General features: G+C 39.2%; 6 protein-coding genes and 1 pseudogene across 19 annotated transcripts; 2 read left to right on the forward strand and 5 right to left on the reverse strand.

The window, feature by feature from the left end:
* Positions 1–8375: 8375 nt before the first annotated feature.
* On the reverse strand, positions 8376–81417 carry L2HGDH (L-2-hydroxyglutarate dehydrogenase). 3 transcript variants are annotated; one of them, XM_007986641.3, is made up of 11 exons: positions 81099–81417; positions 72239–72354; positions 71345–71496; positions 63427–63558; positions 45783–45945; positions 40409–40443; positions 33457–33624; positions 32052–32209; positions 29664–29795; positions 11066–11278; positions 8376–10165 (listed from the first exon to the last, which is right to left on the reverse strand). In XM_007986641.3, the coding sequence occupies exons 1-10, from the start codon at positions 81236–81238 to the stop codon at positions 11083–11085; spliced, it is 1392 nt and encodes a 463-aa protein (XP_007984832.3). In that variant the 5' UTR covers positions 81239–81417; the 3' UTR covers positions 8376–10165; positions 11066–11082. The 3 variants fall into 3 exon arrangements, with proteins under 3 accessions (XP_007984832.3, XP_072867075.1, XP_072867076.1); XM_073010974.1 differs by lacking the exon at positions 8376–10165 and having other exon boundaries at positions 10292–11278; positions 81099–81416; XM_073010975.1 differs by lacking the exons at positions 8376–10165; positions 71345–71496; positions 72239–72354 and having other exon boundaries at positions 10292–11278; positions 81099–81197.
* DMAC2L (distal membrane arm assembly component 2 like) lies at positions 81390–104279 on the forward strand. Of its 4 annotated transcripts, none has more exons than XM_007986638.3 (5): positions 81390–81472; positions 90551–90662; positions 91918–92126; positions 93364–93535; positions 94714–94830. In XM_007986638.3, the coding sequence occupies exons 2-5, from the start codon at positions 90556–90558 to the stop codon at positions 94826–94828; spliced, it is 603 nt and encodes a 200-aa protein (XP_007984829.3). In that variant the 5' UTR covers positions 81390–81472; positions 90551–90555; the 3' UTR covers positions 94829–94830. The 4 variants fall into 4 exon arrangements, with proteins under 4 accessions (XP_007984829.3, XP_037839871.2, XP_007984830.3 ...); XM_037983943.2 differs by lacking the exon at positions 94714–94830 and adding an exon at positions 103352–104279 and having other exon boundaries at positions 81411–82140; XM_007986639.3 differs by having other exon boundaries at positions 81411–82140.
* On the reverse strand, positions 97312–166139 carry CDKL1 (cyclin dependent kinase like 1). 3 transcript variants are annotated; one of them, XM_037983940.2, is made up of 10 exons: positions 165838–166139; positions 164341–164944; positions 128455–128576; positions 114453–114525; positions 111590–111680; positions 110218–110418; positions 108084–108166; positions 103746–103802; positions 101435–101605; positions 97312–99322 (listed from the first exon to the last, which is right to left on the reverse strand). In XM_037983940.2, exons 2-10 carry the CDS (start codon positions 164509–164511, stop codon positions 99215–99217), a joined length of 1077 nt encoding a protein of 358 aa, XP_037839868.2. In that variant the 5' UTR covers positions 164512–164944; positions 165838–166139; the 3' UTR covers positions 97312–99214. The 3 variants fall into 3 exon arrangements, with proteins under 3 accessions (XP_037839868.2, XP_072867078.1, XP_007984827.1); XM_073010977.1 differs by lacking the exon at positions 165838–166139 and adding an exon at positions 165712–165810; XM_007986636.3 differs by lacking the exon at positions 165838–166139 and adding an exon at positions 165430–165703.
* Positions 166140–191727: 25588 nt separating this feature from the next.
* Positions 191728–298503, reverse strand: MAP4K5 (mitogen-activated protein kinase kinase kinase kinase 5). Of its 5 annotated transcripts, none has more exons than XM_073010969.1 (32): positions 298365–298503; positions 297828–298044; positions 271050–271107; positions 256966–257056; positions 256437–256501; positions 253231–253286; positions 247254–247301; positions 247122–247164; positions 246120–246192; positions 239897–240028; positions 237827–237889; positions 235320–235401; positions 233950–234066; positions 227851–227929; positions 220113–220171; positions 218761–218828; positions 217406–217448; positions 216369–216522; positions 215271–215368; positions 215061–215102; positions 214063–214147; positions 211170–211249; positions 210820–210880; positions 208675–208789; positions 208257–208315; positions 205900–206003; positions 205331–205508; positions 202081–202149; positions 201544–201636; positions 198817–198887; positions 196035–196090; positions 191728–193009 (listed from the first exon to the last, which is right to left on the reverse strand). In XM_073010969.1, exons 2-32 carry the CDS (start codon positions 297933–297935, stop codon positions 192922–192924), a joined length of 2538 nt encoding a protein of 845 aa, XP_072867070.1. In that variant the 5' UTR covers positions 297936–298044; positions 298365–298503; the 3' UTR covers positions 191728–192921. The 5 variants fall into 5 exon arrangements, with proteins under 5 accessions (XP_072867070.1, XP_072867071.1, XP_072867069.1 ...); XM_073010970.1 differs by having other exon boundaries at positions 298320–298503; XM_073010968.1 differs by having other exon boundaries at positions 298271–298503.
* Positions 298504–298615: 112 nt separating this feature from the next.
* Positions 298616–397532, forward strand: ATL1 (atlastin GTPase 1). 3 transcript variants are annotated; one of them, XM_037983948.2, is made up of 15 exons: positions 298616–298736; positions 324678–324850; positions 352754–353001; positions 355844–355978; positions 356438–356542; positions 358696–358746; positions 360408–360464; positions 378090–378182; positions 379195–379333; positions 385237–385364; positions 386463–386519; positions 388100–388171; positions 392966–393397; positions 394915–394929; positions 397088–397532. In XM_037983948.2, the coding sequence occupies exons 2-15, from the start codon at positions 324817–324819 to the stop codon at positions 397196–397198; spliced, it is 1677 nt and encodes a 558-aa protein (XP_037839876.1). In that variant the 5' UTR covers positions 298616–298736; positions 324678–324816; the 3' UTR covers positions 397199–397532. The 3 variants fall into 3 exon arrangements, with proteins under 3 accessions (XP_037839876.1, XP_007984834.1, XP_007984835.1); XM_007986643.3 differs by lacking the exon at positions 298616–298736 and adding an exon at positions 312652–313633; XM_007986644.3 differs by lacking the exons at positions 298616–298736; positions 394915–394929 and having other exon boundaries at positions 324598–324850.
* Positions 336417–336857, reverse strand: LOC140710035 (small nuclear ribonucleoprotein G pseudogene; annotated as a pseudogene).
* A 963-nt stretch (positions 397533–398495) lies between the features above and the next one.
* Positions 398496–433924, reverse strand: SAV1 (salvador family WW domain containing protein 1). The gene is made up of 5 exons (XM_037983949.2): positions 433214–433924; positions 430508–430951; positions 410137–410407; positions 406107–406250; positions 398496–400229 (listed from the first exon to the last, which is right to left on the reverse strand). The coding sequence occupies exons 1-5, from the start codon at positions 433305–433307 to the stop codon at positions 400028–400030; spliced, it is 1155 nt and encodes a 384-aa protein (XP_037839877.1). The 5' UTR covers positions 433308–433924; the 3' UTR covers positions 398496–400027.
* Between the last annotated feature and the right edge of the window lie 38776 nt (positions 433925–472700).

The following is a 472700-nucleotide window of genomic DNA, read 5'->3' on the forward strand; positions in this document are numbered from 1 at the left end:
ATCAAAACTACAGTAAAATATCATCTCCCCCAGTTAAAATGGCCTATATCCAAAAGACAGGTAATAACAAATGCTGTTGAGGATGTGGAGAAAAAGATAATCCTCTTTTGGGGTTATACTGTTATCATTTTTCACCTATTAGAATAGCACAGATGAAAAAGTTTGATTACACACTATGATGGTGAAGATATGAGGAAACAAGCATTCTAATATGTTGTAAGTATATTAGGACTGTCAATTGTAAGTATATTAGGACTTCTGTCTAGGGGAACGAGATAACATCAAAGTTTCCCTTTGACCTAGCAAATTCTAGGAATATGTCCTGTAGATATACTTGCTTTTATATGAAGTCACTTAGAGACAAGGTTATTCATTGCAGTGTTGTTTATTATACCAGAAGTAAAACAAAACAAAAAATGTCCTAGAAATAAACAGTTTAAATAATCAGTAGGAATAGGGGACTAGTTCAATAAATAATAGTAAATCCATACAGTGGAACCCATAAAGTTATTTTAAAATAACCAGGCCTCTGTGGAACATTATCCAAGATATGCTGCAAAGTGAAAAGTGCAGGATGTATAGTACTGAAAGTATGGCTCCTCATACACTTTAAGCAAATGTTTATAGTTAGACTGGAAATTTTTCATTAAAAATACCTCTTAATTAGTGTTTTGAATAAGTACCATTTTCATGTGGTTGCAAATGCAAGTCACAATAAGGGGTCTGGACAAAGTTGGCTCACACCTATAATCTTATACTTTGGCAGGCCAAGGAGGGAGGCTCCTTGGCAGTATTTTATTATATAAAATACTATATTTTACATAATTTTACTATATAAGCATTTGACTCAATTTCTCTGCATTTATTGTATTGGTCTGTTCTCACGCTGCTAATAAAGACATACCCAAGACTGGGTAATTTATAAAGGAAAGAGGTTTCAACAACTCACAATTCCACAGGGCTGGGGATGCCTCAGGAAACTTACAATCATGGCAGAAGGGGAAGCAAACATGTCCTTCTTCACATAGTGGCAGCAAGGAGAAGTGCTGAGCAAAAGCGGGAAAAGCCCCTTATAAAACCTTCATATTTTATGAGAACTCACTATCATGAGAACTGCAGCATGGGCATAATCGCCCCCATGATTCAGTCTCATCCTACCAGGTCCCTCCCACAAACGTGGGGATTATAGGAACTACAATTCAAGATGAGATTTGGGTGGGGACACAGCCAAACCATATCAGCAAGGCTACAAAGATTTTTGTTGCCACAGGGATGAAAACTGGGTGGCTGGAGATGAAAGGGAAATTTTTCACTGTCTACCTTTTTGTGACTTTTGTTGTTGTTGAGATGGGGGTCTTGCTTTGTTGCCCAGGCTGGGCTAAAAACACCTGGGCTCCAGAGAGCCTCCCTTCTTGGCCTACCAAAGTAGTAAGATTATAGGTGTGAGCCAACTTTGTCCAGACCCCTTATTATGACTTTTGAATTTGCAACCACATGAAAATGGTACTTATTCAAAACACTAATTAAGAGGTATTTTTAATGAAAAATTTCCAGTCTAACTATTAAACATTTGCTTCAAGTGTTAAAAAATAAAAAATTAGGCTGGGCGTGGTGGCTCACACCTGTAATCCCAGCACTTGGGAGGCTGAGGCGGGCAGATCACCTGAGGTCAGGAGTTTGAGACCAGCCTGGCCAAAATGGTGAAACCCCATCTCTACTAAAAATACAAAAATTAGCCAGGAATATTGGTGGGTGCCTGTAATTCCAGCTACTAGGGAGGCTGAGGCAGGAGAATCGTTTGAACCTGGGAGGTGGAGGAGGTTGCAGTGAGCCAAGATCACGCCACTGCACTCCAGCCTGGGCAACAAAGGGAGACTCCATCTCAAAAAAAAAAAAAAAAAGCAAGTATTAAACACACTGATACTATAAGAGGAAGGGCATATGTATACATAACAAAAAGCTTAATGACAAATATGTACTGAAATATGCTAATTATCATGTTAGTAATTTTTTTTTTTTTTTGAGATGGAGTCCTGCTCTGACACTCAGGCTAGAGTGCAGTGGCGCGATCTCGGCTCACTGCAACCTCTGCCTCCTGGATTCAAGTGATTCTCCTGCCTCAGCCTCCCAAGTAGCTGGGATTACAGGCACACACTATCAAACCTGGCTAATTTTTTTGTATTTTTAGTAGAGACGGGGTTTAGCCATGTTGGCCAGGCTGGTCTCGAACTCCTGACCTCAGGTGATCTGCCTGCCTCAGCCTCCCAAAGTGCTGGGATTACAGGCGAGAGCGACTGTGCCCAGCCAATAATTTGACGGATTATAATTTTGCTTCCCTTTTTAAATTATTTTTTTTTTAAGAGATAGGGTCTCACTCTGTCACCCAGGCTGGAGTGTGGTGGCATGATCATACTAGCTCCCTGCAGCCTTGAACTCCTAGGCTCAAGGGGTCCTCTTGCCTCTGCCTCCCAGGTAGCTAGGATTGCATCACCATGCCCAGCTAATTTATTTTGTAATTTGTAATTTTTTTTTTTTTTTAAGAGATGTGGTCTTGCTCTGTTGCCCCGGCTCGTCTTGAACTCCTGGTCTTAAGCGATCCTCCTGCCTCAGTCTTCCAATGTGCTGGGACTACAGGCATGAACCACTGCACCTGGCTTTACCCTTTTTTAAATTTAGATAGGATTTGAGGGAAAATGTGAATGATCCAAGCACAATTAAAATGTTAAAAGACAGTAATTTACCACTAATATTCTCCCACTTAAAAACATTTTCAAGAAGGACTTACTCAACATTTCTCCCATTTACTCTCTCATACTTCCTCAATTTATTTAAAGCTACAAGTGCTACCAGTCAATTACGCAAAGCAAAGCAACGCCACAGGAAACAATCAATGTCGTTATCACTCACTTTCATGGGTTGCTGCCATAGCTAGCTCGGTCCTCTCACAGCCACCTGCCTGAAAGAAGTTGAAGCAGGCCTCAGACAGGCCCTTGTCCTCTGACCCTCATGGGAGGCTCATGCCCAGCCCCGTAAGAGACAGCATACCTAAAAGGTCTTCTTCCCAAGAGGAACTGTAATTTTGTATGAAATTCCAAAACATTGATTTAATATGCCTCCCCACGCCCCACAAAAAAAGGCATTGTATGTTTATATGTTACATACAACTTGCTATTGAACAAATAAGAGTGTTTTCTGGTTCTCCAGGGTATGAGGATGCCACTGAAGTCATCCAAATATTGCCACCACCACCAAGTGAAAAGTCATCGTAAGTGGGGGAAGTAGCTGTTCCAAACACCTCCTCCTATAATAAAGGTGAAAGGGCAAATTATTGCTGGGCGCGGTGGCTCATGCCTGTAATCCCAGCACTTTGGGAGGCCGAGGCAGGCGGATCACGAAGTCAGGAGATCGAGACCATCCTGGCTACGGTGAAACTGTCTCTACTAAAAACACAAAAAGTTAGCCTGGCATGGTGGTGGGCGCATGTAGTCCCAGTTACTTGGGAGGCCGAGGCAGGAGAATGGTGTGAACCCAGGAGGCGGAGCTTGCAGTGAGCTGAGATTGCACCACTGTACTCCAGCCTGGGAGACAGAGCGAGACTCTGTCTCAAAAAAAAAAAAAAAAAAAAAAAGAGAATGGGCAAAGCATCATTCAAATTTTTGTTATTTATGTTATCGCAATACAATCCTTCGAATTCCTGACAGTTATAAAGTTGAGCTGTCAACAACAAATGTATTCATAATCTCTTCAGTACAGCTCCCAGCCTATCAGATACACTGGAGTGAGATGTAGAAGGCAGAAGTAAGCCCGGGCGCGGTGGCTCACGCCCATAATCCCTGTGCCTTGGGAGGCCAAGGTGGATGGATCACCTGAGGTCAGGAGTTCGAGACCAGCCTGGCCAACATGGCGAAACCCCACCCACTAAAAGTACAAAATTAGCCAGGCGTGGTGGTGGTCGCCTGTAATCCCAGAGACTCAGGAGGCTGAGGCAGAAGAATAGCTTGAACCCGGGAAGCAGAGGTTGCAGTGAGCCAAGATCGCACCACTGCACCACTCCAGCCTGGGTGACTAAAGCAAGACTCCGTCTCAAAAAAATAAAAAATAAAAAATAAGGCAGAAGTGATTTAGCAAGCACCATTCAGTCACTAGTTTTATGTGGCAGCAGCAATGGCTAGACTCATGCATGGTGTGGCAGTTCTCTGTGGATCATAATTGTTTTGAAATTACTCTCTTAGTGTCCTGGTTCTGTGATGTGGCTTTGGGACTTGTTCCTGAAAGCTCAACCAGAATCTACTTCATTAGCCTTCCAATGATTCTGTATTCTCTGAATGAACGTATTATTATTATTGTTATTATTACTTTTAGACAGAGTCTCACTCTGTTACCCAGGCTGGAGTGCAGTGGTACAATCATAGATCCCTGCAGCCTTGAACTCTTGGGCTCAAGGGATCCCCATCTCAACCTTTCAGATAGCTAGGACTGGTTGGGCGAGGTGGCTCACCATGTCTGTAATCCCAGCACTTTGGGAGGCCAAGGTGGGAGGATCACTTGAGGTCAGGAATTCGAGACCAGCCTGGCCAACATGGCAAAACCCTATCTCTACTAAAAATACAAAATAAATTAACTGGGCGTGGTGACATATGCCAGTAATCCCAGCTACTCAGGAGGCTGAGGTAGGAGAATAGTTTGAGCCTGGGAAGCGGAGGTTGCAGTGAGCCAAGATTGCGCCACCACACTCCAGCCTGGGCAACAGAGCAAGACTATGTCTCAAAAAAAAAAAAAAAAAAAAAGATAGCTAGGACTCTTGCCATGCTGTCCAGGCTGGTCTTGAACTCCTGGCCTTAAGCAGTCCTCCTGCATCAGCCTCTCAAAGTGCTGGGATTACAGGCATGAGTCACCACACCTGGCCCAAAATAAATTTATTTTTGTTTAGGTAGAATGGATTCTATTCTCTACCAACTGAACCCAAAATAATAAACCAAACAGGGCAAACCCCCTCCCTCTTGGGTAGGTTTATACTACTGTGTTAGTTTATATTACTAACTCACAACAAAGTATTGTTTTGTTCTGTGATTACTATATTCACTGATAACCAAACTTCAGTTTTTTGACCCAAATATATAATCATTTACTCTCTACTTGGAAAAACAGTGTGATTCTTTGGTGTTATCCATTGATGTGATTTCCGGAAGCTAAGTAGCCTGGAATGACCCTCCAGATTCCCTTCAACTCTTCAGTTCTCACCTACCATATCCACTCTTAGAATAAATGCCATCACTATATGACTTTTCATAGGAAGTTTCCTTCCAGAGGAAACTACCATTCTCTCAATTAGGAATTCTGGTAGAACCTTGAAATCCTCAACGTTGCATCAACCCTTTTAAAATAACATTTAACATTAGGCTTTTTCTTTAATTGCAGAAAACTTACCAAGTAATTCTGGAGACAATTCAAAAATAAAAGTATATTCAAAAATTCACTACCAACCACAAAATTCTAACATGCAAAGCAGAAGCAAAAACATCTTTATATCCCTAAATTCCAAAGCACAAAGTTGGATGTCAGAAGACAACATTTTCCTATTGGCCTGTAACATAACCAACATGCTTGTTTCTGAGTATTTAGAAGGATCCAGGAGGTCCCAGCTGGAATGATTGATCAAGAATCTAAGAAAGGCTGGGCGCAGTGGCTCATGCCTATAATCCCAGCATGCTGGGAGGCCAAAGCAAGTGGATCCCCTGAGGTCAGGAGTTTGAGACCAGCCTGGCCAACATGGTGAAGCCCCGTCTCTACTAAAAATACTAAAATTAGCCGGGCATGGTGGTGTGTCACTGTAGTTCCAACTACTCGGGAGGCTGAGGCAGGAGAATCGCTTGAACCCGGGAGGCAGAGGCTATAGTGAACTGAGATCATGCCACTGCACTCCAGCCTGGGCAACAGAGTGAGATTCTGTCTCAAAAAGAAAAAAAAAGGAAAAAAAAAAGCGTCTAAGAAAAACATAGGCAAAGGTTAAGGATCTAGGCATTCTGGGAAAGAGCAATTAGTACGTGGCGCACGTGACTTGGGAAGCTACTCAGAGACCAAAACAACAACAAAAACCCATACAAACAAAAGAATCTGCTATTATTATAAACTGGTATCACAGCCAGGTGTGGTAACCCATGCCTGTAATCTCAGCACGTTGGAAGGTCAAGGCAAGAAGACTGCTTGAGGCCAGGAGTCCCAGACCATCCTGGGCAAAATAGTGAAACCTGTCTCTCAAAAAAAAAAAAATTACCTGGGCCTGGAGATGCACACCTATAGTCTCAGCTATTCAGGAGACTAAAGCAGGAAGATTACCTGAGCCCACGATGTTAAGGCTACAGTGAGCTATGATCATGCCACTACACTCCAGCCTGGGTCCTGGGTGACAGAGTGAGACTCTGTCTTAAAAAATAAAAAATAAAAAGGCCCGGCGTGGTGGCTCACGTTTGTAATCCCAACTTTGGGAGGCCAAGGCGGGTGGATCACTTGAGGTCAGGAGTTCAAGACCAGCCTGGCCAACATGGTGAAACCCCATCTCTACCAAAAATATAAAAAATTAGCTGGGTGTGGTGGCATGTACCTGTAATCCTAGCTACTCAGGAGGCTGAGGCAGGAGAATCACTTGAACCCAGGAGGCGGAGGTTGTAGTGAGCCAAGATATTGCCATTGCACTCCAGCCTGGGCAACAAAGCAAGACCCTGTCGAGGGAAAGGAGGGGGAAAGGAGGGGGAAAGGAGGGGGAAAGCGGGGGAAGGGGGGGAAGGGGAGGAAAAGGTACGGGAAAGGAGGGGGAAAGGAGGGAGAAAGGAGGGGGAAAGGAGAGGGAAGGGGAGACAAAAATTTAAAAATAAACTGATACCCCTAAAAGACATCTCTTATATTCCCAGTGGACAAATTTAAGGAAAATTAAATCTGAAAGGTGTTTTAAAAAAAAAAAAAAAACCACTGCTGTAGCCATTTCATTCTGCTTCACAGCAACCAAGTTAAAAGAGGTTTTTCTAAAGATACAGTTTTAAGCAGAACTTGGCTAAAATTCAAGGTTCTCTAGTGAGAGAGGTCCCTCTGTTACCACTGTCCCTCAGGTCTTTCCTAATATTCAAAGTTGGGCTTCCTGAGCAACCCAAGACCTGCCATCTCTTGCCATATCTAAAAGGTAAATTTTCTCATTTTATCCCAGGGGCAAAAGAAACTTAAGATAACTTTAATGTGAGACCCTTCCCATAAGCAGAAAATAAAAGCAATTAACAACAACAACAACAAAGACCTACAATATTTTCTAGGATTTGAGGCCAGAAAAGTAGGTTGGTTGGTATCAACACAGTTCTTCCCTTCAGGGCTTCAGGGTTTATTTCCATTCTTAAACTCTTTAATGAGTACAAACTATTCAAAAACATCTCGAGGCAGATTTTGCTTTCCCAACCATTTCATCCTGTCCTTCTACCTTAAGCCCTGATGAAGAGATTTCAAAAACTCCCTTTGAGTGTATTAGAAAAGCTTAGTAACTGACTTTACGACTACAACTCAAAAATGTTTACAAGATCTTTAGATAACAGTGTATGTGCAGAAAGATGAGGAAACCTCTGGCCAAGAAGTCTAGACACAGATCAAGTGCCCAGGAGGGCAGAGCCAGTCCTTAAATATAGACACCATGCCTCCTGTGTTTACAGGGATAGCTCATAGTTACAGCCATCAGGGTTGGATTGCCTCCGAAAGCAGGTCCTACAAACTCCCAAAGGACAGGGCCTGGCAGTATACCCCACTCTCACCACCATCCTATGAAGAAAGTTCTAAGAGTTAAGGTTATCCCACAGGTTACCAGGTAGATTTCCAAATGGCCTCAGGGAAAGTGGAATTCTGCCAACAGTAAAGGCAACTCCCCAAACAGTGCCAACGCTGAGAGGATCAAGGACTTCGATATGCACATATATGCATGGATAAAAGAGTTAAGCTATGTAACATGAAACACCAAAAATATACTTGCTGGTACATCAAGAGTGTCTCACAAACACTCTGAAGTTAAAATCTAAAATGCTCCATTTTTTTACCCAAAATATAAACTACTCAACCTCATTTTGTGTTATATACTAACACAGAAATGAGTTTTTTAAAAAGGTTGGCTGCTATCCTAAAGCAAACAGTTTATGTTTTACACATAAAAAATTTATTTGCGTAAAAGTCTTTAAGGAACTAAAAAATATGTTCTCTACACCAAGGATCATTAAAATATTTTAAATATTAATATACATTTCTGTCAGAAATAATAAAACTTTATTATATCAGTATTAAACAACAAAACCCTGTTGACATACATATAAAATGTTTTACAAACAGAATAACCTACATATTCAAAACACTTTCAACAAATTTTTCACTTTTATTTTTTGGGGTATTGTACAGACTCGAATGGATTGAGGATTGCTTCAATTAGGACAATCATTTTTTGTAATTCCAGTCTTTACAACTTAGTATGTATGCAATCGTACTGTTGATTAAATAGAAAATGATAATATTTTCCATCTCTTAGTAATCTTGTAATGGAACAGAAAACTATGGTGTGTTTGCATTTTTTGCAGGAATCAGCTGTTATAAAGAAACATTAGGGCTTGCTTCTTCTGTCATTGATATCTGAATGCTTTTAATATGCTCATCCCAAGTGTTGAATAATGGCCTACTCTGTTTACCTGGGATGTGCTACTTCTTGAACACGAGCTGATGATGTGTAGCCTTTCAAATTAATGGATGAGGTAGCTCAACCAATGTAATCATCAATGCTTGAAGTGAGGGGAAAAGGAAGAAAACAGAAGCATTTTTCCTATCAACCAAAATGCACATCCTTCTCACCCATCCATCATACAGCTTTGGAGAGCTAAGAGGAAAGAAGACATACAGACTAGAAGATGATTCCTGAGAGAGCAAATGAGAGAGAATGGATGAAAACGCCTCACTTAAATGTGGTTCAGTACTCAAAATTCTGCAGTCAGGTCGTCACATTTTCATTTACATTTCTATTTTCTAACTTTCTAAATTACAAGAATCATTTCAACAGATACCACACAACACATATATACAGGATATAGTACAGCACTGGGCATCAACTTAAAATACTCATGAGGTACACATGAATGTAAGGCACTTTCGCGGTTTACAAAAGTGAATGCCTCAAAGTTAGATATTTATCAAAAATGGAAAAATATCCCTACACAACTTTATAGGAGCCCTGAAAAATCAAGTAGGTATGAATCATTGGCAATCTTGGCCAACATTTTGAGAGTCTTAGTGTGACTAAAGATCAGAGATATAATATATAAATAAACTTAAAATTAGAGTTCTATACATCAGTGACAGGATTCCAAAACTGCTCTCATAAAAATCTATCTCTTCTAAGTTATTTCAGTTGTCAGCCACAGAGACTGAAGAGTAAGACAACTACTCAGTGTACCACTGTTTACATTTCATGATGATACCATACCACATCAGTTATAAAGAGACTGAAAATAATAAAGGTTTTGAGTTTGTTATTTCTGACAAATATTATAACTAAGATAGAAACTTATTCAAACTACTCAAAAATGTAAATTTTATGTATTTTCTTGAAATCATGAATTTTTAATTTCTAAATACAAATATTGTTGCTCTAAATAATGTGAGTTTTGTGACTCTTCAAAATTAAAAGAATGCAACCTACAATATGATGTATTTCCTTGTCTGTGAGAGACCAAACGAGCTTAGGTAGTATAATGCTAAAAAACTGATTTAAGGGAATAACCCATTTTTATGCCATCGTTCTCCAAAATTCTTGAAAAGCTAAATCTTCTCTAGGTCATAGTTGGTAAGGACAGGTCATTAACAAAGTCAGGGATTCAGGGCTGGGTGCGGTGGCTCACACCTGTAATCCCAGCACTTTGAGGCTGAGGCGGGTGGATCACCTGAGGTCAGGAATTCAAGTCCACCCTGGCCAACATGGCAAAACCCCCTCTCTACTAAAAATACAAAAAAATTAGCCAGGCATGGTGGTGGGCACCTGTAATCCCAGCTACTCGGGAGGTTGAGGTAGAAGAATCGCTTGAACCTGGGAGGCAGTGGTTGCAGTGAGCCAAGATTTCACCATTGCACTCAAGCCTGGGCAACAAGAGTGAAACTCCATCTAAAAAAAAAAAAAAAAAAAATCAGGCATTCAGGACAGATAAAACTGTATCTTGCCTCTTTATTCACAAAGTAAATAAGCATGGAATTTATATTTTGTTGTTGTTTTTATTTTTTGAGTCAGGGACTGACTTTGTTGCCCAGGCTGAGGTACAGTGGCACGAACACACCTCACGGTAGCCTTGACCTCCCGGGCTCAGGTGATCCTGCTGCCTCAGCCCCTCAAGTAGCTGGGACTACAGGCACACACCATCATGCCCAGCTAATTTTTGTATTTTTTGTAGAGATGGGGTTTCATTCACCATGTTGCTTAGGTTGGATTTTTTTTTTTTTTTTTTTTTTTTTGAGACAAGATCTTGCTCTATCATCCAGCCTGGAATGCAGTGTCATGAACATAGCTCACTGGAGCCTGGACCTCCTGGGTTCAAGTGATCCTCTCACCTCAGCCTACTATGTAGCTGGAACTACAGAGGCACCACACCCAGCTATTTTGTAGAAACAGCGTTTTGTCATGTTGCCCAGGCTGGTCTCAAACTCTTAGGCTACAATCTACCTGCCTTGGCCTCTCAAAGTGCTGGCCACGATCCCCAGCCTAACATTTTGAAAATTATTATTATGTTTTCTCTTGCTCTGTCACCCAGGCTGGAGAGCCAGCTCACTGCAACCTCTGCCTCCTCGGTTCAAGTGATTCTCCTGCCTCAGCCTCTCGAGTAGCTGGGATTACAGGCATGTGCCACCATGCCCAGCTAATTTTTGTAGAAAATTATTATTTCTATGTTATATCATTTTAACAATTCAGTGGTTATCTTTGACCTAAAAATGAAATTTTAAAAACCATTTTTTAAATTAAAGAATGCAATTAGTACATTCTTGTTGCTGACATGGAGATGACAGTGCATACCTAGCTCCTTTCATTATTTACAATTCAAATCTTTGTTGCACTTCATCTGCAATCATTCCAGAAATTGCAAGGGAAGAAGTAGCAGCAGGGGAAGGTGCATTTCTCACATGAAGAACACGATTTCCAATATTCCCAACTCCTGCATCAAATACAAAATCTTCTACCAGATTTCCATCTCTATCCAGGGCTTGGGCTCTTACTCCAGCTGGGCCCCTGCAAAAGTGAAAGATGGGAGTCAGCTGACTCAAAGACATAGGATACTTTACACGTCAGTGCTTCCAGAGTCTTAAAGCAATATTCTTCTAAATGCACAATTACATGGAAACCTAATGAGCTTATGTTTAACCAAAGGCTGTCAGTTGTAGCCTGTCAAACCTATATTGTTAACTTAGAGCCTAAAATGTATTATATAACAATAGTATAATAAATGCTTATCAAAGAAATACATAAAAACAATAAGTTACTTATCAATGTCTCCTCTTTCCAAAGGTAGTAGGTAAATCCACACTTAACTAGAACAGGTATATTTTTATTTAAATTTATAGAATGAATTTATTATAAAAATCAATCAATGGCTACAACGAGCCTCATCTGAGTAATACAAATCAATGAAAACAGAGGTTATGTGTCAGTTGTATTTCTGTATCCTATTCTACTTATTTTTGTATTTTTAAAATTCACACGATTAAAATTTATGGACAGAAATATTTGCAAATGGCAACAAGTTCTTGTTTTGCAGTTTAACAGTTTACTCTTCAATATCAGGATCATCTTCAATTTAAAAAGATAGGAAAAGCATAAAAATGAAGTAATTTAGCAGCATATTAATAAAAATGATAATTTTTTTTTTTTTAAATTGAGATAGAGTGTTGATCTGTTGCTCAGGTTGTGTACACAACCTCGCCTGGCTAATTAATTTTTTTTTTTTTTTTTGTAGAGACGAGGTCTCACTATGTCACCCAGGCTGGTCTCAAACTCCTGGCCTTAAGTGATCCTCCCACCTTAGCCTCCCAAAATGCCAGGATTATAGGTGTGAACAACTGTAAAGACACTGATAGTCTTTATTACTTAAAATTCTATTTTATAACATTTGAGCTCACAGATTTTTGTTGTTTTTTAAAACAGTTAAAATTTACAGATGAAATTTGAATCCAATGTTTTTGAACTACAAAAAAGCACCTCTTATGAAACTTGTCCAAGGAAGCCCAGTGTGAAAAATTCTGTCTTATACATAGCAGCAAGTACTTGCAGAAGATGCAAAGAACACTATGAGGGCACTGCCCTCTAAGACTTCAGCTGGCTGAAGAAAGATAATAGTAATAGCTATTATTTAGTAAGTGCTTACTCTGTGCTAGGAATTACCTCATTTAATCCTCAAAACAACTGACACAGTTTATATTTAACAGCAAAGAAACAAAGAGAGATTAAGTAACTTGCCTGAAATCACAGAGCTATACTACTCATTCTTAGAGAGGTAAATAAGAATTATAACAATAAGAGTGAAAGGTTGTATGATAAAGATAAGTGATCTTCCCTATAGAATCCTGCAGGGAATCTGGACAGGAGATTTTTCAGCTGTAAGAATTTCCGAGTAAGAATCAGATATGGGAGCAGGCAGAGCAAGATGGTGGAACAGAAGCCTACAAACATTGGTTCCCCTGTTAGAACACCAAATTTTTAACTATCTGCACACAGAAAAGCACCATCACAAGAACCAAAAACCAGGTAAGCAATCACAGTGGCTAGTTTTGACTTCATATCATTGAAAGAGGCATTGAGAAGGGCAGAAAAGATGGTCTTGCATCACCAATGCCACCCCTTCCTCACCCCCTAGCAGCGGCCATGCGGTGTGGAGAGAGAACCTATGCACTTGGGAAAGGGAGGGCACAGTGGCTGGGAGCCTTTACATTGAATTTAGTGCTGCCCTGTCACAGTGGAGAATAAAGCTGTGCTGGGCTCAGCCAGTGCCAGCACATGGAGGGAGCATTTGGACCCGCCCTAGCTAGACAGAAAGCATCCATCCCAGTGGCCAGAACTTGAGTTTCCCTGCAAGCCTCACCACCGTGGGCTGAAATACTCTGGGGTCCTAATCTTGAAAGACGGTCTAGGGCACAAGGACTCCAATTCCTAGGCTACTAGCACTAGGCTGGGCTTATAGTAATTGGACTAGGGTAGCATGTGATCTAGGGAGATACCAGCTGGCATAGCTAAAGGAGTGCTTGCATCACCCATGCCCCAAACCAAGGCAGCTGCAATAGAAGTGACTCCTTTCTTCTGCCTAAGGAGCAAAGAGCAAAGAGTAAAAAGGACTGTCTTATATCTTGGATTCCAGCTCAGCCACAGTAGGATACAGCACTGGGCAGAGTTGTGAGGCCCGCATTATAGGCCCTAGGTCCTGAACAACATTTCTTTTTTTTTTCGAGACAGCATCTCGCTCTGTCGCCCAGGCTGGAGTGCAGTGGGTTCACCTCCTGGGTTCACGCCATTCTCCTGCCTCAGCCTCCTGAGTAGCTGGGACTACAGGCGGCTGCCATCACGCCCGGCTAATTTTTTTTTTGTATTTTTAGTAGAGACAGGGTTTCACCGTGTTAGCCAGGATGGTCTCGATCTCCTGACCTCGTGATCCACCCGCCTTGGCCTCCCAAAGTGCTGGGATGACAGGCGTGAGCCACTGCGCCCAGTTGCTCCTGAACAGCATTTCTATACCCACCCTGGGCCAAAAGGGAACCTACTGCCTTGGAGGGAAAAACCCAGTCCTCGCAGGATACATCACCTGCTGACTAAAGAGCCCTTGGGCCCTGAATAACCAGCAGTGATAACCAAGGAGTGTGTCATGGGCCTTGGATGAGACTCTGAGATGTGCTGGTTTCAGGTGTGACCCAGCACATTCCCAGCTGTGGTGGCTACAGTGAAAGACTCCTTCTATTTGAGAAAAGCAGAGAGAAAAGTAAAGGGGACTTTGTCTTACACCTTAGGTACCAGTTCAGCCACAGTGAGGTAGAACAACAAGCAGGTTCTTGGGGTCCCCAAGTCAAGGCTTACACTCTTTTTTTTTTGTTTTTTGTTGTTGTTGTAGTTTTTTGAGATGGAGTCTCACTCGGTCGCCCAGGCTGGAGGGAAGTGGTGTGACCTCAGTTCACCGCAACCTCTACCTCCTGGGTTCAAGCGATTCTCCTGCTTCAGCCTTCCAAGTAGCTGGGATTACAAGCACACTCCACCACACCCAGCTAATTTTTTTATTTTTAGTAGAGATAGGGTTTCGCCATGTTGGCCAGGCTGGTCTCGAACTCCTGACCTCAGGTGATCCGCCCATCTTGGCCTTCCAAAGTGTTGGGATTACAGGCGTGAGCCACCGTATCTGGCCCAGGCCTACACTCTTGAACAGCATTTCTAGAACTACCCTGGGCCAGAGGGAGCCCACTGCCCTGAAGGGTAAGTCCCAGGCCAGGCAGCTTTCACCACAAGCTGATGGAAGAGCCCTTGGGCTTTAAGTGAATATTGGTGGTGGCCTGGCAGAAACCCTGTGGACCAAAGGTGGTGGCAGCCACAGGGAGTGGCCCCTCTGCCTGTGGAAAGGGGAGGGAAGAGTGAGAAGAACTTTGTATTGTGGTGTGAGTGGTAGTTATCCATAGTAGAACAGAACATCAGGTAAACTACTAAGATATTTGACCCTAATCTCTGGCTTCCCGACAGCATCTCTGGACATGCCTGGGGCCTGAGGAAGCTTACTGTCCTGAAGGGAAGGGCCCTGGGCAAGAGCCAGTGCTGGGCTGGCTTCAGGTCTGACCCAGTGCACTCCCAGTGGTAGTGGCCACAGGAGTGCTTGCATCACCATAACCCCAGTTCCAGGGGGTTTAGCACAGAGAGAAAGAGACTCCATTTATTTGGGAGGAAGTAAGGGAAAAGAACAAGAGTCTCTGCATGGTGATCCAGAGAATTCTTTTGGATCTTATCCAAGACCACTAAGGTGGTACCTCTACATGTCTACAAAAAACACAGTGTTATTGGGCTTGTGACCCAAGTTCCTTTGATTACCTGTAAAGCATTCCCAAGAAGGACAGGCATAAACAAGCTCAGACTGTGAAGACTACAACGAGTACCCAACTCTTCAATGCCCAGACACCAAAGAACATCTACTAGCATCAACACCATCCAGGAATGTATAACCTCCTCAGATAAACTAAATAAAGCACCAGAGACCAATCCTGGAGAAACAGAGATATATGACCTTTCTGACAGAGAATTCAAAATAGCTGTTTTGAAGAAACTCAAAGAAATTCAAGACAATACAAAAGGAATTCATAATTCTTTCAGATGAATTTAACAAAGGGATTGAAATAATTAAAAAGAAACAAATTCTAGAAATGAAAAATGCAACTGACATGCTGACGAATGTATCAGAGTCTCAATAGCAGAACTGATCAGGCAGACGAATTTGTGAGCTGAAAGACAGGCTATCTGAAAATACATAGTCAGATGAGACAAAAGAAAAAAGAATAAAAAACAATGAAGCATGCCCAAAAGATCTAGAAACCATTCTCAAAAGGGTAAATCTAAGAGTTATCGGCCTAAAAGAGGAAGTACAGAAACATATAGCGGTAAAAAGTTTATTCAAAGGGATTATAACAGAGAACTTCCCAAACCTAGAAAAAGATATCAACATTTGAGTACAAGAAGATTATAGAACCCCAAGTGCATTTAATCTAGAGAAGACTACCTCAAGCCATTTAATAATCAAACTCCCAAAGGTCAAGGATAAAGAAAGAATTCTAAAAGCAGCAAGAAAAAAGAAACAAATAATATACAATGGCACTCCAATATGTCTGGCAGCAGACTTTTCAGTGGAAACCTTACAGATCAAGAGAGAGTGGCATGACATGTTTACAGTGCTGAAGGAAAAAATACTTTTACTCTAAAATAGTAAGTATATCCAGTAAAAATATCTTTGAAGCGTGAAGGAGAAATACTTTCCCAAACAATAGCTGAGGGATTTCATCAACACTAGATATGTCCTACAAGAAATACTAAAAAGAGTTCTTCAATCTGAAAGAAAAGGATGTTAATGAGCAAGAAGAAATCATATAAAGGTACAAAACTTCCTGGTAACAGCAAGCACACAAAAAAACACAGGATAGTATAACACTGTAATTGTGGTGTGTAAACTTCTCATCTTACATAGAAAGACTAAATGATGAATCAATCAAATAAAATAACTACAACAACTTTTCAAGACACAGACAGTACAATAAGACATAAAGAGAAACAACAAAAAATTTAAAAGCTAAGGAACAAAGTTAAAGTGTAGAGTTTTTATTAGTTTTCTTTCTGTGTGTTTGCATATGCAATCAGTATTAAGTTGTCATCAGTTTAAAATAGTGGGTTATAAGATAGTATTTGCAAGCCTCATGGTAACCTCAAATAGAAAAACATACAACGGATACCAAAAAATTAAATAAATAAAAAGAAAGAAATTAAAGCATACAATCAGAGAAAAATCACCTTCATTAAAAGGAAGATAGGAAGAAAGCAAAGAAGGAATTGAAGACTGTAAAGCCACCAGAAAACAAATAACAAAATGGCAGGAGTAAGTCCTTACTTATCAATAATAACACTGAAAGTAAATAGACTAAATTCTGCACTCAAAAGACATAGAGTAGCTGAATGAATGAAAAAACAAGACCCAATGATCTGTTGCCTAAAAGAAACACACTTCACCTATAAAGATACACACAGATTAAAAATAAAGGGATGGAAAAAGATATTCCATGACAATGGAAATGAAAAAAGAGCAGGAATAGCTAGAATAGCTATACTGATATCAGACAAAATAGATTGCAAGACAAAAACTGTAAGAAGAGACAAAGATTATAATGTAATGATAAATGAGTCAATTCAGCAAGAGGACATAACAATTGGAAATATCTATGCACCCAACACTGGAGTACCCAGCTATATAAAGCAAATATTATTAGAGCTAAAGAGATAGACCCCAATATAGTAATTGCTGGAGATTTCAACACCCCACTTTCAGTGTTAGACAGATCTCCCAGACAGAACCTCGACAAAGAAATGTCAGACTTTATCTGCACTACAGAACAAATAGATCTAATAGATATTTACAGAACATTTCATCCAATGGCTGCAGAATACACATTTTTCTCCTCAGCACATGGATCACTCTCAGGGATAGACCATATGTTAGGTCATAAAACAAGTCTTAAAACATTCAAAAAATTTGGAACAATATCAAGCATCTTCTCTGACCACAATGGAATAAAACTACAAATCAATCACAAGAGGAATTTTGGAAACTATATAAACACATAGAAATTAAACGATATGGTCCTGAATGGGATCACATCAAGTTAAAAAGCTTTTGCACAGCAAAGGAAACAATCAACAAAGTGAACGACCCACAGAATGGGAGAAAATATTTGCAAACTACTCATCTGACAAGGGATTAATAACTAGAATATATATAAGAAGCTCAATCTATAGGAAAAAAATTTAATAATCCAATTTTAAAATGGGCAAAATATCTGAATAGACATTTCTCAAAAGAAGACATACCAATGGCAAACAGGCATATGAAAAGGTGCTCAACATCACTGATCATCAGAGAAATGCAAATCAAAACTACAATGAGATATCATCTCACCTCAGTTAAAATGGCTTTTATTAAAAAGACAGGCAATAACTAATGCTGGTGAAGATACAGAGAAATAGGAACCCTCATACACTGTTGATGGGAATGTAAATTAGTACAACCACTATGGCGAATAGTTTGGAGGCTCCTCAAAAAGCTGAAAATAGAGTTATATGATCCAGCAATCCTACTGCTGGATATATACCCAAAAGAAAGGAAACGAGTATATCAAAGAGATACCTGAATTTCCATGTTTACTACAGCAGTATTCACAATAGCCAAGGTTTGGAGGCAACCTAGGTGTCCATCAACAGATGAATGAATACATAAAATGTGGTACCTATACACAATGGAGTACTATTCAGCCACAAAAGAGAATGAGATCCTGCCATTTGCATTAACATGGAGGTCATTATGTTAAGTGAAATAAGCCAGGCACAGAAAGACAAATATCATCTGTTCATGCTTATTAGTGGAATCTAAAAATCAAAACAATTGAACACATAGAGTATAAGACAGCAGGATTGTTACCAGAGGCTGCAAAAGGTAGTGTGGAGTGGGGTTTTACAGGGGAGGTGGGGATGCTTAATGGATACCTTCCCCCAAAAATAGAAACAATGAAATGAATAAGACCTAGTATTTGATAGCACAACAGGGAGACTATAGTCAATAATAATTTAATTGTACATTTAAAAATAACTAAGAGTGTAACTCAATTGTTTGTAAGACAAAGGATAAATGCTTGAAGGAATGAACAACCAATTTTCCATGATGTGATTTACATGCCTGTATCAAAATATCTCATGTACCTCGTAAATATATATACCTACTAGGCACCCATTAAAAAAAAAAAACAAAAACTTAAAAGAATCAGATATACCACATAGAACACAAAAAGAAGGGACAGCACTGAAAGCTGAAACTTTTTGGGGTAGAGATGCATATGTTTATCAGCTGGTATGTGGCCTATTTATATACTATTACTATTTATATACTATTTATATACTATTTATAGTTTATCTGAAGTCATCAAAGTAGCATTTCTCCCCTCAACATCAGGACCAGCCACTGATGTTGAGTGTCCAATGTAAAACTCTGCTGTATAGTTAGTCAGTGCATTCCCTTTGCTCCTTCTAAGCACATAGAGGTTACAAGTGATTAACCACAGTTAAAAATGTCTACACTTATTTATTTTTCTTACAAACAAAAATTATGTTCTCAATGTCCCCTATACACTTGTCCACATATTCAAAATCTGACAATCCAAATTTTAAAATAATAATAATAATAATGTTCTTCTGGCTAGGCACAGTGGCTCATGTTTGTAATCCTAGAACTTTGGGAGGCCAAAGCAGGCGGATACTTGAACTTAGGAGTTTGAGACCAGCCTGGGCAACATGGTGAAACCCCGTATTTACGAGTTAAAAAAAAAAAAAAATCAGTCAGGCGTGGTGGTGAGTGTCTGAGTGTCTGTAGTCCCAGCTACTTGGCAGGCAGAGGTGGGAGGATCCCTTGAGCTCACAGTGGTAGAGGCTACAGTTGAGCGGTGATCACACCACTGCACTCCAGTCTGGGGGACAGAGTGAGACCCTCTCAAATAAATAAATACATGATAATGATGTTTTTCTTAGGATCTCATTTTAGTTCAAACAAGTTTTTAACATGAAATGTTTAAACTACCAAATTTTTCATGTTCCCTTTTCAGCACTTAAGGCAACTTCAGGGTTTTTCTTTGTAGAATTACATATGCTTTCCCCGCAGAATACTTCAAATTGAAATAAGTATTATTATTTGAAATCTCGGCCGGGCGCGGTGGCTCCCTTCTGTAATCCCAGAACTTTGGAAGGCTAAAGCAGGTGGATCACCTGAGGTCAGGAGTTCGAGACCAGCCTGGCCAATATGGCAAAACCCTGTCTCTATCAAAAATACAAAAATTAGCTGGGCGTGGCGGCAGGCACCTGTAATCCCAGTTACTCAGGAGGCTGAGGCAGGAAAATCGCTTGAACCCAGCAGGTGGAGGTTGCAGTGAGTCAAGATTGCGCCATTGCACTCCAGCCTAGGTGACAAGAGCAAAACTCCATCTCCAAAAAAAAAAAAAAAAAAAAAAAAGAAAAAGAGAAAGAAAAGAAAAAAAATCTCGACCGGGCGCGGTGGCTCAAGCCTGTAATCCCAGCACTTTGGGAGGCCGAGACGGGCGGATCACGAGGTCAGGAGATCAAGACCATCCTGGCTAACACGGTGAAACCCCGTCTCTACTAAAAAATACAAAAAACTAGCCGGGCGAGGTGGCGGGCGCCTGTAGTCCCAGTTACTCGGGAGGCTGAGGCAGGAGAATGGCGTGAACCCGGGAGGCGGAGCTTGCAGTGAGCCGAGATCCGGCCACTGCACTCCAGCCCGGGCGACAGAGCGAGACTCCATCTCAAAAAAAAAAAAGAAAAAAAATCTCAGGTAACATAAACCATAAATGTCTTGAGGGCAAGTATGGCGTCAACATCCCTACATCGCCCACATGTGTAGATTTGTGTCTTGCGCATAGTAGGTATTTAATAAGGCTAGAAACTTTCGGCTTTAAGTTAAAATTTAAAATTTCTATTTCTTTTCTATTTTAATTTTTAAAGAGATAGGGTCTCACTCTGTCACCCAGACTGGCTGGAGTGCAGTGGCATGATCACAGCTCATCTCAGACTTGAAATGCTGGGCTCCAGTGATCCTCCCACATCAGCCTACGTAGGAGCTGGGACTATGGGCACACACCATTGTGACAAGCTAACTTCTAATTCTTTTAACTTTTAATTGTTTTAACAACTGAAAGAGCCAGTGACTCAATAAGTTAATATCAGCAAATTCTCTTTCTAAAAATTTGTATAAATTTAGGGGATACAAGTGCTTTTTTTTTTTTTTTTTTTTTGAAACGGAGTCTCGCTCAGTCACCCAGGCTGGAGTGTAGTGCAGTGGTGTGATCTCAGCTCAATGCAACATCTGCCTCCTGGGTTCACGTGCTTCTCCTGCCTCAGCTTCCCGGTTTCATGCGATTCTCCTGCCTCAGCCTCCCGAGTAGCTGGGATTACAGGCACGCAGCAACACCCCTGGCTAATTTTTGTATTTTCAGTAGAGACGTGGTTTTGCCATGTTGGCCAGGCTGGTCTTGAACTCCTGACCTCAGGTGATCCACCTGTCTCAGCCTCCCAAAGTGCTGTGATTACAGGCTGAGCTACCGTGCCCAGTCTGAGTACAGTTTTGATACAGGAATATATTACTTAGAGGTGAAGTCTGGGCTTTTAGTGTAACCATCATCCAAATAGTGTACATTGTACCTAATAAGTAATTTCCCATCCCTCACCCTACTCCCACTCAATTCAGCTATATTTAACATATCATTAATTTAGCTACAAATATAGCTAATGTGTTACATATTAGCCACGTATTTTGCTATGTTTGTAGCTAAACTTAATGGGAATGTACATCCTAGACGCTTAAATATATCCTGGGCTCAAGCCCAATCCCACACTTTGGGAGGCCTGAGGGGTGGATCACTTGAGGTCAGGACTTCGAGACCAGCCTGGCCAACATGGTGAAGCCTCCTCTCTAACTAAAAATATAAAATTAGCCAGCCATCGTGGTGCATGCTTGTAATACCAGCTACTTGGGAGGCTGAGGCAGGAGAATCACTTGAACCTGGGAGGCAGAAGTTACAGTGAGCTGAGATTGCACCACTGCACTCCAGCCTGGGTGATAGAGTGATACTCTGTCTCAAAAAAAGAAAAAAAAAATATGTCCAGAAACAAGAACAGGTGAATGTGTAATTAAATACACACATTCATGAGAAGTCTTGTATTACATGATTGTCATATGTCAAGCATTACACTACAGGTTGGGAAAACAGCTATGAAAGCTGTAACAGGCATCTTCAGCCAGTTCCAAATATGATGGAACAACCTAGTATTTTATAAAACTCTACTGCTAATCTAAAAATATAAGTCCAGACCAGGCAGAGTGGCTCATGCCTATAATCCCAATGCTTTTGGAGGATGAGGCTGGAGAATCACTTGAGCCCAGGAGTTCCAGACCAGCCTGGACAATATAGGGAGACTCTGTCTCTAGGAAAATAGTAATAACTAGGCAGGTGTGGTGGTGCACACCTGTTGTCCTAGCTATTTGGGAGGCTGAGGCAGGAGGATGGCTTGAACCCAGGAGTTCAAGGTTGCAGTGAGCTATGATCACATCACTGCACTCCACTCCAGCCTGGGTGACAGGGTGAGATCCTGTCTTAAAAAAATAATAATAATAAAAGTATTTTTCTAGCACATAGACTTTTTAAAACCCAACCTGATAATCTGTCTTAACTATTAAATACATTTACATTTACTGTAATTACTGATATGCTTGATTTCTACCATATTATTTTATGCTATCTAACCTGATTTTCTAAGGTTTCTATCTCCTCTTTCTTCACTTATTGAGTTTTCTATGTTCTTTTTTCTCTTCTCTACTGAATTGGAAGTCTATTTCCATCTTGTATTTAGTTTTATTTACTCAGATGGGATGCACTGTACATCTTGAATTTGATGTCTTTTTGTCAATTCTCGAAAATTTTTAAGTACTCTCTCCTCAAAGGATTGCCTCTTCTCAATTTCTTTGTAACAGCTATGAGAGATAGGCTGGAATCTTCTCAGTTTTCTTTTCCATGTCTTATTTTATCTTATTTTTGAGATGGAGTCTCACTCTGTCACCCAGGCTGGGGTACAATTGTGTGATCTCAGCTCACTGCAACCTCTGCCTCCCAGGTTCAAGCGATTCTTCTGCCAGGCTGATCTCACTATGTTGCCCAGGCTGCCCAAGCAACATAGTGACCAACATGTTGCTCACTATGTTGCCCAGGACCCAGCAATCCACCCACCTTGGCCTCGCAAAGTGCTGAGATTACAGGCATGAGCCACCCTGCCCAGCCTCAATGTGTATTTATTTTTAAAAGATTCTTAAAAATTATCCAGGCGCGGTGGCTCACACCTGTAATCCCAGCACTTTGGGAGGGCAAGGCAGGTAGATCACTTGAGGTCAGCAGTCCAAGACCAGCGTCACCAACATGGTAAAATCCCATCTCTACTAAAAATAAGAAAAAAGAAAATCAGCCAGCCATGGTGGCACATGCCTGTAATCCCAGCTACTTGGGAGGCTGAGGCAGGAGAGTCACCTAAACCCAGGAGGCGGAAGTTGTAGTGAGCTGAGATTGCACCACTGCACTCCAGCCTGGGAGACAGAGCAAGACTCTTAAAAAAAAAATTTTTTTTTTAATAATTATAAACCAATAATTGCTTAGTGTCAGTAGTCACTTTGTGGTCAAATTACCTGATTTTTAGTCTCGCTAATTTATTTGAATTAGAGGGGGTGGGGAGGGAAGGAAGGGAGAGAGAAGGAGAGAGAAGCAGACAGACAGACAGACAGAGCGAGAGAGAGGGAGAGAGATTGAAGCAGGATCCAGAAATGTCTGACTCCACTTTTTCAGTTAATTTGTTAGCTTACAGCTCCTAAACCAAGCTGGTGGTATACATTCAAAATCTAAGCACTTCGAGGGATTCCAGATTTTGGGGAAGATTCCTCCTACTCCCCACCACCAAAATAGACAAAGTTCCTTAATACTTCCCAGTGCCAAGGGGAACTTTTTTTTTCCAGACTTCCTTTCTTCTGAGGGTATAGCCTTTCAAGAGTCTCCAGGGGGCCTTACTTAAGAGTCTCAGTTCCAACTTTCTACCTTGTATACACCCAAGATTTCTTTTTCAGCACTTGAGTGGCAATTAAAATACAAGTCCTTAATGTCCTATATCTTGTTTTGTGTGGTGGATATGGTTTGTACAATTACCAAAATTTACTAAGCAATTAAGATCTATATATTTTATATGTGAGTCACACATAAATTAAAAATATAACTCAAGCCTCTCAGTTATTAAAATTAACAAACCATCCCCACCTCTCCAAGTCAGCTTCAGCACCAACTCCTTTTAGTATGAATTTTAATTCTGTTTTTGTTTTTTGCTCTGGGATGCCCCTTACTTTCCCTTACTCTTAGCTATATGTACTTCAAGGATGTTTATCATATTTCCTCCAGACTCTTATTAGTATTTTGTAGTGTGAAGGTTACCAAATTCTCTACACTAGTGGTTCTCAACCAAGGGAGATTTCGCCCCCTGAGGACATCTGGCAATGTCGACACATTTTTGGTTGTCACAATTAGAAGAATGAGTCAAGGCTAGGGATACTGTTAAACATTCTACAACAGCCAGGCATGGTGGCTCATGCCTGTAATCCTAGCACTTTGGGAGGCCAAGGCAGGTGGATTACCTGAGGTCAGGGGTTTGAGACCAGCCAGGCCAACATGGTGAAACCCCATCTCTACTAAAAATACAAAAAATTAGCCAGGCATGGTGGCAGGTGCCTGTAATCCCAGCTACTCAGGTGGCTAAGTCAGGAGAATCATTTGAACCCGGGAGGCAGAGGTTGCAGTGAGTCGAAATGGCGCCACCGCACTACAGCCCAGGTAACAATGTGAGACTCCGTCTAAAAAAAAAAAATACAAAAAATTATACAATGAATCGGACAGTCCTCCACAATAAATATTATTTGGCTCAATATGTCAATAGCATCAAGACTGAAAAACCCTAATCTAGACCATCATAAGTCATTACAACTTTATTGTAGAAATGTTTGAGTTTTGCACCTTTGTGTTTCACACAGTCTAGTTATCACTTGCTATGAAAACATCTTGCCTGAAAGTTTACTCTAGAATTCCCCATAGGAGACATTTTCCAAATTGAAAAAGGGGAAATTGTAACATATATGTCTTCGTCTTTTACATCGATACGGTGCTAACAGATACAAACTGCTATTAGATTAGCATGTCAAAATTAATTACAGAACAAATTTTTAAAGTTTAGAGCTATATATATACACACACACACACACTTGTTTTTCGAGACAAGGTCTCGTTCTCTCCCCCAGGCTGGAGGACAGTGGTACAATATGGCTAACTGTAACTTCAGCCTCCTGGGCTCAAGGAATCTTCCCACTTAAGCCTCTCTAGCAGCTACAACTAAAGGTGTGCACCACCCGCCCAGCTAATTAAAAAAAAAAATGGTAGAGATGGCATCTCACTATATTGCCCAGGCTGGTCTCAAATTCCTGGGCTCAAGTGATCCTCCCACCTCAGCCTCCCAAAGCACTAGGATTACAGGCACGAGCCACTGTGCCTGGCCTAGAGCTAACATTAAGAGTCTCAGAGACTCTTTTAAAAATGAGAAGTTTATCTAATGCAAATATTTAACAGATTATAACTTTATATTCCAATCTAATGTTCACCAGTAAATTATTGCCCAAAATGCTCTGGCTAAGCAATGAGAAGTCAACCTGGGTGCCCTTTAGTAGTTACTGAAATTTAAGGACACCATCCTGGGAAACACACCCCACTGAAAGTGTTGCTTCAACTATCTTTTACTATCTACTACTGCCTGATGTGCTTTCACTGCAATACTAAGGGCATTTATGGTTTAGTATACTGGTTGCAAGACAAATGAGACAAGGCAAGACTTAGGCTTCAAGCTGTGGAAAAGTCTATTGATCTTGGCCAGGTGCATTGGCTCACTGCTGTAATCCCAGCACTTTGGGAGGCCGAGGCAGGAGGATCACGAGGTCAGGAGATTGAGACCATCCTGGCTCTTGATGAAACCATCTCTATTAAAAATACAAAAATTATCCCAGCACCTGGGGAGGCCAAGGCAGGAGGATGATGAGGTCAGGAGATCGAGACCATCCTGTCTCTCGATGAAACCGTCTCTATTAAAAATACAAAAATTATCCCAGCACTTGGGGAGGCCGAGGCAGGAGGATCACGAGGTCAGGAGATCGAGACCATCCTGGCTCTCGATGAAACCATCTCTATTAAAAAGACAAAAATTATCCCAGCACTTTGGGAGGCCGAGGCGGGCATATCACGAGGTCAGGAGATCGAGACCATCCTGGCTAACACGATGAAACTCTGTCTCTACTAAAAATACAAAAAATTATCCGGGTGTAGTGGTGGGTGCCTGTAGTCCCAGCTACTCGGGAGGCTGAGGCAGGAGAATGGCGTGAACCCGGGAGGCCGAGCTTGCAGTGAGCCGAGATTGCGCCACTGTACTCCAGCCTGGGTGACAGAGCAAGACTCCATCTGAAAAAACAAAAAACAAACAAACAAAAAAACCCCACAAAAATTAGTTGGGCATCATGCCGCGTGCCTGTAATCCCAGCTACTTGGGAGGCTGAGGCAGGAGAATAGCTTGAACCAGGGAGTCAGAGGTTGCACTAAGCCGAGATCACACCTCTGCACTCTAGCCTAGCAACACAGCGAGACTCTGTGTCAAAAAAAAAAAAAAAAAAAAAAAGTCTATTGATCTTATTTTGATTATTTAATATTTCAGGTTATAATAAGGAACAGAGAATAATACAATGAATATCCAGTTTCTTCTCAAACAGCTTAAGAAATAAAGCATTACCAATATGATAGAAGCCTCTGTAGAACTCTCAAGATCCCATTCTCTTCCCTCCCCAGAGGTAACCACTCTCCTGAATTAGGTGTTTATCACTCCCCTGCTCGTTTTTATTTTCATACTACATGTGTAATCTGTAAGCAATATATGGTTTTGCTATACTTGTTTTAAAACTTATACAAATGGTATCAAACATATCTTCCCCCGAGAAAACCAAAAAAGTATCTTCTACAACTTCCTATTTGTTATTAATAATTTCCTGCACTTAATAACTACAGGAATCAAGAGACGAAGTGAAAGTAATTGCTGAATTAGTCAGTTTTTCTCTCTTTAAAGAGGAATTCATCTGTGATTGGGTTGAATTTGTTCCCAAGTGCACCTGCCTACAATGCTGTGCCCGTTTCTACTACACGCCAAAGAAACTGGTAACTGAAATTCACACCCATACAGCCAAAGACAGGAGAGTTCACTAATACCCACAAGCCCAAAGTCCAGTTCTACCATATGAAATCCAGTGGTCTAAAAAGTTTTCCTCAGGCTTCTATGAAAGGGTGGTAACTGAATACAGGCAGTGAATTCACTGCAACTATTTTTACACAGAATTCACTATACTCACCTCATTTGCTTTCCAAGGAATATTAATAGCAGTAATAGAAACCAGGTTTGACCAGTCTATTCTCAGATATAAAACATCACAAGTTTGCTAAAGCAGATCACCAAAAACATAAAAGCCCTTATTTATAAGTGAGTGAAAGAAAATAATGGCTACATATTTTTATCCCTTCTATTTCAGAAGGTAAGTAGAGGAGTGAACAAGATAAGAGTAAAAACATTAGCTGAGTTTTAATAGTTCTTCTAAGGATTCAAACATGCTGGTCTCAGAATGGTACATTAGAGTCAGATTTAAACCAGGACGCTCCCCTAAGGGAGACAGCTGACATGATTATTGCTCTCTTCACAGATACACAGTCAAGCCTGCTGACATTTTTTACCAGGCTAGTTCAGCAGCTGTTACAGAGAAAGCAGATACCTAGTGCTCAGAAGATTCATGGAGAGATGGATTGTAAATGCAGGGTGAGAGTACCTCAAAGTACACTGCTGATTAGGCCTAACGAATGGCTTGCTCAGGAAAAAAGGTGAACACTAAATGCATTACCAAAGAAGGAAAAAAAACAGGTTTGTGTAGTATTAAGAATAATCTACAGATCAAGTCTAGAAAATTTTTTATCTTTGTGTGTGTATGTGCGCGCGTGTGTGTGTGTGACAGAGTTTTGCTCTTGTTGTCCAGGTTGGAGTGCAATGGCGTGATCTCGGCTCACTGCAACCTCCACCTCCCAGGTTCAAGTGATTCTCCTGCCTCAGCCTCCCAAAGAGCTGTGATTACAGGCATGTGCCACCATGCCTGGCTAATTTTGTATTTTTAGTAGAGACGAGGTTTCTCCATTTTGGTCAGGCTGGTCTCGAACTCCTGACCTAAGGTGATCCACCCACCTCACAGGCGTGAGCTGCCATGCGAAAAGTCTTTTATCTTTAAGAATAAAAGATGTGGCCAGGTGTGGTGGCCCACGCTTGTAATCCCAGCATTTTGGGAGACTGAGGTGTGTGGATCACCTGAGGTCGGGAGTTCAAGACCAGCCTGGCTAACAGGAGAAACCCCGTCTCTACTAAAAATACAAAATTAACCGGGCATGGTGGCGCATGCCTGTAATCCCAGCTACTCAGGGGGCTAAGGCAGGGGAATTGCTTTAACCCAGGAAGCAGAGGTTGCAGTCAGCTGAGATGGTGCCATTGCACTCCAGCCTGGACAACAAGAGCGAAACTCCATTTCAAAAAAAAAAAAAAAAAAAGATGTAAGTTGTTCTTACTTTGCCCCATACCCTTGTAGCAAAGACTGATTGTTACCATGCTGCTTTCCACTTCTATCCTCAAAGTAGAGTCCCTGAGTACAATAAGGCCCAAGAAAGAACAAAAGAAGTAGAGAAGAAGCAAGGTGAGATGCCAGGTCTAGGAGTGTGTTTCTAACAGGTTTTAATGGTGCTGGAGGCTATTATCCTTAGCAAATTAACACAGGAACAGAAAACCAAATACCACGTGTTCTCACTCATAAGTGGGAGCTAAATGATGAGAACACATGAACACAAAGAAGGAAACAACAGACACTGTAGTCTACTTAAGTGGGGAGGGAGGGAGGAGGGAGAGAAGCAGAAAAGATAACTATTGGGTACAGGGCTTAATATTTGGGTGATAAAATAATATGTACAATAAGCCCCATGACATGTGTTTAGCTATGTAGAAACCTTCACATGTACTCCCAAACCAGAAGTTTTTTTTTTTTTTAAGTTTTTTTTTTTTTTTTTTTTTGAGATGGAGTCTCGCTCTGTGGCCCAGGCTGGAGTGCAGTGGCCGGATCTCAGCTCACTGCAAGCTCCGCCTCCCGGGTTTACGCCATTCTCCTGCCTCAGCCTCCCGAGTAGCTGGGACTACAGGCGCCCGCCATCTCGCCCAGCTAGTTTTTTTTTGTTTTAGTAGAGATGGGGTTTCACCGGGTTAGCCAGGATGGTGTCCATCTCCTGACCTCGTGATCCGCCCGTCTCGGCCTCCCAAAGTGCTGGGATTACAGGCTTGAGCCACCGCGCCCGGCCTTTTTTTTTAAGTTTTAAGAATCAATCAAAATACAATGTTTTAGGCCGGGCGCGGTGGCTCACGCCTGTAATCCCAGCACTTTGGGAGGTCGAGATGGGCGGATCACGAGGTCAGGAGATCGAGACCATCCTGACTAACACGGTGAAACCCCGTCTCTACTAAAAATACAAAAATTAGCCGGGCGCGGTGGCGGGCGTCTGTAGTCCCAGCTACTCGGGAGGCTGAGGCAGGAGAATGGCGTGAACCCGGGAGGCGGAGCTTGCAGTGAGTGGAGATTGCGCCACCGCACTCCAGCCTGGGCGACAGAGCGAGACTCCGTCTCAAAAAAAAAAAAAAAAAAAAAAAATACAATGTTTTAATGTGCTTATTACCTAATTAGTTAACACACTGATCAATAATCCTATATAAAATTAAAGCCAAAAGGCTTTGGAATCACAAGAGTAACTGGCCAGAGAGATTTTAAAAAATTCAGGCAAGTTGTTTTTGTCATGAGTGATAGCTAGACAAAAAGGCTAAGGTAGCATCACAATAAAGCTGTCATGGATATTTCAGATTAGAGTTGTAAAGGAGTCTAGAAAATTATAAATGGACTGGCACTAAGGGCCATGATGTAGCAATGACCAATAAATGCACTGCAAAGGGAATTCAACAACATGTTGGGAAAGAAAGCAAATGAAAATTCAGTGCAATGCAGACTGGCTCTGAAATGGTGCTTACTAATCACTAAGTCAGACCCACCCCCAAGTTCACACAGGTCAGGACTGTATTTACACTCCTTATCACTTTTCCTTACCTAAGTATATCACTGACAGTAATTTCAGGGATGAATTTTTGAAGATATTTCACTGTTGCACCAAGAAAACACGCTTTATACATTTCAGTAACTCCATAGGAAAAATTCTGGGATGCCAGTTTAATCAAGCCACTGAAAACAGAGCAAAACAAATCTTTATGAGACAAAGGAATTCTTTATTACTGTAAAATACCCTTACAATTATTAGATTCTTTTTTTTATGTCATCACAAAAATCTAGGCAAAGTCAGAAAAACTACAGATTAAAAGAAAATCAAGGCCAGGAGTGGTGGCTCCGCCTGTAATCCCGACACTTTGGGAGGTCAAGGCAGGCAGATCACTTGAGGTCATGAGTTCGAAACCAGCCTGGCCAACATGGCAAAACCCTGTCTCTACCAAAAATACAAAAATTAGCCAGGCATGGTGGTGCATGCCTGTAATCCCAGCTAATCAAGAGGCTGAGGCAGGAGAATTGCTTGAACCTGGGAGGAAGAGGTCGCAGTGAGCTGAGATCGTGCCACTGCACTCCAGCCTGGGCAACACAGAGAGACCCTCTCTCAATCAATCGATCGATCAATGAAAATCAACTTTTGGCCAATATAAGAAGCAAACCTCATCAGCTCAGGAGGTAAACAGAGCTGGGCATGGTGGTGTGTGCCTGTAGTTCCAGCTACTAGGGAGGCTGACATGGGAGGCTCGTTTAAGCCCAGGAGTTTGAGGCTGCAGTAGCCAATGATTGTGCCACTGCACTTCAGCCTGGGTAACAGTGAGACTTTGACTCAAAAAAAAAAAAAAAAAAATACAGAGGTAAACACCTTCTAAACTCAAATTCCCAAGGAGTGCTGGTTTCAAACTAGAACTCTATAAAGCCTGCCAATATCAAGGCTCTCTAATGCAAATATTACATGCCTTCAACACACCTAAAAGGCAGTGTATAAAAGAAATGGGACATCTACCCTAGTTTTCCTTAGTCAGCCAGAGGTAAAATACTTCAGTTGTTGAGGCAGGGTGTGGTGGCTCATGTCTATAATCCCAGCACTTTGGGAGGCCAACGCAGGTGGATTGCTTGAACCCAGGAGTTCAAGATCAGCCTGTGTAACATGGCGAACCCTGTCTCTACAGAAAACACAAAAATTATCTGGGCATGGTAGCATCTGCCTGTAGTTCCAGCTACTTGGATGGTGAAGTGGGAGAACTGATCGATCCCAGGAGGTTGAGGCTGCAGCGAGTGACAAAGTAAGACCCTGTCTCAAAATTACAAAACAAAAAAACCTTTAGTTGTGATTTTCAAGTGAGACTCTGCAAAGCCTAGATGCATATATGTATATATTTTTACAAGTACAGGTGCCAGGAAGCTGCATCCTAAACTTTCTGTTTCAGAATCCATGGAGGGTGAAACTCAAGTATAGCTTTAAATCTAGTGATTTAAACATGAAAATCTAGTAATTTTCATGTGAAACCCTTTAGAGAGAAACATTGCTAAAAGGACCAAACAAAATACCTAATTCAAACAAAACACCTAATTCAGTTATTTCTTACAATAGAAAAGAATCTGTATCTTAGGTCAACACAATTGTATTGTTAGTTTCCTACACAAGGAAATTACTTTGGTCATCAGTAATTTCTCCAGTGGCTTACAAAATGATGGAGACTGGCTCAAAATGATTTTATTAAAATAGCCGTCTACTGATTTTCAGAGAATCTATTTTCCACCCTCAAATAAAACTGGAAAGTTAGCAATACAAGATTTAGATTGCCAGATATATGAATGACTCTTGGCCTTACCTTCTTTTCATTTTTTTATTTTTTATTGATTGACTGATTGATTGATTGAGACAGAGTCTTGCTCTGTCGCCCAAGCTGGAGTGCGGAGGCAGCGATTTCAGCTCACTGCAAGCTCCGCCCCCTGGGTTCATGCCAGTCTCCTGTCTCAGCCTCCCAAGAAGCTGGGACTACAGGCGCCTGCCACCATGCCTGGCTAATGTTTTGTATTTTTAGTAGAGACGGGGTTTCACCGTGTTAGCCAGGATGGTCTTGGTCTCCTGACCTCGTGATCCACCTGCCTTGGCCTCCCAAAGTGCTGGGATTACAGGTGTGAGCCACCATGCCTGGCCAGTCTTATCTTCTTTTTAACCAAGACATTACCCTGGCTCATCAGAATTTTCTTGAAGTAGTTAAAATGTTATGCTTATTCCACAAAGCTCTTTTTTTTTTTTTTTTTTTGGTGACTCCATCCACTCTAAAGCTTTTAATTTGAATTAATACAAAATTCAATATACCAATCACAAAAATGGGGATTTACCCAATAAGTAGAATATCAAGAGAGACAAAACTTCCCACATTGAAAATATAAGCACATAAAGTCATTTTTAAGAATAAATAACGTTACCTATTAGTAATTATATCCATAACATCTGTGGCACTGAAGTCAAAGGGTCTGTAACCCTCTCGTTTAAAGGCAAGAACTGCATTAGGACCTAGCCAAATACTGCCATCCATCCTTGGTGTGAAGTGAACTCCTAGGAAAGGAAACCGGCTATCTGGGACCTATAAATTTAACACAGTAAATAACAGGCTCATTTCACATTCCATGTTATCAGAGATGCAAACATTCAATTGGTAACATAAAACACTTTCTTCCCATGCATTTAATTTGTATTGTGAGCTGTACTCAGATATACTTTTCCATTAACATGTTTCTGCTTAGAAATGCACACAAGTAACCCTGATGCTGGCCAGGCGCAGTGGCTCACGCCTGTAATCCCAACACTTTGGGAGGCCGAGGCAGGAGGATCACTTGAGATCTGGAGTTCAAAACCAACCTGGCCAACATTGTAAAACCCCGTCTCTACCAAAAATACAAAAACTAGCCCGGAATGGTGGTGTGCACCTGTGATCCCAGCTACTTGGGAGGCTGAGGCATGAGAATTGCTTAAATCCAGGAGGTGGAGGTTGCAATGAACCAAGATCACGCCACTGCACTCTAGCCTGGGCGACAGAGTGAGACTCTGTCTCAAAAAAAAAAAAAAAAAGAAACTCTGATGTTATTAACACTAATACATTGTTCCATCTATGCATCTTTCTGGGTAAAGGGGAAAAAAAAGATGAACTGTCCTACTTCAGGTTATTCTCTGTCTTTCACAAGGGATGTCTATGACTGGAAAGTAAAATCAGAGCTGCCAGAAAAAAAATACACGTTCATAGCACAGGCTTCTGCAAAGTACAAATACATGAGGTTGAAACAGATGAAATTCATGTTTTGGCAAGGTCAAAAATATCAAATAGCCAAATACTGACTATTTCATCTGGTTCAACCTAATATATTTTAAGAGAGTCATCCATTTCCAGGGTAGTTCCAGACAGAAAAATGAACTCTTTATTTAAATACCTCTGTCTTCTACTCCCTGAAACTACAGAGTGGCCACATCCCTTTTCTGTACCTATAGATAGTGAACGGAGGAAAAGGGTTGGGTATCAGGGACTTCCATAAGGGAAAGTTTTCCCTTTCCCTCCACCAGAGAGAAGGAAGAATTCAGTTCCTTCCTGAGAGCAGTTCCCATAGTGCACTCATGCTTTCTGGAGACATGTACCTGCAGGCAATTAATTACAATTTAATAACCATGATACCAGGATAAAGCTTTAGGGATTTAACCGCAAGAGAAACTGATGAAACGCTTACACAAACGGTCCTTCAAAATCGCTCTTATTTCTGACCCAAGTGAAAGTTGTTTTCATCTCCTTTATGACCACCACCTGCTTGAAAAAAATTAGAAGTAGGAAGCATCATTACCTACCGGATAAATATTTCCTTTTACAAGATAACATTTTTCCCGCTTCAAGAGCAGGTAATCTCCCCGGAATGGTACAATTCGAGGATCAGGAGTGCAGCCACTCAATTCTGAAATACGGTCTGAGTAAAGTCCTGCACATGTCACAACATACTGACATCGAATTTCCTCTCCCTAGTGCAAAATAAAATAATAGTTATTTGTATACAGTGGAGTAGACTAGGTCAAGAGGGGAAAAACAGGTGATAGAAAAGAAAACAAGGTACAGAAATAGAATTTTTTTCTAAAAGAGGATATTCAATACAGGTATCAGCAAAATATGTTCTTTAGCATTTAGGTGGCAGCTAGAAACTGAGGACAGTGGCATGTAAGAGGATGTCACCTTAAATTTTGTACTTTAAAGATAGTAATGGTCAACCCAGTAAGGATACGTAGTAAGGTATACATGCATGCACACAAATACATACAAATCTGTTTATTAGGACCTAGCGGGGAGCTTCTTAACTATTTGTTGCATGAAGAAGCAAATGTCATTTAGATAGCCTCCACCAATTTTTTTTTTTGCGCCCCCACCCACCCCACAGCTTTTAATTTGGATTAATTAAAAATTGAATATACCAATCACAAATACGAGGATTTACCCAATTAGTAGAATATCAAGACAGACAAAACTTCCTACATTAAAAATGTAAGCATATAAAATAATTTTTAAAAATAAAGTTGTTACCTATTGATAATTATATCCATAACATCTCTGGCACTGAAGTCACAGGGCCTGTAACCCTCTCATTTAAAGGCAACCTCTGTATAGCAACCAGCTTCTCCTGTATCTGAGCAATTACTGTGTTACTCTTCGGTTGCCTCACACTCAATAATCCTGCCCAGTTGCAACTGTAATCTACCCACCAAGCAATTTCTCCTTCCTAATCAATACCTACTTTGCAAACTGAGGACACTTTAGAAATCTCATTCATTCAATGCACATTTACTGAGAGCACACACTACATTCAAGGTTTGCTTTATTGCCTAGGAGACTGCTAATGTTAGGCTGTTATGATTTCCTATAAATTTTATTTTGTGATTATCATCTGCTCATTTTTAACTTTACTCACCAAGTTTAGCCAATTTGCCACCCTATTTCCTAAATGACTTCATTTATCCCGCATTCACCACCACACTCGAATTCCCATCTCTTTACTTCTGACAGAGTAAACACCTAGCAATTCTGTTCTTATTCTTAGATCTTCTTCCCAGATGACCTATTTTTGAAGCCTCAGAATTCTCACCTGTCTCAACATTTTCTTTCTTTCCAGGCCTTACTGTTTAGCCTTACTATCTATTGAGCTAAATTTCCACCTCTGTATGTATCCTATTTTTGCCCTTGCTAGAAAGTTAAGCCTCTTTTCAGGAGTTATACATGTCATCGTTTTTAGAAAAATTAGATGAAACTTCTCCACAAAGAATTCAAATTAGCTAGACTAAGCCATGTTTGTTTTAAGACCTTTGAAGTCAAAAGGGCTGTCAAGGTCTTGCTCTGTCACCCAGGCTGGAGTGCGATGGCGCAGTCCTGGCTCACTACAGCCTCAACCTCCTGTGTTCAAGTGATTCTCTTGCCTAAGCAAACAGCTGGGACTACAGGCGTGAGCCACCGCACCCAGCCAAAAATACCTTTTTCTAAATAGGTTAATATCTTTCCTGTTCATCTAGAGTTATATTCTAGAAATACGAGAGGTATTTTTGTGACATAAATCATCAGCTCCTACATAAAAGATTGGCAGTTCTTTTGTTCTTGGAACAAAAAAATGCAGATAAGTCTTATGATAGATGTAAAGATAGTAACAGAATTTATAAAATGGTACCAGCATGCAATAACCTAATAATTCCCTTTAAAAACTCAAGCAACAGTTCCCAAGAAAATTATCAAAAACTATCACAGATTTCTGAAATCATTTTATGCTATATGTTAAACAATAATTAAATTCGGTAACATATTAATTTTACTTCCAAATTAAAATTTAGGTAACCATCAAATGATACATCTGTTCAACATAAATTTCTTTTAGGCTGGGCACAGTGGCTCACGCCTGTAGTCCCAACATTTTGGGAGGCCAAAGTGGGGGTATCACTTGAGCCCAGGAGTTCAAGACCAGCCTGGACAACACAGGGAGACTTTGTCTCCCTATGTTTTATTAGAGATAAAGTCTCTAATAAAAAAAAAAAAAGAAATTAAAAAGAAGAAGAAATAAACCATGCATGTCTATTGCTCTTTCATAAGTGAAGCAGATTTCTCCCCACTCCCCCAAAATCCAATGTATAAATCTTTAATTAGCAAATCCTACCTGCAAATATTTATTTTAAAAATCCCTGGCCAGGCGCAGTGGCTCACACCTGTAATCCCAGCACTCTGGGAGGCTGAGGTGGGTGAATCACTTGGGGCCAGGAGTTCAAGACCAGCCTGGTCAACATGGTGAAACGCTGTCTCTACTAAAAATACAAAAATTAACCAGGCATGGTGAGACACACCTGTAATCCCAGCTACTCATGTGGCTGAGGCACAACAATCACTTGAATCTGGGAGGCGGAGGTTACAGTGAGCCAAGATCATGCCTCTGCACTCCAGCCTGGGCAACAGAGTGAGATTGTCTCAAAAAGACAAAATTTCTTTTAACTTTTCATAAAACTATTTCAACCTGGTAAGTGGACCGCTCAATTTGAATTTGAACCCCAAAATTATACTTACTGAAAATGCCAAAATAAAGAGCGGCAACTCTGGGTAAAGTATATATCCACTTGTATGCCATAGGCCCCTGCATATATTCTATCATATGATGCTATACTCTAGTGAAAATGTCCCTTAGATGAGGGCAAGCACAGAAACAGATTTTCAATTCTTCTTTGAATGGAAAGCCTGCCACTTGGGTCACATGACCCAGCAACTCTGATGGTAATCGAACTGTCTGCAGCAGATAGTCATACTTTATAGAGCCTTTGGAAGGCATATGTGGGCAAATCACAGCACAGAACTTCACGGTTTTTGGAGGAAAGTTATACCATCCTCTGCACATAACTAACCTCCTTTTGAGAAAGTGCTTCTGGCTTTGACTGAACACTTGACCACAGGTCACTAAGTTACCATATGAACTACCCATTATTAACTGGGTGGTGTTGTCTGACTCATCAAGCCACAACATTGGGTGTATATAGCAGCATTCCATCATCAAGAAAAATTGTAAGATAGGGTTGTACAGGTCCTGCTGGCACACATAAGTTGCAGAGGCAAGTGGTTCAAATTCCCAGGGCCCCTATGCCTGCTAAATTGCCTCCTTCCTATCAACCTGCCTCTATAGCCCCACAGGGAGTTCTCTATGACCGGTTGACCAAAGAAGAAAAAATATAGGCCAGGTTTAGAAATGGTTCTGCACAATATGCTGGTACCACACACAACCGAACAGCCACAGCACCAAAGCCCCACTCATGAGTGGCCCTGAAGGACTGTGGTGAAGAAAATATTCTCAGTGGGCAGATCTCTGAACACCACACCTAGTTGTTCATCTTATTTTAGAAGGACAGATGGCCAAAGGTATGGATCTACACTGTTTCATGTGCAACAACTAATGGTTTGGCTAGATGGACAGGGAAACGACCTGTGGAGAAAGGTGTATGAATAGACCACTTCAAAACAGTTTCAGAGAGTAAAGATATTCAAGTTCCATATGAATGCTCACTGAAGAGAAATCTTGGCCAAGGACAATTTTAATAATCAGTAGAAAAAAATGACCTGCTCTGTGGATGTTAGTTAGCCTCTTTCTCCAGGCATCCATCTCATGAACTACATGATTAGGTGTAAAGATAGTCTCTATAAATGGTGCTGGGAAAACTGGATAGCCCCATGCAAAAGAATGAAATTGGACTCCTATTTTACACCAATCACAAAAATTAACTTGAACTGGATTAAATATTTAGATTAAAAGATTAAAGATTTTAGATTAAAAACTAAGACTCCCAGAAGAAAACATAGGGAAGACATTGGTCTTAGGAATGATTTTTTTTTTTTTAATAAGGCACCAAAAGCCCAGGCACAAAAGCAAAACTAAACAAATGTGACTATATCAAACTAAAAAGCTTCTGCACAGTAAAAGAAATGAAGAGACAACCTACAGAATTGGAGAAAATATATCTGATAATAGGTTAATATCCAAAAAAAGTAAGAAATTCATATAATTCAATAGCAAAATAACAAATGAGCTGATTAAAAAATTAGCAAAGAAAGGCCAGGCACAGGGGCTCATGCCTGTAATCCAGCACTTTGGGAGGCCAAGGCAGGTGGATCACCTGAGGTCAGGAGTTCGAGACCAGCCTGACCAACATGGAGAAACCCCATTTCTACTAAAAATACAAAATTAGCCTGGCGTGGTGGCGCATGCCTGTAATCCCAGCTACTCAGGAGGCTGAGACAAGAGAATCACTTGAACACGGGAGGCAGAGGTTGAGGTGAGCCAAGATCGTGCCACTGCACTCCAGTCTGGGCAACAAGAGCGAAACTCCATCTCAAAAAAAAAAAAAATAATAAATACAATAAAATAAATAAAAATGGGCAAAGAAGCCGGGCATGGCAGCATGTACCTATAATACCAGCTACTTTGGAGGCTGAGGCAGGACACCTTGAGCCCAGGAGTTTGAGGTTGCAGTGAGCCATGGTCATGCCACTGGACTTCAGCCTGGGTGACAGAGACCCTGTCTCAAAAAAAAAAAAAAAAAAAAAAATGGCCAGAGGTGGGGAGGGCAAAGGACCTGATGTATTTTTATGTATTTTTTTAAAAGATATACAGATAGCCAACAGATATATGTAAAGGCATTCAAATCACTAATCATCAGGAAAATCAAAACCACAATAAGATATAATCTCACATCTGTTAGGATGGCTATTATCAAAAAGACAAAAGAAAACAAACATTGGTGAGGATGTAGGGTGCCCTATCGATGGGAATGTAAATCGGACAGCCATCACAGGAAACGGTATGCACATTTCTCAAAAAATTAAAAAAAAGAACTATGATATGATCCAAATTAAAAATAGAACTACCATATGATTTCCTCTGGGTATATACCCAAATAAAACAAAATCAGTACCTCAAGGAGATATCTGCATTCTCATGTTCATTGCAGCATTATTCACAACAGCCAAGACATGAGAACCTTAAGTGTCCATTGACAGATGAATAAAGAAAATGTGATATATATATGTGTGTGTGTGTATATATATATGTGTGTGTATATACATACAATGCAATACTATTCAGCCATAAAAAAGGAGGAAATTCTGCTATTTGTGACAACATGGGTTGGCCTGGAAGATACTGTGCTAAGTGAAATAAGCCAGACAGTGAAAGACAAATACTGTACGATCTCACTTACATATGGGATCTAAAATAGTTGTATTCATAGAAGAAGAGAGTACAATGATGGTTGCTACAGACTGGGAGGAGGTGGGCAGGAATGGGATGATAGTAGTCAAAGGGTACAAACTTTCAATTATAGGATGAATAAATTCTAGAAATCTAATATACAGCATGGTGACTATAGGTAATAATACTGTATGGTATACTTGAAATTTGCTAAGATAGCAAATCTAAGTGTTCTCATCACATACGCATAAATGGTAACTGTGAGGTGGCAGATGTGACATCAAATAACTTGATTGTGACAATCATTGATAACTTGATATAAATAACTTGATTGTGATCATCATTTCACAATGTAAACATAAAGCTGGAAAACATACTATGGTAGCAAGGATGGAGGTGATCGGCAACATGGACTTATTCACCAAGGCTGATCTGTCTACAGCTAATGCTGAGTGCTCAATCGGCCATAGTAGAGACCAAAAGACCCACTGATATGGTCCCTGGACCACTTCCATCATAAAAAATGCAGCACTTATTTCTCACTTGCATAGACACTTGCTCAGAATATAAATTTGTCTTCCCTGCCTATAATGCTTCTGCCAAAGCCACCGTGTGTGAACTTATGAGATGTCTTATTCACCATCATGGTATTTTACAGAGAATCATTACTTCTGATCAGTGAACTTACTCTGCAGCAAATGAAATGCAGCTATAGGCTCAGGATCATGGAATTCACTGATTTTACCATTTTCCCCATCACCCTGAAACCACTGGGTGACAGAAACTGGAATGGGCTTTAGAAGTAATAGCACTAGTTGGCTGGCAACTCCTTGAAGGGCTGGGGCAATTTCCTCCAGGATGCTCTATGTGCTCTACATCAGTGACTAATATATGGTATTGTTTGTCCCACAGCCAGAATTCACAGGTCTGGAAATTGAGGTGAATTCCAGCTCCATATTCAGCTCTGTTTCCCAATTACTGATCCATCAACTCTCTTCTGAATCTACACTTTCCCAGAAACTTCCACAATTGTGTAAGGAATTATTATTTATTATTTATTCTATAATAAATCCTATAGCACTCATTAATGACTCTGCTCCCTTGAGTACAACCTGATGCAGTGAACCTACAGGGAATCCACTGCTTCTATGCCATTCAGTGGTTCTTGTTTTAGGTCTACGTGAAGATGAAAAAAAGCAGTCCATCTCCCTCTGGAAAATCTGCGTACTCCCTCTACCGAAGTCTTCTAATTTATAGAGAGTTAATAAGTTAGTGGAGATCAGTAGGCAGAGTGATAAAATATCTATCAGTTTTGCCTTAAACACTCTATATGCTTATAATCCTGTTCTTTGCCAGCAGAGCCACTTAATTAGGACATTCCCAAGTGGAAACTCTCCTTGGAATAAAAGCTGTTAAACTTCCCTAAAAGAAATTCTCTCAGAATTACTTTTACATTAGATAAATTCAATAACTTAAAATACAGCCCTGTGGGTTAATTTTTAATAAAGGGGAGGGAAATAAAGTAGCCAGCAGTTTTGCTTAAGAATCTTTACCTTTGTATTCTTTATAACAATTGGATATTGCATTCCTGAAAAACAAAAAGTAAAAAATTTATTTTTAGCAAAAGGCCAATATTATTTGAAATATTACACCAGCAACAAACTTAAATAACTTTTTTCTGTCATTACTATGATTGTACCCTACAGTTCATTCTGAAACTTTTTACCAAATAACAATGAAACTAGTTCATACTTAACAACATATAAAACTCCAGCATGTTTTTAGCTTGGTTTTAACTCATCTAATCTATGCTTATAAACCATACCCCACCTGACCTCCAACATAGACATAGCTATTATAATCCTAGAAACCACACTGTAAAACGGATCATCATAAACCAGTATGTATTTTCCCACAGAACTGAAGCTATGATATGAGAAACCTCGTCATCCAAGTGTTGGTTACTGGATTCTTTGCAGGTTCTACATTGTTTAGAGAAGCAAGAGTTCTCGCAACACAAAAACTTCCAATAAAAAACTGACCCTTTTAAAAATTAGTTCCCACTCAGATACATGGGATCTCAAAGTTTTATAAAGCATACATAGAGCAGATAAATATAATCTACTTGTACCATAAATTTGGTTTATTATGCTACCTACCTAAAAAAACTTTAATTATTTAACAATTTTGCTCATCATTTTAGAATTCAGAAAGACAATGATTCAGATGGCTTAGATCTCCTTAAAAACCTGTCAAGGAAGAAAGAACAGAACACTACTTTTTTTTCTCCTTCAAATTTCTCAACAGCAAATAGAAGCCTCAAAAATCTATCATTTGGACAAAAACAATATTAATGCCCTCAAAGCAAAACAAGACAAACTCTTAAGTGCACTCTTAAACTGTGGGGGTGCTGGGCATGAGGTGGGGGGAGTTCCAAATGGCCAGGTCATTTTATGACCTTAGGCTGTCATTCTGACATTCTGAAAGTTGGGTGTGTCTAAGAATCACTAAAAACTTATTATTAGGTGCTATTTCCAGACAGTCTGATTCAGTAAGTCTGGGTGATGCTAACATTTGCATTTTGGGCCAGGCACAGTGGCTCATGCCTGGAATCCCAGTATTTTGGGAGGCCAAGGTGAGCAGGTCGTTTGAGCTTAGGGGTTCAAGACAAACATGGACAACATAGTGAGACCTCGTCTTTTTTTATAATTAAAAAAAAAAGAAGAAGAAGGAAGGAAGAAAAGAAGAAGAAGAAGGAAGGAAGAAAAGAAGAAGAAGAAGGAAGGAAGAAAAGAAGAAAAAAGGATATTTAAAAAGATAGCTTGGATCCCTTTCATGGTTCTTGAAATACACAAGCAGGCTGAGCACAGTGGCTCACTCCTGTAACCCTGGAACTTTGGGAGGCTGAGGTGGGTGGATCACCTGAGGTCAGGAGTTTGAGACCAGCCTGACCAACATGATGAAACCCCATCTCTACTAAAAACACAAAATTAGCTGGGCATGGTGATGCATGCCTGTATTCCCAGCTACTCAGGAGGCTGAGGCAGGAGAATCGCTTTAACCTGAGAGGCGGAGGTTGGAGTGAGCCAAGATCGCGTCATTGCACTCCAGACTGGGCAAAAGCATGAGACTCCGTCTTGAAAGAAGAAAAAAAAAGAAAAGAAATATAGAAGCAAAAGAGTTCTTTTGAAATTACTCCTTGGTGGTACTGACACCTCTCTAAGACTGAGCCACATCGGTCATTGTTTTTTTTTTTTTTTTTTTTTGAAACAGAGTCTCACTCTGTTGCACAGGCTGGAGTGCAGTGCACTGGTGCAATCTCAGCTCACTGCAGCCTCTGCCTACCAGATTCCAGCGATTCTCCCGCCTCAGCCTCCGGAGTAGCTGGGTTACAGGCATGCATCACTACACCCAGCTAATTTTTGTATTTTTAGTAGAGACGGGCTTTTACCATGTTGACCAAACTGGTCTGGAACTCCTGACCTCAGGTGATCCACCCACCTCGGCCTCCCAAACTGTGGGATTACAGGCATGAGCCACCGTGCCTCCCAGGTCACTGCTTTATACAGACATATTTACAGCTGTCAATAAAAAGGATCAATTCAGTCCTGTACTCTTCACATAGACACAAGGGTTGCCAATTTTCCTACTGACTACATTTGCCATTTAGAGATACAGAACCTGAATAGTTATACCGGTAAGCTGGACATCTGAGTCCCATAGGATTTTGCAAATTAAAAAAAAATTATTTTATTTAATTAAAACAAATTTTTTTATGTTTAGTAAAGATGGGGTCTCACCATGTTGCCCAGGTTGGTCTTGAACTCCTGAGCTCAAGCGATCCACCCACCTTGGCCTCCCAAAGTGCTCGGATTACAGGCGTGAGCCACTGCCCTCAGTCCTAAAAAAAAAAAATTTTTTTTGAGACAAGGTCTCACTGTGTTGCCCTGGCTGCAGTGTAGTGATGCGATTATAGCTCACTGCAGCCTCAAACTCCTGTGTTCAAGCAATTCTCCTGCCTCAGCCTCCTAAGTAGCTGGAAGTACAAGTGTGTGCTAGCATGCCCAGGGAATTTTAAAAAATTTCTTGTAGAGACAGGTCTCGCTATGTTGCCCAGGCTGGTCTTAAACTCCTGGCCTCAAGTGATCCTCCTTCCTTGGCCTCTCAAAGTACTTCTGAAAATTTTAACTTCACAATTAGATTTGCTGTCCAGACTTCTAAGGGAGAAAAAAAGGAAAAAAAAATTCTCCAGAATGGTATATGTTCCTTAGCAGTGGTAAAGTCTAGCACACTGGAAGACTAATTTACATGTTGATATGTATAGACAAGCCAAAAAGGAAATGTCATGTCATATGAAAATTTTTTCTCTCCTTTCCAGGAGTATAATAAATTATCATTCAAGCTGGCTGTGGTGGCTCACGCCTGTAATCCCAGCATTTTGGGAGACTGAGGCAGGAAGATCACCTGAGGTCAAGAGTTTAAGACCAGCCTGGCCAACATGGTGAAACCATGTCTCTACTAAAAATACAAAATTAGCCGGATGGGGTGGCACATGTTTGTAATCCCAGTTACTTAGGAGGCGGAATCGCCTGAACCTAGGAGGCAGAGTTTGCAGTGAGCCAAGATGATCCCATTGCACTCCAACCTGGGTGACAAGAGTGAAATTCTGCCTCAAAAAAAAATCAATAAAATAAATAAAATAAAAATAAATTATCATTCATAGTTATAAAATTCTGGTTTTACAGGAACTTTCAAAATTCTTCAGTTCATGGTTCTTTGTCCTTTTTTTAGTCTACTGGTTTATTTCTATTCCTGGTTGTTCAAACTAGTCTAACTGTAAGTCTAGAGCAATGGTTCTCAACCAGGAGTGATTCCTTCACCCCCAGCTCTAAGGGAACATTTGCCAACGTTTAGAGACACCTTTTTTTTTCTGTGACAGTCTCCCTCTGTCGCCCAGGCTGGAGTGCAGTGGCGTGATCTCGGCTCACTGTAACCTCCGCCTCCCAGGTTTAAGTGATTCTCCTGCCTCAGCCTCCTGAGTAGCTGGGACTACAGGCATAAGCCACCACACCCAGCTAATTTTTTGTATTTTTAGTAGAGATGGGGTTTCACCATGTTGGCTAAGATGGCCTCAATCTCTTGACCTCATGATCCGCCCACCTCGGCCTCCCAAAGTACTGGGATTACAGGCGTGAGCCACTGTGCCCAGACTAGAGACATTTTTAATTGTAATCACTTGGGGGTGTGATGGTACCGGCATCTAGTGGACAGAAGCCAGGGATACTGCAAAACATCCTACAGTGCACCGATAGCCCCCTACAACAAAGAATGATCTGGCCCCAATATCAATAGCGTCAGAATTAAGAAATCCTTTCCTAGACCTCCCCTCTGCAATTACCTTGGTATTCTACTTTCCTAGTCCAGCCTCTCAGCTTCCACCTTCCTGTTGTGATTCACAGCCAGTCTTTTTCCTTCATTCTAACCACCAATTTCTCAAACTCTTCTGTCTTCATTAAACCAATGAAGCTTTCCACCTGACATCTTTGTTAATCTGAAATTCTTGCTCATTATTCAGCTTGTGGGGAACATGGTGTGGGTCCAGTATAGTTCAGTAATTAACTATGTGGGCTTTAGGTACAGACTGTCTGAGTTTAAATCCAGACTCCACCACTTACTACTTGTACAACCATGGCCAAGTTTCTTACTCTCTCTGTGCCTCAGTTTTCTCACCCTAAAAAAGTGTGAGTAATAATGGTACCCTGCCACAGAGAATTTTAAGAGTCAAATGAGTTAATACTTGGAAAGCACTAAGTGCTTCATAAATGTTAGCTATTGGCCAGGCACAATGGCTCATGCCTGTAATCCTAGCACTTTGGGAGGTCAAGTGGATGGATCACTTGAGTCCAGGAGTTCAAGAGCAGCATAGGGAACATGGCGGAACCCTGTCTCTACAAAAAATACAAAAATTGGGACAGGCACGATGGCTCACACTTGTAATCCTAGCACTTTGGGAGGCCGAGGAGGGAAAATCACCTGAGCTCGGGCAACACAGTGAGACCTCATCTCTATAAAAATTAAAATAAAAAAAAAAAAGGAAAAATACAAAAATTAGCCAGGTGTGGTGGTGGCAAGCACCTGTAGTTTCAGCTATTCGGGCGGCTCAGGTGGGAGGATCACTTGAGCCTGGGAGGCGAAGGTTACAGTGAGCCGGGATCGTGCCACTGCACTCCAGCCTAGGCGACAGAGCAAGACTCTGCCCCAAGGGGAAAAAAATGCATTTTTAACAAGTATTGTCAAGAGATACTGACTCTAACCTACAGGGTAGGGAAGTGTTTGGAGACGAATTTTCCATAAACAGCCCTGGCAGTTCAGATTTTAGCACCAGTCAGAAGTGTCAGACCAGGGTCTGGTTCTACCAGCACAAGACCCTCCAGGAGTCCCAGTTCTCTCACATTCAGTCTCATCCTTGTCCCTTCTGCCCCTACCTCTGGTTCTGCACCGTACTCTAGCCTAGCTCCTTGTGGCCCTCCCACCAGTACTACCCCCAAAAATATCCCAATTAAAAAAAAAATCACTGTAAGTATAGCTGTTCCTTAGTATCCAAGGAGGATTGGTTGCAGGCACCCCACAAATACCAAAATTCAAGGATACTTAAGTCCCTTATATAAAATGCATATAACATTTGCATATAACCTGTGCACAGACTCGGGATATTTTAGATAATTTCTAGATTACTTACAGTACCTAATGCAATGTAAATGCCATTTTTTGTTATACTATATTTTTTATTTGTATTACGTATTGTTCTACTGTTATTTTATTTTTTTTCCCAAATATTTTTCATCCTCGGTTGGTTAAAACCACAGATGCAGAACCCATGGATATGGAGGGCTGATTTTTTCAATAGAAAAGACAAGGATAGCTTACCATCTATACTTCTTGAAGGACTTTCTTTAGCCATTTCAATATCTTTTACTTCAAAATTGGTCAAGACAGAGCCACCTGCTTCTTGGAAATCCTGGGCAAATGACAAAGCCACCTGCCGATAGTCTACAATGCCAGTATGGGGACAATCAATGGCCATTAGACCCTGAAACAGAATTAAGATAACAGATAAGAGAAATAATACTTGCTAAATAACAAAATCTCCATAATCAAGAAACAATTTTGTCCTTTAGAGGAGTTGATTTTGCCAAGCTTTTCTTGCTGCTACAATGAGTTTTTCCATTTATTTATCCCTCACCATACCTGATTCTGATTTGATTCATATCAGATTCTGAGTTGAATTCCGTATTATCAAACAATTATGTTTTAAAAAAGCTCTAGTGAAATTTTTTCCCAGTAGTACATACTATGTTGTGCATACTTAGTAAGAACTCAAGAGTTGTTCTAGCTACTCACAATGTTTCCAGAGCATTGCTTTGACTTGCTGCCCAGATCCTATCTTTGAGACTACAAATATGGAATGGAGATTTTATGTGGTTAACTCAAACTTTTTCTTCAGGTAATACAAGAAATTAATACACTGGTTTTTGTTTGTTTCTGTTTTTGTCCCTAAAGACGTGTCCAAATCAACGTTCATCAATCTGTAGGTGAATGACCTGTATAACACATGCTTATTTTATTTTTTTAGAATAAATGTTGAACATGTCATTGACCTTTTCTAATTCTAAAGAAAAGGATAAGAGGAGAATTTCACACACTAAGTACTGACTACATTTTGGTGATCATTGTTAATAGCACCATTTTCTGTTGCCCTTTTTTGCATATCAGTATATCATTTCTCCCAATCAATTTCCCCAAGAGGGTAGCCTAGTATCCAGGATAACATCCAGAAGGTGAGTGCTATTGATAAATTCTGCCATCCTCTCATTTGGCCAGCACAGCACTAATGTGGTTTTAAAATAATATCAGATATAATACTATTGTAAAGATCTCACTCTTGTATTCACCACCTGACCATTACCCCAACACATTCACCTGCTTGGCCCTTAGAAGATTTTCACTTTGCGGCTGGGTGCGGTGGCTCACGCCTATAATCCTAGCACTTTGGGAGGCCAAGGCAGGTGGATCACAAGGTCAGGAGTTCGAGACCAGACTGGCCAATTATGGTGAAACCTCATCTCTACTAAAAATACAAAAATTAGCCAGACGTGGTGGCAGGCGCCTGTAGACCGAGCTACTTAGGAGGCTGAGGCAGGAGAATCGCTTGAACCCCAGAGGCGGAGGTTGCAGTGAGCCGAGATCATGCCACTGCACTCCAGCCTGGAGAACAGAGAGAGACTCCGTCTTTAAAAAAAGATTTTCTCTTTGCTATCCAACTGTGACTAATGTTTCCTAATGACCAGGTCACACTGAGAGTAAAGACTCCCAAAACATCAACAGTCTCTTTTTTTAACAAACTAAAAGCAATGTTTGACAAATTTCATCATTTTCCTGACAGTCTCAATTCTAGAATACGAGAGTATTTGCCAAGCATAGGAAATCATTCCTTCTGTTTTGATACAGTCAGTAAAACATGACATAGTCATTGACTAAATTCACAAAATGACTAAGTCAATGACTTAGTCATTGACTAAATTCACATGTCAGTAACTATAACTCAACTTCAACCTATAAACAATATTTTGGGTACAATAACCTTAGAAGCTCACTTAGGATAATACCAAGAGATTAGTCCATGAAAACTTCCTTACCTAGCATAAAATTATGTGACAAGTATAACAGAGGGATAAAAACATTCTGTAAAAGTGCTTCATTCTCGATCAATAGTTTTTTACAATTTCAAATAGCTTCCTTACTCATCTTATGCTCCCATTACCCAGCACAATGTCTGACACACTGAAGATACTCAAACATTTACTGAAGGATTGAATTTGAGGGCTGTGTTTAAACACATAAGATCCCCCTTATTCCATTCCAGACCTTCCCTAGAAGGTGTCTCTTCTTTTCTTTCTCTTTCTAGTCTTGGCTTTCCCCCTTCTCATAAGATGTTGGTGTTCCCCACCTATACATGTGTGTTGTAGAAAGGTGAAAAAAGTCATCATCACCAAGCGATCCAATGCTCTGGCCTGGGACTAGCTGCAAGGTAGAGGCTGCCAAGTTGGGGTGGTATTGGTGGACACGCTGGCTGTGTCTGTCACCCAGGAGGTTGGGCATGAACTGTCCAGGTCAGCAGGTCAGAGATTGAAATCTGAGGCCTTGGCAGATCAGAACCAGGCAAGAACCAGGCAAGCAGAACAGGGAAAGTTGAGAGCAGATCTCAGTCAGGATACAGAGGAACAGATGAACATGTGATTGACCAATAGTGTTAATAAAATGGCAAAAGCAGACCAGAGGTCAGAGTAGCAGTGAGGATTTGCCCAGAGAGGGAGCAGTCAAGAGTTATCTTCAGCTACTCTGGACATACTGCTCACGGGGTAGCCATGCTCTGCAAGAAGTACTTAAAAAAAAATAAAAAGAATTATCCTCCCAAGTCAAAGTTTACAGTGGCAGTTTAAAATTTTCCAAGGGCCTCTCCCTGATGATACTTGGTTTTCTTTTCTTTTTTTTTGTTTTTTTGAGACAGAGTCTCGCTCTGTCGCCCAAGCTGGAGTGCAGTGGCCGGATCTCAGCTCACTGCAAGCTCCGCCTCCTGGGTTCACGCCATTCTCCTGCCTCAGCCTCCCGAGTAGCTGGGACTACAGGCGCCCACCACCACGCCCGGCTAGTTTTTTGTATTTTTTAGTAGACACGGGGTTTCACCGGGTTAGCCAGGATGGTCTCGATCTCCTGACCTCGTGATCCGCCTGACTCGGCCTCCCAAAGTGCTGGGATTACAGGCTTGAGCCACCGCGCCCGACCAATACTTGGTTTTCTTAAAGGGACCTGGTCTAAGAAACCCTTTAGAGCTGCCCTGGTAAACTTCTTTCTGGGGGCCTGGAAAAAAAAGAAGTGACCCTGTACCATGGACATTTTATCCACTATTTTATCATATAGCAGTGGTGACATTTTATCATATAGCAGTGGTGAGGTTGGTGAGGAAGGAAGGACTTTATTCAAAACATCTTTAGAAAATAATCAAACTACATGTTCTACTACATATTGCCATCCCTAAACACCTGTGAACACTAATGATTACAACTTAGAATCATATAAAGTATATCGTGGAGGCCTCAGAGAGAAGCAGAATATGCCTCTTTTATAAGTTATTTTACTCATTCATCTTTCAAGTGGGGGTTTGTCCCTGAGCCTTTCTTAAACAATTGTACTAAGCTAAAAGCATTCCCTTAACATTGGTACAAGATAGTACCAGCTCTATCAGAATACTTATCACTATATAAAGTTATATCTTCTTTTACACTATAACCTCCTTCAGGTTGACAGCCATGCCTTATTCATCTTCTTATCTATCTACAGTGCCTAACACAGTATTTGGCACATAGTAATCAAAGAACCTTTGGTTGAACCAAACAGAAAAAAATACCAGTTCTGAGTCAGATCTTGGGGTGGGAACTCTTTGGGAGCTGTTTGACCCTGGGAAAATAACAAACAGTTTCTTCATTTATAAGACACAAAAGTATGTGTAATACATATAATTTCATTACCTATGCACACATATCTCACTGACCTCATTCCAAGGACCTGTGATGGTCACATCATCAGGTACAGAAAACAATATCCAGACTCATCCATAATCTTTACAACATCTGAAAAGTTTTTTTTTTTTTTTCGGTAACGCATAATATAAAAAAATCATGGGCTCCTGTTCCAATTTTTTCTATCTCTAAAGCCTTAACAAGTATACACAACAGACAACAATCAGACCAATTCTCCACATTTCAGTACCACTAGGACACCAGTAATCCTGTTTTTCAAACTCGACAATTAAATTATTCGGAGTGCAGTGGTTCTCTGTTTCTGCTTTCTTCAGCTCTTTTCTGCCTATAAAGCCAACCTCCTCTGGTCAGCTCATCAGAGTGCCTTTTCTAAATCTTTGAATGAGATGCTCCTTGATTCCTGAATCACTAAAAAAGCTAATTTGGTCTTTAAATCTGTTGTAATTTTGTCTTTTAACACACTCAACAGTTTTGTAATGCACTGCATAGCTAAGAAACAGGCAGTGGGTTTAATCTAAATTTTTTAAGTAGACTCTTTTTTAAGAGCAGTTTTAAGTTCATAGAAAAATTGAGCAAAAGTACAGAGATTTCCCATATACTCTCTGCTCCCACATACGTAACAGCCTCCTAATTTCTTAATTTTAATACTAGCATTTTTTTTTCCTTGAAGCATAACATCAGTCTAAACAACCAGCCCTTATATCAATTATTCACAACCCTAGTTTTATAATATGCCAGGATCTCTCTCCATTGTTTTAAAATAGGCTATCTCACTCTAAAAAAGACTGATATGCCTTAAAGAGAATAAAAAGAATAAAATAATAAATGTAACACATCAGGAAAAGGGGAAATATAAACTGGGGGAAGATACACATAATTAAATATTCTTAATTATCTTAACAGGATAATCTATTATCCTGTTTCTTATCTACACAGTGCATTACAAAACCGTTGAGTGTGTTTTTTTTTTTTTTTTTAATAGTGAAAATGTTTATTTTACAAGAAAGCATAAAAATAACATCAATATGAGACAATTAGTTTAACTTTTAAAGACAAACAGGTCTCACATTTCTGTACCAACTTAAGTCATTTTTTTTTTTTTAATTTATTTATTATTATTAAACTTCAAGTTGTAGGGTACATGTGCACAATGTGCAGGTTTGCTACATATGTATACTTGTGCCATGTTGGTGTGCTGCACCCATCAACTCGTCATTTACATCAGGTATAACTCCCAATGCAATCCCTCCCCCCTCCCCCCTCCCCATGATAGGCCCCGGTGTGTGATGTTCCCCTTCCCGAGTCCAAGTGATCTCATTGTTCAGTTCCCACCTACGAGTGAGAACATGCGGTGTTTGGTTTTCTGTTCTTGTGATAGTTTGCTAAGAATGATGGTTTCCAGCTGCATCCATGTCCCTACAAAGGACACAAACTCATCCTTTTTTATGGCTGCATAGTATTCCATGGTGTATATGTGCCACATTTTCTTAATCCAATCTGTCACTGATGGACATTTGGGTTGATTCCAAGTCTTTGCTATTGTGAATAGTGCTGCAATAAACATACGTGTGCATGTGTCCTTATAGCAGCATAATTTATAATCCTTTGGGTATATACCCAGTAATGGGATGGCTGGGTCATATGGTACATCTAGTTCTAGATCCTTGAGGAATCGCCATACTGTTTTCCATAATGGTTGAACTAGTTTACAATCCCACCAACAGTGTAAAAGTGTTCCTATTTCTCCACATCCTCTCCAGCACCTGTTGTTTCCTGACTTTTGAATGATCGCCATTCTAACTGGTGTGAGATGGTATCTCATTGTGGTTTTGATTTGCATTTCTCTGATGGCCAGTGATGATGAGCATTTTTTCATGTGTCTGTTGGCTGTATGAATGTCTTCTTTTGAGAAATGTCTGTTCATATCCTTTGCCCACTTTTGGATGGGGTTGTTTGTTTTTTTCTTGTAAATTTGTTTGAGTTCTTTGTAGGTTCTGGATATTAGCCCTTTGTCAGATGAGTAGATTGCAAAAATTTTCTCCCATTCTGTAGGTTGCCTGCTCACTCTGATGGTAGTTTCTTTTGCTGTGCAGAAGCTCTTTAGTTTGATGAGATCCCATTTGTCAATTTTGGCTTTTGCTGCCGTTGCTTTTGGTGTTTTAGACATGAAGTCTTTGCCCATGCCCATGTCCTGAATGGTACTACCTAGGTTTTCCTCTAGGATTTTTATGGTATTAGGTCTAACATTTAAGTCTCTAATCCATCTTGAATTAATTTTCGTATAAGGAGTAAGGAAAGGATCCAGTTTCAGCTTTCTACTTATGGCTAGCCAGTTTTCCCAGCACCATTTATTAAATAGGGAATCCTTTCCCCATTTCTTGTTTCTCTCAGATTTGTCAAAGATCAGATGGCTGTAGATGTGTGGTATTATTTCTGAGGACTCTGTTCTGTTCCATTGGTCTATATCTCTGTTTTGGTACCAGTACCATGCTGTTTTGGTTACTGTAGCCTTGTAGTATAGTTTGAAGTCAGGTAGCGTGATGCCTCCAGCTTTGTTCTTTTGACTTAGGATTGTCTTGGAGATGCGGGCTCTTTTTTGGTTCCATATGAACTTTAAAGCAGTTTTTTCCAATTCTGTGAAGAAGCTCATTGGTAGCTTGATGGGGATGGCATTGAATCTATAAATTACCTTGGGCAGTATGGCCATTTTCACGATATTGATTCTTCCTATCCATGAGCATGGTATGTTCTTCCATTTGTTTGTGTCCTCTTTGATTTCACTGAGCAGTGGTTTGTAGTTCTCCTTGAAGAGGTCCTTTACATCCCTTGTAAGTTGGATTCCTAGGTATTTTATTCTCTTTGAAGCAATTGTGAATGGAAGTTCATTCCTGATTTGGCTCTCTGTTTGACTGTCACTGGTGTATAAGAATGCTTGTGATTTTTGCACATTAATTTTGTATCCTGAGACTTTGCTGAAGTTGCTGATCAGCTTAAGGAGATTTTGGGCTGAGACAATGGGGTTTTCTAAATATACAATCATGTCGTCTGCAAACAGGGACAATTTGACTTCTTCTTTTCCTAACTGAATCCCCTTGATTTCTTTCTCTTGCCTGATTGCCCTAGCCAGAACTTCCAACACTATGTTGAATAGGAGTGGTGAGAGAGGGCATCCCTGTCTTGTGCCAGTTTTCAAAGGGAATTTTTCCAGTTTTTGCCCATTCAGTATGATATTGGCTGTGGGTTTGTCATAAATAGCTCTTATGATTTTGAGGTACGTTCCATCAATACCGAATTTCTTGAGCGTTTTTAGCATGAAGGGCTGTTGAATTTTGTCAAAAGCCTTTTCTGCATCTATTGAGATAATGATGTGGTTCTTGTCTTTGGTTCTGTTTATATGCTGGATTATGTTTATTGATTTGCGAATATTGAACCAGCCTTGCATCCCAGGGATGAAGCCCACTTGATCATGGTGGATAAGCTTTTTGATGTGCTGCTGAATCCGGTTTGCCAGTATTTTATTGAGGATTTTTGCATCGATGTTCATCAGGGATATTGGTCTAAAATTCTCTTTTTTTGTTGTGTCTCTGCCAGGCTTTGGTATCAGGATGATGTTGGCCTCATAAAATGAGTTAGGGAGGATTCCCTCTTTTTCTATTGATTGGAATAGTTTCAGAAGGAATGGTACCAGCTCCTCCTTGTACCTCTGGTAGAATTCAGCTGTGAATCCATCTGGTCCTGGACTTTTTTTGGTTGGTAGGCTATTAATTATTGCCTCAATTTCAGAGCCTACTATTGGTCTATTCAGGGATTCAACTTCTTCCTGGTTTAGTCTTGGAAGAGTGTAAGTGTCCAGGAAATTATCCATTTCTTCTAGATTTTCCAGTTTATTTGCGTAGAGGTGTTTATAGTATTCTCTGATGGTAGTTTGTATTTCTGTGGGGTCGGTGGTGATATCCCCTTTATCATTTTTAATTGCGTCGATTTGATTCTTCTCTCTTTTCTTCTTTATTAGTCTTGCTAGTGGTCTGTCAATTTTGTTGATCTTTTCAAAAAACCAACTCCTGGATTCATTGATTTTTTGGAGGGTTTTTTGTGTCTCTATCTCCTTCAGTTCTGCTCTGATCTTAGTTATTTCTTGCCTTCTGCTAGCTTTCGAATGTGTTTGCTCTTGCTTCTCTAGTTCTTTTAATTGCGATGTTAGAGTGTCAATTTTAGATCTTTCCTGCTTTCTCTTGTGGGCATTTAGTGCTATAAATTTCCCTCTACACACTGCTTTAAATGTGTCCCAGAGATTCTGGTATGTTGTATCTTTGTTCTCATTGGTTTCAAAGAACATCTTTATTTCTGCCTTCATTTCGTTATGTACCCAGTAGTCATTCAGGAGCAGGTTGTTCAGTTTCCATGTAGTTGAGCGGTTTTGATTGAGTTTCTTAGTCCTGAGTTCTAATTTGATTGCACTGTGGTCTGAGAGACAGTTTGTTATAATTTCTGTTCTTGTACATTTGCTGAGGAGTGCTTTACTTCCGATTACGTGGTCAATTTTGGAGTAAGTACGATGTGGTGCTGAGAAGAATGTATATTCTGTTGATTTGGGGTGGAGAGTTCTATAGATGTCTATTAGGTCTGCTTGCTGCAGAGATGAGTTCAATTCCTGGATATCCTTGTTAACTTTCTGTCTCGTTGATCTGTCTAATGTTGACAGTGGAGTGTTGAAGTCTCCCATTATTATTGTATGGGAGTCTAAGTCTCTTTGTAAGTCTCTAAGGACTTGCTTTATGAATCTGGGTGCTCCTGTATTGGGTGCATATATATTTAGGATAGTTAGCTCTTCCTGTTGAATTGATCCCTTTACCATTATGTAATGGCCTTCTTTGTCTCTTTTGATCTTTGATGGTTTAAAGTCTGTTTTATCAGAGACTAGTATTGCAACCCCCGCTTTTTTGTGTTCTCCATTTGCTTGGTAAATCTTCCTCCATCCCTTTATTTTGAGCCTATGTATGTCTCTGTGTGTGAGATGGGTCTCCTGAATACAGCAGACTGATGGGTCTTGACTCCTTATCCAGTTTGCCAGTCTGTGTCTTTTAATTGGAGCATTTAGTCCATTTACATTTAAGGTTAAGATTGTTATGTGTGAACTTGATCCTGCCATGATGATATTAACTGGTTATTTTGCTCGTTAGTTGATGCAGTTTCTTCCTAGCCTTGATGGTCTTTACATTTTGGCATGTTTTTGCAATGGCTGGTACCGGTTGTTCCTTTCCATGTTTAGTGCTTCCTTCAGGGTCTCTTGTAAGGCAGGCCTAGTGGTGACAAAATCTCTAAGCATTTGCTTATCTGTAAAGGATTTTATTTCTCCTTCACTTATGAAACTTAGTTTGGCTGGATATAAAATTCTGGGTTTAAAATTCTTTTCTTTAAGAATGTTGAATATTGGCCCCCACTCTCTTCTGGCTTGAAGAGTTTCTGCCGAGAGATCTGCTGTTAGTCTGATGGGCTTCCCTTTGTGGGTAACCCGACCTTTCTCTCTGGCTGCCCTTAAGATTTTTTCCTTCATTTCAACTTTGGTGAATCTGGCAATTATGTGTCTTGGAGTTGCTCTTCTCGAGGAGTATCTTTGTGGCGTTCTCTGTATTTCCTGGATTTGAATGTTGGCCTGCCCTACTAGGTTGGGGAAGTTCTCCTGGATGATATCCTGAAGAGTGTTTTCCAACTTGGTTCCATTTTCCCCGTCACTTTCAGGCACCCCAATCAGACGTAGATTTGGTCTTTTTACATAATCCCATACTTCTTGCAGGCTTTGTTCATTTCTTTTTCTTCTTTTTTCTTTTGGTTTCTCTTCTCGCTTCATTTCATTCATTTGATCCTCCATCGCTGACATTCTTTCTTCCAGTTGATCGAGACGGTTACTGAAGCTTGTGCATTTGTCACGTATTTCTCGTGCCATGGTTTTCGTCTCTTTCATTTCGTTTGTGAGCTTCTCTGCATTAATTACTCTAGCCATCAATTCTTCCACTTTTTTTTCAAGATTTTTAGTTTCTTTGCGCTGGGTACGTAATTCCTCCTTTAGCTCTGAGAAATTTGATGGACTGAAGCCTTCTTCTCTCATCTCGTCGAAGTCATTCTCCGTCCAGCTTTGATCCGTTGCTGGCGATGAGCTGCGCTCCTTTGCCGGGGGAGATGCGCTCTTATTTTTTGAATTTCCAGCTTTTCTGCCCTGCTTTTTCCCCATCTTTGTGGTTTTATCTGCCTCTGGTCTTTGATGATGGTGATGTACTGATGGGGTTTTGGTGTAGGTGTCCTTCCTGTTTGATAGCTTTCCTTCTAACAGTCAGGATCCTCAGCTGTAGGTTGTAGCTGTAGGAGATTGCTTGAGGTCCACTCCAGACCCTGTTTGCCTGGGTATCAGCAGCAGAGGCTGCAGAAGATAGAATATTTCTGAATAGCGAGTGTACCTGTCTGATTCTTGCTTTGGAATCTTCCTCTCAGGGGTGTACTCCACCCTGTGAGGTGTGGGGTGTCAGACTGCCCCTAGTGGGGGATGTCTCCCAGTTAGGCTACTCAGGGGTCAGGGACCCACTTGAGCAGGGAGTCTGTCCCTTCTCAGATCTCAACCTCCGTGTTGGGAGATCCACTGCTCTCTTCAAAGCTGTCAGACAGAGTCGTTTGCGTCTGCAGAGCTGCTGCGTTTGTTATTATTTACTGTGCCCTGTCCCCAGAGGTGGAGTCTACAGAGACAGGCAGGTTTCCTTGAGCTGCTGTGAGCTCCACCCAGTTCGAGCTTCCCAGCAGCTTTGTTTACCTACTTAAGCCTCAGCAATGGCGGGCGCCCCTCCCCCAGCCTCGCTGCTGCCTTGCCGGTAGATCACAGACTGCTGTGCTAGCAATGAGGGAGGCTCCGTGGGTGTGGGACACTCCCGGCCAGGTGTGGGATATGATCTCCTGGTGTGCCTGTCTGCTTAAAGCGCAGTATTGGGGTGGGAGTTACCCGATTTTCCAGGTGTTGTGTGTCTCAGTTCCCCTGGCTAGGGAAAGGGATTCCCTTCCCCCTTGCGCTTTCCAGGTGAGGCAATGCCTCGCCCTGCTTCAGCTCTCGCTGGTCGGGCTGCAGCAGCTGACCAGCACCGATCGTCTGGCACTCCCCAGTGAGATGAACCCAGTACCTCAGTTGAAAATGCAGAAATCGCCGGTCTTCTGTGTCGCTCGCGCTGGGAGTTGGAGACTGGAGCTGTTCCTATTCGGCCATCTTGCTCCGCCCCCCGTTGAGTGTGTTAAAAGACAAAATTACAACACATTTAAAGATCTAATTAGCCTTACTAACAATTCATGATTCAGGGAGCATCTCATTCAAAGATTTAGAAAGAGCACTCTAATAAGCTGACCAGAAGAGGTTGGCTTTATGGCTTTAGAGGAGGCTGGCAGAAAAAAGCTGAAGAAAGCAGAAATGAAAACATCCCCAAATATTTCAAACAAAACCAATTTGAATTTACTAGGATTGTTTAAATAAGCATATAATAATATCTACCATTTCTTAAGGGATTAACATAAGCCGAATGCCTTACACATAGTATTTCATTTAATTCTCAAAACAATCTCCATTTTACAAAGGAGGAGTCTGAGGATTAGAAAGATTATAACCCACTCAATGTTAACAGCCATTAAAGAGGCAGATATGAGAGTGGAGCTTATGTCTGTTTGCCTTATCAACAGCTACATTATAGTGCTCACTTTATGCTAGATCCAAGTTAATTTTAAAAAATGGAAGGATGCAACAAGATAAACTAAAGGATAACATGTCAAAACTCCCTTAAGTCTGAGAATTACTGGAATCAGATAATTCAAAAATAACAATAAGTGGCTTTGGTTCTCCCTTCCCCATGTCCAGTTCCATCTTACATATTCAAATTTGATAAACTTTGCTAAATTAGTACATTTTGACTGTCAGTGTTCTGTTCAAGTCCTTCAGTAGCTACCTGCTATTTAGATCAAGGGTAGGCAACCTTTTTTATAAGAGACAGATAGTAAATATTTTTGACTATCTAGGCTTATGATCTCTGTTGCAACTACTCAATGAGGCTGTTCAGCACAAAAATAGCTACAGACAATACATAAATGAATATTTGCGGTTGTATTTCAATAAAACTTTATGGACACTGCAATTTGAATTTCACAAATTTTTTTTTTTTTTTTTTTTTTTTAGATGGAATCTCGCTTTGTTGCCCAGGCTTGAATGCAGTGGCCCAATCTTCACTCACTGCAACCTCCGCCTCCTGGGTTCAAGCGATTCTCCTGCCTCAGCCTCCCAAGTGGCTGGGATTACAGGCACACGCCGCCACGCCTGGATGAATTTCATATAATTTTAATTCATCACAAAATAATGTTCTTCTTTTAATTTTTTTTAACACACTTAAAATGTAAAAAACATTTTTAGCATGGCCGGGCACAGTGGCTCACGCCTATAATCCCAGCACTTTGGGAGGCCGAGGCAGGCGATCACAAGGTCAGGAGTTCGAGAATAGCCTAGCCAATATGGTGAAACCCTGTTTCTACTAAAAATACAAAAATTAGCTGGGCGTAGTGACATGTGTCTGTAATCCCAGCCACATGGGAGGCTGAGGCAGGAGAACTGCTGAACCCAGGGAGGCAGAGGTTGCAGTGAGCAGAAATCGTGCCACTGCACTCCAGCCTGGGTGACAGAGTGAGACTCCGTCTCAAAAAAAAAAAAAAAAAAAATTTTTAGCTCTCAGGCCATACAAAAACAGGTGGCAGGATGAAAAAAACAGGTGGCCCACAGGACAGAATTTGCCAACCTTGACTTTGACCATTTAGAATTTGCTCAGAGTGTGAAATAAGCAGGTGGCCAAAATAAGATATCAATGAAAATATTCTACTTAAAAAAATCAGTCATTAATTCACTATCTCAGAGAAATAAGGAATATTTGAGGAGAGAAAAGGGAAGTAACAAGATCTAGTGTATCCCACAAGCAAAATAGTTTGATTATCCTGACTGGGTGCCAGGAAAGGAATAGGTGGCTTGCTGGAGACCAAGATGCTATAACCTTCTCTGCAGGAAGAACTCATTCAACATTATTTAGACTCCTGGGTACTATCAGCGTCTTAGGAGTTTTACATGAATTCAGAAAATCTTGCACATTTTCACCCAACTTTAACTTTACAACCAGAGATAAAGGGAAAAAATACATTTTTTTTCCTTTAAGCTTTTATTTGTCCTGAACTTGAAAAAATACGTTTCCATCTTGTCTTTTTGCAGAAAGGATGAAGCAGTTTGTAAAAATAAAAAAACACATATAAAACTATACAAACTAGGATTAACCATTGGATCAACCAAGTATATGAATTAGAAAAGAAGAAATAAAATAGTTATTATTTGCAGATAAAATGTTTGGGTATAAAAAATCCAAAAGAATTTCTAGACAAATTATTTAGAACCAATAAGTAAATTTAACTAGAAAGTTGAATACAAGTCAGAAATCAATTATATTTCCACATATACCTGCAACAAATAAATAAAAAATGAACTTTAAATAACAATACTATTAATGAGTATCAGAAAACATCAAATACAAATTATTTGTAGACATAAATGTTAAGAGACATGCCATGCAAGACTTATATCCTGAAAACCATAATACATTATATAATAAATTAAAACAGATCCAGACAAAGGGAGGGATATATGAAGTTCAAGGATTGGAAGACTCCATACTACAAAGATGTAAATTGTCTCCACATAGACATACAGATTCAGTGCAAACTTAATCAAAATCATAACAGGTTATCTTGTGAAGTTTAGCAAATTAACTCCAAAATTCATGTAGAAATGTAAAGATCCAAGAAAAGCCAAGACAACGTTGAAGAAAAAAACTGAAGGCCTTACTCTACCAGATATTCAGGCCCATTAAAAAGCTACTATAGGGCCAGGTGCTCATGCCTGTAATCCCAGAACTTTGGGAGGCCGAGGCTGGAGGATCATCTGAGGTCGGGAGTTCGAGACCAACCTGACCAACACGGAGAAATTCCATTATACTAAAAATAAAAAATTAGCTGGGCCTGGTGGTGCATGTCTGTAATCCCAGCTACTCGGGAGGCTGAAGAAGGAGAATCACTTGAACCCAGGAGGCAGAGGTTGCGGCGAGCTGAGATTGTGCCACTACACTCCACCCTGGGCAACAAGAGTGAAACTCCATCTCAAAATAAATAAATAAATAAAAATACAAAAGTTAGCCAGGCATGTTGGCGGGTGCCTGTAATCCCAGCTACTGGAGAGGCTGAGACAGGAGAATTGCTTGAACCCAGGAGATGGAGGTTGCAGTAAGCCGAGATGGTGGCACTGCACTCCAGCCTGGGTGACAAAGAGAGACTCCGTCTCGGAAAAAAAAAAAAAAAGAAAAAGCTACTATAGGCCAAGCTACTATAGCTCATGCTTGTATTCCTAGCAATTTGGGAGGCCAAGGTGGATCACTTGAGCCCAGGAGTTTGAGACCAGCCTAGGCAATATGGTGAGACTCTGTCTCTACAAAACATTTTAAAATTAGCTGGCCATGGTGAGCTGTGATCACATCACTGCACTCCAGCCTGGGTGACAGAGTGAAATCCCATTAAAAAAAAATGGCTATTATAATTAAATATTATGGTAGTAGCACAGAAGAGGCAATGGAACAGAATGGAGTCCAGATATAGACCCGCCACATATCTGATATCATAAAGGCAATACTGCAGCACAGTGGGAAAATAATGGTTTTTTGATAAGTGATGCTGACTCAACTGGGTATCCGTTTGGGGAAAAAATATACCTTGACCCCTAACTTATACCATATATAAAAATCAATTCCAAATGGACTGCAGGTCTAAATGTGAAACATAAAACAATAAAACTTTTAGAGAAACACATAGAATATCTTCTAGACCTTGGGCTAGGCAAAGATTTTTTTTTTTTCCTATTTTATTTTATTTCTCTTACAAAGTCTTTGAATGCATCCAGAAAATTTAACTAAAATGCAAAAAACACTAACCATAAAAAACAAACATAGGCATAAATTGGTAACATTAAGATTAAGAATTTCTATTAATCTGAAGACAATATTAGGAAAGTGAAATGCTGCAATCCCAGCACTGTGGGAGGTCAAGGCAGGAGGATCACCTGAGCCCTAGAGTTTGAGACCAGCCTAGGCAACATAGCAAGACCCCATCTCTGCAAAAATACAAAAATACAAAATTAGCTGGGTGTGGTGGCACACATCTGTAGTCCTAACTGCTCAGGAGGCTGAGGCAGGAAGATTGCTTGAGCCCAGGAGTTCAAGATTGCAGTGAGCTGTGATCACACCACTGCACTCCAGCCTGGGTGACAGAGTGACCCCCTGTTTCTCCAAAAAAAAAAAATAAAATAAAATGACATGCTACAGAGTAGTAGGAGATATTTGTGATATGCAGTTTGTGTGTGTGTGTGTGTGTGTATGCATATATATATATCCAACAAAAGACTCATATCCAGACTACATGTCCTAAAATGAATAATAATTATAAGAAAGACGGTCAACCCAATAGAAAAGTGGGTAAAGGACTCAAACAGGTACTTCACAAAATAAGATATCCAAATGGTCAATAAATACATATAAAGGTGCATAAATGTGTGAGTCCACAGGGAAATATAAACTAAAATCATAATATGATACCACTACATACCCACCAGAATGGCTAAAATAAAATCAATAAGCAATACCAAGTGTCGGTTGAGGATATGGAGCACTGGAACACTCATGAGAGTATAAATTGGGACAAACACTTTGGAAAACTCTGGCAATACCTGCCAAAGCTAAACATATCCATAAATTGCAAACTAGCAAGTTCCTTCATAGGTATATACCCAATAAAAGCGTGTACATGTGCTCACTAAAACATATGTACTAGAATTTTCATAGCAGCAATTTTTGGAAGAGTCCCAAATTGGAAACTATCCAAATGCCCATCAACAGTAGAATGAATCATGCTACATTCATAGAATGAATGATACGGTATACAGCAAGGACAACAAACAAACTGCAAATATATGTAACAATATGGATGAATTTAATAAACAATACTGAACTTAAGAAGCCCAGACACAGCTGGGCATGATGGCTGACAACTGTAATCCTAGCACTTTGGGAGGCCAAGATGGGTAGATCACTTGAGCCCAGGAATTCAAGACCAGCCTGGGTTAACAAAAAATTTAATTAAAAAGTTTTTTTAAAAAACAATTCGCTGGATGCGGTAGCACACACCTGTTGTCCCAGTTACTCGGGAGGCTGAAGTGGGAGGATTATTTGAGCTCAGGAGTTCAAAGTTACAGTGAGCTATAATAATGCTGTACCACTGCATTCCAGCCTGGGCAACACAGCAAAACCCTGTCTTAAAAAAAAAAAAAGCTCAGATACAAAAGAACACATATTATATCATTCTACTTACCTAACATTCAACCACCTATGATGTAAGAAGTCAGGACAGTGTTTACTCTTAGGGGAAACGTCCTAGTGGAAGGACATGAGGGGAGTACTGGGAGGTTGGTAACATTTGTTTGTTGTCCTGGGTGCTGGTCACACTTTGTGAAAATTCACTAAGCTATCCATTTATAATTTCCATTGTACGTTATGGTTCCAAGAAATTAGGGTAGACAGAAAAGGAGGGTGGAAAGATAAGATGAAATGAAGAGGGAAGTTAGTATACAAAAATAAAAATGTATGTTTAAGGCCCTAGATATCTGGCAGGAGTAGGGCACAAATGTGTCTCTGAGCTTCCTTGCAGCCAAAGTACACAGGGCAATGCAATAAGTTAAATCACTCAGTGTCCATAAGATAAAAACAAGCCAACTGTGGTCAGGAAGAATAAAATTATTCTCAGAACTAAGATCTGAGAGAAATGTCTCCTGCAGGTTCTCAGAGCAAGATGTTGTGTAACAGAGTGAATAACTTATGTCCTCAATCACATCCTCACAATGGAGGTCACAGTGATTGATACAATGACCTTCTCCATAGGCTGATGCCATAAAACCAAAGCACAATTCAAAGACAGTAATTGGGGTCAAGGAGTAGAATGGGGAAGACAAAACACTGCAGTTTTGGTGTGCCACTCTGAGAGATGTAGATGAACAAATAAATGGTCTAATAGTCTACATATTTTCCAGCCTATTTCCCATAGTGTTTCTCTAAACCAAGTTAAAAAGCATTGCCTGATAGCAAGTTCAAGGTCACATTCTCTGAGACACATTCCGGGAGTCCAGCTATTGGAACAGTTAAATTTCTACCCACAGGAGAAAATTAGCCATTCATTGGAACAGTCAGTGAAACTGCGAAGTTGGACTAATAGTCTCTGAAAGGTTATCAGTGAAAGTTAACATGCAGAATAACTGTTATATTACTATTCCTGTCCCTTTCATGAATAAAGAACTATTTTTTTCCCTATGGGAAGTTTACGGAAGATAGTCTACAAGCTACTCTTCAAACTCACGCCAGCCTTATCCACTTGTGATATAGATCAGACACTACAGCTGCCCTCCTCCAAAAATGTTCAATGGCTCCCCATGCCTACTGGATAAACTTCAATCTTATTAGCATGAATGCCAAGCCCTTTATGTGGGCCTAACCCTGCCTTTTCAGTCTCATCTCTTATCTTTCCCTATATACCCAATGCTCCCAATCACACCTCACTGCTCAGTGTTTTCCAAACATGCCATGTGGTCTCAGGCCTCCTCTTGTCTTTGTTCATGTCGGTCAGACCTGGTATTTTCTCACAGAGAAAGAAATCAGGTGTCCAGAGTTTGTGGCAATGCCCTCTTGTGTCTGTCACTTCACTACTTCTGTGACAGGATTATCTGACTGATTTTACATTATTCCTGCCTCCTATAAACTCACCCTCAGCCTCCATGTCACAGGACTAAGCCCTAAATAAAAACATCCCTTTGAAGCTGGTTAATCACTTACCCTACAATATGGCTCCTTCTTTTTTATATCCTCCTGCTGGATCAGCCTCAGGCCCTGGACACCATTCTGGAGGCCTCTCTCATACAAGGATTGAAGTCTGGGAATTTCTTCTTGTTCAACAGCTACTATAAGCTTCAAAAAAAAAAAAAAAAGGTAAGGAGCCTTGATAGAGGTCAATGTATCATCAGTGATGAAAGATAAAGTCAATGGAAAATCATCAACTATTGTATGACCCAAACGAGGTTAATTTTTTAAAATTATTTTTTCTTCACATATCTAATTCTTCCTTTCTTCATGACTATTTTCTTCCTCCACCAAGAAAAGTTGTCTTAAGAAATGGCATAAAAACAAATTTTCCCTAAAAGTGAAATGTAGCCTCAATTTCCACTTCTGTTACCAGAGTCTCTATGTGCATCTTGGCCATAAGCAACTCATCACTACCACATTCTCAATCCCAGAAGGGAGAGAAGCATAAGTTGCTTGGACTTTACTTCCCCACTGCCCCCCCCAAAACAGAATGGCCTCCTTATTTCTTCAAGAAAATGTAAAATATCAGTACATCAGAAAGACAACTGGTATTGAGTGTAATGGAATATAACTGACAAGACAATCCCTTTTATTTTTGGAATACATTATAAAGTATTTACTAATACATTCTGTTGCAAGGGGAAAAACAGTAAATTCATCAACTTATTTTCTATTTATTTATGGGAAAAATATCTGTTAGAGGTACAGTTTCTTCTTTACTTAAGGAAAGGGGCAAAAGAAAACACAGGTGCATATTTGAAGGTATATTAGAATTCACAAGTCATTATTTCATATCAAAGAGGGAACAGAATTTCATGAGGTGACACTTTTAATCAAGGTATAAAGGCTTAAATCAATAAATAATTGACCTTAAAAACAGAAGTGGAATCAAAGGACTCTATCAAGTAATTGAAAAGATAACCCACACAATAAGAAAAAATATTTGCAAATCACGTAGCTGATAAAGATCTCGTATTTAGAATATGTAAAGAATTCTTACAACTCAATAAGAAAAACTGAAACTAGACTTTTATATCTTGTCTTTTTCATTTATGTCAGGCCCATTTTACTGAATTATTTTTTAAAATGTGGCCATGCACAGGGGCTCATATCTATAATCCAAGCTACTTCAAAGGCTGAGGCAAGAAGACTACTTGAGCCCAGGAGTTCAAGGCTGTACTGAGCTGTGATCGTGCCACTGCACTCCAGCCTGGGCAACAGAGCAAGACTCTGTCTCTTAAAAAATTTTGTTTCTAGTTTTTAAATTTCTATTTATTTATTTATTTATTTATTTGAGACAGGGTCTCACTCCCATTGCCCAGGCTGTAGTGAAGTGGCCCATTCATGACTCCCTGTAGCCTCGACTTCCCAAGCTCAAGTGATTCTCCCACCTCAGCCTCCCTAGAAGCTGGGACTACAGGCATGTGCCACCACACTCAGCTAATTTTTTGTATTTTTAGTAGAGACAGCGTTTTACCACATTGCCCAGACTGGTCTCGAAATCCTGGGCTCAAGTAATCTGCCAATCTCAGCCTCTCAAAGTGCTAGGATTACAGGCATAAGCCACTGAGTCCAGCCCTACAATTTTTTTTTTTTCTCAAAGCATCTTTTTTTTAGTTTCACTCTTGTCACCCAGGCTGGAGTGCAATGGCAGGATCTCAACTCACCACAACCTCTGTGTCCCAGGTTCAAATGATTCTCCTGCCTCAGCCTCCCAAGTAGCTGGGATTACAGGTACCCGACACCATGCCCAGCTAATTTTTGTATTTTCAGTAGAAACGGGGTTTCACCATGTTGGCCAGGCTGGTCTCAAACTCCTGACCTCAAGTGGTCCACTCACTTCAGCCTCCCAAAGTGCTGGGGTTACAGGCGTGAGCCACCACACCCAGCATCTTTAATGGTGACAATAAGTTTTTATTCTTAAAAATTATAAGGGCCAGGCATGGTGGCTCACGCCTGTAATCCTAGTACTCTGGGAAGCTGAGGCTGGTGGATCGCTTGAGCTCAGGAGTTCGAGAACAGCCTGAGCAACATAGCAAAACCTGTCACAAAAAAAAAAAAAATACAAAAAAATTAGCTGAGTGTGGTGGTGTGCACCTGTAGTCCCAGCTACTAGCAGGCTGAGGTGGGAGGATCACTTGAGCTCAGGAGGTCAAGGCTACAAAGAGCCAAGATTGTGCCACTGCACTCCATCCTGGGTGACAAAGTGGGATCCTGTCTCCAAAAAAAAAAAAACTTACATGAAGAAGGGACATGACTACCAACATTGCAGAAATAAAAGGACTTATAAAAGAACACTATGAACAATTGTATGGCAACAAATTAGAAAATCTAGATGGAATGAACAAATTATTAGAAAAACACAAAGTTCTGAAACTGATTCGACAAGAAAAACTTAATAAACCTATAACACAAGTGACTAAAAACTTCCCACATTAAAAAAAAAAAAAGCCCAGGCTGAGAGGCTTTATTCACGAATGCTACCAGATGTTAAAAAAAAATACTAATTATTCATAAACTCTTCCAAAAAACAGAAGAGTAAGAATCACTTTCCAACTAATTCTGTGAGGCCAATATTAGTTTGATACTACAACCAGTGCTCTGGTTTCTCTTCAGAAAGAAAAAATATTTTGCCTTTTACCAAAACCAAATATTGTAAGAAACTGCAAACCAATATCCCTTAAAAATATTAATGCAAAACCCTGAACAAAATACTAATAAACTGAATGCAGCAACATATAGAGAGGATTTTACACCATGACCAAGAGGGATTTATCACAGGAATGTAAAATCAATTTAACATCCAAAAATGTACTAATACACTACATTAATAGAATAAAGGATAAAAACCACATGATCACCTCAATAGAAGCAGAAAAGGCATTTGAGAAAATTCAACACCTTTTCCTGATAGAAAACACTCAACAAACTAGGAACAGAAAGGAACTTCCTTAATCTGATAAAGGGAATCCACAGCTAACATCAAACTTAAGGGTAAAAGATTGAATGCGTCTCCACTAGATCAAGAACAATTCAAGAAGGTCCACTTTTACTACTTCTGTTCAACACGGTATTGGAGCTTCCACCTGTGGAAATCAGGTAAGCAGAATAAGTAGGTAAAAGACATCTAAATTGTAAAAGAAACTTATTTGCAGATGACATGATCCTGCATATAGTAAAGCCTAAGGAATTCATAGACAGACAGACAGACAGACAGACACACACACAATTAGAACAAAATAAGTTCAGAAAGGTCACTGGATTAAAAAAAAAATCAACATACAGAAATCAATCATATTCCATGCATTAGCAATGAATTATAAAAAATGAAATTAGGAGAACAATTCTCACAAAAGCATCACAAAGAATAAACTACTGAGCACTACAGACCAAATGGACCTAATACATATTTACAGACAGTCTCATCCAAAAGCCACAGAATATATATTCTTCTCGCCAGCACGTGGATCATTCTCAAGGATAGACCAATATGTTGGGCCACAAAACAGATCTTTAAAAATTTTTTTTAATGAAATTATATCAAGTATATTCTCTGACCACAATGGAATAAAACTAGAAATCAATAACAAGAGGAATTTTGGAAACTATACAAACACATGTAAATTAAACAATATGCTGCTGGCCAGGCATGGTGGTTCACACCTGTAATCTCAACACTTTAGGTGGCCAAGGTGAGAAATCACTTGAGCACCTGAGCCCAGGAGTTTGAGACCAACTTGAGCAATGAAGGGAGATCCTAACTTAAAACAACAACAACAACAAAATGATTGGGCATGTTGGCTCATGCCTGTAATCCCAGCACTTTGGGAGGCTGAGGCGGGTAGATCACTTGAGATCAGGAGTTTGAGACCAGCCTAGTTAACAAGGTGAAACCACATCTCTACTAAAAATACAAAAATCAGCCAGGCATGGTGGTGTGCACCTGTAGTCGCAGCTACTTGGGAGGCTGAGGCTGGAGAATTGCTTGAACCCAGGAAGTGGAGGTTGCAGTGAGCTGAGATGGCATCATTGCACTCCAGGCTGGGTGGCAGCAAGACTCCATCTCAAAAAAAAAAAAAAAAAAAAATTAGCCAGGCATGGTGGTGCACCTGTGATCCCCATTACTGCAGAGGTTGTGGTGGGGGGACTTTTTTTTTTTTTTTTTTTTGAGACAGAGTTTCACTCTTGTTGCCCAGGCTGGAGTGCAATGGCACGATCTCAGCTCACTGTAACCTCTGCCTCCCAGGTTCCAGCAATTAATTATCCTGCCTCAGCCTCCCAAGTAGCTGGGATTTCAGGCACGCGCCACCACACCCAGCTAATTTTGTATTTTTAGAGACGGGGTTTCTCCATGTTGGTCAGGCTCGTCTCGAACTCCCAACCTCAGGTGATCCCCCCTGCCTCGGCCTCCCAAAGTGCTGGGATTATGGGCATGAGCCACCACGCCCTGCTGGTGGGATGACTGTTTGAGCCTGGGAGGTCAAGGCTCCAGTGATCTGTGATAGTGCCACTATATTCCAGCCTGGGTGACAGAGCGAGACTCTATCTAAAAAAAATTAACAAACAAGCAAACAAAACCAATATGCTCCTAAATGAAACAAATGAAAATAGAAACACAACATACCAAAACCTATGGGAAACAGCAAAAGCCATACTAACAGGAAAGTTTATAGCTATAAGCACCTACATCAAAAAAGTAGAACTTCATATAATCTAACAATGCATCTTAAAAAACTAGAAAAGCAAGAGAATACCAAATTCAAAATTAGTAGAAGAAAACAAATAATGAAGATCACAGCAGAAATAAATGAAATCGAAACAAAACAATACAAAAGATTAATGAAAAGTTGGTTTTTTTGAAAAGATAAATAGAATTGACAAACCTTTAGTCAGACTAAGAAAAAGAGAAGACCCAGATAAATAAAATCAGAGATGAAAAAGGAGACATTACAATCAATACCACAGTAAATCAAAAAATTGTTAAAGGCTACTATGACCAACTATATATGCCAATAAATTAGAAAACTTAGAAGAAATGAATTCCTGGACACATACAACCTACCAAGATTGAACCATGAAGAAATCCAAAACCTGAACAAACCAATAACAAGCAATAAGATCGAAGCCATAATAAAAAGTCTCCCAGTAAAGAAAAGCCCAGAACCTGATGGCTTCACTGCTAAATTTTACCAAACATTTAAAGAAGAACTAATACCAAATCCCACTCAAACTATTCCATAAAATAGAGGAGGAAATATTTCCAAACACATTCCATGAGGCTGGTATTACCAATACCAAAACCAGACAAAGACACATCAAAAAAATGAAAACTATAGGCCAATATCCCTGATGAACACTATACAAAAATCCTTAACAAAATATTAGCAAGCCAAATTCAACAACGCATTAAAAAGATCATTCATCATGACCAAGTGGGATTTAACCCAGGGATGCAAAGGATGGTTCAACATATGTAAATGAATCAATGTGACACATCGTATCAACAAGATGAAGGACAAAAACCATATGATCAGGCCAGGCGTGGTGGCTCACGCCTGTAATCCCAACACTGTGGGAGGCCGGGTTGGGCGGATACACAACAAAATACCAGTCATCCTTAAAAAGGGAGAAAATCTTTAAGATAATGAGAAATACTTAAGATAATATCCTCCATGTTCATCTCTATTGTCACAAATGGTCCATGCCACAAATGACAATAGAGATGAACCTGGAGGACATTATCTTAGGTGAAATAAATCAAGCACAGAAAGATAAATGCTGTATGATCTCATTTATATGTAGAATCTCAAAAAGTTGAACTCACAGAGGTAGAGAGTGGAATGGTGGTTACCAGGGGCTGGGGGCAGCAGGGAGGCAGGGGTGGTATGGAAAGATACTTGTTAAAGGACACAAAATTTCAGTTAAGTAAGAGGAATAAGTTCAGGATATCTGTTATGCAAAATATTGACCGTAGTTAATAACGTATTACATTCTTGAAGACTGCTCAGAGAGTAGATTTAAGTCTTTGCATCATAAAAAAAAATAAGTATGAAAGGTAATGCATATGTTGGTGAGCTTGATTTAGCCATTCCACAATGTACACATACTTATTGAGACAGAGTCTCACTCTGTTGCCCAGGCTGGAATTCAGTGGTGCGGTCTCGGCTCACTGCAACCTCTGCCTCCCAGGGTCAAGCAATTCTCGTGCTTCAGCCTCCCGAGTAGCTGGCATCACAGGTGTGTGCTACCACAGCTGGCTAATTTTTATATTTTTAGTAGAGATGGGGTTTCACCATGTTGGCCAGGCTGGTCGCAAACTCCTGACCTCACGTGATCCACCTGCCTCAGACTCCCAAAGTGCTGGGACTGCAGGCAGGTGTGAGCCACCGTGCCCGGCCCACAACATATACATACTTCAAAACAACATGTTGTACATGATAAATACATAGTTTTTGTCAATTAAAAAATAATTTTAGGCCAGGCACAGTGGCTCACTCCTGTAATCCCTGCACTTTAGGAGGCCAAGGCAGGAGGAATGCTTGAAGCCAGGAGTTTGAGACTAGCCTGGGGAACAAAGAAAGATCCTGTCTCAACTTTTAAATAAGAAATAAAAAGTAATAATTTTAATTTTATTTTTTTTTGAGACAAGGCCTCGCTCTGTCACCCAGGCTGAAATACAGTGGCATGATCATGGATCATTGCAGCCTCGATCTCCCAGGCTCAAGCAGTCCTCCCACCTCAGCCTACCAAGTAGCTGGGACTATAGGTGTGCACCATCGCACCTGGCTAACTTTTTAAATTTTTTGTAGAGATGGGGTCTCACTACGTTGCCTGAGCTGGTCTCGAACCCTTGGGCTCAAGTGATCCTCCAGCCTTGGCCTTCCAACGTGCCGGGATTATAGGCATTAGCCACAGTATCTGGCTAATATTAAGAAAATAGAACTATTTTCTAAAAAGGAAGAAATAAAAGACACTCAACATCATTATCACTAGGGAACTGCAAATCAAAACTTCCACTAGGATGGCTAAAATAAAAAAGACAAAACAAAATAGATGTTGGCAAGGACATGGAAAATTGGAATCCTAATTAATTACTGGTGGGAATGTAAAATAGTACAGAGCTTTGGAAAACCATTTGGCAGTTCCTCAAAATGTTAAACATGGAGTTACCCTGACAACCAGCAATTCCACTCCCAGGTATATACCCAACATAAATGAAAACATATGTTCACACAAAAACTTGTACATGAATGTTCATAGCAGCAGTATCCATAGTAGCCAAAAGGTGGAAACAATCCACATGTCTATCAACTGATGAACAAATAAACAAAATGTGGTATATCCATACAATGGAATATTGTTCAGCCACAAAAGGAATGAAGTACTGATTCATGCTATAACAAGGATGAACTTTGACAACATTATGCTAAATGAAAGAAGTCAGAACAAAAGACCACATAGTATATGAAGGTATTTATATGAAAAGTGCAGAATAGGCAAATCCACAAAGACAGAAAGTGGTTGCTAGGGCATCAGGGGAGGTGGAAATGGGGAGTGACAGTTAATGGGTATGGAGTTTCTTTTTGGGGTGATGAAAAGCCTAAAATTAGATAGTGGTGATGATTGCTCAGCTCTGTGAGTATACTAAAAACTAATCTGTGCACTTTAAAAGGGCGAAATGTATGGTGCATAAATTATATGTCAATAAAACTTTTATTTAGAAAATTACATAAAGTCACACCATCTTTTTTTAGTTCTTCCCTAAGATTAGATTTCAAAAATTACATAGATACAAAGAAACAAAATACCACATTTTTTAAAAATGTAATATTAAACATCACTAAGAAAATGCTAGTTGGAAATTAGTCAAGACTCTGGTAAAATGCCATACCTTGCCACACTGCTTGTAGGAAATTCCCTTTTGCTGACAGTATTCATAGAGAAGGGCTGCACCTTGTACACATAATTTGGCTTTCAGAGACTCAGGTTTATAATAAATTCCACTATGTATGACACCACTGTTATGTCCAGTCTGGTGAACAGCTACAGAACAAGACAAACAGGGTATAAGAGTAAGTACATGATTCATACAAAACATAAGAGGTAAGAGAACAAACTAATAGTTGAAGCTATTAGAGAGCACATCATGTAAAATTCTGCCTGAATTTGTTAGATAACTGGTAGCTTCTTCTCACAGCCATCCCTGGTATCCATGTCGCATCCCTCCAGTCCGTCTCTTGATTTCAACTACAACTTTGGTGCACAAACTTACCTCTCATTACCAGCACACCACTTCAGGGGCCCACTATGTCTCTTTGCACTCTGCCTTGGGGCCTCTGCTAACTTTTTTAGAGAAGGGCACAGGGTGCTCAACATCACCAGCGGCAATCCTCAACCAATAGGGACAGGAGCTGATGGATACGTGAGCACAATCCTGGGAGACATTATACTGCTCCTCAGAGGTTCCGGTGGAATCGAGCTCACCGCAGCAATCTTGATGTGTTCTCATGTCTTTTCCTCCCTCCCTGTCTTACTTTCCTCACCCCCTCACTCCTGTTTCCTCAGATAACACCTCAAATAAATAACCTATAAACAAGTCCTCTTTGTCCCACACTGTGCTTTAACCTCTCAAATAAATAACCTATAGCCATGTCCTTGTCAAACACTCTGCTTTTAGAACACAAACTAAGATACTAACATTGACATTCAGCATGAAAGATTCAGAACAGACAAAATAAGCAGATGCCCAAGTAAGCCCAAAGAACAACTTTGATTATATACATACCTAAATCTTTCTCCTTTTCCAGAACACCAATAGAAAGTGATGGATGTCGCAGGATGAGTGCTCTGGCAGAGGCAAGCCCCACAATTCCGCCACCAACAATGACTATATCAAACGAGCTTCAAAAGAAAATCATCTTTAAAGTAATGCATATTTACAGTAGACCTCGCCAAACTTCACATGCATAATTTTCATCATCAATGGACAATTAAACTATTAATTTGTAATCATTAAAATGTACTGGGCGGCTGGGCGTGGTGGCTCATGCCTGTAATCCCAGCATTCTGGGAGGCCAAGGCTGGTGGATCACGAGGTCAAGAGATCGAGGCCATCCTGGCCAACATGGTGAAACCCCAACTTTACAAAAAATACAAAAATTAGCTGGGCGTGGTGGCGCACGCCTGTAGTCCCAGCTACTCAGGAGGCTGAGGCAGGAGAATCACTTGAACCTGGGAAGCGGAGGCTGCAGTGAGCTGAGATCGCACCACTGCACTCCAGCCTGGCGACAGAGTAAGTCACCATCTCAAAAAAAAAAAAAAGCAAAAGAAACGTATTGGGCCCTGTGCTATTTGGTTTCACATGTATTTAAAAAAAAAAAAAAACCCTTAAAAGTTATACGAATCAAAGCTGTGTGTGATGGCTCATGCCTGTAATCCCAGCACTTAAGGCAGGTGGATCACTTGAGGTTAGGAGTTCAAGACCAGCCTGGCCAACATGGTAAAACCCCATCTTTACTAAAAATACAAAAATTAGCTGGGTGTGGTGGCAGGCACCTGTAATCCCAACTACTCGGAAGGCTAAGGCTGGAGAATCGCTTGAACCTGGGAGGCGGAGGCTGCAATGAGCCGAGGTCATGCCACTGCACTCCAGCCTGAGACAGAGCCAGACCCTGTCTCAAAAAAAAAAAAAAAAAAAAAAAGTGATACACATTAAAAAAACCCTCAAAAGTTATACACATCGCTGGTCAGCAGGGTAATCAACTACAGCTTACTGGCAGGCAGGGTAGCTGGTTGCCCAATCTGCTCTATATTTCCATAGCACAGCAGCTGGGCTGGTTACATAAGTGACTGCAGTCATGCATTGCTTAACCATAGAGATCGGTTCTAAGAAATGCATTACTAGGTGATTTCATTGTGCAACATCACAGAATGTACTTACACAAACTTAGATGATCTAGCTTACTGTACACCTAGGCTGTATGGTATAGCCTATTGCTCCTAGACTACAAGCCTGTACAGCAGGTTACTATATTGAATATTGCAGGCAACTGTAACACAATGGTAAGTATCTGTGCATCTAAAAATGTGTAAATATAAAAAAAGGTACAGAAAAAAACAGGTATTATAATCTTTGGTATCACCATTGTACATGCAGTCTGCGGTTGACCAAAACGTTGTTATGCAGTGCATGAGTATACTTTGTGTTAAGCATAGTCATGCTTCTACTACTTATCCTTTTAAAATTCCAATGTAGTATTCTTGACAATGCGTTAGCACATTCAAGCTTTAACACTTTAGTGTGCAAGAATTTTTACATGTTTTTCTTTGAGAAGGAAATAACTCTGAGAAAATAAACCTTGGGGCAATAATTGGTCCAGAAATGGGCTTAGGAACCACAATCTTTGCCATGGCAAACCCTGATTATACAACCATTTACAAAATTTAGAACAGGCATGTATAATTTATATAACTCTGCAATTAGAAGCTTAAAAGATTACCTTTAACACTGACCTGATGGTCAACAAATATGGATCTTCTAGGAACAGTAGACAGAGGGAAATTTCAGCGATTAGGGCCTTTCTTTGAAAAGTGACCTAAGTTTCAATTTCAAAATCCTTAGCAAAGCACATCAATTTGATTAGAATTGTTACCACATCTATGGCTATATCTGGAACCAGAAACAGATACCTGGACAACTAGGAACATGTAAGCTTGATAAATCAAATCCTACATCTTAAATTAATTTGCGGGTCATAAGTGGATAAAGGTCCCTGGGTCAGAGCGTAAGCCTCATAATTTAAACAGGGAGAACCTCCAGGTGATGCTCAGCAGGTGGTTCTCCTGCAGCAGCTTTAGATTGGATAAAATGGTTGTCAAGGATGGTGAATGACACCCACATTTAAAAAGAGAGGGTATAAAAAGAGCAGCACAAGCAAAATGGGATTCTGGGTCCACTACATTAATACTAGTTATTGGCAAATGCTTACAGTGGTCAACTAAAAAATTACTAATATGATCAGAGTGTATTTGGAAGTCCAAGCCTTTAAACAGGTTTTTAAAAACATAAGTTCAGTAGATAAAAGGTATCTTTTATCTACTACATTGACATTCCACTAGAGTTACTTCACTGATTTACAGCCATTGACCCTTTACACAACTGTCACAATAAACAGATGTTTTATGGATTCTAAAATATCCTGGCTTTGAAGAATTCCAGAAGAATAACTATTGTTAAGATAGGCTTTTTATTTTTCAAAACCTCTATAATCTTCCACTAAGGTAGGTGTTCAAAACATTTACAAATACTTAAGATATTTGTATGTGTATTACTTAATCGTATTTTATATATAGTCATCCCTCAATACCCACAAGGGATTGGTTTCAGGACTCCCATGGATACCATGGGAAATCCACATATGTTCAAGTCTTTTATATGAAATGGCACAGTATTTGCATATAATCTACACACATTCTCCAATATACTTTAAGTCATCTCTGGATTACTTATAGTACATAGTACCATGTAAATGCTATGTGAATAGTTGTTATACTGTATTTTAAATTGTGTTATTTTTTATTGTTTTTTCCAAATATTTTGATCCATAGTTGGTTGAATCTGCAGATGCAGAACCCACAAAAATGAGGACCGACTGTTTTGACCCACTGTTTTGTTTTGTTTTGTTTTTTGGTGAGACGGAGTCTGGCTCTGTCACCAGGTTGGAGTGCAGTGGCATAATCTCAGCTCATTGCAACCTCCAGCTCCTGGGTTCAAGTGATTCTCCTGCCTCAGCCTCCTGAGTAGCTGGGACTACAGGTGTGCGCCACCAGGCCCAGCTAATTTTTGTATGTTTAGTAGAGACGGGGTTTCACCATGTTGGCCAGGATGGTCTTGATCTCTTGACTTCGTGATCCGCCCGCCTTGGCCTCCCAAAATGCTGGGATTACAGGCATAAGCCACTGTACCTGGCTGTATTTTTTTAATTTATCAAGCTGATATCTACATCAATTACATGGCAGTGTGTATATAAGAGAGACAACTTTCATACTGTTTTTGTTTCTTACTTTCAAGTTCAACTATGATACTTTGCTTTGCCTTCAAGCCTCACTTTTCTGTAAAAGGTAGCATAGCCTTGGCACTTACACAGGTGGTTTTGACTTCCATAATAATGTTCTCATCCTTGTTGCCTTTTTTTGGGTTTTTTTGTTTTTGTTTTTTGGTTTTTTTTGTTTTGTTTTGTTTTTTTAGATGGAGGCTAGTGATTGAATGTTGATGTTCTAAAAGTTGACTCTGGCTGCTGTGTGTTGGTGGATGGGGGCAGTAGAGTGGGAGACCAGTAATAGTGATTGTGATTTCTTGTGAGTCATGTAGACAGTTCCTTTGGGAAGCTTTTCTTAAGGTAAGAAAAAGCAGGGCTAGATAAGTTTTGTTTATACTGAAAATGTTTTAAAAAATTTTGGAGTCAGGGTCTCACTCTGTTGCCCACACTGGAGTGGAGCAGCATGATCTCAGCTCACTGCAACTTCCCACTCCCAGGTTTAAGCGGTTCTCCTGCCTCAGCCTCCCTAGTAGCTGAGATTATAGGTGAACACCACCATGCTGGGCTAGTTTTTGTATTTTTAGTAGAGACGAGGTTTCACCATGTTGGTCAGGCTGGTCTCAAACTCCTGACCTCAGGTGATCCAATTGCCTCGGCCTCCCCAAATGCTGGGAATACAGGCATGAGCCACTGCACATGGCCCCTTGCTGCCTTTTGATAATTATAACACAAAAGCTTTTGGGGAGGTAGACCTTCCACTCAGAATTATTACCTTGGTACAGATTCCCAGCCAATATATTGTTTTTGCAGATTATATTACAACCATCAATAAACTCTTCTTATTTTCAAACATAAAACTATCATACTGAATATGCTTTTTCCAACTACATGTGCCACCCTTCACTCCCCCTCCTCAAATCTGAAGAATCACTGTTTTATCCAGTGACACAAAATCATTGAAATATGTTTCACAAACTAAAGCACAAATCTCCAAGCATCCACTACAGAGAAAGATGAACAGAACAACAGTCATAGATGAACACTGGAGGACAGTTGCAGGCCAAGCTAACCATGGAGGCTGAAAGGGACATCTTTCTCTACAACTCACTTAATCTCAAGTTAACCCCAATGAATGCTTTAACAGGTAATTTTATTAATCTTTTTATGGAAAAGTTCATACCTACACAAAGTTAGACAAAATAGTTCAATGAAGCCCCATATATACATCACCCAGCTTCACTAATTATCAACTCAGCAAATCTTGCTTCTTCTAAACTCTATTTCATCCCCTCCTGTAGTATATTATTTTGGTGCAAATATTAAACACCACATTATTTCATCTGTAAATATTTCAATGTTATTTCTAAAAGGCATCTCTAAAAACACACACTACCATTATAGTTAAAAACATTAACACAAAATTTTTTATATCACCAAATATTCACTTTAAAATTTTCAGGAAAAAATAGGACAAATCTTGGAACTTAGAGTTGACATCAAAAACATGATCCATAAAAGAAAAAAATAGATAAAATGGACTTTATTAAAACGTAAAACTTTTGCTCTGCAAAAGACTCTGTTAAGAGGATAAAAAAACTAAGAGACTGGGAAAAAAAAATACTAGGAACTGCATATCTCCCAAAGGACTCATACATAAAAGAACTCTCGAAACAAGCCATTTAGAAAATAGGCAGGCCAGGCGCGATGGCTCATGCCTTTAATCCCAGTACTTTGGGAGACCACAGCGGGCAGATCACCTGAGGTCGGGAGTTTGAGACCAGCCATGCCAACATGGAGAAACCCCAAAAATACAAAATTAGCCAGGAATGGTGGCGCATGCCTGTAATCCCAGCTGCTCAGGAGGCTGAGGCAGGAAAATCGCTTGAATCCAGCAGGCAGAGGTTGTGGTGAGCCGAGATCACGCCACTGCACTCCAGCCTGGGAGCCTGGGCAACAAGAGCGGAACTCCTTCTCCAAAAAAAAAAAAAAAAAAAAAAAGTGGGCAAAAGATATTAACAAACATTTCATCAAAGAAGACAGATATACAGATGGCAAAGAAGCACATGAAAAGACGTTCAATACCATTAGTCACTACATTGTTCAAACACCATTGCATCAGAAAAATGTAAATAAAAACCACAATATCACTACATCTCTATCAGAATGGCTGAAATTTAAAAAGTGATAACCCCAAATGCTGGTGAGAATGAAGGGAAACTGGATTACTCACACATAGCTGGTGGGAATGTAAAATAATACAGCCACTCTGAAAGAGTATGGCAGTTTCTTAAAAAAAAAAAACTAAACATGGACTTACTACATGACTCAGCAATTGCATTCTTGGGCATTTATTCCAGAGAAATGAAAACTTATGTTCATACAAACACCTGAACATGAATGTTCATAGTAGCTTTATTCATAATAGCCAAAAACTGGAAGCAGCTCAGATGTTTTTCAACTAATGTTAAATGGTTAAACAAACTGTGATTATCCATACCATGGAATTCTATTCAACAATTTTGAAAAACCCGCTATCAATACAGGCGACACCTTGGATGGATCTTAAGGACATTATGCTGTGCGATAAAAGCCGGTCTCCAAAGGCTTGTTTTGAGAGTTCTTTATGTATTTTATGTAATAGTCCTTTGGGAGATATGCAGTTGCTGGTATTTTTTCCCCAATCTCTTGGTAGTTTTTTCATCCTCTTAACAGAGTCTTTTGCAGAGCAAAAGTTTTTCATTTTGATGAAGTCCATTTTGTCCATTTTTTTCTTTTAGAGATCACGCTTTTGATGTCATCTCGAGGTCCAAAGATTTTGTCCTTTTTCTAAAAGTTTTATAGTAAATATTTGGTGATATAAAAAAATTCAGGCAGGGTGCAGTGGCTCATGCCTATAACCCCAACACTTTGGGAGGCTGAGGCGGATGGATCACCTGAGGTGAGTTTTGAGACCAGCCTGGCCAACACGGTGAAACCCCACCTCCACTCAAAATACAAAATTAGCCGGGTGTGGTGGCACATGCCTGTAATCCCAGCTACTCAGGAGGCTGAGGCAGGAGAATCACTTCAACCCAGGAGACAGAGGTTGCAAAGAGGCGAGATCATGCCATTGCACTCCAGCCTGGGTGACAGAGCAAGACTCTGTGTTTAAAAAAAAAAAAAAAAAATTTAGATTCACAGTTGCCAAGAGTTAGGAAGAATGGAGAGGAAGGTGTGACTATAAAGAGATAGGTAACACAACAGATAACCTTGTGGCAACAGAATATTTTTATATCACCTTTTTTTTTTTTTTTTTTTTTTTTTTTAAAGAGAGTCTTGCTCTGTTGTCCATGCTTCAGTGCAGTGGTGTAACCATAGGTCACCACACCTTCAATCTCCTGGGCTCAGGTGATCCTCCTGCCTCAGCTCCACAAGTGGCCAGGACTACAGGAGCAAGCCACCACACCTGGCTAATTTTTTTTTAATTTTTGTGTACAGCGGGGGTTTTGCTGTCTCCCTTTGTTGCCCAGGCTAGTCTCCAACTCAGGTTCAACCGATCCTCCCAACTCGGCCTCCCAAAGTGCTGGGATTATAGGCCTGAGCCACCATGCCTGGCCACATTTTCATATCTTAATTGAGGTGGTAGTTACACAAATTAATACATATGATTAAACTGCATAGAACTACACACACACACACACACACACAGGAATACATGTAAAACTGATGAAAGCTGAACAATGTCCATGGATTTTGCCAATATCAATTTCCTGGTTTTGATATTGTACTACAGTTATGTAAGATGTTTTCATTGGGGTAAATGGGGTGAAGGGTACCTGGGATCTCTTTGTACTATTTATTTTTATTTTTTATTTTGTAGAGATGGGATCTCATATTTTGCCCAGGCTGGTCTCAAACTCCTGGGCTCAAGTGATCCTCCTGCCTCAGCCTCCCAAAGCACTGGGATTACAGGCCTGAGTCACCATGCTTGGCCTGTACTATTTTTGCAACTTCCAATGAATCTATAATTATTTCAAAATAGAAGTATAGGTCAGGCACAGTGGCTTACACCTGTACTGTCAGCCCTTTGGGGGGCTGAAGAGAGAGGTTCACTTGAGATCAGGGGTTCAAGACCAGCCTGGGCGACGTCTCTACAAAAAATAGGAAAATAATTAGCTGCCTGTGGTCCTAGCTTCTGGAGGGCAGTAAGAGTTGGGGAGGGGAGCTGAGGCGGGAGGATCACTTGAGCCCAAGACGGTGGAGGCTGCAGTGAGTTATGATTGTGCCACTGCAAACCAGCCTTGGCAACAGAGTGAGACCCTGACTCCAAAAATTTTTTTTTAAAACATTTTAAGTATAAACAAAACTTTCACTAGCCCTACTTTTCTTTCCTTAAGAAAAGCTTCCCAAAAACAACTGTCTACATGCCCCACAAAAAATCACAATCACTGTTACTGGTCTCCCACTCTACTCTACTCCCCCCATCCACCAACACGCAGCAGCCAGAGTCAGCTTTTACGACATCAACATTTAATCGCTAGTCTCTTCTCTTCTCTTCTGTTTCTTTCTTTCTTTCTTTCTTTCTTTTTTTTTTTTGCGAGACAGAGTCTCGCTCTGTTGCCCAGGCAGGAGTGCAATGGCGCGATCTCGGCTCACTGCAACCTCCGCCTCCCAGGTTCAAGCGATTCTTGGGATTACAGGCGCCCACCACCACGCCGGGCTAATTTTTAAAATATTTATAGTAGAGACGGCGTTTTGCCATGTTGGTTAGGCTGGTCTCCAACTTCTGACCTCAGGCGATCCACCCGCCTCGGCCTCCCAAAGTGTAGCCTCTTCTTAAAACCCTTTTAAATAGCTTCCCGTGGCTCTTAGAATAAAAGTTAACGTGTGGTTAAAATAAAATAAAAACCTCGCTGTGATGTAGTCCTTCTCCTGGGTCATTCCACACCATCTGTCTTCCACTAAGCTTCAGTCACACTCATATGGCCCACCTTCTAGTCCTCAAAATAGCCAAAACCTCTCCAAGCCTTACAGCCTTCACACAAACTGTTTCTTCTACAGAGGGCAGAGAAAGACAGTGGTTTCGAAAGTCACGTCCAAACTATAAATCACAGGACACTGAATTCTGCGGGCTTTGATTAGCATAAGAGCTGCTTCCGATGGGGGAAACTCTATGCGGGGTGTGCCAGGAACTGATTTAAGACTGTATTCAGATCTTCCAAGCAACGCCAAAGACGCCAGCTAATAAACAGCATATTTGATTGCTTACACTGTGTGCTGGGTCCTTTTATCCTTCAAACGACCACCTACAGGAGAGACTAAGGTCCCATTCACAACTGAGCCTTTAAGGAGGTTAAGTAGCCCAGAGTTCAACAGAAAGTGAACGGGTTGCTCAAAGCCAGAGCTACTCTTGACCTCTACTCTATACACTGCCTTTCCTCCAGCCCGTAAATACAACGAATGAACCTGCAGGTTGGTAGTTAATGGGATCCGAGGTTGGAGCGCCACAAGACCCCAACCTGCTCTCACCTCGGGACAGGGAAAAAGGAACAGGGGCACAGGTCCACCATCAGGTGCCTCTGCGAGAGGCAGCAGTGCAGGCGGCGGGGAGGACCAGCGGTCACTCACCTGGTGCTGGCGCTGCGGCCACCTCCACACAGTGGTCGGGGCCTCCCGGACGCCGACCCGCACGCCCCAGGGAAGCCCCCGGCTAAACCCCCGCGGGCCCGTCCGCAGGCACCAACCAAATAACGCAGAGCCGGCACCATCCCCTACGCACGCTCCCCTTCCTCAGAGCTCAGAAGCCGCCACTTGACCCTCGGCGGCCGGGGACCCGCGTCCTCTAGCCCCGCCCCTCACGCGGGGGCCAATGAAGTGCGCGCCTTCGCCCCATGTGGGAGAGGCTGCGGTGGCCAATGGGCGCGCGCGGCGGAGGGCGAAGGGCAGGCCAGGGCGCCGCAGACGCGCGGACGCTGGCTCGCTCCCTCCCTCCCTCCGACGCTGTGAGTAGAGGAGCTAGGCCCCTAACCGGGCGGTACTAGGGTGGTCGTTGTGTTCCGCCCTCGCCCTTCGCCAACGCTAGGCTGACCGAAAGCCTGGCCCTTTAGGTCGCGCGTCTTCGACCTTCACCGCCATGCGGACATGGGGCCGCGGGAGAAACTTTGGGCGGGATTACGGTGAAAATGCTTGTTTGGGCTGCCCCAGCGACTTCTTTCTCCCGGCTGGGCTTCGGCCCCGCCCTCGCCTCGCCTCGCCCCGCCCGCGCCCCCGCTCGGCGCGGCACGCGGCCCGTGGGAGGCAGAGGGCCAGGGCACCCACCGTCTCCGTCCCGGCCCCAGCCGAGTCGAGCGTCCACTGGAAGGGCGCTCCCTGTCTGTCCCTAGTCCTCGGTCTTCACGGAGGCTCTTTGTCACAGCGAAGACTGACAGCCCGCCCGTAGTCTTCTGGACTTCTTTTATGGGGCTCCTGGCGGTGCTATTCATTCAGTCATTGATTCGTCTTGTAAATATCGAGCGCCTGCTCTGTACTGGACCCGGCATTGGGTACCGGATGAACCAGACAGCTCGGTCTTTGCCACCATTTATCAGTCTATGTCCTTTTCTCGAGTACTGAACCGAAATGCAGTTTTAAATGTGCTCTGCGGGCTCTGAGCAGCGACTCACCTGTACAGGTCACTTCACCTGATTCCCATTCTGTAAAAATGAGGGCAGTGGGCTGCGTAATCGCTAAAGGACCTTCTAACTCCTTAAAATTATGTGATTCACTATCACCGTGCTGACACGGGTGTTACGCCCATTCTGTATGCTTGATGACAATTTTTAATTTTTAGGGTTAGCATAGCTGAACATAACAAATAGAATGACACAAATTTATTACCAGAAGGACTTCGTGTGCCTCTTAGAATCTTGGTTCCAGTCTTTGGTCAGGTGGCTCCAGGAAATCACTTCACCTCTTTGCCTCCGACCCTCCTCTGTGAACTAGGAATGATAGCAGTGTCTCCCTAATCTTAGGGCCGTTGAGCGGATTACACGAGATAAGGTGTTTAGCACAGCGAAGCATTTGCTACGTGATGGCATTTATTATGGTTAAAGGGTTTTACTACCAGAACAGTGGTACATAGTTTGCTTTATTTGTTAAAACAATGTAGAATATTGCCTGCTTGTTCCATCACAGATGAAAAAAAGAGATGGTTATTCAACTTTGTGAGGTAATTGTGGATTCCCATGGAACTGTAAGAATAGAGATTCTGTGTACCCTGTACCCAGTCTTCCTAGTGGTAGCATCTTGCAAAACTAGTACAATATCACAGCCAGGTAATTGACGTTCACACAATCCATTGATCTCATTCAGATTCCTCATTTTGTATTAGTGTTCTCTGTGTATATTTAGTTATATATTGTTATCAGGTGTGTGGATTCTTGTATCCACCACTACAGTCAAGGTACAGCCCAGGTCTATCATCACAAGGGTCCCTCCAGTTGCCCTTTTATAACCACAACTTCCTTTTGCAGCCCCACCCAATCTACTCTCTGTTTCCAAAATTTTGTTATATCAAGAACGTTACATAAATGTAATTATTGTAATTATACAGTATGTAACTTTTGGAGATTGACTTTCATTCAGCATAATCCCTTGAGATACATCCAAACTGTTACTTGTATCAGTAGTTCCTTTTTATTACTGAGTGGCATTCCATAATGTAGATGTACTACAGTATTAATATGGTTTGGCTGTATCCCCACCCAAATCTCATCTTGTCATCTTGAATTGTAACTCACAATTCCCATGTGTTGTGGGAGGAACCGGGTGGGAGGTGATTGAATTATGGAGGCGGGTTCTTCCTGTGCTGTTCTCCAGATAGTGAATGAGCCTCACAAGATCTGATGATTTTAAAAAGTTTCCCTGCACAAGTTCTTTCTTTGCCTGCTGCCATCCATGTAAAATGTGACTTGCTCCTCCTTGCCTTCCACCATGATTGTGAGGCCTCCCCAGCCATGTGGAACTGTAAGTCCATTAAACCTCTTTTTCTTCTCAGTCTCGGGTATGTCTTTATCAGCAGTGTGAAAATGGACTAATACAGGTATATTCAACTGTTCACTCATTGAAGGACAATTGAGTTGTTTCTAGTTTTTAGCTGTGAATCAAGCAGCTATGAACACAAATGTACAGACTTGTGTGTGAACCTGTTTTTGTTTCTCTAGGATAAGTGCGCGAGAGTACAATTGCTGGGTCATATGGTTAAGTGCATGTTTATTTTTATTTTTTGAGACAGGGTCATGCTCTGTTGCCCAGGCTGGAGTGCAGTGGCACAATCTCAATTCACTGTGGCCTCTGCCTCCTGGTCTCAAGCAATTCTCCTGCCTCAGCCTCCTGAGTAGCTGGAACTATAGGCACATGCCACCATGCCCCGCAAACTTTTATATTTTTAGTAGAGATGCGGTTTCGCCATGTTGGCCAGGCTGGTCTCGAACTCCTGACCTCTAGTGATCCACCCGCCTCAGCCTCCCAAAGTATTGAGATTACAGGTGGTGAGCCAACATACATCCAGCTTATTGTGTCATTCTTTTTATTTGCTTATTTATTTTTTTGAGAGAGAGTCTTGCTGTGTCACTCAGACTGGAGTGCAGTGGCTCTATCTCTGCTCACTTTAAGCTCTGCCTCCCGGGTTTAGGCCATTCTCCTGCCTCAGCCTCCCGAGTAGCTGGGACTACAAGCACCTGCCATCACGCCCGGCTAATTTTTTGTATTTTTAGTAGAGAGAGAGTTTCACTGTATTAGCCACGGCACCCGGCCTATTATGTCATTCTTATGCCTTTGCGTCCTCACAGCTTAGCTCCAACTTTTGAGTGAGAACATACGATGTTTGGTTTTCCATTCCTGAGTTACTTCACTTAGAATAGTAAACTCCAGGCCAGGTGCGGTGGCTCACGCCTATAATCCCAGCACTTTGGGCAGCCAAGGCAGGCGGATCACGAGGTCAGGAGATTGAGACCATCTTGGTCAACATGGTGAAACCCCATCTCTACTAAAATACAAAAAATTAACCAGGTGTGGTGGCATGTGCCTGTAATCCCAGCTACTTGGGAGGCTGAGGCAGGGGAATCACTTGAACCCGGGAGGCGTAGGTTGCAGTGAGCTGAGATTGCGCCACTGCACTTCAGCCTCGTGATAGAGCGCAAGACTATGTCTCACAAAAAAAAAAAAAAAAAAAAAAAGAATAATCCTATTCAGGTTGCTGTGAATGCCATTAATTCATTCCTTTTTATGGCTAAGTAGTATTCCATCATATATATATACCACAGCTTCTTTATCCGCTCATTGATTGATGGGCATTTGGGTTGGTTCCACATTTTTGCAATTGCAGATTGTGCTGCTATAAACGTCTGTGCCAATATCTTTTTTTATATAATGACTTCCTTTCCTCTGGATAGCCACCTAGTAGTGGAATTGCTGGATCAAATGGTAGTTCTAATTTTAGTTATTTAAGGAATCTCCGCAGTGTTTTCCATAGTGGTTGTACTAGTTTATATTCCCATCAGCAGTGTAGAAGTGTTCCCTTTTCACCATATCTACGCTAACATCTATTTTTTAAAATTTTTTGATTATAGCCATTCTTGTAGGAGTAAGGTGATATCACATTGTGGTTTTGATTTGCATTTTCCTGATCATTAGTGATGTTGAGCATTTTTTCATATGTTTGTTGGCCATTCATATATCTTCTTTTGAGAACTGTCTTCATGTCCTTAGCCCACTTTTTGATGGGATTGTTTGGTTTTTTCTTGCTAATTTGTTTGAGTTCATTGTAGATTCTAGATATTAGTCTTCTGTCAGATGTATAGATTGTGAAGATTTTCTCCCACTCTGTGAGTTGTCTTTTTACTCTGCTGACTGTTCCTTTTGCCATGCAGAAGCTCTTTAGTTTAATTAAGTCCCAACTACTTATCTTTGTTTTTATTGCATTTGCTTTTGGGTTCTTGGTCATGAAACCCTTGCCTAAGCCAATGTCAAGAAGGGTTTTTCTGATGTTATCTTCTAGAACTTTTATAGTTTCAGGTCTTAGATTTAAGTCCTTGATTCATCTTGAGTTGATTTTTGTATAAGGTGAGAGATAAGGATCCAGTTTCATTCTCCTACATGTGGCTTGCCAATTATCCCAGTACCATGTGTTGAATAGGGTGTCCTTTCCCCACTTTATGTTTTTGTTTGTTTGGTTGAAGGTAAGTTGGCTATAAGTATTTGGTTTTCTTTCTGGGTTCTCTATTCTGTTCCATTGGTGTATGTGCCTATTTTTATACCAGTACCATGCTGTTTTGGTGACTATGGCCTTATGTTATAGTTTGAAATCAGGTAATGTCATGCCTCCAGATTTATCTTTTTGCTTAGTCTTGCTTTGGCTATGTGGGCTGTTTTTTGGTTCCATATGAATTTTAGGATTATTTTTTCTAGTTCTCTGAAGAATGATGGTATTTTTATGGGGATTGTATTGATGGGAAGACTAATATCCAGAATCTGCAATGAACTTGAAGCAATTTGTAGATTGCTTTTGGCAGTATGATCATTTTCACAATATTAACTCTACCCATCCATGAGCATGGGATGTGTTTCCATTTGTTTGTGTCGTCTGTGATTTCTTTTAGCAGTGTTTTGTAGTTTTCCTTTTAGAGGTCTTTCACCTCCTTGGTTAGGCATATTCCTAAGCATTTATTTATTTATTTATTTTTGCAGCTATTATAAAAGGGGTTGAGTTTCTTGATTTGATTCTCAGCTTGGTCACTGTTGGTATATAGGAAAGGTACTAGTTTTGTACATTAATTTTGTATCCTGAAACTTTGCTGAATTCATTTATTGGTTCTAGGAGCTTTCTGGAGGAGTCTTTAGGATTTTCTAGGTATACAATCATATCATTAGCAGACAGCAACAGTTTGACTTCCTCTTTACCGATTTGGATGCCTTTTCTTTCTTCTCTTGTCTGATTGCTTTGGCTAGGACTTCCAGTACTATGTTGAATAGAAGTGATAAGAATGAGGCTGGGTGTAGTGGCTCACACCTGTAATCCCAGCACTTTGGGAGGCAAAGGGGAGTGGATCACCTCAGGTCAGGAGTTCAAGACCAGCTTGGCCACCATGGTGAAACCCCATCTCTACTAAAAGTACAAAAAATTAGCCGGATGTGGTGGTGGGTGTCTGTAATCCCAGCTACTTGGAAGGCTGAGGCACGACAATCACTTGAAGCCAGGAGGCAGAGGTTGCAGTCAGCTGAGGTCGTGCCATTGCACTCCAGTCTGGGCGACAAGAGTGAAACACCATCTCAAAAAAACAAAAAGAAAGGGGGGTGGTGAGAGTCAGCATCTTTATCTTGTTCCAGTTCTTGAAGGGAGTGCTTTAAACTTTCCCTGTTCATATTATGTTGGCTGTGGGTTTGTCATATATGGCTTTTATTACTTTGGCATACCCTTGTATGCCAATTTTGCTGAGGATTTTAATCACAAAGGGATGCTGGATTTTGTGAAATGCTTTTTCTGCATCTATTGAGATGATCATGTGATTTTTGTTTTTAATTGTGTTTATGTGGCGTATAATGTTTATTGACTTGTGTATGTTAAGCCATTTGCGCATCCCTGGTACGAAACCCACTTAATCATGGTGGATTATCATGGCAGCAGTAATTTAGTAGTGGTTATTTTCTAATTTGCATTTAACTGGGTACTTTTAATTTATTAGAGCTAGATTCACTAACGTACCACTAGAGGTCTCCTCTTTCCCTTTAGAAAGTGTTCCCAAAGGCAACTGCTTGGACTCAAGTAGGAATAATTTGCAAAATCATTAGCAAAGTTGCAGTTGAGAATGTAAAAACCTACCAATTTTTGTTAACTCTATTGCCAAATATAAGTTTAATTTTTATGTTTAAAACATTTTAAATCTAGTATCTTGTGTTTTTAGAGATTACAGCTGAAGTAAATTTGGCCTTTTGTTTAAGCTAAATTATAAGATGGGTCAAAATGAATCAAGCAAAAATAGTCAGTTTTCAAAGATCACTCTAATTCACCTGCTTAATAACAGTTTAACTGGTTTTACCTTTCTCCATGGAAACATGTCAACCATTTAAGACTATTAATAAACAAATATTTATTAAACTTTTGCATTATGCTGAGAAAAATTGAAATGAATGAGATGCCATCCTTGCTCTTTCTTTTACTTTGCATACTCTGTTTTCGTTCTAACTGGATTTTTTTTTTTTTTTTTTTGCATATTCTGCTTCTGCTTTTAGACTAACTGAAAACTCTTAATTATCAAGACCCATTTCAAGACACCTTTGGTGTGAAGCCTTCTTCTTACTCCCTTCTCTAGGTTCTCATGGCATTTGTTCACACCTCTACTAGCCAACCACGTTGGGTGTTATTTATCTCTTTATATGTCATCTGTCTGTATTAAATTATACATTCTATGAGGTCAGGAACCTTGTCTTTCTGTGTGTCTCTTTCTCCTTTGTTCTTATTTTTGTTTGTTTTGTCTTACCACTGTTGCCTTTGCACTAAGTATAGCAGACATTCAATAAACATTTTTTGAGTGAATGAATGAATGAATGAATGGACATGGCATTTGAGTAAGGTCTTGAAATTGGGTGAGATTTCCACAGATTGATGGTGATGGGGGAGGGAGGCTTAAGAGAAAACAGCCTGAGTAGAAACTGGGAAAGCCCTTATTTGTAAATAAGATTGACAACTAATAGAGTTATTCGAGGTGGGCACAGACAGAGAGAGCTTTAACAAAAAGCTGGAAAGGGTTGAGAACATGATAAGAGGTAGTGGAGCAGAGGTTTGCAGTAATGAAGACGGCTATGGTGGAAAAGAGATGAAAAGGGTGGTTGGTTCTGTCTTCAGTTCACATCTCTCACTGTTCCACGGCCTCAGCATCCTCAATCACTTCCTCAGCTCTAAGGTGTTTCCCACTCAGGCATCTTTCTAGCCCTCTTCTTTCTCTTGAATTCTAGAACCTTGTAATGATTGAGGAAAGGACCCTGGGCTGGTAGAGAACTGGGTTCGAGTTTCAACACTACCACCAATTAGTCATGAAACATTGAGCAAGTCCCTTTAAACACAGCATTTATTAATACCCCACCTTGTTTAAGAAAGGATTTAGGGTGTCAGGAAGTTACTTAACATCAGGGCTTCAGTTTCCTCACCTCTAAATGAGAGATTTCATCCAGGTGATCTAAATTCCTTATAGTGCTAACATTTTGTGACCTCTGATTCCAATGATTTTTCATCATCTGCACTTAGAAATCCTGCTAACACTTAATATGTAGATTATGAAAAACTAGAAGAAAAAAATCTGAACCTGTAACCCTGTCCTCCTGATGTGATTTCTTTTAATGGCATCACCATCCTACTACTAGTGACTCAGGGCCAAAACCTGGTGTCATTTTCAACTCCTGTAGCCCATGCCCCTACATCTCTCTCAGCTAAGTCATATGGAACCAACTCTGTAATGTCATTCCCATCCTTCCCCAACTAGGCCCTTTCCCGTGGTCTCATGTGATTGAAGCCCTTGCTGGCTGGCTGTCCCATTCTGTTGACCCTTCATCTTGATGCTGCCGTCTGAGTAAATTTCTTGAAGCACAACTGTAACAATGCCAATGCTTTGTTCTATTTATTTATTTATTTGTTTATTTATTTATTTATTTATTTATTTATTTATTTTTGAGACAGAGTCTCGCTCTGTTGCCCAAACTGGAGTGCGGTGTGGTGCGGTCTCAGCTCACTGCAACCTCCGCCTCCCGGGTTCAAGCGATTCTCCTGCCTCAACCTCCGAGTAGCTGGGACTACAGGTGCATGCCACGATGCCCGGCTAATTTTTTTTTTTTTTTTTTTTTTTTTTTTGATTTTAGTAGACACGGGGTTTCACCGTGTTAGCCGGGATGGTCTCGATATCCTGGCCTCATGATCAGCCTGCCTTGGCCTCCCAAAGGCCAGTGCTTTGTTCAAAAACCTTGGTGACTCTCCGCTGCCTACTTAATACAGTCCAAATTCCCTGGCTGAGCATGCAAAACCCTTCATGACCTGACTGCAAGTTGCCTGCCTCTTCTCATGACTCACATGTGCTAGTGAAACTGAAAATAACATGCCTTAAATGTTCCTGCTTCAGCTAATCTGGCATAATTTTTCCTGGCACCTTTGTTTGTTGAAATCCTTTCTGTCCTTATTTTAACTATTTTCAGGCATTTATCAAGTTCTGTCACTCTTAACTACTTGGTAACATGTCTTAGCCCACTCCATCCTGCATTACACTGTCAGATGCTCAAAGCAAACACCATGTTTCATTTATCTTTGTCTCCCCATCCCCCCACTCCCCGCCGCACCCAGTCCCCTGCACACACCTAGCACACTACTAGGGAAACTGGAATTAAGGTAAATCAAATCGAAACCTACTCCAGGAATCACGTTCTCAAATTATGGTTATAGATTTTGACAGCTGGAAGTTATCTAAGCAAATCATCTCATTTTACAAATGAGAAAACCAGAGGTCAGAGAGGTGAAGTTACTTGCTCAGTCTTTCCCAGCTGCCCTTAAATAGTTTTTTTTGTTTACACTGCTCTGGTAACAGCACTTGCAGCCTTGTCATAGGTAGATCTATTTTCATGTCTCCTCTTCTTTCCTGGATGCAAGCATCTTAACCTTGACACGTTGCTCTTTCGGTGATTTTAGTGTGTCATTTTGATACTGGAAATATAGATGGGGAGTAGAGCCAGCTTCAGCAAATTCATAGCTACAGCGCCTGAATGGACACTAGATGGCAGTACGACAGACAGACTCCAATTGAGGTTTCAACCGTGGAACTTAATGTTCAAGCCGGAAGGAACCTTAGACACCATTCAGTCCAACCCCTCATTTTTTTTTGCAGCAAACAAATAAAAAACCCCAAGAACAAGAAACAGGAGTGACTTGCACAATAATTGTTGAGTGGCAAGTGAGTCATCAGCTTTATCAGTACAGGACCATTGACTCTGAGGTTGTGAGTTAAGTTGCTATATGTATGGGACTCTGATGATGATCTAATGTAAGTACTGTTTTGTGTGTCTAGATCAAATGATGCTGTTTGGAAAAGTTTCCCAGCAGTTGTGTGGCATAAAGAAACTCCCATGGTCATGTGATTCCAGATACTTCTGGGGCTGGTTGAATGCAGTGTTTAATAAGTAAGTGACTCTAAATAAAGTGAAGAAATGTGGAGATGGTTATGGCGAAATAAGTTCCCAGTAGCTCGTTTGGCTATTTCTCGTATTTCAAATGTTATTTTAACAGTTTGTGCAGTGTGATCCTAATTTTGTTTACAAACAAAACCCACACAAACAGAAAAAACACCAGAAAAATAGATTACAAAATATTAACTGTGGCTGTTTGGTTTGCAAGATTTCAGTGATTTTTCTTACTTGTCTGTCCTTTTGATACATTTCAAGTTTTCTAAAATAAACATTTATTTTATAGTCAGAAAAACTTATTATAATTTTAAAATATTTTATTTTTATGGCTTTTTAAAGGAATTTAGTTAACCTTTTGAATTCTATCAGAGTAACTCAGGTTTTCACAAAATTAGTGGGTGGCACACTTAGAAATAACATTTTGAGCCAGGCACGGTGGCTCACGCCTGTAATCCCAGCACTTTGGGAGGCCGAGGCGGGTGGATCACGAGGTCAGGAGATCGAGACCATCCTGGCTAACACCGTGAAACCCTGTATCCACTAAAAATACAAAAAATTAGCCAGGTGTGGTGGTGGGCACCTGTAGTCCCAGCTACTCGGGAGCCTGAGGCAGGAGAGTGATGTGAACCCGGGAGGTGGAGCTTGCAGTGAGCTGAGATTGCACCACTGCACTCCAGCCTGGGCTAGAGTGTGAGAGTCCATCTAAAAAAAAAAAAAAGAGAAAAAAAAGAAATAGCATTTTGAAGCTGATGAAACTAACCTCATTCTGATTACTTAATACAGCATTATGATCCCTGGCTTGTGAAAAAAGCATATGTAGAAATTAATAAATATCACTTAATGAAATTAATTTGAATACAGATTCAGAATTATTTTCTCTTTAATCTTTTGTTATTAATACAAATTCTAACCAAGTATAGTCATTCGTAGAATAGTTACTAAATATCTCTGGTGTCAGGCACTCTACTATATGTGAATCAATGAAAAGTTGTGTCTGATAGATTCATATAAAAATAATACGCATTGACAGTGTTCACTCGGAAGCAAAAACAAAACTAAAAAAGCAGATAGACTACAGGTTTTTTTTGTTTTTGGTTTTGGTTTTTGCATGGATCTCACTAATGCATTTATCTTCCTCCTCAGTCACTTGCAATGAAAATTTGTTGCGTTCTGTATTATTTATGTCAGTTAATATAGTTAACAAGCTAGTTATTATTGTAAAAGCAAACTGCTTTTTTTCACTTGCCAACAGGGTGGATTATGATCGCATCAGGGATGTTGGCCCTGACAGGGCGGCATCTGAGTGGTTGCTGCGCTGTGGGGCCATGGTGCGCTACCATGGCCAGGAGAGGTGGCAGACGGATTACAACCACCTTCCAACAGGCCCTCTCGACAAATACAAGATTCAGGCTATTGACGCCACCAACTCTTGTATCATGAGCATTGGATTTGATCACATGGGTAACTACCCTATCATTTTGCTAATAGGAAATGCAGATGATTTTGCAGTGACCATTTTGTTGCAGTTGACTCACAATTATAGTCATAGGTATGTCCTTTTTGCCCATTTCAGTATAGTCAAGTTTATGTCTTCCTGGGTTTGATATTTATTTTCAAATTAAATTGAGGTTACAGACACCTTCCTCTCCTTCCTCCTCTCACTAAGCTTATTTCTATATGTCTCTAGTCTTTGGTTTATTGACTTAAAATTCAGGGCCTTGTTTGTCAAACTGTCTTTGTCAAACTTCTGTCATTGAGAAGCCCTCAGTAATGCAGGAATAATTATATCCACACAGCTTCTGCTTACGTGGGCATTTTTTTTCTTTCTTTCTTTTTTTTTTTGAGACAGAGTCTTGCTCTGTTGGCCAGGCTGGAGTGCAGTGGCACGATCTCGGCTCACTGCAAGCTCCGCCTCCCAGGTTCATGCCATTCTCCCACCTCAGCCTCCTGAGTAGCTGGGACTACAGGCACCTGCCACCATGCCCGGCTAATTTTGTTTTTGTATTTTTAGTAGAGAATGGGGTTTCACTGTGTTAGCCAGGATGGTCTCTATCTCTTGACCTTGTGATCCGCCCACCTTGGCCTCCCAAAGTACTGGGACTACAGGCGTGAGCCACCGCACCTGGCCTCTTTTTTTTTTTTTTTTTTTTTTGAGACAGAGTCTCACTCTGTCACCAAGGCTAGTCGCCAAGGCTAGAGTGCAGTGGCGCGATCTTGGCTCACTGCAACCTCTACCTCCTGGGTTCAGGTGATTTTCCTGCTTCAGCCTCCCAAGTAGCTGGGACTACAGACATGCACTACCACGCCAGGCTGATTTTTCTATTTTTAGTAGAGATGGGGTTTTGCCATGTTGGCCAGGCTGGTCTTGAATTCCTGACCTCAGGTGATTCACCTGCCTCAGACTCCCAAAGTGCTGGGATTACAGGTGTGAGCCACCGGGCCTGGCCCTATGTGGGCATTTCTTTCCTCCAGTGTGTGGGCATCTGACTGTAGAATGGCCCCGTCCATCAGCACAAGCTCTGTAGTGAATTCCTTATATGGCTAATAGGGTGAGCAATCATTCCAGTTTTCATGGGATTAAGAGGTTTCCCAGGACATAGGACTTTCAATCCTAAAACCAAGTCAGTCCTGGGCAAACCAGGACAGTTTGTTATCTTAGTGGTAAAGCAGATTCTTAATCTGTACTTTTTCTCCCCAGTGGGCCTACAGCATGTTGAAAAAATAAGGCTGTGCAAGTGTCATTATATCGAGGATGACTGTTTGCTGAGACTTGGTCAACTTGAAAATTTACAAAAAAGCATATTGGAAATGGAAATAATATCCTGTGGGAATGTCACAGACAAAGGCATCATTGCTTTGCGTCATTTAAGGTAGATGATCAAAGCCAAAGTGGAAACTTGATAATGCTGTTAAGGTGAATAGGTAGAATTTGACTGTGAGGGCTGGTGTCTATTTTTAGTTCTGAAAAAGATAATTTTAAAAAATGACCTCACTTCCATCTGTAATACGTTAAAAGAGCTAAAATGATCAATCTTAATACATTAATGTTTTATTGAATTTTTTATAGGATATGTTTTTAAAAATTAAATCTACATTAAGCACCTAGCATGGTGCCTGTCACAGTAAGCCCTCAGTAAGCTTCAACGATTATGCTTTCTCTCCTTTTTTTTTTTAAAGCAATTTCCCCTATGTTTTTGATATTTTCAGGACATTTGGTATATACCTCTTAGCATTTTACCCTGTAATTATGTTGGTTGAGGGGAAAAAACCTTGAAATATTCACCTTTCTGTGTTTAGAGCCTAAAACACTGCCTGACACTGTAGTAATCATCAAAAGCACGCATCCACTGGTTAGGAAAGCTGTTCTACGTCCTCTCGTGCCACCAACCAGACCCATGCCGTGGCCTGGAGCAACTCACCTAATTCCAAATGCAAAAACAGATAATACTAGCAAGGAATGTTTAACTCTAAAATTGTAAGGTTCTGAGTCTTATCAGCGTGATGAAAAAAGAATAGAAGTTTGTTTAATCAAATCTCTGTTAGAGATCCCAACATTCAAATTATAAATCTAATTAGTGTAGTTCTGATTTAATATAAAATGGATCTGCCAGTAACCTCAGTATCACAGGAAGTTTGACAAATTTTAAACATTGGGACCACACGTAGTAGATTGTTCATCTCTTACATTACTTGAGGCTTCAGAGCTTCATCTTTTAGTAGAAACTCGAGTATCTTTAAGAATTTTCCCAGTTTTTGCTCTTTTGGGGTTGAGATTCACATTTCATGTTTCACATGCAAAGGATATCTACATCATTATAAATATATATTTTATTTAGAATGATTCAGCTAGAAATATTGACATAACCTAAAGTCTGTGTTACTTCCTGGCATGAATTTCATCTCTAAGGCTACTGCTCTAAAAGTCATTTTGAAAGCATAGGGTGATATAGATTAATTTTCTATGTAATTTTCTTTCTTTAAGCCAGTAAATTGAGTTTATTTTTAATGCTCTTGGCTAAATTGAAGTGACTTTTTTCTTTATTTGCAGAAACCTCAAATATTTGTTGTTAAGTGATCTTCCTGGAGTAAGAGAAAAAGAAAATCTTATCCAAGTCTTTGAGACAGCACTGCCCTCTCTGGAACTAAAATTACAATTGAAGTAAAATAATGTGTTTTATTTCAGTATAAAGGATCATTTGAAACTGTTGATTCTAAACATCAACTAATATTATAAAGTCATCAGTAGAATTATAAGGATGCCATATCATGACATTTTAGAAGTGGAGAGTGCATCATATTTAGAAAATGAATATTCAGACATGACTCACTAAAGTTACTAAGTTGGAAGTGAGAATTTATGTACATTAATTCATTTTAAGAAAAGTGCAGCCAGGCGCGGTGGCTCATGCCCATAATCCCAGCACTTTGAGAGGCCAAAGTGGGCAGATCACCTGAGGTCAGGAGTTCGAGACTAACCATGGCCAACATGGTGAAACCCCGTCTCTACTAAAAATACAAAATTAGCTGGGTGTGGTGGTCCACGCCTGTAATCCCAGCTACTCTGGAGGCTGAGGCAGGATAATCACTTGACTTGGGAGGTGGAGGTTGCAGTGACCCGCGATTGCGCCACTGCACTCCATCCTGGGCGACAGAGCGAGACTCTGTCTCAAAAAAAAAAGAAAAAAGAAAAAAATGCAAACTAGGTAACATTTTAATTCTAATATATTCATTTAATATGTAAATCTATAGATATCTCTTGATGTAGATATTTATTTAGAATCCTTTAAAGTTATTTGTACAACAGATGTTTTTATTAGTAATTTACATTAAATTTAACTTTAAAGTTAGTGAAGCATACTACCATAAAGGCACAATTATGAAAAATTAGAATCTAAATTACAGATTCATTGATGGCGTCAATTATGCATAGTGGTCAATGGTTGTTGAAGCATGCATTTCATATTGCTTCCCAGGATTTGCATGCATTTCCCATGATCCTGCATTCTTGTGTTCTTGATAGCATACAGACTTTCTCAGAATCAACAGTTGCTGCTTAATTTGTCTATTTTGTAAGCTTAGGCTACTATTTTATTAAAACTGGACAGATACTTGGCTGAATACAAATAGTTTTGCAGATTGCAATATAATAAAGAAAACAATAATAAAAACCAGTAGGCTATGCTTAGGTTTTTCTTAAAACTTAAAACTGCTTTAGGCTGGGTGTCGTAGCTCATGCCTGTAATCCCAGTGCTTTGGGAGGCTGAGGTGGGAGGATCACTTGAGACCAGGAGTTTGAGACCAATTTGGGCAACACAGCAAGACCCTATCTCTATAAAAAATTTTAAAAATTAGCCAGGCGTGGTGGTGTACACCTGTAATCTCAGATACTTGGGAGGTTGAGGTGGTAGGATCGCTTGAGCTTAGGAGTTTGAGGCTGCAGTAAGCTATGATCACGGCCACTGAACACCAGTGTGGTAGCCTGGGTGAAAGACAGAGACCCTGTCTCTTTAAAAAAAAAAAAAAAAAAAAATGGCTGGCCTGTAATCCCAGCACTTTTGAAGGCCAAGACAGGCAGATCATTTGAGTGCAGGAGTTCAGGATGAGCCTGGGCAACGTGGCAAAACCCTGTCTCTACCAAAAAATTAAAAAATAAATAGCTGGGTATAGTGGCACATTCCTGTAGTCTCAACTACTCAGGAGTCTGAGGTAAGAGGATCATTTGAGCCTGGGAAGTGAAGGCTGCAGTGAGCCATGTTGGTACCACTGCACTCCAGCACTCCAGCCTGGGCAACAGATTAAGACCCTGTCTCAAAAAAAAAAAAAAAAAAAAAAAGGTCAAAAATAGATAAAACAGGTCTTTATTGTTACCTCTGTGAAATGGCCCTGATTCTATTACTGTTATATGCCAGTTTGTTTATAGATTTCTGTGTGTTTGATTTGAACTTTTTTTTTTTTGAGACAGACTCTCACTCTATTGCCCAGGCTGGAGTGCAGTGGTGTGATCTCAGCTCACTGCAACCTCTGCCTCCCGGGTTCAAGCAATTATCTGCCTTAGCCTCCCAGGTAGCTGGGATTACAGGCACCTGCCACCACACCCAGCTAATTTTTGGTATTTTTAGTAGAGACAGGGTTTCACCATCTTGGCCAGACTGGTCTTGAACTCCTAACCTCAGGATCCACCCGCCTCAGCCTCTCAAAGTGCTGGGATTATAAGCGTGAGCCACCGTGCCCAGCCTGGTTTGAACATTATTGAGCTGTTGAATATAAACTTGAAAATAATTTTCAAATAAACACTTTCTATGATACAGTTTTCAGGTAGAAAAATGAATTTTCATTGTATTTAAAAACCAGCTTATACAAATAACACATAGTATAAATGGTAATTGCCGCTGTCATTTTAAAAATCAGAAAATAGTAAATAAAAGGATGTGGAAGAGTCTCATGTGATACAGTGGAGATTTCATGCTGAATAAAAGGATTATAAATATAGTTAAATTGAACATAAGCATAAATGTAATGGAACTCATTAGAGAAAAATAAGCCTCTTTTTCTCAGGTTTGTTTCATTACTGTATGGTGAGACAACTGATTCACCACGATTTAGTCTAGAACTACTTTTCTATTCTGAATGGTTTTTGGTAAAACTATTTGCTGAATTATTAGGCAGTTATAGTAATCTGCCTCCGTCAAGTGCATTTTCTTGGGTTAAGGAAAAAAGAAATTTTAACTATTCATGGAAGCTGGATGTTCTTCCTTGTCATTTGAATCAAGGCTGTCTAACAGGAATTGAATAATTCAGGGACTAGCATTTAACCCATATCAGGTCTAGACAAGAAATGACATACATTAGGAAGCCTTAGGATATCATTAAACTGCCTAGAGTCAAAATTATTGAACACACACCAGACCTCAGTGGATTACTTAAGTAAATGGGGTCAGATGTCATCATGAAGAAAATTAACAGGAAGAAAATAAGAGTACAGAAGAATTGTTTTGAAAATAGAGTGAAATACAACTTCGAAGACCATGGCTGAGAAGTGCTAGGAATAGTGGTAGCACATCAACCAGAAATGGTGTTGAGCTGTAAGAAACAGATGTCAGGCTTCATATTGCCCTTGTGTCGGGGGAACAAGGATGAAAAAGCTTTTTGATTAAGAGCAGTAGACCAAATCAAAGCTAATTATGTCATTTTGGCCAGGCACAGTGGCTCATGCCTGTAATGCCAGCACTTTGGAAGGCCGAGGCGCTCAGATCATGTGAGCCCAGGAGTTCAAGACCAGCCTGGGGAACATGGCAAAACCCTGCCTCTACCAAAAAAAACAAAAAAATTAGCCAGGTATAGTGGCACATGCCTGTAGTCCCAGCTACTTGGGAGGCTGAGGTGGGAGGATCGACATATATATATGTCATCATTTTAAGTCTCACTGTGCAAGGCTATGAGTCCTCAATAATACTTTGGACTACTTAGTGTAATACATTAGTTGTTAGAATAGCATATATATATATACACACACACACTATATACACATACACACACATACATAAACATACAAAACATACAAACATAGTGCAAAAAGATGTTTCAGGGAAAACATCAGTTTACAACATAATGTCTTTCATGACTCAAGGAAAAGCTCGCAAGCAATTTCTTCTGAAACCCAGATCACTGTATTACAGGTTTGCCTATAGATGTACCAGGTCAAAGGCTGTGCCAGAGAGAATGATGTACTAATTAATTTCAGGCTGACAGGTTCAGTTCCTGCAAAGCCTGTAGATCTTGCTCTACCCTTTGACTGCCTTAATCAGCTGCCAGGCTTCATGCCATGGTTTGCAAGGGGAATTGGGTGAATAAATGTAGACAGATTACAGTAAATTCATCTTGCCTGCAAAAGTGACTAAGGTGCATCCTTTACTGATAAAGTAAGGATGAAATGTATAAACATATAATTAAATATATAAATTACCAAGTCTTTGTGATAATTCGTATGCTTTTAAATATTTCGAACCTGTTACCCTCAAAATATTTTAAAATATAAAAATCAAGAAATAGAGCAAGCAGGAAATGGGATTTTAAACATTTTGATTTCAAGAAGTAGAACTTTCCTTAAATATGATGCTGAAACAATCTGAGAGGCAGGAAATAGGACTCAAAGCAACAGATCCGAGGAAATAGATATGGGCATTTTGTAGTCTATTTTTCTTGTGTGGCATGTGGTACAACTGAAGCATAAATCTTTTTGGTATCATCTAATTTTGCCAGAGGTATGGGACAGTTCATATTCAGTCCATAAGCTCGGCTGCTTACATGAACTGAAATACAAGTGCAACTCCAAACAGGTTTTTTCTTTCTTTTCTGGACACCATCATCAAGCATGGAAGACTGGATCTGGAATTTCCCTTCATATCTTGCCAATTGGCCTCCCAGTTTCTTGCTTATGTTTTCTACTGGTGTGTTTTCAACATTGTAATTGTTTTCGATCAACTGTCTAAGTTTTATTTTCTTCAAAGTATCTATTGATTCCTTTTTAAAAATCATGTCTCCTAGCTCCTTTAAATGTCTGGAAAACGGTAGTTAAGTTTCTTGGTATTACAGTAGTACTTCTTATTGTCCAAAGCTGGAAGGATGCTGCTGCCGGTTAGCTGGGGTAGGTACTGCAACTGAAAATGCAAAACACAGAATTAGGTTCAAAACTGTGCCATGCTTTTTTTTTTTTTTTTTTTTTTTTTTCATTATTTAGAATATATCACAAAAGAGGTAATTAAGCTTTTTAGTATAGAAATACTTTTTTGGCAAAGAATCCAGGACTTGAGAGAGGATTAAATGTTTCAATTTGGTCTTTGATTTTCTTTTTAAATGTTTATTTTATATTAAAAAGGAAAACATGCACATTAAAGAAGATTTAGAGAATATGAAAAGGGGAGAATCTAAATGTTAACATTATTGGGAAGAAAACAGATTTACAGGAGTTGAGAGCTTGCTGAGATCTTAGGGATCATTTAAGCCAATGCCTTGTCTTATGGCAGAGAAAACTGATAAGCAGAGCACCTAGGCAATTTGCCTACTTACTCTCTTTCCTTAGTTAAAAAGGCAAATCAAGCATGGCACAGTGCACACTTGTAGTTCCAGCTACGAAAGAGGCTGAGGTGGGAGGATCCGTTGAGCCCGGGAGACCAGCCTGAGCAACATAACAAGACCCCCATCTCTAAAGAAAAAAGACAAAACTGCTTCCTTCAAGCTTCCTGAAAATGTTTGAATTTATTGTCAATGTCAAATGAAAGTCAGAACACACCTGTATTTTTTGTATTGCACTATATGTCCTTAGGTATCCCTAAAAAGGAACTTTTTAGTACTTTTACTTTTTAGAAAAAAATTTTTCAGGCATTCTCCTCAGAAAAGTACTTTTTAGTACTTTTAAATCAGTTGATTCTTTCAGGATTTAAAAGCAGTACACCAGGCCAGGTGTGGTGGCTCATGCCTGTAATCCCAGCACTTTGGGAGGCCAAGGCGGATGGATCACCTGAGGTCAGGAGTCGAGACCAGCCTGCCAACATGGCAAAACCCTGTCTCTACTAAAAATATAGAAATTAGATGGGCATATTGGCGCGTGCCTGTAATCCCAGATACTGGGGAGGCTGAGGCAGGAGAAACGCTTGAACCCAGGAAGCAGAGGTTGCAGTGAGCCAAGATCACACCACTACACTCTAGCCTGGGTGACAGAGTGAGACTCGGTCTCAAAAAAAAAAGCAATATACTAAATAGTGGAGTTGCCCTATTTTTTCAAGTAGAAATATTTCCATCAAAACCTTTTGCTCTTGAATACAAAGTAATACTGAGATAAGGAATAATTCGGGGGTGGGGGTAGAGGAGTCTTTCTGGCCTGTTTTGCCACCTGGATCATACATGATGGAGAATAAAATTAAAACATTATTAATTTTGTAACTGTGATCTACATTAGGGCCCTGGAGTTCATGTTGTACTTGTTCCTCATGGACTCTTCACCCTTTTCCCTCCTCTCAGCCTCACACACAACACCCTGGTACCATTCAGCATGCTGGGCAGTGGAAGCTGCAAAGGGAAGGACAAAGGCAAGATAATGTATAGCTTAAGGAGTACCTAGGTAGATCCAGAGGTTACCCAGGATCAGTTGTGGTTCCAACTACAGTTCATTCTAAATTATTACAGCTTTTGGCTTATCACAAGATGCTTAATATAAGGCCATTTTATACCAATCGGGATTCTTCACAGACTCCCAGTGTGCAGTTTGGATGCTGTTCTCTGGTTAAATGTTTTCAGCAGATATCACCAAAAGCACTCATCACTGTATTTGCCCTAGCCAACTCTGACAAAGGATCAGGGAGGAAAACGCTCCTTTTTTGGACAAACCTGGAGTGTTAGTTAATACTGAAGGTGTACATGATGACACAGAACTGCCTGGGGAAAATCTGATTTCATTTTCCAAAGCACAAGAAGTGTGCTCAGCTGGACTCATACTCATGTACCTTGTTGAGACCTGTACTCATGCAGGCTGGAAACCCTGGCCCCTGTGTGGCAGCAGGAAACAGCAGGACAAGAGCACCTTTAGGATTCAGGGAGAGGGGGTTTCAGGAGACAGATAACCCTGGGGTCCTGGCTGATAGACCCTGTGACCTGTCTCCTAGTGCTGGAATGAGGATGCTGGAGCTGAAAGCCACAACTGCCATCCTCAAGTCTAAGTGGAGTCGTACCACTGTGTACCGGGTGGCAGGTAGGAGATCATTTGAAATTACAACCTTGGATGTTTCTGTAAAGCAGTGGTGCTTTCGGCTCTTTCTTCGGGTCTTCCTTGTTGGTTTGTCATGTTCTTTTGCCACATCCTCTATTTCTCTGATGTTTTCAAAATATGGGTGATGCAACAGCTGTTCACATGTCAGTCTCTCAGTAGGGTCCATGTGGAGACAGCCCTAAAAGAACAGAAAATTCCTTCTTCTTACTTCTTTAAAATTGTATTAACTTACTAATGTCATTTTTTTTTTCTTCTTTGAAAGATGAAACTCTTCAGTTGCAGTAAGAAGGGGGAAAAGCCAGGAAAACACACCAGTCATGATTTTAGTTCTTTCCAGTCATTCCCAAATGGGCACTCACATATTAAACAGTTTCTAGAAGTAGTAATGAAAAATAATTTTCTCCACCTTATTCTGTTCTTGAGGCAATTGATACTCTGCCCTGGGAGAGTAAGATATAATTTTAGAGTTTACCTCAGTGGCCAAATGGGGTAATCCATTTAGCTAGTTTGGTCCCTTGCATGTACTTTGTAAAAACTAGTGTTTTTATGTTAAAAATGATATTTACACATGATAGCAAATACAATTCATACAGCAAAGTCTCCACCACTCTAGGTGTTCCATTCACCCTTCTAAAATCAGCTACTCTTTTTTTGGTTTTTTTTTGTTTTTTTTTGGTGTATCCCTCCAGAAATAGTTTATGCATTATAAGTATATATGAGCATGTATGTAAGGAGAAGCATAATGTACATGCCTTTATATTATATCATTCTTAACTATTTTTGTTGCCACTAAGTAGGCCATGGAGCTCATTCTTGGATAGATTAAATTTCACAACTACATACTCCAGAGAATTGACTCAATTTTTGTTGGTTATGTCAGAGCTGTTGAAACCAGAGCAACTCCATCTTGAATAGGGGCTGGGTAAAATAAGGCTGACACCTACTGGGCTGCATTCCCAGGAGGTCTGGCATTCTTACTCACAGGATGAGATAGCAGGTCGGCACAAAATACAGGTCACAATGACCTGATGATAAAACAGGATGCAGTAAAGAAGCCGGCCAAAACCAAGATGGCGATGAAAGTGACATCTGGTTGTCCTCACTGCTCATTATACACTAATTATAATGTGTTAGCATGCTAAAAGACACTTTCACCAGCACCATGACAGTCTACAAATACCATAGCAATGCCCAGAAGTTACCCTAAATAGTCTAAAAAGGGGAGGAACCCTCAGATCCAGAAAATCCCTGCCCCTCTCCTGGAAAACTCATGAATAATCCACCTCTTGTTTAGCATATAATCAAGAAATAACTAAGAATACTCAGTTGAGCAGGACATAGCACTGCTCTGCCTATAGAGTAGCCATTCTTTTATTCCTTTACTTTGTTAATAAATTTGCTTCCACTTTGCTGTGTGGACACGCCCTGAATTCTTTCTTGTGCGAGGTCCAAGAAACCTCTCTTGGGGTCTGGATTGGGACCCTTTCAGGTAACAGTTATCATTTATATTAACTCATTATTTAATACATTAGTAAATAAATAATTTTTAAACTATGTGGGACATTGACTGTAACTTGCAAACATTTTAGTTGATACCATACCTCATTTTACATAAGAGCTATATTTCTAAATATATATATATATAAAAATCAAGTTTTTAAATGTACTTCAAATGTACCAGGGAGTTAGCTATTTAAAAGGATCCTACAGCTAAGCATTTTCTGAAGAAAAGGTTCCCTTTGTAAAACTATCACCACCCCTCTGAAATTTCTGTTTTGTGTAAATTTAGACTTCAAATATAATGTTAGGTTTATTTAAAGTGAAAAATACTTGCAAATGTTTTCACTTAATAGAATGTGATCCATTTTAAAAGTTGAAAATATATTTTTCCAAGGATAATTTTTTTGGTTTTTTTTTTTTTCAGACAGTGTCTTGCTCTGTTGCCCAGGCTAGAGTGCAGTTGTGCAATCTCGACTCACTGCAACCTCTGCTTCCCCGGGCTCAAGCGATTCTCCTGCCTCAGCCTCCCAAGTAGCTGACATTACAGGCAAGTGCCACCATGCCCAACTAATTTTTTTTATTTTTGGTAGAGACGGGGTTTCACCATGTTGACCAGGCTGGTTTTGAACTCCTGACCTCAAGTGATCCGCCTGCCTCGGCCTCCCAAAGTGCTAGGATTACAGGTGTGAGCCACCGCACAGCCAGGAGAATTCTAAAAGGAACACTTTTCATTGCATGAATTGACATAAGTAATTCAGATTCCCCAATTGATGACAACTGCTGTGTGCTTCCTGGTCTGTTGGAAGCCACGATTTTACCTTTAAGAGCCCCAGAGCAGGATAAGAGATGTTTGGGAATTTCAATTCAAGTGGTTCCTGTTGAAAAGAAAAGAGATTTTTAATTTACAGCATGTATTCAAATTAAGGTTACCTCAAATTAAATCTTTCGATAGAAACATTTTCCCAGCACCTTCCTCACCTCCTCCACCCTTTGTCCACCCCACCTCCTGCCTAAAACAATCTCCCTTTGCCTTTTTCACAAGCTTTCTCTCCCCATCTCCAAAATGCTTTTTCAAATTTGCTTCCTAACCACTCGTTTCACTTAGCAAATTATAAATAAAAATACTAATGAAAAACAAAAAACTTTCTGAGCAGCTTTTTTCTTTTTCTTTTTTTTTGGCCTCAATTTATATAACTTGTCTTTCCTGAGAATAATTTTTGGCATTTATAGTGGCGTTTATAAAAAGGCAGCTGGCTGGGTACAGTGGCTCATGCCTATAATCCACTCAGGGAGGCCAAGTCTGATGGCTTGAGCCCAGGAATTTGAGACCAGCCTGGGCAACATGAAACCCTGTCTCTATAAAAAAAAAAAATATACCAACAAACTAGCCAGAAGTGGTGGTGTGCTCCTGTAGTCCCAGCTACTTGAGAGGCTGAGGTGGGAGGATGGCGTGAGTTTGGGAGATTGAGGCTGCAGTAAGCCATAAATGTGCCACAGCACTCCAACATGGGCGACAGAGCAAGACCCTGCCTTAAAAAACAAAACAAAACAAAAAAAGCAGCTCTAATTACATAAAGGGAGCTGTAAAATAGATGTTTTTCCCCTACCCAGGTGAACAGATGCTTCTTGATTTTCTGGTATAAACACCGTTGTCTCCCACTAGAGCCTGCTGCTTCCCTTATCAGCCTACTGTTTAAAGAGTCTCCTGTGGGGCATTTATCAATCTCCTTTTGGCCATGTAAGGCTATTTTGCTCCAGTCATGTGCTGGAGACAATCAGGAATAACACTATAAATGGGAGGAATGCCGAATGTCAGGCAGACAAACAGGCCAGTTAAAGAGCGGTACCACTGACAAAGGCTAATTGAGCAGAGAGGCTGAGAAAATAAGAGCCAGCCAAGCTGAGCAAAATAAATGACTGCAGTGCATTGTGTGTATAAAAGTGGCAGTGTGTGAGCTGCCGGCTGGAGTGACTGGCCAGGCTCATCTAATCAAACACAGTCCTGGTGCCGTGGCCAGCCTTCACAGTACAGTATTATTTTGGACAAGGAACCAGCTCCCAATAACCAATTCTGGATTGTACACATTGATAAGAGTAGGAGAGAAGAGTCTCTGTTTTAGAGTTCCCTATGTTCAACAGGAGAAAAAAAAAATTCTAAAGTAGATTTGTATTAGCCCTTGACAGTATTCCCTGTTGCACCCTCATACTCCCACTCATGCTCCATAGCTTAAATTCTCTTGTTCTTTCTGTCGGTTGAATCTGAGCATCACTGGGGATTGACGTGCCATTGCTATATCATCGAGCTCTGCTGTCCCAGCAACAATGTCTGGATGAGGATGACTGGTTGCCTGTGATACGCTGGAGCCCATCCTCCCGGCTGAGCTAGTTTCCCAGCCCCAGAAGCAAGCAGGCCTCCCTCTGTCAGGGTTACTGACAGGCAGACAGACTGGGGCACAGATGTTCAACCAGTGCAGCCCCCGCACTGCTTCTTCCTGTGTTTCTGTCAACAGGAAATCTGCAGGACAATCTCTGGGAAACCATGGGAAGCTTTCTACGTTTATGAAACCTGGGTTACTTCTGAGGCTTCACCAACAGACAAGTGAACAGGAAATCACTAAGGATATTTAGTGCAGAACTGGGAATGTCCAGACCACAAGGAAGCCAGATGGGTCACCTCCCATATGTCAGGTGTCATTCCTGCCCCTCCGTCCCAGCAAGACCCACTTTGAATGCTAGTGCTGCAGGAGGAAGAGGCAATGAAGATGCAGAAACCTTCACTGTGGGACAAGCCAAGAGGTTAGGGAACAAACAAAACACAAGTGGTAGAGACAGAACTTCCATCTGGAAACTGAAGGGTTTAGTGAGCAACTGGAGAGTTAGTTTCATTTTTAAGATACCTTCCTCAGACAGTGGAAACTCAAGATTTCACAAACCTTAATTATGCTCTGAAATGTTTTTGATTGCAATACAGACTCATTAGAAGACACTCAAAAATATAAAAAATCATAAAGTTACCCCAAAATCCCACCCAAAAGAGATACCTGCTGTTAGTATTTTGATACATATCCTTGCAGCCATTTATTTCACAAATGTCAAAAAAGAGCTTGTGATTTCCCAGATGATGTCATATTATTGTGTATTTATATATATAAATATATATATATATGCATTGTGTACATATTACATATTTATTAAAACTTGGTCAAATTACACATACTTTTTGTTTGTTTGTTTTTGTTTTTGTTTTGAAACAGAATCTGGCCCTGTTGCCCAGGCTGGAGTACAGTGACATGATCTCAGCTCACTGCAACCTCTACCTCCCAAGGTCAAGCCATCTTCCCACCTCAGCCTCCCAAGTAGCTGGGACTGCAGATGTGTGCCACCGTGCCTAGCTAATTTTTGTATTTTTAGTAGAGACGGGGTTTCATCATGTTGCCCAGGCTGGTCTCAAACTCCTGGGCTCAAGCGATCCACCTGTCTTGGCCTCCCAAAGTGCTGGGATTACAGGCATGAGCCACCATGCCCAGCCTACACTGTTTTCTAACCGTCTTTTTTTTTTTTTTTTTTTTTTCACTGCATGATATTACTTACTTTTACAGACAGAGTTTTGCTCTGTCACCCAGGTTGGAGTGCAGTGGCATGATCATAGTTTACAGTAACCTTAAACTTCTGGGCTCAAGTGATTCTCCTGCCTCAGCCTCCCAAGTAGCTGGAGCTATAGGCATGTGCAACCAACCCCAGTTCGTTTTAAAAATATTTTGTAGAGACAGGGTCTTGCTATGTTGCCCAGGCTGGTCTTGACCTCCTGCACTCAAGCATCTTTCACCTCAGTTGTCTCCTGGGTTGCTAGAACTATAGGTGTGGGACACCACACCTGACTCTATATGGCATTTTTTTTTTCTTTTTTCTTTTTTTTTTTTTTTTTTTTTTTTGGAGACAGGGTCTTACTCCTGTCGCCCAGGCGAGAGTGCAGCAATCTCAGGTCACTGCAGCCTCAACTTCTTGAGTTCAGGTGATCTCACCTCAGCCTCCTGAGTAGCTGAGACTACAGGTGCGTGCCACCATGCTGGTCCAACTTTTTGTATTTTTAGTAGAGACAGAGTTTTGCTGTGTTGCCCATGCTGGTCTCGAGCCCCTGATACACCTGCCTCAGGCTCCCAAAATGCTAGGATTACAGGCATGAGCACACCTGGCCTGATGAGGTATTTCTATTGTAAGGATGTACCATACTTAATCCCCTACTGATAGCATACCGAAGGAAATAATTTCTATTAAATAATGCCACATCTTTATGCTCTTGGATAATGGTTTCACAGGAATAAATTGTTGGAAGTGGATTAGGGATATAAACATTTCAGATTTTTCTGTTCTTAAAAAATGGGCTTCTCCCATTTGGGTTGGCCATAGAGGGCAAGCACTAGAGTAAGACTGGCTAAGGAAGTTGTTGTTTTTTTTTTTTTTTTTTTTTGGACAGAGTCTTGCTCTGTCGCCGAGGATGGAGTACAGTGGTGTGGTATCAACTCACTGTAACCTCCATCTCCTGGGCTCAAGCAGTTCTGCCTCAGCCTCCTGAGTAGCTGGGATTACAGGCATGCGCCACCATGCCCGGCTAATTTTTGTAATTTTAGTAGAGACGGTTTCACCATGTTGGCCAGGCTGGTCTGGAACTCCTGACCTCAGGTGATCTGCCCATCTCGGCCTCCGCAAAGTGCCGGGATTACAGGCGTGAACCATTGTGCCCAACCCAAGTAAGTTCATTATGATTTTTCCCATGGTCTGGAGACCATAAGCATAGTAGAGTAGGGAATTTGGACAATGCTGGGGAAAAACTAGTTAACTTTATCTGGATAGGTCTAGGTCTAAAAGTTGGTTGGCTCTGAGCTACCTAGGTTCAACTGCTAAAAAATGATAAAGGACGGGTGTGGCTCCAGCAGGCAGCTCTGTATTCCTGTGCAACAGGCTGGCTGGACTCTGTTATCAACAGCCTCTAAATTTGCATTAAGGCTAAAGTCTCGCTAGCCAGTTTGCTCCAATTTTCTTTTTCTCTCTTAGACTGACCTCCAATGCAGGGTGAGCCATGGGGCTCAGGGAGGTGAATAACGACCAAAGCCTAGCTAGCCTGGCCTACAGAGCTCTCTCCAAAATGGGTCACTCACCATATCTTCAGGGTCTGGAATTTTCACTCCACTGAAGTACTGATTCATGCTAAACACTTGCTGGTGCCTAGGAATGAGATCCCCTTTGGACAAGAAAAAAAAAAAAAGGTAAGTGAAATTGGTTAGCAAACACTGATCTATGGTTTTCTTCCATCAATCCTGTGTTGGTCTTGCCCATGTCTATGGACACTGCAGTGTTCTTGGGCAATCAGAAGGAGAGGCATTCAGGAAACCCACAGCAACCTGTATCAGTCCCTACAGTGGACAGCACACTGTGTTAGGCACAGAGGAGGCAAGCAACAGAAACTGAGGGCTACAGCTTCTTGCTCTCAGGTTCTTGTTCTCAGAGCCTACAGTGTACTGAAGGAACCCAAACCAAACAACTCAGAAGAACATACACACAAATAAAATAATGCCTTTTAAAAAACAGCAAAAGGGAAACAACCACAAATCAAAATCCTATTAACTGAATCCTGATAGGTCAAGATAAAATGTTATTGCCCTAGCACTTATAACAGTGTCTAACATACAGCAAGCATTCAATAAATATTTGAAGAAGGAAGAGAGGGAAGAAAGAAAGGTAGGAAGGGAGGGAGGGAGGGAGGGAGGAAGGGAGGGAGGGAGGGGAGGGGAAGGAAAGGAGGGAAGAAATCATGGATTTTCTAGCTAGAAGGAGTACATTTTCACATTTGGGACCATCTTTTCTTATTTCACCAATTAGCGATCACTTGGAAGTGCCATTTCATCTACTGTTTAGAGGCACTTACAATGTGACACAATGAAACAAAAAGAGTATTTCTATATTTCAGGGGACTCTAGGAAGCTCCTCCTGCCCACATTTCCATCACATCAGCTAAAACCGCCTTTATGTAAAATTCTATATTATACTTGAAGAGGGATTTTGTTCAGAGAATATAGAGAGATACTCAAAGTGTTCTCCTGGGGCACAACCAGGCCCATTTCCCGGGCACTGTGGGAGTTCCTACTCTGGGGTATCAAATTATCTAATTACTGATGCATCCTAGAAATTTACCTCGCACTCAAATGCAAAAACTGCTGCCTCACCTCATTTTGGGTGAGCAACCAAAAAGCACACCCTCTAATGCCTTGCCCCAGATCTCAGTGAGCTGCATCATGAGCACAATTCCTTGCACCTTAATAACCTTCTTCCTCCAGTGCCAGAGAGGTGACATGGGAAGGCTGTCCTAAAATCACTAGAGGAAACACAGCCAAGAAAGGCTGAGTGCCCCTGGAAGGCCTACAAAGCACCTTCCATGTCACTCGACCAAGTCAAGCTCTCAACAAACATTTATTGCCTACAATGTGCAGACACTAGTGGAGGATAAGTAGAAATATAAGACATGATCTCACCATCAGGAAGTTTACAGTATCTTTGGGAAGATAAGATTACAAGGGAAGGCATGGCGATGGCAGTTGCTACAAGAGTTTAGAGGAGGAAAAGTTTACTTTAAACTGGGATACTCAGGGGAGTCAGAGGAGTTTATGTCTAAACTCCCTGACTTTGGAAGAGGACAATCAATACTGATGTTTTTTTTTTTTTCTCTCACCTTCCCTCCCTTCTCCTCCCCTGCCCTTCCCCTCCGCCTCCGAGGTTAGAGAGAAAGGAAAGGGCACTGGGGCCGGAAAGCAAGACAGGCTGCGTGACATTAGCACTAGCCTTCCTCCTGACACTTAGAAGGTTGGGAATCATCCTCCGTAGAGTCTGAATAATCCAAACTAGTCAGGCAGGCTGGGGTTAAGGACATCCAAATGAATGACACAAATTGTCATAAATGAGGTAAACCATGAAAGTGTTCCGTAAACTGCTAAGCCCTTACAGAAATGTGAGTTTGTATTGTTGTTATTGTCATTATTAACATTTTAACGTGATCCAAACTGCTCAAGAATCTTCGGTTTTTTTGGACAATGAGTAAGTACTCAATAATTGTTAACTATTTTAATTAAAACAAATATGGCCACCTTTAATGGAGTCATTTAAATGAGGCTTCCAGTTTTCCTCTTTCCTAACTAATGCCTTAAAGGGCATTAGGTGAGACAGGGAACTTGGCTCTGCCCTGCCCCAACCTGGGGAAATACCCAGTTTTCCAAAAGGCAGGACGAAAACACCACTTACCCAAGGTCTTCCTAATCAGATAGAGTTGATCCACATCCGATTTTCCTGGCCACAGAGGCACTCCTGATAGCAGCTCAGCAAAGACACAGCCAATTGCCCAAACATCCACTGGGGGGCCGTACTGCGTGTCCCCCACCAGCAGCTCAGGGGAGCGGTACCACCTGGTAGCCACGTAGTCTGTATAGTAGTCACTCGGTCCAGCTGGCCGGTGATGGAACATGGAAAACAAAGAGCAGCGGAAGGCTGGCATCAAAACTGGGAGAGGGTGATCTCAGACGTCAAGCCTGCGCCCAATCTTGTGGCCTTATTCTATATCGTTGGTTCTCAATTCTAGTTGCACATTCAAATCACTTAAATATATATATATTTTTAAATTACTGATGCTCAAGCCACACTTCAGTCCAGTTAAAACACAATCCCTGGGGAGGGTCTGGGGGGTTATTGGGCATAGAATTTAAAGTCCCCTGGGCACGGCAGCTCACGCTTGTAATCCCAGCACTTTGGGAGGCTGAGGTAGGTGGATTGCTTGGGCCCAGGAGTTCGAGACCAGCCTGGGCAACATGGTGAAACCCTGTCTCTACAAAAAAAATTCAAAACTTAGCCAGGTGTGGTGCCTCATGCCTGTAGTCCCAGCTATTCAGGAGGCTGAGGTGGGAGGATCACCTGAACTGGGGAGGTCAAGGCTGTGGTGGGCTGTGAACTGTGCCACTGCACTCCAGCCTGGGCATCAGAGTGAGACCCTGTCTCAAAAAAAAAAAAAAAGTTCCCCCAGGTGATTCTAATCTGCCTCCAAGGTTGAAAGCCGCTATTCTAAAGTAGCACTTCTGAAAAGTATTATTTTAGCAAGAAATGGTAGAAATCAGGGAGGTAAGATATTTTTTTTTTTTTTTTTTTTTTTTTTTGAGACGGAGTCTCGCTCTGTCGCCCAGGCTGGAGTGCAGTGGCCGGATCTCAGCTCACTGCAAGCTCCGCCTCCCGGGTTTACGCCATTCTCCTGCCTCAGCCTCCCGAGTAGCTGGGACTACAGGCGCCCGCCACCTCGCCCGGCTAGTTTTTTATATATTTTTAGTAGAGACGGGGTTTCACCGTGTTCGCCAGGATGGTCTCGATCTCCTGACCTTGTGATCCGCCCGTCTCGGTAAGATACTTTTTAATAACCGCTTTACTGTGGTATAATTTATGGAGAGCATACGTATGTAAACCACTGTATGTATCTACACGTTTTCAGTAATTACAAAATTATAATTTATAGCATGCTTATGCCCTAAATATACAAGTACTAGCTTGTATACTTCTAGAGCATTTAGATCCTTTATTGTATCAAGAACTTTTCCATCTTTTATACTTAACAAAAGAAAATGTCAATACTCACTCAAAAGCCGAGCAAATCCAAAGTCACAAAGCTTAATCACAGAATGTTTTGTGATGAGGATATTTTCTGGCTTCACATCTCTATGTATGCACTAGTGTAACAAATCAAAACAAAAACAATATTAAGGCTGAACTATATATGGGATAAATGAAACACTTGACTATTTAGCAAATATTGGATACATAATTTAAATCTCTCCTTGGCTTATTGGACAACAGCAAAAGAGCAGCCTAAAATAAATCTAGTACCAAGCCTGTCAGAGCCTGAATCATCCCAAATTCCTAAAAGGCCCAAAAGAACTAAGAAGGGTGAAAGGAAAATGAAAGTAGGGTAACCAGTCTTAGCAAAGAAAAATACAGGACACCCAGTTACATTTGAATTTCAGATAAATAATTATTTAGTATAATACATACCATGAAGCACTTGGGATGTACTTACACTAAAAAGTTATGCTTGTTTATCTGAAATTCAAATGTAACTGGGTGTCCTGTATTTAATCTAACAGTTCTAGGTGAAAGGGAAAATGTTGAAAGGTCCGGGTGAGGCTGCATCACGGTTGCAGGAGCTGCACATTGGTGCTTAAGCAGAATTCACAATTCAGTTGTTTAACTGCGAATAGAATACAGTTGGCCTCGTAAACAGGACAAGCCCTGAGCCTGCTGAGATAAGCTGGAAGCGAAGGGCGGCAACCACAGCTTGCCAAGAGATCTCCCTTCCAGCTCTGACATTCATCCCAACAAGATAAACAAGAGTAGGCAGCAGCCCTCACCCTCTGGGGAGAGTCGCTAGATGTCAGCTCTGTCCTACACACAAGTGCTCTGAGAGCTGCAGCCACCCCTCAGGATGTGGCCCCCCCTCCAGAATTTAGACTCAAGTCACCTGTGGTTTCCAGCACACAGCCAACATTCTTTAACCGGGTGATATTAGAGAGAAGAACGTTTGAGAATCTTCACATGATTTTCTCATTACATGACAATTTCTTTGGTAAAGAACAAATCAACAACCTAATTAACAATTACAATTTTTTTTTTTTTTTTAAAGCTGGGTCAAAATACTGCTCAGGGTCCCTAATAATGTTCCTCTTTCCCAAGTGTTTTCCTCTCAGGAGGAGAATGCTAGATGGTTCTGCAACCTGAGAGACCCTCTTTGGCCTGCAGCCTGAAACCCTGGGGTTATTCTTAAGAATCTGGAGAGGACTCGGGTTCTTCTTGGGCATGACCAGTTCTCACTCCAAACGACCTTCAGGGTGAGAGATCAGTGTCAATGTTTGCCCATGGGTATTTATTATTCTTGAAAATTTGGGCTGAAATAAAACAACTTTGGGATTTTATTACAATCTATCTGGTTCTTAGCAATTAACATCCCTGAGATCTCTATTCTTTTACCACTAGCTTCACATATTGCTATAAATGGGTACACCATGAATATCATGATGACATATGGTCAGAAGTACTTGTAAGCAAGTATGTGCTCCTATTCTGTTCTGGGAATTCTTTACAAGTTTCTGCACCCACCCCCATCAGCACATGGAGCCAAACAGGGCGTCTGGGGCTCTCCAGGGAACTGTGGTATGCATTATATTTGTTTTTAGCATCCCAGATCTGCCCTACCAGGGTCTTAGTGCAGTCTCTCTTGCTCCCCAATCCTAAAACCTGCTCTCAAGAGAGTGCTAAGTCACAGTAACTAACAATATGGGTGTCCACTCTCCCCTGTGTATGACAAGGATTATAGCTTTAGCTAGTTGGAGGCTCCTCAGGGAGAAGTGCTGCCTACTCTCATACTTCCTCCTTCCAGGAATGCAGCATCAGGAAAAATCATTTGGAACAATATAAAGAAGGAGATTTAGCCCTACCACCTAAATTGACCCTGGCAGTTGAGTAGGATAAAATATTGCAGTGAAATTGCACTCATGGTCAAAATGAAGCTCTAACTTTGAAATCTGGTTTCTAGGCACAGGCAGTGGGCAGTGTTGTATTGGATGGAGCAGCAGGCTTCCCAGCCTCTGTGAAGTCACGTCACCTGCGCAATAGTCTACTATGTCTCTACCAGCCACCTGTGGCCAGGAGTGTCACAGGCTTTCAATGGGTTGCTTGGTTCCACACTCAACACTCTTATCTCACCAAAGCAGACACTAGCACTTTGCACTGGGTTTGGGGTTCCACCTACTGCAACTGGCATACTGCAGCCAAGCAGGCATGAATCATCTGGGGTTTCCCTCAATTTCATAGCCTTTTGGGAGTACAAGATCACATAGACTCCAAGTGAATGGGGTTCTACCTTAAATCTGAGTAGTTTCTAAGCAGTATAAATATATGAATAATTTTTTGGGTTTGTGTGTGTGTGTGTGTGTGTATGTGTGTGTGTTTTGAGACAGGGTCTCATTCTGTCATCCAGGCTGGAGTGCAGTTGTGTGATCTTGACTCACTGCACCCTCCGCCTCCCCAGCTCAAGCAATCCTCCCACCTCAGCTTCCTGAGTAACTGGGACCACAGGCACACACCACAGCACCCAGTTAATTTTTTTATTTTTTGTAGAGACAGGGTTTTGCCATGTTGTCCAGGTTGGTCTCGAACTCCTGGGCTCAAGTGATCTGCCTACCTTGGCCTCCCAAAGTGCTGGGATTACATGCAGGAGCCACCATGCCTGGCACTAGTTTCTTAAAATCATAAAAATGCATATTTTGTATAACCTGAGCAAGAAGGAATACCTAGGTTGGCATTTTTAGCCTCTACTTACCCAATCAGGCTTATGAAGATTTGGGTAAAAAATTTTACCCACAAAAGTGTGATATAAACTTTGTACAAGGCTCCACCTCAGCTTAAGGGGAGCCTTCTCACTTTTCAAAAGAGATCATGAGACTTACATTGTGTTTATGGCAAAAATTTACAGCTTGCAGTGTCTGCCAAGTTATGCTCTTCACGAGATGTTCTGGTACCCTAATAAAAATAAAGCAGCACAAACACATTCTTTAGTGTAGCCATGGAATTCAGCTCAAGAAAAGAAAAAATAAACCAAGATAGGCTTTAGTAGTGAAAAACCCTAGGTGACACATAGTCATCTTACTCATCAAACAGTCATTCCATGAACCCAAAATGTAAAAATATGTGACCAGCACACCGCTGAATTCTAGGGACAACAGGTTAACAAAAATGCAAACATCTACTTCTATAGGTAAGGATATGAAAACCTACAGAGATTTCAACAAGTATTTATAACCACCTGTCTCAAACATCTGTGACACTACTGGGAAACTGCCTGGTAATTTGAGCTCCATTTCTACAAGGAATTTTTTGTTGATGTAAAGTTAGTTACTATTCAGCACAAAAGATGCTGTTTATTTTCTCAAGTTGCCCCAAACCGACGGCCTTGAAGCAGGACTCATCTTCCATGTGTGGGCACATGGTCTCTCAGGGCAGCATTGCTGTTGTTTGTTTGTTTGTTTAGATAATGAAGACTTTACTGATTATAGCGAAGAGCTTTACGTTGCAAACCATGTAACAAATGTTAATAATAATCTAATAACCCGAGGCATCCTGGTTCTTTCCCCATGCTGCCATGGCAGCCAGCTGCACCCCGCTGACATCTTTCTACTCTCTTCTCCATCACAGCAGCTAAACTCCAAGCCACTGCTCCCAGTACTTCTTCCCTGACTCACATCTTATATTACCAGGGCAACCAGTAGTCCCAGCAGGTACTTCTTGTGAATTAGAAAGAGGCACGTCGCCTGGAAGCATTTAAAACAACAACAACGAACCAAGGCAGGGAGTATAAGAAATGAACCACAGAGAGAGTGCATTTATTTTCTGAGACCCCAACCCGCTGGCTGGACTTACTGTTTTGATAAATCAAACATTCCACAGTGTTGCTGTGGTCCTCAGCCAAAACGAATAAGTAAATCAGGGAGGAAATTCTTGAGTAGCTGTGTTAAGGGGACCACAAAAAGTCACTTCCAGCCTCTGAGAGAAGCTACAAGGCCACTGTTGTCACAGGCCAGAAGTTCAGGAAATCCTTTCAGGCAGATCAGGGGGTATTTGAGCAGAGAGTGGGATCACATGAAGGAAAGGAAGAGGCCATTTCCAGGAAGGCTGGTTGGGACATTACTGGACCAGGGCTGTGTCCCTGGGCTTGAAGTTGCTTCTCTCCAAATTCTCTTTTCCTTGTTTGAGCGGCATATAGGCATAGACACTAGAAAAAGTCACTGTCGAGAAAAAAGGCTTAGAAAAATGCAACTAAGATGAGACATTAGCCTCCACTTTTTACTTTTTTTTAAGAGACAGGGTCTTGCTCTGCTGCCCAGGCTGGAGGCAGTGGTGCTGTCATAGCTCACTGAACTTTGGACTCCTGGACTTAAGGGATCATCTCGCCTCAACCTTCCAAGTAGCTTCTACATTTTGTCCAGAAAAATGGAATATATCTTGATTATTCAATAAATTAGGTTTTTGGGTGTTTGTTTTGTTTTGTTCTGTTTTTTTGAGACAGAGTCTCGCTCTGTCGCCCAGGCTGAAGTGCAGTGGTACAATCTCAGCTCACCGCAACCTCTACCTTCCAGGTTCAAGCAATTCTCCTGTCTCAGCCTCCGAGTAGCTGGGATTACAGGCGTGTGCTACCACGCCTGGCTAATTTTTGTGTTTTTAGTAAAAACAGAGTTTCACCATGTTGGCCAGGCTGGTTTCAAACCCCTGACCTCAAGTGATCCACCCGCCTCAGCCTCCCAAAGTGCTAGAATTACAAGCGTAAGCCACCATGCCCCTCCTGCAAATTAAGTATTAATATAGGATTACCAGTATCAGGCAACTTTAGTTCCTACAAACATTTCCCCAGATAAATTATATAAAAGGAGCATATAAAGGTAAGTTATAGTTGCATATCATTATTGCTCCTTTAATCCCCAGCACATTTAATCCCCAGAATTACAAAATTCTCAAATGTAAAAGCTCTGTACAAACTACTTAGCATCATCTTGAATTGGCTACTCACTTGACTGTTTATTCAGTTTCTTTTCTGGAATGCAGAGGCCTCAGCCTCTGAGATCCCTTTTAGCTGAAACACTCAGATAATAAGAGGGGCCAGGTTTTCACTGTTGGAGAAGAGAGTTACAACTATAAAAAGGCAAAAAAAAAAAAAAAAAAAAATAGAATATGTTCTGTGGTGTTGGATTGAGAGACAGAGAGAGAAAGAGAGACAGTGTGAGAGTGCTGTGCTAGAAGGGGTGGACCACCTTATATAGGGTGGCCCAGAAAGCTTCTCTGGTTAAGGGAACATCTAAAATAGTGGTTAAGGTGGTGAGAAGTGGCCAGATTGGGGCTATATTTTTAAAATGGAGCTTCCAGGATTTTCTGAGGGATTGGATGTGGGAGAAAGAGAAGAATCAAGGAATGACATCAGGTTTTTAGCTTGAGTAACTGGTACACGGTGGTGCCTTCTACTCAGGAGAACACTGGAGGAGAAACTGGTTTGGGCGAAGGGAATGCTTACTGGACACCCGAGAGAAGACTCTGAGTCAGCGATTCTACATTCAGAAGGAAGGCCAGGCTGGAAATGTGAGTTTGAGAAGCATAGCATATGGGTGGTATTTGGGGCCTAGGACTGAATGAAGCCAATTAAGGGTGAATTCAGCTAAAGAAGAGGAGCTCAGAAGGAAGCTGTGACCCTTCACCACAGAGAGGGCAGAAAGAGGAAGGGGACCCCACAAGGGCACCTGAGTTGAGAGCATCAAGTAAATAAGACAACACTCAGGAGAATACAGTGTCACAGAACCAACTGAAGAAAGTGCGTCAAAGGACTTCTGAATTAAGGTGATGGACTGAGCAAGCCCAGTTAATTTCGTTCCGTCCCGAAACCTGACTAGAACTACGCTGAAGACTTTTAAAGACAAAACCTCACAAGGTCAGAGATGACAGGAGAAGAGATAACAGCAACACAATGTGGAATCCAGAAAGCAACTGAACGAAAGATAATTAACTTAACAATCCTAGAAAGTGAAAATCTAAGCCAGGAGAGGGAAGGTGGAGAACCAACCAATTTATCCGGAAAGAATCCTCAAAAGGCTCAGGAAGTAGCAGCCAAGGTCTCTATGGAACGAGGAGCTAAGGAGTATGGAAAAAACTGTTTAGGAAATAATTAAATCCCTAGATCCCCTCTTCTATTATTTGCCCATAGGGAAACACTCTCCACTACCAGGCAGAAGGCTGGAGCTTTGTTTCCAGAGAGGATAAAGCAAAGGACATTTGGCATAGGTGAGATTGTGGATACTGTTCTGAAAATGTGGATACTGTTCTGAAAACGGGATTAAAGGACTGTACACATACGAAATGCTGAATGCTGAGATTCCCCATCCCTCTTCCCTCGCTGGACTCTGAGAAATCCGGCAGGCAGACTTCACTCTCTCCAGCCACAATATTCAAAGACTTCTTTGGGAGAAGCTCAGAGGGAAAGATCTGAAGATTCTGACACTGGAGTTCCACCAGCAAATGGCCCAGCTAGAAAACCATAGTGAAGCTCAGAGCTTCCAATAGTTCCTTATTCTAAACTATGAGCATACAACCAGAGATTATATGATGCCCAAGAAAAGCCTCTAGTAAGAAAGTGGAAGACCAGAACAAACAAAAAAAGCAACTTAAAAGAAACAGAAATTATGGAGGGTGAAGAGAACTTTTTAAAATACCATTAATATCCTCAGAGAGAAAATGAAAGCGTTGTATCCATGAAATAAGAACATGATACTATGAGAAAATGAGAGGACCAGTTCGAGAGTCCACACCCAAATAATAGAGCATTGAGAAAAAGAAAATAGGTAAAACAATGAACAGGAAGTCAAAACAAAACAATTCAAAAAACTTTTTCTGAGGCAGAAAAGGACCAGCAAGTGCCAGGATAATGGATGAAAATCAAGACCCACTCATGAGTTTCATAATCAAGAATACTGAGCACAAAGAGAAGCTCCTACAAGTTTCTGGAAAAAGAAACAGGACTTCAAAAGAGAGCAGAAAATAGAATGGCATCAGGCTTCTTGGCACTAGAAGATAGAAGACACTAAAATAATGACTTCAAAATTTTGAAGGAACATTATCTTCAACCAAAACCAACAAACAAGCCTATACCCAAACAAAATACCAATCCAGTGTGAGGATGGAATAAAGCATGCAAGGGCAAGGTCTCAACTTCTTATTTCTTCCTGTACCTCTCATCTACTCTTTCTCAAGAAGCCCCTCATGGATGCAGTCCACCAAAAAGGAGAAGTCCATTACAAAGAAGATTATATGGGATGGAGACCCAACGCAGGAAGGAAGCAGCAGGAGTCTCTGGGAGGATGGCAGAGGGAGATGACAGGCTAACTGCAGTCCAGGTGGCAAAAGCAACCCATCTGGACAGGACAGTGTGACACAAGACTCAGGCACAGTGAGGGATGTCATTGCCATGCCCTCTGCCTCATGCCACCTCAAATAAATATGAATATATTCAACTTAACAGCTCTGGAAGAGTCTGGGTGACTAGCTGGATCCTTCAGGCTTAGGCAGATGTTTTGATGTCCTTTGTTCTTCTCTCTTGTCTTTTTGTTGTTGTTGTTGTTGTTTTGTTTTTTTGTTTTTTTTTGAGACGTTGTCTCCATCTGTCACCCACGCTGGAGTGCAGTGGTGCTGTCTTGGCTCACTGCAACTTTCGCCTCCTGAGTTCAAGCAATTCTCCTGCCTCAGCCGCCCGAGTAGCTCAGATTACAGGCATATGTCCACATACCCAGCTAATTTTTGTATTTTTAGTAGAGATGGGGTTTCACCATGTTGGCCATGGTTGGCCAGGTTGGTCTCAAACCTCAGGTGATCTGCCCGTCTCAGCCTCCCAAAGTGCTGGGATTTCAGGCGTGAGCCACTGCACTTGGCCAATACTTCTTAAATTTTTGTAGAGATGGGGGTCTTACTGTGTTGCCCAGGCTGGTCTTGAACTCCTGGGTTCAAGTGATTCTCCTGCATTGGCCTCCCAAAACACTGGGATTATAGACATGAGCCACTATGCCTGGCCTAAGGAAGATGTTCTTAAAATTGTAGCTTGTGCCCGCAAGGCTAGGGAACTCATTTCACCTTAAGGTATTTGTTTCCACATTGGTGGTAAATAGTGATTGTGGCTGAGCTCTAGGGCAGGGTGGGGAAGGGCTAGAACAGGCATGAAGAGAAGGGGCTCAATTCCCTCTCATTCTTTACTCCCTTTAATAGCTCTTCAAGCTCAAAAGCAAGCTCTCCTTTCAGAGTAATCATACATAAGCTCAACCTTAACTTATGAGAGAAGAAGGGGCATGAGCTTTTCTCCTGGGCCTGGTTCTTCTCTGCCATGGGATTAGGTGATTGAACTTTAGATGAGCCATGTATATCCCCAGCTTTCCTTCCTAGTAAATAGTGCTCCAAGGGAGCGGGACAGGATCCAGCTCAGGCCTTTTGGACTCCCAGCCAGCTGGGCCTGGTCTGATGGACTTTAAACTCCTGAAGATGTCAGCTCCCCAGACCTAGATATGAGAGTCTGGGCAAGGTATGAGAAAATCAAGCAAGGATCCTTCTTTTCCTTTCTGTCCCACACCAAGATGGAAGGGGCTCAAGAAGGCACTTCCATAGGTAGTCAGGTGGTCTTCCTTGAGGTCTTCAGTTCAGTTGCGTTGTTGAGAGCTCCAGTTGCCCCTCCAGAGGCCACTGGGCTGTTGCCCAGCTCCCCAGAGGCACTCCTTCTGGGGAGGGTGGAATGGAATCCATCTTTCGCTATTGGGAAGATGTGGAGAACAGGCACACTGCTGAGATCTCCACTGGTGTGACCTCGTGGCATTCTTCCTGCCTGCTCTGGGCATTTTATTTCACCCCTCAGGAACATAAAGGGCTCCCAACTGCTTGATTTTAAGGAAGGGTGTGGGCCGGGGGGAGGGGGTGGTGTCATTTGAAATCCCTGGGGTCTAGATTTCTGTGTGATTATATCATTTTTTAACCAGTTAGAGATGGATGTACTTGGTCAAAATAAGCAAGTAAACCCAGAAACAGGAAGACAAGAAATCCAGGAAGTAATGAATCTGACCACAGAGAAATGCAGCAGGAATTACAAGGACAATGGCAAAGGGAAATCCAAGGGACACAGCTGGACAGCAGGTCTTGAGTACAACAAGCCAGACAGAAGGGGAAGGAGGCTTAAAGGTCAGACATTACCAAGAAAAAAATGGAACTAACAGATTACCTGATGTAACTATCCTGTGAAAATGTACATTGAGAGGCTATTAAAATGAGTGGGGGTGGGGCACAGTGAGTGGCTCATGCCTATAATCCCAGCACTTTGGGAAGCTGAGGTGAGCAGATTGCTTGAGCCCAGGAGTTTGAGACCAGCCTGGGCAACATGGTAATACCCCATCTCTACAAAAAATACAAAAAATTAGCCAAGCATGGTGGCAGGCACCTATAGTCCCAGCTATTTAGAAGGCCGAGGTGGGAGGATTTCTTGAGTCTGGGAGGTGGAGGTTGCAGTGAGCTATGATTGGGCCACTGCACTCCAACCTGGGTGACAGAGTGAGGCCTTGTCTCGAAAAAAAAGAAAAAAAAAAAGAGAGAGAAAAAAAACCCAAAAATGGTGAGGGGAGGGAATTAACAACAGGATTAAAGAATGTTAGGCACATTTTAAAATAAGACAAGTGTTAATTTGAGGAAAAAGTAGAAAAGGAAGCCATAGTATGGTACAATGCTCAGCTATAAGTAATATTTACATAGGCACAATAATGGGAACAGTGAGCATTAATGTAACTATTTTGGAGGATTAGAACAGGAAGCAGAGGGGATAGTGATTTCAGGGAGCTAAATTTTCATCTGTCATAATAGAAAGCCTTTGATGTCTAAAAATTGATATTTTGAGATATATTAATCACTCTTTTATATTACATTATACTGCTGGATTTGATTTGCTAATAATTTTGCTAAGGGTTTTTTACCTAAATTCTTGAGTAATATTCATCTGTCATTTTCTTTTCTAGAAATGTCTGTCTGGTTTTGGCATCAGCATATAGTGACCTCATAAAATGATTTGGGAAATGTTCCTTCTCATATTTTCTGAAAGAGTTTGGGTAGGGTTACTATTATTTCTTCCTTATATGTTTGATAGAATTCATCCATCAAATATTTTAATAATAGAACCTAAGGTAGCATGACTATAAGGAAAATATATATATATAAAAATCCATATCTTTGGTGAGAAAGTAAATTGGTTCTATTTGGCAAAATTTACAACTCAAGAGTACCACTTTGAGAACTTTGAAAGGAAAATTACAAAAGAAGAAAAATCTATTTGTAGGAAAATTTTATACCAGAATCATTATCAAACCAAACACTGAAAATGACCTCAGTATCCAACCAAAGAGGAATGGTGAGACATAATAAACTTAATGCAATATTTTATAGTCATTGACAATAGATCTAAAGATTATAATGCAACATATATAGAAAATACATAGAAAAGAATATTAAGCGAAGAATAGAATTGAGGGGAAAAACAGTCATCTCATCACAGAACACAGAGAATGTGGTGCTTCGTTTGGAAAAGCTTGGCTGCCTTCACCGTCTTCAGGCTTGCAGACACAGACACTCAATTTTGTCAGCATACCAAGACAGTATCCATTTCAAAGGGGCAAGTGAACATTAAACAAATTAACTAGCCTGACATATAAAACTAGAGTGCCATCATATTCACCCGTGCCCAAATTCTGAGTACTAGCTCATGCTTTCTTTGTAGACAGTTTCATAAAGTCAAGTTATAATCAGAATGATGAGCAAAGAATTTGGATGAGGGAAAGTTGGCAATTTGACAGGTTATTGCTGTTAAACTGAGAGCGCTTAACTGCATCCATCTGCACATCAGGAAGAATTTATCATTAGATAAAACATAGAGTCAGTCAAATCTAACAAGCCTAGCAGTCATTCTGTCTCTTTAAGGTTGCTTTACATATCTCTGCCCTGATGCATTATGTGTTCGTTTCACAAAATAACTTTCAGAGAGCAATCTCTGTCTCTCCAAGTTTTTAGGGGAGGCTGTATTGTGACCCTAATGTCCTAATAACAGAATTGGACAGAGAGAAATGTAAGCGACTACTATATGAAAGTGAAGACATCAAACCGATTTTTAAAAATTCTTCAGAAATGTGAAATTCTTCCAAGATGATGAAGAAATAACATGTATCTCTTTCTAGCATTCTCAATTACAGAAGTCATTCTTTCCACTGCTGCTTGTCTAATATTTGTGACACAGATCATCAAACAGTTGGCATTCATCAAGACTTCATTTGTACACAAGGCTATCACAAAGATGGGAAGGGCTGGGGGTCTGGCCAAGCTCTTGTAAAAAAAGAATATATTACTAGGAATTTATCCTAAAAAAATATTTACAAAAATGGTTGTTCACTGTAGCATGGTTAGTAATAGAAAATAACTGGAAACAATCTAAGTATTTATCAACAGGAGATTGAACTAAGAAATCATGGTATATTCATACAATGGAATTCTACACAGCCATTTTTAAAATATAAAGGTAGATATGCACAGATAGGGAGAAAGCTTCAGAGTACATTTTTTAAAAATGCAGCCTGGTGTGGTGGCAGACACCTGTAGTCCCAGCTACTCAGGAGGCTGGAACAGGAGGATTGCTTGAGCCAGGAGTTGAGGTTTAGCCTGAGCAGCATAGCAACAAGACCCTGTTTCTAAAATTAACTAATTTATTTAACTAAATAAAAAACAAAATAAATGCAGAACAGTATGTAAAGCTATTGATTTTATTCATTTCAAATTTTTTTTTTTTTTTTTTTTTTTTTTTAAGATGGAGTTTTGCTCTTGTCACCCAGGCTGGAATGCAGTGGTGCTATCTCAGTTTACTGCCACCTCTGCCTCCCAGATGCAAGCAGTTCTCCTGCCTCAGCCTCCCGAGTAGCTAGGATTACAGGCGCCCACCACAACGCCAAGCTAATTTTTGTATTTTTAGTAGAGACGGGGTTTCACCATGTTGACCAGGCTGGTCTTGAACTCCTGACCTTAAGTGATCCGCCTACCTCAGCCTCCCAAAGTGCTGGGATTACAGGTGTGAGCCACCGCCCCCAGCCCTTCATTTCAATGTCTGTGTTGCTTTAAAAATTTGCAACAAACAACATATCATTTTTAATCTATAAAAGATAACATTTCTGGAATTTCATTGTCAGAAACTGAAAACTTGCAGTAATGTACATTACCCAGGAGATGTTCCTTGAATAAACTATGTTATTCAGAGAAGGAACTGGTGGTAATTAAATCTGTGCAGGAAAGAATCAATGAAGTCTTATGTCTGGCTGAACATACAGGTAGGCAGAAAAATGAGGAGAAAACATCCAAACCAGTTATTTGTAAAACTTTGACACAGGGAGATCAATCATTTATAGAATAATAGATTCAAAGCTTTTTAAGTTCTATATAAGACAAGAAATGGTTGTGATTGGGGACAATTATGAAAACATAAACCTAAGCACTGGGAATTAGAATTGACATGTATTCATGTTACTGTAACAGGATACATATCTTGTGGTGTAAACTTGCTTGTGTTAGTAGCAACATGAAGTTGGATCTTCTCCAAAAGCTTTCCAAGGGAGTACCAGAAGTTACAAGCATGTTAATAAGAAGATGAATTAGTGTCCATTTCAGGTTCAAATGAGAAGTCTTTGAGTCTGATTTGGCAAGAATTATTTTTAATAATTAAAAATTAAAACATTACTATAGTAATAAATTAAACATGAAAAATATAAAAGCACAAATAAAATGAAAAATATCAATAACAATCATAACTAATCACTAGTAATGTTCAGATTTACTACTTTTTTCCCATCTACATATAAATTCTATGAAAATGAAATGATATGTATTTTTATTATAGTATTTTTTTCATTTGACAAGCACTCATGAACTTTTTCCTATGTCAATATATGTTTTATCTATTAATATAAGCATTATTCTTAATGGGTTCACTGTATTCTATCATAAAACTTTATCATAATTTACTTAACTAATTTTCTATTGTTGGATATTTCAGTTGATGGCAATTTTTTCTTTATCAACAATACTTAAAAATATCCCATAACAATAAATACTTTTGTAACTAAGTTTTTGCACATATATTCAAATATTTTCTTATGGTAAATCATTCAAAGTAGACTTGCTGGGTTTAAGATAATGCCTCTAAGACTTTTAATACCATACACTGATTGCCAAATTGCCTTCTGGACAGGTTGCTCCAGCAGTGTGCTTTGTAATCTCTTTTGACAATATTAGGCTTTAGAAATTTTAAATCAAAGTAACTTTTAAAATGAAAATCCAAATCTTGTTATGATTCTTCTTCTTTAAAATCATTTTGTAACTATCAATTTATTGGTTTGCTGATTCAGTCATTCTACAAGTACTGAGTATGTACCAAGTGCCAAATATGCAGCTAGAAGACACTGAGAATACACAGGTGAGGAAGGCCCAGCTCTTGCCCTTGCGGATTGTATAGTTTACTAGGCAAATGGGATATGTAAATAAAAAATCCCAGAAGATGTTATAGAGGCCAGTGTGCTGGCAGGCATCATAAAGGAGTCATATGTGAGCTGTAAGGACAGCAGGAGTTTTCCAGGCAGAGTAGAGAAAGTAGGGAAACCCATGCTTGCTAAGCAAACAGCATGTCCTGAACCCTAGAATGCAAGCAATTTGGTAGGACGGGCCATGTATTATGTGCAAACTGGTGGGGAGTGGGGTGGTGGAGTAAGATCTTGTATCTCATGCTGGGGGCATTTCCCCATACCGGTAAGCTTTGGGGAGCTATTAAAGGATTCTGTGTAGAGGGTGGCATGCTCAACTTTGTATTTTAGAAATCTGTACTTAGAAATATAAGAAGTGATCACAGGGCATTCTGAGGGTGAGTATACTAACCTAAGGGGACCCCACCTGGCACCAAGCAGGCTGGTAACCCAACCTGGCAACACCAGCATCAGTAGCTTATCCTTTGTTGATATTGCCTAATAGATCAAATATGAAACTGTAAGATAACCAAAGTCTTCTGACCCCTAGGGTACTTGATCACCAATTCATAGCATTATACAGCTAGAAGTCCCCTTAAACTTTACCTAGTCCTAAACTCTCATTTTTACAGGTGAAGACACCTGTAAGCAATTTGCCCAAGGTCACACAGATAATGCTAACTCACCTTTACTGTGAATGTGCTCACAAAATTTTATTTTATAGTATGATGTCTCTAAATTAAAAAGTTTTCATATGATGAGAGACTGGATAAAGAAAATGTGGTGCATACATACCATGGAATACTATGCAGCCAGAAAAAGGAATGAGATCATGTCCTTTGCAGGGACATGGACGGAGCTGGAAGCTGTTATCCTCAGCAAACTAATGCAGGAACAGAAAACCAAACACCACATGTTCTCACTTATAAGTGGGAGCTGAACAATGAGAACATATGGACACTTGGAGGGGAACAATGCACACTGAGGTCTGTCGGGGGCTGATTTCCTTAAGGAAATCTCATATTTGATTTCCTTAAGATTTCCTTAAGTAAATCTTATATTTGGCAAACCATAGCATTTTACCATTTGGAAATGAGGTTGCTTCTAATTAACCACACATTTACCTACAGGTCTTTCTGTTTTCTCCCACTCCCATATTAAAGCATTTTCTGTTTCCTGGAACATATATAACATATTTTAGCCAGTGGAGTTTTTAAAAATCTGCTTTCAAACTGTAATCACCCTTTTTATTCTGCTCAAACTATATGCCAAAAAAAAGAGCTGACTTCCATTGCTTTTGACTCCCACAAATCAGTGTTCCCAAGTCACTCAACATGGTTAATCAAATTCCTTGTAACATCCCTCTGCTACCACATAGCCATGAGTAACTTATATTAATAAGTTTAATTGAAGTGTCACTTGCAAGTCGTCAAAAGATCAAATATCAACATATGAAATGTTTTCTCCTTTGAAAACATAATTTCTCTGTATCAATGACTTTCTGAAGGGAGGTGTCTGTCCTCTTGGCTCTCTCTGGCTATGTAAATTAACATTCTGAAACATGAAAAGTCTGTGCTATGGTCACTATCAAACCACAAGCCACTTCCATTCTGTTTGCCTGAAGGTCACGGCAGATCATATATAACCATCACCACGTGGCAGAGCAAGCCCCTGGCAAAGACTTGAAAGAGTTGTTGGAGGAGCCTCAGCCTCCAGCCACTGAAGTGTGAATGGGAGCCATTCACATTCCATGGGATGGGACACCATTCTGTGGCTCTAATCTATAATCCACTCTTCATATTGTCCCCAGCCAAAGTTGGGCTCCCAGGAACACAGCCAAAAAAGGAAAGGATGGGATATTTTTCATCCCTGGTTACCTTATCTAAAGTCTCCTCCCCTTTCAACTCCAAGGCCACTTTCACCATGAAACCCTCTTTGAATAGTATCTCCCAGGACCTGCTAATCATTCCGTCCTCTTCCTCTAGCCACAGTAACTGGCCCCACGGACAGTTGCGTCACCTGAGCTTAGCCAATCGGAGTTCCACTGGACTTAATGTGCAGATGCTACCTTCTTCTAGAACTTCTTTTTTTCTAGAACAGCTATATTGATTGATATAAGCCTGTGGCCATGCTTTCTATTTTGTACTTTTCCCTTCCAAACTCCTTCCATCCCATGCCACCCACATGCCCTCCCAAATCCACCACATAAGGGAAGCTTATTTGCAAGGCACAATGAAAAAGAACTAGGGCTGGGAGAGAGTCAGAGAAAGAACAGCCACTACCTATGCTGCCCTGCCTAAAAACACCCAGCTGAGGAGTGGGTGGGAGCTGGAATCCAGTCTTCTTACCCTGCAAGAGGCTGCCCTCAACTGCAGGAAGGGACCCCCTCCTCCTTTTTTCTTTTTCTCGGACAAAGCCTCTGTCTGTTGGCCAAGTATTCTTCCAATGCATGCAAAGATGTTGCATATGCTAGAGAGAGATGTGTGGTAAGATCAGCTGAGCCCCCAGAGTCACTCCCACCCTTCCCAGTTACAGTCACAACACAATTGCTTTTCACCTATGCTTGCTTCAGTTGGGTTTTTGTCACTTGAAACCAAAGAAATCCTGAGTAATACAGCAGACTAGACACCCAGATTGTTTCTGATGAAATACTATGTTTGTTTTAGTCTCAAACTTCCTAGTAGCCATTGCTTTTGGAATCTTCCTTTCAATCTCCAAGCCCTTCTACCTCCCTGGTCAGGCACAGACTAACTAATATCCTTCCTTTTCTTAGAGACTGAGATCACTTCTATGCAGAGATAAAGTACCAAAGAAATCAAGTTCAATCTAATGATGCTTCTGCTGGTTTCTTCATTAAAATGACTATTTATTATCTCTTTTGTTAACATTTTCGGTAATTTTTCTGCTGTCCACTTCAGCAGCAGAGTATATTGTACAAACACTGGCTATTTTTATCTAGTCTTTTTTTTTTTTTTTCAGACAGAGTCTTGCTCTGTTGCCCAGGCTAGAGTGCAATGGCGCAATCTCGGCTCACTGCAACCTCTGCCTCCCAGGTTCAAGCGATTCTCATGCCTCAGCCTCCAGACTAGCTGAGATTACAGGCACCCACCACCATGCCCAGCTAATTTTTGTGTTTTTAGTAGATATAGGGTTTCACTATGTTGACCAGGCTGGTCTTGAGCTCCTGACCTCAGATGATCCACCCATCTCAGCCTCCCAAAGTGCTAGGATTGCAGGCATGAGCCACCACCCCTGGCCTTACCTAGTCTTAAAAAGAATCATTGCCACTTTTCACTGACAAATCCCAGTGTGTCTCTGTTTTGTTTGTAAGGGATGGATCACTCACCCTCTTTGGTATCTGTCCAACTCATGGAGAACTGTGTGGTCACAATATTCAAACACCAGGTGAAGCCTCCGTTTCCTCCTGAAGACTTCCAGGAGGTTGACAAGATTGGGATGCTTGAGTTGCTGAAAACACAAAAAAACAAGGTACTAAATTTGACTTGTGAAAGACAGCTTTCTCTAATCTTGATCCAATAAAAAGTAAGTTGTTTGTCCTTTAAGAGTTTCATTCTTGGATTGAAGGAAGCTGTAAACAGTATCATCTTACCACTCTTTACAAGCTATATCTCAGTAGCTTGTAAGTGAAAGATCATTATAACCCAGGTGGTTGGTGAGGGCAAAGAGAGGTATAAGAAGGCTAGAAAATAAAAAAGAATGAAGACAGATGGGAGATGGTAATACAAACTCAGCTTTCAAGGTTCAGATCAAATGTCCCTTCCTAGGGTCTCCATTAATCTCCTCAAACTAGTTCAGTGCCTTGTATGTCTAAAAGCCCCCCTGAAGTATGACTCTTTCAGAATTACTAAGTAATTAATAAATAATATGTAATCCTTAGTAATTATTGTCCAGTTAATTGTTTAGTGTCCTCTGGTATCAATAGCTACGATAGATAAATTCAATAGAATATACGAACGACGGCATCAGGGTCTACGTTCTTCTGTTTATCAAAATTGTGGTGGTGTACTTCCAGCGCCAGGCCCTGTACATAACAGGCATTCCGTCATTATTTACTCTCCAATTAGATGTGCCTGAAAATGTGTGTCTAGGGGAAAAAAAAAAAAAAAAACCCAGGAGTGAATGTGAGCTTTGGCAGAGATAAATCTTGTACCTAGCTTCCTGGCCCTTTCTGGACATAATCCTATCAGAAACACTACAACTAGGCACTGGTCTCTTTTTTTCTGCAGATGAAAATAAGAGACTTACACTAAGAAAGACCAAAAAAGTCACAGGAAAACATATCAATCATGGAGTCCCTTCTGCAGTGCCCATTCACTATCAGATCACAATTACAGTGCATTTTACCTACTGTTGTACAGTTTAACAGTTGGTGGATTGCTCCTCTTTTTCCAAATATTCTTTGATAGTGCCACCAGATAATTTTCCGTAAGAATTTTACAATCAAGTGCTGCTTTATCGCATTAAGTTTCCCCCGTTAACTCCCCATTCCTTCCTCCCCCCAGTCCCTGCCAAACACCATTCCACTTCCTATTTATTTATTTATTTATTTATTTTAATTTTATTTATTACATATATTTTTTGAGACGGGAGTCTCACTCTATTGCCCAGGCTGGAGTGCAGTGGCAAGATCTCAGCTCACTGCAAACTCCGCCTCCCGGGTTCAAGAGATTCTCTTGCCTCAGCTTCCTGAATAGCTGCGACTACAGGTGCACACCACCATGTCCAGCTAATTTTGTACTTTGAGTAGAGACAGGGTTTCGCCATGTTGACCAGGCTGGTCTCGAACTCCTGACCTCAGGTGACCCACCTGCCTCAGCTTCCCAAAGTGCCGGAATTATAGACTTGAGCCATCGCGCCCAGCCATGAGCCACCACGCCCAGCCTCCACTTTCTGATTTTTGACTAGGTACCTCCTACAGGTGGAATGATAGAGTACTGTGTGTATGTGTGTGTGTGTGTGTGTGTGTGAGAGAGATTGGCTTATTTCACTTAACGTTATGTCCTCAAGGCTCACCCAGGTGGTAGCAAGGTTGAGCATGAATAATATCCCATTGTATGAATATACCACATTTTGCTTATCTATCCATCTTTTGATCTATGGCCATGGCTTGCTTCCACCTTTGAGCTATTGTGAATAATGCTGCTGTGAGCATGAATGTACAAATATGTTTTTGAGACTCTACTTTCAATTCTTTGGTTGCAGGAATGAGCCAGGCATATGTTTTGTTTTGTTTTGTTTCACCTACATTCCCCAGGTGATTCAATGTGTATCCAGAGGTATTAATCACAGACAAGCAAGCACTCCATAAGTAATAAAAGGTAGGAGGAGGAAAATAGAAGTTCTTGAACTGCATGCTGTAGCACATGTATGTGGGCAGTGACAGTAAAAGCAGCCCGCGAGGAGATACTAAAGAAGACAGTTCTTTTTTCTTTTCTCATTTTCTCTGTAAAATCCCTCTGTATTTTCAAGATGTGAAATTCCTGCTCCAGATATTATACTTGATGAACAAGTATAAAACATTCAAGACATTTCTAAAGCCCATGTCTTCGTCCATTTGTGCTGCTATAACAAAATACCTGAGACCGGGTAATTTATAAAGAACAGAATGTTTTTTCTTACAGTTCCGCATGCTGGGAAATCCAAGTTTCAGGTGCTGGCATCGGTGTCTGCTGAGGGCTGCTCTCTGCTTCCAAAATGGCACCTTGTTGCTTTGTCCTCACATGGCAGAAGGCAGAAGGGCAAGAGAGCACCCCCCTCAACCTTGAGCTCTTTATGGGGGTGCTAATCCCATTCATAAGGGCTCTGCCTCCCAACGGCCACACCTCTTAATACAGTTGCACTGGGGGTGAAGTTTCAACATGAAGTTTGGAGGGGGCACCACCACCATTGAAACAGAGCAGCCCATTAATCACCTTTGGATCTTAGAACTGAGGGCGCTCCAAGTTATAAAATGCTACATTTGTTATCATACCTGAAAAACCCTTAGCCTGAACTAACATTCTCCAAACACAGTAGAATATAACTGATTAATGTCTTAAACCTCTGAACTGGATTGATTAAGACGTCTCAAACAGAGAGCAAAAACCAGGTTAAAAGGGGCTAAATGCTAACTTTATGACAGAATTCGCAGAAAGCAGAGGTTTTCTTTCAGACTGAAAAATAATCATCCTTAGGGTTTACTTTCATTTTCACACTATTTGCTCCCTTGACAGGATGTGATATTGAGGCCAAGACTTTGAATCTTAGAATTCTCTTTCCATTTTCCACATTCCATATTTAGTCTTCATGTCTCCAGCCGGCTCTTCTAACAAAAGTAGAAATGCATCAATTCTACCCAAACAAATCCCTCGATCTTCTCTGAATGCCAAGGTTGGTGCCTCCCACTTGCCACGTCCAATCCTGCAGTGATCACAGCAGGACACTGCTGCCCCAGGACAAGGCCCAAAGGTCCTCTCCATTTGGCCTCTGCTTACCTCTCCAGCCTCATCGCTGATAACTTCCTTCTGAACCCACTGAATTTCTCTCACTTCCTAGAAGGCTCACACTCCCTCTCATTTCAGGACGTGTTCAGTTTCCTGTCTCTAAAGCACTCCCTACCTCCAGATGTTACTTTCTCTGTTCAGCTTCCTCTGCCCCACCCTGACACAGCTGGTATGCACTGCAAGAGCTATGACCTTGGCACCCAAGCAAGGAGTAGCACTGTGCCAGTAAAGGACACTGTCACAGCCATATCCATTTGTCTGAATGGGACCAGTAACTATTATATTGCACCCATCTTGCTATGCTACCATACATCTTTTGAAAACCAAAGTTCTTAGCCAGGTGTGGTGACTCACACCTGTAATTCCAGCACTTTGGGGGCCAAGGCAGGCGGATGCCTGAGCTTAGAAGTTCAAGACCAGCCTGGGCAACGTGGTGAAACTCTGTCTCTACTAAAACTACAAAAATTAGCTGGTTGTGGCAGCACACACCTGTAATCCCAGCTACTCAGGAGACTGAGGCATGAGAATCACTTGAACCCAGGAGGCAGAGGTTGCAGTGAGTCCAGATTGTGCCACCGCACTCCAGCCTGGGCAACAGAGCAAAACTCTGTCTCGAAAAAAAAATAAAATAAAATAAAAAATAAATAAATCTGTCTATTTAAAAAAGGAAGGAAAACTGAGTTTCTGATAACTGCATGTATTAAATATTCAAATAACACATAGGTTCTTTCCAATTTTTCGCTATCATAAATAAGGTTTTGATAAACAACTTATTAGCTGGTTGCCTCACTTGGACCAAGTTAGTTAAGTTCCCTAGGCCTCAGTTTTCCATCTGTAAGAGAAGTGCAAGGGCTGTAGTGCCCATTTCACACAGGCACATACAACAGGGTCAGGTAAATATTAACCTCTCTATAAACGTTAATTATTGATATTGTTACCTTTGGGTTAAATTTATTTTTATTTAGAATGATTTTTCTCTATTCATTTTGTTCAACAATTATTTATAGATCTTAAGGTGCATATGGCACTGTGTTAGCCCTAAGGACATAAAGACAAATAAAGCATGTACTGCCCCTACCCGCCTGGGGCTTAGAACCTAGGAAAGGAGACAGATGTTGGAGAAATCACTACAGATATGATAAATGCTATAAAAATGAGGTAAAGAGTACCTGGTTTGAGGGTGAGGTGTGGTTCAGGGAAAATCTCTTTGAGGAAGTGGCCATTAAGTTAATGACTCATTAACTGAAAATGACCTGAAGTTAACTGGACACCATCTAGAGCCCCAGAAATATAGCTTTATGGCTCTAACTAGATACAGTCAAATTGCTTTCCAAAAGGATTGTGCATATTTATCCCTTGGCCAGGAGAAAGTATTTTTACCATATTATAGCCAGCTTTAAGGAGCATATAGACAATTTAAGGCTTGTGATATATATTGCCAAATTGCTTCCTTTGAGGGATTACAGTGCCTCTGGCAACACAGGAAGGTGTAACTTGTCTCTCTCATCTTCCTCCATGAGATTATCTTCAAATAATTGCAAACAGCTGATAACTTATCTCTCAACCTGTTTTTAGAATAATTGTAATATAGAAAGATGATCATTAATACAAATCCTAGGGGTTATACATATTAAATTATAAATATTTTTAAATAAATTATTAACTTTCACTAGGTTGCCAGGATTCCAGGTGACCTGAAAATACTCCAGAGCAGCAGATATGAGGTCTGGCACAGCACCCTTATGAAGCCAGTCCCCGTCCGGCTGTGTTCATACATTCAACAAATATCCCTAGAGCACTGGGATGGTTAATACTGAGTGCCAACTTGATTGGATTGAAGGATGCAAAGTACTGTTTCTGGGTGTGTCTGTGAGGGTGTTGCCAAAGGAGATTAACATTTGAGTCAGAGGACTAGGAGGGACAGACCTACCCTCAATCTGGGTGGGCACCATCCATGAGGGTGGGCACCATCCAATCAGCTGCCAGCACAGCTAGAATAATGCAGGCAGAAGTTGGAAGGACTTGACTTGCTGAGTCTTCTGGCCTTTATCCTTCTACCGTGCTGGATGCTTCCTGCCCTCGAACATTAGACTCCAAGTTCTTCAGCTTTTGCACTCTTGGACTTATACAGTGGTTTGCCATGGGCTCTAGGTCTTTGGCCACAGACAGAAGGGTACACTGATGACTTCCCTACTTTTGAGGTTTTGGGACTCGGACTGGCTTCCCCGCTCCTCAGCTTGCAGACGGCCTGTTGTGGGACTTCATCCTGTGATTGTGTGAGCCAATTCTTCTAATAAGCTCCCCTTCATATATACATTTATCTTATTAGTTCTGTCCCTCTCGAGAACCCTGACTAATATAAGCACCTATGCTGCATCAGGCATTGGTGAATGAGACAGAGGACTCAGGCATTAAACAAAGAAGTGCCATAAATAATCTATGAAATTAGGCTGTCTCAGAGAAACTGGCCCTGAGGAAGTGACCTTGAGCTGAGTCTAGAGGGTAAAGGTCTGACCAGACCAAGGGCAGGGGTGGTGGTAAAGGCACGGATGGCAGCTTTCCAGGCAGTGACTGGCCCTGAGCCAGGAGAGAACTTGGGTCACTTCAGCAACTGAAAGACAGTGTGGCTGGTGGGTGAAGCTCATGGAATCAAGGCCAGCCAGAGTGTCAGAAGGCAGATCCTACAGGGCCTTGCAGGCCCTGCCAAGCAATTCACACTCTATCCTAGTGCGATGTGAAGCCACTAGAAGGAATTTCAGCAAGACGTGATATGATACCATGGGGCTCTTAAAAGCTGCCTGCAGCAGCAGGATATAGAATGGCTTGGAGGAGGCGAAATGGATGAAGTGGCTGTTGATAGTTGAGATTGTGGTGACCTGGAGCAGAGCAGAGGCAGGGGAGTTGGTGAGAACCTTTGTCTTGAGATGTATTTTGTTATCAGAATAATCAGGATGTGGTGATCGGCTGGAGGTGAGGGACAGGGGAGAAGGAAGTGTCAAAAATGACACAAAGGTTTACACACTGGGGTAGATGATGATGCCATCCCAGAGAGGGGGAGTGAGACTGGGGGAAAGAAGTCACTAGCTTTGTCTCATTGAATTGGTGGGGATCTGAGACACCAAAGTGGAGTTGTTACGTCAGCCAGAGTCTGAGCTGAAGATAAAAGCCAGGGAGTCCGCATGTGTGTAAGCGAAGCCATAGGCAGAGGGAGGAGATTGCCCCGGAGGAGCGAGAGTGAGATGAGAAAGCCGTCTAAAGAACCCTCCCACCTAGATGTGTGGTTGATGAGGAGGAAACACAAAAGGGGAAAGGGAAGAAGGCCCCTTAAGATAAGAGAGAAGACAGAAGAACAGGCTCTATGGGGGCATCATGGGAGGAGGAAGTGGTCAGTGTTGACAGAAGCTGCTGCAAGTTCAGATGGAAACAGAGGGCTGAGAGCTACCTGGTGGGCTTCCCTGGGTTGGGGTCGAGTGACCTTATTGGAAACAGTATCAGTGCAGTGGTGAGACCAGAAATCAGATTATGTGGACTTAACATCTCAAACTTCCTTACTTCTCTCTCTCTATTGACCCCAGTGACCTCAGGGGTACAACTCAAAGGGACACCTCCGATCTTCAAACCAGTCTGCAGCGAATAGCTGGAGGTGTCTATCATGGAAATAGCCCCAGCATTGTAAATGTTTGCATTCAGAAGGGTTTGGATATTTCTGCTTCAATGCTGAATGGAGTTCTTTAGGGACATACAAAGGAATTAGATGAGAAGAACCAAGCAACACAATGGACAAACTGTTTACAGGCTTACCCAACATGTTCACAGTACATACAAGTAAACTTAATAGACAGAACAGATTACATTACCATATATACCACAAAGATGTTTGGGGCTCGTTTAATGGCAATTCCTTCCTAGGTACAAGTCTGTGAAGCCAAAGCCTCAGGTCTGGGGTGTCTGTGCTGGGCTAATCTTGAAGCTCTTGGTGCTCCTTACCAGGCCAGTATCACTTCAGCTATGCTCTATCTAGAGGCACGGGCTTTCTCGGACTCAGATTTACTTTCTCATGGACAAAAGTTTCCACTTTTGCTGCTGCTATTTTATTTTAGTCTTCCTTTTATTTTCTCTTTGTGTTTTTTTAAAATTTTTAAATTATTATTACTTTTTTGAAACAGGGTCTCACTCTGTCACCCAGGTGGGAATGCAATCACAGCTCATGGCAGCCTCCAACTCCCAGGCTCAAGTGATCCTCCTGCCTCAGCCTCCCAAGTAGCTGGGACTACAGATGAGTACAACCATGCCCAGCTAGTTTTTAAAATTTTGTGTAGTGACAGGGTTTTGCTATGTTGCCCTGGCCGATCTCAAAATCCTGGGCTCAAGCCAACTGCCCATCTCGTCCTCCCAAAATGCTGGGATTACAGGTGCCAGCCACTGCGCCCAGTCTATTTATTATTTTCTGAGACAGGGTCTTTCTCCGTTACCCAGGCTGGAGTGCAGTGGCGTGATCATGGCTCCCTGAAGCCTCAAACTCCAGCATCAAGTGATCCTCTTCCCTCAGCCTCCTGAGGAGCTGGGACTACAGGTGCACATCATGATAACAAGCTAGTTTTTAAAAAAAATTTTTTTGAGACAGTGTCTCACTATGTTGCCCAGGCTGACGTCAAACTCCTGGGCTCAAGCGATCCTCTCATCCTAGCCTCCCAAAGTGCTGGGATTGTGGGCGTAAGCCACTGTACCCAGCCTTCTCTCTGTGTTTCAAATACTGATGTTCCACATTATGTTGCCAAGTCAAGTATTTTCTGTGACACTAAAAAATAGACTTCATTTTTCTGAGGTTGAATTTAGCCAGAGCCCTACCTGGTTTCCCTGCAGAGCTGAGAATGCTACATACATATCCGACTTGGGCAGCTGTCTCTGTCATCAGCCTGTGTCTTCACTGGACACCCATCTGTTCTGATAAGTTGAGACCCTCCATCTTCTAAGGTTAATTGCTTGGCCTGTTTAGCCCACAAGATTTTGAAGAATTTTGTGCTAGTTGCCAACATTTTTTAATTTTTTTTATTTTTTAGATGGAGTCTCACTCTGTCACCCAGGCTGGAGTGCAGTGGCGCAATCTCGGCTCACCACAACCTCCACCTCCCGGGTTCAAGCAATGATCATGCCTGAGCCTCCCAAGCAGCTGGGATTACAGATGTGCACCACCATGCCCGGGTCATTTTTGTATATTTAGTAGAGACAGGGTTTCACCATGTTGGCCAGGCTGGTCCCAAACTCTTGACCTCAAGTTATCTGCCCACCTTGGCCTCCCAAAGTGCTGAGATTATAGGTGTGAGCCACTGCACCCAGCCACTACTCTTAACCAGGAAATGTTACTTTAAAATCCTAGTTACCAGGAGTCTCTTGCAAATGCTGGAGATTAGCAGGTCTAGGCCTGTAGACTCTGTGGCACTAATGAGCTAGGGCTGAGAGCGGCTGTTCACTTTAGACAAGGCTTGTATGCTTTAGTTCAACGCAGTCCCCACCACTCCCTATTGCTCCCTGATCATGAAGCCAAGTGAGAGTTGCTCTTTATCATCACTGTTGCATTATTGACTTTCTTATACTAGAGTTAAAAGTGAAATATTTGTGATATTTATTGTGATGAATATTAAAAGTGAAATAAAATGAGTTAAAAGTGAAATATTTAATATGTCCATGTTTCTATCAAAAGTGGAAAAATGTACAAGCAATAGAGGCATATTTAATTTTTTGTTGTTCTTTTAAAACTTTATTGTAAATTGTAACCTTATTGTAAATATATAATTTATAATTATATATAATACACACACACACACACACACACACACATATACACATATAGTTGCTCTGTTGCCCAGGCTGGCGTGCAGTGGCACGATCTCGGCTCACTGCAACCTCAGCCTCCTGGGTTCAAGGAATTCTCCTGCCTCAGCCTCCTGAGTAGCTGGGATTACAGGCACCAGCCACCACCCCCAACTAATTTCTGTATTTTTTGTAGAGACAGGGTTTCACCATGTTGGCCAGGCTAGTCTCAAACTCCTGACCTCAAGTGATCCGCCCACCCCAGCCTCCCAAAGTGCTGGGATTACAGGCGTGAGCCACCATGCCTGGCTAATTATATATGTTTATGGGGTTCAAATTAATGTTAGGATTTATGACTATAATGTGGAATAATTAAACCTAGCTAATTAACATATATCCATCACTTCAAATACTTACCATTTTTTTTTTTTGTGGTGAGAACATTTGAAATCTAGTCTTTTAGCAATTTTTTTTTTCTTTGAGACAGAGTCTTGCTCTGTCACCCAGGCTGGAGTGCAGTGGCATGACCTTGGCTCACTCCAGCCTCTGCCTCCTGGGTTCAAATGATTTTCCTGCCTCAGCCTCCCAAGTAGTTGGGATTACAGGTGCCTGTCACCACGCCTGACTAGTTTTTGCATTTTTAGTGGAGATGGAGTTTCACTATGTTGGCCAGGTTGACCTCAAGCTCCTGACCTCAGGTGAGCCACCTGCCTCAGCTTCCCACAGTGCTAGGATTATAGGCGTGAGCCCCTGCACTCGGCCTCTCTCAGCAATTTTGAAGTGTACAATACATAATTAACAACTATATTCACCATGCTGTGCAACAGATCTTGGAAATGAAACTTACTCCTCTTGTCTAAGATTTTGTACCCTTCGACCATCATCTCTCCATTCTCCTCCTCCCCGGCCTCTGTAACCACCATTCTACTCTCTGCTTCTAAGAATGTATTAGGCTGTTCTTGCATTGCTATAAATACCTGAGACTGGGTAATTTATAGGGAAAGAGGTTTAATTAGCTTATGGTTCTGCAGGCTTTACAGGAAGCATGGGGCTGGCATCTGCTTAGCTTCTAGGGAGGCCTCAGGAAGCTTACAATCGTGGCAAAAGGTGAAGGGGGGCAGGCATGTCACATGGCAAAACCCAGAACAAGGGAGAGAGAGGGAATTGGTGGTGAGGCACACCTATTTAAATGACCAGATCTCACAAGAACTCACTGTCACAAAGACAACACCAAGTAATGAGGGATCTGCTCCCATGACCTAAACACCTTCCACTGGGCCCCATCTCCAGCACTGGGGATTATAATTCAACATGAGATTTAGGTGGAGACAAATATCCAAACTATATCAATGAGTTCACTTGTTTCAGATTTCCACATATAAGTGAGAACATGCGCATTTATCTTTCTGTGCCTGGCTTACTTCACTTAACAGCATAATGTTCCCCAATTTCATCCATATTGTCACAAATGTCAGAATTTTCTCCTTTTTAAAGGCTGAATAGTACTCTATTGTGTATATATACTACATTTTCTTTATATATGCATCCACTGATGGTCACTTAGGTTAATTTTATGACTTGACTATTGTGAACAGTGTGGCAATGAACATGGGAGTGTAGACATTTCAAATTTCAATCTTTTGGGTAAATACTCAGAAGTGGGATTGCTGGACCATATGGTAATTCTATTTTTAGTTTTGTGAGGAATCTCCATACAGTTTTCCATAATTTACATTCCCATCAACAACTTTAAAGGTTTCCTTTTATCCACATGCTCACCAACACTTATCTTACATCTTTTTTATCACAGCCATTCTGACAGGTGTGTGATGATATATCATTGTGATTTACAGTTGCATTTCCCTAATGATTAGAAATGTTGAGCATTTTTCCATATATCTGTTGGCCATTTGTATGTCCTCTTTTGAGAAATGTCCACTCAGATCCCAGGCTCATTTTCCCCTCCTCTTTTAGAGACACTGATGGCACCAGTGGCCCATCTGGAGCAGCTGCTGCCATGATGCCGGCTGCAGTGGGGGAGACGCAGCCATGGCTGTGTGCTCCCTGGAGCTGGCAGGAGCTGGGAACAGATGGGAGCCTCAGGTTGGAGGAGCAGGAGCCCCACCCTCCCAGGCGCAGCTGCAGCCACCCAGCCATGGCTGCAGACCTGGGCATCTCTGCACACTTGGGGTCTGGGAGGCACCCCTGCCCCTGCAGGCTCAGAAGTGCCATGCCTGCTCCGACTGCCTGACCTCTCCCCACTCCTTGTGCCTGCTCCAATTTCAGAGCAAAGTTAAGGCCAAGCCCAGGGACTGTCATGACCCGGCCAGGTGTGAGCATGCTGAGGGACATGCTGACATGCCAGCCCCCTGCTGCCTCAGACCCCTCTGGACTTTGGGCACCACTGAGCACAGGAGGGAGACCAAGGGAGGGGAACATCTAGTTTTTGAGCTGTTTGAGTGTATTATATGTTTTGGGTATTTTGGTTTTGTTTTGTTTTTGAGACGGAGTCTCACTCTGTTGCTCAGGCTGGAGTGCAGTGGAGAGATTTCGGCTCACTGCAACCCTTGCCTCCAGGCTGGGTTCAAACAATTCTTGTTCCTCAGCCTCCTGAATATTTGGGATTACAGGTGTGCGCCACCACACCTGGCTAATTTATCTATTTTTAGCAGAGACAGAGTTTTGCCATGTTGGCCAGGCTGGTCTCAAACTCCTGACCTCAGGTGATCTGCCTGCCTCAGCCTCCCAAAGCGCTGAGATTATGGGTGTGAGCCACCACACCCAGCCTGAGTTCATTATATATTTTGGATACATATAACCCCTTATCAGGAGTAGGGCTTGCAAATAGTTTCTCCTAATCCATAGGTTGTCTCTTCACAGTGTTGTTTTCTTTACTGTGCAGAAACTTTTTAGTTTCATGTAATCCCAATTGTCCATTTTTGCTTTTGTTGCCTATGCTTTTGGGGTCAAATTAAAAAAAATCACCGCCCAGACCAATGTTGTGTAATTTTCCCGCTATGTTTTCTTCTAGAAGTTTTACAGTTTAAGTCTTTAATCTATTGGGTTGATTTTTGTATATGGTGTGAGATAATGGTCCATTTTCATTGTTCTGCATGTGGACATCCAGTTTGCCCAACATCATTTATTGAAGAAACTATGCTTTTCCCATTGTGTATTCTTGATGCTTCTGTCAAAGATCAATTAAGCATTCAGGTGTGGGTTCATTTCTGAGCTCTCCATTCTGTTCCACTGGTCAATGTGTCTACTTTTTTTTTTTTTTTTTTGGCTAGTACCATACTGTTCTAATTACTATATTTTTATAAAATAGTTTGAAATCAGGTAGTGTGATGGCTCCAGCTTTGTTCATTTTTCTCATGATAGCTTTAGCTATATGGGACATTTTGTGGTTACGTATGAATATTAGCATTGTTTTTTCTATTTCAATGGAAAATAACATTGGAATTTTGATCAAGATTGCATTGAAACTGTAGATTGCTTTGGGTAGTATGGACATTTTAATAATATTAATTCACTATGTTAAAAAAACACTATAAACAATGCCAAAAGACAAATAATTGTCTGGGAAATATTTGTTAAAGTTACAACAAAGGGTTATATTCCTAATATTACAAAGAAATATTTATGTATTGTTAAGAAAAAGACAGCCAGGCATGGTGGCTCATGCCTGTAATCCCAGCACTTTGGGAGGCCGAGGTGGGCAGATCCTGAGGTCAGGAGATCGAGACCATCCTGGCTAACGAGACAGTGAAACCCCATCTCTACTAAAAACTACAAAAAATTAGCTGGGCGTGGTGGTGGGCACCTGTAGTCCCAGCTATTCGGGAGGCTGAGGCAGGAGAATGGCGTGAATCCAGGAGGCAGAGCTTGCAGTGAGCCAAGATCACACCACTGCACTCCAGCCTGGGTGACAGAGCAAGACTCCATCTAAAAAAAAAGAAAACAAAGAAAGAAAGAAAGGAAAAGACAACTCAGTGGGAAAATGGGCAAAATAGTAATAGGTAATACAAAGAAGAGGAAATATAAATGATAAAGGGACATATGAAAAGATGCTCAGTCTCAGTGGTTGTAAGAGAAAGTCAAATTAGAGAAACAGCGGATGCCACTTATTTCCCAACCAGCAGGCAAACACATAAGATTGGCAGCATCCAGTGCTGACAAGGGCATAGGGAAAGGGGTGTTCTCACACATGGCCAATTAGAGTGCAAACTGCTATAACTTTTTGGGAAAGTTACTAGCAATATTTATTATATGAAAACCAAATGCACCAAAAAAACGAGCAAAAAATCTGAGCAGATACCTCATTTAAGAAGATATAATACAAATGGGAAATTTTAATCATATGAAAAGATGATCAACATCTTTCGTCATTAGGAAATTCCAAATTACAACCACAATGAGATACCATTACACACCTATTAGAATGGCTAAAATCCCCCAAAAAAGCTGATAATACCAAATGCTGATGAGGATACTGAGCAACAGGGCCTCTCATTCACTGCTGGTGGTTGTGCTAAATCAGACAGCCACTGTGGAAACAGTTTGGCAGTTTCTTACAAAGCTAAACATAGCTATACCATATGAGCCAGTAATCACACTCCTAGGTATTTACCCAAAGGGTTGAAAACTATGTCCATATGAAAACCTACATGCAAATGTTTTTAACAGCTTTATTCATAATCACCAAAACCTAGAAACAACCAAGTTGTCTTCCTAAAAGGATGAAAAAATTGTGCTACATTCATATAATGAAATATCATGCAGCGATAAAATAAGCTAGCAAGCCATAAAAGACATGTATAAAGTTTAAATGCATATTGTTAAGTGAGAGAAGCCAGTCTGAAAAGGCTACATATTGTACTATTCCAATTCTATGACATTCTGGAAAGGTAAAACTACACAGACAGTAAAGAGAATAAGAGGTGCCAAGGGTTCAGAGGATGTGGGGAGGGTTGAATAGGTGAAACACACAGGATTTATTAGGGCAGTGAAACTATTCTGTATGATGCTGTAATGGTGAATATGTGACATTATGCATTGGGCAAAATCCATAGAACTTTACAACACAATGTGTGAACCTTAAGGTATACAAAGTGTTAAAAAATCATTTAGAAGGTTGGGGAATCCTAGGATAGAATGAAGACTGTGACAAAAAGAATCTAACTATATTACAAATGTATGAAACAACCTCACCAAAGAGGGTAGAGGAAAAGCTGATACAAGTTTCCAGATAAGCAAGGAGATGAGGCTAGAATAACCCATGAGATTCATGAGCTAAACCCATCTCATCTGTCCACAGATTATAGTCGAAGACATCAGTATGAACTCTTGTTTAGCTTAATAAAGATACAGATGATTATATATAGAAATAACTCTAGATATGTGTATGTACACAGGTTGGTAAACACACATATCTTACCTTGCTCTGTCAGCTGAAAGGGCCTAGAACAAACCACACCCCAGTAGCAATATGTATATCAAGTGATTAGATCTTGTTTTTTGATACTATTCTTTAATAAAAGGAACCAGGGATCCATGGAGAAATACTCAACTTGAACAATGAGAACACATGGACACAGGGAGGGGAACATCACACATTGGGGCCTGTTGGGGGTTGGGGGACAAGGGAGGGAGAGCATTAGGACAAATACCTAATGCATGCAGGGCTTAAAACCTAGATGATGGGTTGACAGGTGCAGCAAACCACTGTGGCACATGTGCACCTATGGAACAAACCCGCACATTCTGCACATGTATCCCGGAACTTAAACTTTTTAAAAAATTTTAAAAAAGAAATACCCAATTCTAGAACGTGGGCAGGAAATATACAAGATGAACATGGAGCATCTTGTAGTGCCAGAAAATAATAAAGTGCTAAAACCCAAACCAAAGCAAACCCTACACTGATGGAGGTATATCAAAGGGATGCAATATCCACAAATCCATACTAATATAAATAAATGATTGATTGGATGAATGAATAAACAAATAAACAAAAAGATAAGTAAATGGAAGAGAATAGGTACATCTCCTATGTTGGAGAATTCCGAATAATTTATGTTGACACTCTACCTTCAAGGATGGGAGCCTAACTTCTTCCTCTGTCAGGAGTGGGCTGCACGTAGTGACTTCCTTCCAAACAGTGTAGAATAGAATGGCAGAAGAAAAGTCACTTTACAGTGGAGAAACCTGACAGTACTACCTCAGCCAGGTGATCAAGGTCAACATCAATAGCAGTAAGTCACTGAGGCGGGCAGATCACGAGCTCAGGTGTTTGAGACCAGCCTGGCCAACATGGTGAAACCCCGTCTCTACTAAAAATACAAACATTAGCCAGGCATGGTGGCAGGCGCCTGTAATCCTAGCTACTCAGGAGGCTGAGGCAGGAGAATCGCTTGAACACGGGAGGCGGAGGTTGTAGTGAGCCGAGATCATGCCACTGCACTCCAGTCTGGGCGACAGAGCAAGACTCCGTCTCAAAAAAACAAAGAAAAAAAAAATAGCGGTAAATCATGTTGATAGTATGTACACTTGATGGGATGGGACACGGTCTTCTAGCCCATAACCCTGGTCTAATCATGAAAAAAACAACAGACAAATTCCAATAGAGGCACATTCTACAAAATATGTGACCAGTACTCCTGAAAACTGCCAGAGTTATCAGAACATGTAAAGTCCAAGAAACTGTCACAGCCAAGAGGAGCCTGCAGACACACGATTACTAAATGCAATGTAGTTTCCTAGAAGGGATTCTGGAACAGAAACAGGAAATTCAACAAAAAATTAAAGAAATGCGAATAAAGTATGGATGGACTTCAGTCAATGATAATGCATCAGCATTGGTTCATTAATTATAGTAAGCACACCATACTAATATAAGATGTTACTAATAGGTAAAACTGAGAGCAGGATATATGGGAACTCTGTACTATCTTCTAGTTTTTCTGTAAGTCTAAAACCATTCTAAAAATAAAATTTATTGAAAACACACACAGACATGTCCTCTTACTAACACTCCACTTCTGAGAATATACTTTCTATAAATAAAAGCATCACTGTATAAAAATATCCATACCAGGATTCCAGCACTGCTTGTGGAGGCAAAAAATATGAAACAACATGAACATCCTGTAACAGAGGAGGACGGCTAAATACACTGTGCTATATTCAGACCAGGAAATAATAAATATTATGCAGGTATTAAAAGAGTGCAATTAAGAGAAGCCTATCTATTGATTGATGACCATGATGTATTGGTGTTGAGTGAAGAAGGCAAGCTACTGAGTAATTTTATAAAAAACATATGAAAATAAATTTTATTTAAAATACATGAAAATAGGAAGTATATGAAAAAATATTTTAAAATCCTTCCATTTTCGTATCTTCACTTGTCATGTATTATTGTTAAGAACAGTATACTGAGCCCTCTGCTCTGCTGGACATTACTGTAAGATCTGGGATTATCTACTTAACAAAACTGACAAAAATCCCTGCTCTCGTGAGCTTATATTCAAGCACCTAGATGCTGATCAGTCTCATGGAAAGAAACAAGGTGGGTAGGGGCATAGCGTGGTGGAGCGGTGAAATTTAAATGAGGGAAGCCCTCACTGACAAGGTGATAAATTAAAAAAGATCTGAAGAAGGTAAAGGTCGTAAGGATGTTTGGGAAAACGTTCCAAGCAGTAGAAACAATCATTCCAAAGGGTTTTATGTGGGATTCCGCCTGGAGTGTTTCTAGAACAGCAAGGAGGTCAGTGTTTTAGTCGCCTCTTGTTTCTTGTTTCCCATTCTCAGTCCATCTTTTAATTGAAGATTTGCTGAAACTGCTGCAGCAGCCAGCTTTGTGCGCCTGTAGCCTGACAGAGCCTCACCCCAGCTGCCCTCGGTTTTTGCTTTCTGCCCAGGCCTTGTGTGATGCTGAGGTGTGGGATGCTGCTGGGATTCTGTACTTGCGGGAGTTAACACTCCACTGCGGAGCCTTGGACCAATGGGGAACAGGGTGCTTCAATGTCCTCTCTTCCGTTCCTTGGGCTCCTTAATGTGGCCTGGCAGGATGAGTCCCCGTTCCCGGTTACACTGGCTTTCCTCCTTCCTTGTTTTCTCTCCTGTCTGTCTCCTACTCCTGCTCTCTGGTATCACTTCCTAAAATAAACTCCGAATACACAGTTCCTGTCTCAGATTTTACTTTCTCGGAGGTGCACGGGTTAAGATGGTTGGTATCAGAAGTGGCCTTAGTTAGCAGACCTTCAGAATGGAATTCTGGAACTGGATCAATCATGGGACAGGTGGCAACAAGGACCCCACTGCTGGTGGTAAGTGGGGTGGGAGGAAGCCTGGGGAGCTGTAGCAACACAGTCACTAAGTCTTTTGTCAGGACTGGTTTTGAATGGGGTGTAGGTTTGCTTAGGCACTGCAGTGGCACATGAGTGGTACGTGGCAATGGTCATTATGGGGAGTATTGAATAAGCTGGCTCTTGTCAACACCTTTAAATCATTGAAAAAAGAAAAGAGAAAATGACAGGGTCAGGTTAGCCACCAACAGTCAACTGTGGGAGTCAGAAGGCCTCGCTGGCAGTATTCAGACATTTATCTCTTACAGACAGGACAGACTGTGCCAAAAAAACAATCTCAGGACTTAAAGAGCAGCAGAGGTACAAAGGGGATAATATCCAGCCTCAACAGGTCTCTCATGTCTAAGTCAGGGCTATGGTGAGAAAAGAGAAGAATCCTGAGATCTAGGATAGGGACATCTACAAGAAAGAGCCTGAGAATCTGAAATTCTCAAATTTCCCTGAACCTTCAGGGCTAGGAAAAGCGACTCAGTTGCATTGCTGTAGGTGAGCTGCTTCCTTTACCTGCAGACACTAAAAATCCCTCAGATGATGCAGGTGCCTCCTTGGGCTGGTGGGGGGATGCCTGTCCTCCTTAGATTCTACCCCACCTCGTTCTAGGGTCCACAGACCTGTAATAGGATGAGGTTGTAGCAGTGTCTGTGTAGGGGAATAAGGTTCTTGCTCTGCGAGGAAATAACTGCACTCAAGAATGACAAGACCTACCTCATAGGTACCAGCAGCAGTCTCGAAGGGGCCGGGCCATGACAGTAGTAAAATGTAAGGCTGGAGAAGGGGAAATTCATTGATATGGGAGCACTGCACCGTCCCATAACTTGGGACTTAATTCTTGACAAGGATACCTGCAGACAATTCTTTTTTAAATTTTACTTTTATTTTTTATAGAGACAGGGTCATACTCTGTCATCCAGGCTGGAGTGCAGTGGCATGATCATAGCTCCCTGCAGCCTTGAACTCCTAGGCTCAAGTGATCCTCCTGCCTCAGCCTCCCCAGTGGCTGGGACCACAGGCATACATCACCATGGCTGGATAATTAAAAAAATTTTTTTTTGTAGAGACAGGGTCTTATCATCTTGCCCAGTTGGTCTCAAACTCCTGGCCTCAAGCAATTCTGCCACCTCGGCATCCCGAAGTGCTGGGTTTACAGACGTGAGATACTGTGAGACACTGTGCCTGTCAAGACAATCTTTTGGTTTTTTGTTTTTTTTTGAGACAAGGTCTCACTCTGTCACCCAGGCTGGAGTGCAGTGGTGTGATCTTGGCTCACTGCAACCTCCGCCTCCTGGGTTCAAGAGATTCTGTCATCTCAGCCTCCCCAGTAGCTGGGACTACAGGTGCACGCCATCACATCCAGCTAATTTTTGTTTTTTTTTTTTTTTTTTTTTTTTGAGACGGAGTCTCGCTCTGTCACCCAGGCTGGAGTGCAGTGGCCGGATCTCAGCTCACTGCAAGCTCCGCCTCCCGGGTTCACGCCATTCTCCTGCCTCAGCCTCCCGAGTAGCTGGGACTACAGGCGCCCGCCACCTCGCCCGGCTAGTTTTTTGTATTTTTTAGTAGAGACGGGGTTTCACCATGTTAACCAGGATGGTCTCGATCTCCTGACCTCGTGATCCACCCGTCTCGGCCTCCCAAAGTGCTGGGATTACAGGCTTGAGCCACCGCGCCCGGCCGCTTAATTTTTGTATTTTTTTTTTTTTTTTTTTTTTTTTTTTTTTTTTTTTTGAGACGGAGTCTTGCTCTGTAGCCCGGGCTGGAGTGCAGTGGCCGGATCTCAGCTCACTGCAAGCTCCGCCTCCCGGGTTCACGCCATTCTCCTGCCTCAGCCTCCGGAGTAGCTGGGACTACAGGCGCCCGCCACCTCGCCCGGCTAGTTTTTTGTATTTTTAGTAGAGACGGGGTTTCACCGTGTTAGCCAGGATGGTCTCGATCTCCTGACCTCGTGATCCGCCCGTCTCGGCCTCCCTAAGTGCTGGGATTACAGGCTTGAGCCACCGCGCCCGGCCGATTTTTGTATTTTTGATAGAGACAAGGTTTTGCCATATTGGCCAGGTTGGTAACAAACTCCTGACCTCAAGTGATCTGCCCGCCTCAGTCTCTAAAAGTGCTGGGATTACAGGTGTGAGTCACAGCGCACAGAAGACAGTCTTAAATGTGCTGCTGGCATAGCTCTTTGAAGTTGGGCTTTTAGTAGATAAGGGAGACATGCTGGAACTGCCTTGGCAGAGTATTGAGGAAGGGGCCTGGGGACTCAAGGAGGTGGAAATGTTAGAAACGATGTGTGATGTGGGACTGCAGGACCCACTGCCTGATTATGTTTCCTTGGAAGGCCCAGAGGATACTCTCTCCACTAAAGCAGAAAGGAGCAGAAAGGAGCCCGGTGGCATCTTCAAGAGCTCATCGCCGGCTGTCCTCTGTGGGTGGGGTAGACGGGCTTGTCCTCAGTAGGCTGGAGATGCTACCACGGAACTAGGCTTTCTGGTTCTGATGAAAGTGGTAAGATTCCAGAGTGGCAGAGACCAGGTGCTAACAGTGGCAAGGTACGTAAAATTACCATAATGGGAAGCACAGCCAGAACACCTTATTTCACAGAAGACTATGCTAATAATGCACAGACGGGATCTCGTCATGGAGTTCCTATAGGTGAGACAGAAGGGCAGCTGGCTCATGTGTCACCTGACTTGCATTGCCAGAAGAAACTGAGCAAGCAGAAGGTTGGTATCAATTGCTAGAGTGGAAAACTGCAGCTCCTTGCCCAGTTTCTAGATCTAAGTCAGTTCCAGTCCAAAGTGTTGCTGACTGAGTCACCTTGAAGGAGGATCCTGCAATGCCACTGTGAGTATTCTTCACTTTTCAAAGGGATCTGTGGCCATTTACCAGAGTAACTGGGAAAGGAAAATATTCAGACCTTTCAAGGGTTACGGCTACAAGGTCTGAGCTGGCACTGATATGTGGGGACCCCAAATGCTACCATGGCCTCAGGTTAGAGCACCGTTTCACAGTGGGCTTAACAGGTCCATGAATCCATTCTTGAGATGGTTTCCTCCACCTGAGAAGTGCAAAATTGGGATAGGTATGCTTAGCAGTCGGCAAACCCTCACATTGGTTCTATGACCTGTGCAGTAAGAGCCAATATGGCAGAAAAGGCCAAATACCAGCCCCTGAAACTGCTCTTCCTCCCTGCAACACAACCCTGGTCAAAATAGTAAATCCGAGGCAAAACTGCATCCCAGGAGAAAATGGCGGCGATGAGTACAACCATCAAAGACTTAGGAATGCCGAGGTAGTGATCCCCATGCTAACTCCCTCAATTCACCTGGTAGACTCCTATAAACTCAACCCAACTGTAGTTCCAATTGCAGCAGCTGGGCCAGATATGGTATCTTTCCTGGAACTGATATACACAGGCTCTGGCACTTGACATGCAACTACTGACTTGAATGTATTCCTTCCAATTCCAATCGGTAAGTTAGATCAAAAGCAGTTCCTCTTGTGTGGGATGGACAGCAGTTCACACTGTCTTGCCTGAAGCCTAAGTTAACTCTCCTGCGCTCTGTCACCATATAATCCACAAGGACCTTAATTGTCTTGACGTTCCACTGAGTATCATGCTGCTCCACTGTATTGATGACATCATGTTAACTGGATCTCCTGGTGAACAGAAATGGCAAGTACTCTGGATGTCCAGTTAAGCTATGTATGTACTGGAGCGTGGAAGAAAACCATCTAGGGAATGGCATAGAAGTGATATTCTAGGAGTCCAATGGCCTGGGGCATGCTGTGACTTCCTTTTTTTTTTCTTTTTTTTTTTGAGACAAGGCCTTGGTCTGTCTCAAGGCTAGAGTGCAGTGGCATGATCATAGCTCCCTGTAGCCTTCAACTCCTGAGTTCAAGTGATCCTCCCACCTCAGCCTCCCAAATAACTGTGACTACGGGTGGGCACCACCATGCCCAGCTGCATCCTCTTTAAAGGACAAATTGTTGCACCTTGTATCCCCTACCATTTAAAAAAGGGCATTGCTCCTGGTGGGTCTCTGGATTTTGGAGGCAGCTATACAGCCCTTGGGCACTGCTCTGCCTAATTTACCAAGTGATATGGAAGGCTGCTAACACTGAGCAGGACAAGAGGGAACTTGCCACAGCAGGTCCAAACTGCCCTACTATTCAGGCCATATGACTCGGCATTCCCAGTTGTGTAGAGGTGTCCAGCTCCTGGCATGTCGTTGGGACTTGGTAGAGCGAGCACCCAAATGTAGGACACCAAGTGACTGAGTAACCCAAAGCCGCCCACTGTGGGCTGGATAATAGAGATCTACTGTCCACCATCCTCAGAAAACATCTGGAATCAGCCTCGAGCAATTCTGGAGGGAACAAGCAAGTGACAAAAAGAGGTAGCCCCTTTTCCCAAGTCATCTGCATTGCTGCCCTGTCGCCTCTCCTTCAGTTTACATGTATGAAGAACAAAGCCTCACGCCTGGCTCACAGGTCTCTCCTGGATTCCTCTCCAGACTCAGCACAGGCCAGTGATGTGCACCATGGATGCTTGACCTGTTTTACTGACTAACACAGTATGTGGAAAGGACTATGAGAGAAGGAATAGTACAATTGTGATGAAAATGAAAAATGGCACTGACACAGCCAAGAATTAATGCAGAAACCTTGTGATAGTTATAAAGTCAATTATTTCATTGGTTTTTATATGTGACCGATAACATCTGTTGGTTTAGAAATTCTGTGTGGTTTTGTTTGTTTGTTTGTTTGTTTGTTTAGAGAAAGGGTCTCAGTCTGTCACCCTGGCTGAAGTGTAGTGGTGCGATCATAGCTCACTACTCCTGGGCTCAAGCTATCCTTCTGCTTCAGCCTTCCAACGCACTGGAATCACAGGAGTGAGTCACTGTGCCTGGCCAGCTTAGAAATGCTTAACCTTTCATCATTCCAACAACAACAAAAAAATAGATGGAGTTCAAAGATTTTCAACCAGGCAATTTTACCCAAGAGTATTTTTACTAGAGGGACTTTAAGGTTAATAAGCAATAAAGAAAGTTAATAATTAGCAAGAAAATATGCTTGTTGAAAGGAAATTTGTGGCCTCAATCATCAATTCTGCCAAGTAAAAAGGTGGATTAAAACATTTTTCAAAAATTTAAAGTGAAAGACACAAGCCTTGCCCCTTCAAGAATGTTTCCATTCATTCCATACAAAAATTACTCCTTCCTTCCTTCCTTCCTTCCCTCCCTCCCTTTCTTCCTTCCTTCCTTCTTTCCTCTCTTTCTCTCTTCCTCTGTTTCTCTCTCTCCCTCTCTCTCTTTCTTTCTTTTTTTTTGGCCAGGGTCTCACTCTGTCACCCAGGTGCGAGTGCAGTGACTCAGTCACACTCACTGCAGCCTTGACCTCCCAGGCTTAAGTGATCCTCCCATCTCAGCCTCCTGAGTAGCTGGGACCACTGGTGCACATCACCACAACTGGGAAATTTTTATACTTTTTATAGAGACAAAGTTTCACCTTGTTGCCCAGGCTGGTCTTGAACTCCTGAGCTCAAGTGATTTGCCTGCTTTGGCCTCCCAAAGTGTTAGGATTACAGGCGTAAGCCACCATGCCCGGCCAATAATTACTACCTTTTAGTGTGGTTTACAGTCTTTATTTTTATTATTATTATTATTATTACTATTATTATTATTTTGAGACAGAGTCTTGCTCTGTCACCCAGGCTGGAGTGCAGTGGCGCGATCTCCGCTCACTGTAAGTTCCGTCTCCTGGGTTCACACCATTCTCCTGCCTCAGTCTCTGGAGTAGCTGGAACTACAGGTGCCCGCCACCACGCCCAGCTAATGTTTTGTATTTTTTTAGTAGAGATGGGGTTTCACCATGTTAGCCAGGATGGTCTCGATCTCCTGACCTTGTGATCCACCCACCTTGGCCTCCCAGAGTGCTGGAATTACAGGTGTGAGTCACCACGTCTGGCCAGTTTGGAGTCTTATAATAGCGATATGTAATACACACTGTCGGCTGGGCGTGGTGGCTCACGCCTATAATCTCAGCACTTTGGGAGGCCAAGGCGGGAGGATCACTTGAGGTCAGGAGTTTGAGACCAGCCTGGCCAATATGGTGAAACCCTACCTCCACTAAAAATACAAAAATTAGCTGGACATGGTGATGTGGGCCTGTAATTCCAGCTACTCAGGAGGCTGAGGCAGGAGAATCGCTTGGACCTGGGGGGAGGAGGAGGTTGCAGTGAGCTGAGATTGTGCCACTGCACTCCAGCCTGAGCAACACAGTGAGGCTGTCTCAAAAAAAAAAAACAAACAACGACAACAACAACAACAACAAAAATGCTGTCCACCTAGAAATTTTACAGGTTTGAAATAAAAATAATTTAAGTCGCAAAAAAGCAATAGCATAAATTATGTCTTTTACCAATGTAAATTATAAAGATCACTTATCCTGCCTCCTCCTGCTCTGTGATAGTTTGTTTTCTAGTCTACGGTGTGTGGCAGGGTGTGTGTAGTGGCAGCAGGACACTGACAGATGGTGGTATGTGCCTAATCTCCTTGCAAACCAGGAGTCTTTAAGAAGGTAATGAGCCAGCTTGTTGATTTCTGCTTCTGTTGTTGTGAAAGTATTTGTGTGGCAGCTTTATCACTTAGGAGTTCACTACACAGCAGGAATATAATCTTTCTAGATAAACACATCAAGAGCTAAGCCAAAAAATCTTCTAATAAGCAAACAAAGCAGCTATTTGCGGTTAGTATATTATCTTGTAAAAATAAAATTAAACAGGTCTCCACTTGTTGAACAAATAGGGAGAGATAATGATAAGAGGATTGTTTGGTTTCTATCATTGTGGGCAAGGGAATGCTCTGTTTTGTCTCCTAGGCTATTGACAACCAGTTTACATAAACTCCCAGCATCTATCTATACATTAGTAATGAACATCAATGGGCCAGATCTCTGCGAGTCTCTAATGAGAACACCTGCAGAGAATGAACACTGTCCAATCCCTAAGGCCCCAGACTGGCAGCTTATATGGCAAACATTATCTGCAGATGCGTTTTACTTGGCCTAAATGATGTTTAAAAATTTTAAAAAATATTTGTCAACATTTTAAGGTCAAGAGAGTTCATTCTCACTAAAAGGAACCAGGGGTCTCTGGAGAAATGGCTGATACAGGGCTGGGGCAGGAGTTAGATGGAAGGAGCCACAAATGCTAAATGTGTGACAATTCAGAGTCAAAAAGAATACTGACAGTGATGGTGTGTCACATATTGAATTTTTAAAAATCCATGAATCCACAGTGATACGAAAAGGAGGGGTTGGGGGAGAGGGGAAGAATATCTTTCTTTTTTTAACAGAAAAATGATAACTAATGAGTATAGAAAGAAGTATAGAAAAATAACTATTTTACAATCACTTTTTTACATCACCATTGGTTGATGCCAGGCATGGTGGCTCACACCTATAATCCCAGCATTTTAGGAGGCCGAGGTAGGTGGATCACTTGAGGCCATGAGTTTGAAACCAGTTTGGCCACCATGATGAAACCCCATCTCTACTAAAAATGCAAACATTAGCCGGGCATGGTGGCGGGCACCTGTAATTCCAGCCACTCAGGAGACTGACGCAGGAGAATTGCTTCAACCCCAGAGGTGGAGGTTGCAGTGAGCCAAGATCACACGACTGCACTTGAGCCTGGGCAACACAGCAAGACTCTGTCTCAAAAAAAAAAAAAAAAAAAGAACCATTGGGTGAAAATTGTTGGGGAACAAGGTCGTCACAGTTTCAAAATATCACCCCACAGATTATTAAGTATAAAGGAGAAAATCATTTTTACAATTGAGAAATATGGCAGACCCATCTTTTTTTTTTTTTTTTTTTTTTTTTTTTTTTTTTTTTTTTTTGAGACAGAGTCTCGCTCTGTGCCCCAGGCTGGAGTGCAGTGGCGCGATCTCGGCTCACTGCAAGCTCCGCCTCCCGGGTTTACGCCATTCTCCTGCCTCAGCCTCCCGGGTAGCTGGGACTACAGGCGCCCGCCACCTCGCCCGGCTAGTTTTCTTGTATTTTTAGTAGAGACGGGGTTTCACTGTGTTAGCCAGGATGGTCTCGATCTCCTGACCTCGTGATCCGCCCGCCTCGGCCTCCCAAAGTGCTGGGATTACAGGCTTGAGCCACCGCGCCCGGCCGGCAGACCCATCTTAACTAAGGAATTAAAACTCATAGAACCAATTAGGGGACAAAAATGACATCATATCCTTCCTGATGGGAGCTAGTGTGAAGAACACAGCTTCACCCATGCAGTGTTCTTAGTGAAAACATTTAACCTGTATCAAATAATCTGGAAACAGCCAGTTAGTCTAAGTCAAGGCACATTCCGCAAAACAGATGGCCTGGACTTTTCAAAAATGTCAGCATCATGAAAGATGAAATAAGAGAATAAAGAAGGTGGAAAACTTTCAGATTAAAGGAGACTAAAGAGGTATGGCAATGGGCCGGGCGTGGTGGCTTACACCTGTAATCCCAGCACTTTGGGAGGCTAAGGCACATGGATCACAAGGTCAGGAGTTCGAGACCAGCCCGGCCAAGATAGTGAAACCCCGTCTCTACTAAAAATATAAAAATTAACCAGGCACGGTGGCAGGTGTCTGTAATCTCAGCTACTCGGAAGGCTGAAGCAGGAGAATCACTTGAGCCCAAGGGGCGGAGGTTGCAGTGAGTCGAGATTGCACCAGTGCACTCCAGCCTGGGCAACAGAGCAAGACTCCGTCTCAAAAAAAAAAAAAAAAAGAGTCATGGCAATGTACAGTCACTGAATAGATCCTGGATTAAAAAATAACTATACACACACATATATATAGTTATTTCATTATATATATCGTTATATAACCATTATTAGGATAATATGAGAAATTTGAACGTAGAGTATATATTAGATAATAGTATTGAGTCAGTGATAAATTTATTGAGTATGGAAATCATAATGTGATTATATAGAAGAACATCTTTGCTTCAGGAGATCATGCTAAATATTTAGGTAGATGACTCAGCCAAAAAAGTGTGTGTGAGAGAGGAAGAAAGAGAGATAGAGGCAGAAATAGAAATAAAGGAAGTGCAGGCACAATGGCTCATACATGTAATCCCAGGGCTTTGGCAGGCTGAGGTGGGAGGATTGCTTGAGGCTGGGAGTTGGAGACCAGCCTGGGCAACATAGTAAAATCTTATCTCTACAAAAAACAAATAAATTAGCCAGGCACTAGGGCTCACATGTCTGTAATACCAGCAATTTAGGAGGCTGAGGCAGAAGGATCACTTGAGCGCAGGATTTCAAGAATACAGTGAGCCATGATTGTGCCACTGCACTCCAGCTTGGGCAACAGAGTGAGACTGTCTCTAAAAAGAAAGAATGAAAAAAAAGACAGAAAGGAAATGCAGCAAAATTCTAACAAGTTGATGAACTAATCTAGCTAAGGGTATGCAGGTATTTATTGCACTATTCTCTGTACTTCTGTACATCTTGAGTTTTTTCTCAGAATAAAAGTTTGTAGGAAAACCCCCAGGACACTTTACACAAAATTCTGATTTCTGGATTTTTAAAAAAAGACTCTGGCTGGACATGGTGGGGGGGGTCATCCCTGTAAACCCAGCACGTTGGGAGACTGAGGCAGGAGGATTGCTTGAGCACAGGAGTTTGAGACCAGCCTGGGCAACATGGAGAAACCCCATCTCTACAAAGAATACAAAGAATTGACTGGGTGCGGCGGCTCACGCCTGTAATCCCAGAACTTTGAGAGGCCGAGGTGGTGGATGACCTGAGGTCAGGAGTTTGAGACCAGCCTGGCCAACATGGTGAAACCCCATCTCTACTAAAAACACAAAAATCAGCCAGGTGTGGTGGGCACCTCTAATCCCAGCTACTCGGGAGGCTGAGGCAGGAGACTCACTTGAATCTGGGAGGTGGAGGTTGCAGTGAGCCAAGATCGCATCACTGTACTCCAGCCTAGAAGACAGAGCAAGACTCTATCTCAAAAAAAAAAAAAAAAAAAAAAAAAAAAAAAAAAAAAAAGAATACAAAGAAATAGCCTGGTGTGGTGATGCATGCCTGTAGTCCCAACTATTCAGGAGGCTGAGGTGGGAGGATCACCTGAGCCCTGGAAATTGAGGCTGCAGTGAGCCATCATTGTGCCACTGCACTCCAGCTTGGGCAACAGAGTGAGATCCTGTCTTACAAAAACAAAATGGAGGGGGGCGGTGGGCCTGGTGCGGTGGCTCACACCTGTAATCCCAGCACTTTGGGAGGCCGAGGCAGGTGGATCACCTGAAGTCAGGAGTTCCCAACCAGCCTGTCCAACATGGTGAAATCCCACCTCTACTAAAAATACAAGAAATTAGTTGGGCGTAGTAGTGGGTGCCTGTAATCCCAGTTACTCAGGAGGCTGAGGCAGGAGAATTGCTTGAGCCTGGGAGGCAGAGGTTGCAGTGAGCCCAGATCACATCATTACACTCCAGCCTGGGTGACAAGACCAAGACTCCGTCTCAAAAAAAAAAAAAAAAAAAAAAAAAAAAAGGCTGAAAACCCAGCACCCTAGGCTTGCAGTCTGTGGTGCTAAGCAGTGGCTGTCCACTTTAGATGAGACATGAGGACTCCAGTTTGCCCCAGTCTCCACCCCTCCATCTTGCCCTATATTCAGGCTGCTTCCCTCATTTATGTTAACAGTGTGATTCCACAGACATTTGGGTTTGTTAATCTATCATCCGTAACAGAAAATGCTGACCTCAGCTAAAACAATAGACATATGTTATTAATCCACCTCAACAAGCCAATTAAACAATTTAAAGAGAGGGAGCCTAGAAATGACCCCTATTAGCAATAGCAGGACTAAATTTTTAAAGATGTTACAGGATTTTCCACTAGGTTTTTTTTGTTTGTTTTTGTTTTTTGTTTTTTTGAGACTGAGTCTCGCCCTGTTGCCCAGGCTGGAGTACAATGGCTCTATCTTGGCTCACTGCAACCTCCACCTCCCGGGTTCAAGCGATTCTCCTGCCTCAGCCTCCCGAGTAGCTGGGGTTACAGGCACACACCACCAAACTTGGCTAATTTTTTGTATCTTTAGTAGAGATGGGGTTTCACCATGTTGGCCAGGCTGGTCTCAAACTCCTGACCTCATGATCCACCTGCCTCAGCCTCCCAAAGTGCTGGGATCACAGGCATGAGCCACTGCAGCTGGCCAAGGTTTTTACTGAGTTAGGAAACACTCCTTCAGCTAATACTTGAGGAGCAGAAGCCCTTCCAACTGTGAAAGGTCTAATTAGATTCTAAAGCTAGGGAGCATTTACATGGTACTCTGTTAGCATTTAGTGGATGTGGCCCTGGCACAGAGCACATTCAATTAAGCACTTAATAAATGCTTTGGATAACAGGCGACTTTGACAGTCCTGCTTCTTAGAACATGTGCCTGTCACCATGATGGTAATGTGCCCAGCAGGATTTCTGGCCTGCTCTTTGAAGACAGTGAGCCTCTTGGGGGTACTGTGTGAAGAGCTTTGTCTCCAGAGCCTCCACTGGCCACAGCACCACGTTAAAATCTCACCTTCTGCCTTTCCGTCTGTGCTTTCCTCTTCTATACTATTACTCCCTTTGACCCTCTACTTTCCTGCCTTTGCATCCTTGAGGCTGCTTGACTGCTGTTAGATGTTTGACCCAAGAGCCCTCTGCTCTCCTCAGCAAAAATTCAGCAAAGCAATGCCAAACAGGGACATAAATCATAGCAATAAGGTGGGCCAGGCTCCAGGAAGCACTAGAGCTTGCCCAAGGTCGCTCCACAGCTTCAAGCATGATCAGAAACTGAAGTCCCATGGCCGGGTGTGATGGCTCATCCCTGTACTCCCAGCACTTTGGGAGGCCAAGGGAGGCGGATGACGAGATCAGGAGTTTGAGACCAGCCAGGACAACACAGTGAAACCCTGTCTCTACTAAAAATACAAAAATTAGCCGGGTGTGGTGGCATGCCCCTGTAATCCTATCTACTGGGGAGGCTAAGGCAGGAGAATCACTTGAACCCAGGAGGTGGAGGTTGCAGTGAGCTGAGATTGCACCACTGCACTCCAGCCTGGGCAGCAGAGTGAGACTGTCTCCAAAAAAAAAAAAAAAAAAGAGAGAGAAGGGAAGGGGAGGGGAGGAGAGGGGGGACCAGACTGAAGTCCCTAATTGCAGCTCCTGTCCCCATGCAGTCACACAGCCCCTGTCCCTTCTAGAAGGCTACTGATGAAAGGGGACAGCAGGGAAAAAAGGGATGTTCTGGACATTCAGCAGGTTAGTACTATTCATGATGAATTAAAATCAAATGAGAGCATACTTCTGGCATGTAGGATACACTCAACAGTCCCACTCGCCCACACCCCATACACCTTTTTTCATTTCTCTCCCCCAAAGAGTCATTTTACACATTTTTTCTAATCACTTACCAATGAAATTTTAATATCACAAATATACTATATATCTGTATATGAACCATATGTATATCTGTGCTTTCAACAATAAAAAAGTTAGATTTTTTTGTCACCTGCCAAGAACCAATTTTCCCCCTTTAGGAGTGACCTTGTTCTCATTATTAATCTCTGCATTACATTGTGATATTTATAATTAATTTTCACATGGACATTTCCCCTCATGCTTATTCTCATCTTTGTAGGTGGCAAACCATAACTTTTAGCCTTCTAAAATAGTCCATAGGGTTATGGAATGAGAGATGGAAAGAACTGCTGCACCAGCTGGAATCTGTACTCAGGCCTCCACAGAAGCCACAAATCTCACAGCTAAGGCCTTGCTGGAGAATGGGCAGTATAAATTCTGAGGACCAGTCATGGGGAGACTTCAGAGTATGGTGTTTGGTATGAAGTGATGGATGGTTCTGGTACGGGCAAACCACATGGCATGAACCTGGGGACAGAGAGAACTGTTTCTGCATTCCAGCCTACGGACCGGGAGGCCTTGGCAAATCATTAACCACACTGAATCCATTTGTAAAACGGGGTAACAATATCTACCTTCTAAGGTTGTTAGTAGTGTAATTTGTGCATCCTAGGTAACAACGACACTTGGCAGTTTGTCCAGATTTACTAGGTCCCTTGCCCCTACCTGCCACAGAGCAGTAGATGATTCCTTCTCCTTGTCTCTCTTGTTTTTCTTGTTTTCTGGAGGGAGACCTGTCACGGACAATGTCCCAGTTACTGCTCTCAGCCCTTGACCAATGCTGGTCTAATATATTTTAACGCCCCCATACCACCTGCCATAGGTAGAACATCTGCCCGGAGATCCCACAGTGACACTGTTCTGTCCTTAACCTCCAACTCCGCTAGGAGCATCTACTTTTTCTGCCACTGCTGGCTGAAATTCTTTCTTTCCTCTTCCTACCATTTTCATTCCACGGAGAGAAGATTCAGTAGCACAGGGGTTTGGGGCCTTAGTAACACAATTATTCTGTTGTATTACATTGTCTTTGTATGGTTTGTATTTGTTTTGGTTTGTATTACTTTGTATTTGTATAGTTTGTATTTGTTTTGAAACACATAGCCCTTTCCGTGCTCCTTGCCGGACACACAGATATTCCCCTAAGAGGCTGCGTGGAGTTCAAGCGCATCAGCCTGCTTTATGCAGAACCACTGCCCACTTTCCACCACAGGGCCTGTGATGCTCTAGCCCATCATGCCTGACTTCTTGATTTTTTTTTTTTTTTTTTTTTTTTTTGAGACAGTGTCTTACTCTGTTGCCCAGGCTGGAGTGTAGCCGCACAAATCACGGCTCACTGCAGCCTTGACTCCCAGAACTCAGGTGATCCTCCCACCTCAGCTTCCTGAGTAGCTGGGACTATGGGTGCATGCCACCACGCCCAGCTAATTTTTCTATTTTTTGTAGAGATGGGGTTTCACCACATTGCCCCCTCTGGTCTTGAACTCCTGGGCTCAAGAGATCTGCACATTGGCCTCCCAAAATACTGGAATTACTGGCATGAGCCACCACACCCAGCTCCTGACTTCTTGATGTAAGGTGATTTTCTTTCAGTTACATTGTCTCTCTCTGCAATCTGACTTCTGTTATGACCACCCTACCTCTCATCCAATAAATCCTTAATATATTTAAACCTGAGTTATGGAAAGGAGTTGACTTCATGTAGGGTCCATGTATCATATGCAAATCAGAAGACTGTGAATACCCTGGTGGAACAAGTTCCACCCCATAGCTTGGAGCCAGCTGTGGATCCTGTTACAGAAAGATTAGGGAGAGTATATGTAAAGAATCTAGCAGTCTCACTCAGTCACCCAGGCTGGAGCACAAGGGCACGATCTCGGTTCACTGGAGCCTCTGCCTCCCAGGTTCAAGCGATTCTCCTGTCTCAGACTCCCGAGTAGCTGGGATTACAGGTGCCTGGCACCACGCCTGGCTAGTTTTTGTGTTTTTAATACAGATGGGGTCTCACCATGTTGGCCATGTTGGCGTCAAGCTCCGGACCTCAGGTGATCTGCCCGTCTCGGCCTCCCAAAGTGCTAGGATTACAGGCGTGAACCACCGTGCCCGGCCTAAATTGTTTTTTTTTATGCAATGATATTTATGTTTGGTATGGTTCAGGTTAGTAACTCAAGGTCATGGGTCCAGTAATCCAACATCAAGTTTTTTCTCTACTGGATTTATTTACAACTTTAGCTTACAAATGTACTTCTCACTTGTAGTTAAAAACAGCAACCACAAAAAAACCTCTCTTCAGTCCACATCTTTACAAACACCTCTCCCCCATTTTTGTCTTCCTTTTATAATAAAACTCTTCAAAACAGTTGCCCATATCACTATCTCCACTTCGTTCCTCTCGTCTCTCTTAAACCTCTGCTGATGAAGGTTTCATTCCTGCCTCTCCACTCACACAGCTCTTGTCAAGGTCACCAAAGACCCTCACATGATCAAAGCCAATGGCTAATCCTAAATCTACTACTAATGGAGACCTTTGACACCACAGAGCATCCCCTCACTTTTGAACTATCTTCTTCACTAAGCTTTTAAGAACACTGTGGCCAGGCGCAGTGGTTCACACCCATAATTCTAGCACTTTTGGAGGCCAAGGTAGGCGGATCATTTGAGGTCAGGAGTTCGAGACCAGCCTGACCAACATGGTGAAACCCCATCTCTACTAAAAATACAAAAAGTGGCCAGGTGTGGTGGCAGGCACCTCTCATCCCAGCTACTTGGGAAGCTGAGGCAGAAGAATCTCTTGAACCTGGGAGGCGGAGTTTGCAGTGAGCTGAGATTATGCCACTGCACTCCAGCCTGGGTGGCAGAGCGAGACTGTCTCCAAAAAAGAAATAATAATGATACTAAAGGAAGAACATTGTTCTATGGAGTTTCCTACCATGCAGATCGCCTCTTCTTGCCTCCCTTGCTGGTTCCTTATCATCTTCCTGACCCCCAAGGGCTGGGTACACCAAGCTTTCACCTTCAGTACCTGTCCCTCCATCCCACATGGTGACCACCTCCGGTCCCACAGCTTTAAATACCATCGATAAGCTTATGTCCCCCAACTTTATCTGTCTCCAACCTGGACTTCCTCTGAATGCCAGACTTGTGTAGTCAACTGCCTACTTTACAAGTCTCTTTGGGTTCACAATTCAAACTTAACCTGTCCAAAACAGAGCTCTTTATTTCCTTTCCACCAACTTTGCACCTGGGTCTCTCTATCACAGCAAACGATCTCTTCATTCTTCCAGTCACTCAGTCAACAACCTTGAAATTGTTCTTGATTTCTCATCCAATCATTAGATTCCTATGTGCTCTTCTTTCAGAAGAAATCTAGAATATGACCTGATCCTGCTGGACCCTGGCTTCCCCCTTCCTTTTCTCCCTGGCCTGTTAGCACCCACTGGGCATCTTGGCCAAGACACTGGGGTTATTACCTGTGTTCCCTCAATATACTGTGCTTTCCACTTATGCACCTTTTCCTAGGATAGAGTGTCTGCCTGGAATGCCTTATCTCTCATTCCACGTTTCCCTAAACATTTCAAAGTTCAGCTCAAACATGCCCCCAGTCACTTTGTTTTCACCATTCAACAAGCACCTAAAGAGTTCTTACCAGACAAGGGTATACATGCCCTGCTCACTGGAACCCAGTCTATAAGGAGTGAGAGCCAAAGGGCAACTCATCTTGCCTCCCTTCCAAGAGCCGAGCTGCTGAAAGACAGGGTGTACAACTTTGCATAAACATCATTGTAGGCACAACTGGGACTCTGTGAGTATTTACTGAATCCATAAATGGAGAAAATAAAATGTTCATTCACCATACCCTCAATTTACCTACTCAGCAAATATTTATTAAGTATCTTTATTTTATAACAGAGAGGGTCTCACTCTGTCACCCAGGCTAGAGTACAGTGGCCTAATCATAGCTCACCACAGCCTTGAACTGCTGGGCTTAAGCCATCCTCTTGCCTTGGCCTCCTTCCTAAGTAGCTAGGACCACAGGCATGCACCACCATGCCCAGTCTAGTACATATTATGTGTTAGGAATATCACACAACTCTGAAAAGTTACAGCTTTAAAGAACAGACTCTACCTCTAATCTAGTCCCACCACTTCATAGAGATCGGGGGTGTCTACGTCTGTGCACTTAATCTGGAGAGCGGGGTGCTGCATGCTTTGAAATCAGGCTCATGTGCACACAACCCCATCCTTTGGAGGATATCAATATTCAGTTCAGAGAACACATTTGACTTCCCAATTTATTGGCAACCTCCACCTTTTTTAAGAGCTTATTTTGTTAACTTTTTTTTTCAATCCAACAGTAACATTTTTGGGAGGCCTAGATGTGCCGACTAGTGTGCTTTGGGGATACAGAGCTACAGAGGCAAGGTCTCCATCCTGGAAGAACTCAGTTTGGGGAGCTATCACTGTTAATGTAGTATTGATAAAGTGTGGTGAGAGATTTGAAAGGAGCATTCACAGAAGTAATCTTCAGAATCAGAAAAAGTATCTTTCTGCAAGAAACAGATTTTCTTTCAGGTCAATGAACCCTTTGAAATGTAATAATCACCTCCTCCCCTAGGAAAGCCTGAGGAAGTGAAAATGCCTAACAGCCTCTCCCTGTGTACAGAGAGGGTAAGGGTAGAGTGACCCGGGCAGGGGGATGGTCAAACACTGCAGGTCTCACCCCTGCCTATGGGAGCACTCCCCTGAGGGGCTTTGGAAGCATCTCCTCTCAATAGATAATATCCTGTTGGCTAAGAACATTCCAAACCTAAATAGAGAAGTTACCCTGTTATCCACCCATTTCAATTTGTCCAAAGCTTGCTACTAGGTTCCTTATCTAGAAGTGACCCCACACACTTATCCATGGGTAAAAGATTTGTAGAGTGATCTGGAGAAACTGCAGAAGCAAGAATAATAGTAACTCCCCTGGAAGTTTCATTCATCTGTCTCTCACCATGTTGCTCTTCCCTTGTCATGTAGTTAGTTACACAGGTCAGAACACAGAGGCCATAACTGAAACAAAGTTGACCTCCATGGTATTCATTACATGTCATCTTTCACATTGGGATTTGGATTTCACCTTCACAGAAGTTCTGTAAAGAAGTCTCTCCATTAGAGGCAAACACACTTTTAGCTTGTAATAAATACCTTTCCCCCCTCCCATATCATGGTATTTTTAGGGTTAACTAATAAACATTTGAAAAGTGATCAGGCCAGGCTCGATGGATCATGCCTGTAATCCCAGCACTTTAGGAGGCCAAGGTGGGAGGATCGCTTGAGGCCAGGAGGTCCAGACCAGCCTGGCCAACATAGCGAGATCCCATTTCTACAAAACATTAAAAAAAATAGAAAGTGATCATTTCACTTCTTTAAGAAGAACACTTCTTTTTAGAAATGAGACATGATGATGCTCAGCAGTAAATATATATGAGGTGGAATGAGATCTGTGAACTTCCTGGCAGTTTGAAAACAGGTAAATGATTAATTCTCTTAAAAGACTGAGTATACCAATAGAAAATACCTTAGAAGTTTAAAAATCAACAATGCTAGGCAAAATTGAATTGTCTTACATTCCTATACTATCAAATTGTGATGGTCCTTGAAAACCCAGGTCTACAGGTAGGAGAGAAACTATTGGGAAGAAAAATAAAATATACCATAGCATCTCTAAAAGTGAATGCCACCTTACCTGGCACTTTTGTTTCTGCTTTCTAGTTCATTATATAATTAGTGACTTGTGCACAGATATCCCATTTGTGTCACTGAAGTCAAAAGGCTATGAAGTAAGATGTAACCATGTCCCATGACATTCTTTTAACATAACATGACTCACTTTCTTTCTTTCATCCCTAAAAATTCACTTTAAAGAAAAAGTGGAGCCTGGAGCAGTGGCTAGAACCTGTAATCCCAGCTACTCAGGAGGCTGAGGCAGAAGGATGGCTTGAGCCCAGGAGTTCCAGGCTGCAGTGAGCTATGACCACATCGCTGCACTCCAGCCTGGGTGACAGAGTGAGATCCTGTCTGGAAAAAGAAAAAAGGAAAAGTGAATCAATTACCTTGAGCATTCGGATTTCCCGAAGGGCGATTTTCTTTATGACAGGGTCGTCTTCTGATTCCAGAAACTTCTTGATGGCCACAATCTGACCCGTGTCCCTGTTTCTACATTTGAAAACAACTCCATAGGATCCTTCTCCAATTTTCCCAATTTTTTCATACTTCTCCATCATAGAGGAATAAATCTTCTTAAAATGGATCTTCAGCTGGGAGTAGTGGCTCGCGCCTGTAATCCCAGCACTTTGGGAGGCTGAGGCAGGCAGATCACCTGAGGTCAGGAGTTCCAGACGAGTCTGGCCAACATAGTGAAACCCCGTCTCTACTAAAGATACAAAAAATTAGCCGGGTGTAGCGATGGGCGCCTGTAATCCCAGCTACTCAGGAGGCTGAGGCAGGAGAATCCCGTGAACCCGGGAGGCAGAGGTTGCAGTGAGCCGAGACAGCACCACTACACTCCAGCCCGGGCGACAGGGCTAGACTCCGTCAAACAAACAAACAAACAAACAAAAAACAGATCTTCACATAGTTTGAAAACGTCGCTTATAAAATATTGGCACGAACGGACTGCACTAGAGCCCCACCCAACGATGAGTGCTCGTCACGGGCCTAGAACAGAACAGGGCATGTTAAGGAACGAAGCGTGGACCCGTGTCGGCAATGGCAACGCGATCAGGAGTAACAGCCTAGAGTTAGCTGCCTCCAATAACCCAATTTTAATCGCCCGTTAAATACCCTGTAAGTTAAAATGTAACTTGCCATCCTAAAACGAGCCGAGCTGTAAGATAATCTATCTTTTTAACGTTATCGTTCATCCGATCTAAGACACCTGAGCTGGCTGGAGCACGGGGAGAGCTAAGGGCTTCCCCGGTTCTAATTTCGGGTCTCATTTCCCTGCGGCAAGAAGACACCTCCCGGCTCTACCCGGGGCGGCGGCGAGGCTGGGCCGCAGGAGACCACCACGCGCCCCTAGTCCGCGGGACCGGGAAAACCCTCCCGCGCCCGGACGTGCCCCCCAGCCGCGCCGCGCAGGGTGGAGCGGTGCCACGTGTTGACCCGGCACGGCCCGCGCTCCTAGCCCGCCTGGGACTCACCGCGCCGCGGCGGTCTGGGCCCGGCCTGGCTCCCGCCTCGCCTTCTTTTCCCCGGCTCGGCTCGGTTCGGCGTGGCTCAGCCCGAGATCCCTATGGGAACCGGCCCCCGCCCCGGGTGGGCCTGGGCGGAGCCGCAGCGCCCCCGCTTCCCACCCCCTGCCCAGCCCAGCCCGGCCGCCGTCCCGGCTGCAGGGAAGGGACCCGGGGGGCCGCCCTTAGTCCACGGGAGCTGTCCTGACCGCGGGCCGAGTCCCTGCACGTCCTGCTGCCGGGAGAGCAGACCTGCTGGATTTGCAAACTTCCGCAGGCCGTGCAAAGCGCAGCTGTAACCGCGTCTGCGGGGAAGACGCCTGCGCTAGGAGCCCCTCCTGAGCGGTCCACATTTCCCTGGAACTGCCGTCCCCACACCTCAGAACCGCGGTTATTCCCTTTGGTCCCTTGGAGGCAGCTTCTGTGTCTGTGCTGATCAGTGCTGCGGCGTCAGTGAATGAATGAGAGGGAGAAAGGAAAGAAGAGGAAGGCGTGACCGCAGAAATTGGTTAAAGTCAGCACTTTCCTGTAGTCCTGTAGGTTCCACTGTAGTCTTCTGCTGTGGGACCCTTCTGGTGTGGGAGGTGGAAGCTTACAGAGCCTGCCTTAATTGTTTTCGGTTCCTTTCCCCCATCCTTCTCCCGACGGACTCCTGCTGCTCTGATCTGACACACTGGCAGGAAGCGGATGGACCTGTGGAAATCATGAAATCATGTCAGTTGCCACTGGGCAGACTGCCTCACACTTTGTCATCCGCCCCGTTCCCGGTGCCAGCATCAATGCGGGTATTTGCCCTGGAAGCAGTACCCGAGGAGAGAAAATTAACACAGTGTCTATGAAACGGGAGTCAATCCCGTGTCAAGCAGCATGCTACTAAATGTAAACCCAGGTAGGGTTCAGAAAGGAGCCTGGAGCTGAGGAGGGAGGGCAGGTGGTTGCCCTGGAAACCCAGTACAGGGATGGCCTAGAGGTGGTCTGTGAACAGAAATTGTTTGCAAATGGCAACCACTGATCTGTTTTCTGTCTCTATAGTTTTGCCTTTTCCAGAATGTCATGAAAATGGAATCAGACCGTATGTAGCCTTTTGAGGATAGTGGATCTCCCCCGCCACCCCAACTCTAGTGAGCTTTCAGATGAGATTATAGCCCCAGATGACAATGTAAGTTCAATCTTGTGAGAGACCTTGAGCCAGGAGCACCCAGCTAAGCCATACCTGGGTTCCTGACCTCTAGAAACTGAAATATGTTTGCTGTTATGTTTTGGGGTAATTTGTTATGCTGCCATATATATCTAACACAGAAGCCCTTTTATTAATAGGAGGCTGAGAAGGTTCACTTTCATTCCTAGTTTGCTTAGTTGTGTTTTTGTTTGCTTTTTAAAATTATGAATGGACATTGAATTTTATCAAATGCATTTCTTCATCTATTGAGATGATCATTTGCTTTTTCTTTCTTTTCTTTTCTTTTCTTTTCAACTGAGAGGGAGTCTTGCTCTGTCACCCAGGCCGGAGTGCAGTAGTGTTATCACTGCTCACTGTACCCTTGAACTCCTGGGCCTAAGCAATCCTCCTACTTCTGCCAGGCCTGAGTAGCTGGAATTATAGGTGTTCACCACCTAATTGTTTTTATGTAGTCTGTTGATACAGTGAATTACATTGATTTTTAGATGTTAAACCAACCTTTTGTTCCTGGGATAAACCCAACTTATTTATGATTTTATCATTTTAATATATTGCCGGCCATGGTGGCTCTCGCCTGTAATCCCAACACTCTGGGAGACCGAGGCGGCAGATGACGAGGTCAGGAGATGGAGACCATCCTGGCTAACACAGTGAAACCTCATCTCTACTAAAAAAAATACAAAAAATTAGCCGGGCTTGGTGGTGGGCGCCCATAGTCCCAGCTACTCAGGAGGCTGAGGCGGGAGAATGGCGTGAACCCGGGAGGCGGAGCTTGCAGTGAGCCAAGATTGCCCCACTGCCCTCCAGCCTAGGCAACGGAGCGAGACTCCGTCTCAAAAAAAAAAAAAATCTATATCTATATAGATATAGATATATCTATATATATAGAGAGAGAGCTGGATTTGATCAGTAATATTTTATTGGAAATTTTTACATTCATGTTTTGAGAGATATTGATGTATAGTTTTCTTGTAATGTCTGCTAATTTTGGCATCAGGATAATACTGATCTCAAAAAATGAGTTGGGAAGTGTTTCTCTTCCCTTTTATTTTCTAGAGATGTTTATATTAAGTTGGTATTATTAATTCCTTAAATGTTTGGAAGAATTTTTTTTTTTTTTTTTTTTTTTTGAGACAGAGTCTTGCTCTTTCATCCAGGCTGGAGTGCAGTGTTGCGATCTTGGCTCACTGCAGCCTCCGCCTCCTGGGTTCAATCAATTCTCCTGCCTTGGCCACCCAGATAGCTGGGATTACAGGCATGTGCCGTCACTCTCGGCTATTTTTTTTTTTTTTTTTTTTGTATTTTTTGTAGAGATGAGGTTTCACCACGTTGGCCAGGCTGGTCTTGAACTCCTGACCTCAGATGATCTGCCCGCCTTGGCCTCCCAAAGTGCTGGGATTACAGGTGTGAGCCACTGTGCCTGGCATTTGGAGGAATTTGCCAGTAAAGTCACTTAGGTCTAGAGTTTTCTTTGTTGAAATTGTTTTAATTACAAATTCTATTTTTAAAATAAAATATTCAGGATGTCTACTTCTCCTTGAGAAAGCTTTGGTAGTTTGTGTCTTTCAAGGTGTCTGTTTCACCTAAATAATTAAATTTATAGGCATTAAGTTGTTCAATATAATAATATTACATTATTACTATTTTAATGTCTGTAAGATCTATAGTAGTGTTCTAGATTTTATTCTCGATATTGGTAAATTTTGTCACCTTTAAGGCCTATCAATTTTATTGATCTTTTAAGGAAACACCAGCTTTCGATTTAATTGATTTCCTCTATTGTTTATCTGTTTTTCAATTTTATTAATTTCATCTCTTTATTATTTTCTTCCTTTGCTTGCTTGGTTTTAGCTTTTCTTTTCTTTTCTTTTTTTTTTTTTTAAGATGGAGTCTCGTTCTATTGCCCAGGCTAGAGTGCAGTGCTGAGATCTCGGCTTACTGCAGCCTCCGCCTCCAGGGTTCCAGCAATTCTCCTGCCCTAGCCTCTCGGGTAGCTGGGATTACAGGTGTGCGCCACCACACCTGGCTAATTTTTGTATTTTTTAGTAGAGAAGGGGTTTCGCCATGCTGGCCAGGCTGGTCTCAAACTCCTGACCTCAGGTGATCCACCCACCTCGGCCTCCCAAAGTGTCAGGATTACAGGTGTGAGCCACTGCACCTGGCCTAGATACTTTTTCTAGGTTTTTTGGTTTTTTTTTGTTTGTTTGTTTTTAAGATGTAAGCTTAAAACATTAATTTTAGATCTTCGTGTGTGTGTGTGTGTGTGTGTGTGTGTGTGTGTGTGTGTGTGTGTGTATAGAGGTCTTACTCTGTTGCCCAGGCTGGAGTGCAGTGGCCTAATCACAGCAACCTTAAACTCTTGGGTTCAGGCTCTCCTGTAGCTAGAACTACAGGCTCGCACCGCCGCACTTAGCTAATTTTTTTACTTTTTTGTAGAGATGGGGGTATCTCTATGTTGCCCAGGCTGGTCTCAAATTCCTGCCTCAAGCAATCTTTCCATTTCGGCCTCCCAGAGTGCTGAGATTATAGGCATGAACCACCATGACTGACCTATTTCCTTTTCTAATGTAAGCTTTTTTTATTTTATTTTTTAAGACAGTCTTGCTCTGCTACCCAGGCTGGAGTTCAGTGGTGCAATCTCGGCTCACTGCAACCACTGCCTCTCAGGCTCAGGCGATCCTCTTGCCTCACCCTCCCAAGTAGGTGTGCCACCACGCCTGGCTAATTTTTGCATTTTTTGTAGAGACAGGGTTTCACCATATTGCCTAGGCTGGTCTCCAACTACTGAGCTCAGGTAATCTGCCTGCCTCAGCCTCCCAAAGTGCTGGGATTACAGGCATGAGCCACTGCACCCCACCTTCTAATATAAGCCTTTAATGCCATATTTTTTCCTGTAAGCACCACTTTAAATACATCACAGAAATCTTGATATGTTATATTATCATTTTCATTCAGTTCAAAATATTTTCTTTCTTTTTTTTTTTTTTGAGATGGAGTCTCACTCTGTCACCCAGGCTAGAGTGCAATAGCATGATCTCAGCTCACTGCAACCTCCGCCTCCTGAGTTCAAGCTATTCTCCTACCTCATCCTCCCAAGTAGCTGGAACTACAGGCACGCACCACCACACCCAGCTAATTTTTGTATTTTTAGTACGGACATGGCTTCATCATGTTGGCCAGGCTGGTCTCGAACTCCTGACCTCGAATGATCCTCCTGCCTTGGCCTCCCAAAGTGCTGGGATTACAGACCTGAGCCACCATGCCTGGCCCAAAAATATTTTCCTTGTGACTTCCTTTTTGACTCATGGGTTATTTTTGTAGTGTATTAATTTCTAACTATTTGGGGATTTTTAAAGATATCTTTCTGTTATTGATTTCAGTTTAATTCCATTATTTTCAGAGAACTCACTTTATATGACTTAAATTCTTTGAAATGTTTTATTTTGTTTTATGACCCAGAAAGAATATGGTCTATGTTCATGAATGTTTCTTTTTGACAATTAAAAAAAATATTTTGAAATGAAGTGAGAATGTCAGTGTGAATTTCCCCAGAGCTGCATCGTCTGAAGTTCATACCAGGTTAAATCAAGTTTGTGTGGAAAATTAACTTTATGGACTCCACAAGGTTCAGTACCCAAAGAGCCTGGAACTGTGCCAGGCCTAGTGGTAGTTAAAGTGGGAGCCAGTGTACTGGTTATTTATGCCCAAGTAGGCAGTGAACCAGAAAGCTATCATGAGTTGCAGCTGCAAATTGTTTTGTTTGGAGGAATTTGAAACAAAATATTAGAGAACAACTTTAAAAAGGAGATAAACAGTCGCTGTCACCACTTAGCACAAAAGAGAAAAGGTAACGTGGCCTCTAGACTAGTCAAAATGACAGTCGTTTCCGTTGGCAGGTGCGACACTGGTTTTGATATCAAAGAAGTATATCCTGGAAAGTATAGCTCTTGGGAATCTCAGAAATGGTCTGTTCTGTGGGGACTTTTTCTCAAGCCAGTGCAAAGTGAAACAGCATTATATTCTGCTAACAGTGATCTTTTCTTTGCAGTTATGTATAATTAGCAAGAATACTTCAGTGTTCTTAGAACAGCACAAACTGTACTATGGTATTTTAATCGTTTAAGGAAAAATAAACATTCGGTAGAGTAACACATGGTCATAGAAAAAGCCTGGAATTTGGAGTCAGAAGACCAGGATTTCTACCTTCTTCCTGGTGTTTGATCTTGTGCAAGATAATTACCATTGCCTATACAACAACAACATTACTTAATGAGTGCTTACTTTGTGGCAGGCATTATGCTAAGAATATTTGACCCATGAGCCTCACAGTAACCCCAGGAGATAGGCAGTAATATTATCCTGAGCTTTCAGAGGACTCTCATTGAGTCGGAGAGGAAAAGTAACTAGCCTAAGGACACCCAGCTAGTGAACTGTGAAGTCAATATTGGAATGCAGGCAGTTTGACTCCAGAATCTTTTCTCCTAACCATTTTGCTAATACTACCTAATGCATTGGGGTGGTTGTCAGGATTATTGAGTTAATGTGTAGGACATCGAGAGCTGGTGCAAAGCACTTAAAATGATGCACAGTGTGGGACCTTCCTTCTTTGTTTTTAGGCTACTGGGAAGATGAGTCTTGTTTATATGCTCCCTTCTCATGGTAGCTCAGCAACTTCGTGTGTGTGCAGCTCCAGCACCAGGAGAATGAACTTCCATGAGATTGGGCAGAACGCTGAAGCCTCATCTGAGTGCAGAACCCAGGGCCAATGCTTGAAGCTTGTTTTTTTGTTTGTTTTTTTTTTTTGAAATGGAGTCTCGCTTTGTTGCCCAGGCTGGAGTGCAGTGGTGCGATCTTAGCTCACTGCAACCTCTGCATCCCGGGTTCAAGCCATTCTCCTGCCTCAGCCTCCCAAGTAACTGGGATTACAGGCATCTGCCACCATGCCTAGCTAATTTTTTGTATTTTTGGTAGAGACGGGGTTTCACTATGTTGGCCAGGCTGGTCTTGAACTCCTGATCTCATGATCTGCCTGCCTTGGCTTCCCAAAGTGCTGGGATTACAGGCATGAGCCACCACGCCTGGCCAGCTTTTTTTTCCCCCAATTATGTTGTAAGGAAAGGGGAGTTGAGTCAATGTCATCTTAAAATGACACTCTACAGCAGCTTGAGGAAATACTTGAATTTACTGTCTCTGTTTTAAGTGGAATTGGGAAAGAAATTGATTGTAGAGTCCACACAGACAAAAGTTAATAAGTACCATTTAGGGACACATTTCAGTCTCAGTATCCACATTATCTCTGATCTTTATGACAATTTTACATGGATTTGTTAACTGACTGGGATTATTAACTGGCCTATTTTATGAAAGAAGAAGCTGAGGCTCTGAGAGATTGATCAATAGAGACAAAGTCACCCTGTTATCAAGGGCTGAACACAGGTTTCAAGCCTAACTCTGCCTATTTCCAAAGCCCATGTTCTTGTGGTGGTGAATAGAGTTAGAACAACTAAGAATGCCTTGAGAAGGATCCTGTGTCCTTGGATGCTGTAGAGAGCTAACAGCAGGACAGACCTGCCGGTCCAATCCAAATTTACAACATCCTGAAGAGAAGCCAGGTGTCAGCTACTTTCTTCTTGACTAGTCACTGCTAGAATGTTACAAAGCCAGGCATGCAAATAACTTTCCCCTTACCTGGAGATAGAAAAGAATGCTGAATTGGCTGGGCACGGTGGCTCATGCCTGTAATCCCAGCACTTCGGGAGGCCTAGGCAGGCAGATCACATGAGGTCAGGAGTTTGAGACCAGCCTGGCCAACACGGTGAAACCCTGTCTGTATTAAAAATACAAAATGAGCTAGTCACGGTGGTACATGCCTGTAGTCCTAGCTACCTGGGAGGCTGAGGCAGGAGAATCACTGGAACCCAGGGGGCAGAGGTTGCAGTGAGCCAAGATTGTACCACTGCACTCTAGCCTGGGTGACAGAGCGAGACTCCATCTCAAAAAAAAAAAAAAAAAAAAAAAGACTGCTGAATCAATGTAAATATGGGAAAATCAATTATAAAAGGAACCTGTCATCTCTGATTTTATAAATAGGCTCAGCCAATAGCAAAGTAAAATGTCTCCATTCTCTGATTAACCTTAGTTATTCTGTATGTATTTTTTCCTTTTAAATATTTATTGTATTTATTCATTTATTTTGAGATGGAGTCTTGCTCTGTCACCCAGGCTGGAGTACAGTGGCACAATCTCAGCTCACTGCAAGCTCCACCTCCCAGAGTAGCTGGGATTACAGGCATGCACCACCTTGCCTGGCTAAATAGAGATGGGGTTTTACCATGTTGGCCAGGATGGTCTCAAACTCCTGACCACAAGTGGTCCACCTGCCTCAGCTTTCCACAGTGTTGGGATTACAGGCATGAGCCACTGCGCCTGGCCTTTATGGTACTTTATATATGGTGAGCTAGTCCTTTTAAAGCACCTTTTTTCCTAAAATCTTTTGTTTCTGAGTCTTTCTTTCTTTCTTTCTTTCTTTTTGAGACAGGATCTCACTCTGTCACCCAGGGTGGAGTACAGTGGTGTGCACCACCATACCCAGCTAATTTTTGTGTTTTTCGTAGAGACAGGGTTTCACCATGTTGGCCAGACTGGTCTCGAACTCCTGACCTCAAGTGATCTGCCTGCCTCGACCTCCCAACCGTGCTGGGATTACAGATGTGAGCCACCACACCTGGCCTCTTTTCTGAGTCTTATTAACACTGTTTTTGCATTTCCAGGTTTTCAAAGAACCACCCAGTACTTTCATCAACAAACCCACATGCCAGGAGAGCTCAGCAATATTAACACTAAAGCCCTGGAAGGCTTATGTGGCTAGCCCTGGGCTCCCAGTGAGTGAGTCAATGAATATGATCCTCTCCAGGAAATAAGTCTCAAAACCTCAAGTTGCACATCTATTTGCCACTTTGGACAGTTGGTTGCTAACCATACTTAATCATAAGGCTGTTTATGAACATTTCTGCACTATCATGACCTTGGCATCGTTATATTCTAGGGAAAAGCCCTGCAAAAGGTAACTTTTTGAGATTGAATAAATAGGAAAGAACATTAATTACTTTCTGAATTTAGCTTAAAACTGTAACACAGAATCAGCAGTTTGGAAAGCCAACTTTTCCTGCTGACATGTGTCAGACACCATGCTGGGCACTGGAGACTCAGAAGCCACTTTGTCGAGATGAAACACTGTGTTTCCTTACAGAGCAAGCCCTCCTGCCTTCCCCTCAGAGGGGTTCCTCCATGGAGGAAACTAGATAGGAGGACTGAGAGGGCTGCTGTTTACATTGTACTTTTCGTTTTGAAAAACACTTCACAAGAGTCTGTGAAGGAGAGAGGGCACATCTGGCATTTGAGGAAGCAGATACAGAAAATTTAAATGACTCATTCAGAGTCCAAAAGCAAATTTGTGACAACAAATAGGCCTAGAACCTGGGTCTCAATTTCAAATTGCATTCTTCTCACACTACTGTGCTGTTGACTTCAAATTAGGTAGCTCTCATTTTGGTTAAAGAAATATAAATCTACCTTAAGGGAACCCAATATTAAAATAGAAACATCCTTAATATTGTATGACAAAATGGGGAGGAGGGGAGGAAAGGGCAGGAAGTATGAATTATTTGCATTTAAAAATATTTCTCACTTTACATAAAATACAGTTAGATTTCTTTTCATACAGATTATCTTAGAAATTTATCCATTCCTGGCCGGGCGCAGTGGCTCAAGCCTGTAATCCCAGCACTGTGGGAGGCCGAGACGGGTGGATCATGAGGTCAGGAGATCGAGACCATCCTGGCTAACACGGTGAAACCCCGTCTCTACTAAAAATACAAAAAACTAGCCGGGCGAGGTGGCGGGCGCCTGTAGTCCCAGCTACTCCGGAGGCTGAGGCAGGAGAATGGCGTAAACCCGGGAGGCGGAGCTTGCAGTGAGCTGAGATCCGGCCACTGCACTCCAGCCTGGGCGACAGAGCGAGACTCCGTCTCAAAAAAAAAAAAAAAAAAAAAAGAAATTTATCCATTCCTTTTTTTTCCTTTGAAATGCTTTCATTATATTTTCTTGTGGTGAAAAACACGTAACATTAAATTTACTACCTTTTTTTTTTAGACATGAAGTCTTACTATGTTGCCCAGGCTGAGGTGCAGTGGCTAGTCACAGGCAAGATCATAGTTCACTACAGTCTTTTTTTGGCGGGGGGGAGGGGGACAGGGACAGGGACGGAGTCTCACTCTGTCGCCCAGGCTGGAGTGCAGTAGCATAATCTCGGCTCATTGCAACCTTCACCCCCAGGGTTCAAGCGATTCTCCTGCCTCAGCCTCATCAGTAGCTGGGATTACAGGTGCCCTCAACCACTGCCCAGCTAATTTTTTGTATTTTTAGTAGAGACAGGGTTTCACCATGTTGGCCAGGATGGTCTCAAACGCCTGACCTCTGGTGATCCACCTGCCTCAGACTCCCAAAGTGCTGGGATTACAGGTGTGAGCCACTGCGCCCAGCCTACAGTCTTGAACTCCTAGAATCAAGTGATCCTCCCATCTCAGCCCCCTGAATAGTTGGGACTATAGGTACATGCCACTGCACCAGGCTCAAAATTTACCATCTTAACCATTTGAAGTGTATAGTTTCATAGTTGAAGTACACTCACATTGTCGTACACAGATCCATAGAACTTTTTCATCTTGCAAGAGTGGAACTCTATACCGACTAAACAGGAATTCCCTCTCCCCTTAGCTCTTGGTTACTCTAACCCAAATCTTCATACTTTCTGTTTCTATGATTTTCATGACTTTAGGTACTTCGTGTGAATGGAATTATATGGTACTTGTCCTTTAGTGACTGGCTTAATTCTCTTAACATAATGTCCTTAAGGTTCATTCATGTTGCAGCATATGACAAGATTTCCTTCTTTTTAAGGCTGCTTAATATTCCATTGTGTGTATACACCACATTTTCTTTTCTTTTTTCTTTCTTTTTTTTTTTTTTGAGACGGAGTCTCCCTCTGTCGCCCAGGCTGAAGTACAGTTGTGCCATCTCAGCTCACTGCAAGCTCCGCCTCCCGGGTTCACACCATTCTCCTGCCTCAGCCTCCTGAGTAGCTGGGACTACAGGTGCCCGCTACCACGCCCAGCTAATTTTTTTTGTATTTTTAGTTGAGACAGGGTTTCACCCTGTTAATCAGGATGGTCTCGATCTCCTGACCTCATGATCTGCCCGCCTCGGCCTCCCAAAGTGCTGGGATTACAGGCGTGAGCCGCGGCGCCCGGCCACATTTTCTTTATTCATTCATTTGTGGATGGATATTTGGGTTGCTTCCACCTCTGCAAGGTTTGGCTTTGAATTCTTCTGGGTATATGCCCAGAAGTGGACTTGTTGGATGATATGGTGAACATATTTTAAATTTTTTTTTTTTTTTTTTTTTTTTTTTGAGACGGAGTCTCACTCTGTCTCCCAGGCTGGAGTGCAATGGCACAATCTCGGCTCACTGCAAGCTCCGCCTCCCGGGTTCACGCCATTCTCCTGCCTCAGCCTCCCGAGTAGCTGGGACTACAGGCGCCCGCCACCTCGCCCGGCTTGTTTTTTTGTATATTTTTAGTAGAGACGGGATTTCACTGTGTTAGCCAGGATGGTCTCAATCTCCTGACCTCGTGATCCGCCTGTCTCGGCCTCCCAAAGTGCTGGGATTACAGGCTTGAGCCACCGCGCCCGGCCTCATATTTTAAATTTTCTAAAGAACTGCCTTACTGTTTTCCACTGTGGCTGCACCATTTCACGTTCCCACCAATGGTATACAAGCATTCTAACTTTGCATCCTTGCCATCACTTGTTATTTTTGGTTCTCTTGATAGTGGTCATCCTGATGGATGTGAGGTGATATTCTATTGAGGTTTTGATTTGCATTTTCCCAAAGATTAGTAATGTTGAGCATTTTTTCATGTGCTTACTGGCCATTCATTTATCTTCTTTGGAGAAATGTCTATTCAAGTTTGTTGCCCATTTCTTAACTGGGTTATTTGGTTTTGTTTTTGTTGTTGTTATTGAGTTGTGGAAATTCCTAATATGCCCTGCACATTAATCTCTTATCAGATATATAGCTTACAATTACATGCCCCTGTAGGCTGCCTTTTCATTCTGCTGACTGATTCCTTGGACTCAGTTTGTTTAAGTTCGATGTCCCATTTGTCTAGTTTTTCTTTCATTGCCTATGCCTTTGGTACCATATCCAAGAAATCATGGCCAAATCCAATGTCCTGAAGCTTTTCCCCTATGTTTTCTTCTGGAATTTTAATAATTGAAGATCTTACATTCGGTCTTTGTTTGATAATTGAAGATCTGCATTTAGGTCTTTAGATCTTACATGAAGGGCTTACATGTTGGCCATCTTGGCTTACTTTTTGTATATTGTGTAAGATAATGTTCCAACCTTATTCTTTTGCTTGTGGATATGCAGTTTTCTTAACACCAGTTGTTGAAGAGAATGTTCTTTCCCCATTTTGTAGTCTTGGCGTTATTGTCAAAAATTATTTGTCCAGATATGCAAGGGTTTGTTTCTGGCTCTCTCTTCTGCTCGCTTGGTCTATGGATGTCTATTGATACGGTTTGGCTCTGTGTCTCCACCCAAATCTCATCTTGAATTGTGATCCCCACATGCCAAGGGGGGAACCCGTAATCTCCACGTGTCAAGGGAGGGAGGTAATTGGATCATGGAGGTGGTTCCCCCATGCTGTTCCTCTGATAGTGAGTGAGTTCTCACAAAATCTGATGGTTTTATAAGGGACTCTTTCCCCTTCACTTTCTTCTCTCTCCTGCCACCTTGTGAAGAAGGTCCCTGCTTCCCCTTTGCCTTCCACCATGATTGTGAGTTTCCTGAGGCCTCGCCAGCCATGTGGAACTGTAAGTCAATTAAACATCCTTTGTTTATAAAGAAAGCCTATACTCAGTCTCTGGTAGTTTTGTTTTTGTTTGTTTTTGTTTTTTTTGAGACGGAGTCTTGCTCTGTCGACAGGCTGGAGTGCAGTGGCGCGATCTCGGCTCACTGTAACCTCCGCCTCCTGGGTTCAAGCGATTCTCTTTCCTTCAGCCTCCCGAGTAGCTGGGATTACAGGTGCACGCCACCATGGCCAGCTAATTTTTGTGTTTTTAGTAGAGAAGGGGTTTCACCATGTTGGCCAGGCTGGTCTCGAACTCTTGACCTCAGGTGATCCGCCCACCTCAGCCTCCCAAAGTTCTTGGATTACAGGTATGAGCCACTGCGCCCAGCCTCGGGTAGTTTATACTCAGTCTCAGGTAGTATTTTTATAGCAGTGTCAGAATGAACTAATCCATCAATCTTTATGCCAGTACCACACCTTCTTAATTACTGTTGCTTTGTAGTTATAAAATTAGGAACTGTGGGGCTTCCAACTTTGTTCTTCTTTTTCAAGATTGTTTTGGCTATTTAGGGCCCCTTGAGACTCCCTGGGAATTTTAGGATGATTTCTTTTTCTAAGAAATGCATCTATTTTTCAAATGGAATTAATACTGTAAGTCCTATCACCTTTCTCCTCGCTTTCAGAAACTGTGTGATACTTATTCATTAGTGTCTATATAACTAGTTGTACAAACAAAAACCTCTGGTGCCCAAGATACATTTTCCATGACAGCCATTGAATTTTTAGGCATGTATTGATCAAAAAAGTCTATGTAGTTCCACAAGATTATTTCTAAACTGCATGCATGCCAAGGATTCTGTGAAGATCATAGTTAAAACCACATGTGAAAGTTCTATTACTGTAAATAGCTTTCATAAGAATGGCTCATTGTCAAATATTAGTAGTGAGATATTTATTGTGAGGCATCTAAAGTGAATCCACATGTAGGTCCTTGTAAAAAATATACATTTAAACAGTATTCCTCCAAAATAATAACATAAATCCTTCACCTTAAACAACAGCCTATTAATTTTTCTACAATATTGTCTGACCTGATTTCCCCCAGTGAGAATGTGAACTCTGGAGCCAGACTGTCTGGGTTCAAATCCACCTCTGCTAGTAACTGTGAGGACTTGGGCAAGTTCCTTAACTCCTGATGTTTCATATGTGTCGTCTGCAACATTGAAATGAGCTACCTCTTCACGTTCTTGTGAGGATTCAGTGCTAGATCCATGTTAGCTTTTTTTTGAGATGGAGTCTTGCTCTGTTGCCCAGGCTGGAATGCAGCCGTGCCACCTTGGCTCACTGCAACCTCCGCCTCCTGGGTTCAAGCGATTTTCCTGCCTCACCCTCCCGAGTAGCTGGGATTACAGGCACGTGCCACCACACCCAACTAATTTTTATATTTTTGGTAGAGACGGGGTTTCACCATGTTGGCCAGGATGGTCTCGATCTTCTGACCTTGTGATCCGCCCACCTTGGCCTCCCAAAATGCTGGGATTACAGGAATGAGCCACCGCGCCCGGCCCCATGTTAGCTTTTATCATCATGACGATGATAATCCCTGTGTATTATTTTCTGTTCAGATGAGAAATTTATTTACTACTAAAATGTATTCCCTGCTCCACTGAAAACAATTTAAATTTTAAGTTTAGGGATTCATTTCAGGCTTAGCAATCAAGGGAAAACATTTATTTAGTCATTCAGAGTCCTAATCCACACTCCCAGGGTTTCTGCTGGAGAAACCCAATGTTTCCCACTGCCAGAGCAGTACTCTTGCCACCACATCGTGCATCTGCGCAAGGGGGAATCTCTAGAAAGGAGACAGCACATGGTAGAGGAGCAAGGGCCGGAGAGCCCACCAGACCTGGGCTCATATCTGGATTCTACCCTTCCTTGGCTGAGTGAAATCAGGAAAGTTACTTTGTGTGTTGGTCAAGAATATGTCTAAAATTTTGTTGTTTTTTTAGAGATAGGATCTTGCTTTGGTTGCCCAGGCTGGAGTACAGTGACACGATCACAGCTCACTGCAGCCTTGAATTCCTTGGGCTCAAATAATCCTCCTGCCTCAGCCTCCCAAGTAGCTAGCACTACAGGTGTGTGCTGCCACACCTGGCTTTTAAGGTGGGTTTTTTTTTTAATTAAACTTTTATTTTGAGATAATTGTAAACATCCAGTTGTAAGAAATCCCACACAGAGGGCCAGGCATGGTGGCTCACACCTATAATCTCAGCACTTTGGGAGGCTGAGGCAGGCAGATCATCTGAGGTCAGGAATTTGAGACCAGCTTGGCCAACATGGTGAATGGTGAAACCTTGTCTCTACTAAATATACAAAAATTAGTTAGGTATGGTGGCAGGCACCTGTATCCCAGCTACTCGGGAGGCTGAGGCAGGAGAATCGCTTGAACCTGGGAGGCAGAGGTTGCTGTGAGCTGAGATTGCGCCACTGCAGTCCAGCCTGGGGGGCAATGAGAGACTCTGTTTCAAAAAACAAAAAACAACAACAAAAAAAGAAATCACACATAGAGATCTTGTATACTATTTACCCAGTTTCCCCTAGTAATAACATCTTGCAAGACTGGAGTACGGCATTATAACTGGATATTCGCATTGATAAAGTCAAGATGTAGAACCATTCCCTCACATGCATACCACATGTTGTCCTGTCCCCCATCCCTGACCCCTGGCTATTGAAGAAGTCTTTCTGTAGGCATATGTGTTTTTTCTCTTGGGAAAGAGAGTGTGAACTCTGGAGCCAAGAATTGAAATACCAAGAATTGAAATGGCTGGATTGAATGGTGAATAGATATTTAACTTTCTAAGGTATTGCTATATGCTTTTTCAAAATTGCTGTGTCACTTTGCATTCCCATCAACAGCATATGAGAGTTTCAGTTGCTCCACATCCTTGCAAGCACTTGGTACTGTCAACCTTTATTAAAAAAAATATATATTAGCGGGGCATGGTGGCTCACGCCTGTCATCCCAGCACTTTGGGAGGCCGAGGCAGGCAGATCACGAGGTCAGGAGATTGAGACCACCCTGGCTAACACAGTGAAACACTGTCTCTACTAAAAATACAAATAATTAGCCAGGTGTGGTAGCGGGCGCCTGTAGTCCCAGTTACTCGGGAGGCTGAGGCAGGAGAATGGCGAGAACCTGGGAGGCGGAGCTTGCGGTGAGCTGAGATCGCGCCACTGCACTCCAGCCTGGGAGACAGGGAGGCTGCGTCTCAACAAAACAAAACAAAACAAAAAACATGGTAAATACACATAATATGAAATTTGCCATTTTTACCATTTTTAAGTGTACGGTTCAGTGGTATTAAATGCTTTCACATTGTTGTGCAACCAATGCCGTCATTCATCTCCAGATCTCTTCTCATCTTGCAAAACTAAGTCTCTGTACCCATTAAAGAAAATTCTCCATCCTCCTGACCCCTGAGAACCAGCATTCTATTTTCTGTCTCTATGAATTTGACTACTATAGGTACCTCTTGTAAGTGGCATCATGCGGTACTTGTCCTCTTGTCACTGGCTTATTTCATTTTGCCTAATGTCCTTAAGATCAACTGTGTTTGTCCAAGGTATACACAGGGAGCGTATGATTTCCTTATTTTCTAAGAGTGCATAACATTCCATTGCGTGTACATACAACATTTTCTTTATCCATTCAGTTTCCAGTGGACACGTGGGTTGCTTCCGCCCAAGCTTCCACCCATGTTGATGAATGCTGCTATAAACACGTGTACGAATGTCTTTGCGACCCTGCTTTCAATGCTTTTGGGTATATATCTGAAGTAGAATTGCTGCATTCTATGGTAATTCCGTTTTTAATTTTTAAAGGAACTCCTGCTATTTTATGCAGCAGCTGCACCATTTTGCATTCCCACCAAAAGTGTATACAAGGATTCTAATTCCTGCACATCTTCACCAACATTTGTTTTGATAGTAGCCATCCTAGTAGGTGTGAATTGGTATCTCAATGTGGCTTTCATTTGTATTCTGGGATCTTAGCTGACAACTGCAGAAGTCTCTTCAACTTGTTTAAGCAGAAAGGGATTTATTCAAGGATATTAAATAGCTTGAGGAATCTCCAGAAGGGTCAGAAAGCCAGATGTGGAGCCTACACAGTTAGAAACAATAACAAAACTGTTCTGCAGGACTGCCTCAGCCAGACTTTAGAGCTGCCACTGCTGCTGCTGGCACTACACTTGGCTCTGCTAATGATGGATGCCATACACATGACTCTGCATCATTCCTACCCACAAAGGCCAGACTCCTCTCCACCATCCATGCTAGAAAAATGGTTCAGGACAGCACCTGCTTCCTTGTGCTGCTCTCTTTCAGACTGAGACTTGTGTGAGTAAGTCTGGTTGGAGGAGCCTGCACCCTAGCTGCTAGGTGCTGGGAAAGGGAGTTGAGCTTCTTTGGAGACACAAGAGTCACAAGGTGGGAAATTACTCTAGTATTGGAAGGGTTTTCAAAGACAAACACAAAGCATGAGAAGTATCTGCTGTATTTTTCTATTCTACTTATAAATAGGGATAATTATAGTTGGCTACCTGACTCAGTTTGAAGATGAGATGAGATTTCTCATGCAAAATGTTTAACACAGTGCCTGGCCCAGAGCAGGTGCCAAAAATGTTGTTTTTCTCTTTTCTCTCAATAAAATATAAGCATCACTTCCTGATGTAACATAAGGCTATTAGTGTAGGCAGCTGTATAATACAATTTTAGGAACCTCTATGACCCCCCTAATACTCTAATGTAAAATTCCATGTTATTACTGTAGCTTAAGTTCTGCTCTTTCGAAGTTGCAAAGCCACAATTCACAATTCAAGATAAGATTTGGTTGGGGATACAGCCCAACCATATCAAGGTTGTGAAATATTGGAGGAGATTTGCGAACTGGACTTTAAGGAATTTAAATGGACACTGTTATTCACTGTGGGTTTTCAGAAACCACGAACTGAGAAGTAATTATGGACTTGAAAGCTTGACACAGAGTCAGTGCTTTATGTAGATCACTTACGTGTCAAATGGCCAGGATGCCCTGGCACCCTGACAGGTGCTCCATGATCAACAGACATCTCTGGATTCTCTTGTGTCTTTTAGTTATTGTAAGATAATCATGGTGAGGTAACTAGTCCAGGCAGACTTAGCTTTAAGAAACATGACCAGGATAAAGTCATATACCCAAAATCAAATGTCACATTTACAGTGTGCTAAATCTTACACTTAGCAAAATTACTGAGGAAAGAATATGTGGTTGAATATCATGATGATTTAATGAACCATTTCACTCAAATGCGGTGAGTGGTTTTGCTTTTTTTAAGCTTCACTGAGTGGTTGCTTATAGTATACAGGACATCTGGTGCTTATAGCAGTCCAGCATCCATTTGAAGGGAGCATTTATCTGATAACCAATTAAGTTGAATACATTTTCACATATTTATTGATTACTTGGATGCTGTCTTTTGTGGAATGCCTGCTCAAAATCTTTTGCTCCTTTTTCTACTGGGTTGTCTGCCTTTTTCTTATTGATTGTAGTTCTTTATGTCTTCTGGGAGATCTTTTGTGGCTATATGTAATACAAGTCTCTTTTTCCATTCTGTGGCTTGTCTCCATTTTTATAAAATGAAGATTTTTTTCTATTCATCTTGAGTAGAGAATCTTAATTTTAATGATGTCTGTTCTACCGACTTTTTTTTTTTTTTTTCAAGATAGAGTCTCACTCTTGTTGCCCAGGCTGGAATGCAGTGGCGTGATCTTGGCTCAATGCAACCTCCGCCTCCCAGGTTCAAGCAATTCTCCTGCCTCAGCCTTCTGCATAGCTGGGATTACAGGTGCCCACCGCCACACCTGCCTAATTTTTGTAGTTTTAGTAGAGACGGGGTTTCACCATGTCGGCCAGGCTGGTCTCGAACTCCTGACCTCAAGTGATCCGCCCACCTCGGCCTCCTACAAGTGCTGGGATTACAGGCGTGAGCCACCATACCAACGTTTTTATAGTCAAAACTTAATGTTTTGTTCAAAAAAATCTTTGCAGACCTCAAGTTCATGAAGATACTTTCTTTTAAAAATGCTATAGTTGGTATCTCAATGTGGTTTTCATTTGCATTTCTCTAATGACCAGTGATGATAAGCTTTTTTTCATGTTTGTTGGCTGCATAAATGTCTTCTTTTGAGAACTGTCTGTTCCTATCCTTTGCCCACTTTTTGATGGGGTTGTTTTTTTCTTGTAAATTTAAGTTCTTTGTAGATTCTGGATATTAGCCCTTTGTCAGATGGATAGACTGCAAAAATTTTCTCCCATTCTGTAGGTTACCTGTTCACTCTGATGATAGTTTCTTTTGATGTGCAGAAGCTCTTTAGTTTAATTAGATCCCATTTGTCAGTTTTGGCTTTTGTTGCCATTGCCCTTGGTGTTTCAGTCATGAAGTCCTTGCCTATGCCTGTGTCCTGAATGGTATTGCCTAGGTTTTCTTCTAGGGTTTTTATGGTTTTAGGTCTTACGTTTAAGTCTTTAACCCATCTTCAGTTAATTTTTGTATAAGGTGTAAGGAAGGGATCCACTTTCAGCTTTCTGCATATGGCTAGCCAGTTTTCCCAATACCATTTATTAAATAGGGAATCCTTTCCCCATCTCACACCAGTTAGAATGGTGATTATTAAAAAGTCAGGAAACAACAGATGCTGGAGAGGATGTGGAGAAATAGGAACAGTTTTACACTGTTGGTGGGAGTGTAAATTAGTTCAATCATTGTGGAAGTCAGTGTGGCGATTCCTCAAGGATCTAGAACCAGAAATACCATTTGACCCAGCAATCCCATTACTGAATATATACCCAAAGGATTATAAATCATTCTACTATAAAGACACTCTTCACACTATGTGACACCATTCACAATAGCAGTGACTTGGAACCAACCCAAATGCCCATCAATGATAGACCGGATAAAGAAAATGTGGCAGATATACACCGTGGAATACTATGCAGCCATAAAAAAGGATAAGTTCATGTCCTTTGCAGGGACATGGATGAAGCTGGAGACCATCATTCTCAGCAAACTAACACAAGAACAGAAAACCAAACACCACATGTTCTCACTCATAAGAGGTAGTTGAACAATGAGAACACATGGACACAGGGAGGGGAACATCACACATGAGGGCCTGTCAGGGGGAAGGTGAGGTAGGGGAGGGATAGCATTAGGAAAATACCTGATGTAGATGATGGGTTGATGGGTGCAGCAAACCACCATGGCACATGTATACCTGTGTAACAATCCTGCACTTGTTCTGCACATGTACCCTAGAACTTAAAGTATAATAAAAAAGAAGTGCTTTAGTTTTATATTTGAGATTATTTCCAGTCCATCTGGTATTTACTTTTGTGTGAGGGAGCAGTCAAAATTCATTTGATTTTTCCATTATTGTTTTCAATAAATTTTCAGTATAATTTACTGAAAAGGCTATCTTTTCTTTCACTCCACTGCAGTGTACCTTAGTCATCCATGAAGTGATGAAATGTGGGTCTGTTTCTGGACTCTTGACTGTATTGCATTTTTCTTATGCCAATGTCATACTCTCTTAACTGTTATAGTAGCTTTATAATAACTCCTGAAATCTGGTAGCCTAAGACTCCTAAGTTCGTTTTTCTTCTTCAAGATTGCCTTGACTACTCCTGGTCCTTTGCATTTTATATAATTTTAGAATCAACTTGTCAACTTCCACAGAATATCTGTTGGGACCGCACAGACATCGTTACAATACCAAAGTTTCTAATTCATTAATATGGCATAATCTGCCATTTATTTTGGTCTACTTTCTTTCAGTATGTTTTGCAGTTTTCAGTGTAGAGATCTTGCATCTTTCATTTTATTGGTATTTGATAGGTTTCTATACTGTAAATGGTATTCTTTTAAAGTTGCATTTTGTTTATTACTGGTATATATGGTTTTAAATTTTGATGGTGCATCCAGCTGCTTTTCCAAATTTACTTAATTGCTAACAGTTTATTTGCAAATAATGGCATTTTTATTCCTTTCCAAACCTTTGATCTTTTATCTTTTGTTTTTGTTTGTTTGTTTATTGAACTGACTAGGACTTTTAGTATGATGACTAATCAGTGGTCAGAATATTTGACTTGTTCTCAATGTCAACATAATAAATCCTTAACAAATATTTTTTGCTTTTCTCCTAAATGAGATCCATTTGGAACAGTCTGAAATTCTCAGTAAAACCTAGAATGATCCCTTCTGCTAGTGGTGGTATGGGAGTATTTCTTGAACATTTGACACAGATATTGGTTATTTCCACAACAAAAAGGCATATAAGGAATTAGAAAAAAAAATTAAAAGCTCCATGCTAAGTCCACCAATATGTGACATACTGAAAGGAACAATTAAAGAATGAAAATATACCCTATGTTAGTGAATTTCTTGGTGAAAAATAAATAAGCCAACTTTTTTTTTTCCTTGAGTTACTGCTATGAGCAGGAAACTAATCTACATTATGTCCTTTAATCCTCCTAACAACCAATGAAGTGGCCATTATTTCCAACAACAGATAAAAAGATGGAGGCCTAGACAGGTCTGAATAAGTTGTCTAAGGTAAGTGCTAAGTGCTGAGTGGTTTGACTAGTAATTAACAACTGAATGTTACACTGAAATGTACAATCCATATGTGCTGTAGAAATTCTGAGAAAGAGAAAACGGTTTGGATTAAGTGGTCAGAGCTGTCATAGAAAAGTTATGGCTTGAACTGAGTATCATTAAGGTAAAGGATTTAAGTTTTGATAAAATAAATCAGAACTGCAGAATGGAAGAGCCATTACGAGCCCAGCAATGAAGCTGGAGTGATCATGGCCTCTATGTGCCAGTATCCTAGGGTGCTTGGCAGAATAGTGGGAGAGAAGGCTGGAGAGGAGGCTTAGCCAAAGAAAAGAAGTTTGATGAAAATACTTTTTCTCACAAGACCTTATGGGATTTACTTCACCTAGCTTTTTGTCCCCAACTACTTTTGCCTCCTTCCACATGATGCATACATTAGCTACACTCAATTGATATTTATTGAATGCCTACTGTGTGTAAAGTACAGTGTAAGAAGCTGGCTTTGTCACACTGTTTTGGTCATGCAGGGGTTCATGCTTTTATTTAAAGTTACATTTTTCTTTAACATGGAAAAAATCAAATGTATGCATGCACATAGAGAATCAAATAGACCTGTAAAAGTTTGTTACTACAAAGCATGCCCTTCCATCTCTCTCCTCAAAAACAACTTTTCACTATTTTGGCAGATTATATTATCCCCCTGCCACTAAATAATCTTCTTGATTAAAAAAACCCTCCTGGCCGGGCGCGGTGGCTCAAGCCTGTAATCCCAGCACTTTGGGAGGCCAAGACGGGCGGATCACGAGGTCGGTAGATTGAGACCATCCCGGCTAACGTGGTGAAACCCCATCTCTACTAAAAATACAAAAAAATTAGCCGGGTGTGGTGGCGGGCGGCTGTAGTCCCAGCTACTGGGGAGGCTGAGGCAGGAGAATGGCGTGAACCAGGAGGTGGAGCTTGCAGTGAGCTGAGATCAAGCCACTGCACTCCAGCCTGGGCGACAGAGTGAGACTCCGTCTCAAAAAAGAAAAGAAAAACAAACAACAACAAAAAACCCTCCTGAGTGAAAATTTGTATCCTTTAACCAACATCTCCCCATCCCCAAACTAAGATCCCCCAGCACAGCTCCAGGCCCTGGTAACACACTTCTATTCTCCACTTCTATGAGTTCTGCTTTTTCAGATTCCACAGGTAAGTGAAATCACGTGGTATTTGTTGGTCAGTGCCTTATTTCACTTAACATAATGTCCTCTAGGTTTATCCATGTAGTCACAAATGACAGGATTTCCTTCTCTTTTTCAAGGCTGAATGGTATTCCACTGTGTATATATACCACATTTTTTTTTTTATCCATTCATCCACTGATGGACACTTAGGTTGATTCCACATTTGGTTACTGTGAATAATGCTGTGATGAACTTGGGAGCACAGGTAACTCTTCAACATACTCATTTCATTTCCTTTGGACACATATCCAGTAGTGGGATTGCTGGATCATACAATAATTCTATTTTTAATTTTTTTGAGGAACCTCCATACTGTTTTCCTTAATTGCTGCACTAATTTATATTTCTACCAACAGTGTGCAAGGGTTTCCTGTTCTCTCAGCACTTATTTTTTTAGACAGAGTCTTCGTCTGGTGTCTAGGCAGGAGTGCAGTGGTGCAGTCATAGCTCACTGCAGCCTCAAACTCCCAGGCTCAAAGGATCCTCCCACTTCAGCCCCCCAAGTAGCTGGGAGTGCAGGCATGCCCACCACACCCAGCGAATTTTTATTTTTTTTTTTAAATAGAGACAGGGTCTTGCTGTTTGCCCAGACTGGTCTCGAATTCCTAGCCTCAAGCGATCCTCCCACCTCAGCCCCACAAAGTGCTGGGATTACAGGCATGTGCCACCACAGACAGCCTCTTTCATCTTTTTGATAACAACAGTGTGAGGCGATATCTCATTGTAGTTTTAATTTGCATTTCCCTGATTAGTGACATTGAGTATTTTTTCATGTATCTGTTGGCAATTTTTTTTTTTTTTTTTTAAGAGAGTCTTGCTGTGTTGCCAGGCTGAAGTGCAGTGGCACAATCTTGGCTTACTGTAACCTCTCCCTCCCAGGTTCAGGCGATCCTTCTGCCTCAGTCTCCCGAGTAGCTGGGACTACAGGCGTGTGTCCAGGATGCCCAGCTAATTTTTTTTGTAGTTTTGGTAGATACAGGGTTTCACCATGTTGGCCAGGATGGTCTCAATCTCTTGACCTCGTGATCCACCCGCCTTGGCCTCCCAAAGTGCTGCGATTACAGGCGTGAGCCACAGCACCTGGCCCTGTTGGCCATCTGTATGTCTTCTTTTGAGAAATGTCTATTCAGGTCCTTTGCTTTTTCTTTTGGAGACGGGGTCTTCATGCTCTGTTGCCCAGGCTTCAGTTGCAGTGTCACAATCACAGCTCATTGAACCTCAAACTCCTGGGCTCAAGTAATTCTCCTGCCTCAGACCCCTGGGTAGCTAGGACTGCATGCACTACCACACCCAACTAATTAAAAAATTTTCTGTAGAGATGGGGTCTCGCTATGTTGCCCAGGCTGGTCTCAACAGATCCTTCTGCCTTGGCCTCCCAAAGTGTTGTGATTACATGTGTGGGCCACCCAACCTGGCCTTGCCATTTTAAAATTGGGATGTTTCCTTGCCATGAGTATACTTCACTATGTATTTTGGATGTTAACTCCTTTTGAGATGTATGGTTTGCAAATATTTTCTCCCACTCTGTTGACTGTTTCCTTTGCTGTGCAGATTTTTAGATTGATGTAATCCCTTGATTTTCAATTTTTACGTATTATCCACTGATTTCCTACTGTGGAAAATGAGAATTTGATAACTTTTCTAACCTCCACAATACCATGTCCTCTCCCAATATAGTTGCTGTCATTTTGATTAGGTGAATATTTTGTTAACATTATTATGCCATTCAACCACTGGTCATAATTTTTCTTTTGTGCCCATTTTGCTTTCCTGGAGTTAACTGCCAGTTTTTTGTTTGGTTTGGTTAGTTTTTCTTCAGAATCATTGTCATCTCTGATTGAACCCTGGAGCCTTGAAAATCATCTCCTCCACCCACCTTTTGATTCCAGCCAGTATCAGTGGACAGTTCCGTGAGAACTGAAGACCCCTTTCCTCTTTCAGCTTTCTGTCTCAGGGTCTTCTCTGACACGGAGCCTACTATGCCCATGTGCAAACTGGCCCATGTGCAAGGAGATAATGCCCTTGGCAGCAACTTGATGAGTGAAAAATGACAGTGTATAGATAAATGCTCCAACCACTTGTCTTTCAGGAGGCAATTCGGGGAGCTATCATATAGCTTGAGGACCTGGTGGAATCAAGTTCCCACTGTTTACACAGAAATGACCTCAATAATACACCATGTTTTATATTGACTTTTTCCCTTTCTCCTTCACAGTATCACAAGTCCCTCACTCCTAGTTTCTGGGATCTCTAAAATAAACTAACCCATGTTCTTGACTCAGGCTTTGTTTCAGGAGGACCCTCTTACTTTGCTGGTTGCCTCACTCTTAAGATCTAAGATAATTGGATATTTTATTAATCTTTCTAAAAACGTGTCACCAGGATCTTCTGATGTGCTTCAATGTACTCTCTGAGCCTGGTGTAGTGGTCATCTTTGGATATTCCATCCTCGGATATTCCATCCTCATCGTCTGGGGATTTCTTTCATTTCTCTCCTGTGCTAAATCCCATTTCCTGCATCCTGTGTCATTTTGTTTGGTTTATGCCTTTTTATGAAGCACATCCTTTAGTAGCTTCCTGAGAAAAGATATATAGGAGGAACTTTTTTTATACTCTTCATTTGACCTTTATGTTACATTTAGTCAGATACAGAATGTTAGGTTGGACATTTCTTTCAGAAGTTTGAAGGCATTGCTTCTGTTGAAATTTAAAGCTATTCGGGGCTGGATGCAGTGGCTCACACGTGCAATCCCAGCACTTTGGGAGACTGAGGTGGGCGGACTGCTTCAGCTCAGGAGTTTGAGACCAGCCTGGGCAACATGGTGAAACTCTGTCTCTATAAAAAATACAAAAAAAATTTAGCTGGGCATGGTGGTGGGCGCCTGTAGTCCCAGCTACTCGGGAGGCTGAGGCAGGAGGATGGCTTGAGCCTGGGAGGTGGAGGTTGCAGTGAGTCGAGACTGTGCCACTGCACTCCAGCTTGGGTGACAGAGCAAGACCCTGCCTCAAAAAATAAAAATAAAGGTATCCTGAGTCTTATTCCTTGGTATCTGACCTGACCTTTTCCTCTGGAAATGTAGATCTTCTTTTTGATTCCAGTGTCCTTGAAATTTCATAATGATGTGCTTTGGTAAAGGTCTTTTTCATCCACTGTGTTCTTTCAATCTAGAATCTGATATTCCTTAATACTGAAAAAATTATTGAAACACTCCAATGATTTCTTTTTGGAACTCTGGAAGATTACATATTAGGCCTCCTGGGCTGTCAATTTTCTTAACTTCTTTCTTTGACATTTCCATTTTAAATTTTTCTTTGAGAAATTTTAACTTTATATTCTAAGTCTTCTAATTGAATTATTCAGCTATGCTATCATATTATTTTCTAAGAGCTCTTTTTGTTTTTTTGAAACCCAACTTTTTAAAAGTCCCCTGCCCTTGACTCATGGTTGCAACATCCTTCTGAAAATACTTTTTCTTTTGATGTTCTCCTTACCCTTCATAGTCTGTTTCCTCTAAGTGTTTTCCCTAGACTATTTTTTCTCTTTCATTTATTTGTAATCCTTGGTTGTTTGCTCATTTTTAAGAGCACAGGACTAAAAGACTAACTGCAAGGTCTAGACACAATGCGTGGGCTAGTGGGCATGCCAACTATGATTTTCACGGTAGTGTTATGTAGCTGGGCAGTTGAGCTGGGACATGGCTGACATCAAGATCTTAATTAGGCCTTTTCACTTGCATTGGTGAGATTTCACAGAGAAGACTCTTCAGTATTCCATCGTGGAATGGTAAAGATCTGGCTGCCAGGATTCAGTAAGAAAAGGAGGATGCTGGCCTTCTTATCCATCATGTAAATGTCCTCTGTTTTGAGGATAGTCCCTCTGTCATCTACCGTATCCAGTATTCTTAACATATCCAAAATAAACAGCCACACACTTAATGAAATCATTATCATATGTGCATTTTTAAAGAATAAATACCTTTATATTTCATTTGTATAACATTTTATTGTTTGCATATTGCATAGTGAAAAAAACAGAGTCAGAAGACTCATGGTCAGGCTCAACTGCTAACTTGCTGTGTAAATTGGGTAGATCTCTTAACCTTGCTAAACTCTTATTTCCTCATCTGAAAAATGGAGATAATACTTATTTTACAGAATTGCTAAATACTGAATGAGATACTTATACTGTTTTCCTCTTAGGTAATTAGTCAAAATAATTCTATAGTTTGCTATTGCTAACCCCTTGTTCATCATCTCAATGCTGTTCTCAATAAATGCATTAAGACAACAGGTACCAATGTAACACTTTAATTTTGAATATTAACAATAGCAAAAGAAAAACAAACTCAAAAATGACCCTACCCTTTATTATTTTTAGAATACTGGCTTTTAAATACTTAATGATACTATCCCATCAGAAATTCAATTCATTTAAAGATCTTTTTTCTTCTTAAACCTACTCAAAATGAATACCTACGTATGTGAAAAACCCAAGATTACATGTGTAATTACTTTACAGTTTCCTTTCTGGCATAGTATAAGTAAAATACATATCATGGGCAGTTAAATACTTCCCCCCTCTACATTAGGGATGATAATATATACGAAGATTAATTCCTTATGCATTATCCCTAATGTAAAGAAAAATCACAGGTATTTTATACTGCTTGTCAAGAATACATACACATGGTAGACACGCCTAGACATACACACCCATTCTAAGAATATTTCAACTATCATCAATATCTTCTGTATGATCCCTTACAACTATCTGTAGTTGAAAACATAAAACTCCCTTTTAAAGTAATTCTGTATGAAACTGTATTATAAAATACTTTTGTTAAGCAAAATTGCATGTGTGTGTTGAACCCCAAACACTCAAAGTACTTTACTACTCTTAAAAGATAAACAAAATTCTTATACATTATAAAAAAATTTAAGCTGCTCTGCAACCCTCCTTTGCCAAAAGTTAGATACATTACACCACTCCAGCAAGAGATTAATAAATAAGGATTAAATATTCTATTTTACAAAAACATACAGAATGGCCAATATAAAAGTGAAAACCTTGCTTGAGAATTTATCAAATTATGTTCATTAAGAAGGAATAAGACATGGTATAAAATGATCACTAAATTTATCTCTCTTAAGATAATCATGAGTTATCTAAAAATACCATGACACCCTTGTTACAAACATTATTATTATTTTTTTTTTAAAAAAGACTGTGTTTCCTGGAACTAGAGGACTATTTGTCTCTTAGCTTTTATTAAGCAAACTTGATATAACCACCACACAGTGGCAAGAGATAGACTAGCTGTTTCCAGCTGCAGAAAATATTGAATTCTACCCTAAAGTACAGATCATTTGCAATATAACCCATAACAGTTAAAGCAAATCATAGTGCAGTTTGTATTGAGTTTCCTTATTTTTCCTTTCAGTGGAGTATATTCATTTTCCTGTCATTTGAGATCAGTTTCTGTTGCTTAGTAACTATTTTCATGTCCAGCCAAGATGTAGAGATTGCTGTGTGCAGTAGGATTTTCTGTTGGCCTACTTTCCAAAACGACAACCCTGTAATTAAACCAAAACAAAGGGCTTGTTTAAGAGTAACTGCAGATTTCATACATCAAATACTAACATCAAACTAGGAAAGAATATCATTGTTCACATTTCAGTAAGATTACATAAGGATCACAGATGCACAATCAAATTCGGCTTTACATTTTACAGCTTTAAAACACAATAAGAATTGATTAATATAAAATATTGAAGACATTTTGGGATAGTCTCATTATCTTATTCCAACTAAAATATCTGGGCTGGGTGTGGTGGCTCACACTTGTAATCCCAGGACTTTGGGAGGCTGAGGCAGGGGGATCGCTTGAGCCCAGGAGTTTGAGACCAGCCTGAGCAAGATGGCAAGACCCCATCTCTACAAAAAAATAAAATAATTAGCTGAGTGTGGAAGCCTGCGCCTGTAGTCCCAGCTACTCAGGACACTGAGGCAGGAGGATCCCTTGAGTTGAAGAGTTTGAGGATGCAGTAAACTGTGATTGTGCCACTGCGCCTCAGCCTGGGTGGAGAGAGTGAGACCCCTTCTCAAACAAAAAACAACAAACAAAATATGCTTACTCATTTATGCCAACAAAAGGTATAATATAATACTTTAGGAATTTACACTAACAGGAAGAGGATGGAAGAAGAGCCAAGAGAATAAAATAGGACTCTTAAGAGACACTCGTCCAAACTGTTCTTCAAGGTATTTGAAATAGCTTTTTTAAAAAAGTATGAAATGGGGCCCCTCTCCCTAGTTGCGGAACAAAAGTGGAGAAAGAGTCCAATCAAAGGACTGATAGGAAAAAAAAAATCAAGTGCTATTCCAAACATTTTAATTGTGGGGAAGAGAGTTTGAGAACAAAATAAAAAATAATATACCCACACAGAGAAAAAAGTTTCTAGAGGAGGAATGGGAGAAAAAATTTGCACATAACACTTATTTTTCTAGTGTATGAATTTTCTATAATTAGCATGTTATTACTTTAATAATGAAAACATTTTTAAAAAGTCATAGATACTTTATATTAGACATTACAGAAAAGTAGAAAGGGAAAATATAATTACCTATAATCCAACTGCCCAGAGTTAACCGCTATTAAAATTTTGACATGCTTAGTTTTTTTTCCTAGACACAAATATCTATACTTAAGCAACAAAATAATTTTTATTTTTATTTATTTTTATTTTTAGATGGAGTTTCACTCTTGCTGCCCAGGCTGGAGTGCAACGGCGTGATCTCAGCTCACTGCAACCTCTACATCCTGGGTTCAAGCGATCCTCCTGCCTCAGCCTCCCGAGTAGCTGGAATTACAGGCATGCACCACCAACCCCAGCTAATTTTTTTGTATTTTTAGCAGTGATGGGTTTCTCCATGTTGGACAGGCTGGTCTCAAACTCCTGACCTCAGGTGATCTACCTGCCTCAGCCTCCCAAAGTGCTGGGATTACAGGCATGAGCCACTGTGCCCAGCAACAAAATAAATTTTTAACCACTTTTAAAGATAAAACAAAACAAAAACTCTGTTTAGATATATATCTTAAAATCAAGGAGATGCCCATGTAAGAAGACAAGCAGAGCAATGCAACAGTCTGAAGGAAATAGTTTTTTGGAGCAAATAGTGATAGAGTGGACAGAGAATATGAATGGGGAAGGGAAAAGTGATAAAGCAAGCTCTGGGTGGAGAAGGTAGAAGGAAACAAGGAACCGAGAGAAACGGCCTCTGATGCCAACCCTCTACCAAGCTGAATTCTCTCATGCTTGGTCTCATTAAAGGATTATCTACACCAGGATCAATGGATGATCCACAATTTTTTTTTTTTTTTTTTTTTTTGGAGACAGTCTTGCTCTGCCGCCCAGGCTGAAGTGCAGTGGTGTGATCTTGGCTCACTGCAACTTCCACCTCCTGGGTTCAAGCAATTCTGCTTCAACCTTCCGAGTAGCTGGGATTACAGGTACATGCCACCACACCTGGCTACTTTTTGTATTTTTAGTAGAGACAGGTGATCCACCTGCTTTGGCCTCCCAAAGTGGTGGAATTACAGGCGTGAGCCACTGCGCTCAGCCCACAATTCTTTTCTCAGCCCTTCCTGGAAAAGCAAAGAGCCTCTCATTCTAGTTCTAGAGTCATTTACCAGATGATTCTCAAATTCTCTTTTTGTTGGCTGGACTACTCACTAAGTTGCCATGCTTTGTGGGCTTACCTTTTCTATTCACTGAGGGTAGTCATCATTTTTTGAAAAATTTCTGTTCTCCTATAAAACTCTGTTCACAATTTTTTTGGAGTTATGACTCCATTTCCCTCTCCTTCCTCAAGTATCTAAAACTGAAGCAATGTGAACCTGAAGACCAGAGGTTCCCAATCCTTGTCTCAGGACTAATGCATACCACTATAGCCAATTTTGCTTTAGTAACAACTTTTGGTGGGAAAAGAGGAAGGAATGGGTATTTTATTAGTTATAGAAGTAGGCAGCTGAGTGACGGAGTGAAACCGTCTTAAAAAAAAAAAGAAAAAAAAGAAGTAGGCAGTAGATTTTGGATATCAAAAGCTACAGCTCCTACCTTTTTTTCATAAGATGATAGTTTTGCAACTTGTCTTTTATTTGGGGTATAAAGAGACCACATAATTCTTTTTAACTTAGATTAACTTTAGAAACTGAATCAGGCATTTTCCAATATAAAAGCAAGTATCATCAGGAGGTACATATTCCTAATAGTTGACGGAAGGTAGCACACCAGGAAGAAATGAAAACATAGGGGCCCAGAATAGCTCTCATGGTACTAGGGACATCAACATTTATACCAACACATTTTGTCTCAGTTGAATATAACTGTCTCTAGAATGACAATCATCATGCTGACAAAAGATTGCTGGTCAACTTATTAAAATATTACTAATTCTTTCAGTAAAGACACAGAGAAATTTATCTAAGTCAATGAGCTTCTAAGTGTTTTGTTTGAAACAACTACAGACTGACAGTATAATTAAGAGTATGATCTTTGAACCTCTTTGGTAATTAAATTAATACAACCAAACTATTACCTGTCTGATCCTAATAAGCGGAAAACTCTTGTTTCATCTGAAATCTCCTGGGTAACCTAGGAAAGAAAAATACCTATCAGTAACATCTTACTCTTCATATTGCCTTAATAATAATTTAAAATTAATTTAGACAGCAATTATTAACACAATAAATACTTATTGGTAGACTTAAATCCTCAAATAAAAGAAATTTCAGTAAGTTTTTTTGACTGCATATTATCAGAAATGAACCCACATTTATGGAACATCTAGTATGGGTCAGGCACTCTACTTAGAAGAACTCTGTGATATGCATTATAATTCTCATATCATTGAAGAAGAAACTAAGACTCCAAGAGGTTAAATAAGTTGTTCAAGGTCATATAATGGATAGACTCAAGACTTGAATACAGGTATTGTTGGACTGCAGAGCTCCTTTGGGGGCCAAGGCTTGAGGTCAGGATTTGAGACCAGTCTGGGCAACACAGTGAGACCCTGTCTCTACAAAAATATTTAAAAATTTTAGCTGGGCATAGTGGTGCATGCCTGTAGTCCTAGCTGCTCAGGAGGCTGAAGTAGGAGGATCGCTTGAGCTCAGGAGTTCAAGGATACAGTGAACTATGATTGCATCATTGCATTCCAGCTTAGGCAACAGAGCAAGACCCTATAGTCTGTTTTCTGCAAAGCTGCAGAGCGTGCTCAGCCATGTGCAGGTGCTATCCCAAAGTGTCCGCAGTTTGTATACCAGGGGGCAGGCCTTAACCAACATGGGGTAGCAGTTGCTGCATAAATGCTCCAGCCTCCTCACCTACAAATGAGTCAATTCTGAGGTGTATTTTGCTCCATTCTTCAGTGGTCCCTACTGGATTAAGCCCCAGTTGCTCTTTGTGGGAACTAGCTTATTAATGTGTTCTTTACTGGCTTTTTGCCCCTTTTTATTCTCCATTCCTCATTCCATCACTTGTTTTCTGGAATCTATTCCCAAATAAACTATCTGCATTTGAGTCCTTGTCTTACGGTCTACTTTTAGAGGAACCCACACTAAGACAATGTAGATATAAAATAAGTAACAACAACAACAAAAAGTCTGATATCAAGGAATCTGCAGTCTACCTGGGAAAATAGAATTAATAAGCTTGAATCAGAAAGTAAATTAGGTGTTATACTAGTTGGAGCTGATTTTTCAGAGTATTAAGTTCAGAGATATTCTAATCATTGTGGACTGGAACGATTGAGTATGACTTTATGAAAGAGGTCAAGACTTCAGCTAGACCCAAGTTGAAGGATCAGAACATAAGCTAAAAAATGGGTAAACAAGATGAGTTAAAAATAGGCCAGGTGTGGGGCTCGTGCCTGTAATCCCGGCACGTTGGGAGGCCAAGTCAGGTGGATCACCTGAGGTCAGGAGTTTGTGACCAGCCTGGCCAACATGGTGAAACCCCGTCTCTACTAAAAATACAAAAATTAGCTAGGTGTGGTAGTGCATGCCTGTAATCCCAGTTACTCAAGAGGCTGAGGCAGGAGAATCGCTTGAACCCATGAGGCAGAGGTTGCAGTGAGCTAAGATCATGCCACTACACTCCACCCTGGGCGACAGAGTTAGACTCCGTCTCCAAAAAAAAAAAAAAAAAAAAAAAAAAGATAAGTTAAAAATAGATATTTAGGAAATGGAATCAATATTTGATATAGTAAGAAACAAGGACCTTCTGTAGATTTCTAACCACAGGAGTGACAAAATGAAAATAGCATTTAAGAATAATTAACTGTATGATAGTAAGTAGGACTGTAGGTTTCATCAAGTGCAGAGACTTGGTGACATTTAGTGACATGTATCAGTAACAAGATAAACCTATATATTCAAAGACAGCTGATTTATATCATTTCTTCCTGGAAGCATTCTAATTCTGCGTTCATATAAGAGGTACGAATATTCATTTATATATAAGTAAGAGTGTGGATAAAACTAAAGGTAAAAGCAAACAGAAGTTTTTGAGCTTTAAGTTAGTTCACAAATTTGTTAGGCCATGGTTAGAAGAACACACAAGTACTCACATAAATGGGAAATGTCTCTGTTAGTATTATCTTAGCTAGTAGGACTCATCCCTCAAGTTGGAGGCCCAAATCCCATCTCCTGCATGAAATGTATCCTAATTATCTCAGGTAGAAGTGATTAAAAGAGACCCGTCAAATCCAGACTCTTCTACTTCACTAGTTATGTAACTCTGGGCGAGTTACTTAACCACTCTGTACCTGTAAAAATGGCAATATGAATAGTATCTACCTCTACTGGGTTATTTTGAGCCTGAAATAAGCAAATATTTGTAAAGTACCTAGAACACAGTAGGTTTTATTTGATATTTACAATAAGTGTCTTGAACATAGCTGGTACTCAATAGTTACTAAATGAGTCAATTTTCTTAGATTTCCCTTAGTCCTATGCTTCAGTAAGTAGATTTTAAAATATATTTAAAAAGAAGCTACATATTTATACATTATGGAAAACACATATTAAATTTAGAAAAGTTTTACAAACTTAGCAATCACATTTACAAATTACAAATTAGATAAATGAAATTGTGTGAACTTATATTTTGCAATTCCTGGTGGCCACTGAGAATTCTGAATTATGATACAAAAATGAACATATTTGAAGGGAAAATACTGGCTCTTTTGTTCTACCAGTTCATAGCATTAAAAGCACTAAACATAGTAATGTAGGTTCAGAGAGGAAATGCATAAAATGAGTGCTTCAACATTTAAAATTGTTAGTGGGAGTCAGTGGAGGTAATCTGAGAAGGCTTACCTCATCTGACTTGAAGCTTTTACCCTGCATCCCATGTTTCCAGAAAGCCAACACACTGTCTTGAAGGCATACTAAAAATGATAAGGGAGAAATGAAACTAATATAAAGCACAGAGCATTTCACTATACATTTTCTCTATTTTTAATAAATGATAATATAAGCCTATTTGAGTGTCTAGTGCAAAATTCCACTGTCTGGACCATTATTTCTCAACATTTTTGTGGCTAAGACATGCCTAAGCTCAAGTAATTTACTGAGGTAGGGTTATGCAAGTCTTCGAAGATACATACAAAAGCCATTCATGTAAACATGAACTAACTTCAGATAAGGTGGATGTTGGCATATTCGTTTCTTTCATACAGTGTATCTTTTGTCTTAAATGAATAAAATCATAAAAACATATATAATTGGGTTTTTGCATTAAAAACATTGTTGTTTAAATACTATTACATATTCAGAAGTAGCCCTAAACAAGCATTTTTAATTTATGTTCACATTTTCCCTGTAACAAAAGAAATTTTAAAAAATAAACCTGGTCGGGCACGGTGGCTCATCCCTGTAATCTCAGCACTTTGGGAGGCTGAGGTGGGTGGATCACCTAAGGTCAGGATATCGTGACTAGCCTGACCAATATGGTGAAACCCTGTATCTACTAAAAATACAAAAATTAGCCGGGCATGGTGGCCTGCGTCTGTAGTCCCAGCTACTCAGGAGGCTGAACCCCAGAGGTGGAGGCTGCAGTAAGCCTAGATCATGCCACTTCACTCCAGCCTGGGTGAAAGAGCAAGACTCCGTCTCAAACAAAATATATAAATAAAAAATAAAATAAACCTGTCCCACAATCCAACATTTTACCACACATTGAATATTTAGGATCTGTGAGTCAATTCTTACATAAAATTCTTAGTATTTAACCATTATAAGTATTACAGACAGATTTAGAAAAGCATGATTAAAGGTGATTGAAGAAAGTAATTGAAAATTAATTATTTTTTAGACTACTGACTTTTTGTAAAAAGTTAATGTATGAATGTTCTGGGAACATAATTAATCTCAATAAAAATGAAAGTATTTGACAATGACCAATCACATATGTTTCACTAACTGACCCAGTTACTGATTTTATTTTTAAGAGGTGTTGTAAAGGCATTTTTTTTTCCCAGGAAGATGCTTGTAATTATTCCAAGGTTTACTGGCAAGAAAAGATGGTAGCCTAGGAGGAACAAACTTTTGTGTAACAATTAAAATTACGAAGATAATTTGGCACATCTGAAAAAGTTGAGGTATCAGTGTGTTTCAAAGTGAAGAGGAATTAAGGATTCCTATGTCAGAATCTCTCTCAAAAATCTCTCTCAAAAAAATTTATACTACAAAAATGTAATACAAGGAGTAAAAGAACAAACTAGTTTCCAAAATTCCTTTTGTCTGGACATTTACAGAAAGTTTAGGTTTTTTGCTTTAGTGAATTAAATTTCCCAATCATAAGTAAACTATTTTTCATGTAAAATCTCACACAGAGGCACAAACTGACTTTACGATAAGGTAAAACTCCAATTGAGAAATACATATTAAAATGCTTTTTAAAAATAAAAAACTTTCTAGGTAATGAAAATCGTGTTTTTAAAAGTATGTAATTATAAAGTACATGTTATTGTTTATGGCCCAAATAAAAATTGCCAACTTCATTTTAGTGCCTTTGATATATGGCAGACTCATGTCATGAAATGTTTAAAAATGTTTCCACTCATGATTTTTTTCACAAGTTCTGTCACTCCTGGGGAAAATACTGACATATGATCAATGAGCATGCAAACAATAATAAACAGTAGTAACTTTCATCATAAAACCAATGAGTATTAGAGAGTAAAACATTCATTGACAAGGAAGCAAATTAAATGGCATAAAAGTTTACAAGTCCTGTGAGAACTAGCTATTTACATAAAAATAGATCTAAAAGCAGTAATATCAACACCCACCACCCAGAATCTTACATGGCAAAGAATTATGGTACTGTTATCACATCACACAAATACCTTCCTGATTGGGAAAGAATCGGGGGAAGTATAATTCACTTAATGCAGCAAAGGGAATAATGAACAGAAATTTTAAAAGTGATTACAAGTTTTAAATATTCAGGAAACAATAAAAGATTTATGATGGTCTGAACCTGCACTGTGAAATATGAGAGCAACCGGCCATACGTTGTTATTTACATTAAAATTTGAATCAAAATCTAAAAAATGAAAATGTAGCACTAATCATGTTTCAGGTGCTTAACAGCCATATATGTTTAATCACTACTGTATTTAAGAGCACAGATACAGAACATTTCTATCTTTTTTTTAGATAGAGTCTTGCTCTTGTCACCCAGACTGGAGAGCAATGGCATGATCTCGGCTCACTGCAACGTCCGCCTCCTGGGTTCAAGTGATTCTCCTGCCTTGGCCTCCCAAGTAGTTGGGATTACAGGCGCCCGCCACCACACCCAGCTAATTTTAGTATTTTTAGTAGAGACGGGGTTTCTCCATGTTGGCCAGGCTGGTCTTGAACTCCTGACCTTGTGATCCGACCACCTTGGCCTCCCAAAGTGCTGGGATTACAGGCGTAGAACATTTTTATCTTTACAGAAATTTCTGAGACAGTGCTGGTCTAGACAACCCTAAGTACAGAATGAATTTTAATAATCATAAGTATCGCAAACTGATTTATGAAAAAAAGGAGACTTACCTACAGATTCAATGCGAAAATCAAAACTCAACTCAGAGGCCAGTTTCTTACTTGATTTTAATTTTCCTTGTAGATTTACAATTTTTACAAATTCTTAAAAAAAAAAATAAACAAGTCAAGACTGGACATGCAAATCTGCTAAAATAAATGCACCTTGATATATGTGGATTTTACATGGATATCAAATAATATTCTTAAATAACATTCAACTATTTATCTTGAGTCAAGTATGCCAAATGGCAAAAAATACTGTAAGAGTGCCTCCACTGGTAAATGGCAATTCTGCTATTATTTTCTTTTCTTTTTTTACAGTATATATTGAATATTAACACTCTTATTTTAAAAAATATACACTTCTTTAAAAATGGCTACCTTGGTGCTCAAATATTTAGCCATAAGAGGTGATTTTTTTCCTTTACAAATTACACATAACACTTTTAGTAAAACAAAGTGAAAATCTTGAATTATGGTTTAACAGAATAAAAAAATTGCTTTATCAAGTACTATACTCAAAATAAAATTAAAAATAGTACTTACTGTCTAAACACACTAAAACGGTATCTCTTTCCAACTGTGTTACATGAATGGAATCTAACTGCTGGCTGCCTTAGGGAGTAAAAAACAAGGTTACAATTATACTTTTAAAACCTAGAGCCTAGAAAACAAACAAATTCTGACTTTTGCTGTGACTTAAAATTGATCTTTGAAATTTAACACAATTTATATTTTGTGATGTTATCTTTCAAAAAATGCACGTAAATCAATTTAAGACAAATATGTCCTAAGCATGGCTAACTCAGCTGAAAAAAAGTCAGTATTACCTTTAATTAATACCTCAGCTAGGTCTAGAAAGGTAAGTTACAAAAATAAAATGAAGCAAAGGTAAAATATGAGGAGGAAAAGTAAGATGCATGCTATATACAATGGCTAGGTTTTGCTCTGCACTTTATATAGCCAATGGGAGATAGAAACAAGATCAGCTGGGTGAATCACAGCAAACCTAAATTAAAAATAAGCCAGTGATTCAAAAGGGCACAGGATTAATGAATCTATAATAACAGAGAAATTTTCCTGGCATAGGTATGTGTTTATAGGTGGCTGGGAGGTCTTTTACATAGAGGACACTGAGTAACATGATGAACAATATTGTCAAGAACATCTTTGCAGGATACAACTCTCATCATTTTGCTGATATTTAATGGGCTGCTTCTAACATCTGCTGATAGATGTAATAACATTAAAAAAAATTTCTGATAAAACAATGCATTTTAAGCACTCAGATTATTTGAATGGTCTAGATGAATCTAAGAAAAGATTTTAGATTATTTAGAGCAGTGCTTCTTAACTATACCTCTTTGGGAAGCCTATGCATTGTCTCCCTTGGAAACTGCACATTCAAACATAAACACAGAATTTCATATAATATTTTGGGGTGTCTGTGGCCCTTCTAAAGCTTATACATGGTGAAGAATCCAGATCTACAGAATTGATAAACTGTCCCTCATGTAACACTTCAAAAATAGTTTTTCTTAGCTACTCTATGTTCAGGCATTCATTCAACAAATATTTACTGAGTGCTGACCATAAGCTAAGCACCATCCTTAGAGATGAGGATACAGCAATGACAAATCAGACTGAGCCTAAAAGAGTCTTGAATAGGAGTTTATTTTAATGTTAAAACTTGCCAGTTCAAGGCATAGCCTCTTTGTTCAACAATGAACACAGCTGGGAGTTGGATTAACAAATCACTTATAAAAATGGGGAAACCTAAGGAGGACAAAGTGCTGGACTAGAAAGGTTGCCTCACCTCTGCCTGAAGGTGACCTCAATGATTACCCTCAGGCAGAGTCCTGTCCCTCCCTCAGGAAGTAATTTGGGTCTTTAAAGAGCCTTGATCCCAGGTAGACAGTAGTTGGGGGTCTGCTTTAATTTCAGCAAAGACAATGTTAAAAGTACGTAGAATAGTACGCCTCAGGCATTAAAAAACAAAGCAAACAACAAAACCCTCAAAAAACCCCCCCAAACTCAAACATACCCCAAAACTCAAAAAGAGGACTCACTGAACTCTTGCCTTGAACAATGTAACCTTCTAATATATCATCCAGAAGAAAGTGGTCACAAATATACATTACATAGTTGTATTAAATGACCTGCTTTCTACCATGCTAATGAGCAAAAAAAAAGAAGTTGGGCTGTCAGCCAAAACTTGCCTTTAAATAAATTGACCCATAACCTTTCCTTTGAGCAATAAGAACAGGGAAATATTTCTTTTTCTCTTTTTTGAGATGGAGTTTCGCTCTTGTTGCCCAGGCTGGAGTGCAATGGTGCGATCTCGGCTCACTGCAACCTCTGCCTTCCAGGTTCATGCGATTCTCCTGCCTCAGCCTCCCAAGTAGCTGGGATTACAGATACACACCACCATGCCCGGCTAACTTTGTATTTTTAGTAGAGACGGGGTTTTACCATGTTGGTCAGGCTGGTCTCAAACTCCTGACCTCAGGTGATCCACCCACTTTGGCCTCCCAAAGTGCTGGCATTATAGGTGTGAGCCACTGTGCCCGGCCTGGGGAAATATTTCTATTTGGGCAGTTTATAGCTCATGATAATAAAGCAATACATTTGTACATTTCTGTTAGCTATAACAGCAGGGCATACATCCAACTCAACCTAAAGCATTGATCAACATACTTAAAAGGCAGAGTGCAGGTGGAGGTAGAAGGATACAGAATGTGACCTGGTCCATAAAGAATATGTTTATAGACCAGTGTATGCTGGAGCTGGCTTGTACTGAGTTAAATTTTCAGGAATTTGGTGAGCCAAATGACATCAGGTTGGTTGTTTGAAATTGGCCATGGGTGGAGTATTTGTACCACAAAAATAGGCAACTCTAATAAATGGTTGCACCTCAAGAGCCTGTTGTTACATATTTACCAGGATATCACTGGTTCTCACTGATTCTTATTTTGAAAGTGAATTTAGTGTAGGTTCTATATTATAATGAGTTCTTGTAACTTAGCTTATAAATTATCAAAAGCCAAAGGTTATTTAATAAGAAGCATTAAGCATCAAACTTATAATACATGTAACAGACTTCTTCAAAAGGTGATAAAGAATACAACAGTGGTGAGTAATGAAACAGCCATAACTAAAGCTTGCTTGGCACATGTAAAAATAGCCTAATAAACCTGGATTATAAATGACCAAATACACCAGCATAACAAACAGGAAACCAGCAAAATGGAGACCCCTCCCCACCCACTTCACATATTATGCAGATTTAAAAAATGATTTATTGAATGATTTGTTCTAACTTTAAAGTCTAGGAATAAACTTCCCATTTTTTTTCAGATCTTTCACTGAGATATGTCTGATTTAAATGGAAAGGCTCAGAAGCAACACCTAAGAAGCTTCTATTCAAGTCTGAAAGCCACACTCACTGATTCTAAGAAGTGAGGGGGGAAGACAGGATAAAACAGGATAAGTGAAGCTCTTTGCTTGAGAAGTTGATAAAATTTTAAGAACTGCTTAGAAAATGTATTTACTTAGCAAGTCAAAGATTCACTGGTAACAACTAAGACTTTTCACTGTCAGAAATCATCAAAAATTTCCTTTTCTAAATAATTTGTATCAAACTACCTCTGGCAAATAGAGATCATAAACATATGTACACGATTCTATGGGCTTACTTGGGAAACTGCTTTGAATATTTAAAAGAGCCCACACTGGTGTTTTGCTTCTTTTATACACAAAAGTATCAATATTCTAACATAAGGTAAAAAATACTTACCTGCACCAATTTCTGTAAACCATGAAGATGCAGAGTTCAAATTGATTGTCTCAAACTGAACTACCTGATTCGATTCAGTGCCTTTGCTAATCGCTACACAGACCATAGGGTATTCCTGTTCTGGTATCACCAGCATTTCAAAAACATTCAAAGGACTTGGCAAAGGAAAATCAAAGTGCTGCAAAAAAATAAACAATAGAGCCATAATTCAGAAACAATATCCCCATTCATACCATTGTTGAATAAACTCAACAGAAAGACTCCCATCTTCTTCATTTATCTAGTTCTAAAAAGGATTACCTCTAAGATGATAAGAAGGATAAATGGTCTATAAAAATGTGTCTTAGAGAATTGGCCATATTAATCTTTATGACTGATGGTTCTGGAAGTTATTAATATCAGTTAAAGATTAAATCCTAAGAACACAAAAAGCCCTAAATCAAATAAACTACTACAAATAACTATAAATGTTCTGACCCTAGATAGTAGTATTGGGATCTTTTAATTTTAGCTTCAGTTATACGCTAGTGTTTTCTAAAGGAGAAAAATGTGAACAAAATAATATATACCTTTATCAACATGAATTTCTGCATTGGCTCATACCACTGAAGTAAAACAATTCCAGACTGCAAAGCTCCACAAAGGTATTTATGTCCCGTGTAAGGGTTTCTGACTGGAAAGAAATAAACAAAAAACCCAGACACATTCAAAATACTGAATACTTTTACTGCATCTGTTAACTAGGATGACAAGAGTGGGTGGAAAATAAAAAAAGATTGTGTCTTTTCTTTTGGCTTCATTGCCTTTTCCGTTTTACTTTCTTATCTAGATTTTAAATTATATACGTTTACTTCTAAACAACTTTCATATACTAGGTTCTGAAACATAAGAACTTTTTACAAGCACAATAACAACCTAATATGCAACCTAAAAAGCTGTTTTTTTCCCTTCCTCACTCCTTCCTGTCCTCCTTCTTTCTTTTTCTTTTTAAAGAGACAGGGTCTTGCTCTGTCACCCAGGCTAGAATGCAGTGGCACAGTAACGGCTAACTGCAGCCTCATCCTCCCAGGCTCAACCAATCCTCCTACATCAGCTTCCTGAGTAGCAGAGACTATAGGCGTATGTGACCATGCCCAGCTAATTTTTCAATTTTTTTTTAAGAGATGGGGTCTCACTATGTTGCCCAGGCTGGTCTTGAACTCCTGGGCTCAACCAATCCTCCCATCTTGGCCTCCCCAAAAAGCTGTTTCTTAGTAAATTCAAACTGAATTTACTAAGAAAATTTACAAGATGAGTTCTGACAAGGTCTAGGAGGCAACTGAAAAGCACCTCGTTTTGGTATAGTAGGGTACAGATGTCTACTTAAGATGAAAATAATTCATCTTGTATGTATTAATTCATCTTGATATAACATCCTTGACTCAAATCTATAAAAATTCATATTGCTCCTTCCTTCTCCCAAATTTGATTTCCATTAATAATTATAATCATTGATTATAAGAATAGTTATTTGCATTAAACTCTAAAGTATTATTTATGAGTTTGTATCTTAGACTGTAAGCTTCTAGGCCTTTTGTGCATCACAGATCTTGGGAATCTGATAATAGATATTGACATGATTCTCCCCAGAAAAATAATCATACAATGTGCTTCTATTTATAGCACATTTATGGTTAAACATTTTTGTTTTACAGTATGGACTATGCTGTGAAACTATTATGTGGCACAAAGATCAATGTGCAAGTTCATTGATCAAACAAAAGAATAAATAGGAAGTTAGGAACTCAAGATCTGAAGTCATTGAACCTGAATCTGATTCCTACGTTCTGTTACTTACTAGTGACATAATTAGTATTATGGAGTTGTTTAACGGTTAAATGAGGTAATTATGTAGTAAAGAATTTAACCTCACACAAAAAAAGGTCTGGTCTCTGTCCTGCTTCTGGGAGGTAATTGCTAAGCCTTTGGAATGTCAGGCTTGACAGGACTGTCTTTGTCTGGGGGACTCTGGTCACTGGATAATATAACAATAATGATTTCGGGTGGGGACTGGCCACACTGGATAGTCTTAATGTGAGGGCTGGTCATGCCAGAAATACCAAAAATGTGATTTTGGGTGAGGGCTTTGGGTCATGCAACATCAGATGACCTCTAGTGGGGCTGCATACTGAGATCAGCAAGGTGGTCAATCAATCACGCCTTTGTAATGAAGCCCCCGTAAAAACTCTGGACACTGAGGTTCGAATAAGCTTGTGGTTGGCAATGGTTGTGTGTACTGTCACATACCAATGCTGGAAAAGTAGTGCTGTCCATTAACCACAGGGAGAAGGACAACAGAAGCTCCATGTTTGGTACTTCTCCTGGACTCTGCCTTATGTACTTCTTCCCTTGGCTGAATTTAATCTGTATTCTTTCCCTGTTCTAAATGGTAATCGTAACTATGAGTATAACTGCTTCCAGTTCTGTGATACCTTCTAGTGAATTTTTTTATTCTGAGGGTAGTTTTGGGAATCCCCCAATTTGCAATTGGTATCATAAGTGAGGCTGTTTTTGTGTGAACTGTTCCTTCTAACTGCATAGTTGGCTCAACTCCTGTAAACATGTTCATAAAACATGGGTAGTAACTGGTAGATGGCAAATATTAAATAAATGAAAGTTAGAATATTAGCAAAGAAACAGTCTCAGGAACTATGGTTACAAAACTCTAGGAACACTATGCTCTGAGAAAACACTAAGGTTTTTATCTCTAAGCATTTCTATGCCATGTCTGTCTATATTCTTGTACTTTAATGGCAGCTTAACTTCTTATTAAAAACAAATTTTAAAAACCTACCCTCCTTCCTATTTGTTTCCATAAGACTCTTCAGATAATTGTAAAGATCTTAAAAGTTCTAACCATTCAGTTTGAGAAATACCATTTACTCACCAATGCAACATTTGTGGCAGCCTTTTGTATCAGGAATCTTTGTTGTTAAAGCGAATTTTCTGAAAACATAAGGCAATATAAATGTACTCTACAGTAGTGGTTACAATACAGCGATTTGTAAATCACTTGCATCAGAATCAGACAGAAAGGAGCTTAAAAAACTGTCTTGGATCCTAACTCCACACTATCTGACCTTATAGGACTGAGGAAGGGCCTGATAGTCTGTATTATAAAACTTCCACAGTTGATTCTCATGGTCAAGTTCAGAAAACATTCAGCTTTTCCAGATATAATACACTTTAGTGTAAACTACTTTTGAAAATTAAGACGAAGTTTTTTACTGGGCAAGAAATACCGGCTATTTTTAAAGTAAACACTAATTCCCCTCATTCAGTAGAATCAAAATGATATTTTATACCTTGGTAGTATGCGGTCTGGAAACCTGTGAGTTTGAATATGGGCAGCTAATCCTGGTTTTTTGGCATGTTCAAACAAAGCTATAAGATTGTGAGAGTAGAGCTGAAAGGTTTTTCCTATAAAAGAAAAACATGTTACCTTTTTAAAGATCATTTACAGCAAAGAAATACAATTTTTGAGAAAAAGAAAACATAATTACCTTCTAAAATGAGGAGTCCAGTAATGTTCAAAAGCCAAGCAAAATAGAAAAACACATACAAAAAAACCCTCAGTTAATACTATTTTGAAAGACAATAGATAAAATGTTTTTTAAATTAATAGATAATCTTAATTCATAATATATAAATGAGATACTAATAGGTGATCTGGGCAGACTAAATCTTAATGATGCCAGCACATAAAAAGAAACTGTTGTACAAAATCTTATGTTATGGATTGAGTTATAATGATGTACATGTGATTATTTTAATACAATATGGAAAATTCTATAAAGCTATATTCTCATTATTTCCCTGGGACAGACCTATTTGTCAAGAACTTAGCAAATTACCCTGGATTAAAAATCATTGTGAATGAAGTCTTAAATATAACAGATTGAAATACTTAAAAAAGTAAAACCAATCAATATTATAAGCCATGATACAAGGATAACAGGGCTACAATTCCATATAATAAAAAATATGGCTGTATTAAGAGGGATGGATATGGTAAACATCTTCTGATTTTTCGTTATATATGGTATAACAATACAAAACAATATTTATCTTTTTATTATTACAATACATATATACACACACATATACAGTTTTACCCTCAACAAAATTATCTGTATTTTCTCAGAACAGAAATATTCTGCCTCAACATTAAACACCCTTCCTTTCTCCATTTCCCCAATCTACATAGTTTGCTACCCAGCTAGCCAGGCAGCTAAACACACATGTACATGCCTCCTATTGAGCATTGCTACCTAAGATGTACCCTGTGTAATTTTTAAGCTTATTTCCAAAGACAAGTATGAGTAGGGATAAAAGCAGTAAGAGAGTTAGAGAAAAGTAAGTTTATATGTATACAATTCATAACTGTTAACTCAAACAGAATTGGCTTTATTTTCATAATAGTAATATAAAATATTAACATATTAATATTTTACCAAACAAAAGTAAAAAAGATTCGGGGGAAGCATAATTAAAAGATATTAAATATTCTTTTGAGGACCCCAGCTTTTTAGAAGCCATTTAACACACAACTAAATAATATGCTCTCCATAAACAGTGTCATTATCTCAAATACACAGACACTTAAAAAATCTCTACTAGAGAGAAATAATAATTAACTATCTTGTACTCTACTACCAAAATGAAAGCAATCAGCAAACTTCTTGGTAGTCATTTAAATCTAAAATATAAGAAAATATTCTTTTCATAGATAAGAATTAAAAAAAAAAAAAAAAAGCCTAAAACACCACCTAACTACCCATTCACCCCTAATAATAACCAAGAAAGAACAAAATTAGGTTACTCTGGAACCTTGTTCAGAAGACCTTAAAGAATCAGTCCAAGACAGTTAACAGGTGTTCAGAACAACATGAATTTCACCAGCAAACACCTGTATAAGACTATACAGTTTACTAAGCACTCTGGATATTATCTCATTTAACTCTCACAACCTCATGAGGCTGTATTGTTACCCCATCATCCTCATTTCATAATTAAGATAAATGAGGCTGAGAGAGAGTGACTTGCTCAAGATCGCAGAGAAAGAAAATAGTGTGATCCTCTGCTTCTTTCCTGTTAATTCCCAAAGGAGGCCAGGAATGGTGACAGTGATGGTGGAGGAGGCTGAGTGGAAGGGAACAGCCTCTAGTGATAAGCACTGTGATACCCTTCAGGTATTTGGATGCTGGGTGGGTTTGGAAAGTGCAGCCCTAATTGAAGACAGGACCCCTTCCCAAAGTTTCTTCCCATTCTAGGTGGGTAACAAATATCCACAAGTCCCAGAGTTACTATATTAGATTATAGTCATCCAGAATTACAAATAACATTTAAAAATGGTATATATTAAAATTACATTTCTCTGCTTATCTATGGTTTATCTTTAACCATGTGTATGTGTACGTGTATGTGCATGTGTATCATCACATACATACCTGATAATGACATTAAAGTATTATTGATAACATACAGCCAAGTACACTTCCGTGGAAATAACTAAGAAAAAGAAGATAATTAAGATTCTTTCATTGTCATTATTTTAATCTCTTAAAGCTCCAAATTCCGACATTCTGAAATTGTATAAAAATAACTATTTTCTAACTTTTAGGTAATTACTAAACCCTTTAGGGAAAAAAATCTTTCAACATGAACATGTAAAGAGTACAATTTTATCCCTCTAAATCTTTAAATCATAAAAATTAAAATTGGGGCCTACACAGATTGATTTAAAATTAATACACTTTATTCAATTTGCTTAATTTCTTGAGTTAAAAAGCCTAATTACCTGTTCCATTGTTGCTTCATGTAGCTCATTGAGATTCAGTGTGTAAATGCCATCTTCAGTTCCAAAAATAATGTACTGATCTAAAAGAGTTGAGATGAATTACCAGAATTTACTATCATCTTCTGAATCATTCACTAAAATAATGACTTTGCATTTTAATGGCATTAAGAATTAGCCACCTATCCATCCAAAATAAAATTATTTTCTTAAATTTGTATCATCTTCTTTACCTCTTTCCCCAACTCTTTTCTTATTTTTTAAAAGCAGATACATTCTATGTTAGACTAACTCACTCTGACTTTATCTTACTATATAACCCTGCCTTTCAACATAATTTTTGTATTTTAAGATTTTTAAATTATAGTTACACATTTTTGCAAGACACCTCAAATATTTTGACCAAGGAAACAAAAAATTAAATAAATTATAAATCACAACACACCAGAAACAATGAGCACACCTAGTATCCAGATCTTGGTTTTAAATATTACTTTCCACTAAAAAGAACCGGGGCTTCTTAGAGAAAGACTGCTTCCAATTCTGGGGCAATAAAATTAGATGCTGAGCCTAGAAATCTTGCTGTGGCAGAAAGTAAAGAAGTGCTAAAAAATGATGAGGACATTTCAAACAAAAGAACACAGGCATTCCCACTGCTCAAAAATTCTGGGACAATTTAAGTATGAAAATAAATAATAGAGATAGATCATATCTCACAGAATAAAATAAGAATTCATAAGTTTAAACTGAAACAAACAAATGAATAAGTGGGAAAGAAGAGAAACTGTCAATGGATATCAATGGATTGTCAATGGATGCTAAACTGAGTGAGTGAAAGTCTGATGAGCAAGAGGATATTTATAAACAAAATCTCAGCGCATCTTCATATTAATTACCTATAAATCAGAAAGGAAAAAATAGTAACCTGAGAATGGAGAAGGCTAGTGAACATGAACACTGCCTTAACCAACAGATCAATATTAATATCACTAGTATTTGCACAAGCTGGTATCATGTATCTCCTGATATGATGTACTGAGAAGATGCACAGTAACATTTCTGTGTCATTCCCGTAACAAATGCATAACCTGATTCAAGCATGAGGACTCATTATACGAACCCCAATTAAGGGACATTCTACAAAATAAGTGGCCTCAAAAATGTTGAGATCAGAAGTTGAGGAACTGTTTTACACTAAAAGAGACTAAAGAGCTATGGAAGCTAAACGCAACATACGATCTTGAATTGGATGTTAGACTGGAAAAAAACAAATGGGACGGAGACTACAAAAATTATTATTGGGACAATTAATAAAATCCAACTATGGACTTTGGATTAGAAAGCAGTAGTATATCAATGATAAATTTCCTGATATTTATAATTGTACTGCAGTTATATGATTCTTGATCCTAGGAAGTACACACTGAGGTATAAAGAGTAGAGGAGAGGAACATATTTCCAATTTATTCTCAAGTATTAAAAAAAAGTATATATAGATAGAAAGTGGCAAAACAAATGGGGCAAAATTTGATGATTTTTGCCTGATGATTGAATATACAGGAGTTTCTTATGCTATTTTTATAATTTTTCTGTATGTTTGAAATCATATCAATTAAAAGGTTATGAACAACAACAAATTCCTTAATAAAAATATTTTTTTCAGGCTAGGCACAGGCTCATGCCTGTAATCCCAGCACTTTGGGGGGCCAAGGCAGGATTGCTTGAGCCCAGCCCAGCCTGGGCAACATAATGAGACCTTGTCTCTACAAAAATAAATAAATAAATAAATAAAATAAAAAATCAGTTGGGAGAGGTGGTATACACCTGCGGTCGCAGCTATTTGGGAGGCTAAGGCAGGAGCATTGCCCAAGCCCAGGAGTTTGAGCTGCAGTGAACTATGACCGCACTGCTGCTCTCCAGCCTGGGCAACAGAACAAGACTCTGTCTCTAATAAAAATTATTTTTTATATATATATATTCCCCCTGTCATACTTTTTAATAGTGGCATGTAAAGCCAATCATTATAACCTGTCTTTACTATTGTGTTTAAGTAGAAACACACATTTCCTGAAATCCTCTACTGCCTAATAGCTAATTGCCAGATACTGGGGTAGGCTTGTTCCTTCCTTGCAACAAAGTAAATATTGGGAGCGATTACTGTTTCAAACGATCACACTGAAAAGCAGAGGTGTTATGTTTGTTTTCGAAGTCACATGGTAATGACAGAGTGGGAATCCAAACCCAGATCTATTTGATTCCAAATTTTTGCCTCTAAAAATGTTTCCTTACTTCAGAAACATAGTCTAAATTTTCAAAGTTATTTTAATATCATTTCAGACTTACAGAAAAGTTGTAATAGTACAAATAATTCCTAAATACCTGTAACACAAATTCTACAAATGTTGAACATTTACTACTTCTGCTTGATCCTTCTCTCTCCTTATGTAAATGTTTTCAGAGCTGTTTAAGATAACTTATGAGCATGATGCCTCTTTACTTTGAAATATTTGTGTACATTAAGGGAAAAAAGTCACATAACCACAAGACATTAATACTTAAACAATAAACAATGTTATCTAATCTGTAATCCTTACTAATTGAGATTATAAATTGTCCCAATAATGTCCTTTTATAGTAAAAGAAAATTCTAAATTAAGGATGCAATCAGTTGTGATTTCTCTTTAGTCCTTTGACTAAGAATAGTTCCTATACACTCCTAAATTTTAATGCCTTTAAACCAAAACCCTATCAACCTATTTAGGTTGCTGCAGGTTCCTATACCATTAGGTCTCTAAAGTCGTATTTTTAAAATAAACAACTTCGAGTCACTGATCATAAAGATCTTTCCCATAATAAATATTTTATTGGAGATGTATATAAAATTCAAACATTTTACCTTTTGTATCAGGATGTATCCAGGATGTTGCACAATTAATTTTCAAAGGACAGCCATCAAAAACTTTTGAAAAGCATGCTCCCATCTTATTTATAAAGAAAGAAATGTTGACTTCATTGGAAAATTTCATATATTCTTGGAAAATAGCTAACATCACTGAAATACCAAATTTACTCTTATTTGCCTATGCTTGTTTCATTCCAAAACAAAATTAATATTTTGACATCATTAAACCCCTACTACCAAGAGTCTCATATTCTTTCCTTTTGTAATCCACTATTTTATGGCAAAAATATCAAATTTACCAAAAGATCTACATACATGAATGATATAGTCTAGGAATTTTAAGTTAATACTATTTTTTAGGACTGACAATTATTAATGTGACACAATGGATAATTTTATTCAGTAACATTATAGTGATTACAATTGCAGTATAACTCTTTAATAGTCATAAGGGACAAAAAGGTTGATATTTATATTATACATTAGACCTTCACTGAATAAAAAAGGACAACGTATAAAGCATCCCATTTACATGATTGGCTCCCATCCTATTCATGGGATCATGGGGTTCCCATTCACAGATAACTTCCCCTGACTGGCCAGGAAGAAAGCATTAATGTAAGCTTCCCTGCTTCCTTTTCATTGTATATAGTCCAATGTGAAAATCACTTTAGAAGTAAAAAGATATTTAATCCACATCAAGAAGAGGACACAGTACTATTAATATCATCACATTAAAATTAAATAGGCCTGTGTAGGCTAATCTGATGACTCAACTGCCAGTATTCACAAAAAGTGAAACACTGCCAATTCAAATTCATGCACTCAAATTAGAATGCATGATATGATTTATAAGATATCCAAATGCATCCAATATCTTTGTATTTTATGATATCTTAACTTTCAAAGGCTCAAGCATAGTGATAGCCAATATACTGCTGCTTCTAAAGAGAGAAAAATTGGCAAATAGTTCACATAAAAATATTCCTTACCAGAACTTTTGGGGTGGGTGGAAGGCCATTGATGGCTGGTTTCTATGGGAAAAATAAAATTTAATAGTGTAAGACCTCCTAAGTCTTAAAGAAAAACTTGAGACATTTAGAACTTTGGCTACTTGAATTACTGAATTAAACAGACCATGACCCTTGCATGATAAATATCGTATTATTTACAACTAATTGCTAAATGCCTGTTATACCTACAGGGAAGTCTCGTTTGTCCTTTTTTCGTGGTAACTGTGGTGCTTGTGCTGATCCTTCTGTATTTTCACTCATCAGTTTTGAAATACCATCACCATTTCCTAAAGAGAATCATGTTAAAAGTTGAATGACCACACAAATAAGTACTTTCTTTGAAAAATTACTTCCCCTTTCTCCCACTATTTGTCTCCCACTTGGATGATCCTTTATTGGAGAATATTCTCTACTCTCAGGTAAGTTAATTTATCTTTGGTGCCTTTCTCTAGATTCTATAGAGGCAGCACTGCATCTTTAGCAGTGGTCTTCATCCATGTTTTTCCGTATCATGAAGAAAAAAAATCTGACCTACTGGCACTGATATGCAAGGCTTTTCATAATTGAACTTCAATCCACCTTTTGAGTTGTATCTTCCAGTATATACCCTTTAAAACTATTATAATAGACTGCATAATTCAGATTTCCCAGCTTCAGTGCATTTGATCTACCTACTGAAGGCTCATCAAGCCCTTTAACATCCTGCAGGAAGGACCAGGTGCGGTCACTCATGCCTGTAATCCCAGCACTTTGGGAGGCCGGGGCAGGCAGATCATTTGAGTTCAGGGGTTCGAGATCAGCCTGGGCAACATGGCGAAACCCCGTCTCTATAGAAAAAAAAAATTCCTGCAAGAGCTTACTTTCTTTATTCCCCATCTTTATCTCCCTCAGAAATCTCTGGTCTTCTGTTACACCCAGGTAATTATTTCAGAAGACACTTATATAAGCTGTCTTTCCTAACGTTATGTTTCTGTGGGTATACCTTCTGCTATAGACCCTGAAGTTCTGGAGGGCAGAAACATGCATTCACCCTTCTACATCCTATAATAAACATTTAGTAAGGATTCCAATTAGGATTGAAGTGAACTGAATCTATTTATAGCCCATCCATGCGGAATTAAAGAGCCTTTACAAAGCTTTAAGCTGTAATAGGATTGACTAAACAAAAAAGTTATTTTTTGAAATAGGAACAAATGACTCTCATTTCAGTTTTCACTTTGATTTGTTCACCCAGATAACAATATCTAGCCATATGTACTCCATGGCTGCTGATACTGCTAGCCATACCAATAGAGGAAGTCTCTGCCATAGGCCCACAACTCGGGCTACTCTGTCTTCTGAGAATTTGGGGAGCTCTGTTCTCTGAATCAGGACAATGTTTTATGGTTGATGTTTTTTCTTCATCCAGGAAGTTGTCTTCAGGGTAACTGCTTATCCTTGGCTAGTGGTACAAAGACAAAAAAGTACTTTAACAGTTATCATTACACAGCAGAGTTTTTAGGGAAAGGGAAATGCACCGTTTTTCTTTCTTCTATACAGTTCAATTCACTGGGCTAAGTGAGCAAAGTAAGAGGTGAGTTACTGCCCCAACACAATTATCGACTTGCCATGTGATTTTTAATCAGCCCTAACTCAAAACTCATAAAATTTTTATAACTAATTATATAAAAATCCACAAAACAACTAGAAACAATCAAGAAAAACGACTCCACTAACACGTCAAATTGTAGTCATAAGAATGATAAATGAACTCTTGTTTCCCCTCCATGTAGTCAAGTATTTTCTTCAATAAGTAATAACCTATTTTTGTCTTTTTCTTTCTTTCTTTTTTTCTTTTTTTACTGAGATGGAGTCTCATTCTGTCGTCCAGGCTGGAGTGCAGTGGCACAATCTCAGTTCACTGTAACCTCCGCCTCCTGGGTTCAAGGGATTCTCATGCCTCAGCTTCCTGAGTAGCTGGGATTACAGGCACGCGCCACCATGCCCAGCTAATTTCTGTATTTTTAGTAGAGACAGGGTTTCACCATGTTGGCCAGGCTGGTCTCGAACTCCTGATCTGAAGTGATCCACTTCTCTCAGCCTCCCAAAATGCTGGGATTATATGGGTGAGCCACCACGCCTGACTGCCTTTTTAAAATAGCTATTACAAATACTGTATTCCTCATGAAATCTTTACTATATATTTTACACCGTCATACACTCCTTTTGAAGAAAACTGTATTCATCTAAAATACATTTAAGAAAATTCTGAAAAAACTCAAAATTATTTTAAAAATTTATTATTTAAATAAGGATTTAGTGTTCAAAATCATTAAGTAGCTCACCTTAGGAGGTAGGGGAGGTGGTACTGCACGTTTTGAGGTTGATCTAATACAAAGAAGAAATGCAATTTAGATGATGATAAATGACCATAACCGAAAACATAGATACTATTAAATATGTATTAAAATCAGTTCCTATATAGAGGATATAAAAGACAGATCACAATGCAGAGTATAAAATCTTTAGGAAGGCCTAATACCTCACTCATATTGTCAAATTGTATTAGTATGCCTATAAAGATTTTAAAAAGTGGACACCAAGTCTTATTTTACTTTATGGTTATGCTTTGCTATATTTCATAGGTAATAAAAACTAAATTAACTTCTTGGTTAAAAAGTTGATTCAGAATTTTAGAGTTGGGACCCATAGATTCAAGTGGGTATACCATCAAACCTTTTGCTACTCAAAGTAGGTCGTCAAACCAGCAGAACTGGCATCATATGGGAACTTTTCTAAATACACCCTTCAGACCTACTAAGTCAGAATCTTCCTCTTAATAATTTCTCCAGGTCAAGAAGTTTGAGAAGCACTTATCTAGTCCACTGGTCTCACACAGTTATCCACAGTCATTGAAATCAATCATGTGGCTTTCAGGATTCTTAGATCCAGTCCCAAAGACTGTATCTATTCCAGAGGTTGGCAAACTTTTTCTATGAAGGGTCAGAGAGTAAATACTGCAGGTTTTGCGAGGCATACAGTGGTTGTAACTATGGAATTCTGCTGTTACAGTGTGAAAGCAGCCATGTACGATACATAAACTAATGAGCATAGTTATATTCTAACAAACTTATTCATGGACACTGAAGTTTGAATTTCATGTAATTTCCATGTGTAATAAAATATTATTATTCTTTTCATTTCTCTTCAACCATTAAAAATGTAATTACTATTCTTAGTTTGTGGGTTGCCATAGTTTGTTAACCCCAAACATATAGGCCTAATATGGGAACCTAGGAATCTGCATTTTTAAAGAGTTCTGTAGGTAACTGCAGTGCACAGAGAGGTTAGGAACAACTCATGAAGGCCAGCCCCCTCACTTAATTGTTGAGGTAACTATACTGGAGAGATGAAACTGGGGCTTTTTAACTCTGTTACAGTATTTTTTCCCATGACATTATGTGACTCACCTTTCAGTATATCATCATTACATAATCTATTCTGACTAAAAACAAAAACAAATAAAAAACCTTAATGATCAATATATGATGCTTTTTGGTAAAAGTCAAAAGCTTTACCTTCATTAAAGGCAAAACTTTTTCAAGAATGTAAATTAAAACTTATTAGAATAAATCACATGCCCCATACTGTTCTTATGTAATCAAATAAAATATAGTTATTAAATTAGAAAACAACTTACTTGCCAGTATTTGCACCATCAACAAAAGGATTCCACTGTAACATGAAATTTGGGTCTGATGACAATCCCTGTAAAGATAAAAATATAGTTTAAAATATTACTTTGTAACAGGTATTTGATTTTATTTGATTCAAGAAAACATTCCAGTATCATGATTATTAATCATCTTGGCATTCAATCAATTTTTAAATCTCTAGCTAGATTTGCTTTGTCATTTGACATATTTAGGTCAATGACTCATTATCAGTTGACCTGAACCTAAGAAATTCCATAAACACACTAAATGTAGCTTCAAATGTGACAAACCTTCTCTATCAATATGTGAGTATATTCCAAAGCAAACAATAAACAACTGAATTATCTACATCATCACTCTATTAGCATGGAAAACTAAATATCATATTACTAAACTGTCATGAATTTATTGGTGCTATTACTTTTTCCTACTAGCATGGAAATTGGGGTTTTATCATACAGCAACATTTACAGTAAGAAGAGCACTATTTCCAAACGTTAAGGATGAACTCAATAGGCTAGGTTAGGCTAACTCTAATATCTTGCTTCATTACTTTTTCCCTTATTTATTTATTTATTTATTTATTTATTTATTTATTTTTGAGACAGAGTCTTGCTCTGTCGCCCAGGCTGGAGCGCAGTGGCTTGATCTTGGCTAACTGCAACCTCCGCCTCCTGGGTTCAAGCAGTTCTCCCTGCCTCAGCCTCCTAAGTAGCTGGGATTACAGGCACATGCCACCATGTCTGGCTAACTTTTGAATTTTTAGTAGCGATGGGGTTTTGCCATGTTGGCCAGGCTGGTCTGGAACTCCTGACCTCAGGTGATCCACCCGCCTCAGCCTCTCATAGTGATGAGATTACAGGCGTTAGCCACTGCGCCCAACCACTTTTTTCATTTTAGATATGGAAAGAGGTAACTAAACAGTAAATTCAAAATAGGAGCAATGGTTAAAAAAGAAACTATATTAACAAATAAAATACATTTAAAAAACAGTAAGGCAATACAGAATGTAGAATTTACTATAAACTAAACAGAATCATTTAAAAAAAAAAAAAAAGGTCCTGAGAGCTTAAAGCTGAGAATCAAATTCTGTGTATTTAATGACATCAAGTAAAACCTTCAAAAGACTAACGAGGTTAAAATGAATGATTGAAAGAGTGTATTACATTGTACTCTAGTAAAAATACAACTATAAACTTTTAAAAACTTTAATATGGGAAAAATCAAAATTAATGCTTAAAAGAGTATATTACTTTGTTTTCTAAAGTACAACTAACTCAAAAAAAATTTTCTCAAATCTTAATGTGAAAATAATGCTTTAAAAATTAATTCTTACCATTTCATCTCGTGCTTCTGTTTCTTTTCTCAGAGGAGGTTCAAATTGTAATTTGTCAACTGCAAAATATATAACAGGTATGTACAAACTCAGCATCTCAGGGTTGATCTCAGAAATGTAATGGCAAGTTTGTATATGGTGTGAGGGAGGGAGAAAGAAGAGGGGAAAGAAGAGAAGACAAAAAAATCTTGTTTCTTGACTGCAAGAGTATCCCTTTGTTATGCTTACCAAAAGTAAGTAACAAACTGGGATCTTCCTAACATCTCTACTTAATTCTTGGTTGGAATAAGGAAATTAAACAAACAGTTCTTTTTGTATAAAAGAGATTTTCAAAGATTCATCAAAAATAAATGACTAAGTAAAAACTTTAAAGATTTTCTCTACGCTGTAGACTCTGCTTTGAGACAGTTTAAGCTACAGCTTCATGATAGAGATGAACTAAGAAAAACTACCTAAAAATTATCTAAAAAGAACAAATGACTTCTATGAAATTAAATGTCACAAGGAATCTGATGTATTTTGCTAAATATGTATTTTATTTGGCCTAGTCATACTGACTTCAGAATTATTCAAAATATTCAAAGAGTAACTTCTTTTGTATAAAATATTCTAAAACAGAGAAAAGGAGGGTTTATCACTTCCTCATAAAGTATTTAAAATTAAAAAATTCTAAAATCTAATGTGACTAAAAGCCCACCAAATTTTTTTAAACACTCATACTTGATTCATAGAGATGCAAAATTCCTAAATACAATCTTAGCAAACAAAATACTTTTAAAAAGCACTTTCAAATAGGATCCAGTTGTCCTTATTTCTAAAAACAAGATTTATAAAAAGCAAATACAAAGTACTGACATAACTCATCACATTAAACAAAAACAATATGTCATAAATTTTCCATAAAAGTTTGGAAGACATTCCATAAAATATAGTATCTACTTTAAAAAATAAAATAAAAAGTCCTTGGTCATTAATGATTTATTTAACATAATTAAAAACATCTGAATTCAAGAACTACTACTATAATTCATAAAGAACCTCTTTAGTCTTTTGAAACAGAGATGAACTAAGGTTTATTTTTGTGACAACCAGAAACACCGGCAAGCAGGTCTAGAGCTGCATTATAAAAAGCACAAATGTGAAAATAATATATTACTTTTTTTTTTTTAAGATGGAGTCTCACACTCCTGTCGCCCAGGCTGGAGTGCAGTGGTGCAATCTCAGCTCACTACAACTTCCGCCTCCCGAGTTCAAGCTATTCTCTTGCCTCAGCCTCCCGAGTAGCTGGGACTACAGGTGTGTGCCACCATGCTTGCTAGTTTTTGTATTTTCAGTAGAGATGGGGTTTTACCATCTCATGAGGTTTCCTGACCTCAGGAGTTCCTGACCCCAGTTGATCTGCCTGCCTAAATCTCCCAAGGTGCCGGGATTACAGGTGTGAGCCACTACGCCTGGTCATTTTTAAATAACAGAAATTGGACTTACCCTTCTGTATAAACAACTATCTACATGTAATACATATATATGTCTGCATGTTTGTGTGTGTACAAACTAAAGCAACTGTTTGAAGGCAACGCACCACAGACACCATAAGGCTGTGATTCTTAAAAGAAGGAAAATACATGGTGGTAAGAGCCATATTTACCCTGACTTTCTGCCTGGGGGTACTTTCCAAACGAGGATACAAGAAAATGGAGCCCAAAGAGAAAGTAACAGTCTCAACAGGTGAAGGGACAAGGATTTTAATTTGGCGCTGCTAAGGTAGAGGGCACAGTCCCAAAAATAAGAAAGCTGTATAAAGGAGGAACTCCAAAAATATGCAAAGAGGTTTTCTTAAGTCTTTGGCTGAATACCAACAACAAAGCCAGAGTATGCAAGGTATCTCAGAAAACGGCTAACAGAGAGCTGTGAGGTTCTGGAGATCCCACTGTACCAGGAAAAATTTGGCTTTCTACCAGAGGAAAGACCTTGCTGAATACTCTAAACCCTGACACAAGCCTTGAAAGGAGTAAGTAGACATACCAGGTAATTAACTCTTTAAAGAAAGACGATAAAATCCAGATGCTCAACATTGTATTACATTGTCCAACATACAATAAAAAAAACAACTGAAGAAGCTAGGAAATAGGAACCCACATAACCAGTTAAAAACAAATTACTAAAAACAGACCCAGAGGTGACACAGATGTTAAAATCAGCAGACAAGAATTTCAAAACAGCGATTATAAATACGTTCCAGGATTTAAGAGAAAAGATAAACACAGTAAGTGAGCAGATGGAACAGCTCAGTAGAAAAACAGAAATTATATATATGGATGTATGTGTATATACAGGTATATTACATATACGACTGAAAGTCTAGATCCAAAAAACGCTTGCCTGAAATAAAATTCACTGAATGGGCTTACCAGTAGACTCAATACTATAAAAAAGATCAATGAGCTTCAAGTCAGGGCAAGAAAAACCAAACTGAAGTACAGTGAAGGAAAAAAAAAAACTTATGTGTGGATACAGGGAGAAGAGTGGAGTGGGAGTACAAAGCCTCCATGACCTGTGGACAACATTCAGTGTTCTTACATATATAACTGGAGTCCCAGAAGCAGAGGAGACAGACTGGGGCAGAAATTTTGAATAAATAGTGGCCAAGCATTTTCCAAATTTGATAAAAAATATTAACCTACAAATCTAAGAGGCTCAATGAGCCCAAGACAGAACACAAAGAAAAAAATGTAGTTAGACACAACATAAATTGCTTTAAAAAAACCAAAACCCACAAAAGTTTCATACTGCAGTACCTCGTATCTTTTTTTAAAAAAACTGAGTCGATGTCATGAATTGGGTTGTAATTCGCAGCTTTAAAAAATACTCATGTAGAAGAACATACAGATATGCTACAGTTCAGGTTTTTTTTTTCCCCCAAAAACAGTTATTCTGTCAATATAGGTTTTTATTTGGTAGTTATATGTCTATTTTTAGGATGAATATAGCTTGTCAAAAAGCCTCAACAATAACAATGGTTTAAAAAAAAAAGTGTTTTGAGTTTGTGCTTCCTACTTGGGAAATCTGTGATTACTTCTCTGGAGACAGAAACACTTACCTCCCTAGAACTGTTACTAAACAGATTTGTAAGACAATATAGATGCTTCCTAACTGACAAAGGCTTGACTTACAATTTTTCTGACTTTCTGGTGGTACAAAAGTGATATGCATTCAGTAGAAACTGTACTTTGAATTTTGATCTTTTCCCAGACTAGCGATATATGGTATGATACTCTCTTGAGAGATGCTGGACAGCGACAGCAAGCCGCAGCTCCCAGTCAGCTACCCTAACATTAAATATTCTGAGCATGTTTAAGCTGGCTGGGCTAAGTTATGGTGTTTGGTAGGTTAGGTGTGTTAAATGTTTTTTTTTGCCTTATGATATTTTCAACTTAAATGGGTTTATTAGGACGTAACCCCACCGTAAATTAGGGAGCATCTGTACAACTTACTCAAAATCTCTACTGCCTTTATCACTCTTAGCCTTCAGGTAAGATAAACAGGACAAATAGAAATCTCAAACTGAAGTTGGTTAAACTTTCAGACATCCTGAGACTTCCTTAGCCTAAAGGGTTTTTTGTTGTTGTTTTTCTCCTTTGCCTGAATGTCAAGTGACAGCAGTTCCCCTTGGAGTTTATTAACTCTATGAACCAAAAAATCTGGGCATCCTATACATCTGGGAATACTGCCATTAACTCAAGTTACTACGTTTATTACATTTCCAGTTATTAACTGGAACTCAGAGTACACCCAGTTTTCCATTCAAACAGGTCCAGGAAGCATTTCCTCTGAAACAACCCTTACATTAAAATTCAGAGACTGTCTTCTGGAAAACTGCCCTCTAAACTCAATACATAGAATTTTGCCAGGTATTGTTAATAACTAATGCAATGGTAAAATAGGGTGTTGATCCCTGTATTCATGTCTCTCTAATATAGAGACATATGCCAATCTTAAATTGCTGGAAGACTGTCCCAGCAGGGCACTTCAAAAAGAGGTGACAAGGAATCCTTCTGAAGCAGATGACTACAAAAAGAAGAGAGCCGCCACCCAAGTCAGTTGTACCAAAACTGATAACTACATGAAGTGGAAAGTCTGCCCAAGACCCATGGAAAGATAATTGGAGCTGCTGGTTACTTTAACCTGCAACAACAGTACTTTATTTTCTTAGTCACATTTCCCCCGGCTTTTTGCTAGCTGGAGGTTTTGGACTGTTGACAGATACTTGTTACTTCTTTATTATGATACCTGTAGAGTCCCTATTCTTACTATTGCCCTTTGCAGCCTTAGTCAGCCTGGAGTATGAGTCTAACACCTGGCTGAAATTTACTCGTGAGTCAGCTAAAATTATACAACTAAACTAACTGTTAGGCTTATACTCTTTGTGAATACTTCCTATCTTCCCTTGGTGCCAATTCCTTGTAATCAGTTGGTTTCCTAGGTAACTGGGCTCAACCACTAATACACTCTTCAGATGACAAACCAAAAAAAAAAAAAAAAAAAAAAAAAAAAAATTTGGTAATTTAGCTAATATACTCATATCTGAATCAGACTGAGAAAGTAAGAAATCTTTCTTGCCATTCACGAGGCTGAAAGGACAGACACAAATCCAAATGCAAAGTCAACAAGAAACAATGTTTCTCCCAAGGATATTTTGTACATGTAAAGTTTCATATAATGACCCCCTCTGAGTTAGTCTGCTTTCTGAGAAATCTCTCTCTCTAAAATCACTGACTGCCACAAACATTGCTATATGAAATCACATTAAGAATGAATCATCCTATTCTTGCCTGGACTAAATCACTGACACAGAGAAACAGACTCAATTTCCAATCCAGATGCAGAGCTTCAAATAAAGGCATATTTGAACACAACACTTCAAAAAGTTTCCAAGGAAACATACTCCTAGGTTTACTTTAACAGCAGAGACCCGATATTCACCCTTTCATACACATCCCTACTTTGCATTAAGTCATCATTTAAAATTCACCTGAACTCCACTCTTTCCAAAATTGTGTATTTCTTTTCCCTTGTTTGATGAAACGTTGAATGGTTTGGTTCCTCTGGTGTGTGTTCTCTCTCATTGCAAGGAGTCAGTAAACCTGACTGTGTTGGACTACACGTTTGTCCCTGGTGGTCTTAGACTGATTGGGTATGATTCTTAATAATAATTTATGTCCACTAAAAATGCATGGTAAGAATGCTTACAGTAGTCATAATAGCCCAAAACCAGAAATAAATCAAATGCTCATCAACAGAAGAATGGATAAATTATGGTATGGTCATACAATGGAGTATTACCGTATAGTGAAAACTGAACTATTTCTACACATGACTCTAACAGACATAATGTTGAGTAAAAGAAGCCAGGAACAAAAGGGTGCTTTTTGTATGAGTCCATTTACCTGAAGGTCAAGATCAGGTAAAAGCCAGTTTATGTGATACAGATTGGAATAGTAATTTGCCTGGGGAGAGGGAGGGCAGGCGAGTATAGAATTTAAGAATACTGATTGTGAAGGCTCTCATGAGGGAAACTTCTGAGATTCTGATAATGTTCTATATTCGTATTTTTAGTTGGGTGGTAGCTATATGAGTGTATATATTTAAAAATTTATCCTGGAGTATTCTTAAGATTTGAGCATTTTACTATATATAAGTTATCACTTCAATTTAAAACACTGAAACAAAAACAAAGTAGAAATAAATAGCATAAAATCTATTGAACAAACAAAAGCAAAGTGGTAAAACACTCCTGATAAATACAAAGAAGTTTTAAAGACAAGTCATTAATAAAGTGACCTTCTACTCTACCACTTTCTGTCTGGTGCTTTAAGCACATGGAGCTCACTCTATGAGGATATTAGTATTTTGGGCTAATATCATGGAATATAAAAGAACTAAAACTTGATCTTATCTCTGAAAAAGCCTATTTTGGTTAAGAAGACTGAATATCATAAATATGTCAACTCTCCCAAAGTATTAAGATCTCTGTAAAAACAGTTTTTTTTTTTTAAACCACAAAAGCTGATTCTTAAGTTTATGTGGGGAAGGCACAATAGTCAAACGTCATAATGAAAAATAAGTGTGACAAGGTACATATGTGTGTGTGGTGGGGAGGGGCAGAGAGTAGGAGTAGGATTAGTTCTAACAGATATTATCAAGATATAATAATCAAAAGTATGCTACTGGCACAAAAACAGACATTTATGCAACAGAATAGAATTTCCAGAAACAACCCTAAAATATGTATGGTAATTCAGTATATAATAAAGATGGCATGTCAAATCCATGAGTAGAAAGACTGCATTTTCAATAAATAATGAAACTGAGTGATCATCTAGAAAGAAACTCAAGTTGCAATCCATACTCACACCTTCTACCAAATAATTTATATCAGATTTTTAAACATTAAAAAAGAAACTAAAAACACAAGAAACAATAGGAAAATTATTTTATAACTTTGGAATCGAGAAAGTCTTCTAAATATGACACAAAACCCCAAAACTATACGAGAAAAGATAGATAAAATAGACTACATTAATGGAATACTACAGAACTACATAAAATAAAGAATATGTTACAATGGAATATCAACTTTGCTACTTTTCTCTTTAGTATTTGAGGCCCACAGACTTCATCTCAGACTATAAAAGGAGAGAACAGCATAAGAAGATATCATCGATCTAGGCACTAACGAAGATAACTAAATCTTGAATTACTGGCTTAATTATGAAAAGGCCTGATTGAAACAACTGAGAAGGGAAGAATACTCTCCAGTGATTAAGAGTTTTAAAGCTGCGCCCATAAAGCTAGAGATGTTTGGGTTTATGAAAACTCAGACTTAAACAGAATGTACACTGCCAATAATTCTAGTTAGTTCAAATATTTAATGAATTATCTTCCTCTAGTATGGTTTACAATTTCATTGATTTTGTTAGTCATAAACCTTATTTTACTGTAAACTACTTTAAATCTCTCAGAACAAGTATTCATTTAAGGCAATAAACCAGAGAAGAACTAAAATTTCTTTACGAATCTGTTGTTCTAAATTAATTTGGCTAAGGTGACAAATACTGATAGGAAATTTTCACCTGTCAATGATTAATTTATTAAATTAAAAACCAATCTCTCTTTTGAAATATTTCCTTTAGAAAAGATTCATCTTAGTGCTAATCTGATTTTTAAAACCTGAAACCAACCCAAACATGCAGTGAGAGTAAACTGGCTAACTACAATAAATCAATTAATGAAACAGAATGCAATCGCTAAACAGAATGGTTATAAAGTCTACGCTAATATATGGAAATTAATTTTATTATTAAGTGAAATTTTATGCATAGTATAAATTCATCCATGTAAAAATACACATGGAAAATGAAAGAAGTGTGGCAAAATATTAACTATGGGTTGGCTCTGGGTGATGTGATTGTATGCAATGTTAATTTTCTATTTTTTTTCTTGCAGATTTTCAGCAATGGGCATGATTATGTCCATAATTGGAAAATAAAAATTATTCAAAAATTACAAACCAAGGGAATTCCATTGAAACCAGAAAAGCAACCCCTATTTTAGAAGTATTCTGATATGTTGAAGTACATAGTCTTAATTAGTCTGAAATTTTATTATTCTACAAAACATACAAGAACACCCAGCACAACCCTCCAAAACCACCAATGGAAAATGTAAACCAAACACATACAATTTATTTCTGAAGCTGTCCGTTCAGCTCTGGCATTCCTGTTTGTAGATCTAATGGTATGACGAATGATTGCATGGGGCTGTGAATATAAGCATAATATATATACTTTAACAAATTTCAATGATAAAGTTAAAAAGTCAAACTCTCTTATCATTTATTAATATGAGTATCTACTAGTAAATTATAGGATAAACATAAAACAAATACAATGAATGCTAAAATACTTTGGAAGGTTTTTCACTTGTTCCATGTTTATACTGTATAAAATACTGAAGAGATTCAAAGACACACACAAGTCTTGTCCTCAAAGAGCTTATAGTCTAGGGAGGTAAGACACACAAATACTCACAGATAAGAAAATGGCAAGCACTTTTCATTAAGAGGATAAATGGACTACTAGTAAAGCCCAGTGGAGGGAGAAATGACTTTGACCTGAAGGGGTACAGTTCTTCATGAAAGCTGTAATCTCATCTGGGGCCCTGAAGTACCAGTAGGCACTGAATATGCGGCAATGTGGGAAAAGCATTCTAGATAGCAGAAAGTATATGAACAAAGTGAGGTAAGAAATAACAGGAAATTGTGGAGTGTTTGTAGGGAGTGGGGGTTGGTTATTATTTGGTTGCAGCGAAGATTAGGTGATGAGATGACAAAGATGGAAAGACAGACCGTGAGGGTGAGCCCAATCATCAAAGGCTCTGAATGTCAGTCTGGGTATCTTCACCTCAGTTTCTTGGCAAAAGGAATTTTTTGGAGACTTTACAGCAAGGAAATGGCATTGCCAGTGTCAGCTTTAAGAGTTATCTATTAAGTATGTATAAGACTATGGAGGAGAGAAATACTGGATACAGGGAGATTGAGTAAGAATATTGTAGAAAGCCAAGTGAGAAGCATACTACTTCTACCCACTGTGCAGAACCTCCTGCTCTTTTGAAGTTAGGCCTTCAGCTCAACCCCTATTTACCAAATTTCTGATGACTCACTCTCATTCACTGATGGCTCTGAAAGTGGCTCATCTGTTCACCTCTTACTTCAATACCCACCAACACACCAAATAAATTCAAAGCCCCAGGAGGATCCATTGTTCTAGACTTATTTTCTGACCCCATCTTCAAAGACACTCTCATATATTTCAATGTACTCTCAACTCCTAAAAATCACAGCTTGGACCCTGACATCAACTCTGATGCATGAATTCCCTCTATATTACAAATCTCCGATGTTTTGAGTTTACTCTCTCACTTACTCCCATTACACTTGTTCAACGTTCCCAATGAAATATCAAGTGCATTGATCCATTACTTTCTCACTCTCCATCAACATCTCTCCTTATCTGGTCTATGTCTGGTAGCACATAATTTCAAGTGATTTCTTGCAAAAATCCTAAATTCCCTTTGCCCCACTGTCTTTTAGTAGACTGGGACAGCAAAATGCCAATCCTGGATAAACTCAACTGGTCACTTTTGCGTTTACACATCTGGGGTATCAATCATGCTGGAGGAAAATTATACAGTAGAACACACTGAAAATTCATCTAATCTGAGCTCCGACTCTAGTCATTTAACCCTCCATTCCCCTCAATTACTATTCCGTACCTTCTTCACATTCTTCAAACCTACCCATTTTCCTTCACCTATACAGATCACCTCACCACTTACTTCACAAAGAAAATAGAAATCACCAGCTACACTGCATTACCAACCATCCCTTTCTCTAATGGAAGAGCAGTGTTGCGTCTCCCTGCTTTCTTCTCACGGACTCTTCCTTTCCATCTTGCTTCCCTTGACTCTTCTGTCTATTGGACAGTATTATGAGCATTTAACGAAAGAAAAAACATGAAAAAAAAATCCTTCTCCAGCTTATTCTCTTCCAGCTACCGCTCTACCCTATCCCTCCCTTCACAGCTCAATTTCATAAATGAATTGCGATACATATCTTTCAAACCAGTCAATCTAGCTCCCCCTCCTCTATTAGAAAATTATCCCTGTTAAACTCATCAAACACTAACCACCTAAAGCCAAAAACTAGTTTAACTTAATTTCTATGTTCTCATTGAAACTCTCCTTTCTTCTTTCAATGTTCCTTATCAATCTCCTCTGCTATTGCCCTTTGCCTACTTGATCCTTAAATTTTGGGAGAAATCTCAGGTTCTCTGCTAGGCAATCTTCTCATTCTATGTGCTTCCCTTGGGTGATCACATTTACTCTTAAGGCATCAACTACATGTGTATCTAATGACTCTCAAATTTATATTTTTATTATTTTATTTACTTTTATTTTTTTGAGATAGGGTCTTGCTCTGTCACCCAGGCTGGAGTGTAGTGGCACAATCATGGCTCACTGCAGCCTTGACCTCCTGCACTAAAGTGATCTTCTTACGTTGGTCTCCCAGGTAGTTGGGACTACAGGTACCCGCCACCAAGCCTTGCTAATTTTAAAAATTTTTTTGTAGAGACAGGGTCTCACTGTGTTGCCCAGGTGGGTCTCCCAACTCCTTGGCTCAAGTGATCCTCCCACCTTGGGCCCTCCTAAACTGCTGGGATTACAGGCATTAGCCATCATACCCAGCCTCAAACCTGTACTTTTAATCCAAACTTTTCTCTCCAAGCTACAATGACATATTTAGCTCCTTACTAGACATTTCCATTTGGAAGTTCTATGCAACATCTTCTTCAGTATAAAATGTAACTCATCTTTCTTCCCAAACCTGATTTTACCATAGTGTTCCTATCTTAGTAAATGGTTATATCCATCCAACTGCTCAAGTCAAAATCTGGTAGTAATTCTTTTCTTATTCCTTACCTTCATGTCTTCATCCAATCATTAACTCTCTCATATAATTCTTAAATTAATCCACTTTTCTCCATCCTTGCTCTACCATCCTAGTTTACCATTATTTTTATCTTGTATAATTTAAACAGTCTTTTAACAGGTTTTCAGTAATGAACTCACCATTCTGAAGTCACTGAGATCTTTAAAAAATGCACATTTTGATTATGTCACTCCCTTACCCTTTAATGGCTTTCTACTACCCTTAGACTAAAGCCCAACACTTTAAACACAGTTTGATAGACGGTATTTAGCTCTGTATCGTTATCTTCTATCACTTCCTTCTTCCCTATTTTCTGCTCTAGTCAGACTGACTTTTCTTTCTCTCTCATTCGCTCTCTTTTATTCTTCCCCTGAGACAGGGTCTCATCCTGTCACCCAGGTTGGAGTGTGGAGACGCGATCTCGGCTCACTGCAACCTTTGCTTCCCAGACTCAAGGGATTTTCCAGACTCAGCCTCCTGAGTAGCTGGGACTACAGGTGTGTGCCACCATGCCCAGCTAATTTTTTTGGTATTTTCTGTAGAAATGGGGTTTCGCTATGTTGCCAAGGGTGGTCTTGAACTCCTGAGTTCAAAGTGATCTAGCTGCCTCAGCCTCCCACAGTGCTGAGATTACAGATATGAGCCACCGCGTCCGACCCAGACTGTCTTTTCTTTAGTTCCTTATGTACAGTGCCTTCTCCCTTATCACCAGGCTTTCAAATATGTTATTAACACCTCTGCTCAGGCCACTTACATTTATTCTCTTCCTCGAATTCTGACTTATCTTTCAGGTTTTCAGCTTAAATGTCACTTCTACAATAGTGAGTTTTTCCCTATAATATCCCTCCATAGCACCTTTTACCTCCCATTCCATCACATGTGTAAATTAGTCATTGGTATTTCTGAATTTCCTTTGAGACTATACCATGAGCACTATAAAAGCAGGGATAATGTTAGTCTCATACACCATTGTGCCCCCAACTGCCTGGCACGTGGTTTTGCATTTCAAGAATTGAAAAGTACGGTGACATCATTAAACAGAAATAGAGAATTCAGAAAGTAGAGTAGATTTGGCCCAGCAAAATGTGGTAAAAAATAGGTGTTTGGTTATTTACATAACCAGTGAAAGGCAAACTGGAGAACTGAGTAATATCTAACTCTACATTTATGCAAGAATAACTTTACTTTCTTTAAACAATGAATCTTTAAACAATTAAAATACTTATTAATCCCAAGTTGCAAACAGTGGTTCAAGTAGAAAACAATTTTATGTATGGCTGGTTTATTTAATATTTCCACTTCAAGTTCATCTAACATTCAACTAAATATTCACTGGGTACTCACGACATGACAGGATTATGCTATATACCAGGCAATGGGAAATAAAGATTGGAGTAAAGATTGTTTAATGACTATTTCTATTAAATACATACATAGATATGATGGTGTATTAACTAAGAGAGTAGGCTCTGGAGTTTGCCTGGATCTAAATCCTGGTTCCATTTCCTATTTGCCATATGATGCTGGGCAAATTACTTCCATTTCTTGTCCCTCGTTTCCTCATTTATAAAACAGGGACATTAATGGTACCTACTACAAAGGACTGTTTTGATATGAGATGAGTTAACACAGAAATTATTTGGCCTAATACTTGGCACACACTGAGTACCCAACAAGTGCTAGTAGTTACTATAATATTTATTTATTTATTTAAGACAAAAGTCTCACTCTGTTGCCCGGGCTGGCATGCAATGGAACAATTTCAGCTCACTGCAATCTCTGCCTCCTGGGTTGAAGAGCTCCTCCTGCCTCAGCCTCCCAAGTAGCTGGGACTACAGGTGCCTGCCACCACACCCAGCTAATTTTTGTATTTTTTTAAAGTAGAGATAGGGTTTCACCACGTTGGCCAGCTGGTCTTGAACTCCTAACCTCAAGTGACCTGCCCATCTTGGCCTCCCAAAGTGCTGGGATTACAGGCGTGTCTGGCCCATAGTATGATATTTATAGGAAATAATTTAAAACTGAAGAACAGGAAATAGAAAATTCCCTTTAGTGAAGGTAGAGATATAAGGGAAATAAAGGCTAAAAAGGACATGAAGAGACAGATTCAGAAAAACTTAGAAAAAAAAATGGAATCATAAAAGGAGAAGAAGGAACACAAGGAGAAAGAGACTGGTGAAAAAATATACTTGTGCTATATATAGTCATAAGTAGATACCTGTTAATGAAGAGGAAGTCTTTCATTCCTGATTTCCTGACAAGTTGTGTTGTTATAGAAAATACATTACGTGCCAGGCACGGTGGCTCACGCCTGTAATCCCAACACTTTGGGAGGCTGAGGTGGGTGGATCATGATGTCAAGAGATCGAGACCATTCTGGCCAACATGGTGAAACCCTGTCTCTACTAAAAATACAAAACTTAGCCGAGTGTGGTGCCAGGAGCCTGTAGTCCCAGCCACTCAGGAGGCTGAGGCAGAAGAAGAATCAATTGAACCCAGGAGGCGGAGGCTGTAGTGAGCCAAAATTGTGCTACTGCACTCCAACCTGGTAATAGAGCGAGACTCCCTCTCAAAAAAAAGAAAAAAGAAAATACATTAAAAATAATTCTATAATGTTTTCAGAGAAGGCAAGCATAGTTATGAATAGCCCTACAACTAATTATATAAGAAATAATAGTTTTGAAATACTGAAAAGGACAACATTTTCCAAGAGGAACTTCAGCTTCATTTTTGAAAATTATTTGTATTCTGTTAATACAAATTCAACTACAAAAATGAGCAGCTGGATTTCTAAGAAGTCTTTTTCAGAAAAAATAATACGCATATGTGTTGTGGTTACGCCTTTTTTTCCCTAGTTGAAAGCAAGGCTCTTAAAACCTTTATTTCCTTGGAAACAGATGTTCTTTATATATATCCCATAGAAAGATCAAACTCACTACAGAAGCCGAGGTCAAGAGAGAAGGGCAGTCACCAAAAGGGAAAGCACCTCTGCATTGCTGCAGAGGGACACCTGATTTCAATCTCAGCGACCAAAACTTCAGGCTAACCAAACTAAGAACATAAAAAGAGACAGTGTTAAGAACTAATCCTAGTTCTGAGGAGAACTAGGATAAAAAAAGTATCAACTGATAATTATGTGCAGGAAAAGTGTAGTTTACACTATTAATCTCTGTAGCTAAGCCTGTTTTAACTAAGCGAAAAGATGGACTCAGAAAACAAAGAAAAAAAAGCAAACTTTAAGGCCTTATAAAACATTTGTTTTCAACTATGAGACTGCAAACACTTCCTTACCTCAAAGTCATCATCATCTGCTTCAGTGTAATGTGCATGGTTATCTGGATTATTCACTTTGTCTAACAGTTCAACTGCTAGGGCTCTAGAGAGACCTGGCTGCGCAACAAAAGTGTGCTAAAAGAAAACAAAATGAAATTTCATGAGCATGCCTTTACGTCTATGGTTTAAAGAAAATGCTATCTTCATTTTTTCATTCGGTAACTAGCAGAGACAAGTATATGGGAGTCTACTAATATAAATAAACTTAGTAAAAATATTCATCAGAGAATCCATAATTACATATTATATAAAATTAAGAGCCTTTGTAAATTTAGAAAGTAATTTCTTTTTGTAAAGTTATCTAATCTATATTAAGTTCTAAAATTATATAGATAAGATATGGCTATATCAATGACATTCATTACTCATATCACTATACTGATGCAAATGAATACTGTGGTATGGTCCATAACCACAATAAGAAAAAAGCATGTATATCCTATATGTGCATACATTTAATTCTGTAAAATTATGTTAATGTACAAAGACGTATATAACTGAATACTGGCATTTCAGTAAAGCTTTCTTAGGTTGTTGTAATCATTGACTATTTCTAATATAAAAGTGTTTTATACACACACATATGCAGAGTGTTCTATAAATTCATATTAGAAGCCAAGAAAAGTAATTCATTTTAGCTAAGGGCAACATTTTAAAGTTTTCTCTAAGGCAGGGGTGAGCAAACTACAGCCCATGGGGAAAATCTAGTGCACTGACCGCCTCTTTTTGTAAATAGTTTTATTGAGTATTGAAATTATACCCACATGTGTACACTGTTTATGGCTGCTTCTGGGCTATAACGGCAGAACTCAGTAGTTGTGGCAGAGGCTGTATGGCCCACAAAGTTTAAAATATTTACTATGGGAACTGCCTCTAGAAAATTTGCTGGCTGGGCATGGTGGCTCATGCCTGTAATCCCAGCACTTTGGGAGGCTGAGGCGGGTGGATCACGTGAGGTCAGGAGTTCAAGACCAGCTTGGCCAACATGGTGAAACCCTGTCTCTACTAAAAATACAAAAATAAGCCAGGTGGTAGTGGCATGCGCCTGTAATCTCAGCTACTCGGGAGGCTGAGGCAGGAGAACGGTTTGATCCTGGGGAGCTGGGGCGGAGGTTGCAGTGAGCTGAGATCGTGTCACTGCACTCCAGTCTGGGCGACAGAGTGAGACCCTGTTTCCAAAAAAAAAAAAAAAAAAAAAACATAAAGTTTGCTGACCCCTGCTGTAAGAGATCGCTAACATTTTTATATTAAAAACCTAAATACTTTTGTTCTACTGATATGTCTAATTTACAACTACAGGAAATCCCCTTGTTAATTCAATGACTTACAGTCAGAAGTCTTTCAGCAGTTGGTCTTTTTTTTGGGTTTTTGGTTAGTGCTATTTTGACAAAATTATGGAATGTTGATGACCTTCAAATAAAAAGAGATGTACAAAAATATTTCACTACTATATTTTGGTGTTAGTAAATAACATTAACTTAGGAACAGTTAGTAAGTCTAAAACACCATGATTTTTTAATTGGGCCACTTAGTTAAAGTACAATATATTCCTTGGAAACATCTGTGTCAGTTTTGTCTTTTAAATAAAATACAATTAAGTAACAGAACAGTAATATACAACCACAAAAATTACACTAACAATCAGAAATGGATAGGCTGTGTCATTTATATATGACCTACTTTTCTAGGTACTACTTAGGAGTCAAAATGTCCTTTTCTCATGGCATAATTTACCTAGTATGTAAATGTTGTGCTATACCAAAAGAGTTGGATGGCACAAAAGGCAGGCATGGGATAATATGAGACTATTTAAATCCCAAAGAGACTAATTAATTTCTTAGAAAAAAAGGCAAAGAGGAGGTAGCAATTTTAGCAACCAGAAGGGTTTTCTGCCACCTTCACTGATGAAGTGGGGAAAAGGAGAAGACATAAATTAAAGGTATCACATTTTGATTATTGATAAATGACACAAAAAGGTATTTCTACCATTGCCAAGATTCCACTGGAGAGAATGGACAAGAACTAAAGGGATGAAATAACCATATTTATCAGCAATGACAACCACCACACAGCAGTTCTGTGCAGAGAAATCAAATCACTATATCACATTTGATGGCTCGTGACAGAGATAACATGGAGTCAGACAGTATCGGGACTGGCAAAGATTCTCCAATGGTAACAACTGCTCTGAAATCTGACTGTGAATTTAGCATTTATAGCGAACACTCATTCATTCCTGAATGAATATCAGTCATTTCTGCCATAAAACCATTCAGTTCCAGATGTCTAGGAACTTAGGGCAACAGGAAATAGGAAGGACCCAGTGTCAATACTGTTAGCAGCAGAATATAAACTCCTTTCTCTACACAGTGTGATTTGCTGTTCTTTCCTGTCATCATCCCCAGAATGGCTGGAGTCCTAAATAAAATAAGACAGACTACTGAAACATAAAGCAGTGGTTGAGAACCTGTTTGTGGGGACGGGCCTCTTAGAATCTGAAATAAGCTATAGACTGTCTTCTCAGAAAAATGGATATACATACAGAATTTTGGGGGCTCACAGATCCTCAAAGATCCATGTAATCTAGATAAAGAATTCCAGAATTTAAGAATTCGGAAACTTACTCTCACGGCTTCTTTTATTAAATGTATGGGGAAGATATTACCAGAAAAATAATCTTTAATTTGTATTAACCAATTGATGACATCTTTTTGGACTATAAAGATAGGTAAACTGCTTTACTTTGTAAGAGAAAGAAGAGATCAAGATGAAAATAAGTAATAATCATTTTGAGTATTACAGAAGGAAGAGAGGGAAAAACCAACAGAGACTGATTTTAAGTGTCATGGTATCTGGGAACCCTTTTCATATCACCTTCCATGAAAGTCAATGTGAAATTAATGGAAGTAAAGGAATACAGGGCAAAAATAGATGATTCTTCAAAATCTTCATGTATTCACTTCTAATTCTTTCCTCACCACATTTCTTACCCAATCTGCCAAAGAGCTAAGAAAGGTATTGAATTTCATGAGAATATTGGATTATAAAGAACACTGGGCCAGGTGAGGTGGCCCACGCCTGTAATCCCAGCACTTTGGGAGGCCGAGGTGGGTGGATTACGGGGTCAAGAGACTGAGACCATCCTGGCCAACATAGTGAAAACCCATCTCTACTAAAAATACAAAAATTAGCTGGGTGTGGTGGCACGTGCCTATAGTCCCAGCTACTTGGGAGGCCGAGACAGGAGAATCGCTTGAACCCAGGAGGCAGAGGTTGCATTGAGCCAAGATTGTGCCACTGTACTACAGCCTGGCGATAGAGAGAGACACTGTTGCCAAAAAAAAAAGAAAGAAACACTGGGCTGGGCACAGTAGCTCACATCTGTAATCCTAGTACTTTTGGAGGCTGAAGTGGGAGGATCTCTTGAGGCCAGGAGTTTGAGACCAGCCTGGGCAACATAGTGAGACCCTGTTGCTACAACAAACAAAACTTAGCCAGGTGTGGTGGCACATCCTATAGTCCCAGTTACTCAGGAGGCAAAGGAGGGAGGATCTCTTGAGCCCAGGAGTTTGAGGTTGCAGTGAGCTATGATCATGACACTGCACTACAGCCTGGATAACACAGCAAAATCCTGTCTCAAAGAAAAAAAAAAAAAAGAAATATCAGAAAAGAAATCTAGATCCTTGCCATAGGTCTGCAAGCAAATCAGCTGTGTAGCTTTGAGAAAACTGCTTAATGTCTATGAACTTCTGTTTAATCATCTATAAAATATGGGAACTGAATCTATACCCCTTTCGATTGTAAAATTCTATAAAACATATATTCTTTAACTCACCATTTTGTTTTGTCCTTTAGTTTGGGAGGTTGAAAATTACTTTTTGACATTAAGAAGAGAGCCCTGAAATAAAAATTATAGTTAAAGAACAATATCAAAATTACTACATCTAACAATTAGAATGAATACTCTGTAATGAATTTATACAAGACTACCACATAAGTGGGCAATGATAAAAACTACTATGGGATATAGAAATTAAATTTTTAATACTTTATAAGCCTACAAAAAATTTCTCTTGACTACAGAGAAGATTTTTAAATTTCCAACAAGCCCTTATTCACAAAGCAAACCTACCGAATATTGGAAAAGAGTTTTCCTACTATACTGTTACATACGTAACCCATATTATATCTAAAGCACATATCTATATAATTGTATATAACTCTCTAATACATAGAGATGACATGTTCCCCTAACATTAGGTTGCATATTTAACCAAAGACTGGCTCCATATTTCTTTTGGGTGTACAGGCAAATTATATCCATTTCCTGATTGTTTTCCTTTTTTGGACAATGGTTTCCCATATTCTCTCAGTATATTAAATACACAAACCAATCTACAAGAGAACTTTGTCTATAAACTCATGTGTGACCCATTTTCTTGTGGGCTATGGGGGTAGTATGATAGAGGATTTAAGAAGTTCTAAAATGCTCTATTTCAGCATTTCCTACAAAAATCCCAGGTTTCTAAGCAAATTCCTTATTCTTTTTTAGCATAAGAAATACATTTTTCCTTTTTAAAAATTAAATGATTCAAAGGAAAAATTTTAAAAAATCTATACTCCCACCATTCTATTATTTAAAATTTTCTAATCTTTAAAAAAATGTTTCTAATGTTTTTAGTCTTTATCTAAATGCTTACCAATTACATTATATTTACATTAGTATTTATAATTTTTTTCACTAATAATCAATTTTCCATTTTGCTTTGGTTCATATATATGTAACTGCTCCCCTTAACTGCTAAATAATTAGATTAGCAATTGACCAACTACTACATATTTAGATTTTTTCCCTTGTTATCCTGAAATGCAAAATTCTTAGCATTTTCTTAGATTATTTCTGAAGTATAATCCCCTAAACAGTGGAATCACTGAAACATTTGTATTGTCCTTAATAAATAACATCAAAGTGTTTTCCAAAAGGTCTGTACTTATCAGCATTCTAGCTAAAAGTAGGTATCTTTTAATATATATTATCTTTAGCTGCTTATGAGGTCAAATAGATTCCCATATCTGGTACTTGCTCATAAACCTTAATCTATCTTTTGCTTGTAGTCTTTGAATGATTTCCTTATATAATATATATTAATCAGTTGCCGATTATGTTAGTAAAACTTTCGCCATTCTGTTAATTTTTTTTTAGCTTCATATCATGTATTTTTAAAGTGTCACTTTTAGCGTAATCTATCTTTTCCTTCAAAGTATCAAAAAACTTTTCAGAAGCCCTCAAATATTTTTTTCTGAGACAATACATCCTAGAATGTAAATGACAATTATATTCAGCACAGACACCTCTTTATTATTCCTCGACAAAATAAAAAGAAACAAAATCAAATATAACTAGAAAAGTTTCATCTGCATTCTATCATTTACTTATAATTCCACATAGGACAAAAAAAAAAAAAAGAGATGAATTGATAAAAGAATGAACAGGAAGACTCAAAAAGTCTTAAAAGAATGTTAACTGTCATATCCTAGTGCGATTATTAAGGGAAATTTGTTTTATGGAAAAGCTTCAAACAGTATGGACAATTTACTCTTATGTTGTTTTAGGAGCAGCAATACAAGACAGGTTTTTTTTTTTATTTTAAAGACTAGTCAAGTACAGTAGTGAGAAGGAGAAGAAGAGCAGAACAAGGAGCTTGATCTGTAATTGTGAAAAATGAATCGAGGTAACTATCTTCGGACTAGCCCACAATAGGTTTTGGATGAGATTATCCCTAAATCCCGTACAACACCTTTACTATTTTTCATTCTCAAAAATGAGCTTGATGCTGAGTTATCAGCATTTCACTTTCCCCATAGACTTGATCAATAACTGGATAATTATAAATAATGAGAACACCTCATTGGGTGGAGATCAAACATAGGTGGTTGAAGTTCTCCAAGTTCAATTGCTGTTATTCCTACTGCCCAGATATCACAGAGTTGGTTGTAGCCACCATTCTTCTCTACTGCTGCAACTTCTGGGGCCATCCTAGAAGGAATCAATGAATACAACATTTTTGTTGTTAAATATTGATCTGAATCTGTTACTTCCTGTTATAATCACTAGGCTTGTTGGAGGGAAGGAGGCTAAGACGTGTTTACTACAAAAGAAGAAATATTACTAAGTAAAGGCTTAAATCTCTATTTCACACACATACACACTTTTAAAACTAATTAAGAATCTTGAATGCCCTCCTCTGAATGTTTATGTTCTAAGGAAAAATCTTGTTTTAGTTTAGTTTCTGTTTTTGTGAATCTTGTTATATAATATACAAAAAGAAAAAGAATACTTAAATCCCTGTGAAGGTCGAAGAAAAGTTCCCAAAGGAGGTGAGACTTCTAAGTAAGGTGGGGAGCCTGGACATTTCAGTGAGAGGAAATGACTACAAATTTAGGGAGACCAGGAAAGTTGACACGACAGTGCTCAATGTATCACCTGCAAACTGATAAGGGGCCATACATTGCTGGTTACCAGTCTGTAGTAAATACAGAAATGGAGAGTAAGCATTTATGCTTGTCCAAATGCATACATTCATTTTTATCTTATTTTACAAATAAGTCTGTAATGCACAGGAAGTAACACATGGTTTGAGAAAGTCTAGAAAGTATTTGGAAAAGAAACCTCAGAAGTAGAGGCTAGATTATAAATCATCTACTGATTAAACAAAAAAGGTTAGACTTTATCATGAAAATGATGGGGACCCAATGAAAGATTTAATTACGAGGGCAAACAATCTAAAACTTCATGGCAAGATGAAGGATAGTGTGAAATCAGGTGAAACCAGTCAGGCAGACATGTTAGAGGTCTGTTTCAAAAATACAAGGGAAAAAAAAACCCCAAGAACTTTTCAAAGGCAGTAGCACAGGGAACAGAATGAAAGGGGTTAACTTAAGATATAGATCTGAGGAGGAAATGCTTGTGGATATTGAAATAGAGCTATTATTGAACAACTGTTGAATATACAGAAGACTGAAGGGGGAGTTATATGTTTGGGAATCAGTACTGTAGAAGGCATCTGAAGTTATAAAGTGTAGATGATACTGTTCAGGGGAAATATTCTTTTATCTTTTCAAACGTTTACTAACTTAACTTCAATTAATTTGAATTGAATATCCACAAGGGACAAGTTGCTTTTATATGTACTTAGGCTACAAAAAGTTATATTAACACACTGTCTCTCAAATTAAATGTGGTTAGGATATAAAGTATGTATACGAAAAATGTGAACAGGTAGATGTGTACTATATGCAAGTGCTACAAACATAATAATGGATATAGGAGTAAGGAGAAGTAAACAATCACCATGGAGCAAGATAACTGAAGGCAAGTTTCACAGAGGAAAGAGGCTGAGGTGCAGCCCAGAGAAAGCAAACAGGATTCATCTCCTCTACCCACTGGAATCAGTTAGTGGTGGTGGCTAACCAGAATGTCAAGTTGACTATGACTGTTGCACTTCCTGGCTCAGGGGGAAACTGTATTCAATCAGTTGGCCATAGCTATAGAATGGTAGAGAGCGTGGCCCTCTTAAGAATGGGGATAGCTTAAGATAAACACAGAAAAACGGTAACTTAGGGAAGCAGTAAAGAAAGCTAAAGTAGTAGTATTTCACCTGATACAGTCAGGGTACAAAAAATAGACAATTTAGACTAGAAGAGTATTCACAAAAAGGACAGTCATAGAGAGTGAGGGACTCTGATGTGACGAAGGAAATCCTATAGGTTATCTAACCCACCTATATCTTCATTTAACTTTTATTTAACTGATACTTATTGAGGCTTTTTTCCCGTTAAAGTGATACATGTTGACTGAAAAGAATTTGGAATATGTGAAAAAATATGGAAGAAAACAAGTTAAGCATGATCCCACTCAAAGAGAGCTCCTGTTTCACATATTTTCATCCATGATTTTTACACACACACACCTTTTATAAAATGGTATCATATTGCATATACTACTTGGAGTCCTGCTTTTTAAAATTAACAACATATCATGAACAGTAGCATATTATTCCACTGAACTGAATAAATGTAATTCCCTTAACTAATTCCTGTTGTATATTATTTTCCCTCAATTTTTATCATTAAAACAGTGTGATAAAGCTTATCATATATAAATCTGTATGCCTCTCTAATAAATTACTAGATGTGGAATTACTGAGAATAAAGAAGATAAACATTGCTTAAAGTTACTGATAAACATTACCATCAAATTATGCTTCAAAATTGTTCTACCAATTTCTTTTTTTTTTTCCTTCAACTTTTAAGTTCCAGGGTACATGTGCAAGACGTGCAGGTTTTTTACACAGGTAAATGTGTGCCATGGTGGTTTGCTGCACAGATTAACCCATCATGTTGGTATCACTATTAAGCCCAGCATCCATTAGCTATTCTTCCTGATGCTCTCCCTCCCTAACCCCTATTCTACCAATTTCTACTCTCACTGCCAAATATTTAGTAATAGTAAGTATGCCCATAATTCCAAACATTTTCCAATTTGATAGAAAAAAGTCATTTAATTTGTTCATCAAGGGAAACATTATTCAGAATATATATATTTTTAGGTTAGTCAAGTGAAGCACTGAGAGCAAAGAAGGAACAAAGAAGTCTGTAGGGGTTGCATGCCCCTAGGCATGACCTGCAGGCCATTACTTAATGTAAGAAACATGAGAAAACATTTACATTTCCCTATTTACTTCAAAGACATGAAGTAATTCACATTGGAGAAAAACCCCATGAATGGAAGAAATTTGGTAAAGCCTTGAGATTCTGCAGTTCTTTTCAAAAACATAAAAGAACTCATAGTAGAGAAAAATCTCATAATAATGTTAGAAATGTGATAAAGCCTTTGGATATTAGAGTTACCTTCATAACCACAAAAGTGCTCATACTGGAGAGAGACCCTATGAATGTATGGAATATGTGAAATAATTAAGTTGTCTTAGTTGCTTTCAAAGGGCTCATACTGGTGAAAAATCTTTTACATGTAAGAAATATGGTAAGGGAGTTTTTCTTTCTAGTTCCCTTCAGAAACATGAAAGAAATACTACTAGACAGAAACCCTATACATGTAAGAAATGTGGTAAAGTCTTAGTCATTTCTGCCCCATGTGAAGACGTGAAAGAACACATACTAGAGAGAAATCCTGTGACTATAAAAAATGTGGTAAAGCCTTCAATCAATACAGTTCCCTTAGAAGACATGAAAGAGCTCATACTGGAGAGAAACCCTTTGAATGTCAAAAATGTGGTAAATCCTCCAGTCATTTCAGTTGCCTTCAAACACATGAGAACTCATACTGGTGATAAACTTTATGAATATGAAAAATGTGGTAAAACCTTCAGACATTTCAGTTCCCTTCGAACACATGAAAAAACTCATACTGGAGAGAAACTCTATGAAGGTAAAAAAAAAAAAATGTGGTAAAGCCTTTAGTCGTTTCAATTACCTTGAAACCATGACAGAATTCATACTGGAGAGAAACCCTATGATTGTAAGACATGCAATAAAGCCTTCAGATATTCCAGTTCTGTATGTAAAACATGAAATAAATTATACTTCACAGAAATCCTGGGAATGTAAGGAATGTGGGAAAACATTCAATTATCTGAGTTATCTTTGAAAACATGAAAAAAATTATACTGGAGAAAAACCATATGTATATGAGAAATGTTGTAAAGCCTTTGCATGTTCCAGTTTCCTTTGAACACATAAAAAAACTCATACTGAAGAAAAACCTATGAATGTAAGGAATATGGGAAGGCATGTATTTTTGCCACTTCCCTTTGAAAATACAAAAAACTCATATTGGGGGGAAAATATGCATGTAAACAATGTGGTAATGTCCTCAGTGTTTCCAGTTCTAGTTGAAGACATGAAAGAAGTCATTTCTGAAAAACCCTGTAAACATACGGAATGTGGGGATGCCTTTGTTTCTCTCAGGTACATTCAAAGACACATGATATGTACACACTGGAGATGAATTTTTTAAGAATGTATTCTTCATCTAAATCCTAGTACTTGGCAAAACAGGTAAGTTTCCATTTTAATAATTATTTCAAAAGTCATCTGAGAATGCCTATTGAAAACAAATCTTATAAATTTAATTTGGAAAGCCTGATGCAAATTAAACATTGACTAATGCTCAAAACATGCACATGAATGAAATGTTATACAAATTAAAAATATATTGTGTTTATCAGTGGCTCATTCTTAATGAGGATCTCTGGACTATTGATTTCCACTTATTTTCCATGAAAATATTGAGGTGAGAATTCTGTAGACACCCTTTAAGTGACAGTTAAGTGAATTCAATATGTAGTGTTTTTTTGTCAGTTAATAAAAATTTTTCTTTATATTTCTAAAAGGTTGTTGGATCTATGTATGGATGAATTAAAAATGTATTTCTAATATATAGGTAAGATTTTTACGTAGCTTTTTAATTGGTCTGTGATTAATGTGTCATTGAAAACTGAGTCTTTGTTAATTTTGGGGATTTTCTTACTGACCTCATGTGAAAAGTTTTGGTTACCCCTCACCTATTAGATATATTCTACCTTTCTTTTTTATGGAAAAAATACTCTCTTTTGACACAAATAAGTCTTTGCCACTTTTTTGGCTAATAGAGTTGGTATTAGAAAAAAAAAGAAATCTGTAACTTCTTGTGATCCATTATCATACTTTATGATACCTAATATGTATTATTTTACTAATCGCTTCTAATGAGACATTCTTTTTATCGACTTAAAAGAACTTACATATTAAAAATATTAAACCTAGTTTGGCATATTTTAGACAATATTTCCTGTTTTTTTACTTGCCTTTTAATTTTGTTTAAGCTGGTGGACATACATAAGTTTTAAATTTTCATGCAGTTAAATCTATCAGCATTTCCTTTTAAGGTTTTATGCTTTATGGCCAGAAAGGCTTCCTCAGCTCTTAAAGCAGATAGTTACTGATGGCTCTTTTGGTTTCACTTTTATACTTAACTATTTCCACACACCATTTTTTGACATCAGGTATGAGATACAGAGCTACTTAAATTTATTTTCAAATAATAAATTATCCAAACACTGCACATTAAAGAATCCAAGTTGGCCAAGCACGGTGGCTCAAGCCTATAATCTCAGCACTTTGGGAGGTGGATCACTTAAGTTTTAGACCAGGAGTTTTAGACCAGCCGAGGAGTTTTAGATGAAACCCTGTCTCTACAAAAAAAATTACAAAAAATTAGCTGGCTGTGATGTTGCATGCCTGTAGTCTCAGCTATTTCGGGGGCTGAAATGGGAGGATCATCTGGCTCCGGGAGATCAATGATGCAGTGAGCTGTGATTGTGCCACCACACTCTAGCCAGGGTGACAGAACGAAACACCGTCTCAGAAAAAAAAAGAAGATAAAAAAAGAAAAGAATCCAACCTTTCACACAAACTGCAAATGTCACCTTTATAACATTCACTATTTTAAATATTAAGGTTTTGTTATGAGGCTTTTTATTTCTATCATCTGTCAATAATGAAAGCAGTGTTTTAGAAAGATTATTTTGTCAGTAATCAGTGGAATGCACTAAGAGTGGGGTGGCTGGTAAGACTAATAGTAGGTAGGATGTAGGAGTTTTAACAACCAGGAAGAAGAATCCTAGATTAAACTTAGGTGATGGGTCAATAGGTGCAGCAAACCCATCATGGCACACGTTTACCTATGTAACAAACCTGGACATCCTGCACATGTACCCCGGAACTTAAAATAAAATAAAGTAGAAAAGTCCTAGATTAAAATAGAATAAATGCCAGAAGAAAGGGTAAGAAAATTACAGGAGGCAAATCTTTTGAAAATTTCACACCTAAGAGTCCTCTCAATATAAAATCATATAGATAGTGAAAACTATTAACACTTCAACAGAGGGAAGGCTGAACCATGAATATAAGCATCAAAGTTCCCTAACCCAACCAGAACTTATGATAATATCAAGGAGCACGCAAATCTCCCTACTTTTAATAATCACTTCTATTATCAAGTATCGAGGATGATCACTAAACCATGAAGAAATGAAAATGGATCAAATTCAATCACAGTAATATCTTACCAATAAGGGGTGCCAATGAAAGATTTTCGTTTTGCAATGGTAGCTGTTATTTTTGCAGCCACACCAAAGTCAGCTGGTGAGGAAAAAACCAGAAAATTTTAGTTCTTTACAATACATCAAACAACATTTTCACTTTCACCCTTAGGCATGGCAGTATTAATAATTCAAATATTAATGTTAGAAAAATGTACATAAATTGAATACCGAAATCTCTTCTTGCTTAGTCCACAACACACTTATTAAAAAAAATTTATTGGCACTTTACTAGAATGAAAATGTACTTTATTAAGAATGAAGTTAACAAAAAATATTTTTATTATATACACAATGAAGTTAATTTGGGAAAAAGAGAAAAAAAGCACAAAAAATAAAACACATGGGAAAAATACACACCTATATTCCTTTTATCCTAATATAACAAGGATAGCATTCTGGTACTTTTTTTTTTACAGTCATTTTTTCTATGTATAAACTTTTTAAGTGTTGTAGTTAAACATCATTGTATTGTAATCCCTGCTACTTGGGAGGATTAGGTGGGAGGATCGCCTGAGGCCAGGAGTCCAAGTATACAGTGAGCTATGACTGAGTCACTGTACTCCAGCCTGGATGACAGAGTGAGACCATCTCTTTCAAAACAAACAAAATAACACATAGAAATACGTGGTTGTAAAATACTAAATAAATATCCAGTCCATTTTTGTCATTTAACACACCAGATTTTACTCTTACAAATTCATAGATATCAATGATTGAATAGATTTATCACAGTTTAACAGTTTTTCTATTGCTAGACTTATGTTTGCATTTTTTCTACCATAAGTAATATTATCGTTTATGCTTCAGTGAATATGGATTTTCCATCTTTAGGTTTAATTTCCTTAAAATGAGTTTTGGGAGTAAAATTACTGGATCAAAAGTTAAACATTATTGCGACTCTTGATATGAAAATGAAAAGTGTATAATGTTAATTCTCATTTAAAATTTTATAAAAATTCAACATACCTAATTTTACATCGCCATGGTCTGTCAATAAAATATTAGCACCCTAGAACAAAAAATACAAATACTATTAAATTAGCATCATAAAATTTCTTCCAATAGAATTGGCAATTTAAATGTATTAAATGAACTTACTTTGATATCTCTATGCATTTTGCCTTTAGTATGCAAATAGGCAAGACCCTAAAAGTTAAAAAAAAAAAAAAAAACAGTATCAGCAAAACTGTAAATGTGACTCCTAAATTTTCTACTTAAATTCTTATCGAATAAGAAAAACTAGACTGTCTATTTTGGGGAGAAAAAACCCAGGTAAGTAAATCAATGTTTACTATATTTTAAAGGTTTGTTTTTGTTTTTGAGACAGAGTCTCACTCTCTTGCCCAGGCTGGAGTGCAGTGGCAGCGATTTCGGCTCACTGCAGCCTCCATCTCCTGGGTTCAAGCAATTCTCTTGCCTCAGCCGCCCAAGAGACTGAGATTACAGGCATCCGCCACTATGCCTGGCTAATTTTTGTATTTTTTAGTAGAGGTGGGGTTTCACAACTCCTGACCTCAAGTGATCCACCCTCCTCGGCCTCCCAAAGTGCTGGGATTACAGGCGTGAGCCACCACACCCAGCCTGAAGATTTCTAATTTATTTTCTGATAAACATCAGAAATATTTCACTAAACACAATCAAGACACCGAACATATTCATTACCCCTAAAAGTTTCCTTATGTGATGCTCCTTTATAATTTTCCCATTCTTCCCCACAACCCTCACAAACACTGATCTGCTTTCTGGCACTATAGATCAGGTTTTCAAAGTTGTTTGACTATTCTAGGTGTTTTGCATTTCCACAGCAATTTCAGAATCAGCATGCCAACTTCTTTAATAAAAAGCCTTCTCAAATTGTGATTGGAGTCGCACTGAATCTATAGATCAATTTGTGAAGAATTATCATCTTAACAGTATTGAGTCTTCTGGTCTGTGAACATGGTATAGTTCTCCATTTATTTGGGTTTTTAATTTCTCTTGGCAGTTTTGTAGTTTTCTGTATGCAGGAGTTAATGCATCTTTTATCATATTTACCCCTAAGAATGTCATATTCTTTATGTTATTATATGTTGTATTATTTCAACTTCTGATTGTCTGTTGCTAGTACATAGAAATCTGATTGATTTTTGTATATTGGTAGTGAATATTACAATCTTTCCAGCCTCACTTATTACTTCTAGTAGCTACTTTGTAGATTTTATTCCATTTTCTATTTAGATGATGACGTGGTCTGTGAATAAAGAGAGTTATACTTCCTACTTTCTAATCCAGATGCCTTTTATTTCATTATTTTCTCTTTTTGCACTGGCTGAAACCTCTAGGACAATGTTGAAAAGTAAGCAGTAAAGGCAGACTTCATCATCTGTTTGAGTGAGCTTGGAGGAAAAAACATCCCGTCTTTTACCATTAAGTATGATTTTGTCATAGATTTTTCACACATACCCTTTATCAGGTTGACCAAGTTCCTTTCTATTCCTAGCGTGTTCAGAATTTTTTATCAGGAATGACTGTTGGATTTTGCTAAATGCCCTTTCTGTGTGTATTTAGATGATAATGTGGTTTTTCTTTTTTAGTTGTTAAGATGAAATGATTTTTGGATATTAAACCAACACTGCATTCTGGAATAAATTCTACTTGTTTACGATGTATTAACTTTTAAAATATATTACTGGATTACCTTTGCTAAACCTTTTATATTTAATGTTTACACCTAGGTTTATGAAGAACATTAGTCTGTAGTTTTGTTCTCTTGTAAGATTGTTGCATAATTTTGGTGTCAGAATAATGCTGACTCAAAATGATTCGGGAGTTATTCCTCACTCTTCAATTTTCTAGAAAGGTATATATAGGATTGGCATTATTTCTTTCTTGTATGTTTGGTAGAATTGACTGTATGGCACCATCTGGCTTGGAGTTTTCTTTGTGAGAATACATATAGGATTATTCAGGTTACTTATAATTGAGTGAGCTTTGGTAGTTCTTATCTCTTGTTGAAACTGCCCATTTTATCTAAGTTGTAGGCTTTATTGGCATAATACGGTTCGTAATACTGTCTTGTTATTTAATATTTGTAAATTCTGTCTTGACATTCCATCATTCATTTCTGAATCTGACCACTTGTTTCTTCTCTTTTTACTTTTTTCCCTAATCAATCTGTCTAGATGTTTATCATTTTTATTGCTCGTCTCAAAGAATCAGATTTTTATTTCATCGATATTCTCTATTACTATTTTTCTCCTTTCCATTTCTTTTATTTCTAATCTAATCTTTTTTTTTTTCCTTTCTCTGCTTACTTTGCATTATATTTGCTCACCTTTTTCTAGCTTCTTAGGTGGAAGCTGAGAATACTAATTTGAGAGTTTCTATTTAGTGCTATAAATTTCCCTGTAAGTACAGACTGAATATGCCTTATCCAAAATGCTTGGGACCAGAAATAATCCAGATTTCAGATTTTTTAGTACTTGTAGAATATATACTGGTTAAGCATCCCTAATCAGAAAATAGAAAATACAAAATGCTCCAATGAGCATTTTCTTTGAGCATAATGTTGGACTTTCTTAAACATTTCTTGTAGGATGGGTCTGCTGGTGATTTTTTCTTTCAGTGTTTGTAAGTCTGAAAAACTCTACTTTGTCTTTGTTTTTGAAAGAGATTTTCTCTAGGAATAGAATTTTAGGTTGACAATTTCATTCCAGTACTTTAAAGATTTTCCACTGTCTTCTCACTTATTTCTAACAATAAATCTTCTTGTCTTTGTTCTTTTGTATATCACGAGTCCTGTTCTGAACGCTTCTAAGATGTTCTAACCAAATAAGCAATTTGATTCATGTGTCTTAGTGTAGTTTTTTTTCATGTTTTTTTTTTCTTTTTTTTGTGCTCAGGGTTTGTTGAGCACTTTGGATCTGTGGGTTCATATTAATAGTTATCATCAAATATGGACAATTTTCAGCCATCTCCCCTTTTCAGTTTGTCTCCCTTTTCTCTTTCATTTTCCTTTTTTCTCTTTGTCCCTCTGTTCTTTTTTTTTCCCCCCCTCATTTTTGTCCCTTTTTTTCTGTTGTCCCTTCAAGGACATCAATTATAGCCATATTAGGCCATTTGAAATTGTCCTACAGCTTAATGATACTCTACATTTAGAAAAAATTATTTTTTCTTTCCATGTTTCATTCTGAATATTTTCCATCTCTATGCCCTCAAATTCAAACTAATATACATTTTTTGCAATATTTAATCATCTATTAATTTCGTCCTTTGCTAACTCTATCAGACACTGTGGTTTTCATCTCTAGAAGTTTGACTTGGGCCTTTTTTATACCTTCCATATCTCAACTTGTTAAGCATCTGAAACAGTTATTATAACTGTTTTAAAGTTTTTGTCTGCTAATTCTAGCATCTCTGTCAGTGTGGGTTGGTTTTACTGATTTTCATTTTATTATGCTTCTTTGCTTGTCTGGTAATCTTTGAGAAGACACCCAACATTGTGCATTTTACTTTGTTGGGGCTGTATATTTTTGAATTTTCAAAAATACTCCAATACTCTGAAGTACTCTCCAATACTCTACCTTAAATACTCTAACTGGCTTGGGACCCCACCTGGGTTCCTTCTCCCTATACTGTGGCCTGAAAACTTTCCAAAGGCCATAAGCTGGGGCATTATATGGCTTCCTTGATTTGTTTCCTATTTTTCAGGCCTCACTGTCCTTCATTACCTGACTTTCAGTTTCTTGAAAATCACTGTTTCATATATTTTGCCTACTTTATTTGATTGTTTTGGGTGGCATGGTAAATCTACTTCTTGTTACTCAATTTTGACCAGATATGGAAGTTTATCTGCATAATAGAATTTTAAAATTGGAAATAATCTTGGAGGTATTCCCTTCCTAAGCTTCATATTAGGTTTTTTTTAAAAAATTTTTTTCTGTATTTTTTGTGGGTAAATAGTAGGTATATATTTATGGGGTATTTACTTGGTAAAGGCATGCAATGTGAAATAAGCACATCATGGAGAAAGGGGTATCCATCCCCTCAAACATTTATCCTTTGAGTTATAAGCAACTCAATGACACTCTTTGTTATATTAAAACATAAAATTCAGTTATTATTGACTATAGTCACCCTGTTGTGTTATCAAATACTAGGACTTACTCATTCATTCTTTTTTTTGGTACCCATTAATCATCCCCACTTCCCCCGCCACCATATCAAATTCCTTCTCAGCCTCTGGTAACCATCCTTCTACTTTCTATGTCTATGAGTTAATTGTTTTGATTTTTAGATCCCACAAATAAGAAAGAACATGTGATGTTTGTCTTTCTGTCCCTGGCTTATTTCACTTAACATAAGGATCTCTAGTTCCACCCATGTTCTTGCAAATAAGCCTCATTTTATATACTCACGCATCACATAATACGGATGCATACATTCTGAGAAATGCATTGTTAGGCAATTTTGTTGTGCAAGTATCATAGAGGGCACTTGCATAAATATGGATGGTATATACATATAGCCTACTAAACACCTAGGGTGTATGTATAGCCCTATTGCTCCTAAGCTACAAATCTGTGCAGCACATTACTGTACTGATATTGTAGGAACTGTAACACAATGGCAATTACTGTGTATCTAAACATATCCAAGCATAGAAAAGGTACACTAAAAATATAGTATTAAAACCTTATGGGACCACTGTTGTATATGTAGCCCACTGTTGACCAAAATGTTATGCAGTGCAGCATTGTATTTTGGGAACTAGAACTATATAAATGGTTAAGGTCATAAACCAGCGCCAGAGTACAAATCGAACTTTGGTTTTTTTTTTTTTTAATTTTTCACCCCCACTCAGTACTTTGTTTAATACTTAGGGAAACAATGAACTCTGGAAATTAAAATACAAAGAAAATGAATTTGTCAATAATTCCCTGCTACGAGTGTATGATTAAGTTTGTATTTTATGTAGATACAATAAAGTAGGTTTCTATGTTATACAAATGTTACAGGAATATACACACACATATATACATATATATTATACATCTCTCTCTCTCTCCATATAAATATATATATGTCAGATAAATTAATCTGATTTATCTCTAAGATTTGGCAGTGGTTATGTCTTTTAAGGTATGTGGGAACCAACTCTTCAAAACTGACTAGAACTTTTTCCTAGGTCAGCCCACTCTCCCATTTTGAAAAAGATGAAAGAACAACGCATAGAGTATCAATTTCATTTCTAAACAAACTACACAATCTAGGAAATGTAGGGATAGAAGCATTAATTAACAATTATCAGTTGTAAATTACAAAAATACAAACCACAATCACTACTACTTATTCCCTCCTCCTAATTTAAATGCCTTAAAGTATATGAACAAAATTGTTAATTACTAATTTTCTCAGTGAGTAGTCTTTCAGGGCACTGAAAAAAATAAACAAATTGGGAGAAATATCACATACTCTATATCTTTATTGAATATTCATAACCTATTTTAGCATACTTAAAGTTCTCACAGGCCCTGAAGTAAAGAAATCTGTTTAATGCAATGTTAACCAAACTTACAAAAAGAGATTCTGCTATCAATAACACCTGTTAATATCACATAGAACTAGGGTTTTCAGATAATGCCTTGGGTTAATGCTGTGCTAATTTATTTTATTTCAAGAGAAATAGTAAAAGCCCCTATGTCTCATGGAAGAGATTCCTTTTACTGCCATAAACTTGAAGAGAACACTTAGACAACTTGTTACAGTTGAGAGGTTTGGTGATTCATTCTTGAAAACCATTTACACAACTGAGGGCCAAGTGCTATAAAGCAGAATACCTCACATGACCATGGTGTGCATCAGCATCAAAGTGGAAGTCCACATATGATCACTGTATATGTCGGCATCAGCTTAAATGAATTCATGTGATTCATTCATGAAAGAAAAATAACTAGTTTTACAGAATTATAAGAGATTAACAGAAAAATCATTTTGTTTTACCCTTTCCCTTTCTCTTTAAGACAGACTACCATTTTATAGTTATCAATTGTCAACTTAGAATTGCCTTTCTAACTACATTAAGAAAATACAGTACCTGTAAAGTTTCTCTGCATACATAGGCTATTTGCAATTCTGATAATGGTCCAGTAACTAGAAAGAAAAAGAGAACACAATGTTGTACAATTAAACCTAACAGATTAAAAACTGTCTACTTAAAAAATGACAAACTAGGCCAGCTGCAGTGGCTCACACCTGTAATCCCAGCACTTTGGGAGGCCAAGGCGGGTGGATCACGAGGTCAAGAGATGGAGACCATCCTGGCCAACATGGTGAAACCCCGTCTCTACTAAAAATATAAACATTGGCTGGGTGTGGTGGTGTGCACCTGTAGTCCCAGCTACTTGGGAGGCTGAGGCAGAAGAATTGCTTGAACCAGGGAGGCGGGAGTTGCAGTGAGCTGAGATCTCACCACTGCACTCCAGCCTGGCAACAGAACGAGACACAGTCTCGGAAAAAAAACAAAAAACAAAAACCAGACAAACTATTATAAAACAACTTCCATTTATATAGTTGGATGACTTCTCTTCTGACTGTGAGGATGTATTATTTTTGTCATCAAGAGACAAAAACGAAAGGTAACACTGATAATTTTTTCAAATGTACTTTAAAAATAAAAGATTTAACTCCATATAACTTTGGTCCGTGAAAATATTAAGCACTCATGTGCAAAGCATAGTGGTATGCATCATAGGAAGATCTATAGAAAGCAAACCTGAATAATTTTTCAAAAATGAAGAAATACATATAACTAATTAGTGTTACAGAGAAATAGAGAACCATAAAGAGATTGACTGTTCCAATACATAAAAAGGCATCATATACTTTTTTAAAAAAGACCAAGATGCTATTTCTTCAGCATAATTCTTTACCACACCTATCAAAACAGAGAGGCTTGATCTAGTACCTTATCTAAGAATTTAAAAAATAACTATGTCACTTTTGGCAACCAGATCTCTCCCTAATATGAAATATAAAATTCTTCTTATTTCAAGAACTCAACCAGAGGTTTTGTGACTATGCCTTTCAATACCATGAGAGTAATTCTGGGGTGGTATCTGCTGACAGTGAAACCAAATCAGGTAATCATGGGTATTCTTCACCTACAGAAATATTCTACTGCAAATTTTAACCACTGGCTCTCTTTACTCATTCAGGAAAATAAACTTCTGATTCTTAGTAACATGATAAATAGTAGTAAAAGAAGAAAAGTCACTTTATTAACAACATCTAATTATAAGTGTAGATTTTCTTGATTATTATGCTATCTAGTATACTAACTACCAGGATGGGTACTACTAAGGTTCAATTTAATTCAACAAATATCAGGTTTAATAAGAGAAAGTCAAAATTTTGTGAAAAAATAAAATTAATGTTTCAAAGCTATTCTTTAAACTTAGAAGTTGCAAAAAAAAAACAGCCAGCTATATAGTTTGATTTTATCCATATAGTCGTAAGAGTGCTCTCATTTTATAAAAATGTAAATGGATAAAAATTACAATTACTGAATAAAAACTTTTCATAGAAAAGACAGCTATTTATTTATTTATTTATGAGAGTCTTGCTCTCTCGCCCAGGCTGGAGTGCAGTGTCATGATCTTGGCTCACCCGCCTCCGGGTGCAAGTGATTTCTCCTGCCTCAGCCTCCCAAGTCGCTGGGATTACAGGTGCCTGCCACCACGCCCAGCTAATTTTTGTATTTTTAGTAGAGATGGGGTTTTACCATGTTGGCAATGCTGGTCTCAAACTCCTGACCTCGGCCTCCCAAAGTGCTGGGATTACAGGCATGAGAAGATAGCAATTCTTTATAAAATCATAGAAAAAAATTAAATCCAGTGGCACAGAGAATTTTAAATCTATATGCATAAGAGATAGCCTGAATCATAATAATCTGTGTATTTGTAACAGTTATGTGATGTCAAACATTTTTGTTAATAAAGAGGTAGTGATCAGTGTTTAGACATCAGTCAGAATTTTTGTTGTTATGGATTATTTGTTGTGACAAAATTAGATAATTATGACATTTTAAAATTGATAATTAAGTACTACATTGATAAGCTTTTATTATAATTTAAAAATTTACTTCTGAGCTTTGCTTTCCCTCTCCTGTGGTAATGACTTAATCAACTGGTAGGTATTCTTTCATTCTGCTATACATTTACATTGTATATTTATACTTATAAGAATATAATTTTTAAAAGCCTAAGTATGACCAAGTATGTTATACATACTCTTTCATGATTCAATTTTTCCATTTAAAAACAAGCCTTAGGGATATATACCCAGGTCAATAATTACGAAGTAACTTCATCTTTTTAAGTGCCACACAGTATTCCACATTACAAGTTGAAGAGTAGTTTATTTAACCACTGCTCTATTGATTGACATTTTAAAACTAAGCTCTGTAGTTACAACCTATTATTTGAAGTGAAATAGCACTTCTGTTTTTATATCTACTGTGGCTGCATAACTAAACTGCATAACTAAAATTTGATAAGGTTTCCAATATAAAGATTTCAGCATAGAAACTTTAAAAATATTTCACATAATTCTTCAAAACGAATTATAAAATGAGTAGCTGCAATGGGAGTTTTACTATCCCATATCCATGTTAAAGAAGGAGAAGAAAAATTATAAGGATCTACGTTTAGTCTCATAAATTCTAGAAATTCAAGAAATTGCCAGCAGCAACAAAACAAATTAAAAGCTAAACAGTAGAGCCAAAACTAAAACTTTCTAAACAGTATTAGAATGTAATGTCAAATTCAGCTCAGAAAACTGCCTAAATTAATGGAATACTAAATAAAATACTCGAAACTTTAAAACATACATATTAATACAAAAATATTACAGTAACAAGTAAATTGTTTTTCTGGTTAGCAGATTAAGTTATTAAGACAAACATGTAACTTCCTTTCTGTGAGTTACCCCTTGCATTTTAATTTTTTTTTTACAAGGAAATTTAGAAGTTTCATTTGTAGATAAAACACTTTCCTAGAGATTATATTTAAAGAGTAAAATTTGGATTATATAAATATTTTTGCATTTCTCAGTTCGGGCTCAGGCAAGTTTAATTGACTAACCAATAAAAAATAAGTATCAATTTCTGTTATGCAGTGCTCCGGGAACAGAAGAATGCAAAATAGTAAGTCTACCTGTTAATATCCGTGGTTAACTGGAAATATCAAACAACAATCATTAAAACCAAAGTCTGTTTAAAATGTAAAGTCAAATTAACAGTACCATGGTAAATATCTTGAAGTGATCCGCCACCACAGTATTCCATACAAATCCATAGTTTTTCCCGACTAATATGAAAAAGAAAGAAAACTGTATTAGCTAGTAATCCTCTATCACTGAAATACTCTGAGGCTCTCACTCTTTAGCACACCAAGGTTCAGGATGGACAGCAAAGTGCAACAGGAAACTGCCATGCAATCTTGCTATAATATACAGAAAAGCACATTATTTCAGCTTTGTTCTCAACTTAAGTGGCTTAGAATATGATCAGTTTTATAAGTTAAAACACTTACTTGTAATCACTTATAATGTTGCATTAAAATTGCCAGATAAGGTACAACTGTAAAAATGGGAGTACCATTATTAATATATAATAGGGGAAAACCCTAGAAATAGGAAGACTCTAAAAAATTTAGAACTTTGCAGTGTTTAAAAACATACATATATAGTAGCACTTGCATGGAAGGGAGAGAGTGTAGTAGCAAAGAGTATATAAAATACAGAGAGAGATGATGCTTTTTTTCCCTCTTACCTAAGGTAACTCCCAAAGTAGGCAACGATGTTACAATGTTTACATTCTTTAACCATAAATATTTCTTGTTGAATCAAAGAAAAATCATCTCCTGGAAAACAAAATAAGTTGTTTATCATGTTACTCAAAATCTCTACATATGAAAAGAAGGAAGGAAAACTTTACAATAAATATTAGAGATGAGGAATTAGGCATTCTTAACACTTCAGTGAAAATGCAAACTGGTAGAATCTTTCCATAAAGTCAGAAGTCTTTAAAATATACAGAATCTTTGAACACACAATTTCACTTACAAATTTTTTTTTCTTAGGGAGACATGTACAAAGACAGATGTTTACTACAGTATGGTTTAATAATGCAAGAATGGTTAAATAAATTACATTACAGTGTATTGTGACATGAAAATAGGTTTATATTATGTGAAAAAGGAGATTACGTATTATTTTAGTATAAAGAAAAAGTATTTCAAAAGTAACTTTGCTTTCTTCCTTTTTGGTCTGTATTTTACAATTAGTCTATCACAGAGTCATATAAGTTAATTAGAAAAAGCTACATTAGGCCCGGCACAGTGGCTCACGCCTGTAATTCTAGCACTTTGGGAGGCCAAGGTGGGCGGATCACTTGAGGTCAGGAGTTCGAGACCAGCCTGGCCAACATGGTGAAACCGTGTCTCTACTAAAAACACAAAAATTAGATGGGTGTGGTGGTGGGCACCTGTAATCTTCAAACTTGAAAAGCAACTTCCAGTTTAAAATCAGTGGGCAACACAGTAAGCCTCTCTTCCCCCCACTAAAAAAAAGTTCAGTGGTGTCCAGACAGACTCTGGCTCTAACTCAAAGTCATCTTAGAAAAACATACAAGGCCAAGAATGAAAAACTCAGCAATTAGGTCTTAGATAAATAAACAAAATCTTCACACAAGTCAGAGATATTTTTTCCCTTTATACTTTCAACTTTTCCAGTTCAAAACCAAAATAGAGCTTTAAATATTCTTGCCATGCCATTAAAAGCTTTTAAAGAACCTATCACTACTGATGTGGTTTAAACATATATTTAGCTTCATACAAAAATTAGCTGGGTGTAGTGGCAGGTGCCTGTGGTCCCAGCTACTCAGGAGGCTAAGGCAGGAGAATTGCTTGAATCCGGGAGGTGGAGGTCGCAGTGAGCGGAGAGCGACCACTGCACTCCAGTCTGGCGACAGAGTGAGGCTCTGCCTCAAAAACAAAACAAAACAAAAATTCACACATATATTTAGTGTAACTGTTAATATGCCACATTTATTTGTAATCATTAGAGCATTTTTTTAAACAGTCAATTCATGTAAACATTAACTGATAGTTCAGTTACAGAATTTCATGTGAACAATTTTAAAGGGTTAGGGAAGCCAAACAAGGGTACAATCTTCTAACTGAATGAATGTCTGAGAGAAAACCTTTAAAGATAATCTAGCTTTTATTTGTAAACTGGGAAACCGTGTATTACATAAATGGTCACATATACCCTAAACACAAGTGCACAGATGGCAACTTGTTACAACTGAAAATGTACTTCTTAATGGTTTGACAATAAAAGAGGATCGAAGGAGATAATCCAAAATAGAAGATGATCTCCTGTCACCCATTATCAGTTTAGGCAGAAGCTGTAAGCCCTGGAGGTAACAGTAGAAAGTCTGCCTACCTAGGTGCAGACGAAAGGCCCTGCTTTCTGTGTTCACTCACGGGAACCAGAATACTTTCTTCTTTTATATCACTCCTCCATCTGAGCCTTTTCCATCATAGCATTAAAACAACTTCTTTATGCATGCTAATTTCCCTCAAACGGGCTAAATTCTAGCCCATCTTTCATGTTTGAAAAAATATGAATTATAAAGGAAAGAAGAGTAAAGCAGCACATAATTTTGTTAATATATGTGTATTAGTCCTTTTTCACACTGCTATACAGAACTACCCAAGACTGGGTAATTTATAAAGAAAAGAGGTTTAATTGACTTACACTTCCGCATGGCTCAGGAGGCCTTACAATCATGGCAGAAGGGGAAGCAGGCAAGTCTTACATTGTGGCAGGCGAGAGAGTGTGTGTGTTACAGGAACTGTCAGACACTTACAAAACCATCAGATCTCATGAGAACTCACTATCATGAGAACAGCATGGGGGAAACCACTCCCATGATCCAATCACCTCCCACCAGGTCTCTCCTTCGCCACCTGAGAATTATAATTCAAGATGAGATTTGGGTGGGGACACAAAGCCTAACCATATCAATATGTTATTCTTTGGATTCCCACCTACTCACTTTTAAATGTGCACAGAAGCCTTATATCTGAGCTGTGCTGAAAAATTCTTCAGTTAAGTCTGGGATTTAGAACAGATTTTCTCACACGAGTAGCTTCACATATGGTGCCTAACTTCTCAATCGTGTGTAAATTCTTAAACTGACCTGTAAAAGTCAATAATATGGCTGAATTAATACTACTAGTAACAAACTACTACCTCTTGGTAGTAGTTTTGAGTTCTGAGTTCCACCCGCAACTGTGTTCCCAGCAGCAGGTATGTGAGGTTTCTACCACGGAAGGTGAGATCTTGGTGAGAGTGAATGACAACTTTTCACAGCTGTAGCTGGAAGCAAGAATTCCCAAGCACAGGTTATTAATAACTCAGATGTTTGAACTCCAGCTTCAGATATATTCTTCATATATCTGCTTCACTATTATATTATTTGAAACTTTAATGCAAAGAGAGTAAAATCTTCTGTGAACTGAAATTATACCACGGAAGAGACTTACATAAAGGTAATATTTTGGTAGCTTATCCTGAGAGGTAGGTAAGCTAAATATGGTTATCATAGATGTAGCTATTCTTTGATGGCCTACATCAGCCTCATAAAAATAATCTGAAATTTGGATAGTTGGTTTTATTCTTTTAATTGGGTGATATGCCAAAATAATATTACTTTCCACTGAGATGTGGCATAAAATCCACTAGGTTCAGAGAACTTAGGCTTGTAGGTTCCAGCCCTGTTGCTCACCAGCCTGGGCAACATAGAGAGACTTCGTCTTCACAAAGTAATAAGCTAGGCATGGTGGCACGCACCTGTAGTCCCAGCTACTCAGGAGGCTGAGGTGGCAGGACTGCTTGAGCCCAAGAGTTTGAGGTTGCAGTGAGCTATAATCACATCACTGCACTTCAGACTGGGGAACAGAGTGAGGGCCTGTCTCCAAAAAAAAGGTACTTGCTTAAAGAAGAGAAATTTTATTCTTCACACCCTGGTAATGTAAGGATGAGACTAGTTGAGAACCACAGAGCCCCTTATCTTATCTTCAGTTTTGACTATATACCTATTATTTCCATCTGAATGTCTTGCTAGTACCTTACATTTAATATGTCCTAAAGTACCAATATCTTTTCTTAAAAACCAATATTATTATTATTATTATATTATTATCATAATTATTTGAGATACAGTCTCGCTTTGTCACCCAGGCTGGAGTGCAGTGGCGTGATCTTGGCTTACTGCAACCTCCATCTCCAGGGGTTCAAGTGATTCTTCTGCCTCAGCCTCCCGAGTAGGACTACGGGCATGCACCACCACACTGGGCTAATTTTTGTATTTTTAGTAGAGACGGGTTTCACCATATTGGCCAGGCTGGTCTCAAACTCCTGACCTCGTGATCCGCCTGCCTCAGCCTCCCAAAGTGCTGGGATTACAAGCGTAAGCCACCGCACCCAACCCAATTTAATATTACTAAGACGTCAATACTACCCAAAGTGATATAAATAGCTACACAATCCCTGTGAAAAATTCTGGTAACTTTTTTTTTTTTTGCAGAAATAGAAAATAATTATTCTAAAATTTGTATAAAATTTAAAAGACTCTCCATAGCCAAAACAATTTTGAAAAAGAAGAACAAAGTTGGAAGACTCATGCTTCCTGATTTCAAAACTTACTAAAAGCTACCCTAATAGAAACAGTAGGGTACTGGCATAAAGACAGACATATTTAAAACCAATGGAATAGAACAGAGAGCCCAGAAACAAACCCTCACGTAGTACATGGTCAAATGATCTTCAACAAGGGTATCAGGACTACTTGATGGGGAGAGGGCAGTCTCTTCAACAAATGGTGTTGGGGAAACTGGATATCCACGTGCAAAAGAATGAAGTTGGACCCCTGCCTTAAACCATACACAAAACTTAAAATGATTTAAAGATATAATTGTAAGACCCCAAACTATCAAATTCCTAGAAGAAATCACAGAAGAAAAGCTTTATGACATTGGATTTGGCAGTTATTTCTTGTATATGACACCAAAAGCACACGTAACAAAAAACAGATGAAACTACACATGAAATTAAAAAATTTTTGTTCACCAAAGGACAAAATCAACAGAGTTGAAATGGTAACCTATGGAACAGGAGAAAATATTTTCAAATCTTGTATCTAAGAAGGGTTTAACACCCAGAATATATAAAGAACTCCTACGACTCACAACAAAAAATCAAATAACCTGATTTTAAAAATGGGAAAGGACTTGAATATAAATTTATCCAAAGATCACCTGCAAACAGCCAAAAAGCACATGAAAACATGCTCAACATCATTAATCAGAGAAAAATAAAACCACAATGAGATATCACTCCACATCCATTAGGATGGCTACAACTAAAAAAAAAAAAAAGCAGAAAATAAAACTGGTTAGAGGTGATGTGGAGAAGCTAGGACCCTTGTACATTGGTGTTGATATTGCAAACCAGTGAGACTGCTACAGAAAACAGTGTAACAGTTTCTCAACAAGTTAAAGGTGGAACTATCACATGACCCCAATAATCATGGTTTTAGGTTTATATCCAAAATAACTGAAAATAGGATCTCAAAGAGAGATTTGTACACCCATGTTCATAGCAGCACTATTTCCAATAGCCAAGAGGTAGAGGCAACCCAGTTTGACAGAATGTCTATTGACAGAAGAATGAATAAAACTGTAGTATATGAAAAATATCCAGACTTAAAAAGGAAATCCTGCCATATGCTATAACATAGATGAACCTTGAGAACATTACACTAAGTGAAATAGGCTACTCAGAAAAGGACAAATACTGTATGATTCCACTTATATGAAGTATCTAAAGGAGCCAAATTCATAGATACCAACAGAATGGTGGTTACCAGTGGCTGTGGGGGGGCAGCAAAGAGGAGTTGTTGTTTAGTGAATATAGAGTTTTAGTTTTGCAAGATGAAAAATTCTAGAGAACTGTTTCACAACAATGTAAATATACTTAAAACTCCTAAATGATGCACTTAAAAATGATAAAGACAGCTGGGCTTGGTGGCTCACATCTGTAATCCCAGCACTTTTGGAGGCCAAGGCAGGTGGATCACCTGAGGTCAGGAGTTCAAGACCAGCTTGGCCAACATGGTGAAACCCTGTCTCTACTAAAAATATAAAAAATTAGTCGGGTGTGGTGGTGGGAGCCTGTAATCCCAGGTACTCGGGAGGCTGAGGCAGGGGAATGGCTTGATCCCGGGAGGTGGAGGTTGCAGCGAGCCAAGATTGTGCCACTGCATTCCAGCTTGGGTGCCAAGAACAAGACTCTTGTCTCAAAAAAATACAAAACAAAAACCAAAAAAACAAAAATGGTTAAGATGGTAAAGTTTATGTGTTTTTTACTGAAATTTAAAAAATATTAAAATGTGAGCATAGCCTAATTTAATCATTTCACTACAGTTGGATGTTTAAATGAATATATATATATATAAATTTCTTTCTTTTTTGAGACAGGATTTCATTCTGTTGCCCACGGTGCAATGCAGTGATGTGAACATGGTTCACTGAAGCCTTGACATCCTGGGCTCAAGTAATCCTCCTGCCTCAGTGTCCTGAGTAGCTGGGACTACAGAAGGAGGCTGCCATGGTCTGCTAATTTTTAAAAATTTTTGTAGAGATGGGGTCTTACCACGTTGCCCAGGCTGGTCTTAAATTCCTGGGCTCAAAAGATCCTCCCACCTTAGCCTCCCAAAGTGCTGAGACAACAACAGATGCGAACCACCACTCCCAGACCAAAAATAAATAAATAAATAAATAAATAAATAAATAAATAAATAAATAACTTTTAAAACAAGTATTTAAAATAAATATGCAGTAACCTAAAAATTTGTATATTATTTACAGCAAAATTACAATGTAAAAATTAGATCTCTTAATATGTGCAATGGAAAAAGTTTTCTGTACTAGTAAGTACTAGATACATTTCTGAAGTTTATGAAATAATGTTAAAGTATCAAAACGAAAACTAATTTTAGTGGTAGTTCACTGTACAGTGAATAAATTAGTAGTACTTTTTCAGAAAATCAATTAATACAATGCTAAATATTCAATCAGCTAATTTTTAAACAACCATGAAAAATATAGTGACACAATGGTGGCAATCTTGTGAATATGGTTGTTTTGGTTCATAATAATACTTTTTTTTTTTCCATTGAGTGTAATGAATGTAGAATGTTAAACAGAAGACATTAGTAAACAACACTAACCTTTATTCATTTTCTGTATCTATTATTTAAAACCAATAAAATGACATTTGGGGCATGTATTTGTGCCTTCAAATTAACATTTCCCATTAATTCAGACTTGAACTGTCCAAACAGTGAACACAGGGTACAAACATTTTACTTTACATAATATTTTTAAAAATCAAGGTTGTTAGATTTTTGAACAGAAATTCTGAAAAGAACATACCACCTAACCAGAATAGATGACACTTGTCCTATTTGGCCAAACAAACTACCTTGGGATTTCTTTCAAGAACTTTCACAAGGCAAACAAATGGCTGGTTTAAACCTCTGTATACTTCTTGACTTTTTAAGATTTACACTACTTTCTCTGCTTATACTTTCAGGAAACAGGATAAAGTATCCCCTGAAAGTCCAAGGAAAGCTTTAAACATCTATTGAAAGATATTTAAAGATTCCTATTTATTTCGAAAACTGTCTACAGAAATACATCTAACTTATTAAAAAATACTAAACTATTTTATAAGTATTTCTAATTTGCCATTTTAAAAGACAGGCAAGGGAACAAACCAAAAGGGTATTGCATTAACCATCCTGGGTAGTGATGCATTAAATTCTATCCCTGTAAGCAAGGCTGACAATATTTAACAAACTATAATTTTCATAAGCTTAAAATATTATTTTGTAGTTTCACCATAAAAGAGGGGTAATGGAAGAAGGAGAGAGGGAAGGGAAAGTAGGATTCTGATGGTAAAAGTTTTCCCACAAACTTTGTTTCTGTTCTGGCTGTTGGCCACCACTAGCTACAGACTTGTTGAGCAAACTGAGCATCTGTAAAATGAGTTAGATGGTAGGCTGAAATTCAGACAAAAGACAGGAAAACATAGTGGCATAAACCATCATATTATCTGCCTGGTCTTATAGGGCACTCCGGATGTCTAAGCAAAGAGATGAAAAACGCAACTAAAACTCACAATGGTATCGCTGGTGGTATTATTTTCAATGCTAATCACTGGTAAGTCAAACTATTTAACGTTACCATTTGTAAGGTGGTGACTTTATTTAGTAAGTTATCTACTATAAAAATGTAAAAGAAATGGTTAAATTGTTCCTGAAAACAATCATTTTGCCTGTATCTACAAAGAGCAACAAGAACATACAGACATAGGAAGGAATGCTGACTTCATTTTCTTTTACAAATATTTTTGTGGCTAATTAATAAAAGCGATTTTCTCTGCTAACCTATTTTCAACTCTAAGGCTTACTGTAGCATTTTTTGACTGTTAGGAAGACCTTCAAAAGCAATCTGTTTCAGTAAAATTTTGAATACAGCATTACGAAATTAAATTGCCAGGGGCAAGTCAGTAAATACAATCTAGGACTCTAAAATTACCATAAACTTTAATATCCTATTTTTCACCACAGGGAAAAGTACGTTAAGTTTACAGCTGGAATTTCATTTACTTAAAAAAATTTTTGTTTATGTTTTACTAGACATGTTTTTTCTAAGTCATACTGGCAAATAATTATCTTTTCATGTCTAAATACAATTTTAAACCAGCTCATCTGTTAAATCAATACAAGAAAGCACTTTTGTATTATGCTGGCTTTAGTGCAAGTTTTTGAAAGCTGCTGAATACAGTTGAGAATTCATTTTTGAAATACAGCGTCTCCAAAATTATTTGAAGTATCTGAACTGAATGTTGGGAAAATTCATTAGCATACCATCATATTTTTAACCTAAAGATTCCCTTAAGTCTGTTCCAAAAATGTGAAAAATACCATCTACTTTGGCTTTACCGACAATGATAAAAGTCCACTGATTTTCCACAAAAATTCCACGGCAAAAAAAAGACAAATACAGGATGCCGAAGATATGAAGAATTTGTTTTGAAAGAAAATTTAAGACAGTAAGTCCTTCAAACTCTCAGGGATATGAAAGGGGAAAAAAGATTACAGGTAAATTAAGGCAACAAAATGAAACAGAATGCTGGTAGAGTTAAGGGGGGAAAAGCTGTGTAGACATAATACTTGCATAGAACTAATAAAAGCACTGGAACCAATAAGGAATAGAAACAGTATTGGGGGCCAGGCGTGGTGGTTCATGCCTGTAATCCTAGCACTTTGGGAGGCCTAGACGGGCAGATCACTTGAGGCCAGGAGTCCGAGACCAGCCTGGACAACATGGCGAAACTCTGTCTCTACTAAAAATATAAAAACCAGCTGGGTGTGGTGGCATGCGCCTGTAATTCCAGCTACTCAGGAGGCTGAGGCACGAGAATCACCTGAACCCAGTTGGCGGAGGTTGCAGTGAGCTCAGATCATGCCACTGTAGTCCTGCCCGGGGCAACAGAGAGAGACCCTGTTTCCAAAAAAAAAAAAAAAAAAGTAACTGCTATGGCAGACTTTAAAAATTCATTACTTTCCAAAGTAATTAAATAAAAAAAATTCAAGAATCTTAAAGTTTGTTGAAATAGAGAAAAAATCAAAACTGCAGATGAAAAAAAGCAGCTCATTGTGTCTCAGGGAGAAAAATCTGTAGAAAATTACTGAGACCAAGTTATATTCTGTTGAGATTACTAATTTTGAAGACAAAGAAAGAAATGCCAGCTTTTGCTACAATCAAGTAGTAACAGCAAGTTACCTACTAGGGGAAAAATATCAGGTAGGCCTTACAGTTCTTTCCAACAATATTCAAGGGAAAAAAATGTCTATAGAGTTTTTTGAGGGTACAGGGAAAAGAACATGTGATGCAATCATTTTATACCTAGTCAAATTGTCATTCTCATTCAAAGGTAACAGAAAGACTTCTGCAATATTCTTTTGTAGGAAGAATATTTATTGCAGTGTCCGTTATGTGCTTACACTGTCCCAAGTGGTGAAATATAGCAGTGAGGATAATCACTATTCTCATGGCTCTTACATTCTAGGAGAGAGACAAATACAATATATACATATAAACAAACAAGAAAAGTATCAGGCACTCATGTGTCCCATGCAACGAACTAAAATAACAAGTTCGCTGCATAGGACACAAGAGGATTGGCCTCTCTGGGGATATGATATTTATTTAAGCTGAGGTCTGAATGACCAGGAGCCTTCAGAGCAAAGGTCTTGAAAAACAGTTACCTCAGGCAAAAGAGAAGAATTGTTTTAATCTTGGACTGTTTAAATAAAAAGAAAACAGAGGCATAGTAGAGTAGGGAGAAACATGCACGATGAGCTCAGAGAAGTGGGGAGAGCAGATCATGTAGGGTTTTATAAAAAAGGCTAAAAATCTGAGTATTTTTCTAAGTTGATATGAAGGCTTCAGCGAAATGTTAAGCAGAAGAGTGCGATGATACATGATTTATGTTTTAAAAAGTTCACTCCAGAGGCTTTCTTGAAAATAGATGGTGGGGAATGGGAAGTGTAGGTGAGGAAACAGGCACTAGAAGGGTGGAGATGGGTAATAAAGACAAGTAGATGGATTCAGGATGTGTTTTGGAGGTAGAGCTGAGGGAACTTGCTGACAGACTGATTCTTGAGCACAAATAAAAGACAGAAATTGAGGTTAATGCCTACATTTTTGGATGGGTTAACTGCTTAGGAAAATGGGGAAAAAAAGCAGGTTTGAGAAGAATAATCAATTTATGGATTTAAATTACAATATTCCTAATACTGGAAAATCTTTTTGACAATATGATTTAGCCTATTGATAGCTGATACTAAGTGGGTGAGAATGCAAAGGAAATGGCATAAAAAGACCAATGGTGGGTAGTAAATCTATTAAATAAAAACCTAAATCTAAATAATTGGTTGTGGCATTTATAAATTATAAATATTACATTTCTTAAAAGAAGGTACACATACTAATACATACTCATACCCTAGTGCAATCAGAAAGTTTCTGGGCTAAAATCCCCAAATAAACCAACAAACAGTTGAAAATTGGGGGGATGATGAGGCAGGAAGAGTATAAATATGCAAATTTCAAAATCTGTAAACCCAAGAATTCAATAGATGACTGTTTTATTTCTTAACTGATAAACTAAAACAGCCACAAATGTAAGTATATTATTCAAGGTCTTACAAGTCATTCTCTGACAAAACTACAGAATTATATCTTACAAATTATCAGCGGTAAAAATAAAAGAAACCCCAGCCATAATTTTTTTTAAAAATTTAAGAAAATATTAAAAACAAAAACAACAACAGAAGTAAAATTAAACATCTCTCTAAACAATATAATAGTGGACAGATTCACATATTTAAAAAAAAGAAAGATTCAGATTGGGTTGTAAAACAAAAGTCAAATATAATTTTTTACAAGAGAAACATCAATGACCCAGCAAGGATTAAAGTATAATGATAGGCCCAAGTACACCAGGTCTATCCATTTGTTGTATGCCACATAAATATAAACAAAAAGAAAGGAGGGTTGGCAATATCAATGTTGGATAAAGTTATATTCAAGGTAAAAAGGGTATCGAAGATCATTAAGGGAGTGAATGATTAAAGATGAAAGATACAAGTCACAATAGTAAGGGAAAGACTGAAGCCATTGACCAATATGAGTGACTAATGCATTATACATTTATTCCATTATTCTATCTCCCCCACTGAAATTCAAGTTCCATGAGAACAAGGTCTTTGCCTTTTTGTTCTCTTCTACATTCCTACTCTCTAGAACAGAGCTTGGCATATATTAGGTATTCAATAAATATTTATTACAAAATGAAAATATAAGGTAAACATGAATTTTATGGGTCAACTGATACACATATAACACATTAAGCAGACGTGCCACAAATGGAAGGAGAAATGGACAAAATCACTCTAGTGGAAGATGATCAACACTTCTGTCAGAACCCATTTATGCCCAGTGTTCCATTATTGGAATGCTAAGCATGTGAGAGTTATTTACATCCTATGGCTCAAGTTCATCGCCAAGGTCTGATTTTTCACACGTCTGCAATTCAAAAAACTGCAAACTCCAGCATAAATGGGTTAACGTTTAATGAGTAAACAACATTGGAAGCACTAACCTACAATGTGAAAGTCCAGGCCAAAATAACATTCTATATGATATATCTATACAGTTGCAAAAACAATGAAAAACATTTGAAAACTGCCAGAAAAATATGAATTCTATAAGACTGCCAGAGACAAAATATAACCAATAAAATCAATGTCTGAAGTAAATATCTATAATAACCAGTTAGACAGTGTAAGAGGGAAAAAGGAAGCCTCTCCCAATAGCGATAAATACCATAAATATGAAGATGTGGCAAAAACTTTCCTAAAGACCTGAATAAGAAAAAACCTTTACTATTGTCAAAATGCCAAATATCCTACATTAATCTATGTGCCTTTTTTCTCCTCAATAAAAATGATTTTGAAGTTCTCCTGAAGAAAAAAATTTTACAAACAGAAAGGAAATATCTGAAAAATAAAAGGAACGAAGACTATAATATGCAACAAAAGTTATAGTAATCAAGACCAGGATAGTATTAAAGTAGGAATAGAAAAAAGAAAATCACTGGAACAGAACACAAAATCTATGCTTACATGGAAATTTAGTTTATGACAACCAAGGCACTTCAAATGTGTGGATAAGAGACTGAATCTATAGTAATGGCATTGGGAAACTAGCCATTTGAAAAAATATATAGAGAGAGTTCTCCTTCATCCCTTAGAACAAACTCGTTCCTGATTGAGCAAATATTTAAATTTTGGAAGAAAAAAAGGAAAAACTGGAAGAAATTACAGTTTAAAATTGTTATAGTTATCTAGGAGAAAAGGCCTAAGTACAGGGAAATGGGGAATAGAGAAAGGAGGACTGACAAATTTGTCTGAGAGAAAAAAGAAGACTTCCACATGGGGAAAAAAAGTATAAGCAGAGTGAAAGAAGACAAATTGTGGGAAGTGTAAAATACATGATAAAGAGTCACTATCCTCAAAGTGCAAACAGCATCTAAAATTCAATAATAAAATACAAATAACCTGATAGGACTGGGGCAAGGCATAAGAATAGGCAACCAACAACATTTTTAAATAGCCAAATACTAAGATCACTTCATCAATATTTACTGAACTTCCATGTTATTCTTTTTTGGGGGACAAGTTGAAATATTACTCAATCTTAATACATGGGTTACGTTTAACATAAAATAATCAGTAGCTTTTACAAAACAACGCAGTGAGAAATTCCAGCCTTTCAAAGGAGTCTTAACTTACGATCCTTGCATTTAATCCTCACATTTTAAGTAATCATACACATATTTTTCTTTTTTTACTGAATTTTCTTCTTATGTTGGTTCTAATATATGGTTTATTGAGAATTCAGAATTGCAGGATGTAAAAAATATACTCATTAATTCATTATAATGAACTATATTAGGTTGGCAAAAACTGCAATTACTTATGCATCAACCTAATAAAAAATAAGCCATACCCTCAAGTCAAATAAGTGAAACTGTGCTGTAACAAGCCCACTGCACTCGCTTAAGACGGAAAAGGGATAAATATCTTTGTTTTCTCCGAGAGCACAGGCCAGTACTTGGATATAACTTGAATAACCATCCTTGAACATAATTTGAATATTTGCTGTAGTGACTTTTCCAGGAGAGGCAAATGCTTGTATAGTTCTGTTATATTCCCTATTTGTGTTAGTGACATTTTTGAGATCATTTTAAACTTACTAGGTGGCATTTAATAAGAGGATCCTAAAAGAGTATTATTATAACAATTTCTATTTGCCAGGAAAAAAAAGATATTGGGACATATCTGAAAGCTTATTTTTAGTGTTCCAGCATATGCTGCCTCAGTACTATTATCTCTTTAATGAGTCACATGTATAATGATTCAAATACTGTGTTTCAAAAGCAAAGTCATTTTAACTGCTCAAACTAAGAAACTGGCATAATCATGGTCGTAAACTTACCCTACATGCCTAAGTTTATGAACCAGCAAACAAACATATCATCAAATATTCACTTACCTGGTCAAACACTACTACTGCACTCATTAGAAACTTTTAGGATACCAAAATCATAAAACCGTTTCAAGATTACAGTTTTATTTTCAAACCAAATTATTCAGTGTGTTTTGAAACAAGCAGTCTTCTGACACACAGAAGTGTTAATAAAATAAGCACTAAGCTAAAACCAGAATTAACAAACCTAAATCAATCAAAGGGAATAGCTGACAAACAAATGTCATTATACCAAATATTCACCCCAAAAAAATCACTGAATACTTTCCTAACCAAATTCTCATAAAAGCTAAACCTGAAGTTCAAATATTTCACTATCATCTTAAAAGCAAATTAACAATGTCAATGTGTCTTCCAATTTTGAATGTGGACATGTCAAATTTTATTTGGCAACAAAACTGTCATGTCAAACTCACCTTTAACTAACCACCTCCAGGGGAATTTAATTGAAGATATTCTACTGACCTGATAGAACATACAAAGACTTCTTTTGGGAAGAAGGGAAACAAGGAAAGAAATACGGAAAATAGTTTTAAGACCTATATTTATGAACTGCACAAGAAAATTGTTCAAAAATTGTCTTGAGGGTTTTAATACATACCAGGCTCCAATTTAATGATTTTTACTGCAGCCAACTCTCCTGTGTGTACATTTCTGGCCTAAAAATAATATGAAAACAAAAATCTTGTTAATTAAAAAGCTTGTTAATTACATTAAAATTATTTGGTACTATGTTAATTGCTTATCAACCATACTTTTATCAAAACTAAAAAACAAAATATTTCCAATAAAATGAGCGTACTCATTTTCCCATTAAAGAAAAATATAGATATGACACAAAAGTGTTTTAAAAATTACCATTAGTACCACCACTCAAAAACAGCTACTGTTTAAAATTTGATCTACTTTCTCCAAGGCTTTTCTTCAGCCTTGGGTTAATATTTTTAATTTTAAAAATCTCATGGCTTTTATTTATATCAGAAAACATAATCATAGGTCATTAAACTTTTTTTAAAATCATCTGTATCTAACTACCTAGAGAAAAACAGTGAACATTTCAGTGTATATGCATCTCTTTCCTGGTACACATATGTATACGCATGTGCATTATGGAAGATGACCCCATCATAGTCTTCGACGACATGATTGCGAATGCTGCCTGATTTTCCACTGAGAGGATATATAATTTAACCAACCCTCTATTGTTGGACATTTACAATTTTAATATTATTTGCAAGTTATAAAAATAGGGATAAATATATCTTAGCTTTGTTATCTATCCACAGCCTTATTTCCTTCAGTTAAATGCCTAGAAGAGAAACTATTTACTATTTAACAAAAAGTCAACAAACTTACTATAATTAGCACTACAATGAATATCACTACAAATATTTTACCATACATCAGCTTATAAGGAAGTCAACCTAGACATACAATTGTGAGATCTAAAGGTATGTGGACTTATAATGGGTATGTTGCCATATTGCTCTAAAACACTGTGTAAATTTATATTGTCATCGACCTCGGATGTCAAATCCACGTCTGCCAAGACTTACTGTAGGTAAAAATTAAATGATTATAACATAGTCCGTATAATAATCGTCCTTTATTGCTGGACATGAAGGATGTTATATATAGTCTTTTCATTATTTAAGACATATTTGTTTTAAATGGATTCTAAGATACGATATTACTAGGTCAAAGGTTGTGAATATGAACACATACCATCAAATAGTCTAAAAGCATTTTATCACTATATTCTCTCTGTTAATATGAGTGCTCATTTTCATCGTACTCAGTGGTATATCATATGTGGAAATGGAATTTACTAATTTATGACCTTTTTCATTTATTAGATTTGAATATCAACTTTCAAATGGCAGAAAAAACAAGAAAAAGACACGATAAAATAGAAAAGTATAGTTACACTAATTTGCCAAATTAAATACGTCAAATTATCAGAGGAAAGAAGAGAAAAAGGGAAAGGAATAGAAGAATGATAAAGTAGGGAAGAGTGCCTTCAAAGAGATCCTTTTAAAAATGACACACAGAGGGTGAGATAAAGAATAGAATGGGGGAGAGATATACAGAGGAAAAGACACAAACAGAAAGAAAAATAAAAGAATCTATTTTTTATTGTTTTTTGTTGTTTTGAGACAGGGTCTCACTTCTGTCACCAAGGATGGAGTGCAGCAGCAGGATCTCGGCTCACTGCAACCTCTGCCTCCTGGGCTCAAGTGATCCTCCCACCTCAGCCTCCCAAGTGGCTGAGACTACAGACCTGCCACTACACTCAGCTAATTGCTGTATTTTTTGTAGAGACGGGTTTTGCCATGTTGCCCAGGCCGGTCTCAAACCCCTGGGTTCAAGTAATTCACCCACCTTGGCCTCCTGCAGTGCTGGGATTACAGTGAACCACCAGGCCTGGCAAGAAAAGAATTTTCAACAGCCGAAGTTGCAACTACTTTGTGATAAGTTCACATTTTCCTCATTAAATCTAGTGAACAGGGTAAGAAGGGGTTTCAGGAAAGAAGAGCAGGCATTTTAACTCTTCTCTTTCATAGTTATAGTTACTTCTCTCCTAACCATGAACACATTTACAAAAAGGGGAGCAATGGTCAGCCAGAAGCCTCACACCCTTCCTACCCTCTCCCCTTTCTGCCATTGGACATAAGAATTGTCTGTTAGCCTCAGGTCTTCTTCTAGTTCCTAAAATCTCCCTTGGGTCATAAAAGGATATGTGCACATAGATTTAGCCTGTCCATCTCTCAGCCAATTCACATGCCAGTGAGACTCAGGTATAAAAAAAATATGGCCAGAACAAGCAATGATAATTGACTTCCTGGGAATCTTGTTCAGTAAATCATAAAATGTGTGTTAGAAGACAAATTCCATAATAATGATGACAATTATGTTTGTAATGCTTTACAGTTTGCAGGAACTTTCATATACTTTACTTAATTCTATTAATTTAAATACAAAAAGACTTAGTTTAGTAAAGTTGACTTGCTCAAGGGCATCCTGCTGGCAGGGGTGAGTCAAGAGTTGGAATCCAATTTTGTTGATATTTTCAAAAAACCAGCTCCTAGATTCACTGATTTTTTGAAGGGCTTTTTGTGTCTCTAGCTGCTTTAGTTCTACTCTGATCTTAGTTCTATTTCTTGCCTTCTGCTAGCTTTTGAATGTGTTTGCTCTTGCTTCTCTAGTTCTTTTAATTGTGATGTTAGGGTGCCAATTTTAGATCTTTCCTGCCTTCTCTTGTGGGCATTTAGTGCTGTAAATTTCCCTCTACACACTGCTTTAAATGTGTCCCAGAGATTCTGGTACGTTGTGTCTTTGTTCTCATTGGTTTCCAAGAACATCTTTATTTCTGTCTTCATTTCGTCATGTACCCAGTAGTCATTCCGGAGGAGGCTGTTCAGTTTCCATGTAGCTGAGTGGTTTTGAGTGAGTGTCTTAATCCTGAGTTCTCGTTTGATTGCACTGTGGTCTGAGAGACAGTTTGTTATAATTTCTGTTCTTTTACATTTGCTGAGGAGTGCTTTACTTCCAACTATGTGGTCAATTTTGGAGTAACTGCGATGTGGTGCTAAGAAGAATGTATACTCTGTTGATTTGGGGTGGAGAGTTCTGTAGATGTCTATTAGGTCCGCTTGGATGCAGAGCTGAGTTCAGTTCCTGGATATCCTTGTTAACTTTCTGTCTCGATCTGTCTAATGTTGATGGTGGGCTGTTAAAGTCTCCCATTATTATTGTGTGGGAGTGTAAGTCTCTCTGTAGGTCTCTAAGGACTTGCTTTATGAAACTAGGTGCCCCTGTATTGGGTGCATATGTATTTATATTTAGGTTAGCTCTTCTTGTTGAATTGATCCCTTTACCATTATGTAATGGCCTTCTTTGTCTCTTTTGATCTTTGTCGGTTTAAAGTCTGTTTTATCAGAGACTAGGATTGCAACCCCTGCTTTTTTTTGTTTTCCATTTCCTTGGTAGATCTTCCTCCATACCTCCATCTCAAAGGATTATAAATCATGCTGCTATAAAGACACATGCACATGTATGTTTACTGCGGCACTATTCACAATAGCAAAGACTTGGAACCAACCCAAATGTCCATCAATGATAGACTGGATCAAGAAAATGTGGCACATATACACCATGGAATACTATGCAGCCATAAAAAAGGATGAGTTCACGTCCTTTGTAGGGACATGGATGAAGCTGAAAACCATCATTCGGAGCAAACTATTGCAAGGACAGAAAACCAAACACTGCATGTTCTCACTCATAGGTGGGAACTGAACAACAAGAACACTTGGACACAGGATGGGGAACATCACACACAGGGGCCTGTCGTGGGGTGGGGGGAGGAGAGAGGGATAGCATTAGGAGATATACCTAATGGGTTAATGGTGTAGCACACCAACATGGCACATGTATACATATGTAACAAATCTGCACGTTGTGCACATGTACCCTAGAACTTAAAGTGTATATATATAAAAAGCCAGGCAAGAATAGATGCTGGAGAGGATGTGGAGAAATAGAAACACTTTTACACTGTTGGTGGGACTGTAAACTAGTTCAACCATTGTGGAAGACAGTGTGGCGATTCCTCAAGGATCCAGCACTAGAAATACCATTTGACCCAGTGATCCCATTACTGGGTATATACCCAAAGGACTGTAAGTCATGATACTATAAAGACACATGCACACGTATGTTTATTGCGGCACTATTGACAATGGCAAACACTTGGAACCAACCCAAATGTCCATGAATGATAGACTGGATTAAGAAAATGTGATGTATATACTACTATAAAGACACATGCACACGTATGTTTATTGCGGCACTATTCACAATAGCAAACACTTGGAACCAACCCAAATGTCCATGAATGATAGACTGGATTAAGAAAATGTGATGTATATACACCATGGAATACTATGCAGCCATTAAAAAAGATGAGTTCATGTCCTTTGCAGGGACATGGATGAAGCTGGAAACCATCATTCTGAGCAAACTATCACAAGAACAGAAAACCAAACCCCGCATGTTCTCACTCACAGGTGGGAACTGAACAATGAGAACACTTGGACACAGGGCAGGGAACATCATACACGGGGGCCTGTCATGGGGTGGGGGGCAGGGGGAGGGATGGCATTAGGAGAAATACCTAATATAAATGATGAGCTAACGGGTGCAGCAAACCAACATGGCACATGTATACCTATGTATCAAACCTGCACGCTGTGCACATGTACCCTAGAACTTAAAGTATAAAAAAAAAAGAGTTAGAATCCAAGTGTATCCTGAGGACAATATTTCACCGCTCCTTTTCAGAATTCAAGAATTCTCTATTTCATTTTTAAATGCAACAGATACTAGAGAAAAGTATTAATTGTGTAATATTTAACAGATCAGCAACAGTGGTAACTTTTGTTGAAATAGATTAACAAAATATTGAAAACAGATCAACAAAGCAATATACTAGTCCTCTTTCACATTAAATTTCTCCGTGATAATTTTCAGTGTAACAGAAGGTGAACTACTACACATTTAATGTCTTAAAGAAATAATCTGAGAGTTAAAATTTGATCCAAGGAAAACAGTAGTATTCTAAACATTCTGAAAAAAATTACCGAATAAAAGAGCAGCCTTAACATGCTTAAAATCCATTGTAAAGAATTGGAATTTGGCCGGGCGCGGTGGCTCACGCCTGTAATCCCAGCACTTTGGGAGGCCGAGGCGGGCGGATCACAAGGTCAGGAGATCGAGACCATGGTGAAACCCCGTCTCTACTAAAAAATAGAAAAAAATTAGCCGGGCGCAGTGGCGGGCGCCTGTAGTCCCAGCTACTCGGGAGGCTGAGGTAGGAGAATGGCGTGAACCCGGGAGGCGGAGCTTGCAGTGAGCCGAGATTGCGCCACTGCACTCCAGCCTGGGCGACAGAGCGAGACTCCGTCTCAAAAAAAAAAAAAAAAAAAAAAAAAGAATTGGAATTAAAAAACAAAACAAAACAAAACAAAAACAGATTCAATGAACTCTTCTTTTAACTCACTGATGTCATAATCTAGCAAACATGATAGCCACTTCTATGCCTAAATGTCAGCACCCTGGTTTTCCCTCTTTCCCTATCCACCTAAGTGATCATTTACATTGTTTTTTTCATTTAAAATGTTCACTGGAATCCTATAGAAACCAGAAAAACATCTTTGGACATATAGTGTAAGTTTACAAATTGAGAAGAAAGATTTATGTATAAGTACCATAAAGGAACAAGAAAGTTACAAAAGTACACTCGCAAATTGTGACAGTTGAAAAACTCAAGGTTATACATTTCAGGTAAGGAATACAATGTTCAACTCATGTGACATGACTGATGCTAATACATTTCCAACAACAAAATATCTTCAGGCAATTCATTATTCCAAGCAAAAAACGGGCATTTGGGCAATGCATTCTGCCATTCACTGCCACTTACTTTCAGAAACCATAAGAAAATGACTCCATTCTTCTTGGTTGCAAATTATTAAATAAGAGTCAACAACATGAAAACATCTAATATGCTTCTCTGAGAGTTTGGAACAACGAATTCTGATTTTAGTCAGATTAATCAGAAGTGAATAGCTCAGTCTCAGGTCTGAAAACTGTCCTCATTCTGCTACGTTCTCCTTTCCCCGCCTCCCTCCCTGTTTAGCCTGGTTAACTCTGACTTGTCCTTCAGGATTCAGTTTAGTTATCACCTCCTCTAGGAAGTCTCCCTGGTATCCTAAGGCTGAATTAAGTGTGATGTCATCTTAGCTCTAAGCATGATCCTTTGAAAGCTGTGCCACATGGTAGATGCTCTACAAATTTGTTGAATAGACAATCATGGTTGTAGGAAGGTTACCGCTCTCTTAAAAAAATTAAAATCTTCAACTAGAAAATGCTATGAAACTGACAATATACTGTTTTAAATAGTCTTACTTTTTTCACTTATGTTGAGTCATATTATGAATTAAAGTATTTTGAAGAAAATTATTTGTAAAAAATTACTACAAAAGTAAGGTTTTGTGGTAGAAAAATTAAAACAATATATAACAAATCAGTAAAAGATGACAGTACCCCTCTATCCCAATCTCATCTCCCAAAATAACTATTGTTAATGGTTTAGAGCATATCCTTCCAAACTGTTAATTAGGTTGAGTCTTAAGAACACATATGGACAGAACACAAACCTTGATAGTTTAGCAGTTTCTCACAAAGCTAAACATAGTCTTACCTTATGAGCCAGCCAGAAACCCCACTCCTTGGCATATACGCAACTGAGCTGAAAAGTTATGTCCACACAAAAACCTACACGTTAGTGTTTAAAGCAGTCTTTATTCACAGTCATCCAAAACTGGAAGCAATCAAGATGTCTTTCAATAGGTGAATGCATAAACTGTGGTAAATCCATACAGTGGAATGTTTATTGGAGCACTATTCATGACAGCCAAGACACAGAATGAACCTGGGTGTCCAACAACAATTAATAAAGAAAATGTGATTTTATATATATATATATATATGTATATATATCTCCACAAAATGGAATACTATTTAGCCATAAAAAAGAATGAAATGCTGTCATTTGAGGAAACACGGATGGAACTGGGAGATATTATGTTAAGTGAAATTAGCCAGGAACAGAAAGTTAACCATCACATGTTCTCACTCACATGTGAAAGCTAAAAAAAGTTAATCTCATAAAAGTAAAAAGTAGAATAGAGAATACTAGAGGCTGAGAAGGGTAGGGAAAAGGGAGAGATAGGGAGAAATTTGTTAAAGGATACAAAACGATAGCTAGATAAGAAGAATAAATTTTAGTGCTCTATACCACTACTACAGGATAGCTATAGTTATTAATATATTACACATAGTTTCAAATAGCTAGGAAAATACCAAATGTTCTCAACACAAAGAAAGGATAAATGTTTGAGACTATAGATTTGCTAATTTCTCTGATCATTACAAATTTTATGTATCAAAACGTCACTATGAGTCACTATGAATCACCCATAAATATGTACAACTATTTGTCAATTTTTAAAAATTAAATTTAATAATAAAAAAATGGAAACCACAAAAAGATATGGAAGAATCCTAACTGCATACTGTTAAGTGAAAGAAGCCAGTCTAAGGAGGCTTACAAAGTATATGATTCCAACTATATGACATTCCGAAAAAGGCAAAACTACAGAGACAGTAAAAAGCAATGGTTGTCAGGGGTTTAGTGGAGGCAGGAAAGAAACAAATAGGTGAAGCACAGGGGATTTTTAGGAGAGTGAAAATATTCTGTATGAAATGGTAATGATAGACACATGTCATTATGTATTTGTCAAAACCCATAAAACTATATGACACAAAATGTGAATCTCTATGTAAACTACGAACTATGAACTATAGTTAATATCAATATTGGTTCAATAATTATAACAAACGTACCACACTAATGCCAGATATTAACAAAAGACAAAACTGTATGCAGGAAATCAGGGGTTGGCTAAATGTAATTCTATGTACTATGTGTTCTATTACTCTGTAAATCTGAAACTGCAGTAAAAATTGAAGCTTATTAATTTAAAGATAAATTATTTTTTAAAAGAATACATTTTCAGACACAATTATGAGCCAATTTTTATTATTAGAATCAACCCATTTATATCATGTTTCAATTTAATAGAGCCAAAAAGAAGAGGCAAGGATACCTTGATTTTTTTAGAGACTCTGAGGGGCTCAGAAAGAAACAGATCATTGGAGGATTTGAACAACAATCACGAAATGACATAAAATAAAGATGGTGTCTTACAGTTACACTACGCAGAAGCCAAGTTATATTATATGTAGTTACAGAAGTAAAAAGCAAAAAATACAAACTACAGCTCCCACTGATAGGAATAAATACTTAAATGTCAGCCTCCATTTTGAAGACACATTTCTGTTTTCTCCAAGTGAAGAACTGATGGGCAAATGTTTGTACTCTGTAATTTTCCAGCTGGATTTTTAAAACAGAAAGCAGTACCAGGCTCTTTTATAATGAAAGGCAAAGAGGCTTTCAGAAAAAGAGATCTTCTAAACAGAGACCTTACAGATTCAATTTACTAAAGAGAGCTTTCAGAAATTTAACTATACAAATTCACGCTATAATCCAAAAGAGTTTTGGAGTACCAGTTTTTGAAATCCAACATTTCTTTCCAACAAGTTAAACATGATACTCTCAATTATTTTTGTTTTTAACTTTAACACACAAGAATTGAAAGATCTTGCATTATATTTACAAAAGGAACTAACTGGAGTCCCACGGCAACTACACAAAAAAGATCTGACTATATTTTTGATTCCTATTCATGTTAGTAGGGTTTTGGTATACACTAATACTCAGACTTGAGATATACTAAACACCTAGAAATCTAGTAAAACATAGTACAGTTACAGGTCTTATTTAACTCTTATTAATCAGGAACTGAAATTATTAGGTAGAAAAGATAAACTCACAATAAATAGGATCAATATCACTATAAAATCCACAATAGAATCATTCCAATTAAATTAATTTTCTATTCACATTGCTAATGCATTTCATTTTCATCTCTTAATTCGTATTTCCAAGTCAATTTACTACTAAAGAAGTATTTCAACTCAAGCCCTCCAGTCTTCAGTCTTACTAGTAGTTAAAGGTTACCTATGGATTTCCACTTAAACAAAACAAACAAACAAAAAAATTGAAAGATGTTAATTAAGCCATTTCTACTTCATTAATATTATGCAATTGCCAGTTTTGTAAACTATGAACTTTTCTACATGCTGTAAAATTTTTAATGAAAACTAAAAACGAGGAAAAGTCTAAACATTTTACCTACAAGGTTTCAACATAGAATTGGAAGATACGACTCAATACATAGTAATACATCCTAGTATTCATGAAGTTGAAAGGTAATTTTTTATAAACTGGGGCTAAAACAAAACAAAACAAAACAAAAAACTGGCAAGTAAAGACAGCCATCTAAAAGCTATGGCAATCAAGACCAACATTATGAAGAAAAATGAAAAAGCTCCTGTATTCTACTTCACTGTTCTTCTCATCCTACCCCATGTAACTTTCTTCCATCATATTCTTAGGGTCACAAAACTTTTCCATTAAGCCAACTGTGGGCTTCAGTTTTAAATATGCCCCTTTTTTCTATAACATAACATCAGAAAATCCAGACATCTCAATATTTTTAACAAGCTATCTCCAGTGGCCAGTGACTGCTTCTGAGAGTCATAATTATGTATTCCAGATTCAAGAACATGATCTACAATACAAAAGAAGGAACACACAAGGTTTGAAAAATACAAAGCTGATTCATTCACAATAAAAGTGAAAAGTCAATTATGTCATAGGCTGTAAAACCTCTATACCCAATACTTTATGGAACATTGCTTTTTCTGTTATTATTTTGTTTCGTTTTTCTTTTTTTGAGGCCGAGTCTTGCTCTGTCATCCAGGCTGGAGCGCAGTGGTGTGATCTCAGCTCACTGCAGCCTCCACCTCCCAGGCTCAAGCAATTCTTGCGACTCAGCCTCCTGAGTAGCCAGGACTAAGGCACGCACCACCAGGTCTGGCTAATTTTTTTTGTATTTTTAGTAGAGACAGGGTATCATCACATTGGCCAAGATGGTCTCAAATTCCTGACCTCAAGTGATCTACCCACCTCATCCTCCCAAAGTGCCGGGATTACAGGCATGAGCCACTAGTCCCGGCCGAAACACTGTTTTTAACTGATTCATTTATTCAACAAACATTACTTAATACTTAACTATGTGCCAGGTACTATGTTAATACTAGGAATGTAATGAAACAAAAACAGTCCCTGTCTTCCGAAAGCTTTATCAGTTAGAAAGACAGAGAAGGGAAGAGTAAATACCACATAGTGTGAAAAATGCTCTCAAAGATGATACAAGTCAACCTCGGAGGATTCTGAGCCCAGTCAAACTAGACTGAAGAAAAAGTTTCCAGGAGAAAGCAAATTTAAACTGAGACCTAATGGAAGACTTTCCTGGGAAGAATGGTGGGTAAGAGATTATGGATGGCAAAATTCCAGGCAAAGGTGTAAAGACAAGAGAAAACATGGGCAGTTTAAAGGAGAAAAACTGGCCGGGCGCGGTGGCTCAAGCCTGTAATCCCAGCACTTTGGGAGGCCGAGACGGGCGGATCACGAGGTCAGGAGATCGAGACCATCCTGGCTAACACGGTGAAACCCCGTCTCTACTAAAAATACAAAAAACTAGCCGGGCGAGGTGGCGGGCGCCTGTAGTCCCAGCTACTCGGGAGGCTGAGGCAGGAGAATGGCGTAAACCCGGGAGGCGGAGCTTGCAGTGAGCTGAGATCCGGCCACTGCAGTCCAGCCCGGGCTACAGAGCAAGACTCCGTCTCAAAAAAAAAAAAAAATAAAAAATAAAGGAGCAAAACTATCCTGTATTAAGGGACTATAAAGGTATAAAGAGGGAATGGTGAAAGTTAAGATTCCTTTGATGCTCAGGACAGAACGTATCACCCGCTACCTTCCCGTAGCTATCATATACTCTTTTTTTTTTTTTTTTTTTTTTGAGATGGAGTCTTGCTCTGTTGCCCAGGCTGGAGTACAGTGGTGCAATCTTGGCTCACTGCAGCCTCTGCCTCCCAGGTTCAAGCAATTCTCTTGCTTCAGCCTCCCGAGTAGCTGGGACTACAGGCACACGCTGCCATGGCAGGCTAATTTTTGTATTTTTAGTAGAGACGAGGTTTCGCCATGTTGGCCAGGATAGTCTCGATCTCCTGACCTCGTGATCTGCCCGCCTCGGCCTCCCAAAGTGCTGGGATTATAGGCGTCGGCCACTGTGCCTAGCCAGTCATCCTTATTCCTTTAAGATTTTATGACCCCTGGTTCACAGTTTCCTCTCTATCCCTTCTCTTGCCTCTACCACTCTTAGTGACTTCAGTATCTGGAACTACTCTTGACTTTTCATTCTCTGACCTAACAAACATTATACTTCCTTCCTAATCACTACTTCCTATCCTTTCAGCTCACTTATTCTAGTCCTCCCATTCCAGCCCTTCTCCCACCTCATCAATTTGCCAATGCATTTCTCCATGACCATCAATTATTTCTCTCAACTCCATACATCCTCCCTTACCTATAAGGAGTAAACTTCCTCTTCCCTCTATTGTACTAGCCTGGCAAAATCCTAATCCCGATTAATCCAAATTATCCACTAATTCCACACTGGCATCAAATAGCTATGAGTTACCAGAAAAAAATTACAAAATCATGCTAACTGGTCTTATTTTCAAATCAACACAAATCTCAAACTACAACTTCTCCGACAGGTTTTATTTTCCACTCTTCATAAGAACTATTCCTTTCCTCTTGCTTTGAATTTTCAATAGTCCCTCAGCCTCTTTGTTACCCCCTCTTCTCTCACTTACCAGAACTGATCATGGACTGCAGCTTTTCTTTATCTAACATTCACCTATGTAGCTGACCATCTATCTCCCGGGCACATCTCTCCTCACTTTGCTCCAGATTCCTACATCCATGGAAACCTGACAGGCATCTTAACATTAATGTGTCTAACACAGAACACTTGATTATCCCTCTCCACAAACTTTTTCATTCCCACATATTCCCAATCTAAATCAAATTTACTGCCTCCACCCACACTCACTTAAGCCCAAAACCCAGGTCATTTTTTCTTTCCTTCACACTCGTCATGTCTGATATATCAGCAAATCCTGACAGCTCAAACATATAAGCCAAATCCATGCACTTCCTTCTATTTCCAGTGCCATACTGTAGTCCAAGCTTGTCTCCACTAGGAACTGGTAGACTATCTGTGAAACATAAAGAAATAGCAAGTCTTAATTCCTGTTCTGGATTGCACATTTGGGTAGAGAGTGGTCCCATTTACTGAGATGACAAACATAGGAGGAAGCACACATTCTGTGGAGGGGAGAGGGATATAGATGGGGGCTCAGTTTTGGACATATTTAAATTTTAACTTGCTATGGAAAACCAATCTAGTGATATCCTAGAAGCCACTTAACAAGAGCTAAACTGGACTGAAAACAGGGTTGGGCATCATCAACATTACTGAATGCAGGCAGGTGGATGAGATTACTTACAATAAGTAGTCAGAAGAGAAGAGGATCAAGAACAGAATCCTAAAAAATTAGCCACACTTAAGGAATAGTGAAAATAGACAAAGTTAAAACGAAACTATTACGGAACACTATTCTCTGGAATATCAGTTTGCAGGAATTTTTAAAAGTCATCCAATCCAATCTCTCTTTTAAAGAGCAAACCTCTTCTACTTAATCTATGGTGGTCATTTGGTCAACCTAACATATTCATTTTTAGGATAACTGTAGTTGTAAAGTCTTTTCTGTGATAAGCAAATACATTCTCGAATAATTTCTCTTCAGTGGTCTCAGTTTTGGTTTGTAAGGTAACACTGACTTAACCTGCTCCTTCTACTATATGGCAAATTCAGATCTCTAAATTCATTAATTTATTCAATAAGTATTGAGTCCCTATGAAAGTCAGGAAGCCTAAGCTCTAACTCTGCTCAGATAAAATATAAAAGTTTGCTTCTACCTACAGATAAAACACGAATTTTTCAATATGCCATGCCATATAAATTCTAGACCCTTCCCACCAGTCTAGTTACTATTTACTTTGACTATGTGCTCAAAGTTTGATATCCAACAAAAATGATAGTAGTTACAACATTAGATTCATGACAGCAAAGGCAACATTTCTTTTTTTCAGGTTTCTACAAAATTACAATACTTTTTCTTTTTTTTTTTTAAAGACAACGTCTCACTCTGTCACCCAGGTTGCAGCGCAGTGGCATGATCTCGGCCCACTGCAACTTCTGCCTCCTGGGTTGAAGCAATTCTCCTGCCTCAGCCCCCTGAAAAGCTGGGATTACAGACACGTGCCACCATGCCTAAGTTTTGTATTTTTAGTGGAGACAAGGTTTCACCATGTTGGCCAGGCTGGTCTCGAACTCCTGACCTCAGGTGATTTGCCCACCTTGGCCTCCCAAAGTGCTGGGATTACAGGCATGAGTCACCACGCCCAGCCTACAATACTTTTTTTAAGTTTTAAAAATAAATGTTGAGGCCGGGCATGGTGGCTCACACTTGTAATCTCAGCACTTTGGGAGGCTGAGGCGGGTGGATCACTTGAGGTCAAGAGTTCAAGACCATCCTGGCCAACATGGTGAAATCCTGTCTCTACTGAAAATACAAAAATTAGCAAGGCATGGTGGCAGGCGCCTATAGTTCCAGCTATACAGGAGGCTGTGGCAGGAGAACTGCTTCGACCCGGGAGGCAGAGGTTGCAGTGGCTGCAGTGAGCCGAGGTAGCACCACTGCACTCCAGGCTGGGCGACAGTGAAACTCCATCTCAAAAAATAAAACAAAAAATAAATGTTGAAAGTGTTCTATCCAAAACAGAATGCTATATTTTATCTTCTAGCAAGAGTAAAGAAAGTGCTTCATTTTACTTTTTTTATAAATCATTTTGGGAAAAAGAAACACTTTAGTCACTACATATATTAGTCATCCATCAATTTAACATTGACTCACTGAGCACCTCTGAAGCATCAGGTACCTCAGGTACAAGGATAATATTAGCAGAGTGACAGCAAGGAATTACTAAGATGAATAAAAATATCTGCACCTGCCCTGAGATTCAATAGGGCAGATTTTAGATCCATATAAGGAAGTTTTATTTAGCAATCGAAACTGTCCAAAAAAAGACCACTACTTCCCAACACAGTATATCCTCATTATTTAAATAAGAAGTTATAAATGACCATTTGTAAAGGACAAGATAGGGGTTATATGCACTATGTGCCAACCACAGGTTTCCTGCTAGCTCCCAAACTCCTTAATTTTTATTTTATTTTATTTAACTTTAAGTTCCAGGATACATGTGCAGAACGTGCAGGTTTGTTACATAGGTATATGTGTGCCACGGTGGTTTGCTGCACCTATTGACCTGTCCTTTAAGTTCCTTCTCCTTGCCCCCCACCACCAACAGGCCCTGGTGTGTACTGCTCCCCTCCCTGCGTCCCTGTGTTCTCACTGTTTAACCCCCACTTACGAGTGAGAACATGCGGTTTAAAACTCCTTAATTTTTGTGGAGCAAGTTATTCCAAGCTGGTTTCCACACAGTTATACAGGTCTGGACAGATGCTTCCTATCCCACGGAAGGAGGCTATAACTGCACAATTTCCCCACTCCCAGGCAGACAGTAAGCCTTCCTTTAGAATGACTCAAAATCTGTTCACATGACTTCGATCTCAGGTCTTCCGCCCAATCTATTAGGATACTCATCTGTCTCCGAAAAGGCTTCTCCCAACTCTTTTCTAACACACATTGATTTTATTAAAAAGAGAATTACTTACAGAGGATTACTTAAACTGAACTAATTATCTGGAGGTCTTAATGGCAAAGGAAAGAGAGGAAAGGGCTTGAGTTTCAAGGTAGGGAAGACGTGAACTCTCAATCACTGTTGATGGGTGCAAATTTTTTTGGAGAATAATTGGTCAAAATTCACCAAAATCTTTAACACAATTTAGGAAATTTGGCTCTAGAAATTTATTTAAAGAAATAATTAAGATTGTGTGAAAAAAACTTGTTCAAGGATACCGATCCCAGCATTATTTACAAAAAAGAAATATTGGAGACAATTGCTTGTATGTTTGTATACAATGAATTAAAAATTATATAACTCTACAAGAAAATAATACACAAGTATTAAATATGTATATTTACTGACAAAAAATTGCTATATATTGTTAAATTTGAAAGCACATTATCAAATATACATCTATATAATATATACTGCATATTATTATACATATCTATTCTATGATTTACATGTATGTCCTTAATATGAATTTTTAAAAGTTGGGAATGTTTATCTCTTGGTAAAGGAGACACAAGTAATTTTTCATTCCTATATAGTTTTAAAAATGAACATGTATCACCAGGTACAGTCGCTCACGACTATAATCCCAGCACTCTGTGAGGCCGAGAGGGGCAGATCACCTGAGGTCAGGTGTTCGAGACCAGCCTGGCCAACATGGTGAAACCTTGTCTCTACAAAAATACAAAAATTAGTCGGGCGTGGTGGCACGCACCTGTAGTACCAGCTACTCGGGAGACTGAAGCAGGAGAATGGCTTGAACCTGGGGGGTGGAGGTTGTAACGAGTCGAGATTGTGCCACTGCACTCCAGCCTGGGCGACAGAGCGAGACTCCATCTCAAAAAATAAATAAATAAAAATAAAACAAAAATAAAAAATGAACATGTATCACTTAAAATGTATTTTGAAAATAAAAAGGTAGGTAAAAGGAAGCTATCTGTGCTGAGGCAAGAAAGGGAGAGACAAACATATAGGAAGGTGAGTCCTACCTGTAGATCTTTACTACTACAGAAAGAATAACAGAAAACAATTCCTGGAAAAAACTGGTAAAGGACCCAAACATCTCCAGCATGTATTACAATGACGAGCCAAAAGCTGAAAATGCAAAAGTTGTTCATCAAAAGATGTCTTTAAAAATATATTGAGTTACATATGATTCTTTCCGATTTGGATACATGAAGGGTTAACAAGAGGGTCAAAAAGGCACGGGGCACCTACAAAGGGGATGCATGTAGGTGAGAAATAACACATTGATTCATAAGACAAAGCTGTGGCTGGGCATGGTGGCTCACACCTGTAATCCTAGGACTTTGGGAGGCCAAGGAGGGTGGATCACGAGCTCAGGAGTTCAAGACCAGCTTGACCAACATAGTGAAATCCCATCTCTATCAAAAACACAAAAATTCGGCCGGGTGTGGTGGCTCACGCTATAATCCTAGCACTTTGGGAGGCTGAGGCAGGCAGATCACCTGAGGTCGGTAGTTCAAGACCAGCCTGGGCAATACGGTGAAACTCCATTTCTACTAAAATAAAAAAGAAATCAGTCAGGCATGGGGGCATGCGCCTGTAGTCCCAGCTACTCAGGAGGCTGTGGCAGGAGAATTGCTTGAACACAGGAGGCGAAGGCTGCAGTGAGGTGAGATCGTGCCACTGTACTCCAGCCTGGGCGACAGAGCAAGACCCCATCTCAAAAAAAAAAAAAAAAAAAAAGACAAAGCTGGAAGTCACAATCCTTTTCAGGTAGTCCTAATTATCCTAAATCAGAGAGAAGCAAACAAAACTAGCTAGTGCTACTTAAGGCAAGTTATTCCATCTGCAGGAAATAATTCACATTTTGTAATTTATAACAGTATTACAGAGCCTAGTTTATAGGACTCAGTTAATTAACAATAAACATGAATCTAAAGTTCCAACAAAATGAGGACAAGAGAAGGCACAGCAGGAAGAGTATGCAGCAACCCAAAACGGGACCATTTCTGTTTTTAGCTATTTGTATTGTAAGGTAGCTATCGGCAAAGTCTTCTTTCTTTCTTTTTTTTTTTTTTTTTTTTTTTGAGATGGAGTTTCACACTTGTTGCCCAGGCTGGAGTGCAGTGGCTCACTCTTTGCCCACCACAACCTCCACCTCTCGGTTCAAGTGATTCTCCCGATTCCAGCCTCCCAAGTACCTGGGATTATAGGCGTCCACCACCACAACGCCCAGCTAATTTTTGTATTTTTAGTAGACGGGGTTTCAACATGTTGGTCAGGCTGGTCTCAAACTCCTGACCTCAGGTGATCCACCCACCTTGGCCTTCCAAAGTGCTGGGACTACAGGTGTGAGCCACCACACCCGGCCAAAGTCATCTTGATAGCAAAGGTAAATCAAGCCTAGGCTCTGAATGGAAACAAGGGCGTCAGAGTAATGACCAAGTGATAACCAGGACGAAGTGCATCTGAAAACTGGTGCTGAGACCTTAAGTTTTATGTATTCAAATCAGTCCATAAATCCCTCATTTCTCAGCACAGGGTGAGGCTGCTAAGCCTCATCTGACCATAATATGTATAGTGCCTATAGCGTGGTAGACAATGTGTTAAGGACTATGTGTAGAGTAGTGAATTTAAAGATGCAGTCCTAAGGTGGCTTGGAATAATGGAAAGAGCAGAGGCTGTGGAATCAGAAGATCTGGATTCAAGTCCTTACAGTGCCATCTACTAACAGTAAGATTGAGGGTAACAGTAAGTTTCTTCGTGAGTAAAATAGGGATGATAGCACATCTGTTCCACCTACCTCACTAGATTATCGTGTGAAACAAATCACACACTGATCATGAGAGGGTTATACAAACATTAGTCATTCTTAGTCATGTTAATCCTATTTCATTTTCATAAAAATGTTGGAAGGTGGGGGCAAATATGACTCACTAGCCCAAACACCTCTAAGGTCCCACATCATCGTCTCAAAATCTCCATGAGAGATTACACTTAACAGAAATAAAATTATATTAGGCCTAAATTCATCTTGTACTTCTCAGAGAGTCATCTACCCTCTCGAACTTGACCAATACTTCACGTCACTGGAAAGTAATAGCCTTCTAATAACACTCTCCATATGCAAATACTCAAAATAGTCCAATACCACCAAGTGATTTATCTTAGTCAAAGTTCTCAAATTGACAACAAAGCCCCGAAAACACAAGTATCACTTGTTAACAGAGTTTGTGTTTCTCTTTCTGTGTTCTTGGTCTGAAACCACAATGTTAGTTCACAAGTGAAACCCTTTTAAATGTTGAAAGCAAAACTAAAAAAAGAAATCTAAGTCAATCTGTATTCTATCCCATTTGTCTTCATAAAATACACTGGAAATGATGATCAAAGTGAAAATGCTAAAGCTATGTAAACAAAGAACTAGAATACTAGATGAATAAGCCCAAGGTTGCAGCTGTATCCACAAGTCAATTTGGGGACTATACTAGTAATGCTTCACTATACTTGCACTAGAGACGGCACTGTTTTATGTCTATCTTTACCAAGTTGAAAGTACTTTAAAGACTTCTGTTACAGTTTTCAGAACATGTATTTTGCTCCCAGGTATGGTTCAGAGCTTCACATTCACCATCAGAACCATATTCTCTCTTTAGGCAGTCACAAAATAAGCCTACCTCTGAACGGTAAGAAAAATAAATAATAAGATTTTACCCAGATGACTTATAAAATAGTAAATATCCACAACAGTAACACATCATCCCAATAAAACATGTTTTATTTTTGCAGTGACCTTATACAACATTTAACATAACATTTATTTAATAAGAAATATAATTTAAAATAAAGCTTTTGAAGGACAATCTTTCAGCTCTTATTTTCTACTGTTAAGCTATTTTTCCAAGTTATTCACTCTCTCACTCAAATATGAAAACCAGGAGTCTCTCATAATGTCAGACACAGGACACAAAAAGGACAGTATATTCACATAGTTCAACTGTGTTACTATTAAAAAATAAGAAAGTGGGTGATGTTTTAATATCAAACGTCAGAGAAATAACACATACATCCATTTTCTATTACCTTCATATTTTTAGGCATCAGACTAGACTCTTAATATTTAAAGATCAGAGTATACTGGTGGAGAGAAGACATAGGAAACAGCTATATTTTCTTTGCTTACAAATTCATGCTTAAAAACATAAGACTTGGTAACCTACAACCAACTGCTGAACTTCATTAAAAATCACAATGGGCCAGGTGCGGTGGCTCACACCTGTAATCCCAGCACTTTGGGAGGCTGAGGCGGGCGGATCACCTGAGGTCGGGAATTTGAGACCAGCCTGACCAACATGGAGAAACCCTGTCTCTGCCAAAAATACAAAATTAGCCGGGCATGGTGGCACATGCCTGTAATCCCAACTCCTTACTTACATGACCACTATGTTGCTTACTCCTTCAAGGCATATTTATTGAGCACATACTATATCCTACTATAGGTGTGTCAACAGTAGACGTAAGATCTCTGTTCTCATGCAGTTTGAGTCTACCAGGAAGACAAGCAAAAATGATGAGTAACAAATAATGAGTATCATGATAAAAATGTACATAGAGCTTTGAAAACATACAGCTGCTAGATGTGACCTACTCTAAGGGACAGAAAAGCCCCCTCCTCCCCTCCGCCAAGAAATGTAATGTTTAAACAGAAACCCAAAGAGCAGGCAATAAGATGGAAGAGAAAGAGTGTTCTAAAGGAATACCTGCAAAAATCTGAAAGACAGAGAGTAGAGTGCATATAAACAACTGAAAGTTCAGTATGAATACAGTATTGGGATAAGCAGGGCCTTAATAGGCATATTATTCTAAGACTTTATTCTACAGACAAGGGAAATAAAGGAGAGATGACACAAAACTTCAGATTTATATTTTTTGGAGAATGAATTCATTTTCCTCATTGTAGTTAGAGCAGACAGGAACAAGAATGGAGGCAGGAGATGAGAGAGATGATCTCTTGAAACTTTTGGTTCTTATGAAAAGAACTTCCTCATACCGCTCTGTTTCTTCTCAGACACCTTCAATGTATTATTTTCTCTGCCACCCCTCTAAGGTTACAGCCTTTCCTCAGCTCTCCTACAAACTCTCCTGGGTGACCTCACCTATATTTCACACGTACCACCCATAAAGTGATGATGACTCCCAAACCTGTATCCCCAGTCCAGAACTCTCAAGGCCAGAGTTGCATTTCCTACCACCTACCAGACATATTCACCGATGCAATGCCTTATGTTCAAAACCAAACACAAAATCCAGACTCCACAAATTTGGTATTTCCTAACTCTGTTGATAGCATCAATGTAGTCTCACTCAAGCCAGAAATTCTAAATGCTATCAATTACCCTTCTCCTCCTCCCCGTCCACCTACCCCGCCCCCACATTACCAGGTGTTTTTGATCCTCTTCTAAATATGACTCAAATCCATCCCTTCCTTTCATCTTCTATACCACCACCTAAATTTAGTCTTGCATGAGCTCTCATCTGGATTATTCAGGAACTGGTCTCTACATTTCTGGCCACTTTGTAAAATCTATACACTACACTGTAAGATATTGCCTCCTAAAAAGTGTTTCCCTAGGCAGGGCACGGTGTACTCACACCTATAATCCCAGCACTTTGGGAGGCAGAGGTGGGTCAATTGCTTGAGCCCCAGAGTTTGAGACCAGCCTGGGCAACATGGCAAAATTCCATCTTAAAAAATAATAATAATAATAATACAAAAATTAGCTGGGCATGGCAGTGTGTGCCAGTCCCAGCTACTCAGGAGGCTGAAGTGGGAGGATCACTTGGGCCTGGGAGGCAGAGGATCTAGTGAGCCGAGATCATGCCACTACACTATAGCCTAAGTGACAGAGTAAGACCATCTCAAAAAAATAAAAATAAATAATCAAAAAGGTCCAAATTCTTTGATATGACACACAGGGTCCATAAGCTGGTGTTTCCTGCCAGAAAATAGCCTCTATTCTCCATCTATAAAAAGATAAAAATAAATAATTGAAAAGACATCTCTGCCAGATGTCACACTGAACCTGGAATGAATACAAATGCAGACCTCTCAAAACTCATCACAGTTTCTCAAGCCTCCAGGTGTTTGCACATACCATTCCCAAAGTCTGTAATATCTTTTCCTATCTTCTCTACCTAGAAACCACTGGTCTTCTTTTAAAAATCCAGTTAATGCTCCTTCCTCTGTTAATCTTCCTTGGTTCACACTCCCCTCTCTCCCTTCTTTCATCCCCAGTACAGACAGAGTTGGGTATTTCTTCCACTTCTCTTCTATGGCACATAATTTTCTAACAAATTATGACTGCTTACATGTCTGTTTTCTTTTTTGTTTTTTTGAGACAGAGTTTTGCTTTTGTTGCCCAGGTTGGAGTGAAGTGGCGCAATCTCAGCTCACTGCAACCTCTGTCCTCCAGGTTCAAGCAATTCTCTTGCCTCAGCTTTCCAAGTAGCTGGGATTACAGACACCTGCCACCATGCCCAACTAATTTTTGCATTTTTAAAAGAGACAGGGTTTTGCCATGTTGGCCAGGCTCAAACTCCTGCCCTCAGGTAATCCACCAGCCTTGGCCTCCTAAAGTGCTAGGATTACAGGTGTGAGCCACTGTGCCTGGCCACGTCTGTTTTCTTGACTAAACTATATGTTCCTTATTGATAGTGTACTTTCTTTATCTCATGTTTGCATCCCCATACCCTAACACATTGTCAGCACCTAATAAATACTTCTTTAATGAATGAATGCTTATTATAGAAGTGTGATGATACATTAAGCTTTGTCTCTATAAAATGGGATCTTGGGATATGTTTCAAAGTGCCTAAAGCCATTCCAGAATGGTGACTCTTGGATGGAGGAAAGCAAAGTGAAGGCATACATAAAGGAGATTCCCCATAGCAGACCTACTTCATCTAGCATCCAAAGGAACCCATGTTAGTGACAAGACTACATGACAAAGACTTCTACACAAATTATAATATCATTTATAATTGCAAAAAAAGTTTGAAAACTAGAAATAACAAATATGCAACTTAGAATGATTAACTAAATGAAGGTTCATTCAATGGATCCTTTAAAAATAGTACTTCAGACAGGGTGCGGTGGCTCACACCTGTAATTCCAGCACTTTGGGAGGCCGAGGTAGGCAGATCACAAGGTCAGGGGATCAAGACCATCCTGGCCAACATAGTGAAACCCCATCTCTACTAAAAATACAAAAATTAGCTGGCTGTGGTGTCACATGCCTGTAATCCCAGCTACTTGGGAGGCTGAGGCAGGAGAATTGCCTGAACCAGGGAGTCAGAGGTTGCAGTGAGCTGAGATCGCACCACTGCACTCCAGCCTGGCGACACTGCAAGACTCTGTCTCAAAAAAAAAAAAAAAAAAAAATTCTTTTGTGTGATTACACCACTGCACTCTAGCCTGGGGAACAGAGCAAGACCCTGTCACCAAAAAAAAAAAAAAAAAAAAAAAAAAAAAATTAGTACATTTGTAGAATATTTAATGACTAGGGAAAATGCTGGTCATCTCAATCAATCAGAAAAAAGAGTTATATCATAATCCCAATCATAAATTAAATATAAAAACCATTTTGGAAATACTGGCTTAAAAACATTTAGGAAAAAAGCCTGAAATAAACTGTATGAAATTATTAGCAGTACTTAGCTCTCATTAATTTTCTACAACTAATTTGTTCAACAAATATTTATTAAGCATTTGTTTGTTACATTACAGAGATGTGTAAGAGACATCTGTTTCTGTCCTCTGGGAACTAAACATGTTATTCTTCTATAATCAATCAGATAAAGCAATAAAGGTTAGAAAAAAATTCATGGGATTGCCCAGTCTAAATTTATATTCTATGAAAGGTAAAAATAATAATAAATAAAAATAAAAAGCCAGATTCCCAGAACTTCTCTGAAATCTAGGCTGGAAACAATTTTGATACAAATATTTGGATAAGGACTGCCCAAATGGCTTGTACTACTGATTACGAACTGTATCATGATGCTGTAGTTGTTCTAGATCCTTGTGGTCAGAAGGTAGTTGAGAATCTAAATCTCCAGATTTATCCTTCCTGTTGGCAAATCTAAATTTTTACAGTAATTACAAATAAAAGCTACTTAGTTGAAATTTAATCCTTCATCCACCATCCACCAAATTTCTTTTGTCTTCTGTGTTTCTTTCCCCTCTACCATTTCTTGCTCTTGCCCTCAATGATTCACTCCATTTATCTAAAAGAATCCTTATGTTCCTCCTCTTCTTTCAACCAAGGAACAGCCAATATAAGATTGAACTCTCCCTCTTGGGGATTCTCAGGAAAGATGGAAGCTTCAGAGGGGATGTGTGGTATTGATGAACATAACATCACGAAGAATCTGAAAGCCATAGTCCTTTTAAAGCTCCTGCTTCAAAAGATACCTAAGGTGTAAAAAAAAAAAAGTGGGGATAAGTCCAGGCTTGGTAGCTCACACCCATTAACCCCAGCCCTTCGGGAGACTGAGGCAGAAGGATCACACGAGGTCAAGAATTTGAGACCAGCTTGGACAACATAAGAAGACCCTGTCTTTACATTAAAAAAAAAAAAAAAAAAATTAGCCAGGAATGTTGCCACACACACTTGTAGTCCCAGCTACTGAGGAGCCTGAGGAGGGAGAATCCCTTAAGCCCAGGAGTTCAAGGCTGCAGTGAGCTGATCGTGCCACTGGACTCCAGCCTCAAGAGCAAGACCCTGTCTCAAAAAAAAAAAAAAAAGGGGGATATTATCTGAGTAGAACAGTGGCTAATTTACCTTTATTATTCTTTACTGTAGTTATTTCACTAGTTTATATCCTACACTGAAAATACTTCTAAAACTTCCTAGGATTTTCAGCTCATCAGAAACACAGTGATAAATAGTAAAATTACTCTAATTGCCCAAAGCTTAAAAAATGCAGCACTATAGTTTCAGGTTACATGTTTTTAGGCATACTAAGGAGTAAATTTAAACTGACAAAATTCTATAGGACTTAGATCACTGATAGTGGATATACTATAAAATAGTTTTTCAGAAATATTTCCCCAGAGAACTCAAATAGTTGAAATGTGTAATAAAAATACACAGGCAGGGTATCATTAGAAAGCATCATAGGGCCGGATGTGGTGGCTCATGCCTGTAGTTTCAATACTTTAGGAGGCTGAGGCAGGCAGATCTCAGGAGTTCAAGACCAGCCTGGGAAACATGGCAAGATCCCTTCTCTACTAAAAAAATACAAAGATTAGCCAGACATGGTGGCGCTTGCCTGTAGTGCCAGCTACTTGGGAGGCTGAGGTGGGAGGATCACTTCAGCCAGGGGGATTGAGGTTTCAATGAACCAAGATCACCACTGCCCTCTAGCCTGGGGGACAGAGCGAGACCCTGTAACTAAACAAACAGACAGAAGGCATTACAGACATAGAGTACTAAATGCTAACTTAGTGTTATGTCAAAAGCATATGCTCAGAGAACTAGGTGACAGAGTCTGATATTCATTCATTCATTTATTCATCAAATTTTTAGGAAGTACTCTGTGGTAGGCATAATCAGAGACAGAGCAGTGAAGAGATTAAAATCCCTGCCATCATGGAGTATTTTAGTAAATCAAGATAAATAAAAAACAAGAAAAAAAAATAAGTAAAACATTTTGTTGGTGATAAGTACAAAGCAAAATTTAAGTAGAAAAAAAGATTTGAGAGGGTGTGAATAAAAGGAGGAAGGGAGCAAGCCATACAGCAGGGGGTGGGGGGAAGGGGGAGACATTACGAAGAGAGGAAATAGCAAGAACAAGGACCCAAAGATGGGGAGATGCTTATTATGTTTAAGGAGCAGCAAGCAGGCCGGTGTGACTAGAGCAGAATGACTAAGGAGAGTGGTAGATGAGGCTGAAAAACAAGGGGGAAGGGCTAGGTCTTGTCCAGGAGCATTTGGGTAAGGTTTTCATGGACAGGTATTATAGCAACAGGTGGAAATGGAGGGGTGGAAGGTGATTCCAAGTAATTAGAGCAAAGGAAAACAAAAGACAAGGAGCTACAAATGCCTTAAGGATGTTTAGAATCAGAGGCTGGCCTAGTGTGCAATGAATATACATGTAAATGTGAGGAAGCAGCATTGTGAGAGTAGGGGACCATGTGTTAAGGGGTGAAGGTAGAGGGTGATGAATATTCAGTTTTTGATCCTCCGTTTGGGAACTGCAGAAGAGAGACTAGGGCAGGAAGGCACCAGGGTAAAAGGCGGGCATTAGCTGCCCCTTAAATATAATCTTTGCTTTTTCCCTGGCATGAATAAAATCCTGCTCCAGATAGTTGCTTTAGCTACCATATCTATGAAGAAACAGGATGCACGTCCTAAGATCTTTGTGGGGAAAACACTCCTAAAACTTTATTGTAGTAGGGAGAAGAGAATATATGCAACAAGTAGAATTTATACTATTGTAAATTAACATGAACTAAACTGAACTGGTCTAATACACAGTGAATCATAAGACAAAGATGACTAAAAAATGAGACTGAGAAAGGAAATAGGAATTTCAATTTTCTAAAGAGCATTCCACAAAATGGCTAATCCTTGGATAAACAACTAAGTTAACTACCTCTAATTTTACATAAAGAAGAAGAGGATTGTTACAATCATACACGTTGAGTTCAAAGGTATTCAAAAGGTAAGAGCCGGAACCTTGCTCAGAATTCATCACCTCAGTACCTCTAGCAGTGACTGGTATAGAAGACTCGAATGCTTGTTTAAGGAATAAAAAGCCTATCCATTACAGTTTATCTCAGTAGAATCGAACAATGCTAGGGCTGTAGTACCACCACCTTGAAATGGTAATATTAATAGGGAGGAAATTAAAAGTAAGTAGAAAGAGGGGAACCACCTGTGCAAAACAACAACATAACTCCAGAGGAATCTACTGGTTAATTACCCAAATGACACAAAACCATCTCAGCGGATATGCAGAAGTGTTGTTTGGCACAATTGGATATGTATTATGATCAAATCCAATAAACAACGCTATTCCCTTTTTGGAACACACAACAAAAAGCGTAAGGCAATCTCAATCTCTTTCCTCTGAACCATTCAATAACACAGCGGATTTGGGGAATTGGGTTTGCTTCTCTACAATGCTTTTTAAAATCGTAAATTAGGAGTAACTCACTCTCATCGTTTGTCTTAAGTATTACAAAAGAGTACAATACAAAGACATCAGCTCATATCCACTCATGGTTATGGGATGTTATAAATCCCTGAAAGGAACTGCTGAAGTAAAACAAAACCCAGCAAGTTAATATCACATTTTTATCGTCAACCAAAAACAAACGATCAAACTTCCACCAGGAAAAGCATCTTTTTATATGGGATAATGTTTGCATACATGTCACCAATATTAGTTTGCTTACAGTTAAAGCTCAGAGACAGGGTTTTATATGGCTTTTTTAGCCAAACTCAACCATTAAAACAAATGTTTTTAAAAAAATGCAAATGTCTGAATGTCAATATTTTTTCCTGTCTATCTTCCACGAAGCATTTTTCCATGCTAACACTAGAACATCCTTCGGTGTAATTCCACAAGCAGATTCAAATTCCCTTCAATACCATAAACAAGCCCTATTAAAAAGCCTTTAAACCACAAAAAAGTGCAACAGCGGTTTACAACTGTGTGGTTAGTTCTGCTTGTTGGTAGAGATTAGAATAAGCTACGAGTCGAGGTTGCTCAGAACCGAGTAAAAGGGACCTTGGCCGCTTTCCCCCCTAGAGGCAACAATAAAAGCATCCTCCTCTCGCCCCAATACTTCGCCCCAGTACTCGTCCCATTCCCGGGACCCAGTCGACCGCAGGAAAAAAAAGCAGGGCCAGCCTCACTTACCTTGTAGACGTCCCCGTAGGTGCCGCTGCCGACCCTCTGGACAAGCTCGTAGTCCTGCTGCGGGTTCCGCCTCAGGATGTCCGCGGCAGGCCGCAGCGGGGCCTCCATCTTCGCTTAGGGCCCGGCCCCCGCCGGCTCAGCCGGCGGCTCCCCGATTCCCGCTAACGAGCACGAACGGCGCCGCTTCCCAACATGGAGCCTCCGCCGGCAGCTCCGCCTGCACGAGGGACGAGCAAAGGCGGGTCGGCGTCGCGGGCTACGACCCCTCGCGGCCCGGACCCTTCCCTTCCGTTCCGCCAGCGGCCGTGGAAGAGAAATGGGCCTGGAAGGGCCCCTGGCGCCCAGTATCCCTGTTGGGGCTGCAGCCCTTCCCCCTCTCCGGCCGCCCGCAAACTGCCCGACGGGGCCTCCCCGCCCGCCGGGGCCCAGGGCCGGCTCGGTACCTGATGGGGGCGGCCCCGCTCTTTGTTGAGCGCGGAGCCCGGGACCTACTTCCTAGACCGCACCCGCGTCCTCCTCCCCCGCGCCGACCCGCACCTCCGGCTTTGCCGCCGCCGCCGCCGCCACTCAGTCGCTGCACCGCGCGGCCTCTCGGGGGCGGCGGAGGCGCGTACTGTCGCCGCCGCCGCACCACGTTCCCCACCCGGGGCTGCGTCACCGGGAGACACGTTCCCAGCCAGCATGGGTCGGCGCCCAGCGGCCCGCCCGAGCGCTCCGGCCGCGGAACCAGAGTGCCGCCCTGAGGCCTGCTGAAGACACGACACCCTCCCGACCGCGCCACCGCGCCCCCCTACCCGGGCGCGTCATTGCAGGGCCTGGGCTGTCTCCCTCCCACTCTCAGAAATAAGGGACACCCCTGGGCATTCGTGAACCAACGGGCCTTGGCTAAACCGTCCCCACATTTGTCAGGTAGGCCTGTAGGGTAACGGGTAGAGGAAGAAGGGTGATGGGAACGTAGCCCTCAAGTTAAACACGGAAAAGATACGTTAAGGGCACCGGGCCAGAAGTAACCTGGCAGCGGGGCGCCAGGGAAGGAGGTGGGGAAGTGCCAGGTTAACTAAGTCCCGGCACACCCTACTGCACCTTCCTGTTTTGCAAACCATTCCCGGTGGTACCAGTTTGAGACTGCACTGCACACCTGCACAACCTGTCTTCTACTTAGTTCTTCTGAGACATTTCTGAAAGTCTGAATTCCTAGGACTGCTCAGTGGCCTTTGTCTCTGTTGGCCACACGCAGTGTCTCATCGCTGGTATTGCACCTTTAATAGATCAGGAGTTCCGCAAAAGTAAAACAAAGTCGGGGGTCACAGACTGGTTCTGGTTCTACCACTTCCTCAGTATGTGCTCTGGGACAAAACAGCGTATTTGGCAACATCTCAATGTCCTTATCTGCAGCTTGAAGAGGGTAAGATTTTGCATCTGACACACAGGAAAGTGTTTATAAAGCGTTTTACAGGATTGTAAAGGGGGTTATCGAATATAAGAGGTCTTAAAATACTTAATGCACAGCATATATGGAACAGGAGTTCGGGGAAGTAATTTGGCTGATATTTCACAAGCTGTTTGCAGTTTCAGTTCCAGTCTTGTTCTGAAGGTAGAAATTAAGTTGCCAGTGTTACATTATACTGGCTGTTATTTCTAGAGCCTCACAGAGAATTTGAACAGAAAAGCCAGATAACACTCAGCCACTGCATTTAGTGACTGAAACATCACAAAAGAGCAAGTTGGAGATGTTGGCATGTGACTTTGAACATCAAATTTTTAATTCTGTTCTTGAGAAATATACTCCTGATTGTTGATAATTGTGTAATGTAGAAATTAAATTCGCACCTTAACAGGACAGGGCATATATGTATTTTCTTGTGCTCCACACACAAAGGACACTTATTTGGGGAACATAAGTAAGCCCAGACTTACATGCTCCATGGACAAAGCCTATGTGTTTGCTGCATTGAAAAAATTGTTGAAGAACAGTTCCTTCTTTCAAAGATTCTTGGCACTTGTTTTGGTGGGCACATACTTTTGGCTTCGATGACTCAAAATCTCTTCAAATGTTCTATTGGTATCTTAGTACTTGTTTACTGTCATAGATTCATTTGGGACTTTTTTCCTCTGGCCCTATAAGCATTGATCCTTTTTCTAGTCTGAAGTATGTTTATTCTTACATATTTATACTTGCATTACTCCAGGGAATTTCAGGCAGCATACAGAAAACACATACTATAAAACAAGATAAAAATAAGTGGGCAAACTAGTATGAAGTTAAAGAGAAGGAAAATACGAACCCAGAACAGTGCAACAAATCGGCCAACCAGAGGATTTTGTAGTGTTTTTGAGATCAAGAGTAACCAATTGATCAAGAAAGAGGCACATATCTTCCTGATGCGAAGATTTCAAAAAATTTTATTTAATGAGCTTTATTCATAAAGTAGAAACTGAATGCCCAGTTTGAGACAAGGATAAATATCCTGACAATCCTTTAAGCATGTTATTCTTGAAATACAGCATTTAAAATGAATTAGGCAATAAAATGTTTGAGGTCATAGGCTTCAACAAGACCCTGGGGTGCAGATATTTTATGTTGCCAGTAATGGCAGATCCATATGCTTTGACCATTAACCTAGAGGCAGATAGCATGGAAAAAGTCAAGACTCTATGTGGTGGTTAAAAAATGTGTCTGCTATAATCATTATTTTACTTGTACCGCAATTCATGCAAAGAGGAAAACATTTGTTTTATACTAACTCCAAAAGAATCTTAAGGATTTTTAAAATACTGGTTGAGTTAATTTTAACAAGATCAGTGAAGTGGGTTGCTTTGTAAAGAAATTCAAGTTCAATTTACTTAAATATACACTGAGTAAATTTAATTTTACATCCTGGACAATTAAGCAAATAATTTCAAAGTTGAAGTTTATGTAATAATATGTTAGTTATGTCATGGAAACTGACTACAGAGTTTCTTACAAACCACCCAATTTCATATGACAAGGTATGGAATAAGAATAAATATGGCTTGATAGGTCCTTCATTCCAACCTAATTGTCATACATTCTTAGTGTCTTCATGCTGACACATAAATATTTTTCAGCTTTTACCCTTATCAGTATAATATACGATAATGGTTTGTTACATACTTTGTAATGTACTTCCCTTCCTTCATAGTTCTTCGGTAAGATGCTAGCTGTAGTCTGTGGGCTCTAGTTTCAGCTCTAACTTTAGCCAAGGCTGAATAAAAAAGAATTGGGGGACATAAAATGCATTATCTTATATAAAGCTAAGGTTCACAATTTATTATCCAAGACAAAATGGCTAATTAAACCTTCAAGTGTGATAGGACAGAGCATAAGGACAATAACTTTAGTCTATTGAACATACAGATTTAAGCAATATGGTAATCTCCTGATTAATCTGCCAACATAAACTAATTTCAACATGTAACTCTATGTGATTCAGTTGACTGCTCTATATATCTGTTAAACAGAAATCAATTAAATGTTGGAAGACAATGCCACAACTATGATTTGGATTTTTAAATAATTATTATTAAACTATTGTTTTACTAATTAGGGCCACTTGTCTTTTGAGGCATAAACCATGTTTTCCAAATATAGGGCAATTCTTATATATTTTGTTCTGGATGGCAATAGAACATGTATCTCATTCAGGATGAGTATCAGGTCATTAGGATGAGAGTTTTAAAAAGAAGAGGTGAGGAAGGCAGTCGATATCCCTTTCATCTAGTTTGAATTGATCATCAGATATGTTACTGATATGGTTTGTCTGTGTCCCCACCCAAATCTCATCTTGAATTCCCACGTGTTGTAGGAGGGACCCAGTAGGAGGTAATGAATCATGAGGGCAAGTCTTTCCCATGCTGTTTTCATGATAGTGAGTAAGTCTCACAAGATCTGATGGTTTTAAAAAGACGAGTTCCCCTGCACAAGCTCCCTCTTTTTGCCTGCTGCCATCCATGTAAGACATGACTTGCTCTTCCTTGCCTTCTGCCATGATTGTGAGGCTTCCCAGCCACATGAAACTGTAAGTCCAATTAAACCTCTTTATTTTATAAATTGGCCAGTCTCAGGTTTGTTTTATCAGCAGCATGAAAACAGACTAATAAATTAAATTGAGGTCTGGCACAGTGGCCCATGCCTGTAATCCCAGCACTTTGGGAGGCCAAGGTAGGCAGATCACCTGAGGTCAGGAGTTCAAGACCAGCCTGACCAACATGGAGAAACCCCGTCTCTACTAAAAATATAAAATTAGCCAGGTGTGGTGGTGCATGCCTGTAATCCCAGCTACTCGGAAGGCTGAGGCAGGAGAATCGCTTGAACCTGGGAAGCGGAGGTTGCAGTGAGCCAAGATTGCACCATTGCACTCCAGCCTGGGCAACAAGAGCGAAACTCTGTCTCAAAAAAAAAAAAAAAAAGTGGTACCAGTAGAGTGAGATGTTGCTGAAAAGTTACCTGAAAATGTGGACGCAACTTTGGAACTGGGTAACAGGCAGAGGTTGGAACAGTTTGGAGAGCTCAGGAGAAGACAGGAAAATGTGGGAAAGTTTGGAATTTCCTAGGGACTTGTTGGATGGCTTTGACAAAAATGCCAATAGTAATATAACAATAAGGTCCAGGCTGAGGTAGTCTCAGATGGAGATGAGGAACTTGTTGGAACTGGAGCAAAGGTGACTATTGTTATATTTTAGCAAAGACACTGGTGGCATTTTGCCCCTGCCCTAGGGGTTTGTGGAACTTTGAACTTGAGAGAGATGATTTAGGGTATCTGGCAGAAGAAATTTCTAAGCAGCAAAACATTCAAGAGGTGACTAGGGTGCTGTTAAAAGCATTCAGTCTTATAAGGGAAGCAGAGCATAAAAGTTTGGAAACTTTGCAGCCTGACAATACAATGGAGAAGAAAAATCCTATTTTCTGAGGAAAAATTCAAGTGGTCTGCAGAAATCTGCGTAAGTAACAAAGAGTTGAATATTAATTCCCAAGACAATGGGGAAAATGCCTCCAGGGCATGTCAGAGGTCTTCCTGGCAGACCTTCCCATCACAGGTCTGGAGACCTAGGAGGAAAAAGTGGTTTTGTTTGCTAGACCCAGGGTCCCTGTGCTGTGTGCAGCCTAGAGATTTGGTGCCCTGCATTCCAGCTGCTCCAGCCACAGCTGAAAAGGGCCAACATAGAGCTGGGGCCATGGCTTCAGAGGGTGCAAGCCTCAAGCCTTGGCAGCTTTCACGTGGTGTTGAGCCTGCTAGTACACAGAAGTCAAGAATTGAGGTTTGGGAACCTTTGCCTGGATTTCAGACGATGTATGGAAATGCCTGGATGTCAAGGCAGAAGTTTTTTGCAGGGGTAGGGCTCTCATGAAGAACCTCTGCTAGGGCAGTGCAAAAGGGAAATGTGGGGTCAGAGCCCCCACACAGAGTTCCTACTGGCACACTGTCTAGTGGAGCTGTGAGAAGAGAGAGGGTCACTGTCCTCCAGACCCCAGAATGGTAGATCCACTGACAGCTTGCACCGTGCACCTGGAAAAGCTGCAGACACTCAACACCATCTCATGAAAGCAGCCAGAGGGAGGCTGTACCCTGCAAAGCCACAGGGCAGAGCTGCCCAAGACCGTGGGAACCAACCTCTTGCATCAGCATGACCTAGATGTGAGACATGAAGTCAAAGGAGATCATTTTGGAGCTCTAAGATTTGACTGCCCGGCTTGATTTCAGACTTGCATGGGGCCTGTAATCCCTTTGTTTTGGCCCATTTCTCCCATTTCAAATGGCTGTATTTACCCAATGCCTGTACTCCCACTGTATCTAGGAAGTAACTAACCTGCTTTTGATTTTACAGGCTCACTGGTGGAAGGGACTTGCCTTGTCTCGGATGAGATGTTGGACTGCAGACTTTTGAGTTAACACTGAAATGATTTAACACTTTGGGGGACTGTTGGGAAGGCATGATTGATTTTGAAATGTGAGGGCATGAGATTTGGGAGGGGCCAGGGGCAGAATGATACGGTTTGGCTGTGTGCCCACCCACATCTCATCTTGAATTCGCATGTGAGAGAGGGACCTGGTGGGAGGTAATTGAATCTTGGGGGCAAATCTTTCCCGTCATGTTCTCATGACAGTGAATAAGTCTCATGAGATCTGATGGCTTTAAAATGGAGTATTCTCCTGCACGAGCCCTCCCTTTGCCTGCTGCCATCCATGTAGGACGTGACTTGCTCCTCCTTGCCTTCTGCCATGATTGTGAGGCTTCCCCTGCCACACAGAACTGTACATCCAATTAAACCTCTTTGTTTTGTAAATTGCCCAGTCTTGGGTATGTCTTTATCAGCAGTGTGAAAACAGACTAATAGAGTTAAAAAGCTGTTTCTATTAACCTTTATTGTCAGAGTGGTTTTAAGGTTTATGTGAAAATTGATAGAAGGATTTCTGTATTCAACTCACAAATTGATTTTGTCTGCAAATTCAATAGCTAAGAAAACATAGCAGACTACAAATAATCTTATGCTGTTCCTTATTGGTTTCCTCACACAATAACAAGTATGTTCAAAAGGGTGCCCAAAGTTTGCCTGCACCTCATGTAGACTAGTGTTATGAGCAGAAAAAGCCACAATGCTTGACTGGGATCCTATCCTATAGCTGAATAGCTCTTGCAGGATTCCAATAAGCTCTCCTTTTCTTTGTCTCTGCAGAGCAAGGATAATAATGGCTTTCCACTGTTGCTAATCTCAGGATTCCTTGCTATCTATTGGTGATTCGCTTAGCCCTCTCCTCATTTTTTATCATTTATTTATTTATTAGAGATGGTGCTTGCTCTGTTGCCCAGGCTAGAATGCAGTGGCTATTGACACGTGCTGTCATACTGTATCACAGCTTCAAACTCCTGGCCTCAAGGAATCCGCCTACCTCAACCTCCCAAGTAGCTGTGACTATGGGTGTGCACCACTGTGCCTAGCTTTGATTTTTATAAATGGTCCTTTTTTTATATTCTTTTTCTGTGCTTTTTCTTCCGAGAAACCCGATTGATAAAGTTATAGGGATTAGAATTAGTCTCCGAAAAGAGACTCTCAAAATGGCTTTCTTGGATGGTATTACTCGCCTATCTGATGATTACTTGTATAAACTACTTGCCCAGGAAAATGAAACGGTGGTATTCTGTAGCATGGAGTGGCATCACAATTACTTAGACTATCAGTAGTGGCATGAAATGGAGTGTCAGTGTAGGGCACAACATTGAAAGATCAGTCTCTAGCACTTAGCTGCTATGACAGTGAGGTTTACTAAAATTGTGTCATTTGGCTCTTCTGACTGCTTCTGTGAGAGTAATGAAGAAAAGACAAATAGCCTTGGGTTCCAAATATCAGGCATGAATAGAAATTCAGAAAACTTCCTTGACAGCTTTGAAGAAATCTATTATCTCTTATAGCTAAGGGGAAGATATGGCTGAGGATCAAGTCCAGGGCCTGATTATAAAGCCTTTGGAGTTGCAATATTAATTAAATGTGAGACCTAGTTCTGTTATGCTAAGGTAAGGGCACTGGTGAAGATGGCCTAGGACCTATGACATGGGATGGGGGCATTTGAGCAGATATGAATGAGGCTTAGAACTTTAAACATGAGTTGGAAGAACGAGTTTCAGTATAGCCCTAATGGGGAAGTACACAGAATGCTCTTGGAGGAGAGCTTATACACTGAAGAAGCTGTAGGATCTTGCTAAATACTTACCTGGGATTCAGATTTGCTGTGTTGACTTGAGCATCTGGAAGTCCTTCTAAGTGGGTTACTAGAAGCTTGTTCTCAATAATAGTTTACAATCTATATGCTGAGATGCCAGAATTTCCCTGGCGTACTGTAGAAGAAAGAATCTCAAGGTTTAGGGAGATGGGATGTTGGATTTGCTCTATTATAGTCATTCTGCTTAGTCATACTCTATTCACACCATGCCCAGGAGGGCCCATAGAATTTACTCTTTTCAAGGCATTGAATGAGGGAGAACAGATAGCCTTGAAAAATTCTTCTGTAGCTGTCCTCAGTAGATTAGAGATAATGATCACGAGCCCACATTGAAACTGGGATCCATGATTTTATATCCTGGTAGAGGCCAGGTGGCTGAACTGTCAAAGCCATGTTTAGCACAGTTGCTATAACAACCTTCAGGAACAGGTGAAAATCAGGATGTTTTGACTGCAAGGATAGGTGGTGGTATCCTATTGATCCCTGAGTCTCTAGGAATGAATAAAACCATCAGCCTACTTAAGTGCTATTTGACATATGTAGGTGGAAAAATCCTGGGACTGATAGGTAGAAACCTAACTGAAATCACTGTAATAGAGATTCAAGACATATTACCTGAATCTTAGACATAAACCAGTTCACAAACCTGGAGTCCCTTAATTAAGGGTGAGGCCAGATGTCTTTGAGGAAGAGTCCCATAGTGCAGCCAGGTATAAACGGTGACTTTTCCCTAAGGCCATTTCCAGAGGCACTTGTATCATTTTACCAGGGTGATTGTGAACTAAGGAATGGGAGATTCTCGTATGTTCTGGAGGTTAATTGATATTAGCTCTGAATACTAATCTCTGCAGTCTCAAAATACCACCAAAATTCCAGTGATTAAAGTAGAGATTTAAGAAAGTCAAGTGGGACTAAAGATCCACTCCAGAGTTATTTTTCCAGTCCTAAAATATATGTGAATATAGATATATTGAGTAGCAGAATTCCTACATTAGGTTTATAGGGAGCTATTATGATTGGTAGGAACAAGTGTAACCTCCCTAGCTAACTTCTTACCCACGCCAAAGTTGAATACCAAATTTAAACTTGATCACTGGGGAATTACAGAGATTAGTGCCACCATTAAAGATATGAAAGATACAGGTCTTTTCCTTTTAACTCATCTTGGCTCATGCAATAGCCAAATTAGTTTTGGAGAATGTCTGTGGATTATTAAAAATTTAATCAAATGTTGATGCCAATCATAGTTGTGGTTCCACATGTGGGGGATATTTACTAGAGCAAATCAGAACAGTTCTTGGCACCTAGAGGGTAGCTATTGACTTGAAAACTAGAAAGTAGCTTTCTTTTCAATTCCCATCAGCAAAAATAATCAGAAGCAGTTTGCTTTCACATGATTGCAACAGCACTGTCATTGTATTACCTCAGGGATATTTAAAGACTTCTGTTCTATGATAGAGTATCATTCCAGAGGGACCTTTGTTTCCTTGATATCCAATAGAATATCATGGTAGTCTTTTGTTTTGATAACATTATGGAAGTTGCATCTTGTGAGCAGGAAGTAGCAACCACCCTACATACTTTAAAAAATACCACTAGTATCCGAGAACTAGCGATAAACCCAGTTCAGGAACCTGACACAATCGTGAAATTTCTAACAACGAAGTAGTGCTCTACCTTGTATCATCCACCTTAAAGATGCACAGTGTTTGTTTGGCCTGTTTTTATTTTGAGACAATGTACTGCATTTGCTACTCTTTGACCCATGTAACCTGTATGACTGCCACCTTGTTCATATCACTTGGAACAACATAATGTACTACAGAAGGTCCAGGCTATGATGCAAGCTGCCCTGACACTTAGGCTTTAGGATTCAGCAGTCCCAGTGGTAAATAGGATACTGTATGGAGTCTCTTGCAAGTCCAGTAGGAGAATCCCAATGCAGACCCCTAGGATTTTGGTATAAGAATATGCCTTTATCTGCTGATAGCTATTGTCTGTTTGAAAGGCAACTCTTGATTTACTTCTAGGCCTTAGTAGAGGCTAGACTCCTGACCATAGGATACTAAGTAACTATGTGACATGAACTGCTCTTTAGAAATTGGGTGTTACCCTGCATGTTCTCACTCATAAGTGAGAGTTGAACAATGAGAACATGTGGACATAGGGAGGGGAACATCATACACCGGGCCTGGCCTGTCAAGGGGGGAGGGGTTGGGGGCAAGGGGAGAGAGAGCACTAGGACAAATACCTAATGCATGTGGGGCTTAAAACCTAGATGACAGGTTGATAGGTGCAGCAAACTACCATGGCATGTGTATACCTATGTAATAAAACTGCACATTCTGTATGGGTATCCCAGAACTTAAAGTAAAATAAAAAATAAAAATAAAGGAAATTGGGTGTTACCTAATTTACTGGGTCATAAGTTGAACGTGGGCAGCAGAATTCCATTGTCAAATGGAAGAGTATACACTGAGGTGGCCTGAGATTATCTGGAAGACACAAGTAAATCACATGGAACAAATATCCATTGGACCTGCCCTTACTTCTTTGCTATGTGTGTTTTTTGTTTGTTTGTTTGTTTTTCAACCCATTATCTATAGGCTCATAGCCATTTAGCAGAGGAAGAAAAAGTTTAGGCCTGGTTTATTAATGGTCTACATGATATGCTAGCACCAACTTGAAGCAGACAGCCACAGAATTCTGTGTCCACACCATAATGGGATGGCCCTGAAAGATAGTGAGGAGGAGAAATTCTCCCAGTGGATATAACTTTGAATAGTACATCTGGTTGTCCTCTTTTTTAGGAAGAAGAGTTGATCTGAGGTATGGATCTGTACTGATTTACGCACAGTAGCTAATAGGTTGGTCAGTTACTTGGAAGGAAGAAGATTTGAGGTAAGGAAGTCAGTGGGAGAAGTATTATGGATGGATTCTTAAAATTGCCCAGAATGTGAAAATTTCTGTGAACTACAATACTGTCCAGCAGAGGGCATCCATCTTGATAGTTATACCAGAAGATCTGTCCTACAGGTGTCAATCAGTCTCTTTACTCAGTCACCCTAGTGCTTGCTTAGGGGGCCTACGTGACAATAGGAATGTAGGCTAAGAGTAGATTCAACAATGTGGACTTCTACTTGCCAAGGATAATTCAGTTTCTGCCACTATGGAGTGATTAATCTGCTTATAGCAGAGGCCATTGCGGAGACCCCAGTATGATACTGTTCCCTTGACAGATTGGTCAACCATCTGGTGGCAGTTTAATTACACTAGATTCCTTTCATTATAGAGGGAACAGTGATCTGTCATCATGGGAATAGATACATATTCCAGGTAGAAGTTTACCTTCCCTGCTTGGAAAGTTTCTATTAGTGCCACAATTCATGGGCTTATGGAATGCCTTGTTTTATCACCATGTATCACAAATATCTTTGAGCAAGAAAGTAATTTTATTATGGGGGAAGTGTGGCAGCAGAGTCATGCCCATGGAACTAACTGATCTTACCCATCACTCGGGAACAGCTAGTTTGATAGGATGGAGGAAAGTATGCAGAAGGATCAATCGTGGTGCTGGCTGAGAGAAAACCCCTGTAAGGATGTAGTATAGGACTCAACCCATTCACCATTGTATGTTGCCATCTACTCAATATTCAGAATGCATGGTTCTGTGAACCAAGAGGCAGAGGTAGGAGTGGCTCTTCTATTATTCCTAATCTCTCTCCTGTACTTTTTTTCTCTACAACTTTGTCTTTATCATATTGTCCCTATAGCATTGGACTTGGTGAGTTTGGAGGCCCCAGCGCCCAAGGGATTGATACTTTCCCCAGATGACATGGTCACAATTCTATTTAATGGGAAGCTGAAACTACCACCTGGCTATTTTGGAGTCTTCAGATCACTAAATCAACAGTTAGAGAAGGGGGTCATTGTACTGGTTGGGGTGATTGATTCTAACGACCATGGGGAAATTGGTTATTGCTCTACAAAGGGAACAAGGAAGACGATGTCTGGAATCCCAGGTATTCACTAGGGCGTCTCTTAGTATTCACATCTCTAATATTACTGGACAGTGGGAAACTGAAACAACACAATGAAGATGAGAGCACTAAGGACTTGGATCCTCTGAGACTAAGGTTGGGTGACCCCACCAGATGAGGTATGAGTCAAGGGTTATGGGAAAATGAAAGCCATAATGATCACTTTGGCCCTTAGGTCCAATACCTACCCTCTTTTCTCTGTCCTTACTATCAGAACCACAATTTTGTTGACCTTTTCCAAGTGGCTATGTCCATCAGGGGAGACTGAGACACTCCCCCATTTTAGGGAATAAATCTTGATTGGTCTAGCCTCATTTTTCTTGTTAAAGGAATGGTTTAGGATTGGATAATTCTGGACAATGACACAGGAGGAAAAATCTGCTGGAGTGCTTCTAGGAAGGTTTTCCTTGCTATTAACAGGGTACACAAGCCACAGACATGACTTTTTCTGTCTCTAGGCATGGATGTCTGCTTCTGATGTGACTAGAATGGCAACTTCCATTTTGAAAACATAAGAGGAGCCAGCATTAGAAAATAAGTTGGCTGGGTGGTGGTGGCTCACACCTGTAATTTCAGCACTTTGGGAGGCTGAGGTGGGAGGATTGCTTGAGCTCAGGAGTTTGAGACCAGCCTGGGGAACATAATGAGACCTCATCTCTACTAAAAGTTGGGAAAAAATTAGCCAGGCATGGTGGCATGAGGCTATAAATGCAGCTACTCAGAAGGCTGAAGCAGGAGGATTGTATAAGCCCAGGAGATGGATGCTGCAGTGAGCTGTGATTGTACCACTGCACTCCAGCCTGAGTGACAGAGTGAGACCCACTCTCAAACAACAGGCAGCCAACTATAATGTGACAGGTCCCTCATCAGATTACTGAAGGGTGTGTGTCCACTGCTTGAACTTGGAAGGCCAGACTCTGAGCCAAGGCCATGATGCCCAGGCAAGGAACAGGTGTTTCTGAGAACCTAAACATCATGGAGAGTATCTCGGAACCTGCCAAGAAAAACAGTCTCCTTGCTCAAACACAGTAGGCAAAGAGCCAGAAAATTAAAGGCAGTTTGGAGATGGAAAGTAGCACAGATCTCTAGAGCTGTCCTGCTGCTGCTCAGGAGCACCCTGTATGTAAGTCCTAATATACTCATCTACTTGCCAATCGGAACCGTCTGAGTCACTTTTTGGTCTCTCAGCTCCCTCCCAGTTTGGGAGACCATTTTTCTATACAATCCTGGGCTTTTCTTGTAACAGTTGGTATCACAAACAGGATCTAAAAGACCAAAAGAAGATTTAGGAAGGGGTGTCTGCAGTGGGAATCCCAGGGTGGTTGACAGCATCCATGTGGGGTGAAATTGTTCAACTGCTCGACCTTTTTGGGCTGTTGCTTGAGTACAGGTATGCTTAGAAAATTCCAGTGGGGAGTAAACATGTAGTGCAAGGACCTAAGATGTTAAAGTAAAATAAGGATAGCAAATGTGCTGTTGCTGTGGTTAGACTGGCTACTGAGAAATTGTTAAAGCAGGAAAAATAGATACAAAAGTTAAGGGAGGAGCTACAGTTAGAAAGGGACATGCGAGTATCCATGTCAGCCCTGGTTGGGGATTTGGTGGAGAAGGTAGATAAAAGGGAGGAAGGGTTGGAACTCCTGTGGCTTATGTTTCCAAAAACATGGGAAAGTTCAAAGGCATGCTAGGTTTTCTAGGACTCCAGCTGGTTACATATTATGACTCATCCTTGTGGACCTTTTTAAACTGATGGCCAAATTACAGCAAGAAAAATCCAGAGCTCAGATGTTTCACCTTCAGTTACAGTTAATCAGATCTTCTGAAGCTCTCTATTTCTCTTTTCTTTTCTGCCTGCTTTGAATCTGTTGTTATTAAACTCCTGGTATTGAAATAAAACTCACTGTTTATGGTACTGCTAATTCAAAGCCACTTGGGGATTTTGTTTTTCTTACACAGTTCAGACAATTCTAACTAAAATGTAAATGTTAGAAACTCATTTGAAACTGAAGAAAAAAGGAGGTAAAATAAGTTTTTTTAAAAAATCAAACTGCTATGAAAACTACTTTACCCAAAATTTTTGTCCACAGCCTTCATTGGATTACCTGTTAGGGCAAATAAAATTTAGCCATGTGAAGGGGTCCTAATTTTGTCAAAAATAATTTGGATCCAGTTATCTTTTATAGGCTGATGAGTTTATAATACTGTCTCATGGCTAGAGTTCTGAAGTAAAAGGTATTGGGTGTGTGCGTGTGTGTGCGTGTGTGTGCATGTGTGAGTGTGTGAGAATATACATGTTTAAATATGTTTATATGTATGTACATGTGTTATATGTTATGTCTGACATGCTACCAGCTTGGCTTATAAGTAAATGAGTACTCATACATTAAGATAAAGCCAAGTACTTTTTAAGTTTATGTAAATTTAGTAATCTTTAATAAATAAGCTGGATTTAAAATTATTCGTAAAATAAAATAGAAATGTCTTCAGAATTGTCAGCATACATTTTTGTCTGGGTTTACTGATTAGGTAAGTTTTATGTTTGCCTCTGCTAGATATTTTAAGATGTCAGAGTTTGACATGAGAGTTATAAGACTGTAAACCCAGCCAAAACCAGAATGATCATTGTGTGGTTTTTTTGGACAAATAAGACTAATTTAATATAGTTGGTTCAGTGAAAGTAACAAAATCTTCTAAATTATCAGCAAAATGCCCATGTGTTTAAGGTTTTTTTTAATATACACTTTAAGTTCCGGGGTACATGTGCAGAACATGCAGGTTTGTTACATAGGTGTACACGTGCCATAGTGGTTTGCTGTACCCATTAACCCGTCATCTACATTAGGTATTTTGCCTAATGCTCTCCCTCCCCGACAGGCCCCAGTGTTTCTCACTTATAAGTGGGGGTTGAACAAAGAGAACACATGGACACAGGAGGAGGGGGGAACTTTAAGGTTTTTACTTAGGTGAACATCTTATATTTACAGGCTATAAAAATGGTTAACAGGAAAATAAGTTAGAATAGTGGTTAGGTTTGTCTAATATCTGAGTTCTCATGAGTCATCCAGATAAACTGCCAAAAACAAATGAATTGAATAAATGTGAATGAGATAAATGCTTATAGGTGAACTCTTGTGTAATTTAAAATCTTAAAATGATTTTAGTTACTCAGTGAATGTCTGAGGGATTTCCAGTTGAAAAAAAAATGTTATATAGAGGGCGTTGGTTGTACTTCTGTACCCGTTAATGGGAAATAAAATCTGTTATGTGGGAGAAGCATTGGTGGACCTCTGTGAGTTGAATAAAAATAAGGACGGAGTCTGAAAAGAAATCAAGGAACAAAAAGGAGATGGGCCAGATGGGTCCCTGTACACTTGCCTTAGCCCAGGCAGGCAGTGAAGATGAAATAATACTGCCTACCAGGAGTATATTCTGAGATCACCCAAACAATCCAGAAGTTACATAAGGTACGGATAGGCCAGAACCCCTATAACAGCCCTGTGTGGTCTCTGAAAAAGCCAAATGGCATCTGGAGAATGATGGTAGACTACCATGAGCTAAATGAGGTGGTGCCACTTGTATCTGCTGCTGTACCCAATATTGCTCAACTGCTACAGCAAGTAGTCCTTAAGCTGGGAAGTGTCCATGCTATGATTGACTTGCATTATGCCTTTTCCAGTGTTATTTTAGCAGAAGATTTACAAGACCAGTTTGCCTTCACTTGGGAGGGCCAATAATGGACTTTCCAGGTACTACCAAAAAGATACCTGCACAACCCCACCATCTGTCACAGTATAGTTGCATAGTACCTATATAGACTCACTTTCCCTGCCTCAGTCTGTGTTTCACTGTATTAATGATATCATGCTAACCTCAGAGTCTCTTGCAGATCTGGAGACTACCCTACAAACCACCTTGGATGGCCTAAAGGACAGGGGATGGGAAGCCAACCCCAAAAAGATACAGAGGCCCAAATTCCTGGGAGTTACCTGGTCAACTAAGATGTGAAACATACCTGGAGCTGTCATTGGTAAGATAGTACAGCAGCTTGTTCCCCAGACAGTAAAGCAACTGTAGGTTTTCCTAGGTTTACTGGGCTACTGGAGGATATTCATTCCTCATTTGGCACAAACCCTCAGCTCATTATATACCCTAATAAAGAAGGGTAAAAAATGGGACTGGACACACATAGAGCAAGAGCCATTTGACAAAGCAAAAATATTGGTGAAACAAGCCCAAGCACTAGAGGTCCCACTGCCACAGGATCCTTTTGTATTAGAAGTCACTAGAGAGGCCACAAGGATGACTTAGGGTTTGTGGCAGAAGCAACCAATGGGAATGGTAACTGTAGGGTTTTGCTCTCAATTATGTTTGTTTGTTTGTTTGTTTGTTTGTTTTGAGATGGAGTCTTGCTCTGTCACCCAGGCTGGAGTGCAGTGGCACACTCTCGGCTCACTGCAAGCTCCACCTCCCAGGTTCACGCCATTTTCCTGCCTCAGCCTCCCCAGAAGCTGGGACTACAGGCTCATGCTGCCACACCCAGCTAATTTTTTTTTGTATTTTTAGTAGAGACAGGGCTTCACTGTGTTAGACAGGATGTGGTCTCCATCTCCTGACCTTGTGATCTGCCTGCCTCGGCCTCCCAAAATGCTGGGATTACAGGCGTGAGCCACCACCCGGCCTGGTCTCAATTATGAAAGGGGGCAGAATCCTACTATACAGTCCTAGAGCAACAGCTATTAGCCGTGTATAGGGCATTGCAACAAGCAGAGGCCATCACCACCAGAAAGAAGACCACACAATAAAAACTGCCTACCCCATAAAAGGTGGGTGGAAGGCTTTCTAACCAAGCCCACCTCTGGGGTGGCACAATTACACACCCTGCAGAAATAGCATGCCTGTCTACAACAAAAGGGTGTCCTGTCTACTAATCCTTTAAGTCAGCTTCTACAGGAGGTGCCTGGACCCATCCACTTTGAACAAGTGGAGGGAGCCAAGATGGCAATAGAACCACCTACAGGGCCAACCATTGTATATAAGGGGACCCCACCAATACCCACTAGGGCCTGGTACATTGATGAGTCTAGCAAAGGCACCCAACACCAATGGTCAGTGGTCATGGTACAAATGGATACTGACACCATATAACTGTATAGGTACATCATAAGAGCAGCCACAGAGTGGGCCACAGCAAAGGCAGCAGGCATCTCCATCCTCTATGTAAATATTCTAGCAGCTGTTCATAACTGTGAGACCTACTCACAGCTGAGACCTAGAAGGGTTCCTTCTGCACTAAGTCACATACCTAAAGCCATACAACCTCTATAGGACTGACAAGTCAATTTTATTGGTCCTCTGCCCTGGAATGGTGGGGAAAGGCATACCTTAACCTCTGTGGACACAACAGTGGGGCTACTACAGGCCTTCCCAATAAAACATGCCACCCAGCTGGAGACCGTTAAGTGTCTCACTGCTGTTAGTGTCATATATGGCAAGCTATGCAGAATATATAATGATCAGGGCTCCCATTTGTGGGCCACAATATCCAACACTGGGCATCAGAGCAAAACATAGACTGGAGGTTCCACTACCATATATCCCAACAGGGGCGGGACTCAGAAAAAAAAAATGGCCTGTTAAAAACCCAATTACATGCACTGTCCCAGAATGGCTAAGTTTCTGGACTAAGAATCTCCCTGAAGCCATACAAATTTTAAATGAGCTACCCACTAACACACTTGGCATCACTCCCTATGAATGGGCCTGTAAAATATGCCCTGCAAACTCTCAGCGTTACTTCTGAGACACTGAGCCATGCTTCTGAAGCAGAAGCCATACTGTGCTTCTAAGAACACCAGTGGATCTGCCAACTGGCGATGGCTACATGGACCTGAAGTTGAGCTGGAAAGTGCCCCTATACTGGACTGGTTTTATGATGCTGGAGGGTGAATGAAGACTGCCGGAGGATAGGTGATCCCAGCTGTATGTACTCTTAGAGGGAGGTCTGAGAGCCTTATGATATCAACATCAGCAGCACTGATACCTGCTGGAGTGGTCATAGTGCAGAGTGCATAGGCAAGGCTGGAAGCTTACCAATTGGCTACTATGCCCACTCTTAGAGAGGGAAGCCATGTGTGGTACTGTAAGCCATAATTGAAGCCTATGGCAACCTCACTAATAGGGCCAATGGGAGAAAATATAGCAGTAATAATGTTACAAGGAGTGGCTGCTATACCCTTGAGGGTCTCTGTTGAAGACCTGTGTTTGCCTTGTTTCTGCTACCCATGGCAGCTGGTAATGTCTTCTGAACTAGGCTGTGACTACAACAGCAGCCAGCAACCAGTCCTATTGTGGGGTATGTGGATACCTCCCCCTGTTAAGTGGTAATAGTATGCCTTGGGATATTCTGCCTTTTGCCTGACAGAACTGGAGTGACTGGTTCAACAGCACCAATAAGGCAACCCAGGCTCACTAAGGATTGTCTCTGCATGGAGGCCTGATTGCCAATGCAATGGAGACTCAAAGATATGTGCCATTAGGCCACAAAACAAGTCTCAATAAATTTAAGAAAATAAAAATCATATCAAGTACCTTCTCAGACTACAGTGAAATAAAACTGGAAAATAACTCCAAAAGGAACCCTCAAAATTATACAAATACATAGAAATTAAATAATCTGCTCTTGAATGATCTTTGGGTTAACAATGAAATCAAGATGGAAATTTAAAAATTCTTTGAACTGAACGACAGTGACACAACTTATCAAAACCTCTGGGATACAGCAAAAATGGTGCTAAGAGGAAAGGTCATAGCATTAAATGCTTACATCAAAAAGCCTGAAAGAGCACAAATAGACAACCTAACATCATACCTCAAGAACTAGAGAAACGAGAACCAAACCCAAACCCAGCGGAAAAAAAATTAACAAAGATCACAGCAGAAACTAAATGAAATTGAAACAAAAAAATACAAAAGACAGATGAAACAAAAAGCTATTTATTTGAAAAGATAAAATTGATAGACCATTAGTGAGATTAACTAAGAAAAGAAGAAAAAAGATCCAATAAGCTCAATTAGAAACAAAACAGAAGATATTACAACCTATACTACAGAAATACGAAAGATCATTCAAGGCTACTATGAACACCTTTGTGTACACAAACTAGAAAGTCTAAAGGAGATGGATAAATTCCTGGAAATGTACAACCCTCCTGATTAAATCAGGAAGAAATAGAAACTGAACAGACCAATAACAAGCTGTGAGATTGAATCAGTGATTTAAAAATTGCCAAAAACTCCTTTCAGGACCAGATGGATTCATAGCCGAATTGTATCAGACATTCAAAGAAGAATTGGTACCAGTTCTACTGAAACTATTTCAAAAGATAGAGAAAGATGGAATCCTCCCCAAATCATTCTACGAAGGCAGTGTTACCCCAATACCAAAACCAGGAAAGGCCATAACAAAAAAAGAAATCCTCAGGGATAATGGTCTGCATTATCATCAAAGATGCAAAAAATCATAACAAAATACTAGCTTTCCAAATCTAACAGCTTATCAAAAAGATAATATATCATGATGAAGTGGATTTCATACCAGGGATTCAGGGATGGTTTAATATATGCAAATCAATAAATGTAATATGACACATAAACAAAAATCATATGATCATCTCAGTAGGCACAGGAAAAGCACTTGATAAAATCCAGCATTCTTTTATGATAAAAACCCTAAAAAAATTGTCACAGATGGGACATACCTCAAAGTAATAAAAGCCATCTATGACACATCAACAGACAACATAATACCGAACAAGGAAAAGTTGAAAGCATTCCCCCAGAGAATTGGAACAAGACAAGAATACCCACTTTCGCCACTTCTACTCAACATAGTACTGGAAATCCTAGCCAGAGCAGTCAGACAAAAGAAAAATAAAGAGTATTCAAATTGGAAAAGAGGAAGTCAAACTGTTGCTGTTCGCCATTAATATGATCATGTACCTAGAAAACCCTAAAGACTCATCCAAAAATCTCCTAGACCTGATAAATGAATTCAGTAAAGTTTCAGGATACAAAATCAATGTACACAAATCAGTAGCGCTGCTCTACACCAATAATGACGAAAGTGAGAATCAAATCAAGTACTCAATCCCTTTTACAACAGCTGCAAAAAAATTAATTAAATAAAATACTTATGAACATACTTAACCAAGGAAGTGAAAGATCTCTACAAGAAAAACTACAAAACACTGCTGAAAGAAATCATAGATGACACAAACAAATGGAAACACATCCCGTGCTCATGAATAGGTAGAATCAATATTGTGAACATGACCATACTTCCAAAAGCAATCTACACATTCAATGCAATTCCCATCAAAATACCATCATCATTCTTCAAAGAACTAGAAAAATATCCTAAAATTCATATGGAATCAAAAAAGAGCCCATATAGCCAAAGCAGTACTAAGAAAAAGAACGTATCTGGAAGCATCATAGTACCTGACTTCAAATTTTACTGTGAGGCTATAGTTACCAAAACAACGTGGTACTGCTATAAAAATAGGCATGTAGACAAATGGAACAGAATAGAGAACCCAGAAATAAAGCCAAATACTTACAACTAACTGGTCTTCGACAAAGCAAACAAAAACATAAAGTGGGGAAAGGATACCCTATTCAATAAATGGTGCTGAGATAACTGGCAAGCCACATGTAGAAGAATGAAACTGGATCCTCATCTCTCACCTTATATCAAAATCAACTCAAGATGGATCAAAGACTTAAATCTAAGAACTGAAACCATAAAGATTGTAGAAGATAACATCAGAAAAATTCTTCTAGACATTGGCTTAGGCAAAGAATTCTTGACTAAGAATCCGAAAGCAAATGCAACGAAAACAAAAATAAATAAATGGGACCAGGCATGGTGGCTCATGCCTATAATCTCAGCACTTTGAGAGGCTGAGGCGGGTAGATTACTGGAGGTCAGGAGTTCAAGACGAGCCTGGCCAACATGGCGAAACCCTGTCTCTACTAAAAATACAAAAAATTAGCTGGGCATGGTGGCGTGTGCCTATAGTCATTGACAATTAGACAATTCTTGAAAAAATATACACAGACAGCCAACAAACATATGAAAAAATGCTCAAAATCACTATAAGGGAAACACAAATCAAAACCACAGTGAGATACAACCTCATTCCTGCAAGAATGGTCATAATTTAAAATTAAAAAAAAATAGATGTTGGCTTGGATGTGGTAAAAAGGGAACTCTTTCACGCTGCTGGTGGGAATGTAAACTAGTACAACCACTGTGGAAAACAGTATGGATACCCCTTAAAGAACTAAAAGTAGAACTACCATTTGACCCAGCAATCCCACTACTGGGTGTTTACCCAAAGGAAAATAAGTCATTATATGAAAAAGACAAATGCACATGCATGTTTATAGCAGCACAATTCACAATTACAAAGATATGGAACCAAGCTAAATGCCCATCAGTCAATGAGTGGATAAAGGAAATGTGGTATATATACACCATGGAATATTACTTGGCCATAAAACAGAACAAAATAATGGCCTTTGCAGCAACTTGGATGGAGTTGGAGGCCATTATTCTAAGTGAAGTAACTCAGCAATGGAAAACCAAATATTGTTATGTTCTCCCTTAAAAGTGAGAGTTAAGCAATGAGGATGCAAAGACATAAGAATGATATAATGGCCTTTGGGGACTCGGAGCAAATGGTCGGAAGGGTGAGCAATGAAAGACTGCATGTTTGGTACAGTGTACTCTGCTCCAGTGACAGGTGCAGCAGAATCTCAGACATCACCACTAAAGAACTTTTTCATGTAACAAAAAACCATCTGGTCCCCAAAAACTATTGAAATTTTTAAAAAGTTTTTTTTAAGCCACAAAAACCAATATGTACCCTTACAGACACTACCTGTTGTGCCTATATGCCTGATGAACTGAGAACAGTGTCACAAATGTTTTAAATCATTTGTCAACTCAAATCCATTATATAACCTAATTAGGCTTATTTGACTCATTCTCAAATTGGTTACACACCTTACCTACTCATTGAAGTTACATTTTGCTAACAGGCATCATAATTGTAGTTAGTTTCTGCTTTTTATGATGTTTTGTATACTGTAGATGTGGCTTGTACACACAAGCCATGGCTATACATTATAGGTCTGTATAGTTCTTCCCCTCATACCCCACTCAAGAACTTTCATGCAAGATTGGTGGGAAGAATATGAGAGCTGGGGAATGGGGTGGATTGTAGTGTGATGTGTCCCCACCAGGTTACTTAGAGTGTACGTCCACTGCTTGAACGGGGAAGGCTGGGCAGTGAGCCAAGACCATGATGCCCACTGGAGGAGCAGGTGTCTTACCAAGGAAGACAGTCTCATTGCTCAAATGCAGTAGGCAAAGAAGTTACAGAAAAATTGTTTAAAAGCAGTTTAGAGATGGGAGGTGGCATGGATCTCTAGAGCTGTCCTGCTGCTGCCCAGAAGTGTCCTGTATAAGTCTCACAAACTCATCCACTCACCGGGCTTGACTTATCTGAGTCATTCTTCGGTCTCTTGGTTCCCTCCCAGTTGGGAGAACATTTTTCTATATAATCCTGGATTTTTTTCGTAACATCAACACACTGAAGATGGTAGAGTGCACCTTTGTCTTTTTGGCAAAGTCTTCTGGTTATTTCCAATGTGTATTCCCTTCTTTGTTTAGTATTAGACCCCCAAATTTTTGTTGCATACATGGTATGCAACAAATTTTTCATTGATAAAAATATTTATCAATGAGGTGGGACATGGTAGGTCAATGGTATTTAAGTGGAGATGATATGTGCACCTTCTGGATTGTACTCTTAGAGAGAATGGATATATTCACTTCTTCCCTTTTACCCTTCTGTATGGCTAGAATGAAAATGTGAATGCCCACGCTAGAGCAGCCATCATGGAACATATGATGGAAGCCCCGAGTGAAAGATGGAAGAAAGCATGAAGAACTTCCATTCCTTCATTTTGTTGTTGTTGTTGTTGTTTTGTTTTGTTTTGTTTGAGATGGAGTCTCGCTCAGGCTGAAGTGCAGTGGTGTGATCTCTGCTCACTGTAACCTCCGCCTCCTGGGTTCAAGCAATTCTCCTGCCTCAGTCTCCTGAATAGCTGGGACTACAGGTGCACGCCGCCCAGCCCGGCTAATTTTTTTTGTATTTTTTAGTAGAGACGGGGTTTCACCGTGTTGCCTAGGCTGGTCTCGAACTCCTGAGCTCAGGCAATCTGCCCACCTTGGCCTCCCAAAGTGCTGGGATTACAGGTGTGAGCCACCATGGCCGGTCAGTTCCTTCATATTTTAAAGCCACAGTATTATCCCTGGATGACTTATGCTCAGGTTATTTTCATAAGACCAAAATAAATATTTGTCTTATTTTAGCCATTGTAATTTTTATAGCAGCCAAAGCTACATCCTAACTAGTATAGTCCATGAGTTGTGCAAAGTTGATTTCATGATGAATTCTAAAACATTTTCATTGCCCCCCAAAGAAACCTCATACTCATTAGCAGTCACTCTCCAATTTCTCCCCAACCTCCCACTCCTTTCCTCCATCCCTAAGAAACAATTAATGTACTTTCTGCCTCTTTAGATTTACCTATTCTATAAATTTCATGTAAATGGAATCATATAATATGTGGTCTTTGTGGCTGGCTACTTTCATTTACTATAATGTTTTCAAGGTCCATCCATGTTGTAGCATATATTGGTACTCAGTAATTTTTTATGACCAAATAATGTTCTAGTATATGGACGTACTACTTTTTGTTTATCCGTTCACTAGTTATTTGGCACTGGGATTGTTTCCACCTTTTGGCTATAATGAATAATGCTGCTATGGATACTCCTGTACAAGTTTTCCTGTGAACATATATTGTAATTTCTTTAGAGTATATATCTGGGAGTGCTAATGTATATGGTAATTCTATGTTTAACTTTTTGAGGAACTGCCAGACTTTTTCCCAAAGTGGCTGCACCATTTTATATTTCCATCAGCAGTTTATGAGGGTGCCAATTTCTCCACATCCTTACCAACACTTGTTATTATCTTTTTGATTATAGTCATCATAGTAAGTATTTTTAAACTTATTCTGGAGCAAGTGAAACATTACTGTTCTAAGACTCAGAGTTATATAAAAGCATTACACTTAGAGAAATATCAGTCCCCCTAGTCCCTACTAACCTCTTACCATTCTTCCATTATTTCTACTCTATTCCCACCCATCTCCCACAGGTGACCAATCTCACTGGTTTCTGGTTTATTCTTGCTGTAGTTATTTTTCACAGATGAATGGATACTTTGTTTCATATCCTTTTCTCTTTCCAGGACTGGTGTACTATTTGCACTTTTTCCTTCTCATTTAACATTGTATTCTGGAAATCACTCTGTATTAGCTTATAAAGATCTTCTATATTCTTTTTCACACCTATGTAACATTTTATTGCATATATGTATTATAATGTATTCAACTACTCATCTATAGATGGGCATTTAGGTTGTTTCCAGCATTTTACAATAACAAAAAGTACTGTAATAAGTAACCACATATGTTTATATTTTCATAGTATTGAAGGTATTTCTTCAGAGTAGATTAAACTTACGATTTAAAAAATGTGTTCTAGCAATGTCCACTGAAAGGGTCTAGAAACGGTGATACTTCAGCCAGCAATGAGCACAACTAGCACCCACATCTTGGTTTCTAAACACCTTTGGGAGTCAGAGCGTCTTGGAGAAATGGCTATTTTAGTTCTAAGGGAAAATACAAAGGACTCCTGAAACATTTTCTTGTGCCAGAATACAGGGAACTGCTCAAAGACAAAAAGGGACAATGTTAAAAGGACACACGAGCTGACCCTCGGCCAAATTTAGGGCAATTTAGGCATTAAAAAGAATGGTGATGCATAACACAATTTTTAAAAAAAGTTTCCACTAATTTATAGTGGGACTCAACATAGAAAGGTTGGAGAGGGAATGCCAGCTACTTAATTTAAAAGACATGACATCGAGAGGCTGAGGTGGGCAGATCGCTTGAGCTCATGAGTTTGAGACCAGCCTGGGAAACGTGGAGAAACCCCGTCTCTACACAGAAAAACAGCCAGGCGTGCTGGCGACAGCCAGTAATCCCAGCTACTTGAGAGGCTGAGGCATGAGAGTCGCTTGAACCTGGGAGGCGGAGGTTATAGTGAGCTGAGGTCACGCCACTGCACTCCAGCCTGGGCGACAGAGGGAGACTGTCTGGAAAACAAACAAACAAACAAAATACAATTATTTTAAAGTCTCCATTTAAAAATCACTAATATGAAATTGATTCAGGCAAGGATCAATGAATGCTAAAATCAATGGATGAAAAGTTATTGGCCAACAGTACAAAAAGTCTTATACAGAGAGCTATTTATTTAAGCATTTTTTTTTTTTTTTTTGTGATTCACACAGTCTCGAAGTATTCACCTGCAGATTACTTACTAATTATAAAGGCAACAGTTTCTTAAAAAATTAATCTCTTTTTCAATTAGGCATAGGTGTTGCATTGTATAAATTTTTCCCTTTTGTGTGTGTAATCTATTGTACTCTTAAAAGTGGGATTCATATGAAAGGGATTTTCAGGCTGGAATATAAACTGAGAATGATAGTAAAGGAATATAAGAAGAAAAGCAGACCATATTTCTTTTTTGTTCTGTGAACTTGGTTTATAGGTACAGGGATGAGATAATGTCTTCCCGTGTTGTTTCATTAATGTCATTTCAACTCTGTTGAGCACAGACCTCTTTAAAACCATGGTGTAAACTCTACTACGGTGTTCACAGCTCTGCGGTCACTAGAACCAGTAACTGAAGTATAATGCATACGATTTGGCAGTGATGGGGGAGTTTATTTTCAGATATGTTGATGTTGAAATGTCCGGAGGAAAACAATGTGAGGATAACCTTAGGCAGTTATAAACACACCTCTGGTATGATGTCCTCTCTTCTAGAGGGTAGAAGACTAGAAGTATAGATTTGGGAATCATCCGCATGGAGGTCCTGTCTGAAGCCATCAAAGTAAATTACATTGAGAGAGTGTAGCGTGAGTTGCTTACGATTAGGAATTAGCAGAGATCGTGGATCTGGTAATTACGAGGCTGGCAGTGATCTCCTAAGAACCGATCAGTAGAGAGTGTGGGTAACAACCAAATGGCAGGAGGAAACTGTAAGGGACAGGATGATGGTATCTTGAGGCAGTATAAAGGGAGAGTGTTTCCAGGTTACTGAAAACAACTAAGTTTGTAGCAGAGAGAAAGAAAGCAGTGAAAAGGGAAAGATTGAAAATGTTTTTTATTTTTGTTCTTTTCCCTTCAAAATTGTCTGCAACCTTTATGGCTGCCAGGGCCCACCCAGACTATGTAGTATGATTTCAGCTCAAATAATTGCTATTGGACTATCAGTCTGGACCTTATCTTTGCAAATCTAGTGGGAAATTTTACCCAGTGAATATTGAGTTACAGATTACAATGAATCTACAGCTTTCATTTATCTTGATCTTCTTGATATAAATTTTGCTATTCTAATTTTAAGACAAACTACTCAGTATACATATACAAAAATGCATGATACCCTCTTTACTAACATGACCTTGCTTTTAAAATGGAAAAAAAAAAATGGGTGCCTGGTAGATAAATGCACATTATTTTAGCTACTTTGGCTATACGAATGTTGCCAGCTTGTTTGTGCTAATGTATAACCGTGCTTGAAACAGGTATTTGAACATCCAGAATCATGCAGTATATCGGTTTGTGTATTTCTGATAACGCTGTTAAATTCTTTGAGAGTGGGTGCGAGGGGGGTGCTGTTTATTTGTGTGCGTTTTCCGTTGAAAATGTTGCAGTACATGGTCTATCACTGTCTTCACGCTCTGGGGGTGGGCTGAGGTAGGGAGGGTGTGACGCTGGTATTTGTGTGAACTCGGGCTTGTGATGCTGAGCTTGGTTCATCTGCTTTCTCCTCCCTTTTCCTCCCCACTCCTTCCCACCAGCGCCACAGCAACATCCTCAGAGTCTGAGCGAACTGCGCCCAGCGCGGGCACGGAGCCTCCCACCGCCAGCAACCTGCGGCCCCGGAGAAGGCAGCGAGCGCAGTGACAGCGCCTCACCGCCACCAGGTCCTGGACCACCATGGCCAAGAACCGCAGGGACAGAAACAGTTGGGGTGAGTAGCAAATGAGAACTTCTGCAGCCAGCACGGGGTCTGGCCCTCCGCTTTCTGCTTCTGGAGACAGGGAGGGCCAAGGACTGCTCGGTGCCTGCGTCCACGGCTGGGAGACGGGCCGTAGCCGAGCTGCTCCCTGTTTGGGCGGAGGAACCATGACCGAGCGGTACCCGCGTCACCGAATCGCGCTGTCGGGGCGAGGGCTGCAGCTTCGCGCAGGCCGGGCCTCCAGCTCCTTCTTCCCCACCCCCCTGCCGCCTCCTCCTAGCATTTGGACAGCACCCACCAGGCGCCTCCGGGGACTTGTGGTTCCGCCTTAGCGATCAGTTGGGAGGAAGGCTATGGGGGTGGGCAGGGGGCTGTTGTTACTCGGCCCTAGAGGGGCGATGGGTCGGGGATCTAGAGCAGGCCAAGCCCCAACCCCCTCCCCGGGAGCCGCCAACTCGCTGGCCCTGCAGGGCGCGGGCTCCCGGCGGCGGGCGGCGCGCTGGAACAATGAGGTGGAGCGCGCGGGGTTCCCGACGGACCGTAGCAGACCCGAGCAACGGGGAGAAGGGCCACCCTCTTGAGAATTCCTGAGCACTGCAGTACTCCTCTTAATTTGGGGGGTAGGTGGGGAAATTGGGGAAGAAGGGGAGCAAAGTTGTGGTTTCCAGCCTTCTGCCCCACCCCGACGCGGTACCCCATTCAGACCAGCCCCAAGGGTGGCTTTGTTCTTTGATTTTACCTTTTGGAGACATTGGGCTCATGATTCAGCACCAGGCCGAGGGGAGGGGAAAGGAGAGGCGAGACCCAGTATGTTCACACCGCGAGTGGGTAGGCGGTGCTCACGCAGGCGGAGAAGAACGGGCGCAGCGATGCGGGAGAAATCGCGGCCCCGCCCGCTTTGCTGCTCCAGACCTAGTTCTGGACGGTTAGTGTGGGCAGGCTGGGCGTCTTTTTGTCGTAGGTTCCCGATTTCTTGCAGTCACAGTGCTAAACTCACCAGCATCTTAGAAACGAAAGCTCTCTAAGACATTTATTTTATTATCTGAACCAGAGAGTGTCTCAGGCTACTGTGGCTTGGTGGGTAAAGAAATATTTTGTTCATCAGCTTGTTATTTGGAAATTGTTATTTGGAAATAACAGTTGTTATTATTTGAAAAGTTCAGAGCTGCTTGATTCTCTTCCACATCTCAGTGAGAGCTCTTCTATAACTGTTTATTTGACCAAGAGGCACAAATGTAAATTTTAATTAGTTATTTCAGTTTACTTTAATGAAAAGACCGTGTATCTCCTTGCCTCTGATTGTTCTAATGGTCACAGGATCCGGTAGGCAAGGTTTACATTTGGGAGATTATCCAAGGCTTGTGGTAGGCATGGAGAGTTGGAGCCGAGAGGTCTGTCATGACTTGTCTGAGTTTAAGAGAAAGTGGTTCCATTTTCTGAGATCATGAAACTTCAGTTTTAACAGATCTGACTATTGCGATACGTTTTATTTGCTTCTTCTGAAATTTAAGTAAGCATTTGCAGTGTATCCCCATTTCCACCCATTCTCTTGGCCTCTAGAATAGGAATTTTTTGAACACACAGAGTTAGGGTGCATATATTCAAGTCACTTTTGGTCTCAATCTCTGTAAATTGTTGTCTCCACCCTATTAACAGAGGCATGTGAAAATGTATTCTGAGGATTAAAAATTTTCTCATTCATGAAGTTTTGGATCATTATTGCACAGAATTTCCTTTGGTTATAAACTTTTCTTTTCTTTTCTTTTTTTCTGAGACGGAGTCTCGCTCTGTCGCCCAGGCTGGAGTGCAGTGATGCCATCTCAGCTCACTGCAAGCTCCACCTCCTGGGTTCACACTGGTCTCCTGCCTCAGCCTCCGGAGTAGCTGGGACTACAGGTGCCCACCACCACGCCCGGCTAATGTTTTTGTATTTTTAGTAGAGACGGGGTTTCACCATGTTAGCCAGGATGGTCTCAATCTCCTGACCTCGTGATCCGCCCACCTCGGCCTCCCAAAGTGCTGGGATTACAGGCATGAGCCACCACGCCCGGCCTTATAAACTTCTTATGTAGTGGAAGTTTTTTCCTCTTGGGAACATGGTTCTCACATCGGGTTTTCATAAAAATCACGCAGAGACTTACTAGAAATGCAGACTCTCCCATCTTCTAGCCAGAGCTTTGGAATCAACAGATCTGAAAGAGGGTCTAGGAATCTGCCTTTTAATTAGCATTTTAGCTGATGGGGAAGCAGATGGTCTTTAGGTGTTATTTTGAGAAATACTACCTTGGATTATTTACATTTGATAGAAACATCCCAGATAGTTTACCCAGAAATCATCAGGAAAGTTTCAACTGAAGGGATGGATTAAGAAAAGAAATACTAGAATCACTATAGTGTTCACTGGAAATTATTATAGAAAAGAAATAGTGGAATTCTGGACTCTTACCTTGATGTTCTGTGGAAATGCTTTACTACTCAGATTTTTCTTTGCTGTAAGGAATATATGACATAAATGAGTTAGAAAATGTAGTGGATGGAGTAGGAGATAGAGGTTTTGGCAAAGATGTTAGCCCTGTCAGTCTTAATTCCATTTTATTACCAGTATCTAGTAGAATTACTAACACATAGTAGGCATTTAGTAACAGCAATAGTAGCCAACATCATTAAGCTAATGTCATATGAAATAGATGCTGTCATCCTCATTTTACATGTTAAAAGGTATAGCTAGTAGATGATTGACCCAGGATTCCTGCTCTGGCAGTTTGAATTCAGATTCCCTTATCTTCTATTCTATCTCTTTGTCGAATGGTTAATACCTTCTGTATTATATTATAGAACTACAGTTTCAATGCATATTCATCTGCATTATTGCATTTGATCTTTAACCTCTTAAGTAATTATGTGTCTTAGGGCATATCACTATTTTGCAGATAAAAAAACTAACTCAGAGGTGAGTTAAATGATTTGGTGAAAGTCACATATTTGGTAAGTAAAAGGACTGAAATTAGAACCTGGGTTTTTTTTCCTAATTTATTTTCTATAACATGATATTGTGGAATGTTTTTATGGAGAGAATGGGGTGGGGTGTGAAGATAATACAGAAAACAGATCCTCGTAGCAGAGAGAGGTCTCTCATGAGAAAAATCTTATGAGAGCTTAAAAAATAAGCCAGTCGGCCGGGTATGGTGGCTCACGCTTGTAATCCCAGCACTTTGGGAGGCCAAGGCGGGCGGATCACAAGGTCAGGAGATCAAGACCATCCTGGCTAACACGGTGAAACCCCGTCTTTACTTAAAAAAAAAAAAAAAAAAGACAGCGAACTGGCCTTATCTAGCTAAGTAAGTATTTTTCAGACAAGTTAGAAAGAAAAAAGCATCAAGGTAGACAATCCAGAATGGGAAAATACGGTGATTTCCAAGAAAAGGGCAAGAAAGATATTTGCAAAATCAGCCTGAGAGCTAAAATTTAGATAAGGAACCTAAGGACCATATAACAGGTGTTTTTATCTTAGTAGCTAGAGACCTGTAGGTCTTACAGGGACCATGAAAGCTAGACAGCAGAAAAGCATCTCTGCTGACTACTAGAATTGAGGGTGATGTTTGAAGACCATACTCAGAGATAAAATTGGGAAGCAAGTCTGAATAGAACTGAGCATCCTACCACCTGTACCTAAATCTACCCTTAAGATGTTTGAATAAATTTAAGCATATGAAAGTCAATTCTTCCAAAATAGGCATTAGTATTATTATAAATCATTTGAATGTATAAGGGATCTGAGATTCAGAGAGCATAAGTGACTTGCCAGAGGTACCATAGTTTCTAGGTTGTAAATCTAGTATTCACATTCAGGGTTATTTGCTTCTACAGTCCATGTGATGAGGGCAAGGACTAGTATGCCAAAAGGTACCACAACAAGCTTATCTAGGATTAAGCTGATATAAGAAATCAATGCTCTATAAATGTGATCACTTGGACTAGAGAAGTAGGCAAAGAATGTGCTAGTGTGGAAAATAAAGGGGACAGGTAAGTGTCAGAAACAGTAGCCCAGAAAGCAGTCTTTCACTGCTGGGTTAGAGCTTAAGTACTACCAGAAACAAAACAGAAATGCATACTTTGTTTGTTTTTGTCAAAGTTGCTTAAAAACTTGGGATACTACCTGGGAATTTGAGTTTTCTACAATGTGACAGAAACAGATAGTGTGAAATTGCTTTAGAAAAATAGTATTTGCACTAGGCGGGGCGCGGTGGCTCACGCCTGTAATCCTAGCACTTTGGGAGTCTGAGGTGGGCAGATCAGGAGGTCAGGAGATGGAGACCATCCTGGTGAAACCCTGTCTCTACTAAAAATACAAAAAATTAGCCGGGCGTGGTGGCACACACTTGTAATCCCAGCTACTTGGGAGGCTGAGGCAGGAGAATCACCTGAACCCTGGAGGTAGAGGTTGCAGTGAGCCAAGATCGCGTCACTGCACGGGCGACAGAGCGAGATTCTGTCTCAAAAAAAAAAAAAAAAAAAAAAAAAAAGAAGAAGAAGAAGAAAAATAGTGTTTGCACTAAAGTGCAGCTTTGACTGCCTTTAAAAATCACTATCTTGGCTTCATAGTAAATGTAGGAAATGCCCAGTTGTTGAAAAGGCGTTTGTGGAAAATTAATTTTTAGGTTTCTGGTTGTGAGGAAAGATTTAAAACAATCTTGAGTGTGCTATAGTTACCTCATGATATTCTTTCTTTTCCAATTGGCTACATTCTATTTTTCTTGAAATGAGACTGTCCCTTTTTACCTACCTCATCTTCTATATACCTAATTCTCTTAAAACAATATAAAATTTCTACTGGGTCTTGGCTGGACACAGTGGCTCATGCCTATAATCCCAGCACTTTGGGAGGCTGAGGTGGGCGGATCACCTGAGGTCAGGAGTTTGATACCAGCCTGGCTAACACAGTGAAACTCTGTCTTTACTAAAAATATTTAAAAATTGGCTGGGCGTGGTGGTGGGTGCCTGTAGTCCCAGCTACTCAAGAGGCTGAGGCAGGAGAATGGCGTGAACCCAGGAGACGGAGGTTGCAGTGAGCCGAGACTGCACTACTGCACTCCGGCCTGGGTCACAGAGCAAGACTCTGTCTCAAAATAAATAAATAAATAAATAAATAAATAAATAAATAAATAAATAAAAAAAATAAATAAAACAAAAAAAAACACCCCAAAATAGCTGGGCATGGTGGTGCACACCTGTAATCCCAGCTACTGGGGAGGCTGAGGCAGGAGGATCACTTGAACCCGAGAGGCGGAGGTTGCAGTGAACTGAGATTGCACCACTGTACTCCAGCCTGGGTGACAGAATGAGACTTCATCTCAAAAAAAATATAATTTTCTACTGGATCATACATGTACTGTGTGATGTGTACTGTATATAAGACATGTACTGTAGATTTTCCCTCCCTACATTTTTAAACTTAAGTTGCCTTCCCTGCATCTTTTAAATTTACTTTTCCTATAGATATGTATTTTTTATACTTAACATCTGCTTACCTTGTCTTGATGACTCATGGGTTACACCTTTGTTCCATTTCAGACTCTGCAGCCTTTATTATCTTTACAATCAGTGACTACACTGTAGGCAGAACCTATGATCACCAGGGAAATAATCCACCGTGTGGTACTTCCAGTAATAAAAAAAAGATTTTAGATTTGGAGAGTCTTCCTCTTTTACATAAAAATTTCTTATGAAACATATGTATACAAAAGAACATATAAAACATATGCGTTCAGTTTTTTAAAAAGAATGAGCACCTGTGACCCCCAGCCAAAGAAATGGAACATTATCAATATTTTGTCACACCTTGTATGCCTCTCCTTAAGGACAACCTGTTTTGTTTTGGTTTTGAGACAGAGTCTCGCTCTGTCGCCCAGGCTGGAGTGCAATGGTGCAATCTCAGCTCACTGCAATCTCTGCCTCCCAGGTTCAATCAATTCTCCTGCCTCAGCCTCCCAAATAGCTGGGATTACAGGCGCCCGCCACCATGCCCGGCTAATTTTTGTATTTTTAGTAGAGATGGGGTTTTCCCAGGTTGGTCAGGCTGGTCTCAAACTCCTGACCTCAGGTGATCCACCCACCTCAGCCCCAAAAAGTGCTGGGATTACAGGTGTGAGCCACTGCACCCGGCCAGCACAACCTGTTCTTATCCCTCTCCAAAAGTAAACACTTTCATTAATTTGAAGTTTCTAATTCACTTGATAATTTTTACAGTTTAGCTATAAATAAATATATATCCGTAAAAAATACACTATTTAGTTTTACATTTGAAGCGCCTAAAATAAAGAGAATCTGGAGTGTGCATTTTTCCACAAGATATTTTGTTTACTCCACATCCTTACCCATAGTTGGTATTGATAGATCTGAAATGATATCTCATTGTAGTTTCAGTCTGCATTTTACTGATTACCAGTGAGGCGTGAGCATATATTTATTGTCCATTCATATTCCCTCCTCAGTGTCTTTTTGCCCTTTGCCCATTTTAAAATTAGGTTATCTTTTTCTTCTTGCTTTGTAGGAGTTGTATACATATTTTTCATGTAAGTCCTTTGCTGATTGCCTTATAGATCTCTTTTACCATTTTGTGCATGACTTTGATTTCTACAGTGTATTTTAACAAATAGATATTATGTGTTTAAGTGTAGTCCATTTAAACAATATTTTCCTTTATGGCTTGTACTTTTTATATTTAAAAAAAAAATCTTCTCTTACCTCAAAGTTGTAAAATAGTCTTTTATATTATCTGGTTTAAAAACTTTATACTTCATTTTTTATCAGGTTTTAAAATTTGTGGTAAAGTACATATAACATAAATTTTACCATTATAACCATTTGTAAATGTACAGTTCCGTGATACTAGTACACAAATAAAATATTGTTGTGTAGCTATCACCACTGTTTATTTCCCGAACTCTTCATCTTGCAAAACTGAAACTCTGTGCCCATTAAACAGTAACTCCTCATCCCTCCTTCTCATGGCTACTAGCAGCCACCATTCTACTTCCTTTAACTATGATTTTGACTACTCTGTGTAACTCACGTTAGTGGAATGATACAGTTTTCATTTTGTGACTGGCTTATTTCACATAGCAAAATGTCCTCAAGTTTCATCCATATTATAGAATATATCACAACTTCCTTCTTTTTTAAGGCTGAATAGCATTCCATTGTAAGTATATACCACATTTTTTAATCCATTCATCTGTTGACAGACACTGGGTTGCTTTCACGTTTTAGCTATTGTGAATAATGCTTCCATGAACGTGGTGTACAAGTATCCCTTTGAGACCCTGCTGTCAATACTTTTGGGTATATACCCAGAAGTAGAATTGCTGGATCTTATTATGGTAATTCTATTTTTAATATTTTGAGGAACTGCCATACTGTTTTCCACAGAGGCTGTACTATTTTGTGTTCTTATCAACAGTGCACACATGTTTAAATTTTTTCACATCTTCGCCAACACTTGTTATGTTCTGTTTTTTAAAAAAATAGTTGTCATTCTAATGAATGTGATGTGATATCTCATTGTAGTTTTGATTTGCAATTAATATTATGATTTCTCTTGTGATTTTTTTCTTTGATCCTTTGTTGTTTAAGAGTGTGTTGTTTAATTGTCACAAATTTGTGAATTTTCCAATTTTCATTCTGTTGCTAATTTCCAACTTCATCTCATTGTGATTGAAGAAAATATCTAGTATTATATCTATCTTTTTAAAATGTATTGAGATTTAATATGTGGCCTCCCTTATAGTCTATCTGGAGAATGTTCCAGGTACACATGAGAAAAATGTGTATTCTATTGTTGTTGGCTACAGTGTCTGTATTTGTCTGTTAGGTCTAGTTGGCATATTGTGTGGTTCAAGTTCTCTATTTCTTTGCACGTCTTTATTTCCTTTTTGTTTGTTTGTTGAGAATAGGATATTGAAGTCTCCAACTATTAGTATAGAACCATTTCTTCTTTCAATTCTGTCAACTTTGCTTCACATATTTTGATACAGTGTTCCTAGGTACATAGATTTTTGTTATTGTTATATATTCAAATGCTGTATTAAAACTTTTATTAGTATATGATGTCCTAGCCAGGTATGGTGGTATGCGCCTGTAGTCCCAGCTATTCCAGAGGCTGAGGCAGGAGGATTGCTTGAGCCCAGGAGTTTGAGGCTGTAATGTGCTATGATTTTGCCTGTGACTAGCCACTATACTCCAGCCTGGACAACATAACAAGATACTGTCTCTAAAAAAAAACCAGTTCTTGTTTTTTGTTAACTTTTTTGATTTTTTAAAGGCTATCTTTTCTGATATTAGTATTACCACCTCTACTCTCTTTTGGTTTATATTTACATGGAATATCTTTTTCCACCCTACCACTTTCAATCTGCTTGTGTCTTTGGATCTAAAGCAAAGCTCTTATAGACAGCATATAGTTGGATCATGTTTTTAAATTCATTCTGCCAATCTCTATCTTTTGATTGGAGGGTTTATATCTGTTTACATTTAAAGTAATGACTAATAAGGTGTGACTTCTTTTGTTTGTTTTGCTGTTTGTTTTCTGTGTGTCTTATAGCTTTTTTGTCTCTCATTTCCTGCATTACTGCACATTACCCTCTGTTGTGTTCAGTTGATTTTTATAGTGTAATGTTTTAATTCCCTTATCATTTCCCTTCTAGCTTTTTTTATGGTTACCATGGAGATTATATTTAACATTCTAAAGTTGTAACACTCTAATTTGAATGTATATTAGTTTAATTTTAATAACATACAAAAATTATTCTCCTTTACATGTCCATCCTCACCCCTTTCAGTTTTTGGTATCATAAAATTATACATATTATGTGTCCAAAAAACATAAACTAGTAACTGTTTTTAAAAATGCACTAGTTTCTCAACTGGACATGGTGACTCATGGCTATAATCCCAGCAGTTTGTGAGGATGAGGTTTGTGAGGACTGCTTGAGCCCTGGAGTTCAAGACCAGGAGTTCGGGTCAACATGGCAAAACCCTGTCTCCACAAAAAAAAAAAAAAAAAAAAAAAAAAAGCAAAAATTATCCAGGCGTGGTGGTGCATGCCTGTAGCCCCAGCTGTTCAGGAGGCTGAAGCAGGAGAATCACTTGGGCCCAGGAAGTTGAGGCTGCATTGAGCCATGATCATGCCACTGCATTCTAGCTTGGGAAACAGAGAAAGACTGTCGGAAAAAAAAATACATTAGTTTCTTAAATTATATAGAAAAGAAAATGTAGAATTACAGACCAAAATTACAATTATTATTATAGTAGCTTTTAGATTTACAATTATTTTTTAAAAGTATTAGTCCCTTAAATCATATGGAATACCAAAGATGAAGCTACAAACTATTATTAAAATAATACTACCTTTAATAATTGCCCATATATTTACCTTTACTGAGATTTTTTATTTTGTCATATGGCTTTAAGTTACTGTGTAGTGTCCTTTCATTTCAACATGCAGAACTCACTACCTTTAGCATTTCTTGAAAGGCGGGTCTAGTGGTAACAAACTCCAGCTTTTGTTTATCTGGGGATATCTTAATTTCTTCCTCATTATTGAGGGACAGGGCTGCTGGATATAGGATTTTTAGGTCACAGGTTTTTTTTCTTTCAGTGCTTAGACTATGTCTGCCCACTGCTCTTTTGCTTCCAAAGTTTCTGATGCAAAATTTGCTGACAAATCTTGTTAATAATCCCTTGTATGTGATGTGTCACTTCTCTCTTGTTGTTTTCAAATTTTTCTTTTTCTTTGGCTTTTGACACTTTGATTATAATGGGTCTCAATGTGGGTCTCTGAGTTCATCCTACTTGGAATTTGTTGAACTTCTCAGATGTCTATCTTTCATCGAACTTCGGAAGTTTTCAGCTGTTATTCTACAAATAATCTCTCTGCCACTTTCTCTTTCTTTTCTTCTTCTGAAACTATTACAGTGTGTGTGTTGGTTCATTTGATGGTGTCCCACAGGTTCCTTAAGCTGTTTTCAGTTTTCTTCAATCTTTTTTCTTTCTATTCTTCAATGACTTGATAATTTGTACTTTCCTAATCTTGAAGTTTGCTGATTTTTTTTGTCTGCTCAAATCTGTCTTTGACTCCCTGTAGTGAATTTTTCATTTCAATTATTATATTTTTAAGCTTCTTTTTTTCTTCTTTTAAAGATAGGGTCTCACTCTGTTGCCCAGGCTGGAGTATAGTGGTATGATCAAAACTCACTGCAGCCTCAAAATCCTGGCCACAAATGATCCTCTCACTTCACCTTCCCAAAGTGCTTAAGTTACAGGCATGAATCATCTTGCTCAGTGTGGAATTTATTTTTGGTTTACTTTTAGGTTTCCTATCTTTTTACTGAAATTTCTATTTTGTTTGTATGTCATTTTTCTTGACTTTCTGCATGTCTTCTGCTGGTTCTTTGAGTATTTATAAGACAGTGGTTTTAAAGTAATTGTTGAGTAGGGCTGCCATGTTGTCTTTCTGTAGGACAGTTTCTGTTTTATTTTTTCCCCCTTAAATGGCTAGTACTTTCTTATTTCTTTGTATACTTTGTGATTTGTTGAAAACTGGACATTTGAAAGTAATAATGTGGTAACTCTGGAAGTCAGAATTTCTATTTTTCCCAGGGTTTGCTATTTTTTCTTTTTGTTTTAATTGTTGTAGGATGTCTCCATGTCAAGGATCAGCCTGACATGTAAACTTAAGATCTTCACGGTCTTTTCTGAGCCTGTACCTTTCCCTGGGCATATGCGGTAACTAATTTCCCCTGTGTATGCAGTTGCTTTTGAATGTCCTAGTCTTTAGTGTCTGGTTTCCAAAAGGGGGGAAAAAGAAAAATGAAGGGGTAGTTAAAGGAACCTGCCCTTTAAGTCGCCTTAAAGTCACTTGAGCTAGAGTGGGTGGGGCTTCCAACAATGAGAGGTGGGGTGTGCAACAAGGACAACTCACCTGTATCTGCACCTCCATGATCAGAAGCAGCAATTATCAATCAGAATACAGATCTTCAAATTTTGGAAGACAGGGTTCTTTTTCCCACCTTGGGTCCCACAACCTGCATTCAAGCTGCTCCAGGAACACATGTATGGCTGCATATGCCATGAGACTGGGAGATATGGGATGTGTAGCTCCTGCTGAGCTAAGAGCTAAAATTGACTGAAATTAACTGCAATTTATGTCCAAGCTTATCCCTGGAAGTTTCAAGTCTTCAATGGATTCCAGAGTTCTTCTCAGAACTCTTCCCAGTCTCACTTCATCAGATTAAGACTTCATCAGATTTCTCCTTTATTCATAATTATTAGTTTTTAAAAATCATCACTGGATATTGAATTTTAACAAATGCCTTTCCTGCATTCATTCAAATAATTATATGGTTTTTCTTTTCTAGTTTGTTAATATGTTTAATTAGATTAATAGATCTTTTATGTTGAAGTGATCTTGCATTTCTAGAATAAATCCAGGATAGTCATGCTGTATTTCCTTTTTTAATACATTACTGGATTTGCTAATCTTTAGATAACGATATTTGCAAGCACGTTTACAACTAAATTTCTTTTTTTGACTATTACAAAAGTTCATTTAACAAAAAGTCTAATATGAAAATGTATATGACCTAATTTTTACATCATAGTAAAATAGGCCCTTTGGAGAGGCAACATGGATTTCTCTTCTGAACGGTCATTATTTATACTCATTTCAAGGCTTCTAACATGATGGTACTATTTCCTTGTATTACCACCATTCCAATATTGTTCTGCTGTCCACTATTTGCCATCTCCATACATTTATCTATCACAAGATTCATAAAGGGATCAAATCCCCACAATATTCCTTGGACGTGTCTGCCACCATTTAATTTCAGTTATAACTTCTTGTTTATACATTTTTTCAACTCCAGAGGGTGAGCTTTGCTCATGGTGTCTTTTCCATGGGCTTACAGGTCACTGAATTTCCTTTCTTGCACTTTCTTTGTCTGACTTTGATATCAAGGTATCAAGGCTATACTAATTTTATAAAATGAGTATGGACATTTCCTTTTTAAAAAAATTCTCTGTAAGAATTCATGTAAGATTAGGATGATCTAATTTGAGAAAACTAGTCTATTAAACCTCCTGGACCTGACATATAAGATTTTGAACTATTCATTCAATTTCTGTTTTGGTTATAGAATAAAGTTTTCTATTTCTTCTTGAGTCAGTTTTAGTAATTTACATTTTTCTTGAAATCTATCCATTTCATCAAGCTGGCATAAGGTTGTTCTAAGTTTTCTGTTATTTTCTCTGCTTAATTTTGTTTACGTGTACCTTCCTTAGTATATCTTTTATCATGTGATTTCTCCTTTTTTCTTTTCTATTTATTTAATTTCTGTGCATCTATATTATTATACTTTCTTTTGGTTTATTCTATATTTTATTCTTTGTAACTTAAGAAGTTGGATTCTGAGCTTATACATTTTCAGCTTTTCTTCTTTTTCTGATCTATGCATTTAAGGCTATAAGTTTTTTCTACATAACAATTTTGCTGTATCCTATATATGTTGATATGTAGTAGATTTATTATTGTTCAGTTTTAAGTATTTTAATGTGTAATTTTAGTCCATTCTCATCCTGTAATAAGGACATACCCTAGACTAGGTAATTTATAAAGGAATTATAGAGCTTTAATTATAGAGGTTTAATTGACTCACAGTTCTGCATGACTGGGGAGGCCTCAGAAAACTTAAAATCATGGCATACGGGGAAGCAAACACATCCTTCTTCACGTAGCGGCAGGAGAGAGAAGCGCAGAGCTAATGGGGTAAAAGTGCCTTACAAAACCATTAGATCTCATGAGAACTCACTCACTATCATGAGAACAACATGGGGGAACCACCCCCATGATCTAATCACCTCCCACGAGGCCCCTCCCCCAACACATGGGAATTACAATTCGGATTACAATTCAAGGTGACATTTGGGTGGGGACACAGAGCCAGACCATATCGTTGTCCATAATATCTTTTTTTACTCATGAATGTGGTAAAAGTATGGTTTTTTCTAAATTAATGTTTTGTTATCAATTTCATACTTTATTTTATTATAGTCAGAATATATGTTGTATAGCACCACTTTCTATGGTGATGGAAATGTTTTTTGTCTGCACTGTACAGTATGGTAGTCACTAGTCATATGTGGCTATTGAGCACTTGAAATGTGGCTAGTGAGAACGAGGACCAAATACACTTAATTTTTGATTGATTTAAATAGTCACATATGGCTACTGGCAACAATATTGAGCAGTTCATGTTTATAGAACACCCATGCTTTAAACTTGGTTGAAATTTGATTTATGTACTAATGCAGTTTTAATTTTTATAAATATCCCATGTGCATTTGAAAAGCATTTCATGTTTTCTGATTTTTGATGCAGTATGCAATATATGTCCATTAGCTCAAACCTACTAAATGTATTGTTCATATCTTCTATACTCTGATTTTGAACTGCTTGATCTACCAAATACTGATATCTGATAAATACTTTAAAGTTCTCAGATAAGTTTTTAAAAAAAACATGAAGTGCATTTGTCAATTTCCCCTTCTGTTCTGTTATTTTGCTCGTAGACCTTTGAGCTATGTTAAGTGCACACAAATGTGGAATTGTTATATCTTCCTAATGAGTTTAACGTTTTATTTTTTATGCCACAAACCTCTTTATCTCTCATGATGCTTTTTGCCCCAAAGTCTATTTTATCTGATATTAATGTAGGTGCTTCATATTTCTTTTGCTGGGTTAGTTTCTGGTACTACTGAGCTGGGATAGCTGGGGAAGGAGACTGACTGATATCCATAAAATGAGTCACCTTGTGTACCTAATTACCTTGAGGGTCCTCAGCAGTGAATGCCCTTTGGAGGACATTCATCTGGGACTGAATATCCTTATACTCCGTGCCTGTTCCAAAGCTCTATCACATACTTTTTCCAAGTGCCTGACTATCTGGTGGAAGTGTTAGCTACTGTCCACAAATTGGTGTAGTTCTGTGCCTTTGCCATGTGCTGCAAGTCTCATGGCTGCTGTCAGTTCACATATCTATTCTTTATGTTAGAAGGCAATAATGGCTTTTCCTTCACCCTGTCTTCCAAATGTCATTAATGCTTTTCATTGGCAAAATCTAAACAAGAACTCTCCAAGAATGGATTGTAAGAATTGTAGTGCCATAGTTTCACAGTCTCTGCAGTATATTTCCAATCTTTGCAATGTAGAGAGCAGCTTAGAATGATGGAGATAGAATTGAGCATGACACAGACAAAATTCAGCACAAAGAGTAATCATCCATTTTCAATATAGCTGACTCAAAGATGATTAAAGGACTAGGTATTTCTTTAGAAAACAACTGTGTCTAAAACTGACTTTTTTTCAATGACTACAAAGGTATATGTATTTGTTTTTCTTAGTGGGAATTATGCCTTCCATCTGTTTTTCTTAAAACATGTGAACATATTTTCTTATGATGAGGTTTTTTTTCTATACCATGATTTTGAATGGCTCCATATCTTGTATAATATAACTGTGACATAATTTATTTACAGTATCCTACAGTTAGACATTTAGACTGTTTCCAATTTGTCACTATGTAAATAATGTTGTTATGAACCTCTATGTAAATAAATACACATGGAATTGTTTTATTAAAAGGTATGTGTATTTTTAAGTGTTTTTCATTGTTTTCAATACTGAGAGTGTGTGTGTGTGTGTGTGTGTGTATATATATATACACATTTTTTTTTTTACTAGTTATGATAGCCAAAAAGGCTATCTCTTTTTTCCCCTCTCTCTAGTCCTTGATTTAGGAAGGCTGTTTTAATTAGTTTGTCTTTAATTACTAGAAAGACTTAACTTTCCCCTCATGTCTATTATCCATTTCTATTTCTATTTTTATTAGTGACTGACTTTTCTACACACACACATACACACACACACACACACTCACAGTGCCCTCATCATCATGTCATTGTTCTTCTAGAGACATCCATTGAATGGTTTATGGAATTCTTTTGTGTCCGATATAAATAAATAGCTTGTTATATAAATGACTGACTTAACTTCTTCCAAGGCCTTCATATTGCAGGATCTGCATTAATCCTTTTAACTCTCTTCTTCAAAGGCTATCATTAACAGCAGAACTACCTGAGAGTCTGTACGGAAGTGTTTTGAGATCTATTACATATAATCCCATATCTCTATTGTTGCTCTAACATTCTTAAGATTCACATTTATGAGTTAGTATTTTGTTTTTGTTTCCTTATCTCTGTTTGTCTCTGTATAAACTCTTTTGCTGTTACTTTGGAAGTCATTCCCAGTTTTTCATTCACACAATGTTTTTTATGTCATTCTCTTTGAGTTCTACTGCTAGGAAGAGACATAAATAGTTTAAGAAAAAGTAATAGTTCTTTTTAATTTTAGTTGCCAAGAGATAGTTTCCTTGGTGGTATGTTTTTTTTCTGTATAATGACTGCAATATGCCCAGAGTTTGTCATCTTACTTAGTTTATGCTGCAAAGATAGAATTGTTTTTTTACAAAGTTTACAATTGAGAAAATTAGAAATATACTTCCACAGCATTTCTAGTATATAAATATGATTATTCTCCACATTTGACATTTTTGAAGATTCCCCTTCTACATGGCTAAATTCAGTAGTGAGCGCCAGCTTCCAGTAACTCAGAACAGCACATAGAATGAAAAAGTCCCCGAAGTCCCTATAGTGGTTGACTATAACACCAAGTATATAAAAAGGTGAAATGATATACAGACTATCCTCAACTTATGATGGTTTGACCTATGGGTTTTCAATTTTACAATGGTATGAAAGTGATACCTATTCAGTAGAAATCATACTTCAAGTACCCATATAACCATTCTTTTTTCACTTTCAATATAGTATTCAATAAATTAAGTAAGATATTCAACACTTTATTATAATATAGGCTTTGTGTTAGATGATCTCACTCAATTGTAGGCTAATGTAAGTGTTTTGAAGATGTTTAAGGTAGGGTAGATTAAGCTGTAATGTTCAGTAGGTCAGGTGTATCAAATGCATTTTCAAAATATATTTTCAACTTACGATGGTTTTATCAGGATGTAACCCTTTTGTAAGTTGAGGAGCATCTGCATAGTTGGTTCTTTCCTTCCTTGTGAGCTGTACATTTGTATTATTCATAGTAAAGTGCTAGTCTCCATCTGGTTTACTTCTGACCTGTTTCTTGCCCCCTCTCTTTTTAGGATTTGCATAGTATTCTGGGAATTGAAACTGAGTTTAATTTAGCAAAACATGTTTAAGAATAAAGAAATCTGGTGCTGAGGAAACTTGTTATGCATTCCAAAGGATTTTTGAATTAAAAAAAAATTTAGAGACAGGGTCTCATTCTGTTGCCCAGGTTGAAGTACAGTTGCATGATCATAAATCACTATAATCTGATATTTCTGGACCCAAATGATCCTTCTGCCTCAGCCTCCCGAGTAACTAGGACTACAGGCATGTGCCACCATGCTTGGCTAATATTTTAATTTTTTTGTAGAGATGGCACCTTGCTTTGTTGCCTAGGCTTGTCTCGAACTCCTGAGCTTAACCGATCCTCCTGCCTCACCTTCCCAAAGTGCTGGGATTACAGATATGAGCCACCATGCCCAGCCTATTTTAGATTAACAAGGATAATATTTATTGTGTAGATAATATATAGTTACAAATAATGAGTCAAGTGCATAACATTTGTTCTTAGTAATACCCTGCAGTCCAATATTTTTCAGTTATTTGTATTAAATATAGGTAAATAAATATTTATTGAGCACCTACCGTGTGTGAACTTCTGTTATAAGTTTTCATTTGTTTGTTTTTGTTTTTGAGATAGAGTCTTGCTCTGTCGCCCAGGCTGGAATGCAGTGGTGCAATCTCAGCTCACTGCAACCTCTGCCTCCCAGGTTCAAGCGATTCTCCTGCTTTAGCCTCCCGAGTAGCTGGAACTACAGGCACGTGCCACCATGCCTGGCTAATTTTGTGTATTTTTAGTAGAGAGAGTTTCACCGTGTTAGCCGGGATGGTCTTGATCTCCTGACCTCGTGAACCACCCTGACTTGGCCTCCCAAAGTGCTAGGATTACAGGCCTGAGCCACTGTGCCCAGGCTGTAAGTTTTTAAGAAATACAAAGATGAATAAAACAGTCTCTGCTCTCTAAATATTTTTAGTCTAGTTTTTTGGTTTTGTTATTTTACAGAAACTGAAGTTTTTCTAAATAGTTTTTTAACAGCTTTATTGAAATATATATTCCACATAATTCACCCATTTAAAGTGTACAATTCACTGGTTTTAGTATATTCAGAGTATATTTAGTATATATAATTCTGAAATTATTATAATTTTAAGACATTTTCATTAGCTCCCAAAAGAAACTTTATACCTGTTATACCCTCCATACCCTTCCTACTCCCCAGCTCTGGGTAACCACCAATCTACTTTCTGTTTCTATAAATTTGCCTAATTCTATATGTTTCTATGTAAATGGAATTACACAACATGTGGTCTTTTGTTACTGACTTTTTAACATAGTGTTTTCAGGATTCATCCTATTATAGTATATATTGGTACTGCATTTCTTTTTATTGCTGAATAATATTTCATTGTATGGATATACCACATTTTATCTGTCCATTTATTAGTTGATACACATTTAGATTGTAGCTTTTCTAAATACTTTTATATGTAAATGTTGATTACCATAATTATATGTATGGGCTGATGTTAATGATAGGTTTCTTTCTTAACTTTAAGTTACATACAAACTAATGGCTATATATTTATAAATATTCCACAAATTCATTCTATTATTTATTTTCTCATTTAATAACAAATTATTTCTGTATTTTTAAAAGTCTCTACACCAAGAAGGAATATTTAATATGGTATTTTGCTTACATTGACAGAATGAGACTTCTTTGTATAAAGCATCTCAGTATTTGATACTGAGTGATAAAGAACTATCACAACTCAGGTATTTGTTTTATTTTGTAGCCTACGTAAGTCATGATTAATAGACAATCTCCCTCCTCTTCATTAATTCCATGTGTAACTCTTCAAGAGCCTTGAACATATAAACGTAAAGTTCAGAGTTATCTACCTAACCCACACCTAGTATACAAAGGCAGAGAAGGAAAGGATAATCAGATACCAATATCCACTGAAGTCTTTTCCATTACTCTCACCCATAATATCTACTCTCTTCCAAATCCTTTCAGATTTGTGCTCTGTCTTATCTTCCTGACCTGGCCCCTTATAACCTTTTCAACCTGCTCCATGCATACTGTACTACTTGCTATTCTTAAACATGCCAAACAGACTCTCCTACATACTTTTTTTGAGTTATGCCATACTGTACACACTGTATTATACCTTGAGTTATTTCTTATGATATATATTGGGCAATTGTTCCAAATGAACTTCCTCATTCTTTACAATTATATTTAACAAGAGGATGAACCATAATTTATTAATCAGTCCTCACTGATGGACATTTACATTGTTTCTGGTGTTTTGCATATGTATGAGTATATCTGCGAATGAATTCTTTGAAATAGCATTGCTGGGACAGGAATACATGTATTTGTGCTTTTCATAGTTTTCTGCCAAATTGCAGCCCAAAGATGCTGTATCCATTTTAATTCCCACCTGTAGTATCTGTGAGTACAAGTTTACATCTGAACTAATGAAAAGAATTATTACACTTTTGATCTTTGTAAATCCAATATGTGAAAAAGTTATCAATGTATTTTTTCATTTTTATTTGCATGACGGTAAATATCTTTTTATATTTATGGGGTCATTTAATATTGTGGGTTTTGTCAATTGCTTTTTTGTATCTTTTGTCCACTTCTCCTCCTCCAGGCATAGGTCTATGATTTATTTGGAACTGGTTTTTGTGTATGCTGAGAGCTAAGGGTGATGGCTCATTTTCCCCACACATGAATATTCAATTGATTTAGCATCACTTATTGAAAAGATCTCCTTTTCTCATTTATTGCAGTGGCACCTTTGTTGTAAATCAGATGATTGTATATGTATGGGTCTGTAGTCTTTTCTATCGGTCTGTTTGTACTTGTGATATCACTCTGTCTTAATTACTGTAAATTTTAATTATCTATTGGTGTCTGTTAGTGTAAGTCCCCCAATTTTGTTCCTTTTCAAGGTTTTCTTTGTTATTCTTGGCTTTCTGCCTTTCCATACAAGCTTATTAATTTGCATAATAAATATTTATGCAGCAGAGAAATAAGCTTGTTAATTTGTACAAGAAAGATTGCTGAGAATTTGATTTTGGTTATAATCAATCTATTGATCAATGGGGAGCATTGACACATTTACAATACAGAGTTTTCTAATCTGAGAACGTGTATATCCCTCTTTCAGTAACGTTTTATATTTTTCTGCAGAAGTCTTCAATGTCTTTCATTAGATTTCAGTGGTATGTTGGAGCCAGCTCCTACTAGTTCATGAGAGCCGATCGGGTACATCTCTTCCTGGCTCCACATTCAGTAAATCACATTGTGAGACTGAAGTGGGCCATGGTGGTAGTATTTATATCACAGAAATTGGCAAATGTCACAAATCAGGACTTTTCCCCACCTACCCACTGCTAAGAACTGGTTGTTAAACATGTGCCAACACATCACTTAGACTGATTACTAGATGATCAGGTTTTATAATGCTACATAAATATTTTTTCTCACTAAAAATAATTAAGTTATAATCTGCATACAGCAAAATTCACTTTTTAAATCTACTGCTCTGTGACTTGTGAGAAATGTGTATAATCACGTTATGACTACCACAATCAATATTTAAAACTGTTCCATTACCCCAGATAATTTTCTCTATCTCTTTAAAGTCAGCTCTGAAATTGAATGTATCACAGTTATTTATCCATTTGCTAGTTAAAGGAAATTTGGGTTGTTCACAGTTTTTAGCAAATATGAATAAAACAGATATAAGCATATTTGTGCAGGTTTGTGTCTGAACATGGGTTTTCACTGACTTTGGGAGAAAGCCTTCAGTATTCTAACAATAAATGTAACATTAGCTGTATTTGTAGATACCATTTATTGAATTAAGGAATTTTTCTTCTATTCCTACTTTTTGAGAGGTGTTTTTGGTTTTGTTTTCTTTCTTTAATCAGGAATGACTATTACATTTTCATACCTACTTTTATACATCTACTGAAATAATCATATATCTGTCTCTGTTATGCAATGTGGTGAATTACATTCATTATCTCTGAATGTTAAATTAACCTTGAATTCCTATAATAGATACCATGTGTTTGTGATATTTTAAAAATTTATGTCTAGATTTTATTTGCTATATTTTGTTTAGAGCTTTTGAGTTTATGTTGATGAGAGATACTGGCTTATGACTTTCCTTTTTTATAATGTTCTTGTCAGTTATTGGTATCAGAGAGAGTCTGACATTATAAAATAAGTTGAGAATGATCTCTTATTTTCTGTTTCTTAGAAGTTTAAGATTGCTCTTCGCTATTTTCTAAATGTTTAGAAGAGATCGCCAGGGAAGCTGAGCCTGGAGTTTCCTTTGCATGAAGGTTTTAAATTATGAATTAAGTTGTTTTCTAGGTATAACAGTATTCATAGTTATTTGTCTTATGTAGTTTTTTTGTTTGTTTGTTTTTTGTTTTTTTTTTTGAGACGGAGTCTCGCTCTGTCGCGCAGGCTGGAGTGCAGAGACGCGATCTTGGCTCACTGCAAGCTCCGCCTCCCGGGCTCACGCCATTCTCCTGCCTCAGCCTCCCCAGCAGCTGGGACTGCAGGCGCACGCTGCCACGCCCAGCTAATTTTTTTGTATTTTTAGTAAAGACGGGGTTTCACCGTGTTAGCCAGAATGGTCTCGATCTCCTGACCTCGTGATCCACCCGCCTCGGCCTCCCAAAGTGTTGGGATTACGGGCGTCAACCACCGCACCCGTCTGGTTGTTTTGTAAGTGATACTTTTAATTTGTTCATTTCATCAGAGTTATCAAATTTATTGTCATAAAATTACTCATATCTCCATATTATTTTTAAAATATCTGTAGGATCTATAGTATCTTTTTTTATATCTAATATGAGTAATTTGTGGGTTTTTTCTCTTATTTTCTTTGATCAGTCTTATATTATAAGTTAATCTCACTGATCTCGATTTCTAGTTCATTTATTTTTGACCATTATTTCCTATCATTTCTTGTCTTTGAATCTAATTTGATATTCTTTTTATTGTTTCTTGACATAGATATTAGCTTATGATTTTTTTCAAACATCTTTACTACTTTATGCATTTCAAAGTGTAAGTTTCCTCTAAGCAAGTTTTGTATTTGTCATCTTTTTAATATTTCAGTATAAATAAGATACTACAACCTAACATATTGATTCAATATTTATATGAAAAGGGTCAAAATAGCCAAGATTGATAGTAATTAGAAGATAAGAGGGCTTGTCCCATTAATATATAATGACTTTTCATAAAGCTGTTTTGATGAATATAGTATTGTATTGGTGCTGTCAAAGACAAATTGACAAATAGATCAGAACATTCATCAGGTCATTTAGTTTACAATATTTTCTAGTTTTCAGTATACTTTCTTCTTTATTCCATAGGTTATTTAGATTTATTGCTTAATTTCCAAACACTTAGAGATTTTCTTAATATCTTTTTGTTACTGATTTCTAGTTTAATTCCTTTATGATGAGATAACATATTCTTTATTATTATAATTCTTTGAAGTTTGTTGAGATCTGATTTATAAACCAGTACATAGGCTATTTGGTAAATGTTCCATATGAACTTAAAAAGAATGTGTGGTTCTATAATTACTAGATGTTAGATAGGTAAGGCTGGCTAATGATACTGTTCAAATCTGCATATTTACTGATTTTTGTCTGAATTTTAAGACAGTGGAAAGAAAATTCCTAGAAAGATAAAACGAACCAGAAGTATCTCAATAACTATCGAGCTTTACTGGTACTAATATAACAATAGCAATCATAACTATTAAATAAATTGAAGAGGGCAGGCACGGTGGCTCACGACTGTAATCCCAGCACTTTGGGAGGCTGAGGCAGGCAGATTGCTTGAGGTCAGGAGTTCGAGACCAGTATGGCCAACATGATGAAACACCATCTCTACTAAAAATACAAAAAATTAGCTGGGCTTGGTGGCAAGTGCCTGTAGTCCCAGCTACTCGGGAGGCTGAGGCAGGAGAATTGCTTGAACCTGGGAGGCAGAGGTTGCAGTGAGCCGAGATCGCGCCACTGCACTCCAGCCTGGATGATAGAGCGAGACTCCGTCTCAAAAAAAAAAAAAAAAAAAAATGAAGTGACAGTTAAAAATCATCTCACAAATAAAACACCAGGTTCACAAAGTTTTACATGTGAGTTCTATCAAAATTTCAAAGAACTGTTCACTCCAATCTTTTATTACAAACTTTCTTTTCTTTTTTTTTTTTTTTTTGGTAAGACGGAGTCTCACTCTGTCACCCAAGCTGGAGTGCAATGGTGTGATCTCAGCTCCCTGCAACCTCCACCTCCTGGGTTCAAGTGATTCTCCTGCCTCAGCCCCCCAAGTAGTTGGGACTACAAGCATGCACCACCATGCCCAGATAATTTTTGTTTTCTTTTTTTTTTTTTTTTAGTAGAGACGGAGTTTTACCATCCTGGCCAGGTTGGTCTCAAACTCTTGACCTCAAATGATCTGCCCACCTTGGCCTCCCGAAGTGCTGGGATTACAGGCGTGAGCCATCATGCCCAGCTGCTAATTCATTTTATAAAGCTTGCAAAACTTTTATAATAAAACCACCCAAGGACAAAATAAGAAAGTAAAGTTATAGGCAACTCATTTATGAATATATATGCACAGTTCCTAAACAAAATCTTAGCAAACTGAATCCAGCATTATACTATACCCTAAGACTATTAGGTTTATATAAAAAATGCAAATATATATCATTTGCTACATTGATATGTTGGACGTAAAAAGCTATATGATGACCTCAATAGATGCAGAAGAGATTATTTGATAAAATCCATTATTTGTTTGTGATTTTTAGAAACTCTTAGTAAACTATACATAGAATTTCCTTCATTTGCTATGATAAAATGTATCTATCAAACCAAGCCCAATAAAACTGTAACAAAAGTAACCCCAGTAGGAAAATATTGGAGACATTCCCTTTAAAATCATGAAGTTATGCCTACTGAAATCAAAAGTTATGCCCATTATGACCATTTCTATTCAACATGGCATTGAATGTCTAATAATTTAAGAAAAAGAAAAAACATACATAAAGATTAAAAAGTTGGAAACTGTCATTACTTGAAAATTGTATTTCTGTTTCTATATTAAAAAAAAAAACCCCAAAAGTATCTACATAAATTTTACAGGAAATAATAAAGTTTAACAAATGCTTCAATGTGAGACCAATGCATTAAAGCTAATTACAGTTTGTTATCCAAGCAACAACTAGAAAATATAATTAAAACAACAAATAAACCAGTCATAGCAACAAAAACTACAGTGCACCTAGGACTAAATGTAATAAACCTCTTCCTACTCCCCCAAATTATAAAAACATTACTGAAGGAGTTTAAAGACCAAAAATAGATGGAGAGATAGATCATGTTAATGTATTGGAAGACTTAATACCATGAAGGTATTGATTCATTTCAAATTGATCTATAAATTTAATGTAACTTCAGTAAAGAGTTCAACTAACAGATTGATTTTAATATTTATATGGAAAGGGTTAAAATAGCCAAGACCAATAATAATTAGAAGGATAAGAGGTGCTTGCCATACTATATACGATAACTTTTTATAAAGCTATTTTGATTAGGATAGTGTAATATTGGTGCTGATATAGACAAATTGATGAATGGATCAGAATTGAGAGCTCAGAAATGAGTCTGTGTGTGTGTGTGTGTGTGTAAAACTCTTACTTATGACAGAGATCTCATGGCAGACCACTTGAGGAAAGAAGGGGCTTTGACAGAGCTCTGAAAAAATTTGTTTCTCATGTTTAAAAAAAATGGCTTTCTGTCTTCCACCCTACAAATAACAACTTCTGATGGACTAGGAATTTAAATATCAAAAGCCTACTTTAAAATTTAGAAAAGGCTGGGCACAGTGGTTCATTTCTGTAATGCCAGCACTTTGGGAGGCCAAGGCAGGTGGATCACTTGAGTCCAGGAGTTTGAGACCAGCCTGAGCAACATGGTGAGACCCCATCTCTACAAAAAATACAGAAATTAGTGGGACTTGGTGGTGGCGTGTGCCTGTAGTCCCATCTACTCGGGAGGTTGAGGCAGGAGGATCGATAGAGCTCAGGAGGTGGAGGTTGCAGTGAGCTGAGATCACACCACTGCACTCCAGCCTGGGTAACAGAGTGAGACCCTGTCTCAAAAACAAAAACAAATACACTTAGAAGAATATATGTGACTATTGGCTGGATGCGGTGGCTCATGCCTGTAATCCCAGCACTTTAGGAGGCCGAGGCCGGTGGATCACGAGGTCAGGAGATCGAGACCATCCTGGCTGACACGGTGAAACCTTGTGTCTACTAAAAACCCACAAAAAAATTAGCCGGGCATGGTGGCGGGCTCCTGTAGTCCCAGCTATTCAGGAGTCTGAGGCAGGAGAATGGCGTGAACCCGGGAGGCGGAGCTTGCAGTGAGCCGAGATCACGCTACTGCACTCCAGCCTGGGCGGCAGAGCTGACTGTGTCTCAAAATAAAAAATAAAAATAAAATATATGTGACTATCTTTCAGATCTTGTATATGGAATCATTTCTTAAACATGGCATACAAAATGTTAACCATGAAAGAAAATATTAATAAAATCTATTACATTAAAATTAAGAATGCCTTTTCATCAATTATAGCTTAAGGAAAGAAAATGAAAAGGCAAGCTCTTAGAAACTAGAAGACTTTTGCTACGCATATAACTAACAAAGGGCTAGCATTCAAAATACATAAAGAACTACAAATCAGTGAGAAAGACAAACTACCTAATAGAAAAATGGATAAAAGGAGATGCTTACCGTATTAGCAATTAGAGAAATGTATATCAAGACCACAGTGAGATACCAATTTATACCTCTGCAATTGACAAAAACAAAGTCAGATAAAACCAAGTGTTAGAAAGGATATGGATCAATAGGATGTTAAACTGATGGTGGAAGCAAAACATTTATATAGCCACTTAGAAAAAGACAATTTTGCATCATGTGTTAAAGTTGAATATTTGAAAAACTTACAACCCAGAAATTCCATTTCTATGTGCATTCTCAAGTACCTTTTGCATATGTGTAGTTTGTTACAAACAATTATTTCAGTCTATTGAAAGTCATGATCTAGTTTTCTGCACCAAAGATGTTTGTCTATCCAAAATATTATGTCTAGCTTGGGTCCGTGATTCACATTTGTGTGCTCAGGTCATAATTAAATCATAGGCAAGAAGCATCATCAAATAAAATGTTATTTGCTATTCTCAAAAAGGGCCTTTGTACTGAGGCTGAAATTAGGTGGTAGGTAGGACTGTAATCAAACATGAATAGATAATAGTATTAATAACCGTCACCATTAATTAAGCATGTACTGTTTGTCAGATTCTTCAATTTTTATTGAATGGAAATGACTTTGTTTAGTCTTCACAAAGGCTTTCTGATATGGGTACCATTATTAATCTTTTTAAAATGGAGCATACTGAGCCATTGGGAAGCTAAATAATTTCCACAACTTTATGTTGTAAATTGTAAGGCTGGGGTTTAAACAAAGGCTCTCTGACTCCGGCACCTGTGATACGGCAATAGAGAAGCTATTATCTTTCAGATAAAAAGTCAACTTTTCTTAACTTTGCAGAGAGAACAACTCTGATTCGTGGCTATAGGCAAAGGTCTGTTGTCTCTAGATGCTTTGTACGATTGTTCAGAAAGTAGTGGTGTATGTTTATCTCTACTCATGCAAAACTAAAATTATGTATTTTCAGTATTTCAATAGCATTATTTTATAGATGAACAGCAATAAAGTTATCAATGTGATATATGTCAATGTGATCTGAAGACTTATTTAAAATTATGCCAAGAGATATGATTGCCTTCCTTTTATCTAGTTATAAAACTTCTTATCAAATAGACATCATGAAGAATGTCTACCTAAAGATATTTTCAAAAATTTAGATAAAAGATTATTTAAGAGTCCAGTTTGTTTCAAAATTAGTATTATTGTCTTAGTCACCTTGGGCTGCTGTAACAGAAAATCATAGACTGGGTGGCTTAAACAACAAACATTTATTTCTCACAGTTCTGGCAGCTGGATGAGATCAGAATGCCAGCAGGGCTGGATTTTTTGTAAGGGTCTTCCTCCTGGTTCATAGACTGCTTTCTTCATGTATCCTCACAATTCAGAGAAAACAGGCTCTGGTTCCTTAGTTGCCTTATAAGGGAACTAACTCTATGATGGGAGACCCTCATTACTTAATCTAAGCCTAATCTAAGGCCTCCCAAAGGCCTCATCTCTAAATACTGTCACACTGGGGATTAAGGTTTCTACAATAGCAATTATTGAGGGTTTCTTTGAGGCTAGATCATATATCTGATCTGAGGAATTAATTGGTGTATGTATAGACTTTCTGTTCTTATGCTACAAAGCAAACGAGCCTAGGTATGTATTGTCCAAAAGTTATTTGATTGCTACCAAAGAGGCAGAATTTTTTTTTTTTTTTTTTAATCGTAGTAGAAAGATCTGGGATGAAAGTTTTGACTCTTGCAATCTAATCCCAGGTTGGCAGTTACTGTCCATGTGAACTTGGACCTGTAATCTGTCACTTTCTAATAGTTGTGCTCCTGGGAAATTTAATTAGATTCTTAATTTTCTCATATGTCAAAAATACAGATAATAATAAATACCTTACTGGAACATTACAAGGATTAAATAAATAACATGAGAAAGATATAGAAATCCTATATGAGGAAGTCTACCATTTCCTTCCTTCTAAATTCCATTTCCATCTCTTGGGCAAGGTCAGTCACGTCTTTGGCTTTAATTTCCTCATCTATAATAATGCCAATAGCATGCTTGAGAATCTGTGATTCCGAGCCGTTCTATGTATTTCTTCCTATGTATGTTCAGCTTTAAAAAGTATTGCAAGGATCCTTTATGTAAATAAGCTATTTCTGGGGGATAAAGAAAGTGTGAACTAAAATCATTTTATTCCTCTGCTCCAAAAGTAGAGTGCTTTGCTTTGATTTTCTTTCTGACTCAGCAAACAGAGACATCTGCACTGACTTAGAGTTTTCTTGAAAGTTTTTTTTGTTTCAGTCATATGATCAGAAAGAACAAATGTAAGTCCTTCTGGAATATAGTGTGAATGACATTAAAATATGTCACTAAAACAAACATTTCTTTTCTTTCTTTCTTTTTTCTTTTTTGAGACAGGGTCTCCCTCTGTTGCCCAGACTGGAGTGCAGTGGCACAATCACATCTCACTGTAGCCTTGACCTCCTGGGCTCAAGTGATCCTCCCACCCCTGCCTCCTGAGAGCTGGGACCACAGGCACGCACTACCACACCTGGCGAATTTTTAAATTTTTTGTATAGACAGGATCTTGCTATGTTGTCCAAGGTGCTCTTGACTCCTGGGCTCAAGCAATCTTCCCACCTCAGCCTCCCAAGGTGCTAGGATTACAGGCATGAGCCATGGCACCCAGCATAAAGTGAGCATTTCTAATTCCAGTATCTCCTGTGTCAGATGTTTGAGAGTTGAGAGATACATATACATTTCTTGGCACTTTGAGATGATTAGCTGAACCAGTCACTGCTCTGTTCAACAGGTGGATTTTCGGAAAAGACATATGAATGGAGCTCAGAAGAGGAGGAGCCAGTGAAAAAGGCAGGACCAGTCCAAGTGCTCATTGTCAAAGATGACCATTCCTTTGAGTTAGATGAAACTGCATTAAATCGGATCCTTCTTTCGGAGGCTGTCAGAGACAAGGAGGTTGTTGCTGTATCTGTTGCTGGAGCATTTAGAAAAGGAAAATCATTCCTGATGGACTTCATGTTGAGATACATGTACAACCAGGTATGCAGGAAGTACTTCAAAAAGTTTTCTTTCTTCTGTGCTTCTGTCACTTTGTGTTTTTTTTAATGGTGTTCAAAATGTTCATTTCTATTATTATGTACCCTATATATGAACCAGCTAAAGCAATGCTGTGGTGTAACCATTCCAACCTCAGTGCTTTGGGGACCAAGCTACACAGACCAATTTTCTCTGAAGCTGCTTTGTTGCATTTCCCTTAGAATATGACTTATATTTTTATTCTTTAAAAAATAGACACAGAATATCCTGATTATACTTAAATGTTATAGTGTTTAAAATGTCACATAACTTTTGTATTGTAATCACTTTTTTCCAACATTTAGTATGACATATTTCAAGCATATAGCGAAGTTAAAAGAATTTGATACTAAACATCTTGGTATCCACCACCCAGATTCTACCGTTAACATTAGTATTCCTGCGTTATCACTTATGACTCCATCTATTCATCCCTCTTTCCAGCCATCATTCCAAGTTATTCTTTGATGCATTTGAAAATAAATTGCTGGCCGGGCACTGTGGCTCACGCCTGTAATCCTCAGCACTGTGGGAGGCCGAGGCGGGTGGATCATGAGGTCAAGAGATCAGTACCATCCTGGCCAACATGGTGAAACCCCATCTCTACTAAAGACAAAAACAAAAAACAAAAATTAGCTGGGCATGTTTTCCTTGTCCTTCAAGGTTATTTTTCAGGCTTATGGTTTTTATGAATATCTCAATGTAGATCATTGACTCAGAGTGAATGTTATAGAAATGTTATTATGCTAATTAATAATCACAATTTATTCATTGAAGTATGCATCCCAAGACATTTTTCCAGGTAATACCTTATTGGAAAAATTTCAATTTCCACCTCAATAGTAATTATTTATTGACTACCTGCTAAATGTCCTAGATTATGCTAGGCACTATGGTGGATACCAAAGAAAACATACCATAGATTTTGCATTTAGGCATCTCACGGTTTGGCCAAGGAGACAGAATAACGATAGGTGAAATATTTAGAGCATCATTACATGGTGATACGGTGATTAATATATTTATTTATTTATTTATTTATTTTTTGAGATGGAGTTTCACTCTTGTCACCTAGGCTGGGGTGCAGTGGCACAATCTTGGTTCACTGCAACCTCTGCCTCCCGGGTTCAAGGATTCTCCTGCCTCAACCTCCCAAGTAGCTGGGATTACAAGCATGCGCCACCACGCCTCGCTAATCTTTTGTAGTTTTAGTAGAGACAAGGTTTCGCCATGTGGGCCAGGCTGGTCTTGAACTCCTGGCCTCAAGTGATCTGTCCGCCTCAGCCTCCCAAAGTGCTGGGATTATAGGCATGAGCCACCATGCCCGGCCTGATCGATATATTTCTAAGTGTAGTTCAGGGAAGGGCATATTGTGGGCAAAAGTAACTGGAGAAAACTTTATAGAGATATTTGGAGTTAGAATAGATTTTGAAGATGTGTGGATCTGGATCAGAAAAGGAAAAATGGACATTCTGGACTATGAGGAAAAAGTATGATATATGTATTAAACAGAGTGTACACCTTCTTCCCTCGAGTGGAAATTAAGTATTGGAGATGAAGAAAAAATAAGATTGAATAGGTTATTGAGGCAGATAATAGAACAAATTCATAGAAGAACCAAAGCACTTGGTAAGGGTTTAAAATGCCTTTTAGAACAAGATAAGATATAATTAAATAAGTTTTTCTCTAAATTAGTTTATGTAGATTTTTTATCAGTCCAAGTAGTCCTCTCCAAAATTCCTCTGCATTCGTTAATGTAAGGTTTTAGATTGGAGAATTATCTAATGAGATCTTCCAAAAACTAATAACTTATTCTCTGTAACAAATATCAAAATGGGGGTAACTACTATCAACCAAGGTCACCAATTACTGACTTACTAAATCTATGGGATATTTTCCATTCCTTATCCAACTTGATCTTCAGCCTTTATACAATTGATAGTTTTTCCTATTCTCTCTTCCTTTGGCTTCTCAAACCCCACTTGTATCAGTACTTGTCTACTCCTTCCTGCTGTCCCGGCCCTGGTCAGGCCCTCAATCATATTTTTGACCTTTATTATAGCACCCACCCCTTATCCCTTCTAGCTATCATTTCCCTTCCCTACTAACTACCCCTACCTACTTCTAGAATAGTATCTCTCTACCACAACTATGATGATAATTCATCTCTGCTTCTTCATAACTTTCCATTGCCTGCAGGATAAAATCTGACTCCCTTAAGCACCTTACAAGGCCTTTCAGAATCTGGCCATCTGTCCAGCCTTTTCCTGCTACTTGCTTCCTCCTGCCCCAGAACCAAAGCATAATATGCTCTCCACTTCCTTCCTTTCTGCCTGCCTGCCTGCCTTCCTTTCTGGAATGCCTTCTCCAAATTTGCTCCTCTGAAAAATTCCTAAATATTTTTCAAGTCTTAGCTCAAACATCCTATGTGGTCTTGCCTGACCAAGGGTTATTTCTTTTTTATGCTACCATTTATGCATTATATATACTTCCATTTTGGCATGTATTTATTGCATCATAATGGTTTGTTTGCATGTCTGTCTTGCTGTTAGGCTGTGAATTTCCTCTGGTCTGCAATGATATCTTTTCATTTTTATATCCCCAGGACATATCAAAAATGTGGCAGATGGTTGCTCCTCTGTAATTATTTTTTGGATGAATAAAGTGATTGTATTGATGCAATAGATGTGCATATGTTGTTTCCTTTTAACTAGAATTGGAGAGGGATAAGAATCAGAATGGATGAATGGAAAAAAAACTATACACACATATCAAGTTCCATGTCACAGACTTTATTATTTTATAGGAATCAGTTGATTGGGTTGGAGATTACAATGAACCATTGACTGGTTTCTCATGGAGAGGTGGATCTGAACGAGAGACCACAGGAATTCAGATATGGAGTGAAGTCTTCCTTATCAATAAACCTGATGGTAAAAAGGTATGACGCTAACTTCCTAAATAAAATTGAGTTTTCACTTATAACAGTTACTACTTTTTAGGGTCCTTGAAGATGCGCTTTTGAAAATTAATTTTGATCATTTGATGTGAAGCTTAAAATGAGGTAGCATCCTATAGCATGATCTTTGTTTCCCTTTCTTGTGATCAGGGTAGGCAAAATTATAAGGATGATAGAATAACAGATCAGCAAGTAACATCTGTATTTTGTTTCACTGCTACATAAAGTTTCTGTAATGTTGGATTACTAGTAAAAATTACTTATAATAGTAATCAGCAGTTAATATTTTTATTTTCTGTGGCATTCATGGTATGTATAAGAAATTATCTAAAATAGTATTCATTAATAATGGCTTGCTTTAGTTCTTATGATAATATTATGGTAACCCTAATGACCTAGATGTTCTATAAAATATCAATAATGTACTCTTCTTGCCTGTAGGTTGCAGTGTTATTGATGGATACTCAGGGAACCTTTGATAGTCAGTCAACTTTGAGAGATTCAGCCACAGTATTTGCCCTTAGCACAATGATCAGCTCAATACAGGTATGAAATAAAATAAAGCCATTTTGATGATGTTTCTTTAACTAAAAATTATGAGTATATGTGTTTCTATATACATGTGATAATGAGATAAACAACAGAAATTGGGAATCATATATATTATTTGACTCAATTAGCATGCCAGTTCTTGTGATTTCTGTAAGAGTAGAATTGTTTTTGTTATTGTAGTCTAATTACTGACAAACTTTCAAATTGACTGCTGTGGTTAGAAAAGGTCATATTATCTTATTGGGATTTTTGTTGTTGTTTAAAGCCTACAATAAACTCAGTAACATAAATCTTATATGAGTGTACATTGAGACCATCTATTATAAGTTACGTTTAATGAAACAGGATTTATAAATATAAATTTTGTTCTACATAGCCAGTAGAAACATTTCTAAATGTAAAAACATTTACATGTGTTCATAGCTTTTAAAAACACCTTAATGTACATTTAGGAAAGTAAATATCTTGTATATAAAATTTATCTTTCTTTCCTTTTCTTTTTTCTTTCACTTTTTTAAAAGTTTTATTTTTGAGGTTATTGTGGGCTTTCTAAATTGTCCTGAAAATCCTTGTAGAGTTTTATTAGAACCGTAGAACCCATAGCATAAAAGATTTTAAGACTATTTTTAGATATTTTCAATCCACTGGCAAAAGCAAAAAGAGAGAGTGGCCAAGGAACAGGGCAGATCAATAAAAAAAAGTAAGAGAGCTTAAAAATGCAGAAAAGGCAAAGTAGTTAGGATGAGTAAGTCAAGGATGAAATTATAAGCAAGCATAGAGAATGGAGCTAGTAAAGCAGCAACAAGGGTGTCATATATGGTTAGGACAAACAAGACAGGGTAAACAGAAGGAGGAAGGAAAGACTGAATTTATTAAATAAAGGACTTTAAAAGTCATAAAAAATGTTATGGTTATAACCTATTTAATCAACTTTTAAAAATTAACTTTTCTTTCAATTGAAAAATAAAAATTATATATATTTATCATGTACAATATGATATTTTGAATACATACATTGTATAAGCCTTTAAAATACCGACTTAATCTAATTTATTCATAATTCACAGTGTAAGCCATATTTATACAAGCCTATTTAAACCAGATTGAGTTTGCCTTTTCAGTATTACTCATTATTTATATTTGACCTGAATACATTGAATATTTTCATAGAAAAATCTGCTAACTCCTTACTAATGACTATTTTTTATTATGTGAGAAATGATGATGTTATTTAAATAAGTATACAAAGTATTCTTTCTGTATCACTATATAAACATATAAGCCTCCTTAACTTTTCTTTGAAGTTAATGATACTTATTCCCCTCAAAAAATGTCATCTTAATGCTGTGATCTGTTCATGAAGCAGCAATGCGTATGTATAAGGCTGTGAGCATGATATTCAGAACCTAACTTCCATGTGATGAAACTCTGTTCAGACATAAATAAAATGATTAATTGTGAAGAAGTCAACATGATTTTTCTTTTCTTTTCTTTTCTTTTGAGATGAGTCTCGCTTCGTCGCCCAGGCTGGAGTGCAGTGGTGCGGTCTCTGCTCACCGCAAGCTCGGCCTCCCAGGTTCATGCCATTCTCCTGCCCAGGCCTGCCGAGTAGCTGGGGCTACGGGCGCCTGCCACCACGCCCCGCTAATTTTTTGTATTTTTAGTAGAGACGGGGTTTCACCGTGTTAGCCAGGATGGTCTCGATCTGCTGACCTTGTGATCCGCCTGCCTCGGCCTCCCAAAGTGCTGGGATTACAGGCATGAGCCACTGTGCCCGGCCAACATGATTTTTCAAAACAAAATTTTCCATATGGCTTGCTGAGATTTAGATTGCTATTATTTTGTCTTGCTTGGAAGAATGAGGTTTTTTGACTCATTCTTTAGGTTCATAAAATAATTTTAATATTCTGTCTCCAGAGCAGATGGCTACTGTATTTCTGGAACCATTTTATAATCATTGTACATTCCTTATTGTCTTTTACTTCTTTTACTTCTCTCTCAAGGTCTTACAAATATCATCATGTAAGCAAGTATATAAGAAAGTTCATTTTTGTGATAACTGATATTTTTAAAAGTAGGGATTGATGAAGTAAGTGCTTAGGATGATGCCAATTATCTTATCATTGTGATTTTATTTCTTTATCAAGGTATATAACTTATCCCAAAATGTCCAGGAGGATGATCTTCAGCACCTCCAGGTAACAATATTTTCTTTTTTGTGTATCTGGTAGTCTTTGGAATATATATAGCAGAATTTTGGGGAATGATTTCAAAACATAATCAGATTCCGATTCTGCTGTTTACACAGGAACTATTGGCCCAATTAGGTGCCTGGTAATTACTACCCCAGACTGGTTAATTTATAAAGGAAAGAAGTTTAATTGACTCACAGTTCAGCATGACTGGAAAGGCCTCAGGAAATTTACAATCATGGCCGAAGGCAAAGGGGAAGCAAGGCACTTTCTTCACAAGGCAGCAGGAAGAAGTGCTAAGCCAAGTGGGAGGAGCCCCTTATAAAACCATCAGATCTGTGAGAACTCATTCACTATCACGAGAACAGCCTCCATGTTTCACTTACCTTCACCTGGTCTCGCCCTTGACACGTGGGGATTATGGAGATTATAATTTAAGATGAGATTTGGGTGGGGACACAAAGCCTAACCATATCAATAAGTAACTACCTTTCTCCCTAATTTGACATCAAATTTCATATGTGTTTTAGAAAAAGAGTCACACTGCAAGTCACAGACATTAAAAAAAAAACACAACTGAGGTGATAAGGCTCAATCTAGCCTCAGGAAAACTACAGAGCAATCACTGCTCCAAAAGGAGCAGAAACAAAGAAGCAGAGATTCGATTTACAAATAGTGACAGTACTGAGAAAGTTCCCAGGATTAGCACTAAGGAGCACAACTCTTCAGGTTTTATTATGCTCTGGGCACAGTGTATGTTTCTTCTCCTCTTTCGAATTCATTTCAAGATTCTCCAGGGCCAGGTGCAGTGGCTCACACCTGTAATCCCAGCAGTTTAGGAGGCTGAGGCAGGCAGATTGCTTGGGCCCAGGAGTTTGAGAACAGCCTGGGCCACATGGTGAAACCCTATCTCTACCAAAAATACAAAAATTAGCCAGGCAGGCTTGGTGGCACTTGCCTGTAGTCCCAGCTACTCAGTAGGCTGAAGTAGGAGGATCAGTTGAGCCGGGGACGTCAAGGCTGCAGTGAGCAGAGATCATGCCACTGCACTCCAGCCTGGGTGACAGAGTGAGACCCTGTCTCCAAAAAAAAAAAAAAAAGAAAAGAAAAAGAAAAAAGACAAAGAAAAGGACTTTCCATTCTTAAGCTAAATGCCTAATGTTTTTGTAGTAATCCAAGCCATTGTGCCATTAAATTTCCTCAGTCAACAGCTTTTGTAAATATATCCTACATACTTTACATCTCTCTGGTCTAATTTATACACATTCTGCTTCTAAAGGTCATTTAGCATGTTTCCTTCTTCCCTTTTGTCTCCCACAAAAAATTAACCCACATTTTAGATATAAAAGGTGTTCATTTTAAAACATAAAAGGTGTTAATTTTAAAAATAAAATGTAAATTTTATTTTTAAATGTACTTTATGTCTTTTATTCTTAAATATCTAATTACCATGGCTCTGCTTTACCTATTCAATGCTTATTTCCTGAAAATGATTATTATAATCTTCTTAATATAATATTCTGTTATAGCTAGGGGAAAAAGTAAATGAAAGAAAGCCAAGAATTAAAACTTTGCAGATGCTAAAGTTCTCTCTCTCTCTTCTCTCTCTTTCTCTCTCTGTGTGTGTGTGTGTGTGTGTGTGTGTGTGTGTGTAATGTTTTTTCTAGCTTTTCACTGAGTATGGCAGACTGGCAATGGAGGAAACATTCCTGAAGCCATTTCAGGTGAGTGAGGGTTAAATGATGGTAAATTCTTACTAGATTTTCCTGAAGACTGTAACCAGGTATATTAATTAGGGTCATGTTTCCTTTTCTTTTTATTTCATTGAGAAAACATTTTTGACCTATTTTATGCTATTTGATGCAAGATAGAATGAGATAGAAATGAGGAAATAGAATTTTTAAGAATTATTTTTTATAAAAGAAATGTGGAAATGAAAGATGAATTAGGCATTCTGGTTCCCAGCAAAATGTCAGCTTTTTTTTCCTGAACTCAAAGTGACTGTCAAAGTGCTGGGATTAGAGATGTGAGCCCCTGGGCCCAGCCTCATTTATGTACAAAAATTAAACATCCAGCCATATCTTATGAGATGTATTAAAACATAAGAACGTGTTAATTTGAAAATAAAAGGATGGAAAAAGGTATATCAGGCACATACTAAGTGAAGGAAAACAAGTGTCTATATTTTGTCAGTAAGAATTATTTAGAATAGAGAAGTTCATAATAATAAAAGGTTATTTCACCAGGAAAACACAAGAATTCTAGTCAGGCATGGTAGCACATTCCTGTAATCCCAGCTACTTGGAAGGCAGTAGTGGGAGGATCACTTGACCCCAGGAGTTCGAATCCAACCTGGGCAACATAGTGAGAGACTCTGTCTCTTGAAAAAAAAATTCTAAATTTTTGTGACAAATAGCCTCAAAATATATAAAGATCAATAGAACCATAAGAAGAAATGAGTAAATCCACTGAAACACCACTCTCCTAAGTATTGATAAGTCAAGTAAGCAGAAAATTAATAACAGTAGAGAAGATGTGAAACCTAGGGCTAACAAGCTTGCTTTATGGTGCATGTATAGAATAGTGTAAGTAAGAAAGAAAACATATTACTCTTAAGCATGCAAGGTGTATGTACAAAAATTTACCATGTATTAAGCCACAAAGCAGGTCTCCACAAATTTCGAAGCATTGAATTCATACTGACCTCATTCTGTCATCACAGGACAATTTAGTTAAAAGTTAATAAGAAAGTGCTAATTTTAAAAAGCATATTTTGGAAATTTAAGCACACAATTCAAAAATAATTCATGGGTTAAGTTCAACTCATAATAGATATAGGAAAATACTGCAAATTGAGTGCTTGAAAGAAAATATGCATATTGAACATTAAATGCTATCATGAAAATGGTACTTAGAGGGAAAAAATATAGCCATAAAAGTTTTATATTAGAAAAAAAGAAAGGCAGAAAATTAGTGATAAGTACAAATTAAGAAGAAAAAATAGGCGAGGCGCACTGGCTCACACCTGTAATCCCAGCACCTTTGGAGGCTGAGGCGGGTGGATTGCTTGAGGTCACGAGTTCAAGACAAGCCTGACCAACATGGTGAAACCCCACCTCTACTAAAAATACAAAAATTAGCTGGGCGTGGTGGTGAGCACCTGTAATTACAGCTACTCCGGAGGCTGAGGCAGGAGAATCACTTGACCCTGGGAGGCGGAGGTTACAGTGAGCCAAGATCACACCATTGCACTCCAGCCTGGATGACAGAGCGAGACTGTCTCAAAAAAAACAAACGAAAAAAGAAAAAAGAAAAAATAACAGACAAAGCTAATGAAAATAAGAAAGAACATTTATAAAAGCTATATGTCTCAAGATGGATCAATTTTAAAAACATAATGTGGATTGGAAAAAAGCTAGTTGCCAAAGACTATTTACAGTAGGATAACATTTTTTATAAAGGTCCAAAATGAGCAAAACTAAACAATATGTTAAGAATATAAAGACGTGTGATAAAACTATTAAAAAAAAAAGCAAAAGTAAAGTAGTATTTACTACCGGAGAGGAGAAATGGGGATGTATCAGGAAGGGACACACAGGAAGCTTCAATATTATTGGTATTTTCAATTATTTAAGTGGGTTTGTGGGTTCACGAGTATTTATTTTATTAATCTGCTTAATAGCATACATATATGTTACATGCATTCTTTTGTAGGTATCATATTATGTAATAACATTTTTCAGTCTAAAAAATCAATAGCATTTCTTAAAACCAGCGATTACAACTAGCAAATATAAGTTTTAAAATATATATACCATTCACAATAGCAAAACAAAACAAAACTCTTTAGTAATTAGCCACCAAAATATAAAGACCTTTCTGGAGAAAAATTCAAAGGTCTGTTAAAGACCATAAAGAAAAAATTGTATAAACCAAAGAGATACAATATGATCACAGATGGTATAATTTAATGTTGTAGAGAATTTAATTCTCAACAAATTAGTCAAACTCAGTGCAATTATAATTGAAATTACAACAGGATTTTTTTGTATATCTTCTACAACTCGTATGGAAGAATTAAGCTTTGTTTTGATTTGTCAGGTTTTCTTTTTTTTTTCTTTTCTTTTCTTTTTTTTTTTTTTTTCTTGAGATGGAGTCTTGCTCTTGTTGCCCAGGCTGGAATGCATGCAATGGTGTGATCTCATCTCACTGCAACCTCCACCTCCCGGGTTCAAGCCATTCTCCTGCCTCAGCCTCCCAAGTAGCTGAGATTACAGGCGCCTGCCTCCATGCCTGGCTAATTTTTCTGTGTGTTTTTAGTAGAGATGGGGTTTCACCACGTTGGCCAGGATGGTCTCAAACTCCTGACCTCAGGTTATTTGTCCGCCTCGGCCTCCCAAAGTACTGGGATTACAGGTGTGAGCCACTGCACCTGGCCTTAAGTCAGTTTTTAAGAAGGAGATCTAAATTAGGGGGCTCAATACACACTACAAAGCCATAGCAATGAAAATGGTGAGGTCCTACACAGATACAAGAGCAAAGCTCAATGGAACTAAACAGTTTAAATACACTCATATATATATGGGAGCCTGGTAGTCAATAGAGGTGGCATGATAAACTGGTGGGAAATAAATGGGTTAATAGTTGGGTTTGGAAAAACGAGTTCACTATTTGGAGAAAGAGCTGGATTTTTACTAAATACCATAATAGAAGTAATCTCCAGATAGATCAAAGAACTAAATATGAAAGTTAAAACTATAAAGCTAATAGAAGAAAGTGCTGGAGAATATTTTTCTGAACTGAGGTGAAGAAACATTTATTAAACCCTCCAAAATAAACCATGTAGTAAAAAATCGATGCATATTACTACATCAAAATTAAGTATTTCTATTTATCAAACGACTTTATAATCAAAGTGAACAGATTCGTAGAAGATATTGACAATGTCAAAGTCAACAAAAGATTACTAGACAGAAACATACAGGAAACCTGCAAGTAACCAAAACTTGGTTCCCAGTCAGAAAACAGGCAAAGAATATTAATAGCCAACTCACAGAAAGGAAACCTGAATGGCTAATACATTTTTGAAGGGATGTCAAGTCTCACTGATAATGAGATAAATATTAAAACAACGATGAAATACCACTTTATACTCATTAAACAGGCAAAAAGTGGAATATGGAGATGATACCAAATGAAAGCTAGGATTTGGGTAAATGGGAACACCCAGGCCATATTGTTGGAAGTGCAGATTGGAGCAGCCATTCCGTGGAGCAGAGGAAATATGTAAGGATATTTACTGATAGAGTAATAGTAGCAGGAATTTGGAGACAATTTAGGTGTCCATCATTAGAAGAACGGATACATTAAAATTTGGGGAAAACATGCTCTGGAATACTTTGCAACATCTAAAGGCAGTGAACCAAAAGTACATAGAGTAGCATGAATAGAACGTTAAAATTTGTACTGAAGTAAGCAGGAAAAAGTATGAGATTTATAACATGATACTATTTATGAATATTTAAAATGCTATACATACACAAAATAATATATATTAAAGTGAGTGTGGATGGGAATGAATAGTTGAGGAATGGGAGTGAGGATCTGGGAAAAATATGATGAAGTGATGTAGCACGGAAAGATGATGTATGCTGTGATGAAGGAGTATGAATTCTCCCCTGAGGGCTCGGGAACCTGGTGCAGGCAGGAGGTGAGGTAGAATAAAACCAGTCTTGCTTGCAGTCTTCTATATGTTTTACAATATCTACTAGACTCTGTTGTCTTTTTTATTTTTAATCATTTGTTAGGTTGATAGTCGAAGTGTTGTAAGGCTATTGTTTTGATTTTCTTCTTCTCTAACTTGTTACTGAGAACCACTGGCAAACCAGAGTAGGGAACTCCATTGTAAATTACGGAAAGGGACTTTAGGTCTAACCAGCAGATGTCACTGCTCCTTATATTTTGCCAGACACACGAATACTGGAAAAGACCAATCAATGCTGTGATAAAACAGATGACAGATAGGTAAATATTGATAGAGTTACTGCTTTTGGTTAAAAAAAAATGAGTTGAAAACAAACAATGGAAAAAACTTTAAGAGATTACCCTAGTTAGTAAACTGTTGGCATTATGAAATATCAGTGAAAAGAAAAAGATTTTGCTGACTGAGTCAACAATGACTCCTAAACATGTTTGGACTTGTAACTCTAACCATCTGAAATTGAAATGAGAAGCTCATTAAGTAGTAAAGGTGGCATCCAAAGCCATTTTATAATATTTTAGATTAAAGCAACCAAATCCAAAACAAAAAATACTATACATTATAAAATCAAAAGATAAAATGCAAATATATTCAAATCTCAAAACATACATGAGTTAAATAATTCACATTTCAATTAGAAAAAGCGTAGAGAAAAACTGCAAAGTAAAATAACTTTTAAATGAAATTTCAATTAGGCAATCTTTTTCAGGTCACCACCTCCACCCTCTTCTCTTTGAGAAGTTAACAGCTTTATTCATTTGGGTAAAGGTGTGGGGAAATTTTAAACATTGCCCGAGACACTGAGGTGAGGGGTAATGAAATTTTAAAAATAATTTTGTATTATAATTAAACTAAGGCCAGGTGCAATGGCTCATGCCTGCAATTCCAACACTTTGGGAGGTGGAGGCAGGAAAATTGCTTGGAGCCCAGAAGTTTGAGATGAGCCTGAGCGACATAGTGAGACTGTATCTCTACAAAAAGGGAAAAAAGAAGAAAAAAAAACCTCCACAAAGAACTACAGCGCCTGTAGTCCCAGCTCTTTGGGGGTGGGGGCTGAAGTGGGAGGATGGCTTGAGCCCAGGGGTTTGAGGCTGCAGTGAGCTATGATTGCACTGCTGCACTCCAGCCTGGGCAACAGAGTGAGAACGTGTCTCAAAAAATAAATAAAATTAATTTAAACAAATTTAAAATAGAAGAATTCTTAACTCTGAAACAGAGTACAATTATAAATAATAAACAAGACCTATAATAAACAACAAACATGAAGGCAATTAGCTGGGGAAATGAATAGCTAAATTAACAGATTAACTTTATTCTTTAAAATACCAATTTATATCAAGCTGTAATCAAACACACAAAAATATGTTAGTGTATTTTAAAAACCATGGTTTAAAAGAGAGAATTAAAAGCTAAGCGATTCAGTTTAAAAGCAATATTGAAGTGCAAGTTTAACCAGTGGTGTGCTGGTAAAATGTTTAAAAGTGGCTGGGGAGAAGGGAGGAGGTGAGCCTGATATATATTATTTGCTAATTTTTATGGTGTAAATACTTTTACCATGGCCAATTTCAAGCTACCATGACATCAACCAACTTGCAAAAATTCCTCGAAATTTAACAAATGCTTTTTGCAAGCTCTAATGAACCAGTTCTAAACTATGTAGCACACCCTGGAAGTATAATTCATATTAAGACACAATATAGAGTTATCTAAGTGACATTAGTTATTTTCTCACCTGTTTTGCTCACTATGAGTATTTGAATTTAAAGTATAAAAATCAGGCAGGAGCTACTTTATCAACATATCTATCTATAAAATAACTAGGTTCTTTATATTAGCTTCTCTACCTTAGGACTTCCAGTTTTTGTTGAGAATGACAATATTTTTTCGTTAATTTAGACATGGCTGTATATAATAACTGTGTAAGTTTTATTTGAGTAATAACACCCAGTTTGCTGTAAGAACCTAGAGAAAATATCTTGTCATATGCAATAGATTTGTGTCTATATTGGTATGTTATGAGTGTTTTTTTCTTGGTCATTTAGACTTGCATAAGCCACACCTGGCCCCACGTTGCTCTGTACTGGGATGGTCACATCCTTGGGTCAGGATCCCTACGACTATTTCTGGATGTTTTTCATGTTGTCAGACATTATTTGAAGTTCATTCTAAATACAGGCTGCTTATCAACACCAAGCAAGGCTGCCTTCCTCTAATGCTTTGTTAAATGATCAGCCACCAGTTACTTGTTTCCCCAGGAAAGGCTCTTTTTCCACTTGTATGGCTCTGTGGCTCTCTCTGTGTGTGCTTGTCACTCTTGTCATCTCAGTTCTGCTGGGCTGTGGTGGTGGAGAGGGTTTTCACTCTCATGTGGTAATACAGTAAGCTTGCTATAGGGCCTAGGCTAAAAACAGATCCCCCTTACTAAGAAGACCCTGCATTATACCTTTAAATGTACCCTTTGGCAATAGCAGCCCAGGAGTTTATGATTTAATCATTTCATGCCTTCTAATTATGTAGGCTATAAAGAAATAGAAACATTCCTCATTTGCTAAAGTGTATTATAGTCTCAGGATTCGCTTGAGTCAGTGTTTTAGATGTCAATACATTTCGCAGTGGCATTTCTACATTGTGGGTCTGTTTCTAGTAGGTTAGTCTTCTAAAGCCCGTTTAATCTACAGCAGATTTAAATAGTGACCACGATGTTCCTGAGCCTTGGTTCCTTTAAGCCAGTCCTGAATATATCTGATGATTCCTGGATCTCTTTGAGGCCCAGAGCCCTGAGGTAGTTGGGAATTTTAGCAGGAGTTAGGCTGCATGGCTCACAGAGAAGAGATGGGGCTGCAGCATATCTGTAACCTTGGTGATTGATGCCTAATTAGGTGTTTTAGACACCTGGGTTAGAATCATTTCTGAGCCATACCACAGTTCTACTGAATTGGAATCCCTGTGTTTAGACCAGGGAATCTGTACTCTGTATGTCATTCTTGAGCACATATTTGAGGACAGATTTAGCCACTGGGCACACTCCAGCAGACAGCATCTATGGCAGAAGGTTCTGGTAGCAGAGAGATAGGGCACTATTTCTATGTACATTTCTGTGTACAGGTAGTTAGTAGATTAAGGTTGGCCTCTAATAAGAAAGTAGGAAGCATAATCCCTAAAAAACTTTCCTTCACACAAACTTGACTTCTCTTAGAAGCCTTATTTCTTTCTTGAGCATATACTTTAGGACTATTTACATTTATTCTCTTTTCTTCCATCTCCTCAGTGTCAAGTACTTCACTTTCTGGAATTAATTCAGCCCAGTTTTCACCCATAGCATGTTTATTAACCATTTTTGTACACTTAAAAGCCCAGCAAGACCTTAAACTTTAGAAAGAGATTCAAATTCTCTTTGTGAGATAAAAGTAAAAACTCAATTCTTCACATTCCTTTCAGTGGAGATGTAATTATTAGTGAGCACATCAGTCTGTGCCAGTTTTAAGTTAAACTGAAGGTTGCTGAAAAATAATAGAAGGGGAAGCATATAATAATACTCTGTTACATTAAGACAGGTACTCTGTTTCTCACAATTTCTCATTCAAATGGGACCTACACAGGGCAATTAGGAATTATTTTACTCTAGTTTGCTTAATTATTTTTGAGGACCATTTATTCCCATTATTTGAGAATATCCATTTGCACAAAATTATTTGATAGTGATTTAAGCTACTTTGAAACAAAACATGTTTGGTCAAATATCTGTGATGATTATAACTGACAAGTCATACCTGATAAATGCATGACCTCACTGAGAAAATGAAAGGCTGATGTCTGTCAGCTTGGGCTGAAAAGGAAAGGAAATGATGTGGAAAAAGACAGCTGAGGAAGTTATCTACCCTATCCCATGTTCTGTCGAGAGAGCAATTTAGGTGATCTGAGAGCTGTATGGATTAGAAGAAATACTTACCTGGCTACACAGAACTAGGTCAGTGGTGTAGACTAGGATTCTCCCAATTTCTACATTTAGGTACCTGGAATGTCTAGAAGAGCAATAACAGCAGTTGATTGCATGCTTATTCTGTGCCATGCACTGTGCTAAGCATTTTTCTTACGTTGTTTAAATTAGTGATCATTACAGTTCTATAAAACAAGTAATGTTAACACTCCTTCTTTATTCTCATCTTTAATTTTTCTGTTCAATGAGAAGTACTGAGGCTCACAGTAGTTGAGAAACTTACTCCTGGTCACATGTATCTTTAAATTGTAGAGCTGACCTCAACCTAGGCCACAACTCAGAGCGCTTGCACTTAATTACCATCTTTTAGTGCTTCTCTTTGCTGTCTTAATCTGAGCCACTTACTGAGCTATATTTTATTGTCTTACATTTTAATGTGCCTATCCCCTCTCACTAATTAAATTATAAATGCCTTATTAGCAAGAACTTTGTCATTGACTTTTTGAAGTCTAGAGCATCTACCATGCTGTTAATAAAGCATGTGTTCAATAAATGTTCACTAAGGTGGTGGTATTTACATATTTGGGATTATAAATAGTCTGCATATACAACTCAAAATTGAAAGACCTGGATTCAAGATCTGGAGCAACTATTACATATCCAGCCCAGTATTGTCTCTTTATACTTTTAAGGTGAGAACTATAACCAAACAATATTAAGTCGTAAGTTGACATGAGAGTGTCCAAAATATTTGTACTGGGCATGGTCCCTTCTTGAACTGGAAAAACACAATCATGAAATTCTCCTTCAATAGATAAGTGTAGTAGAGTTGCTGCATTGAAAGTGTCACACTGATGGGTGGTAATACAAAAAGAAAATACCATATTTTGTTAGTTAAGACTAACAGAAAAATGTTGGGTGTTTTCAGTTAGCAATAGTGATTGTACTGTATGTGGTACCATCAAATTTAAAGGTGATCCTAGAGCATGGTCTGTAGATACTTCAAGTAATTAGATGAAGCCGTAACTGCTCTGAGGCAAGAAAGATAAGCCTTGGTTACTGGATCAAGCAATGGGCCACAAAAGGCACTGAATCTTCGCTGTTGTTGATTTAATACTTAGCATGGCTTTTCTTTTTAATAAAAAAGAAAGAGTTATGATAATTTGGAAGGATTGATCTGCCCTCCTATTAGCTTGTCTCTAATTTTTCTGCCCATATCCTTGGAGAGTTTGTGCAAAGATTCTTCATTTTTTTTTTTTTAAATTATACATGTTATAGGTATTCTTAGCTGCCTTGGGATACCAGTTCTTCCAGTGGATTTTCTGCCTGCAATATCCATAGACTTCCCTATCTATAGGTTCCTGATTCATAGAGAACAGAGGATATTTTGGTCTTGTTTTTATCTGAAGGGCCACAAATTTATTTTGATTTCTATTTTGCTAAATACCCAAGCCCTATGAAAAGTCAGTGATATACTGGAGATCTCCAAATTGGCAATTTCTCATTCAACCTTTTTTTTCTGAGTCTGTATTTTATATCTGAGCCTCATATGTTTTTTCTTCCATATTCATATTTTATGTCTGAAAGTTTCCTGAAGTCAATTTTTAAAGTTTCCTGTTGATTCATCTTTATTTTATTTATAATTTAGAATCTTTATCCAATTGATATTTAAGAGGAAGTCTTCCAAAATAGCCTTCTGTAATTTTTTTATTTTTCTTGCCCCCTAAAGGCCACTTAATTGTTAAAATGTATTATCATTATGTTTTAATGAACAGCTGGATTACTTAAATATTCTCCTGGTCTTTCTTATCCCACTGTTTTTAACCAATTTTTTTTCCCACCTGAAGGTCTAACAATTAAGTGAGCTAGTTGGAACAGAACTGATAGTTCAGGACAGTAAATATTTAACAAGTCTGCAACAAATTTTTATCTTTCTGGGTTAAAAGAAATTCCTTAACACTCAGCTCAAGACCAGTGTTTAAATTCAACTTCCATAGAATAGCCTTCTGATCTAGCAGTTTTAAGTAGATTTGGGCAGTGTGCCCATTCCTTTCCTGTGAAAATTCCTGAGGAAAAAGTAGCTTGTTTAGAAGGTCAGGGGAAGGAGCAGAAGGAACTGAAGGGATGTACTGAGTGGTAAAAATAAAACTGAGTGAAAAGAAATGCAAGGAAGGCAGGTTTCAGAAGGTTACAGTGTCAAATGTAGACACTGCATTTTGGAGTCAGCATTTTATTTTGAGGCCTCAGTTTATTATGTAAAGAATCTAACTAATGAGTGTTGGTATTTGTCTCAGTATTTAAAGAGCTCCTCTTAACTGTGTTGTTTATTTTTACATGTCCAAAGTTCACCATAATGGCCACAGTTATTCTCATTTTTTAAAAGTTTATTTACTATTATTGGTACAAAAATTAGGGTTGTCATTTAATAGAAATAGGAAGCAGAAATTCTTCCAGGAGGAGGTTGTAGTTTTGATATAGAGAAACCTGTAACATAAAAGTTAATCGATAGTATATGCTCATGAGAAGTGTTTTGGGTTCGTTAAGCAAGCAGAGGCTAAGACAGAGTTGTATGATCAATAATCTGACAATTACTGATTTCGTATTATGTACTATACAAAGTGACTCATGCATGTATTGACAAGACAGAGAGTGTTCTCTTGAAGGTTTTGTAGGGAATCTAAGGCAAAATTTGATTAATTACTTTTGCATAAATTGGTTGCCAGTCTACCAGACTTCCAACCGTTAGTCTTTGGGGCAGTGTGAACAGGACTGAAGACTTCTTAGGCCTATGCTTCCATCTGTTCTTTATAGAGCACTTTTGTATTCATTCAGTGATACAAAACAATTCAAGACAAAACAAAAACACATGAGACAAGACTCTGTACAGATTGTCAAATAAAAGAAAGCAAAGCAAGCAGCCAAAGAACAAGCAGGCTAATGGCAAAAATATTCATTGAATGGTGTGCCCCCAAACCAAAAGTTCTAAGAACTTTATACAAAAATTAGGTCTTATTATTGATCAGGTGAATGTACTTCCAGAACTAAAACTTGAATTACTCTATGCAAAGACTTAGGACTAATGACCTTATATAAAGACCTGTACAGTTACAAAATCCTAGGATAACAAATTAATTTAGCAACAAGAGCTCAATGAAGCAAATCAGAACTCAGATTGTTGTTGAGACAGACTCACCTGGAAGCAAACTGAAGGACAAATGGAATTTGGGAACAAGGCAGAAAGAGAATGCACCTACTAGTCTAAGAGTCACAGAGAATGCTGCCAAGTGAGGGCGTTCAAAAATGGTACAATGAGACTTCCAGAATTGGCAAAGGATAAGACCATCGCTCAAAATATGACTTAAAAAAACAAAGCTAAATTTATTGCTTAATGAAGTAGAGCTCTGCTGGTGAGGCATAGTCTCATTGAGCAAAGCAAACTGAAGACCACATGTAGGCGTCAGAGGCTTGTTTTGGAGTTTTGTGTGTTATGGGAGCAAGATGGGTTGACATCAATCTGAGAATATGTCTTTTGTTCAATGTGTTGGATATAGAGGTGAAAATAGTAAGTTTTCTGGAGTGAGTCTTTGACTACTTGACTGACTTTTAAAGCAATGAGGCTCTCTGTTGGCTTTTGGTATGGGTTGTTGATTGAAGTAATTGTTACTTACTTTGGGTTTAAAACCAGTTCTGGTGTTTACTTTTATCTGAAACTGAAATTAGAAACTGATTAAATGTATTAAAAATCAGTTCAGGTATTTACTGGCAGTTTTAGAAGATGTAGTCTTTTTCTGTGAGTGTAGGAATAATTTCATGTATTTATAATGGATGTGCACTTAAATTTACTGTTATTTTTCAAATAACATTTATTTCATATAAGCTTTTTATACTGACATGATCAACTCATGTGTTGATATATTCCACATACTTATTAGTAACTGGGTGTTATCATATTAATGTACCATAGTTTGTATAGCTATTTCTCAATTGTTGAGCATTGGATTTATTTCAGTTTTTCATGGTTACCAAGTCATGCTCTAATACTCCTTTTGAATAATTTCCTGAAAGATATAGTCTCCAGAGGGAAGCTAATAAAATTAATCATGATTTTAAAAAGTTAGATGATTATTTCATTTGTAAGCTAAGTATAGTATCGGTCCATCACTTGACCCAGTTGCCTGACTGAATTTAATTTTAAAAAGTATTTGTGGCTTCATATGTTTTTATCTGAGCAAATTAGGCTAATTTGTATTCTTGGTTTTTATCTCTACTTATATGCATACATGAGCAAATCAAGATTCTGCAGTGTAGAAAAAACTGATAGATTTTGACATAAAGACTGAATTTCATAGAAATCCATACATGATGAATGGAAAGCATATAAATTATCTAGGGAGGGATGGGGGATAGTAGGCATGCTCATCACTATTCATGAGAACCAATTATTAAATATACAGGAATTATATAAACCAGTTATTAAACTTTTAATAGCTTGGAATCAGCTATGATGGGTATATTTACACCACAGAAATTGGCAAATGCTACAAATCAACGCCTTTGTTTTTCTTTTTGTCAGAGAGTCAGTTTATCAGCACATCACTGGATGAGAACATCAGGCAGGAAACCTAGGAGCTGGAACATTGCCATTAATTTCATGATTACTTTATATATTGCTAATTTTAAAAAATGAAACTTTATATTTGCTTCTGTACCACACATGGTCCTCATTATTTTGAATTGGGAAGATGCTGAGTGAAAAAGAAAGATTAAAAGCTCCCAAGAAAAATGCAAAATACAGCCAAATCCACATACTTGGTTTCATTTATCCTGGTTCATGAACATCTATTTTGCAAAAGTTACTTCCCAGCCAAATCTATTTCCAAAATACATGTTTTAGGAAGAAATATTCAAAATACAAATGATTATATTTTGACAAAAATTGTGGCAAAAAATGGACATCTATTTAAAGTTAACAGGCTACTTAAAGAGGGTGGATGTGGGTATTTTTAATTCTTTTCTCTACAAGAATCCCTTCTCTCCCCCACAAGAAGCTACAAAACAAAATAAGAGGGAGGAGAGGCTCCATCTTATGGAAACAAGAAAGATCTGTAATCACACACCACTTAGAAGTGACCCTGTTTAAGGAAAAAAGATGTGATTCAAGGATTTTATGTCCAGCAAAATTGACTTTCAGGTATAAAGGGCCACAACTATTATGAACATGTAAAATTCCAAGGAATATTGTTCCCATGACCCTTAATGCAAAATCTACTAAAGAATGAATTTCAGATCAGCAAAGATGACATAAGGACTAGGAGTGATCATTAAATGTGTATTTGTTTGTGGAACTTAGACTAAACAAGGGACAAAAGGGAGAGAACATTATATGTAATGCCTATTTTCTTCAAATAAATAAATGAATAGATAAACTAAAAAGTAGGAGAATGAGGAGAGCATGTGCCAAATTAAAAAAAAAAAAGAACTTTCATTAAGTATTCCTAGTAGTTGATGGTGGTATCAGTACTGCTACTCTGCGACTGTTGGGTATGTATTATAGCATTGAAAAAATGAGTAATTATGGGATATCATAATTCAGCCATCCCTGATGCATTAAGAATCAAGACTCTCGATTCAAGATTATTGGATAAGGAGATCTGGATATAATATAGACATTCAGTGGAAACTCTATAGTCCTGAATTTGAATTGGGAGTGTCAGTATGAATTTATGAGATATTTTTTCACAAACACACACACAATTTTATCCTAGCTCTGCCACTGAAAAGGTCTAAAAACACTGACCAATGCGGCAGCACTTTGAGCATTATAATCTTGAAGTACCATATTTCACTAAAAGAAACCAGTGCTTCTTAGAGCAATGCCCAATTCTAGGTCTAAGGCAGGAAATGAACTTGGAACAACTTTGGGGAAAATAAAACTCTTATAAAGTTATGTTAGTTATTTTTTTTTGTTTGTGATACTTGCCAGTTTTTTGAATTTGTAATTTATATTCCTCATTCTAAATAAATACTCACTTTCAAGCCTAATTCTGCGTTCTTTTTCTCACAGAGGCTTTCCTCTGCCCCACACTACCCCACAGATTATGTAAGCTTCAGGCCCCATAAAACCTGGATTCCCACCTGCCTCTCTACCACATATGCATAATGAGAGCCCCTGAAGAAGAAAATGAAGCAAATGAGGAAACAATAAATGTAATAGAGGAAAAATATTTAAAGAGATGATAGAGGAAAACTTTTCTCGAATGAAACTTGAATCTTCATACTATTTCCCTAGGAAAACTGATACATTCCAATCAATATGAGAATATACTTAGTAAAGTTATTGAACTTTTAAGAACAAAGGATCCACACAGAGTTTTCCATAGCAATTTTCATGGAAAAAGATGAATGATAATTGACAAAGTTTTGAAAGAGTCACCCCAATAATTTTTATATCCTGCCAATTGTTCATTAACTGTGAAAGCAACAGAAGATATTCTCAAAAATGTGAGTACTCAGGAAATACAGCAATCCTAATACTGCTTCTTGGAAAGCCACATGGCAAAATTTGGCCCACTTTTATTTTATTAAAAATAAGAGCTCAGATATGGAGAAGTTGACAGTGAAAGGATTTTTGATGCAGTGAATCCAATTAAATATAACACTAAAGCCAAACAACTTTGAATATTGTGAGTATAGAGCAGAGTGTAAACATTTTAAACCCTGACATTCTGAAATTGATAATTAAAAAATGAGAAAATCATTTATTCAACAAATCTGTATTGAACACTGATTCTGTGCCAAGCACTGTACTAGGTGTTAAGGATACTATAATGAGCGAGAAAGAAATTCAATGTTTGCCTCCAGAAGGCTTACAGTCTATAAATAATGCACCATAACATTATGGTTTGGAGTTATCTATTTCTTTTTCTGTCTAGTTCCCCTTCTAGCAATAGAACTCCTCTTTCCAATTCCCTTTGGTTCAGGTGAACCTGATGACATTCACCCCTTACATAGAGGTGACAATTCAGACCATCCCATTCCTCTGACCATAGTGATTATTTCTGGACTAGGATTATATGATCAAATTGGGCCCATTCCTGGAAATTTCCTGAGATTGCTGTCATGAAAAACTGACTTGCACTGGTGTTGCTAAGCTAGCAGGGTATGAATCTGGATCTCAGTGGTCATCTTGGCCATCATGTAGAGAGGACTGTTCAGAGAGAGAAAGAGCCTTGATGTCATTTAAGTGTCCCAAATCCTTCTGAAATCACCTACACCACTGACCTTTCCAGTTGCAGGACCAATTATCTACTTTTTCACTTAAACTTGTTGGAATTGGATTTCATTACTTACAATTGAAAGAAGTCCACCAAATTCTAGTAGAAGTGTTATAATAGGGGAAGTTCAGGATGATATGGGAACACATAGCAATAGTACATATATAAATTGTCTTATAATTTCCATATGCATTTTGTAGTATCTTTCAATGTTTATTATATTTTAAACATTTTTACTCAAACTGCTTTTGGTTTTATTTCAAAGTTATGACATGTTAAAAGTAGAAGGAAGGGAGGAGTGGTAATAGGAAATCTGAGAATGCTGATTTTCTCATGGCAGGGAGTTAAAGGTGAAACATATATTTAAAAAGCATGACTCCAAACAAATCAGTAAAGACAAAAGACCTGATCAGCCTCTTCACAAAAGAGAATAAACACAAAGGGCCAACAAACATAGGACAATGTGCTTAATTTCATTAATCATCAGGGAAATGCATATTGAACACAATGGGCTAGGCTACTAAACCACACCCTCCAGAATGTTTAAAATTAAAAAGAGAACATCAAGCATTGATGAGGACAACATGTAGCATCAGGAACCCTCTAAGACTACTGGTAAGGTTATAAATTGGTACTTTGGAAAACGGACAATGTCAGCCAATCCTGAACATGTGCACACTCTCTACCCAGTAATTCTGCTTTAGTTATAAATGCAAAAGAAAGAAGACACAGAAGGAAGACCAGAAGACACATGAATGTTCGTAGCAACACTGTTCATACCAGTCAAGAACTAGAGCCACTGAAATGCCCATCTACAGAATGAATTAATAATTATTCACATAATGGGAAATTGTGCAGTAATGACTATGAATGATAAACAATTATGCAATAATATAATCTCACATATAACGTTGAGTGACAGAAACTAGACCAAAAGAATATGTCATGTATCATGTATGATTCCACTTAACGCAAATTATAAAAACAGCCAAAATGAACCGATGCTGTTAAAAGTCAGGCCCGTGGTTACCCTTGAGCAAGGGGTCATGACTGGAGGGTGGCAGGAGCAGGGGCTTGTGGAGTGCTGGACATTCTTTGTTTCTTGATCTAGGTGCTAGTTACACAATGTGTTCAGTTTGTGAAAATTCATTAAGTTATATATGTAATGTGCAGTTTTCTGTATGTGGACTAGATTCCAATCAAAGGTATAAAAAGTTAAACACATGACTCCCAGCTCAATGTTTTCCAAAATCTTTGTTCTTAACTTCAAGTGAATTTATTAGAACTTCTAATGGTAAAAAATCATTTACTTGAAATTCAGCAGTATTTTAAATGTCATCTTGTCTTCCTTTTAGTCAGTTAATTTCAAGTGCATTTTTATCCTTTTTATTTAAAATGCCACATACAAAACAGTTCCACATTTTATAAAACTGTTTTTCTCCTTTTTCTTCCTTTTAGCCCTCCTCCATTTGTGTATGTACCTAGGGAGATGACTGGATGATGTTCACCAAATGTTAATTATCGTTAAATCCAGGAGATGGGATTTGGGGTGCATTTTTTTTTTTTTTTTTTTTTTTTTTTTTTTTTTTTTTAATGAGACGGAGTCTCGCTCTGTCGCCCAGGCTAGAGTGCAGTGGCACGATCTCGGCTCACTGCAAGCTCCGCCTCCCAGGTTCACGCCATTCTCCTGCCTCAGCCTCCCGAGTAGCAGGGACTACAGCTGCCCGCCACCACGCCCAGCTAATTTTTTGTATTTTTAGTAGAGACGGGGTTTCACCGTGTTAACCAGGATGGTCTGGATCTCCTGACCTCGTGATCCGCCCGCCTCGGCCTCCCAAAGTGCTGGGGTTACAGGCGTGAGCCACCGTGCCCGGCCTGGGGTGCATTTTTAAATTTTCTCTCTGGACTTTGCTATCTAGTTGGAACTTTTTATGATGAGCATACATACATATCATTTCTATAAAAACATTAAAACAATTTCTTTATAAAAGAAAAGCTGATCTCATATCTTATTCCTGTATTCAGCCATAGCCATCAGAAAGGAAGATTCCTAGGAACGTATTCTACACAAAATCTGATTATAGTGACATAGCTCCATTCAGGCAGTTTGGGAGTCATCTCTGTCATCTCTCAGTGGGGTGCTTTCATGCTGGCATTTTGTAGGCAGCTTTCTGTTCACACTTAATGGAAATAGGTAGGATGATCTCATAGGGGAGAGACTGCCCAGACACTTTCAAAGGTTTTATGTTTGATTTTTAATTCAGCAATGTGGGAAAGAACGATATTCAAATGACAATGATATTATAATTGGTTTCTGTAAAAAGCAAAGGGAGGCACCTTAAAGTCCTCATATCTATCCTTTCTTATCATTTTTTAGAGTCTGATATTTCTTGTTCGAGACTGGAGTTTCCCATATGAATTTTCATATGGAGCTGATGGTGGTGCCAAATTCTTGGAAAAACGCCTCAAGGTTTGTTAGATATTTAGGTGCATGAAATTTCACTGATAATAATCTAGAATTATTTTTGTTGGATCATTTGGTGAATAGATACTCAGTAGCCACAATCTCATTTGTTATGATATTAATGACACAGGTAAATACTTCTTTGTATATACCTATAAAATAAGAATTTACTCCTAAAGATAAAACTTTTACTTTGAAGAATTAAGTCCCTTCAAGACTGATAGTGCAAATATCAAGATTCAGATTTTAGTAGAAGTTTCAAAGCCAATGTAACATATATCTAATTTTGAAATCCCTGGAGTCAATCTTAGAACACAGAATGTAAAATTAGAAGGCCTTCCACTTTCTGCGTCGTGCTAGTTCAATACTGTACAAATTGTTACACTGAGCAGATATCACCAAAAGTGCCTACTGGGAAATCAGGGAGAAAGATCAAAATTTACAAAAATGTTCCTTGAAAATTGAGATCTCTGAACCTATTAGGTTTACAGTCATAATAGTTTGTCTATATTAAAAACTATCAAATATGTATTACATAAGGTGGGAGGTGAGGGTGATTTGGCTTGTAAGTAAACACCCAACTATTTAGATTTCATTCTAGAATTTAAATATACCCTTATCAGGTGATAGGAGGCTGTCTTGAATATCTACTAAAAAGAAAGTAGAAATATCTTACTTTCTCTTTGTGGCTCCTACGAGTGCTTTGAATTAAAATTTGAATTTGTAGAAACTACCCAGAGTAAAACCCTATTAATTTGTATTAAAAATGGGAAGGCCCATTTGAGTTAGTATAAGGGTAGACACTTGCTAATTATAACTATGCCATGTGTTTTCTATACTTAGACATGACTCTGTGTGGCAAACTCACCCAAAACTTTCTTCTTTCTTTAGTAGCAGCCCTGTCGTGTCATTTTTATCATTGTGGGACCAAAAAGACATAGCAAATATAAGATGCCACAGAATTCCTTTGCAAAATTTATGATGAAAGTAGTTTAAACTTCAGAATGATTTATTGCAGGTCTCAGGGAACCAGCATGAAGAACTACAGAATGTCAGAAAACACATCCATTCCTGTTTCACCAACATTTCCTGTTTTCTGCTACCTCATCCTGGCTTAAAAGTAGCTACCAATCCAAACTTTGATGGAAAATTGAAAGGTTTGTGTCTTTTAGTGAATATGTTTGCATCACTTAGTCTGATTATAAAAATGTCATTTTATCTACTGGGCTTATGGCTGATAGTTTAGTTTATCTACTGATAGGAGGCTGATGATTAGAAATTGTCAGGAGAAGAGGGCATCCTGGGCTGGTGCTCCTCCTTGGCGAACTGTGGGATTCTGTGGGCGCTGAATATATACACTGCCTGCAAAAATAGGCCAGATCCTGAGTTCACCTAGAAGGCAGTAACCGTCACCTTCTCATCTCTGTGCACTGAGAAGTGCTCCTTCATGTTTTTATGCTTCATTTTCCTTATCTACATGAAAAAGGAAAACAGATGTCTATAGTATTGGAATTCTGTATTAAGTTATATAATTAGAGATTGAGAGAAATGCTCTTTAAAACTGCTCCTAAATAATTTAATTATAAATTATTAAAAACTTCACTAAAAATGGAATCTTGTGGAAGAGGACCAGTTTCTTAAAAAAAAAAAAACAAAAAAACAACACTAGAGTGTTTTTCAAATAGTGTATACTTATAGGATGTAATTATGTCTTTAATAGAGGACTGATTGTTACATGATTCCAAAGCAGCTTGACTTGTTAAACAAACAAACAAACAAGAGCGGGAGGGGAGGTAGGAGTCTGGGAAAATGGAAGTTAATCTTTCCCAAAAGATATCCATCAGGGCTGTAGACATATGCTTTGTAGTTAATACGACATAGTTCAAAGACATGACTTTTTAACTTGAAAGCATGGTGTGGAATATACCACTGAATTCAGACATTTGTTTAATTTACTGTGGCCTTTGTGCGTCGTGCCAGGAGTGAGACAGTGACATTACAAGCTTTTCAGCACAATTGTTGTCAGAGGGATTTAAAATTACTTTAAAGAAAGGACAATACTGGCAGATTTGAAAAGCAAATGAATTATTTTTGTCTTTGCACCCATGACACTGACTCTCAGATACCTTATATTTAACTTTAGTAGTTAGTACCATAAATACAATACCAAATTTCTCAATCATTCATCAGCATGGCGCTTATACACATTTTGTCTTACTTTTATACAACAGACTAGATAGCAGTAAGCATATGGTACATATGGATGACAGGCTTCTATAATTTCACTGTCACATTTATGAATTCCAACCCACTAGAGGATGCACAGATCTCAGTATTGTGCAATTATCTAATGGCTTTAATGTGTTTTGAATAAATTACATAAAGAAAGGCTTCTTACATAAAGAGAAAGCTTCTCTTTCTCCTTTGGAGTTGGGAGACATAAACAGGCAGAGGAGGGGTGCGCCTTCAACAACAGTCCTTTATTGGAACTAAAAATTACCGTGGCTTGTTCCATTACTGCAGTATACAGCTACAGCTCTTGGAATAACTGATACTTTTTGCAATGAAAGAGCTCAGGGAGAGAGTTTAAGACAAATCATGCAAATGCAGAATCCTACTTATTATTTGTATTTTTTATTTTTAGAGACAGGGTCTCACTCTGTGGCCCAGGCTGGAGTGCAGTGGTGCAATCCTAGCTCACTGCAACCTTGAACTCCTGGGCTCCAGCCATCGTTTTGCCTCAGCCTCCCAAGTAGCTAGGACTAAAGGCACACACCACCATGTGCAGCTAATTTATTTTTTTAATTTTTTGTAGAGATGAGGTCTTGCTGTGCTTCCAGGGCTGGTCTCAAACTTCTGGGTTCAATCAATCCTCCTATCTTGACCTCCCAAAGTATTGGGATTACAGGCGTGAGCCATTGCACCCAGCCACGTATTTTTTTTTTTAGAGACAGGGTCTCACTCTGTCTCTCAGGCTGGAGTGCAGTGGTGCGATCATAACTCACTGCAGCCTTGAACTATTGAGCTCACGCAATCCTCCTGTGTCAGCCTTCCAAATAGGACTACAGGAGTGTGCCAGCATGCCCGGTTATTTATTTATTTATTTATTTTGCAGAGATGGGGGTTTCACTGTGCTGCCCAGGCTGGTCTTGAACTCCTGGCCTCAAGTGATGAATTACAGGAGCCACCATGCTTGGCCAGAATCCCACTTTTTAAGACATTTGTTCTCCATCAAATTTTATTCACTTCTATGCATATATTGACCTACACAATTGATTTACAGCTAACTATAAGTTATGAGTTTACCAAAGTGGCTCACCTAGGAAAAAGAGAAGTGAAAGGTAGCTTCAATTTCCATAAAAGTTCCATTTTAATGAGACTTTTATATCTTACAAGACTGTGCTATAAGCCCTCTTGTGGGCAGAAATGTTGTACTTTGCCTCTGTGTTTCTTTGGGCAGTTTTGGAAGTCTGCTATCTACATTATTTTTCTGTCCCACCCTGAATCTTACAGTTGGCGTGATTTCTATCCAGGATGTCTTGTCAGCTGACCATGATGTTCTCCAGAGGGTTGGCATCTCAGTGGTTGCCTCTGGTGAAGAAAAGTCTCTGAATAAACAATTATACAAAAGTTGTTCTTTGATAATAGTTTCTCATATACTCTTTCACACACAGAAATAACTTTCTAGCTCATTATCAATAGTAATCATTGTTATAATAACTATTTGTTCATGGTCGCTCAAAGTATTGCAATTATTATTATCTTACCTATGTCTAGTGTTATTAAAAACTGATAATACTATGATTAAATTTAACTACTATTAATTTAAGAGCTTCCCGAAAGGAAATGAAGAAGATTAAAGGCACTTAATCACATTCATTTATGCAACATTCAACCAGCTCTTATTGGGTGCTTACTGAATACCTACCCTAGCATTGCAAATACAATTTTTTAAATAACAAGGAGTTATCCTTTTTTTTTTTTGAGGTTGCTCTGCATTATAGTACCATATGTAGAATGGGCAGATAGCCACATTATAAGATGTGGAGATGCTTCCTTAGCAGCTGCAGTTAGACTTGAGAATGCATAGTCAAATACGTGTTTCTAATCACTTATCAGAATCAGGAAATCCCGAGAAAATATCTTCCTTTGTTAATTTATACAGCAATACTATACTAGTGCATCTGCCCTGTGGAGTTCTTACAAAGCATGCATCATATTCTCAATTATTGTGGCAGATAACCACCACTTTGACCAAGCCACTAAAGTCTTTGGAAGATTTTACCCTCGTGGAAGAAATTACCAAAGAAACTTACTGAACATAATTCTGAATCAGCTATTCATATATATTAATTGAACACTTGCAATGCCAAAGCTTATTAATACACCTTTGCAAATCAATTTGAACTGGTTTGCAGATTTTCTGGGTCATGTATTTACGGTGTTCAACTAACATTAGCAAGAGCTCACTACCTATGTATGTTATGAATATATTGTTCTTATTTTCTGAATCCAAAATTGGAATATCTAGCATTGGTTCCAGTGAGAACAAAGATGGCTACTGCCATCTTCAGACACATTTTTTAATCCAAATGTGTGGTTAGATGCTGGTTACTTTAATGATAATTAATTACCACACTTGCTGGTGCATTAACACACAGTCGTATCTTATTCCATTCCAATCGTATAAGGAATGTTTGGGGGCAGAAATTTATATACATGTTTTGAAAGTGATTTTAAAGTGGTTTTATAAGAAGAAAACTTTGTTTTATTCAGAAACTCAAGAATTCGTACATTCTAGATGTATAGTAATACTCTACTAAAGATGAAAAAACATAAGATCATATAGCAAAAAAGAAACCTATTAGTATCAGTGAATACAGATACATGGCAGGCAATAAAACACAAAACAGGAACGTGGTAACATAAATACAAATATCAGTATTGTATTCCAGTGAATACTGGTAACTAAAAAGCAAACCGCAATAATAAATCTATATGTAGTATAAAGCAAAATTATCAGTGAAAATTGGTACAATGCAAACAACAAAGTAAGTTTGAATAAACTCCACTACAAGTACCCATAAATCATGGTCACTAGAATTTCAAAGTGGCACAAAACATGAAACAAAATAACTTTGAAAGATATCCAGCATCATGCTTGTGTGTAAGTAAAAGAAGTAAAGAAAACAAATTCTAACATAAAATAGTATTTCAGTGTAGCCCCAATGTTATAACTGGGGTTATAACAACAGGGAAAATGCAAACACAGTCTTAAGGTTTGAATCTTTAAGGCCTTCAAAACCACCAGCCCCAAAGCCTGAAAACTCAGTAACTCTGCTAAAATTTAGATTTTTTAAAATTACAGGCAGTTACTGAATTTACTTAGGAACCAAGCAAGTCACTGGACAGATCATGCTTTTTTACATAGTATGTGTATTTTTCCATATATATATATATAAAATGTGTGTGTGTATATATATATGTATGTATGTATGTGTGTGTATATATATATATATATATTTTTGGAGACAGGGTCTTGCTCTGTCACACAGGCTGGAGTGTGGTGGCACAATCTCAGCTCACTGCAACCTCCACCTCCGGGTTCAAGCGATTCTCCTGCCTCAGCCTCCAGAGTAGCTGGGACTATAGGCATGTGCCCCCATGCCTAAGTTTTTTTTTGTTTGTTTTTTGTTTTGCATTTTTAGTAGAGGTGGGGTTTCACCATGTTAGCCAGGATGGTCTCGATCTCCTGACCTCATGATCCACCTGCCTCAGCCTTCCAAAGTGCTGGGATTTTAGGCGCGAGCCACGGTGCCCAGCCATGTACAGCTAATTTGTATATTTTAATAGAGACAGGAGTTCACTATGTTGGCCAGGCTGGTCTTGAACTCCTGACCTCAAATGATCCACTTACCTCGGCCTCCCAAAGTGCTGGGATTACAGGCGGGAGCCACTCCACCCGGCCCCAATTTTTCCGTATATTTGAAATAACAACTTAAGAAATTATCCCTGTATTCAGAAGACTTCTCTGGTGATCTGTTTTCTATATTACTTTGCTCTGTAATGTTAAGCTTTAACCTACTGCTACAGCTTGGGTTATGTGTAATCAATTATATCAAACATGACAGCTACATAACGCATACTACCTCTCATCTGCTTAAGTGGCTTTTTCTTGCTGTTTTATTTTGTGTTGCTGAGTTCCACCACTAGAGGTAGTATCATTATCACTATCTTTTTGAACTCTGCAGTCCAGTTACCACAGCTTACCCAGTTTTGTACAATTCTTAGAAGATGGGCTCGCTATGCATGGAGCAATTTTGGGATACATTTTCTGGAGGGAATGCATTATAATAAGCCAGTAAAAATCTGGTCTCTTCCCCATTTATGAGCCTATGTATATAAAACCATAAATAAGACTTAAAACATGAACTGGTTATGGCTGGGCGTGGTGGCTCATGCCTGTAATCCCAGCACTTTGGGAGGCCGAGGCGGGCGGATCATGAGGTCAAGAGATCAAGACCATCATAGCCAACATGGTGAAACCCCACCTCTACTAAAAATGCAAAAGTTAGCTGGGCATAGTGGTGTGCACCTGTAGTCCCAGCTACTCAGGAGGCTAAGGCAGGAGAATCGCTTGAACCCAGGAGGTGGAGGTTGCAGTGAGCCAAGATGGCACCACTGCACTCCAGCCTGGGCGACAGAGCAAGATTCCATTTCAAAAACAAAACAAAACAAAACAAAAAAAACCTTCAACTGGTTATATGAATGGGCTACATACAAAGCATACATGTAAAACCAAGCAAGCTAACTTATAATATCAAGAAAGCTAATTTATAGGTGGAAAACAAGATACATATGAAATGGGAGTGGAAATTTGGGCAAGGAGAATCATTCACTGTGAGAAGAGCAGGTTTCAGGAGTTGCTTAAGTGATAGGGAAGTGCATGATGGCATTATCACTGGGGAGGAAATGGGGGAGATCAAAGGATGTTTTATTCTGTGGCATGGAAGACTGGGAAGGATTCCAAAAATAATAATGGATTTGCTTTTATTTGTAGAAATAGATGATGAATTCATCAAAAACTTGAAAATACTGATTCCTTGGCTACTTAGTCCTGAGAGCCTAGATATTAAAGAGATCAATGGGAATAAAATCACCTGTCGGGGTCTGGTGGAGTACTTCAAGGTATCACTCTCATTTCTAGAGCCTTTGTGAATACTTAGATTTGACATGTATTGGATCGCAATTCCTATAAACAAAAATTATGGACCTTATAATATGAGAGCAAAGGTACGAGGAATCTATAAAAAGGATTTTTAAAATCCCTTTTAAAAAGCTTTTTCAAATCCTTTCAGAAAGCTTACTTTCTGAAATTATTCTTTTGAGGAAACCACATACAGGTAACTTTATTGTCCCCTTTTATATTGAGGGAACTGTATTTTGAAATATGAATGTAAGAGCTGGAAAAGTCTTTTGGGGGAATGTGGTGTTTCCCAGGGCCCATGATCTATTCTGAATTTTACCTTCATAATTCTGAAGATTTTCCCCAAGGGGATACCTTCCTACTGAAGAAAATACTTCCGCATTTCTTACTCTCTGCACCAAGAGCCAATATGAAGTGGAATTATTTTAAATTTGCATTTACCTGTTTACCTTAGATAGCACTGAATACTTTTTACCAACCCATATATATCCTGGAGAATTTCAGTTAGCAACCCAATTGTGGACTGACACTCCAAGGACTAAAATACCAATTTTTAAAATTCATGCTTTGTCATTTAATATGCTGTCATATAAGTTCTGTATGATTTATTTACCTTCATGATTGTCAGCAATAAATGTCATGTTATTTATCTAAAATATGAATTTTCACTGCGTGTAACACTGTGAAGGGGCTTACAATTTGGTAGGAGATTCAGAACCCTCACAAGGGTCTGTTCCATAAAGCTTATGACATCAGCAGGGTACACATTCCTGTGGGTAACTGAAAAAGGGCGGTTACTCCCGGCAGAGGGGACTAAGAACATTTTAAAGGGAGTGGCATTGAGTTGAGCTTTAAGAAGGGCCAGATTGGCAGACAGAGATGTTTGAAAAAGGCATTTCGGGAAAGGGAAACAACATGAACTAAGAAAAAAAGGAATTTAAGTATGAGAAAGATAAAATAGTTATAAGTTCCTGAAAATATTTTTGAAATGTCAAGAGCTTAGAATGCAATTTCATAGAATTAGAGGAAATATTGAATGGAATTGCTTGAACATGAATCTTTTTCTTTTTTTTTTTTAGGCTTATATAAAGATCTATCAAGGTGAAGAATTACCACATCCCAAATCCATGTTACAGGTATTTATTAATGAGGAGGCATGTTTTAAGACACGTGACTAAGGCTAAGATTTCTGGCTGTCGGAAATTACCAGATAATACTATTAGACAGAATGATTTATTGGAAGATTATTTGCCTAATAACTTTACCTATTTATGTTTTCATCTAAACATTTTTCACATAAACATATTGCAGCCTCACTTGTGTTGAGGCACAAACACTTTATACCAAAGGGTTTTCATTCTCTTCGCACTAAATTTGTTTAGAAAACAGTCTTATATTATGATTTAGATTCACACATGTAACACACAGTAGAAAAGCAGGTCCAAGTTTTAAACAACTGTTTCTCCACAAACTTTTTTTTTTTTTTTTTTAGACAGAGTCTCGCTCTCTCGCCCCGGCTGGAGTGCAGTGGCGCAATCTCGGCTCACTGCAAGCTCCGCCTCCCAGGTTCACGCCATTCTCCTGCCTCAGCCTCCCGAGTAGCTGGGACTACAGGCGCCCGCCACCATGCCTGGCTAATTTTTTTGTATTTTTAGTAGAGATGGGGTTTCACCGTGTTAGCCAGGATGATCTGGATCTCCTGACCTCGTGATCCACCTGCCTTGGCCTCCCAAAGTGCTGGGGTTACAGGCGTGAGCCACCGTGCCCAGCCTCCACAAACGTTTTTGTTTTAAAAGGAGCCAGGCACGGTGGCATGTGCCTGTAGGCTCAGCTACTCAGGAGGCTGAGGCAGGGGAATCACTTGAGCCCAGGAGTTTGAGTCCAGCCTGGGCAACATAGTGAGACCTCACGTATAAAAAATAAGTCAATATATTTTGGCTGGGAGTGGTGGCTTATGCCTGCAATCCCAGCACTTTGGGAGGCCGAGGTGGGCAGATCACGAGGTCAACAGATCGAGACCAGCCTGGCCAACATGGTGAAACCCCGTCTCTACTAAAAATACAAAAATTAGCTGAGCGTGGTGGCGCAAGCCTGTAGTCCCAGCTACTCGGGAGGCTGAGGCAGGAGAATTGCTTGAGCCCGGGACGTGGAGGTTGCAGTGAGCCGAGATTGCGCCACTGCACTCCAGCCTGGGCAACAGAGCAAGGCTCAGTCTCAAAAACAATAAGAATAAAAAAAAATAAATTTTAAAAAGGGAGAAACTAGTTTCCTTATATATTTTTAAAATGTAAGTTCTTAATAGTTCCTTTTTGTTATCAGTGATACACTCTTCTATCAGCAGCAGTCCTTAGACATATTTGTGTATATTAGTATTTATAAAATGTACTGTGTATTGTTCCCCATGAGTTTGGGTTTATAGATATTTTTACTTCCCAGCATTTAATGACAGGTTAAAAAATATTTTTTGAGAGGAAAACTCTTCCAAGTGAAAATTCATTTTAGAACTATTGTGTATTGAGTAAAAATCTGTTTATGCATTTTTGAAACTTTTTTACTAATTTTTAAAATGTAGAAATATTGTAACCGTTTTAAATTACGTTGAGGACTTTGGTTTCTTGCACATTTCTTGCACATGATGCTCTGAAATGTGAACTGCCTGTGGAAGTTTAATCAATATGAACTGCATTTTACATCATATTTTGTACTTTGTCCAAAGGCCACAGCAGAAGCTAACAATTTAGCAGCCGTGGCAACTGCCAAGGACACATACAACAAAAAAATGGAAGAGGTAAGAATTAAATATTTTAAATGCTGTCTTAAACCAGTATTCTTCATGCAACTCATTCTCTTTTTTCTTCTATGTTACACTGTACACACATGCAATGAGGTGGCTTTGACTTTTTCCTCAGCCTGTATCATGTGTCTATTTATTATATTCCTGAAATATTTTTAAAAACATTACGTGTGCAATTTTAAAGGCATTTTAAATGAATTGTCTCTCTCTATAATATATTCCTAGTCACATATTTGGGGGTGTGTCAGATCTTTCCACTATTTATAAAATCTAGTAGCTAAAATAGCATGTGGTACCCTCACCACTACACCTCCCTATATTCCACAATTTTGGTATTTCTCTTAAAGATGAAACCTTTTAGGAAAAAAATAAAACCTTAAGGGCCAATATTTCTATTTATTACATTTCCTCATTTTAACACTCCAAATTAGGATGGATCTGATAATTATTGTGTATATGTACTACTGTGATAGATATTTTCTCTTGAAAATGTTATGAAATTAGGTTGGGTGTGGTGGCTCATGCCTGTAATCCCAACACTTTGAGAGGCTGAGGCACATGGATTGCCTGAGGTCAGGAGTTCGAGACCAGTCTGGCCAACATGGTGAAACCCAGTCTCTACTAAAAATACAAAAAAAATTAGCCAGGCATGGTGGCGTGTGCCTGTAATCCCAGCTACTTGGGAGGTTGAGGCAGGGTAATTGCTTGAACAAGGGAAGTGGAGGTTGCAGTGAGCCGAGATTGTGCCACTGCACTCCAGCCTGGGCAACAGAGCAAGACTCTGTCTCAAAAAACGTTATGAAATTAAAATTGCATCCAAAATTGAAGTCTTAGAATCAATGAAAATGTAGTATATGGAGTGGCATTGTTTATGACATAAGGACAATCAGAATGAAAGAATTCTCCATAATAGTTAAATCTCAAATGCAGGTATACCTCATTTTATTGAGCTTCACTTTCTTGCACTTTTTACAAATTGGATGTTGCCGGCACTACTATGTGGAACAAGTCTATTGGCACTCTTTCTCCAACAGTATGTGCATGTCTGTGTCACATTTTGGTAATTCTCACAATTTTTCAAACCTTTCATGATTATTATATCTGTTACGGCGACCTGTGATCAGCGATTGCTGATGTTACTATTGTAGTTGTAATTGTTTCGGAGTGCCATTAACTGTGCTGTTATAAGATGCTGAACTTAATCGATAAATGTGTTTTCTGACTGCTCCATCAACCAGCAGTTCCTCCATCCCTCCCTCTCTGCAGTCCTCTTTTACCTGAAGCACAATAATATTGAAATTAGTCCAATTAATAACCCTACAATGGCCTCTAAGTGTTAAAGTTCAAAGAGACACATCTCTCACTTTAAATCAAAAGCTAGAAATGACTAAGCTTAGTGAAGAAAGCATATGAAAAGCTGACATAGGCCAAAAGCTAGGCCTTTGCACCAAATAGTTAGCCAGGCTGTGGATGCAAAGGAGAAGTTCTTAAAGGAAATTAAAAATGCTACTCCAGGCTGGGCACAGTGACTTACACCTGTAATCCCAGCAATTTGGGAGGGTTTTACACCTGTAATCCCAGCACTTTGGGAGGCTGAGACAGGTGGATCACTTGAGGTCAGGAGTTTGAGACCAGTCTGGCCAACATGGTGAAACCCTGTCTCTACTAAAAATACAAAAATCAGCCAGGCATGGTGGCACACGCCTGTAGTCCCAGTTACTCGGGAGGCTGAGGCAGGAGAATCGCTTGAACCCAGGAGGCAGAGGTTGCAGTGAGCCAAGATCATGCCACTGTACTCCAGCCTGGGTGACTGAGACTCTGTCTTAAAAAAAAAAAAAAAAAGCTAGTCCAGTGAACACACAGATTATAAAAAAGTGAAACAGCTTTTTTTGCTGACACAGAGAAAGCTTTAGTTTGGATAGAAAATCAAACCAGCCACAACATGCCCTTAAGCCAAAGCCTAATCCAGAGCAAGGCCCCCAATTCTGTCCAATTCTATGAATGCTGAAAGAGTTGGTAAAGATGCAGAATAAAGTTGGAAGCTAGCAGAGGCTTTTGGTTCATGAGATTTAAGAAGCCATCTCCGTAACATAAAGTGCAAGGTGAAGTAGCAAATCTTGATGTAGAAGCTACAGCAAGTTATCCAGAAGATCTACCTGAAATCATTGATGACGGTGGCCACACCGAACAGAGATTTTCAATGTAGATGAAATAGTCTTCTATTGGAAGATGCCATCCAGGACTTTCCCAGCTAGAGAGGAGAAGTCAATGCCTGGCTTCAAAGCTTGGAAGAACAGGCTGACTTTCTTGTAGCTGGTGACTTTAAGTTGAACGCAGTGTTCATTTACCATTCCCCAAATTCTAGGGCACTTAAGAATCATGCTAAATCTACTCTTGCTTGTGCTCTATTGATGGAACAACAAAGCCTACATAACAGTACAGCTGTTTACACCATGGATTACTGAATATTTTAAGCCCACTATTGAGACCTACTAAGAAAAAGATTCCTTTCAAAATATTACTGCTCATTGGCATGAACTTATTCACCAAAGAGTGCTGATGGAGATGTATTTAAGGAAATTGAGGTTTTCAATGCCTGCTAACACAATATCCATTCTGCAGCCCAGGGATCAAGGAGTAATTTTGATTTTCAAATTAATAAGAAATACATTTTGTAAGGCTATAGCTGTCATAGATAGTGATTCTTCTGATAGATCTGGGCTTTGTACATTGAAAACCTTCCAGGAAAGATTCACCATTCTAGATGCCATGAAGAGAATCTGTGGTTTATAGGAGGCGAAAGTATCAGCATCAACAAGAATGTGGAAAAAGTTGATACCAACTCTTCTGGATGACTTTGAGGGGGGTTCAAGACTTCAGTGGAGGAAGGAAGTGCAGGTGTGGTGGAAACAGCAAGAGAACTTAAAAGTGGAGCCTGAAGATGTGTAATCTCATTTAACGGATAAAGAGTTGCTTCCTATGGATAAGCAAAGACAGTGGTTTCTGGAGATGGAATCTACTCCTAGTGAAGATGCTGTGAACAGTGTTGAAATGACAACAAAGGGTTTAGAATATTTTTTATTGATATACAATAGATGTACATATTTTTGGAATACATATGATAAATTGATACATCCATATGTAAAGATCAAATCAGGGTAAGTGGGATATTTATCACCTTAAACATTTCTTTATGCTAGGAACATTCGAATTATTCTCTTCTGGCTATTTTGAATGTACAATATTGTTATTTACAGTCACCCTACTGAGCTCTTGAACACTGTCTTACTTCTTCTAACTGTATATTTGTACCCATTAATCAACCTCTCTTCATTCCCTTCCCCCTGCCTTTTCCAGGGCTTTAAAATATTAAATAGTTAGTTGATAAAGCATTGACAGGGTTGAGAGGATTGACTCCAATTTTTAAAGAAGTTCTGCTGTGAGTAATATGCTGTCAAACAGCATTCCAGGCTACAGAGAAATCTTTCATGAAAGGAAGTCTATCAATATGGCAAACTTTACTGTTGTCATATTTTAAGAAATTGCCGGCCGGGCGCGGTGGCTCAAGCCTGTAATCCCAGCACTTTGGGAGGCCGAGACGGGCGGATCACGAGGTCAGGAGATCAAGACCATCCTGGCTAACCCGGTGAAACCCCGTCTCTACTAAAAAATACAAAAAACTAGCCGGGCGAGGTGGCGGGCGCCTGTAGTCCCAGCTACTCGGGAGGCTGAGGCAGGAGAATGGCGTAAACCCGGGAGGCGGAGCTTGCAGTGAGCCGAGTTGGTGCCACTGCACTCCAGCCTGGGCGACAGAGCAAAGACTCCGTCTCAAAAAAAAAAAAAAAAAAAAAAAAAAAAAAAAAAAAAAGAAATTGCCACAGCCACCTCAACCTTCAGCAACACCACCCTGATCAGTCAGCAGCCATCGACATCGAGGCAAGAGCCTCCACCAGCAGATTGATGTGCTGAAGCCTCAGATGATCCTTAGCATTTTTTTGCAATAAAGTGTTTTAAATTATGTACATGGTTTTTAGACATGCTATTGCACACTTTAATAGACTGCTATATAATTATAAACATAACTTTTATATGCATCAGGAAATAAAAAAATCATGTGACTCACTTTATTACGGTGGTCTGGAACCAAACATGTATTATCTCTGAGGCATGGCTATCACCAAAGTGAATGAATGGTATGGTTAACTGAGATCACCCTTGTAACTTTTCAAAAACTTGAAAATGTGATTCAAGAACATTTAATATACTCCTACTTAGTTTCTGGAAGAAAATACTCAATGGGCTCCATTCAAACAAAAATCAGTAAAACTGCTAAAGAATGTATTTCGCAGTTTACTTTGAGAGCTTTATAGCATTGATCATTGTTTATTAAACTTCATTGGTTAAAATGACTTTGGTGAAGATTTCCTAGAATTTGGATATATGTAGCTTTCTTAGATTTGGATTCATTCTGTGAATGAACTTAATTTTGTACTTCATGTTGTGTCACACATGTCTTTTCACCTTGAAGGACTTGAAGTGATGAATATTATTTTCCACGGCAAAAAGAGAAAAATGTAAAATGACTTTAAGCCACCTATAGAATACCAGTCCCATTTACAGTCATGCCTCATGGATAGAGGGTGGAAAGATGTGGGCTGAAAAAACATATATGCAGGCTCCTGATTATTCATGTATTCTAACAAACTCAACTAGCTAAGTGAAAAATTTTGATACAGTTGCCAATTTTAATCTACATTGCATAAACGAATACTTCTCTGTCTGATACAGATTTGTGGTGGTGACAAACCATTTCTGGCCCCAAATGACTTGCAGAGCAAACACCTGCAACTTAAGGAAGAATCTGTGAAGCTATTCCGAGGGGTGAAGAAGATGGGTGGGGAAGAATTTAGCCGGCGTTACCTGCAGCAGTTGGAGAGTGAAATAGATGAACTTTACATCCAATATATCAAGCACAATGATAGCAAAAATATCTTCCATGCAGCTCGAACCCCAGCCACACTGTTTGTAGTCATCTTTATCACGTATGTGATTGCTGGTGTGACTGGATTCATTGGTTTGGACATCATAGCTAGCCTATGCAATATGATAATGGGACTGACCCTTATCACCCTGTGCACCTGGGCATATATCCGGTACTCTGGAGAATACCGAGAGCTAGGAGCTGTAATAGACCAGGTGGCTGCGGCTCTGTGGGACCAGGTAAGAACACTTTTAATTCACAACTAACTTCAGCACACATTTGAATGTCATCCGTGTGCCAGCCACTGCATTAGATGTTGGAAATAACACAGATCAACATGAATTGGGCCCCAGTCATCAAGAATGTTATGACCTGCCCAGATACGAACAACTAGCTATATAATACTGTGTAAAATGTGAAGTCCTACATAACTATTTTCCAGTTAACATTGCAGCATTTTAAAAAAAATACATCAATTTAGTAGTATATACATATTTTTTTCTTTTTTTGGGGGGGGCGGCAGTCTTGCTCTATTGTCTAGGCTGGAGTGCAGCCGCGTGATCTCAGCTCACTGCAACCTCCGCCTCCCCAGCTCAAGCAATTCTTGTGCCTCAGCCTCTGGAGTAGATGGAACTACAGGTGCACACCACCATTCCCGGTTAGTTTTTTGTATTTTTTGTAGAAACGGGGTTTCACCATGTTGGCCAGGCTGGTATCCAACTCCTGACCTCAAGCAATCTGCCCGTCTCAGCCTCCCAAAGTTTGGATTACAGGTGTGAGCCACCCAGCCTACTTTTTATTATTCTAAAAATGTTAAATCTATTAAAAGTTGTAAGAGAAAACAGCTTTTATTTAGCTAATTATGACTTGCATTAACATTATCTCATATTCACAACCTATGATTTGATTAGCATTAGCTTTGTTAGGAGCTCTATGAACCACCATCATAAGTTGTCATCTCATTCTCTTTAAAAACTTCCAAAAGCAGTATGAGATTACTTCCGATTGTCTCTGTACCTGTAGGCAGCAGGTAATAGCTACAGTTCTTCCAGCATTAAGAACATACTTATGGCCGGGTGCGGTGGCTCACGCCTGTAATCTCAGCACTTTGGGAGGCCAAGTTGGGCGGTTCACCTGAGGTTGGGAGTTCAAGACCAGCCTGGCCAACATGGAAAACCCCGTCTCTACTAAAAATACAAAATTAACCAGTCATAGTGGCGCATGCCTGTAATCCCAGCTACTTGGGAGGCTGAGGCAGGAGAATCGCTTGAACCCAGGAGGTGGAGGTTGCGTTGAGCCAAGATCTTGCCATAGCGCTCTAGCCTGGGCAAGAGGGAAACTCTGCCTCCAAAAAAAAAAGAACATATTTATACTTTATAACATAATTGTAACATGCCCTTTGAAGGATCTAGCTGAGATAAACTAATGGTAGCACAATGGGAAATGAATTAAAAACTGGATCCTCTGAGCCACTGTCTCAAATAGTCTCTCAACTGCAAGATTTAAGAGGGGTTACTTGAGGTCAATGTCAAAACCCTCCTAGATATGTTATGCTAAAACCTATGAGGAATACAGAATTGAGTTCTTCAAAGATTCTGATAAAATATGTAATCTAAACTGAAAAATCTGCAGGAGTATCTGTTCTGTTCTTAAATGCTCACAAATTAATATTGTAAGCAAAGTTGAATATTATAATGCTGTTAATAAAGAAGGATATATACTTTTCTTTTTTCTTTTTAATCTGCCTTTGCCGCAGGGAAGTACAAATGAGGTAAGTTAAATTTTTTAAAATTCAGAGTTATATATTTGTAAACATTATGATATTCTTATTTTATAAACTGACCAGCCATTAAAGGATGTCTTTGGGTAGATTAGAACAATCTTTGGTGACTTCTAACATTTAAATTTGTAATTGTGAATTTTTAACATGGTCTTAAAATATTTAACTTATTCTAGACATGAGTATTTGTTCCATGAATGTGTAGACAATTTCAAAATTCTTAAGCTCTGAAATGGTGGACTCTGCTCTACTGCCGAGTAAAGCAAGCAGTTATGAAACTTGAGGAAGTGTAACTACTGGAGGGTATTTAAATGTAGCTACAACCTTTAGAAGTTGTTTTTAACTTTAGCTTTTGACTGACAGTAATACATACCACTTTAAGCAGGGCCCAGGCCAGTATGTATTCTAACTCTCTTGGCAGACCTCAGGCCTCACCTGTACATTAAGTGTTCATTTCTCCTATTGCACATGTGCAGCAACACTACATATCTCAGAAGAGACTCTAGGCATCCACAAAGGAATCAGCTGTTACACTGAGAAAAATTATCACTCTGGAATCATTTAATTCATTATCTTCAGGAAGCAAAGCTGATCTTGAGTAACTAGAGATAATTCTTTCCTCAGTTTCTACTGTGGCATATAACTGGATTATGTCCTCGAATCAAATACCCCTTAATATTTACAAGTCAATAAGAAGTTATTTCATGCAAAATTCAGTAAGCAAGCTCATTAAAAAAGCAAAAGCAAATTTCAACTTTGGAAATCAAAGCTTAAGAAAAAAATAAGTTAGAGAATTAGAATTGAATTGAATGCCTTAGAATCAGAATATAATGGAAGACAATACTATGTTGCATAAATATACATTCATAGATCTGAAGATGGTACCATTCAGACTTAATGCCGTAAGAAAATCAAGGCCAGGCGCGGTGGCTCACACCTGTAATCCCAGCACTTGGGGAGACTGAGGTGGGCAGATCACTGTAGGTCAGGAGTTCGAGACCAGCCTAGCCAACATGCTGAAGCCCCATTTCTACTAAAAATACAAAAAATTAGCCAGGTGTGGTGGCGGGCACCTGTAGTCCCAGCCACTAGGGAGGCTAAGGCAAGAGAATAGCTTGAACCTGGGAGGCAGAGGTTGCAGTGAGGCAAGATCGCGCCATTGAACTCCAGCCTAAGCGACAAGAGTGAGACTCCAACTCAAAAAGAAAAAAAATCAAAAGAAAGTAGGTATACAGACTCACAAATGATAAAAATTAATGGAATTTCCTGGGAACAGATTACTATTTAAAGGATCTCAAGCTTTTATGCAGCTTTTAAAAATATTCAAAGACTCTTTACAAACTCCAGAACTAAATCAGACAAGTCATTTGTAACTGACTGTCAAGTATGTGAAAGTCAGAGCAGGGGATGAACTCTTAGACACTAGCTGAGGGAGCCAGGAAACAAAGATGTTTATGAACACTTACATAAAGCAATATACAATACACAGAAATTCCTATGATTCAAACATCATTAAAAGCCCACAGAGAACAATAAGAGGTAGTTTTAAATAAGGAAAGCTTGCTGAGGTAATGTTTTTGAATAGGGTTTGTAAGATATTAGCTAAGTCATGGAAACAAGGCAAGAGCATGTAAAGTGAAGGATCCTACTGTGCTGGGGGAAGGACACCATATGTGCTGAGCTGCATGACTGTATCAGTAAATGATGGAGATTAAAATTGGTCCCACTCAGGAAAACATTGGAAGCTCAGAAAGCAAGTAGCCTAGCTATGCATAATAGTTACTGCCAATCAGAAGTTATGAGGTCTTACAATTCATCTAAAACTGCTAATAGTCACAATTTGAATTTTCAGCACACCCCTGGGGCAGAGTAGCAGCTGTCTGCTCCAAGAGGTATGCAAGGTAAAAGGAAACACAGTTTGAGAATAAAACATTTACCACAAAGGTCAACGCACAAAAGGATTAAGTTAATGCACACATTGAGGAGTTGAAAATACTTTTGAATTTTAAGATATTAATTTATATATTGATAAAAAAGATTTCAAATTCAACATGCTAAATTTTATACAGTATGATAAACTGAAAAGGAAAAAAATTTTACATCTGTGTGTTTAAAAAAATATTTTATAATCTTGATGCTTTTATTCTAGGCTTTGTACAAGCTTTACAGTGCAGCAGCAACCCACAGACATCTGTATCATCAAGCTTTTCCTACACCAAAGTCGGAATCTACTGAACAATCAGAAAAGAAAAAAATGTAATCCAAATTTTAAGAAATACAGGTGCATGACCAGTTGTCAATTAAATATTCAGTTTTATGTCTCCATGCAAACATTCAAAGTGCTTCCATCAGAACAGAGTAAAATACTAAACACCTCTGAAGACTGCAAACTGGATTAGTTCTTTTACTTCAGTGTTTAATAAGCAGATGTATGTATGCATGGTTATACTATTTTGTTAACATGTACAATTTCCTGATTTTTCTTCAAAAATGCTGTTATAAAGTATTTGTCTATTTATGATAACAGTACACGTGTTCTGCTTGAATTTACTAAATTCTACTACTGGGTTATAATTAAATCATGTGATATTCCACGTTTGGATATGCTCATTTAATTTCTACAGAAAAAATGTTAAAATTATTTCACATAGCCATTTGTTAAAGCACAGCATCATAACTCAGCAGGCTTGATTTAATCTGTATCATCTTATATATATCATAATCTTATTTTTAAGCACATTTAAGAGTCCTTCAGTTGCTTTATCAAAAACTATATATTGCTTTTACATGATTTAATAGAATATAAACCTCTTGATAAAAAATGCACAAAAAAATCACTTTGTATATGTGAGTTTCACTGCATTGTATATTTTTTCATTTGGTACACAAAGAATGTATTCTTCATAGGTTTATTCTTTTAATATGTGAACTATTATTAAAGTTTACTCTGGTTCCTAAGATTAAAAACAAATGCTTACTGAATCTGAAAATGAGAGGTGCTGATATAGAATGATGAAGGTTTATCTCTTTTTTTAGACTCAAGATGCATTTTATTTAATGTTGACATCAGTACAAACTTAAGTTTCTATTTTATAAAACATGCTAATTCCTTTAGGTAACTTCTAGTTCTTAATGACTAAAATCTCTAGTGGAGTTTCACTGAACAGACTTAGAGGAAGAAGGAAAGTGTGTTAATGAAAAAAGTAATATTTATCTAGGAGGTCCAAAACAGAGTAACTTCTAAAGACTGTCACAGAAATGGGTACACCCTAATTAAGTAGCAACATAAAGTAAGAAGTGACAGGAAAGAACAATTAAGTTAGAGGAGTGTGGGAGTTCATAAGATATATAAACTTACATCTTAGAAAAATCTGACCACAAGTTCAGCAAATTATCTTTTCCCAGTGATAAAATTCCACTAGCCATATTTTCATTTTTCAATACCCCTTTTCATTACCCCTTTGAATTAAATTGATTCCTTTGTCTATGGCCTTTTGAACGGAAAAATGAAATACCGCACTATGTCTAAAACATGGACTCAAAAACCACACGCTTAGTTTCCACAAAAATACATTTAATAAGCTTGTTATATAAAATCAAACACTCAACTTTGTCAACATTTCTTCAATAATTCAAACTCACTGATATGTAACTGGGAGCAGTTTGTATTTTGGAAGACTTCCTAAGCTAAAAGTATATTTACATATTTACAACACATGTAAATAAAACGGAAGAACACTTCAAATAATGTTGAAATTCACAGAATTCTAGACATTTACAGTTATAGTTTAGAAGTATCACCAAATTGTTTGCAATCAAATGTACAGCACTAATTATGAAAAATGTTTTAACTATCAAACCAAAAGGGGAGAAAAACTGGCAGGGAAATATATGGTATTAAAGTCCTGTGATAAATACTTAGAAGATTAAAAAGTAATAATATACCATCGATTTAATGACCAAAAATTCTTTTTGAATCCCTGATTGTCATTTTTGGTAGCTTAACCCAGTCTTTCAGAAGGCAGTATACTATGCTGTCAGGAACTCTCCACTGTCTCATCAGAGCCATGCTAAATGCAGTAACAGCCCTGGCTGAAAATAAGGAAGATGATATTAGCAACTTGGGAGTTTCACATACCTTCCCCATACAGGCTAAGTACTTATGCTTGTATGTATTCCTGAAAGATTAAAAGGCCCGTCACCCATTCATACCAAAAAATACTTTCTCAACATGCTTTAAAAGGATTCCTTACTTTGTTTTCATTTTTTTATTTTTTGAGACAAGGTCTGGTTCTGTCTCCCAGGCTGCAGTGCAAGTGGTGTGATCTTGACCCTGCAACCTCTGTGTCTCGGGTTCAAGCCATCCTCTGACCTCAGCCTCCCAAGTAGCTGGGACTAGAGGCACACACCATCATACCCGGCTCATTTTCTTGTATTTTTTGTAGAGATGGAGGTTCACCATGTTGCCCAGGCTGGTCTTAAACTCGTGAGCTCAAGCGATCCACCCACCTCAGCCTCCCAAAGTGCTGGGATTACAGGCGTGAGCCACCACGCCCAGCTGGGTTCCTTACTTTGGAGGGGGAGACAAACATACATCATATATAAATATTTATCACAATAAGGTTTCAAATCCTATTTTATATTTAAACGGCATCATGGTAATATTTAAACCATCCCTTTCCAGACAATATTTCACACTAGAGCAGTAAACATCTTTTTTTAAATACTGCAGATTCTTTTTTTTTTAAAGAAGGTACTACTGCTGTTAAGAAGTTAACAAGTGATAATTTCCTATTTAACATCTGTTCATAATGACATTTCCGCTGCATTCTTCCATCAGGAATACCAAAGCAGTTTCCTAATATACAGCATCTGAAAGTGTTTGTCATACTGGCTCTTAAAATGATACACTCATTTTTCTTGTTCAATAAAAGAAAATTTCTAATAAAAAATACATGTAAAGTTAGAATTTTATAATCTCCACAAAGGAAGCTGCATTTATTAACCAAAGTACTTGTTTGTAATTTTTTATCTGTGAAAATATTTTAAAGCTCTTATAAAACTGAAATTTTATTTTTCAAAAATCAGCTCAAAAATTTTGTCCATGTTGTTGGGCATACCACTGCTGTCTCTGCTTTCGGTTTTCCAACTCTGTGAGAAGGGCTTGTCTGTATGCTTCATACAGTTTAACAATCTGCTCCAATTCTTTCATGAAGAGCAACTTGAGCATTCCCTGGTACGTATCCAGGTCAGCCAGCTGAAAGAGTTCCCACTTCAGAATGTGGTCATATCTGTTTTAAAACACAATCATGTACATGTTCACAACACATACATAAACATGTATTTCTAGCAAGAAACTAGTCTGTTTTTTAAAATGTCAACCTTATTGATAACTAAACAAACCATAAGTTTTAATTAAAAAGAACTGAGTAGCTGGGCACAGTGGTGGCGCCTATAGTCCCAAGCTACTTGGGAGGCTGAGGTGGGAGGACTGCTTGTGCCCAAGAGTTTGAGGCCAGCTTGGGCAACATAGCAAGACCCTGTTTCTAAAAATAAATAAAACAATTCTTTAAATATCTGAGTTATTAAATGCTGTTTACATATAATTCTCTTTATTTTTTATTTTTATTTATTTTTTTGAAACGGAGTCTCGCTGTGTCACCAGGCTAGAGTGCAGTGGGGCTCACTGCAATCTCCGCTTTCTGGGTTCAAGCAAATTCTCCTGCCTCTGCCTCCTGGGTAGCTGGGATTACAGGCACGCGCCACCACACCCAGCTAATTTTTGTATTTTGAGTAGAGATGGAGTTTCACCATGTTGGCCAGGATGGTCTCAATCTCCTGACCTTGTCATCCGCCAGCCTCAGCCTCCAACATGCTGGGATTACAGGCTTAAGCCCACCACGCCTGTCCTACATATAATTCTTCTAGGGAAAGGAGAAAACTGCTAATATTACTTCATTTCAATGTAAGTTAAAGAATACCTATTTCTTTACCCATTATTCTAATATTAACAGCAGACAGCCATGAACACAGATTTCAAACTACAGTGGTTCTATAATTTCTGAAGAACATATTTTGTGCTATTGTAAGTTCATCAAAAGTTAATTGTCAGGAACTTAAGAATATTTTAGACCATATTGTGCTTGCAAATGATAATGCACAAAGATGGTCATTTGCATCATTCATGTTGATGGATCTTTTTGAGGAATGCTATTCACTACAGCAAACAAGGAACCAAACAGAAGGAGAAATGAAGAGGAACCCTCATTCGTGGATCTAAGTATTCCTGAGGCTGAGTACATAGCATCTAAAAAAACAAACAGGAAAACTAAAGAAGGAAAGAACTGTTTTTAAAATGAGAGAATAAATAGACCGTAGAAGGCTTCAGTGTGGTGAAGGATTCACAGAAGATTCTGTTTACATCTATCATGGAAGACTGTTAGTAGTCTTTCAGTGGTAAGTAGATCCCTGCTTAGCAGTAGTACCTTTAGTAGTTGGCTACATAGTTCCATTTCAGTATCTGATGAAGACAGCACTCTAATATTCTCATTTTAAAGATGAAAAACACTAAAAGCTAAAGAGGCTCTTTACCTCTTGCAAAAGTGTTTAGTGACAAAAAGTTCAGAAAGGAAGAGAACTATGGACCAAGATGCTTCAAAGTAGTGGTTTTGAATGTTAATATCCACTAAGACTAGATAAAGAACTTGAATTAGGGAAAGGCATCTATCTTATACCTAAAATTATGCCTCTCAAATCATACTGCAGAGCAGACATAATAGGAAGCTCTGATTGCAAACTCTAGTATTATTTTTAATGATCGTTTATAGTTCTTCCTACCCAGTGGTTCTTTGATATTATACCATATTCTTTCAAAAGGACTAATATTTTAAAATGAGATTTTAAAAAAGGGAGACAGAAAACATACTGAGCAGTTGTGTGAGCTACTATACTTAGCATTTTGACATGTTTCTGTCCAACTTAAGCATGTGACAGAAATGTCAGTAACACAACACGCAAAAACTGGAAGGTATATATATTTAATTGGACTCCCAATTTTACTCAGTTACTTGAGAGTTGCAAATTGATTTTTTATTTTATTTTATTTTTTGTTTGAGATGGAGTCTTGCTCTTTTGCCCAGGCTGGAGTGCAGAGGCGCGATCTTGGCTCACTGCAAGCTCCGCCTCCTAGGTTCACACCATTCTCCTGCCTCAGCCTCCCGAGTAGCTGGGACTACAGGCGCCCGCCACCACGCCTGGCTAATTTTTTGTATTTTTTAGTAGAGACGGGTTTCACCATGTTAGTCAGGATGGTCTTGATCTCCTGACCTTGTGATCCACCTGCCTCAGCCTCCCAAAAGTGCTGGGATTACAGGCGTGAGCCACCGCGCCAGGCAAGAGCCGCAAATTAATTAATAGATGCAGATTTCTTTGGTAGGAAGCTTTGTTCTTTTTAGTGGGAAACTCCAACTACTTGTGAACATAAATTAGAGTGATACTGTAAGAAATATTCAGTGAGCCTCCATGAAGAAACAGTTATAAGGTGTTTCTTAGAACGTCCACCATTCACGTAACTTAAGATTTTATGTGTTTCTTGGAAACAAATTCATAATTCCTAACAAAAAATCTTAATCTCCCAGAGTTAGCTAAGAGGCAATTCAGCAATGTCTACTAATTCAAGATGGTTACATTTATACCAGGTGAACTACAACGTTAAACTAAACTAGCCTCTGTGTACTTTCTAGCAAGGGAAACAAAGAACAAGAATAAACTGGTAAATATTATACTTATTTTTAAGACACGAATATTCTGTATAAGTATTTGAGTTATGTCTAAAGGAAGAAAACAACCCTTCAAACAATTTTGTGGTCTTTATTTTTTATTTTTATTTTTTTAGAGATAAAGATCTACTGTTTTCCAGGCTGAAGTGCAGTGGCTAATCACAGGCACAATACCACTACTGATGAGCACAGTAGTATTAACCTGCTCCATTTCCAACCTGGGCCAGTTCGCCCCTCCTTAGGCAACCTGGTGGTCCCTGCTCCTGGGAGGTCACCATATTGATGCCAAAGAGTACAGACATCCGACTGGCATAGTGCACCACAGCCCAGAACCCCTAGGCTCAAGCAATCCTGACTCAGCCTCTCAAGTAGCTCAGATTACAGGCGCACCACCATGCCTGGCCAAGTTTCTGACTTGCCAATCAGCAATTCAGCATCAAGAGTACGATCATGGGTAGAAGCAAAAAAATCAGATTAGAGAAAATCCTTTTGGGGGAAGAAAGTGCACTCCAAGAAGGGCACAGATGTGAAAAAAACTGCAAAGCATGGAATGGAAATCCTATTCCAAATTCTTTCCTCTGTAGCTTCTATATAGTTACTACCCTTCTGCCTATAATCACCTAAGTGTGCCTGCTTTTTCTGAAAAGTATAAACTCCCATTCTTTCCTTCTTAATTAGCCACGAAATCTGCTTCCACAAGTTTAACTTTTAGTCATTTATACTGTATATACACAGGTAAATCATTCAGAAAATTGGGTGTAAACCACTCCAGTAGTCTATGCTTTTAGCATCTCTTTTGCTGTTTTTCCTAGGGCAGTATTCTATTCAAACACTACTTATAAATAACCCATATATACAAAAGCCAGTTGCTATAATGCTACCAAAAACAACCTGTCCACATTGCATGCTGACTTCAAGATCAACAGTGCTGCCATCCTCAGCTCCAGGTATCGCCATGTAGCCTAAGTCCCCTGCACCCACCCGCCTAACACTGTGCCCACTCTTCCCTTTTTCACCTGTATCCAGAGCAGAGTCAATGGTGATACTGCAGGATTGCCAAGCCACTGGAATAAAAAATACCCCTGCCACACACTGCTGAGAACTAGTGTTTTGGTGTGCGTGTGACAAATAACAGAAAGTATGTATGTTCTTGACAATGTTTTTGCTGTCAAATATTAAATTTTATTTTACTTTATTTTGAGGTGGAGTCTCACTCTGTTACCCAGGCTGGAGTGCAAAGGCGTGATCCTGGCTCACTGCAACCTCCACCTGCCGGGTTCAAACAATTCTCCTGCCTCAGCCTCCCGTGTAGCTGGAACTACATATAGGCGCGTGCCACCATACCCAGCTAATTTTTTGTATTGTTAGTAGAGATAGGGTTTCACTGTGTTAGCCAGGATGGTCTCGATCTCCTGCCTTTGTGATCCACCCGCCTTGGCCTCCCAAAGTGCTGGGATTACAGGCGTGAGCCACTGCACCCGGCCTAAATTTAAAAATTTTATCCTATAGTTTAGCTTGAGTACAGTTATACTAACGATTATAGACTTTTGTAAGCAGACACAAGAACACAATTTTACAAAAATTAAAAAAAAATTGAAAACACAATCTGTTTCTAAATCAAGTTTTAGAAGTATATGCAAAAACTGTGTTGGTAAATTACTGCAAGAGATAGGATTAAAGAATTTCAGATTCTCAATTGTCTGAAAAAAGAGACAGGCACATTTTTTTTTTTTTTTTTTTGCAAAAAATGTCTCTTTTTGTTGTGATAATTGATTCTTCATTATCTAATTCATAGATAACCACTCACCCTTTGTTGACAGAATGTTAACCATTTCTCAAAAAATACAATAAAATAAAATGAATAAAATTAGCCAGGTGTGGTGGCAGGCGCCTGTACTCCCAGCTACTCGGGAGGCTGAGGCAGGAGAATGGTGTGAACACAGGAGGCGGAGCTTGCAGTGAGCCGAGATCGTGCCACTGCACTCCAGCCTGGGCAACAGAGTGAGACTCCATCTCAAAAACAAACAAACAAACAAACAAACAAAACACAGAATATTAACCATTTTCATCCTCTTCAGAAACATTAATTAGAAGTAACTAGAAAGCAGCAGGCTTCTGGACCTCTTGTTTAAGTTTTTAAGCAGTAAAGATGTATAGTACTTGCTCTCTTTTTCTCAGTCTGGCCCATTTTGGAAGAGTTACAACCTATTTGCTAGTTTTCTTGAGTTTTATAGTTAGCTTATAGAACCACAGAACTGAAAAAGACTATAATCTTCAGGAATCTGTTTCTTTCCATAAGAAAACAGGAATTCCATTTAAGTACTATCTCTTCCACCCAAAAGGAAAGCTTATTATGCTATTTCTTATTAAACATGACGACAGAGTAGAAATAACATACAATAGAAAGAATAACTCTCCTCAACCATATCTACCCCCAGAAATACCAAGGCTAACAGCTGGGCACATATTCTTCCAGATTTAAGGAAAATAAAAACGCATGCAGATATTTCGTATGCTTTAGAATCAGCACACAAACATACAGTAGTAAGTCAGGTGGTATCAAGGGAGAAAAAAAAAGACGAAAATAGGAAAGAAAATGCCATCTGCTATCATTCCTCTTTTTGGCAGTAGTGGGGGGGCAGTCAGGGTCTCGCTCTGTCACCCAGGCTGGAATGCAGTGGCACAAGCATTGCTCATGGCAGCCTCGAACTCCTGGGCTCAAGCGGTCCTCCCACCTTAGCTTCCCAAGTAGCTGAGATCACAGGCATACACCACAGCATGCTGCTAATTTTTAAATTTTTTTGTAGAGACAGAGTCCTGCCATGTTGCTCAGGCTGAACTTGAACTCCTCAGATCAAGCTATCCTCCCACCTCAGCCTCCCAAGTACTTGGGACTACAGATCCATGCCAAAAAGCCTGGCTAATTTTTAAAAATTTTTTGTGGAAATGGGGCTCCTGATATGTTGCCTAGGCTGGTCTCGAACTCCTAGACTTAAGAGATCCTTCTGCCTCAGCCTCCCAAAGTGCTGGGATCACAGGTTTGAACCACTGTGCCAAGCCCGGGTCCTTATTTTTATCACAAGTACTGTATCACTTATTTACAAATTAATCTTCCCCTATGAGAATGTAAGTTTCTTACTTGTATCCCTTATAGCAGACGTCTGCACACAAAGAAATGAAGATTCTATAAATGTTTGAAGAACTAATATTTCTAATTAATGATTTTCACACATTATAAACTATGATATCCTTTATTCAAGTGAAGTATTACTTAGAAGCCCAATATTATTAAGAGTAAAATATGGCACACTACTTGGATTAAGCAGCCCAGAGACTCCATTCAGCCCTTCACTCACTCCTCAAACAAATTTGTGCTGTAAATGTACTTACTTCACAGGGGCTCGAGCGTAAACCTGAAGCCAGTCAGGAATTTCTGCAGTATGATATGGATTTGCAGGTACCAGAAGCGACTGATTTCTTTCAGTTTGCTGTGGCTGGTATGTGACAGGAGGTGGCTGATCATACCGAGGTACACTAAGAAGAGAGGAGTGACATTCTTTAGGATAAACGTCCTAAAATCTAAGAAATTATAAAGAACAAATAATACTTAAGCATTTTTCAGTGTGCCTTCTGCCCAAACTGACTTATACCACCTAAAAGATAATGTATTTTAAAGACATTTCTTCTGGCTGGTATTTAGTCTTTTCAAAAACAGGTTCAAAGGAGGATATGAAAAAGCTGGAACTAAGTTTTAACCTTTACACAAAGACTTAAAACTAGAATAGCAAATCCCCACAAGAAATAGTTATCAGCTGTAAATTCATATCAGAAAGGTTGACAGTTTCTAGGAAAGGATGTTTCCTTCCTCCTGTAGGCTGAAAATGGGGGTTGGGATATGTAGTGAGGCAGCAGTGAGTATTGTGTTGGAAATATCTCTATCCAATGTAGATAACTTTTCAACTTTTGCCAAATCAAGAGAACATATGGGAGTCAGAGTTGATTAGAACCTATTTTAAGTCACAGAGATAAAAAATAAATAAATGCTTTAGTTCTAACAGCCTGTGTATGCTGTGGGAAGCGGACATATTATATGGGAAAGTGTAAGGAAAGCACTGAACCACCTGAAGGTTAATAACTAAACTCGAGGAGGCCAAAAGGGTCTATTTCAGACTGAAAGGGGTCTTTGCCTTCAAACACAAAGATTTATGTGTATATGTGGCCAACAAGCATATTAAAAAATGCTCATCATCACTGATTATTAGAGAAATGCAAATCAAAACCACAATGAAATAAATACAATTCCACATCAGTCAGAATGGCTATTATTAAAAAGTCAGAAAATAATAGATGCTGGTATGGTTGCAAAGAAAAGTGAATGCTTATACACTGCTGGTGGGAATATAAATTAGTTCAGTCACAGTGGAAAGTAATTGGGAGATCTTTCAAAGAACTTAGAACTACCATTCAATCCAGCAGTCCCATTACTGGGACTATTTCTACAAAGGAATAGAAATCATTCTACCATAAAGAAATATGCATGCACATGTTAAGTGCAGCACTATTCACAATAACAAAGATATGGTATCAACCTAAATGCCCATCAGTAGTGGGCTGGATAAAGAAAATGTGGTACACAGACACCACGGAATACTACCCAGCCATAAAAAAGAACAAGAGCATGTCCTTTACAGCAACATTGATGGAACTGGAGGCCATTATCCTAAGTGCATTAATGCAGGAAGAGAAAACTAAATACCACATGTTGATAGGTAGGAGCTAAACACTGAGTACACATGGACACAAAGAAGGGAACAATAGACATTGAGGTCTACTTGTGGGAAGAGAATCGGAGAAGTATGAGGACTGAAAAACTACCTATCAGGGACTGGGCGTGGTGGCTCATGCCTGTAATCCCAGCACTTTGGGAGGCCGAGGTGGGAGGAGCACCTCAGGTCGGGAGTTCGAGACCAGCCTGGCCGACATGGAGAAACCCCATCTCTACTAAAAATACAAAACTGAGCCAGGTGTGGTGACGCATGCCTGTAATCCCAGCTACTCAGAAGGCTGAAGCAGGAGAACTGCTTGAACCTGGGAGGCGGAGGTTGTGGTGAGCTGAGATTGCGCCATTGCACTCCAGCCTGGGCAAAAAGAGCAAAACTCCATCTCAGGAAAAAAAAGAAAAAAGAAAGAAAAGAAAAACTACTTATCAGGTACTATGCTTATTACCTGAATGATAAAATAATCTGTACCAAATCCCCAAGCCATGCAGTTTACCCATGTTAACCTGCACATGTACCCCTGAACCTAAAATAAAAGTTAGGGAGAAAAAAAAGAAAATGTGGTATATATAACAGTGGGGAGAAAAAAATGCACGTGTATACTAGAAAAGGTCACTGTTTATAAACTGGGATTAAAATAAGGTTAGATTATGCTGTGGTTAACGATTTTAAAAGATCAATGTGCAAATGGCACTGAATTCTATCTTCAACTCTTCTTTCCCAAATAGGTTCAAAGGAAAATATTCTTTGATAGTACAATTGGGGTGGGGAAGAATTGGGACTTTGAAGTCAGGTATTCCTGGATTTGAACCTCAGTTTTAACACTTACAAACTATGCAAATATAGGCAAAACTCCTCCACTCTCTAAGCCTCAGCCTCCATACTTTTAAAGTGGAATAATAAATTCATACCACAGGTGGTGGTTCTCAGGATTAAATAACCTAATGTAAGTCAAGAATTCTGTATTAGGATTGGCCTAAGATAGACAACCAGACAGTTATTAATACTACATATGTGAGCTTAAGGGCAGCGTTTATTCTCTCATGTTCAACTTCTACCAAGTTGCCGAGAGAAGTAAATTAATTAATTATGAAATTGCTTTAAAAAAACTATTAAAGTTATGTAATAACATAAGGTTAATGATGATTGTATCAGTCTATTTTCACACTGCTATAAATAATAACCTCAAATTGGGTAATTTATAAAGAAAAGAGGTTTAATTGACCCACAGTTCCATAACTGGGAGGCCTCAGGAAACTTACAATTATGGCAGAAGGTGAAAGGGAAGCAAGGGACATCTTACATGGCAGCAGGAGAGAGAAGGGGGAACTGCCACATGCTTTTAAACCATCAGATCTCGTGAGAACTCACTACCAGAACAACATGGGGGAAACGGCCCCCATGATTCAATCACCTCCCACCAGGTCCCTCCCTCGACACACGGGGATTACAATTTGAGATGAGATTTGGGTGACAACACAGAGCCAAACCATGTCAATGATGAACAGAAAAGTAAACTCTCAAATCTGGTTATCTGGACTGCAACCATCATTGCCACCTGATGACCACACCACAAGTTTGATTCTTTCAAAGGACAACAACCTCAGTAGTTGAATAAACATTGATTGGGTGCCACTACATGGAATCATGGGAAAAAACAGATTTTCAAAGTTGAATTAATAAATCCAAATATGTAAAATAATTAAAACAACACAATAATGACAAAGCTTAGTTTTCCAGTTGGTAATACTAAAACATATTCATAACTATTTTAATGGTTCTAAGAAAATACAAATGTCCACTATAGCCAAAAAACTGTATTATGCCAGATGACACTAAGCAACATTTATCAAAATGCAGATGATATTTTACTCATTCTTAATCTTGTGGCTCAGGTTTTGAAGCTCACATGTGGTTAATTTGAAATATTTGCAACTTCATTACTAAACTAATACTAGTTTTTATGTACTTTGAAATCCAGTGTGTATTTACACTTATAGCACATCTCAATTTATATCAATCACATTCAAGTGCTCAACAGCCACATATGACAACTGGCTACAGTATCAGGCAGCAAAGAGCTAAAAGTCTGGCAACAAAGCAGATCTACCCGGCCCAGTATCAATCAAAATAGCACAAAGAATTACTGGCTATATTTATTAAACAAATATGGGATGTTTTGTTCAGTCCCAATTTTCACTTTCTTGTCTAGTAATAGCAAGAAACAGAACATACAACCATGTCTAAAATTGAATAAAAACAGCAAAATGTTATAATTCAATTGTGCATTGTGACTTAGGGGGTAGGTCTGTATTATTTGTAAAAATTTAAGTGTAAGAAGGCAGAAGCCTTAATTATTTCATTTTCTGGACACCTATAACAAAAACATTCTGGCATTATTATAGCAAAATCTGATCGTAAGAACAATGACCCTGATTTTGAGGTAGTTTAAAAAGTACTTTTTTAACTTATTAAAGTCATTTATTGCTAAACATATGTTCAGAGAAAAGTGTAAATTTTGAAATGTAAGGCTTTCAGGTCTCAAGCTTTAGGATGCTTTTCTCTTGGATGAAAATACCAGTCCAAAATCTAACATTAGACAATCCCGAAACTAAAAGTGGAAAATAAAGTTGATACTCTACCTAGGAGCACAGGGATGCCTGTACTGAGCCTTCTTATTTGTGTGATCTACATAATACGTTCCAAATTCCGATGACTCAACTCGTTCCCATCCAGGAGGAAGCCCTTCTCGCTCAAGAGGATGGCTCCAGTGAGTTGTATTTGTGTTATGATCTATATAGTATTTTCTCCCTCTCATTGTCCAGTCCACAGACCAGCCAGGAGGAAGGGGTAAATCTTCAGAACCATGGTTAGTCAAATTTCCTAAAGATGTAGCAGCAACTCTCCCAATACCTATGGGAAAAGAGAAAATGATAGAGAAGAAACAGAACAATTATTCAATGTAAAAAATGTGTCAGCTAGCAAAGTCATGACATTAACTATCCTGATTGTACTCTTCTATTTAAATTCATGATTATGTCCATTATGATGGTTTTCATAAAACTAGTCAGTATTACTACTAATTAATTATAAAAATGGGGAGGAACTAGACTTTGAAATTGTGGAGGGTTTCTGGCTGATGCTTCCATCAACAGGCCATATAAACATTTAACTACAGGTTGAGCATCCCTAATCCAAAAATCTGAAATTTGAAATGCTCCAAAATCCAAAACTTTTTGAGAGCTGACATGTTGCCACAAGTAGAAAATTCCACACCTGACCTTATGCGATGAGTCATAGTCAAAATTCAGTCAAAACTTTGTTTTATGCACAAAATTATTTAAAATATTATATAAAATTACCTTCAGGCTATGTGTAGAAGGTATATACGAAACATAAATGAATTTCACGTTCAGACTTGGGATTTCTTCCCATGATATCTCATTATGTATATACAAATATTCCAAAATAAAAAAAAAATCCCAAATCTCAAACACTGCTGGTCTTAAGCATTTTGGGGTAAGGGATAATCAGCCTGTAGTAGTAAAGCTACTTAAGTATGTATTCTGCCAAAAGAAAAGTGGGAAAAAGAAAATTTCCCGATTAAAGATTTAACATTTCATCTTAAAAAAAAAATGCAAAAATGAACTTGTAAAACCAGTTTCAGTTATAAATTCTTAAAAGTAATCTGGCTGTGCCCTAGAATTCTTAAGTAAGCTTAAGGTAGCAGGGTGTAAGGTCAACATACAAAAATTAATTAAATATTTATATATTAACAAGCAACTGGAAACAAGTTATTGAGATAATATCATTTAAAATAGCTTCAAAAAATTGTGCAGGATCCATATGCTAAAAACTATAAAACACTGATGAAAGAAATAAAAAACCTATCACATTAATAGACTGGAAAATTCAACATAAAGTTAAGATGTCAATTCTCCTGAAATCATCTTTATAGTAGTCCCCCCTTATCCATGGGGGGATCCATTCCAAGACTCCCCGTAGATGCCTGAAACTGCAGATAGTACATAACCCTGTGTATGCTATGTTTTTTCCTATACACACGTATCTATGATGAAGTTTAACCTATAAATTAGGCACAGTAAGGGATTAACAACAACAAAATCGAACAAGTACAACATTATAATAAAAATTGGGTGAATGTGATCTCTCTCCCTCTCTCGAAAGATCTTATTGTACCATATTCATCTATTTTCGGACTGCAGTTGCAGAGGTAACTGAAACTGTGGAAAGCAAAACCATGGATAAAGGGAGACTACTGTCATTCCAATAAAAATTCCGGCTGGGCATGGTGGCTCACACCTGTAATCCCGGCACTTTGGGAGCCTGAGGTGAGCGGATCACCGGAGGTCCGGAGTTTGAGACCAGGCTGACCAACATGGTCAAACCCTGTCTCTACTAAAAACAGAAAAATTAGCCAGATGTGGTGGGGGGCGCCTGTGATCCCAGCTACTCGGGAGGCTGGGGCAGGAGAATCGCTTGAACTCGGAAACAGAGGTTGCAATGAGCCGAGGACGCGCCATTGCACTCCATCCTGGGCAATAAGAGTGAAACTCCATCTCAAAAAAAAATAAAATAAAAAAATAAAAAATAAAAAAAATTCCATCGAGTTTTTGTAGATACAGATAGTTATTAGACAAACAGATTTTAAAATGTATACTGAAAGGCAAAAGAACTAGAGAAGCCAAAACGATTTTTTTGAAAAAGGGATAAAGTTGAAGGACTCACACTACCTGATTTTTAAGGCTTACTATAAAGCTACAGTAGTCAAGACAGTGTGGTACTGTCAGAAGAACAGACAAATAGATAAATGGAACCGAACAGAGAATCCAGAAGCACACCCACACAGACATGGTCAACTGATTTCTGATAAAGGTGAAAGGGCAATAGTGGGGAATGACGTTGCAACAAATGATGTTGCAATAACTGGACATCCATATGCAAAAAACCTCATCACGACCTATACCTCCCACCTTACATACAAATTAACTCAAAATAGATCATATATCTAAATGTAAAACTATAATGCTTTTACAAGAAAAAAACAGAATAAAATATCGTGAGTTTAAAGTTTAGACAAACAGTACTTTTTTTTTTACCATGATGCTGAAAGTTCAACTCATAAAGAAAAAATACTGATTAAATTGAACTCTGTCAAGATTAAAACACTTGTGAAAGACACTATGAGAAAGAAACTCAAGCTGTAAACTGGGAGAAAACATTTGCAAATCACATTATTAGCCAAAGAACTTTGACGTAGAATATACAAAGAACTCCCAAAACTCAACAGTAAGAAAACCACCCTGAGCCTGGTGCAGTGACACGCACCTGTAGTTCAACCTACTCAGGAAACTGAGTAGGAGGGTTACTTGAGCCCAAGACTTCAGGTCTGTGGCACACTATCATCATGCCTGTGAACAGGTACTACACTCCAGTCTGTGCAACAGAGTGAAACCCCTTCTCTCAAAACAAAAACAGAAGAAGAAAAGAAAATGACCCAGTTAAAAAAAAAAGGGGGGGGGGGGGTAAGAACTTTTAACAGGCACTTCACCGAAGACAACATATTGACAGTAAATAGCATATGAAAAAATGCTCAGGATCATAATTAGCCATGAAAGAAATGCAAATTAAAACCATAATGAAATGACAATACACATCTATGAAAATGGCCAAAAAACAAAACAAACCTGACAATACAAGTTCTTATGCGGATACAGAACAACTGCAATGCCCATACACTGCTGGTGCGGACTCAAAATGCTACAGTCACTCTTAGTAATTTCTTATAATTTCTTAGTCAAGCTTAGTAATTTCTTATAAAGTTAAATATATGCTTTTCATATGCTACAGCAATCCCATTCTCAAATATTTACCTAGAGAAATGAGAAGTCATATTCACACAAAATCCTATTTGTGGATATTTACATGGATTGCATTCATATTTGCCCCAAAGTGGAAACAATACACGTCCTTCAACAGAATGGATAAACAAACTTTGGTGCAACTGTACAGTGAAATCTGCTCAGGAGTAAAATGGAACTAATTATTGGTACATGCAAGAATCTCAAAGATGAATCTCAGAAGTATCATGCTGAGGGAAAGCATCCAGTCTCAAGTGGCTACAAACTGTATGATTCCATTTTTATGAGATTCTTGCAAAGGCAAAACTACTAGGACAGAAAACAGTGATTGCTAGGAACTGGGGGTGAGGGATAGGAGTTGACTATAAGAGGACAACATAAGGGAATTTTGGAGGGTGTTTGAAATGTTCTATATTCTCATTACGCAGGCATTACATGAAATCTATACATATGTTAATACTCAGAACTGTGTAACTTGAAAAAAGTTAAATTTACTATACTTTTTAAAAGAATAATCTGGCTGCATAATTTTATTCTCACACAAGAATACTAATAGCATATGTATAAAACATCACCCCACACTCAGTGGCTTAAAACAAGAAGTATTTATTTGGTTCACTACAGGTTGGTGATACTGGCTGAGCTCAGTAAGTTTTTCCTTGACATTTGGTACAAGTTATCTTTACTGTCTCATTACTTGATGAAAGTTATCTCCTGTATAACTTTCAATATGAAGATTTACTGATGATCAGACCTCCATTTCTTCTCTGACTTAAGCTGCTTTTTTCTTTTTTAACCCCTAGATCACTCTGTTCCAGCCACACTCACCTCCTGGATGCTGTTCTCAAACATGGCAGGCACTGGCTGTTTATTCTCCCTAGAATATTCTTCCTTCAGATATTCTCTTGGCTCACTCTCACCCTCTTCAAGCCTCTTCTCAAATGTCTCAATGAAGCTTATTCTGACTATGGCAATCTACATCTGCCGAGCTTCTACTTACCGTTTTACATTTTAAAAAAGCACTTTAACCTTTTAACATATTATATAATTTTAGTTTGCTTATTAACCTACAAGAATCCCACAAAGAAGATTCTTAGGACAGGAATCTTTGTTTTGTTCACAGATATATCTCCTGTCTCTGTAACAGTGTCTACAGAATAAAGCACATAGTAAGTGTTAAATAAATAAGCTGCAGTAATAAAGACAGCGTGGCATTAGTGGAGGAGATACACACATCAATGAGACAGAAACTGCATAAATATTTTCCTTGATTTTTGGACTTATTTTGCCTCTTTCACTCCCACATTTTACTAGTTCTGAAACGAAGGTGTTTATCACAAGACAGTAAATTTGTTAGCCACTAGGCAGCAAATATAGATACATTATCATTGCTGGATATGTTCTAACACAGTCCTAGGAAGACAGTGTATGGTTCATACTATTATTAATCCTCATTATTTGTAATGGTTGCACCCCAGACAAAATTTTAATGTAAATTTGAATCCCTGTCCCTTAAAGGTACAAGGATACAGCATTTAAATGAAAAGTTAGTGTGTTAACAGAAGACTGCCAGTCAACCCAAGGCCCTAACTGCCAAATTTAGAATATCTCAGAATGGTCAAAATAAGAAAGACTGGGTGACCATTGAGGTGTGAAGGAGTACCATGCCAGAGCAAAACATCTACTAGTCAAAAGTTCCCAGCTGACTTTGAAGAGCTTTTAAAATTACAGTTGGCTGAAAACTAAGGCAAAATGAAAACATCAAGTTTACCTTTAAGGAAAGGCAAATGAAACAGACCCCAGTGACAAAAGGTAATTTAGAAGAAACTTTAAAATTAAGGTAAATGCTTCAATTCAAACTCAGATTCTAAAGAAGAATATGTAAGTGTATGGATAAATACAGGTTATTGGCATGTGGTTTAAGAAACAGTTTTTATTTAAATACAACATACAATGCATATGCATAAGGCTAGTCACTGCAGCAACATCTATAGTAGCAAAGGCTAGAAATCAACCAAATGTCCAATAGCAAACTGGTTGATTACACTATTACACGCACAGAACAGAGTACTAGATTATATAGCTGTAAACATGAATGAAGATGATTTCTCTTTATTGCCCTGGAATAATATTCAAGATGTATTAAGTGAAAAAAGAATCTGAACAGTACACCACTATATATATACATATATATACACACACACACACATACACACACACACATATATACACACACATATATATATATATGTAGTAGCCAGCCAGTAAGGTGGCCCTGGGCCCCAATTATCCCTGTCCTCCTGGTATTCACACCCTTGTCTGTGTGACCAATAGTTCATGGCAGAAAGGATGGTGTGTGACTTCTGAGATGAGGATATAAACGACCCTGCAGCTTTTGCCCTGGTCAAGTGTACTTGCTCTCTCATCACTCACTCTGGGGGAAACCAGATACCATATCATGAGAAGCCCATGAGTGAGGAATTGAGGCCTCCAGCCAGAACTGAAGCCTCCTGCTAACAGCCTTGTGAGTGTACTTAGAAGTGGATCTTTTGGCCGGGTGCAGTGGCTCACACCTGTAATACCAGCACTTTGGGAGGTCAAGGTGGGTGGACCACCTGATGTCAGAAGTTTGAGACCAGCCTGGCCAAGATGGCAAAACCCTATATCTACTAAAATTACAAATAATTAGCGGGTGTGATGGCACATGCCTGTAGTCCCAGCTACTCAGGAGGCTGAGGCAGGAGAACGCTTGAACCTGGGAGATGGAGGTTGCAGTGAGCCGAGAGCACAACACTGCACTCAAGCGTGAGTGACAGAGATAGATTCCGTCTCCAAAAAAAGAAAGAAATGGATCTTTCAGCCTGAGCAAAGCCTTCAGATAACTGCAGCCTCAGCTGATATGTGTGTGGACTGAAACTTCATGAGAGATCCTGAAGGTCAGAATGACCTGGCTAAGCCACTTCCAAAATCCTGACCCACAGAAACTATGATAATAAATGTTTATTGTTTTATGCCAATGAGTTTGGGAGTAATGTGTTTTACAGCTACAGAAACCTAACACAATACACATGAAAGAGAAGAATATGAATACATATTATATATTTATGTATTTATATTTATTTTCATAAAATGTTGCAATGAAGTACGTAACAAAAATTAATAAAATTGGGTATTGGCCGGGCGCGGTGGCTCAAGCCTGTAATCCCAGCACTTTGGGAGGCCGAGACGGGCGGATCACAAGGTCAGGAGATCGAGACCATCCTGGCTAACAGAGTGAAACCCCGTCTCTACTAAAAAATACAAAAAAATAGCCGGGCGAGGTGGCGGGCGCCTGTAGTCCCAGCTACTCGGGAGGCTGAGGCAGGAGAATGGAGTGAACCCGGGAGGCGGAGCTTGCAGTGAGCTGAGATCAGGCCACTGCATTCCAGCCTGGGCGACAGCACGAGACTCCATCTCAAAAAATAAAAATAAATAAAATAAAATAAAATAAAATTGGGTATTTACAGGGGGAGGAAGGAAATGGGGTGGAAGAGGATAGGGATAGAATTTTCTAAATGTACTCTGTTTTATCGTTTTGATTTTGCAACCTTTTAAATATCCTATGTAACTTCCAAACAAAATTAAATCAAAATTTAGAAAAAGCAATCCCTAAAAGTGAAAACAAAATGAAGCAAATGAATCTAAGAGTGCATGAAGCAGCTAAAGCATACTTCAGAAAAATTATTCAAAGTGAATATTTACTTATTGTTATTTATTTTTGAGACAGGGTCTCACTCTGTCACCCAGGCTGGAATGCAGTGGCATAATTATGGCTCACTGTAGCCCCTCAACCTCCTGGGCTCAAGCAATCCTCCCACCTCAACCTCCCAAGTAGGTGTGACTTATGGGCATGCACCACCAAACCTGGCTAACTTTTTTAAATTATTTTTTGTAAAGACAGGGTCTCGCTATATCACCCAGACTGGTCTCAAAACCCTTAGACTCAAGCATTCCTCCCATCATGGTCTCCTAGTGTGCTGGGATTACAGGCATGCGCCCCTGTGCCTGGCCCAAAGAGAATTTTCAACACAATAAATTGTACTTCCTCATCAGGAAATACCCTAAATTTAAAAAATAAACTACAAAGAAATCTTCTGTTTTATTCAGTAATCATATTGTCGATGACAGTATTTTTAAAGCTAGTTATGCTATACATAAAGCAAATGAATAGTTATATAATTGTCAACAGGAACCAAGATTTTCAGTATGAGAAAAAAATAAAAACCTAAGGCAAAAAGAAGGTAGCTCAATGTGAATGTACTTACTGCCACCAAACTGTACACTTAAAAATGGTTAAGATGGTAAATTTTGTTATGTGTATTTTATCGCAATTAAACTTTTTAAAAAGCAGAAAGTAAAAACTTGGAAATCTTAAACTGCCAACAGTATGAACTCATAATGAATTTCTATTTCCAGAAAACAACAAAACATATTTCCTAGATATGTCCACTGAAAAGGTCTACAAGCATGAATCCACCAAATAGCAACGAGCACAAGCGTGCAATCCCTGAATACTACTTCCCCATCGAAAGGAACCAGGGATCCTTAGATAAATGGTTGAGTACAGGACTGAGGCAGAAAATGCACAAGATGAGCCTGGAACATCTAGTCACATTAGAAAGCAAAGAGAAATAAAAAGGAACCAACATTGAAGGGGCTCTGCCATCAAAGCAGCAGCAATTTAAACATCAAAAGGAATACCACACCAATAATTAAAACGTAAGTCTTAAAAATCTTAAAATCCACCAGTTCATCTTGGAGAAATGGCTTCTGGGTCAGAGGAAATACACGATAATATGGAACATGAGAAAAACATCAGACTTTTGAAATTGAAAAAAAAGGTGGGGCACAGTGGCTCACGCCTATAATCCCAACACTTTGGGAGGCCAAGGCGGGTGGATCACCCGAGGTCAAGAGTTCAAGACCAGCCTGGCAACATGGTGAAACCCCATCTCTACTCAATATACAAAAATTAGCCAGGTGTGGTGGCATGTGGCGGTGATCCTAGCGATTCAGGAGGAGACTTGCTTGAACCTGGGAGGTGGAAGTTGCAGTGAGCCAAGATTGCGTCACTGCACTCCAGCCTGGGTGACAGAGGGAGACAACGTCTAAAAAAAAGAAATTGAAAAAAAAAAAAAAAGAATTGAAATTGAGGTACAATCTACAAAACATTTTGTACTCCTCAAAACTGTCAAAGTCATAAAAAACAAAAGACTGAGAAACTAGCATAGATTAAAGACTAAAGACATATGACAATTAAATGCAATGCCGTACATCTGGAATGAATCCTAGAACACAAAATGAACATTAATTAAAAAATGATAAAATCCAAATAAAGCTTGGCCTTAAAAATCCATGAGTTCATGGTTACTTCTGTACGTGGCCAAGGTATCAACTCATTATTCTGAAATAGCAAACAAAGGAAAAGATCTAACATTTAACCCTTCTTTCCTATATGAACAGCAACCAAATAATTGATAAAGTCCTTAACTATAATATTCCAACTAATAAAGAAGAAATGACAGAATTCAAGTGTCACAATTTGCAACACTTAATGAAATACAGACATACTTTGGAGACATTTCAGGTTTGGTTCCAGATTACTGCAATAAAGTGAATATAGCAATAAAGTGAGTTATACGAATTTTTTTGTTTCCCAGTGAATATAAGTTATCTTTACAGCTGAGCGCAGTCGCTCACACCTGTAATCCCAGCAGTCTGGGAGGCCAAGGCAGGTGGATCACGAGGTCAAGAGATCGAGACCATCCTGGCCAACATGGTGAAACCCTGTCTCTACTAAAAATACAAAAATTAGCTGGGCCTGGTGGCGCACACCTGTAGTCCCAGCTACTCGGGAGGCGGAGGCAGGAGAATCGCTTGAACCCGGGAAGTGGGGGTGGCAGTGAGCCGAGATTGCACCACTGCACTCCAACCTGGCAACAGAGCAAAACTCTGTCTCAAAAAAATAAAAAGTTATCTTTTACAATATACTGTAGTCTATTAAGGGTGCAATAGCATTATATCATTAAAAAAACTACAGGTCTTAATAAAAAAATTTTATTGCTAAAAAAATGCAAATGATTGTCTGAGCCCTTATTGAGTTCACAGCATCTTTTTGCCAGTGGAGGGTCCCGTCTCCATACTGATGGCTGCCGACAGATTAGGCTGGTGGTGTTTGAAGGCTGGGGTAGCTTTGGCAATTTCTTAAAGTAAGACAACAATGAAATTTGCTCCATCAATGGACTTTTCCTTTTGTGAAAGATTTTTCTGTAGCATGTGATGCTGTTTGATAGCATTTTACCCACAGTAGCATTTCTTTCAAATTGGCATCAATTCTCTCAAATTCCACTGCTACTTTATGAACTAAACTTATTTAATATCCTAAATCATTAGTCATTTCAACAATATTTACAGCTTCTTCACCAAGAGTATATTCTATTTCAAGAAACCACTTTCTTAGAAAGCTCATCCATAAGAAGCAACTCATCTGTTCAAGTTTTATCATGAGACCAGCAGCAATTTAGTCACATCATCAGGCTCCACTTCTTATTTTAGTTTAGTTTGCACACGAGTGCAATTCCTTGTGATGCCCCAAAACAATTACAATAGTAACATCAGCAATCACTGATCACAGATCACCAAAACAGGCAGAAATGAAAGTCTGAAATATTGTGAGAATCACCAAGATGTGACAAAGACATGAAATGAGCATGTGCTGTTGGACGGCCACAAACCTTCAATTTGTAAAAAACACAGTTATCTGCAAAACACAATAGAGCAAAGCATAATAAAATGAGGTATGCCTGTAATAGTGCTAGCCACTTATCATTAATGGCTGCCAAAAACCAATAATAGATAAAAGGCTTATGGAGAACTTCATGATGGATGAATTAAGCTGACATCTGTACCCATGGCTGCATCTTAACATCACAGACAAATCCATCATTATACGTCACTGGAACCTATGCGATAGAAAGTACACAACATTATCTATGAAGTATTCTGGCAAAAAGGATGCAAGAACAAAAACAGACTAAAGATTACCCTTGTTCAGTACCCTTTGAAAAAGAAAGCTAATATGTAATTTTTAAAAAGATGGTGACAATAAAACAGAACAAAACAAGCCTTTTGGTGAAACTGACCTTAGGCTTCCATTAAACTGCAACTGAAGGTTTAATATATATAGTTTAAGCAACTTCAGTACTTAAAGAGAAAATAAACAGAAAAGAAGCCAATGTATGAAACACATGTACACAGCAAATGACTAATATCACATCGTAGAAACACACAATTACTTTACACTCTAATATGTTCATTACGTTAAAAATGCTTTACAGCCAAAACCAAGCATAGCAATGTAACAATTTTTTTAATGCATAGTCAATTTAGTGTATTTATATTGAGTTATTTATAAAAGCCATAATATTTTAGCTAACAGAGCTTCCCTCAGGAACCACATAATAGAAATAAATTTCTAAATACTGCATTATTAAAAACAAAAGCTGCCTTTTTTTTTTTTTTTGAGATGGAGTCTAGCCTCGTCGCCCAGGCTAAAGTGCAATGGTGCAATCTCGGCTCACTGCAACCTCTACCTCCCAGGTTCAAGCGATTCTTCTGCCTCAGCCTCCCGAGTAGCTGGGATTACAGGCACCTGCCACCATGGCTGGCTACTTTTTGTATTTTTAGTAGAGACAGGGTTTCACCGTGTTGGTTAGGATTACAGGCGCTGTGCCCGGACTAAAAACAAAAGCTTTTATAGTAATTAAAAACAATACAGGGGCCGGGTGCGGTAGCTCACGTCTGTAATCCCAGCAGTAGGAGGCCGAGGTGGGCGGATCACCTGAGGTCAGGAGTTTGAGATCAGCCTGACCAACATGGAGAAACCCGGTCTCTACTAAAAATACAAAATTAGCCGGGCATGGTGGCGCATGCTTGTAATTCCAGCTACTCGGGAGGCTGAGGCAGGAGAATCACTTGAACCTGGGAGGCGGAGGTTGCGGTGAGCCGAGATCGTGCCATTGCACTCTAGCCTGGGCAACAAGAGTGAAACTCCACCTCAAAAAGAAAAACAAAAACAAAAACTATACAGGTTTAGAGAGTATTAAAAGTTTGTGGCAACTTCATCTATTAAGAAAACCCATATTTCCACATACGTACTGAACCTGCCTAAATCTAGAACCACATGTACTTTTACATTTAAACAACATTAGGTACCAAAAGCCATATCTGAACCATAAATTTGTAATTCATATTTAGAGGAAGCACAAAGACCTCTCTGTAAAAACTCTCATTTTTAAAGTCTGAAAATTTGATAAAGGAGCCATGAAGTACCCAGAAAGTTGCAAATAGGCACATCAGCTTTACCAACGCTATTAAAAAACCCCAATGCCCTGTAAAGCCATGCATGATTCCTAAACTTCTTTAGAGATATTAATAATTTCAAAACATACCCCAGCTGTACTTTTTGTTTTTCAGATAGTCTCGCTCTGTCGCCCAGGCTGGAGTGCAGTGGTGTGATCTCCGCTCACTGCAACTTCCACCTCCGGGGTTCATGCCATTCTCCTGCCTCAGCTCCGGAGTAGCTGGGACTACAGGTGCTCGCCACCACGCCCGGCTAATTTTTTGTATTTTTAGTAGAGATGGGGTTTCACTGTGTTAGCCAGGATGGTCTCGATCTCCTGACCTCATGATCCACCCATCTCAGCCTCCCAAAGTGCTGGGATTACAGGCATGAGCCACCGTTCCCGGCCCCAGCTGCACTTTCTGAAAGCGCAATGTGTGATATTTTTTTCAAATTATTATTTGGGATAATTTTATAAAATCTATTGAGATAAATGTATAGTACAAAATAATGCAAACCACTGTTCTAAAGCATAAAGCATTACTAGCAATAAAACAGATCTAGCAGACTAAAAAATAAAAAATAAAAATAAAAACGCTATGTCAAGCTCTAACACATCATTCCTCCAGTATGAGTTACGCCAGAAAGCTCAAACTTCAATAACCAACATACCAAGTATGTGAGAAAAGAACAGAACACAAAACACTCACTTTTTTCTTTTTTTTTTGAGATGGAGTCTCGCTCTGTTGCCCAGGCTGGAGTGCCCAGGCGCGATTTTGGCTCACTGCACCCTCCACTCTGCGGGTTCCCGGGTTCAAGCGATTCTCCTGCCTCAACCTCCTGAGTAGCTGGGATTACAGGCACATGCCACCATGACCGGATAACTTTTGTATTTTTAGTAGAGACGTAGTTTCACCATATTGGTCAGACTGGTCTTGAACTCCTGACCTCGTGATCTGCCCGTGTCAGCCTCCCGAAGTGCTGGGAAACACTCACTCTTACAAAGGATATGTGCAAACAGCTATGGATGTGTATTCTATCCCCAGCCCTTTCCATATGTCTTATTTCATAGCCAAAACTGCCTTAGGAGGTAGTACTATTACCACCAATTTACAGATGAGAAAACAGGTTCAAGTGAATTATTTTAGCAGTGGTCACACAAGTGGCATAAGGTCAAATGACAAACCTATTACTAACCATGTAATCTTAGCAACAAAAGATCAACTGTTATTTACTCTTTAAAGAAAAATAGGACTGCCACAAAAGAAAAAGCCAGCCACCAATTTCGAACCAAATCAGTGAGAAAAAATGAGAACTTCAGTTTTTGAGTGACAAAAACAAAATTAGCTTTCCGTAATTTCAAGTAGTCCTTCAAAGTAATAAACTGGATTTATAATTAATCCTCAAAACAGCTTCTATTTGCAGGAATTAACTGCACAAACACCTTCTATTAATATAAAGTAAAACATTCATACACTAAACATATGACTTAGTCGAAGACACAGATAAAGTATTATTTTCTCTCTCTACCAAGCTCTCAGTAGATGTGCCAAAAAACTTAATCTCATACAATCAGGCAGATATTTATGAGAGCTACCATTATGAATAAAACTCAAATAGGCCGGTTTCCATATGTTGTAGTGGCTACAGAGAATAAAATGGATCTAGAGGTCTCATACAGTTCCACAGGGTCCCTAGTAATGGATACTATACGTTATTAGCGTGTTATAATCAAGATGTTGATAAAGAGATCTAAGTATTAAACCCAACCAAATGCTTTCTCTCTTCCTCTGCAAAATAAATGCAGAAAAGGTGGTGTCTCTAAAGATTATCAACCACTCCTCAAAAGATTCTGGTTACACAAATATTTACAACATTACCCGAGTAATTGCAAATCCAGTACTTCTTGATAAAGCCCACACTTTTCAGTTTGATGTTGTATCCTGATTTCTTCAGTCATCTTTAAATGTTTAAAAATGTTTTCAAAACAGAACTAAAATTTAAGCGCAAAACAAAGGAATTCAATCTGCCTTTAGTATTCCAACTAAAGACTTCCTGTTAACAGCAGGACTGCTTCCTTTGGCACATACAGTAAGTGCGTGACTGGTATGTGGCCAAGAACATAAAAGGTCAAATTTTCTAATCTGAAAGTTCTAAAGCTAAACGTAGAACTTTCTAGGCTCTAAAACTTTCTGAGATTATACAACTTGTTTCTGTGCTTCTACTAAATACAATAAGCTGAATTTAACCCTTGACATAAGGTGTTTCCTGAAAATCTAATAACTAATTGACAGGAATTACTATTGCCATTAAGTCATTACAAAACAAATTTTCCAATCTTTTTATGCTTATGACAATCAAAATTGAATGTTTGTAAAAATAAATCTATCACACATCCCTATCCTATCCTCCTATAAAGTTACTTTCTCCTTTCTATTCATTCAAATTCCTTGAACTGTATTCAGCATAAATCCTAAAAGTATGTTTTAAGTCTTCGCAAGGTGAATTCAAGAAACTTTCAGCTACTGTCTCATATTCAGATTTTTGCCTTCTGGAAAAGGAAGTTTATTAGGCTTTTCTGTTTGGCATGTAATTAGTTATTAATCTTTCCCTGCAACTTAAGTGATTCCTTCAAAAAAAGTATTATTTTTTTCTACAAGGTAAAACATTAAATCTATATTGCCCTGATAAAAATTAATGTTATCAAATGAAGTATCTCAAGCAATGTATCAACTGCTGTAAAGAATTTTTTTTTTTTCTTGGTTGGGGGAGATACCTTATTACCAGAGAGATTCTTCAACTACCTGCAACCTGCTTTAAGCCTAACGCAATCTGATATAAAAGAGCCAGGGAGGAGATTTCAAATGCAGAAGTCTACTGGCTCATTAAAACAAGGTCTTGGCTATTCCACGAAATAAAATCTTATTTCACTGTATGTACGTTCCAATAAAACTTTATTTTATTGCAGGAGGCAAGTCTATTTGGCCTATGGGTGTAGCTTGCTGACTCCTGCTGAAACCTCCCTCATAAAATTAAAAACACCCTCAAGATTAAAATTACAGTAGGGGCCTGAATTTTGATAACATATTTTCCTTATTTTTCCACCTCCATGTATGACTGCTTGCAAATAGTCATTTCAACAAATGGCAGTCACTAATAATTATCTTCCTGTGGTAGCCCCAGGGCAGGCTGCCCATAAGATTAACAAACTTGCTTCTTTTAAAGAACAATAATCCAGACTGGGTGCTATGGCACATGCCTGTAATCCCAGCACTTTGGGAGGCCAAGGCAGGCAGATTGCTTGAGCTGGGGAGTTTGACCAGCCTGGGTAACATGGTGAAATTCAGTCTCTACTAAAAACACAAAAATTTAGCCAGGTGTGGTGGTGCATGCCTGTAGTCCCAGCTACTCAGGAGGCTGAGGTGGGAGGATCGCTTGAGCCTGAGAGGTCGAGGCTGCAGTGAGCTGTGATCACACTACTGCACTACAGCCTGGGCAAGAGAGCAAGATTTGTCTCAAAAAAGAAAAGAGAAGAGAAGAACAAGAAAACACTGATCCTAGATCACACAGACTCCCTTGATGGTTTCCAAAAGTTGGACTGGCCAAAGAGGCCAGGCCACTTTCATCACTGGTGATCTCACCTCCTGCAAACTTTTCTGCTAAGCTATAGGTTTAAACAGTAACCTGCCATTTTTTCCCCAGCTTTCTTTCCATAGTAACTGGCAGTCACAAACACTACTGTAAAACCTAAGACTGGTCCTTGAGATATTTTTCAGACTTTGCTTACAAGTGGACCAACTGACACCAACTGGACCACTGTTCCATGAACTCAACCATGGAACTGACTTGGTCTTGCAACTCCCCAGCTTACCAGCAATATCCCAGACCAGTCAACAGCCCCCATCCCCTAGACCCCTGCTTACCAAATCATGTTTAAAACCCTAGCTTCTGAAGTCTTGCAGTGATGACTCCGAGAAACATTTCCCATCCTCCTTACTCAGCTGTCTTGCAAAAATTAAACTCTTTCTCCTTTACGTTATCTGCTGCCTCAGTGTTCAGCTCTATTTGTATAGCAGACAAGAGCCCAGTCAGGTGGTAATACTGTTTTATAGCATTTTTTGGATATATAATATTTGCACGTTTATGGGGTACATGTGATATTTTGTTACATGTACAGAGTATGAAATGATCAAATCAGGGTATTTAGGGTATCCATCACCTTGCGTATGTATCATTTCTATGTGTTGGGAACATTTCAAGTCCTTTCTTCTAGCTATTTCAAAATGTTAACTGTAGTCACCCTACTCTGCTATCAAACCTTGGAACTTATTTCATCTAACTGTATGTTTGGACCCATTAATCTACCTCTCTTTACCTCCCCTCCCATTCTTCCCAGCCTCTGCTATCATTCTACTTTCTATCTCCATGAAATCAATATGTTTCGCTTCCACATGTGAGTAAGAACATGAGACACCTGTCTTTCTGTGCCTGATTTCCCTTAACATAATGACCTCCAGTTCCATTCAAGTTGCTGCAAATGACATGATAAACATGGGAGTACAGGTATTCCTTTGATATACTGATTTCTTTTCCTTTAGATAGATACCTAGTAGTGGAATTGCTGGATCATATGGTAGTTCTGTTTTTACTTTTCTCAGAAATTTCCAAACTGCTTTCCATAGTGCCTGTCCTAATTATAACATTCCCACCAACAGTCTGTAACAGTTGCCTTTTCTTCACACTCTAACCAGTAGTGTATTTTTTGTCTTTTTAACAATAGCCATTCTGACTGGGGTAAGATACCTCACTGTGGTTTTGACTTACATTTCCTTGATGATTAGTGATGTTGCACATTTTTTCACATACCTTTTGGCCATTTGTATGTCTTCTTTTGAGAAACATCTATTCACGTCCTTTGCCCACTTCTTAATGGGATTGTTTTTCTGTAGGCTTCCTTGCATATTCTGGATATTAGTCCCTTGCTGGATGAATCTTTTGCAAACACTTTGTCCTATTCAATACATTGTCTCTTCATTCTGTTGTTTCCTTTACTGTGCAGAGATCTTTTGGTTTAACATAGTCCCCTATGTTTATTTCTGTTTTTGCTGCCTGTGCTTTTGAGGTCTTAGCCATAAAATCTTTGTTAGATTGATGTCCTGAAGTGTTTCCCCTACATTTCCTTCTAGCAGTTTTACAATTTCAGGTCTTAAGTCTTTAATCTATCTTGAGTTAAATTTGCATATGGTGAGACCAGGGTCAGATTTCATTCTTCTGCATGTGGATATCCAATTTTCCCTGCACTGTTTATTGAAGAGTGTCCTTTTCCCAATGTACATTCTTGGTGCTTTTGTAAAAAATCAGTTGGCTGCAAATATGTGGATTTATTTCTGCATTATCTATTTTGTTCCATTGGTCTATATGTCTCTTTCTATACCAATACCATGCTATTGTGGTTACTACAGCCTTATAATAGATTTTGAAGACAGGTAGTGTGATGCTTCTAGCTCTGTTCCATTTGCTCAGGACTACTTTGGGCATTTGGGCTACTTGCTGATTCTGTGGAAATTTTAGGATTGTTTTCTTTTATTTCTGTGAAAAATGACTGGTACTTTAATAAGGATTGCACTGAATCTGCAGATTACTTTGAGCAATATGGTCATTTTAATGATGTTAGTTCTTCTGATCCACAAGCATGGGATGTCTTTCCATTTGTTTTTGTGCTCTTCAATTTCTTTCATCAGTGTTTTGAAATCTTATTTTTTTTAAATATATTTATTTATATATTTTTTGAAATGGAGTCTCACTCTGTCGCCCAGGCTGGAGTGCAGTGACGCTATCCCGGCTCACTGCAAGCTCCGCCTCCTGGGTTCATGCCATTCTCCTGCCCCAGCCTACCGAGTAGCTAGGACTACAGGCACCTGCCACCATGACCAGCTAATTTTTTGTATTTTTTTTTTTTCAGTTGAGAGGGGGTTTCACCGGTTAGTCAGGATGGTCTTGATCTCCTGACCTCGTGATCCGCCCACCTAGGCCTCCCAAAGAGCTGGGATTACAGGTGTGAGTCACCGTGCCCGGACTGAAATCTTATTTTTTTAATGACATACTTGAATTTGAAAACATATCCAATTAACTTGTACTTTACTTTGAAGTTGTGGAAAGTTGTTTTAAAGTCTGTCTTTAAACTTACAAAAATTATGTCAAATTGCTCCTGAGAGGATCAGTAGAGATTTAGTTCTTATAGTATTTCCTCAATTATATTTTGCAAATCAGATTTTCAAAACAAGAGTTTAACTTGTTATCAATTCTTTATATTTACATACTTAAACCTCAGGTAGAAAAGTATTACAAGCTATCAGTGACATCTGCAATATAGATGGGAAAGGTGAATGCAAAGAATAACACATATTCTATATTAACAGTAAAAACAGCTATTTCTATTCTCCCTCAGCTACCAAAAACTGTCTTAAGTCTCCAGATTTAAAACCGCTGGGTTCATTCACTCATTCAGCCATTTATTTTTGTGAGCATCTCTTAGGCAGTCATGTGCTGTGCTAATCCTATCTGACTCTCCCCTCTCCTTTGTCCTTCAAACCCCATTAGTGGCCAAGTCCCATTAATCTGGGCATGTCCCACTTCTTCCTCTTTCCAAATTTCTTAAGTATAGGTCAAGTCCTCATTAACCACTGAATATGCACCAAATAGAAGATTATGCAGTCATTAAAACCACTCATAAAAAGTATACAACATGAAGAAAATCATTCAAGTAAAAAGAACAGAAAACTGTACAAAATATTGTATAATCACATCCATGTAAAAAAAGAATTTGGCATGGAAAAAGATGAAGAAAATAACATACTAAGAGGATCTCTGGTGGAGAGGTACTTTGCCTTTATGTTTCTGCATTTTGCAAATTTCCTATAATAAGCAGTTATTATTCTAGAAGAAAATATAAATGAAAAACTCACTATTAAACTTACTATTTTAGATAACAAATTATTCCTGAGGTTCAGAACTGCGTATCAGAAATAACCAAAATAAACACTCAAGCATGCAGTTAATTCTTTAACCTAATTCTTTAAAAACTAAAAGGTGCTTACCCATGCCTCTTACTGCATTTCCACATGCCTAGAAAACCTCTCCTCTTCAATGTTCCAGTGAGACTCTGATGTCAGCTTTCATAAAATAAGTTGTTCTTACCAACTATTCCACATTATTTTTAAAACTACAGCGATTTGCTTTCTCCTAAACTCTACTTCTCATTTTTCCTTCAAAAGAGTCCTAGATTTGCCTTTTCCTATTACCACTGGTATCCACTGGTACCTGCAATCCTCTTTTCTCTAGGAATCTACCCTTAATTCTAGTACAAAACTAATCTTTAAACACTGCTTTCATAAAATCACTTGTCTTTCAAAATGTGCAAGAGCTTCCGTTTGACTCAAATCTAAGCCTATTGTTGAACCACAAATCTCCACTTGACCTTACATCTTATTTCTTCAAAACAGGCAGAACTATACTGTTCCTTAGATTTAAACCACGCCTACTCTGTTTTCATTGTGCTCTTCCCAATTTTCCATGTAAAATGTCCTTCTTCTCGCCCATGTTAATCTAAAGGCCAAGCTCAAGGCCCAGTCCAAGTCCTACCTCTTCCATGAATCATCTCTTTAAGTATTCCAGCCTATACCGATCTCTCTTCTGATTCCTTGTTGCACTTACAGTTAGTATCACAAAGTATAACAATTGTTCTGTGACCATTGTGTATAAATTGGTTTTGTTTCTCCAAATAAGGTACCAGACAAATAAGGTACCAGAAAGCAGAGACCAACAGACCCAAGGAAAACGCTAGACACATAAACAGTTAATACTAAATGAATAAATTTTTTCTATAGTCAAAATACTAATGCTCCAAACCATTTCTAAGTCACCTTATTTGAAGTTATGTGAGCCAAAAAGTAAATCTGTCTCACATTTTATTTTTATCCTGCCAAAATTTAAAGTCGATAACTTGGTAGAAAAAAACAATCGGACAAAAAAGTTTAATTTTCATCTCGCTTCATTTTATCTAGTAAAACCAAGACTTTAGGAATAAAGTAGAACTGTACATTTCTCCAATCTCTTCTGCTCCTTTCAGAAGTATTTCCAAGTCAGGAGATACGGAAAGCACCTTCTTTTCCTAAATTAAATGGTAATATTTTTTGTCTGTTACAAAAAGAATAAAGACGTGCTCAACACACAATTAACCATATGACAAGTCTTTCTGATCAACTCAGGAAATAATTCTTAAACTACTTTTTGTTCAGAGAAAAAGTGCAGGATCTAGTGAAGTAATGCGGTTTCTCAGGGTCTCACTGAGCATGCCCAGTTGTTCCTATTCTGCTTTCCTTTCCCAAGTTTGTCAAGTGTCTCTGAAGACTTACCCTTCCCATTATTCTACCAAACCTAAACCTAAATTCAGACCAACTGGAGACATTAAATTCTCTAGGTTTTCAAGGGTCACACACAGGATTTAAGAGTCTAGACAGCCTTGAGATAAGTACCAGGTTTATATAACAGGAATTAATAAAATAAATGGACACAAGGACTCTTCCATTCAGTGTAGATTAACAACTATTTGCACACAGGCTGAAGCAGGACTAGCAAAGTGGAAAAAATTTCGCTAGTAGTAGCTGTTCGCGTCCCAAGAAAATCTAGAAAAGAACATCTTTTTAATTGACATGTCAATAAACTACTATATTATTTATAATGTTAAGCTACCTGAAGCATGCCTCCCCTGATTCTGTGGCATTCTTTGGAAGAGATCATGGTTGTATTCATAATATCTGTACTCTTCATGTGCACGATCTCCAAGTGGCCGCTTTCTCTGACCATCAAAAAAATTGTCTGAATAATAATATCGGGAACCAGAGTCTCCATTTTCGACAGCAAAACTAACTTCCGTTACAAATGACTGAGAAGAACCATACTCCCTAGGGACATCTGCTAGACTTCTGGCAAGATAAGAAGGTGCAGATAATCTGTTGCTTTCTCTTCTCATTATTTCATGAGGTGTTCTCTGAATTGGAGTTCTAAGGAAACTCTGGTTTCTTGAAACTACTCCATCTCCAGAAGTTGAAAAGGCATTAGGGCTTGAATCTGGAAGACAGATATCAGTTCGTCTTGGAATTGTTGGACCATGCCGGATGAATGAAGGCATAAGATCTATAATAAAACAAAGGATAAAATTACCCTTTCATCAGTAAGTAACAAAAGTTTTCGAAAGTTGTTCATTTACATCTACCACCCCAAAATCAAATGTCAACTTAAAACACAATTTTAAATTTTGGTTTAGGATGGTACTTGGGCATTTTAAACTGAAGAAGGTTAATATTTTCCCAATCAAATGAATTTATATAACTTGCATTAATATGCTATGTGTAAAAGCTCAGCTAGAATGAAATGTATTCTGCATACTACCATACATAATATGATAAAATGCCAATAATCTTATCTGTGAACTACACATTAATGACATGGTCATGAATTAATGAATAATAGGAAACAATCTAACAAACTGATAGTTTCTAGTTAATTAAGCTAGTAGTTTATTTTGTTGTTCTCACTTCATTTTAGAAACTGCCAAAAATCCTTCTTGAAGCAAACACAATTTCAAAAATAAAATAGAACTTAATGCTACTCCCAAGTATGTAAAAGTGGATTCCTTTAAAGATTAAAAAATTAGTAGCTCTTTCTTCTCTTGGAATTACCTAGCACTAGCACAGTAATCAAAAGCTAGAAAGCCAAAAATTTAGGTATGAAAATTGAAAATAAAAAGCTCTCATTTCAAAGAGGCACACAAATGTTGAATTGGCTCAAAAAACCAAGCCTGAAACTATGTAATTATAATTCAAAATAGTAGATAATAGAACAATGGCTTTTAGGATACTGTACTTTTAAACACGAAACTTGAAACCAGCTTAAGACATTCCTAGTTAGAAAGCAAATACTTTTAAAACAAGAAAAAACCTGAATATGGAGACCCTCTTATTATTCATTAAGTAAACAATATTGGAGACACTCATATTAATAAGCTTCAGAAACTAACACTGGACAGAAACAAATATCCGAATAAATAAGGCTCAACACTTGATGTAACGACAACAAAACAAAGTATATCAAAAGTTATTTGCTTAATTGTGACAAACATGAACAAAACTGCATGTTCTGCACATGTACCCCAGAACTTAAAGTATAATAATAAAAAGTGTGACAAACATGATTCACGATTTCAAGTAATGTTTGATAAACTTTATTTGTAGCAAACAGCAAGCTATCACTTAAAAACAGCCAAAAACCTAACAGCATGTGTAACTGAAAATCAAGTTAAAAAAAAACTTAAAAATCAAGTTTCCAGTTACTGACATGCTCAACTGACATATATTTTGTTGAAAGTATTGCAAGTACTACTATAAATCTGGAAGGCTGACAATGTGGTTATAATGGAGAACATGCTCTCCCATCTGTGTGATCTTGGGCAAATACTAGAAACCTAGCATTCCCAATTACAATATGAGGTAATACTTAAGTCACAAGGTTACTACCAGCTTCCAAGAAGGAAACTTACGCAAAGGGCCCAGGGCGCAGTATGAGCACCAAAATACCAGCTCCATGCCTCACAAATGTCCTGAACACACAAGAATTAAAAATCCAAGAGATTCAACTCAAAAATCAAATACTTAAGAAGAAAAGTAGCGGGGGACAGGAGGTGGGGGTTGAGGGTGGGATATACCCTATCCAAAAAAAAAAAAAAACTTTTCCGGGGGTGGGGCGGGGGACGGTGGAATTTCTCTAACACGATAGAAATCATTTTGAGTAGCCTTTTTGGAATCTCACGAATATAGCCAAATACAAAGGCTTTTGGCTCTCTGCTCTGGGATGTAAGAGTGATGAGGCTTTGGGTGGCAGCCACAAGAACTATGGTGTGCTTTTCACCTTCTCAAGTCTGCATCCAGCAGCAGGACTAAGGAATTCTGCCCCAGAGTTTGCACAACTTGCAGCACTATCGAGACACCCACAATGTTTGCAAACATGAGGCACATCTCGACGCACCCAGAAGAGTAAAAAGTGTCCCTGTCTAATTACTCTTACTCCCACAGCATTAGGTTATAAACAACTTAAGTGTTTTCTAGTCTCTCTTCCAGTACTTAAAACCAACAACTCTCTGCCAGGCGGGGTGAGGAAGTCTGTTATTTTTAGGGGGTACTCTTGGCGCGGTTAGGTGCGGGGGGACTAACCCAAGTCCCTTAGTCTTACGGGCTTTCAATCAACGAATACCACTTCAGGCACAAGAAAATCTCAAAACCAGTATTTCACAGCGACCAGCGACGAAGGAGAAGCCCTGGGGACCCGCCGGCGCCCCCGCCCAGGTCCCCGCAGCCCCCGGCCGCCTGGGCCAGGTGTGGGCGCGCCCCGCCTGACACTCACTCCGAAGCAGAGGCGACGTCTCCTTCTTCACGTACTTCCCCTGCACCTCGGCCGGCTTGGACACTTCGTTTTTGGTTTTCTTTCGGGACAGCATCCTTCTCGACGAGGCCTGAGGCCGCGCTGAGTTGCTTCCCTAGGGCTCCGCGCCGGGCGCCGGCCGTCTCCGCCGCCACCTCCGCCGGCGCCGGCGTCTCCTTCCCTCCTGAGCCGCCGCCTCCGCCGCCGCCTGTCCGGAGCCCGGGGTTGCCTGCAGGGACTGCCGCATGTTCAGGGCGCTAAGCGCGCCGGCCGCCGCTCAGTCGCTGGTCAGTTCCTTCCCGGAAGTCGGCCCGCTCTGCGACGCTGCTCGGGGACGCCGTGAGAAAAGCCCAGCGACGCCAGGCCAGGGCCATGGTTCGCCGCCGGCCGCCGGGCAACCGCTACCACTACCGCCGCCGCCGCCTACATCCCGTAAACTTTCCCCGCGGCCGCTGGGAATTCTGGGAAGCTCGATGCAGCGCGGGCCGCCGCCGCCCCTCCCCCACCACAGCTCCCGGCGCGGCTCCGGGGCGGGACTCGGGTGCGGGGGCTCTCGGCTAACGGGCGGGTCCCACCGAGCCGCGGCTGTCCTCGCTCATCCTCAGCGAGAAGCAGGTCCTGCCGACTGAGAAGATGAAGGACGACCCCCCCCCTTCCTCGTTGAGAGCAGGAGCTCGTCGCATGCGCACGTCGTGAAGCCACTCTCCACGACAGTTTTTTTGTTGCTGTTTTTGTGTCCTCTCGGGATTTCTAATGGAGGCAGTGACTTTTTTTCTCCCAATACGATCTTCCCTGTTTGAGGGTGTTGTTCCTAGTGTTTCCAAGGCTGGTGAATTCAGTTCCGTAAAAAATGTGGAATGCTAATTATGACCCCCAGGCTAGTGCTATATCATATCATCTAGTCTGCTGGAAGCGTTCATGCTGGTTAACTGGAAATAAGTTGATCCTCTACTGAGTATCAGGGAGTGCGTTTTTCTAATAACAGGAAAAAACGGAAGAACGCAAGATGGAATTTCCAGTACCTCTTTTTAAGATACATTTGGTGTTAGCATATTACAATTATTTTATTGCATCATTATCATTAGTATGATTAATAGCCACGTATTTCCTCCTGACGTTATGTGTTACGATCTTAGAATTTTGAGGACTTTGACCACTGCAAGTCGGGACCGGGAATTTTCTATCTAAAATAATAGACTCTACTTCCTTCTATATAACTTAGCAAGACTGCCATATGTACAGGATAACATTTGGAAAATAAGATTGGATTCATCCCCTAGTGACCAAATTCAGGCTTTAATAATGAAGAATGCTTTCCCTGAGATCTAAAACATCTCACAAGAGATCTAAGACATGTCTCTACAAAAGACATGGAATTTTTTTACCACATAAGATTAAAAAGATGGTCAAATTTTGTTTTACCATGAGCAAACAAATGAGACATTTAATCTAGGGTCTGTCTCCATTATGTTCCCTTGACGCAGATCTCCCACAATTCATTCATTTAGCAATAAATACTCATCACCCACTGTGCTAGGCACTGTGCTAGGTGTTTGTGATATAGCAATAAGCAAAACAGACAAAAATTCCTACTGTCATGGGAAAGAAAAAAATGACGAAAAATAAGCAAAACGTACTATGTTAGACAGTGGTAAGTGATGAAGTGAAAATAAGAGAGCACTTGCAATTTTAGAGAGGGTGATAGAGGGACCAGAGAAGGCTCAGGAGAAGGTGACATTGGAGTTAAGTGACAGAATGAGGAAACTGGCCATGCAGCTATCTGGAGAAACAGTATTCCTGGCAGAAAGGACAGCAAGTGCAAAGTCACTGCAAGTGGCCATGTTCCTGGCAGATTGGAGGAACAGTAAGAGGGTTTACTACGGGAAAAGAGGGGGAGACGAATGGGGAATGCAGTTAGAGAGTAACAGTAGCCACCGCACCTTGGGCTTTGTAGGCCATTGTAAGGAGTGTTACTTTGAGCAGAAGAGTGACATGATCTGAGTTAATGTTTTCATAGGACTGCTTTGGGTACTGGGTGGAGAGTAGACAATGGAGATAAGGGCAAAAGCAGGGAGATCAGTCAGAAGTTATTGCTGGCTTGGACCCAGGTAATAATAGGTGGAGATAAGTGGACACATTTTAGACATATTTTAAACAAAGCCCGCCAAATTTGCTGACATTGAATATGGAGTGTGAGACTATCAGTCACTCCCATGGGTATGAAAATCTTAAGAAACAGAATTGGAACTCACTAGAAGCAGAGTGTACTCTGAGAGAAACATTAGAAAAACAGTTACTTGTTCCTGTGGTTCAGAAATAAGGACAAGTCCTAAAGCATTGATAGTGTGCAGGGAGAAGAACGAGTGATGAAACTTAAGCGAAAACACAATGGGGTTTTGTTACACATCAGAGTGTGAAGGCGGGAGCTGAAGGGGGAAGGGGGAGCCAAAGAAGTGCCAGGTTTCTGCCCAAGGCTTACCCCAGAGAAGGACAAAAGGATATTAGTACCTTGTTAATAAAGGCAACTCTTCTCACTGGGAGTTTTCCCAGAGCCTGAAATACGGGACACCTTTCACGTATGGAGGAAAGAATCCTAGAATTTTATAGTTGAAAAAGAATTCTGAGATTACCTGGGCTCACCTCATCAACATCAAAAAGGAACGAGAAAAATTAAGTGTTTTGCCTCAGATTATATTCCTGGTTAATGACAGAATAACATCAGAACTGGAGTTTTCGATTTCCTTTTTTTTTTTTTTCTGAGGTAGAGTCTCGCTCTATCCCCCAGGCAGGAGTGCAGTGGCACTACCTCAGCTCACTGCAACCGCTGCCTCTCAGGTTCAAGCGATCCTTTCACCTCGGCCTCCCAAATAGCTGGGATTACAGGCGCCCGCCACCACACCCAACTACGTTTTGTGTATTTAGTAGAGACCGGATTTCATCATGTTGGCCAGGCTGGTCCTGAACTCCTGGCCTCAAGTGATCCGCCCGCCTCGGCCTCCCAAAATGCTGCCGTTATAGGCGTGAGCCACTATGCCAGCCTCAATTTCCATTTGGGGCTCTTTTCTGCAACAGGACATTCAGAATCCCACTAATGTGAGTCCAGACTGTTTCTAACACAGTTGTTTGGAAAGCCATCTATGTTCCTTACAAAGTACTCCCTTGTACAATGCTATTTCATTTCTTTGAATTAAAGCAGAGAGAAAGCCTTAATTAGGTGCTCTATTTAAGACACCTAATTTGCCTTTTTATCAAGGAGGGTACATTCCAGAATCAACAATCTGCAGGCAGCATTAGCTATAGCAATGCACAACAAATACGTGAACTTTGAATTTGAATCCTTAAATCTAAAAGCTTTGAATTAACATCTGTTTTCTAGAAATTCCTTGACTTCTGAGAATTTTTATTAAGGAATTCAGATTTGCTATAGTTCGACAGAGCTGTAATTCTCCAGACATTGCCTTCAATAATGCTAATACTGCATTCCATAGTAGAGATTTTTTTTCCCCCTTACAGTTACATTCTCAGTGGAGAAAACTGGCAATTAGGAGGCTTCTCGTGTTTTAATAACTTTTTTAAAAAATTAATTTAGCATCAACATTTATTTTAGTGGCGCCTGTGGGGTATGACCCTGGGCTCACCTCATAGCATTCTGAGTTCTTGGTTGTCTCATCTGAAAATGAAGAAAGTGAACCATTTGATTTCTTTTCTTTTATTTCTTTCTTTCTTTTTTTTCTTTTTTTTTTTTTTTTTTTTTTTTTTTTTTTTTGAGACAGAGTCTCACTCTGTCGCCCAGGCTGGAGTGCAGTGGCGCGATCTCAGCTCACTGCGAGCTCCGCCTCCTGGTTCACGCCATTCTCCTGCTTCAGCCTCCTAAGTAGCTGGGACTACTGGCACCCACCACCACACGCAGCTAATTTTCTGTATTTTTAGTGGAGACAGGGTTTCACCTTGTTAGCCAGGATGGTCTCGATCTCCTCCTGACCTCGTGATCTGCCTGCCTTGGCCTCCCAAAGTGCTGGGATTACCGGCGTGAGCCACCGCGCCAAGCTGAACCATTTGATTTCTGAAGTGTCTTTCAGTCCTGGAGTTTTCTACCATGTAGGCAGAAGGGAATATGCTAAAATAAAAACTTACCTTCATAGGATAAGAGAAATGTTGGTGATTTTCTTTCTTTAAAAAGTTTGTTTTTTATTCAACTATTAAAATATTAAATTATCAGCATTATATAAAATCATTAGTATAAAAATAAAATTTCATACCAGATTGTTACTTTCAAAGACAGCTAAGGGCTTTATGCTATGTTGATGTCCTCTTGTTAGAAGCATGTAATTTTTAAAGGGTGAACTATTCAGTGAAAGATTATCCAAGAAAGACAACCAAAATGGAAATAAGGCCTACATATGGAGCCTCAAAAAAAAAAAAAGAAGGAAAAAAGAAGAGGAACTTCTAGTCTACTCTCCAACTCACTCTTCTTGTTCACTTAACAAGATAAACTTAATTTGTCTCAGGAATAAGTAATAATTGTGCCAATTATAGCTCTTCAAGTCTCTAAAATTTCGCTATTAAAATATGGGAGGGGAATGGGCGCGATGGCTCACGTCTATAATCCCAGCACTTTGGGAGGCTGAGGCGGGTGGATCACCTGAGGTCAGGAGTTTGAGACCAGCCTGGCCAACATGGTGAAACCCCGTCTCTACCAAAAATACAAAAATTAGCAGGACGTGGTGATGTGCGCCTGTAATCCCATCTACTCTGGAGGCTGAGGCAGGAGATCCGTTTGAACTAGGGAGGCAGAGGTTGCAGTGAGCCAAGATTGTACCACTGTACTCCAGCCTGAGCAACAGAGACTCTGTCTCAAAAAAAAAAGGGGAGGAGGGAGGGTAAATTCCTAAGTGTCCATTAGGCAGAAACTTTGGTTGTTTCTTATGAAGGATAAGGGTGTGTAATGTCTACACAGCTCTGAAGATATTATATAACTGCTTAATATTAGCAACTTAGTTGGGTTTCTAAACTCCTGTTATGTAAGATGAATCATCCCCCCAATAACATGAAGAATTAGTAACACAATTCTAATCAAAAGGAGTCAAACTGGGAGATTCGGTGTCTCTGAGCTTAGCTTTTGTTCTTATGTACTATGATTGCTTAGACTTAGAGGTTCTCTGAAAACTTGGTAGAAAGTCAAAATGAGTCTTTTATTCTTGGCAACGCTGGCCTTGGACTTCTGTTGTCTGTCCTTCTGGTTCTTTCTGTATCTTGACTTCTCTGACCCTAGAAACTTTTATTTTCCTTCCAGAACTGGGCCGTTATCTTCAGCCACTTTCAACTTTATTTTTAAACTATTCTTTGCAATTATCAGTTTTTACTTGGCTTCATGATATTGTGAAATATATATTTGGTCTTCATCTCTGTGTCCTGACATAGAATTCTTAAACCCTCGTAATCTCCAGAAGAGTGTCTTCTGTATGCTAATGAGATGACTGGTGGCTGGATAGCTTCAGAATAAGGGCTGGTCAACTGAGAAAGACCAAGGTAGAATTAAAGGGTGGGGAATTCCAGCCCCACCACCAACCTTCTGGGACGGGAGAGGGGCTGAAGTTTAAGTTGCCCATGAGGTACTAAGTCATTTCTACATAACGGAGCTTCCATAAAACCACAAAGGACTAGGTTTTGAGAGTTTCTGGATGGCTAAACACACTGAGGTTCCTGGAGGCCGCCATTCCTAGGGAGGGCATGGACGCCCTCCTTTATTCTATTATTTTTGCTAAACTGATAAACACAGTGTTTCCCTGAGTTTGTGAGCTGCTCTAATAAATTAATAAAACTCAAGAAGGGAGTTGCGGGAACCCCAACTTATAGCTGATGGGTTAGAAACACAGGTCACAGTGTGGGGCTTGCAATTGGCATCTGAAGTGGGGCAATCTTGTGGGACTAAGCCCTCAACTTATGGGATCCTATGAGGTAGATTGTGTTAAAATTGAATTTACAGGACACCTGGCTGGTGTCCACTGTAGAATTGATTGCTTGGTGTGCGAAGAAACATCCCCACACATCAGGTGTCAGAAATTGTGTTGTGTGAGAGTACAAAAAAGCACTTTTGGTTTTTTTCCCGTAACAGGCTAAAGTAAAAACTTTTTTTTTTTAACTCAGTAAAAAGTGACTAAGGCTGTCATTATGGGTGTCTACTCCATCCATTCCACACAACACAGGAGCCAGGCAATACTGCACCCCCTAAATAACCTGTACCACAATTTCTCATGTGCTGTGGCCACATCGTGCTGATGCACAGGCCCTCTGCAAAGATGATCTCCAAGAGACCCAAATGGAAATCGATACAAAACACATCCTTCTGTCTTCAGCAGCCGTTGGGTATTTCACTCGCCTTCTTTTTTTTTTTTTTTTGAGATGGGGGTCTTGCTCTGTCACCCAGGCTGGAGTGCATTGGTGCGATCTTGACTCACTGCAACCTCTGCCTCCCAGGTTCAAGCGATTCTCCTGCCTTAGCCTCCTGAGTAGCCGGGATTACAGGCACCCACCACCACACCTGGCTAAATTTTTGTATTTTTAGTAAAGACAGGGTTTCACCATGTTGGCCAGGCTGGTCTCAAACTCCACTCAGCCTCCCAAAGTGCTGGGATTACAGGCGTGAGCCACCAGTCCTGGCTATTTATTTATTTATTTATTTAAGAGGTAAGTATCTCACTATGTTGCCCAGGATGGCTTCGAACTCTTGTGCTTAAGTGATCCTCCTACCTCAGCCTCCCAATAGTTGGGAGTACAGGCACAAGCTACTGTACCCAGCTTTCACGAACCTTTTAACATGACCATCTCTTATTCCAGCCTGCCGCCTGTTCTCTTTTCTCAGTCTTTCTTCTCCCTGCCAAAAGTGCTCTACTTCCATTTCATGTCTTGTAGGAAATTTCTCTGTATTGTCTCTGCCCTATCTTGTGGGCTGCTTTGTTGAAGGGTCTAATGACCCTTTTTTGGGGGGCAGTAAATTTAATCTTAGGGTGCAAAGCAAACATGATTTAGGAGAAAGGAGGGAGTGAAAAATACATCTGTTTGAAATAGTTTCAAGAAAGAAGTTTAAACAGAACTTCAGTAGAGCCAGAAGGTAAAAAATTAAGAAAAAAGTGGAAATGTCCCATTCCATGTGGAGACTGGCCACATAAATACATCTCCTCTCCTTCCTGGAACCCCAGTTAACTGACAGTGAAAGAACATAAAGGGAATAAACTTATAATTATTACAAGAACACAAAATAGGCCATCAGATCAGTAGATGTGACAGTAATAAATGTCTAGAAGATGAAGAGCTATAGGGTTGCAAGAGGTGGGGAGGAGATCAAGAGACAACGAAGCAGGACAAAGTATTTTAGTTCACAGCCTAAGATACTTATGGAAGCACATACCACCAGAGGCCGAGGCGAGGGTTGGGATCACGTGCTCCTGGTTTTATTAAGGAAGATAGGAAACTAATGTGGAGCTGAGAAGAAGCACTAATTGAAAGTTAGACGTCCACCCCCATAGAATTTCAGGTGTCATGCACCTATTTCCTTGAAAAGGGATCTTCAGATTCTGTTTTTGGATAAATTAAATGGCCCTATAATAAAGATTTTAGCATTCTGACCTTTATATATCCTACAAACGAAAGAACTGAATCTCATAGAGCAGTCTTCCGGGTAGTGGGCCCTGATCCCTCAAATAGCACTCACAAGTGTTTGCTTTTTTGTTTTGTTTTGTTTTTGTTTTTGTTTTTGAGACAGGGTCTTACTCTGTCACCCATGCTGGAGTGCAGTGGTACAATCACAGCTCACTGCAATCTCAACTTCAACTTCCTGGGCTCAATCCATCGTCCTACCTCAGCCTCCCAAATAGCTGGGACTACAGGTGCATGCCACCACACCTGGGTAATCTTTCCGTTTTTGTAGAGACCAGATTTCACCATGTTGCCCAGGCTGATCCCTGCTGGGCTCAAGCGACCCTCCCACTTCAACTTTCGAAAGTGCTGGAATTATTATAGGCATGGGCCACCGTGCCCGTCTGTGTTTGCTTTTTTAATGTATCATTTTAAAATACAAGTATGCAATCAAGGATCACCAGAAATGTTAGGAAAACTTGCAACATGAGTGATAGCAGCATAAACAAACAGAAAAATAAACTACAAATAAAACAGGTAATTCAGAGTATAAATGAGTAAGCAACAATGCTTTTTACTATCAACAGAAAGATTTGCAAGAAGATATTGCACTCATAAAACAACAGGAAGCTATTAAAAAGAAATCAGAACAGTAAAGAGCTCTTGGAAATTAAAGCTAGGGGTTGCCAAAGTTAAATTTTCAGAACAAAGTTAGGAAGATAAAGTTGAGCAAATCTTCCAGAAAACAGAACAAAAAGACTGAGATGGGAAATCTCATAGAACAGAAAAGAGAAATAGGCTCTATACAAAAGGCTCAATATCCTGAAAAGGTGAGTTCCAGAAGGTTAACAGAGAAAATGGAGAGGTGTATGGCAGACCCACCTGAGAGCAATAACTTAAACTTACCCTGAGAATGACCCTGTGATCTCAGAAGAGTGTGTGTTCGAAATTCCAAGCTAAAGAATTTGGGAGTAGCAAACCTAGAGATTCATTCCTTTTCTATGAGGAACATCTGAATCCCCAGCCCACCCCACGGAAGACAGGCCTTCCAGGGCGATTGAGGTCCTTTGTTCTGGTTTAAATGAAGGTTGCCAGGTGGAGGTTGTTAGGAGGAGGGTGCTAAGTGAAAATGCAACATAAACTGCATTTTTTTTTTTTTTTTTTTTACAAACGGCAGTGTTTCTCCTGTCCGGCCCACTGCCACTGGACTACCCTGTATATGAGTCCCCTCAATAAGTCCTAGGTCTTATTTGCTGGCTCCGGTTTCTTCTTCGGCCTCTCAAACATGGTGCCATTCCTACTGAAGTCAGTAGGGGTCTGGTGACAAGATGCCTTCATCAAAAATGAATACAAGATATTTTTTCAGAGAGGGAGGAATTTCCCAATTGATAGGGTACACCAAGTGCCCTTCGAAATAAATGAAAAAAGATCCATGTCTCAATGTGTTGTGAAATTTCAGAACATTAAGGATAAAAGGAAGACCCTGAAAGGTTCCGGTGAAAAGATCTTAGCATTCTGACATTTGTATATCCTGCAAACAAAAGACAGAAGTATCAATTATGAAGGAATGAGAATCACACTAATGTCAGATTTTTCATCAGCAACAAGGATTTCTGTAAGACTATGGAGCAATGCCCTCAAATAAATAAGGGGAAATTAGTTTACAATTTTATATCCATCAAAATCCAAATGTCAATCAAAAACGAAAGAATAAAGACATTTTTGGAAATAAAGGGACTCAGAAAATATACTTCTCATATATCCTATTCTAATAAGTTGCTTTAGAAGATAAGTTCTTAAAAAATGAGCGAATAAACTCACACAAAGGACAAAACAAAAACAGAAAAATAGGGATTCGAGAACTAGTAACTAATTCAGGAAAGTAGTTTTAGTCTCAGTATCATGGTTGTATAGCAAGCCTGGAAGCCAATCAATCCCGAGTGAAATTGGACTTTAGAGGACTCCGAAAGGAAGCTACCTAGGAAAAGATGAGATTTAAGAAATCTGTGCAATTTAGAACAAATTACAAAGGTGATACAGGCAGAAGATTCAGTGAAAAAAGAAAAGCAATGAGACATGAAAATTCAGGCAAATACAGCATTTTGGACCCTTCTGAAAAGACCTACTTGAGAACAAAGAGATTAGATTTGATTTTGACAAACCAAGAGGTTAGTCAAAATTTGAAACTCAGGATTGGTAAAAAAAAAAAAAAAAAAAAAAAAAAAAAAGCTGTAAGTGAACAGGTGGTAATCATTGAATACATTTAAACACAGAAAAGCCTAAACAATGGTGAGAAATGGTGTTTCTAAAGGAACCAGGCCAGGCACAGTGGCTCATGCCAGTAATCCCAGCACTTTGGGAAGCTGAGGCAGGAGGATCCCTTGAGCCCAGGAGTTTGAGGCCAGCCTGGCCAACATAATGAAAACTTCTGTCTCTACAAAAAAAAAAAAAAGTAAAAATTAACCAAGTGTGGTGGAACATGCCTGTAGTCCCAGCTACTCAGGAGGCTGAGGTAGGAGTATCAATTGAGCACAGGAGGTTGAGGCTGTGATGAGCTGTGATCGTGTCACTACACTCCAGGCTGGGTGATAGAGTGAGCCCCTGTTTCAAAAATAGAAAATAAGGAAACCAGACTTTGTCGTGCATTTTCCCATGTTACTGTATCTTAAAAATTTTACGTTTAAAGAGCTCAGTATCTTTAAAAACAACCAAAATTATACATTGAGTCAAGACAGGTCTAAACAGGACGTTGAATATCAAGATCCTGTGCCTTTGGCTGGCAATGCTGTTTATTTCGTGCTGATCAGAATCGAGGAACTAGAAATAACAATGTAGACAAAGAGCAGATTCAGTGGAGTGAGGAAATGGGAGGGGATGAACAGGAGGTTGTGGTCAGTGGGGAATTTCAGAGTTTTAAATAGCTATCAGGTGTGACCAAATTAGCCAGTAGGTGGAGTAGAGGTGGAAGAAATGAAATTGAGAAAGTTACGGAATGTAAAGGTCGCATGTTAGAAAACATGGAATATGGTAAAACAAACAACAAACTGAGCCATTGAAACAGGATGAAGGGACTGTCCTGCAAGTAGTAGAGAAGGAAGAGGAAAGGCAGCAGAAATAAAAGGCGTAAAAATAGATTTCTTTCTTATGATTCATGTATTACTCAGAGGCTTCCGAATTCCTGGAACTTCTATTGAGATTTCCAAATCAGTTAGTAATAATATTCAAATATTGTACTTCATTGATGTGCTTTACTGTTAATTTCACAGTGCTATTAAAAGCCTAATGTCTTCAGATACATTGATGTTCAGAGCTTTCACAATAGTCTCCCGAGAATTTAGAGCATGGGTAGCCTTGCATGTTAGGGCCAAATGATCTCAGATGTAATTAGTTAATAGAACTGTGGGTGATCAGAAGTTAAGGATCTTGAGATGGAGAGAATGAGCTTGAAGTATCCAGGTGGGCCCAATGCCCAAAGTAATCACAAGAGTCCTTATAAAAGGGAGTCGGGAAACTAGTGACGGGAGAATTGAGGATGGAAACAGGAGGTTGATGAGGTGAGCCAAGCAGGCGGCCAGCCTCTGGAGGCTGAAGAAGTCAGGGAAGCAGATTCTGCCCTCAGAGCCCCCAGAGGCAGCCACCCTGCCAACAACACCTGGGGTTTAGCCTCCTGAGACTGATTTTGTACTTCTCACCTCCAGAATGGTAAGTTAATGAATTGGTGTTGTTTTATGCCAGTAAGTGTGTGGTAACTTGTTACAGTAGCAGCAGCAAACTGATACAAAAAGCTTGCAAATGGTTTTAGGGTTTGCCAAATTTTATCAGCAGTGTATGCAGGCCTGTCTTTTTAAATTTTTAATTGGCACATACATATTATGGAGTACAGAGTGATATTTTGATGCATGTGTACAATGTGTAATGATCAAATCAGGGTAATTAGCATTATCTGTAACCTCAGATATTTATAATTGCTTTGTGGTGGGAGCATACAAAGTCTTCTCTTCTAGCTTATGAAAATATACAATGAATTACTAACTATAGTCACCCTACGGTGTCATAGAACATTACAATTTATTTTTCCTAACTGTAGTTTTGCATCCATTAACCAGCCTCTCCCTATCTTCCCCTCTCCCCTACCCTTCCCACCCTCTAGTAATCACTATACTTTTTTAGTGTCCGCATATGAGAACATGCATTACTTACTTTTCTATGCCTAGCTTGTTTCACTTAATATAATGTCCTCTAATTCCATCCATGTTGTTGTAAATGATATGATTTAATTCTTTTTATGGCCAAATAGTATTCCATTGTGTACGTATACCACATTTTCCTTAGCCATTCATCTGTTAGTGGACACTTATGTTGATGCCATATTTTGGCTATTGTGCCTGGCACTGCAATAAACTTGGGGGTGCAGATATCTCTTTGATATACTGATTTCCTTTTCTTTGGAAATAATACCCAGTAGTAAGATTGCTGGATCATATAACAGTTCTGTATTTAGTTTTTGAGGAAACTCCATACTGTTTACCATAATGGCTATATTAATTTACATTCCCACCCACAGAGTGTAAGAGTTCCCTTTCCTCCACATCCTCACCAGCATTTGTCATGTTTGTTTTTGATAATAACCCTTCTAACTGGAGTGGTATAATATCTCATTGTGGGTTTTATTTGCATTTCCCTGATGATTGAACGTCTCTTTAATCTTTACCTTTTTTTAATGGGTATATTCTCATTTAAATAACTTGTAAACTTTTCTAGGGTATGAAACATGTCTGGTACTTCTTTTTCTTCTCATACAGGTATCCTGAACCTGATAGATCCACAAAAGTATTAACGATGTTGATACATTTCAGTAGTGTTGATAAATTTCAAAAGAAACTTGACCTGAGTTTTTGAAAGGGAATTGCATGAGTTCTACTTTGAGCCTTCTGAGTTAGGTTGAGTATGATATTGCATGTTTTAGAGTTAAAAAAAAAAAGTTCCTTCAACAGGATAGGATGTCAAAAAACAAAGTTTTTGAAAGTAAGCTTAGCAGTGCCATTTTGTTACCAAAATGAGAGACGCAATTTGAAAACAATAGAAAAGAAATAGAGATACACAATACAGATTAATATGTAGAAATCGAACATAGATCATGCTTAACCTTTTACAATTGTACATTTTTCCTCATTCTTTTTCCACCTTTGTTGTTCTAACACATTATCAGATCTAAGAGTTTTTGAAGGTATCTTTAGTTTTTAAAAATATGATTATGTCATCTGCAAAGAAGAATAAATTGATTTCCTCTTTCCCAACTTGGATACCTTTTATTTATTTCTCTTGCCTGGTTGCTCTGGCTAGGATTTCCTGTACCATGTTTAATAGGAGTGGTGAAAATGGGCATCGTTGTTCCAGTTTTTAGAGTGAAGGCTTCCAGCTTTTCTTAGTTCAGTATGATTTTGGCTATGGGTAGTCATATATGACCTTTATTATGTTGAAATATGTTTTTTATACCTAGTTTGTTGAGAATTCTTATTAAGGTATGTGGAATTTTATGAAATGCTCTTTCTGCATCTATTAAGATCAGATAGTTTTTTCCCTTATTCTCTTGATGTGATGTACCATGTTTGATTTGTGTATGTTGAACCGCACTTGCATTCCTGGGATAAATCCTATTTGATCATGGTGTATTATCGTTTGATGTGCTGGGGTTTTGTTTGCTAGTATTTTGTTGAGGATCATTGAAGCTATGTTCCTCAAGGATACTAGCCTACAGTTTTCTTTTTTGTTGTTGTATCATTGTCTGTTTTTTTGTACTGGGGCAATGTTAGGCTTGTAAAATGAGTTGGGGAGAATTCCCTCTTCAATCTTTTAGAATAGTTTGAGAAGAATTAGTATTGGTTTTTTGTAAGTTTGGTAGAATTTGGTAGTGAAGACATCTGGTCCTAGACTTTCTCTCAACTCTCTGTTGAGAGACTTTTTATTACTGTTCCAATCTTGGTTGGTTGTATGTCCAGGAATTCATTTCTTGTAGGTTTTCCAGTTTGTTGGTATATAGCTGTTCATCATAGTGTCTGATCTTTTTTATATCTGTGGTATCAGTTGTTTTTTTTTTTTTTCTACAAGTATGTTTAAGACAGCTGGCCGGGCGCGGTGGCTCATGCCTGCACTACCAGCACTTTGGGAGGCCAAGGCGGGCAGATCACGAGGTGAGGATATCGAGACCATCCTGACCAACATGGTGAAAACCCGTCTCTACTAAAAAATACAAAAAAAAAAAAAAAAAAAAAAAAAAAAGCCAGGCTTGCCGGCAGGCACCTGTAGTCCCAGTTACCCAGGAGACTGAGGCAGGAGAATGGCGTGAACCCAGGAGGCGGAGCTTGCAGTGAGCCGAGATTGTGCCACTGCACTCCATCCTGGGCAACACGGCGAGACTCCATCAAAAAAAAAAAAAAGAGGAACAAGATGACCCAACTTCAAATTGTATTACAGAGATACAGTAACTAAAATGGCATGGTAGTAGCATAAAAACAGATACACAGACCAGCCAGGCATGGTGGCTCAGGCCTGTAATCCCTACACTTTGAGAGGTGGAGACAGGGAGATCACAAGGTCAGGAGATTGAGACCACCCTGGCTAACACAGTGAAACCCCATCTCTATTAAAAATACAAAAAATTAGCTGGGTGTGGTGGCGGGCGCCTTGTTTGTTGTTATTATCAGAAGAAACATGACAAATGCCCATGGGGATGTGGAGGAAAGGGAACAGAACAAGACTCCATCTCAAAAAAAGAAAAGAAAAGACAGCTTTACTCTAGTTTTAGGATGAAACTTGAAACAAATATTTCTGTTAGAAAGGATAAATTGTGCAATATTCAGATGAGTGAATAACCATTACAATGAGTAAACAGTGTCTTAATGCAAACAATAGGGATTAATCTTATAAGCATCATGTTACATAAAAGAAGCAATGCAAAATAATGCATTTCACAGTTGCTAACATGAAAAGTAAAGGAATTATAAAAACTAGGCTAATTACTTTCATTTTAAAAAATCTATTTTTATTTTTGTGGGCACATAGATATATTTATGGGGTACATAAGATATTTTGATACAGGCATGCAATGTGAAATAAGTATATCATGGAGAATGGGGTATCGATCCCCTCAAGCATTTATCTTTTGAGCAATCCAACTACACTCTTTAAGTTTTCTTAAAATGTACAATTAAGTTATTATTGGCTATAGTCACCCCATTGTGCTATCAAATAGTAGGTCTTATTCATTCTTTCAATGTTTTTGTACCTATTAACCATCCCTACCTTCCCCCAACCCCCACTTCTCTCCTAGCCTCTGGTAACCATCCTTCTCCTCTCTATCTCCATGAGTTCAATTGTTTTGATTGTTGGATCCCACAAATAAGTGAGTATATGCAATGTTTGTCTTTCTGTGCCTGGTTTATTTCATTCAACATAATGATTTCCAGTTCCATCCACATTGTGGCAAATGACAGGGTCTCATTCTTTTTAAGACGTATATATTGTGTATATGTACTACATTTTCTTTATCTGTTTATCTGTTGATGGACACGGAGGTTGCTTCTAAATCTTGGCTATTGTAAACAGTGCTGCAACAAACATGGGAGTGCAGATATCTATTCGATATACTGATCTCCTTTCTTTTGGGTGTATACCAAAGAGTAAGATTGCTGGATCGTATGGCAGGTATATTGTTAGTTTTTTGAGGAACCTCCAAACTGTTCTCCATAGTGACCGTATTAATTTACATTCCTACCAACAGTGTACAAGGGTTTCCTTTTCTTTACATCCCCGTTAACATTTGTTATTGCCTCTCTTTTGGATATAAGCCATTTTAACTGGGGTGAGATGATATCACATAATAGTTTTGATTTGCATTTCTCTGATCAGTGATGTTGAGCACCGTTTTTATGATTGTTTCCCATTTGCATATCTTTTTTTTTTTTTTTTTTTTTTTTTTTTTTTTTTTTTTTTAGATGGAGTTTTGCTCTTGTCTCCTAGGCTGGAGTGCAATGACGCGATCTCAGCTTGCTGCAACCTCTGCCTCCCGGGTTCAAGCAGTCCTCCTGCCTCAGCCTCTCGAGTAGCTGGGGTTACAGGCACCCACCACAACACCCAGTTATTTTTTCTTTTCTTTTACTGTTTTTTGGTAGAGACAGGGTTTCACCATGTTGGCCAGGCTGGTCTCGAACTCCTGACCTCAGGTGGTCCACCCACCTTGGCCAAGTGCTGGGATTATGGTGAGCCACTGCCTTGGCCACCATTTGTAATCTTTTGAGAAATGTCTATCCAAATCTTTTGCCCATCTTCTGATTGGATTATTAGATTTTTTTTTCCCCTATGGAGTTGTTTGAGGTTCTTACATATTCTGGTTATTAATAGCTTGTCAGCTAGGTAGTTTGCAAATATTTTCTCCCATTCTGTGGGTTATCTCTTCACTTTGATTGTATCCTTTGCCGTGCAGAAGCTTTTCAACTTGATGTGATCCCATTTGTCTATTTTTGCTTTGGTTGCCTGTACCTGTGGGTTATTGTTCAATAAATTTTTGCCCAGATCAATGTCCTAGAGATTTTCCCCAGTGTTTTCTTGTAGGAGTTTCATAGTTTGAGATCTTAGATTTAAGTCTTTGATCCATTTTGACTTTTTGTATATGGTGAGATATAGGGGTCTAGTTTCATTATTCTGCATATGGATAATCAGTTTTTCTAGCACCATTTATTGAAGAGGCTGCCTTTTCCCTAATGTATGTTCTTAGCATGTTTGTAAAAAACGAGTTCACTGTATGTGTATGGATCTGTTTCTGGTTTCTCTATGCTGTTCCATTGGTCTATGTGTCTCTCTCTCTTTTTTTTTTTTTTTTTTTTTTGCTATGGAGTCTCGCTCTGTTGCCCAGGATGGAGTGGAGTGGCACAATCTTAGTTCACTGCAACCTATACCTCCCGGGTTCAAGCAATTCTCCTGCCTCAGCCTCCCTAGTTGCTGGGACTACAGGCGCCTGCCACCATGCCTGGCTAATTTTTTGTATTTTCACCATGTTAGCCAGGGTGGTCTCAATCTCCTGACCTCGTGATCCGCCTGCCTCTGCCTCCCAAAGTGCGGGGATTACAGACCACCATGCCCGGCTGGTCTGTGTATCTGTTTTTATGCCAGTACCATGCCGTTTTAGTTACCATATCTCTGTAATACAATTTGAAGTTGGGTAATGTTGTTCCTCCAGTTCCCCGCCCCTCCTCCATCTTAGGATAGGTATTGCATTAAATCTGTAGTTTTCTTTGGGTAGTATGGACATTTTAGCAATATTGATTATTCCAATCCATCAACACAAAATATTTTTTCATTTTTTTGGTTTCCTCTTCAATTTTTTTCATGAGTGTTTTATAGTTTTCATTAGAGATCTTTCACTTCTTTTGGTTAATTCCTAGGTATTTAATTTTATGTGTAGCTATTGTAAATAAAGTTTCTTTCTTGATTTCTTTTTCCACATTGTTTGCTGTTGTCACATAGAAATGCTACTGACTTTTGTATCCTATAACTTTACTGAATTTATCAGTTCTAGTAGTTTTCTTGTTTCTACTAGTTTTTTCCAAATATAAGATCATATCTGCAAACAAGGATAGTTTGATTTCTTCCTTTTCTGCAAACAAGGATAGTTGGATTTCTTCCTTTTCAATTTTGATGCCCTTTATATGGTTCTCTTGTCTGATTGCTCTAGCTATGATTTTCAGTACTATGTTAAATAACAGTGGTGACAACGGGCATCATGTCATGTTTCAGATATTAAAGGAAAGTCTTTCAGTTTTTCTCCATTCAGTATGATTCTAGCTGTAGATCTATCATATATGGCTTTTATTATGTTGAGCTATGTTCTTTCCTCAGCTTTTTGGGGGTTCTTATGAAGGGATGTTGAATTTTATCAAATGCTCTTTCAGCATCAATGAAATGATCATATATGGTTTTTACCTTTCATTCTCTTATGATGTTTCACATCGATTTGCATATGTTGAGCCATCCTTGCATCCCAGGGATAAATCCCTGTGCCATGATGAATAATCTATCATTGATTTCAGTTTGCTAGTATTTTGTTGAAGATTTTTGCATCAATATTCAGAGATATTGGTCTGTAGTTTTCTCTTTTCGATGTGTCTTCATCTGGTTTTGGCATCAGGTTAATACTGGCCGTGTAGTACTCCCTGTATTTTTTGGAATTGAGTAGGACTGGTCTTTAAATGTTTGATAGAATGCAGCAGTGAAGCTGTCGGTTCCTAGGTTTTTTTTGCTGGGAGACTTTATTATGGCTTCAAACTTGTTACTTGTTACTGGTCTGTTCAGGTTTTGGAGTTCTTCATGATTCAATCTTGGAAGGTTGTATGTGTCTAGGAATTTGTCTGTTCTAGATTTGCCAATTTATTGGCATATAGTTGCTCACAGTAACCACTAATGATCCTTTGGATTTCTGCAGTATCAGTCTTAATGTCTCCATTTTCATTTCTGACTTTATTTGTGTCTTCTCTCTTCTTTTTTTTTTTTTTCCCAGTCTGGCTAAGGTTTGTTGATTTTGTTTTACTTTTCAAAAAAACCAACTTTTGTTGCATTTATCTTCTCTATTGTTTCATTTCAATTTTATTTCTGCTTGATCTTTATTTTTCAAATTTTGGGTTTGGTTTGCTCTTGCTTTTCTGTTTCTTTAAGATACATTGTTAGATGATCTGTTTGAAGTTTTTCCTCTTTTTTGATGTAGAACTTACAGCTATAAACTTCCCTCTTAGTACTGCTTTTGCTGTATCCCATAGCTTTTGGTATGTTGTTTCCATTATCATTTGTTTCAAGATTTTTTTCAATTTCCTTCTTAATTTCTTCATTGACCCACTGGTCATTTAGGATGATATTGTTTAATTTCCATATATTTGTATACTTTGCAAAATTCTTCTTGTTCTAGTCTTATTCCATTGCGGTCAGAGAAGATGTTTGATAATTTCAATTTTTTGAATGTTTTCAGACTTGTGACCTAATAAATATATGGTCTATCCATGAGAATGATCCATATGCTGAGGAAAAGCATGTATATTCTGCAGCCATTGGATGATATGTTCTGTAAAGTTCTATTGGATCTATTTAGTCTATAGTGCAGATTAAGACTGTTTCTCTGAATTTTTTTTTTTTTTTTTCTGTCTGGATGATCTGTCCAAGGCTGAAAGGGGGGTGTTGATCTCCAACTATTATTATATTGGGCCCTATCTTTCTCTAGCTTTAATGTTTGCTTTATATATCTGGGTGCTCCAGTGTTGGGTGTCTATATATTTAAATTTTTTATATCCTCTAGTTGAATTGACCCCTCTATCATTATACAGTGACCTTCTTTATCTCTTGTAGTTTTGGTCTCTCTCTCTCTCTTTTTTTTTTTTTTTTTTTTTCCTTTAAGACAGTCTCGCTCTGTCGCCCAGGCTGGAGTGCAGTGGCGCAATCTCGGCTCACTGTAAGCTCCGCCTTCTGAGTTCACGCCATTCTCCTGCCTCAGCCTCCCAAGTAGCTGGAACCACAGGCACCTGTCACCACGCCCGGCTAATTTTTTTTGTATTTTTATTAGAGACACGGTTTCACTGTGTTAACCAGGATGGTCTTGATCTCCTGACCTCGTGATCCACCCACCTTGGCCTCCCAAAGTGCTGGGATTACAGGCGTGATGCACTGCGCCCGGCCCTAGTTTTGGTCTTAAAATCTACTTCGTCTGATAAGTATGGCAACTCCTGCTCTTTTTAAGGTTCCATTAACATGGAATATCTTTCTCCATCCCTTTATTTTTCAGTCTATGTGTATCTTTATAGGTGAAGTGTTTCCTGTAGGCAACAGATTTGTTTTTTCATCCATTCAGCCATTCTACATATTTTGATTGGAGAGTTTAATCCAATTGCATTCAATGCTACTATTGATAAGTAAACACTCCTGCCATTTTATTTGTTTTCTGGTTATTTTGTGATCTTATTTTCCTTCCTCTTTCCTTCCTTTCTTCCTTTAGTGAAGGTGATTTTCTCTGGTGATATGGTTTAGTTTCTTGCTTTGTTTTCATTTTCCTTTTTTAATTTATTTAAAAAAAAAATATATATATATATAGCTTATTGCTTTCTGTTCCTGTCAGACATAACTTACCTGAACTTTCTTGCTTTTTATATTTTGTGTATCCATTATATATTTTTTGGTTTGAGATTACCATGAGGCTTGCAAATAGTATCTTATAACCCATTATTTTAACCTGATAACAACAACACTGCACAAACAAGCATGCAAAAATAAAACTAATAGAAATTCTACACCTTAACTCCATTCCCTGCTTTTTAACTTTTTGTTTCTATGTATCTTATTGTACTGACTATGTCTTGAAGAGTTGTTCTACTTATTTTCAATTGGTTCATTGTTTAATCTTCCTGCTTAGGATAAGAGTAGTTTACACACCAATTACAGTATTATAATCTGTGGTTTTTTTTCTGTCTACTTACTATTATGAGTGAGTTTTATACCTTCAGGTGATTACTTGTTGCTCATTAATATCCTTTACTTTCTGGTTAAAGTACTCCCTTTAGCATTTCTTGTAGGGCAGGTCTGGTGTTGATGAAATCCCTCGGCTTTTGTTTGTCTGTGAAAGTCTTTTTTTCTTCATGTTTGAAAGATGTTTTCACTGGATATAGTATTCCAGGGTAAAAGTTTTTTCCTTCAGCACTTTAGCTGTCATGCCACACTCTCCTGGCCTGTAATGTTTCCACCGAAGACTCTGCTGCCAGATGTACTAGAGCTCCATTGTATATTATTTGTTTCTTTTCTCTCACTGCTTTTAGGATCCTTTCTTTATCCTTGACCTTTGGGAGTTTGATTATTACATACCTTGAGGTAGTCGTCTTTAGACACTAAGTCTGCTTGGTGTTCTATAACCTTCTTGTATTGGATATTGATATTTTTAGGTTTGGGAAGTTCTGTTACTATCACGTTGAATCAATTTTCTACCCATATATTTTTCTCTACATCTTTAAGGTCAATAACTGTAGATTTGCCCTTTTTAAGGCTGTTTTCTAGATCCTGTAGGCATGCTTCATTGTTTTTTATTCTTACTTTTGTCTTCTGTATATTTTCAAATAGCCTTTATTCAAGCTTATTAATTCTTTCTTCTGCTTAATCAATTCTGCTATTAAAAGGACTCTAGGCTGGGTACGGTGGCTCATGCCTGTAATCCCAGCACTTTGGGAGTCCAAGGCAGGTGGATCACATGAGGGCAGGAGTTCGAGACCAGCCTGGACAACATGGTGAAACCCCGTCTCTACTAAACATACTAAAGTTAGCTGGGTGTGGTAGTGCACGCCTATAGTCCCAGCTACTTTGGGAGGCTGAGGAGGGAGAATCGCTTGAACCTCGAAGCAGAGGTTGCATTGAGCCAAGATCACACCACGGCATTTCAGCCTGGGCAACAGGGCAAGACTCTGTCTTTAAAAAAAAAAATCTAATGTATTCTTCAGTATGCAATTGCATTTTTCAGCTCCAGAATTTCTGCTTTTCTTTTTAATTATTTCAATCTCTTTATTAAATTTATCTGAGAATTCTGAATTCCTTCTGTGTTGTCTTGAATTTGTTTCCTCAACACAGCTATTTTGAATTCTATTTGAAAGGTCACATATCCACTTCTCCAGGATTGGTTCCTGGTGCCTTATTTAGCTCATTTGGTAAGGTGATGTTTTCCTGGGTGGTATTGCTACCTAGTAGATGTTCTTTGGTGGCCAGGCATTGAAGAGTTCAGTGTTTATTTTAGTCTTCATTGGTCTGGGCTTATTTGTACCTGCCCTTCTTGGGAAGGCTTTCCAGATATTTGAAAGGACTTGGGTGTTGGGATCTAAGCTGTGTCTGCTTTAAAGGGCACCCCAAGCCCAGTAACACTGATTCTTGAAGACTTATAGAAATATCACCTTTATGGTCTTGGACAAGATCCAGGAGAATTCTCTGGATTACCAGGCAGAGGCTCTTGTTGTCTTCCTTTACTTTTTCCCAAACGGAGTCTCTGTCTGTTCTGAGCCACCTTAATCTGAAGGTAGAATGGCACAAGCATTCCTGTGGCCACCACCACTTTGACTGTGCCAGGTCAGACCTAAAGCCAGGATAGCACTGGGTCTTGCCCAAGGCCTGCTGTAACCCACTCCCTGGCTACTGCCTATGTTTGCTCAAGGTCCTGGGGCTCTATAATCAGCCAGTGGTGAAGCCAGCCAGGCCTGTGTCCTTCCCTTCAGGGAAGCAATGTTGCCCGGGCCCTGAGTGGGTCCAGTGATACCATCTGGGAGGTGGGGACTACAGTCAAAACTTATTCTACCTGGTGTTCTATTGCACTGCGCTTAGCTGGATAATAGTCTTTCCCACTCTTTCCTCCCCTTTCAAACGTAGAAGAGCCTCTCCCCATGGCCCCCACCACAGGTCCATGAGGAATACTGCCAGACTGTAGCTGGGACTCTTCAGTTAGCTTGTGGTGAATGCTGCCTGGCCTGGGACCCACCCGTCAGGGCAATGGACTCCCTTCTGGCCCAGGGCAGGTCCAGAAATGCTGTCCAAGAGTCAAGTTCCAGAACTGGGGACCCCAAGAGCCTACTTGGTGCTCTGCCCCTCTGTGGCTGTGCTGGTATTTAAGGTACAAAACCAAGTCCCCTTTACTTTTCCCTCTACTTTTCTCAAGCAGAAGTTTTGTCCCATAGCCACCACAGCTGGGAATGTGCTGAGTTTCATCTCAAGCCAGAGAGTTTTAGGGGTTCACCCAAGGCCTCATCATAGTACCTGGGTAGTACTGCTGGTTATTCAGGCCCAAGGGCTCTCCAGTTAGCAGGCGATGAATGCTGTCAGGACTGGGTCCTTTCCTTCAAGGCAGTGTGTTCCCTTCTTGCCTGGGTTGTGTCTAGAAATGTCCTCTAGGAGCTAGAGCCTAGAACGGGGGCCTCACAACTCTGCCCAGTGCCTTGTTCTGCCGTGGTTGAGCTGGTATCCAAGATGCAAGACAAAACTCTTCCCTACTTTTCCCTCTCCTGTCCTTAAGTGGAAGGAAGGGGCCTCTTTTGGAGCCACAAGCTGTGTAGCCTGGGGATGAGAGGGGGTGATACCAGCATCCCATTAGCCATCCTAGCTGGTCTTCTAATATGTCACATGTCCCCCCAGTCCACTGTCCCTGGGCTTAGTTCATCACTAGGACTCACCTAAGAGTTGCAGTCCTTTTGTCCTCAACTGCCTTTCAGGTTTGCCTGGAGACAGAGCACTATAGCCCTTGTGGCAAGGTTTGCGGAAACTCAAGTTCCTACCACTGGGATCAGTGATTCCCTCCCCTGGCTAGGGGTATTTAAATGCTCCCTCTGTGGGCAGGTGTCAGCTGAGTTTGGTACAATTTTCCTTTCTGCTCTAACAGGACAGCACTGAGTTCAATGCCTCACAATTGCTGTGTTCTCCTTCCCGACTTGCCCAGAGGTGCTCTCTGCACCACACCAGCTGCCAGGGGTGGAGGGAGGGGTGGCATCGGCTATTTGGGACTGCTTTTTCTATCTCTTCAGAGCCTCTTGCAGTGATGAAGTTAGAACTAGGTATTATGAGGGCTCACCTGATTTTTGGTTCTTACAAAGGTTTTTTTTGTGTGTGTGTGTGTGTGTAGATAGTTGTTAAATTGGTGTCTTTGTTGTGGAATGATTGGAGCCTTCTATTCTGCCATCTTGCTCCACCTTTCTGTGATCTAAGCTAATACTTTTAGCAGGAAAAGAGTTTTGAATCAAGAGAAGTGAGATGGAACCTGGTAGTACTCCTACCTTCTTGAAAAAAACTGGGGTGATTATTTTATACTATTTGTTAAATCTTATGCTTAAGTTTTATGTACTTTTTCTGTGTGAATATTACATTTTACAAAGAAAAAGTTAAAAAGGAAAACATCTATCTGCTGCATTATTTAGCCTGTCAAAGTTAATTGTTAAGTCTCATTGTGATGCTCTCAAGGGGAGAAACTATATCCCTCATTATCCTTTTTCTCTCTCTCCCTTTCTCCTTCTCTCCTTGAACATATTTTATTTACAGAACATATTTTATTTAAATACAGAACATATTTATTACTGTACAGTTAATGTACAGATTAAACTCTATACACTGTCTTGTAATCTAATTCCCACTTGTAGGTCTCTTGAGGCACATGCCATATCAGTACATACAAATCTACTTTTTGAAAATTATTAATATATAAAATTTTTACATAGAGGTAGCATGACTTAACCACTTCTGCATACAGGCATTTTAGTTGTACCAGGTATTTTTATATCAAATAATGTTGCCATCAATATAGTTTTAAATAAAGTTTGATGCTTTACCAATGTATTTACAGGGTTTGCACACAAAGTGTACTAATTTTATATTGTGAAAAATGTCAATTTGGTGTCTGAAAAGGTGGCACCAATACTTTCCTGACAAGAAAGGATAAAACCTATGAGATTTTTCAGAAAATTTCCTTGAAACTTTTCATGTTTATAAATACGAAACATTTTAGATTTTCAAACTGATTAATAAATCCATTTTAAAATCAAAATATCCTTATAAAACACTTTTTGCATTAACTCTGAAAGCAATACAAAAACATTTCTTAAAATACAGTAAGACAATTATCTCACAATATCCATTTACAGAGAACCATTGTAAAGCTTAGGAGAATACCACAGGCAGAAGCTCTCTGAGAGTAAATAAATATAATAGCACCTAAGGAGAGACAGCTAGGTAAGAATATTATAGTGAAATGGGATGGTGTGCTATTTTTAATGATTAAATCTAAACTGTTGTCTTTGAACCCAATAGAAGATAAAAAATTTGAGTAGAAATTAAAGGATTTAAGGTACAGATGAAGGTGTTATTTTTCTCACATAAGATACACTAGTTCCTAAAAGATGCTCAGATTTATATTATTATTAAAATATTAAGGTAATTAAGTAATATTTAACTATATTTTTCAATACTCAACAAGATCTATGATTCCTTTAGGTGAAAGATGAGAATAATGGTATTCTAATGCTTTTCCTAGATCTCTGCTATCCATAACCTATATTCTTATTAGGAATTGACAAGGTTCAAACCATTTTTGTTATACTTTTTTTTTGTTTTTGAGACAGAGTTTTGCTCTTGTCGCCCAAGCTGGAATGCAGTGGCGTGATCTCGGCTCACTGCAACTTCCACCTCCCGGGTTCAAGTGATTCTCCTACCTCAGCCTCCTGAGTAGCTGGGATTACAGCCAAGTGCCACCACACCCAGCTAGTTTTTGTATTTTTAGTAGAGATAGGGTTTCACCATGTTGGCCAGGATGGTTTCAATCTCTTGACCTCATGATATGCCCACCTCGGCCTCCCAAAGTGCTGGGGTTACAGGCATAGGCCACTGCGCCTGGCCCCTACTTTATACTTATGATAAAGACTTTGAGGGGACTTAACTATCTGATTAAATAATTTTGTACATACCACTAATCTTTTTTACCATGGTGTCTTCATTCTTTAGGCCCTTGTTTGAATTCATCTTTTGGATGCTTTTATTTTATTGTTAAGCGGTGTTTTGCAATATTTTACTATAAATAATCCTACTTGTATTTAAGGGAATATTAAAAGCTGCAGCACATATGGGCCAACAGAATCTAACATTATAGTTGTAAATTTCTCAATAGCAAGAGAAAACTGCAACGAAAATAACTTGGGCCGGGCACGGTGGCTCACACCTGTAATCCCAGCACTCTGGGAGGCCAAGGCGAGCGGATCATGAGGTCAGGAGATTGAGACCATTCTGGCTAACAAGGTGAAACCTTGTCTCTACTAAAAATACAAAAAAGTAGCCAGATGTGGCAGCATGTGCCTGTAGTCACAGCTACTTGGGAGGCTGAGGCAGGAGAATCTCCTGAACCTGGGAGGCAGCGGTTACAGTGAGCGGAGATAGTGCTACTGCACTCCAGCCTGGGAGACAGACAGAGCAAGACTGTCTCCCACACAAAAAAAAAAAGAAAAGAAAAGCTATTGAAACATTTAAGGTTGATCATTCTATCTATATTTGCAAGAGTTAAAAATCTCTTTTTAATAGGCAGAATATTCACTTTTATACATATTTGGGTTTCCTGGCTTGTCCATTAAAAGAAATAAAACCAAAATTATATGTATTGAAGCATAACATAAAACTGTCATACTATTTGTTGACATTATTATGTATACAGAATATCCGAAAGCATCTGTGGGTAATTATTTTTAGAACAAATCAGTGTTGTAAGTTTTGTTGGGGACAACTGTGGTATCAGTTTTAATGTCTCCGTTTTCATTTCTGATTTTATTTGTGTCTTCTGTTTCTTTCTTGGTTGATTTAGTTAACAGCTTGGTTGACTTTATCTTTTCAAAAAAACCGAGTTTTCATTTTGTCCTTTTGTATTGGTTTTTAAGTTTTTGTTCATTTCGTTCTCCTCTGACCTTGTTTCTTTTCTAATTTGCGGTTTGGTTTGTTCCTGCTTTTCTAGTTCTATGAGGTGTATATTGTTTATTTGAAATAATCTTTCTACTTTCTTGACGTGGGGGTTTACTGCTATAATCTTTTAACACTGCTTTTGGTGTACCCTATAGGTTATGGTATATTGTGTTTCAACTTTCACTTGATTCAATAAGCTTTATTTCCTACTTAATTTCTTTCTTGACCCAATGATCATTCAGGAGCATGTTTTAATTTTCATGTGTGGTATAGTTTCCAAAGTTTCCCTTGTATTTTGTTTTCTCATAGAGACAAGGTCTCACTCTATCACCCAGGCTAGAGTACAGAAGCACCATCATAGCTCACTCTAGCCTCAAACTCCTAGACTCAAGCAATCCTCCCACCGCAGCCTCCCAAAATGCTGGAATTGTAGGAGTGAACCACTGTGTCTGGCTTGATGACAACTTTTTTTTTTTTTTAATTAGTTGACTTGTTTCATGTTGTAACATATGACCTATCCTGGAGAATGTACCACATGCTGATATATTCTATATCTGTTAGATGAAATGTTTTGTAATTGTTAGTTTGGGCTAATGTGCAGTTTAAATATAATGTTTCTTTGTTAATCTTCTGTCTAGATCTAATACTGAGAGTGGGGCATTGAAGTCCCCAACTACTAAGTCAGAGTCTCTCTCTCCCTTTAGACTTAATATATTTACAAATCTGGGTGCTCCAGTGCTGGGTGCATATATGGTTAGAATTGTATCTTCTTGTTGACTTGATCCCTTTATCATATAGTGGTCTCCTTTATCTTTCTTTTACTGTTTTTAATTTAGTCTGTTTTACTTAAGTATAGCTGCTCCTGCCCACTTTGGGTTTCTGTTTGCATGGAATACCTTTTTCCATCCCTTCACTTTCAGTGTACATTTGTCTTTGTATGTGAGATGTATCGCTTGTAGGCAGCATATAATTGGGTCATTTAAAGTCCATTTATCCCATCTTTATCTTTTTTGTTGTGTTGTTTTTGAGACAGTGTTTTTGCTCTGTCACCCAGGCTAGAGTATAGTGCCATGATCTCAGCTCACTGCAGCTTTGACCTCTTGGACTCAAGGAATCCTCACACCTCAGCCTCCCAAGTAACTGGAATTACAGGTGCATGCCACTATACCCAGCTAATTTATTTAACTTTTATTTTTTGTAGAGACAAAGTCTCACTATGTTGCCCAGGCTGGTCTTGAACTCCTGAGCTGAAGGGATCCTCCCGCACTGGCCTCCCAAAGTACTAGGATAATGGGTGTGAGGTCCTGCAGCTGGCCTCCATCTATATTTTTTAAGTAGAAAGTTTAATTTGTTTACCTTCAAGATCATTATTTATACATGAAGATTATTCCTATCATTTTCTTTATTGATTTTTTGCATAGCTTTTGTTCCTTTCTTTCTCTTATTTATCATTGTGGTTTGGTGGCTGTGTATAGTGGCAACATTTGAGTCCTCACTTTTCCTTATGTGTTTGTTCTACCAGTGGGTTTTCTACTTTTGTGTCTTAATGATAGTACATATTGTCCTTTTGCTTCCAGGTGTAGGACTACCTTAAGTACTTCCTCTAGGACTACTCTAGGGGTGATGAATTCACTTAGCTTTTGCTTGTCTGAGAAATACTTTATTTCTCCAACTAGGAAGGATAACTCTTCTGGGTATATTATCTTTGGCTAGCAATTTTATTTCTTTCAGCACATCGAATATCTTATCCCATTCTCTTATGGCCTGTAAGGTTTCTGTTGAGAAATCTGCTGTTAGTCTGATTGGAGTTCTCTTATAAGTCACTAGATGCTTTTTCCCCCTTTTTAAGAATTATCTTTTTATTTGGCTTTCTTTAGACAGTTTGACTAAAATGTGCCATGAGGACAACCGTTTTGAATTCTATCTATTTGCGGATCTCTGAGCTTCTTATATCTGGATATCTAAATCTTTTGCTAACCTTGGAAGCTTTCAGCTGTTATTTCATTAAATGGGCTTTCTATCTCCACCTTCTGGAATACCAACAATTTGAATATTTGGTTGCTTTATGGTGTCACATATATCATGTAGGGTTTGTTTATTCTTTTTTATTCATTTTACTTTGTCTGCCTGGATTATCTTAAGAGATCTGTCTGCAAGTTTTGAAATTCTTTCATCTGCTTGATCTAGTCTATTGTTGGAGCTTTCAAATTTTTTTTATTTCATTCAATGAATTCTTCTGTTCCATAATTTGTTTGGTTCTTCTTAATGATATCTCTCTTCGGTAGACTTCTCACTCATATCCTGAATTGTTTTCCTTATTCCTTTGCGTTGTTTACTCTGTATTCTCTTGTATCTCACTGAACTTCTTTTAATTCTTTTAACATTTTTATCTGATATTCATAAATTTCTTTCTCACTAGAATCTGTTACTGGATGTATTAGTTGATTTTCATGCTGTTGATAAAGACATACCTGGTACTGTGTAATTTATACAGGAAAAAGGGTCTAATGGTCTTAGAGTTCCACGTGGCTGGGGAAGCCTCACAATCATGGCAAAAGGCAAGGAAGACCAAGTCACTTCTTACATGCATGACAACAGGTAAAGAGAGAGAGCTTGTGCGGGGAAACTTTGCCTTATAAAGCTATCAGATCTCGTGAGATTTATTCACTATCACAAGAACAGCATGGGAAAGACCTGCTTGCATGATTCAGTTACCTCCCACTGGGTCCCTCCCCTAACATGTGAGAATTCAGGATGAGATTTTGGTGGGGACTTGGCCAAACCATATCATTCTGCCCCTGGCCCCTCCCAAATCTAATGTCCTCACATTTCAAAACCAATCATGCCTTCCCAACAGCCCCCCAAAGTCTTAACTCATTTCAGCATTAACTCAGAAGTCCACAGTTGAAAGTCCCATCCAAGACAAGGCAAGTCTCTTCTGCCTATGAGTCTCTAAAATCAAAAGCAAATTAGTTACTTCCTATGCACAATGGGGGTACAGGCATTGGGTAAATACAGTCATTCCAAACGGGAAAAATTGGCCAAAGCAAAGGGGCAACAGGCCCCATGCAAGTCTGAAATCCAGTGGGGCAGTAAAGTCTTAAAGCTCCAAAATGACCTTTTTTAATTCCATGTCTCACATCTAGGTCATGCTGATGCAAGAGGTAGGTTCCCATAGTCTTGGGCAGCATCCTTCTGGCTGCTTTCATTGGCGGCATTGAATGTCTGCACTTTTCCAGGCACATGGTGCAAGCTGTCAGTGGATCTACCGTTCTGGGGTCTGGAGGATGGTGGCCCTCTTTTCCCAGCTCCACTTGACGGTACCCTAGTAGGGACTCTGTGTGGGGACTCTGACCCCATGTAGCCATTCTGCCCTAGCAGTAGCAGAGATTCTCCATGAGAACCCCACTCCTGCAGCAAACTTCTGCCTAGACATCCAGGCATTTCCATACATCCTCTGAAATCTAGGTGAAGGTTCCCCTACCCCAATTCTTGACTTCTGTGCACTTGCAGCCTCAACACCGTGTGGCAGCTGCCCAGGATTGAAGCTTGCACCCTCTGAAGCCATATCCCAAGCTCTACATTGGCCCCTTTCAGCCACAGCGGGAGCAGCTGGGATGCAGGGCACCAAGTCCCTAGGCTGCACATAGCATGGGGACCCTGGGCCTGGCCCACTAAACCACTTTTTCTTCCTAGGCCTCCAGGCCTGTGATAGGAGGGGCTGCCATGAAGTCCTCTGACATGCCCTAGAGACATTTTCCCCATTATCTTGGGGATTAACATCCAGCTCCTCGTTACGCAAATTTCTACAGCCAGCTTGGATTTCTCCTCAGAAAATGGGGTTTTCTTTTCTATTGCATTGTCAGACTGAAATTTTCCAAACTTTTATGCTCTGCTTCCCTTCTAAAACTGATTGCCTTTAACAGCACCCAAGTCACCTCTTGAATGCCTTGCTGCTTAAAAATTTCTTCTGCCAGATACCCTAAATTATCTCAATTCAAAGCTCCACAAATCTCTAGGGCAGGGGCTAAATGCCACCAGTCTCTTTGCTAAAACAACAAGAGTCACCGGCCGGGCACAGTGGCTCATGACTGTAATCCCAGCACTTTGGGAGGCTGAGGAGGGCAGATCATCTGAGGTTGGGAGTTCGAGACCAGCCTGACCAACATGGAGAAACCCCGTCTCTATTAAAGGAAAAAATATATATAAAATTAGCCAGATGTGCTGGTGCATGCCTGTAATCCCAGCTACTCGGGAGGCTGAGGTAGGAGAATCGCTTGAACCCAGGAGGCAGAGGTTGCTGTGAGCCAAGATCACACCATTGCATTCCAGCCTGGGCAACAAGAGTGAAACTCTGTCTCAAAAAAAAAAAAAAAAAAAAAAAAAAAAAAGGTCACCTTTGCTCCAGTTCCCAACAAGTTCCTCATTTCCATTTGAGACCACTTCAGCCTGGAACTTATTGTTCATATCACTGTCAGCATTTTTGTCAAAGTCATTCAACAAGTCTCTAGGAAGTTTGAAATTTTCCCACATCTTCCTGTCTTCTTCTGAGCCCTCCAAACTGTTCCAACCTCTTCCTGTTGCCCAGTTCCAAAGTTGTTTCCACATTTTTGGATATCTTTTCAGCAGTCCTCCACTCTACTGGTACCAATTTACTGTATTAGTTCATTTTCATGCTGCTGATAAAGACATACCTGACACTAGGTAATCTATACAGGAGAAAGGGCTTAATGGACTTACAGTTCCATGTGGCTGGGAAGCCTCACAATCATGGGGAAAGGCAAGGAGGAACAAGTCACATCTTACATGGATAGCAGCAGGCAAAGAGCTTGTACAGGGAAACTCCACCTTATAGAGCCATCAGATCTATTCACTATCACGAGAACAGCATGAGAAAGACCTGCCCTCAGGATTCAATTACCTCCCACAGGGTCCCTCCCACAACATGTAGGAATTCAGGATGAGATTTGGGTGGGGACACAGCCTAAACCATATCACTGGAGAATTTTTTTTTTAATTTTCTTAAAAATTTAGGTTCAGGGGTTACGTGTGCAAGAATTATTGTGTTGCTTTGGAGGTATCATATTTCCTTTTTCATATTTTTTGTCTTTATGTTGATATCTGTGCATCTTATATAATGGTCACATCTTCCAATTTTTTGAATTTGTTTTTGGAGGAGAGGACTTTTTTCTGAAGATGTATCTATGGTGTTGGTGGGATAAAGCACTTTGGTTTTGATTCTAGGTGCATGCAGTAGTGTGGTCTCTGAGTTCTTCAGCTGTAAATAGCAATGGTTTCGAATTTCCTCAATGGAGGTTATGGTGATTTTTGCTAGGAATAGGAATGCCAGGTAGGCCAGTCCACAGGCCTCGATGGTGGCAGTGGTGGACTGAACGTGCCTGTTTTTGGGCCTCAGGGTCCAAACATTGGCATTGGTATTAGTGGATACAGGTAAGTTGATTCTTGGGTCTCCATGTGGCCTTCTCAGGTGCCACTGGTGGTAGTGGTAGGCTGGGCAGATACGTAGGTAGACAGATTCCTGGGTAACAGGTGTGACATGGGCAATGACAGTAGCAGTAGTGGGATTACCTCTCTGGTTCCCAAGTGGTTCGTGCTGGTGTTGGTGATGGCTAGGTGGGCCAGTTCCCAGGCCTGCAGGTGGCATATGTGTGTGAGTACCAGCTGTGGTGGTAACAGGAGGTTGGATGGGCCAAATCTGTGGCCCTTGGGAAGAGTACTTATTTGCCAATGGTGGTGGATAGGGCTGGGTGATGCCCCAGACTTCTGCACAGTGTTTGGTCCTGGGGATATGGAGCAGAGCCAGTCTAAGCAGACCTGTCCTCTGGCTTCTGTGTGGTATGTGTGAGCACTGGCTGTGGTAGGCAGATGTGGGGTGATCCCCAGGTTCCTGGCAGAATGCTTGAGTTGGGGCAGCAGCAGATGTACTGCAGCCCTGTTACAGGGGAGGGCAGGGTTGCTTTCAGGGGCAGCAGCTGTAGGCAGGTGGCTGAGGAGTGCTTCCACCCCAAGTGGCAGTCTCAGGTGAGGTATCCTATATTCAGAGTGCTTGTAAATGAGTTGCAGCTCTGCTGCTCAGGGAAATGAGGTCACTACCAGTAGCTTGTGCTTCATGCTTCACCACACAGTGGCAGGCAGCAGCTGTGGGTAGTGGGGAGACTATCCTCAGGATGTATGAATATGCTGCATCCCCATTGATGTGGGCCATGGGGTCACTGCCAGTGGCTCATTTTTAGTCCCGGCAGCAGCAGCCAGCTACAGTGGGGTGGCAATTGCAGGTCGGGGGATATAGGTGGGGCTCCAGGCATGTGGAGATGCAGGGGCTGTTAGACCTCAAGGCAGAGTGCAGTCTGGGGTCTGCGCTCCCAAAATGGCACTGTGCTGTAGCTACTTAGGACTGCAGGGTGGGTGGTGTGTGGAACCCAGCATTAGCTCCCTCTCTGGAGCAATGCCATCTCAGTCTTCAGGCAGCTTTCTACATTAGTCCTTGGTTCCATGCAGAGTTAGAAGAGGCTCTTCCATGGCCAGGAATGCAGGAGTCTGAAGTGGGAATGTGGACTGCTAAGGGTCCCTCATTTTCCCTTTCCCTGCACTGAGGAGTCTTTGCAGGCTCCCAGCCATCCTGGCTGAGCAGGCTGTCTTGCTTTATCTCTTTTTTTTTTTTTTTTTTTTTTTGTGGAGTCTGGCTCTGTTGCCCAGGCTGGAGTACAGTGGCGTGACCTTAGCTCACTGCAACTTCCACCTCCCGGGTTCATGCCATTCTCCCGCCTCAGCCTCCCGAGTAGCTGGGACTACAGATGCCCGCTGCCATGCCCGGCTAATTTTTTGTATTTTTAGTGGAGACAGGGTTTCACTGTGTTAGCCAGGATGATCTCAATCTGACCTCATGATCCACCCGCCTCAGCCTCCCAAAGTGCTGGGATTACAGGTGTGAGCCACCACGCCTGGGCTTTTTCTCCTTAAGGTAAAGCCTGTGGTTATTGGTTTGAGACCTTTCTTCTTTTCTAATATAGATGCTTAGTGGTATAAATTGTTCTATAAGTAATACTTTAAAAGCATATTGATTTTGAAATGTTTTTATTTTGATTCAGTTCAAGATAGTTTAGTTTCCCTTTAGACTTTTTTTTCCTGAACCAATGAGATTTGAAGTATCTTCATTAGTTTCCAAATCCTTGTGGGTATTTTCTAGCAATATTCTTGTTCATGAATTTTAATTTGATTTAATAGTGGTCAGAGAATGTACTTTGTATGACTTGAATCCTTCTATTTTTAACTTTAGGTTTGGCGGTACATATGAAGGTTTTTTGTTGATGCTGTTGTTGTTTTTTGAGATGGAGTCTCACTCTGTCACCCAGTCTAGAGTGCAGTGGCACAATCATCTCAGCTCCATATGAAGGTTTTTTACACAAGTAAACTCATGTCACATGGGTTTGTTGTACAGATTATTTCATCACCCAGGAATTAAGCCCAGTACCCAATAATTATCTTTTCTGTTCCTCTCCCTCTTCCCACCTTCCACTCTCAAGGAGACCCCAGTGTGTTTTCTTCTTTCTGTCCGTGTGTTCTCATCATTTAGCTCCCACTTATAAGGGAAGAAATGTGGGATTTTGTTTTCTGTTTCTGAGTTAGTTTGCTGAGGATGATGGTCTGCAGCTCCATCCATGTTCCCATAAAAGACATGATCTTGTTCTTTTATGGTTGCATAGTATTCCATAGTATGTATATATACCGCATTTTCTTTTTTGTTGTTTTGAGACAGAGTTATGCTCTTGTTGCCCAGGCTGGAGTACAGTGGTGTGATCTCGGCTCACTGCAACCTCTGCCTCCTGGGTTCAAGCGATTCTCCTACCTCAGCCTCCTGAGTAGCTGGGATTATAGGCGCCTGCCACCATCCTGGCTAATTTTTGTATTTTTAATAGAGACGGGGTTTCACCATGCTGGCCAGGCTGGTCTTGAACTCCTGACCTCAGGTGATTCACCTGCCTCGGCCTCCCAAAGTGCTGGGATTTCACACATGAGCAACCATGCCAGGCCTGTACTACATTTTCTTTATCCAATCTGACATTGATAGGCATTTAGGTTGTGTATTAGTCTGCTCTCATTCTGCTATATAGAACATATCCAAAATTGGGTGATTTTTAAAGGAAAGAAGTTTAATTGACTCAGTTCCACATGGCTGTGGAGGCCTCAGGAAACTTACAATCATTGCAGAAGGGGAAGCAAACACATCCTTCCTCACATGGCGGCAGGGGAGAGAAGTGCAGCACGAAGAGGGGAAAACCTCTCATAAAACCATCAGATCTCATGAGAACTCACTATCACGAGAACAGCATGGGGTAACTGCCCCTATGGTTCAATTACCTCCCACCGGGCCCCTCCCACGACATGTGGGGATTTTGGGAACTGTAACCCAAAATGAGATTTGGGTGGGAACACAGCCAAACCATACCAGATTGATTCCATGTCTTTGCTATTGTGAATAGTGCTGTGGTGAACATTTGCGTGCACATGTCTTTATGGTAGAATGATTTATATTCCTCTGGGTATATACCCAGGAATGGGTCTACTGGGTCAAATGGTAGTTCCACTTTTAGCTCTTTGAGGAACCACCATACTGCTTTACACAATGGGTGAACTAATTTGCCCTCCCACCAACAGTGTATAAGTGTTGCCTTTTCTCTGTAACTTTGCCAGCATCTGATACTTTTTGACTTTTAATAATAGCCATTCTGACTGATGTAAGATGGTATCTCATTGTGGTTTTGATTTGCATTTCTCTAATGATCAGTGATAGTGAGCTTTCTTTCATATGCCACATGTATGTCCTCTTTTGAAGAGCATCTGTTCATATTCTTTGCCCACTTTTTAATGAGGTTATTTCTCTTGTAATTTAAGTTCTTTATAGAGGCTGGATATTTAGACCTTTGTCAGATGCACAGTTTGCAAATGTCTTCTCCTATTCTGTAAGTTAGCTGTTTGTTCTGTTTAGTTTCTTCTGCTGGGCAGAAGCCCTTAAGTTTAATTAATCCCACTTGACAACTTTTGCTTTTGTTGCAATTGCTTTTGTTTTTGTCATAAAATCTTTGCCCATTCCTGTGTCTGGGATGGTGTTGCCTAGGTTGCCTTCCAGGTTTTTTTTTTTTTTTTTTTTAAATAGTTTTGAGTTTTACATTAAAGTCTTTAGTTCATCTTGAGTTAATATTTGTATATGGTGTAAGGAAGGGGTCCAGCTTTGGTCTTCTGCATATGGCCAGCCAGTTATCCCAGCACCATTTATTGAATAGGGAGTCTTTTTCCCCATTGCTTGTTTTTGTCAGCTTTGTCAAAGATCAGGTGGTTGTAGGTGTGCGACCTTGTTTCTGGGCTTTCTATTCTGTTCCATTGATCTATGTGCTTTTTTTTTTTTTTTTGTACCAGCACCATGTTGTTTTGGTTACTATAGCCGTTTATTATAGTTTGAAGTTAGTGATGTGATTCCTCCAGGTTTGTTCTTTTTGCTTAGGATTGCCTTGGTTATTTGGGCTTTCTTTTGGTTTCATATGAATTTTAAAATGGTTTTTCCTAGTTCTGTAAAGAATGTTATTGGTAGTTTGATAGGAATGGCACTGAATCTGTAAGTTGCTTTGAGCAATCTGGCCATTTACATGATATTCTATCTATCTATGAGCATGGGATGTTTTTACATTCACCTGACTTCTATGAGCAGTGTTTTATAATTCTCATTGTAGAGACCTTTCAAACCTCCCTGGTTAGCTGTATTCCTAGGTATTTTATTTTTTGTGGCAATTGTGAGTGGAATTGCCTTTCTGGTTTGGTTCTTGGCTTGGCTTTTGTTGGTGTATAGGAATTCTAGTGATTTTTATACATTGATTTTTTTTTTTCTTTTGTATCCTGAAACTTTGAAGTCATTTATCAGCTAAAGGAGCTTTTGGGCTGAGATGATGGGGTTCTCTAGTTATTGAATCACGTTGTCTGCAACAGAGATAGTTTGACTTCCTCTCTTCCTATTTGGATGCCCTCTGTTACTTTCTCTAGCCTGATTGCTCTGACTAGGACTTCCAATACTATGTTGAATAGGAGGGTTGAAGGAGGGCATCCTTGTCTTGTGCAGGCTTTTAAGAGGAATGTTTCCAGCTTTTGTCTATTCAGTATAATATTGGCTGTGGGTTTTTCATAGATGGCTATTATTTTGAGGTATGCTCCTTGAATACCTGGTTTATTGAGAGTTTTTAATATGAAGAGGTGTCGAATTTTCTCAAAAGCCTTTTACGTGTCTATTGAGATAATCATGTGGGTTTTGTCATTAGTTCTATTTATGTGATGAGTCACATTCATTGATTTGTGCATTTTGAACCAAACTTGCATCCTGAGGATGAAGCCTATGTGATCATGATGTATTTGCTTTTTGATGTGCTGCTGGATTTGGTTTGCCTATTTCATTGAGGATTTTTGCATCAATGTTCATCAAGGATATTGGCCTGAAGTTTTCTTTCTTTGTTGTTGTGTCTGTGCCTGTTTTTGTATCAGGATGATGCTGGCCTCATAGAATGAGCGGGGGAAGAGAACCCCCTCCTGAATTTTTTGAAATAGTTTCTGTAGGAATGCTACCAGCTCTTCTTTCTACATCTGGTAGAATTCAGTTATGAGTCTATCAGGTCCTGGGCTTTGGTTGGTAGGCTATTTATTACTGATGCCATTTCAGAGCTCATGATTGGTCTGTTCAGGAAATCTGTTTCTTCCTGGTTCAGTCTTGGAGGCTGTATGTGTCCAGGAATGTATCCATTTCTTCCAGGTTTTCTAGTTTGTGTGTATAGAGGTGTTTATAGTAGTTTCTGATGGTTATTTCTATTTCTGTGAGGTCAGTGGTAACATTCCCTTCATCATTTCTAATTGCATTTATTCAGATCTCTCTTTATTAATATAGCAAGTGGTCTATCTGTCTTACTAACTTGTTAAAAAACCACCTCCTGGATTCATTAAATGATCTTTTGGATTTTTTTTTTTTTTTTTTTTTTTTTTTGGTATCTTGATTTCCTACAGTTCAGCTCTGATTTTGGTTGGTTCTTGTCTCCTGCTAGCTTTGGGGTTGATTTCTTCTTCTCTTAGTCTGTCAGTTGTAATGTTAGATTGTTAATTTGAGATGTTTCTAACTTTTTTTGTTTTTTTTTTTGAGACAGTTTCGTTCTTGTTGCCCAGGCTGGAGTGCAAACAGCATGATCTCGGCTCACTGCAACCTCTGCTTCCGGGGTTCAAGTGATTCTCCTACCTCAACCTCCCAAGTAGCTGGGATTACAGGCATGCCCCACCACACCCAGCTAATTTTGTATTTTTAGTAGAGACAGGGTTTCTCCACGTTGGTCAGGCTGGTCTGGAACTCCTGACCTTAGGTGATCTGCCTGCCTCAGCCTCCCAAAGTGCTGGGATTACAGGCGAGAGCCACCACGCCCAGTCATGTATATGTATTTCAAAATACATTGTACAGGATATATATGCACAATTTTTATTTGTCAATTTAAAAAAGAATGGAGACTTGAGGACATGGGGTGTTCTTAAAGAGGAGTGTGACACTCAGTGTTATTTTAGAAGAATCCTGTTTGGAGGCTGTGTGGAGAGCAGGTTGGAGTAGGGCAACTTTAAGAGGTTCCTGGTGACCTTGGCAAGTGCAGATTTGATGAAATGATGGGGCAGGGGCAGGGAAAGGCAATCCCAAATCTTGAACTTTCACATCATTGACTTTTTTTTTCTAATGTCTTGTGATCTTTTTCCTTTACCCACTTCACCATTATGTGAACTACCTCAGAATTGCTTATTTTAAATATCCTACTTTTTGACCATCATTTAAGAAAAAATATTTCCAACAAACCTACTGTAGCATCTCCACTTGAAAAAATCTTTACTCCCAAACACTGACCCGACCACTTTTCATACACGTCAAGCACCTGCCCACATCCAACTCTGGTTCTTGCTGCCTTCTTTGTTGAGCTTAATCTGTGCTCTTCCCCTAAACCTCTACCCAATGTACCCCCAATCCTCTTGCCATTTTCTCCTTTTATTGTGAATATTGTATATGTCATTCCCCCTTTCCATTGGTACCTTCTCACAGCATTTAAACTAAAGTCTCTCCTATCTTCAGCAATAGTCAGCCGGGTGTGGTGGTTCATGCCTGTAATCCTAGTGCTTTGGGAGGCTGACGCGGGAGGATTACTTGAGGCCAGGAGTTTGAGACCAGGCTGGGCAACATAGCAAGACCCTGCTTCTACAAAAGTGCTTAACTTATTTATATATTTTGGAGACAGAGTCTCACTCTGTTGCCCAGGCTGGAGTGCAGTGGTGCAGTCTTTGCTCTTTGCAGTCTCTGCCTCCCAGGTTCTGGTGATTATCTTGCCTCAGCCTCCTGAGTAGCTGGGACTACAGGCACACACCACCATGCCTGGCTAATTTATTTTTGTACTTTTACTAGAGATGGGGTTTTGCCATGTTGGTCAGGCTGGTCTTGAAATCCTAACCTCAAATGATCCTCCTGCCTCAGCCTCCCAACTTGCTGGAATTACAGGTGTGAGCCATTGCTCCTGGCTCAAAAACTTATTTGAATGTTGTAGTGGGTGCCTGTAGTTACAGATACTTGGGAGGCTGAGGTGGCAGACTCATTTGAGCCCAGGATTTGAGCCTGCAGTGAGCTGTGATTATGCCACTACACTCCAGCCTGGGTAACAGAGCGAGACTCCATCTCTAAAACAAAACACAACCATTACATAACCCCAGTCTTCCTTTCAGGCCATACTCCCCCTATCTCCCACCCTTCCTCCTTCCTTTCACAGCCCTGCTTCTCAAAAGAATTGTCAACCTTTGCTGCCTCAACTCTCTCTCTTTTTTTTTTTTTTTTTTTTGAGACAGTCTTGCTCTGTTGCCTAGGCCAGAGTACAGTGGTGCGATCTCCACTCACTGCAACCCTGCCTTCTGGGTTCAAGAGATTCTCCTGCTTCAGCCTCCCGTGTAGCTGGGACTAGAGGCACCTGCCACCATGCCCTGCTAATTTTTGTATTTTTAGTAGAGACGGGGTTTCACCGTATTGGCCAGGCTGGTCTTGAACTCCTGACCTAATGATTCACCCGCCTTGGCCTCCCAAAGTGCTGGGATTACAGGCATGAGCCACTGTGCCTCGTCTGCTGCCTCAACTCTTTACCTCCTCTGGACTCTTGTTTACGTAGAGACTGAAGTCGCCGATTACAATGACAAATAGTTGTTGAAGATGATTTAGGTGCTAAACTCTTCAACAAATAGGGTAAAATGTGTCAGTAGCTAAAAGGTCAGTAGTTGGGGACACTTTACAATC

This window comes from Chlorocebus sabaeus, chromosome 24, assembly GCF_047675955.1.
Source record: "Chlorocebus sabaeus isolate Y175 chromosome 24, mChlSab1.0.hap1, whole genome shotgun sequence".
NCBI classification, from domain to species: domain Eukaryota; kingdom Metazoa; phylum Chordata; class Mammalia; order Primates; family Cercopithecidae; genus Chlorocebus; species Chlorocebus sabaeus.

Excerpts from the sequence above, each read along its gene's own strand:
- MAP4K5 (XM_073010969.1), bottom strand. The coding sequence starts at position 297,935 with ATGGAGGCCCCGCTGCGGCCTGCCGCGGACATCCTGAGGCGGAACCCG. Across the intron at positions 271,108-297,827 it reads CCTACGGGGACGTCTACAAG|GCCAGAAATGTACACACAGG; the intron begins GTAAGTGAGGCT and ends TATTATTTTTAG. Across the intron at positions 227,930-233,949 it reads CAGATGATGATGACTTTGAG|CCCCATGCAATCATTCGTCA; the intron begins GTAAGGAAGTGT and ends TTATATTCACAG.
- SAV1 (XM_037983949.2), bottom strand. The coding sequence starts at position 433,307 with ATGCTGTCCCGAAAGAAAACCAAAAACGAAGTGTCCAAGCCGGCCGAG. Across the intron at positions 430,952-433,213 it reads GACGTCGCCTCTGCTTCGGA|ATCTTATGCCTTCATTCATC; the intron begins GTGAGTGTCAGG and ends GTTTTATTATAG. Across the intron at positions 410,408-430,507 it reads TCAGGGGAGGCATGCTTCAG|GTATTGGGAGAGTTGCTGCT; the intron begins GTAGCTTAACAT and ends CTTTTCCCATAG.
- DMAC2L (XM_037983943.2), top strand. The coding sequence starts at position 82,101 with ATGTGCTCTGCGGGCTCTGAGCAGCGACTCACCTGTACAG. Across the intron at positions 82,141-90,550 it reads GCAGCGACTCACCTGTACAG|ATCAAATGATGCTGTTTGGA; the intron begins GTCACTTCACCT and ends TTGTGTGTCTAG. Across the intron at positions 92,127-93,363 it reads CATTGGATTTGATCACATGG|TGGGCCTACAGCATGTTGAA; the intron begins GTAACTACCCTA and ends TTTTCTCCCCAG.
- L2HGDH (XM_007986641.3), bottom strand. The coding sequence starts at position 81,238 with ATGGTGCCGGCTCTGCGTTATTTGGTTGGTGCCTGCGGACGGGCCCGC. Across the intron at positions 63,559-71,344 it reads CCTACAAGCAGTGTGGCAAG|CTTATAGTAGCTGTTGAACA; the intron begins GTATGGCATTTT and ends TTTTTTTTGAAG. Across the intron at positions 29,796-32,051 it reads ATGGATATAATTACTAATAG|TGGCTTGATTAAACTGGCAT; the intron begins GTAACGTTATTT and ends CTCTGTTTTCAG.
- CDKL1 (XM_037983940.2), bottom strand. The coding sequence starts at position 164,511 with ATGATGGAGAAGTATGAAAAAATTGGGAAAATTGGAGAAGGATCCTAT. Across the intron at positions 128,577-164,340 it reads GGGAAATCCGAATGCTCAAG|CAACTCAAGCATCCCAATCT; the intron begins GTAATTGATTCA and ends TTGTGTTTTCAG. Across the intron at positions 110,419-111,589 it reads TGGATTTGCTCGGCTTTTGA|CTGGACCGAGTGACTACTAT; the intron begins GTGAGTATTGAC and ends ATCACCGGCCAG.
- ATL1 (XM_037983948.2), top strand. The coding sequence starts at position 324,817 with ATGGCCAAGAACCGCAGGGACAGAAACAGTTGGG. Across the intron at positions 356,543-358,695 it reads CAATGATCAGCTCAATACAG|GTATATAACTTATCCCAAAA; the intron begins GTATGAAATAAA and ends TTCTTTATCAAG. Across the intron at positions 385,365-386,462 it reads GTCTGGTGGAGTACTTCAAG|GCTTATATAAAGATCTATCA; the intron begins GTATCACTCTCA and ends TTTTTTTTTTAG.